This window comes from Megalops cyprinoides, chromosome 9 (assembly GCF_013368585.1).
Source record: "Megalops cyprinoides isolate fMegCyp1 chromosome 9, fMegCyp1.pri, whole genome shotgun sequence".
Classification (NCBI taxonomy): domain Eukaryota; kingdom Metazoa; phylum Chordata; class Actinopteri; order Elopiformes; family Megalopidae; genus Megalops; species Megalops cyprinoides.
The window spans coordinates 8643746-9220461 of NC_050591.1; the positions used below are offsets into that span (position 1 = coordinate 8643746).

Here is a 576716-nt window from a genome sequence, read left to right on the forward strand (position 1 = left end):
GTTGTGGATCCAATTACCCCGCGGCACTCACAACTGTAGAGAAGGACAATTGTGTAGAGAATTCATTCAATGAAAAAAATCAGCGCATGATTAAAAAATTGTTTGATTTTCAAGACTCATTCCAACATTCAGCTGGCATAGTTCCTGTCTGTGTGGGGTGATGTGGCATATAGACGGCTGTCATGATATTAGCATCATAATGATAACAATACTTAAAGTGACAAATGTATACTTAAAGACATATAAGAATATATGATTTGTACTTGTGAGTCACATTCTTTTTGTATGCTTAAAGAGATACAGAGATGTAGAAATATTAAATGCCTAGGGTGGCATGCAATTCCAATAATTGCATGTATATACCCCCTTTTCAAAGATGAAATACAGTCCAATCACATTGCCATGGGTAGTCAAAGCAAGTGCATTCATGAGATTTTTTTTTACTTTTACCTGTGCATGTCCAGTAATACTGGCTTGTAATAATGTACAATGTACAATTAGTATGTTTCAAAAACACCCATATACCTTTTTTTTCATTTTCAGTGTTTATGTGCTGCCTACAAGGCACTATAGCATTTTTAAAAATCAAAAGCGTATTATGAACATAGTAGACACACTATACTATCGTGGAATGGATGAGGTAGTGGCATATGGGAGATGTACATATCAACATTCCAGAAACACATATCACCAAGCTTTTTATTTTTTTGTTAGCATACCCACAGGTATTTACATACAGAGTGCAACACACATTATCACCTGGCATGCTAGAAAAAGATCAAAGTATACCTAATGGTTGGTTCTGTGCCTTCAATTCACCAGTATCTACAGAAAATTGATATGAATGTGTCTGTTTTATAAAATACAAGTATCAAGGTATAAGAGAAGAAAAGACCGAGAATGATTGGCTGAGGGTAAGCACCTAGGAAAGACTTTGGAAGAGAAATATTGCTGCTGGTTTTATCTCACCATTTATGTACTTTAATGCACTTTTTGCACAATGCTAAGAAAATTACTAAGACTTTTTTCAAGAACCTCAGCTAAAGCACTTTTCTTTGGGATGTTCATCCTCTCAGCAAAGTGGTGTGACAGTTTTCTCTTGTTTTTGTTTCTGATGCTAGAAATTGTAACAGCTTGTAGGGGCTCCCAAGAGCAATAACCAAAGCCTGAAAGCCCATAAACTACTAAATGATACTAATGTAAAGCAAATAGAAATTCAACAATTTAGGCACAAGACAGAATGTGTGTTCTTGTCTTAAATTACATGACTTGGTCAACATTTTTTGTGATAGACTTAAACACCTTCCCATGAAGCCTATGGCTGAAAATGTCTGGCGCGTACACTGACCACTATCTAAATTGTAAAGGAAGAGTTACATGAAACATGATCTGTAATTAAAAATTTAGATGATCAATGACACATTACAAAAATACAGTGATACAATATTCTTGCCTACTGAGCACTGCTTTTAAAGACTGTAACAGTCAAAAATGCATCACTACACATTTTCAGAGGCTTTTTTGTGACTTTACTGTGATTTTCCTTCATGTGATGTTATCTAATTTCAAAGTAAAGATGACAAAATCATTCAAACACCATTGCAGTTCAATACATGTTTATTTCACAAAATCATTTTATATAAACGTGTTAACAGCAAAGACAACAAAATCACAAGTAAATGAAAATGAGCACCTAATAGATATTTTAATATCGTTCCACAGTGAGTGTGCCACAACTCTATTTTTCATAGTTGGACTGAGATCTGAAAAAGTGCTCATTCAAATAGGAAATGTACATAACAACTGGTGAAACGTTAATATAACCCTTTATAATATTAACGAGTACTCAGTCATTAAGCAGAGTTCAGCACTTCAAACATTTAATTACAAAATAATTCACCCAATCTACTCTTTCCAAAGGATGACTCTGTGATGACTCACCAGAGGAATGCCTTTAGATTTTCATCTCAGTAGATGAATATCCTGCTGACCGGGCTCACATCAAGACGACATACATTGGAAGTAGGAACAGTGTTATTACGAGTTAACTTTCACTGCTTTGAGAAGATGTAGACATTAGCTTGGCTTTCCTAACCATCGAGTGCAGGTAACTCCACTCCTTTAAAATGGGTTTCCTAAAAAACAGCTAGTAGCCTGTCTAGTCTGATGAATCATACCGCAAAGGTAAGTTGATGCAACTGACCTAATTACAGTTACAGGGGGAAGTGGTAGACTGGCTTACTGCATGGCCCCACAGAGCGGTCCTCTTAAAATGTCATGTTAGCTAGCACTAACAATGCTGACATTTCCAACAGCATCTGAAAACCTCCCTCTGCTGTTCATTTTGTATCTATGAACAAAACACAACCCCAAAAAAGGGAAGCACTGGTGCTATAAGTTACTCTTAGGACTGAGTTGGATTTCAGCTTGTAAATCCTGGAATAAAAAATGTAGATGATGAGATGATTTAACTGGCCACTTATATGCTATAGATTATGCTATCAATTTCTTTGACTGACTTGGGTCCACTGGAGTAAAAGATTACAGATACTGAGCAGCTCTATTAAGAGAGGGCAATGGGTTCCAGAAGAGGAACAGAGTTTGAAGTGAAAGAGAGGGTTAATAAATTGCCTCTCATGTCGTAGATAAGGACACAATGTGTTTCTTAACTAAGGTCTAACTAAAGAATGTCTGTGTCAGTACTTCTGCCCCCTAGCTGTTGTTTTTGTGTTTCTCCCTGTCTGTCAGTGTCGTCCATATGCTTTTGTTTATAGATCCCATGTGTTCCGGCCCTGCCCCGCTCTCCGCCCTGTCCCCGCCCATCTGATTTCCTGATCGCCTCCACCTGCCTGATTGCCCACCTGCATCCCATCTCCTTGTCAGCCCAGTTCTTTATATTCCCTGCTTGTCTGTCTCGTTGCCTGTTCGTCTCAGTTTTCTCCTCCTCTGTTGTGTACCCACCTGATTACTTGTTGTGTTGATCCTGTGCTGATGTCTGCCTGACATCCGACTTCATCCCTGCCAACCGCCCTGCCTTGGTTGCCAGATCTGCCTGCCTGCCCGGTTTGACCCAGCCTGTTCCTGTTTTTGACCCCTGCTCCTTGTTTATTCTGCCTCGGACTGCCTTCCTGGTTTTTGACCCTGCCTGTTCTGCCACTACGAACCTGCCCTGGGATTACAATAAAGCCTCTTGGAACCTGAGTACGCCTGGTCTACGTCTGAGTCCGTGCCTGTGCCCTGACAGTTTGTCTGAATTTTCTGGAATCCCCCATGTGAGTTCTAAATATGTCTGAAGAAGCATTTCTTTTTATCTGCCATCACCACAGGATAAAAAGGGCCTAAATACTTTAAAAAGAAAAGAACAAAAACATAAAACATAACGTTTCATCTCATACCTGACACAGATTACAATGATTTTTTTAATGAATGGTACCATTTCTTTACTTAACCAGTCTCAAAAGCCCCAAAATGAATTTTCCTGGCAAAATTTAGGATAAAAATGCATCACGTTGTCCTTTTTCTGGCATATTCGTCAAAGAATGACCCAATATTAGGTGTACCTGTAAAATGCAAAAATAACTGCTGTTTCCTGATATTACATTGTTCACATTATAGTGTTACAAACTGCAACACATTTTAAACACTCTTAAAGAAAGCTTAATTTATAATGTTAACATTATCTCAACACACATTTTACATGCCTAAATAATGGAATACAGTGTCCTGAATAGATACATGTCTTTTAATCATCTTTAACGCTGACTTAACATAACACTGAAATGGCAAGCCCGGCTTGTGGTAGCCCAGTTATATTAACAAATTATAAACTCTTTTGAAGACAAGCAATAAGTACGGTAAGGCCTGGCATATGAAGACTTTAGAATGGTTAGATCACCTGTTTGCCAATGAAGATTCAGAAGCGGTGAAGCAATTTCAATCACTTTTATAAGCTTGCACTAGATATAGTTGGAGTCATGTGTTACTTTTTACCAAGATAGTCATGTTGATCTGTCATCGATCAAATGGAGTCAGTTTAATGCTTAAAGGAACTGCCGTGGTTCACCACCGACACTGGCATTTTTGGCTGCTCTCAGATGCTTTGACAATACTATTGCACTGCTAGCTGTCTAATACAGTAGTGCAATAAAGTCAGAGCAGCTGCAAACAGCACATCCGCTGTCCACTTTAACCTCTCAGTCCAATGGGAACAATCCCTGGCCAATGCCCTTTTAACATTGCACTGCTTTCAGTACAGGGTCACCAGTAGCACAACACAAAAGGGGCACTGGACAGACAATCAAAACTGGACTCCTTCGTTTATAAGAAGAAAAAAATTTCAAGTCGAATGATCAAAAATGAATTTTTTCTTTAAAGTATGCAACTCATTAAAATAAAAATCTCTTTGAACAATGGTCCAAAGTAAGAAATGAGACCCTGCTGAATTCTGCTCACCTCTTGCTACTGCCAATAAATTCACTAACACAGTTTGGTAGTCTTTAAAGTAAAGTGGAGTCAACTGGCAGGCTCTTACACACAGTGAACACTTCTGTGATTGTATGTTGAGCTTGTGTAAGTACCTGCACTGCTGTTATTATTCTGCCTCAAAGAGAAGCGGTATCAGGCCAGACGACAGATTTTTGGCATTTCTGGAGAAGCTTGTTTCAATCTCACATTCTTTACGGATTTTTTTTTTCCCCTTGTTTTGTTTTTCCCATGTGTTATACATAATTTCTGCTCCAAAAAACAAAAATAATTCCAGACATAGTTTCCTTACCGACCCTCTGCTTTGTCAGAGAGCTCTAATTACACCGTCCTCCTCCATGTGAAAGAGAGGGCGAATAAATGAAGAAAACGGTCTGACCGTGAAGGCTTCATGCCATGAGCACTCACACAGAACACATGCAATTTGCATGAGGGGGAAAGAAAGCACTATCTCCACCTTGTGGTAGTAGTACAGCCACCATTTCCACAAGCACACCTCTACACCTGAATCTGAGAGTGCTATGCTTATTCAGTGGGGATAATTAGTCTTATCTGGACTTGGGCTCTCATCTTTGCCATATAGTATGCAAACATACAGCACACACAAGGACAATGGCATTTGAACATTAATAATTTTATACCAGTAAAAGTCCATGAAAATACTACCTAACCACACATACCAACTTGTCCTCTCTCCAGTGGCCTTTAGGCATTATAAACTTTTCTTTTTCGGCCAATAAACACCTGTCACAATCATTTCAATACAAACTGCCATAAAGAACTCCAGACAAAATCCAGCTAAAAATGCATGGTGTATGTATTCTGACTAATGAGAGAGACCTGCCAGTCTCTTTTTTATATAGGAAAGAAACATACAAAAAAAAGCACAAAATATGGAGTAGAACTGATTATTGTATTATCCACACTTTAAACCAAAATGATCACACTGAAGAATCAACATTGATCTTTGGACGCTGGTTTTCAGAACAATAAGTTAAGAATAATCATAAATTTCATACTAAATTGCATTTTTTGAGCTTCTCAGTAGACCTGACCTCTCAATGACCTGTCCTCTTCTGTAAATTGACGTTTGTATGATTGATTAATTTTATGCTATTTTAAAAAGTTCAGAACATGCTCAACTCAAAATAAGAAGTCAACCCATTGCAAATCAGTGTTACCTTGTAATGCTGCAGTTTTTTGACTAATAAACTGAATTAGTTTGAATGACTACTGTCTGTGGAAATGCTCTGGCAGCACAAACCAGCATGGTTTATAAACTCTTGTGTTCTGAGGAACTGTTAGGTGACAGTAGGTCCCAAAAGGTTCAAACAAGGAGACCATGACTGACCCACCAACCCTCATCCTGGGCAAATGAAGCCAATTTGTTACACCACTGTGGGCTACCAGTCATTGCTGGCAGATAACTCAGGCAGTTTTGAACCCCAGATGTCAGGTTTGGCCTGCATTCAAGACAAGTACCTTGACAACTGAGCCATTCATGAACCTAGAACACCCAGAATTTGCAAATAAGAATTAATATGAAAGATACACTAATAAAATAAAAATATTCTTGAAATACTGTAGTATCAAAACCAGCATCCAAAACTTTGAGTTTTGGACACCTTACTCATGGATTTCAGAAACAGGTGGGTCTCTGCAATTTCAATCAACATGATTCTCTCTTTGTGTAAGCAGTTAGCATGATGGATGTAATTTCAGACGATTTAAAGATAAAAAAAAAAAAAAATTCTCTAATTTCAGACGATTTAAAGATAAAAAAAATAAAAAAAATTAAAAAAGGTATTCATAGGTTGCACTATGTCTTGTTCCACACCACATGTGAGCATTGGCAGTGACCCTATATTGTTACCCAATGTGTAGTTTAATGGGGAATTATATAAGCCATTCCAATGGCATGCTAATGCTTGACAGTATCATCTTTTATCAATGATCAGCGATTATCACTTATTGATTTGTTTTAGTTTCACAACAGATACAGATTCATACATACACACATATATTCAATTGACTAGCAGTTGGTTGGTACAATAGGTAGGCCAAAAGAAGCTCCGGGTGTGCCTGTAACACGCCAGAAAATACAGTTAATATTCCTTATATTTTTAAAGGATGAGTGGCTATGAAATTACAAGCTATACAACGAAAAGAAAATATGGACCTGGACATGCAAAAGGGAAAAGCTAACACGTCAGAAAAAGAGTCAGTATTAACATTCCCCAAATAAAGAACCTTACAAAATAGCTCATTAGGCTGCACGTTGATGTCCTCCACCCCTACAATCGTCCCCAATTCCGATATCTACAGGCCTACAGGGAAAAAATATTAGGAACACACTGCAGGCTAAGCCTCATGAAAATGCTAGCTACAAAACCCAAAGTGGTGTTACTAGCTATAGCAAGTGCGCTAAGCAAAGTGGCCACCCTACAACCCGATATGAGAAACGCAGCTTAGCTACAAATATGTTAACGGTCACACGCCGGGAGCGCGCGCGCGGTCCCGAGGACACAGCCTGTTCCACGCGCAATTCTTCTTCTGCACAGTGTTCGCCCTCGTTGAGTGGCGTGAAGCTACTGCTACACCATCCAAAAACCTTGCGAGTGATCCACGTAATTTTCATTAATGTTTTTTTCTGTATCTTCCCATCTCTCCCGTAGTTTGCCAGTTTTTTTCTCTACAGTATGATGAACTGCAAACGAGAAATTCGCGAACTGGCTATTGCCTTTTGCTAACGTTAGTTTACCCATTTTTCTGGCTGTTCTTTGCGCAAGCTGACCATAAATAACATAATGTGTTGTGCTCCTGACACGTTGAAAAATGCTGCATTAAGGCGTTTATTCCATTTTCTATGTACATTGGTGATTTAAAACGACAGCTTACCGTCGTCTCCAGCTTAATGACTGCTGTCTCCATGTTGAATAGTTTACATTCCTTCGGCAGCCCCGTAAAAGCATAACCACTACTTCATGTAAGAGCAGCTACGATTGGCCAGCTGTCAGAAATCGTGTCAGGGTATAGGCCGGTTTATAGTCTGAGTGGCCGGGGAATGGGTGTTGGAAGAGGGAGCTTGTGGAATGCTGTTCTGAGTAATGATTGGCCGTATGCCTCCTAAAACAGCTATTGGCCAACAGTTACGTATGCCCTCTGCGCACAACTTGTCCAAAATCGCAGCCAAATCAAAGATGGTCGATGTAGTAAGACAAGTCAGCCTTATTTTGTGCATCGGCCTCGCTTCATGAAAGATCTGTAATATTGCTGCCGAGCTGTCTAGTTGTATTTAGCCAGCTATGTAACAAAAAAAAATAGTTAAATAACATAAAGGTGTAGCTCAATATAATTATCAGCACTAATATTTCACTTGCTCAGTTTGATAAACATACATTAAAGTCACAATATCACTAAAATAAAACTTTTCAAACTTAATGTCTTTCTTTTCAAAACACCACTAACAGTGCAATTATTCAAAGAACACATGATCCGACCATTTTTAAGGAAGTATCCAGTTTCCCCTGAAGACAGGATGACAGCTTGAGCCCTATTTACATTTTTCTTTGGGAGTGTTCTTAGTCGTTTAGCTTGAAATAGACACGACTGTCGGTGTATACCCTTTCTTGTTTACAATAGGATCTGGATATAAAACTAGGATTAGGTGTAAAACAATGCGAAATCATCAACAACATAAAGGAAATTCCTGCCAGAAAAATTCCCAGCCAGAATCTTTGTATTGTAGGACACGTACAATGAAAAAGAGGTTACTGCCCTGGTTGAACTGAATACAGTGAGGTAGGAAGTTATACAATAATATCGTATTGCACTTTAAGGAACTACTAATTGGTTGTATTTCAAACTGAAACACAAGCGGTCCCCTTTTTGGGGACACAATGTGTTCCTGGAAACCCAATCATAAACTGGTTGCTGGGAAATGAGCAGGGGTTATGTTCCTGGACATGGACTCAAAATATAATATGTCACAAAAAAAAGGCTGGGTAATTATGGTTTCATAAGTTAGTATTCATAAGTTATTATTTCTGTATAAATATTTGTACATTTAAATATACCCACACGTGAAGTAAGGTATAAATATTCAGCATTTTGATATTAACTGTGTCATTGTCTGGGAGTGACAGGATATGGAGAACAGCAATATCATGGTCTTTGGTTAGGTATTTATTTAGTTAAAGGAGTGAAAGAGACAGCACATACGATCAAGTAAGTTAAGAAAATTTGTATTTTGTATTATCTTATTTGTAGATAAGCAAATGTGTGGGTCTAATTTAGCACTGGTAGTTACTGGTAGTTTTGTGTCTAAATGTGTCACTGCACTCAAGATGTGCTGATCTAAATCAGTGTAGGTTGGGTGGTGTGCGGAAAGGTTTTAGGGACATGGCTTTATCTTGATAGCTACATAACTAGTGATTATTAAACAAGTAATTTGAAAATTTAAGTAAGAGATTGGAGATGTTTAGAGCCTGTGCAAATAGCATGGACTTGGTTCAACAGGCTTAAAGATGATCTCATTGTTTCTGCCAGATGCTGTGTTTTAACAGATGCAACAATCTGGAGAAGAGCCTGTGGAACTTGTGTAAAAACATTTTCTTCATCTGCTCGGAAATTGTTTCTTTTGACTTGGAGTATTGGTGAATGCAAGCAGAAACCAACAACCGCACCACCACAAAGCAAGCTGGCAGTGGTTTCATTGTACATAATGTGCCCTTTTTAAGAGTTGCTGACACAAAAGAAATATTTGCTATTTACAATGTGTAGGGGATCCACAATGACTATCGCAGCCATGTTGAAGCTGCAATAAGTCTTCTTCCTGTAAGTACTTTGTCAGCTCAGGATAAGGTAGAGATCAGTGTAAGATACTGTGCTGTTGTTGTAAGATAATAGGATGGTTTGAAGAGGTTGCCTGAAACTTCCCATGAAAAAGACTTCTTTAGAAAATGCAGGAATGGAAAGGATCACAAACACGTTTATTATAAATAAATCATACAAGTTCAAACTGGTGAAACAGGAATGCTTTACCAAACTATGCCCTACCAACTGGACACACACACATTCGCATGCTTTTAACTGTCTGGAGACAGTGACAAAAAGCCTCTCGCTATGAGGTTTGTAAATGTAAACAAGTGCAGACTGAGACTTAAGAGGGAGAGTTCTTGATTCAGCTAGGTCAACGGCTTCTGTGGGCAATGTAAAAAGCTACCTTGTCTTGGGCAGAAGATAATACAGTCTGATTTGGATCCCCAATGTGGTGAAGAAACCTCTGAAGGAGCCATTGGAGCATTATGATGTCTGTGATACATTTCATTATAGGAACATAAATGATTGTCCAAAACATTTTCATAAAAAAATTGAACTCATACCTCCCCTGGCAGGCTGGCGGAATAGTCAATACACTGAGCAGCTGTTGGCAGAAATGTGAAATACAAACAAACAAAATTTCCTGAATACACTCACACCTTTGTCACACATATTCTCGATTCACAAGATATTACACCACAATGCAATGTGACACTCAACAGCACAAGCACACAGCTTTGAGCAGTGAGACTGAGTTCCATCTACATGTTCCAATGTTCATTATACAGGCATCCATGTCCATGAAAACTCCTGTTGAAGAGTTCAGCTTGAAAATATAACCAAGCTGGACAATATGCTGCCAAACAGAGAGTGCTAGGACTAAAGGTTATTCCCAGCCAAACAGAATTGGGTAAATTTCAATTTAACTTACACTAGCGCTATACATTTTATTTCTCCTTGACATATATAGTTTTTATTTTATTCCTACCATGTTTTGGGCCAGACCAAAAGCTTACAGTTGTTGAACATAACAGGTGTACATTACAGTTGCATTATGATTGTGTGATTGCCACTTACATTTTCATTTTGAGCTATATACATTACTTTGAGCTAGTTACATGAGCAAAAACACTGAAAATAACAGTAAATTTGTCTTTAAAATTCTAAAAGTGGCAACATATTTTCAGACTGGTAGAGCTAATAAGCTTTAAAAATTACCTGGATTTGCTTAATCAGTTGAATAGGAAATATGGTTCACAATAGATTACTCTTACTTGCCAGCTAATTTTATTTTCAACCTGCTGTTTCTAAATACATAACTAGCAAACTTGATAATAACATCTTTAAAAATGTGCTGTTGTCCTGATTTCCAGGTGCTCATCATGTGTACACCGAAGGTGTTGTGACTAAACAGACTTATTGAATAGTGTGACACCACCATCAACCTGTCAAAAGCCATCAAAAGCACTAAATGGACAAAGGAAAAGTGTCACTGTACTGTTGCTTGGTATCACAACACCAGAGTGTATGGATGCTGCTTTGTACAGAAAGTTTTTGGACACTTCAAATTTTTTGTATTACTTAAGTTGACATGCATGCAATATGTGCAATTTGTGTTTTTTTTATGATTGGCTGTCTAGGTAATGGCATGGCTTTCACTATTAACAAATAGACAGCGCAGCTCTTAATCAGTTGCTGTTCTCAGTATAGGGTCTGTTTGTGAACATCCACAAAACACACACACACACACACAAAATGTATCAAAGTTACATGGAAAAATGTAGGAAACGTTACATATATTGCCTTTGGAACAGAGCTTGTTCTGCTTCTGTAATGTCGACCAAATTACCGGTATGTAACTTGGCGACATTTTGATTTTTACATGCACCGTCGCATGCCAGCTGACTGCCAGACCGTGGTACTCGCTCCCACCTCCGAAAGTCCTGAAATTAGCTAATGTACACAGTCTAACCGTCATCAAATGCAAAACTCTCTGTGTATCTACATTAGTAAGAAAACATGAAATACCACTAGGAAAATGTTATGGGAAATCACACCCGATGTTGCCAGACAGGAGATAAAGATGAGGCTCCTTTTCAGGATACACAATGTACCACCAGAGATGGTTCTAGTCATATTACTAACCTGAGATACAGTATAATTATATTTAGTTATCATGAAATAAAATACACATAACTTCATAAGCAGAAAACGTTAACATTTAAAATTGTGTGTTTAATATCTCTCAACCAAGAAATGCGTTAGCTAATCCACTGCACTTTTCTGTCAAGAATTTGTAGGTCGGAGCAAATATACCGAGAACCGTGCTATCATTTCCCTTCGCACAACCTACATGTTTTCTTAACCCCTGACAGCAATTAAAGGGCGTGGTCAGGCGTTAAACTCCGCCCCAAATCCAGTTCCTTCCAATGGCTTCTAACGGAATTGCCAGTCGGTGCTCAGGGTTACGTGACGACATCGATACGGTGGGGTTTACGAGGCTGCCGATTGGCTATCTGGTCCTGTGTGGTGCGAATGAGAAAGCACCATTTACCTCTTCTCTGATGAGGCTTGCAGGATATGGCAAATGAATACCTACATAGTAGCTAGCTGGCTAAATGGTGAAATGCCAATGCGTTCATTGAAGTGAGTGAGGCCTGAAGAAGCATGAATGGGGGGAAATGAAGAAAAAAATCTTTAATTAGCTAAATAAATCGTGCAATTCAAAAAACTCGAACGTATTGAAGAACGGAGCCTGGACAGGTCAAATCAACTGAGGTCCGAAAATGCAGAGGAGAGTGACAAGCACAGCGATCGAGATGCTGGGCTGCGGTACCCTCGCTGGTCCTAGGCTGACGAAGCTTCTGCTGTCCTCTTTCAAGAAATCAATCAGCCAGCAATTCTCAGTAAACTTCGGTATGAACCAAAGATTCCGGACCACGTCCTCAATACAGGGATATTATGAACTTGCCAGAGAGAGGTCTAAAGCTGTCGCCTCATTTTACAACCAGTCTGCCATAGATGCGTCGGCGGAGAAGGTGAGTATGCAATTGTAGTTGTTTGCTTGATGAAAGAATTGGCTAGCTAGCTAACTAGCTAGCTCAGTCGTGGTAAACCTGTATATACTTATGTTATGTGACTTCGCAATCTAGCTACATAACATACATTGGTTACAGTGTGGCACGTAGCTTAGGACTCATAACAGGCTAACGACAGGAAACTTCCAGGGAGACAGATGTTAAAAACCACGTCTCAAGTAATGCATGAGTAAACTAGCTAGAGTTAATCAATCGAAATGCATTAGTTATCTTGCTGCGTTGCAACAAACCAGGTTCACTTGCTAACTTGCCACGCTGCCTAGCCATGTAAATGAAATCGCAACATTTAACATGCGCAGATTAAAAACATGCAAACCGAGGAATGTTCTTGTGACCGCTAAGCAGTGTAGCTGAATGTTATATGAAAGAACTAACGTTAGATGCCAAGTAGCTAGTTAATGTAGCTGGAATAAGTAGCTTACGTTAGCCGTGATACAAGATCTAAAAATAACTGGAATTGCTAACGATACAACCGGGCGAGTTAACTGCCAGAAAAGTTGCAGACATTAAATAACGACCGCAGTGCAATCTGGGACGATGACAGTAAGTTCTGATGGAAACTCACACAGTGGAAACTATATTTAAACCAGCACTGATGTTTGTAGCCAGTCAGTAGCCATGAAGAACAACAAATTGTATTAACACAAATAATATTCAATAATTTATATAGTATTTTGCGTTACATATGAAGAGAAAATCAAACAAAATGTGGCGGTTGCTTGGGCTATCAGGTTACAACTGTATTCGAGTCATGGGGAGTCTGCCGTTTTTCCATTGTGTGGAAAATCATTTCAAAGTTTGCCAACGCTTCACATGTGACCTGCATGTGTACAGCAGCGGGACCTAAACTGCCCTTGGCTGCAAGGTTAGGCGAGGGTAATTCTGGGGGAAACCTGAAGTTGTCAGGGTAGTCCTACATCATCGGACCTGGCAGTTTAGTGGCGTTGTGTACTGGTCAAGTATTGATGGATCCCTGAGAAATTTCAGACCAAATGGTTTGAGGAAATGACAAAGGAGATGTGTAAAAGAACTCTGAATACAGCTGGACTATGGTCTTGCAAACTGTGAAACAATAAATGGCAAGCTGTTCTGCTGGCAAAGGTAGCTTTTCAGTTATCTTGCCAGATGTTAACTAGCTATCTGGAGAGTGACACTGTAAATTGAGAATACAAGGAGCTTGCTAACTAGCAGCAGTTGATACTGGTAAGTCATTTGGCAAGATACGGACTTCTTACCTGTTACCTCTTACGTGGTCATTTCTCATAATGTCTGTAGTGTAATTCACACATTTGATAACTTGTGGATAGAGTGATGGTGGTTTTAAGGACAAAATCTGAAGGGTGTGAAGTTATTTAAAAAAAAAAATCAGTTTGACCCTGGGGCTGGGCTAATACCAAGTTTCAATCGTTGCCTCACTGAAGCCAGATGTCCCAGAAGCTGTTTAATTAAACAAACTTTGACCTTTAAGAGGTCTATTGGTATATTTCCCCATCACCATCTACTGACCCCAGTATGTGATCAGTGACAGTCCATGTTAGTTTTTTGTCATTGTGAAATTTTGGCATGCATTTCATCAATGGCACCACTCTTTCAAGGGATAAGACGCACTATCATGGACTGGGTGACATTCAGTATCACGTCCAGGACTTGTACGTGTTGACTTGGGTCCAGTGAACTTTTCTGCAATTTCTGTGTCAGTCTTGGATGTGAAAATGACATGTAACCATGGATATGTATATGCTGAGGTTTGGCTCTTGAGTTTGGAGCAGTCTGAATAACTTCAAATAGTTTGACACCTTGATATCTCCCTGGTGCGCTGGTGCGTCTGTGCACTTAAGGAAAGAGTATTGGGCTGTTGGAAAAACAAAACGGGAGCCAGAAATTTACAGACAATGTTTGATTGCAAATCCCTAACTTCCTATGAACCATGAATACAGGTGCGGGAAAAGCAAATATCAACCATTGTAAAATATGCCGCCTAGATCATGTGCTTAGCCATTTACATTTTGAAGGGTACTGCGGTCAGAGAATGTTGAGCGTGCCTGAAGTCCAAGGTGTTGAAGTGCTCTGTCCAACCTGGGCGTAAGGAGGTACACGGAGCTGAGCGTGCAGTTCTGCCGCGCCAGTTCTACCATGTGTGTAACTTATTTCCAGAAGAGATATGCATTTTGTGTGCACAAGGCCTTGCTTTGATCGATGCCTTGAGTAACACCGGGTATGATCTCCTGGAAATGAGAGGACATCAACAGAATTATAGGGAATAGGCTGAAGTTGGCAAACATAGTACCTGCTTATTTGTAGTTTACACATGCAAGCTACAGAGTTTGTTTGGTGGAAAATAAAGGAAGCTCCGTAGCACATATTATGGATTCTTTCTCTTAGAGATGCTGGCCAGTAGTTTTGATTTTGAAGTCAAATTATCTCTGGGTAATAGGCTTATTTTCATCAATCAAAAATTGTCAGTAAGTAATGAAACGTAGCTTTGTTGCAGACCACTGTTTAGTGTTGTACGCTTGTACGGTAATGTGAGGTGAGTTAATCTGTCAAATGAATAGCAACCAGGTAATCTAATTTATTTGAACTGTGTATCTCAGGTTTTCTGAGTGTGTGTACCGTTGCACAGACACAAAGAGCAAGGTTACATTTACACATACATTCAGTGGAACTGGACCTGTGATGAACTAACACGTAAACTGAATATTATGGGGAGAAATGCTGGAATGAAACTGTTTTTGATTCAGAAATGTATTTTTCACAAATTATCATGGTTCTTTGCATTGTGTCTTGTGTTTCCTCCTCAGGGCTCTGTCAGACTGACACCAACCACCATGCTGTATGCTGGGAAGTCTGCTGATGGACATCATATCCTAGTAATCATTCCCTTTTATTCTGTGTTGTTGTTAGGACTGGGACTTAGGCAGTTTTTAAACCATTGATACATGTTAGGTGATCTTTACAAATTTCATTCTGACACTACCATAAACTACTTGATAGTTTTTAGTCAGTAAGCTTACAAGAAAGCTGTCAACCTTTGATGAACAGGTTACCTGCAAAGGAAGAAACAAATAATGTAGATCAAAATACTAACTACTGAAACATACTGTAGTTGCATAGATAACTAAGTGCATATAAGATCACAGCTTCAAGTGGAGATACTACAGATTTGTAGCAAGCAAGTTAACTTTGACTGAACCGCAAAGTTACCCTTGATGCTCTTAGTGATTGATCACTCCACATGGTGTGACACACACGTTAACTTAAAAAAAACTAAACAGTGCTTTTAAAATGCCTAAAGGTCCAGGTAACCATCTGGATAAAGGCCCTCACACACATATCTACAAAGCGTGCTTTGATTTATTCTTCTGGAATTCCTCTTTTTATCCTTCTGCACTTATCTCAGTAGAGACTGGTCTCAGTGAATGACGCAAAGTTCTGCTCCTTTTTCAGTTCAAACTGGTGTTTGTCAGAAATTTTCCTATTTGCTTTTCTCTGTTTATTTGGGAGAGAGAATAAAAAAAAATACTTCTCATTGTAGAAATAACACAGCTATCCCACCTTTGCAACCTAAACCAAGATGAACATGAATGTAGAGGAAACATGAATTGTAAATTATGTGTTGTGTCTCTGTGCTCGTATCTGCAGAGCAGTGCCAAGTATCTGCAGAAAGAGCTGCCCGTGCGCATCGCCCACCGCATAAAGGGCTTCCGCAGCCTGCCCTTCATCATTGGCTGCAACCCCACCATCCTGCAAGTGGTGAGTGTCACGCACCCAAAGAGATCTGTCTGTAAATAAAATCACCCACCAGAACTGCTGTTGCCGTACAGAAACAGCAAGTTACCCCCACATACTAAGTACGCGTTTTGTTATTGGTTGGTAGAAGCGCTGGCAAAAATAGGTCTGCCATTAAAGTTCACTCACAAGGTGAAAACGAAGGCCAGTTACACTAAACAGTTTTTGCTACTTTACCTGACACAAACTGGACAAGCACTGTTCCAAAGCAAACTTCGTTATGTGTTTTTTTTCATCTTACGGTCTTATAAAAAGTGGTCCTTAACATCATGTCATCCATGTGTAAAATTCAGGAGGGTTGCCAAAATATTAACAGTAATTATAGAAGTGGTACTAGCATAATGAATTAAAATTAGTGCTGTCATTACAAATAATCATATATTCAGGAGTAAGACGATAATAATAGCAATTATCCTAATACCACTTATTATGATTTATCAACAGCTGTAGGCTAAGAGGCCAAGAGATTTGCATGAGTTTTTTTATATGGTTTTGTTTTAATTCAATATAAATGAATTATAGTTCTTGTATATAAATGTGAACTACATATGCAGTGACAATACAGTAATTGCAAATAAAATAGCAAATGTAAAATACTGCTATTTGTGTGAAGATAAGTATACAAGCCTTACTGCACTCCAGGCTTTTCCCCAAAATCCAAGCCTTCCCTCACAATTTCTCACTTTCATCTGAGAGTTTTCAAATATAGAGTGTAAAAAAGAGATATTGAGGTATTGCTAAAGCATTAGTTAGGTGTGTAAGCCTCTGTCTTAACAACTACACAATACAATATTGATCCCTAAGCAACAATTCAGTATACTTCATTTCATCTAAGTCTTCCAAATGTGTAGTTCTTGTGGAGTCTGAAGACATGGCAAGCTAAGATGGATGAATGGCATGTGTTTTCTTGTGATGCAAGCTGTGTTCTAGACAGATGGTGCGAGACAGTAGAGAATAACCTGGCCTGCAACCTACAATCTGATGGGATTAGCCCCAAAAATCAGCAGAGAGCTCAAATGTGTATACCCCCCCCCCCCGTTCCTCTCTCCTCCACAGCACGAGCTGTACATCCGGGCCTACCACATGCTGAGTGACTTCCCACCGGTGAGTGACTTGAGGATCGTCATAATGGGGATGATGGGAAGCAGATGCCCTGGGAACCGAGAGGCTGTAATTTCTCCCTCTATTGAGACTGTCAAAGTGGGCGTGGGAGATATTTCTGGGAATGCATAATGACTCATCCCTCTGTTTGTGAAGGCGTGTGGTCCGTCTCTAGAGGCATGAGACGTTTAGACTTAGGAGGGATATAGGACCTGAATCATTACTGCCAACAAGTTTTCCAAAATGGACAGACGATCTTACTGCACAAAAAGGAAATGACCTGGCAGTGCCTTGGCAGACCTCTCTCGATGCCTCAGTCTTTAATGTTACATTTGTGGAGTGTGAATTATTTCAATTTGCCTGTCAAAGAAAGGAGTAGAGTGTATCATTAAGTGACGATGTGCACTGATTTAGTACTCAGTTCACATTCAAACTAACTCATGCTTGCAGTGGTCTAAGTAAATACTTGGAAGAGGAAGGTTTTTGTGACGTGTGGTTTACAGTCAACTAAACAGGACATATAGATCTCCTTAGTGTACAAAACAATCCCAGATCAGTTTCTTCCATGTCAACAGTTCTGCCATGCCTAACAGGCCCAACTACAAGTCTTCACGCTTCCACCTGGATTCCAGATCCAACCCTTGCTGGGATGTAATTCAGCTCATGCAAAAGACATGCCAAATTCTTTTTTATTTGTTGTTGATTTGACCTGGGTAGCATATACTATTTCCAGATTTATATTCCCATAAAATATTCCCACTAAATTAGCCAATCTACATACCATAAAAACTGTCGTATTAATTTAAAAAAATAAGACAGATAGTGTAGTTGATTTGGAAAAGATGGGAAGTCTGTATAATCTGGGTGAAGAAACTGAGTTTCTGGTTGTGAACCATTTCTTTGTTTTTCAGTATATATACTGTCGAACTACTAGGAAAAGATACTGTAACAACATACACATTTTCACATTTTTAGTGGAGTGACCCTTTAAAGCAACTGGAATAGAAGCAGTGATATTAGCATATGTTTAGTGATCTCTGTTTTTGACATTTTGGGAGTAACTGAGATCCCTCTCTGTCAGATCAAGGATCGGGAGACTGAAGCTCAGTACAGCAAGCTAGTGCAGCAGCTCCTGGATGATCACAAGGATGTGGTGACCATGCTGGCCCAGGGTCTCCGGGAGAGTCGCAAGCACATCCAGGTAGAAGCCGCCTTTAAAATATCACATCCGCGAGGGGCATAGTCTCTGCAACTGTTGTGTTAAACCTGTTTGGGATCCTGCCTTGTTATTGCACAGTCAGTCAAAGTAGGTGTTCTCAGTGTAACACCCTTCACAAAAAGTGGATATGCACATTTACACACACACACACACACACACACACACACACACACACACACACACATGATGTATGACTGAAATGTCAAAATGACTTACCACTGAGCCCCCTGCTGGTCCAGGGTCTAGATCCTTTCCATGCAGGTAATGGAGTCCAGGTCGGACTATCATGAGTATAAGGAGAGGCAGCTGACATTAATCTCATAAACCAAACTGCTGTCTTTAGTAGAAGCGCCTTTCAGATGTGGTGCTCAGTCAGTAGTTTTATGCGCTGTAGGCTTTTATTTTGAAATGCAGTCTGAACACCATTGTCCCATTGAAACTGTCCCTTATTACCCTGGCATGCATAAAAGACAAAAATGGCACAGGAAGTACTGATTAAATACAGAAACCTTTATGATGGTGGGCAGACAAGACTACATCTTGGACCAATGTGCAGAGAACATGGTGAAGAAAACTAAGTATGACTTAAATGTCTGGAATAGGTTTTTCAGTGACATGGGCAAAATTGAAAACATATCCTCAAACTGGCAAAATATCCTGATATGCTGTTTCATGTCTGTAAGGACAATGCAAATAGAGTGCTAAGCTATTTAAACCAGTATTTTTCAACTGCCTTTGAGCAGTCTGTATGTGGCCCCAAAAAACTTCATCAGACGAACCTCAGCCTACTGCTTCATTGCATGTAATATGCCTGTGTAACTTTTTCTGGATATAGACTTCACGTCTCACACACACACGGACACACGTGTGTGTGTGGCAAAATTTTGCCGTGGGATTGGACTGTAAAGCAGTAGTTGAACTCACTTGCCTGTTGATATGTTTTCAGTGAGATTCCAGAACCTAAAGAGCAGTTGAGCCCCTTTCCCAGGGGTTTAAAATGTGATTGAATCATTTGCTGTCATTTTCAGTGATTTTTCTGACATCAACATGTCATACTGGTTAATAAACCCTTTGTTGTTTGGATGCCACATTACTAAAAAATGCCACCATGTGGCACTGTGCATGTTACAGCAGGGCTCAGTGGTCTTACTCTGGTACCATGGTCCCCATGGCCTGTTTGGCTGTGTTTCAGGATGAAACCGTGATTCGCAGCTTCCTGGACACCACCCTGACCTCACGCTTAGGGATCCGAATGCTGGCTACGCACCACCTTTCTCTGCATGAGGAAAATGTATGTATTTCAAGCCCTGTGCCACATTGCACACCTAGTATTGGGTACATTAATTACTTATTTTCACTCTTTGAGTCTAATTAATCTGAAATCATTAATTTTGTTGTTATGCATTTGAGATATTTTGTCATTTATTTTGATTGAAATTGTTCAATGGTTTTGTTCATTACTCTCTACATGTGCAATAAAAAATAGTTGGTGGGTAGGAAATTGACTCAGTCTTCCCACCCAGTCTAGCTTTAGTTTAAAGTATACCTAAATGTATAAAATGTGCTTGGATTAGGGATGGACACCTTTGATGCATTAAAGGGTGTTAGTTACTTCAAATCTGTGCAGGACCACGTATATTTGGAACCAGTGTCCTATGTAATGCATTTATTTTGATCCCCCACAAAGTGCATATCATATATCCACAAAAAATTCTGCAACAAAAATGGCAAGTTATTTAGTACTTATTCTCTATTAGAAGTGACTGCAAAAATAGCTCTGACATTTAAATGATTAATTTCAACATAAAGACTTGAGCAACACTGAACTGTGAAGCCATCTAACCAGTTAGTCTGCAAACCAACTGGTTGAAAGTGTGATTAGCTGGCTAGCAATCCAGGTAACTCAAAAGTGAGAAGGCCACCAAGCTTGCTCGTTAATGAGCATACTGGCAGAAGGTAATATGAGCTAAGCAAGCATACTACCTAAACAATAAGTTAACCAACTGAAAGTACAATTAGCCAGCTAACCTGCAATGTAGGTGGCCCCTGAGTTGGCAACTAGCTGTCTAGACAACAAGGAGACTGGCTGAAAATAAAATTAGCATGCTAGACATCAAACTAGCTAGCAAGTTAGCCACCTACCCAATGAGTCAGCTAATGACTCAAGTGTTAAACAAGTGTTTTCTAGGTGTCTCTCTAGCCTTACTGAACTCAAATCCAAACAGATACTCACATTATACACTTACCTACCAGGTATCAATTACTTTCCAGTCACCCAATGTGACTGTAAAAGGCATATAATCCGTTGGTTTGTCACAGATGCGGTCAGATCGATGTGTTACTACTGTGATGGGACCACCATAAATAATAATAATAATAATAATAACACTAATAAGAATAAGCTTTATTTATATAGCATGTTTCATACAAAAAATGCAGCTCAAAGTGCTTTACAATAAAGAAATTACATGTACCGAGTGCGCCACGTGGAATGAACATATAAACAGGGATAGAATGCCATAATTAATGTAAAATAAGATGGAAAATAAAAATAATAACAAAAAGATAAATACAAGTGAAATTAGAATACATAGAATTAGTATTAGGAAAGTCATAGCTAGAATTTCAGGCCTGTATCATGGAAGTCATAGCTAGTTAAAGGCTAAAGTGAAGAGATCTATCTATCTATCTATCTATATATCTATAGGTAGTGTGTTCCATAGCTTTGGGGCGTAATTGACAAAGGCTGCATCCCCGATTTTCTTTCGGCTGTTGCTGAAAACTTTCAATAAACCAGCAGCAGATGATCGCAGTGTTCTCAAAGGCAAATACTTAACAAGGGAGTTAGCGATGTAGCTTGGTCCTAGCCCATTAAGGGCTTTGTATATAAGGAGGAGGACTTTGGAATCAATTCTAAATGTTACAGGAAGCCAGTGCAGAGCAGCTAAAACTGGACTAATGTGCTCTCTCCTCTTGGTTCTGGTTAATAGCCGAGTTTTGAATGAGCTGAAGTCTCTCAGTGGTTTTTTTGGGAGGCCAGTAAAAAGTACATTTCAGTAATCGAGTCGGCCTGAAATAAAAGCATGAGTCAGTTTTTCAGCATCTTTTTGATTTATAAATGGTTGTACTTTAGCTATGTTTCTAAGGTGGAAAAATTATGTTTTCATCACCTTGTTAATGTGGGACTTGAAGCTTAGATCAGAATCTAAGATAACACCAAGACTTGTAACCTCGGATTTAATCCATTAAAAGATGACATAATAATATTCATCATTAAACTAATGATATCCAGTAAAATGTCCATCATTGTAATTGCAAATGCAGAGTCAACAGACAATCAGGGAAATGTGTGTACTGTGTAATGAGCTTTGCTGTGTCAGAAGAGTCATTACCAGCAGGGGTCGTACTAGATTGAGAGGATGAAGCCAACCTAGTGGTACATACAGTGTATTTTAGTGAATAGTAATTGATGTGGGATCGTGACAGGAAATTGGTAAAATAAGATTGATAATACAAATACTGTTCCATGTAGTATTAGGGATACAAGTTTAGAGGTGACAGTATTATACTGCCATTTTAGTGTACCCCAGGCTGTCCTATAGAATGTGTCCTGTTGAATGTCCTGTGAGGAGGGTACTGATGGCTTTAGGGCTCACAGGGGTGTTTTGTTGTCATTGACTGATTTTTTTTTTTTTTTTTTTTTTTTTTTTAAGTCTTTCAAAAAAATCAATCAGTCACATAATCAGTCAAGTATAATACCTTTAGTAGTGAAGTTGTCACAGGAGGCTTTACATTGTCAAACTGTATTTCCATAGGCTATCCAAAAAACAAATAATTATGAAAATATGTAAAAATTTATTCCCTGACCCATGCCAAAAGGTGACTGAAATAACCTCCTGGAGATATGAGAGAAAAGCCATTGCTACATTTACGTGAGTCATGAATGTGTCATTAACAGTCTGCCACAGAGTAATGAGGTGGAGTTTAGGGACTCTCAGGGTGGTGAATAGATGGTCTGGAATAGGCAACAGAGCTGGATGCCAGGCCAGAGTTTAGGTCCGCGGTGCCTGGTCATTGGCTAGGTCTGTTCCTCTGTACTGTGTGATGCCTGGGGGCCTGTGGGCACACAGTTGGCGGAGAGAGAGGAGAGGACGTTTAGAGGTATTCGGTGTCAGTTGTGTTAAGTACAACTTATGCATTCTTCAGTAATTCAGGTTTCATCTTGCAGGCTCATTTATTGATTCATTCATTTTTCACCTTTACGCAATGAGTCGGATCGCACCATACAGAGTCTTACTCAGTGATGCACTGAATCAAATCTCCTCATAACTACTCGAATGTTGCAGGAGATTGGAGGGGGACCTGAAGAAACTTTCTTCCTTTCCCTGGAATTTATTATTGTCAGTCACTTGTTTGTCAGATGCATCAGCGTAGTAGCTGTGTGTTTGTGGTTTTCATGGACTGCAGTAACTGCTTTCTATATCGGGAAAATTGTATGTTGCCACACGGATTCCAGCACAGTGACAGACGGACAATGGACAATAAACTGCGCATCAGTAACACAGCATCAGTAATCTAGTGAGGTATGCTTTCCAGGGAGCTCCCACACCATCTCAGCAATGGCTGATTGACATTAGTTACACATATGCATCCTCTACATCTGTAGCATCAGATTCATGCAGAGAAAGAAATGGCTCACCTTTAGGTTTATGCCTGTTAACTAATGTAACTTTGTTAACTAAACTAATTAACTAGTTAATCATTTACTGCTTGTCATCAGCATTTCATGTTTTTCAGGCCTTGTTTTGTTTTTGGTTGGTTGAGCATGATGCATAATTTGTGACTATATGCGCACTGCACATTAGTCTTTTCCCATGCTGTACAATCTTGATTTTGTGCCTCAAAATGCTGTAAATTGGTCTAATTCATTCTACCAATGTGTGGAACCTCACAGTTGGTAGCATTAAATTTCATTTCCCAGCTGTCTGCCCATATCAAAGCGCTTGAGTTTATTCTTATACTTTAATGCAAATACTGACACAATAGTCGCTGTAGTGTAAAATTGTCTGTGCTTGAAGTTATAACTTTTCTCTGTACTGAAATGGCATGTTATTGCTTCAGTTTAACAATTATGGTAACAGCAGTCCTGTCTGAAAGCATAATGGAGGATTATGAAGATCTCAGGCAGTAGAAACTCTGCTCAGGCACAGGTAAATATTGCAGAACTGTAGCAGCCAAGTTTGGGAAGTAAAGTGTACTTTGGGTATTGAGCTGTAAAAGCTGAGATTTTTTTTTCCCAAGAACATTTTGTGTGGTTAATAAAAGTCACCTCCATTATTTCTACGATGGTAGGGGCTGACACCCTCTCGATGCGGCATTTCACTAACCTGAAATAACCTGTCATAAACCCCTGTTACTAGGGATTGGTTTGCATTACCATGACCACAGGTATTACCTACAGAAATGCCTCTTTTTGCCATTTACATGTCATTGAGGCGGGACATGAAATGAAGCTGGTGATTTAAAATGCCACCTTTTCCTCTGTGATTTAAGGCAGGCAGAGGTCTTTAGAACAGAAAACAGAAACACATTTTCCTATTGAGAATCATATTGTATAGGAATGTTTTCTCAGAGATCACTTACAGTTAAGTTGCAAATATTTGTTTCAAAATGGAGGGCCTATCAGTTCTGTTTATTACACTCTTAAAAAGGGCCACTGTGCTGTATTGTACCCTTTACTGCATCAGGAAGAGGATGATCTATATGTATGCCGGAGGAAGCAGGAACCAGTTGCAGAATAAAATAATTTAAAGCTCCCTTTCAAGTCAAGTATGCAGTCCCTGTTTTGATTCAGGCAAGGAGTGTGTTGCATTTTTGTGCGACTGGTTCATTTCAGCGACCTTTCAGATGAGGAATGGAAGTGAGCCAGTACTTGCCTCAAATTTCAAATGCTAATTGCAGATAAATAATATGCACGCTCCGGGGATGTTAATAAATATTTGGGTATTGGTTTAACCGTTACTGGCTGTCTAACCGTGACTTAACTGTTGGATGAATGGCACTTGTTTTAAAAAGAAAACGTACAGTATTTTCCTCTCTGGAAAAATCCAATGAAATTCCCAGAACATTATACCAGTGCTCCCCATAAGGGGGCAGTGTTTTTTTGTTTTTAGACAAAAAGTGGATAGGGTGAATATAGGCAGAATGTAAGGTAGCTAAGTAGTCTTGCTTCCTGAGTGAAAGATAGACACTGGGCAGTATGAAGTGCACTGTTGCTGCCTCAGGAGCAAATCTTAAATTTTCTTATGTGATACATATTGAAATGCATGTGCTATATAGCATGCGTCCTGTAAAAGACACCGTACGTACACCCCTCCCTCACTTTATTCTGTTGCACTTATTCGGACAGAGCTAGAATCGTACATGTCATTCTTAGAGCAAGATTACTTCAGCTAACCATCTGGAGGGAATCTTTAGCTTTATCAGGAAATTAGGGTTCAACCTCAGGATCGCCCCAGAACGATTGAGCTTGTACCTGAAACAGCTACATGCACATACAAGGGGGTCCATATGTCCACTGACTTGGCTGATGTAAATTCCAAGAGAAAGGCCTTACCTTCAGGTCAGTATTTGGTCACAAGTTCATGCAAGGTCCCTTGGAATAGCACTGTCCGTGATAAGTCCAAGCATCGGCCAGTAGGAGAACTTAAACAAACAAGGCATGCGTGGAAGTAACCAACAAATTCAGTGCGAAAAGGTGAAGTTTTGTGTCGTAGAAAAGTTTCAAAGGTGAATAAGAGTGACATCTGTGCTGATGTTCCTGTAGCCGCTGACGAGGTGGCCGCAGTGAGCGGCCTCCCTTCTGTGTCACTCGCTTGTCACAGCCGCTTCCCTTCTGTGTCACACATTTGTCATTTGTTCCAGCCTGACTATGTGGGAATAATCTGCAGACGCCTTTCCCCAAAAAAGATCATCGAGAAATGGGTGGTTTTTGCCCGGTGAGTGTCCCACCAGATTCTTGGCATTCTGCAGGTTTGGTAATCTCCACAGTTCACGCTTTTGGGCTCTGTCGGCACTGCTTCCCCTGAACAAGCCAGCAGAGCAGTTAGAGCTGCAGCATGCGCTTGTTAAAGAGCCTGCTGTTTTCCTAGCTCACAGGTGCAGAGTAGCAAGTGTACAATCTCCTGCTGCTGCTGCTGCTGCTGCTGCTGCACTCAGTGTAATGCTTATTTCATATGCACAATGCCATACCACTCTAATCTCTAAAAATGCCCAGGAGCAAACATGCTCTCTGTGAAGTTAACTTGTGCACAAAGTGCTTACCCCCTCAGTGTTTTGGAAGATTAAATTGTTTCCATTGATTAGGCTCAATGAGTCCATGAATATATGCAAGGCCTTAATTATATCTTTTTTTTTTTGCCAAAGGAGAAAAAAGTTTTCTTTTTTTAGCATTGTTAAATTATATGCCTAATTCTTCCTAATGCTAATGTTGTAATAACTTTATTATGTTAAGCTGCTATGCAGAAATGCAACAGTTGCTGCATTCAGATGAGAAATGACAAAAACTCACTGGTGAAGTCTCTAAAAGTAGAATTCTTTGGCACTTACCTGCTGAATTGGTAAATTCACAATGGACATTATTCTCTATGTTTTTTCATCTGGGTTAGACTGTCCGCACTTTATTTTGTTGAACACTTTTTTTGAATTATCATTAAATTCTATCAAAGACATGTCTTTATACACTAGCAGTCAAATGTAATTACTCACCTGAAGGAGTATTGCTCATGATCAGAGCAGACTTGATTGTGACACCTGTGCATGATCCACATATGCAGTCAGTCATTGTGGTTACTAACCTGCAGGTCCTCCTTTTAGCTCTGTAGGCTTTGCATTTCTTTAGCATGCTGTGTTGCTGCAGGCTGTGCAGCAGTTGCCGTGGTGCACAGCTCCTAGGAGTTCTGCTCACATGCTCTGGTTGCAGCTTCATCTCAGAGGTTCTCAATGGAGACTGAAGTCAGGTGAAACTAATGGCTAACTCATAACCTCATTCCCCGCCTGTTGTCCCTCCTCTTCCTCCTCCTCCTCAAACCGCACTGTCACACGGCCTGCTGTGACAAAGGGAGTTGTCCTGTTACCCTGTTCCTCCAGAATTTTTCCGCCAGCCCTTACCCCAGAAAAGGCTTGAAATCAGTTGTGTAGCTAAGGTCAGAAGACTTTCCTGAGCATGTTTATGCATTCCTGGACTCGGTGGGTAATTCATTTTGACTGCGAGTGTATATTGGCGCCAGAAAGTATCCCTGATTTCCAAAAGCAATATCGCCAGCCTGGAACAAAAAAAAGGCCCCGTCTGGTCATGTGTTAGGTAGTCCCCTTCAAGGGGTATTTGGGGTGTTGCTGAAGGGCGCATCGACGGGTTTGTCTTCACGGTTCTCCCATTACCCTTGCAGGCGTCTCTGTGAGCACCAGTACGGAAACTCCCCCCTGGTCCGGATCAACGGCCACGTGGCGGCCCGCTTCCCCTTCATTCCAATGCCTCTGGACTACATCCTGCCGGAGCTACTGAAGAACGCCATGAGGTGATCCGGTCCTTGACATCCTGCGATATTCTCTCACTCACTGGTCTGGGAGTGTTGCGAGCCTGATCTGACACTGTTGCTTAACTGAGTGGTTACGCTTATGTCCTATTGTGTTGGAAATCGCTCTGGATATGAGCGTATGCTAAATGCGTGTAATATAATGTATATATTGACACCGACAACAGTCAGCACTTTAAAATCACATTGTGATTCTATAATGGGTGTTTGGTACCATATTATTACTTTTGTCCTTTTCATACAGATGGCGTGCATCTACCAGTCAATCTATAACAGTAGTGCCTGTTAGTTGTTAAGATGAAGGAAAGATGGTAAATTCTAAGAAAAATATCAGGTTTAACTTTTTATTTACTTCTTACCTCAGAGTGTACTGTGCTCCTGGAAAAACGAATTGCATGTTAAGAAATGTGGGATCTGTTACATTGCATTGTGGAATAAACCCGCGTGGTGAACGTGTGGTAGATGAAGGGGTGGGAAAGCGCAGAGGTGGTGTGGAGGTGTGCCGGCACTCACTCGCTGTGTCTGCTCTCAGGGCCACCATGGAGAGCCACCTGGAAACTCCCTACAATGTGCCTGACGTGGTGGTAACCATCGCCAACAATGACACAGACTTTGTCATTAGGTGAGTGTCAAGCGTCTGGAGGAAGTGCAGGCTCAGGTACCTCTCACAGACGCTCATTCAGGGCGTGTATTCATCCAGCGTCTGAGGTTTACTCCTATGAGTCTAGCTAAGAGGACTTACCGGAGTAAAACAAAGTCCTACCTCAGAGTAGGCAATGGGAGTGATTTATGAAGCTCCGTGCTTCCTACACTCAGCTGGGAGTAAGACCATTTCCTATGAGAAGATCTCAGTTGATTTTTACAATGTGTGAAGCGCCACAAATTAATGGTAGTGACGAAATTTTTCCACAGTTGGTCCCATATGGTGCGAAAATGTCAAATAAATGCAGTGGTTGTCAAAGCACTGCAATGTGTGAACATGATCAAACATCTCATAAATGTGAATTAATGCCAACAAACTAGGACAGATGGTTTCCATTCTTAGTAAACTTGAAAGCAGCAAATATAATTATTTGAAATTGTTTTTCATTCATCCATGCACACTGTGTTGATGTAGCCACCTGTTGTTCTAACCTGTTAGGAGTTGCCAGCTCGCACAGACTCCTAAATACCTGCCGAAGTAGGAGTACTAAAGTACTAAAGTTCTAAAAAATATAATCTCAACATCTTGATGAGTCAGTTTTTCTCTAAGGAGTAAGAGTAGTGTCAAACTAATGTTACTTTCAGAATTTTTGAGCACTTAGGACCTATTTCGTGCTCTGAGAGGCTTGTGGCAGGAATGCCTAAAACTGTCCTCTGTAGCTTCCGTAGAGTTTTACCTCCCCTAGTGTTTGGAGAGGCTCTTTACTTGTTTCACTGTCCTTTTGTACATGTGAGCAGGAAGTGTGACATTGGGCTTTGGAAAGTTAAGGTTGCCTTCGCTCTGTGTGGTGTTGCAGGATCTCTGACCGGGGCGGAGGCATCCCTCACAGGATCCTGGATAAAGTGATGGACTACCACTTCAGCACTGCGGAGGAGAGCACCCAGGATCCGCGCGTCAGCAACCTCTTTGACACCATGACCAACAGCGGCCCGCAGTCAGGCCCTATGCACGGGTAGGAGTGCCAGCGTCATCGTCCGTTTCCACAGCACATGTGGAAACATGCACACACGCACACACGCACACATGCACGTATGTATCACGGTCAGTTTACACTGCGCACGCGCACACACGCAAACACACACGCGCACACACACACACACACACACACACACACACCCCATTGTGTGTTTCCACTGCATACATAAATAAAGAATCATCAGAAACAGCCTCAGCAGAGGAAACTGAGTAAGATGTGCAGGCACAAAATGTTCCAGTCATCACAGGACATTCTGCTTAGCAGACGCTCTCATCCAGAGTGAGTCACGCAGCATTCAATTTTTACACGTTTTCCATCTCTACAGTTGGATATTTACTGAGGCAGTTTTTGGTTAAGTACTTTGTCCAAGGATACAACAGCTGTGGCCCAACTGGGAATCGAACCAGCAACCTTTCGGCTATGAGCCCTGCTGTGGACCACTGCGCCACACAGCAGTCCATAAGTAAAATGTTACCGTAGTATTATAGGTATAATCCACAGTGACCAACACTCTGCGTGCGCACTCACACACACGCTTGCATGCACACACGCTCTTTCTTGCCTTTTACAACTTCATTACCCATGCTCCTATTCCTCCTTAGGTTCGGCTTTGGCCTGCCCACCTCCCGGGCGTACGCGGAGTACCTCGGTGGCTCCCTCGCCATCCAATCCATGCAGGGCATCGGGACGGACGTCTATCTGCGTCTGCGTCACATAGACGGCAAGGGGGAGAGCTTCCGAATCTGAGGGCCCCTGGTGGGCCATCCTGCACAGGGGGGGTAGCGCCATGCCCAGGCCGCCAGGCAGTGCTCTGGGGGGGCGAACAGCTGCCTGTCACGACTGGACAGGACTGTCAAAACGCCATAAGCTTTTCATTGGGGCACGGACTCCGTTATAACTTCTGACTTGACACTGGGGTGACTGTTCCTGTTTATGTTACCTATGTGTATATACGTGCATGTATATGTATAAACATGTCTGTCTCTCTGTGTTCTGCTGTGGTGTGGGAATGGCGGTGTTCAGAGGCGGAGGGGCCACATCTTAGCGTCATTACACAACGCGGCCTCAGCCTTAAGGAGGTGCCTTCAGAAAGTCCTTCCTTCAGAAGCTCCTTGCGCTCTCTTGAAAAATGCGGGTGACCCTTAAGAACGGCGAAGGCTGGGCAACTTTGCCCGCCGCTTGTAACACTGGTTTCCACTGAAGCGCTGATGGATATCCTGCCAATCTGATCCGCGGAGGACATGAGGTTTTAAGGATTAGCCGTCCGGTTTTATTACCCGGGGCATTTAAGTGCGTTTGGAAAGCTCTGCTCGTGGGCCGTCCTTAAGTGCAGAGAGATGTCTGACTGCAGTGCAGGGGCACGATGTGAGAAACGTTGCATTTAGAGCGATTCGGCAAGCTCTCAATCAGGGTTTACTGCTGGGGCGTCAGCAGTCTTTTTTACCAAAACACGCTAGGTGAATTACATTCAGCCAAACTCTTGCAGTATCTGGTCTTGCATTAACTCCTGCGTTATCCCAGTGAGGTGTTACGTGTGTGGCTGTAGTTTTGGGTCTTTCCCATGAGCGTTTAAGGCCTTTGACAAAACGATCCATACGTCTGAAACAACAGCATAAATACTGGTGTTAAATATATTTGTGCTAAGGTGTTGCACTGTGTTTTTATTTCAACCAGGTCTCTCAGCCATCTTGATATTCTTAATCAAGCGATGCCTGTTAATGTTAATGCTGTGTCTATGTTCCACACACTTTCAGTATCACAGGATGTACAGCAGAATCAGGTGTCATGTGATGTATGTGTTGTCATATCATTTCTTTTCAGTGATGGTCTGAACTGAATTAAGCTAAGGAGAAACCCCCACAGGACTGAACTGAAATTCAACATGAATTCAACCCTTTTGATGGAAATGTGCATGAGCAGTTGTGTTAAAATATGTAAATACAGGTTATGTGCTATATGAGTAACTTGGGATAAGATTTGGGTATCATTGAAATGTAACATCCCACAAGCCAATTTAATGTGGCATGAATTCTGCCACTACAATGACATTTATGAGTGGTATTTTGTTAACTTTCCGCATATGTGTTATTTTATAAGCAATTGTATGTCTGTGTGTATGTAGGTGCATACATAGCTGTGCCTTCTATATTTATTCATACCCAGAATGTATGGGAATAAAGCAGAATATGAATTTTCTCTGTAATGCCATGAAGAGTAGAGCTTAACATCTTCAAGCCGAAGTAGCTGTCAATTGCATATATTTTCCTTTTGTTTGTTGCTCCTGTTTAAACAGGGGTGTGAATAAATATTAAGGGTGATGTATGTACACACATGCACACGCTAGATGAATCAAAATTGATCTCAGTTTTAATTGCATTTTTAAAAAGCACTAGAATATCATTGTTTTGTTTGGAATAAATAAAAAATGAATAAAACACAATTATCTCTTTCTGAAATTCCTGTGCATTAGCTGATACAACTGCTTTTCATGTTTTCAAGTGTAATGACAGAACCAGTGAAGATTGTTTGTAATAGTTGTTTCTGCAGTTATTAATATAGATATATTACACAGTGCAAATATGAGATTTAACATCAGAGCTTTTAAATTAGGACACGAGAATTCAAGATCACCTCAAAACCATCAGCACCCCCATCACCTCAAGACCATCAGCCTACCCCCACCCCATCTCAGGAACACATTCCAGAGCCATTAGCTGTGGAATGCCCCCCCCCCCCCCCCCCCACCTTCACAGAGAAGCACGTCCATAAGCTCTTCACACAGCTGAAATTAAGGGAAAGCCGACAACCTGATGGTGTCTCCCCAGCCACACTGAGGCACTGTGCCACCCAGCTCTCACCAGTGTTCTCACTCCATCTCTGAATCCCGTGTGCCACCCTGTTTCAAAGCAGCCACCTCCGTCCCAGTTCCAGTTCAGGACAGAATTACGTGCCTGAATGTCTACAGACCTGTTGCCCTGACATCTGTAGTCATGAAGCGCTTCGAAAGACTCATCTTGTCTTTCCTCAAACCAATCACAGACCCCCTTCTGGACCCTCTATACTTCGCCTACAAAGCCAACCACTTTGTGGATGATGCTAACCTCAGCCTCTACCACATACAGCATTCGGACACACCCATGTCAGGGATTTGTTCGTGGACTTCAGTTCAGCCTTCAATACCATCCTCCCCGACCGGCTGCACACCAAGCTGCTACAGCTGCAGGTACCCTGGCCCATCTGCGTATGGATTACGGATTTCCTGACCAACAGGAAGCAACAGGTGCGGCTCGGCGCCCACCTGTCTGCTCCCCTCACCACCAGCACTGGTGCTTCACAAGGCTGTGTTCTCTCCCCATATCTGTACTCTCTGTACACCAATGACTGCACCTCCAGCCACCCCTCCATCAACCTGGTCAAGTTTGCTGATGACACCATGGTCCTAGGCCTCATCAAGGACAATGATGAGTTGGCCTATGGGAACGCTGTGTCACAGCTGGCAGCATGGTGCACAGAAAACAACCTGTAGCTTAATGTCAACAAGATGGTGGAGATGGTCATGGATTTCCGGAAACACCCACCTTCACATCCCCAACTACTCATCAACAACATAGCCATAAAGGTGGTGGAGTCTGTTGAGTTTCTGGGTACCACCATCACCAGTGACCTAACATGGGAGACACACTCATCTAAGGTCACCAAGTGAGCTCACCAGAGGATGTTCTTCCTCAGACTGCACCATCGAGAATGACTTCACCTCCTCAATCACTGTGTGGTACCCCGCATCCCACACCAAACACAGACTGGAATGCATTGTGAGAACAGCCAGCCGGCTCACAGGCCAGGAACAGGTGCCTGTGAATGGTCTGCACGATGCCAGAGCCAGGAAGCGGGCTAGTAGGATAGTGGTGGACCCATCGCACCTGGCTCACTGCCTCATCAGAAAACTCCTATCCGGCCGCAGGTTTTACTCCATCAGGACCAGGACCACCAGACGCCTGAAGTTTTTTTCCCTAAGGCCATCACTCTCTTCAACAACTCATCCTAGTTCCCACCTCATCCCCCGACTGCCGACCATGCATCATCGCCAATGCACTCCCCCAATTCACAAACACACGCATGCACGCACATGCACTTCACACACACATTGTATGGGACAGTGCAACCCTCTACTATGGACCCAACCGTCGTGCCAGGATTGTGCAATTATTACTTAACCTGTACAAATAATCTTGTACGTAACCCCATCGAGCACCTTTGGGATGAACTAGAACGGAAATTGCGAGCCAGGCCTTCTTGTCCAACATCAGTGCCTGACCTCATAAATGCTCTACAGAATGAATGGGCACAAATTCCCACAGAAACACTCCAAAATCTTGTGGAAAGCCTTCCAAGAAGAGTGGAAGCTGTTATAGCTGAAAAAGGGGGACCAACTCCATATTAAAGTTTATGTATTTGAATACAATGTCATTACAGTCCCTGTTTGTGTAATGGTCAGGCGTCCGAATACTTTTGTCCATATACTATATATATTCTTATTTACGGTTATTTTATTTTATTATGTTTCTACTTTTACTCTCACTTTACTTAATCCTAGTGTGCTCCTCTATGTCTTATTCTAATATCTTTTGTTTCACTGCGCTGTAGCACCAAGTCAAATTCCTGTGTACATTGTACATTTGGCAAATAATTATTCTGATTCTGATTCTGAAGAGTATTAAGCAGTATGATAATCATGTAAATTATTCTGTTTACAGCATGGCTGCGAAAAAAAACACACCTTCTTGCTAGGTAATGCTTGTAAAAAATAAGATGTTTTGTGAGACTGTGGATATTCAAAACAAGCAATAGAACAGTAGTGAGCAGACAGAGGAGAAACTGGTGTAAATAATGAAAACCGTTTTTTAAACCCTATTTAAGTTACTTGCATTTCAAAAACTACCTTTCCAAAATAAAAACAGCCACAGGATGTGGTATTGCCACACCAGATATGAGGCTTCGGGCCAAATTTTGTGATAGGATAGATGCACGTGCAGTTGAATTAGAATTAAATCAAAAGCTTTATTGGCATTTCATACATAATCACAGTAACATTGTGTTGGGCACAGTTGACACAGAATAAAGAGGAAAAACAGTGCAAGCAGGTGAATAAGAAATTGCTTTTTCAAGAAAAGGAGAACAAAGTACACAATTACAGGTGAAACAATCAAATTCACAGATATCACACTAGTGCGGATGTACTAGTCTCAGTGTACATGCCCTGGACCCAGTTCAACCTGTGTGAAAGCACCCATTTTGGTATGATCCTCTGGGATTTTCTTTAAATTTGCCACAAGCGTTTCTGCAAATGGGATACAGATCCAGACAAAAAAGTCATATTTTGCTGAAGCTGTTTTTGCCCATCTTTTGCCCATTTTTGTTGCTTGCCAAGGCTGTTGCTTCTACACATGGTGCATATAATAGATAATATGATAATAACAATAATTGGTGTTAAAGCTTAATTGTTGCCGACCCCATTAATTTTATTGGCCTTCAACTTTTGTTAAATGTTTCAGTATTCAAATAAATTTTCTTTAAATATCTTTTTGGTTTTGTCCTTTTTGGGAAAATAATTCTACTTTTTTTGTACAGCATTAGCAGTAATATATTTGCTGCATTGTCTTGAATGATAATTTCCTGCTCATTGTTTAGTGTGTCCCATAGTGCTGAAACTACAGGCCCCACTCTGAAATGTCTTGTGCTCACACAATATCTTGGATGATATCTCAAAAATAAAAATCAAAAAGATTCTTTAAGTAGAAATTTCAGCATTTTGGAATACTGAAAAAATAATTCACACCATAAATAGAGTAAAAATAATTTTACACCATAAAGATTGTGCCTGCAGAAGACTCCAAGAAAACCTGGGAAGATTAAAAAAAATATGCAAAAAGATAAGATTAACTGCAGAAGTTATCTTTATCTCTGAAAATTTTTTGATCATTTTACCTCAGTGCGCACCTGAGAGGATCAAAACAAAGTGGGTTTGATTTCATACAGTACGACAACCGTGGCAGTTTATGACATTTTCAGGTGCAATCCTGACCAGAATTGCAACTTCTCTGTCATTTTTCAGCATGTAGAATTTTTTTTTTGATTCTGCCTGTGATTTTGTGAAATATGTGTAGGACAGGGCAGCAGGAGATGTCTTAAGACTTCACTTTGCTCTGCTCGCATTGTATGCCTTGGTCTGTCCTCTCATGTCTTAACTTTTTGGTGCAATCGAAGCACAGATTAAAGTGTCCATCCAGCAAAATTTTCATATGCCCCCTATTTGCTCCCCAGATGGGATAATTTTTCAGTACAAATTTTCAACACACTTCCATGCAGCCAGTGGCTGTTTTTCACACTTCTCCCACAGTGTATCATGTGAGAGCAAATGATGAATAGAGAATAAGTCCATCCCCCCACTGACATAACCTGAGCAACTCAAAGGTGCTTGTAGAGTCAGTAGAGGGCGCTATTCAGCTGTGCAACAAGGAGACCCTGGCTAATGTAACCCACCCTACCCTAACAGAATGGAGCCAGTTTTGTTACATCACCTGTAATAATTTATAATTAATTATTGATTAACATTTTTTAGATATAAAACATTTTGAAGTCATGTCCTTGATTTTTTTTTGGAATGTTGGTGTTTTTTAGAATGTGACATGCAGAGGGGAACAGGCCACTTTCAAATATAGTGCAAACAGTCCAGCTGCTCTCCCTATGGAAACTCCTGGAAGATATTATTGTACTTATTTTATGTACTATCATAGTGCTAAATGTAAGCTAAGGCATTTTAACAAAGAAACCAAAGGATTACGTACAGCTGAGACCTGATATCTTAGACTGGGCAGTGTATTTTCACTACTACGCAATATCTACCCATCAATGTTCCTATCCTCCTACTCAATGGTTTACATTAAATAGTTTGCTAGCTAGCCATTAACAGTCCATTAAGAATTCAACTCATGACCTTTACACCAGTTTTACCTCATTCCTTCAGTAATCTAGCATTTTACAAATAGGAGACAAAATGACTACTTCAATAGCTAACTGAAACGGAACTTGTTTTCAGGGTTAAATAATTGACAGTGACAGGTGCATTGTGGTATTCAAAGCCTTCCCTTCCTGTGCTACCAGCTGCAGCATTGACCACCTGCATTTCCTGTGCCAACTTTCACTATCAATAATAAACTCTAAACACTCATCGAATGCACTCTTAGGAGTAGGCAGTGTTGTCCAGCATACACAGTTTTCACATCAAAACAAACACGACCAGTAAGCTACCAGGCGTAACGATGGTATAGCAATCCCACATAATAAATTAACAATTCAAGTAGGCATGTTATTTGGTACATTACACTAGCTAGCTTGACCTCAGATCTCTCAAAGCAAAAACTCTGTCTGAATCTCAGCACATCTGAATCAGCCACAAGGGTGGGGGATGTCTAGGACTAGGAAAACTTTAGATCAGTGTGATTGGCTGAGACAAAGATAAAATCTAAACTACTGATGAGAGACACCAATGCTTTGTTCGTGAAATGTAACGTTTCATAATAGCTCTCCATGAAGTTCAAGGAGAACAAGCCAACCTTAATGCTTATTGACCATTTCCCTCAGGAATATGCCTTATAGGTAGAAAAAATAAATACTAGCAACATTTTACTGTTAGCTAGCTACAACAAGGAGAATGCATTTCAAGGATAGTCCAATCTAGATCCATGTTCTTGAACTGAAATGATTTCCCAACAGCAAAGTCAAAAGACTAAAAGCCAATGAGAAATGATACTTACCCATAATATAGAATTATGTGACCTTATATACCTTAGGTTAACAGATGCATTCCTTAACCTATCGGTACATCAATCAATGAGATATGAACTCATCCAATACCACATGACCACTGCATCTGCAAATGCAGGAGACTTCAATGCAAAGGATGAAACTAGTTAATCAGATCGCTTGCAGGTGGTTCATACATTGAGACCAATAATGTCTGCTGATTGTTATCATTATCCATTTAGCTGTAAGAAACTGTTGAAACTGTAGACACTCACTGACTAATAGCTCAATTATGTGCTTAAATCCAGACTCTAGTTAAATGTCATTCCATGTTTTTGGTAAACATGGAATTGGAAGTTTATTTTAGGAACATATATAATCTTAAATAAGAACATAGGGAAAAAGGTTTTAATAACACCTCTGACTTAAACCATTTGGGACTATGAAATGAAGTCAGAAACTGAGGTGTCAGCCTTGATTTAAACATTTTAACATCCATTAGTAAATGTGGGTATACGTGTGATTTCTGATTCTGGAGGTAATGTTAATAAGAAAGGCATGGCAACTGAGAACAACTTCAGTTTTGCCACCAAGTTCAGCTATGATGGTGAGGATTACAATATTTGATCCATTCAAGGTCACAATAAAAATTGAAAAAACAAACAAAAAAGTCAAATAACTTAAAAAAACCCTTTTTATCTGATTTTCTGACATTTTTTTCTTCATCACACACATATATTTCTGACACCCAGAATTCTCTCTTCTGCGTGATTCCTCTTTTTTTAGCAAAGTGGGTCATTTTTCAAATCATTTAAATGTTGTCTGTTAATAGCTATCAATTTCTTTAGACACTTTGCCATTTGTACCTTTAGCATTTAGCTCGACCAAGGCTTCTGGTGCTTCAAAATGATTAATAAACTACCTCTGTTTTAATGAAGAAACCAATGAAGCAGTGGCTGGGAGCCAAAAGAGAACTGCAAGGGAAAAAAAACAACAAAAAACTAAAACTAAAAATGTATTAAATCACCTGGATGCATGCTGCCACTGGATGTAATTTTCTACCTCCCAATATAAAAAATATTAAAAATGTCACAGAAGTGGGGAATTGACAATTATTACAATATATGCAGCCCTATTCACCTTCACTGAGTGAAGATGAATGTGAATATCAGGCAAAAAAAATCAACTATATTTGTTTGAACCGCTTGCCAAACTGGGGAGAGTTCAGTTCCATCTCATTCTCAAAGAGTTCTTGGCAACTGGTGGAATATGATACATGCTTCAGAGTGGTATGTACTGCGACTCAATCTGCCCTACTTGTATAAAACCCCAATAGGGTTTGTGTGCTCACCTCAAGGGGTGGTCTTCTCTCACCTTGAGAAGAACATCAATGCCCCACCATATTTGTGACATCAGATTTCTTAGAAATCTCATTTCAATTCCCCCCTGAAATGTACATGTTTAATGCCATTTTTATACATGCCCCCTATATAAAGGATATACCCAAGCTACCTAAACAGCATATTAAATTGTACAATTTACACCGGAGCTCACCATTAATAATGTGACAAGCTAACTAGCTAGCTGCAAATGCTAAGATGGAAGGGGTCTGCTATGCCAATCATATGGTCAACAGTGTCAGTAATCTTTTTTTTTTCACACCAAAGTATAAAATGAACTCTCAGTGCATGCTCTTTCTCTCAGAAAATAAAACTCTTGAGCCATTGCTCAGCTCCACATATTAACTAAACCAACATTCCATGGTAAAAAAATTTCATAAATCATAAAATCATTTAACATAAACTGATTTTTGTATTTTTGCTAAACAAATTACTATCCCAAAATTAGGGGACTGTGAACAACTAAACACTTGTAAAAACACTGGATAAACACTTTAAGGGATTTTATAAAAGAGGGAGATTGAATTGTCTATTGCAGAAAAGCAATAACAACACCTCCTCTTCTTTTTTCTTGAAGTTTGTGTTAAATTGTAGAACAGCTTGGGGGTCTTATCTAAATGTGCGTGTGTGTGCGTGTGTGTGCGTGTGTGTGTGTGTGTGTGTGTGTGTGTGTGTGGTAGTGTGCAAAAAAAAAAATTGTCGCACTTTAGTTCCAGAAGGCACATTTATAACAGGCTCCAATGGAAACACACTTAATTAAGCATTTTTGTATTTTTCTTCCAATTATAATGAAAGGAGGCAGTGCAAGGGCTCGTGGCCTAGAGATGGATTTTTTCAGCTTTTGAGTCAGCCTTGAGAAAAAAATGAACTATTTGTGTGTTTGGCTGTATGTGTGTGTTTGGGAGAGAAGGAGAGAGAGAAAGAGTAAGTTCTGACACTGTAATAAATTCAGGGGAAGAATGGTTAATGAAGACAGCATACCACGTTCCATTCATCGTAACATGAACATTCTAACCAGTAGAATGTAATAAGTTATGAAATTATCACGCACGCGCATACAACTCTGGAAAAAAATACCAAACAAACCATCTTATTGATAACTTTGATTTCACAGAAAGGCACTAGTAGTCAGCAATGCTACCTGCATGCAAAGTTTTGTGTTTTAGTTGTAATTGTGCAAAAAAATAAATACATAAAATAAGCCAAAATAATTTTCCATTATAAGTAAGCAAGGCATAAGCACTTTTATCCTCATAGATCTAACTGAACACACCCTTCAGACTGTGATTAATATGGAAACTGTGTGGCTCAAAAGTGTCAGAGCACCAATACCTGCTCTAATAATGAATTCTTGTACAAACACTGCACAATTAAATATATAGCACAGTTGAGCAAACATTAAGAAATATTTCAATACTTAATATCAAAGCTTCTCCAACACAAAGTGAATTCTAAAACTTCAGATTTTTGAAAATTGTTCTTTTCTAAAACTATAGGAACTCTGGGAACAATAGTGCACTTATGGTTTAAGCAGTGCAAGTACGCAAAAAAAAAAAAAAATATATATATAATAAAAACACACTGCTGTCCTTGTCAGCTCTAAAGAAAGATCTGTAACAATACACAGAGAAGTCTTCAGAAGGTAATTACTGAAACAACACCAAAGAAGAACATAAGCAGGTCATGGGGCTGATTCCATACTGAGAGATAAATTAAGGTGGATCAGATGTCTTTATTTTATGTCAGTTTTTACTTCCGGTTTTAACTGAACTGCCACAGCAGAAGTGTGTGAAATGTGCGAACCGTGAGCTATAATTTCATTCATGTGATGCACACCCTGTTGTCTGAGATGACTGATTACCAGAAAAGCCTCATCCTTTCACACAAACGCACAAATATATGCAAATATGTTGGCCTTTACCTTTTTAACCAAACATTAACTGCCTGTAGATACCTTGCTCTCTATATATAATCTAGATTTAGACATATAATCTAGCCCATATATATAATAAACAAGATTAAATGCACATGATTTTTTTCTGACATGAACTATACTCTTGAACTACACTGGCAATATAATAAACAATCACATTTGAGGAGAAGTATACCTGGTAAGGCACTCAAGTGTGTATCTCCTGAATTCATCATTGCCGTATGAAAAATGAACACCTGTATCCAACAATACAGTGGCCCTACGAGGCAGAGACAACCCAAACACAAAGGAGTTTATCGGAATGTCTCAACAGATAGTTAGAAGAACAGTAAAAACAGCCACAGAATTGCTAATTTAATCACACCACATGTATCACACCACCATACAGCATTTAAAGGAGGTACAGGAGTTCGGAGTGAATGTAATGATATGCTTATTGTATTCACCCTATTCCTTACCCCCATCTGTCTTAACAGACTGTGATGCAAGACTAAATTTTTAATTTGTATGACCTACCTACTGATCCATTCATTGGAGCTACTTTACTTGGACATTTGTTGTTAATATGGTCAATTTTTATTATGGATTAAAAATGCTTCTTGCTTCAGAGATTGAGCATATTTTCTTCTAATGGCTACAGTTATGTTGGCCAATATTAACAGCAGTTGTATTTTTTTGACCGGTCAAAACAGTGGCGTTCCATCATTGTTTCACAGTATGCTGCCTGAAAGACACATTTATAAACTACCACATGACATCAGGACTGATGAATCACATAAAATAGCATAAAATTGAATGTTTTTTTTTTTTCAGAAACGTCCAGCCTACAGGTCACTCATCAGCAACATGCATGTAAATAGCTGATAAACATTTAATGAGAAAGGAGTCCATACAGTACATTTGGAGTCTACTGAATCACACAAGCTGCTTATGGTAGGAGAGAACATGGCATTCACTACCCCTCCCCCTAATTCTTGTGTTAGCACCTAAAGTGTCTCATTGTTTCTAGTATGCTGCAGCCTGTCTTTGATTTACATGCTGGGCTCAGGCATTCTTGCACAAATGTACTTCTCCCAGCCATTTAGCACAGACATGCTGAGACTTCAAGAGACATTCTCTGTCATGTGACATCTGTCAATTTCTACCCTACTGGGGTGGGAGGGGTCCTCCCAGATATATCATCCAACACACTAAAATTCAATCATCAGAAGAAAAACCAGATTCCCATGAGGGATGGCTGTGACATCTCCTTTTGTGTTTTAGAAAGAAAATATTCCGTGGATATGGAAAACCGACAAAATGGAAGAATGGCAGTTAGCATGCAAATAGCTGACATTTTAACAACAGAACTAATGCGCTGTAATATTAGACTAGTTCCTTTTGCTGGCCACAGTTTCAAATTCAGTCTTAGGTAGATAGTTTGCTGGTGAAGCTCACCAAGAGCTGAATAATTAAATACATTATTAGTGCAGTTTACCTAGCAAGTTTAAATCAGCAGTTTGCTTGGTTTTCTGGAGTTGGAAGCAACTGGATAATGAGTACATTAATGTGTCTTCATTGTGTATACCTTCAGTGTCCACTTCATCAATGTGTTTTTTTTATATTTCAGTTTCCAAGGTTGATTATTACGTGGCTGTTAATTCTGATCCTGTCACTGATTTTGTGCATAATTATCATCCTGTCACTGTCATTTATGTAGCCACTAGCGTAGTATCCATATGTCATAACTCTGCCCAGTCTTTGCCCACCTATCTGGCTGGGAGGGATAAAATCACCAGCACTTGAGAGGTAAGGGTCAGGCAAAGATCAATGAAACACTGAGATATTTTTCCTTCTCCTGTATAAACACTATTAATCTTATGTCCTTACAAGACCTCCTGGCTTTGACAATTACCATTCAAACCTATACTGATGTAACATCTGGTTCACTCAGCTGCAATGAGTGTGTACAGAAGTCAGTGCACCTTATACAGGGTATATGAACACTTGATACAGGGACTTCTGTGAAGCTCAATGCAAGAGTTTTGATTGGTTTAAAATTTTAGATGTTGACCACATTGGCCTGACTTAATAGTCATTACATGGCAATTATTTGCGAGTAAATAACAAAATCAAATGAGTGCAAAAAGTTGCATTTGAAAAATAAAGTAGCTCCATGTACTGGATCACAGATAAAAATGACCAAGAAAAAGAGCCTTTAGAACACCATCTATATGCCAATCTCCAGTCATCCCAGCCAGACCAGTTAAGATCAAATCAAACAATGCTTTACTGTTCAGTGCAACTTTTTCCTCATCTTCTCCTTATTATTATTATCTGGTGCCAAGAACCAATGCTGTGTAGTCACACTATTGTTCTCTTTCCTGGATCCTGTTATTATTACTATCCATTACTATTATTCCCATTGTTTCTTAAAACACCTATTATACTGAGACCATGTGACAATGAAATGTTTTAGGCAGGATTTTAGGATTCCAATGGCAGGGGTATTTTCAGCCATATGGACTTGCTAAGTTCATTGAATTTTTGAATAAAAAAACAAAAAAACTGGAATTTGAATTTGAGGTTTCATCAGTTTGTACTGATCACTCCTCTAATGCTTAAATGGCCACCACTATATGCCCATCAAATCATTATAATTTACGTTACGCATAACACTTACATAACACCCTCTCATTAATGGTGAGTAAGGATGGGCTCAATTTATTTAAAACAATCATTACAAGCCTTTACAAAATGGTAAAATAAAATATCCTTCACCAATATACAGTACATGGCTATCACAAGCTAATCCAATTCTACTCTCATCAAATTGCCTTAGAATCCAAACTCTAGCAAGAGTTATGAAATAATTCAATCATTTTACAGACCTATATGTATGTGATCAGTTGCCTGTAAACACTTGGATGAAGGAACATTTACAATATAAATGTCACGCCAAATGGCACCCGTGTCTACGACATTATCCTGTCTTTGGATTTGACAAGTACGGATACAAGGGAAACACTCAACACATTTCAGCATGGTTATTTATAACTGCAAGGCCAGACACAGTGCATCTCTTTTCCAGTGCAGCACATTAAATTATAGTATTTGCTGAATACCTTGCTCAAGGGTACGACAACAGAGGCCATCCTGGGAGTTCTACCCAGAACTTTAAACTGCCTGTATTCATTACAACTTGAACACTTCAGAACTGGTAGTAATTATTGCAGTCTGTCTCACTGTAGGTGTGACTGGGCCTTAAACCCTCTACTTAACTACAAAACAACATTCTAACACTTCATATGCTAACGCAGTTGAGCACCTGTGTCAGTTTACAGTACCTGTGACCAATTGGGGCAAACTGTGTATTACACAAAAGCCCCTTTCTTTCTGGATTAAACTGATTTTATCTCAAAAATCTGTGGATTTTAGTTCATTGATTTCTCCACCATGAATATAAAAGCCTCTCAAAACACCTTTTTTTCAGGGTAAAGGTAACTTATCATTAGTAAGCATTCATCTGGTAAACAGTGCTCTCTGCTGGTGAGATTGGGAAGAGGGCAGTCAAGTGGGGTTGCTTTATTCCTTGGACAGAAACGTTTGGTTAGGCAGCTGACTTTGGTTGCTTAAGTAGGAAGCGCATTCCTCACTTTGACCCCATTCCCTTGACGTCACTCCACTGGAATATGTGGAGCATTGGCTCCATATTCTATTTCCATTCACCATATTTAACTATTTAACAAACATTTAACTATTATTATTATTTGCTAAGGAGATCCTTGTCCAGAGCAACGTACATAACTTACACCTCTTTCTAAAGCTGGATATTTACTGATTCAGTCTGGGTTAAGCGCTTAACAACACTTAACTGGGTTAACAACTTAACAGCAAGGGTATAACAGCATTGGCTCACATGAGAATTGAACCTTTGGATTGAAGCCCTGCTCCTTTTTGTAGTTTTGAAATTCAGCTGGAAGAAAGAGCTAGTTAGTTAGCAAGAAATACATCTGGCGCAGTTATAGCCAGCTAAACAGCGTAGCTAGCTAGGCCAAATAGACTAAGAATAAAGAGACTGAGAAGTAGCAAACTAGCCAAAAGGCTACTCTCTGCATCAAACAATGACAACTTGCTGGCAATTAATCACTGTACATTTAATAATTAACAATAACTGACAGATTTGTAATGTTTCTGCCTATGTTAATCACAATATTTATCTATTATGTTTTTTATGAAGAGTCCTAGTATTCAGGTTTGAGTTGCGCATCACCACAGCAGTAACAAAAGGAAAAAAAGAAAAACAAAGCAAAAAACAGAACATTTTGTTCTTGCTCTCTCAGCCAGTGATTAAAACATGTGTTTAATGCTTTTTGGATGAACTCCAATTAATATTAACTCCTCCAGATTTTTAATACATTTACTTGCTAAAACACAAAAAACCCCAGTTGGGCTTAGGCTCCCAGCATCCACCCAGTGGAAGGCCAGATGTATGCAGCTCCACAGGCCACAACTTACAGTGATTAGCTTGCTGTTTAATAAAAGCCCCCATGTGCCTCACACAGAGGATTTATGAAGGATTTATGAAATCGCTGTCTGACTCACGCACACAATGAGCTCCATTACATTGGTCTAAGCTGAAAAAAGGAACCCGGGCGACCCACACGTCATACAGCATCCCGAACGCACACTTATTCCAGCAGCGAGCAGGAAACTCGCGCAAGGTTGGGTTGTCTCTGCCTCCGGAGCAACGTTTTAAAGAGGATGTGAATCATTCAGACTTGTGAAGCTGTTACCAATTAGAACAGCTTCAATATTTGTTTGACAAAAAAATGGTCATTTCATTTAGGTTTCACTAGGTATGCTGTTATGATTGATATGTGTTTACACTATCAAGAACTATGTTACAAAATAGAAAAGAAAAACTTTTCATTGTGAAGTGATCCCCTTACAAAATGACTATTAAATATTTTTCATTAAATACAGGATTGTAGTTCAGTACAAGATGCTTTAGTGTGCCAAACCAGCTACTGTTCTATGCTGAGCGTGGTCTACAGTTTTACAATTCAGGCATTTGAAGTAAATGTGTGATACATCCCTGCTTCTAAAATTTCAAATCTTAGATGCCAACTAGTAAAGGAAACGAGAGCACTATTTCCAGTCCGCAGTTGCAGGCAGTTGTGTTATCCTTATGCTTATAAGAACAATTACCTTGTAGACCTAGAACAAAACAAGCATCACATATCATAATATGTGTAATATTATAATATTCTGGAATATCTGTAATATTAATATTATCCATTTATGTACTCTTCATTTATTGTGCACAGTGCACACCATATCTCAATATCAGGACTAAAGGAAAATCACTGTGCAAGTTGTGCAAAAAAAGAGACCTTGAGACTTTTTTTTGCCTTGCTGCAATGGTTGTGTCTAATATTGGGAAAACTGAATCCATTGTTTGGTCCACTAGGTGAGGCTGATGCAGGAGAAGCAGTGCATTTTAGTTTGAACCACATACACACAGAAATGAGTCATAGTTTCTCTGACAAGAAACAGGAACCACGGGACAAGAACACTGGAGATTTTTCAGAAAATTTACAAGCACTACTATACTTGTCGAAATCCAATCTACAGCAAAACAATGATTACTTCAGAAGATGTCCGATAGGCCTGCAGCGGCAGTCAAAATATCACAAGTCAAATGCTGTCACAAATGAAATTAATATCAGTTACAGAAAAAAATATATAATCTATATTGGAACCAAACTCAAATTTGAAAAATATTCCAAGTAAGTATTGGCAGTGTATGCAGTTGTTTGAAATAAACCTCCAACTTTGTGAATTTCACCTATAAACCACCCAAAGGTACAGAAAAATAAGTAACATTTAATACAATACAATTTTGAACATTTGCTTGCATCTAACAACAGCTGCATTTCATCAGCAACAACATAATACTACAATAAATAATAACCCAGAGTGGTGATAACTATACTTTTCATATTCAGTGTATAAAAAGTAAACTTTTGACCAATGATACTCTCAGATTGAAGTCAAAAGTACAAAGCAGGTACTTTTTTGTTTTCATGACGGTGGCCCATATATTGTACCATTATATACTATTGACTGGACTTTTATGGTGTCTAAAATGGTCTGTAAGAGAACTGTACAATTAAAGAGTTTCAATGAAGTAAATGTGAAAAGTGTTGTCCCTTAGGGCAAGGGACTCTATTTTATATGAATGTGAGCGTGTGTGTGTGTATGTGTGTGTGTGTGTATATATATATATATATATATATATATATATATATATATATATATATATACATATATACACACATATACACACACACACACACACACACTCACACACTAATCCTACATCATCAACTGCTTTTAAATAAATGCTACAGGATTCTTTTGTTATGATCTGTTTTGTGAATAAATCTTGTGTGTATGTTAGACTTAGAGATAGTGGCCCTTTTTGTAGTGCTCGACACATAAATCAATGATAAAGGAAAGCAAACATTTAGAGGCCTGTAGTAAGGATCCAGCCTGTGGACCAGTTACAAACTACACGGCCTTAAGGCCACCATCAATGTGTTTCTTTGAGAACACGCCATAAAATCTGGAAAACGTAACGTGTCAGCATCTATACGCTTACTTCTCCAAGCTCACTTTTTTTTTGATCTTTTTTTGGAAGAGGTCTTACACTTTGTACCTATTGATCCGAGACGCGCGTACACGTGCGGCCACTGAAAATGCTCAATTTGGTTGAATTTGGTTTGGTGGCCGCACGGCATTGTGGGTGGTTCGCTATCAGCAGCCAGTCAAGGGGGCCTCCCCCACCCCGACGCCGACGCCCGCCCCGTCTCCGGCCACCACCTCAGGAGCTGCCACAGGCGCCGGGACGGGGATGGGGACGGGGACGGGGACGGGGACGGGGACGGGGATGGGACCGGCGGCTTTCGCTCCGGCGGCTCCGCCCACTTCCGTGACCCCGCCCCCACCCGTGCTGTGTAGGGCCATGTGCCTCCCGAGCAAAGTCTCATGGGAGAACTTCTTTTTGCAGATGTAGCACTCGTAGGACTTCTCTTTGTGGTGCAGCCGCATGTGGACGTTGAGGGAGCTCTTCTGCGTGAAGCGCTTGTTGCAGATGCAGCACTGGTAGGCGCGCACCCCCGTGTGCGTCACCATGTGTTTTATTAGGTAATCCTTCAGAGAGAAAGAGCGCCAGCAGATGTTGCACTGGTGCGGTTTCTGACCTGAATGTGCAACACAAAACAAAAAAATTGCAGTTATCACTTCTGGAAGGATCTCAGTTTAAGACAACTTCTTCCACAGCAAGTCTATCACTTCTGAATGTATCTTTTGTTTAAAAGTCATTCCGTTTATGTCTCATAATCATCCAAAAAGGCAGATGTTACGTGACATCATGTATGTTTAACACTTGAATGAAATACTTTTTTCTATATTATTTATTCACCCCCCTGATTAAATCGTTATATAATGGAATGGAACAGCGAAATGTAGGATAATTTTCTTCTGCAAAATAAAAACAAAGGGTGTTACATTGACAAGACAACTGATAAAATTGACAAGACAACTCCTGTAGCCATTTGTCTTTGGTGGGGGGGTGGGGGGTGATTACAGAAGTAGAATTACTCTAGATCCTTATATATTTTGGTTTTGTTTTTGTTTTGTTCTTATACAATTCGATTTGTCTGAGGTCTGATGATGGCCATTTGAGAACATTTACTTAGTGGTCAGTTAATCATTTCTTTGTATATTTAGATGGATGTTTTGGATCATTGTTGTGCTAAAATTCTATTTTTGCAACGGTTCAAGCTTTTTCGCAATATATCCTGGTGTGCTTTTTGGCTAAACATTGATAAAATCTGGCTACATTTTATCCAATCTCATCATAAGACATGCTTCCAACTGTCAGAGGGTTTTTCCATCTTGACGAAATCTGTACTGGTTTTTCTAACCACTGAAACTGATCTACACCATGCATTGTGTTTTGCTGATGCACCAATATGTTCTATTTGTAATGGACCTGACACACCAAACTACAGGCAGGCCCCTATTCATGACAATCAGCATTTGTAACGTTCATCAAAATGCTGACAAATATACATTTTTCAGACACAAAAAACTTTATTTATGATGATGAGAGAGAGAGGCTGGGGAGTGAGAACAAGAGTGAGACAAAGAGCCAGCAAATGTAGTAAAAAAAATCTCAAAGGCAACAATGTCTTCATCCTATCAAGGGTCTTTATTTTACTTTGCTGTTGTAATCCTAATTTTGGTTTGTTGTTTTCATTCAGTCAACTCATGGGTGTGAGCTGAAGAAGACATAGTTATTGTATCCTCTCAGCATGCGTGCTGTCTTGCTTGCACTGTAAATAAATACCTGTCTGAAGACAGAAGCCCCTTCTCCACTGAGGGCCAAACCTAGTGCTTGAACTCAGCCTATAAATTGTATTGCGCCTCTATTTGCAAGTTCTGGGTTAAAACCAGAGGTGCGTTCAAATTAGCAAACAAAGGCAAACGTTTGCGAACATTTTCAAACAGTTTTCTGTTTGCTTGGCCACAGTTCCCTGGCAACCCCATCCGTGACCCCCTCAGTAACATCCCATGGCATTGCTAATCAATGTGGTTCTGTGAGGCCCCAGCGATGACCAGTGTTATGCACACCTGTTCTAAGTGTAGTCACCCTCTGACCCAACAAGTAACATAATGGAAGTTATCAAGGGCAGAGCTCAAAAAAGATACTGTGAAAAAACCACTGAAAAATTAGACGAAATTATAAAACTTCAGAAACAAACAACAGAGATTCAAAAAGAGAGAAATGTCATTTTAAGACAGTTCACCATTGCAATTGCATGCATGGCTGAAAAGTGAAAGGTTTTATTGTAATCATTTAATTTAGTTAAATGTATTATCTATTAATGTATTAATAGGGTGAGCTATTTTTATCAATTCATTGTAATAGTTTATTATATATTTATTATTTACTTATACATTGTTTCGACTAATGAGCATTCTTGGCATTAAAAGTTTTATTTAACTGTATACAACTGCAGCAATGTCCTCTCTCTTCTGCTCTGCTGCTCTCCGCGGTGCTACCTGAGTGTTATCTTCAGCGGAAATGGCGTCATCTGCAGGGTCAGCGCTCACATTATCTTCATCTCCCTCACTGGTCAGAATGAAATTGTGTAGGATGCACGTGCTGGCTATGACTTTTGGAATAGTTTCTAGTAGTGCCATATCAAGGAAGTTCAGTCGTGTCCACTTGTATTTTATGAGCCCAAATGCACGCTCAGTGTGGACTCTTGTTGAGCTATGTATGTTATTATATCTCTTTTGGTGCTCTGTCAGATGACCATTGTCCCTGTAAGGGACAAGCAGGTTGGTCTCCAGAGAGTAGGCTGAATCACCTATATGGTACTGGGCAAAGAGAGGGTAGGCATTCAACATTGCCTTCATGTCAGTGTTTCTGCACACGCGCAAGTCATGCACTGATCCAGCATTGCCAGCATGAATGTGTGTGTAGCGCAACTGGCTGTTGCACATTGCCTGCAATTGATCACTAGCATATCCCTCTCTGGTAATAAAAGCATCCCTGTGTGCTGATGGACCTTTGATGGGTATATGGGTGCCATCAATACATCCAATGACACCTGATAAGCCTCCCTTTCTTTCAAACCTCTCTGCAACAGCTGGGTACTGCTCAGGTGATGGCCAGCAGATGCATTCTGGGATCAGCGCAGTAAGCTTTTCAACTATTTGAATGAAGTAGTGGTGCAAACTGCCTTTGCTGACCCCAAACTGACCAGGCACCCCTCGAAAGGACTCTTGGTTTTCCAGCAGCCACAGTGTTGACAGTATTCGCACTTCAATGGTGGGTTCAGTGTGTTGGTTGAGATGTGGTCCTAGCTCTTGGTAAAGTTTCTGAAATAAACCAAAGGCTTTAGCTAGCATCCCTATATTGCATTTTAATGCATCCTTGTATTATATTGCACTGAAGTACAGTAACCTACAAAGAGTAACAGTATTTTCAAATTCCAGTCACCTGTCCTTAACTTCAACATCTACAATTAGGCTTAAAGATTTTTTAACATTTTAATATAGGCCTAAGGCTAAATCCTTACTTCAACTGTAGTCGTATGCATCCGAAAGTGTGACCTAAATGTAAAATTGTCGTAGGTTGGTACGACTTCAATTACGTAGCCCTCTATTCTTGCATGTTTTGGTTTCCGTGTCAGTATACTCTGTATCAAATCAACTACATCTAGCGTGTTTTCCTCTGTAAAAATCATGGATAATAACAGAGGCTGCAGCTAATACAATTGCCTTGTTGGTCACCATCTTATTACAGTTTAAACCTAAAAATTTGGAATGTTCACACAAAACCGTTCCAGTTTAAAAGTTGAAAGAAAACCTGTTTGTCTGGAATGTTCGCCTCAGTTTGCCGAATTTGAACGCACCTCTGGCTTAAACTGTTGCATGAGACACAAGGTCAAGCCTGTTTGCATCTGCTGGGCCACACGAGTTAGGCCTAGCCTTAGGGTGGAAATATGCCAAATACACAGATCACACGCAGGAATATACAAAACAAGATGTACATCACCACCAATTTTTCTAAATGCACTGACATCCCACAAAGGATAAGGGAAGGATCTCAAAACCGGAGAAATTTTGGTCTAGTTTTAGAGGGTACTCAAGTTCCACTAAGTGTTTCGCTGACTCCAACGTACAGAAACAGCTGGACGGAACAAAGACATATACAGAGTCATTGCCTGGGAGCTTGAAAAGATGGGAATAAATCACAATGTGGACCAAGGCTGTGAAAAAATGCTGAATCCAAAACAGCAGTACAGGTCAGCTTTTGCCACCAATCGAAGACTGCACTAATGATGTCATGTGACAGGGCAATCCTGTCTTTACTCTTTTTTTTTATTTGACTTTTAAAATCATTTTATTTATTTGCAACGGACTTGATTCATTCATTCTGGTTTTTGGAATATGGACATGCATGCCCACTAAACTATTATTTCAATAGACAGGATTTGCAAATACATAAACACTCAATAATCATTAGTTTTAATGAGTGAAAATCTCAGCCTTTCTTGTTTGTTGCAACTTTGAAAAGTGCAGTAGTTCAAGATAAACAGAAAATATGCACATACAATATCAAATCATCACTGGCTCATGACAGAAAAAAAGAGTTTGAAAATAACAACATAAAAGACCATACACCCTAATTTTTTTCCCTCATGACTAGACATCCAATATATATTTTACAGAAGTGGATTTTTATAATCAATATACAATGACTCAGATCAGTCATCTGTGTAATCGTGTATTTAGAAAATAATTTAACATGGACCATATTTGGCATTTTTTGTGACAACTACTTTTTTTCCATTACATTTTTGGTATCTAGCAAACACTTTATCCAGAGCAACTTACATTTGCTACATTCGCTTTTTTCCCCCCCAATGTTATCCATTTATACAGCTGTACATCTACTGAGGAATTGTGGATTAGGTACCTTGCCCAAGGGTACACCAACAGGGCCTCAGTGGGGAATTGAACCAGAAACCTTTTGGTTACAAGTCCTGCTCCTTAACCACTATGCTGCATTGCTGCCCCTTTTGTGTTCCCTCATAAGAAAAGCACTTCCTACACATACCTGCTGGCATCTCTAAGACTCATTTCGCACTAGGTTCATTTGAAATGATTTGGCTCCATTTGAACGGAATGTATCATCAATTTCTTTAATAGTCATACTGGCAATCATTTAAACATGCTTTAGGAAATTTCTCATTATTTCACTTCCAGGGCTTTCTGTGTTTTGACAGCACCTGGCCTATTTGTATTCATAAACGCAGAGCCAGAGCATATCCCTAATTTACTGTCTGGTGATGCACCCCAGTGCACAAGACCATTCATGGTAAAATTATAAAAATGGTATACATGTATTGATATATTAAAATTGAAATGATGTTGAGCATGACCAAATACCACAAGAAAGGTGTTTTTGTCAACTTATCGGCTTTTGAGGGGGCAACCAGTCCATCTAAGAGTGTTGAATTTGTTAGGATGATAATTTAATAGGATATCATCCATGTAAAACAAAAGGTGAACAGACTCGGACTGTTCACAACATTTTGAAGAGCATTCTACACTCTACATGTTTCTCCAGTTAGCATTAGCATTCTGCTTTCAATGCTTTGCAATAGAGCTCTACACACAGATGCATGGGGTTTGTTTCCTGGTTGGAAAGGAACAGCGTTGAGGAGTAACGGAACACATGTAACGACATTACGTATTTAAAACACAAAATATGAGTATGTATTCCGTTACAGTTACCGTTTAAATTAATGGTAATCAAATTACAGTTACATTTTTAAAATATTTAGATTACATTGGATTTTTTTTTCATTTAATTTCATTAATTTTTTTTATTTAATGTTAATTCAGTTGGAAAATCTATCCGATATAAGCAACTCTGGGGTGTATCTCCCATATGCCCCTCACGAAAAAAAAAAAGAAGAAGAATGGTGAGACAGAAAGCAGCCAGCACAAAGTGTTTATGTTATGGAAATACGGGAACCATTTTACTTTCAAATTTGGCAAAGGTCGCAACATAACAGTACAATGCAAGCTGTGTTTGCCAGCAACCAAACTGCTATCTGCTTCAAAAGAGTAGACCTCTAACCTGAAGAAGCATCTTGAAGTAAGGCTGTGTTCACACGTGGCGTCTTTTTTGAAGCTGTCAGATTATTATGTTTTACATAATAATCCTATGAAGTAGACCGTATTTTCTACGGAAGCCGAGAACGGCCGTGCTTGCAATTATTTTTTTAATGCCATTATCTTGAGATCAAGAGTTAATTATTTCATTATCTTGAGATAACATAGCTTTTTTTTGTGAGATAACAAGTTAATTATCTCATTATCTCGAGATAACAGAGCCCGTTTTCTTGAGATAAAGACATAATTTATCACGAGAAAACGACTTTTGTTTTTTCTAAATCACGAGATAATTATGGAGAACTCGAAAATGAGTGCCTGGCTCATTTGATCAGTTTCCCAAACCTCTCCTGGAGGACCCCTTGTCCTGCATGTATTAGATCTCTCCCTGCTCCAACACAGTTAATTTAAAAGATCAGTTTGTTATTAAGCAGCTTCAGGAGTTCATAACGAGTTGATCATTTGAAACAGCTGTGTTGGAGCAGGGAGAGCTCTAATACATGCAGGACAAGGGGTCCTCCAGGAGAGGTTTGGGAAATGCTGCGATTTGATCACACCTGATTTCAGCCTTCAAGATCGCTGTCATGACTGTCGGGGAGGATCTGAATGTTATCTCTAACAGAAAGACACAATGCAATTTCTGCCTGTGTTAGACCTTGACTGAAGTACAGTCTGATGCGTTGACCAATAATGGGTACTCCTGACATTTTCAGCTTAAATCAGTTGCTACAATTGTCAAGATGCCATTTATGCATGCTGGCATGGCACTCCTGATCTCTGATAAAAATTATAGGTAACGACCTTTTGTTTTCTCATGATAACGAAATAATTAATTCGCTATCAGAAGAAAATGAGCTTTGCTATCTTGTGATAATGAGATAACCCGTTATCATGAGAAAACGAGCTTTGTTATCTCGAGATAATGAAATAATTAACTCATGATCTCGAGATAACGGCATTAAAAAAATAATTGCAAGCACTGCCATTCTCGGCTTCCGTAGTTTTCAAAACGTCCTGAGCGTTGTTTTAACACTATCGCTGGTGTTTTTTTTTCTACAGCTCAGAGCATTTTTTAAGTTGAAAAAAGTTCAACTTCTCAGAAAAAATGCCCTACGTCAAGTTCTTTTTTGACAGCTGTCCAATCACAAGCGGAGTAGTGACACCTGTCGTTTCCCATAAAAACCACCAAAACTGGAGAAGATAGCGGTGGAGAAGTTAATTGTGCTAGTTTCTGTGCACAGTGACCTGTACAACATGACAGTTAAACTGTATCATAACATTCATAATAAAGATGCCGTTTGGAGTCAAATTGGACGGATCAATGTACATGCTACTGTTGTTATGGCAACAAAAGACGCTCTCAACTGCTTTTTTGAACAAACACTGCCAACGTTTTTTTTTTTTTTTACTTGAAAAAATGCTCTGGCCAAAACTGCGATTACTCCAACAATTTTACACTACGCACATTATACTTTAAATTGTTAAGATACTCCTTTCTTACTCACAATGTATTTAGGGTGGCTTGTGCCTTTTCTAACTCATGTTTTCGTGTAATGTACAATTTTTGAATTAACATTTACAATTCTGAAGAAATTGCGATGAAATGCCCATAGACTTAACATGGGGGTGCCAAAATGTTAGCCACAACAATGCTAAGAGAACATTCTACAAATAACCGTTCAGAACCTTAGTCGGATTCATACTGGTGCACGTCCTTATAAAACTTTTGTAAATGTTTTTTTTTTTTTACGTGAAATGTTATCATAATTAAAAATATAGACTGTATTTTATGTATTGCAGTAAAAAAAAAAAAATCACTCAAGTTCAGCTAATTAGATTTTGACATCACTTGGACATACTGTAGTTTGTGAGAATCACCCAACCAGTATATGCCACATTCACACTTTTACTTACATACGTTTAAAAATTAAAAACACGGTGATCAGAAAGTAATCCAAAGTTACTTACCTTGAGTAATCTAACAGAATGCATTACAAATTACATTTTAGGGCAAGTATTCTGTAATGGAATACATATTAAAAGTAACCCTCCCAACCCTGCAAAGGAATCATGCCCTTCTCATATTCACACACACATAAGCTGTACCAACTTCTTCAGGCAGTCACAGTTCATTTTGCTTGAGTTTGTTTCAGTCTAAATCCCTAACAAACTCGAATGTTAAGATTTTTCTGGTACTGTACTCATTTAGGTGAACAAAGCTGTAGTCTAAACGTGCCCTATAGGACCACTGACCAATTACCAATTGCACTGGAGAATGTTTGTCACAACCAGTCTTTTGCAGCCTGAAGCCTAAAAGATTGTAGTCATTTGGTTGCAACTGATGGGTAAACACAAACACAATGCAAGGACAGATCAGAACACTCTAAGGATGCTGGCGCTTCATGAATAAATTTATGTATTGTGCAACACAGGAATGAGTTGGCTGCATCAGTGGGACTTTTGGACAGAAGACACATGGGAAAACAAGTACAGTGGAAGCAGACATTCGAGTATAAAAATGCCATGTTGCTGATTTAATGACATTTTCCTACGCATGTTAAACATGCTCATAAAGCAAACATATAAATGTCATTCCTTCTTTAGGAAAAGAAAAAATAATGCACTACGCTGTTTTATAAGCCCAACAATGCTTCTATTACTTTCTAAAACTTTCTCTTTTTTCAGGTTTTCCCCTGCTCGGAATTTGTAGTCTGGGCGTCCGCCAAAGCTGCACTAAGTCTTTTCTCCAAATTCTTGTTGTGAAACAAACTTTCTGTAAGCTAAGTATCAGAAACACATTCTCAGCCACCACACTGCTCAGTTTATTTCCCTCAGACAGGGGCCTCTTCCAGAGCTCTTCTGTCACATTCTGTACGTTATGCTGTGGTGTGTCAGTGAGTCTACCAGATGGAACCTGGGAGATGAACTCAGTTTACATGTGTGTCACATTCTCACAGCGACTGGCCTTCTCCTGCTGGTGCCTCTGTAGCTCTACCTCAGATAGGCCGGTATTCTTCACAGGGCCTCCCCAGTGTCCTGGTTAGCACAGCAACCACAATGAAGTTTATATTCAGTGCATCTCTCCTTCAACATGCGGTACGCAAGATTCTAACACGTACTTCCTCCGTAGTCTCACGGATTACCGCTGCTTTACCAGGTTAAAGTCCGTTACCATTTTATGTGGGTCTTGGATTTAGTCATTCAGATTCTTGGGTCAATCTACTCAGTTTAGCCAGAATTTTCTCTGTGGTGTCCTGTGATGTCTGCAGAGCTCATTTCGCTTTGGGAGGCTCCCCACTGGCTCTCTACAATTAAAGAAAAGTCTCCATGTCTGCTTATTGGTTCAAAAGCTGCATTTCCAATCCATAGATTGGGGATATTAACATGACAGCTCTGTCTTCGTCTACCTCGGGTGGAAGATTTGCAAATCAATGATCACACAAGTGGGCACCATTACGTACATGATGGACCTGCTCTGTGTCAGTGGCTTTCTGGTGCATGTCTCAGACAGCTTGTGTGTACTGCATTTCTTGAGACAAAAATTCGGTTTGGGTCATGGCCTCCAGTCATCAGCCTCCTCCTTCAGCTTCTTTATCACCTTATTGTCTGGACTGCATCAATGTCCCAGGCCTTTTTTTATTTAACTGTGTTTTGCTTTTCACTGGATAGTAATGACACTTGGTCTGATCTTATATTTTACATTGTTTGTGGCAAACAAAACAAATAACTCTTTGTCTTTGGGGAAAGGAAGATGAATTGAACACTCTTTTAATGAGCCTAAAATGAACACTCACACTTTAATAAGCCCAACTGTGCTTGAGAGTATTTTTGCTATTACTAAAAGCATCCTAAAGAAATAGCTTAGTTCACCTTCCTTCTCACTGTCCACTTGCAGTATATCTATTCCATGGATTTCCTCAGACTGAAAACTTCCTTTTTTGAAGGTTAAGGGTTTTGAAACAAAACCTTGCGATATCATTGTTTCTTTACAGATATGTGCTTTCCATTGTCACTCTCTCTGCCTCAGACTGAATTAGCCTTCCTAGTGAATGCAAGTTATTGATCTTAATTTTTGTGAAGGACTCACATAGCTGACTCAAAGCATCATCAACAGGCTCTTGTCACAGGACCATTATGGGACTTGAGTCTTCAGGTCAAAGCCTTGACTTGATAGGCATTTGCCCCTTACAGTGCTACAGTTAGTAGCCTGTTAGAAATCCTAGCTAGATGTGGTTAATTTGTAGCAATAAAAGTGCAATTATTTTAATTGCAATTTGGACATGCACTAAATCACTGACATTCTTGACAAAAATTGGAATTGTTCCAAACTGAGGGAAAAATATAATATACTACAGTATACATATATTACAGTCTGTCATTTTGCATTACAGTCTAACTAAATGGTGAATATTATGGCTGTATTTATGCAGTATCGCTAACAATTTTGGATTTACTGGTAGTCCTAACCACAGATTAGATGAGTTTGATCGCTTAAAGTCTGTTGTCAGTTGTGCTCAACAGAGTCTGATGTGACTGTATGGCCAAAACACTAAATTGTGTTTTGCAAAGTTTTAAGCAAAGCTTGCTGTCGGAAACCATACACACAACCATAAAACTGCAGTCTCAAGGGCACTGAGCAGTTCCCATAGTAAATAAGTTTTTGAAACCACATTTCATTATTGATTCATCCATTACCTTGACCACAGCCTACTTAATAACCTTACAACATGCCTATCTACCACCAAAAATCTGTCCTGGCAACTGCTGTTGGCCTCGAAGAACAAAATTGAAGTCAAAGCACAAAAATAGAACCTGGACTCTAATTTTGTCTCAAATGTTATGAATGAATATACTTCATCATCCAGTAATGTACATAGTCTTCAAATAAAACAAAACTAACTTTCCAGTGATAGAGACAGATTTGGCATAGATACACCAGATTTGCTTATCCCAATGATATAGATATATTCACAGAAATAAAGACTGATGGTATATGCATATGTCTTAAAATACAATACATTGCATGTGTTGCAATTACAGAATGGTGCATATATGTTATGCATACGCCACTTTTGCCACAAGTCTGAGACCTTTTTAATATCTAAGCTACAACAAATTATTGAGTCACATGTCAAAAAGATGACATTTGTGCATTGATCACATTGCACAAACTATACAACAGCAATACATGTGACATGTGTTAGACATGTGAGATGGAACTGAAGTCACCAGCTGTCTATAGGTTTTCTGTAGTGCACTTGTAATCAGAGGATAAAGTTGTCCGATTGTTTTAATCTTTAAAGTATAAAACAAGCAAGTTAATTATTCTAAATTAAAATACACCAATCAGCATAATCAACACTGCCATAAATTTTTCTACCAATCCATTTTATACACTAATCAGCAGGCTCAAAGATAAAGCACACACTAACACTCAATAACGCTGTAGCTTATTAGCCACACGTTTTACGGGTTTTTTGTGATCATACAATCACAAAGGGATAGGCACAGTTAGAGTGGTGATTATTATCAGTAATCACTGTAATATGTGTTATGATCATATATATTCAGGTGGGTCTTGAAATGTTCCAAAAGACTTCCTATGTTGATGACTGGACAATTGAAATGCTGAGTGTGCCCTTAAATGAAGTTTCATTACTTGGCAACTTCTGGCTACTCACAGCTGTGCCTGCTGTTCGACAGGCGCAACACTAAGATCATTAACTGCACCAATAATTGCATAATTACTTTAAGGTTAAATTTAGTTTATCCCTTGATCTTGGTGAAAAGTGGCTGATGAATTTATTTATGTGTGTGCCCTGAATAAACAAAAATAAATTAGCTAAAGAAGAAAGGCGCTATGAAACTTTTGGTGAATTTTTCTCTGGCCCATTTTCTGACTTTGGGTAAACTTTTTAGTCTCTGGATAACCATGGACATGCAAGCATAAAAAAGAATACAAAAACAACAAGCTTACTGATGGAAAACGTAGGTCTGAATTACCACACATTCTTCATGTCCATTCTCTTGACCACAGAAACCACTTGGAGAACAGTGTCAGTCAAAGGTCATACTGAGATGCATATGTGGTGGAGCCTCTGCTAGCCTCCTTTCTGACTGGACAACAAGTCAGTTACATCATTATGACTAATGATTAATCAATACTAAATGTGCCAGATTGTTTGTTTTTAACTGATGCCCGATGGTTACAAACTTTAAGTTTAAGACCTTTCGACAGCTACACCAGTGTACAGGCAACAAAGGACCACTAGAAGCTGATCAGTTTGTAGTGTCTTCAGATAATATGCAGATGGGCAAACGACATCCACCTTTAAGTCAATTGCTGCACCACACCTTATCATTGTTCCAGATTTGAATAGAATAAAAATGTGGCCAGCACAAGTGCATAGCTTTGACACTATTTCTGATGTATCATAATCTACGGCATCAACATGCACAACATTTGGTGCTCATGATCCCTGGGTAGGCCTTTCTCAAAGGTGCTCCTTAGAAGTGTGTATGTAAAAACTGCCAGGGATTGAAAGGTCATAAAATTACTCTGAATCAAATGTACCTTGGCAGTGTGGTAAAGGGCTATGTAAAGTATCTACTCTCACAGGTAATAAAAGTGCATAATTCCACACTTTGCACTCATCTTATGTGTAATTATTCTACATGGTTGTCAATGACAATTCATTTACCATAAACATATGCTGGATGTGAATTATTAATGAATGTGCATGCATTGCAATAAATGACACTGGATAAGACACTGCCTGTAATCTCAAGGTCAAAGGTTTATGTCCTGCTAAGGAATATGCTATATTCCAAATGAAATTAAGTATACTATAAATCCATCAACATTTGCATGTCATCTGAGATGTTTTTGTAGAAATGTTATGCATTGCCAGAGTGATCAGTGCAGGCAGCTACATTTTATTGTTATTATTGATTAACTTAGTTGGCAGACACACTCGACACAATGAATGTGCCTTGTCGGGGATTGATAGAACACACAGACCAAAAGCAGAGAGATAATGAGCGGAAGGTGAAGCATGAACTACTCACTGTGCTTTTTCACGCGACCTTCAGAGAGTCAAGGTTACTCACCAGTGTGCACAAACATGTGCTTGACATAGTTCTGTTTGGCGGTAAAGGTCTTGCTGCACAGAGGGCACTCGTAGGGCCTCTTCTCTCCTTGCCCGGCCTGCCCCGCCTTCTGCGACGAGGTCTGCTGGGCCAACAGCTGGGTGGGAAACGGGGGCATGGTGGGGGGCGGCACGGCCACGTACTGGGCCTGCTGGCTCCCTAAGGGCTGCGGCAGGCTGAAGAGGACGGGCTTGTTGCTGCCGGCCGACTGCGTGGCGAAGAGGGCCGGCATGTAGGAGTTGCCGGTGGTGCTGATCACCTGGGTGTTGCTGGTCATGGTGAGGGGCATTCGCAGGTTGCTGGCCAGGGAAGCGGGCGGGCGCAGGTATTGCTGGGCGTTGGGCATCAGCTTAGAGATGACGGGGTTCATCGAGTGCTGGAGCACCATCTTCTCGCTCAGGGGTCCAGCCTTTTCCTCGCCGTCGTTTAAGGGCTCGGGGGAGGAGTCGTTGACCTCGGTCTGCGCTGGCTGCTCCCAGAGCAGCTCGGCTGGCTCCCCGTGTGGGCCGGCTCCCACCCCTCCCCGGGTGAACCCCGCCACGAACTGCTGCTCCATGGAGTCCGGCTCGGTGCTGATGGAGGAGCTCATGCCGGAGTCGAAGCTCTCCCCCTTGGGCTCGCTGTCCACACACTCTGTCGCCTCGGCGACTTCGCCACACTCCTCAGCCTCGTTGTGCTCCAGGCCTTGCTCCGGCTCCTGCTCCTGGCCGTAGGCTCCGTACTCTTCCTCTACATCCTGCACAATGTCCACGCTGCCCGTGTGGATGCGCACCGGCCGGGACTGCTTGCGGCAGTGGGTGGTCTCCGTGGCGGAGAGGTACCTCTCCATCTGCTGTGGGCTCTCGGGGATGGGCTCCTGGCCGTGCTGGTCCTTCAGCACAGTGAGCACCGAGCCGTAGTTCCCCATGAGAGCCCCCCCGCAGTAGGAGCGATCCTGGGAGCCGTTCTGCAGCGAGAGGCCCGTGGAGGGGAAGAGGGGCTTGTGGTCCAGGCTCTGCTTCAGATGGGATTCTCTGTAAATGGACTCCACATCGTTCCCCGGGCAGGAGGTGTCCGAATCCGGGGTCCCCCTGGACTTCTCTTCCAGCGACTCCCCGGAATTCAGCGGGAACCCCCTGGCCCCTCCTGAGCCCACGTTCTGGGAGACGATCCGCGTGCACTCGTCGATGGCCGTCTTGATCTGCAGGATGCTGGCAGCGGTCAGGATCTGCAAGGCCTCGGAGGGAGAGACGCGCAGCAGCCCGGAGTACATGAAGTCGATCAGCTTCTGGATGGACTGCACCGAGACCACAGAGGGGATCTCGATGTCGCTGTAGCCCAGGAGCAGCTTGTCCTGGAAGAAGGGGCTCCCGGCGGCCAGCACGCAGCGGTGGGCGCGCAGCATGCTCCCATGGATCCGGATGGTCACGTCACAGAAGTGGCCCCGGTTGCGCTGCTCATTGAGGGTCTTGAGGACGGAGTTGCTGAAGTTGTGGACGCTGATGTTGTGAGTGTGCTCGGTCATCCCCTTGCAACTGATGTTACCTGCGACACACAATACGCCATAAAGAAACAAACAAACAAAAAAATAATAAAAAAACACACAGCTGAGCTGGACATTTTATGTTCTTTTCCGACTTTAATCCTTCAAATAAATCCTTCAAAAATAACACTGTGTCCAAAAGCCCCAGTACTTCCCTATTTGTTCCATGTCCTTAGGAAAATAGCTGAATGAACATTAGCCAAAACTGTGACCCAGCTAACAGGGAACATTCTCACAATGTGAGGATACATTTCTGTAATGTCCCGGTTTGGTTAGTCAGGCTTTACTCGTATACATTAGGATGCATATGTTCCCTTAATAAACAATAAACATTTTTAATCACACCTCTTTACCCTGGAAACATCCAATGTCACATGAAAATTTCATATATTATGTAAGTAGCCATGATCTAACCCAACAGGAATGTCTCCTTGAGGTTACCTTTTGATAGCAATGCAACTTTATCAAGGAATCGTGCCAATAATGTTTTACAAGTTCTTCTCACAAAATATAGGGAGTATAAATATTCTGAAAACTCAATTTTCTTTCAAATATGTGCATTGATTATCTCAAACAAATGCATATGTACATATGATTGATTTTATCAGTTAGTTTCAATGATCCATAACATATGTTGTATTTTTGGATAACTGTCGATCTTCTAAAACTGACTTAATTCTTTGTTTATAACTGATGGTTCAGATTGACATAAATCACAATTCACAAATTGAACTGGCGACATATTTGAACAAGGAAGATAGAGCCACTGTCTGGGAATGTATTTTACTTCTGCGTTTGCTGAGTGCTTTACCTGCTGAAAATGTCCTTGCAGGAAATAATGCTAGGCTGTTTTTACTTCTTTTGTTCAATTTCTGATTGCATAGTACTTGAAGCATTTTAGCAAACTAGTGTTAAGTCTCTTGATTTGGGCTGCATATAGCCACAGTCTAAGTACTGTAATTCCAGCATGATATATGGTTTGTTTGCACATTGCTAGCATTATCCACTAGAGCACTAATACACACAAAAAGCTGTTGTCCCTTCTTCAGTTTTCTTTTTTCATGTATTTTTATGCATTTTTCAGTACATGTAAATCACAAGGTTTATTTGTGAGTATGCTTTATTATAAATATAATTTTGTACTAAAGTCAGTTAGCAAATATGTGGCTGTATTGTTATTTTTAATGTTATGCAAACATTCAGTTAAATTACAGTACCATTCAATTCTTCAGTTTCTTCTTCTTAAAAAATGTATGGATGTATGTCCTGGGTGTTAGAAATCTGGCAAGAAACTGTTTTTCAACGGCACAGAGTGCTATAGACTTATTTTATAAATTCATGATTTTTTTCTGTAGGCATGTAGGCATTGTAGGCATTATCTGATATTTGCATCAATGCTCTAAAGATGGTGATTATGAACAGTAAACAATAACCGCAGGAAGGAGCTCAGAGCCTTGCGCTGCTATTTTTTGTCATTTTGCAGAGATGTTACAACATATCAATATCATATTTTAATAAAATCATTTACTTGACAAAGTACCCTTATTCTGTATGTACCTCACACACTGATGGGGAGGATGAGACACATTGCATCTGTGATCAAATATTCTTGGAACATTAATTCAAAACATTTCTAGTTTAAAAAATGTTCCATGAATACTCCAGGAAGGTTTCCTAAACTAACCAAAGTCTAACATCCTGTGAACAGCCAGAATACTAGACAAATAAGTTCCATAAATGTTCTAACCAAATGTGCTTGGAACTTTGATGCCAACTGTTCCCACAACCAAAACAAAAACAATCCAGGAATGTCCTCTGGAACCTAAACTGAACGTTCTGAGAAAAGCCATGAAACTAGACGAAAAAGCGTTCTCACTTTTTCAACTCTGTGGCTGCAGTGGCTTTCTTTGGCTCAGTTTTGTTGAAGAATAATTAATTTTTAACAACAAAATACTCATACTCGTACTTGTGCTTGTATTTGTCCCAATACCTTTGCTATCACATACAACCCTGTCTAGCACACATACTACAGAATGCCTGAGGAATACAGGTCATACCAAAGGAATGTTCTTCACAGCCATATCAGGCAGGAGCACATATTTATCTCTGTGCACCAGGGAACTTGTAGACATAAAGCAGGGTGTGGCAGAGGTCTTCATGGGCCCAAATAATCACATATAACCCTAAAAAACAGTCAAACTAACTCCAAACAGTTACTCTAACTCCACCTGAGGAAAATGAGTTAAAAAATCCTATCCACACCAATTCAAAGGAAGGTTTAGGACTGCAGCAAAAATCCCTGCTACTTGCTGTTACACTAGCACATGACACCAATAAGCCATACTGTTAAAAAAATAAATGTAAACAAAATACTAACTTATAAAAATCTGAGTAATCATGTAAAAATAAATGTGGACAGGCTTTTTACTTTTTCCCTTTACGCAGTCCTGTTTTTGGAATCTCCAAATGGATATGTCATGCTCGTCTCACCGCAACAACCACTGTACTCATGCAGGAGAGCTGGGGCGTACCCTCCAGTACACTCACACGTCAGCTGAGGCTATTTTTCACGATGCAAGTCGCCCAGTGCACAGTAGTGAGCTAAGCATTTGTTGGAGGCTGGGCGTGGCTTCACTGGCATCATACAAGCAACTGGCTGGCACCTGAGGAGTCACAGGGTGCCTGGGAGCAGTGAGACAAGCAACCCCTGCCAGTAACCCCAGCCCTATCCCCAGCAGAAAAAAGCCAACCTTTTCTCCCACTGCAGACTGTTGGTCCTGGTTGGCTGATGACACACCGGCGACCGAACGCAGGCTGTAGAGCTCAGAAGAAGCTCAACGTGAGCACCTTAGCCACTGAGCTACTCAGGATCCAGGTGGACAGTTTCTTAACTAGGTATGAACATATCAATGAAAGACATGTAACCATTACCTGCCCAAATGGCAAATTCTTCAGGGGGAAATAAGTTATCGCTATTGTCAAATAAGGTTAACGAATGTAGGACAGATGCTTTATGCCTAATAAAAAAAGCATTTGAAAAATATCACTAGCAAACAGATTCAACATTACCCATTACCAAATGCATGCAAATATTTAGCTTGTTACCCCAGGGAAACAGGAAACTTTGAGAGACATCTATACAGTTTAAGAAGCTTCCAATGAACTTACAAAAAGCAGGATGTTGCTGTAGATTTGTTTTCCTGAATTTCATTTGAAGGGTTACATAAAGGTGTAAACGGGCTCCTAAGAGGCTTGGCAAGGCCCCACAGCCTGGGTTCAAAACAGGCCATGAATCTGCCCATTATCTGCTGACGATGACTGGCTTTATTTATGATTACCACAGAACTCGATGTAAACCACTGTAACCCAGTCTAAACAAAACCTATACATTATGAGCTTCACAAAGCTGATATTTATGGGAAGGGGGCCACTCAGAGACCCTTTGTGAACGAGGCCAATGTGCAACAATGTATAACTTGATGTAATGAGCACAAAACCTGGACGTTTGAGCAGTGAAAGAATGTACTATGGTCCAATGAGTCGTCTTTTTCTCTTTTTCCTACATCTGGATGGGTTTGTTTAGACAAAACCAAAGGAAGCCTTCAGCCCACATTGCCTGTTCCCAACTATTAAACATGGTGGTGGATCTGTTATGGTATGGGCAGCCATCTTGTGGGAGTGATTGGGTCCAATTATTACTCTGCAGAGTAGAATTGTGGCCAAGGAATACAAAGTCATTTTAGGCAACCAGGTGAGCCCTATGGCACAAAGATTATTTCCTCAAGGTCATACCTTACTCATAAAGAGCTGCACAATTTCATTACATTTCACCAATTGCAAAGTATGTTCTCATATTAGTTCATTATTGTGATCTGCTTATGGACTGCAGTATTTTTGTGAACCATAGAATATATATAGTATATAGTATATATAGTATATAGTATACTCACATGTCGGTAACAGTCACAATCATAGTCAACCCATGGTACCCAGAGCTCAGGAATTGCTTACAGAGCTATACAACTAGTAACCATTCAGAAAAATTGACCTTCTCTAGGCTTATCAGCAAAGGGTCCTGGATATCACCAGCAAGCAATACTTCACAGTCAATATTCAGACGGGTCAATTTCAAGTCAACAAATTGCCTCACGGCATGTCAGATACCTCATCTATTTTCCACAGCATAACTTTGCAAGGCTTCAAATGAATCATATTTATTGTTAGAGCTAAGAGGTAAAGGTAATAAAAAAATCACACTGTGATTTTGAAACACCAATAAAAGCTGCCCCATCCAACACTGATGAGGTCCTCTCCGGGTTTTATGGAGTAAAATATTTATGCATTGTGTTTACTTTGAAACATTATTATTGTTAGGCTTATTCACTAATGATGCCATTTCCACAGCTTTTGGGTCAGCTGCCTTGACCTTTGCTGGGGTTTAAACCTCTACTTTAGATGACTGACATCTCTAACATAGGTCAGCAGTCAAAACCTCTGCTAAAATTGTTGGAATTGCTGCCCTTTGAGGTCATCTATGGAGAGATCATGAAAACATGAGTTTTCATCAACATTTATTTTTACACGATTACTCAGATTTTAAACATTTTAATCATTGAGTTAAAAAGCGTAAAGATTAATAATTACACAAAAATACAACTTCAGAGTGGTCTTACATGTGTGCATGGCTTCCAGATGTAGCTAATACACATTACATTAAGCAACTTTTATAAGCTTATTCTCTGAAGACTGAACCTTACAGCCTCAACATTGCAGGTTTGCAGCTTAGCTGTGCGATTACCCATACAAAAGAAAAAAATATATACTATTGTAATTATATTATAGCATAGTATGTACAATAATTGGCTTCATCCTGCCTGGGTTCCCTCATTGTACCCCTCATTGGTACCTTCTAGTGACTCATCAGGGACCATGAGTTGATGACTATTACATCAGTGAAGAATATTCCTATCCTCTGCTTGGCATTTGCTCATTTACCAAAAACTAGCACTCTAGTCTATCTCTTCTAATGCCCCACTTACTCTCTGATCCAGATTGACTTACACACATACACACATACACCCACATATATATCTTTAAATATATACATCACATTGACCTGGACTACAACCGAGACAATTCAGCTGAAGTACCTTACCCCAGGGTGCAACAGCAGTGCCCCATGTGGGAATTGAACAAGCAACCCTCGGGTTACAAGCCCTGCTCCCTGCCATTACTCCCCCACTCTCGCAACAGATAATTGCATATTATGCAAAACAATTGTGAGCAGATGGAGAGACAAACATTACCAAACAACCACTGCTATGCATAACTACATGAATTACAGACACCCTGTTGTGACAGCATTTGCCCAATCCCACTCCAGCCTTGGCAGAGAGAGCATCAATATTTTTGGCAATGTTTCACAGCCTCAGCCAGCTGTTCTACCAACTCTTACAACTCCACCGCAATGGCCCCCGTAGTTTCTGCTTTTAACTCCATCAGCCCACTGTATACCAGCAACTTAAGCTGAGCGTCACTCACTGACGTTCATTCAATCAAGCTCATTACAAGTGTGTTAGAACTCTAAGTTTACACAAAACAGTGGCAGCTTTTAGCATAGTGGTAAGGAGCAGGGCTTGTAACCAAAAGGTTGGTGGTTAAATTCCCTACTGGGGCACTGCCGCAAGATACTTAACCCAGAGTTGCCTCAGTAAATATCCAGCTGTATAAATGGATAAAAATGGTAAATGATGCAAACTGTAATGTATGTGAGGCTCTCTCAATAAGAGTGTCTGCTAAATGACAAAAATGTAATTTAAAACACTGTTGAGTACTTTGATACAAATGTAAGAACCAAAGCATATGTAAATGAGTCATAGATACCACTAAGGCCCAAAGGGTTATTGCTAGTACACCACACCCATGCAGCCATCCTACAGCAACGCTAATTACTGAAAAGACAGGGTGGATAATAACCATTGATCTGTTGGCCAGTTGAAACAAAAATCAAGTGAAAAACAAAGGTAAAAAAACAAAGGTCCAAACAAACTACTCCAGGCCTTGACACACTGTTATGAAGTTGTATCTTGTGTGCACCTCTCACTTGTCATGTGTGCAATTTTGTGCCTTCCATAATCTTATAAGGATGTGTGAAGGAAGGTGTAAAAAATCTTTTACAGCTCCTGGGGATGATATTTCAGCACATGCTGACATGTCTGACATTTGAGCCAGTACATTTACAGTGAGTCCTTATCTATTGGTTTCAGGACATTTTATGATGTGACAAAAAAAAAAAAATCATGATGTCACATTGCCCAATGGGCTCTACACTTATGAAGGCCACCCATACTATGTGTGTGAGCTCCTCTGTTCTGAGTGGTCCTCTTTGTAAGGGCTCTGGAGACAGATATAGGGAACCTCCCAAGGGAAGTAGTACAAGCTCTACCTGAACACTGAAAGCTTGTACAGGTGTGTATGTTTGAGATATTGTCACTCAGGTGCTCTTGGCCCATGTTTAATATTGCGAGTCCCTACGTGAAGGTTTTGGACCCCAGGTTCAAAACTCTGGTCAAAGTTGTGGGTTCATGTGTAAAGGAAGGTTGATTAGTCAACAGCTGTAGCTGTTGGTGCTGCTTTGCCCTCAACCTAGAGTAGATTCAGAAGGGAACGAGTCAAACAGAAGACTGTCTTGCTGTGCAAAGCAAAATTTGGCAAGAGGAACCTCGGATGAAAGTGACAAAGGTAAACCTCTTCACTTAATAGCGAGTTTAGTAGTAGACATATTTCTGAAAGAAATCATTACTATTAAACTGTATAATTGTGCACTAGTACATGAGGTCAGAATCGTATCACACCGGCACTTGTGTCTTTGAAGCGTTTAACTTATCAGCCTGCTAGCGCTGCCTCTGAGAGAACCTTTACAGCAGCTGGGGGTTTTGTGTCACCACACAGACCCAAGACTGTTTTCCTGCTCATGTGCTGGAGCTTATTTTCACAAAATAATGCAGTTCAGGGAAGTCTGGGTAACAGCAGAGCAGCATAGCACTGAACTGTACAAGAAAAATTCTGTTGTCAATTATAGAACTGCATGAAGTGTATATTGAGATCTGTTCCTTTGGTGGAACTTTTTTTTCCACCTCAACAGAAATATCAAATAACCGGTTTGAGAGTCCTTAGCAATTACATTACACAAAAATCATTTTCATTTTGGACTAATTTTCAGTAATTTCAGCCCCACATAGGAATAGCTGCCTCTTTTGATACTGAATTGATGCCAAGTGGTGGATGTATGATGATGGAAAATGAATTTCAACTTCATGTAAAATATCATAATGGCGGTATGTTACAATCCTGTTTTAACTGTAAATTAATGTACATTGTGTAATTAAGTTTATGTAATTTTAAAGCAATTCTGACAACAGCTCCAAAAAGGTGTTTTTAAATATGTTTGTACCATTTTTATTTCTCACTGTATTGGCAAAATAAGACCCCTCAGGAGAGGAGACTATAATGGTAGAGAGAACATTGAAAACAAGAACAATAATGGCAGTATTTATATTTCCAACTGTACTGGCAAAAATAAAATGGAAAAGAATGTTACATCCCCTTGGTAACTGTTTTGCAAAAAAAAAAAAAAATTCCATCCCCTTGGAGAGGGGTGGGGCAGTGTTGCAGGGAAAAGGATTCAGCATAACTCCCTCAAAAAGGACAAAATAATCAACAGATTTATGAGAGATTCATTTAAATCACCACATCATCTTTTACATCTCTGTGTGATAATGATATTAAATTTAGGATTTATGCCAGAATTTTTGGTTTCACATTGCAACTTCTCAAATGAGCTTGGTTCACTTCAGATGTGGTGAATAGTACAGACACTCAAGGTGCTGTGCTCTTGATTTTCTGTGTGTCATTTGGTGCTTTCACCAGTTAGCTGCAGTGGAAATGGAACAACCTGAAGTACTGCCTCTACCTGTGGAAGAACCTCCTGTTTTAAACTATTCCCCAGTAACACCTAGAGACCGTGAGGTGGCGACGAAGGAAACAAAGGAAGTGTGTCATTTCACAGGACATCATGCACATTCACATTTACCAGCACTGCCATGTGTCTTCCATGTGTTTAACTCTTAGCATCTATGGATGCAGTACTTTGCTTCTATGTAGACTTCCTCTCTTTTACAGGGGCAGATAGAAACTATCTATTGGAGGCAAAGACACTGTAGTCTGGCACAATGAATAGATACCAAAAAGGCAAAAGATAACCCTCCCACTGAACCTCTCCCTCTTTGCCACACTTCATTAAGACACCTCCCAGCAAAAACTGTAGACTGCATCTTTTAACCCTGCATCAAACACAAGTCATGAACAACCAAACACATGGGAGCGGATGTAAAAATCCCAACCTAATATTCACATAGAGGAAGCAAACAGACACATTTATCCACTGCAGCAGCAAAGTATATTGGCTGGGTAAAGATACATCATTTGGAAAATAATGACTGATTTGTACTGGTTAATTCACTCAGCCAAAATAAAATGGCATGACCTGAGGAGGATAAGGAGATGTACCAAAGAAATATCAAGAAAAATCTTTTTTTCATTAAAAGTTAATAAGTGCATTCTGGGCTAAATTGGTTGTATTTTCTGTTCAGAAGTTAATGTTATTTGTAGGGCTCCCCGTTTAAGTTAAATCCATGACCAGGGGGCATAATATTTGAAAGTCCAATTTGCAGAGCCAAAATGTATTCATGCATTCATATATGGAGGGATATGCGTACATATTCTAAATAGTCTGCTTTAAAAGTCACAGCCCAGAAAAATGTCCCTTTCCTTTTAAACACTCATATACCAGCCATATTGATTCAGTATGTGACAACATGTGTAGCCATTTGTTCTGGCCATTTTAGGTTTATCTGAAAGTTTGCTTCATTGGCAACCTGTAAAATACTGGACTGATTTGAAAATGGCATAAATGTTTTAATGCGTATAAATGTTATATATCATAAATATCTATGAGACACATTCATTGAGAAAGGTATTTGCTGACAAAATTATTTTTTGTTCATTACATTTTTTTAATCAATATAATTAGGATATACCTATTTGGCTAACAAGCAATGTTCCTAGATAACTAAATCACTAAATAACACTGGCAAAATCATTCAAGCATTAACTTATCTAGCTAGCTAGATATTACATTGTTGCTATACTTCTTGAAATCTTTCATATCACACGATACCTGGCCAATGTAACAGGATATAACAATATTGGGGCTGTCACTGACCTTTTATGTACAGACATATATACATATATTGACACACACATAAATAGTTTGAGGGATTTATTTGTTGAAAATGACTAAAACCAACCCTTTGTTGATAATACCAGAAACATGGTTATGGCTATCAGTTTCCTCATACAGTATGTCATCGCTCTAGAAGCATGACATATTGATCTAAGGTTGTCATGACACAAGACGTTTGTGCAATGATTTCATATATAAGTACCTCCGTACTGTAACACAAACTTCTCTTTCAGACATATCTAATACTGGCAACTGCAATGGCAGTAAAACCCACCAAAACCAGCACGCCACACTACCGCCTGTCCTAATGGCCGTTACATTACAAAAAGATCCTTCTGGAGTGAGTTTGGCCCGAGTCTTAACAGGGGGTACAGTCTACGTACCCTGTTTGTTGGAGTGCAGAGTCATGTCTCTCCATTACCTGCACATTTCCACTGGCTGAATGTGACAATATTTCAACTCCATTTTCCAGTATTATTTACTTTACCGTAAAGGCTATAAAGAATAAAGGCTATAAAGGCCCACCAAAGAACTGCCTTTTTAAAGTACAGCCCATGAAAGGAGAAAGTGCTCTTTACCTCAGCTGAGGATCACACAGTCAGGCTGTGACCTCTGTATGACATGCTCACCCGTCTCTCATCCAACTGATTCCATTCTCATTCAACAACAGCATATACTTTCAAAGAGCATACAGATAGGGAGTGCATTCAAAGATAATCAGAGATTAACTCACAAAAGGGGGGGAGAAAAAAAAACCCTGAAAGAGCATTTGGTGAATGCAGACACTTACAGTGGCCTCCATAATTATTCAGAACCCTGAGTAAAGAGGATCAAAAACATAATGCAGAAAAAAATTTGAATTGAACTTTTTTATTTATATATTTTTTTAGTTTATACTTTAATTTTGATAAAATCCCACAGATAAAATTGATTTTGTTCACAAAAAAATGAATTTTACTCTAGAACATGAGTCACATTTATTAACATCATTGAGAGGTTTTTGAAATATGATATAAAAAAATCTACACCTAGACATTTTGCTTTTTAAAAGGTCAGCTTCTGAGACTATAGAGACATCCCTTTCTATGGGGTATAAAAGGAGGCAACACACATAAGAAAATCATTAGTAGCATGCATAGTTTAGGTCAGAGGTTCAGGTCAGACAGTGTTCCAAAGACTGCAGGCACATTGTCATTATCACAAGCTGGGACATGGCTACAGCAGAATTAAAAAAAAATCTGAATCTACTACTTTCCACTGCAGTGTCCATTATTGAAAAAAGTCTGCTGGTACATTGGCAACCCTGCCAGGAAGAGAACACAAGTGGCTCATGCCACCACTGGCTGCGAGATGAGTGGTTTGGGGAAAAAACTGTAAACAGGCAACAGTTAAAGATCTCCAGAAGAAAAAAATACATCTACCAGGATATTTTGGCAAAGACTCAGTTCCCTCTGCTAAGAAGTTCAAGTTTGGGTTGAAAATGAATATTCCATTTATCCAAATCTACAAGTAAGTGTTTAACTTAAAGCAAAATGAATGATCAATCTGCCATCTCGGTTTCCAGACATCGATCCAGTTGAACATTTGTAATTAATAACAGAGAAAATGACACACAAACAAAAATGAAAAGAGCTGAAGAACATAGAGCAATTCTCCCTGTGAGGATTTTTTGGTATAAAAGTCATTCTTTGTGAACAATATGGCTTTGGATTGTGCAATGTGCAATTTTATACTTTTTATAATTTTATACTTTTAAGTATAACATTAAAAAACAATAATCAGAAAAATGAGCCAATTACTATATCTTTCTATTATGATTTTGTCCTTATTTAGTCAGGGGTATGAATAAATAAGGAGTGTGCTGCAGATGCCTGCATCATTGTTTGCTTTCAGATATTTCTGTAGAAAGCTTCACTTATAGGAAATATATCCATTTCAACGCTGTGAAAAAAGTTTGCCATCTTCACCTTTCTTATAGTGGGGAAAAGACTTAACATTAGGGAATGCATGTGCATTTAAAATGCGGCGTATTTGTTAGAATTCCCCTGAGGATTTTATGCAGACAAGCTCAGACCTGGGTGAAAAAATGAAAATACAGTGCAACAAGAAACTCTGACTGTAAAGCTTCTGTCACACTTCACTTCAGTGCTATGGGCCATGACATGTGCACTGTCAGGCTCCTTGGCACTGTGTTGATCATGTGTGAAAAACAAGGGGAAAACCGAGGCAAAGTTTTGTTACAACAGGAATCAAATTGGATGTATAAATGTCATTACAGAGAGGTGCAAATGTTATATGTTTGGGAGCGTTTTAATTATTTCTTATTTTTCTCCACTATTTCATGTCTAACTTCAGAGTCGTCAGTGTCTAATACAGTGGAATACTGTAAAGTTTTTGGGAGAGCTCAGCATGTTATTTGAAAACTAAATGTTCAGACGATGTTGGTTGATCATCCTGACACCTGCTTACACTACCGTGTCTCCGGTTAACTGTTTAAGAATGCCATTCAGGCAGTAATCCTCACACAGACGCTGAGGAAGGCAATTTGCTGGAACGTCTGCTGCTAAAAATAAATTAAATAAAACTCTAAACAAGTGAGTGCTGGTAAATCCTTGTTATTTTTAACTTTACTGCGAGACAAAGGATAGCACCTAATTTAACATGTAATTTAAAAAAAATACAAAGGCAAACAAAGAGCAGAATTTGCTTTCAGAGCCCCCAAAAATGTATGCAAAATTTTCCACAATTCAGGTAAAATCCCATTATATTTCTACATTCCAATAACAAAAAAACCTAACTAACTTTTTGGTGTTTCTCAGGGTAAGACGTTTTTGCTCTTTAAAGTTAAATTTTAATTTAACCCTATTATTCTGGACAGCCTGAGCCATCCTCATCGGGATTCAAAACCGCAAACTCCTGTGTACAAGCTAACTTTTTTAAGAGCTACTCTAAACTACCTCACAATGCTAAAGCCAAAAAGCATTTAAACCTTTTCCAGGATGACCACCAGTGGCATTGGTCACTTAAGAGCAATATAAAAAGTGTAAGGGGCAGGTAAATGAAAGTTTTCAGCTGTGGTTGAGTACATGTTAATACAGAGTGCACCAGCGCTATTATGGTCTTGCAGGCTGTTGTTTATACAGTACAGAGGTGAATGATAATTAAACCTACCAACTTGGAGCAGAATACTCTAGACTGTGGGGTGAGGACATAGTCGGTGGGTGTCCAAATTATAAATTCAGCTCAGGATGTCCAGCGTAAGAGAGGAATTAGGTAGTTAGGAGGCTGCTACTTGAAGTAATGTATATTAATTGCTACTCTGAGAAAATAATACCCTTAAATATTACCAAAAATAAAAGGAGACATGTTATGACTGTCATCATATTGCTCACATAAAATCCCCCTCATAGTGGTGGCAGCTGGAAATTGGTACATGCAGCAGCAACATCAATAAAATTGTGTAACGAGGAATCTGAAAAATAATACTCGGGAGATCTGCACCGTAGAATATTTAAGATATTACTTTTTTCAATGATTAGGCAAACAATTTCCACTATTACTGTTTTTAAATACAGGGACTGATATTATTCATTGTATGCAATCACATTTCTTCTGGCTAAAACAGAATTTTTTGGTAACCAGCTCACTATCTGAAAGTGGTTTCTCCTGGAATTCTGTAGGTACCAATCAACCAATTTGAGGGACACCAGTATACTGAAACAACGCTGTTTTAACCTTTAGAATACTGATATGGTTGATAGAATTCTGAAATGAGAGAAACCAAAGTTATTTTTTTAAAAAGATTAAAAATAGTTCCTCAAACACAATGCCTACAATACTGTATAACTGGAAGAAAAATTTTGATGCACAATATTTTTCTCTAAGAGATCACCATTTGGTTCAGTTCTAGATTTTAAATCTACAGTTCACTAGACTTGATGTGAAGCACATTTAGTTCACCTGTATTATTCTAAATTAATCCTCAGCAGTGGAACACATTGTTTGTTTCCACTTCAGGTGTTTTCATAAGATTTAATTTTGTATCTCTGGCAGACAATAGAAAGGGAAGGCTACGATAATATCGGCCATTTTTATCATGCTCTTGTATTTTTCTGTGCTCTGAATTAGTCTCTTGGCAACAGGTCCATAGCTATGCATGGTACACTTTGTCATGTAGCTAGTTATCAAATAATACTTTTGATCAAGGTTAAAGACTGCTGAAAATTACCATCAGGAAATGACATACATTTTTTTTTAATTTTGATCAATTCATGGAGAAACATCCTATGACAGAATCATCATACTAAGGAAGGTCAAATATATATTAACACATTTATTATTTCTGAAATATATCTGTAATATCATAACACCACTGAATAATAAAAGCTGTATACTACAGAGTTACTGAAAAATGAAACCATATTATACTAACCTGTTACTGAAGTAGTGCATTATCCCCACAACTTTTTATCCATCATTAATCAAGTGAGAGGAATGTCATTCTTTCTCATTTGCCATTAAATCTTTTCCTTTCCAGCCTTTCATTTAAATACGATGCCAACAGCAACAGGCGTAATTGGAACTATGTCTTTCATAATAACCATAAATAATGCCAAAACCATGGGTAATTAAAGCATGTGACAGATGTATGAGAACTTATGTGGAATTTAGTTAAGCTGTTTTTGCCAGCCAGTTTACATTTCTCAAGAAAATGATCCCTGCAAAAATGACTGTGTGCAAGTCTGGGATACTTGTTACTTTGACACTGCTCAATCATTTATAGTCAGAGCAAAAACTCCCCGCCTGGCTCTACCTCAGACTTTCAGTTTCTGTCTTTACCCTCACTACATTCAAATTGTACTTTCTGACCAGAAAGCCATCAGGCTGTTTAAAACACAATTCCTCCTAAAGCAAAATCTCACTGAGTAAAGCCAGCACAAAATATTTTTAAGCATTCTTTTCACCTCCTAAGTTGCGGACACACGTATTTGAAAGCCTGTTCTAATGACCCTCAGGAGTTAACAAATCTGGTTGGAAGTACACAGTGTCCAGTGTGGATTGCTGAGCTTTGTTACAGCATGGAAAAAATTACAAGGGTTGAATGCACATTTACAACAGAAAGCTTTTATATAAAAACTTGGAAAATCCGTTGGTACATGCTATTATTCAAAAAGAAGATATCTTTTTTTAGGCTTCAAATTAAACATGCTTTAGAGTTTTAGGTGGCTTTAAAAACACTGGAGTACTTACAGTCAGATGACGTGGTGCTTGGTATGTGTTTGTTTGGCTGGTGAAGAGGCGCTGGACAAGCTACAGGTTGCTGGCAGTAACGGCCCAGCTCAGTGCAGAGTAGTCGGCCCTTGTGAATAATCTCATTCTTCTCCGATTTCAGCTGCTGTGGTTTCTTCTGGAAGACATAAAGTGGGACTCATTCTCTGACTCACTTCAGCTGTCCCAATCGTCGGCACTGACAAAAACACCGGCTACGATCAAAAAACATGAGACCCGAAGCAAAAGGCTGCTTTCCTCAGGACACAGACCTCCATCTGACTGACATCAGAAACGTCTGCAACACTGGCAAATGACGGTACATAGAGCTTGTTGTGAGCTTGTTGTTTTCACGGTTTGCTTTGTTCTTAAAAAAAAGGAACAGAAATCTTTCAAAGCCAAATAAGACTGGAGTGCATACTAAGCTTGCATTACTTGGTATGGTTCATTTGAGGACACACTGTCTGGCAGGGTCCTGTTTAATAATTTACAGCATCACTGAGTTGCTGTTGCTACTACCACACAAAGAGATGCATGAAAGGGCTGGAAATGCCTGCCTATCCAAGAATAGGTTAATGCGATTTGATTCGTGTTTAAAAGTTTAACAGTCCAGAGCAAAGCCTGTTTGGATCTGCTTGGCCAATAAAAAAATCTGTTCCTCTTTAAGAATTTACAGCTTGGAGTGGACACTTTACCACCAATTGCTTATGTAGGTCAGAAATCATACAGACACAGAAATGGACAGTCATGAATGCCGGATTCCCCAAACCACTATGCAAAGGACCACACCCAGCCAGGACAGTATGGTCAACCTCCAGTCTAATTTAGCTGGACATAAAGTCAAAACTAGGTAAACATCCACTTCCAGATTTATTATTGTTCACAAAAAATATCTCCTTGCACAATAAGCTTCATTTTGAACACCCCTTAAGAGAGGTATTCTGTCTGCCACACAGGAAAATAAATATATAATAATATATATATACATATATGTTAGTATGTATATGTTTTATGTAATACTAATGTTCATGGTGATCTGATAGACTCAGACTGCCACAGTGAACAAATCACAATAACAGTAATTAAAATATAGAAATAAAAGGCAAAATGGGGTAACACCATTTAAAGATGATGTGGTGAGAAGCTTGGGACATGAAAATGCAGTACTGAAAATCAAGAAGAGACAAATTCAACAGCAAAGTTGGACATTTCCTGTGTTTATGATGTAAAATACTAAACCCAAATACCACATGGTTCTGAAATATTTAAATATTGACATTCAAAAACCTATAGTGTGGGCATATTTAAGCCAATATGAGCCTTTAAGTGTTGATACTAATAAGCTTTACATTTTATGTACCTCAGTGTGCAAAATATACAGTATATAATTCATGAATTCTTATAATATATTATTTTGATTTAAATATTATTAAATGTTTTTGTATTTTAAAGGCCACTTAATTTTCAACAACCATGTTTACTACAGCTGTGATACTGTGAATCTTTACAATACTTGTAAAGAATAACTACACATATCACTATTTTCCCAACAGCTGCTGAAATTTGAATATAATACATCTTGCTTTAAAAAGGCATAACACACTATTAGACACATCAAATAAACACCTAATTCCCAAATACCAAAAATGTGCAACAAAGAAAACGTCTAAACAGCAGCCTCTAGCAGCAGGCTGTGAGCTAGCATCTCAGGAGACAAGGAGAAGACGCCATCTGTCCTTGACAAGTCTAGCATCCCATTAACAACAGTTCATCTTGCTATTCCTCTTCTCTAAGCATGTTTACGAATTAAGGTATTGAAGACAGATGATATGCACACATGGTAACTAAGTGGAAGACTCTGAAACGGACTGCTCCATGTAAAATACAATATAATAAAATCTTATATTGAATATAAAACATTGAAAATAATAATACTTGCTCAATTTAATAGTTTTTGGAAAAGCTGAAGTCTGATATTTACATTATCCTTACATTAAACTGCTTTTTTGCTCACAAGACACTTATATCAGGGTAACAGCTTTCATATTTCATTAAGGGTTTTTTTAATGTAGATTTTATACATTTTTGACTATGAGTATGACTTGACACCAAAAAGGCATGACTGATGAGGCTTTTTTACATGTAGGTCTTGCCAGAATACAGAATTCAATGGATGTAAGGTGTTTGCCATAGTGGGCCATTCCATACTATAGACTGGGATAGCTCTAATGCACTTATTCCAACTGGGTTTCCAACCCATATTCAGGCCCCTGTCTGTTTTTTATCTGCCTAATAAAGCAGCTGTATTCTGGTGACTTCTCAGACCACACCAGAAATAATGCCTCTAAAACAATTAACAGACATTCAAGGTTACACTAAACAGGATGTTGTGTCAGTGGTTACAAACCTGAATGCTTGTTCCCAGGCATTTAAAAGTTGCTTCGCATATGATTGACAGACCTATTCAATGGTATCACATTGTTACTAGAAGTCCTTACAAATACCTTTTTACCTTTTTGATTATAGATTCTTATAGTGGAACAGATGAAAAATGATTTTTTCACCCTCACAAAGGTATTGAAAGGTCCTTGAAATTAACATGTGAAAAGTACGGCTGATCTTGAGGAAATAATTACCAGAGAGGCTGGAATGTCAATTTTCGGAATAAATAATTATTCAGTGACAGCAATGACCACTGCAACAAAATGTTACAAGTTCCACTGTCACAATTCTTGTCCCTATTCACTGATAAATAGTGCTGTGTTTTTTAGTTCATCAAGAATCATAATAAATTGTGATTTTATTTTTGAATTCTGTTACCTTTAACACTGTTACCTTGTGGTTTGGTCTTAATTTTACTGCACATACATTCATTTTGACACAAAATAACTTAAAAATACTTGACAAACTTCCCTAGCTTGTACATATCCTCACCCACATTAGTACTACTACTACTACTTAACAAATGTACACACCAAAGGTTTTGCCTCTTCACCATTCATTTTCAAAGAGATATCCCCATCTAGGTATCCCTTTCAGTCTCTTCAGTCTGTCAGTGGTGCATCTCTACAGATATTAAAGCTCTTAGTATGTCTTGAGTGGCTGATATACAATGTTTTATTTCCCCTCAATTCCTACAGTACATGCACTATTCAAAAACAAATGTCCGCTCTCCTCCTCCCCCTTATTTCTGTGTGCTAAAGTAGCTACGGTATCTCAAAAGCACCCCGTATGTATTATGGGCTTGCATTCCTCCCAAGGACACCATACCACCGAATATCTTTTCTGCACCAGGAATATTCCCTGTCCACCATCTGAAAACATCATTTCAGCTCAATATTCTTCTCTCTGAATAGTTCATCCCCCACTTCACAGACAATTAAAATGATATTTCTCCACAGTCAAGTGGTCAAGGATTTCACGAGAAAACCTGATTGAAACCACTGTAGGCCAGACTATGGCTGGTATAATACAGGATTGATACTGGTACTGGTGAATTCCCTGAGAATCCGTCAACTCATTTAAACATCAAAACCAAATTCAAGTAAATCATTAGCCACAATTCCGCATCTACCAGTTTGATAATTATTACATAACATGTTACTTGTGTTGAACACTTCTGATACTGATGCCAAAGGTAAAAGCAAACGCTACAATGTTACAGGTCATACACTATAACATTACAAACAGGACAACAGTGTGACAGAATGAAGCAGGACGAAAGAGGAAATAACAAATACAAAATGAAAACATCACATGCATTTGCAGTTAATTAAATTGCATTCAGTTATGACATTCCACTCTGAAAGCAGTGTATACATATAAAGCGAAAGATGAAAACAAATGCCAAACAGGGTGAGGTGTGATAACCATAAACAGAAACAGGATAACGGCCATAAACGCAAACAAAGGGCAAATTGTAACACGCTGAGAATGTTTTGTAACACTGATAAACTAAGGACACTTTCGGTTCAATATGCAAAATATCTCCCACCAAATCTCTTTAGGACCTTTAAAAAAAAGTTATCAGACAGTTCACCACTGGTACCGTATGTCCAAAATACAGCAATATTACTGGTGTGCACCTCTGCCTGTTAAGCAATTCTTACTTGCTCTAACTGAACGCAGTTCTCAGATGGTCATGGCTAAAAGTCTCATGATGTAGACGACAACATCATCGAGGTAAAAGGCCAAAAATCCCTGACAACCATCCAAGACCATGTCTATCATTGGCTGAAATGCTGCAGGCCTGCAGACCAAAAACAGCTGGCAGACATGAGTAAAACTGCCATGCATACAGACGTGCCCGTTTAATATGCATGCTTTCCGGCAGAGGCATTACACTACTGACGTGTCATTTCTCAGCAACGGCTATTTTTCAAATAAAATCTTTTTTCAAGCACACACCTGTTCTGCCCCACACTAACCACCAGGGGTCAGCTGAACGCAAACTGTTTGTTTGCCATTATCACTGTCAGCCCTGCCATGTGTTTGAAGTTAAAAAAAAAGAAAACAATGACAAGAAGCATGGCTTGTTTCATTTGAATTCTTTGAGTGGTAATACAGTTGTTATAACTATTTTCAACTTTTTTTGTTATTTAATATTGAGATTAAAAAAAGAAAAATTATAAATTATTAATATATTAAAGTTCAGTTACTGTGACTAAGTTTAGACCTCTGTCAAGAGACTTTTTGTATTAACTACAACTGTAATAAGAAAAAAGACAAATCAGGTGGCTGTTGTCCAGAAATTCCTAGGTTGGTTTCAAGTGTGAAAATTCTACAGAAAACCATGGTATTACCTCTTTATCTCTGCACTATATATGCAAATGCATGGCATACACATTCTTTTCATTTTACTGATTTAGCATATGCTTACCGTTACATGCAAGAGATACATATTACACCATCTTTAAACATATATATATTGCGCTATAATGAGACTCTATAAACACAGTATGGTCTGCAGCCAGAAAATGTCCTTGGCAATTGTGTACCTGCACATTATGTATAATTTGCTTTCAAATAAAATCAAATTTGCATCAAATCATGCATAGCATATACTAATATAAATAGTTATATGTTATAAGTTCACTAGAATGATGTCTCCACGGACAGTAAAAATTCTTGGCTAACCTGTACCCTAGCCATTTTCACCCTTTACCAGGTTAGTTATGCAACAAGCTGCCTGGCTGACAGTTGACATAACTGCCAACAGATATCAAACTAGTTACCTAGATTACTGCCCTGAATAAAACAATATAAAAAACTGCTAATCCCACATCACTCCTTCTTTTTATGGCAATACTAATGACAGAAATAGGTATCATAACATGAAAAAGCCATAGCTAGCTGGCTGGTAAAGTGTAACCTGACTAGTAGTGAAGAGTATTAGACATCCAAACTTACCCCTGACTAGATATAAAACAGCTGGAGTAGCTTAAATAAAACAAGCCTACCAACAGCTGGGCTGCAAGAACAAAGAATAACTTGGCAAGTAGCTAGCTATAATAAATTAACATCTAGCTAGCAAGGTAGCTGTCCCTAATATTGAGCTACCAGTTTTCTGCAAATAGACAGTGGCTAGAATGGAAGTGCTAAAACTGCCGGGTGGTAGTGTAGAGGTCAAGGAGATGGCCTTGTAAAGGTTTCAGGCTTGTTTCTTATGTGGGACAGTGCTGTTGTACCCTTGAGCAAGCTGTTTAACTTGTAAAATTGATTTAGAAACTGCCCAGCTGTATAAATGGACAATGTAAAAGTACAAGCTATGCAAGTCACTGTGGATACAAGTACATGTTAAGCAAAGAATATGTCTATGCAAAGTAGCCATGCCATTATGGCGTATTATCTTACTGTTCAGGTATATTATATATGGGAAAGCCCCAACAAGACTCTTACAGCGTGAGCTATATGTTTTATGTAATGTGTACATAAAACAGTCTCAATACATCTGAATTGAAGGGAATTATAGACATTATACAGGGGATTCTATTATCTGTGATATATATTATATATATATCACAGACCAACTCTTGCTGTAGGGTCAACAATAAACTGTACTTGGTACTGTTATGGAATGAGATGCTCCAAGAAAGACTACATCTGAAATCATCAGTAAATTCTATGTTTTCGCTTTCCTTGTGAAAAAGTGAGAAAAGCAAAGACAGGACCATGTGCTGGCACACCCAGCTCTGATGGCCAGAGGAAAAGAATTGTTTTTAAAGCCTTACTATTTTCAATTATTCATATGTTTATTTAAAAATAGGCTGACAAGCACCTGTGAAAAAGTAACAATCCACCTTTTTGAATCAACGTGATACTGAACCATCTGTCTCTCAGTTTGAAGCAGTGATCAAAGACGGGCTGTCATACACCGGAAACAATGAGACAGAAGAACATGGTAGGGGGTTTAAACAAAGTGCGGCCAGTTTAAAAAACAAAACATAACAAAACAAGAAAAAACTGGATCCATGTTGTTTTCACAATGAAACCATCAACATCATATGGCAGAACAACAAACACTGATGAATTTTATTACACTGCATTCAAATTAGTGTTGATGTGGGTGGCACTGTGTAAAAAGTCTATGTATAAATTGACAAAACAGCAAGCACAACCCCCTGTTTTGATTATGACCTCCACCTCCATCTACCAACAATTAATTAAAAATGTCATTCACTAGTTAATTGCATTCACCGTTTCGTCACTCTGCCTACATTAACAGGAGTGGCCCAGGTCCACCCACCTTCGATGCTGGCAAAGTGTGTGGTTTTTGCAGAAAGAAGGCAAAAAGGCACCACCCCCTCTTTGGCTTGTGACCCCTTTTCTGCTTGGCTCCTAACTGTGTTATGGCTAGGCGGCAGTACAGTAACTAATGAGCCAGACATTCATTTCTGCATAAGAAATCAATGATTTTCTATCATCACTATAAAGTGCCTTTCCCTTCATTCATATATTTTATTCATGTGCCTTTGCAAAAGCTGATCCACTAAAATTCTAGCTTTTTGGGTGGCAACGTGGAGACAGATGTCATTCAAACCCATCCAATCAATCAGCAGCAATGGTGAAAGCCTCTGAATCTGGATATTATGGACACAACGAATTTTGGAAAATACATTATATGGACAAAAGTACTTGGCCACACCTGTTTTTCAGGGTTTGGGCTAGGCCCCTTATCTCCAGTGAAGGGCAATCTTAATGCTTCAGCATACCAAGACATTTTGGACAATGCTATGCTTCCAACTTTGTGGCAACAGTTTGGGGAAGGCCCTTTTCTATTCCAACATGACTGTGCCCCAGTGCACAAAGCAAGGACATGGTTTGATGAGTTCGGTGTGGAAGAACTTGACTGGTCCGCACAGAGCCCTGACCTCAACCCCAACGAGCACCTTTGGGATGAACTGGAACGGAGATTGCGAGCCAGGCCTTCTCGTCCAACATCAGTGACTGACCTCATAAATGCTCTACAGAATAAATGGGCACAAATTCCCACAGAAACACTCCAAAATCTTGTGGAAAGCCTTCCAAGAAGAGTGGAAGCTGTTATAGCTGCAAAAGGGGGACCAACTCCATATTAAAGTATATGTATTTGAATACAATGTCATTACAATGTAATGGTCAGGCGTCCAAATACTTTTGTCCATATAGTGTAAGTGACAATAGCTGCAAACATAACAGAAGTTGTCGGTACAATGTAACCAAACTTATAAATTCATTAAATTGGTTTTAACCTCACTGGGTAGGGGCGAAAATTTAAAAATTTAAAAAAAGGAGGATGACGCTACTATTCTGAACATGTAGGTATATGAAATATGTGTGAATATGTGTGTAAGGAATAATGAGGAATTAATGCAAATCACCCATCTCTCCCTTTCACGATAGCTCTTCACTCCATCTAGTGGGAGAAGGGAGTACTATCCATGATGACTTACCGTTAAAATCACACTACAACACCGTAACAACCTTGTGTCAGTTTGATCTGCAAATTGGGTGGGCACCTCTGTCACCTGACACTATCAGAATACAGGCAGCAAAGACCATTCTGGAAGTCAGTCTGTCCCAGAGATAAGGGTCTAAACATGGCATAGAGAAACCCATGGAGCACCATTGGCAAAGCAACAGTGAGGCATATTGACCCCTCTGTCAGGTTTGATTTGTCACCATTTGCTTCTGTGAAGGTTATACCCAACATCTCCATAAATATGCCAATATACCATCTGAGGTGCCCTACTACACTGCAAACACCACAACAAACCAAAAAAAGTGAGAGCCAAGAAATGACATCATACATCTTGCTGATCATACCCTGAATGTCCTCTAAATGGATGCTATTAAATTGCACAGCTTGGATCCGTGGAACTTTTTGGTATATTTAGAGTGTATACCATCATCCCAGACAGCAGACCTAAACTTTGTACTTTTCTTTCAGGTTTTCACACCTCTAATGCAGTAAGTTAAAAAAGAATTTCCTCTCATATCTACCTTAACTTTCTTTCTTTCCACACAGATGACTCAGTATCATTAATCCAGACTTGTGCATGAATGAACACATCTGTTTAAAATCGATAGATATTTCTTCAAGACTCCATGCGCTATTAATGAAATATAGATTTCAGTGTCTTTTTCAAATGACTGACAGCTAGCTAATGCCCGCAGTGATGCATGGTTACTGTCTATATATTGGATGTTAAGACCAAGAAGAGAATGCTTGCTTCTGAGTGTTGTTTTGGAGCTTGTCATGATAGCTATCTGCAGCCAAAGAAACCATGTTACAAACAGCTTGTACAGCTAAGTGAGACTGAATCTCCCAGTAGTTCTACAGTTTGAGTCACAGTGTTTCAAAAACCTGTATCCACACACATGTTGTAAGGAATCTTGTCTTATTTGGACATGTGTTCAGGTTTTTTGCACACCAGAGACTGAGGTGTGCTGTAGCATAAGTACGATGACAGGCTGGTTGTACAGCAGCATACACTTCCAAAACAGGAAGGCCCTCTGTACGCTATGCCAGTAAAATAAGTACTTGGGCATGGATTGCTCTGACTGGATGCCTGACTATTGCTGTACATGGAATTGCTCTATGCCCCTCAGGTCTTTTACATTTGCTGAGTTGGAACATTACATGTTCAATCGGATTGAGGTCTGCAGATCGAGATGGCCATTTGAGAACATTTATTTTGTGCTTTTTTTTTGTAGATTTGGATGAATGCTTTGGATCATTGTAAAGTTTGGAACATCCATTTTGGCCAAGTGTGATCTTCTAGGCATAAGGAACCAGGTTTTTGACAAAATACTCCTCGTACACGTGGGAGTTCACAACTCCCTCTAGCTTAACAAGGGTTTCAGGCCTATAAAAGCAAAGTAGCCTCAAAACATAATAGACCCCCTGCCATCTTTTCATCCATTTGGTGTGGATTTTAAAGCTTTGCCTTCTTGATGCCAAACATAATGAACATGTCCAGAGAGCCCAATTTTCATTGACCAGAGGACATGCTTCCAAGTGTAATTCAGATGTAGTAGTCATAATATTTCAGATGTCATTTAAAAAAATTTGAGTCAATTTTTGTGGTTTCCTTCAAAGGGGCTTCTTCCCTGCAACCCAGACATGAATGCCACATTCATGTATGTGGTTTTGAATGGTACTTTTTTGACACTTTGTATTCTGAAGATGCCAGTTTTTTGAAATCTCGAACTTTTACAGTTCCATCCAAAACAACTTATAACACCACCCATGGTGGAAAGATACACTTGTGTCCTCATTCTAGCAGGGTAGACATACCAGTAGCCTTACGTTTTTGCAGAATATTTGTGTAAATTTATTATTGTTGGGTTTTATTTAAAAAGCACAGGAAATCAAGTATTTGTCATAGATCCCCTAAAGCCACTGGGCACTATGGGATCTGCTTTGATAAGTATGACGTGTACTCTACTCGTATTACAGGCTAATTCCCTGTAATAGTATATGGCACACAACAACCGTGATGTACCTGTAATTCTCTATTTTTACCATGACAAACCCACCTAAACTGTTAAATTTCTCTTCTATTTAAGCAGGTGCTTACTTACACCCACCTACATTTTAGCATTAAAATATGGGAGAATTAAAGAATTGAGGTTTTATCTTTCTTGAATCCCGCAGCTGATCCTGCAGTGGAAAATAGCATTACCACTCACTGAGCCGCTTCCCTTAGCCCAACAGTTCCCTCTGAACACAACAACCCTTATCAGGTCCTCTCCCCACTGTACTGACCATGAACCCCCTACCCCCAACATCGCCAGACTTAGACTGAATTCTAGCAGACGGTACAGCTGGTGACCACCCTCCCCATGCTTCCAGAAGCCCAGTGCTGGCACATTTATCAGGTTACTCCTCGGCACCACCCACAGCGGATCAAGGCATTACGCTCCCTTTGTAGCGCACATATAATGGCAAATGGAAATGCAGGTTCCTGGTATGTGTATTTATGCATGCATCCAGTAGAATTAGAAGGACTTGACATTTATTGGACGGAGGACAAGCTATTAATATGTTAATGTGTTATTTGGAGTTTGTTATCACACAATGTGGGTTTTGAGGTGTATTATAGTATTTGTAATGGTGATTTTATGTTGCCCTTTTGATTATATAATTGCTTATTACTGTTGGGTGCAGTATTAAAAGGCATCTGTGAGCAGCAGCAGTATATGGGAGTGGCAGACTGTCTCTGTGCCAGTGTAGTTGAGAGTTTCAAGGTGAACACACTGCCTTGTTTACAGTGTGTTCTGGTGATTACTTGCAAGGTAAAGTTTTTGCTAGATTGTTTTCGTTTAATTAGAAACGGAAATTGGAAAGGTCAGCCGAAGGTTCTGTGTCCCACTACAACAACATTTCAGCATCCTGCCCCATTCACACATGCACAACACTTCCTCTGTATATAAATGCATATACATTTTGTCTCTCTGCTGACACTCTTATCCAGAGCGACTCCATAACTCAAGCACCAAGGGCATACACCTAATGACATAAAACGTTACACAAACTGGACACCACCATTGACACACACACACACACACACACACACACACACACACACACACACACACACACACACACAAGAGCCACCATCAAACACACAAGGCTGAGAATACAAATGTGCACCTGGCACCTACCCCTAACACAGTATACCTGACAGGAATACACCATTCCAATACAATTCCAACACATATCCAGGGTATCCCTCGATGGACTACTGTAGATAGACTCCCTTGTCTTGGAACAATCAAGTCTTCATACAATGAAGCCGAGAAATGAGGCTGTCACTTCAGTGCAGACACACCCAATAAATGCCCTGTTCAGTTAACCAGTGAACGAGCAGCTGGCTGAGAGGGGGAAACCTAAACAACTAGCAGTTAAAATGCACTTGTGAAACTAAGAAAACTAACAAAAACCAGTAACAATTGATCACACAATCCATATACAATAAAATGTGAATCCTTGCAATATTAAGCAACACACAGCTAAACTAAACACAGTTTCACACAAAAACAACATTAGAAAAGTGTTACTTATCTTAGCCCCAGTGAGATAACATCAATTATGAATGTCATAAGTTCACACCATCCAAATTACAAGAACCCTGAACTAATTGCCCTCCTTCAAGGTTTTAAGCTTCCAACTGAGAGGTGGATGCCCTAAACTACCAACTAATTAGACTAGCAGTTAAAATGCACTTGCAAAACTAACCAAGGCAAAAAAAACAATAACAAACAATTGTCATTTTATAACAAAATATCATATGTGAATAAATAATTCCTATATTACTTACATCAACTTGCAGAAGGCTTGAATAAACTTTAACAATTAAAGAAGAGAAAAAATACCCCTCAAAGTCAACTTTAAAACTGAAGCCTGGTTTGCTCACTACTGTGTTGGGCCCAACCACATAAATTCATCAATTTGATGATGATTATCCATCTGCTACAGCACCTACAAATACTGGGCTCTGCTCTAAGGGTTAACCTCAGTACTGCAACATGTAATATGATACTTAAATCAGTTTAATGGTGCATAATATTAAAGAAAAAAAAACTGTTTAGAATTTGAATACCACCCTATTTTGAATATTATTTTCTATCACTAATCACTGAAACGCCTCATATGTAAAACATTTTGAGAGAAAAGTTATGTGGTTAAGTGTCTGGATGTATCAGGCTAAGTGCGTGGGTGCTGGTCGGTATGGAAGGAGAAAGGAAGGAGCTTTCTATGGATGAACAAATGAAGCTTTCTATAGATGAACAATGCTGCCTTCTTTAGCCTTTCAGCAGAGATAAGTTTTACCAAAGACATGAAGCTGGGAATTCTGTAGGCTGTGCTGTCTTAAAATTCCAAAATGTCATCATAAGCACCTTGAAGAACAAAGGACAACAAATGCAAACCAGAAGGACAGCTTAATGTGACAATGTATTAGTGTCATGAAAATAGCACCATCTCATTGCGATGATGCTTTGATGACCTTTTTGACCTGAAAAGGTGCAGCACTACTTTTAATGAATTCCTTTACTTTGTTGAAGCATTAATAAAGCGGTGTTTTGACCTAAGAAGCTTTTTTGTTTTGCTGTATTAGACTCATTTTTTATTTTCAATGTTTTCACTGTTTGAGAGCAAAGAGATGTAAAAAAAAGGAGGGAAAGCAACACAAATACACCTGAAAATATTTTGCTCTATGGTGTAAATGAGTGGTGTCAAAATAGAGAACAACGTTTGGTTTTAATCGTTTTGTTCTATAAGTAGGTTGATTACAGTGCTATAGGTGACATGAAGATGTTTCACATTCCTAATTCCCATACACTCTTAGATTTTAACTTCAGATTTTGAATTTTTTCCTTTATTATTCACAACACCTTTGTCTAAAGTGTCTAAAGTGAAATCTGTAGCTTTTTATGCAGCAGGCCTTGGTTGTCATATGAATAAGGCAGAGGCCCCGTTTACCTGTCAAGATCACTTCCAAAAGCACAGAGCTGGTCTTTTACTTGGTTCTCAAGAAAAAAAAAACTATCCATGGCACTGCCAGTTAGTTACAGGCACGTAGATAAAAATGAATATTTTCACCTCTTGGTGTCAATGTACTCAAATGTTATGATGATACAGTCACTCCTAAGCTGCCTACCCAGCAGCCCCTTGCAGCTCTAGTCTTTAGTGACTTCCCACTCCCAGGACAGATGGCACATGCTGATTTATTCCTTGACTGATTTGTTATGACATCACTTTTTCAGCAGTTGAGCAATGGTTCACACGAACAACCACATACATTTGAATCCAATGTTCAAAGAAACTGGGTACAAAAATGACTTTGGCCAGGACAGAAAATATGTGGGATCCATTATAGACACTGACCAGCTATCTCACTAGTTATTAATTATTTGCCCTTACTTGCTCCTAGTTCTGATTTTATAAATTATGTCCTAATATTACAAATGTTGTTTTAAATTAACTTGTTTTACCACATCATTTTTTTCTTTCCTTCTATCTTGTTTTACTGCCGTCTCTATTACTTTGTTCAGACATTGTTGTATGAAGGGTGCAATACATGCAAGGCTGAAGTACAAATGTTTGCATGGCATCATGTCTGTATCAGAACCTTCACAACACAGTCAGCGCTTCCAGCCTTCATCGACCCTTTTTCTTCCCTCATTTCAATTTTTAATTCCTGTGTAAACAGCACTGTGTCACTGGACTCTCCTTCAGCTGCACGCTGATCAGCTTTTATGTGAAAGCATTCCATTTGATCTACCTTATTTATGTCAGTTGTTCCAATTTAGTAGTTCCTGCACAGAGTGCTGAGGCTCCTGAATAATTTGATGTTTCCATATGCGAATGCTCTGCAGACGTTTTGAAAATGTCAGATCCTTGTTGGCTGATCGTGTTATCCAATGCTAAAACAGTGAACAATGCCTTTTATGTGAAACCGAGTTTTACATTTTGCTGCCAAGGTCCAGAGAGCTGTAAAAAATCAACTGTCTGACTTTTCATATTTAATATAAATATACCTCTTCATTCCCCATCTTGCTGTTTTAGTTTAGGCTTGTTTCACCATATTTTATAAATGGTGAATAATATGTATAGAAAAATATATAATAATATATACAGTTTTATACTTTTATAATTTTCTATATATATGATTGTATTATCATATATATAGAAAATTACACTATATATACACAACAATTAATATGGTATATATATATATAAAGGGGTTTTTCTTTTGAACGTTTTAACCTAATTGTCAGTAGAAACCAGCAGAAACCCTGTTCATGTCAATGTTAGGCGACTGGTAACTGTCTTCTATGAGTGGTGGTAGACAGCCCTGTTTAGAGTAAATTACAAATCCCTTTGCGCCTGTCTCGGACTAAACTGGGAAACAGTGTAAGCAAGGCTCCTAACCAAATGGCTATTGGTTTCATTCTCCGCTGGGGCACTGTACCCTTGGGCAAGGCACTTATTGAGACTTGCCTCAGTAAATATCCAGGTGTATAAATGGATAACATAAAAATTGTGACCTATGTAAGTTGCTAAAAGAGTGCAAAAGAGTGTCTGCTATATGACAATAATAGTATTGCAATGTAATAATCCAATCCAAATTCATCTGACCAGACCCAAACCATACTTGCCAAATTTTTACACAGTAATCAGTGCACTTTGTCTCCCCTGCTGCTCCACATCCAGTTCTTGTCATGCCCCAAGCTCATTACTTTTTGGTGTATCATTTTTAAATTGCTCTCATAGGCCCTCGATACTGACTAGCAACACTGTCCGTTAACTGCTATATTTGGAGTGCCAGATAAAAGCCTCTCTATCACTGCTGAAAAATCTGAAACAAGCCTTTGCATTTGCCTACACAATTGCATTCAGACAGACACTATAGACCTCCCCTATGGTCTCTATCTGGTCTGGACCCCCTCTACCTCTTTCTAGCTCTGGGAAAACAGCTTGAGAAATTCAAACATACAATTGGAGGGTCGGTCAGTAAGTTCTGCTCCAGATGGTAACCTTCGATTCCTTATTTTAATCAGTTCTCGAATGCAGCATAAATGACTGTGCTTTATGTACACGTAAAGGTATTGATTCAATTTTCACCCACTGCTTTTACTTCATTGTTCCTTTGAGTTTTCAGATATTGTTTTTCAGCACGTAAAAAGACTGGAAATAAAACAGTCCGACATTTTCTGGTGCCAAAAAAAGAGAGAGAGAAAAAAATAGACCTGGCTGTATTTGTCGGCCTTCAATCCTACCCAGACTTTTCTGAGCAAAGAGGGCATCAAGAAGTCTTTGCTGAGTGACTTTGTCTTGTTTGGTCACATGGGATGGTGTCCAAATCAGATTAAAATTTATTTAGACCTATTCACTTTAATAAACTTTATAAAAAACGAACCATCTGATCCATAATCATGGAAGTTTACTCACCTATTCCACTCATCAAAAGAATATTTCTGACTTCTGTTCAGCTTGTTGCACTGTATTTGATTTTTCAATATTTTCAAAGTTAGTAAAACATAATATCAGTATAATATCAGCATGAACATTTCAAATCACTCTTGCAATCTGTACGCCAGAGAGGCATGGCAACAGATCATAAATGTCAGCTGCCATATTGGATGTGGTGCAGATGGGGCCTGGTTTTTGCTTGGCACCGGGTCATTATTGCTTGCAGCTGTATTTTATAAAAATAATTTTTCCACTTTGTCTGAACATTTCTACCATAGGTACTGTACCAAACAAAAACTATAACTTGCAAACACCTAAGGTAAGGTAGTAATTAAAAAGCTAAGTAAAGTAAAAATCTAAGGTAATTACAGTTGCTTTCTTCAATATTAATTTTTCTGGTATCATTTGTCCAAACACAGCTGTGGCAAACTTAGATATTAGACAATTCGATGATAATGCTTTTACCAGTATCAGAGATCATTTACCCTTCACATTTCCAAATTTTTGATTTAACCTCCCTGTGTACTATGCATAAACAAATTGTTGCATATGGTTAACTGTAAAGTGGTTATACCCAAGTTTTCTAAGTCTAGCCCATATATGCCTCCCACTCATCACTAATAATGGTAGATCCAGCTTGAGCGTACTTAACAATGATGGGAATTAATTTACAGTGCGATATGTTTTTTTGCAAGCATTAGTACCAATTTACATGAAGAGCCCTTCAGCTTAATAAGCATCCCAAATTCCCATCACTTTCTGCTCTAGGCTGGTTGCAGTCTGTTACTACAGTGCTATAAATTTGGACAAAAATCAAACACAAATGAATACATAACTAGATTTAGCATTCATTCTTAACTCTTGAAAGTGAAATGTTAAATGTTTGGGGATTTCATGTGACAATCAATTACTTTTTTGGGAGGGGATTAGGCCAATAGTAGTTATCCTATTAGAACAACTTTTTGTCCTAAGAAACCAATCAGAACAAAGTAAAAAAGGCATACGCAATGATGCTGCAGCTACTCATGGGAAGTGATTGAGAAAATTGATCCAAGTATTTGTCTCAATGAGATCACAATAATGCCTGCTGCTTTACTCTAACGCAATTCTGACTACACTCTGAGCTCCTTCCAACTAGTCTTAAATGCAGGAGCATTGATCAATTGATCATACAGATGGAGGTGAGCTCCCAAATGACTCAAACAATCAACGTCCTTGATGCGGGTGCAGGTTGAACCCTATGGCGTGGGTTCTACCCCAGCTGTGTCAGCTGCTGACAGCAACGATGTGCTGAGAGAGGCACAACAAATTGGCTTCGTTCTGCCAGAGCAAGGCCTGGGTACATCAGCTGGAGTTCCCTCATTGTGCTGCTCTTGGTACCATTTCACCTACAAGTTGCTCAGGTAACAAGAGGGGACATGCCTATCCTCTGCCACCTGGTGCACTGTGGGACGTGTGGTGTATAAAATAGCCATGGTATATCATGTGTATGAGAGAATTCTATACATCTATACATTCTATGTACCAGCGCACCCTCCCTCCCATGTGCTAAATAAGTGGCGGTGGTGATATGAGCGTAATGTATGTAATGGCCATCACAAGGGATGGGTAACAAAGGGGAAAAATACAAGATACAGCAAAGATTCTGAGTTTCCTAACAATGCCAAAGGATAGTAGGAAATTCAAGCACACACTATTCATCTTTTGTTAACCTCACTTCTGTTACGTACAGCATGTGTAACAGGCTGTATGCTGCATGAAGAGGAAACACACCTGGGTTACATTCCCCACGAGTGCTGACAACTGCTAATAATTACAGCAAAGCTGGCTGTGATACATGTGTACATGTGGTTTTTAAGTAAAATCTTTAGCTTTGTTTTAGCCATTTCTAATAAACCCATTAGGGGCAGTTTAGGGGCAAATTTACATGCCTTGGAGGTATAGCAAATAAACTTGTGGTGCAATATTACTTGTCTAAAAACATTTGAATTACTGGTGGTTGGTGGATGATCTTTAGCTGAAAACTAATGGCATAAATAAAGCATGTTTAATGCCTTTCACTGTTGAAATACTAACCATCCAAGTACATGTTGATATTGTGGGGACACCTTCCACCCCCAAACAGGCCAGATGGATTTGTCCAACAGGCGAATTCACAATTGAGAAGGTAAAATGTAGTGAAATTGTATAAAATGTATCCTTCAAATATCACAATGGACCAAACATGTGTGCAAGTTACAGCTAAGATGATAATACATTGCTAGGTATCTAGTAAGGAGCTAACTAACTAGTTGCTTAACAGTCTTCATTTTTAAGTTAGTGAAAAATGTAACAATTAAAGGACATTACCTCCTGTTTGAGGTATTGACTTGCAACTTTCCCAGTCTGTTCTTTCATCTCCTCTCTCAGTGTTATTTTTGGGTTGTTGCTACTTTGTTTCATCATCATAAGACAATCAGCCAAGTATTGGCTTTTGAAATATCTCTGAAGTCTACATTTTGACCTAAGTAATACAATTCATTTATATTGTACAATATTGTACTGATCTGTAGGCAGTTTTGTGTAATCCAGTCTGATGTTGGCTCTGGGTTGCATGATATGGATGCCATTTCCTTACAGTATTTGACTGCCCACATCCATGCTATATTGGATGGCTATATTTAATATTGTTCCTTTTTAACAAATTATTTATTTATTTTTATTTAGCCAAAATGAACCTAAAATACTAAATACTCAATATGCATGAATATTCAACCTATAAGTAGGACAAAAATGGGCAACAAAACACGTTTAACTGGCTTGTTTGTAGGCAGTAGAGGAAGATGTCTAACAGCAAGAGCAGTTTCTTTAAATAAGGCTGGGGTGTGGTTTTGGTACCATTTTGAAACTCTTCTAGCCAGCTAGAATTGTGATTTTGTTTTGCCGACACACATTGTTAGTGAGCTTGTGAGTTAGCTAGTGAGCAAACCATTAACTGAGAGAGATACAGTATATGAAGTCGATTCCATTTGGATGGCTAACTGCCAGTTCTGTCATCTTCTGTTGGTTGCGGTCTAGCAGAGAAACCCTGCTAATGCTAAAAGGTAGGTAAGCTAAACAGCTGCAGAGCTCACTGCAGAGGGCATGCGAAAGAAGAGCCAGAAACCAACCAGCCTTCTGCTACAGACAGTGATTACGCCCAAAGGACTGCTAGCTGCTACATGGCAGTGGCACACATCTTCATAACATTTTTAAAAAACAAATAAGCAAAATGATAAACCAAAAGGCACTAAACCAAGCATCACTTGGGACAATGGTGGATTTATAGTTATGCAACACCTTATACATAATGTTGTACCCAATAATTGTTAGAAGCTACAAAAACAAAAAAAAAACTCCTACACAAAAACTTGACCTGTCACTGAGGAAGCCATATTGCCCTTTGATATACAGATCTTTCTACAACAACTGTGTTTCAACAACAGAGAAAACATGTCACATTTATTTGTGCTAGGTAATAATTCTTCACTCACTGTACTGTGGCACCCATCCACTTAAGACCAGCTATGGCAAAGCGTTAGGTTCTAACACTAATTCTGTGACAAGGTGCTTTTGTGCAAATATATGCAAATTAGGAATAGAGGTGTTAGGGTCAGTGTTTACTGCCAAAACAACAAGAAAATCTCCCTATATAAATTTGCATGCATGTCAAAACAATTGCATATACTGTCAGCTTTAGCATCACAAGCCTTAAAATGGATCTTCTAACTTTACAACTACGATTCAGTGCTATTTACTTCCATATTTACTTTATGTACAACTCTTTAGTTACTTTCTTTCAAACAGAAGCTAAGAGTATTAATCACGCAAATGTTGGTGGGACTTTTGGAGCATCTCTGAAGGGACAGACATGAATTGAATTTTACACTGCGAATCTGTTTGGAACTTGCATCCTCTCATTATCACTTTTTCAATGTGTCTTAAAGAACCAATTATTCCAATTTCTTAGTTTTGAAAATTGTTGATTTTCAGCACACACAGGAGTGCAAGTGGAAATCAGAGGAAGTTGATTGTTTGATTTAATCCTGTCACATTAATTCTAGACCAGATGACCTGTATACAACAAATACAGATATCACTGTATATAGACTTTATAGAAAATCTATGAAGAAGGAGTGCTAAATCATCACATGGCCTTAATACCTGTGTAACTAACGTACATTGTAACTCAATAGACAGGTACAGCATAACTTCTGTGTACATTATCACATTGTATTGTATTAACCTGGATGCAGCTTTATTCACAGGGAAACCAGAAAACATGAAAAAAACAAGAAAACATGTATTTAGCTAGCTAGCTAGCTAACTAGCTACCAAGATACAAGTTAAGAACACCCCCATACTCGGTTCCCTTACACTACAAATCCTTATCACAGCAGCATACACATGCAAAAGCATACTTTCTGTCTGTATCAACAGATCTGGCATCAGAATCAAAATGTTACAGAGCGTTCCTGGATCCATTTAAACAGAAAGCTCAAAAAGATCAAAGTGCTAGCAACTCTGTCACTCAAATGTCCCTCTTAATACTAAAATAACACACCACCAGTCATCAAATCAGTAGGTTGCAATTACTTTTGGCTGCAGATTATGTACCAGTCGTAGAATTAAGTTAGCTAGTGTTTGCCAAACACATCGCAGTAATAAATGATGATTGAAACAACTAGGTAATGGAATAGATTCAGACCCTCCTACCAAATCCTCCAAAATCAGCGGGCCTCCAAATTCTGTTCTTTTTTATCTTATAGACTCCAGCTGAGTAAGGTCAATGCTTCAATTTTCTATCATACGTTGACTCCACATATCATTGTTAAATTCATCTAAAATAATTATTTCAGTTCTGCCCTCAATAAAATTAAGCAATGTTAGTGATAGTGTTAGTCATTGCCTCATATTTTGTATGAGAATCCCCAAAACAAAGTTTAATTTTTTCAAGTTTATTGATCAAGGATTCTTACATGATTAGGATTCTTAATAAAAATAATGATAAAATATACTACTTTAGTAAAATTAACATAATATTAAATGGATACTGCCTAGAGTCAGTTTCAGTCCCAATTCCTCTCAGTGACAAGTAAGTATCTTCCTATCAAAAAATACAGGGTCAGAGGGAGAGACAATTCCAGGTTTTCATCTGAACTCTCAGAACTAAATACCTGCATTGACTAGTGTTTCTCAATCCTACTCCTGAAGCCCCCCTGTCCTGCATATCTTCTGTCTATCCTTGCTCCAAACACACCTGATTGATTAAATCAGGTGTGCTCAGCTAATCAAAAGTGCCACTGATGAGTTCAGTCAGGTAGGTAGAGCAGGGAAAGATGGAAAACGTGTGGAGCAGGGGGGCCCCAGGAGCAGGATTGAGAATCAGCGCGCCATGGTTCCCAACCTGGAGTTCACACCCCCCTCAAGGGGGCGCCAAAGATCACAGGGGGTGCACAAGGCGTTGTCTGCTCTGATGTTGTGAGGTTGTCAAAATTAGATTTGCACATGTGAAATAAAATCATAATAACACACTTACTGGATAATCAAAAGTCTGAAAAAAAAAAAAAACTATTTAACCCTTTCGCGCATCACACCAGTGTGATTAGCTGTTTAGCGTGTATACTAACACCGGTGCGATTAGTACACGAGATTGGAAAAATTCTAGCTAATTTTAGCTTTGAGGAAACAGCGATTTAACATTAAAAAATATAACAAATGCGGTGGTGAAAACTATGAGAAGGTTACTAATGCTAATGAAAACATAACGAACGTAGGGAACTTAGTATAGTTAGTTATAATTTTTTTCATACTTTTATTGCAATTAATTTGTAATTCAGAACAACCACAAAATATTTTCATGTCCTTGCAATTATTATTATTATTTTTTGTGTGTATTTTATACACCTGGTGACACAAACAGAAGGAAAGAAAAAACATTCATCCATATAAACACATACATACATATACACACATGTATGCTCACAAATATTTATATGTACATACATACATTCATACATGCATACAGATATACCTACATCCATATATATAAATTTAACTAAAAGGGGTGTTAATTATACTAACTAAACCGGGACGAGCCAAAGAGAAAAGGAAAAAAAAACTATAATTGATGTAAATTTTTTCCAATAAAGTTTTGGAATGAAACACTTTATTCTTTTGGTTTTTGTGTGTGTGTGGGTTGGGTGTGGGGGGGGGGGGGTGCTCAGCTTTTCTTAGATACAACTAGGGGGGGCTCCAAGAAAAAGGTTGAGAACCACTGGATTAGACTCACTTTATGTACTAAGGCAAAAAAGTACATACTTCTTTTATTAGGAAATAAAAATCTGAGTCTAATTTGGTCGCTGAAAATCTAAACTCGTCCCCAAATTCTGGAAAACAATTAAATTCATGTACTGGAGCCTCTTTGACTGTCCCCCAACACGTTTTCCTTAACTCATTTTATTATGTCAGCTGGTTCCCACCTGGTTTAAATGCCTCCCTCCCCTTTATGCACCCCTGTTTTGGAATCGCAAATTGTACATTAGGTTTGTTTCATGGGGGCTTCCTCTGTACTCATCCGCTGAAGCGAGACAAATTCAGTCCTCCGATAGATTCGGAAGCAGTCAATGGATATTTTTCACACTACAAGTCACACAGCGTACCAACAGTGACGTGGGAGCTCAGTGGAGGATAGGCGCTACTTCAGTGCCATCATCTAAAGCAGCTCACATGCAACTGACGAAGAGCAGGCTGCTTGAGAGCCTTGAGCCAAGGAAACCCTGCTTAGACTACCCAATGCTATCCCTGGCAGAAATAAGCAACTTTGTTCCACCGCTGTCAGCTTGCAATTATTGTCCGCAGATGCCACTGCACTGCTCAACCTGCTATCAAGATGTGTGCCTTGCCGACTGGGCCACTCAGGAGACCCAGCTGGTTCCCTTATTGACATCCTTAACTTTTGTAGTCACTGAAAAAATGAAATCCACCTTTGTCTAAGGTAAATAATAGGACATTTCATTTTAATTTTATTTCTGCTGTAGAGGCTTGTAAGGCTTCAAACTGCATTATCCATATGAACCTTGCTGGTCAGATTTAATTGCCAAACCTATGACCGAAATTTTTAACCTGACTCTTCCATCTAACTCAGTATAACTCAAAAGTATACAAGACAGCCTACGGCTAGGAGTGCCTACATGGTAATTGTATTTTAAGTGAAGTGCAAGGTCTTTAATACTGTGGGTGAGATTCCTTTGATTTTATGGTCACTGAACTACATACTAATGCAGCTGGTTGGATTATCTTTCAGAGAGAACCCAGTGCATTAAATAAAGCTCTCTGGAGATCACTAAATGAGTTCTACAAGGTTCTGTCCTGGGCCTGTGTTATTTCTGATTTACACAAGCACCATTGATCTTGTTGTACGTAAGTCTAATTTCATTTAAATGCTGATGACACAATTATTTATTCATGTTTATAACAGTGTATAACAAAATTTAAGTTTTTCATGACTGAAACTACCAGGTGACTTGAAAATAATTACCTTAGATAGTATATATACTGCTCATGTGTCCTCTTCTAAATAACTGAGATTATTGGTCCATGAAAAGTTAGGTTTTAATACTCATACTGATAAACTTATAAGGAAACTGAAAGTAAAATTTGAGGCTAAAAGAAGATTTGGTTTTGTTACTTTCATACCAATCATTGATTATAACGCACATTATATAGGCATGGTTCACACATTGTATAGTGCATTATATTTTACTACAAATGCAAATGCAAAGCTGCTTATCCACCACTATCTCCCTAATGAAAAGGTAGGGTTGACCTCATTAAGTCATTGTACATTAATTCATTGGTAACTTTTTATTTACAAGACCATTATAGGAATCCCTTACCTGTGTGTTCTTTTATCTTAAAACTTAAACAGTCTAACGATCGGCTTTGTTAAAACAAACAGTTATTTATAAATCTTATTTTAAAAAACAGCCTGCCCATGCACTAAACATTGAAAGATGGCTTTTAATGGTTAGGCACCTACCATTGGAACAGAAACAGATCAGAATGGATTTTGTAATTCTTCCTGTTGATTTAAAGTCCATAAGCTTCCATACTGTAACTAAGGGGTCTTTTAAGTGATGAGGACTATTGCCACTTGGCCAGGTCTCCCTTGAAAAGAGATGTTAATCTCAATAGGATTTCCTGGAGAAATTAAAGATAAATAACAATATATTTAAAAATAAAATAAAAGTTTATGAAAAACTATGACATCAGCAGTCTTACCACCCAGCAACTTTCTCCTCCCTAATGACTAAAGCTAAGCAGGGCTGGGCTTGAAAAGTCCTTAAATGATAAACCTCTTGGAAGAAAAAAGATTGCTGCCTGAGGTAGTGTTGGTGGACCCAGAACATCCCTCTGCACTGAACAGGAGACCAATGCCCCATTGCAATGACAGGGACGTTGTGCTGTGGGGGAGGATTTCAGATGACACACTAAACCAAGGTTATGGCTCACTGTGGGCAGCAGAGATCACATGACCCTTACAGCATTGGGACTTTCCCTGCGTCCTGGTCAAATTCCTTATCTGACCACCCAATAATCACAAATAATGGAAATAATTTCAACCCGTTTTATCTCAGCTGATGTGTCATGAGCCTTCTGGTGCAGTGACTGACTGATGTGCATCACCCAGGAGACTGCCTCACACTGGTAGTGGTCGAGATGCTCTATCTCCCTGAAAGGTGCTATACAAATGCAGTCTATTACAATTGCAATTATTGTCTGCAGGAGAATTAGGGGGCCCATGATTCTAATCATTATACACTTTGCTACCTTTGAGCAAAATCTTTACAAACAAGCATTCAAAACATTAAGGGGCTTCACATTTGCACTGGGAATAGCGCTGCATCATAGTTTAACAATTCTTAAATGTATCTTTGTACTTTTATTTCCTTGTTTATTTTCAGAATTGGAAACAAGAGTCCTGCAGAGAGGAGCTGGTGTTGGAATATATTAACAGAAACAGCATGGAGAGGAGCACGCTGAGTATGTAATGGGGGGGGGGTTTGGGGGTGCACAAGGGAAGCTGGTGTGTGTCTGTGTGTTTTTGGAGTAATGGGGGGATGTGAAGTAATTACTGTCTACATATTAACATATGTGTCTTGTTTACATTCGCCATTGTATAAATGTATTTGCCACAGCATCAGTTCTTACAGTGTATGTTGCATTGGCATTACGTTATTGTCTTACTAATAAAGATAATGTCTTATTAATTGCTTACAATTTTTTTTTTACTATTCTTTGACCTTTATTATGATCTTTCAAAGATAAACTTTGGGTTTCATATGTAAACATACGGAATAGCTACTGAACTGACCACTGATCTCCTGGTGTATTACTGAAGAGTAATGATATAGCTAGTGATAGAGATCACATGGCTTTAACAAATCATTCACATACATTGTTGGACATGAGTTCCCATTAATACTGGGTTCGACTAAGAGAATGAATTTGTAGCCATTGGAATGCCAGGTATTCCATCCTCCAAGTTACACGTAGATGGGCATATATCTTCTGGACATCTCTAAGTGTTAGGCCCTTTTAAGGTTTCCCATTAAAATGAACTAAAATACCCTGCAGGCCCCTCAGTAGAATACTAGCAAGCTGTAATCCATGCTGTTAATGATGAAATGTTATCGTCACATATACTACAAAATTACCTAGCCACCTACCTAGCTGGTTAAGTGATTGTAACCAATACAATATAGCAGCAATATAAACTGGCTATTAAGTTCTTAAACTAATGCTATGGTTAACCAATTGTTATTTCTAGATAATATTCCAATGTGCAGTTTGATTCCTCTTTCGACATGTATTAATAATTAAAACTAGCCGGCTAGTTTTAATGTGCATTTGATTGCTCCCGTGTAGAGCGAAAAACAGGCCCTGTTGTTGAGTGAGTGCATCAGAGGATTGCATTCCTTCCCCAGTACACCTACATAACTACAGGGGTTGTCACAGTGAGGCGATAAAGGTATTGGCGATCTTCTGATTTTTCTCCTGACACTTACTGACTGTAGCTAGTTAGCTGGCTGCAGGGAGCTTACTATATAGATATCTATCGGGTGGCATACAGTATGCATGAAAAAATGCATATCCTCTATGTGGGATTAAAACAAATCAGTTTTTTTTCTCTTAAAAATGATCATTTGATAATTATGACAATCACTGATTAATCAATTCAATCTATTAAATTTAGAACATCCTTACTGATACTCCAGTGTCCTTTGAAAAATGCAAGGATGACGTTGTATTGTATTGGTTTCTGGTGATTAAGTCTGTATTTAGGTCAAATAGTACAGTTGTACATTCAAGTTTCACTTTGAAAAACATGCAATTTCTGGCTGGCAACACAGTGACTTCCAATTACATAGATAACGTCCAGTATCACCAATGCTAATTTTAGTGAATGAACAAACACAAATACAGATACTACAATGACAGATAAAAATAATTCATTGTGTCTACATCACTAAAATGTTAAAATGTCAGTTAAAATGTCTTATTTAGATGGTGAAAAATCTAAGTATATATTTTGTTACAATTCTTTTGCTTTGCTTCTTCAGCAGTTATGGATAAATACATATCAGCAAACATATGATTTAAAATAAATGACAAAGAAAATATCTACAGTTGAGGGATCAAACTTCAGTTGTGGCATCCATGATTTATTTGCCCATCCCTCAGAGTTTAGTCAATCAATCAATTGAGATGCACAGTCACAATAGTCACACAGTGTATATAGCTGGATTAATACAGGCTAGCAATCTCTTAAGTGAACCTGTAAACCTCACATTGGATTGATGTTCTGTTTATACAGAGACACAGTTTTACTAACCCTTGCCTCTCGTAACAGTTACATGGATAACAGCGAAGAGCTGAATGCTGTATCTCCCTTGACAAAAGCCATCCAATCTTCCTTTCCTTCCAGTTTTTCCAGCTGTGCAATGGCACCTCTTCAGCAAACCCTGTGCCAAAATACCACTGTGCCCGGAATATACACAATGACTCCCCACATTTTTTGACCACCACCCATCACCCTCCTACAAAGGGCAACATGCTGTTCGATTTTAGGCAAATATTGCAAATTAAGCACAGATGAAATTTTTTTCCCAATTGCAGTGATGTGAAAAGTGTGTAAAACCCATTGCACCGTGTGTGTTTGCTGTGCGTGCTGTTTTTACATCAAAAAATCGTGCCTGTAATGTTACTCCCCGGACAACACACATTCAGAAGAAGGGATTTTTTTCTTCAAAATTCACTTGTTTCACAGATGAAGCTCACAGAAGCTCTCTCAATTTAATTTACAAAAGTCTTGCAGTAGCTAGCTAGCTATCTTACTAATGCTAAATATACAGCTAACAAAAGACTGCTAACTTACTGAAACTGATAACAGAAGAATTCTACCAACAAATGAATAAAATAGTTCACTAAATACATACATGTTTAATTAAAGTTGAAAATACATATGCCTAATAAATAAATATGTACATATTTAATCATGGACTATTCAAATTCTATGATGAAATAAATTAAATAAGGAAATAATTCATTTATTATATAACTTAATTATGTATATGTTTATTTAATAGCTCGACATGAAATAAATACCTCCTTTCATCTGTCAGTTTAAAATGCATTATTCATTTAATTTTTAAACACGAAGGGAATAATTAATGCAATTGTCTTGTAATGTCCTTAAATTTCAGGGAATTCTAGAAAATCAGTGCAGGTATGTAACTGCCATGGTCTTGATGACATGTGAAAATGACTGATGTCAGGATAAAAGCAGATACAAGACTGGGATTAAAAACCAGACTACCATGTTCTTCAGTGAAAGTTCAAACTGTTTATCTATCCTTCTACCTGACTAGCTCCTGGCTGTTCCAATGATCTAGTATATATTTTATATAAACGTCTTTCATTTGTAAGACTGATGTTCTGCCATTTTGCTGCTTGGAGTAAGCCTGAGTTGCGCTTGTCATTTTGTGTGGTCAGAGTCGATACATCTGCGCTTGAATTGATTCCATCCTGCTTTATGAGCAATACAATCTTGACTGCATGCCTGACTGAGGACGCGGACATTACTTATGTGCAAATGGCATCACTGATGCTGATGGAAATTTGATTGATAGAAGATAAAATTAATCATGTATTTAATATTGGAAGATGAGATGAATTGTTTATTTCATGTTAAACTGTGAAATAAATAAATAATATGGAGTTCAATATTTACATATTAATTTATTTCACTGTGTATTTATTTTGTCATTTTATCAGTCATTAACTGATTGTGATTTAAGTTCTGTCCTCCATTGTACAATACCAAGCCAATTTAAATCAGTGGAAATGGGCAAATTAACATCATGTTACCTGATTATAGTTTCATTCACTCCATAGAAACAAAATTCTGAAATGAAGTTCCTGTGATTCTGCATGCTGTCTTTATTATTATTATTATTATTTATATATCTTTATATTATATCTTTTTTTTTTGCTAACCAAGTGAACTGGAATGGTGACATATTCAGCTTTCACACCCACAGATTGAAGACAGGTTCACAAAACAACCACCAACAAAATCAACTTGAAATAATGAATTGTAAAGTGTTTATGGTTATTTTAATCGTAGAATAAATTAATTTGATTTACAGTCAACTGATTTACAGTGTAAATAATTTCACTCTCCAGAAGATTATTTTGGGCAATATATGGAAAACGTGGACCTTTCTTCAAATCTTACCACAATGAAAACCTGCAACATCTGTGCCATTTATGACAAGTATAAATGAAAGGATTTCTCCCTGCTAAATGAAATGTTAAATCTTACATTTTTGAACAATACATGGGTGATGGATATATGTATGTTTATGGTATTTATATGTTATTTTTCAATTTTTGCCTGTATTGCAACAAAAAAGAGGCAGGTTCTATGTTAAAGGTGATTTTGAGGTATGTAATTTTTCCACTGACTGTGGATCAAAAAACTGTCCAACTTCAGGCCCCAGATTCTAGGTAAAATTTCTACCAAAGTATTTTAAAACCTCTCCCGAGTGGCTCAGTTGCCAAGGCTCTCATCTTAAGTACAGACTGAGGTCCAGGGCCCTGGTTCATTCTACGCAAACAATGACCTCAAGCCCACGGCGGCAGAACACTTAGGCTTTGTTCTGCTGAGGGCAGAAGTGAATAGGTTTGCCAGGGTTTGCCTGTCACATCACCCTCAGGCAACTGCCTGCAAGGTGCATGGACAACGTCCGTAGAGTAGCGCCTATCCTCCAACTGGCGCCAAAGTCGCTGTTGCGCCCTGTGCGACTTGAAAGTGTGAAACAGCCGCTGGCTGTGTGCGAGTGCTCCAGAGGGGTGCATTTTCCTCGCTTCAGTGCTCCTTTACAACTGCAGAGATTGTAGTGGTGAGACAAACCTGAATTCCAATCGGTGATTCCTAACAGACTTGCAAGAAGGGAAAAAACATAAATACCCCATCACAGAACCAGTCCATATCAGCAGAATGGAAAAGATTTTTTTTGCTGGAAGTTGTTTGTAACTGTACCCGAGTCAGTCACTGTACAGTATCTAATTTTTCTTTACATAATTTTGCTACCCTTCTACCTCACATTAAAAACTCTTCAATATTTATGGTAGGTAAAGCAAATGTCACTCATTAGCATATTAGCAAATAAACAAATTAAGCACCATAAATTATGAATCTTGGAGGAGATAATTAGAATATGTAATTTAACTGCAAGCTTACAGAGCATGTAAAATGATGACATCCTGGTGTTTTTGTCCAGTCGTTCCTCTGTCCTGCCACAGCTGACAAGGCAGGTGTTTATGTTGTGTCTGTGTCTATCCACACCCTGTAACTCATCCCTTGGGTGGGTCAGATCTGACAGGACAGCCAAAATGATTGATGGCGCCTACCCTGAAAAAGAAACATGGAAAAGTACACACTGTACATCTGAAGGAGAGAGCTACCATCAAGGAGACACTGTGCTGTTCTTCACAAGATACTGCATTTTTTATGTGGGCCTCTCTCCTGGCCCAGATACACAAACTAGGAAAATGTTGCCATGCTTGCCTTTATCAAAGATTATACTGTGACAAAATGTCTGGGACTGACTCCTCGGGGGCAGGGGAAGAGGAAGAAAAGGGAAATATAAAGTGTGACAAATTTGTTCATTTTGACAATGTGAAAATCCACGCAACACCCTCAAAAACACGATTTACCATGGGCTTCGCTGCAATTTTTTTTGGAAACCAAACTCTCCTACTGTATCTTGAAAGGCAGCATCTTTTCAGCTAACGTTCATATATATTAATCACTCTGCTCAGCACGCCTTGGCATTTTGGTTTCAGTTATCACAACGAATTTTCCAAAACACAAAGTGTTCACAGATAACGGCTATGTGGTTTTGGACAACTGCTTCATCCTGTTATTCTGAGGCTAAAAAATAAATTGCTGTCAATCAGGAAAGGTGTTTTTTTCTCTATGGTTCATCCACCTGCCACGTCTGTTTACTCCATTTTCGTTCATCTGCAAATTATTGACAGGGATGCATTTTACATACATGTTGTCTCCCCCCCCCCCCACCCCCCACAATAAATGAAGCCAATTCAATTATACACAGAACTGCACAGTGTGGAGCATATCTAAATATCTCACCCAGACAGACACCCTCATTATTTCCTTTATATTGTGACATACAATAAGACTCTTTTTCCAGCCTTTGTAATGGCTTGATAATTATCATTAAATAGACCTTCTAATTCAGCCGTTCTTTCTCAAGAGGAGAATTTTCTGTGCCTTCAGCACTCACTCTGAATGTAGCAGGCACAAATTTTGTGTACGATACATTCAATTACGTATCGTCATATTTTATCCATCAACATCCAGAGTGAGAGTCATGCGTGATCCATCAGACCAGACGGCTGATATACATTTCTTTATATAAGCAGAAAATAGATTGTGCGTGCCTGATCACTAGGTGTACACCTGTCACACCCCATCAATATCTCCCGCCCAACATCCATAGAGGCACACATGCAGTGCTGTGCTGTTTTTTTTTTTGATTATTTCACTCAGGGCGCTGAAACAAAGACAGAATGGAACAAAAAAATAATTATAATAAACCTACAGTCATTCTCAGACTGCCTGTGAACAAATTATCTTGTGTCTGGTGGAATTTTCCTCATATCTTGAAAAAAGGTAAATATGGCACAGTGGGATTAACCTCATCTGACATCTTTCGCATGAGCAAAATAGGGCTCAAATTCAGTGAGGGCATCCACTCCCCTTTGAAAAGGCAGACAGTTTATCCTAACATCTGCCGAGCCGACGAAGGAACAGAATCATTTTGTTTTTTTTTTTTTCGTGATTTTGTGTGTGACGTCATTTGCCGCATGTGTGTCAAACATTAAGCCAGGTGTACTTCTGACCTGGGAACGAATAAAGGGATGATATTAAATCTCTGAATGGCTTACATTTCAATTGGTTCTGTAAAGGATAGCTATAAAATATTTTTAAAAATCTTCCAATAACTGCTCCTGCTTTACTGAATAACCCAATAACTGTTTTTGATTTACCAGGGTTTGGAGTCAATCTCCCTGCTGTGTAACACAAGGTTGAGGGTCCTTGTTTTTCTCTGAACCCTCAGATAGCACTGCTGCTGCCTATTACCACGAATCATTAAATCACAACAGTAAATTTTGTTATTAAAATACAAACAATAGTTTGTGAGGTTGTACATGCCAGTAAAATTATTCAAACCATCTGACAGAATGCTAAATAACTAAATAGATGCCTGTTTTGTCTGGTTTTATGCTCAAGCTTAAATGTTATTCTCAAAGTCATGAAGTCAATATTCTTTCCAATTCCCCAAGAAAGATATATTTTAGTAGGTAATAACAGCAGGGCTGATTGACTGACTAAGAACTGCAAGTCTTGAAAAAAATTCTTCAGATACAGACATCTTTCAGATTTCCCTATAACCAAGGGTACCAGTACCTGAACAGAAAAAACTGCTTATTTTTTTAAAAATCTGTTATACACTGAACTATGCACCCATTCTGACTTGTAAACAAGCAACCCAGAAAAAAATTGTCATGGTAACATATTTTGGGAAGCAATGTTAATTGTATCATAACCTCTATAGACAATCAATATTTGAATTAACAATGTAGCAGATTTGTGATAACACAGCATTCCAAATGTTCCCGCAGGAAGAAGCTTGCGAGATGTGGCCAGATTTTTGACATTTGAAAATGTCACTGAGTATTAGTCTGACCTGACTTAGGCTGAGCTGCTCATAGTGCAAGGAAGCCATCACAGCCCTAACGGTATGGGAGTGATACTGCAGTACATACAGACAGTACCTTGCCAAAAAAAAAAAAAAAAATTGACAACACAATTGCCTTTATCTATAATGCTCTCACATATGAGATATCAGGAAAGGTGAAGACAGGAATATTGTGTGATTCTGTGAGTTGCATAAACAGACCGATTCATTTTTATACCCGAAGGACCTGCCAGGACAAAATAATTGTGTGTGTGTGTGTGTTGGGGGGGAGGGGGCGTGTCTCATCTGGGGTATGATCAATAAACAGAATATTAAAGTCAACCAGATAAATTTTGTGTTGAAAGGGTCTGCTCTGTGGTTTGGAATGACCTTGAAGAATATTTAGGGAATCTGTCAAATGCTCAACCGGTCCCAGCTTTATCAACCTCAATGTGCATGTAGGTGACTAGCTATTCTGGCAAACGTTGTCACGCGAATATTAATGTAAATTCACATCTAATAAACTGTGCGTGTTACTTTGAATCTATGACCTTTTTTGTTATTATTCTTAGTCGATTCTTCACAAGCTTGAAATATAAAAATTTAAATACTTAGCTAGCTAATGTAAAGGTTGTAAGGAGTTTTTTTCCCATTTCTCTAGTACTGTTAAAGTTGTACTAAATTGACAAAAACTGACAAAACAATGACTTTTGCATTTAATAATGATTATGCAGACTGCAGAACATTTGTCTATGAACCTTCAACAGTACTGTGACTTGTAACAACCATTTCAATAATCATGTATTTTTACCTCCTGTACTCAATCCCATGCCAAACTGCATTAAATCTTTCATAATACCTGGCAAAAAAGTTTGTTGAAGTTGACCTCTTATTGTATGAAGAGGAGAAAATTGTCATAATGATTTCTGTATTTGATCATCTGTTCTGGAGTATTGTAAATATCTTAAATCTGCTACAGATTAGCACAGACGAAAGTGAACTTTTAGCAAACACACTATTAAACACATCAACAGTGAAGGTGGTGGTCACAGGCTATATTAAAAAAAAAATTGTTAGGGCTTCAAAGCAGTTCAATGGTTCAGGCTCACACCTTGAAGGCAAGCTAAGCTCTATGGCTCAAATTCATTCACAGGTGCCGTCAGCTGATGATGACTGGGCGAGTTAGCTTTGTTCCACCGGGGACAGCAGTGGCTATGTTGGCAGGGGCTGCTTCTCTCACTGCTGTCAGGCACCTTGCGATTTGTCAGGAGCTTGGTGGGGTAGTGCCTATCCTCCAATGAGTGCTCACTCTGCTGTAGTGCGCAGTGTGACTTGAAGTGCAAAAAAATAGCCGTTGGCTGCGTGTGTCTCATCTACACGTCTTGAGGTTGTTGCAGCGAGAGGAGTGTTCTATGGTATGCAATGGCCAATTCCAAAAAACAGGGTTGCATACAGGAGAGAAATCATAAAAAAAGAGTTTATCACCTCTCACCACACCACAAAATCACAGGCCACAATATCCTTCCTTGACTTTAGTGCTTATGGTGCATGTTTAAGTCATTTTTGATTGTGCTGTTTTATAATCAACCTTCACTTTTACAGGGAAACCAAAAGCAGTTAGATATTAATCAATTAACCATAATGACAGTACCAGTATTAACGAAATTATTTTCTGAAGTCTTGGTCACATTAACATTAACAATAATGATAAAAAATGTTAGAATCGAACCAAAGCAATATCAAACACAATTTCAAAAACACTATTTCTGTCATGACCTCTGACTTTTTTTTTTTAAAAGCACTGACTGCTGAGACAGATCACTGTACAAACATCCTTGCAAAAAAGGGGAAAAAAAAACAGTGATAGCTATTGTTATTGTTCAAGACTATTTTATAGGTATTGTTGCATGATTGCATTTTATAGGTATTATTGCAGTGTTGTTCTTAGTGTCTAAGGCATTACCACTTTCTGAAGATGCTTACGTTGAAATAAAGACATAAAACTGAGACCCATTCAAACATCATGTTCCTGCTGCCAACATAACTTTAAAAAAATATTCACTGTATAACAACAATTATTATATTCCCTGAGATATGTGATATTACACATTATTTTCCATTTATAATATCAAATATGAAACTGAGCTTTTCTTAATAAGGCCTTTTATGCCTAATTGCAGGACAATCTTTCCTCTGACTCACTGCAATGACTCCTACACCAAACTTACACCTAGTAATAACTTCACATGTACACTCACTTACAGCAGCCTGAGTGCTTGTAACATAACTTTGGATTAAACAACACACCAATTTGTTTTCTCTCAGACTTCCTGTCTCACCGTCCTAGCATGGTCACATACAATAGGCATGTTGTTATTATTATAAATCCAGAACAACCAGAAATCTGTAATTCTTCTCACATTTTAATTTCAAAGGGAAACAACTCAGATATCACTTTCCAAATGCTTTGATTTTGTACATGGGCTTCACATGTGTGTTCCTTTTTTCACAGTCCACTGGCAACTACCATTTTTACTTCCCTGAAATTAAGTCAGAATGAGTGGTATCCCCATGAATGTACGCTCAGATCAAATTGCTAAATGAAAACATTATAATTGAACTTGAGTTGTCAATATTTTCGAATGGCTGTGAATTATAAGGGAATGCTGGCAGTAATCAAGAATGTCAAAAAGGGTCAGACATTAGAACTGCAAATGCTGGAAGGAGCAACAATGTTCTAATTTCTAAATGAAGCAATATGTAGGCCACTATCTATCCTTGAATGACCCATGAGGAAAATATCATCCAGTGGGTGAAATAACAGAGAGAAAACACGCAGTGCCATTTAGTTCCTGTACTTGCAAAAACAAGCCTTTGCACTCAAGGCTCTCTTGCTAATGCAAGATGGGTTATCAATATTGTATCTGGTTCAAACACATTTTTCCTAAGAAAAAGGACATAATCTTAGATTTACAAAATTTATCTAAGAAATGCAATAGGTATTGATATGTACTGTATGAACTACCGAAAATGACTGAGAGAAAATTAACCTTAAAATTCATTGACTGCTACTGTACTGACATGAAAAATGACACCATTGAAAATGAGTCATTTTGTCTTCACATGTTGACAATAACATTTTCTGATGTGCTTAAAAACTGCAAATGAAAATAAATTCTGCACATACAATGCAATGTAAACAGTCTTTAAATGGCTTATTTGGGGAGCACTGCACAAATATTTGTTTCTGTGGTTGCCATTTCATATTTCCAGGGCTCTTCCTTATTGAAATGATTACTTTCGCGTGGTAATTAACGTTAATATATTTAGCTTTAATGCATTTCTTGAAATAATGGTTTTTATCCATAGGATAAATGCACCCTAATATGATTAACAGTATCATAATGCAGGTGTCAGCTTCTAGCCCTCAATCAGCGTAAGTTAATTTCCCCACATGAAAAAGCTTATGAAAAATAACTAAATGTTGATGCTGAAAATAAATGAGCATGCACATTATCAAGCCTGAACTGTCATAACAGCACCTCCATGAAAAGAAATTAATCAAATTGGATTGTGTCTGATTCTCATCTTTTGGAATTATTTATGACATACCCATGTCCATGTCCCTCATTGGACAAAAGCTGAAGAGGAACCAGCTAGACTGTCATTACATTGTCTGGCAAATGGGCAACTAGCATCCCATGGCATACGACAGTCTAACATCAGTGGCATCTCACTGTGGGTTTTGTGCCACACTGATCAATCCAGTTCATGTGCAAAGATCAGAATTCATTTCGGGTAACTTACATGCACCCACCTAAAATATGCCAGCACCTGCCTCGAGGAGTCAGTTTTCGCTGAGCTCTTCTTACTGCTAATACTGAATACCTTTGTTTTTTTCTCCTGGAATGAGATCACTCTTTTGTAATGTTTCGGTTGTTATTTTAGGACAAAGGTCGTTAAATGCTCCTTGCATCTGAACAACTTCAAATTTAAAATGAAAGGCAGTCAAGGTCACAATATTGCATTGTTGTTGATATATGTGCAACTCTGTTAATAAATTCCAATTTCTAACAGGAACAATTTCTTGCTAATTCGGAATGATGAACCACTGAACATCAATTCCATTTCAGTAAACACAGTATACACTAAGATTGAAAATTATTGAAACAATGAGAATGTCTTCTTAATTTTACCGAAAAATGTCCTCAGTCATACTCAATAACTCTTAACTTTGTTTTTGCAAAACAACAATAGTAACTACTCATTCCATCAATGTGTACGTGATTAATTTCCAAAATTAATTATTTAGAAAAATCTATGGGACGATAATCCCAGTCTATTAAGCCGTGTCTTTAAATCTGCATATTTCATAACCTCACAACATCATAGCATGGCACACAAGCTCAGCATGGACATACTGTACCATGTTTTGGTTATTGTCTTGAATATATACATACATATTGACTGTAACATACAAGATTATATGTACTGTTGTTACTAAAAACGATAGATTTTGGATGGCCCCAAAACTTTGAAGTGATAAACCTACATTTTTACAGCACACAGACATATATTTAAATCTTGACTAGTAGGGTATTTGCTGTAAATTTTGGGCAGTCTGGGGCTTTGTTGGTATAGCTAAAGCAAATATATTTTATGGTTTTTCCAAATCATTATCATGTACTTACCACATTTTCATCTTGAATTTGAACCTTTTGTAACAGCCTTATTTATTATTATTACTTTATATTATTATAATTTTGTTGTCATAATATTGTGTTCACCTTTTCATTTTTGAGTTTGTGTTATTTTATTATGCTATCATTCTGCAGTCGTTCTTTTACTTTGCTTTCTGTGCAGCAACATTTATTTGGAAAGGGCACTAGACTAAAAAAAATTGTACTGACATGAAACATTTGTGTGGGCAAATCTGGGAGGAAATATACTGAATAAAATTTGATATGATTTGACAATTTTTTCCCATCAGCCTCCTGCCTCCTACAGTGAGCGTAAGTTCTTTAAATTTTAACATAAAATACAAAATGGCCACCAGACCATATGATGTTTCATTTGTTTTCAATTTCCAAGAAGAATAATATGTACCAAATTTAACATGTGCATTATTAATTGTTCCGGAGTAGGAGAAATATGCACGTATTTATGCCTCCAATATTCTCATTAATTGAATGAATTAGCAGAAAAAGAGGCTTTTACACAATAAATGTTTAACTACATTGACCCCATAAACTGGAACTGGGTAAGTCTGAATTCACATATTGCTCTGCACAAGGCCAACATCATTCCCCTTCACAATCACATCAACTGAAATGCTAAACAACAAACAACAATTTAGCTAAACACCAGACCATTCAGAATAATTGAAAAATAATCATACAAAACACACCCCCACCCCTCCCCTCCAAGACATGACCTAAAATGGTTACAGAGGAAATAAGGGCTTAAACCATCCAAATGCATTGCATGCTATTGTACTTCCAAATGAAAAGTAACATGATATCAGACACAGCTCCAGACATAGCCAAAACCTAACCAGCTTGCCTGGAGGGAAAGAAAGAGCCAGTGTACTTTTGGTGGAAATGCCCCCCCCGCCCCCCCCCCATTAATGTTGTTCCTTTGCTGTACTATGTAACACTACGATCAAACCCCAGAGGGAATTCAATAACGTCGGCTATCACCTTACAGTGTGGGGCAGACTGAGCCAGTGAGTGTGGAGATAGGTTCCAACATCACAGCGCTGCAACCCCACTGTGAGGGGCTAAAATACTTGGTGCCTTTCTATTTTGGCCAAGTGCCAAAAGTCGCTGGACGGCCAGGTCTGGGGGAACAAAAGCATGTCTTCGATGTGTCTCCTCCCTTTCACCTCCTCAGGAAAAAACTTGTGGTAAATCCCTATCTAACTCTGAAGTAATTCCACCTGCTCAAAGGGGTGAACCGAGGTAAAGCCACGCAACAAAGAGACAGCACAGACTAACAATCCCTGGCTCCTACAACACAGACCGACACACATTGCTCACAACAGTAATTCCATTTTAGCTGCGACATAGTGGCTGAGCGGCAGCCGGCTCCTACCTGCCGTGAATGCTAATCAGTCCAGGAGTCTCCCTCTCTCTCTGCTCCCCCTCTCTCTGTCGCTTCTTAGCCAAAAGGAGTTGTTCCCTTCAAAATATACAGATCCTTGTGGTGGCAGCCTTTTTTTCCTCCTTCCCCCCCCTAAAAATGTGGCTTCTTTTTTTCCTCCTTCTTCCTGTTAAGAAATTATACCATTCCTCTGCGCCTTTTTATGCTTCTCTCTTAAAAAAAAGGAAAGAAAAACTGATTTGGAGAACGTCTCAGCCCCCTGTTATTGATCCTCTCTTCTCTCACTTTCACCACTCTCTCCCCCCTTTCTCTCTCTCTCTCTCTCCCTCTCTCTCTCTCTCACTCTCTCTCTCTCTGTGCTGTCTCTTTCTGTGTGGCTCTCCGTGGAGTGCGCTGTCAGTGTCCCCAGAGATAGAGGGTCAGTCTGCCTGCTTGAAACCAGACACAATGCTCTAGACTCAGTGTGCCATGCCCTGCCATCAAAACACAGACCACATAAAAAAAAGAAAGGAAGGAAGAAGGGGGTCTGATTTGTAGGTGAGTGCGGCACTGCCAGTAATCAGGTTAATCAGAGCCGCTTGAATCAGCTGGAAGCTGTACAAAGAATACTCAGCGGCTGAAGTGTATTTATTTTTTATCAGGTTGCCATGTCAAAGGAAAAGATGCGTGTGTGTGTGTGTGTGTGTGTGTGTGTGTCAGAGCGAGTGTTTTTGTGGGGGGGGTGGCAGGACAAGATGTCAGCTCTAAATAATGCTTGAGTATTCTAATGTGACGTACCAGGTTGGAGTGTTACAGATTAGTATATGAGTTAGAATCCCCAAACCCCCCAGCACAAACAAACACACACACGCATGCACGCACACACACAGACACACACGCACAGACAGTCACACACACACTCTCTCGTGCATGAATTAACTCAGCAAGTACAAATCAGATCTGGAAGAAGACGGAGGGTACACATTATTTAGATGCGTGATTTTTTTTTGTTTTTCTGTTTTCCTGTGACCTATTTAATTAATTTACAAATGATCGCCTCTCTGTCTGCGCCTTTCAACACAATGTCCATCCAAACAAAAATACTCAGGTGCGTAGATCCACAAATTCAGTTAAACAATGTGGAAAATATTATCTGCACACTAAAAATAATTCATTGCATGTCTCGTCAACAGAAATGTTTGCCCAGTTGCAGTCTTGTGATGTCTGCACTATGTATTTTTCTGCGCACTCTCTTTAAATAAAATCATAAATTGTAAATGTCTTTCATATAAAGGGATGATTTATGTGTAAGATTTGCTTGTTAGGTGGCTTTTCTTCCTACTTTACTTACATCTGAAGCAGAGTTCACTTGAAAATAAATTATTTTATTTAAATGATAGTTTGCTTAGTTTCACACTCTCGAATCCCACTCCTTTCTCCACTTACTTCTAAGTGCACAATTGCAGCTGTTGTTAGTGACATACTGCCGGGCCTCCATTAACGAGGTATTATCTTGCTTGAGTTATGCAGTCAGTTATCTGTCGCCCCCTTTATCTTTTTGTACATTTTGTACGCTTTGCTGGATTGGCATGGCAAATCCTGTCAAATGCCCATGCAACACTTTAGGTTAAGCCCTTTTTTTCCTGACTTTCCAACAGAAATAACCACAACAATGCTGAAATCTGAGTCCTTACAAACCTTTACTTCTGTACCATCCAGGCCTAACTAGCCTCGCCTACCAGACGTGTTCTTATCGCACATCAGGGGGCTTACTCTGCCGACAATGAAATAATGACATAACAAAAACATGCCCATTGATGTCTCAGCCCAAACAGTATGTGCTAGACGTCTCTGCAGTTTTTTTAACTGACAGTTAAGATTTACAGAAGACGTCAAGATTCCAAATTCTGTCTTTATTGTTCTGTGACACCAAAATGGAGATCTTGTAAGATTTTTTTTTTTCCAGTCTGTTTTACTGGATGTATGCACTGGTATACATTCAAATCAGACAATGAAGCCCTTACAAATCCTTTCTCCTGAATTGCCAATTATACAGCGAGATGTTTGCTGACAGTTTGCTCGTTGCTAGCAAAATATGGAAAAATATTTGGCCAAAAATTCCAGTCGTTTTAATAGTAAGCACACTGATGCTCAGAATGAAGGAACAATGTGAAAAGGGAATTGGTATTGTAGAAAATACTTCAGAAAGTTGATCAAAGGGTTGCAGAATTAGATTCCATAATTATTTATGGATTTTAAGACACTTGCAATGCGAAATGTAACTTATGCATTAGATCTTACCCATTAGGTAACTAACAAAACTACATAACCTAAACTACCTATAAATAAATAGCTATAAAATAAATATTTATTAAAATAATAACTGACAACATCAGTACTAAGTACTAGTACTAAGCCAGTTACAAATGGGGCCTCTACCAGCTAATTATGTATGTGTTGATCATTTGTAAATCATATTCCTTACCATTTGTATTTAAACAAAACTGCATCCCCACAATAATGATGTAGCTACTTATAGCTAGATGTAAAACTTCTTATGCAAGTATTAAGCAGAATACATGATTTGTACACTACAATACAGCTACAACACAAATGGACCATTTCCTTCTTAAACTCATAAATATACCACATTTTAAACACAGTGATGTTTTATGTACAGCTAGCTATTCTTCCTGCTTTTCACAAAGCATCCATATAGCTACAATTAGCAAACATTCACTTTAAATCCTGCCAATGTATTATGGCAATCCAGCTAGCTATGAAGATTGCTACAGGAATTTGTCCTGGGAGATTACAACAAACCTTAGTAAAAATTTTTGTTTACCATTATAGCTTTCTGTTTAACACTTCAAATGTGACTAGCTAGTTTGCTAGGTGCTGTAATAACCTACATCAAAGTAACTAACTACAAAACAATACACATTGCAATAAAAGGTAAGGTTTGGCGTCGGTACACCTTGTTGAGGTCCATTGATCGCAACCCACCCTGAGGTGGTAGTTACCTATGTACTGTAGCAAGCTAACAACAGCACTCAAATATTAGTAACTGTCCTGTTGATGCTGATGTCACATACATGTGCTTGCATTAATAAGTCTTTTGGCTGCTGTAGCTTCCATGACCACATTTACAACTATATACACAAACATTTCAAAGGCTAATTACATCATCACAATGCATACATATTTTTAACAGGAAGTAAATTAGGCTTTTTAAATATCTGAGACTGTTCCAGTGCTCATGAACATGAACATGAACATGATGGTGTTTCTTCTTCCTTCTTCTACTCACAATAACAAAAAATGCATACAATGAAATCTAAATGTTCTAATATCACATTTATAGTGGCAACAAACAATATTTTGCAATGTTACCTGTTGATAAAATCACACAATTAATTAAAACACAATGGGATAGAAAAATTAATTTTCTTTATTGTAATTGTATGCATATTTCACTTAAGGTTATCTGTACGAACACATTAGATAAAGGTTTCTGGTGCGGTTACTTGGGTGCAAGCTTCCCACCAACTTGGGCCTCAGAATGTACACAAGGGGCATTCCATTCATTGAGGCCAGAGAGGATTAATTATAGCTGACAACTTGTTAAACCTGTTTTAATATCACTGATGGTTATCTGCCCAAAATAATTCCATGTAACAACATTAAAAACAAAAGCGGAAATTTCAATAAAAATCCTGAGTTGATTTTACCTCCAAGTTTTACCATTTATAATGCTTTGTGTCCTCACGATATTGGCAAAAATCATGTGACAGTGTTGACTTTTGTGAAAATAAAAAAAAAGCTAAAGTTAAAAAAAAATGACATTTGCAATTTCATGAACAATCAACAGATCAGAGTTTGTTTTCTTTTCAAACTATTGTGGACTTCAAAACAATTAAATTAGCTTGCTAAGTTTCAAAATGAGTCGCTAACATTAGCTAGCTAGCTAACCAAGTTTACTGGCTACCAAACTAGGTAACTTACTTACTGCTGCACTACACTAACACTTACACTGCTTTACTGAAAGTAGGACATAATCAACTTTTGTTATTCAGCTAGCTTACTGAACATGTTTTGGATACTATAGGACTTTAGCTGTTTAACTACCTAAATGTAATAACTTGGAAGCAGGCAATCAGCTAATTAGCATACATTAGCAAGCTAATGTAACACTACTGATACTAGTAGGGTTGCCACCTGTCCCGGTTTTGCTGGGATTGTCCTTTTTTTGAGCGACTGTCCCGGAAAATTAATAATCTTTCCCGGGACATGAACCGTCATGTTTTTTTGCGAAAATGTACTTCTAATTTAGAGTTTCATAGTTTCAAATAAAACCTCATTTGGTTTCCTTCTACTGCTATTCTGTTTTCTTCCTGGTTATATTTATACATCCAATCCTGTGCCCGTAAACGGGTAAAAACGGGTAAAACACAGTGACGATTGGCCATGTCTATACTTTTATTTGATTGGTAGTGGAAATACGAATGCTTACCTTATTGCCTAGCAACTGCCCGGGCTGTCAGTCTACCGCATGCATCCACATCCTCGATCCCACCGTGAATGCAGTCATTATTTTTTTTTTACTTTCTATTTATTTTGTCAGTTTTGTGAAACGGGGGGAGAGACGGATGAGGAGGACGACAAAACAAAATCAGACGAGCCACCAGCATCAAAGAAAAAATGATTTACAACGTACAACTCAGACTGGTCAAAAAGAGAAAACTTTTCTGAGTGGGTAAGGCCCACCCAAGGAGACGCGTTCTCCGCCACCTGTGTTTTGTGTCCAGCCAAAATTTCAGTTAAATATGAAGGAAAAACAGCGCTGGAAATCATGCAATAACAAAGAAGCACCAGAGTTTTGTATTAAGCAAATACAAAAAATGTAGTCATTTTAACTTTTATGACAAAAAAAGGTTCACCAGAGGAAGACAGGATAGCAATAGCGGAGCTTAGTAGTGTATACCATGGAGTGCTTCACGGCCACAGCTACTTATCTACGGATTGTGGCAATAAAGTGTGAAAAAGAGGTGAGAAATGTCAGTGTTAGGTTGTTCAAATTCATTAAGTTAAATAGTTGTTTATAATCGATTATAATACATCTAATCATGTTTTCATTTCTAAAGGGAGTATACCTTTAGACATATGATTAGATTTTATAGTAGATTATAATTAGACAGTACATGTTTACACGTTAAAGTAAAATTATGTATTTAATGTGGAAAGGGACAGCAGCAGACAAAGGAGTCCAGAGCGAGTGCAATTGCATCAGGGAGTGCGTCTACGTCAGGGCAAATATAGGTAAGAGAGGCAACAGTATATTTGCAAATATGGTTTAATCCCCCCCCCCCCCCCCCCCCCAAAAAAAAAAAAAAAAAAAAAAAAATTGGTCCAAGTGTCCCGATTTTTCACAAATCAAAGGTGGCAACCCTAGATATTAGCCAGCTCATATGAAAAAAACTTTACACTAGTAACACTGTTGCTTAATTAGTGGTTGACATTCATATAGCTAGGAACATGCGTTAGATGTTTTCAGTATCTCTCTTTATTATGCCGGCCAGCTGGGTAAGAAAATTCTAATATGGATATCACGGCAACTCCTTTGTAGAGTAGGTCTAGTTTGATTTACCGTGGTTGGTTTAAAATCCATGCTGTAGGGCTTAACCTGCATTCGAGACAATCACCTTGCCAACTGAGCCACCCGGAAACCTCTGATTTTCCTTATTTTTTGCATAACAGTGTTGTCTCACCTCAAACAGGTGTTTGCATTTTGTTTCATTTGTATGATGTCACTCATCACATGCCCTTTTTTATAAAGGTCTTTTGGTGTAAGATGTAGAAAAAAAGACAATGATGGGTACCAGTGGGCATGGATCTGTATCTATCCATTTACCTCAGTTAACCTGTTGCCATACTATAGTGTGGCAATTGAAGGCCCACTTCACCAACAGACAGCTCCCACTGCAGCTGTGCCTCCATGGACACAGGGAAACACAGCTGGCAGCTGCAAAGGTGGAGACCTCAGCAGCAGGAGCTGTCCTAGTGCTGAACAGAGGCAAAGCTGTGACTCTTCCTCCCATTACACAACAATAGCTAGTGCCTGTGATAGGGCAACTGCATAAAAGTATATAGCCTATAGCCTGGTAGAACACACGCACACACAACTTACCCTCTCTTTTTCTCTCCCACTCCCTCTCTCTCCCTGCGTGAAAGACTCTGACAACCAGCTGTGCAAGAAAACCTCCTGGAATCGCAGACCCCTTGGCTAGTCGCATCGTCCGGGTCCCTTTTGCTGCCTTGTGCCCTGCCTTTGGCCTCCCTTGTGCCCAGACATAGCCATCGGACCCAGAACAGGTCCAGTTTCCAGTTATGACTGACTGTAATTATCTGCATAGGTGGGAGGGACTCAATATGTTAGTTCTGTTAGACTTATGTTCTGTGTTAAACACCATCAACCTCATTTTCTGTCTCCTTATTTGCTGTGTAACTGTGGCCCCACCATGGGGTCCCTCACACACAAGCAAAAATAAATAAATATATAAAAAATAAATAAGAATCAACAACCTTGAATTTGTTCAGGACAAAAAGACTGCATTCCTGTTCTGATACTCGAAGATCTACCTTTTATAGACACTATGAAGGCATTGTATAACTAAACAGCCTCACTGAACAGCAATACTGAGCGTCATTCTCCTCTGTTATACTAAATCAATTTGCATGCACTGTATCATTCTAACCCATAAAAGCACAATGCACAAAGACATTATATCTCCACCAAAGATGCATGCAAATATATCAAATTACTCCTATTTACATAAAGACATTCTCATTAAATCAGTAAAAAAATAGGTGCCATTGATATTATCAATTAAAAGCCAAGTTACAAAAAATGGCTCACACTACTTCACACCAGCTAAACAAGTGCTATTCCAAAGCAATGTCGGCTAAAGTTTTCTAAAATCTTTTATTTGGATTTCAGGGTCCCGATTGTCTCAGTCAGCAAGGTTTTCTTTGAGAACAGGCTGATCCCTATAGCCTGGATTCGAAACCAGCCATATCATTTGACGGCAATGACCAGAATCCCACAGTGGAAGAGATTCTGGCTTTTTTTTTCTCAGGGGGAAAGAGGTGGATAGGTCACACAGGCCTACCACTCCCACCACTCTGAGGCTCCCTGCATCAAGCTACGAATAGAACCTCATGATACAAGTGATTCAAGGCAATAAGTATAAAAAGGTATATTAACAAATAAAAGGGTCTCATTTCAGATGTATGATTTATTCTATTGTTGTGTTTAAAATATGTTTTCTTTTCAACTAGAATTTTGATGGAAAAATATTCATGAGTGGATTTTTTTTATTATTTTATTTTTATTTTTATCATTTTAAGTACAGTTTAAAATGTAGTATTTTTCTGTAGTCCAAATACACTAAAATCAAGTATTCCTAGCATTCCCTGACACAGGACTGGATTTTGCAAAAGGTGTAAAATTGATGACTGTGTAATGTACAGTTAAGATATTTCTGTTGTTATTCAACTATGTCAACTATTTGGGCATGTAAAGTACAGATATATCTATATTCTGCTGATATGCATTGACAGAATCTAAGTAGTCAATTGAGCTGCTATTTAATTGTTCATCCAAGACACAACCTCCATTGCCAGTGAGGTTATAGGTAACGTACAAAACACAAGCACAAATATAGCAGCAGACAGCAATGACTGGGGGCCAAGCAGAAGCCAGGCTCCCTTTTAACAGGATCCAATGGGACTGCTTTGTTGTGTAACATACTGACATGGCTGTAACTGCTGAAGGCTGGCAGGATAACATACAGAAAAAAACCCAGGAAAGCCCACCTGAAGGGAGTTACAATTCTAAAAAGTTTATGTGTGTGCAGAACAGAGACAGAGAGCGAAAGAGACAGCATGAGAGAGAGAGAGAGAAAGAGAGAGAGAGAGAGACTGAGTCTGAAAGGGATTTTTTGAGGCAACATGGAAAAATGTGTCTGATTTTTAATTTCCAACAGCAGCCATTTTTATCCCATCTTGTTCACACTCTATTTCAAGATTCAACAAAGTGGATAAGCTGTTTTCATTTTAATTTTATGAGCAAACATACAAATCAATTGGCTTAGCTTATAGTGGCCATGAATTTTGAAGTATCCATTATTCCTTTGCAAATTATATTGATGCCATAGACCAGACTATGCTTATTGAGTTTTGTCCAATTTTTTTTCATATGAAAGAATGTGCTAATCATTCAACATGGCAAAAAAGCCATGACATCTGGTAAAACACACTAAGCTAAAGGAAGGTCAGAAATAGTCCTAAATATTTATTTGAATGATAAATTCAATGTCAATTGTGCAAGTGTAAAAATGTAAATATATTTCCATTTTTCACATCAGATGCAGAAATTTTGCAATATGTGTTTCCAAGTAGCTCAGTCAGTGAGGCGCTTGTCTTCCTCTACAGGCCAGGTTTAAAACTGGCTATGTCATCTGCTGACCAGGAGACCACAGCAGAAGAATAAACTGGCATGTAGTGTACACAATGTTGACAATGTGTGTGGGAAAAACCCAATCAAAACTCTGTTTGATCCAGGTTTAATGTGATCAAAATTATGTGATCAAATTATACAAGAGACGAAATCCAATATGGCAGAGCCAGCCAGATTAATTTGGCAAAAATATATATTAATGTTATGTGTTTTGAAATGCTACTTCAATATTTGACTTTTATAAATAAATAATAAAAAGAAAAACATTTTTAAACACCCAAAATGGCCACCAGCCTGTGCAACCTATGGGTGTTACTGTCTATAGATGCTGCCCTCCAGTATCTACACACCTGGACAATTAACTGCAAATTCAGTCAGGTCATAATGTATAGCAACAGTACTAAACGGGCAGATGAAGAGGAATTGATCAAAATGAAAAATCAATTAGTCATATCTTACTTGATACAGTGCAATAAAACAGTAATGTATGGGAAGTCACCTATGCAAAGACATAACTGTATAACTGGTATTATATACATTATTTGCTCTTGACTGGATGTAAAAAAACAAAAAAAAAGTCAACCACAGGTGAGGAAATTTTACACACAATTCCCTTGCGGCATCCAAAGACAAAAGTACTACATACATCTAATAAATCATCTGGTGAGTATGTAATGTAGTTATGTTTCAACAGATGTAACAGAAGAAATTATGTTTCAACAGATGCATACAATTTGCAGCATTAAGAGGTAATAACACTGAAGCAGAAGGCAGGAGGCACGGCATTCAGTGTAGAACATTGCCTCTACTCTGAAAGGGGCTCAAGTTTCTTGCATGAGTCCGGCATACAGTAGATGTTGAAGAGGAGACAGAGTCATGACTTGGAGTTACATTTCACTGCGTGGATCTGTAATAAGGAGGTGCTGAAGTGAACATCGGCTCTTAATGGCGTCTGGCAGAGAGGGGACAAGTAAAAGAATGACCAGAGTAATACGAACTCAAAACAATAGTTTGCCTCACATCTCTGGCCAAGCGACACTCATCATAAGTACAGCGTATATAAACACAAAGGTTAAAGTACCTTTAAAGTACATTTTGCATACAGGTTATAAACTAATCTATTCATTATTGATAGTTGACTTCTGACTATATTACCCTTAATCAAAGTAATACAGTCAACTTCAAGCCTATCTAAGCTAATTGATGGCATTGTGGCTGGAATAACTGAAAACATGAATAATCTACAGTGTCATTTTAAAAGTTGACTTATCATTAAACCAGCAAACAGCATTTTACATGAAATAACATCAAAACATAAAGAATACTAGCTAGAGAGCAAGCACTTTTTAAGTACTGCACACAGGACTTAATTTCCTTCTTTGAAAGATGACTACATGTAACAAAATACATGATAATTTACAGCAAAATGAGCGCATATGTACAACCCATTTCTACTCTCTGTGTCTGAAGTACTTCACATCAGATCCAGATGTCCAGGAACAAGATATATTTTCTTTTCATGTAATATGACATGGCATATACTGTATATCTCATTTCTCATCTCATTTCACATCTCTCTGTTTGAATTGCACCAAATGCTACATCCTTTACCCGCCTGTACCATGTGCCATGGCGTAACTAATAAACAAACAAATAAAACGAATTCAAGAATTCACATTCTCTCCAAATGGTAAGATGCAAAACACAGGGCCAAGTTACATGAGAGGACAGTGCTTTATTTGCATGAGCCAGTGTGGGTCAATATTATTTGCTGTAACTTCACCTGATTAAATGTAAATATATGCTTTGTACATCTGACTAATTTTGTACTATTTAACAGCAAGTACATTAGTTCATCATATTCCTATTTAACAGTGTCAGAGTATTCCAAAGGAAATTACCATCACATATGCTCTGCCGCCCCTCCCTTTCATGCTTCTCACTGATTCTCATATTGGGTGAATAAGTGTGTATTCATTCAAAGGCAAGTCACATTCTGTCAAGTCACTTTTCACAAAAGGTATGACTACCATCTTGGATATGCATGGAAGATAGCTAAATTACTACATTCCTAAACAAAACATTGATAATAAAAAATATATAAAAATAGCAATATAACCTCAACAATATCTTAACAATAGTAATGTCAAGATGTAGGCCTTAATGTTCCAAGCTGAGATGTGTTAAGTACATAGCAATCCACATAGCCAATGTATGTAACTCACTAGCTAGTCAAATCACAAAGTAGCTAGTGAGCAGGCTAATTTTATTTTCAACCAGTTTGCTCTTAGCTACCCAGCTGTTTAACTCCCAGGTCACTTGATAGCTAGCAAGCTAATTGTATTTTCTGTCCAAGTGTCATTGTACGTGACACATTAAGACCATATTCTCTTATGAACGTAAGATCAAAAAACAATTACCAAGTTAGACAACAGAATTTATGAAATACTGCTTTTGAAACATGGCTTTGCTTTGGAATAACGCTTGTTCAGTTTGTGTAGGCAATAATTTTAATAGTAGACCTATTTTTTACAAGTGTGTCTGTTGACTTAAAATAAGAACATACTCTCTCTAAATAATCAGTAAACTACAGTTATTGTCCACTGAATTTTTCATTAATACTTTATTCAATAAACTGGAATAAATGGGGCAACTGCTGAACTTAAAACTGACTTGGCTGAAGTTAATATCCAAAGCACATTTGAATGGCTTGGATGTATCCATTTGTAATTGTAATTGTACTACAAAAGAAGAAAGCACTGTAAAGTGCAGGAAATGGTCAGCCTTGAGACAGTTTACGGAACAACGAAATCTGTTTGTCAGTGGGGTGGCAGAGTGTTATCACTGAAAGAAAATGCTGAACTCGGTGCAATTGTGCTGCAGCACAGTCATTTTTTTCTTGTGTTTCCATTGCCCTACAAAACTGTCCTCAGTAGGCTTTTACATTCACTGCTCTTGGCTTCAAGCAGCCAAATATAATTCTCTCTTCTCTGTGCCTTTTCCTCTTTCTCTGTGTCTCACTTTGCTGTTCAGAATATCCTGGTTCAAAACTCTCCAACAAATTTGAGCAGCCTCTCCCTCAACCCGAGCCACAGCGGCCTCCGTTATAACACTGAGCTTCGACAGGAATCAAGAGAAAGAACCTCACTGAAAGAAACCTGGCACTATGGAACTACGGAAACCCTTTGAACATTATATGTGGAGAATACAGAGAAGGGAAGCAAGACACTTCATCTTGTATGCTGGCAACTGAAGGCAAAGTTGACCTGATCACTAATCTGTGATATTTCCACTGGAAATATAAAAAATAATGTACATATAAAGATATAAACAGATTAACTTGTCTAGGACGGCCACCCAAACATGTTTTTAGAGCTCATATTCAATATTCACTAGTTGCAAGGAGTCTGAAATACCCATTCACTTCTGATTCAATGTGGCAATATAATGTCCTGACATTAGGGATCAGTGATAGATCTGCCCTAATGCCTTTTAATGGAGTGATTAATAAACATTTCTAACAAATTTTACATTCTCAACTTATTTAATAAAATATATATATATATATATATATATATATATATATATATATATATATATATATATATATATATATATATTCTTTTTGGTAAATAGAATAATTATGGCAAAAAGTTTGTATACTCTTTGTTCTCAGTTATCTGCAATTTTTTTTAAATAAAAGTCCACCTGATGCAGTTGCATCAGTACATGTACATGTTAAATGCACATAGACTCCAGTGGCAGGATAAATGAATACTTCACGCAACTATGACTGCCCTCAGAAGCACAAGTCAAACCATGCAAAGTCAAACAATCTGCTAACTGGTCCTTTTTTGCTGACCACAAAATGTGCTTTATCTGTATTGCATGAATTAGTTGCAGATGTTGTGGAATTAAATACTTGAAACAGGTCATACTCACCGACTGTCAGTATAATTAGGAACAGGGTACTGTCAACTCCACCAGCTAAAGCTGGGTCTAAAAGGGTCTGTCCCACAAGGGTATTTCTGATGACATTATTGACTGCCATTGACCGATTCCTTTGTCTCCCTTTAGCAAAATGAGATGTCCACCAAGGGAACAGCTGTCCAGTAGGTGGCATCATTGAAAATGACAAAATGCAACAATCTGCCCAATACTAAATCCTAAAATTTCAGGGCTGTACAGTCTGAATTTAATGTAGCATCTCACTAGCTGCACATATGTTCTGCACAGTGACTTGTTGGATGGAGGATTCCAAGCTGCATGTGCCCCCCCAGCACCAGTCAATTAGCCCCCCGCCTTGCTTCATGCTGTTTGAAAATCTGTTTAGGAAACTATCAACAATTTACCACATCATTTGTAAAAGGTACGTTAAAAGGGTTGGGCTAATGCTGCCAGTTATCAAGTTCATGTGGTCAATATTACTGCTAAACTGAGATTTACTATAGTTTAATTTGTATTTGATGTATTGAACACAGACACAAGACACAGAATGCACTTTGTTCCCTTACAGTATAACCTAGGATTGTAGTACACTGAATGCAGCATAACATATTAATGCACTGAATGTATGACAGCATCAAAATCTGGCAATCTATCAATAATAAATACAGACACTGCACACTCCTTTTAGTCCGTTGGCAATCACTGATTATAATAAGAGGAACATAATGCACCTTGGTACCAGTGCATCAATGAAACCTGGAGAATCAAATACAAAATATATAAATAGATGTCTACATATCTAGCAGCTGACACTTTGGGACTAACAACATCTGAATATTGTTATCATTAGCACCTACATAGCTATATATTTAGCTATAGATCTATCTAGATAGCCATCTATCCAGCTAGAACCTCATTTATGTACTTCATATTACAGGTAGCTTGGCTTTTAGCTGCAAATGTTATGAAGGGAGGGGTCAGCCACATCAGTGATGCTGCCAATGATGTCATTAATACTTTTTCTGCACACCAGAAAAATAAATACAGCTGCAAGCAGAAATTGCAGGGCCCAAACACAGATATGAGTGAAAGGGCTGCATAGGAGTTGCCTTGCCTCACGTCAAAGCATTTGGAAATCTGCAAATTGCATCAGGCAGTTTCATCACATTTAAAGGTGATTCAGCCACATGATGGCAGCTGTGTGCAACAAATTAAAGCAAAAAACAGATCAACAAGTACAAAAGAAGTCACAAAATCCCAGATAGCAGATGTTACACATTAACATAGATTAACTGAGGCAATAGTTCTTCTAGCCCTCAACAATAATTCATACATTCTTCAGACACTCCAGGATTTAAAGCCTTGAAATTTTACTACAGTTTGACTGGATCATGATGGCCAGATTTTTCCCTTTAAAACCTGAACATATAAACAGCAGTCCAAAAATACAGTATGTTGACCAAATATGAAGATGATTAATAAGAATGATTTGGATACATTTTGTATGTTAAATTTTGTCACGAGCTACTTACAGATTAACATCACACTCTTTCAGTATGATACACATTGACTGACACTGATTGATCCTACAGTGAAGTACAATAAAGTGTATAAGTACTAGAAAATGGGTAACTCCTGCAGATTGTTCTGACCATTTGCAGTACATTAAGCTCACCTTCCTGCAGCACTCTCATGCAGAAGCAATGAATGCAATCCCCTCATATACATGTATGCAGCCAACAGCGATGTGTGACCTGGGCTACAAACCCCACAGTGCGCCACAGCAGAGAAAATGCAAACTGGAGAAGGTGTCATCTGACTGACTTGCAGGCACCTAAAGAGCTGCTACAGGGTGCCAAAAGAGCGGAAGAGAGGACACTTTGGCAGACAAACCCCACCATCAGCTGGCGGAATGATGCCCATTGTGTTGTGCTGCTGTGGTCCCTTGGTCATTGTCTGCAAATGACACTGCTCAGATTCAAAGCCAGGTCTGGGCTGCATGTCCGCCCTACGTTCAGCACAAGCCTCTTAACTTGACTGAATCACATGTGATGATTTAAGGCATAAATTTTTTTTTCTCACGCAATGTTGCACTGACACAGCTACATACCATTTTGTTTCCATTGGACCTAATGTTGGAGTGACTTGTCTAACATTTGAAAAGCTATTAGCAACATACAAAGTTCATCAAAATAAATAAAAAAATCTACAAGTGGGTGTGACTGGAGTAATGAGACCACAACTTAAATGTTTGGACATGTTTTGGTAAAATACATTTAAAAAAAAATGTATTAAAAAAATGTATTTTAAAACCGGGTTCTTCTAAACATCATACATGGGTCTCCATCGAAAGAGAATGGTGATGTGGTTTATTTCATTTGCAAAATAAATTCACTACACTGGCGTTAATATGGACAGCGCAACCGGTGCCGCGCACCGGGGCCCAGAAGCTGTCAGGGGCCAATGTAGGAAGGCGATTTTTTGCTGCTTTGCTATTGTAGGTGGGCCCTCTCGTGCATTGACTGTTTCATGCAGTCTTCAAAGTAATCATTCAACAATATCACTAAAATTACTTGTAATTGTGATAGCTATATATACCACCTTCCCACCCTGTGTATAACACTTACGGTTTTGAGTCATAGTTAGTTTGCAGGATGGGAGTTGCACGGTGAGCCTCTCCATGGTGACATAGCAATTGTCTGCTTTGCAGTTGTCTGGAGTGGTTGTGTGTGTGTGTCTGTGCGCGTGTGTGTGCACGAGCGTGCGCTTGTGTTTGGGGTGAGGCTAAGAAAAAATATTTGCACCGGGGCCAATCACAATTATGTTACAGTACAGATTCACTACCATATAGCACTTTAATGCTGCCCAGAAGATGTACTGCACTTAGGATGCACATCATGGTTTTCAGCATGGGGAGCAAAGGCTATTCCAGCATCACAGCTGTACCTTTAACTTGCTACCAAAGTCAGTAAATAAGCTTCCCAGCCAAACAAATTCTGCCATGACACAGATACAGTACATTTGTGCCTGGAACCTCCAAAGTATGACCCTGGCATCTAAGCTGTTGTGCACTGAGACATAGTGTCTTCTGTCTACAGCATAGTCATCGGAAATGCAGCATCTGATGGATATAATGCTATATGGCACCAAGCTCTAAGTCTAGGCCCAGCCCAGTCTCTTCAGTGCAGATGTACCACAGTCTCTGACTCTTCCACTACTTACTAACTGACCAGGACCATATGGCTTCTCTTGAAGCCTTATTGGTTCTTAAAAGAGTGTTACCTTTTTGTGGTTTGGCAGAGTGGCATAAACTTCATCTGTGTGCTGTTGTGGTACTGTATCTAGACTGGAGAAGTAAGCGGTCAGTGTCACCATCACATGACGCTCCCCCCTTGAAGCATGGTGGTGAAATGGCTGTCTCATTGGATCTCATGCTGTATCTCTGCATGAGACCTCTGGATGTCCTTAGCAAACTGGGAAGGAAACAGGTGGCCTTCAGACACCTGTACATGTGCCATTGTAACATAAGAATTTGGCTCTTCACATGCGGTAGCTGAAAATTCCTCAGCTGGTGATTTTTTTTGTGGGTATGGCCTCATTAGATTTAGTTGGAAAGGGAGACCCTCAGGAAGGTGAAAGGAACATATCCCAAGTGATCTATTCCAGGAAAAGAGGTGTCTTTGGGGATGTCAAGGGTATCCTCTCAGAGAGCTGATTTGGCTAGAGTCCCTCCTTCATAGCTCCTGCCAAAAACGCCGGTCAACCACTTGGAAGCAGTGCTTTACATCCACTACATCTAGAACAAAAGAGAATGTTCTGTTGTAATTACAGTACTGATGAAAGTCCAGGTGGACATCTACAGCACCTAAACAATTTGGTTAATTCCACCCAAGTGGAAATCTGGGACTATGTCCCACCAGCTTCTTTTGTGAGACAGAAATGTGCTCATCTACAATGGTGTCCCAAATAGCTCCAGCAACACCAGGCACAATGCCAGCTACAACACAATACCATCTTCCACCTTCCAGACGAGATATTAAACCAAGGTCCTGACCTTGGCACTAAACACAAAGAGTAGGGGGTTTACTGTGCGTGACTAAATTACCAGACTCTTTCAGTCTGGCAGGCTAGCTAGCTGAGGGAGTAGGTAGGTAATTTGATTTTTCTACAATTTCATTGCGACTTTTAAACTGAAAATTAAAATGTAATTGTTGCACAACTGACTTTAGTCTTGATTTCCATTCCCTTTGCTTTTCATATTGGAAAAGGGGACACACTGTTGCCAGCATTCCTGAGAATCAAGAGGCCCTCTATTCAGTGAAACTGAACTTAATGTGGTAATTTCGATTTAAAAGCTGTTGCAGATGCCAAACAACTAGTTAGCTCATGTTTTCAGTCTGTTACCTGTGTCCGCAATTAGCTAGATTGCTAATTAAAACACAGAAAATAGCCTAAAAATTGAGGCCATTGAAAAAATTATTTTTTGACGTTTTTTAGCTAGACAGCTTGCTAAAAATAAAATTAACCATGGATTACTCTTGCTCATCACTAGCAATAGCTTATTTTACTTTCAGCTATTTAGCAAGTCCCTTACATAGCTTAGCAATGTAAATTAATTACATAAAACACTGAAAAGGTAATTAACTCTGAGGTTGCTAATAAGATAGAAAATTGATTGAATTTGAAGGTTGACAGTACATTATTGTTACTAACAGTCTCTTCTTTTACCTTCAGCCAGTGTACTATACTGTTATATAGTTTGCTAGCTTCATAAAAACATGTAAATTTCTTATGCATTTCATCCCTGGCCTGATGTGCGAAATCCACCATTTATAGGCCATGAAGGCATCATGTCCAAACACCCTGACCAACAATTTTGCCACAATTCTCCCCTATTACACTAGATCAATTTATATGTATAGTATCACTCTAACCCATAACAAATAGCAAAATGAATGATATAAACTCAAAAAACACTTTCAGCATATAAATACATAGTATTGACCTTTGTTAAAAAAAGGTCAAAATAGGTCTGTAAAAAACTTTTTTAATAATAATAATAATAATAATAATAATAATAATGGTTGTTATTATTTTTTATTATTATGCTTACTCTTTCAAGCATTTACCACTTGCATATTTGAAAGACTACAGACAGACAGACCACCTTTCAGAATTTAAGGTGAAAAACACAGGTCGAAGTGACAACTGACGTCAGGAAACGGGTAGGTTTGCTTGGGAATAGTTGTTCAATTTGTGTGAATGACTGACCTGACACCGTTTTAATATCAGTAATTTCAATGGAAGACCTATTTTTCAAGTGTTTCTACTACCTAAAGAGAATAGATAGCACTATGTTACCGAGAAGATTGATAGCACTTTCCATGAGACTAGATTGCCACTGTGCGCTGAATTACGGAACCTTTGGCGTTGACATGTGTTTCCCCCCGATTCCAGCACACACACATCGGAAGTGCTGGCTACGTAAGCGTTAGCAAGGTTGCTAGCAGCGTAGCTAATTTATTACAGTGCATGTAGTAATAATTACCTTAATGTTTATGTTGTTCAAGTGGTTTTTGCACCAAGATTTCTAATGTATGCTTAATTACAGGAGTGAGAAGTTTTGCAAGTCACACTAGCCACCTTTTAAGACAGTTGCTGCATCCAGCCATGTCCACCCACTCAGTCTCTGCACCGCTTCGAATCCTCTGTATCCACGGCTATAGGCAGAACAGTGGTACGTTCCGGGACAAAACTGGAAACTGCTGAAGAAGCAGGCTGAGCTGGTTTATATCAGCGCCCCGCATCGCGTTACCCTAAGCGCAGAAAGTGAGTATTACCGGCAGAGACATTATTAGATAGGCTATATCTATTTGCCATTACTTTCGATATGGAGAAAGAATTCTGCTATCAGCCGCTAGGGGCGCAGTACTTCCGGGTACGTGCAGGGAAAGCTCTATGTGCTCTCCTATTCTGTAAAGTAGGAAATATTATTAATCCATAAATATATTAATCCAGCACTTACCGTCTTTCCCCCACCCCTAACCAGTGGTTGCACATGAAGGTGCAAATCACCTTTTTTGGGCATATCCCAGTGTTTCATAGCCAAATTGCAAGAGTTTTGGGGTAGGTGGATTATGAGGCATTCAGTTACTGACTGAGCCAGCAACTTTGAGCTGTGTCCCAATCCATCCCATATCGCCCCCCGTGAGTGTAATAAGATACTCAGTTCACAATTCTCACTCTCCACAACCTATACAAGTATCCAGAGATGGAGTAAGTACCTACAACTGCTTTTGCTGGTATTGTCTATATTACAATAAGGTAAGAGAAATTTAAAAAAAAAAAAAAAAACAACAACATTAGAACATGTAAGCACATATGGAACTTCACTAAATGTTTTTCATTCTAAAAGTTAAAGTATGTGCAAGTGTTTATGTAGTTAAAACACAGATCTGAGCACAAGACAAGATAATTAATAGTAGGCATGGGACATGTTTTTCTTTGTTAGAGGAAAAAGGCAAAAAAGGGCTAAGGTTTTAATAGATCATATTTGTACAGAGAGTAGTCTCTACTGAGCACAAATAACAGTACAACAGACATGGTTGCACAAACCATAAAATGATGCAGCAATTCTTTTCAGGTCAAAAAAGGAAATCAGTTTACTGTCAAGAGACAAGCCTGTTCACTGCAGATCTGAGGACTACAGAGTCCACTTATTAGCTAGTGTAGGGGCAGTATTTAGCTAGCTGGTGGACACTGGTTGAAAGGGTCCAGCAGCAGTGTCCCAGCTGGGAATTTAACCAGCAACCTTTTTGTTACTTAGAACATGTAAACAGGTCTTGGTTACGAGTCCTGCCCCTTTAACACTATGTTACACTGCCACATCTCCAAATGTATAGTAAGTTTGCTTAAGTGATGCAGGTCTGGCATAACTATGATGCAGTAAATGCAGTTAGAAGAAGCTTATGCCAATTAGCCATCTTGAGAAACTGAAACAAACCTAATTAAATAGGCCATAAAAGGGGTAACGAAAAGGATGCCAGTTCACTTCTCTGCTGGGGTGCTACTGTTGTACCCTTGGAGAAGGTGCCTCAATCAATATCCAGCTGTATAAATGGATAACATGTATAAAATTGTAACCTATGAAAGTCACTGTAGGTAGGAGCATCTGCTAATCAACTGAATGTGAAATGTAAATGTCAAAGGGTATAAAGCCACTGCAGCCCTTTGTGTTGCCCCTTACAGAACTGGGTCCACAGTCAGCTGCCTTCATAAAGAACGTGGAGCTAGTGTGTCTACTGTTCTGCAATGAAAGAGAGAGAGGAATTCTGCAATGAAAAAGAAAATTTGTGTAATTTACCAAATTGTCTTTAAAACTAAAAAGGAAATTAAGTTATGGGATGAACACCATTAAAGGTTTAATTGCATCAGACTTATGTAGCTACCCCGGAGAGTTTTTGCAGTTTTTTTTTTTTTTGACTGCAGCTCTGGATGTGATTCTCATTTTTAAGTTACCTTCACTCATTGCATAATATTATCTTGCTTACAATACTGCTGGTATATAATTGTGTTTATTAGACAAAACAGTACTCTTTCATTCAGCATGTAAAGAAGCTCAACACTTCCACGTTTGACCTCTAGTTTCTAGTATGTTGTGGCATAAAACAAAGCTGATCCTGGGCCAATGCTTTCTCTCTCTTGCTGTGCTAATGACCAAGCTAAATGGTGACACCGTTTACATGAGACGCATGGGCAAGCCTGCCAACATCCTGCTCTATGAATGAACTGTCTTTGTTTTCGGGCAGTACCTACTTCAGAGCAGGCAGGGGGTGGGGGTTAGTGGGCTGTACAGGGGCCTGGAGGCTTTTGTTGATGCAGGTTGTACTTGGCTTAAATGTAGGACAGATTCCTCTCAGACAGAACCTGCGAGCTAGTGTTCCAGACAATTGGCAGATAAAGTGAACATACAGTTATAAAGGTGATCAGTCACTGTTTAGGACTAAATCATACATTCTATGAGGGGAAAATACATAGCACTTAGCTGCTTTCATATCTTTTAAACCCTTCAGTTGTTATAAGTTTCAGTTCTTGTATCAGGTGAGGACACAGAATATACAGGCAGTTCGTTAGTGTTTTCACATTTTCATTTCAGCATCGTTGAATTATATACCGTTTTTATGTTGTTTGGAAGCATTCTCTACCCATATTTGACATATGTTGTGGACTAATGACTTCAGTGTGCAGAGGAAAGTAATGTCGTACTGGTGTCATTCACACCTCCTGGATAGACGGTGAGGAATGAGGAATGAATGTGGCTGATGTTGGAGAGGCCTTCTTTGTCAGGAGGAGCCGCTTTGTGAGTTGGTAGCAGCAACTGCACAGAAGCAGCATGTGGTAGGTACAGCTTCGCAGTCGCACAGCAGGTTGCATAGCACACTACGTGACCTTGTGTTTTCATATGTCAGGTCAGCAGCAGGATTTCCTTTTGCTTTTCAAGGCACATTTAACTATATGTTAGACGGAAAACGCACCATGTTTAACACTGGCAATGAGGGTGAGCTAGTGCTTGGTCATTTCTAGCATCTGCAATGGCAAGCAAACAGCTGTACTGGCAGCATTCCAGTAAACCACAGTTTTACATTGCCAGCACCGTGTGAGCACATGTTGTGAGCACAGAAATCCAGCCGGCGTCGGTCACGGCGATGCTGTGTGAAGGTCTCCATTGACCAGACTTCAGCAAATACACAGCTAGATGATAGGGCTCCTTCTAGCCACTCTTTGGCTGACTTTGAAAGTGTAGACGGAGGACAAGTTTACATATTAATCATTCATGGATGCCTTCTGTCTATCTACTCTTCAGTTTACATCACTAATGTATACATCATCTGTGTTGGCTGGGTTAACAACTCAATTCTACCTAGGTAAGGCAGGCTATAGCATTAAATTCTATGACAGGTGCTAATTGCCTTTAGCCACCTTTAGCGTACTCACACTATGGACGTTACATTATTTCTTCAAATTATAATTTTACCGTTGCTGGTAGGACAACAAAACAATAGTTGTGGATTTAACCTGAAAGTGAAAAAACTTTCACTTTCACGTCCGGTGCATCCTTTATTGTTTTTCTACAACTTTATCTTAAGAATGAGTGATATTCAACGTAAGCATGTTCTGTGTTTTGTTTTTGCATGCTGCCAATAAGCTACTGTGCTGCTCATTTTTTTGTATATTGGACTTTTACTGATATTTTGAAACTGTTTTGTATAGGATAAAGGTTTTTACTCCCATAACATTGACATTGTGTTGCTAACATATTTAACACAAAATCCACTATCAGCAATGGAAATTTTGCTTTTGTAAGTACAAGATAGTATTTTTTATTCTTAGGAGCACCATTTTAATTGCAGGTACATTACTATTATTATAGAATTGGGTAAGTATTATAACTGTGTGTCTTTTCCATGTTTGTTGCCACCAGTTGAACAGGATCCGGAAAAGAACAATGAGGCCAAAGATGAGGAAGACCCCAGGGGCTGGTGGTTTTCGGATGCCCAGGCTCGGACCTTTCATGCTGGGCAAGTGTGTGAGGCCAGTCTGGGGCTTGAGGAGAGCTTCGAGACTGTAAAGACAGCCATCAGGGAACAGGGGCCGTTCGACGGGATCCTAGGCTTCAGTCAGGGCGCAGCGCTAGTGGCCATGCTGTGTGCACTGCAGGAACAACAGCTCACGCCCGAATTAAAGTTGCGGTTTGCCATTCTAGTGGCTGGTTTCCCAAGCGCGTGCGCTCAGCACGAAAGGTTTTACACCGGCGTGACTCTCACCACCCCTTCGCTGCACGTGTTTGGGCAGACGGACGGCGTGATTCCTGACAGCATGAGTCGAGAGCTCCTCCCAAAGTTTAAGGACCCCCAGGTCCTGATTCACCCTGGGGGGCACTTTGTCCCGGCGGCCTCCACCCACAGGCAGACTTACCAGGAATTCCTAAAGAGGTTCCAGGGCTGAGGATGGGGCTAAATTTGATTTCGTTGAGAATGACCTGAGCGTGTCCACACGTCGGCCTGCACAGGCAGATCGAATCATAAAACTCATGTAAACAGCGCGCTGATCCACAAAAGCCCCTGTCTCAGGTGAAGCCAGTAGGTTTTGCAGAGGATAATTTACTGCAGATTCTCATCATTTAGATTTCCCTTTCAAGATTATAGAACATCTGCCATTCTCAGGGATGAACGTGTGTGTTTGTATATACATTAAATATTTTAAAGAAGGTTTTACATCTGTTTTTGTCATTTTTTCCTCAAAATTCCTTAAAATATCAAATACCAAAAGCACATAATGATCCAAATGCCTTTAATGGTTCATGAAATGCAGTCTGAAACTGCTAATGAGCAGAATCAGCAACAAATTTGTGTGACACTGATTATACATTTGGTAGCACTGTAACAAACTATTAAAGTCCAATTTTCAAACATTAATTAAAAAACCACAAATATATTACAGAGGGCCAAGCTTGCTACTAATGTTCTTCTCACAAATGGAACTGAAATTGAAGGACCCCTTTTTACCTTTACTTTCATTGTTTTTAACTATTCTGACTTAACAATGTATCATTCTTTAGATACCAATAATTAAAAAAAGACATACACAGGTCCAAGTTACATGGGGGAATATAGTCAAGACAGGCTAATACTGCTTGGGAATCGTGTTTGTTTAGTTGAAACAAGGTAACACGGCCTCAGTTTTGCGTAAATGAGTTTCATTGTGGTATAGTTTTAATCACTGGCCTATTTTTTTGCAAGTGTTTTTAGAGCACATCTGCTTCGTACATGTAAGTGAGGCCAAAAGCATTTTTGCAGAGGTGAATCAAATGCCAACTGACGAGTGCCAGCTTTGTTGTCACTCAAGGACTTGCTCCAAAAGGGCGCTGACGTTGAGTCTTTTCTAAATCTGCGGACGGCACTGATGATGCAAGTCCCTGTGGACGTCAAAGTGTTTGAATACATGAAAACGGTGAAAAGAATAGGCTCCATTCTCAAAGAAGAAAAACATGTTTGTGCTACAGCTCCCTCCAGCTCCATCCAGGGAACTGGCAGAGATGCTTCTCATCACCGGGGATATGAATCTCACACCACAGAAAAGTCAAAACACTGGCACAGAGACTCCTGATGAGGTATAACTTTAATTACACTGACAAAGCATTTTATTTTATTTGAAATGCTTTTTTATTTTTAAAAAGGACTGAATTGTGGGGAAAAATATATTGCTGTTCCTACTCATCAGTTTTGGATAGAAATCCACTCTGTCTGAAACCCACTACTTACTAATTTACTACTAATAGGGAGAATTATCATACATAAAAATAAAATGTATATATTTAATGTAAAATTAGCTCTAAAATCAAAATCTCATTAACACAGGTAGTGTGAGACTTGCATGTTCCAAGAGGGTTTGATAGGTACATTTTTCTAATGTTATTCCAGTTCCTCAAATATCTGCTTGATATTCATTTCAAGGTCAAAATGCATCACATTTCATTCTTGCATTTAGCAGAAGCTCTTCTTCAGTGTGACTCAAATGCATGTAGATTTTATCCATTTATATAGCTGAATATATTGTAGGTTAGGTACCTTGCCCAAGTCTACAGCAGCAGTGTCCCAGCAAGGAATTGAACTGGTAACCTCTTGGTTTCGGGGCCTGCGCCTTACCACCGCACCACACTGCTGCCCTGCAAATCAAATTAGTTACTGTTGCCATGTGCTCCACACCACATCTGCCACACAACTAATGTTAATGTTTCGAACTGCATTGCATTGGGACGACATTTTTCCTAGCTGATATGCAGAGTATTTGCATTAAACCTCACCAACAACATTGCAACTTCTAAAAGACATGCTCCAGGTGAGGCTTGAACTCACAACCTCGGCATTGCCCTGCTATGTACTGTCTTATAAGTACCGCGCGCTAACCGATTGCGCCACTGGAGCCCTGTAGATGCAGAACAGCAAAACACACCAATATTGACGCTAATATTAATATTGATGTTTTTTTTAGTAAAATTGTTATTGTGTATGAATAGTTAGCTAATATACAATTTCTCAGTGAGGACTGCTGTAACACATTTGTTGTTTTCGTCTTCACAGTTGCGGTTCTCTGAGCTCTTAGCTCTACTTTTAATAATCACTAACAAAGCATGCATGACAAGATCTAATAGAACTGTAGAACTGTAGATCTAACATTGTATTCAAACATGCAAATGCTTCATTTTAAAGAATTTTATTGGCTTATCGTTGTCATTGGGCCTTTCCATTGCTTGGCATGGCCAAAGAATTCTGTTGCTGTTTGAATTAACCTTTTTGTTATCTGACACTGACACTATCCTAAATGACGGCTTCCAGCCGAAACATACCATTGATGTTTATAACAGTTCCCAGAAAGCAATTCATATAGTTCTTTTAAGGTTTTTTAGGAGACTTTATTGAATGTATCAAGAGGCTCTTGGTTATTTTAACATTGTTGAAATATGGTAGGAATGAGACAATAGAAAACTGGAATGCAATGAGTTAAATTCTATTGTAACAGGTTACAATACAAAGGAGCATTTCAATGTTAAAGTTCTACTTGAAGAGAAACCCAACTCACCCTACACCTGAATCAATGCAAACCAAGAAGGCTTAGCTCTAAGTACAGAAAACAAAAAAGCTGATGAGGAAAAGTCAGGACAAAAAACCAATTCAGTCCCAAATTATTTATTTAATTCATGTGGGTGGGAACATAGCTGTAAGTAAACAGCATAAATCCATTGGCAATTATGAGCAAAAGCCAGGTGACATTTACGCATGTCATATTTCTAATGGGGGAGTGATTAGTTTTGGTTTAAACAGAGCCTGGCAAACTTTACAGCCTTATTTCAAATAACAATTGTCATTTTAACAGCAGTGTCTATTAGAGAATTCCAGACATGAGTGCATCTTCAGGTTAAATTACAACAGCACATTTTAATTGACAGGTTTGTAATGATGAATTGCTTCTTTTGAACTTTTATCATGACCGGACAAACAGCTGATGTAAACTAAACTGGAAGTAAACTAATCTAGAACTAAGAACTAAACTGAATGCTGTTGTATGAACACAGACACATCAAAATATAAAAGTTCCCAGTATAAGATACTAGATTTGAGTATAACAAACTCAATCACAATGCTCAGTGATTCAAGGTGCACCATTTGCACTTCCTTTCTCTTCCAGTCTTCTCCTTATATCTCCACAAGGCATGAATATAAACTACCCAGAAACAAGGAAAAGTACAACCACACACAAGTGAAGTGAAATTTTAGTAATCAAGTGTACAATATATTGGTAATAGGTACATTCAGGTGTAGGTGAATATGAATTTGTGCCAAAAATTAACTGGAACACTGCATTGAGTCATCCCAAATGAAGCTGGAAATTGCAATTAACCACCAAATATAAAAGTATAAATTAACATTAGCATTTTAGAAGATGTTTTATGTAGCATTATCGCAAAGAATGTATGACAATCCAGATGTATGACATCATGTGAGTTTGCTTTTGAAAAGACCATTCCATGTCTTTTTTCACAATTCCATGGTAATAATTTTGAGCAAAACAGCTCTTGCAAGAGTCTTTTTCTTTTTGTTAAGGAGAAATTGAAGTTCTTTGGGTCTCTTGGAAGCTCCACAGGAAATGAAGTATCATACAAGTCCCAGAATGCATTTCGCCAGCTATCATTGAGAAGGGAATAGAAACCCCTTCACATGCACGCTGGGGACTGGAGTCAGTCAGAAGTGGTGTTGACCACTTTTTCTTCAGTATTAAAATTTTATATCCTCTTAAATTTTAAATAATTTATGATTGTGGCTCACGGTAAAAAACAACTTACCAAGGCAGCTCCCAGATTTATGATATTACCTAGATGGTTTAGAAATTTATAGAGCCCACAGTTTTTTTCAGAGGTGTTTTTCTTCAGTGTGAATCACAAGTATTAGTCCTTTTAGCTCTGGACAGTGGTGGTGAGGGGGAGTCCGAACCTTTCAACTCAGAATGTCTTTCTTCTGGCTGCCTGAAGATTCATCTACAACAACAAGGAGATTATAAGGAGAAGGCATGAAACCTAACTGCATTGATCTATGTTTATCTCGCCTCTGCTTTGTGAGTATGTGTGAATTGCTCCCAGACAGTGGGAGTGGGCACAGCAGTCACAGGCAAATCAGTGTTAGTGTGGGGCTTTCACAACATGTGGCTTTTGCACCGTTTAGAACATGATTGGACAAAACAAATATGGGAGGACCAACAACCATGCTGGAAAACAGGTCTGAGAAAGTGTCATGGGATTCCAAGACAATACTCATTAAGTTGAATGGGAGCCACACTGAGCACATGCAAATTTTTGACTGAAACCAACACACCATTGAAAGCTGGGCTATTGCATGCTGGGAACAATGATACACTGCTGGTGGTAACAAAAGAATGTGGCAAGGGGTTAACGCTGTACTCTGTCCTTCCATAAGCTTCTTCAGGTATAGCAAAAACCTAAAAAGAAAAAGCATTGGGATGTTCCTTTGCTTTTATCAATAGAACCTGGAAAGACAGTCCAGCACACTCAACAGCATCGTAAACACATATTGATCAAGTGGCTTAGGAACTGTTCAGGATTATGTGCTAAATTTATTGATGGTGCATTCACATTTACATTTAGTCAATTAGTCATTTGGCAAACAGTCTAAGGCAGAGTGACTTACAAAGCAAGGGTACACAATACAGTAGCCTACATATTAACAACTGTAAAACATTAGACAACATTTGAACATGTGTCAAGACCTTAGACAATGCTACAATAATTGGCCATTAAGAATATAGACCAAGTGGTACACTAATTAAAATTGCAACACCAATGAGTGTGAAAATACACAGATAAAATAGTGTATAAAATTGTCATAAAATAGTGTACAAAATGCATGAGTTAAGTGGTTAAACAACAAGGTAAGGGAACTAATGCCACTTTTTTCATAAAAAACCCAGCTTCTGCCCTGAATCCTTCCTTTTCTTGGTATGGCCCATTTATTTCAGACTGTGAACACAACTTCCTGGGTTCCCACCATTTACACGAAACCACCGCAATCCTGAATTTGCAAATTGCATGCAATATACATCACATCTGAATGAAGTTATTTCCGCTTACTAAATGAGAAAGTGATGGTTTGCATAGGTGCCTGAGCCACTGGACAACCAAGAACTAAAGATGGACTCTGAGGATGTAGGTCTTCAGCTTGTGGTTGAAAATGGTTTATTCTATAGGAAGCTCAGTACACCACATGGAGAGGCATAACAGGGAGGAAACTTACCCAGGATGTGGGACTCCACATGAGGGAGGCCAGCCAAGTGTCCTGTGGTTGCAGAGTGGAATGGTCTACCCGCAGTGTAGCTCCTGATGATTGCTTGCACACATGGAGGAGCCGTTCCCCTCACCAGCTAACACCAGCATTTTGAAATGGATGTGAACCATTCACATTCAGGAGGAAGGAGACATGGAAATACTTTGGGAGGTTTTATTTTGTACTGTATCTTTACTTTTTACTCAACGCATGTTTCACACGTCCCAATATGTGTGTTTTTGTCCGTTTTCCATAAACTTGTATCATAATTTTGCATCAAGCCTAGAAATGTCAGACAGGTTATTTTTTATTGTTCATGGATGTTTGTCCTGTAATGTTTTTTCATAACCAAATGGAAACTTCATTTGGGAATATTCCCTACAAGCCAGAGTATGATTAAAGCATTTAAGCAGAATGTCATTACAATGTTCCATAACATTGAGAGTGAACATGAAAAATTGCAGTGGCATGATTGGAGTGTCCATTCTGCCTACATTATTCATTAGCCAATAATACATCTGTAAGGTTAAAGATGGTCCGTATTAGCTCAGTGACCTCTCTGCATAATGGTTTCTGATTTCTGCTACTTTGATTAATGCAGCAAGCCTACTACTGACTGATAACTGAATGTTTAAGCACAATAAACTTGCTTAGCAGACACTTTTATCCTTTATGACAATGTTTTAAACACACACTTCACAAGAGAAGAAGCTCTATGAAATGATGCAATTCTCTCCTCTGTAGTAGAAACCATATCTCTGAATTCAACCAATATCTAATTGAACTGGCAGCTATCATACAGCTATTGATGCTAAGGGTGTCTTCACATGATATTAGTCTGCATGGCATACATGATTTTACTGAAGTAAAATCGATGATTCAGGAGGAGAATTCAGATAAATTCTGATGCAATTAATCAAATCTAGACAAACTGGTCCTGTCCATGACTAGAAAAATCACACTTACCACTCCCTTTCTACACCAGTTATTCACAGCATTCCTCCCCGACTCTATCTCCCCCTTTCTTTTCACTGTTTAAGATGTCCAGATGCGGAGGTCAACAACTTCAGCTCAGTGCTAGGTGCGGTCCCTTTGTCAGACTCCAAGCCAAATAAAAGTACCAATATAACCACATCAAATGCAACCTTCACACTTTGATTGTATGGAATTTCGTTTATACTGAATTAGATAGTAATGGCTATATAAATTAATGGTACAGATTTGCCTTTAAAAAAAAAAAAAAAAAAACAGGCATCTGATAATAATACACACTGTGGATAGTTGACATTCTGCTTAGCAGGTGCTCTTAATCAGGGTGATTACGGGTGGTTACAATTTTCACGTCATCCATTTACATAGCTGGATATTTGCTGAGACAAGTCAAGTGAATTACCTTGTCAAAAGGTACAACAGCAGGAGCTGTTTTTTACTTCTATACCACACTGCTAACAGTAACACCCCATTGTTAGACCAGGCTAGGCAATGACCCTGTCAGGGCTCAGGCAAGGACTCAGATGCAGACCACAGAAGCTTCGGGTTCCAAGCGGGTTTATTGCAAACGTCAGACAAAATCCTGAAATCAAAACGGGCAGGGTCGAGACCAGGAAGGCAGTCCGTGGGCAAAACCAGGGTCAGAAACGGGAGCAAGCAGGGTCAGGAACCAGGTAAGCAGGCAATCAGGCAAACTGGGCAAGGCGACAGGCAGAAACGAAGTCGAGGCACAGGCAGGGTTGAAAACGGGAACTCACAAGCAGAAAAATGGCGGGGACAAAACAGGCGAGAAACACTGCTACAACGGGACTAGCAACGGGACAGAGGCAAGCAGCGAAGATATAAGGCTGGGCTGACGAGGTAAAGGGAAGCAGGCGGATAGGCAGGCAGGCGGTGGCGATCTGGCAATCAGGTGGGCGGGAACTGGGGCAGGGCTGGAACGCAAGGGAAAACAAAAGCACATGGACACACATAGACAGACCGGGGGAAAACAACAACAACAGCTAGGGAAGGTGAACATAATAGCTACGTTTCTGATATTGTATTACCATGTAAAAATGTAGTCTGCCCTTGACTGTGTGTTAATGGTTTCGTAAGTACTCAGTGGAAGTGTGATGGGGAGTGAGACAAAGGGTCAAAACCATTGAATAGTGTGACAAAAACAGGAAGGCAGCTGGATAGCAAAGAGTGCATATGGCCCACTGGTATGGCAGCCGTGAGTCTACTTTCACGCAGGAATTTCACGCTTTGAATGCTATAATTATACTGAAAAATTAGATTCACACGGCTCTGTAAATACGCCGCTGCTTTGGTGTTATTCAAAATCACCACTTTTTAATTATTATTCATTAGTCCACTTTTCTGTTTTGCCAGACAATAATCCAAAGCCCACACTGGACACAAAGCATGCACCGTTGCCTAGGAAACCAACTGGGCAAATAACACCTGCCAAGTGAGATTTTATTCTTTATACAATAGAAAAATGTTTGCATGGTTCAATGAGGTTTATGAAACAGAGTGAGAATGTAGTGTATTTCTTTCCAGTGATGTTTGCTGTGAGAGAGGAGAATACATTGTTCTGTGAGTGAGAAGTCTGCCTATCAATATGGATGTGTGTGTGTGTGTGTGGGGGGGGGGGGGGGGGGGGGGGTCATTAAGGTATGGGGATGTCAGAACTTAAGAATGAACGCTATATTTGCAATAGGAATGACCATACCTAAAACCCTGACAAATGCAAAACAAGTGGATTTTCACATGATTCCTTACCTTTTATAATTTAGATGGTATCTTGTTCATCTCTCAATTTTTACTCATTTTGACACGCTACACTGCCCCTCTCCAGTGAATTGTTGGAAGTGAATAGACACTTGATTTTAGACCCTTCTGCAACAGGTTATTCTTTTTTGTGATGTCAACATAAGCTCACAGTTCATGCTGTGGTGTTGGACGCATTAAGCAGTGCATATTTTTATGGGGCTGTTATCATTATGTGAGTTTTAGACTGAAATGGACAGTGATCCCTTCCATGTTTTTCTCTGTCTCCAGTCCTCAGTATGCACAGTGATATTGTCCAATCCACAGAGAGTGCATGAGAGGACAAAATGCATTCTGGGTTTTTTGAGACTTTGATGATCTTTAAACAGTTTATACAACAAACAAACAATTACAAATGAACATGCTTCATTGCCATCTAAAAAATGATTAATGGATTTTCTAAATGTCAGTAACAACACATACATTACTATAATTACAGCTGGATTATCCTTGAAGACATCAACGGGTTATTGGACTGGCAAAATCACGTTACCAGTAATTACAAAAGAAATGAGTAGGGTGGTAAGTTACACACTCACTGCTGCTCAGGAACTTCCTTGTATGATTCATGCTTTTAATTTCCTACATTGTTTTCCTCAGTAGGACCATGCTCAGAAGTAGCTGCTTTAAGGTGAGCGTGCTTCCACAAAACATTCATACACACACTCATCGCAGTAACACTACTTATTATTTGACAGCACACCTTGGCAAAGGCCAACACAGCATACACCGATTTGCACTAAATGCCTCAATGCTTCCCAGCTCGAGTCCAGCTCAAAATGGAATTTTTTGACATTAGTTACGCATCTTAACAAACTTCGACTTTTACAGAAAACATGTAAAACAGCTTTTATTTTGTAGTCTTATCAGCTGCGCCACACTGAAAGTCAATGACATTTGTCATAATGTACTTAAAACCCAGCCTTATGTAAGGAAAATACAATCCCTTTTTTGGATATATAAAAGCCAAAATGACGACAAATGTCAACAAACAATACCTGACTGACCTCACTGTAGTTATGCCATTCAAATGTTTGGTCTTGGTTGCTGGGAGACAGAGATTTGTTTCCGCCAGCAGTGGATTCAATTTAGTGGTGTGGAGGAAGAAGTATTTGCAAACACAGCTAAATTACCAATGCTCAATTTACAAGGGACATTTTTCTCATCTCCACAGAGGTGTAAATGGATTTTCAAACAAGACTATTTTTAAAAGATGGCACTGAAACAGTGATTTATCCAGATGGATGTACTTGTTGAGTTTGACATTTTGTATTGTGTTATTCTGTACAGAATACATAAAGCCATAGCTGGTGTGGGTATGGTATTATGAACATTAATTTGAATTCAGAAGAGAAAGGTGTTCCACCTCATAAGTAGATTCTGTCTTGCTGGTTGCTCACCAGTAAATTAAACACCACCTTATTCATTCCTGACACTACACCGAGTAAGGATTACATTCCATGGTTTGATAAAAAGATTTATTGTAAATGCCCATAGAGATACCCTCCAACAACAAAATAAGAAGTAAAGATTAATGTATGTACCACTGAGTTGGAAAGGGAAAAAACATGACAAAATACTGCAACTCCATAAACTATTTCAAGAGACCATTTATTGCTCTAAGATACAACAATAAAATAAGAAATACTGTTCACCCAATCCTTGCAACCAGGGAATACAGACAAACTTCTAGGGCTGATGGACGATGACATAATATATTGCGATATTTGAAAATTCCATCAGTATAATTGTTATTACAATGATATTTGTTTTTCTATGAATTTGCAGTAAATATATAGCTAATGGCCATGAACAACTGTTTGAATGAAAACCAGTTGCATTAAGGTACAGTTTCAATTGCTAGGCAGCATCACAGTGTTAGCCAGAATGCTAATATGCAAAGACATTTTTGTCTTTTGTCTTGGCCTAAGTGTATTTGCATTCTAAATGCACTGCATAAACTAGTTTACCTATTTATATTAACTCAGAGGATTGCATTTGTCTCATTTCAGCACTCCTCTATGAGTGCAGAGGATTCTGCTGTGAGACACGCCAAATATACAATGCTCATTTCTGGCCGCAAGATTTTTTTTTTTAAATATTCATTTTTAACCTACAGGTTAACTAATTGACACAAACACACACATACATACACACATACACACACACATACATATACACACACACACGTATGTATAATTATAACCTGGATTCAAAAGCCATAAAAATCAGGTGCAAAATGTTAAATATTTAAAACATTTAAGTATTTGTTATCTTATTGAAAATATAAGGTTAAAATTTCAATTAAAAATATGAAAAAGGTGTGCAGTGCTGTCACATTTAAGGCCTGGTTTAAATGTGAAAGGGTTGAGGAGGTTTTAATATACAAAAAAGGGTAACATGAACAAATCAGAAATGTGCATCTGATAATCTGGTGCACTGAGACGTGTGCATATTAAATGTGGAAAATGTGTGAAATGCAGCTTTGTGCTGTTTGATATGAATGAATATGTAATTTGAAGCATTCCTATGGGAAAGTGCAAAATAATGGGAGAAGAAAAAGTTATGATTGATGATTATGCAATAACTAATGTGATTTATCAATGCTCAGAGCAATTGCAGGAAAGGTAATTGCACACATATATTAATACATGGGGGAGACTAACGTAGGCTATTGTAATTGCTGCTGTCATTGCAGTGAGAAGGAGACATACGCATAATCAAACAGTAGGACTTTGAGTGGAAAGTATACTTTGTGTGGTTCCTAAGCCCCTCAAATATTCCTCTTTCATTAGTCCTTTGTTTTTTTTTTCCCATGGCACTTATCTTAATGCAGAAACACACTGCATTTCTTCTTGTTATAATGGTATTTCACTGCTGTAGTGTTGCAATGCACTGGTCACGTCTACAACCAATAGTTAAAGCTCTTGTTCAAATTTAATTTTCTGATTCATGTATTCTGTATGGTATTGCTTCTTTGCATGCCTAAAAGTGTGCTGTTCGAAGTGAAATCACAGCACAACATGCAAAAAGACTTGCCCATGTTTAAATCTGGTTGTAGCAGCTGTCATTGTTTGCATAATTACTCAGTAGATTATCTGCAAAAAAGGAAAAAAAAACTGCACATGCAATGTCTTTAATTGTGGATACAAAATTGTGGCCCTTCAGTGTTCTTAGAAAAATCAGGCCCTTAGTGTAATAAAATAAATGATTATGTTAATACTGATGAAAATGAGAGTTTAAATGTTTAAATATCAACATGTCATGATATAATGCTATTTAAATTTCCAGATGTTCAGATGCTTAATAAATTCACACATTATTTTGTTAATAATGGTCAATGAAAAGCTCTCCAATCCAAAGTGCACTTTAGAGAAGAATTCCAACTGTTATGTTTCCCTGTTGTATCGTGATAAATTAAATGACCAAGAATTGAGGTTTTCAGTGACCGGCATCGACCACTGCAAACTGAAATCAGTCAGCATTTATTAGCTTACACATACGCTCTAGTGGTTGTGTTTCATTTGGCCAAAGAAAAAAAACAAAGAGAATACTTCACCACACACATCCTGCTTTCCTTGAATAGATGGGCAGTATAGAATGGGCCTCCCTGGAGATCAATGAAGCTGTAGGCCCTCAGCTAATGTACAGCAGAGGCCTCAGCTCCCAACATTGCCTTAGAGGGTTGTAAAAGTCTCTGATGGTGATGTTGGTTGAGGAGGACCCCGCTCACGTGGTGAAAGCGATACCACTGACCCATGGCTGCCAGAATTATGGTCCATTACCTCCAGGGTGTGGGCGAACTGAGAGAGAACCAGAGGAGAATCTTAGATCTTACATGGGATTTGCCCTGTGTTCTGCATCACACAGTTCACCTACAGACTTACACATGTAAAATTTGCTGTCATAGAGATGATACAGATGGAAATCCTCGCCTTTCATAAGCATAGACTGCAAGCAAGCTAGACGTTCACAGAAACCCAGTAAAAGAGAAGGTATGGCCAAGCCCCTACCTCCTCCATACCCATGATTTTAACTCTTGGTTGCTTATTCAGGTAAAAAATAGAAGCCTTTGGTGTAGCAGACTGCTGCAGCAAAATAAGCTCAGTTGGAGTGAATTATGATCAGGTCATTCTTTTACTCAGCATGTCATAAGGGGTGGGGGGTGGGGGGCAAACGTCCATGATGTCAAACCAATCTGACCTGAAACTGGTTAAACAGAGGAAAAATTCTAGCCCAACCAGATTCTTCTCAATTTGTGAATTTTGGGAGGACATGGAATGCAGAAGAGTTTCGGCAAGAGCTGCAATCAATTGCAAAACACACAAGTAAACAAGCACTCTGAAGAGGCCATATCTGCTATTCTCAAACAATCATTCCAGTCTGGCCTGTTGTGCTGAGAAGAGAGAGGTGCGGTCAACGGCAGAAACTCGGCTTTTCAAATTCAAATCCTCATCCTGTACCTACCAGAAGTGCATTTGTCTGTAATGTTATCCTTTTTTTCCCAATCAATTTATCTGCATGAAAACCAATATGAAAAAACTGTGTGTTACTCCTAATTAACTATCAATTTCAAAAACATCACCTTAGAATTTTTAGAAATTCGCTAACTCAAAAACATACAAGTGAAATAAAATATTGCTGAATCTCAGTTCAAAGCCACCTTAGCTCAGACACAGTACAGAAAAGATAGCTGTGGTAAGAGGTACCTAAGCTCTTGGAGAAGCATTGATGTGAATAAAGTTTTTTGGGTGACCCATCAAAACAAAGGTCAGAGCTTTTCTCTTTGTATTGTATTTCCACAAGCTGTGTGCTTCCTGTTGTGTGAATACCATTGAAAGGGAATTACTGCGTTACCTCTGGCAGCCCACTCACTTTCATTGTTCCAGTACAAAGCGTTGGTATCTACAATATAAACTTATTCAACAGAAAACCGCTGTCATTTATTGAGGACATTGTCTATAAAGAAGCCATAAAAAATTACACAGCAAAGGAAAATGTTTCTCTTTGTATGAGAAAATTGTGCCAACAATATCTTAGATTATAAATGAATATAAAAGTATAAAGGTAGATAACTGCAGCACAAATATGCTAATATTTTAGGAAATAATACATTTACAATAAACAAAGACACAGCACATACAATTATTCACAAGATGCATGTAACAATATTGACAAGGTGGCAAAACGCAAATACAGTGGCACTTTGCTAGTAATAGGCACTTGGAAAACAGACAAGAAAACTGCATTTGACAAGCACCTTTGTACGATTCAGGATTGTATATTAATTGAATTCATTCCTAAGGGGATTTTGTTCTGTTTACTGTGACAATATAAAACAATGGCATTTTCTAATTCACAGTAAATTAATATTACACCACAAAAAAAGTTTCAAAGCAGCATTTCAGCAGAACCAGCCAATATTCAGATTATGTTTTTTACTTTCCCTACATTGTTAAACATAATTTCCAGGTGAATATGGTCTTGTGGCTGTATAGGCTTGGTTGGGGATGTATTGCTCTGGAGCTGTATTTGGTCTGCTGGGCATGTATGTCTTTGCGGGCATGTAAGTCCCAGTGGTCACTACGGAACCTGGATAGATGTACTGGGGAGGGTAGTTCCGGTAGCCGTACACATTTTCCTCTGGCGGACAGGATGTACAGAGGATCGACCCACCAATGATAAGCAGAGCAGAAGTCCCCCATCCAATGAAAATGGCAGACCCCAACTCCCTTCTCTGGGAGTCATTAATTAAAGGGTTCTGGAAGTCCGTGATGGTGGTAGTGGCTGACCAGCAGATGGGGATGAGGCATAGCACCCCGGCGATGATGCTCAAGATGCCCCCAAAAATCACCACCTTGGCTTTAGAGGAGTCGTTGTCCAAGCAGCTGGTGCACTTCCCTCCGATGAAAGTCATAAGGAGCCCGACGAAGCCAACCACGATGGAGATGATGATGAGGGCCCGGGCAGCCTGCAGGTCACGCGAGAGCTTGAGCAGGGACTCGTGCATCTTGCACTGCATCTGGCCCGTGCTTTGCATGATGCAGTTCATCCACAGCCCGTCCCAGATGATCTGGCCTGTCACGATGTTGGCGCCCACGTACGAGGTCACTCTCCACATCGGGATCCCACACACGATGATCACCCCAAGGAAGCCGGTGAAGAGAAACACCTGGCCCGCCACCTCCTTCGCAATCCTCCCCATTGTGAGACTTCTTGTGGAAAATCACAAGCAGCCACAGCCGTCCTTACGAAGCTTACTACAAAATGAAGCCAACTGAAGAAAACACCCTGCTGGATACATGATCCTCAAGTAGTGGGGCTGGGCGGGTGAGGGGGTCATGCTAATTATGTGGGAGGACTCGTTCCTTTTGAAAAAGTCCACCGAACTAGATTCTTCTGACACAGCCTGAGGAGTGGTCTGGCCCCAAAGCCCTCAATGTACTCAGCCCCACCCGGCTCTTTGTTAATTCAAAAACCAAATGAAAATGTCAGAAGCTGTGTTGGTGGCAATTCCTCACACTGAATTGTGCTCAGTGAGAAAAAAAAATGCCCCCAGTTGCTCCAGTCACACTCATGCAACCAACTCCACATCTCACAAATCATATTTCTGAAGAGCCGTCTTTTTTTTTTCTAAAAGGGCTGCGTACAGTAGTTTTTCAGTTGAGATGAATTAATCAGGTTTGACTGAACTGTTAATTGAATTCTGAATCTATCCACTATGCTGTAAATGATCAGTGAAAGATAAGGATTGCGGATGTGTGCAACAAAAATAAGGGAGAAAGAAAAATGTGTTAAATCGCAAGGCAGCTGTCTTAATTGATTCATCTTTAGTGATTACCTCCACCACACCCTTTGGCAGATGAGATTCTGTGATCACCTTTTGTCTGTCTATCAACTGGATAATTAAAAAATAATGGATTTGGTTGTATCGTCTTGAAGTGATTGCCTTTGGGACATGGAGGGAATTACTAGATTTTATTGCTGCTACAAGGGGTGACAGAGGTATGCCACTCTAGCTGTTTAATTGTTCTAGGGCTAAGTAATTATTACCTTGAATATTATCAGCACTACTAAACTGATCCCACATTATCACAAATAAACAGAGAACCTTTACATTTTACCATAATGAGCACACTTTCAACAACACATTCAACACCATTCCTTCCACTACTGTGATGCAATGTGAATGGGCACTATGGCCTAGAAAAAAAACAATAACAACAAAAATTCTTTCTTGTTTAAAAATAATGTTTACATCAGATATAGACCAAAATATTTTCGATCAGACAATCTCAAAATCTGAATGGCAGTCTGCTGATCCAAAGATTTACAGATCCACGAATTACACATGAATTATGTGAAAATACCACATATTACTGAAACAGCCGATGAACTCTGTGTTTATCAAAAACTTTATTTGCTAGGTATCCAACAAACTACTCTGCACATATATAAAAATGCCAAATTATGTAATGCCCTGCCCTGCAAGAAAACAAACAAACAGTTTTAGTCTATGGGACATTAGTTTAACTGAGCCTGGGAGTAGAGATCATATGTTACCACTATGCTCTGTGATGAAAAAGCAATAAAATGTGTTGTCTGGAAATGTTTCAAACTATTCATAAATCTTTCTACTGTTGTGTACAAGTATGAATTCTACTCTAGCGCGAGTAAAAAATACCACCAGCAACTGCTGCATCTTTAGAGTTGCATCTTAATGTTTAGAGGATAAGGTGATATTTTTCCCAATATCATTTGGGAATGTGATTGCCTTACATTTATTTTGTATCTATAGAACATGAGTTTTTATTTGTTTCAGCACGTTTTTCGTGCTGCATTCGCCAATTTTGAGTTGATATGAAAAAAATGTCAACGCTTAGTTTAACGTTTTAATTGAATCAATTCCCGGGACCACCGATTTTAACTTTTTCCTATGAGGTGGGTAAAAACCAACGCCAGAATACCAATGAACTAAGAACAAGGACGGTATCATTTGTTCAACGCGGGACTTATTTGGTAGTGTCACGTATTAGTGTAGAACGTGTGACCTCATCCAGTGACTACACTGCATGCGCAATATTTAAAAATAAGCCCACGGCACGGCGCGATGGAACTGCTGTATACAGTAGGTGATTACAATGCGCCATTGAGTCAAACCAATGATACAATGCCCACGTACCCACTGACCTCTAACTGTGGGTAATTTACATTTTTTATGGTTATGTGTAAGGGATTAGCAGACTCACCGCAAGTCACTAGCGGTATCTTTTGTCAGATGTGTTTGTTTGCCCTTCGCCACTGAGATTTCCCTTTTTCTGGTTTAATGTGTCTCATTCAAATCATCGTCGACATGCGTTTTAATGAACCCAAATCCCCTCGATTATAGTACCGGTTATGCTGGATCCGATTCCAATGGATTTTAAAGTAGCGAAACGAAAAGCAGTCTTTCAAATCCACCCGCCAATTCAGACAGCATTATGGAGTGGACCCACAGGCTGCATCGTACAGTTCATTTATTTCATCGGAACACCTCTGAGTCATCTCACCTGACCCTTGGATATACGTGGAGAACAGCGCTGTATCCAAGTGATGGCTTCACTGCAGTGGCTCATTTGAAACGCTCACAAGAAAAGGACCTCTCACCAAACTGGGTTTACAAGCTCCCTCTTGCATACAAAGACACAGCTCCACTTCCTTTTACCGACCCGTTCTTCATTCCGATGTTCTGTTATATTCACTCATTATTCTTTTTTTCTCTGTCCCTCCCACTCAGTTTGATAACGCGGAACACCAATTTCCGTGTAATCCAGAAAGAAAACCTTCTAAAGATGTAAAAATACTTAAGCACACACGCGCTATAAATGTTGTTACAACGGATTTAGCCTATCGTGTTCACAAGATTAAGCAATGCCGCTGGTAGGATTTCCCGATTTCCACAGAAACGTGTCAGCTCATTCACTGTAACATTCTCTATCTTGAAGGCATTTGAAGTATTTTTCACATGCAGCAGTTGGGCCAGCGATGGTGAAATGACCCACCGTGTACAGAGGGCAATGGATGTTTTTTTTAAGGCATTTTCATGATTTTATCTCTAATAAATGTTTTTGTTCAGTCGATCACAGAATAAACATTTCATTCTTTACTCTGAAAAATAAAAAGATTCAAATGTCATGATATATTATGATTAAAAAATATAACGTTTTATATTTTCTAGCTAGATGTTGCATTTTCAGAAAACAAGCTATCTATATTCATGGTAGGATAAATACTATCGCTTACCAGCTATAGGACCAGGGCAGGGAGAGTCAAGCAGGTGCAAACAAGACATTTTTAAATGTCTGCAAGGCATGAGGAAGAGACAGACTATGAGGGAACTGACCCTCTGGACCATGGCGGCAGCCTGGTGGACCATTCAGCTATTTGCTGTGTACTAAGGATTGCAACAATATGATCTGTGGCTACAAACGAGTGGGTTATCATGCCACTATTATACAACAAGGTGCATGGTACACCTGACAGTGAGCTGAACCAGTTAGCAAGCCAATCATAGAAAACTGGTTTCTTGTAATACAGACATGCTCTGTTTTGGATGAGATATAGTTCTGGGTCATTAATTTACATGAGTAAATGTAAATAAGTAATGTTTCTTAAATCAAAATAACAGAAAATAGGTGGCTTGGTTCAAACTCCTGAGGGACTGACCTTGATGTGTCAGAAATATTTCATTTTTAAGATGAAGAACATCACAAGCAAATATAGAAAAGTGATTCTTCATCAGCTTCCATGTCTGGAGACCTGCAGATTTGCATGTCCTTCAAAATGGCTACCAAGGATGTAATTACAGATGCAATCCTTCATTAATTAAGTGACAAAATACTGCACTATTAATAAGCATTGACTGATATGTAATTCATTATAAACACTTTTTGCATGGATTGCATGAGGATGAACCTTAAAGATTCTCTCAAGGATAAACCAGCACACACCTGTCTAGACAGTTGTGGTGTGAGTATAACAACGGTGTGACATTGTGTTGGGCTTTTTTGTGGAGCTTATAGACTTCGGACTGTTGCTTGTTGTATGTGGGAAAGAAGTGTGTTTTACATCATCACCACATTGTATTAACCTTTGTTTGCCCCTGTTTTCCCCTTGAATGTGAGGAGTTCTGTCCCTGTCCATCCAAGTTCCATTTATGTTGTTGTCTGTCCCTGAGTGCTTGCCATTTCTGTACTTGTCAAAATGGTATTTTGTACTTTGGATTCTGATGTTCACAATATGGAGAGGTGTCTCAAACGTACTGCTACACTGCTCATACAGTAATTGGCAATAATTTCCTTGATCAAGCCAAAACACACTGAAAGAGTACACAGAAGACATTTCAAACAACAAACAATAACCTAGTGATAATTTAGTGCACCGTTCATGTGACCTGCCAGGCGGTGATTTCCTCTTATACTTACAGTCCAGGCTTTTTGACCTCCTGTCAGTTCTGGTGAGAAAAAGCTCTCTTTTTGCTGTTCTGGAGCCCCACTACTTTTTTGTTCTACTCCCATAACATGTGGTTTCACTTTAGATATGGTCACTATCTAAAGTGAAAGTGATTCTACCAAAGGATCCCATCTTCAATCTGGAGGTGATCTCATTCTGTCAGGAGCTTCTGAGCCTCAGTGGACATTTGTCCTAGATAGCATTGTTTAATGAACCAAGGTGTTTGTCACACATTAGTTATGTTTTTTAGCCAAGGAATAAATTAGCGTTACTGTTTTACTGTTTTGTAACGTTATTGTTTCTGATGGAGAGGGAAGCTGGCATGGGCTAACACCGCTGCCCTCCTGTTCTGGAGACTTTGTTTTTCACATACAGATTCAAAATGAGTTTTTAAAATGAGCTGTCTTGACACTGATAACTTGTGATGTTTTTTGTTTGCTTGCATTTAAACATGAGAATAACTTAAATAAAAGAAAATATACTTTTGCAGCCTCTGTGAGGATTTCCCTTATTATTTCTGTAGACTGCAAGCCTCCTTTACTACCTTGTAGTTCTCTCCTTGGTACTTGCACACTTGCACCTAATTGAGTGATTCAAGGCACACAAGGCACAAAGGTTGTCTCAAGAAATAAAATGGTAGCCATAGTTTGGGTTGTGTGTTCTGGCCCATGACCATAATATTGGAGCATGTCAATCCACTGTCTAGTGTGCATGCATCTTTAAGCTTGACTCACCTTGATGACCTCTGCGCTCATACAAGAGAGCTGTGGTGTAGCAAATGCAATCCTGATACATTTGCACACCAACAGTGACTATTTTTCACACTACACACTGCTCAGCATACTAAACTGAGCTAAGGGCCCGCTGGGGTATGGATGTGGCTTCACTTACGTCATCCAGGCGAACTGCAGGCACCTCAGCTGCAATGTTCCTGTGAGCGGCAAGATGAGGAAACCCCTCCTGACATACCCACCCACCCCTATCCCGGCGGAACAAAGCCAATTTGTTCCACTGATGTGGGCTTCCGGCTGATGACACTGCGGGGATTGAGCCTGGGCCGTAGGAATCAGCTTGCAGTCAAGACAAACAAGAAGCTACTCGGGAGCCCTGGCTATTGTCAGTTTTGACAACAGGTATTTCTAGTCTTGTCCAGTTTCTATGCCCTGTCCAGTTTGGAGAATGCAGCATGGGCTGATGTCAATTTGACAATTTCTGCTTCTGGGTATTCCAATTTTCTAGAGTGACAAGCCACCAGATGGGAATGAGCATTTAAAGTCAAGTTGCTGCTATGGAGCTGAATGGTTCAGACTGAGGCTGTAATAATGTGTCTTGGCACACAACGCAGTGCTGAGTCACGGTTTCCATCATTTCGTCCATGCCTGGAAGCCAAACCTTTTACCTAATCAAATTGCTTAGTTTTCACTTTGCTTAAAAGTCCAGTATGAGATAAGATTTTTTGATGAGGAGAGGTAAGACAAGTGATGTCAAGATAAGCCTTGTACCTCTTCGAGTGATGGTGGCTTGAGAATTCATTTCAAAGTTCACCGAGTTCATTTCAAAGGTGATATACAGCTTCCTCTGATAGTCGGGAGAATAGCAGTACACTTTCCAGTTGTTAGCAGGTGTAGCAGTTTGTGTGCTTTTCATTTTCCCTTCTCATTTGTTCTTAAGTCATTGCCTTCAGGATTTTGTTGTCAACAATTAAACTGACATAGTTCTAGAGACATAGAGTTCTTATATAGGGGTTTCATAGACTGGGTGTCTTGACATGTTGTCAGCTGGATTGTATTTGTCTGTTTTTTTTTTTATTCATTGTGACATTGTATTTTTGAAGTCTAAGGCTCTAATATTCTTGCTGTTCTTGCAGACATCTTGCTGTGGTGTTGCTTTTGAGTTGCTTGGGACGGGTTGGAGAGGTTTTTTGTCAGTGATGACTATCTGGCAGATTACTGTAGTTCATACTCATGAGTATGTTTTCTACTTCCATGAACATTTCCAAATGCTCATTGCTAGTTGTGAGTTCTTCTTGTGCAGTTTTTAAACATTGCACTGGGACACTGGCTCAGTGAACATATTTTTATTCCATGCAATGGAAGTCTCTCTGGATAATGCTAAATGCATGTAATGTAATGTAATGTATTCAGCTATTTTGGCTTTAACTGGATATGCTAACGCTTGCATTAAACATGAAGTGGATTTACATTAATGGTCAAGACATGAACAGAATGAAATTCAAGATTCCCTCTATCTAAGATAGGGACCTAAGAGGGATCTAAGAGATCAGCTTCAGAAATCATGCATCTGCAACACCCTTATCTGATACTAAAAAAGTTACTCTACAATAGCATGTGAAACCAGATGGCCAATAGAGTACAGCCACGCTAACCCTGCCCCAGATTTTGTAAAGGAATGGTAGGTGGTACGTAGCTGGCTAGCTAGGTCTAAAGCCTGCCACCAATGAAGTTAATAACTTATCTAGCTACTGTAAGATCTCTAAGATAAATACAACTGTGTGCCTCAGTGCCATGGAAGTTAGTCTGTAACAGGTGATATTAAGCACTTCCAAAATAGAGTATCCCACAACAGTAAATAATCATTTGTATAAATAGATCAAAAAATGCTGCATGAAAAATGACTGCAATACAGTTTTGAACCTGGATTCACATATGTTAAAGATAACAATATAAGCATAGGGCTTTTATTCTATGGCTACGATGTTGTTGAACATTCTAATTTGAAAACTAGGGTGGGAATGTTTACCAATACATCGGACTTGTTCGAGGCCCAGACCGTGTAATGGCAATCTCTCCGACCTAACTCTCATCTGACCACCAAATGACAAGTTTGCCATGATGAAATGCTGATGCAATGGTAGTCCCCATGGATCCAGAATTTTCTCCATTCCATCTTGGCTATATTCTTTCCTGTTGTTTGCTTTCAGCCACTGGTTCCCTCTTTCTGGTCTATTGCCAGATTAGGTATCATATGAAAATGCAGCATTTTATTCTTTTTTTAAGATCTCATTCTCAATTTTACACAGAAAAACCCTTCATCTTCTTGACAGGACACAGCCAATGCTAGCAGCTCCATGTCTTTCAGTGGGGAAAGGGGCTGTTTTTGCATCTTCATTGCTGTTGCTATGGAGCCAGGATGCTCAATGACCCGGATGTCCGACCACTTCCATTGATCAATTGTCCGCACACGCAGGAGCTGATAAATGGTCACTGCGCCGTTTGGTGACATTTGGTGCGGCAGTTGTATGCAGTCGTCATGGTCATTCTGGACATGAGCTGCCTTCATCCAGAAGCAAGACTCGATTGCTGGCAGCAGATAGGAAATACTAACCGTAGAGGCAGGAGAACCATTGGTCAGCACACCTTCCTGTAACAGAAAGTCACTTCTTTTATGATGACATCAGATTCTATAAGCATATGTATTCCAGCCAGTGGTGAGATCAGTCCTTCGTGTATTGAAGTCATGTTACTTATTTAGGTATATTAGCACAACCTGTCCCCTGTTGAACCCCGTTAGTCTGTTGCCTCCTCCCTTCAAAGAATGGTTTGATCGACTGCCACAAATTAAATCGTGTTGGGGATGCATGTAATTGGGGCGTGGTTTGTCCGTTTAAATCTGTAGTTCCCCTAGAGATATTTCTCAAATCAATATGTACGCCATGCAACACATAAAACAGTATGAAAGCTCTATTTCACACTATTCAGCACTTATGATATGTATAATCATGCTGCTGAAGATCGAGTTCACTCATTTAACATGCAGTAAATATCAACATGTAAAACAAGGATGCCATCAAGAGTGTACATTCATTGTCATTTAAAGCATAGTAGTCAGTTGAGTGGATCAGTAATTATTGAAGTGAGGTATCTGAGGACTGCTAAATCCAACTTGAAATAGCACCTGATCTCCCTGAGGCTTAAGCAAGATTAACCATTGGCTTACCATCCTTCATTTCCTTCTTTTATCCTTTCCCGTATTTTTCTTTTTTTTTGAGCTGAACAGATTCATTTTTAGAGATCAATGCTCGCTGTTTATAATAATTATATATAACTGCAGTGTTACTTGGCCCTTTTATGATTTTCCTTGAACCACTTAACAAGGTGCCCACCTGATACACATACACTTCCTGCTTCAGTCATCCATTTATACAAACACACAGCAGGGAAAACACAGCAGCCTTGTTGCATTTTCAGATTGAAAAAGAAAGGAGTTGCACAACTGTGTGAATGAAAGAAAGATCCAAGTATGCCACCTTTTGAAATCAACCCCTTAAGACCCCGCCTGCATCTGCTTATTTTACTGCTCTGTCTTCACACAGATATATTTCATTGACTGCCTATTTTCATGTGGAGAGAAGCTCAGCCAGCCTTTCCAGTTGGCACCTTATATCCCAATCACTGATTTGTAATTAAAACAAAACACTGGAACAGTTATATATTTATAAATCTAAACAGCAGCATGATCCAGGACCTATTTGCAAAAGGAAATCAATAGGCAAACCTAGCAAGTGATGGTTTATGGCTCCCCACATAAAAATGCTCGCCCACTTCCCACAGGTCCTGACTGTTACTATGGTTACAACATTTCTTCAGAGTCACAGTGCACAAAATGGTTACCATGGTACCTGCCAAGCATCAACAGACAGTGAGCTGTCTGATCACTTCAGTAGTATGGGCACCCCCACTTGTCCAACATTATATTCCACCACTAAGACTGAAATCAACATGGATTTCCTCATGTTTACAAGTAAATGCAAATAAGTCACTGTGCCTTTGTTTTATATAAAATTTTACATCATGGCTGCAGTATTCAAGTACAGAAAAAATGATATGAATGTAAAATGATCACTATTCTAGTAATTCAGTGAATATAGATATTATTCACCTCTTTTGCTGATACAGTTGCAAAACTGCACTGTAAATAAGGCAGCAACCACAAATAAATTTATAGCAGAAATACAAACTTAAATTGAAAGCATGTAATAATAATAAAACAATATCATTTAGTTGTGAATGTTAGCAATTAAATCAAATTCTTAAATCTAATTCAATGGATTCAATTGTATTTCATTATTGCATTATTATTATTATTGTGTCTCCCCTTCATGCAGGCAAAATGTGTTTCTATAGCAGGAATGGGCAGTTCCAGGGCCAGGGCAGTTCTTGGCTAGACTTCCAGTAGTAACTGTTTTATACTCTGTTCACCCAGTGGTTTGACTATGCATATAACATGCTCTGTTTGTGACTACTACTTGTAATGTGAATTCTACTGTTGTCAGGATTGTCATAGTGTTAATATTTTCTTTCCTTATGGCTGAGACTTTTGCTTTATCAAAACAGCATTTATTTCAGTCAAGCCCTGTAACTTTGTGACTTATGTCTGTCACCAAGTTAGTAGGATTAAGAAAATCTCTCATTGTCCACAGTATTCACAGACACTAAGAAGAACCTCAGTGCAATTACAGACAGATTTGGAAAGTGATATTTCAGGATATACCCAAATCACACTGCCTCGAGGTACCTCGTTTTAGTCATGACATGGCTGCACATAGAGCAGCTATGGCACTTGCTTTTTGTCGTCACGTTGACATCAGCCTAGGAACAGACTAAAATAGAGTTGCGCGGTCATGATGTCTGGCCTCACCAGGCCGAAATGGTCTGCAGACTGTCAGAAAGGTAATTGGCGGCTGGTTGCTGAAAATCCCATAAGAAGTAAACATCTTGATTGTGACTTTATCGATGTTTCCACCAAATGATGCCTTAGCAAGCGCGTCATCAGCTGTCTCACTGAAAGACTGCCCCTGCCTAGTGGGCAGGATTGTTTCTGCAAAGCCTTCTCAAGGTGTCTGTTACAGCTTGCTTTCCCTTTAGTCTTTAGGGAGTAAATTCAGGACTATCTAATGCATAGCAGAGGAAGTCACTTTGCTGCGATAGGCTGCATATTATTTAACTCTACCCTTAATTTAATGCATGTGCTTCATGTCCCACATGAAAAGTGTACATTAAAGCAAGCCAGTAGGGCACAACAATACCCTTTTCTGTGAGAAAAGCAAGCCCTGATTTTCCAATATTCAAAATGAAAAAAAAAAAAAAAAATCAATCTGTTATTTTTCTTGCCAAATGACTGTGCTTGTTTTTGTCATGTTCAGAATATTGTGGACATTCCTTAAAATTGCCAGAAACTGTCATCTCCTTGCTAAAATTGTGGATTTAGCTATAGATTATGTGCTGCATAATGGGACAGACACGTCACACATGGGTGCACCATAATTATGGGCTTTCCATTTTGCTTTCACCATGTTTCCTGAATTCATTATTAGGGATTGGAATTTGATTCGTATGGTTATCGACCCCTTCGACGGGTATAATGAAGTTTCAGAACAGTTTGTAGGATTCAACCAAACCTCTTGTGAATCTAAATGGGAATCCACTCTGAGTGATTAATATTGGCTTATTTCGGGTCTTTTCCCTTAACCTTTCATACCTTTCGGTCCTTTTTGGCACCATGGGTGGTGGAATGCAACAGATAATGTGAGAGGCTCATATGACCCATGATTAAAATTTAAAGGCCATGGCAGCGTAAACGGTAGAAACAGCAAGAGAGATTAACCTGCTTGTGAATGTGGTCAGCAGAAGGCCACTTCACGTCAGTATATGTCAGATCACTTTTGCGTTCACACTTCAGGTTAACCCTTCTTTGTTTCATGTGAGAGGATGCTCTTTGGATGCCCAGGTTCACTGGGGTGAAGTTATGGGGGTGTGGGAGTTCTCATAGTCTGACTTAAATTGGATTTTATAGTTATTTACAGAAATGCCCAGGTTTTTGAATCAGCAGGTTACAATTACAATTACTATACACATTAGCAATCACTCACCATCCACACAGCCTCTCTTCCTGAATGTCAGAAGTAATGGGAAATCTAGGGTTAGGAGAACTGTCGTCACATTGTCAAAACCCAATGTTGCCTGTTATTTCACAAAACACACAATAAAGGTAAAAACAACATAAATGTTGAAATAATATAACAAAAGCTGATATATTATTAATTTTAAAATACCTTATTTATTGTTCCACCAACAACACTCACTCATGTTGTTGCTTTATTTTTCTTAATGGTTCTAAAGAATCATCCATACTCTGTCTGCCCCATCATCAACTGATATAGTTAGCTAACAGCGACAATGGTAACATTTGGCAGTTGCCAAAAATAGAAAGTTGTTTATAAAGATGATAAATACAGACCCGCATCTTTGAGGCAGCAGATGTGTCTCTTGCATAGAGGCAGCAGTAGAAACAGCAGCATGGAAGAAGAATCAGCATTAATTCTCCTTTACACATTTACTGTTTCACTTGAGGAAAAATACAAAGGAAGCCACAACTGTGCATGCACCTTATCTTAGGTGCCTCTCCTCTCTGATGTTTGATGTGATTGTGAAACTTAGTATATAATTTTAAGCAGATGTTTCAACATGGAAAAAATGACTCTGCAATCGCAATTACTGCCAATATTTTTTGTGATCATTACATAACATAATGTTAAACAGTTAGATTTAAAGAGTTAGCCAATTTTTTGTCGCAATTGTCACACAATTATTGTCATTCTTTATTATCACATATTCAAAAGTAAACCCTTGCAATTCTTTTCATTCACTGACTACCAGTAATGGCCATATGCTGAAATTCATATCTCATGTTACATATATTGGAGTTATTACATTTGACTTAATATTTTTAATAGGCATTAGAGAGGTTTATTTGCCTGTAACAAAGCAAGATACTAGTATATTTCATGGATTAATCTTGCACTGTGCTAATATTTCAGACAGCATTACTGTAAAGAATTTATTTGCTTGAATTTCATAGGATTTCAAGTCAATATTACTAATTTATAAAAGGTGGTGCATGCATTGATTTGAAAATTTACTGACATAATTAAGCAGGGCATGATAAACATAAATCTTTTTTGCCAAATAAGAGGGGGCTGCTGCTCATATACAGGTGTGTCTTATAATCCAAATTTTATGGTACTGCTATCCTTTGATATCAGAAGCTTGTGACAATTTCATCTTATATACCAGTGCGTCTTATACCCTGAGCATTACGGTACTGCTAACCTGTGATATCAGAAGCTTGTGATGATTTCCATCTTATATACCAGTGCGTCTTATACCCTGAGCATTATGGTACTACTGACCTGTGATATCAGAAGCTTGTGACAATTTCATCTTATATACCAGTGTGTCTTATACCCTGAGCATTACGGTACTGTTAACCTGTGATATCAGAAGCTTGTGACGATTTCATCTTATATACCAGTGCGTCTTATATCCTGAGCATTACGGTACTGTTAACCTGTGATATCAGAAGCTTGAGGCAATTTGCAGCCACTCCCAGCATGATGCCCTCGAAAGAGACTGCATAACTTACAGTAACTGAACCACAGTCTAAGAATATTAAAGCCAAGACGGTAAACTAATCAACCCATCAGATAAACAAATCAAAAGGTAACTGTTCAGACAGCATCTTCCCACATTAATTTCATTCATTTCAGACCCTTCAAAGAAGCTAAACATGAGGCTAAAACACACTTTCTTTTGCAGTGCTGGTTAGTCTTCTACCACTACTAGTTACTGGTTACAGTCACTGGTTAGCTACTCTGTGCAAGTCCTGTATTGGACTGCGCTGGCTGGTAATGAATTTTAATGGTATTCTCTGGCGTGTCTTGATCTGTTCTGCAATCTCTGTCTAAAGGGCGTGCCCCAGTGGAGATGCTCACTGTGTCATTAATAACAGATCTGCCCTTTGTCTGGAATCACTAAATAGAAATTCAGGAAAGGCTGAAAATAACAGGGGAAAGGAATGGAATTCTTTTCCCATCCACCAGCAATAGCTATAGTTGCTTTTCTTTCTTTATCACTCCTTAATTATTAATATTCCATAGGGCTCACAATGCATTCTATTCAAGGAGTATGTCAGCAAGGAACCATGTTTGTATCCAGGGATTTTACAGTGTTTAGGTACAAATGGAACACAATGTGTCATAGTTGGTATTAGAGACCGCTGAGCCTCTTCTTGCCAATTGAAATATTACAACTGGACATGAACCTAATGCTTTGGGTTGTGTCCCATATATTCCCTGACTGCCAGAAATTTATAATATCAATGAACCTATTGGGACACTAACCAAAATGTTGCATTTACCCTCACCAAAAACCAAATGATCCTTTGTATTTGTATTTAAATATATAACAAATGATAATACAGTATGTTTTGTGTGATATATCTCTTCTACCTATGGCATGTTGTTGCTGCTTGGAATAAAAATAAAGACTGGACATAGCACTGGTTGCTAACCTGTCAATGGTAATATCTGGGCCATACATCACAGTGTCATAAATGCATGAAAATTCAGGGGGCTCAAATGAACCTGCGCTACCGATAGCACGTTTCTGGAGGGGTGGGTCTGTGGAATAGTCAGGAAGCGTGTGAGGAACTGCGGCTCTGAGGGGCTGGTTCCCCCACCGTGTGAGCGTGTATCTGCCCCCGCCGCAGAGCCGGAGGCAGACACACGCGCTCTCTCCGCCTAAGTGGCAACAAGGGGACTTTCGCTTAAGCATGCATTGTCTGGTCATCACAGCAGGCACTGCGCAAACACACAAAAGCCATAATAGCCTATGGAAACGACATGCTGGCAACACCCCTTCGTCCTTCAATCTGTGCAGGTCTCACGGTTGGTATATGTGTGTGCAAGGCTGTTCCAGCTGTCCTAATGTGCACATGGATACATTGGATACAGCCTTACTATTCAGATCATTCTCACATCCTCTGTGGTCAGTTTATCTTCACCTCATGTCTACTGGCAATATAATCCTAACAAGAATTGGGGGGGGAAATCAAATCATTACTGCCATTTTGTGTAGCCATTTTTATTGATTCTTTGAAAAAAGGGAAAAAAACCTACCAGTTTTCATCAATTGCTGCAACTGTATTTCCAAATTGAGCTTTATCCAGGAAAATCCCCTTCCTCAAACAGCATTCATTCAACAGAGCCACCACCCAGTGATTATATATATATAAATATATATATTTATATATATATATAAGCTCACAAAATCGGAATTGTTTCTGGCCAGATTGGAGGTATTCAATCATTCATAAGGGCAGCAAGACAAGGGTGGGGTCGCTGCTCTTGCTGGTGGAAGCCTGTGTGATGGTGGAAAAGGAGGAGGGGAGTAATGGGTGTGTTTTTTTTCTGTGGGAAGGAGGGGGAGTCAGTGGGAAGAGGGGGAGGGGGTTGGGGGGGGGTCGGAGGGTGGGCTTGTAGTCATTGTAAGCCAGCAAGTCACAGTGAGGCGCGGCCAGGCAGACTTTGTGAGAGCGTTGCAAATTGTGATGAGTAAAAGCATTAGGCGACTCAGCTACTGATATAGCCAGGGTGTGTGTGTGTGTGAGCGCGCGCGAGAGCGAGGGAGAGAGCGAGAGAGAGAAAAGAGTGAGGAGAAAAGGGAAGAAGGAAAAAAGGAAGGGAAAAGAAAGAGGATACTTCAATCATGCTGTGCTGCATCAGGAGAACAAAACCGGTAACTGCCTTAAGAATTCATCTTATCATTCTCTTATCATTTGCATGATTCTAATATCTGTTACAATAATTGACACATCTTTTTAAAGGTTATGGTATAGTGCTGTTCTATTTCTTTGTGTGCAGATGGTTAAAAGAGATTGGAGAACATTATTCACTTTTTTTGTCCCACGGTGACTTCCATTGGGTGTAGTACAGTTGACACACCTCAGTAATATAATTAGGAGAATGAATGGCTCTCGACATGTGCTGTACAATTGACAGAATCTTACCGGAGCCTCACCTCCTTAATTATGATTGTGATTAATTAATTATTTAATTGAATAGCAATTTGAAAATCTGAACAGCTACCCATTCACTGCGTTTACCTGTTTGCTAGATGCGTAATGATGCATTGCAATTCCAATATTTCAGACACTTGCATACTGTAAAAATAGATCAAGTGCCTCACCTTTAATGCAGGGTATGTGGGGTTACGATACCTTATACAAATTGCACGCTGATGTGATTGAACACTTGTAACGGTATCGATTGGCTTATATCCATTCTCCTCAACTGCCAGCAAAGTTGCCAAATAAACGGCATCCATGTTAATGGCTGGGCAGCAATCTGCCTGTTTTATGAAGAGGATTCCAGCTGTCAGGCTGGAGAGTTTCTGTAGAAAAAGGGGAGAGGAAATCAGATCAAACTGAAACTCCTCTGGCAACAAGCTAGGCTGTGGTCTCAGGGGATCACAGAATGGAAAAATGAATTAGTGCCTTGAAGGGATTATTATTGCTTTAGGTTAAGAAATGGGCCTTGTCACCTGGGATAACTTCATTATGTCTACACTTGTTATAGAGTATACACTTGTTTTTTCTCTGTCATCATACAAGTAACGAAGGAGATCATAACACTTCAGAAAAGAAAAGGTGTTCAGTCACTGAGGGCGGGTCTGAGCAATTAATGAATGAGTGGTATTGTAAATGGAGAATTTTAAAGCTGATGTTGGAATGTGCTTATGTATGATCACTTCTGCAACTATCTGAACGATCAGTTTTTTGCTGCTTATTGAATTTTGAAATCAGGCCCCTTTTTTCATTGAATGCATACCCTACATGTTAATATTCTGTTCTTCTCTTTGCTGGTTGATGGTATTTGCCTCAGCCAGCATTAGCTTTGTGCTGGAGTATTTTAAACTCATCCATACGTCTGTACAGCAGAGGATTTCAGCAACTCCTGATTGCTGTTTAAATGTCAGCTTGTATGAGTCATTTCAGTGGAGCTGCGCTCTAGACTGGGTGAGGCATCTTTCTCCCAGTGTGTTGCTACTGCATCAGACAGTGCAGTCCCTATCTCCTCAGAACCCTGCCAGATCCTTAGCTTCAGTGTGTTTAGTTATCAAACCGCCTATGGCCACACATGGCACATTCAAAATTGTGCACCGCTTTCGAAGAATTAGCAGTGAATGAAAAAAAAGAGATGTGTTCAGATTGGGGCTGTCACAAGCCTGACGCTGCCTCTAAGCCGTTTCATTAAGAAATGTAACACCATGCTCTGTGATAAAACTGGGGTAAAATGTGTGTGGAAGTGCTGTCTGGGAGCCAGAAGTAAGGTGATGCTACAGACATCTGAGGGTGGTTATGGTGCCTTTGTTCAAGGAAGACCAGACAGATTTAATTATTGGAATGAAGTCAGCAGTAATCTTGGCACATGGCTGGAATTTTGCTGCTGTTACTGTATTGCAGTGCTCTTACAGAATGATCAGGAAAGGGAAAAAAACCCTCACAATTTGATGTCTAAGGGAAGGGGGGGGAGGAAAAAATGAAGCAGCATTGAATCTGCTAGTGAATGTAATCTCCACCTGAGCCATCTCTCCTGCAGAAGAGAGCTGGAAGAAAGGGTGTGGTACAGAGTGAGTAGGCAGGAGCATGTTACAGCACAGACAGTATATGGGCTGTGTAAGCTGCAGACTGCATCCCCTCTCCGTAATGTGTTTCATTCTCACCATCTACATAATGGGACACATTTCTGTCATACTGAAAAATGCTTTATGGAAATAGGATATTAACATATGCCCATTGCAATGCACAGGCTTGACTGCGAGGCACATTCACAGGCGTGCTTCATTCTCAGATCATTTTAGTACAAAAGGCTCACACAAATGCCATGTCCCAGAAGCGCTGAAAAGATTGAAGCAAATGGACACAGGTATCTGTAATGCCTGGCTATCGATTCTGATACTGCTAAATGCTTTGCAAACCAATAACATGGATTAGAATTACAATAGGACCCATGGCAATACCTCGGTTTATGACATCTGTAGATTCCCCGCCCCTCCCCCCGCACTTTACTTTTACACACAAGACAAGTCATTACAGCAGAAAGACAAAATGGGTGTGTGACATGAATGAATAAAATCAGGAAAATAAGATCAGATATCAGTGAATGCAGCCTGCATGCTATGCATGTTCGCTCTCTCTCTCTAGTTATGGTTGGTTGTCCAATGATTCTTTGCTCAGTGTGTTGTAATGTTGCTTCCTCCAACTATGAAGTCCCATCTGGTTTCTTTAGTGAGGCAACAGTGTGTCATCATTGACAGTGGATTTAAAAACCCATTTATGACACCGAGAGGCCATACATCACAATATGGGTGTGGTTCTCTCCAGTTTTCTAACCCACAGGGACGACAAAGGGACAAGGGATGTTGGCTGCTCTGGGAATTTTTTTATAGCCTTCTAGAAAATTTCTAACCTGCAGAATTACAGGTTAGACTGTCTGTATCATTATGCTCTTGTTTCTGTAATAGATAAATACAAAAGATGCATTTCTACATACATTTTCACATACTTCAGCACACACACACACACACACACACACACACACACATACACACACACACACACACACACACACACACGCACACATATATACCTGTCTTGCAGTTTTGAGTATCTGGGTTTAAACACAGAGACATAGATGTAATTAAATTAAGTTAAAGGTTACTGGTAATATTCATATTCTTATGTATTTTTAAGAAATCTGCTATTTGGCCTCTTACTCTTAGTGAGGTTTTCTGTGCTGCAGTCTAACAACTGGGCAGTTACATTTCAAATACATTCTATTGATGCTTAAATATTTCTCATGGAAATGCGTGATAAATTATTTTATAAGTCATAAAGGGGTAATTACATACCATCATCCTTGCTGAGTATGTTAGATGTTAAAATGATGTTTTGGCAGTTTCAGTGTTAACATAAATGAGGGCTCATGCTTGTGCCAGATCACACTTGTGCCAATGAGATCATCTGCAAGATAGCAGATGATCTCATTGCATTGTCCTAGCTCTCTCTCTCTCTCTCTCTCTCTGAAGCATTAAGTGGAAGCAATGCACCATATTGCCGTCCAGACTTCCATATTTCCCACAAAAAGGTACCCTGCTTACTAGATGGCAGGTGTTAAATTCAAGGAGGTTAGACCTTTTCCATAATTGACATAGGAAATCTTACAAAGCTACTGCTACACATCATAATACTACAATACATTACACGGTAGTAATAGGTGGTAGTAATAACTGGCTTGATATGCACAAAAATCCTCTCTTACGTGTTAATGTAAAAACATTTCACATAACTTTCATTTGTTCAGGTTTCCTGACCTGTCCACTTGTACAATATTGTATTCATTTTGCAAGGTGGAGCCAGGAGGGGCCTGCATGAACACATCTGTCAGAAAATCAATTTGGCCATAAAATGTCATCACTCAGATGACTTAAGCAGCAGTACTGTATACGCTTTATAAATGAATGGCTTTGGCCTGTAGTGATGTGACCTGGTTTCAAACCTCTTCATTGCTTTCGCACCATTGAGGTGTCTGAAGCACGCAGTGACACCCACAGTTTCAGCCTCTGTTGTTATATCTTCATTCTCCTCCGACTGCTTGCGCCTCTCAGCACAGGAAATGTGTCTTTAACAGGTGAAACCTGTCAAACCCATGTGATGTGTGTGTGTGTGCATATATAATGCACATGCACATAATTGTTGTATTGTGCTGCAAAGGATATTACTCTATAAGGCGGTAAATCACAAAGGAATCATGAATTGTCCATAATCATCTCTGCTGAGTATGGACTTTATTGTGTCCCTTTATTAAGATCGAGTAAGGAGATGGCTCAAAAAATCCAATCTAGAGGAACTAATATCTGTGTGACAGCGGTGAGATCCATCAATGCCATAAATTCCATGAGCCATAAAATACAGCGCCTGTCTTGTCATGGTTCAGCATTTGGACAAGTCCCATAAGTAATACCGTTTGTACAAGCCCCCATCTGCTGAATGTGTCTGAACACACCCACATATCTTCAAAGGATATACTGTACAAACAATACCAGCATACAGTCTACAGTACACAATGCACATGTACTTTACAATGCCTTTCAGTTTCATCAAGTTAATATTAAGTTATGATGATATTAAATTATTTGGCCAGAGTCACTGACATCCGAAAGATAGTCATATTCAAAAATGACCACACAGTGGTCTATTATCATAGTGGTTACATGCAGGGTCAGGGTAACTAATAAGATAATTGCTTCCAGCAATTACAAAGGCTTCTCTATCTCTCTGGCTCAACCCACTTTAATGGCCATGCAACATAATTGTAATCCTCAACTCTTTCAGTCTATTTTTGTGTCTGAGCAACTACAAGCTCTGATATGCCTCTGTAAAAAACGTAACCATTGTTTTAGAACAGAGCAAAAAATATCTAGGCTGTAGGAAAATAATTATCTGATTTAGTCAACAATTAAACTGTTGTTGCACTGTCTGCAACGTGTTTTGTAGTACACAACACACAGATTGTAGCAAGACAACATAAATATTAGAGCGGTAAAACAACAAATATATAATCCTAATGTAATATAATGCACAGAAATAAGATGGACACAACAAGCAAAAATCTAACTGTAGCAAAATAATAGTTTAAAAAATTCTGCTGTCTGACACCCCTGTTGGTAACTGCTTGAAAGCACAAAGTGATTGTACTCCCATTGTCCGATCAATGAGCTTCCAGTCATCGTTCTACAATCTTTAAGTGTGTTGTCTGGTCAAGCATGTAAAAATCACATTCCACATTTGCTTCAAGTCCAGTTTAGCATTGGGTCATTGGAATCAAATGAACTGTTTCGATTTCTAAGGCTGGTGTTTGATAGCTGGGCACAGCAGGCACTGAGAATAGAAAGCAGCTAACCCTGATAACAATGAGCAGATAATTAGCTAGCGAATCGATTTTAACTATTATAGCCAGTGATTTGCATATATTTGCGTGACCTAATCCGGCTAATAACCATTTTGAAAATACTTCATATAGTACTCAACTGGAGCGATGGCATTTTTACAGTGTGTGCAGGGTCCTTTTAGAGCACAGAAGAGGCTCTGAGCAGAACAGTCCTGTTTTAGTGGGGCCAGAAACATGCAGCACATATAACCATTTGCTCTGGTGTGCTCTCGCCTTTTGCTAATAGGAAGCAATGACTTCCTGTGCGCAGCCCTGATATGGCTCCTCTCAGCATGAAATTCCCTTCAGTCCTGCAGAGCATTTGATGACTGATGTGAAAGCAAGCTAAGGCAGGGGAAACCTGGTTCCAAGTATCTCAAAGCAAAGCACAATGAAGTGGCAGCTCAATTCTCCAGTCACTGATTCAGAACCCCCACCTGGTTGATTATCAGCCATTCTAACAAAAAATGATAATGAATGAAAATTAAATATTTGGTAGCAGGATGGTACAAAAGGAATGGAAAAACTAAACTGTATTCTATTATAGGATACAAATAACATGAGGACATAACATGCCTGCAGAAACTGTCAGAAGGTTAAATTAAAACACAAGATAACTTGATAATAGAGTTGTGCAAATTAGTTATTACTTGTATTTGTAGTAGGTTATTACTACAGTCAGGAAGTTGGGAGAAATGCAGTGCAAAGTGTTTTACAGAATGTTCACATAAGTAACACAAAGTGATGAAATCTAATAAAGTAATTTAACTTATTAATGTTTGATAGTTGCATGTACATTCATAACATTACATAAGGAGATGCTACATTTAAGCATCAACAACATGCAATTTCTAGTAATGGACATTACTTGCTGATATTGAATTTCTGAATAATGGAATTTAGAAGTCTTATGGCAATGTAATTTAATTTAAAATTCCAACAAAGAGACATCTTAGCAGATGTCGGCAGTGTTAGAATGGGAGAATTGTGCGGCGGAACACTGAAAAAGTGTTCTGAAAAGTGGTTTATCGAAGGAAGCACTGCATGCACCATGCTGACTCTGCTTGCTCCCTAATGGGAGAGGTAGGAACCCCTGGAGAGAAGAGCTTTAGATTATCTATTACAAAAGTGGACATTTCTTTACATTATTTTGTGTGTTCTCCTCTATGACCTTACAGCCATCATTAGCAGCTAAATATCCAGGCTCGTTAACTATTCAGTTACATTGCCAGATTATGGAATCATCTTAACTTCCCATAAAAACATACATTCTAAAATGTATATGCACAAGCATTAGTTCCTCAAATACTGCACAGTCTTATGTAGTTATGAAGTCCATATTCATATGTCTAATGTATGTGTGTGAAAGTGTAAATTAGTATGTGAGACAGGATGTATGTGTATGACAATAATGTTGCATGCGATAGATGTTGAATAATCAAAAACCATAACCAATTACATGGTGAGTACATTAATACTTCAATGGACAGAGACCTATTACAGGATATGTATATTCATGTACTATATCTGTGCTTTAACCATTTGGGTTGGAAACTCTGGTAGGGATGGAAATCATGCTTGCCTATTTGCCCAAGGAGAGTATGTTTTTGGCAAGTATCAACTCTGTGTTACTAACCCATCAGGCAAGCAAAATGCTGGTCAGTTTTGTGTGCAAAATCAAGCGATAAAGTTATGGCTTTCTAGATGCCGATTGTCCCGACGACAGTCTCCCTACTGTGGGAGCCGTGGACAGAAGGTAAAGATGTTGGAGAAACAGATAACTTGTGTCTTTTCAGTAGCAAGAATGAATATAAGCCCATCGTAACAATGGTAGTTAAGAGGCAGTTCCAGCAGGCAGGATCTGAATACAAACTGAAATAAGTACAGTATAGTATAGACTGTGTCCCATTCTGCCCCCCTTCACCATCTCCTTCACCAGAGCCCCACCCCAACATGATGTCTTGCTTATAACGCTGAGCTGGCGAATGCTAGAGGATGGGATGGGTGGGAGGTGTAAATTCTCACTTTGGGATACCCTTCTTACTCAGCATCTACCAACAGCATTCCGTTACATTTTTTTAGCATGTGAGTGCAGTTCAATAAATTTGCACATTTTATTGTCTATCACTAAAAACATTTTAAATGGAAAAAAATTTGAAACTAGGATATCAGTGACTAGCCTGCAAGCCAACATGGGGTTAACATTTAGCGTTAGCAAGCAAAACGAATTGCTTACTTATCCGCAGGTGTAGCTAGCATGTTAGTTATCATAGCTTGATTGTTGAAAATTTTGAATAGTATCTTGTGAAGACTTTTGTGAACCCAACACAAAACTACTTTAAAAATGTAAAATTATTTATTAACATCAATAAATATTTACAAATATTTTTATTGCAAAATTATTAATACATTATCATTAACATTATTACAATTATGATTATTTTACATGTGTGAAACATTGTGTTATATATAATTTAATTGTCTACGCAGATTGCAAGCTAGATGTTTAGGTTCTAATCATTTTGGTTTTAGAATTCAGACAATGTCCAAATGAAAAAGCTCATCTGCTGCTTTGTCATTTCACTTAAAAACCTATCACTTTATTTTCAGTTTGTACTTTTTCTCTTTCAAAAATAATACAATGTCACACTTTCAAATGGCACGGGCCCCTTTCTCCCCTCATCGTCAGTCAGAAGTTAGGCCATAATGTAACCCTTGCCCAACCCTTGCCCACCTTTCCATGACTTTCACACTATGAAGATGAATTTATTGGTAATTTTTTATGTCATGGACATTATTCTTCATATTCCCGTGTTCTTCATCAGTAGTAGTTTGGCTGTAATGTGTAAACTCCTTTCCTGTTTTTAGTGTCTCAGGTGTTACTCTTAATACTGCAACTTAGGGAACTCTTGCCAGAACTCTTTTGAGAATGGTACTGACAATTTCAAAAGCAAAGCATCAAAAAGTAGCCAACGTAGAGAAGAACCAAAGACATGCAGATAGATTTTGTACGTCTTCCCCACAGTCAGTAATCGGTGTAATAGTACATTCACATTTGTGTTATGTTTAATATGACTTGTGGGATCTCCATATATTTGCATAGGCAACTTAATGGGATTCAACACAAGTATCTTCTTCCATGGCTCATAATCAATGATTTCCTGTAATTAAGACTCCCAATTTCTTTCATTAAGTGTGTTATTCTGGGTCATAGAGCATAGAGTCAGATATATGTTAGTTTAACATAATGCTATTCATTGACTGATACATTTTCTTGGATCTTTCCCCAGCACGAGTGTTTTCATAAGTAATTTCAGAATTCGGTCATTTGTAGATAACAGCAGATATCAGATGGAAGTCTGAGTTCAGCTGTTTAAAGGATGTGGGCTGTTTATCTTTGTGAAGCTGTTGCACGAAATGTATCACACACACACATTTAGTGAGGGGAACACAATCTCCAGTGGATGAGGAGGTTCCCTGAGGCAGATCTAAGGTACACTGTGCACTCCACCAAATCTCAAATGTGAGCTTGGATCATCTACTCAGACTGTAAACCCCTGTATTTCTTTCCATAAACAAGACTGCTGAGAGTGTGAGCTACTGGCAACTGCTCCTTTTATTGAATTACCTCATCTCTGCTGGGCCCATTATACATACACCACACTCATAGCCTGTGCCTAGGTTGGCCAATAATAAAACTTTAAATCAGGCAATCTCATCCCTTTGCTGGCCGAAAATACTATGAGCCATTTAATGCACCTTGCCAAATAAATCTGGATACAAGGTCCAGCAGGCTACTTGCATATCTCGAGATGAGCACTGATGCTGTTTTAAGACCGAAACATGAGCCTGGGGAGCACATTCATTCTGATCATTTACAACCATCTATCCAAACAGTGTTGAAGGCGGCCCTGGATCTCAGGTCCTCTGTAATTACTTTGATTATTTTAACATAATACACTTTGTATATGTCAGCAGGGGAAGTAGGCATAATGATTCCCAAGTACCTTATGTATGTCTCTTGGCCACTTGAAGCAAAAGAGTATCTTATCCAGTAAAATATGAATACATTCATTGCCAGTGTCTCTGTTGTATTTACATTGTTTTTTGATACTGAATATAATTCAAATGTTTCATTAAGTGCCACACTGAGTTAAGAGGAACAGAAATGTACAACAAAACGTTGCCTGCATGTAGTATCATTTTATGCTCTCCTTCCCCTCTCCACATGCCCTAAATATCTAGGTTTATGCTAATTGTACAGTGGGGAAGGAGAACACCTGTCTCATCCCCCTGCCAGCTCTGAGTGTTAAGCAGAGGCGGTTGTTTGCTCTTATGGATGGTGGAGAGGAACACAGGGTCTGAATACATCTACTAAAATTATGGTCAAATGCAAATATATCAAAAGACCCAAAACAGCAATGGCCATCAAACCCAGTCAGAGATCTTTTCTATATGAATGCCACACAGCTCGCAGTATGGATTTGTGCATTAAAAATAGCACTGAGAAATGTACGTGTTAGGAACCTGATCAGAGAAATCAGAGAAAACCTCTGGTCGAGATGTGCAATAGATGTGATCACGTTCTCTACTCTCCCAGCTAGGATAGAGGCCCGTATCGTGTAATCTTTAACAGTGAGATGGGTCTAAATGAGTGCTCTTAAGTTTTCAGTGTACGAGACAATCATTTCTATAATTTCTAGAATTTTTTAATAACCATTTTCAGTCATTGACAAATCTCTTTCTCTGCTGAATTAGTTAGCTGTGTTAAGACTGCAGTCAGCAAAGGACCCCACCAGCTCCTGCTGCCCGGCATAAAATCTGATAGGTCAGATTTCATTTTGTGAATGACAGTTTGATTGATTGATTTTTCAGCAGGAAATCTAATAAATCGCTGGCTCATAGTACTGTTGATTTTCAAATCTTAAATTCCTGTGTTTTCCACAGGCCTTGTGCATTCAGACAAATACCCCACCAGACTGATTATGTTTACACTTCTGTGCGAGTGTCTCATTTTCTCCTCTAAGTTTAATGTGCTAGACCTCCCTATTTTTATTTCCTGGATGCTGCACACTATAATAACAGTACCACCACTCAGTACCTTTGCTCCCTCCCACAAAATAACAGAAGAAATATCGGCAGTCTGGTTGTATTTTGCTATTTTTAAGACTTAGTTCTGATACGGTTCTGGAGCTGTGCTTTACCAGCAAGGCATCTTATTGCCAATCCTGACACATATAGCGTCTTTCACAGTCCCGTTTCCTCCCTGCTGGAGTATGGTCAGATAAGAGGATGTTGGGAAGCCACTGAGCGCTTCATTTATAGGTATGAAAAGTGTTTGATTCAGTATTAATGCTAATGAAGGTACACTGATGATTCCCCACGCATTGATTAGGCCTAATTGCACACATATATTCTTTGATGTTTGATTTGTACCAAGTCAAAGAGCAATGGGAGACAGGCACCTTATGTGGGATAGCAGAAAACACGCAGCTGAAGAAGACAGGAACTAAGAATGTTTGGTAGCTGAGGAACTTTTGATGATACACGAGAGCTGAATACCTCATTCTGAGTTTGTGCTGGGTTTGGAGGTGGTCTCCATTAACACTGTGTAAGACCTGTGGCAATGCCTTCCCTTGAAAATTTGTAACAAAAAACCTGGTTGAAATAGGTTGCTAAGGTTGTAAACAACCATTTGCCTAAAATATAACCTGTTAGCTAACACTACAGATTTGTCAGAATACCCACAAAACTATAAGAATAGACAATGCTGTGATTAGGTTGTAAAATGTGATGTCAGATGGTGAATTTAAATGAAATGGTTAGCACACTAGATCAATGTCATGATTTTCAATGAGCTATTATGATAGAAAAAAATATTGTTCTGATAGAGAACATGTGCATTGGTACATTGACACAATTATTTGTAAATACAAAATTCACTAATCTAATTTAATTTACTAATTTTAATTTAATTTTAAATATTATCTGAAGCATTTACATGTGATGATATTCCCTGAGCTCCTCACAATGTCTATTGATGTTTTACTCACCTTGCAGTTGTAGTTCAGTGTAAATTTGGTAGTCAAAATATTTTTATGACAATATCCCAGAAAATTTCATTAGCCTTTTTTTTTTCTAGCTGATATTTTGGTCTTAGCAATTTTAGAAAGAAATAATAATATAATGAAATATACATGCATACACCAGCACGCATACACCCACAAACATTTGCAGTTAGCATTCATTGTGCATTTTTAAACCCTCTCCGCATATTGATGGTAAGGGTTGGTACATCTCACCTGATGTTCAAGAGGGCACATAATTGAAGAGGGACTAAGTTACACTACCTAAGTTACATATAACATGATCAAATACTGCCAATTGTTACACCAAAGTTCACAAAGCTAGCCAAGTACTTGTAACTAAGTAACAATATATGGCAACATTAGTTTGATGCCACTACTTATCTTCCCCTTGCTACATTTATCTTTTCTGCGTATCAAATTCTGTATTAATCACTTAAATAGATAATTTAAGTAGTTCTCTGATCTCAAGTGTTTGTGGATTTCCAAGGTCTCAACATTCTGTGGTTTATCCATGTTTTTGATGATCTGTGCTGCAAGTCCTGGGCAGTTGTGACTTTTTTGGCTTTTATGCAACATTTATGCAACTTTATGGACTACTGAAAAAGTTGTGCTATCCCATGCCATTGGTGCATCAAGTGCACAAACAAGACAGATGCATTTATAGTGATCATATGCATCAATCATCCAATTCAATCATCAATAATTTAATAGACAACAAATACAGATGCATTACAGGTGAGCTCACAAAACTGGATGTGCAAAGATTTTTACTTCTTTATGTCCTGACAATCCTAACATATATCAGACAATAGATTTTTTGAACAGGCTAACAGTTGGTTCTCCAAAGCATTTAAAAACAGTAGGTTTTCATGCCTTTTCTGGGGAAAAGCCATGTCTGTGCTCAAAATTAGATTATTGATACTGATGATATGTATATCTCTGGCTAACCCTGCGAAGGCAAAGTGCAGAGCAGGCACCCAGTTTTCAGACAGGATTCAGTAAGTAAAGCAGCACTTCCCAAGCAAACATGGATCCAGGTGACAGGGACAGATGGTACAGACTGCAGGATGAGGAGATTTGAGGCAGCAGCAGAGAGGAGTACAGACAGCCTGCTGCTCTATATTCGTATCTGTTTTTTGTTTTTGTGCTGAAATAAACACGTGTGTCTGCATGCAAACACTATGGCATTTTGAAAGGATTTTTCTTCTTGGCCTAGAAGAAATTAAGAAATATACAAGGAAAGTCAGTTTTATCAATAACTGGCCCTATGGCTAGTGGATTTGTTCATTTTTGTTAAAACGCAAGGAAGAATAAGGAACAAAGGGTTGTCTGCCAAAGAATGTTGCCAAATACAACACACAGTGTTTCTGACGCAGAGTCAACTCTCATTTATCCAAGCAAATAGAGAGGATGGGTACAGGTAATTGTAAATGAACAATCCACAAAAGTACAGTTTAATTGTCTAGTTGTTGTTTGGACAATAACAAAAAACAACCTGCTTACTGCATGAAGAACTTCATTTGCATCTCAGAGAGATACATGTAACAAGGTGAGACTACAGATAAGTAATTAGATATCTTTAATGAAATCAGTTGCATTATTTAACCCATTTTAGCTCATCATTTACCATTACATTGATTGATTTGATTGATTACACCATATCTCTTTATTATTGGTGAATCTATCAGTGACTCCATTACAAATCTTGATTACTCCATTTACTTACAAGTCAGTGCAGAAGTAATAGCAAATTTCAGCCTCTAACCTGTTGTTCAGTTTAAATAGCTTAACAGCCCCTGCAGTCTCCCGTCATAATTCTTTTTAGAATATGAAATACTTGAGTCAATTTCCTCCTCAGGCTCCACTCACTTAGGGTCTGATTCAGACAGCACTGAGATTTTTTGTACAATTCACTTGCATACTCTTCAGTTTTGTGGATTCAAACTTAATTTATGCATACATGTCTCTCTCAAAATGGGTGGTACAAAAAAATGGAAAATTGAAATGGAAAACCACTCCTGTTCTTTGCAGAGCGGTCCAAAACACTTTCTGACTGGTAAACATTTGCACAGTACTGTGACCTCTCTGCGGATAACTACCATTTAAACTGTAGGGAATATTATTGTGAAATGGACAACTGGATTGTCATGCTGATCCCCCTTTTGAAATGACCGTGTAAAATACAGTGTGTTCCCAATAAAGTTTCCCTTTGTGTTTGCTAGCTAGCAATTTATTGCTTCCACAGAAAACCTGAGCAGTCCACTCCAAGGACCACAAGAGCTTAACACTGATTGAGTTACCTTAGAAATATAAGAATGTGCAGTATAGGATGCAACACTCTCTGACAGGGGACACTATCTATGGAATTTATATATATGTGTACATATGGCCCACAAGCGTAGCCACATTCATTAACAGCTTGAGCAAATTATGTAATGTTTATTATTAATCAATAGAGTGTTTCTTGATTATACATACAGTCAAATGTCAGAGAACATTATATAGTGTATTATAGTTGTCCTCTGAAATGTAACTACTTTGCACATTTACACTACAGTACATGTATTAAGTAATTTAGGGGTTCTAGGACAGATCCTTGGAGGACTACACTGACTGCATTCCTCTTCCATTCCTTTTTCTCTTCTCTTGATGTTAGCCTGTATTACATGCTGGTGCTAATAGATAGATATGCACAAACTACAATCCTACAATTTCTTTTGCTGACATTTTATTAAACACAAATATGTGTTATTATAAGTGAGCTTTTCTAATATATTTTTAAGGAATAGGGAAGATTTGTTAAGCTAATTAATCCCTTTATTGACATTTTTCACCGGGCTATAATATAATTTATCCCCAATGACATTACTGTTATAGATTAAGTGGTAAGTGGAGTATCATAAAGTTTCTATGTTAAATTGTTTTTTTGGTCTGTGCAATTTATACATCTAAATGTCAAGAACAACTGTTAAGCCCTGTGTGTTCATGACTTACAGATAGATAATGTGACATTATAGTACTAGTTTAAATTTGTCAATTTAACTTTGTAGGAAGGTGTGTGGTATTACTGGCAAGCATCTTTTGATCATGATTATAGATACCTTCACTTTATTTAGATTATCATCAGTGTATGCCGACTGACTCCCATACATTCTCAAGTCACCACACTCATGATAGAAATGCACACTGAACAAATAAAACAGCAACTGTCTGTGCTGTATTCTTCACGTCACAATCTGCTGCTGCCAAAGACAATGTCTGATGTCATATTTGGGGGCTGTATTTTGAACTTAGTTCAAAGTGTATAGCAATTCTCATACCACCACCAGCCTTTGCAGTTTACGATTTTACAGCAAGTAATGAAAGTGCTCAGATACTTGAATTATACTGTTAGGACTCACTTTTCTGATTGAGATTGGGGTCTCTGGCCTTTCTAGAGGTAAGGTGCGGGTCAATCATCTTATAGTCCTGCTGGAGGAAGATAGTACTAACATTCAGGTGCTGGGCAAGTACATCCTCTTTAATGAGTCTGTTCTACGTGACCTGCTTGTGCTTTAGTGTCCCTTCTGCTATCTAGTTTAAAAATCCAGTTCTCTTGGGGTTTAATTTGCCTGTGCAGAAGCTGCACACACTTCCTCCTGCCAGTGACAGGTTTCAGCAGTGCGCTCAAACCTGCTCTAACACTAGGAGGTACACTTTGATGCCTGGAGCTCCAGCATCAGTGTCTCAGGGATCCTCCTGTCGATCAATGCCTGCCCGCTGGATCTGCTCCTGATCTCTCTGGGCACAAGACATTTTCCTCCCCCTGCAATGCCATCAGCTGCTGCTGAAAGGTGATTTTAGCTTCAACAGCCACTAATGCATCCTTATTCTTTGGGTCTTTCTGAAGGATGGTGGTTTGAAGAGTCAATCCTAATATTGTAGAAGCTCTAGTACCCTATTGCAAGCCTTCTCTTGCTTTTTTCATTTTCCGTTAGTCTCCATCCTCTGGTTCTGACTTCATTCTGTCATGTTGTTAGCTTGGATGACTGCGTTTAATTGCTGGACTTGACTGAAATATTGCACTGAATTGGTGAATTTCACTGTGTATATGCTTTGGAGGTGGCGTGGAGTGGTGGAAACTCCATGGTACGCCATGGTAATAACTCCAGCTCTCCTTCATTTAGTAACTCTTACCATTTAGACTATGTGCCAGTGATCGTGGAATCACCTACTTAGTTCAGAAAACCACAAAACATCAATTTTTTCTACTTGGTCACCAAATTTTTCTCAAACTCATCACACAATCACTCAGATACTAGCCCAGGTAATAGGACATAAATGTTGATAAATAAATGTTTTGGTGACAGCTAGAGATCCACACTGAAGATGCTAAATAATAATTATTGTCTGGTCTTGGAGCTCTCAAATTTAATCACTACTTGTTTCACAGAATACTTGTAATAAAATGTTGTTTTTTTAACCACAATCCTGTCTATCTGCTTTTTGATGGCCTGAAAGGTTCATCACTACAATGTCAGTCTTGTAGACACTAACTTGATCCTTTGTCGTACACCTACTGCAACTGTCAATTTACATCGAGGGCAGTATGCACTGGCAAAAGGTTTGCCAGCCAGAAATGAAGTTAGTGAGTTTGTGCAATATAATCTATTGAGAGAGATGAAAAAGGAAAACCCAGCATTAAGTACAGAGGAAACGTTACGGATTTTTGTTAAAAATGCAGACGCTGCTTCCCGTCTGTTTTGCTGTTGCTGTTGGAATCATGGAGGCATTTTGTTCCAGTTTTCATCTTGTCTTTTGACACCAGAACTATTCCCTATTCCCTCAGGTTGAGAAGAATGAAGAGGCTGACCTGAAAATCGAGCAGGATGCCAATAAACCAGAGGACAAAGCCCACAAGGCTGCCACCAAAATCCAGGCCAGCTTCCGTGGACACATAATCCGAAAAAAGCTTAAGGATGAGAAGAAGGAGGACAGTCCCGCGATCCAAGAGGGAGCAACGGAGGGAGAGGAGAAGAAGGAGAAGGCCTCTCCGGTGACCGAGTCGGCCGCCGCGCCTGCGGCTGAACATAACGCAGCAACAAGTGAAGCCAAAAGCCCGGAGGCGGAAAAGGCAGCGAACACCCCCGTAGCCGCCGCGACCTCTCCTGCCGATGACGCCCCCTCCGAACCCAGGAAAGAGGAGGCCCAGCCGGAGGCGGCCGCAGATGCTAAAGAAAAGTCCAAAGAGGTGAAGGAGGAGGAGGCGGAGCTGGCGAGCGAAAACAAAGAGCCCGCCCCTGCCGCTAAGGAGGACACCGCTACTAGCGATAAGAACGCCCCATCGGCGAAAGGTGTGGAGAGCGAGGAAAAGGAGGAACCCAAACAAGCCGACGTGCCTGCTGCCAACGATAGTGAGACAACAGCCAACAAGGCCCAAAGTGAAGAGAGTGAGTCTGGCCAGCCACAAGAACAAGGTGAGCATTCATTCTGAAGGACAAAGGGTAGTGGGCCTCACTCTCTGTTAGTTTTTAAAATCAAGCTCAATGCATACGACAAAGAACAAAAGATGCTATAGAAGATCACTGCAACTAACAGCACATTTACTTTCTGGATAGGGAAGATGATGACCAGGTCAGTTGGTAATTTTTTTCATCAGATCCTGCTAGAGGAACTTCCATTTAATTCTACAAAAAGCAGCTTACATCATGATACATAAGGCACACTTATTCAAAAAAAAAAAGATTGAAGATCAGATTTTCCTACTTCTAAACTCACAACCTAAATTACAAGCATTGTCTGGTTTCCTCAATAATCACTAGAGTTTGGAAGGTTTAAAATACACTTGTTAAACTGCTTGCTGCTCTCTAGATCGCTAATTTCCTATGAGTTTTTGGTCATTTACATATGTGTTGAATAAATAAAGAGGCAGAAACCATGTGAAAATAGAATCAGTTTAACATACAAGCTTGCAATTTCTGCACTAATTACCAACTTCCAGTGCTTATGTAGAATAAAACACCCTTCAAGCAGAAGCTGAAGGCAGAAATTATGCATATTTCAGGTGTCTCACTGTGGTGTTCCTCTACCTTGCAACTTGTCATGAAATTGTTAGATCACACACAAACTCCCTAGAGCCTTAAATGTACTCATCAAGGCTTTCATACACATTTTTGTAGAGTGAACAATCACTGTAGGTCAAAAGTGATCTTAAAAATCACAGTGACTGAGCTTTGTTTTACATTTAACCAGTTATTCACATTACATGTTGGAGGTGGTTTGTCTTTGCTGCTCATATTGCTGTGAATTGCATGGCACATGGAAGAAACCCTAGTGACATCATTATCTGGTTGTAAATCCAGTGAAGCTTGTTAGTGAAATGCACTTGTGTGCCATGGTTGTCAGCCCTCACAGATGGGAATCAACTGGAACTGCCTTTGGTAGTTTAATGGCAGAATACCTAAACTTGTGCCACAGGAGATCTGTGCAAGCAATGCCTCAACAGTAAGGTGGTCTGTGATGCTGACCTGATAATTACAAGCATCTGTGACAGTTATCTGCTGTTGATACATGAATTCAGCACATTACAGCACTCTACCATGTCTGATAGCAAGGGTGTCCATTCCCCCAAATTTTAAATCGCTACAATTAAAAGCTTAAAAATACGAACAATATTTGTTTTTTTATGCGTAACTTTTCATTTGGTCATTTAATAGAGCAAGACATAACAAAGAAGTTGTGCTTAGCCTTTTTTACTTGCATATTATATATTGCTGATGTTTTTTGATCAAAGCAAACTACCCTGCAGCCTTAATAGATGGTATTACAAAGGGAAGATACAACTGAAGGGGACCTCCAGCTAAATGAATGTTGTCCATCTTTGAGCCTGTGTGCAGATGTGCTCAATTGATAGTATTCAGTGGAGTTAGATTCAGTCTTGGCTCAGGCTAATATTCAACATATTTCCCTCAGAAATGTGGTCAAACTGTTGTCTCTTTAAAGACAAAAAACTGAAAAGGAATAAGTGGTAAGTGTTTAGCTGAAACTAGACCTGAAACAGCTTTTTGATCAGGTTTCAAAGCCTATTGTTGACAACAGACATGGACAACAGCTCTGGATGCACTGGTAATAAACAGCAAGTATTTCAGATGGTGCCCTAGAGATGAGTGAGGAAAGAAGATGTCAGACAGAAAAGTTGAATGCATGCAATGTCACCCATTTCTCTGAAAAAGGAGGTGGAGATTCAGTTTACGCGTCAGTTTAAGGACACGACAAAAAGAATGCTAGCCTTTTAAGGCAAAATACATCAATGCAATGTATAATTTAAGCACATGGCACTAAGGAGGAGGCAGCCCAAAAGAGCAAACATCCTTTTAATGTAACAGCCCTTTAATGTCAAACCAAGCTGTGTGCACCTCACAAAGCTATGTGAAATGATGACAAATTCTGCGATGTTCAGATACATGGAGATGCATATTTGTAGTGAAATATAAAGAATATTTCAGCTAAGTTAAACATAAGCCCTTAGAGCTAAATTTAAACACCCACAATGATTTATGTTGAAACAAAAGTCACTGGGTGATCTTCAATAATCATAGGTTGGACACTTTCAAGGTATTAGAAACTTGTATTGGGGCATTAGAGACAGTTTACCATTCAATTTAATCATAATTTCAATATTGTCAGATGAAACTCTCTTGATCTGTAGTAAAGGACTGTGCTTAACAGTGTGCTTAATGGAGAGAACATTGTAGCTGCTAAAATCTACAGTTCTTTTTGGTTGCAGGTTTAAGTCAAATGTCTATACATCCAGTCCTGTTTGGAATGTGTATGTTCAAATAAGGGATAGTATTTCCATCAGATGTGAGAGTAAACATAATTGAGGATGCCCTACTCTTTAAAGTACATGCTCTAGTTCTTTTACCACCACCAACCTAAATAAATGACAATAATAAGAAACATATGTCTTGCTAAACTTTTCATGGATAAAGAAGATATAAATTAAGACTATGATTAACAACAAAGCAGAATGGTCAGAGTTTTTTTTACCCAAGTGTCTTGACAATTTTTGTATTTTATTTTATTTATTTATTTTTTTTTATGAATGCTTACAGCTATCTCTCTATCTCACTTTATATACGTATAAGTATACATAAATTCTAGCACTTTTGATAATATCACACCTTCCTTGCGGCATTTTTAACTGCTGCACCTCCACTATGGACCAGCTCCTTGAGCAGGTCATGTATTTTGGCTGTGCCTCTATTGACTGGCATGCTTGCTTTTTTGGCTCTGTGCTCATTTGACTTGGTACAATTCAGATATAAATGGCATCCAGCATTTGACAGCAGACTCAATTAAAGGTTTTATACCATAGACCCAACTGAATTTCATTATAGCAGCATGAAAACAAAGGTCAATTGGTGCCCCCCTCCCGACTAAAGACAGCTGTCAGGATGGAGCGGAGAATGGGAAGAGCACCTCCGAAGGGAATAGGAAAATGAGACCCAGACAGGTTGTAAATAGCTGCAGGGGGCTTTAATTTCATGCTGTCAGTTCTGCACTCCAGTGTTGGCATCGGAAGAGGGGAGCAGGCAAACATGGAGTTGTTCCAGCACTGCTGAGCCGGTTATGATTAAGTAATGCCCCCCACCAATTACTTGGTTGCTACATGGGAGCCCTACTGCTGCAGCAAATTATTTATAGAACCAGACACCTATATTGATTTATTCCTTCTTTTGCCATCTATTGAGATCTATCACTTCCAGAAGCCAGTCATCAGATTTTCTTGTCATTCCAAGGTGATGACACATGATCGATACAGTATTTTGAAAACAGATAAAGTACCGCAGCATGGGATTCAAACTTGCAGTCTCCATTGCCTTGGTGTAGCAAAAGAGGAAGAGAGAGTCCACAAGAGAGTAGAGAGCTTTTTGACTCATGATTCTACCAATCCATGTTTGCAGAATCCCCTTTTTCATAGGATGGTGATTGCAGGTTGTATCACATGAGTTAATTCAAAAATCTGAAGGGAGGAACAGGTGAATTCTTTTTGTGTGTGTTATGAATATATTGTTTGTTACTATGTTCTTGGAAAAGGCAAGCATGTTGCCAATTGTAACTCCAAGGTTCTAAAGATGGTAGGGGCAAAATCTGGTCATGGTAGGACCAGGAGGTATGGCAGATCTGGCTTGGAGACATTCAGCCTCATCCAGAAGGTGATGTCTGCAGCAATTGAGACAGGGAGAAAGAAAGATTTCAATTTCATCTTAATAACAGTGGTATGAGGCCACAGCATGGTCTAGAGTAGAGGGGGAAGAGAAATAGACTCAGGACAGATTTGTGGCACACGAATGACATGCTGTGGGACAGAACTGGTGCATCTCCAGTGAACCTGGTATTAGTAGTTTGCCTCAGCCCAAGATCCTCAGCTCCGCAAGGGTAGGATCTAGTGGTGTCACAGGAGACAAAGACATCAGGGCAGGTTATCAGCAATGAAAATGAATCTGCATATGCTTTATAATGGCTTTGGTCAAAGGGGAAAGGCCTCTGTAGAGTGACTTTTGCTGAATCCAGAGTGGTGGGAGTTCAACAGATAATTCTGTTAATGAAGAGGTAAGTTTTGTTTGTGAACAGCTCAATCATTACATTCTATTCATTTTATCTAGAGCAACTTCCAGCACAAGAGAACAGGAGTGTATCCATCCAAGTTAAGTGTGCAACAGTGTCAGACCAGGCTAACTCACTCAAGGGGAAAAGGGACACAGGGCAGTAATTTTAGACAACTGCTTTATCAACTGATTTATTGTTTTGCTGGATATAGCAAACCAGTAAATCAGTTGGACTTCATTTGGATTTGGATACTAATGACTGAAGGAAAGCAACAAGTATTAATAAAAGTTAAGGAGTAGGTTCTCAGAAAATCTCATGCTTAGTGTGATGTTTCTTATTGAGTATGCTTAGTGAAAAAAACAAGGAACTGGTTTCATAGTAGGGATGTCCATTTCCTATAAGATATTTTGGCAAATGGTGATATTTCTTAAAATTGTAGCTCAAACCAAGTATACTCTATCTCACATTCATCTGCCTCCAGTCCCCAGAATGCATCATGAGCCAGGTTGTACCAGTTCTGTCTGTTAGCATGACCCTAGCCTCAATGCAAAAATGGATAAAATATATATTTATTCATTTGGAAGACAGATTTATCCAGAATTACTTAGCAAGGCTGTCATTGCAAGAGGCATACAGTGCTTGTCATAAGAGCTGCAGGAACTAGGACACAGGTACAGAATAGCAAGTACAAGAGTGAGAAAGCATCAGACTTAAAAAAACTATGCTAAGATAAGCATAGACCCAAATAAGACACAAGCACATGACAAGTGATTACAAGGTGCTTAAAATGCTTAAATTCAGATTCCACACAGCAAGACAAACCAGCTTAACATACAAAGAGAAGACTGTCTACAGCACAGCTGAGCATTTGAAATATGTATTCATGCATTTAAGTGATCAAGAATGGTGTTTAAAGAATGAATACATATAATGTGATTTACAAATGTAATTTGTTTCAATCCACAGAGAAAAGTAAGGAGGTGGAGCAGTGCAGTTGGGACTTTATATTAGGAATCTTAATAGCCCATATATATTTTTTTTACACGAGTGATTTAAACCATTTAAACCGGTATATGTTAAGAGTAATTCAATATGAACAAAATTAGATTCAAATTGAAAATCTGTTCCTGTTAACGTTGCTCAGCTAGTTAATTAAAATGAACAAAAAACAGATTTTTTCATCACCTGACAAAAAGCAATGAAGTCGTATTGACATTTCAGCTGGGCTGTCATTGCCGTGTTTTTTGCAGTCAGTCTTAAAGGCGAGGTAATGCTCTGTGCCAGCATTCAAATGCTATTCATTAGGAAACAGGCATCCCCTGTCTGTATGCGTTTTGAGGCAAATTAGCCGCAACAATCCATTCCAGACCTAAAGGGGGAACACAGGAACATAATCAATGTAATGTCATTCAAGGCTGTTTTATGCACACAACTAATTGCTGAACATCAGGTGCACATTCCATTATCGGTGAGAAATGTTTTGCATTGCGGAGATGTAAAGATTTTCCATCACACAAAACGATCAAGGTAAACACCCATTTCGTTGCTCATGTTGGTAAAATATGTTGTCACGCAAGAGCCATTTGATTAGAACATGCTTGCCTACAAACATAATCAATACCCTCAACCTTGATTTGCAATTAAATGCAGGTACATACAAACCCAGTTGGGTGACTGTCATCCTCAAACTGAATGAAAGCAAATTGTGTTACTCTTGGAAAGAAATAACACACTTTCACGTACTTTGGTTCAGGACAAGTTATTGATTGCATATGGGGGTATTTTGTGTTCAAGGTTTGCTTCTCATGTAAGTGCCATCAGCTATATTTCACAGTGGGGCACACCTCCATGTTTTTAATCATGCCCGCTGACATGTGGGACAGTCCTTGGAAGTGGCTGGCATGTGCACATACTGACATGCATTCATAACCAAGTATTTTGACTTGATTCCTTACCCATTCTTTTTTCTGAGTAGTGCTTAGTGTTGGCCTTTCCTTGGTGTAACTTTCACATGCAAGGACACCATTAATTCAGAATCTCCAGCAAATGTAACTCACCATCTCAAAATATAGTACATCAATGAAAAAGTCTGATATACCACCATAACATCACAAGAAAAAGGTGCATTTCTATTCAGTATAGAATTGTAGTTCTAGAGGCAACAGACATTAATGTGGGTGGAGTAATAGGCTTGGGTTATTTTGGACATGGAGCCACATGAACTCACCCGTAAATGATTTCCTATTATAAACTGTGAAAGTCTGAAGACATGTTACAATTGCAGCTGATTATAGAAAAAAATTCCCCCAAAACATGGATACAGCATCATGTGAACTGTCAAAGCAAAAACAGCCTTTTTGCATGCCCTTTGACCTTTGGCCATGATCAAATTTTATGCAATGGTACGAAGCTGATTTTGGTACTTACATTAATAGGTTAATTTCCTTGGCTTTAATTTTCAGTTAATGCTAATGGCAATCATGAAAGAGTCCATTCATCATGTTTGACATTTTTGGGGTAACCCCTACAGTTGTTATTGCAACATTCCAACATAGAGCCTACTGCTGGCTCAACAGCTTATTTTATTAAACTGAGAGTCACACAATATAGATGAAAGACATACTGTTTATTAGTCCTGAAAAACTAAAACACAGGGCTGTTCTACAGGTTTAAAAATTCTGGCTGCTCTCTGAGTGCTCAATAGTTCCACTCTTGCCCTCTGCATGATTAAAAAAATCAAAAAGAACAGTCTGGATGATATGTGGAAAATCAAACACACCTTTGACACTCATACATACTCATACCTGTCACACGCCACAATCCAGAGCGGAATATACGAAATATTCCAGAACAAATTAATTTGCCCAAAGTTTTAGATTTAAGACATGAAAGTACAACTTATATTTATGCGATACATAACTCATTTTTAACACTGAGATTTCCAGGGAGTCACTTTGCTAATTCACATTACTGAAAGGGTTGTTCGATTCTTCCGCTCGAATGATGAATTTAAGTTTTTTAATTACTCAGAGAGCATTGACTCCTTCAGTTGCTGAGACCAGTGAATATGTTGTGTATTAGCTATGATTGCTTTAAAAATTATTTTGCTCTCCATAACCAAACACTGTGACTTGTTCTGATTGGTCAATCTCTGTGAACACGCAATGGCTCCACCCACTTTGTTGTCTGTGACACCTCGTTGCCCTGTTATACAGTGATTGGTTCGCAAGGACTGCCACATCCCTCCCAAGGAGAGCACCTGCAGCTGTGTTAGAGCAGAGGGCAGCTGTATCTGATTCCAACACACCTGGCTCTGCTTATTGGGCTGAACTGACAGGCACAAGGGGCCATGCATTGCTATTCCCTGTATTTTTAGTTGCAATATAATAGTAAAGCAATGTATATTGAAAATTTGCATTTTTGTTATCATGGTACTGCAAAACATTTTTGAAGAATTTAAAGATGAACTACACCATATAAACCTACGTTGAAATGGACTACATGTATGTTTTTTATGTTGGTTCTGTGCTTGCCACAAATAAATACAATATAGCCTGCATTTATTCAGTTTGGTGAAACAGTGACTCAGTACATCACACCGGCACATTTTCACACAGATGTGAAAATAGGAAGTGGTGTTGAAAGCTTCTCATTTCCTGGAATATCTAAGTGATCATAAGTGATTTTTTTTAAGTGATTGATTTTATTTTAGGAAATGACAGAAGAGGGTGTGAGGCTGACTAGCCTGTCCTGAAAAAATCAATCCACTTATATTGAAACATTCACTCTGAGCAATTACACTATTGCATTAGAAACTGAGCCTGATAATTATACTCTTTAGAATGTCCAGGCCACTCACTCCAGGCACATGCTTATTGCATTAGCAGTTTGAACACAACAACACATTAAAAAATAACCACAGGGGGAATATAGTTAAGAGAACTGCACCCTTTTAAATTAAATAAATGAAATAAGAAATACGCAAATAATTACCAAAAATTGTTTTTGAAATACTTGCTACACCATCCAATTCTCATGGGTGGAGATGCCTCATGTTAAAAAAAAAAATTGTAATGTCAGAGGGGATGCAACAGATACAGGAGCTGCATCGTTTTTCATTTGTTTATTTTTGTCTGCATGTTTCCCCTTACATTTAAAATGAGTTTTTTAATATTTAGTTTAATTTTTCACTGTAAAGATGTTTATAATTTCAAAATGTTTCCTCAAAGAATGTAACCAAGCATCTGAGGTTCCAAACAAAGATTTGGAGGAGAATTTTCAGACAATCCCTACACAGACCTAGATAAACCAGCACCATCCAGGACTATAAGAAATCCCACTCACCACCTCCTTTCTGCACCAGCTGTTCATGGCATCCCTCCTCCAGCTCATCCCCCCCCCCCCCTTCTTTTCCCTGTTTATGATGTTCATACAGGGGGTCAAAAACCTTGGCCCACAGCCAAGTGTAATCCCTGCAACAGACTCCAAGTTAAATAAAGTTCTGCTATAACTGCATCACACACAACCTTCACACTTTGATCATATGGAAATTCATATCTACTGAATTTCTGTTTAATGAGGCTATCGTATTGCATGAACTATTTTATGTCCATTTCTGGCATGAACTCTGACTCAGGTAACCTTACTGTTTTATTCTAAAACAAGATACAGCATATATCGGCCTAATCAGCTCCATATATTCCATGGAAATATTCAATATGTGGCAGCTTCTGGTGGGAGGACACCCACCTGCGTACGTGCAAACATGGACTGTGAAATTTAGAAAACGCTGTATAAATATCCAATCCAAAATCATCCATACACAGAAAAACTGAAGTAGGTAATTGTAGGTATGGTATCTATGTGTTTGCTACCACTGAGTGAGTGGACAACTCTGATTACAGTCATACATTATGTAAAGTATTCACAAAGCACATAATAGACAAAGAGAGTACATGACAAAAATGCATGGGTATTAGTACTTTTAGTGTCTGTTGATGGAATTTGTATTTTAATTTTATTCCAGTTGTGTCCTACATTGTTCTACATTTCGCTGTTGGTCCCTCCGGACATATAAGCTCTTTCGAAATTACCTGAAGTCTAGATTTAGTCAGCTGGTTGTGTGATGTGGTTGCAGATCTGCTCAAACTTGCATGTATTTTAGCCAGATCTATTTATGCTGCAGTTACTTCTAACCATTTCTGTGGGGTTACATACTTCATCCAATGATACCTTCTAACACTGTGCTTCAATCTTTTAGAATAATATTGGTTCCTCCTTGCTCTGGAGGACTTTAGAGCAGACAATTCTCATCCTGCCATGGGGCGATAGGTTGGTACATTGTACATTGCACAGGTGTTACATTGGACACTGTGCAGATGTTACATTATACACTTTGCAGGTGTTACACTGTACATTGTGCAGGTAGTACATTGTACACCATGCAGGCATTGCATAGAACACTGCAGCCTTTGCATTAGACACTGTGCATGCGCTATATTGCATACTGCACAAGTGTAGACAGCAGCCATAAAAGCAGGGCCTGCATGCAGAAGCCTCGGTCACTGATGCCTTCTGAATGCCATGTCTCAGTGAAGACACTCCCCTTACTGACTACACCATCTACAGGAGAAGGAGCAGCACCGTCTCTTGCGTAATGATACCTGCCACTTTGCACCCCAGGGCTGCCGACTTTACCCTTTCACGTCTTCTCCGCTCCAGTGCTCATCACAGTCATACAGAGTCAGACATGAGGCACTTTAAAAGGACAGATGGATAGCACGTCCAATATTGGGAAAAGTTCTGCGCCCACTAATCATAGGCTTAGTGATGGCAACAGAGCAGCGCAGAGCTTGCAGAGATAGCTTGGATTTATCAACAAGTGGAGCAGAACAGAACTTAAATGTTCATTTCTAGTGGATTTTTTTTTGTCTGTTCACATGACAATATACATGATTAAATACACATTTAAAACAAAACAAAACAAAATATTCACATGAAATTATAAATACACAGGAATATTACACCTTCATTTATGTAGATACAGGATATAGATGTACAAATTTTCTCATGTAAAAGTGTCTCCCTTCAATGTCTGTCATCATTGTTGAATACTATCAACTGCAAATATATTTGCCATGAATTTATACACATTCAGCCTTTGTAACATAAGTCTGACTTCATTATAGGCAGGTAACACCAGCCCACTTTTTTAGGTTAACTATAGTTCATTTACATCATGAGATATCTTATGTATCTATTCATAGGCACAAAAACAGCAAAAATATTTCATGGACGGCACATCATATAAGTGTACACGATGTGAGAGAGACTTAACTGTTGTACAAAGAATGTAAGACCCCCTGTTTAACAAAATAGGATTGAAGTCCCAAAGATTCAGTTTATGGCAGGGAGTCCAGGAACACATCTCAAGAATCCTGGTTGCCTTTACTGCTTCTGCACAATGTCTAGATCCTCAACACGCTGCAGCAATAGTACTGGGTGTGCTCTTATGCCGTATACCCTGTGTAAAATATTCCTGCCCTGTATGCGCAGTACCAACATATAGAACTTTAGAATTGGCTGATATATAAGAAGGCTATTTTACCCTTTAATTTGACTTGCACATTAAGTTATTGGTAGTGTTCACTTAAATACCAAATTGTTTGATTTAAATGTAATGTTCTTAGCTAAATTCCTTCTGACATAACGTTATAATTTGACATTAATTGTGTTTGAGTGCATGACAATTGAGGCGATTAAGGCCGCAGTGCGGTGGCAGCCAGTCACTGATCACAGCCTCCTTCAGTCTGACAGGCACCGCCTCGACACGCGGCTCGCTGGCTGGTTTCATTCCTACAAGTGGACTGTTTAAAGCCTAGGAATGGATTACGTCCGAGTGTTTCTGATCGCTATCTGCGGCTTGTTTATTGCATCGATAAATCTCATTGAAGGATTTGCACTGTAATTTGCTTTGAGCCGCGTTCCTGAGAAGAGGGTCTGGAATGCAGATGGGTAAAAACAGCTTAACTTCAGCCAAAAAACCAACCGTGTACAGGAGACACTTGTGATTTGAATACTTCTTTCACAAAGCTTTCAGCCAACTATCAAGTCTGGGTAGCAGTGCAGGATAGTGGTAAGGAACAGGACTTGTAACCAAAAGGTTGCCGGTTCAGTTCCCTTGCTGGGGCACTGCCACTGTACCCTTGGGCAAGGTACTCAATAAATAAGTAAATATCTAGTTGTATAAAGGGATAATAGCTAAAATTGTAACTTATGTAAGTTGCTCTGGATAAGGGCGTCTGCTAAATGAAAATAATATAATGTAATGGTAAAGACCTGTGCACCGAGGAGGATTACAAACTATGAAGCGTAACAGTTATCCCTTTGTGCTGCATTTCAGATGCTGCAGAAGAGTCCAAGCCAACTGAAAATGCTGCCCAAGTAGAGGAAGGCAAGGATGAAGAGAAGGCTGACAAAGACAAAGTCTAAAAAAAGAAAAGGATTAAAAACAAAAAGAAAAGGTTGCTCTAAGCCTACTGATTGTGAGGACCGTCAATTTTTATTTAATTGTTTTTAATTCTGTTTTTGTGTGGCAATGATTTTCTAAAAATGGGGGAGTTCCCACAGTCAGTTTTTGGCTCAAGCTAGCGTCAGCTTGTGTTCGTGTTTCAGTGCAAAGTTAGATGGTTAACCAATGTCAGGCCAAACTCCAATTTCTGCCTGTGTCAAGCAACACTACCAGAAAAAAACAGTTCCTTCACCTTGAGTTGATCAAGGCTGTTTACATAGTATTTGAATTGCCTCTGGTTGATAATTATCACCCCTTAAAGTGGTGATTTCAGTATGCAATTGAGTGCAGTTTTTCAGGAGCAAAGTTTATGGCAGTACCAGTACAATTTTTTCAGCAGATATGAACTGCTTGAGCCATTTGACAGATTACATGGAACTCCCCCATAGACAGGAACGTTTGCAGTCACAAAACAAAACAAAACAAAACAACAAAAAAAACGTGTGGCTTCATTTAGGTGTTCTTGGTGTTGTTATGACAGTTTGATATGACCAATCATTTGGAATTATTCTTGCACTGTATTAAAAACAACCGCAATTCAACAAAATAAAGAAATACAAAATTACTCTGGTTATTTTCTGTTCCAGTGAGTGCAATGTTCCGTTTAGATATAAAAAAAGTTAAAATTCTTAGTGAATAAATGGTTTCAATTCAGTGTGGTGAGAATTACATTTTTTGTCTGTTTTCAGAATAAAGCAATGTGCCAATTAAAGTACAGTGTGTTTTTTTCCTGTGAAATAAAAAGTCTAGTGAACGGGATAGCATAATAAGTTACTGTGACTTATGAATCCACGTGTTTTATTTCTTTCAGAGGTAAAACTTCTCATCGTTAGGCATGACACCAAAAATAATCTTTTTATGCAGTACCTTGTTTTAGATTTATTATTGATAACATATACATTATGCCGTGGAAAGCCTGTAAAATCGATTGAAGGAAAGTTACTGTGATTTCAAGCAGAACTGACGGGATATGATTTTTTTTGTAAAATAAGGAAATCATCAATGAATCGGTAAGTATTCTGATACATGCTTACACACTACCACACAGAAATGTGTAAATTGTAATTTGCTGTTTACTTTGTCTAAGCCATTAAAATCAAATCATTTCAGTTACAATATCAGGTACACAAAGTAAGAATGGTATTCGAGGGAGAATTTTCATTTCTAATTTATTTTCAAATTATTTATTAAAGTGTCGTCATGGAAAATGCCTGTTATGCATCACTATGATGAATGCTGCACATTGGCTGTGGTGTTAATCCTCCCTAACAACTGGCCAGAATGGGACCTTTTTGCATTTTCGTCTGAATTTATCTGAATCTCCCACGTACACTATTCCGGTGGTATCCAGATTGCTCTGGATAAGAACGTCTGCTAAATTCCAGCAATGTAACGAAGATATCTGTGTATTCTCCTAATTGCAACTGCAGTCTGTCGATTGTAACCAACTGCTGGTCATAAGACTGCATTGAAACTCTGCCTTTAAATATTTCCAAGGCCGTGTCCCACATGCACCCTTCCTCGGCAGCATTCTGCTATGACAGTGGTAGCTAGGCAACTGTCTTGAAAGGAAATGCGTTTGGGATGTACTTAAAAGTCAGGTCAGCATCGTTGGTCAGAGCAGGTGCGTCATCTAAAAGAAAAAAAATAAAGTTCAATAGATTCAGTGATTACCATTAGCTTGACTTGATTTTTCAAATGTAGTGTCTCATTAAATGATAATATTGACTTGGTTAATATGATAATATTGACAATATTTGTTTACTTGATGCAAGAAAATTAACATTTTTATTTGACTTGTTTTAACAAGAAATACTGTCAATGTTCATATTGATGGACCTATACAATTACCTTAGCAGTATAAAATACTGTAAACAATTTAAAATGTCCTTCATTAAAATTAAGATCAGAATGGATCAATAATGTATTCTGATATGGATACATCACTTCAGGCTAATCAGACTCCTCATATAGAGGAGTGTGCAAGACTAAATATGCACTACATGACAGTTCCCATATGAAGGTTCTTTATTCAACTGGCGTTGCAATCATTTTCATTTGGTGACAGCGACTGGATCACAGAGGCACCCTTCGGCAATGCAGTGAACCGATTGCTGTTGATCTGGTATCTCATTAATAAAAACAGTCATCTGCTTTTAAGAGACTTAGCTAATTATTTGCATGTGTGACTTGTGTGCTGAATGCGATCCAGGAAAGTCATCCTTTTCCTCAATTGCAGCATGCAGCCTCCTGCTATAGTATTTGGTTATCCCGATCTGCTACATATTAAGCAATGCTAACCCCCTCAGTCCGCTAATCATGCGATTCACAGAGAGCTTGAGCTTCTAAAAATGAGCACAGGAGAAAGGAGAGGGCTACGGCAAGAGCCTGGGGAAAAGAGGAGCTGTATTCCAGAGGAAATCAAGGTCCGGGTGCATAGCATCTCGATGACCTATGCCTTGGGCCTTGCTCTTTCAAGGCTAATCCCGCTTGTAAGCAGTCGATGTGTAACGAGATCACAGGCACTGCCGGCCTGGGCCTCAGCACAGGTGAGATTTCACAGGGCGCAAATGGCGAGATTTATGCACCACAGTAAAGGTGGAACTGGCCAGTAATCTGCTGATTTACTGCGGCAGACCAGGGACTCGCGGGAGTTATTGCCAGCAGAGGAGCAGGTAGCTTCTCATTCACTAATGTTCTGGGAGAACTTGCAGACCTAGGTAATTATTCAGTTTCCCCAGATGCCTCTGATCACAGCAAGTGTTTAACACCCTGACTGTTGCAAATACGACGAATAAACAGAGACAATGTTCTGAGTTGAAGCAATTTATTGTCAGGTGCATAGCACTCTAAAGAAAGCACTTTCTGTCTACAGAAACAGAGCACTGCTTTCTGGGAGCCAGAATTTGACAGGTGGTAAGCATACATTGAAGGAGAAATCAGTATGATGAAAAAGGATGAGATGGGGTTGCAGGAGATGATGTTTCTATGAAGTCATGTAATAAATGTAATTTCCCTGGTCTCCTAATTTTGCACAGTAGGTAGTACTTTCAGATTTACAAATGTGCAAATGTGTCATTGTGTCAAATGCACGGGGAGGGACTTCCCTGTCGGAAGGACACACACCTGGGCAAAGATTGTGTCCTCCTGCTTCTGAGACTGACAATGCAACTGATGTCATGTCCGCACTGTTGCCACTCTAGCAGAATGAAGTTTCTGCAGATTGCCAACAACAAATCAAACATACAAACACACCAAGTTACTCACGTACTAACAACCCCTTCTCTGCATGTCAGTACAGACACTTTGGAAAAAAAATAAGCCTACCACACAAAGAAGTGAATATGAACATACTGTACAGCTAACCATATAGGCCACATTATCACAATCTGGGCACTATTCCAGATGATTGCTACTAGTTGTTTTCTCTTACATATAACTTGGCCATTTGGTTTGACATTTTTTTCATGCAATTTTTTTTTTCATTTTTTCTGCTGCGATTCTGCCCACCCAGAGCCTTGGACCATCACAGGTATCATGCATATGCATAATGTTTTTTAATTAAAATGACACATAAGATCTGGCACCTGATTTGTTTGTAAAATATATTACAGCATGCTTCTAACCTCTATCTATATGGTGTTTGGTTACTTGGAGGAAACATGAGACATGAAAAAAACATGAAATTAAATAGTAAACATAAGAAAAATGAGAAATTTTCCATTCATTACACCAAACACCAACATATGTAGGGTGGTGGAAATGAGACTTTGGTTTTATTATAATGCTTAAAGCATTTGAATGGATAGTACCCCAGCAGCTTAACGTCAGGCATCTCAAATTTATTTTGAAAAAAAAATCTGAGATGTGGGCTAATTTTTGGAACCATCTTCTCCCTTTTGGAGCTCCAAACTGATTTGGCGGTCTTTGTCTCATAGGAATAGCCAGGCAATTAAGGCCAGCTGTGCATAACCAGCACAATGTCTCCACCATTTTGTCCCCAAGGATCTGGCAGCTTTTTGTGCACTGGATTTAATATCTTTGGAGAAAGTCTTCTCCGCCTTTCTGGCATCACAAAATGTTCTGGCACTGAAGACAAGGCTGAGATATTGCGCTGCAGATTTTTGAGGGTCTGCACTAGACACTGGGCCTTCACCAGATAAGGGTCTGCATGCATATGACGAGTGGGGGGGGGGGGGGATTCTTGACCTCAGTTGGAACTGACAATGGAGGTCAGGCATCCTCTAACCACAAAGGCTGTTTGTGCTTGGCAGCCGTAGAATGGATCTGTGTGGTAGCAGGCCTGGCTTCAAAGCAATGGGGAGCACTGAAGGGCTTAAAGAGCCTCAGGCTCTTTAATGTTATGGTACTAACCAGCAATGCTTGAGTGAATAGCAGCAGAAGAGCTTGTTTATTACAAGCACTGAGTGAATGAAGAACACCAGTGCAAATGTTTTGCATTCCAGACATGTCCTGTGAATCTGGCAAACTCACAGCAGCTTGACTACCTGAAACAGAAATTCATTTTATTTCTTTTGTTTTTCAGTCCAGGTAAGCTGGGGCATTGTTAAAGGAGGAAGGAGAACTGTACTCATCATTCCAATAAAAGGATGGAACTCAGTCCAAATCCAAATTCAAATTCAAAAATTGCTATTATTATTGAATAATTTTCTTTCTTCTTTAGACTCACTTTCTCTCTACTTTGGTTTAATATTTCTGTGGTATATACACTCATTGTGTGTCGTGCTATTTATAATTTTTGTATAGTGATTTTGCCTTTCATCACTTGGATAGCATTATGACTAGGGGTGATTGTCTCTTTATGGTGTTGAGACATTCTCCCTCTAGAGATGCATATCATATGTATGGAACTATGACACTGCTCACACCATGTGATATTGATAAGCAGAATTTTTCACCTTGAGCCATATATACCTTTGACCTGCACAAAAAAATCTTTTGACTCTTGCTGATAGAGCTGCATTTGTGCCTCCTATGCATACACTGGAGTGGATACACATTTTCAAGGATTACCATTTTGCATTCACCAGGCATCCTCTCTCTCTACTTTAAAGTCAAATCAGCATCAGTGGTCTCCTGTCTCACTTCAAACGAGGGCCAGAAATGTCCAGCTTAATTAATTCCCCCCAAAAAACAACACAAAATGAAACAAAAAACAGCTATATTGATCACTGAGCTGCTTGGTACTGCTAGCCTGGTTTCTCATATTGTCTTGGTGTGCTCTATTTAACACATATGCCACAGGATCTCCTTATATGCTTACAGGACGTGTTCCCTCTGCTGCTTGTAAGTGTGACAGAGGGGAAAGTGTGGAGGCCACCCCTGCTTGGAGTGCCATGTGCACATGCTACCGCAGGATGGCCGTGGTGCTTATGTGTCCTGTCTTTGCAGTGATCGTGCCTGTGGACTCCGATGGGAATGAACGAGTTGCATTAGCTGTCTCTTTCTGTAGGCACATGTCAGAGAGGATCGCTGGCGAACGCTTCTGTGACACAACCAGGCTCTCCTGCTCTGCTGTCAGGCCTAGAGCGGGGGAGACGGAATTGCTTGCTTGGCAGCGTCGGTGGCGGCAGGCGCTTGCTCAATGAGTCGAGAACATTGGTCGCTAGCGATGCTCAGTGTCTTCTTCACTACGGCCATCTTTCCAGCTGGAATCTGGCTGCCAGGAGCCCTGTGTCTACACCCCCTCTGGGGTCAGCTGACCCTGCCCTGGGGTGAGGGCCCCTGGGGGCCACAGCTCATTGGTATCTGAGGCGCCGCTTTCCATTCATTGTCTGATTCATTGACCCAGCTCTCTCACAACACCAGAGGGCAGAAATATTTGCTGACCTACAATGCTTGCAGAAAGCAGAATATGTGCTTAGGGTTTCTCTACCTGTGGATAAGATGGTCACCCCCTCACACTTTGATGGTCACAGTCCCCCTTCTTTGCTCAGTATGGTGAGGGGGGTCAACGATTCTCAAAGACCCCCACAACACTGAATTTCTTTTCAAGTGGAACCCCATATATATATGTAGAGCTGAAGATCAATGGCTTACATGCTTTCTTCACCAACCCACTCAGATTCGTGGGATTTCTGTCTTTGCGATTTACCACCCTGTCTGGGTAGAAATGCATAGGAACACAGCCTCACAGATGCGCCCAAAAATCACATGAGCTGTGCAGTGAGCAGGATCTGCATTGGCATAGTTCTTTTGCTCCGGTGCCCTCTCCTCAGCAGTGCCTTCCCTTGAGGGGCTGGCGCTGAAACATTGCTTTGCTTTCAGCTTTTTTTTTTTTTTTTTTTGTCACGACTGTGTTTGGCACTCACGCTTGCTCACAAGCAGTTAGTGGTGTCTTGTCTGTTGAACTTTTCACGTAGCTTTATTAGATCTACTGCGGTAGGTGCTTTGGATAAGACCGTCCGCTAATAACGTAATGCAATGTAGTGTAGTGTACTGTCTCAAAACTACCATGCATCAGCCATCAAGCAAATCACATACTTAACCTTAATCTTTTTCACAGTCTCCATAAAACTCTTCAGGACTGCAGGAAATGGCTCCCAACATTCTGTGCCAACACCTACATTTTGTCTCTATGCTGTCTATGCTGTCGTCGATTAGTTGAACAGATGATGTGATGTGATTTTTTTGACAAGAATATGTGCAGGATTTCTCTGCTCCACAGCCTCTTTGCCTCTCTGGATCAGCAAGGCCATTATCCAGCACCAAAACTGCTCTCTTCCTCAGGCCCAGCTCCAGAATGCTTCGCGTCCCGTCGAACCAGTCTTGTTGAACAACTCTCTGTCCTTCGAGAGCAGTGCTTGCATTTGTGATTTGCACTGCACAGGTAATGCAGCCACATTAACGCTGTTAATGCATCACCGCTTTGTTGCTGTCTGTACTAAAAGGGATGGCATGTGACAGGGACCTGATGCATTAGCACAGAGAATCAGAGATACTCTATCCATTTTGACAGCCCACATTTCCACAGCTAGCTGAATGCTCTGGCCTTCCCTAACAGGACTGCTCCAGAAATAGGAATACCCTGGTCCCTTGCTTGTACAAAATAAGTTAAAATGGCTTGATCCAACTGATTACTCATAGCTTCTTTTAGCATGTCGTGCATATTCTGTTTCTGCTCATCACTAAGCATGCTTGGTTAGTGATGTCCTGTGTGTCCAACCCTTCATGCCAATTTATTAGATACACTGTTGCTCTGGATGCATCTGCTAAATGACAAAAACTATAATGTAATGTAATATACCTGCTTAAAAGATATCCCAGTAATGTAATTTAATGTAAAGCAGTACTTTCCATTCAGCACCAAACACACAAACACACACACACACACACACACACACACACATATATATATATCCTACACTGTACTCATAAAACTGCATATCTTATCCAAAGCCATTATCTTTTGCAGAGGTGATACTATTTTAGTTTTTTAATGAAAAGAACAAGCCATTTTCTTTTCATTGACCTTTTAAATATTTTATTTTAATTTACTATGCTAACGGTAATGACATTTCAAATTCACCAGGCAGATACTCAGATGGGAGAATGAATGAAGGGTGGACATGCAGGGGATTTCTTTTCTAGAAAAACACTACAACACCTGTTTTGAGAGTTTATTGTAAATAATATGGGGACAAATTTGTGCACTACAGCACACATTCGTGAAAATTAGTGATGATAGGTCTTGGTGAGAAGTTCAGCTGGCACAGTGGATAGTGTACCTTATCTTGTGGATGGGGTTGGCCCAGATTGATGCTCTTTATTAACTTTGATAGGGGCAGACCAGCTCTTTTTGTTGTGCATTTCAATATATCTGCATCGCCAGCAATTCTGGAATGCATATAGTTATAGCGTTTATGTATTAGATTAATTTTAGATTAATGTTAGATATAGATCGACCTTCATGTGTCTATGTGTGTGTGTGTGTGTGTGTGTGTGTGTGTGTGTGTGTGTGTTGTTTCACAGATCATGCATTATGCAGTTGAAACTGTTACATTATACTGGTGCAAAGTACAGGATTTGATGTCAGTCTAGTTTAGAACAGAAAAATCAGTGTGGCAAAGAGGGAGATAATTATTTTAAATGTGGACAGTTCTACAGAGAGCTAGGGAATGATGCTTTTAAACATCTCTCCTCCTGCAGGCAGTCTCCAACGGGGTTCATAAACTGACTGTAAGGGACTCATAAACTGACTGAGATTTTATGTAAGCTCTAGACAACAAGTCATTTGTGTGGTGAGAGTTGCCCAGACAATGCAGTGAGTACTGTACGGAGTCGGGAAACAGGGAGATACCAGTCTTGCTCCATCAGACACCCAGCACAAACAGGGCCATCATTGTTAAAAATGCACAAGTCTGTGATCTGATTTTTTTTGGAATGATGCCAGGAAGAGAAAGAATTTTGCAGAGGGAGACCACCTTGCACTGAAGATGCTTTACAAACACAAGGAGCTGATTTGTTCCCAAGCTGTGAAGAGATGGTCCATGGACAGAAGAAAAGTTTCTGCTATGGGACTAATCCAGGAGGAAATACCCAGGCACCAAGGCATCACAGCAACTGCAAAATGAGTGGAACTATTTGTTTTACTTCCTGAACTGATACAGTGTTGTAGAACGCCACACACACTGACACTAATGTGGTGTAGCACATAATAACAGCAAGCTGAGTCTAATTTGGCATGTTGGGTGCTTAATCAAATTCAATAAAAATCCTCCTTCAGTGTCAAAGGGCCATGGCTGTTGATTCCTGGTAATTTTGAGGAGAAAACAGGAAAACAGGAAAACTCCATATTTTCACAAGGGAGAACAACAATTTTTCATGGATGAGCATTACAACACAACTCTTCATATGAGAATTAACAATACGGATAATATTTTATTTTAGCGTGTTACATGGCGATAAACACAATTGTACCATTAAGATATTAGGTTTTAAGCTGACTTCAAAAGGGTTAACTTATCAAAGCATTTCCAGTCCACTTTCAAATACAGAACATCAAAATCAAACACCTTTATTTTGTTTCTTGAACTGTTCTTACTGTAGTTACCTTTTCATCTCATTCCAAAAAAATGGCCAGATAACCTTACATCTAATCAAAGAAAAGATGAAAAAGGAGATGAGTGTGAAACAGGATTAGTCCCTGTGATTCCATTCGGTGCACAATGACTTTGTGACGAAACTGTGTGGCTGCTGAAATTCCGTTACGTGTTTTACTTTGAATGCTATCAATACATTAACTTAGATACAGGCTAAACTCAACTGAAAAGTACAAGTTTCATGTATGTTAGAACCCATCCATTTCCATCCCAGAAAGAAATACATTATTTCCTGATGACACTAAAAAGGCAATAATCAAGACTGAATTTACTGACAGAACTGACACTGGGAACTCAGACTTCCATAGCATGGTTTTGCACCACTGTATGCTTCAGCATCAATACAGCACGTGCATGCATTTCATTAAAAAAAATCTTATCCATGTGCATTAATTACACACTTACTTTATTTTTTTAGAAACACTGATTTGACACATACACTTATTTTTTTTAAGTGTTGCTTTTTTTTTTGTTTTGTTTTCTAAATCATAGATGTCTGATTTGAACTAACAGATGGCTTTGCTGTACATTTTGAAATGACACGCTTACAGTTTATTTTGGCATTCCACTCATGGCCGCTTCCATGATATCACTTGAAACATCAGTCACCGAAATGCATACATTCTATAATAAATCAAATATTTTAACTGGGAAAATCCCTCAAACTCCAGGGCAAAGCTATTTGTAATCCGAGAGGTACAATAAGCACACAAAACGACTGTAGTAAACCCTTTTTAAAAACATTATGCTCTAATGCTCATTAATCACATGGTGCAAAATGATGCTACCATAGACCACTACAAGTTAATCATCAACAAATTACTAACCTAGTTAGAAACATGGACATATATTAAATCTTTCTTTTTGTATATATGGACATTGGATTCAAGTATATACACTATAAAATGAAAGGACAGAAAAATAAAAAGTCCTTAAACATTTGTGAGACATATAGTGATTCCCATACCTTAGATTAAAATAGAACAAAACAAAATGAAAACAAACTTTTTCATTCATTGGCGTCATACATTTTTACCCAGGTTCCAGCTATACAACCTCGTGGTAATTCATATACAAAATGAAATGCAAGAAGTTGGTGGCACAAAAGCAAATATGGCAGGCAATTTCTGAAGCTAAATACAGCTTGCCATAGGGAAACTGCTCAGCCTACATTTAACATTTTTTTTTTGTTTGATCTTACAAGCTACATGATGTATGTTATGTAATTATGATTACGGTTATTGTTGTTATAGTTAAATCAACAGGTGTTTTTCTTAAAGAAAAATACAAAATTTTTTTATGTACAGTATTTTTGCTTTGTAAGTCTTCACTCACAAGAAGTCCCTCTGTTAATGACGCAACAAGCTACTGTAAGCACTTGAAGGCAAGTACCAAATGCCTCATCAAACTACTCTCGTGCCATTGTAACGTGTTTGTACATCCTCGGCCACTCAATATCAGCTATTATCAAGAACTTGTTGCTTCTGATAATGAGGCTATTCAGAACTGAGGGACAACAAGCAGTGTCAGTGAAATATATTTGACAATATTTACACCTTTTTATTTTTAATTTCGATGTTAACATCAATATGCAAGTCTAACCCTTCATTATTTTTTTTTAACTCATCTACAAGTTCCACAGAGATTTTGCTTGAGTTTTCAATTTTCACTCTTTCCTTACATAACAGTTATAATATGCTTGTTTTTATTGGTTTCTTACCTATTTCATTTTGCTACTTACATTTGGCAGCCATGGTTTTATTGTTTCATGATGCACTAGTTATGATAACATTTTTGTTTAGATTTTACAGAACTTAATTCATTAATATAACCCACAGTAAAATAAGCTTGTAAGCCTTGCAAATCTACAATTTAATCATAAAAATAAACATAAGTCAAAATAATTCCCTTCAATTTAAAAAGAATATCCAGTTATCTCCAGCTGCCGTTGTCCATGACTGCTGTACTTGACTTGAAATCCCTGCCATATCTGAGTTGACTTTAGTTGTCATCACATCAGTTTTAATTGTCTTGATGGCATGCCTTCCAAACATTCCCAACACCCCCCACCATGAACAAACAAAATGAAAAGCAAAACAAAAATACCGACAGCAGTTAGCAAAATTTCAGCAAAGTAAAAAGATCGCAATAAATGAACCTTATAAACGGCACTGTTTGTTCCTTAAGTAACTTGTCTTCCATTTTGTATTTAACTAAACACTTTAATAGCTCATTCTTGCTTTTTTTATACTTTTTTTTTGCGCCACTGCGCATCAGGTTGTTGTTACATTATACAAACAGTCTCAATGTAATTTAGTTGTAATTTTGATGGGGCTTTGTAGTATTATTAACACTTGAAGAAAAGGCAGGTGATGGAGGCCAGTAGAAGCCACAGTGACTGGGTGAGGCATGCGGAGCCATTTATGTCCCTTCCTGTGCCTGGTTCTGGGGAAGAGAGAAAAAAAGAACAGTTACTCTCCTCAAACATGCCATGTTCACACCTGAAACAGAAACATAAACAACATCTCTGCTTTCATTCAATAAAGAAGCAGTCCTCTGGAACAAGCAAGAGTACACATCTGAAACACGAAAAAGGGCAACTGGAAAACTGATTCATCGTATGCAATGGAATCTTATGTTGTGACAATTGACAATTTTCTCATGAATGCTTCCATCTGCTCCATGCCAGGATATGGAAGCATATTTACTGTATCTGTGTGAAAAAAGAAGAAGAATATAATGGGCTAGAATAAATCAAAATTTACAATAATTCACTTATTGTCTACACTGGACCCCTAACTTTGACATCAACATGACCTCTTCAGGCCCAAGTCTATCACTGTTGAGTCAACTGTTGGCTAGTACTGGCTAGCCAACATATATTGAACAAAAAACATAACTTAATAACATATTTTGAATAAAAAACCTTCCTATTGTATACTGATTACTGTTAGGAACATATAATGACACAAAAGAATTTATTTTTAAATTTTATTTTAAATTTCATTCCCCCTTTTTTACTTATTTGTTGTAATCACAAATCATTTCACCATGTCAACCTTTACACTGATAGGGCAGCATGAGTGTGCAGAATGAAATAAATACAGTGCTTTGGTGCTGGCCAACCAGCCCACACCTATCCCACTTTGTTTCATCACTTTTGACCCTTGGTCATTGTCGAAAGAGGCAATGGCTTGTTTTGAACTCAAAATGGAATTTTACTATCAAAAATAATAGTTTATCCAATCTGCTGAAAAGGTTGACAAACTCACCTCTGTTTTCACCCAAAAGTTGACTTAAGGAAAAGTGGTATCTATTATTAAGAAATAATGCTATTTAGAAATGTTTACAATTCCATGAAAACCTGAAATAAAAATTTCAATACATTCAAAGCGTAAGTTTTTATGGCTTGATTCCTTAATTGATGGTTTCCCCTGTCAATGATAATTTATTTACTGTATGTAAATGCTCAGTTATACCAGATTGATATCTAGTTGATACATTAATAGGTACCCAATTAACTCAATTAGTTAGCATGAAACAGCCATGCCTCTTACTGTTATGCACAAACTATGAAACCAGTATCCAATCCAAATTTTTTAATGGTAATTTCTATTACCTGGTTGGAGGATTGAGTTTTGGTTGTTTGCCAATTTGTAAACTGTAAATTTTCGGTGATAGAAAGATTTTTAGCTAGCCATATATTAGCCATATATTAGTTGACTGGCAGTATTTTTTATTAATGATAATATTACATGATATTACAAGTAATGACAAAACTCAGAGAAACTTAAAAACACATGACATCATCAGACATGTAAATGTTACTATACCAAGCATTCTAATGGGGCATTTCAAAACTTAGTCCACTTTACACTTCACCTCATACAAGGGACACAGTAACAGGTTTGTCCAAGTACATAAAGGACAGTGAATCTTTGATATGTTCATAGGTATGTCACACTTCAGCCATATGTACATGCCTTTATCAAATGCAACTTACACATCTTAAATTTTGTATATATCCATGTATACAGCTGGATATTAACTTCAAGGGTTAACTGACCTAAAAAATTCAACTACCAATATTGTAGTTCTTATTCTGACAATGGCTTTAAATATACAAGAATGGGTTAGTAGTCCAGTCAATATGACTCCCCCCACCCCCGTCCCCACTCACCCAAACACACACGCACGCACGCACGCACAAATATCATGAATTATTAAATCTAAATGACCTAATGTCATATTTAATTTCTTTTATTCATTTAAACAAATAAAGAATTCAATGAACAATCTCTGTCATAAAATTTTCATCATGACGGGATTTTCCTCCGAATATCTTCAAATTTTTAATTAAACCGTATGTTGTCTTTTACATTCTGTTAGCCACCGAATAAGATTGCTCTTATTTTTGTATTCGCCTTGAGAGAGCTATGGTGAAGCATGATTTCTCTCCTAAGGCTAATAAGACATGGTGCGGGAGTGACTGTTTCCAGCTGTGTAAAGCTGAAGACATCTCATCTGAAAAACAATTTAACTAATGGGACTGACAAAGCACAACACTTCAGAAATGCACGGTCGAGCCCCAGGTGTGTCCGCCTCCAACAACCAAATTGAATAAGACCCTCATTATTCGGACAGAAATCCTTTTTTGATGGAATCCTGTTAACATTTGAATGGATGTGCGAGCCGTGAGCATTGGAAAATGCAATCGCTGGTCACAATAAATAATGTATGATTTTATTTTAATGAGTACTTTGCCTAACAGTAGTACCCAAAAGAATTGGTCAAACTAGACAAGCATATACTGACATAAGTCTGGGAAAGGTTAGCTGAGACTGCTGCAATTGCTAGATTGTTTTAAGACACACTGTAGCATTATTACAACTAATGTATGTATTTTACCAAATGAATGAATAAAATCATTTTCTCTCTAATGCAATAATTAATCAATATGTGCAATAATGAGGTATTGATTAATGAAAATGGAATGCAACTTTACTGTATGAACAAAAATTCAAATATAATTGTTTTTCCATGTCACCACTGTTGTATGTTAGTGTAGTGCGTGACTGAAAATTCACAGTTTTGACTAATTTCCTGGCAAGAGTTCACACTCATTTTTGATCAGTTAAAAAACATATAAAAAATGACAACCTTTCAGATTATGTTAAACAAACGGGGTATACCCAACAGTGGCAGAGAGGTGGGGGTACCTACTCAGGGCAAATGCAGCAATGAAAACCAAATAACAGCAAGAATGCAAAACACACCCACACCCCAGCCACACAGCCAGTGACAGCCTCCATTCATTTGGGATTGGACACCAACATCAAACCACTGCTGAGGAAACTGGGGACTCAAACAAGCAACTTGTCTGAGGTTGTTTAGCACAAGTGGGGTCTGTTTCCTCTGATGGATTTTCCCAGAGTTTATGGCCCCCGTCTTTGGCAAAGTCAGCTGGCGCTGTGTACCCCGAACAATAGCATTTGAATACATAAAAAGGACACTCTGGCATTCGCCCTGAAGAACTGAAGGGTGGGGGGCAGGGGGGGCAGGGGGAACGGGGGTGGAGTTTTGGCAGCAGCGCCGGTGGAACCACCTGCTACAGCGCGGCAGTGTGCTCCACAGTGCCATCATGACATCTCTGTTCCAGTTCAGCTCTGTAGCAGCAAGCCCGAGCTCATTAGCATTCTGCTCGCTGAGGCCTGTTTGTATCCAGACAGGAACCCCCACGGGAACAGTAAATCAAAGCTCCTCTAATCAATAAAACATGGAACCGAACGCCCAGCCTCGCTGCTAACCCCAGGAAAGGGGGTGGATAATTTATTCTCAAAAGGGGAACAATTTCACTGTGACACCAGACATGATTGAAAGATGTTTGATTTATAAGAATAGAGATTTTTGGGCTGCCCCTTCTGCGTGTGGTAAATCGTTGGCCACCATAAATACAGATCTCTGTCTTTTTTCTTAGATAATGTAATTATTCTGCCTTGGTTAAATATGCACAATTTGTAAGAGTACATATGCACTTGCCATCAGTAGAGTACATTTCTCTCTAAAATGTTTGTTATTGATATTAATAATTACCTTTATCAACACAGATGAAGTTCAAGAACTGCTGTATTCAGTGAAATCAGGGACCATCTGAATGTGCAGACATTGCAATAATCTGTCACTCTCAACAAAAAGCATGTTGTCTTCCAGCTTTGAGCATGTTGTCTTCCAGCTTTGTCTATGGTTACCTATGCCACTGTCAGCGCATACTGGGCATAAAAACAAAGCAACCTCTTCAAATGTGGTGCCTTACAATCTTAACAAACCCTTTATTTCTGACAGTTTTTGTATTAACAATTATATCGCTTCATAATGCATGAAGGTTAGCGCTGAGTGATTCTGTGAGATTTGGCATTTAAAAAACCTGCCGAGTCATTATGGAGCTGAATACACACTTGTGGAGGCATAATATGCTATCCTGCACTGGCACACTGCAGTGATGTATCAGTGTTTCATTTCCTCTGTCACTGAGCAGAGCAGGTTCCAGCTAGAAGCTGAGAAAAATGGATGTGCATGGAACTGCAATGCTAGGTAGTTGGCAAGGGTATGAGCTGGCCAGTAAATGTGTCTGTAACTGTAACACTAAATTTTCCAATACGTATGGCTATTAGGTATGAAAGTGACAAATAAACGATTCAGGTATGTTCCAAGAAATACAAAACTGAAATAGAAAATTTTAGAAATTTTTTAATGCTTTGATAGTATGTATGGCTCTTGGAATAGCTAAATGATTATACCGTAACAATATAGTACCAAATTGGTACATCCTGCATAGAAACAGCACATATGCACAGGCTCTAGGGTCACGCAGTATAAAGTAGGATTAAAACAGAAGCTGTTTGTAAATGTAGAAAATTAAGTTCATGATACTGCAAAGCCTGAGGAGTTACCATTTTTTAAATTGAAGACAGCCTTAACAAAAAAAGGATGTTCCAAATGGAAAGACATCACTCGCAAAATGAACATATCCAGCTGTGGGCAGCTGGGGGAAAGGAAAGGAGGTCAGAGGGAAGAAAGACGTGGCAAGACTTTGGCCAGGCAACATTTCATGGAAATAAATAAATGATACACAAATATATCAAGGAACCCGAAGGGAACAATGTGTGTTGCAGCTGACAACTGAGAGGCACAAGGCTTTGTGAATTTTGGGGGACACGGGTACATGTTGAATCAGTGGGAGAAAGACACCTTTGGCCATGAAATCTTTAAGTAAAATTGCCTACAGTATTGCTGTATGAAATTCTGTCCGTACACATACAGGTTTTCGATGAGTGGTCTTTTCACAAGGTGACACACAACACTAAAGTGAAGATCAACAACATCAACAATACCATACATAATATCTTGTTCTTCCTTTAAACTGCTGGCTCTATGTTTAGAAGACCATGACAATGTAAGGTCAAGTGGCATATAGGCATTCTCTCTACCCACACTTTGCTTTGCAAATTAATTTCATTAAAGATGTAACAGTTAACTGTCACACTGTTAATACATAAAACTCAATTCAAAACATACCAGAAAAAAGCTTTTGAATCCCCAATCACAGTTTCCATAGAGTGTTACTACTGGTGAAAATACAGCATGTAAGCATATACAAAATAATTAAGGACGTAGTCAAAATATATTCTACTCAATGAACCAGTCAGAAGAAGGTTGATTATTGCTCCATCACATCAAATCTGAATAATGTCTGCATTGCTTTGAGACAATTTACACCAGTTTCTCAAGGAGAGGTGGCTCAATTAATTAAATTATATAGCTAATTAACATCATTGCTTCTCCTTGCATTTAATAATTATACAAGTTTTAAACAGTTGGAGATATCAAGATATGATGACACAACACCATAAGAAAGATCTCATCTCACAGTGCATTTTGCATGGATTTCTCCATATCTGACCTTCAGAGCGAGGTCACAGTAACATCTATTGCCCTTGAGCGGAAATGCTATGCCACTACTGTGCTTGAAAATCTGTCTTGAGGGTGCTTTGGTTGTCATTTGATCCCTGCTAAGAACTTTGGAGTGGAGCTGTGCTACTGTGGGGATGGACGCTTGTTTCATGATTTCGAAATACCTTCGTTGAAACCAGGGAAGGATCCTTCCAGTACCACCAGGCACCACCCAACTTCTATGCTCACAGCTGATGGAAGGAAGGACTGCATAAAATTCTGGCTTATCTCCTAGTCAAAAAGGACCTACTTTCATCTCATCAGACAAGAATTCAAAAACGTAGACCTACATTTGACCCTGTGCTCAGGGGAGGTTTTTTGATGTTGAGAAGGCTTTGGTGAATATAGCAGTGCGAATGGTTGTGCTCTTTGATAGAAAGAGCTTATGACACTATCTGGAGAGGGGGTTTGCTGAGTGAGTTGAATCAGCTGGGGATTGGGGGGCACATATATAATTGGCCACTAGCATTTTTGTTTGACAGAATGATGCCATTCGGACACAGTTTCTTCTATAGAATACGTTGCAGAAGTGGTGTGACAAGTCCAAAACGGTTTGATATTATCTTTTGCAGTATCAGGCCACACACAAGTATGTCACTGTTTATGCAGATGGGGATGCATATTGGAGCAAAGGATATCATTTGAATTTCTAAGGTCCAGGTGGCGATATTTACACCTTTATAAATAATCACTCATGTGAACATGATGTTGTCTGAGCCCAGGACTCAGGTAATGTTTTGTACTTGTGGGACAGTGTCAGACACAGTATGGCACTATATGCATGAGCAGCCATTAGGAAGGGCCACAGGGAAATCCAGTTATACATATGGCTCAGTGTCAGGAGACAGTCCTGAATAAACTAAAAGGCTTTTAAAACCTCAACTAATCGCCTGCTTTATAGGCGGAACTGTCAGCTATACCACCACACCTTAGGAAATTGAAGCTGTCTGTTGTTGTGGTGGGTCTAACTTGTCATGATGACTCACAGTCTTGTCAGGCAATCATACTAGATTGTAGGCACTGAATGTACAAACAGAGCTCTGATGTTTGGTGGAATGGAAAAAGGCAGGTGGCTGCAATTGCCCTGAGAAACAATTCTTATTGCCTAACACTAGGAAAACGCATGCTTTCTTGGTACTTTGCCCCTCTGTCAACAGCAGACCTGACCCTCTTGAACTGGTTATGTGCTGGAAATGGCACTAAATTGAATGGTGTTTCGGGGGAAAATGATATAAATCATTATATATATGTCATTTCTTCCACTCTCCACAAACAGGTCCAAGGAACCCGTTACCAGAATAACTGGTGTAGTTGTCGTCCACCTCCAAGTTTGATATACACATTAGCAAATGGTTATCTGACAACTGCTCTGTAATCAGCGGAAATGGTGGCGATTACTATAAAAATGCAGTGAGCAGAGGAAGCTTGAGCTGATAGGGCAGTTGTCCGCCCTCACTCTGCAGCTACTTTGCTGGGTTTACACAACTCTGTTGCCTTCTATCTTACGGACGTCGTTGAAAGCTTATCACTTCAGTGCTTCCGACGCAACATGGTTGCTCAGCCCCTGTGAATCCCTGGCCACTTGGGGATTCTCGGTAACGAAATGTTTCAGATACAACATGGTTGCTCAGTTCCTGTGGACCACTGCCCACGTGGGAATTTGTGGTGATGGCAGACGTACAACCCAAAACAACTCTGTCTGGACTGGAGTCAATACAGCTGTTCCTCTGAGCCAGACAGAGGCTAATATAGACAGAGTCAGATCATCATATAGACCTCTATTATATGAAAGTGGCAGGATCCCTGGGATGGTGACAGCAGAGAGGACACCTGTATAGAATCCAAGATCGTCATGTCCAAGGGATTTATGAGAAAAAGCAGGGAGGAGGAATCCTAAATACCCAGCTATGGGATGGACATGCACAATAAGCATTTACAGCTCATTGGTTGACCTGTGCACGGTTTTGTCAGAAATACTAAACAGTGAAAATGAAATATGAAATATGAAATATGCAATGTGTAACAGAAGATAAACCATGCTCTCATGCATTGCCCACACTATGCAATGCAGCAACTTCACCACTCTGGCAACAGCATAACACAGGGTAAAGGACACTGGGTTTAGCTGACCAGCCAGTGACTGGACTCTTCAGACATGCAAATGATGCTAGAGTGGTTTATAAGCTGGTTCCTTCCTCTCCACGGCCAGCAGCAGTATGGCTTGGATAGTCATCTCCACCTCTCTGATTGACACTCCAGCTCAGTAGGTGGTGGTAATGCACCTGTTAGCTGTTTGTTCAAGCCCTGACTGAACAACACAAAAAAAGAAGAAAAGGCGGCATATACATTGAGGCTTTTTTTTTCCTAAGGGTTACAAAACATAGCGTCTATTACAAATGGTAAGCAACTGCTGAGGTGATGGTCACTGGGTCTTTACAGACCACACTGAGTGAACTTTGTTTCAATGCCTGACCTGAACATTAGCAAACAAATGAGAAGAAAATTCAAATTTTTATGATGTACACACGCAGCATCTTCACTACTGACATCAGAGTCTTTCAGAACTAGAAGTTTCTTTTCTAATCAGAGCTCTACAGGAAACATTTCCTGTCTCATTATATAGTACCCCTCCTGTTCTCTTTTGAAATTCACACTAACATTGTGCCTCAGCAATTATAATGAATGAAATTACAGTTAGGGAGAAAACAGTGACTGTGCAATACACCTGCACATTCAAATCATTTCACTGTCCTCACCTGCAGATCTGGGTCCTTTGCAGGGGTATTCTAATGAATATCTCTGCTGGCTGACAGTCAACCACACTTCCGCTTCACTTCAGATACCTTTCTAAATTCACAGTTGGCTCAGCGCCATACACTCTTTAATTGGAAGCCTGCTGTCTCAAAAACACGAAATGATTCTCCTCAAACTCGAGAAGTTCAGGTACAAGGATCAAACCTCAAAAGTGTAAACAGCCTGACAAGCACTTATGTGTAACTGCAAAAAAAAAGTCACAAACCTGCAAAGTATATTTGAATCATATCTTGGAGGACACTCAAACTTTGCACAACTTCAACCACTCAGCTTCAACCAAGAGTAAACATATATTTGCACAGTGCAATTCATATGACGTTAATGGTGTTCATATTCAGAAGTGCTGCATATTGTGGAACGTCAACTTTTAAACATTGCTGAATGCCATCTTAAGAGTCGAGAACATATTCATAGACAGGTCCATATTAATGTATATTCTTAAAAGCAAAGGGTTTATCTGACTGCACATCAGTTTTGGATCCCTCACTGGAAAATCATGCATGGAACAAAAATGCCATTATAAGTTGCTAAAACATGTACTGTATACTCATTCTTGTATCAAATGAAACGGTGATTACTGCGATTCTGTTCTAGTCATGCAGTGTATACTGTATACAGGTGTGATATCTGGACTATTGGGGCGTTTTCTTCTGTGATTTCTCACACTTGTTCTCACAATTGTGATATAAATGTATATATATATATATATATATATATATATATATATATATATATATAAAATCTTTGAAACCATGCATGTCATAATTTTCGCATGTGCAGAATTTGTTTGTTGCAACTGCATCAAGCTGCATGGATATCCTAATGGATGAACATCATTAGCTTGATTTGTTTCCTTGAATTACATTTCTATCAAGAACATTAGTTGTGGTGTATGTTTTAGTGCCCATCACCAGTTAGCGTGTATTACTGACAGAAAGAAAAATTGTAAACAAATGGTTGGGGTTAATTTTAAAACATGTTCACCTTAATCTCAGGAGTAAACACCTTGGGTGAGGCAGGGACACTGTGTCTTTGGCTGTCTGAATATAAACACTGTATTAACAGAAAACCTTGGAATCGATGATGTTGTTGAGTGGGTGAGTTTCATTAAAAGCCTGAAAGGCCTGCTTTAAACCCACAGTGTCAATATGCATCAGAACCACTGCAAGTGTGAGAGATGAATAACCAGTGTGTGAATGAGAAATGGCTCATTGTCCACATAAAAAACGCCCCCCCCCCCCCCCCCCCGGCCCATTCCCTGGCAAAATATTACAGTCTATCTTACTGCATGAACTGCCTCAGCATCAGTTCTCACCCTTTTCCATTTTATATATTTGAGAAAAGATTAAGAATGTTAATCCACAATGCACAATGATTTCAGTGGTAAAATGCTGCAATCAGCCTGACATATGCTTGTTGCATTCAGGTGAGAATGCGCGTGAGGTCTGTGGCCCCAGCGTCTGGCAAACTGTGGGAAATTCCGAAAGAAACTCGCCAATTCGGCCTGGAACTGGCGCCGACATGCTGGCAGGAACAGGGCCTAGCGCGGGGAGAGGTTCAGAGGCCAGTCACGCCCCGCTCTCTTTGTCCTGTGCATTGTTCCCTCCCATTGCTCCTCTGAGCCACAGATAACGCCCCTTTCCGCAGAGGTGACCAAAGCTGTCTGCCAAAACTGAATCTCGCCTTTCAGCTTCTCCCAGGATAAAATAGGCATGTATCGCCATCTGCTGTTTGCAAACAGTCAGTGAATGTCAATCGAGGGTTTTTATTCAAGCTGCAGCATTACAGTTTCTACACTGTAGTACCGTGCATAAAATTGGAGATGCGATCTTTCAGTAAAACATCAGCTCAATAGTCATCCTTCAAGGAAACAGCTCTGGGTTTTATGGCTAATTTACATATCCTGCCTTTTTTTTTCATTGGCTGAAATTGGGTGAAACGAGGCTGAACACCACAGAGAAGAAGATATGTGGGGACATTCTCTTTAATGTGTCTTAGCATGCATTTCCTGTGCAGAATCAGTGTGAGATCCTCATGAGACTATCTGCTATAGTTCTTTTCTATGTGTGGGATTTGATGTCAAGTAATCCTCATATAAGCCTGGACTCCTTTGTACACCGTGTGCACATTTTTATGAAAAAATCTTCATGAAAGAAGGTTTAAAATAATCTCTTCATGAAAGAGAATTAGAGAGACAGAATAAAAAAAAAAAATGAGAAAAAATACTATTTCAACTATAGATTTGGGTTCACACAATTGCATAACTAATTCTTTGTTTAAAGATTTGACAAATTGTGTAATTTCATTTTTTTGTGAATACTGGAACTTAACCTATTGAATTAAGTTACATTTGTCACACATCCAAAAACCTGGCCTTTTTAACAGTGACAATTTTGTCTGCAGGAGAATTTAAGTATCTATCAGCTTACTGGAAGCTTGTTTCACAGCAGTGCTGCAACAGAAATATTCTGCTGATGTTTTCAGTTTATTACAGCAACAGACACTTCTGCCACACAGGTAGGACTCTTAAGTGCTTTGTATTTAATAAAACAGCAAGCAAACTTCATATTCTAAAACTATTACATGTTTAATTTAATTGCATTCAGATTCAAACTGCAGTGCTTTTTAGAAAGTTGGGGAACTTTGGCTAACTAAGCAAGAAACAAAATATAAATGCTTTTCAAAAAAAAAAAAAAATCACCAAAGCTCCCATCTCAAAACAGATCCAGATTTTGTAATGTTGAGTCATGACGTGATATAAGAAAAAACCGCCACTTTCACATTCACAGGATAAACACTCTCTCCTGAGTGAGCGCGCTCTCCTTCCCCCCCCCCCCCCACGGCTGTTAATCAGCGGATCTGTGTGAAGCCAGGGGTTATTTCAGGACAGACTGGAAACACAAGGCCTGCCGATAGTGTGTCAGTGTCACGGGCCTCGCATTTCACAGAGAGTGCTCTGGCCCGGGTCCCGCTGCACCCTGGAAGCAGATGCGCGGAGCGAGCCAGCGGACTCTGCGTTCACCGCCCCCCCCCCCCCCCCCCCAAACCCGCCCCGCCGGGGCACTGCGGCCAGGCCCGAAAACTTGCTTTGTACCTCTTGGTTCCCGTGCGCCCATCTCGGGCTCCGCCGTCCTACTGGCCTGCCTTTGTCCCAGTTCAAACGGGCTGTGCCACTGCGGTGACATTCTCGCCGATAATGGGTCTGCTTTTGGCTCTTGGATTTGAATGACAAAAAAAAAAAGTTCAAAGCAAACTTTTTCAAAGGCTTCAGGGTCTGGTGGGAAAGACAGGACTGTCTTTGCAAAACGACTACCTTTAATCAGACTCAATTCATTTTGACCCCCGGGGGGCTTTTTTTGGGGGGACGGCTGTGTCCTGCTGTGGGTGACAAGGTTCAAGAATAGTTCAGGCCAGCAGAGTCTGGTAGTGTTAATCCACTGAAAACTGGGCACTACTAAATATTGTACTCTGTGATTCCTGCAAAATTTTTATATATGATCAAAAGAACATAAATCAAGGACCAAAACTGGCAGCACTAGATTGTAGATTTCAGTCAGGGGAGGGGCACAGCTGTTGTACCCTTCTGCGGATTAGAAACAATAGTTACAGTGTGATTACAGACTATGATCTGCAGTTAAAAAGGGAGACCAACAAGACAAATTTATGAGAAAGAGGCACACATTTTGTTGACAGGAGGTCAAAGTGTAAAGATTACGTTGACTGGAAACAAAATAAAACATAAACCCTGCATGCTCACAGCACGAATATAGAAATGATACTATTCAGTACTCCTTTCTGAAAGTTCCTTACTGAATGCGTAATAGATTCGTTCCCACTAAATCTCATAATTCATGCAGCAGATGAACAAGCAGAAGAGTGATTGTGTAACAACAGAAGGAGAAAGGCCAACCTAAAGTGAACCACGCTTGCTTAACACGCTGTAGCATTCATATGCAACACAAAGGTAATATGAGGACAAAAGTGGGGAAAAAAAACACAACATCCTAAAAACATTGCTAAGGGAATTACTACATGGAGTGGTGGCACCATCTAGTGGCTAAAACACATAACTAACATTCTCTTCTGCTCTTGGGCTAATAGACAGAGATGATCTGTCACTGAGATGAGCTCAAAATCCGAGTAAGACATGAGTGAGAAATACAACCCTGTTTCTAAAAAGAATGTTCAATGTGAGAGTTATTACATTTTAACATTAATGATGTACTTAGTGTGGGGAGGTTTATTTTGTACAGTTTCGTGTCATGGCAGTACTCATCACACCCTCTGTAATAGGCAATAAATTCACCAATAAGTAATATTCACAAACGGACTAATATTTCAATAAATTAAATTGTCACTGCTCCACAGAAAAATGCAACCAAATGTGCCACAGAGTTATCTGCTCTTATATTTGCTCTTATCCCCCCGCCCCCCCCTCCCCAATGACTGATATCCCCCCCATTGCAGGCTGTGCTGCCCCTTGAGGCCGCCACTGTTCATCTGTTATCATACGTTACGGAACAAAGACAATAGATTCATTAACGCAGTTGCTGTACCATGCACAAACAAGTCCATCCAGGTCCCTAATTAAGAGAACTGACTGTACTGACTGCAGCAGGAAGGTGACATCACCTTCTGCAGCAGAATCTCACGAGCTCATGCTTCCCAGCATATTAGCACATTTCTTTCTCAGAAGGATGGTGCTGCTGCTGACAGTTGTTGTCTGCTGCTTGTAGTCAGCAGGTATCACCCAGCAGATATCAGTTAGCATAGCATCATGAAGCTCAACATCTTCATCATTATTGCATGTTGTACTGTTGGTTTCATTTTTCTTCTGAAAAGTTTTTTTTTCCAGTGAAAGAAGTTGCAGCTCTCTTAAAAAAAGATGGCTGCCAATATAAAGTAATTCTTTTATACTTGCAATAGGTGACCTACAGCTACATAATAATAATAATAATAATAATAATAATAATAATAATAATAATAATACCCCCACCAGAAATACAGTTTTTTTTTTCTCACATCTTGCCTGTTATTCTATTTCCTAGAAGAACATACTTCATACTTCAATGACATTGTTTGCCCACTTGCCAGTAGTAGGCTAACTAGACAAAAGTCTAGTTAGAAAAGTTCTCTCAGAACAAGAGACAGTACCCTTGAGGAAAATGCCTTCTCTGCTGCAAGCCAGTATACAATTGACTTCTTCACCAATACCTTCCATAAAGAGCCCTTTGTTCCCAAAATGCCGGGCTTCTCATCATGCCAAGAGTGGGCAAAATTACTACAGGCAGTAGAGCCTTTTCCTATCGAGCCCCTCTCCTGTGGAACAGCTTACCTACCGAAGTTCGGGGAGCAGACTCTCTCTCCACTTTTAAGTCTAGGCTCAAAACATATCTATACAGTAAATCCTTCAGCTGAGGGACATGGCCTGGTGCTGGCATGGATCATAGAGTCTCTGGTGGACTAAGGGGGCATTGCTATCATGACATGGACTCTGTGCCGTGACCTGGTGTTGACTGCCTTAGGGTCGCCCTCATGACTATGCCAGTCCCTTCCCCCTATCCCCTAGTTATGCTGCCATAATGTTAGCCTGCCAGGGTTTTTACTTTTTGCACACTGGCACCTTTTTCCCTGCCCCTCCTCCCCTGTCTCTCTGCTGTACATTCCTGTCATTCTTACCATTCTTACCATCCACTAATCATTGTTCTCTATTTGTTTCCTGTGCCTGCTCCAAGCATCACATCCCGATCTCCAGTCCTGCTACCCTGCTGCCCTGCCTATCAAGCCAACTGCGTGCCATGAACCGGACATTCTCTAGGATACATTTTATAATTACTCTGTTATTTACTACTGTCTATCAAAACTCAAATGTCTTAAAGTACATTGTACAATTTTAAGTATTGTATGTAATTCTATCTCCGCAGTGCCGGCCAGAAGCAGATGGGCTCCCCCTCTGAGCCAGGTTCTGCTCAAGGTTTCTTCCCATAAATTAGGGAGTTTTTCCTTGCCACTGTTGCCTTAGCCTTGCTCTCAGGGGGTCTCTGGCCTGGGAACAATGTAAAGCTGCTTTGTCACAACTTGTGTTGTAAAAAGCGCTATACAAATAAAATTGAAATTGAAATTGACTGAATCATTCAATTCAATTAATTATTTCAATGGAAAGGACATGACTGCAGTCAGGCAACAGATGGGGTTGGAAGAGGTTTTTTTACATGCTGTTCTTCTATAATATTAAAATGTATTGCAGTACACAAAAAAAATATTTGTTGGCTGATACTATATGTGTATCAACACAGAGCAAAGAAAAGCCCAGGCTGATTTAATTTTCACTAAGAGGACAGTCTGAATGAATTATATGGTATTGCCTAAATCCTTTGGCAAAATTCTGCAAAAAGAAAAATAATAAAAATAACAGGTCATAACTCAAATTCATATGAAATATTCGCAACACAAGTAATTGAAGAGTAGAAGGTTATCGGGGTGTCTCAACCTTGATAAAATTCTCCACGGTAGAGATAGGAGAGGAAACCATTGCAAGGTTTTCCAGCGAAAACCCATGGTATCTTTTACACATTTTAAATTAAATACTTGCTGGCTTATAACGCTTGCAAACAGAGTATTACTGGAAGGAATATAACTGATATTCACTTGGGTTTTTTTGTGCTTTGGTGTGCTAACATTATTGATTCTTGTCTCAACAATGCAAAGGCAAAAGCGACTCCAGGCGTTAGCGGGAAAACTCTAAGTGCTATCTATGAAGGCTATCAAAAGCTATGGACAAAAACCGACCCTAGGATGTTCAATACGCATTTTATTCCCAGCCGTTTGCCCCCACTCTAATTTGGATTGCAATTTCTGTACCAGCCCTCTGGTCTGTGATTAGTAACTGGGAAACCATGTTATTCTTTGATTAGAATGCTGCGGGGCTGTGTAGATTGGTCTTATGAGAGAGCAGTCTCTACATATCTGCATAGAGCACGACCCACCTAAAAACACACCATTCTGCACAAGAAAATCACCCTCACACTTTCAATTAAAACAGAGAAAGTGAGAGGAGGGAATAATCGTGGGGACTTAGGAAAGTTTTGAATCAGCAGCAGAAAATAAAGTGTATAGAAAAAAAAGAAGAAATGGGATTTTTTACATGCCATTCACTAAAAATTACTCACAACTGATTATACAGTACACGTTAAGTGCTGTTGCATATGCACACAGAAGATGCCTATAATATACAATGCAGTCTTTTACATACCAGGCGTAGCGCCTGCTCCCTTAGATAACATTTCGCTGCGCGTTCTCCATGCATCCAGAATCTGAAGGGAACTTCAAAGCTTCCTTAAATTCTATGGAACATGCAAACGTCAAACATGGCTTGCGGCAGACAGACGTGGAGAAAGCCACTTTACATCAAAATGTAGTCTGAAGTTGTACGTAGCTGAAATGTTAGGATCCCAGTCTTGGCCTGGAAGTGCTATCCCTTCTCCTCCAGTCAAAATCAGGGAGAATATGCCTCTGATAACATATAAGGAAACAGACACCAAAGTACAAGTACATTCAAAACAGATGGTGGTTTGGCTGTATACAATGAACAATGTGAAGTGAAGAGAAATCATATCATGGCATTACATAGTTTGCCTTTCAGAATCCAAATTAGTCATGAATTTCACATGTTAACACATCTTCAAGATGTGTGGCTTATCTGAAATGCCCTGTACAGAGAATAAGGGGTTACAATACCAGTGGTGCATAAGGCTGTGGCTGTCAGAATTAAACCATACAGTGTTCAAGCAACATCTATGGAAATAAATCGATTCTATGAAGAATATTGACTGCATGATTTGCAGTCAATATTCAGATTTCCTTCTGTTAAGTTGAACTGGTTTACATTACCTGCACAAAACACCCTTTCCAGAACAAAATGCTTGTTGGACATAGTCCATTTACACAGCTGGACATTAACAGGCAGTTCTGGGTTAAGTACTTTGACTAAGGGTACAACATCTGTGCCCCATCTAGGAATTGAACCAGCAACCTTTGGGTTACTGTCTCCTTTCTACTGCCATACATGGTCCTTAGCATAACAGTCAGCACTGTTTTAGTGACAGGGCAGTGATTATTCAGCCTCTTTTTCCTGTGGGTCCACAGTCACAGTGTGTCTAGTGAAAACACGCACACACACACACAAACACACAAACACACACACACGCACACTCTGTAAGAATAATGTGCATCTGCACACCCCCACATTAAAAACTGTTACAGAAAAAATGGTGTTAAATGAATTTGCATAGCTACGTTTCGGCACCATAAATCAATTCCAAAATTCATTCTCAAATTAAAAAAGAAATGGACTAATTCATACATTAACTGCCCTCCACAAACATCTGTGATTTCACTATACATTTCCCACATGCCTTTGATAGCACATATGTGTCTTTTAAATTTAATCTTCTGTTTTTATTACACGCTGCAACCTGACTTTGTTTCCTGTTGCCTGTTGTCTGACGCACACTGTGTTGTGCTGAGACTCGAAAATAACTGATGTCACTGGCAGCATCAGACAAGTGGAGTGGATGTCAGCTTTTTATATCTCGTAGAAAATCAGACATCAATATAAGCAAAGCTGTGAATGTTGCATGATTATACGTGTGATTATTCTAAATGAAACCCTAGACGGGTGCCAAGCTCTTCTCAGTCAAAACAAAGCAATTACGAGATGCCAGGTATAGGGAGCTGCAAGATAAGGGAACTGATAAAAAAGGTAGGGTGCTTTTTCAGAAAAAGAAATGGTTATAACTGACAAGACCTTGGGGTTCAGATATTATACTTCGCTATGATGCTGATCTGTTGTATAAATACCAGGCAACTGAAGATACAGGTGCTCTCCAATTTATGTGAGATACAGCTTACATGTACAATATAACTTGGCGCATGCACACAAACTGTCAAAAAAGTTCAAGATACACTCAGGGCCACGTCACGCTTCCTTTTGTAACGCAGGTCATGGCCGCACCTCCAGTCTGGGGCATTACAGCTTTCAGGGACAATTCTTTCCTGCATGTGTTTAAGAAGGCAAGCCCACCACAATGACAGACATCAAGGAATCTATACAGGCTGTTATAGGAGAGACTGACCATGGTCAGTCAACAGGTACGGTACAAAAACCCTGTCAAGAATGTGCTGCCTCTCACGGTCAAGTGCTAGGGAGGACCATCAGGGAGCTAAGCGCTAAGACATCACTGCATAGCCTGTCCTGTACACTCAGTTCAGTTCAGTTCAGTTCAATATTCTCAATATACTCATTATTTAAAAACAAAGTTCTTTTGCTCTGTGTACGTGTTTTGTCTTTAAATCTGTTGAAGAGTAAGGTTATGTGATTCATCAAATGTAGAAATGGGTAAAGATACGTATAAATAGGTAAAAAGGTAGAAACAGGTTAAGAAATATATAAATAGGACACATATATTTCAACATATACCCTATCTTGTCAAGTGCCTTGTTTGAATGTAAACAAAATTATGCTGGTATTTTGCATATATTTATTTTGTGTCAGGCACATACGTGTAGGAGTATACTCATAATCTTATCAAAATAACATTTCACTTTAACCCCCAAGTAAAAGCCACATGACAGTTCTAACCTGCCGATACAAGGTGGGGCACAAACACATTATGTTTGTTAGAACTTTGTGATGTACTTATTTTGTAGTGATGTTTTGGATCCTGGGGCATCGTCTTTACAAGTTTGTATTGATTTGTATGTCAGGTGTCTGTCTAGACTCAAGTGATATTTAATAGGGTCATTAGCATATAAATTATAAGCAGCAAATCGCACCTCCTCTAAGTCATTACAGCCTAGAATTGTGACACTTCCAAAAAAAAAAACACACAGGAAAGAGCTTAAAGCGTTTTGAAATTGACAAAATGACAAAATGACATTCATGAAATGAAACTTACACCATACATGGTGACAAACACCAAGCTTCTCAGGTTTTTGATAAACCTTTTTCATATTTCTCCCATTTTAAATGTCCAATTTGGCACTGTTTGGCACCTTTAGTGCACAGTTTCCACAGGGTCTGTTTTTACTGCAGATAAATGATGTGGGGTTCAATACTTTGGGTTGGGTCATTCACAGACAAAAGCACATAGGAATGCACTCCGCTTGCATGTGAGAGTAATTTCACAAGAACATTTGTATTATGGGTAGTTTCTAAGAGGGATCATTCATATGCTTCTAGCTACAAACCACCAAGAGAAAATGCCCCATTGCCATACCCCTGATCGCATATCTCCCATGATAAATTATGATCGCACCCCTGTGCTCTCTGCAAACACAGTCAGTGGATAAAGTTAATTCAGGGAAGATGAAGGATACACTCCCGACCAACGGAGCTGGGGATATTAAAAGAGAATGCAAACAAACACACTTCTGCATTCAAAGCTCAGAAGAAATAACTCATAGGACAGTCATTTGTTTAGCTTGAACTTGAAATCCAGTTCAAGCTGAAGAAAAAGAACAGCGCCTGAGTTAAAAAAAGATGGCCTGACCCGAGGAGGCACAGCAAAGGCAGTTTACTGTGGAGCCTCCGCAGGTGTGGGGTCCCCTGTTGACCGGGTGCTATTAATGCCTCGGGAGGAGCAGCCGCAGTAATCCTTCTGAGAGGAACAGGTGACAGGTGGCCTGTAGGGGAGGGGCACCGGCACTGCTGATTTTGGGACGGAACAACAAAGTTAGACCTCTTGGTGTGAAATGTGAAGTTTCAAAGCTTTTGTGGTCACATCGACAATAAAGCGTTTTTTCTTTACAGTACAAGACGTGTTCTGGGGTCCAAGTTCTAGAGGAAGGTGAAAATCCCAGGTGAGCCAAAAGACCTGAGGTTATTAAACTTTTTATTTTGTCGTGTTGTGTTGTGTGTGTGTGTGTGTTCTGCTGTCTCAACATCTCATCATTTCTTCAGAGGTGGACTGCCACAGTGCTGCCACTCCTGGCTTTTCCACTTCAATACCCTCCAATAAGTTTCATTTATTGCATAGGTTGATGTTACTGTGCATACGTACATTCATGCGTATGTACACACACACACACACACACACACACTATATACACACACTTTTATATCATTTATCATTTATTGTGTAGGTCCATTTCCCAAAAAGTGAATTTATGAATGATTTACATCTCATGGTGGATTACTTTGCATTAACTCCTCCCATGTCTTTGTGTGTCTGCACTAAATCTGCTTAAACATGAAGTGATTATCCTGTGATTGCTTATGTATGAAGTCCCACATACTGTTCGCACCCAAACATTAGTTAGCAGTAGTGTAACAGCATTGCAAATCTGGAACAAAGTAGCCATCTGTTGGCCATAACCGGTAACTACAATGTGAAAGCCTAAATGAGAGGTACTGTTGGTTTTAGTGGCCTCACCTGGAAATGACAACAAACAGTGGTTCTGAAAACAAATTTTCCCAAAATTAGTTCTGAGATATAAAATATATGCATTAATCCAGGAGGGGATTCAATCCTAAGCAAATAGCCATACCTCTGTTTGTGGCAAGACACGCACACAGTTGTACTTGGGAATATGCACTTCACAGTTTTCAAGTGTCTATCAGTTCCGGCAATTTTGCACATTGCTAAGGGGTTTAGACACACTTAACAAGCCAATTCAGCCATGCCAGTCTGTTGCAAGATTTGTGTCAGATGTCTGTGCTCAGGCCCTGCAGTCAGATATCACCTTTTTTCCCCCCCCTGCATACACTTACATCTGACACTGCAACCTTTGGGCCTTTATGTGGCATGCCCGATTTAGCTCAAGCGTTTATATGGCATTTAAACGCATTTAATCCCTGGCTTGGAAACATGAGCAAAGGAAAAAGGCTGCGAGATCCCCGCAGAAAATTTGCCATGGACACACCAAATGATTTCATTCAGAAGGAGAGGGTAATCGTATGTTATCTGGCTGTTAAAAAGTCAAACAAATTTTTGTTTTGTATAAACAGGCTAAAGCACTATGCAACCATGAAGCAGAATGTAAAGCTTTATTCAGTTAGATTTTTTTAATGAATTAAAGAACTGAGATAAATTTTTCTTTTAATGTGGGAAAAATCGGATCAACAAAATAAAATGATCAAAAAAAAGGGCAGAGCTTGCTGACCCTTTCATGCAACTTAGACCTGGTGGTAGCTGTGTACCTTTGATATGGATAAGAGAGAGGAAAATACAGAGCCAAATGCCCTGTCTGAGAGTTAATACCATTAAGTGAGTCCATGTACCATGTAAACGCTATCTACTTCTTTCTTAGTATTGAAGGGAAAGACACTCTGCTGTATGTCGATAACTTGATTATTTGTATTGCCCAATGGAGCATCGGTGTGGTGATTTTCATTGGCTAGGGCCCCTTGTTATGCGTGTCTGGCATGCTGTCTTACCTTGTCAGATGGCTGTGAGACACTTAGATGATGTCAGTGGGTATGCACCGTTGCTCCAATTGCTGTGGTGTACTGCGGGACTTGCGTTATTTTACTGTAAAACTGTAGTGTATCGCAATTTACATTAAAATCGTGTATGTGTCTTATGCCTCACATCAGGAAAAGGAATAAGTGAGATTTGATTGTTTTTCTTTTTTTCCTTCTTCATCTTGATCACTGCTGTGCTGATTTATTGATCGTCAAATCAACATGATGGCCCATTGCATTCACTGCCCCACAGATTTACTGTAACTAGGCAGTTCAAACAATAGCTTCTGTGAGCATTTCTGGTACACAACCTCAATTGATTCTTTGCATCAATGCAGTGCTTCTTCTCATTAAACTTTTATGTTTAATACATTTCTCCAGTATCTCCATTTCTCACCTCCCCCCAGCAAAGTTGCTTCTGTTTGACCAGTTACTGCGTTGACATTGAGGTGCATGGTTTAGGCGTCATTTTAACACCATTCAGTTTGACAATCTGATTTCAATGCGGGCAAGCTGGTGTTCCAAATCAGTCTACACATCTCCATATGGTAAGACCGTGGCTGATTATTCATCCTTACTCGATGGAGATGTTAAATGCTCTTCAAAAGTTGAAAAGCAGTCATCCTCATCAAAGCTCCTTACACTGACTCACAATGCGCTGTGGGGTTATTAGAATACATGAACTGAATAAAACATTGTAAAGTGAAATATCACAACTTCTCCTCTCAAGAAAATTAACAAAGAAGTATGGGATGTGACGCCTCCACTTACAGCACACTTTGAGAAGGTATCACTGCAAGGCTAAATGAATATTATACCAATATCAAAAGGTAGTGGTGGTTAAAACATGCAAAGCATAGACTGGCTATAGGGAATAACCTATTGTGTAGTCACCCAGTTCCTCAACAATTAAAGAAAAAATGAATTTACGGTGTCACAATAATGAAATGTTCTCTGACAATTATGACTTCATAACCCAGCTGTTTTTCATATTCAATGTGTGCACACAGAATGTCAAAAAGGGCAGAAAAGGATCACTCGCTGAGCTGAGCGTAGCCAAACGGGTTCCCTGCCCCGCCCTACAGATAGGTTCAGCTATTCACTGCCATTCCACCTGCACCACTGATTCAAATTCATTCACATGCAGGGAAACAAACCAAGTTACAAAGTTTCAGTGGACTTCCTCTTAAAAGTATTAACTAATTTTCAAGTTACATACTCAAAAAAAAAAAATAAAAGGCAAAGGGTTTGGGGAGTGGGTCTTAAGAAATTATTATTATGCTGTTTAAAGACAATATTTTAGTCACAGATCAAACAAGCGAAGTCCTCTTTAAAAAAGGATTTACTGTCTCAGCTGGCCTCAGAAGTATTCTTCAAGGCAAGACTCAGCTTGAGTGAGATATTTCTATATAATATTCCCTCTGAACAATTAATTGAACACAACATTTAGCCAACTCTAACTCATTTATATAAAAAATCTCGTATGTCCTTTGAGTGGCTCCAAGAAGAGATCGTCTTCCTCATATTTGAATTTCAAAAGGCAAAATTCAAAATATTTCATACAGAGATACAGTACAGATACAGTATGAGGATATTGGCAATTTAAGGACTTGAATCCTTTTAAGCCCACAAAACAATTCAGCACTTTAATTAGAAGGAAGCATACACGAAAGACATACATTCACAACATTAATTAGCAACTATAATTGGAGTCTAAACTACCCCTTAATGGAACCAGGATGAAATGTCCATAAGGTTTCTTCTCTTCATACGGTAAAGATAACGAGAGGGGGTGAGAACTGTGTAATTGGCTGTGCAGCCCTTGCAATTATTCACCGCAAGTCTGAAGTGGCAACTTAAACAGGTAATTTTTATTGGAAGCAGAATAATTCTAGTGTGGTGTTTCTCCTCACACAGTTAAAGAGAAGATGTTTGCAAAACCTCTGACACAAGGGGAAAATGGGCAGTCAGTCACCGATTTATGAGTGTGGAGAGATTTACATGAGGGTGGCGTGAAACATCATTCAGAGTCACTTGAGACACCCTATCGGGTGTCTGAAGCTCCAGTAAAATTTCACATGGTTGAAGAGGAAATGCAATGCTTGGGACATTAGTAAATGTGCACTCACGCTGCCACTGAAAAGCTGCCTTTTGGTCCCTCTGAAATCAATGTATGTTCTGGCATACACTGTAGCTGAACTGCTAATCTGATGTCTGCATTTTCTTTATGGAGGCAGAAGCCTACAGTACATCTCACTGTTTTGCAACAATAATTATATGATTATGCTTATTATTTTGCAACTATACCTTTTCACATATACATCTACTGGATTCACCGGCATTACAATTCAAATTCTTCATCACCCTCCAAAATGATGAGAATTCAGAGTATTTCTTTTGAACTCTTGGTGAAGCAAAGAATTATCAGCATCAAATTAAACAGAGGTTTATAAGACAACCTTTCAAATTATTAAAATGGTGGAAAACAGAGGATAACAATTTTGTGACTTAATCATGCCTTCTGTGTGAGCAATGCTTCGTCGTTGTTCTGACGCCCAGATGTGATTCATTTCCTGAGGTCTATTCCTGCTAAAGGGGGCAAGCACAATTTACATATACTTTGTTTGGAGCAGTATGATTGGTCAATCCGAGAGGTCTATATGACATGTGATTGTCACACCCCAGAGCACAGGGATTAAAATGCCCTAGATAAGGGCATCTGCTGAGTGAATATTTAACATAATCATTATTGAACATTTCAGCAATTAAACAGCACTGTGCACTGTGGGACAAATGCATATCTTACTGTTCTGGGTGGTAGTCCTGGCAGCTGCCAAACCATGGCATGCAACAAAACTGGCATGCTGTGACAACTTGCTCCACTTGTTAGTTTTGATGCATCCCATTTTCTTTATGAGTGTTGAAAAATTCTGCTGGGAAACATTTTATTTTAGAAACAGGAGAACAAGAAACAGAAATGTATCTTGCTTAATGTTTGTTGTACATTTCTGGCATCACCCTGTCTACAGTCCAAGAAACTGTGGCATCTACAGTAGCGATGAAATTATACCGTGAATAGAGCCCAGAGCTCCTGGCAAAGGTGCTGTCTTTCATTATGGATAATATGCATTGAATTGAGATTTCATGATTGACTTAATTAAACTACTGCCTATGTAATTAATCTGACACCCACTGAATTATAGCGCTACATGTTACAAACATTTTTACCAAAAACAGTAATACCAGTCCTTTTTTCTCATAGTATATCCACCCATAGTGTAAAATCATCTCTGTTGACAGAAGCTAGCTTAACACTATGTGTAACTTCACAGAATCTGGCAGGTGTCAATATGCATCTGCATTATGCTTACTTTGTTGGAAAGATAAAGCCATCTCGTCTAATAAAATAGTATTCGGTTTCTGACAGGCCGACGTTAATAGCATGATAGAACATCTGAGCAGCATACCCTGAGAAAAGCTTTAAGAGAAGTGGAAGAAGTGGTACACATTGAAAATAATCTCCTTAGTGTTCCAAAGTGATGGTGAAATAATTTAAAGTAAAAAGGTCTACACAGTAGGTAAATAAATAACAATAAACAAGTTTAAAAGGAAGCCACTTTATATATTACACAGAAAAGATAAGTTATGAACTCACTTACCATATAATGTGCTCCAAGCTTAACTAGAAATGCAGCAGGAGCTGTTTGTACTGCCTGCAGCTACTTTTCTGTTCTCCCATGGAAGACTGATGTTACTGTGGAAGCTGCTCAGTTGATTAGTGTATGGTTGACCCTGTCCTAAATGTTGTCACCTGTGCCTTTGTCCCATTTGTTTTGTCCACGGCTATGGCAAGGCTGTCCCAAGAACAATCTAAGTTTGACTGAGCCTTTAATGATCCCCCCCAAACGTCTGCATCACACCAGACACAGTGGGGCTTTGCGGCTGATGAGGCTTTGCAACATCATAACACATCTGGCACAGGCCTTTAGTGAACTGGTGCAAACCTTTTTGCGAAGTAGATTTTTTCTGCTGAAAAAAGTGGAAAAGTTTACAAAGTAGCTGGCCATTTGCTCTGCTAAATGTTTGTTTTGTAAATGTTTGCTTTTCAATATGCTATTGGGAAAATTTCATTCAATTAAGCAGATTTATGGTCATAAAAACCATTGCTCCAAATACAAATGTATATTTTATTACGTGAGACCAACACTGACAGTGAACATATTTGAGTTTGCCTGGAAAAAAACTCCCACAGTGCATACAAGTGACAAACGATTTTCAACAGGTCTCCAAACAGCAATACTTGAGCACCTCAGAATCACTTTCCCTTTTCTTTTTTGACAAACATTTTTTATTCCCAGACATAATGACGTATGTAGTCGGTATTGTATAAGTGACCTCCTGTTTGCTCAATCAGGCCATTGCTTGTTCAGAACCACTCTGCCTCTGTTCCCACCCACTCCCTGGGATGCACACAGGCATTGAAAGCATATCGACGCCACAGCAGCTGTGACCGCCAGCTCTGTGCGCAGCTACAACTGTGCCTGGTGGCGACGGATAAGTTGGGTCTGTCTCTGTATGATGACAATGAGGTGTGTCCCAGAAGAGCACTCTTTGTACCACCCCCCCCCCCCCAACTCCTGCAAGTCCTTGACTGATTCAGAGGCCGCTCACGTATACGTCACCAAAGGTGCCACTCAAGTCCTTAGGGCACGGGTACTCTATTTGGTAGAGAGCCAGTGAGTCTGTGAGAGTGTGAGACACATTGCTATTTGTAGGACTGCATCCTCCAGTCACAGTCAAAAAGAGACAGAGTTGCCAAAAGGATTTTTTTAAAAGCAAATTTCCCTGTGCGCAAAAACATCCCCTTCACACTTGTTTTGGAGTTGCAGTAACAAATGAAAGCCAGAGGAAGATGTCAGGTGCCTTAGAATAGAGAAGGGGCTCTGCTTTATAACCACAAAGATGGGTTCAAGATCTACTCCGCTGGGAAACTTCACCACTGAGGAAGTAAGATATGCCAATGGTCAGAACTGATACCCAAGAAGTATGAAAAAAACATTGGAACAAGAGTATTCAAGTAACTACAATTTTTCTACATGAGTCAGCAGGCCCTGATAGAATATATCCTCAGCTTCTTAAAGAATTTAAAGAGATCAGTTGTAAAGTATAAACAGGAGTCTTTATTCAGTCTATAAGAGGGGAATAAATCTCAAAGGCAGTATACAAGTCCTTGTATACGTGAAACAGAATAGCGCTGATCCTGGACCAGCTTACAAGCCAGCTGATCTAGCATGCGTTTCATGGAAAATATTGGAAGCTGTCATTTCGGATAAGTTTGAATTATTCCTTACGAAACAAGGTTATTATAAGGGATTGTCAGAATAGAGGGTGAAGATCATGCTTAAGAAGACACCTGGATTTTTTCTGAAGTTTTGACTCAGATCAGGCTTATGATATGTATTTTCCAGAAGCCTTTGATTTATGTATTCATTATTAAAACTGAGATCTCTGAGATCATGAGTTCATTCCTGTTTCAACATATGAGTGCAACACAACATACACTGTTCCATTCCAACACCATACTGATATTTTATATTTGACAATTCAAAGTTCATCTCCTGATAGAAAATCTAATAAGGGCCTAGCTCTTGGCACTGTGTAGGTATCAAGTAAGCCTCCCTCACCCAAAACTAAGCCCATGTGACAACAGTGACAATAAAAGTATCATAATATAATAAATCAATACAACAGTAAATCCTAGTTCTTTTCATATCTTTCGTTCATTAAAGTATTCAGACATATGTTAGTTTGAGACTTGACTACCTATACATTAAGTAAGGATGAACCGTTGACATCTGAAGAGGTAGAGTAAAAACTAAAAATTCTGGACCTAACCCCATGAGTGCTGAATCCCAACAAAGACGGCAGTGCTGCAGAATGCTCTACTTGAAGCCCCACTGTATTCCAGACATATTCTACCACAAGTAATACAAGTATGGACAGAACAGAATTAGTGATATAGTGCGGTCCTGTCCTGCTTTCTGCAGCCAGACCGTTCAACCTTTACTCTTATCTGTAAATCCTCATTATCTTGTCAAGAAAAGAATTATGAGTTTTTACACATCAGGAATCAGCGGAGAATATCTAAAAGAATAAAAATTTCTAAAGGTCAGATCACTGCGACTTCAAAAGAAGGGCACAGGGAGTCGACGTGAGGGCCATACTCGGCAGACCAGGGCCACAGGCTTTTGAATTATGACATGCGCTCACTGGTTCAACTAGCACTTGGTTTGACGAGCTGAGGTAGGTGCCATGTCACAAGGCACTGAGGGACGTTGTTCATTGACAGCCGTAACAATCAGAGAGAGGCAACCACCTTAAAAGTGCAATTTATATGTGAAATAATTTTGTGTCTCAGATGACCACTAAGTGATAACACTCAAGGACAGTGTTAACCTGTTACTCCGCAGGAATGCCATGGAGTCATTATAGCTAGCATGTTATTATCAGGCCGCCCACTATCAGGCCAGCAAGCCAAAACAAAATGCATGTCTAATAATCTACAAAAAACATGCAGGCACTACACTGTTTGCGCATCTGCACATTAAGTTTTCAAATGCCTTGAGGTAAGTTTTTGTTTTATCTATTTTATCTCTGTGCATGAAATAGAATGTTTTAATAGCATTCTTGCAATTATCTTTTTTTCTTATATAATCTTGCTTCAATCCATCAAAGGCATCATGCTTTGTCTCACCCTGCAGATCACAGAGAGGATCTCTCTTGGACTTACTTGACTTTGTTATTCCACAGGCAGAGTTTCTGATTCCTGACATCTTTCAGCCAGCTTCTTTGATATTCCTCCGCTCTTCTCTTTTTTGATGCGTCATTTGTTAAGCCTGTTTTTCATTGTCAAGAGAATGTTTTGCTCCTGATATGCAGTTTGTTTTAAAAGTGTGATTTGGAAAATGCAATTCATAACTATTACACAAAGGGTCTTCATATCCTGTTTCGGGCAAGTGAGAAAGTGTAATCTCAACATTTTGATTGAAAAAAGGCAATGAGGATGATGCCTTGATACTTGAATTTCAGAGGGCGTTATCACATCTCCCTCAACAACCAAAACAGCACGTTGTGATTTTTGTTTTCAGCCTGAACTGTATTAACATTCATTTCAGTTTTAACAGCTATAATATGTTCATGTATTAAAAAATACGGATTTAAATTGTATCTGAATCTGCATTTACTGTAATCATCTCCTGCTTTGTAAGCGCGCAAATGCAAGAATGCTGGCTAAATGACAGAAATAATTCTAAATAAATTCATTTCCTCAGAAATGACAGATATTCTCATTTCCTCAGAAATGACAGATATTCCAAACTAATCTGCAAAAGAAGTGGATGCATCACACAGAAATAGTTAATTTGCCCATGGATTGGAGTTTAAAGAGGAGCTGATGCTCTAAAACATCTAATATTGCCTAACAGCCCCTCCCTCTAACTTTCATCCACTGATTTAAATAACATAATAGTTTGGCAAGCTACTGGTTACTTGTACCAGTTAATCACAGATTTTCGCTGCACAGACCAGACAGTCAGCTCAGTGAGCGTCACATTAAAGATTCGGTCATTGCTATGGTGAATCTACAGAGGTATTCTGATATGCTGGCTCTATATGAACATTCCTGAAGGGGCATTACCTAAAACTGTACAACAATAGGTACATATAGGAAGACAGACAGCACTGGATCCCCCTGTTACCAACCTGGCCCCTCCTACACTGATAACGGAGAGAACATCGGAGCTGAAAATCTCGTCATATCAGAAATTTTGTTATTTGATCTAGTCTAGTCCCAAAACACTTGCCCAAACATAGCGACAAACAATACTTAGCTCTACCTATTCTGCTGTTATTGCAAACAAGACAGTATAGGGTTGACATTTTTTTATTTATTTTGCTGTTGTTGTTTGACCTCACTACAGAGAAGACTGCTGTGTGTGCTAAATAAATAAATGTAAATGTAAATGCTGTGATGAGATCCAATCAGAACATACAGAAATTGGGAAAGCACTTGGCACTTTTCACCTTGCACACAGAGCCTCATATGCAGCCTATATTAATGTATTTCGGCACAAAATCACAGCCTCTTGTTACTTTTCGTAAATTAGGTGGAGCCTTAATTCTTATCACAAATTTTTGGTTTGGTGGTTGTTTATATGTTACGAAAGGACGTTCTGGACTCCACTGTACCATTAGTTTACAGGAGAGTGACCCAGAAGGCTGTGCTCATTTACCACTCAATTTGATAGAGAGGCTGCCTTGCCAGGAGATGGTTGGAAGTAGACTATGGGCTGTTCACAGTAAAGAACATTTTAATGTAAAACACATTTTTTTGTAACGATCATACTTGGTAGCATGTCATTCAGTTGAGTAGTCAAAAAATCATGCTGCCATTTACAAGAAAGCACAATTCTCAAGCATCATTGGCTAAAGATTTTTAAGTAGCAAGCAAGCTAGTCCTGTACCACGTTTTCTAAGTGCTTTTGCAAAGCACTCATTTCATGTGCAAAGTACAGACTCAGCAGAATCAGCTCTTTTTCTAATGGTTCCAGGCATAACTTAAAAGAGGAAAATAAAAGTTTTGTCTTCCTTGTCTTGACCCAGATAGCAGCTGTGTTCCTTCAACAGAACACAAAGACAGACAGTACATTGCTGCTATCTGCTGTTATAGAATATGATATACATCAAGACTTTGATTTTGTAGAGGATTTGGATTGAAAAACCACCCACAAATTTTGGTATGCTTTTCCTTTTGTTACTTAAAGTTACAGTTGCTTTAATAAGTTAAAAAAACAACATATATGTTGTAGGATACATGATCAAATTAGTTTAACAGGTGTTTTATGATATCATAAAGTATCATAAGTTTAACATAGATGGAATATTTCACACCCATGGTATTTGGTAGATAAATAGAGTGGATAATCTGTATTCCATTGATAGTCATTTCCCTTTCATTTACATTTGTACATGCTGTAATTTACATTTGACATTGGTCATGCATGTCAAAATGCATGTAATGTAATGGTCAAACGAGTAGCTTATGGTTGATCAGCAGCTGAGAAGCAAATGAGAAGGATGAGAAGTAAATCTTGACATAATGTAACACATAATTACACCTGAACATCTTTTTTCCTATACATTTTTGTCTAGACCACAATACACAGCATGAATGAAATGTGGAATGCATAGGCTGACAACAGTGCTACGATCCTCATAGTGACAAAAGATTGGCTGCATTTCATCAGGGTACCTGAATAAAGAATGCTTAACAGTATTCAATACAATATTATTTTCTTTTCCAAGCTGGAATAAATAAAAGGAGAAATCTGCGCGAAGAAAATCATTAGCATGGCATTACCAAACTCCCTTTTCTTGGTGAGGTCAACAAATTACAGGAAGCAAAGACATTCTCGCTCCAATTAAGAAGAAATACAAGGCACAGTAAAATAACACAATGTTCTTACAAGAACATAATAAAATTTAATGATGGGAACAGGCCACTCAGCCAGCTGTGGTTGTCATGTTGCCCTATAGCCCACGGTGTACCTACCACTGGGTCAAACCTGGTCTCGAACCAGGTCTCTCCTCCCACCACAAGTAAACTATTCCAAGCATTAATAACTCTATGTGGCAGTTTTACATTTACCATGAACTAATTTCCACCTCTGCCCTCTTGCTATTTGGCTGACAGAACTCTTGTTGAAATAGCCTCCACTAATTCATTTTGCTAATGCATTTGGAAAACATCAGCCTCAATCAAATCCAGGGTACATGCATAATAACATGATTGAAATCACGTCAGTGAACACCAAATAAATGTCATTTACAAACCTTCATTAGCAATACTAATGTATTCTGCCTTTAATGGTCTCTTCTACAGGAACTTGGGGGTAAATTAAGAGGGAAATTCACCTTGTGAAAGGGTGGTGTCGATGGCTCCCACAAAAAAACATGAAATCAAAGGAGCACAGACCGGCACTACTACTACTACGACTAGTAAAGCTACTACTACTAATACTACTACTAGTTCCACTACTACTTCTAACAGTAATTTTAATCCACATCCTCTAAATGAGAGTATATACTTCAAATGAAATATTGCCACTGCCATATTTTCCTGAATATTTCACTTATACAGTGGCATTTCTATTACAACTTTTACACAATACTAGTAAACTGAATGTGATTCAAAATATTGATCAGTCTTGAAACAACTTATGTCAGAAAAAGACAACAAAGAACAGCAGGCAAACTGAAAACAATGCAGTCTCTGGCCTATAGTATGGTAGTGTGTATTACCTGGCACACTGTCTTCACGAACCCTTAACACAACATTGCTAGTTAGTTACTGTGACACTATGAAAAGTAGAAACTAGCCAGTCAACCAACTGTGAACAACTCTTCTTCCAGCAAAATGAACCATGTTTGTTGAGCAGAGGCTTTTATGCCTTATTTTTTTCCTTTTTTCTTAATTGAAACCACAGGCATGTTTTGCATTGCAGCATTCTGAATAAAAACTGCTCACTGTGCGATTATATATGCTGAATGTTACCTTTCCCTCCCTGCAGCATACATTCGAATAAGGGTAGCATGCTCTGAATACACTGAACATGAGCTATTTTCATATGCCTCTGCCTCATTATCTTGTTGATCTGCATTTATTTGTATGTCCAGACTGAACAATCAGTGGAGGTGCATCAAAAGCAACACAGTCCAATTGTGACGGGCTGCATCTGCAAAGCATTCCCACCATGAAGCATTATAATCTGACTCCTATTATCTCACAGTCATGCTATGCTGTCAGAGAAGCAATGGCATGTTATAATGGTCCAATTTTACAACCAATATAATGCGCACTTGCTCATAGCTTTACCGACCAGGTGCAAGTGTCACTGAACGTAATTGAATCCAGGCAGTTATCAAAGACTTGAACAATGCCATTCAGCTTGTCTCGTAAATGCTTCTTTTATGTTAAATTCTATCAGTTAAAAGTATTCAACGTATCGGAGCACTGGACGGTTTTCACAATGTAATGCATTGCAAATGCAAACGTTCGTGAAGTGAATGTCAGGAAGCAAAGAATCCAGAGGATTAGTTCGTCTGAGAGGTTACAGAAAAGGAATGTTGATTTAGTTCTAGAGAGTCACTCTGCCTCTACCCTCTGACCGATAACCTACGCGGCGATGGATGTTCACATTAAATATGCAGCAATTGACGTTAGCGATGCCGCTACCGTGTCTGCCATCAAACTGAAAGCTCACTTGGACGGATGTCCAGCAATGGTTAAATCGATAAATACATAAACAAAGCCTCGATTCTCCGGGTGCTATTTGTAAAGCGGTGACATTTATCCCTTCTTTGCACTCATGTGCTCAAGTTTTAGAAGGCATCCGATTTATAAATCAGCGCCACGGCCATTAATTTATACGGTCTCAGGGTTTCTAATGGGATCCTGACAGTTTGATGGAGCCACTGCTTTTCATTATCTATGACTCAAAGCATTCATTTTGGTACAATACCCGCACATTGAATGTGAACATTACTGTTGTTAGTAAAAAACCGATCCATACTGACCTCTGGTAGGATATCTGATAGTGGGTAAGTCGAGCTCTAAGGGGGAAAAACAACATGTTGTGTTGAAATGGTTACAGTACAGTGACATACTCTGGGAAAGCACACTTGTGTAGAGGCCCGCTATATTACAAAATGAATCAATCATATCATGCACTTATATCAATTGCGACTGATAGTGCATCATCTTTTTACTTTTTAAAATTACGTTAGGAGAATCGCTTATACTGTCTGTAATAGAACTTACCTTTCAACTTATTGCGCAGTAAAGCAGTCAGTATTGACTTTCTCTTGAGTGAAATACGGCATCAATATTTATTGTATTTATATAGACGTTATTAAGTGACATAAAATCTTATTTTATGGGCAAATGTTTATCGCTCATCTCAGTGAAGAAATCAGAATTCAAATAATAATAGTAATAATAAAAATCAATTGTGAAAATAAAGGAAAAGGCCACACACATGAATTGCCATAAAGACCATATTCAAGGACCATATAAGGTAATTTACTCAACATACACCATCTTCAGAAATTTACATGAAATTTTCAATTAACATCAGTTAGGTACTATTCCCCCTCGTCCCCAAATTGTGCTATCATAGGACAGTCATGCCACAACAAAAACATTTCAGTGCTCATCAGTTTCCTAGGAAATCAAGTGTGCCCAACATGGAGGCTGGGCTGAGTCACGCAGGTTATCCTGAATGTGTTAAACGGGAATGACTACAATACTGAGAAGTATCTTTTCTGCTGGCTTCTCTTGTAAGAATGCAGTACATCAGAGTGAAAATATGCTGTAATTAAGCACTGCTTCAAAGGCAAATGTTATCAAAGACCCAGTTTCATAATCTGATCACTTAGTTCTTGCCTTATTATGCCTTATAATTGTGCCTTTTTATGTATGAAGTCGTTGTGGCATAATGGGAAGATTGCAAAATCAATTGTTCTGTCTGTGCATGTTCATTAAACAAAATGTGTAATTTTCTGAAGACAACTTATTCAGTGTGATTGGTGGCTGTGTGTGTGCTCTGCTGGCATAAAATGTTCTCTGCTCTTATCAGGTGACCTTGAGATAATTATGTAATTCAAGTGGAACTCAGCATGAAAGACCTTTGTTTAGCTCTTCATTTCTAGATGAACATAACAAAATCATGGCAGTTATAACACATTTTCTGTAATGGGAGAGCAGCATCACAATATCTTATCAAACTGACTGGCATTAAAAATGTGAACGAGCTACAGCTAGGACGCAGATGAACGCAACTTTTTCACGAGAAACATTTACGAGCAAGCAGACATGCTCTGTTGTGTTGTAATGCTTTTCAGGACATATTGAGTATTTGATTAAATTGGTTACATAAGGCTTTGAAAAAAAGTGGAAATTGCACCACTGGTGGTACTTTTGCACAGTGACGGGCGTTTCTCAGTTCATTGGTCCAACATTCCTACCACAAAAAGAGCACATCTAAATGGCTTTTTATCGTCCTTAAATACCAGACACCGGAGGATTAATTAATTGCTTGCCATGAAATGAAAGTGCTTCTCAGCGTGTGCTTGGGATTTTGAAAAGCAATCAGCACATACAGTATTTGCTTAATCCATTGTGATCGTTCTAATTAAATGGATAAGACCATTTATTTCAGAATTTCTCCATCCATTTCTTTGGAGGTGTGCCTCATTCTAGGCCTTCCTTGTGTGAAAATTACTTCATTCTGGCACCTTAAAAGGGTAAAAGACAATTGCCCAGACAATTGCCCTAATGCATGAGCTTGGATAAAAGATTCAAGACAGTGCAAGTTTTTCCTATATCCAGAATTCTTTTATATCCGGTGATATTAACTTTCACCACCTGATCAATGTAATAAAAGCAAAAAACAAATAATTTTAACATACAGTGCAGTAACTTATATGGTAATATATTCCATATATTATACATTTTGCCAATTCAGGATTTTCCACATTGAATTTCATTCACTACCACCACACATAAACTTGTATGACTTTTTCCAGCCTTATATCAACAAAAGCAGGCTGCTCGATGATGACAGTTTGATGCAGTTCAAGCCTTAACCATCCAGTAAATGTCAACGAGAAATATAAAGAGAAGTCACAGCATGAATAAAATGAAAGATGTGTAGAGTTTCATACATACATATAAACATAAAGAGCAGCATTGACCTTGGGCGTGTGAAATATCTCTTACAGAAATTCACTCAATCTCTAAGCACGATCTGTCCACAACTTTATTAAATGGTAAACTGTTCGATAATTCATACAGCAATTGAAAAAAAAGTGCTGCAAAGTGGTAGAAAAAGGCCAAAAGGCTATTTGAGTGCAATAACTCCTATTATACAACTGTTAAACATATCCTAATCTCCCATGTAAAGTACCTACTAAAAATAACAATGACATTGAAACAAATTTAAAACCTCAGCAGGTTCTGACAGTTTGAAAGAGGCAATAAGCAAAATACAGTTATTTCGCATTGCAAAGGTTCTTTAAGTAAAATCTGTCTCTTTGCACCCATCTGCAAAATACGGCTATTGTCAGTTTATATATTATATGCAACTGGACGCCTCGCTCCTTGCATGGTTAAGGCAGGAGGTGCTCGTTCTGCCAGACATCGGCGTTTCACCTACATCGCTCCCCAGTGGTGGAACGAACTCCCTGTCTCGCTACGGACAGCTCTTTCACCCCATTCATTCAGACGGGGCCTGAAGACGCACCTCTTCAGACTCTACCTGGACTGACCCAGCACACAATTGCTGCCCCCCCAATCAGTGCTGTCGTACATTGCTGTGCTTTTCAAATTGTGCTTTTTAAATTGTTTCTTGTTGCCGCCTTTACCCTGACGCTCATTGCGCCGTTTGAAGTTGTTGAAGTTTGCCGTTTGAAGGTGTATCGTATTAGTTGCCCTATAGGCTGTAATTGTACAAATCTGATAGTACTGTGTCCTCAAACAGACCTTGCTCTCAGCTGAGAACTGTCTCATTGTGGAACTGTACACATCCTGTCCCCGTAGTGTCGCAATACTCGCTGTATGCACTTTTGTAAGTCGCTTTGGATAAAAGCGTCTGCTAAATAAATAAATGTAAATGTAAATATGATTATATACTATAAGAAATTGCATTGCTTATTTTCATAATGCTGCCTAACCCCTCAAATTAGTTTCGTGTGCCTGAGGAGAGAGTTGTTTTCCTTTGACTCTGTATTTAGAGTACCGAGGCCATACCTATTTCCCCTTGTAGGAAACAGATGGAACACTCCCTCACTTTCACAACTCACTAACCGTATGCAGCTGTGTGAAAAATTTCTGGGTTGAGTACATGAAGGTCATATTCGTCACTACAGCCCTAGTCAGCCTACACGTCAGCCTACGACGCTGATGTTGAGTCTTTTCCTGTCTCCACGGTTCATCGAAACATGTGAAAACTCAATGGGAGTGAATGTGGCTGAAGCAGGTGGGATTCTGCGCTTCATGAATTTGCTTCCTTTTCTGTGGGAATCCATCCTTAGAATGCTACTGTCCTTTGCAAAGGAGAAGTGATGGATCACTGGGAGGTGAAGCCTCTGTGTTTTTCAGTTGTGGGTCAGTATTGATCAAATCAACCACGTCACCTCGCAAAGATTAGTGGCGTGCTTCAGATTCCAGCCACTATGAGGACAATCCATTCACATAAGCCCTCTCTTGTGCATGTGTGGGTATCGATCCAAGGAGTGGGATGAGGGTAGCTAGATAACAATTCTACTGTGGGCAGTGCATCTGAATGCAATGCTCCTGTGTCTGTTCACCCATAGGGCCCTCAATGAGGACATATCGGTGTGTAACCCCTCATAATCTGCATCCAGATCAATAAAATGGGTCGCAGGTGCTGCAATGCACAGAATGTTAAATTTTCCTAAATGCATGCATCAGAAAATGAAATAAACTCATAAAGAACAGATGGGTGAACTTCATGTGCAAACATGCACTGTAGTGATGCTTCCTTTGAGAGTAAACAGAACTGAATTAAAGTGGGGTCAGGCTAATAATTTAGTTACTAATTCTCAATTAATTGTAATTATTGAACTATTTAATGTAATAATCAAACAATGTAATAAAATTAATGTAATAATTGAATTATTACATGTAATAAATTATTAAGTTAACCTCAATTGCGGTGAAAATTAAAGATATTTATTTATATGTTGTGTTCATACCAGGGACGGAGCCGATGACTCATTGCAGAGGGGGCGAGGACCTGTAGTGGGCCGTTATACAGCCTATTATAGGCTTTAGGCTGTATGGAGATGCAAGACACATCCAAGGGGAAATTTACGGAGATGGAAGGGCGGAACAGAGAGAAATGCGGATTACAATGAGGTGTGCTATTTCAGCACACCTCATTGCGTGAGACCATTTTTAAATACCATGGTTCCGTCAGCAGAGACGACGATGACAATAAAACAAGACAGCGGTGATCGCCTAGTTCCTACTTTGGGACTCGAACAGAGGGCGTAATTTTTCTGTTTGTACACTTACACATGGATACTGGACAGCGAATAAAGTTTTCTGTAACTATTGTGTCTCTGCTCATTCAAAATATTTAAATATCGCGGCTCCGTCAGCAGTGACGGTGATGGAAAATTAAACAAGACAGCCGACGATCGCCTAGTTCCTACTTTGGGACTTGAACAGAGGGCATAATTTTTCTGTTTGTACACTTACACAAGGATGCTGGACAGCGAATTAAGTTTTCTGTAACTCAACTGCGGTAAAAAAAAAAAAAAAGAGTCAGACTGAGGGCGGGTTTCGACCGACCTCTAAGTTTCTCGTCGCGATATTGAATGAGCAGAGACATAATAAAGACACACAAAGAAACTTTATTCAAAATATTCAACTAAACAACAAAAGTACATGTTCAGTCAGGCAGGTTGGGCCCAAGGTGGGCCCCTTGAAGAACCGTGGGCCCAGGGCAGCCGCACCCTCTGCCCCCCCTGCTCGCTCCGCTACAGGTTCATATCCTTAAAGGGAAGACTTGAATACTGTATTGAGGATATCATTCTCAAGTTACACACAAAGACACACACATACGCACACACACACACGAACGCACGCACGCACAGACACACAGCATAAATACCACTGCAACAGCTTTCATAATCCACTACTTGGAAATGCTCCAACCTTGTACACAGACCATTGAAATACAACCCACTCATACACCAGCTCTTGTGAACACTCATTTGACACTGCTTATGTTGTGTGTGCAACCATACAATTAAATCACATCCAAGGACACATTGGAAGTTGCTTTCACACACTCAACTGTAGAAAGAGACAAAACCGTCAAATAGTGCCACAGCAATCTGTTAACCATTATGTCAACAGTCTGTGACCATTTGACATTTACAATCATATATATATATACATATATATATATATATATATATATATATATATATATATACACACACTATATGGATAAAGGTATTCGGATGCCTGACCATTACATTGTAATGACATTGTATTCAATGTATATACTTTAATATGGAGCTGTCCCCCTTTTGCAGCTATAACAGCTACCACTCTTCTTGGAAGGCTTTCCACAAGATTTTGGAGTGTTTCTGTGGGAATTTGTGTCCATTCATTCTGTAGAGCATTTATGAGGTCAGACACTGATGTTGGACGAGAAGGCCTGGCTCCGTTCCAGTTCATCCCAAAGGTGTTTGATGGGGTTGAGGTCAGGGCTCTGTGCGGGCCAGTCAAGTTCTTCCACACCGAACTCATCAAACCATGTCTTTATAGTCCTTGTTTTGTGCACTGGGGCACAGTCATGTTGGAATAGAAAAGGGCCTTCCCCAAACTGTTGCCACAAACTTGGAAGCATAGCATTGTCCAAAATGTCTTGGTATGCTGAAGCATTAAGATTGCCCTTCACTGGAGATGAGGGGCCTAGCCCAAACCCTGAAAAACAGGTGTGGCCAAATACTTTTGTCCATATAGTGTGTATTTTATATATATATATATATATATATGTTTACTATAATTTTTTGTAAATGCATGAACTATACACACACACATACACACCACACACGCGTATAGTTCATCCATTTACAACAAAAAAATTTCCACCTTGAACACAGAGAGCACAGGAATCTATAGTCATAAGAGATCTCAAGATAAAAATCAACATCTCCTGCTCTCTGTTTGCTATGCAGTGGATGTATGACTGGTGAGAAGAGCTCAACACACTGTTTATCAGACTTCAGTCCTGCTTTTGAATGCAGGTATCCTTCCACGGGTGATGAATATGTCACACACGTACCTGTGGGTCACAGGTTTACATTCACTCTGCATGTAAGTATCAGGCATTGCAGCGTTAACTGCCACGGTGCACAGTGGCCAGGAAAGCCAAGAGAACTCTTTCAAAAAGCAAACTGACACACTGTATATTTGTTCATCAAAAAAAAAAACATATCAGAAACAAACTCTCAGTTGAAGAGTGGTGTCTGACTAGCCTACAGCTGCTTATTTGTTTACAGCCCGACTTTCTCAGCGTACAATAATTTTACGAGGAGCCAAAGTTGCAGGGCTCTTATACAATGCAGGTTATACAATGACAAAGATATCTAATGTTAAGTATTGTAAGTTTAATTTGAATAATGACAGAAAAAATTCTATAATATGTTTTCATTCTAATCATAATAATAATGACGATAATATTTAAAGTTCTGAACTTGACCCAGGTTAGCATAGTAATTTTGTCTGAAATAAAAATAAAAATGGCTAGCCATTTCTAGCTATAATTTAGCTGGCTTATAAAATGAAGTGAATCATGTCATATCTGTCTGAACACTGATTGCGTGAAATGTGTTGTGTGGAACAGGGTGGATGCCGATTCTGCGCACTGACTTGCAATAGTGTTACAGCAATGTTTCCATCGACGGCATTGGGTGTGACAGGGATCAATCCAGGCTTGATCTGTGATACAAGCTGCATTTAATTTATTTTAGTTAACATGGGGACTACTAACGTGGTATAAATGGTTAAAAGAGATTTAGAAGAATAATAATTGGTTCACATTAATGCTATAACACATAGTATGCTTAATATCAGATAAAGTGAGGCAGATAATGGCTAGTCCTAGGTGACCAGATACTGTGAAAAAGGTGTTTTAAATAACAGTTTGCATGAAAAAAATGTTTTCAGATGACTCACTTTATACTGCGTAAGTACAGACCTTTTTGTATGAACACCTCCACAGTGCACACCCAAACAACATTACATCTTTATCTCTGCTTCACTGCTTTCTCACGATTTTGTCCACTCATTAGTAAGCAATGACTTTTTTGTCATAAAGCAATTCATGAACAAATCAATGAAAGCTTCATTTTTATCAATCTTGTGTGAACATGGATTATTAGAAATGAGACCATTATAAATCAAACATACAATTACACATACATACAGTACCAGAACCTTGCACACATAATGTAAAATATATGTCATATGGTTATTCAAAACCTTGCTTCAAAAATTCTACTGAAACATGCATGCACATATGTATGCAAGCCCATATACATACTTGGCACTTGCACAAATAGTTGAAATCATATATGCAGAGCAGATTTACATATGTGTGCTAAATTTAAATGTGTGCCATTTTGCTTGTGCATAGACACAACTGAAATCTCAATGACTGTGTGCTGTGCAAGACTTCCAGATAACAACATGTCAATCATGTTATTGACTCTATCACCCTACTTATTCCATAATAAGAACTATGCAGGAGTGTATTCCTGGATGTGTTTATATAGTAGGGCTTTATTCTTCATTAATAAAAATCTGACATCAATGGGGCAAAGGAAAACAAATATGTCCCTTAAAATTGACTTCATTATTGTCATTATGGGTCACTGAACCAGAATTAATTTTGATTAATAACTGTCTTGTGCATGCAGTTCACCTCATTGTTATCTTAGTGATTATAACAAAGAACCATGACAAATAACCAAGGTGTTGTTTAGGCTAGAGGAGACAGATCAATGTAAATGTAATTTAGAGGGGTGTGTCACTTTTCTATTCACACACAACACATATAATTGTCAGTGAAAATAAAAAAAACTGCTCTATCTATCTATCTATCTATCTATCTATCTGTCTGTCTCTCTGTCTGTCTGTTTATATATCTGTTTGTCTGTCTGTGTCCATTATGTGATATTAAAATCTATTGGACCAGTCTTAGTTAGCTGGTGACCTAATGCTTGTTTTTTTAGCTAGCACTTGCACTTGATGCTGGTTGTCTACCACCAGGACAGGCGGGGTAGAAAAAGGGTAGACATCTAATGTCCCTCTTTGGCTAATGGCACCTGAAGGTAATGTAAGGACATGTAGTAAATTTTTTAGACACGCTCATGTCCACTGGGGCCGCCAAACCCATTGGTCGACGGCTGACCGGCAGTGGCCATTAACACACGCCGTAAAAGAAACACAACAGCAGACTGAAGACGTATCGATTTAGGACATCCCAGAATCCCCCTGGGCAAAAATCACAGCTGACAAGCTTGAGCGGAGCACGTCGTCTTCATGTATGTTTTTTTTTTTTTTTAACAATGTAGCAAGCCTGAATTTCACACTACCTGCCATTTCAGGGGAAATTGAATAAAGAAATGGGTCAAAATGCATCAGTGCTCTGTATTGAGGTGCTGCATAAATATTCAGAGCCGGATCCCTTTTTCTTTAAAATTTTCTGCACTAGTTCTCTCTGCTATCCAGAGGGACATACTTCTGCGGTCTTCATATGCATCTGGAGAACTGGCCTTTGCCCAGATTTTCAATGCTACACTTCCCTTCTTAGACCTCTCCTGTCTTATGTATATAACAGATAGCACACTCCCTCTGAATACAAAGCTTGTGTCTTTACCTGAAGATCTAACCTATTAGGTGATGCATTATTTTTTTGTTATTTTTATACAGGACTATAAATCAAGTGGGGTAAAAAGGAAAGAGAATATCTGGTTTCATAAGATATCAAAACCATTACACAAAAGTGCAAAACTCAAATGTTTTTTTGCTTGTACACTTTACCGAGTCACCTTGTGCGCATTCCAAATAACTGTCGATCTGAGGGAAGACGAGGCAACAGCGGTGTTGTGGTGAGCATGTCTACTTACTGTATAGGAACAGGCTGGCACTATGAATCCCCAGTCTATTGGATGCCACGCATGTGTAGTTTCCGTAGTCATCTTCTGTCACGTTGGATACCAGCAGGAGAGTACGGGTCCCAAAGATCTGGATGCTGATGCCTTGGGCGTTGGATAGTCTGGGACAGAGCACAGATTTGGGAATACAAGGAGCATTAATCATGAGGACAACACTTGGTTTAAGTAGCATAGTCAGGGATGCTTGTGCATCTCCCAGGAGTCATATAACCTTTAAAGTGATACTCAGAGTTTTTTTCCACATCAGGAAGCAATCAGCAGTTTCTTTTCTTTATTTGCTTCTTGTTTTTTTTTTAAAACATTACTTTTATTTTTTTCATGGAAGCTTTCATCAGATGAACGAGGCACCCCAATATTAGCACTTAAAAATACATCTATGAAAATTGGATATTTGGAATCGATCTCAAACATTTCAAAGAAGATTTAATTTTCACTGCATAAAAGCTAAAACTGTTAAGAAATAAATATGATTACGATGAACCAAAATCAATGAATCTGTCACATTTCTGTATGTGGAAATAGCTTGCATGTACATACATGCAAGGGAGAGCCTTTTAACATTAAAACGCTAATGCCAGGGTTTAATATACACAAACTTTGTGGGCTCTGGAAACTTTTTTTTGTCATTTTATCAATTTTGAGACGTACTTTTAAGAACACTCACTGGCCCAGAATATTTAACCGGGTGATGTGCAACCCAGCATATTAGCTTCAGAAAACTTTTTCATTTGAAGATCTGCAAAAAACAGTGCGTTTGGGGGAAAAAGTGTTATGAATTTTAAAATGATGTTTCTTCGCTGTGCAATTATGAAGTACTTTCAGCCTTCAGCATTCGGTGAAAATTTTATTTCATACAGTTTTGGCATAATGACCCTTCCAATGGTGACTGAACACTTAAAAGCGTCCCGATGCTTAATTTTCGGGAGGAAAAAAAACAAGTATATGCAAATAAAGTCAGTAAACATATTTGATTTATCCACACATCTGTTCTCAAGCTGGTACGCCTTTTTCCCCAAATGCCGTTTGCTTTCAATGGTGAGATATTAGTGTGTCCAAATTGGGCTGAAGGTTGGGGACAGGGGCGTGTAATCAGAAGCTGAAAGCTGTAGGACAGGCCCACCTTTTGTCATCTCTGTACCACTCGAACTCTGGCTTGGGCACCGCTGAAGCGTCACACTGCAGAACACCCAGGCGTCCCACTTGAGTTTCAGAGCTCTTTGCATCTTTGATGAAGGGAGGATCTGAAAACAATGAGATAAGAAACACATTTTTAAACAATTTTTTCCCCCAATCCCAAGTTTTTCACTGAACGCAGACGGCACTTCTCCGTGACCTCAGTTGTCATTGCCATCATAGCTTTTTGGATTTTTTTAAAATGCAGTTTTTTTTGCACTTTTTTTTTCTCTGCTATCCACATTATGGAAGAGCAAATGCTTTTAACCCCGTTCGTGAAGCAATGACAGCATCTAAGATTTAGCAGGCGTTCTTTCAAAAAGAAGAAACCGGGGTCAGAGCAGAGCAAAAGTGACTTCATGGAGGATTTCTGCTTTCTGTATAGGTACACATGGGGTGGATGTAACATCAAAGGGAGAGCATTAATAGGGGGTTTATAACTCCAATTAATTCTGAAACACTATGAGAGACAGCTGATGCTACTCTGATTTCTGTCAGTCAAATTTTCTTTATAATACATGTGTCATGAAAGGTGTATTAATTGTTTAATTTGGGGATTAACCATTGGTTTGCAAATTCCTTAGCAGTTTGCGGCCTGTCTCTTTGCACTCTCCACTGATTGGTCTAAGCACCCCCCCAAGGCATGTGTCGGCCAACCGCACACTGGTCCGTGTTGCGTGTGAAGAGGAGAGCTGTGCCCTCTAAATGTACTCAATAAAAAGCAGATGATGATGGCTTGTCTGCGGGTGATGCGCTGTTGAGAGCGAAACGTCACACGCCCACTGTTGCATAGGGAACACAATATTCAAGTGCAGCATGTGGAAAAGCACTTCCCTGCAGACATCGGCGCAGCTCCGAGATAAACCACTAAATCTGATCCAACTTACTCGGTAATTAATTTCATAGGTACCGACCAGCTGCACGGTACAAGATAGTCTATGTTTGAAGATGGCTGAAGTGATGTTATTGAACTATAAATAATAATTAAAAAAAAAATCTGGCAGCACATCAACTGCTTTTCACAGCCACAGCTTCACAACCGCTGATGTGGTGCTATTAATAGTCATGTACCCTTCGGCTGGCAACAACCTGCTAATGGCCACAAGCTGAAGCAGAAAAAAATAAGACTAGTGATTTAATAATAAAATAAATAAAGACATAAATATTAGTACATATATCTTACGTGCACGTTTCCAGTGTAAATTGCACCACAAGACTCTGTTACAAAGGAACATAAATAACATAAATAAATCCACACATATCGTAGTTCTGTATTAATTACCATGGATGTAAAGCAATTACTTAAACCAGTTACTAAAATAAATATGCTCCATTCAAGACTGCACAAGGCAATGACTGCAATGCTAATCCTGTTCTGCATCTGAAAACTGGCTTGGTGGGTGGAAACACTGTCCCTAAAGGGACTGCCAAGAGCCAGCAGAACTCATTTGGCACTGACTCTGAATCCAACGTGGGCCCAAGAGGTATCTGCTGAACAGATGGAACTGCAAGCAAACTCCCGGTTCTGCATCACAACGCACGGCTAAGGAGCAGGAGACGTTTATTAAATGAAGAGTGTCCTGGTAAAAATAAAAATTCTCTCAGTCCCAACAAAGACATTTTTTTAATACCAAGGATTTAATTTGGGAGTGACTACTTGATTCCTGCAAGGGGTGGGGGTGGGTCCAGTTTTAGCTCCATCTCCTTCAGATCACCTGAGATGGTCTTCCATGGAGCATTGCATGTCTGGTGAAGCCAAAACTGGACCAGGTGAAAGAAAACTGTTGAGTTTTATACAGGGCGGTGAAATTCTATCCCCTGGAGGAACAAACACCTTCATCTTCATGTTTTATGCCATTTAAATTTCAAATGGAAGCGACTCTGTATTCGCTGCCAAAAATTGGGAAATACCTATTTTCATGGCTCCTTACTAATTATGCTCTGCCTGCCTCTTCTTTATAACGCCTTTCATGTTCACCACCAATAACAAAGAGGCTTGAGCATCCATAGTAACGGAAGATGATTGCGCTCCCCCCAGGAGCAGTTTGGCTCATTTTAAACAATTACCACAGTACCTTTTCATATGATTCCACATCAAAATGCTCCCTTTGTGAAGAAGAACATCGGAATGTAAGGGGTGGGGGGTGGGGGTGGGGTGCTTTCGGAAGAAGCATGGTGAAATCTGGGGCGAGGGGAATGATTCAAAGCCACTGCTAAATACATATTCACCACGATGACTCAGAATTTTCTTTGAGCTCCACAGAATAGAACATTCAAATTAACATTTGTTTAGTCTTTTTTGGATTTTCTGTTTTTTTTTTTTCCACTGCAAATATATTTTTACCAGCTTTGCCTGAAGACTGACAGTGAGCGTCGAGTATTTTTTTAACGGACAACTGCTTCCGTTAGCAAGGGGAAATGAATTATAGAGAGCAGCACTGCTTTGGCCTGTGTTCCTTTTGGCAGTAATGGCATTCTCAATGTTTATTTTAAATATTTTATTTGAGACATTAAGATTAAGAGTTTTTGCCCTGGAGGTATATGAAATGTATTTGAAAAAGCATGTCAAGTATCAATTTTAATCTTCAGCTTTCCCTTGATAAATGGAGTCATATCCTGCCACAGACACTCACGATAGATTGATTCCCCGGTGTGGTTGACAGAGTATTGTCTGACGCAATATCTAAATCAATTTCCAGTGTTTTTTTTTTTTCAATAGAATTTCATTATGTTTAACACTTTGATTTCACTGTGTGCATTGTAAACAACAGATATTATCAAATGCATGATTCCTAGGACTGGCACACTTCATGGCTCTGACCTTAAATAACCACAGACTATTATTTGTGACATGCTGTATTTCTGAATAAAGTCATCCATTTTACTTCTGAGAAAAACAGTTCTTTAAAGGGGCCAATCTACATGAATTTCCTCCCATTAATAACGTAAAATCAAAGTCAAAGTCATGCAGTCAAAGTTATTATAAAAGAATTATGAAACAGAATTATAAAAACATGGACACTCCATAGTTTAACAGAATTAAATCAGTCAATGCTTGAACTGTTACAGTAATAACATTGTCTGTGTGCAAGTGTCATGTGTGATTCTAGGAATTAAATATCACCAGTAATATTTCTGGTGACCTAATGATCTCAACAGGACCCATAAAAGCTAGTTTTATAAGCAATAGCATTACTCTGTGGGAATAAAATGGGTGGATTAACAGCACCTTTGTTAGTAAAATAATTAATATCAATATCATTCAGTCCCACTCCTCAAACGAATTAAAAATTGGTGGACTCAACTATGAAAGTGTCTCTCAGTAGCTAAAATACAATCAAATATGCATCCCAATTAGCTGGTACTAGGAAACTGTTAATCATCCAAATTCATTTTCAACAATGACGAAAATCTGCTTTCAATGCAAAGTTTAGATGCGTTTCCTGTTTCTCATGCTAGAAATGATAATGGTGAAGTGACTGCCTGGTATGGTATGAAACTAACCAAATCTCACAGCAGAGGGGTGAAACAACGAGGAAAACAACAAAGCAAGCGTATAGCTCGATGAGAGAGACCTGTTAAAAATGTTTGTGTTGTAATGCAAACTGAATTCTCATGCTTCAGGAATTCAGCAGTTTTAGCATGCACAGACTCATAGTGAATTTGCAATGTTAACACCAGCTAAACACAGTAGACCATAACTATTCATGCTGAATACAGATTTTAATGCAGGCAGCTGTAAGGCATATTATCGCCTTACCTGCCTTAAAATATACATTAAATACAGCAGATGTCAAAAATGCAAGATACCTATTATTTTTGGTCTGTAATTACAAACCGGCACAGGCAAGTGTCTGCCTGATGCCTGTAGGAGGGTGCGTTGCTAGTAGCAACTTGCTAGGAGACCTTTTGGGCACTGAGGTTGCTGCTTTCGTAGTTTAATGCAGTTGAATAAGCTTTTGTCCATAGAAATTACAGAGGATTTATCATTAACACTGGCTATGTGCCAGTGGATGGCTATTTTTTCTTCAGCCTCATAAAAGTGAAAATTCCCTGTGAAAAACAAAAAACAGCAAAACAAAAGACCCTAAAATAAGTTTTTGTAAACAGATTTTTTTTTTTCTGGAAAACTAGAAGATAGTTTCATTGTTTGTTTCAGCTCCTTAGCTTAGTTTGTTTAAAATTTTCTTAGTTTAAAGTAGTTTGAGATCAACTTTTGAAATTGTTCCCCAAAACAGTGCCATTCGCAGGTTCAGGCAGTAGTTTTTAGAGATACTTTACACTGACTGCATTGTACTGGAGAGGTGGTGGGGATGTAACAAGCACAATGGCCAAAGGTTAGCACTGCCACTACCCTTGCTTTAAGCAGTAATTACCATTCCTTCATAGCTTGTGCAAAGTCGGAGGACTGACTTGTATTTTCTATCTGGTCTCTTCCAAAATAATTCGTAACTTACAAAAGTTTTGCACACTTAGGCTAAATCATCTTATTATACTCCATGTATCATCTTATTATACTCTCTCTCATTTAAAAAAAATGTTCTATCACTTTGAAGTGTCTTAAGTTGTCCTTGTGTGTGTGTGTGCTTCAAGCACACACTTGAAATGTAACTGATTTTCTTCAGTCTTGCGATATATCTCTCACCATTTTTTCCTCCACATCTTTTATGCAACACCTTTCAACATTTTTATCTGGTTTCACCGTGTCAACTAAGATTCACTCCCAGATCAGTCTGACAATGCCAAGCATGAAAAATCCCTGTGCCTGAAACCATGGCTGACGGAAGCAACCAATCTGTATGATGCAGATTAAAAATGAGAAAAAAGATGATTTCATTGCTTATCAAAGAGATTAAAACAATACTTAAAACTGTGCGTGTATTCCCATGACCCATTTAGACAGACTAATCTTTGCAGGAACGTTTGAGATAAAATACCTTGATCAAACGTAAGTGAAGTAGAAGTTAGAACCCATGACCAGCATCTAATGCATCACCTCCTACTCTGCGCTGTTGGCCATTTCTCTGTGATTTCAACACCCAACAACACCCTCAACAGACCAGATAATTTCGTCTGAGGAAGAGGGTCGCCCCTCTCCACCTAAATTGCAAGGTACTACTATTTTGTGGTGGTGTGCATCTTTGACCAGACCTTCGACAGTTTGATCCAGTGCAAAACTGGACTGGCCTCATTCATTTGGGAATGTATTTTGGGTATTCATTTTCCCTAGGAAATACCTGGGGGGGCATATGATATTTCCCTGCGAGGAGTCGCCCTGGGTGTTTCATCTCGCTGTCGCCTGATGTCTCGCGGGATGAAAGATCCTGAGCTTTAATGACAAAAAGCACAGCCCCCTCCCCTGGGAACATAAACTTCACCACTGGTATCGACAGCCTGAGTGACAGGTCTGAGATTTAAGCCGATCTCCCCCTCAGCGGCTCACGGTGTGCCAGTTCCCCCCTCGCTTTAAGAATGCAGGCAGGATCTCAAGGACTATACTCAGCTGAAGTAGACATGCTTTAAAATGAGGCAGTTCAAGTGCTGTGAGGCCAACACAGAATTCTCTGTGAGACTCGGGGTTTGCTCGAGGACTGATAGTCTCCAGCCCCTGTTTTTTTTTCCTTCCTGTCTTGAATGTCAGGGAAGAGACTGTGAGGGGATCTCATTTGTCCATCCCTCAACATGGCCATTACCTGTGTGTTGACATGGCTTTTTTCTGTCGGGCAAGAACCGTGCGATGAGGGACCACGCTCCTATGGCTGCGTAATGAATCTCGTGTTAGCAGACGTGAGCAAGGTCGTGGGTGGAGATGTCACGGCCACTGCCACATGAGAATGTGATTGTTGAGAAGGTGAGGGCATTATTCTCAAAAAAACAAAAAAAAAAACAAAAAAACAAAAACAAAATTCTGGCAGACTGCTAGGAAAATCACATGTAAACATCTGGTTTTGGAGAAGCTTCTGCTGTTTGGTTGATTGATGTACTGAGTATAACTATCATTAATCATCTGTTTAGTGATCTCAAATATGTACCCAGAGCTTGCTAGATAGCTTTTGAAAGTTTGTTGTTTGTTTGCTGCAAATGCCAACACAGTCTCGCCCCCAGTGCCAGAGCCATATTGTTACTAGGGGGACTATGCACTTTTTCTGCGTCCTTGCCTGTGGTTACTGTGGTCAATAAGCAGGGAGGCTGGCGGCTCCCCTTGAGGGCTGAAGTCCTGGGTGGCCACCTGTAGGAGCCGTACAGGATGGTGCAATGAGTTACTGCATCTTTCGCTTTGCTCTTGTGGCATGTTTGTGTCTTGGAGAACAAAAGTTTCACCATGGAGGCCTGCGGGACTGAGAGGATTCGGAGAGGTTTCTCCAGTTGTGCTCCCAATGATATACGCTGGCTCCCACACATGTTTTGTGTGATATGTAGTGCTGTGAATTTCAAAAACTGAATTAAGATTAAATAAATAAGAATGAGTTTGTAAATTGAAAACACATCTCGCTCAGGCTCACATCAGTCGAAGGGTCAGCTCATTTTCTTTTAGTTTTTTCTTCCTTTCTTTTGCGCACTTAGGGGTTACTTCTGAGAACACTGTTATACCATATTCAGGTCCTCCGTGTGTTTAATGCAGATAGCACACCTACATCTACACCTGGGTATCACTTCCTCCTTGTAGCCTAGCGACTTCATTTGTCTGAAATGTTAAGTCTTTTGCAAATATCACATACAGAATATTCTCAACATAATTTAATTAAGCACAATGAAGTATTTAATTATAAGAATTATCTCCCACAACATGCTAGCAAATATTTTGAGCAAATACAGAAACAAATTAGCTTAAATCATCTCTGTAATGAAGTTTCCACAGAGGGAATTAAGAATAAGAACTAAGAATAAATAAGAAAATCATTGCGGAAAAGACATCTGTATAGGATGGAAACTTCACCTAATACCTCAAGTGCTGGAAAGAAAAAGCCACCGAAATGGTGCTCTTCCATGTTGTGTAGAACTCAGACTTAAAAAGACATCTTAACATGTTTGGCACCCCTTGGAGTGTTGCACATAAAAAAATAAACCACGAAAAAAAACAAGCCTTCTCTAATGTTTGTGATATGCCTTCCCCATCAGCCATTTGCTCTGATACTGTCCATTGCTCTTTGTGAGAGAAACATCAGTATCTATGGCAGCTGATGAGGCGCGGTCTCTGGGGACCCAGGGCAATCCACTGGAGTCTGCGGCGAGCTAGGCAAGATTGGGATCTGTGTTCCCCAGCTAGTCCCCGGAAACAGGACTGTCGCCTGACATGAATGTCTCATCTCACTTACAGCTATAGCGTGCCAAGAATGTCTGTATACAGTAGGAGCAAGGGAAGATGTAAACAGCTAAGGCAAGGTGGTGCCAAGAACTCCGCACAGCAGAATCTGTCTTGCGAAATTCTTGCGTTATGTAATTATGAACTGTAATTGAGTTGTTGGCCACACAATGAAGACACAGTGATACTGTGTCAACTCATAATGCTGTCTGTATTAGAGTGGAAGTGCCTCTGCACTAAGGGGATAATGAGGAAACTGCATAGCAAAGTAACGCTGTGCACTGAGGTAATGATGTCACTGCTGCTGTAACTAAGAGACAGCAGCCATATTGGCTATTCACCTCACCTGCAGGCAAATGGCACTTAGGAGACTGTGCAAGAGTGCTAATACGCGCACCCCATGTTTTGTGAAAGAAGCTGAAGGAAGAAGCAATTCACTTTCAGAGGAAAACTGGGGGTGATGTCACAATGCCATACCCCAATAGCCCCACAGTTTAGTGCACATTTCCTGTATTGTGTTGTTACTGATACCTTCTGTTTGTGGTTAGTTTTATATTGCTTCACTACTTCAAGGACTTTTGAGCAATGCCAACAAAGACTGGGGTGCTGGAACAGATATATCTGCTAAAAATTGAGCATATCATTGTTTTTAATAATATAAGCTGTTTTCCTTCATGTTTATAGGGCTGCGTATGTGACCATCTTTTTGTGGGAAGTCTCAGTTTCAGTGAATGAAAAGTTCTGCAGTGGCTAACTCAATAGGTAACTATGAGTCCACCACCCCTTGTCATGTTTTAAAAGATATTAGTGCAGGTGAAAGGCAATATAAGAATAGGAGGACATTGCTCTTTTGTTTTGATTTATAAGGTTTGGTTTGTGTGGGCTATAGGAAAGCCGTGACATAATTGTGGAGTTTTATGTTAACATTAAATAAGCATTCTTCCTGATGAGAACAAACATTTTAAGTTAATTTGTTGTGGTGCACTGCTGATTTTGTACGAATATGAATAATTTGATGTAATGTAACTAACTAACCTTGAAGAATATTTTCTCTTTTTACTTCAATGGATAAGAAGAAATTTGGATTACAGAAATTTTACCTTATTTCTCTGTGTGATGCTGAAAATTCTGGATCGATAAAGAGTGTACACCCACTAATGCATATTCACCATTTTAAGGTGAAAAAAAAAACAACTACCTTCTTTCATACCTTTGTCAGTAACTGACAAACTTTGTTATATTTTCTTATTAGCATCGCTTATTCATTTCATGTGTGGAGATATTAACACATCATTAATGAATATCAGTACAATCAGGCCTCTATTCACAAAAAAGCAGAAGAAAACCATTCCAAAAAAAGTGCACAATGAATCTTATGTTCCAATTTTTCTTTAAAAAAATGCATGCGATGTCCTAATGCATGCTAATTTACTAGGTGAGTAAATATACCTATGATAATGCCGTATTACATTATAGAGTAGAAATAATAACCATCTGAATACACCTAATGCTAATACAGGTGTATAGGGAATGATGAGTATGACACCTGTGTGCACTATGCGTTCTTGCTTCCTGGGCCTTTTCACAAAACTAAGGATAGCAGGAGTGCAAACGAAAGCTGGGCTTTTCTCCAGGATTGGAGAGCACATAGCAGGGCTAAACCTGATATATGCTAAACAGTCAGGATAAGACAGCATAAATAATGGTAGCGAATTTGATGCAGGGAGCGCCAAGTAAATCAAAATTTTATTCTGGTCATGAGGAGGTTGTAACAGTACGACTGCTAGGGGGCAGATGCTAGCCAGACATAGCCTATAAATTTTGTAAGTTCTGGTGATTGAGTGTTTGATAGAAGTAAACACGAACAGTTATAGTTTTATGGACAACCTCTGGGAAAACTCTGCATCTCACTTACAAGGCCAAATTTAAGTGTTGCCTGCTTCTTGTTTCTACCACTAGTAGCCATATATTTCCTAGGCTTCACAGTAAAATTAGTGTTTTCTATTAGCAGTAATCATTATCCTTCAGGTGAACACAATACAAAAATTAGTTATGATTATTCAATCAGAAGTTAATTATGCTTACATTAGCGCCTTGGGACTGAGGGATTGAAATGTAGGTAAATAGTGAGCACAATATATAAAATGCATGACCCTTACAATGCTGTGATTCAGGGGCATGTAATTTGCTCTAGAATCAGGAATACACAACAGTCCATGGCAAATGCAGAATAAAAGCAAATGTGAATCAGGTTGAACACACGCAGGGAGCGTATTGAACACAGAGAGGTGAGTGTAGCCCAGCTCCCTGCAGATGCTTACAGTTGACGACAACGTTGACGTATTTGACGTCCGGGGTGGCCACGTCATTGCTCGCTTTGCACTCGTATCTGCCGGCCTGGGTCCTCATGATTCCGTTTATATCCAGGTACTCTTCCCCCTCCAGAGGCTCAGCTGCAGGGCGGAGAGAGAGGAGCAGGAGAGAGGGAGAGAGAGAGAGAGAGAGAGAGAGAGAGAGAGAGAGAGAGGGTAAGGATACACAGCAGCCCAAAGACACAGCACGAAACGATGCCAGTCGCAGTTCTGAGGCCTTAATTATTCGCAACGCATCTGATCTGCAAATGACAAATGACACAGCAAATGCTGAAATTCGGCACCAGGGAACGTGACGCTGAGGGACAGAAACTTCACTAATTAGACACACGTTTGGCCTGTACTTCCTCTTCTTTAATTTGCCTTTCAAAGCCCTGAAGTATTTTCCTGGGTGTCTGTCAGCATCATTTTCCTGGCGTTGCTGCCTGTGGCACTGCAGTCCCCCAGGGCAGGCGATCTGTGCACAAACGGCACACTCACTAGCAAGGAAATGCACCTGGCCAGGCAACAGGAAGCCATTCAATTAGAGAGTCAAAAATGGAATGGCGGATGGTGGGTGGGCGGTACCAGTGGGAGCAGTGCGTTCCAAACCAGGGTGAGGAATCAACCTCAGCCTTGGTCTTGGAGGAGTGCAGTGCTGCAGGCTGTTCCAGCTCCCTTACCACTAACCCTGCGAAAAATTACTGAGAGGTCCCGGGAAGTTAAGTTGTTTTGCTCAAGATGGAGATTAATATAATGAGGAGCTTGGGTGTAGTCACAGAGGTCCTCCATCACCAGTGTTGATTAGAGATTTGTGGATGAGAACCTGTAATATTATACCTTAAACACTGTAATGATTTAATGCTGATGTGCGCAGCATTTTGGTTTTAGCTGAAGGCTAAAGAGGCTGTTTGAAATGGCGTCACTCAGCCCTGTTGTCTTTAGCCGTTCTTCCTTTTATATTCAATCTGGCTCAAGACGTCTCAAAGGAATGCACATCAATCCAGCTGAGAGGTCATGAGGATCTTACTTTCATACTGTACCGCCACAAAAGCAGGTGAAATGACCCACTTGTCACTGCTGAGAATGATGCACTTGTGTGAAAACCTAATGACCCAGAAAGAAGCACTAAAAAATTGAAGGAAACAGAGCCATATGCTAATTACTTTTACTTTCACACCTTCACGTATCTTCTAACTGAACAACACACTGTTTGCTACTCCATTCACGAGTGTGAAGACAAATCTGTGAAAAGGCAGATGTTTGATAGATTTCTGAGTTCCTTCATTTACACTAAAGAAAACCTCTTCCTGGTTAAAAAAATATCTTTTTATTGAGTGAAGGAGGACAGTTGGATAACTGAGTGCAGTTTGGAAGTCTCAATTGAAACATGAAAGTACTAAACAAATCATAAAAAGGTCAAATTTTAATTTCTGACGAGGGATCTCCATTAATGGCAGTTAATATGGTAGTGAAAATAAATAGATGCATAGTTGCTGAGTCACCTTTCACATCAAGTGACAGACTCCTTTCACTGAAGGATTAAGCCATTGCTACCCAGTGGCTAAACCTGTTGAGAAATTGAAATGTTTACCTCCTCATATTGCTATGCCATGCAAATTGCATGCAATGAACAATGCTCAGTATAAGATAGACTACATTTCCACTACTGTCTCAGTTCCTAGATCCAGATAAAACCAGGATAAAACAGGATTACAAACTGATAAAGCAGAATCACTGAATTGAACTTGTGCAGACATGGCTCTCAGTAATGGCTACTCTGCTACAAATTGGATTGTCCTTTGATTTGCAGCCATCCTCAGCTGGATAAAAACGTCAGAGTTTTATGTCCCACCGGTATGACATCAAAGGTTAAGCACTGGATGAAATGCAGAAAAAACTGCCTCTCTCATTAAAAGGGGGGGGGGGGGGGTTGAGGCCAGGACGCCACCAACAACATTTCTAATCAACAGGTTGATAATTTTGTGGGGTCCTTTCCCAATATTTTGCACCAAGCTTGAGTGATGTGAAAGCGGAAAATCAGGAGGATCACTTGTCTTTGAAAAGCTATGTTTGGTTAGACAAATAACCAAAAACAAAAAAAAGGATCTTATTTATTATCTTATCATTCTGCAGTTGATCAGATGTCTGGACAGCCTGGTTCCAGACAGTACTGGTGTGGTTTAGCAGCTATGTTTGTTGGGGTTATGGCATAAACATTTGGCTGCATACTTGGGAGTTGAACAAGTCAACATACATCAGTGCAGAAAGTAGACTTTATCACCCACTCAGTAATGGCTAGACAGCAAAGAGTAAGAGGCCCCCTGACAGACTGACTTCCAGAAAGGCTGCAATGAGCAACCTGAAAAGAAGCAGACATATTTTGTACATATCTTGAACTCACGACTTTGACTTTGTCTTTATTTATTTTTATTTTTTTGCTACATACTTCTCCAAAGGAGATGCCTCTGGAAGGTGTAACTGAACTAAGCTAGTCAGAATCTTTATTTATTTTTCTTGATGCTTCCCATTTAAAAGGACAGAGTGCGAGACACACGTGGGGGCAGCGAGGCCATTGAACAGCCCCGGTGTCTTGACTGGACGTGCAGATGTTGTTGGAACCGTGTTGGGGGGGGGGGGGGGTTGGGATGGGAGACGCACCAGCGCACAGATCTCATCCAAATGCACGCTTTCTCCCCCCAGCCCCCCTCTTAAAAAGAGGGACCCCGTCCTGTCAATTTACCTGAGGCGCCGGCACAATTTCAGGCTCAAAGGTCACCTCGCGGCACAGGGAAAACAAAAACAAAAACAAAACAATTTACTCTGGAATAAAGGCCTGCATTAAACGGCGGCGGTGGCGGCGGCGGCGCTCGCCTCTGCATAATCGGCTGACCTACATAACGGCGGCCGTCTGTGGCGGACGCGCCGGCTCCCGAACGTCTGTGCACCGGGAGCCTGATTGACTGACTGATCGGTTTGACAGGTGATTGCCCCCTCTGTGGAACCCCCTGCCCCAGTCAATCCACTTCATACATTAAGGCCCATGATAAAATAGAATCCAATCACTGGCGGAAAGTGAGCAGGAAGGTAAAAGCTCCTGAACAGATTTAACGCTGGCAGCCCGGGGGGAACGACATCAAAATTTATCTGAGCGAAACGCAGGAGCCATTGAAAAATACATTTGAGCTTAAGCTCGGGACACAAACACACATGCACGCACACACACACACACACACACACACACACACATAAATATATCTGTGTAATTATACAATCCTAAAACTGGAAACAAGAAAGCCAATTTGTCCATCTCATTAACAAAAAGACAACAGGGGGGAACAGCAGGCCTCAAATTCTTCAAAAAAGGAGCACTTCTCAAATGCCCTGGTCACTCAATTTTATCTTCTGTCCAGCAGCCCTCTTACATCATTGTATTGGCAAGAAGAAACAATGCAATTCTTTGCACAGCTTGCTTGTGCCTGTCCCCATCCCAATGGTGCATGATCCAAGGCTGACATACCATAAAGGAAGCTAGGACTTTTCTGGAGCAACACAAGGTGGGAAAACAAAACTGCTGTTCCTGTGTGACTTTACAGTCACTGGGGGCTACGCTAGGGAATGAAAATAAGTTCACAGTACACTTATTACAGAGTGCTCCGAATACCAGGCAGCCAGCTTAATTGAAATTCAGCCACCTTTCCCGCTAATGGCCTAACACCTACATGCCTGCTGCTCCTCTCCCAGGGAGGTTAAAGACTCAGTGCTCTCCTTTCCTCAAAGCAAGACAGTCAGGCCTGACAGGCTGAGGGGTTACACACCTTTTTTTTTGCGTCCATCGCTCTGTTAAACAACCATGCTTTCACAAAAATGGAGTTTGTGTGTGTGTGTGTGTGTGTCTGTGTGTGTGTGAGTGTGCGTGTGTGTGTGTGAGTGTGTGTGTGTGTGTGTGTGTGTGTGTGTGCGTGTGTGTGTGTGTGTGTGTGTGTGTATGAGCATGTGTGCCTGTGTATTAAAGAGCAACATGTATTTCTTGCGTGTGCAACGCTTCCAACTGGGGAGGCGTGTGTGCACACAGGCACATGTGCGTTTAAGCGTGTATGTGTGTGTGGGTGCATATGTGTGTTCGAGAGCAACAGAAGAGTGCATATATACCCCTAAAAAAAGAAAAAAAACAGGACTAATGCGTCCCCCTGCAGCCCTCCCCATGAAGTCCTGGGTTCATTCAGATAAAGAAAACCAATCTGTTCACCTCTACAGACGAGCCTGCCAGGCTGCCCAGAGTCTCTCTACCACGACCTGGCTGCAAGCTCCGTCAAACCCACTTCTGCAGAACCCAGTCCTTCTCCACACTTTGCCGAAGCTCATTTTCGCCCTTATCTACATGAGCAGCGACTCCAGTTCGCGCACGCACGGAGCAGGTGTACAGACACCCAGCAAATGAACACTAACGACCTGACACCCACGTGCTTGTTTGCATGTCTCTCCCCAAGGCACGGCAACATTATTTTCCTCATTATTCAAGTCAAAATTTAAACACTAAAAACAATAGTGAGATGGGTGCTAGGGATGCTCGCTATAAGGGTGTGAGGAATTTATAATGCCTGAGCAAACCCTTTTGATATCTGAGGGACTTCAAATAAAATTAAATCCAAAACAAAAACACTAAGCTCTTTACTGCGTCAGTTTAAAATGTCAGCTGCTTTTCTTTATTTTATTTTTTAGCAGCTTGTCATTTCTTTTTTTCTTTATTTAAGCATCTTTATATAATGTTAATTATTATTCTAATATAAAATATTTATTGTGTAGGATTAAGGCATTAAGATAAACTTTTTTTTTTAGCATTGGCACATATTTAAACTACAGTTTAATTCCTCCGTTTCAGTCCAGGGAGAGAAACACTGTAGTATGGTGTCACTGAGGCCCAAAATATGTCAGGTGACCACTCAAGCCACAGAACGGACAGTGGATGGATGCCACACCATCCATTTCCACAGATTGTACCTCTGCAATATTATCATTTATATTGTGAGTGTAAAGCGGTGTGGACAGTACATCTCCGGCACAGAAAAAGGATTAGAGAGCCTTTCCTAACAGAGGCTCAGCTACCAGCGAACAGGTCCCTGAATACCGAACACAGACAAGAAAGTTTCAGAGCCACTCCAGAGAGCAAACTCCTGCATTCCCACAGGAACGCACGCTCTGTACACTATCCATTACCCCGTACACTGAACAAACCGCACGCTCCCATTTCCTTTCATTTCGACGGGCTAGAATAATGACCGGTCATTACCATCCAAATGCCAATTTCTTTTGCCCTCATTACCCAAATGGAATTGTGTGTCCATGCTTTGTCACTACCGCCTTTATAGACTCATTACCAAAAGGAACAATGACGGTAGATTACATTCGGAATCGTGGCAAATCTTTACAAAAAGGCAAGTGGAAGAATGAGGAGAATGCATGTCATGCAGAGGTCATCCCATTCGAAATGCTATCGGAAAGGACAAATTTCAAATGCATCACATTTGACACTGGTCAGTATGGATTATTTGGCCTCACTACTGCACAATGGCTCAGAATGTCATATTTGCATGTTTACCTCCGTCTGGTATTTGTTTGCTTGGAAGATAAACTTGTACAACCATTTTTTTGATATGAGGACACAAATCTTTTTGAATTCTATACAATTATCTCTATGTGCTTATTCAATCTGCACTTTAAACTACCTGGACCACCTCTAAAGTTGAACCCAGATGGATACGACTCATTTTCAGCATGTCTGGGATAATTAATGTGAGGGCACCACTGAAAAGTACAGCAGAAAGTTTAACTATTTCAACTATTTAACTATGTGGTGGTTGGCCATATGAAGACTTAATGAGAGAGCTCAAAAGCAGAAAGGTGTGGGGACTGCCGTTCAACTAAACACAATTCTGCCCCTGGACCCTCAAATTCCTTTTACTCTACTTTTGAAGCTAATTGTTATGCTTTCAGCTGAGCTATTTACAGGTTACACACTTAAGGCTAAAAACAGCATTGATACTGAACTCACTGCAATGGTTCCTGAGAGATGGCAGATTATTGTACCAGTATGGGGCAAAGAGAGAACAGCACTGTCATCAGGAGCAGTATTTGAAGAAGTACCGTGGTTCTCTTGTTTGTGTTTGAGACCTGAGACTGACATTTTACCTGGGACATATACATTCTATATGTGACATACATCATAAGACACATTCAGAAATTTAAAAAAAAATACCAAAATGATTAAATTGGATTCATCTCCCACTGAAATGCATTGTAAAATTGATTTCCATGTGTTCGGGCCAGATCACAACCCCAAGCACATTATCTGAGCCCTGTTAACGTAATTCATGCTGTAACTTTAATAATTGTTGATTGTATCAACTGTAGTATGGAGTGCTCACAATTTGTTCAATTCAATGTTCAATTATGTAATCAACAATCCGTTATTGAGGGGGAAAGGGGTTCACTTTGAAAAAAAAAAACAAAAAACAAACAGTGATTGATGTATCCATTCATGATGTAGAATGTCATGTAACAAAATCTGTATAATTTTTATTCAACTGGGCAGTAAACTGTATCAAGGAGAAATTATTGACAGGTGTGGAAATAAGAATGTAAATTTAATCATTACAGCATTACAGAGGGACTGATGCATCGATAGAACCACTTCAAGACGCACTGCAACACAAGGATGTTTAGAAACAAAAAATGTATTTGACGGCCTGAAATTTGGTGTAATAATTACATCTTGAAGGAATATTTGATATGTTCCTCAGTATTTGTAGCCATTGTCATATAGTTTTAACCTGCTGCTGTTATTGCTGCATGTCAATATATTTCTTATAAAATGAGGTACGGATAGGGGAGGTGATACATTTCCAGTAAGGAACAATCAGATGTCACATCAGTTGTCCTGGTCAATGGTGCTGTCATTATGTTCAGGGTCAAATCTATTTCAAATCAGTCACTTCATGATTATTTGGACACTGGCAGATGATGGTAGACTTATATGTATAATAGAGAGAGAGAGAGAGAGAGACAGAGAGAGGTGACTAGATATGTATATGCAGGCACTCATCATATGAAAAAATATACAGAGAAACATGACTGATGATACATACAAATGCTTACTTTGCCATACAACAAACAACCATAAATATACATTTACATAGTTTCATACAAATGCCCAACACGGTGCCATTCAATGACAAATTACTATGCATCGATTATTTTAAAGGTGACTCCGCATGAATTGGTGCAGTTGGCATCAGACTTGTGTGCTGTCACAAAGCCGACAGGGGAACAGACAAAGCCTATAATATAGACGTGTCCCATTGAATGCCAGGGACCTTGAACAAGACTGGATTTCACCACAATTAGATTAATTAGATGCGTATCGGCTTGCGACCTTCAGTCTATGCTTGATCAAGATTTAGTGAGGCTAGATAAGATCAATTTCAGTACTTAGCTCTCACCATTTTTCCAGTGGATGTTCATTTCCATGATAGTAAATCTTTCCAAATGAGGTTAGTCTGATATTTCCTTTCTAATTCCTTGATTCAGCAAGCTACTTTAGATGCACCAAAACAAGACCATATTGTTAAGAGTATGAGTAATAATGGTGGGTTTAGCATAGGTCTGCAACAGTTTCCTTAGCCCTCACATTTTGAAAACAGACAGTCCCATGTCTTGAAAAGCACACTAGCTTTTTGCAATTCAGATTTTCTGGTTATATTAAGCTTTGAGACTGGTTTTCATAGGCAAAATGTATGCATGTAAATGACAAGATGACTAAACTATATCCCTTTTTAGTGAAATGACACAGGATGTTGTAGTTGCAACTGGTACACAATATTACTGTGCTTTACTCCCATCATTACCAGCCATCCTTACGGTACTGAATTGAACGTCTTCTGTCCCACTCCTAACCAGTTCAAATAATGTGTTTCCTTCAGTACCCAACCCCAGCATTGCCCATCTCTGTTTTTCTTCTGATCTACTTCCTCTCTAGCTCTTCTTCCATGTTCTTCCTTGCCCTTAGTGCTCATACCCCTGCTTTGTTGTTAGTTCATATCCCTGCTTTGCAGTTAGTTATCGGTTAAGAGGCCAAATGTTTGAAATGCAGTGTCTATGCAGGCGAGGATGCTTTTGTGGTGTGGAGATGCTAATGACAAGGTTACGTGCTGGATAAATCAAACACAATCCCGCCTCTCCCCGAGAGGTCTGCATCCCCTGGGAAAGCTCTATTAACCTTAATCATGTTATCTAACGCCCCACCAGTAACATTGCTCCCCTTCTCCTCCTTCATACAGATCAAGATCTAAAACCGCAACATGCAGGCCATGTTTAAGAGAGAAATTCCCACTGTTGTGGAAATAACCATTTAATGTGGCCTACCTTGTTTCTACTTGCGAATTTTTGATGTGGAATGACTTGATATCCAGCTGGGTCTGCAACAGTTATCCATGTTGGCATGGTCTCTCAGATATCGAGACATGGGCTAATGCCTCTTTGTAGACAAGGCATTTTTATATTCAAGGCCCAGTTTTGTATTCAAATAATAAACAATCAAGACAAAAATGCATACACTTTGTGTTCCCATGTTTTTGAGGATTACATGATTACATGACTAATTACGAAAGATTACACAATTATACAATTCTTCATAAACACAGTTGACCTCACTACTGTAAACATTCATTTTTTTCAAATATAGTAAGTGAGTTTATTTATTATATCAGTGGATGAACATTGAAAATGCTGATGCACTATTAACTAACCACTAGAATCAAATACATTATTCATTTGTTTTCCCATCTTGCACCAGTCTACAGTCCTAGTCATCCAAGAAAATGACGATTCACAAAAAAATAGATGAATAAGAACAAAAACAAATTAATAGTAGTGGGTTGGGAGTAACTTTGATACATCTAGACTAACCCTAACCCTAGCCTAGCTCTCCCTTACTGTCAAGGGAGACTAGGCTGGACTATTTTCTGGACTGGACTATTTTCAAGAGGACCGGAAGGCACAAACCTATTCCCTCAAAAGAAAACCTGGACTCCCAAAGGGGAACCTTGGCACTTCTCCAGTTTTTAGCTCAGGTTTAGAAACCTAGAGTGAAAAATTATACTGAAAGACAGATTTTTAAAAAAAAAAACGAGTATTACTGGTTAACTATGTTGTTGATCAGAAAGACAGTAATGGTAAACTGTTAACATGCCTGGTCCTTATATAGTCTAATCATTCCCCTTTTTAGACAGTGATCACTAAAGCCTTTTCTTGAATACAGAGCAGGTGCTGATTACACAGATAAAATTACAGTTGTTTGGAGTATGAGCCTGATTAGAATATATTCCATATTAGCCTCCGAGCATGAGAACATGGTGCTGTTTGTTAATGAGGAGATATCAGTTTTGAACAGAACTGTTTGCAGCCAGAACAGAACCCTTACAGTGAGGTGGTTGTATGCAGGCGTGGGAATATATATCTGCAATCTTCAGACCGAAGCAGCCCCATGGATATCACGGAGCAGTAATCTAAAGCCCGCCGAAGCCCCCCATGGCGCAACGATAATGTGGTTAAAATGACACTGCCAGAATAATATGCTGCCTTCAAAATGTCCACCATCTGAGCTGTGATGATGCTGCCAGCTATTGTTACAATAGATTTGTCTTCCCAATCGCAGCCCTCACACTGGTCATTACTTCTGTTTTGGCTGGAAACGTTTTTCTCCATTTATTACACCCCCCCCCCCCCCCCCCCCCCCACTCTCGGTTGCATCTCTCTCTCTTTCTCTCTTTTTCAGAGCGCATCATTCCTTCCCCACTTTCCATCCCGCAATTCATCATCCTCTCAGTTCAGATGTGTGGCTCCGGGCTTCGCCTTTGCCAGGGGCTCCCCTGTGCCCCGGCGCATCTCGCACACGCTAATAGATAGCTGGGGGTGCAGCTTGAATCAAACAGTTAAGGGAGAAGTCATAAGTAACCTTCAACCTGCCCTGCGTGGAAGGATGAAAACGACGACTCGGGAGGCTGAGTGACACTCCCCCGCACCGTAAGGAGGCGCTTCGGCCATTTGCATTTCAACCGGAGAAAGAAAACAAAAGTGTAAAAGACATGAAGCACCGCTAACACGTTAGCTGACAGTGTTTTACTGTTTCCACTGCAGCTATGCATCTAGCTAACCTGCCAAGAACAGAGATTCGTTTTCAGCTCCTTCTAATGAGGTGTAAAGATTCCAGAAACAATGACAGCAAAGGATGGTCAGTCACAATCCCTCAGTTTAGTCAGAGATTAGTTACTTGTGACAGCACTAATTAATACTGTATATTTGGACTGGACTAATATGTACGGTCCTTATTCATGCACAATAGTATTTTATTTTAATTATTCAGTATGCAAGCCAGAAGGTAGGTGGAGCAGAAGTTAACTCATCCCTGAGTGTTTCATTTTTTTCCTGTCTATATTTAGACAGGATCATTTAAAACATTATAGACAGATTTGGAAAAAAACAGGTGAAAGTACTACCTGTGGGACAAGGATTAAATGATTCAATTACAAGATTGCTATGTGTTATACATGTACTGTTTGCAAACAATAATTTCACTGGACACCTGAAAGATTTGTTCTTTCAAGTCATGTTTAAATCAGGCATTCAACTAGACAAGGGGCTGTTAATGTTGTCAGAGACATGCACTTTCCCCGGCGCCACTCCAGTTATGAGTTTACCACTGTCATAATACCCAGGTCATGTGCTGGGGTATAAAAAAGTAAGTGATGCCTTCCACAAATACAGAATTACAATTTGCTTAACAAGACTTCCATACAGAATACTTACTGTTGTATTATGCAAAATATGCAATATAACCACCCAAAGACGTGGGTTCAATACAGATATATCATAAAAGGATTAAGACACTGATCCATTGACAGTACTCTGTCAATGTGACCCAGCTCGTGCTTGATTGCACATCATTGATTGTTTCATATTGTAATCAAGTACGCAACACTTCAGTTCTTTCAAGAGAAGTGCCATTTTTCTGGCCTCCTCAAGAAGTGCATTTGCGATAGCCAGGTTTTCCCTCACTGAGAGGCGCCACTAACGTTTCACCATTTCACTGTAGTTTGCTTTGCCAAAAGAGCCACTAACATTCCCTCAGGTCTTATTATCGTGTCTGGCATTGAAATCTCCTTTCAGTGGGTCACTGTCTGTAGGATGATTTTCAGTCATGAAGAACTTCTGAGTTAGGCACTCAGAAGATGAGCTTGCGAACTTTCTGGATTTTTTTGGATTACTACTCTGTAACAGATCGATACATGCCTCACATAACAATCAAATCAAACAAAGACATAACAGAACAGACAGAAGCAGTCTAAAATGAGAATTATGATACAAGAGCAAACTGAAGTATCTGAAAGGATAGTTCAAGAGCAAAGAAAAGAGACAAAAATGACCAGAGCAGGAAGGCCTCCATTCATGTTTGCCCCTTGATGTCATCATTCACGCCCTTAATCAGCCCATGAGGGCAAATAGCACTGACTGTTCACTGGGACCATTGTGTGTACTCAAAAAATGTTGTTTTTCTTTTTTCCCCACACCGATTTTCTCAATTTGGTTGCAGCAGTGCAAGTACAAAGACCATGAACTGTTGAAGGGATGAAAAATGGGAAGACATGAAAGCGTACCAAATTATTCCTATTGGTTCAGAGTTTTTTAAAGTCTTATGGAATAAGAGGTCGTTACTCGACAAAGACAGTAATTAACAGAGACATTCTTGGGTGTTTGCTTCCTTTGATGGCCTTACCAAATGAAGAAATGTGTTTAGCTGAACTACACTACACTACACACACACACACACACAAACACACTGAACATAGAGAGCTGGGCTGCAGAAGAAAATTACATGCAAAAATTACTTATTTAGAAAAAAATAGAGAAAAAATTAGACAGAAAATAGCAGTCTTTCAGGAAACATGATTACACAAACTAACATGATATCCAGAGGCAGATTTAGGTATGGGCGACATGGGCAGCTGCCCAGGGCGGCATCTTGCCAGGGGTGGCACAAGGCGCCCGCACAAAAAAATTCCAAATGGTGACATTTGCATGATCGGTTTTCTATCGCTCATTTGCATGTCACTTCAGTGATATCATGTCACCGTGTGGGTCAAATAACCTTGTCGGAGTGGGCACCGTGTTTCTAGTTTGTGAGCTAGGCAGGCTACTGCCTGGAAGGTCTCCCACTCAGAAGTACGAGATGGGGAGGGGGGCGGGGGTAGGTTGACCTCAGGTCTCCCCACTGGAAACTCGAGGTAGGGGGAGCGGGGGAATCTATCAAATAGCGCACCTCTAACTTTGTACAGTACTAATACAATTAGTAAAGTCAGTCACACTAAGAAATGCTACCAAATAAGCCACAATTCATTCACAATACTGTGAATATATAGTTTTACAGACATATTGTTGTATTTTTTTCTGGCTTATGCGAAACCGTTAAGAATAATATAAAACCAGTCTGCACACCGCCAAGGTGAATGGGTTTAGTCTTGACTCTTGGTTGACAGTGTTGGTGGATGGGTAATGTATTGATGCTTGAGTGCCAAATCAACACAAATGGATAAGAAAAGGTGTAAGCCATCAAGTGCCCAGTTTAGGAAAAAGAGGGAAGAAGAAGAGGAGAATTGCGCAAAAGATAAAGGTATGCAGCTATGTCATCTCTTTATGAGTATGATATTATGCATGTAATGAAATAGGCTAGTATAAACTTATCTTTGTTAGCCTATGTTGCTAAGTTGCTTACTATGCTATTACACATAGGGCAACAATATTCCATTTTCAACTGGCTGACATAACATTATAATTTAGCATAGTTTCATCATGATAATATGTGTAGCCTGGAGCAAAAGGACTACAGCCTAACTAGTAAATTATTGATTTGGTTAACTTTCATTGAGGTGACATCATAAAGGTTTCTGTGATTGTGAAGTGTATTGACTAGCTTAAGAGACGTATATATTAGTAGGTTGTATGGTTCATTTGGTTCCTATTCTGAAAGTTTGATAAAGTGTGCATAATGACATGTATTTTTAGCAATAGGGTAATAGTTTAATAATTCGATTTTCTTTTTTATTTGTGTTTATATATGTGGCAGAGCTGAAGTGAGTAGCTTGTGTGAGCCCTCAAGGGGGAGTTCGCCCATACAAGCTAGAGCTGCCACTAATCTGACCTTTATGTTAATTTTGGATATGCAGTTCCTCTCTTTGACCCTGATAAGAACATGGTAAATTTTTGGATTTATTACAGTTAGTACCTTTTGTAAGAAATCCACAACCAAATCATACTCCCATTAATTCCAGTTTCATTAACAAAGAACCTCTTTTGGCCTCACGCTACTCCAGAGCATGCTACTTGACACCTAAACTGGCAGCTCCAATTATATGTAAGTGCAATGTCCTCTGAGCAGCAAAATGAAGCAAGTGTTCCCTTGTTTCTACCACTCCATCATTTCCACTTATTCTGTATTTATTGTAAGCACTGGAGACTTTGAAATATATCAACCTTTTTGGTAGCGTGTTACATTAAGTTCTGCATACACCTGTGTGACATACTTCAGTAATAAGAGGTCATGATAACTGCACTGTAGCTAATGTGGTATTCTACTTAATGCTTTCCTGAATTACAGCAATGTAACACTACAAACTTGTTACATTACTAATCGCTGTCTCATTTCATGAATGTAGCTACACTGTGTAACAACATTTATGTGTCTGGCTTCTTTGTTACATCTGTAATTAGCATGCTGTGTAACACTTTTTGTACCCCGTTTCATTACCATGCAAAAAACTGGAGCCAGAATGTTTTTATTTCATGTAGTAGGTAGTTATGTGCGTGTTGACATGTGGAACTTAACATAAAGCATCTGTAAACTTTTTTTTTTCTAATGATGCAGTTTAAAAGAAATACAGTACTGGAACACTGGCTGCATAACAACTGCTGTGAAAGGTTGTGAAAATACTGAAAAAATTTAAGCTTTCCCTGTGGTGTCACTTAAAAATGTTCCCACATTTTCACAGCCCCATATAAAAGTCAAAGCGTGACTCCTACGCATCCTACTATGTTATGGAGCACATTCCATACAGCTTGTGGTGTATAATCTAATAATATTTGAATGGTTTTTTGAAACCATTTGAATGGTGAATTGCAGTAGTTTACTGGTGGCTGATCTGAACAGATGTTTCACATTTTGTAAGATGACTATCCAATTTCATTATTTTGGGGAATTTGTATGTTACTTCATCTTTGTTCCAAGTATAAAAATGGCTTCCCGTTTGCTTCTAGATAAATTGCAACACAGTCTTGTTTTTTGCCATCTATAACCTTTAAATACACTTCTTTTTGCACTGTTCTCTGATATGAATTTAGAGATCACAACTTTTAGTTTTGATTAATTTAGTTCTTCCTTCTGTTAGAGTTATTTCTACCAGCTCAGCAAAGGATATGTCAGTTTTAGTATTAATATTAAATTTCTTTGGATATCTTTTATTCGTTTTTACAGCTGTTAATGCAATGGCTTACTTGGCCTCCTAACTGCTTCCTTGTAAAAGCAAGGCCACATAGGTTGCAAAGGCCCACACAATCGATGTAGGAGCACATTGTCTGCTTCCATTCGGAATACAGTGAAAATGATGTTCTGAGAGCATACAGATGGACACAAAATTATTCACCGGGCTTCTATGCTGTTGCTCGTTGAGGTCCTCAGAGTAGATTCTCTGTAAAAGAAATGTATTGTCAGCTGGAAAGAAAAGATGAACTGACCTTGGAATATCCAGAGGACCTTCTTATCCTTGTAGGCCTCCCATTCTTCACAATGGAATAATCATGTCCCTGCTCTTAGGTATCGCAATTTCACCATTTTTGTAGGGCCAATTCAGTGATGTATCTGCTCCGTGGGGCTTGAAGACAGCCCTTGTTTCATTATGACGTGAAAAACCACAGAGAAAGTACTGTACACCAACTTTGATTAACTACTGTCCTCTATTGGATTTACTGTGGGTCATGTTACTGGAAGGTGGACGTCTGATCACATGTATCTCCCTGATTCAGAGAAATAAGAAGATATAATGGCACACCAGTCGACCAGCAACTTCTCCCTGTCTGCTTGATAAAACTGTTGCTTGTCTGAGAATGGAGCAGGAAGGCAACAATTGTTCCTGCTTGTGTGGTTTTTTTTTTGGAGGTTCTACAGACGAAAGACATTTTGGGTGTTTTGATGTATACTGCTACATAGATCGTATGAAATCGGCTTTGTGTTTTTTTGTCTCCTGGAGCTAGTCTGATGTGCTTTTCCCTGAACAATCTGTGTATGACATGACTAGGAACCTTCAAGTCAGTGACAAAATGTTCTCAGCCAGTATGCATCAAAAGGACACAGTGCTTATGCTCCATAATGCATCCAGCCTGGAACTATTTAAAATTAATTTTCAGAAACTGACAGGCACTGCAAACCCTTACATTCTCGACCTGTCACTAACCACCTATAAGCAGTAAAGGCAGATACACATCCCAACATGGCTTTCATACTTGCATAAGCCAATGACCTGTTGCCATTTCTCCCATACAATCTCAGGCACTGATTGAGTAGAATATTGCAGTGCTGTAGATAGGCTATGGAGCAGAGGGAGAAGATAGCACCCTATTTGAAAAGGGCTGATGGCATGAGCCAGATCAGAGGGGGAATCATGGACAAGCTTCAGTCTCTGAAAATACCATGAAAGCTGAAACAAGTCCTTAAAGTCATTCAGGAATAGTGAGATGAAGATTGGCACACTCTGGTGGAAATTTCCTGACCCTTTGATCCATCTGAACTGCACGACCCAATCCGGTCCTCCACCAATACCCTCTACATCCACCCTGCCTTCTCCCAACCAAAATCATTACCCACACTGAACAACGCAATCCTAAAGACCACCTCACACAGACCGCAAGCGAGAACTCAGTGTCATGGGGTGGTAATCCGAACTGATTTGAATGGCAGACCTTTGAACCAGAAAATGTGCACTTGGTACATCACCCCCCATATGACCAGGAACACATAAGCATAAAAGATATGTGGGTCTTTGCGAGCACCCTGGCAGATGTAACTTATAGCCAACACTGTAGCAATCACCTGATGAGCGGGAACTCGTGTTAGGAGCTTGCAGAACCTCAGACGCATTTTCAACGTGTCACTCAGCCCCTCAACCTCAAATAACACCACCAACAGCCTGAAGAGTTACTTGTCACGTGGAATCCTCTTCAATCCAACCCCCACACTGCGCTGTTGTGAATAATTTACTCAATTCTGGATGATATTCAGATGCTGGATCACAACAGCCTCTATGTTACTCAGCTGTGGGACGGAAAGACCCTGAAATTCACAGAAAATATGGAAGATGTTGACACTCAGATTCTGAAAGAGACATGGTGCCTCGCAGATGTGCCCACTCACTGTGCCTCGGGCTATGAAGAAATCAGAGGGCTCTAAGTGTAACTCAATGCAGTGAGGAGAAGCTGAGACAGACCGGGAACACTGGGGCGGTACAGTGGGGACCACAGAAAGCACGCTGTTCCAATTAAAATGAGGCCAGACACACATATATGGCTGTAAATGTGCATATACATTAGCAATGGCACATGTTTGTACCTACGTGAGGCCTTCACTGCTGCCTTGGAATCTGCATACTTGAACGAGGAAACGCCCCTCGCAAAGAGGTTGGCTGTCTCCCCCGTAGAATTGTGCTGCTGTGTGGAGATTTCCGCGCAAGGGCAGACCTGAACCTGGCCGTGTGTCCAAACCCAGGGAACAGGGCCCCTCGGTGCTCCGCGCCCACAGTATCACATAAAAGAGCAACCTAGACACGTAATCAATAAGCACAGTAAAGGACAACTACATCTCTGTCAGGCCCTGGCTCTGGATATTCTTAATGGCAGGATCAGCAGGGGAGGATTCAAGCTGCTTCAGAACAGGGCGTGCCGCCTCTGCTGCTGCCGCCGCTGCCGCCACCGCTCTTGTGATCACGCCTGCTCAGAACAAGTACATTTTCTCACATTTGAAAAGGAAAAAGAAAAAAAAAAAGAACTGCACTGCAGCCGAGCTGCAGAAAGATCGCTGCACCTCGTGCTCCTGGTCGCATGTTTCGTCGCTCAAGAAATTACCAAGTGACCGAGACAGACCTTTTCTGAGGAGCCCGAAAGCTGATTGGAGGCACACGAGAACAAAAGGAGCGCCAAGGAAACTCAGAAGTACACAGCTATCGCGGCTGGCAACTGGATGCTCATTTGCATTCACATGCATTATTTATGAACTTCATTTACACTGTTTGGTATGTTACATTTATTTTGTGAATACTAATTTATGTAAAACAGTTGTATCAGTAAACTTCACGAGAATAACATCACAGAGAAATAGCTCTGTGGCATTTATTTTCTTTTGTCTACATCGGCTTTTTATCTTCAGAAATGTTTTTAATGTAAATACTAAACTTGCTACTCTGCTTAAATTTTGAGTATGTTTTTTGCAGGCAGACTTTTTGATAAGTGTGCATGACAAAGGAGGTTCAATTACTGGTTGATTTACAATATCTCAGGCTGTTCATTACACATCTTATTTTCTATTCACTTTCATGGAGAATACTACTTTCATTACTGTTATACTTCCATGATCAAAACCTTTTGTAAAACTCATATGGCATGAGCATGCTTGAGTTTTTTCACTCATGTTCTCACTACCCTGATGTGCGGTGAGTGTTCCGGAGCAAAACTGAAGCCTCCTTGCATCACCCAAGTGCATTCAACACATTAATGCTGGTTGAGATGAGTCACTTCCTTCACTGTAAAGCTCTTTGAGATCCTAGAAAAGCGCTACACAAACCCCTTTATTGTTGTTATTATTACATCATCTGTCTATATCAGTGTACTCTAAGCTTTCAACATGTCTATGAAATTTCAATAACTCCTAAAATATAAAATTGATACCATATGCATAATACCCCAAAAACTATACTCAATGTAGAATTCACTAGAAAGGTCCCACAACTTTCTTATATGTGCAGTTTGTTGATGTTCAATGCAACAGGTGGCATTGATTCAGCATAACTTTTTGAAACAACTTGAATAAAATTCGCCCTGCCCATAAGTGCACCACTTTGTGAAGTTAATTTCTTAGTGTGGCTTAAGTACAAAAATTGATTCTAAAGGGTCAGGACTTTTACGTATTGTTATACCATGCGCAAAACCATCAATGATTTCTTAAATTTGTTATGTGCTTTGTGAAATGTTCTTTGCATTTACAGAGGAGACTTGCAGGTCAAACTGCTTAAACTCAATAAATTGTCTCCTGCTGGTACTGCTCCCTTCTTACTTTATGACTAGATAACATTTGGATGTCAAATTATACAAAAACATGGACAGTCACATAGCAATATTTACTGTGAAAGTACTCTGTGAAAACCTTACTTGAACCCTTCCAAGCTTGATCCATTGCCTGGCTGGAGTTGTGGCGAGCACGCTGATAATTCTATTTAAGAATGACTTTTCAATTAAACTGCTGACTTGACAGAGTATCCCGATAAATAATACAGTGCTTTGGGTCTTCTCCCCTCTCCCCCGGTGTCTCCTCATTCAGGGCCTTGAGCGTGCTCTCACTGGTTTGTCATTCTGTCAGTCTCATTTGGAAACGAACTGCATGAGAACTAATGGCTGTGCCCACTCAGACACGAGTCGTGTTGTGCTGCAGCACTGGGCAATGGAGAAATCCTTATGCACTGTTTACAAGTAGGGTTCCCGTCACAATATCTGCTCTGCACCTGGAGTCAAAATTAGTATGAGACAGCGGATCCGACTTCATCACTGGATTTGATCAGGAGGTTTATCCAAGTAGACACTGGAGGTTTTGTTTCCTCAGTATTGAGAGAAAAAAAAAGACAACAAAATAAAAACAATCTCATAGGTGAGCGAAAATAAATCAAACTACATTCCAACAAAATGTCACAACTGCACAGCAGACCACCGCCAGATACTACTGAATAATTTAAAATTCTAAACAGTGGCCTCTGGATAGACACCTTCCCTTATGGTCCGCCTTTTAAAATAGCGTTATTGTGCTGGCTAACGAGATCGAACCCGTCACTCTGGGTCTGAAATCCCCTCCAATTAGCTACATTTTGTACTGCCAACTGTTATACTTGCTGGGCCTTTTGGGATGATTGCAGTAGTTTTTCTTAGTAAGAGTTCAAGTTCTAGTTCGTTACTGTGAACAGAAAGCAGCTGTCAGTTATCAAGACAGTGATATAGAGAGGCATAAGACAGTCGCCTACTTGTACAAAGTAAGACTAACAACAGTTCTGTGACCTTGTAAGGTGCTTTTGATGACCTGACTTTTGTCATCCCTGGATAATTGGAATTTGGACATTTGGTACTGTTTCGTTTTCACTGCCTCTAAACCAAATTTAGGTTGGCATACTTGTGACAATATTAAGTGATAACTGAAATGTTTTTCTGAAGGAATTTTTTGAGGATATATTAACCGATATTTATCTGGATCTTTTTGGATGTTGTGTAAGATTTTGTCATTTTGATAACATTTGTATGAAAAAATATGTATAGAAATTGATGAGAATATATACTGCATAGTTTGCATTCAGATTTTCTGAATACAAAATTTGAAGATAAACATCAAACGAGGTGGAGGGTGTTGCCACCCTCTCAGCTGAAAGCTTCTGTACGCCATCTCAGATTCTGGAGGCTTCTACTGTCATGTAGTTTAGTCACAATAGCACTGACAAAATGAAATGAAAATAAAAGCCAAATAGAGATTCTCACTGAATGATATAAATGTAACCAGCTATTTTCCGCCAAGCCTATATCTACCTTTCTATAGAGTGTGTACTTTCAATTCTATTTTAATTCAGACAATATTAATTGATTAATTGTAATTTTGTTTAATACAACAACTGTTTCCAATGTGCTTGATTTTTGTAAGTGATTGGGTCACAGATATTTTCCAGAAATAATAGATGTTTTTTTCCCTTGGTTCATAAGTAATTTCTTCATAGTTTGCTGTTAGCTTTGCTTTGTGAATTCCAGAAACCATGTTACCAGGGTAATAATCCAATTCTGCAACAATTGCATTTGGTGATGAATTGCCCACAGCAGCCCGCAGCCACTCTCTTCTATATTCAATTGCAAAGATGGACGGTCAGCTTTGGTCATTTTTATGAAGGGGACGATTATAAATTACAGTCGGCAGTGATTCAGGGTAAACGAGTTCCCAGTTTGTTTGGCAAGCCCAGGCTCGTTTCAGTGGCGAGTGAGAGGAGGGGGATTTTCTAGATATTTCCAAACAAAGCGCCGGGTACCTTAACAAGTAGTTAACTCCAGGAAATGCCCAGGATGTTGTCACTGATATTGACTGAGCCCGTGTTGCCAAGAGACTGCAGAGCGCTGATCGATAAAATCAGAAACAGACCATGCCGGACCCGTGGTCTTCCTTGGTGTGGCCCAATGGAAATGTTTATTTCTGAAGTGAATCTGTAAAGGTCGCAGGCGGGGGAGCAGAACTCCCGCGGAGCATGCTTTCAGGAAAGTGGAACTGTTGGTCCAGCAAAGAAACACTTAGAGCATGTTTCCCTGACCGCCAAAATAGAAGCCAGCCAAATGTGAAATATAAACACCCTTGGTGGTTCTCTAAACCTCCCCGCTGGGAAGTGAACACAATCCAGAGAAGCATCTATCCAAGATGCCTTTCAGGCAATGAAAGGGAATGAATCTTGGTGCTTAAGTATGCAAATAAACAGTCTCCTTAAATGTATAATTACTCACGTGTCTGTGGGTTATTCAACATCAGAAGGCAGCTCATTAATGTTTAATAGATCATCCAAAGCTTACACCTCTTAACCCTCCTCATAAGAGTATATTTTTTGCAGTACTGTCAACGGCATGGTCAGTGTACTCCATATAAATCCAGGGAATATCTCTCCATATATGGAATAACAGGTCATGCAGAGTATATGTGTTAAAGGAAATACATAAAAGAGTATATAAATTATTTCAATGTACAAAGGGAATACACGGAGGAGTAAACTTGAATTGATAAACTGCCAATATAGATAAAATATAGACACCAAAACAGTAAAACCCTGTGTTTCACAGACGGACCACTGAAATCGAGAGACGATTCCCGTAGGTCTTCTATTAAATTCAACAGTCAACAAGTTCATATCAGCTTGCTCAGACTAAAATGAATTGAGCATGCTTTTTTACCTTGCAACTCAGCCATCAGAGATACACAACATTATAAAAAGCATTTAATTTTTTTTTTACTATGGCTGAAAAAGAACAGGATGAATAATGTTGTTCAGAGGAAGCCTATTCATGTAATCCACATAGCATTTTTAAATATGCTGTCTGTTTCCAATACTATACCTTCTGTGGGGAAAAAACTAGTTGCTAGGTTACATTTAAAAACACCCGCACAATACAAAAGCATAGATTTTTTACTTTCATATAGATATACCATGTAAATGACCGGGTCTTCCTCGACATATCTGGAGCAAGAGCTACCCTTTGTGTCACCCTCCCTTCCAAAATCCCTGGCAGCGGTAATCTTGTGTCGAGTCCCTCCCAGCAGCTGAAGACACAGTCCTCTGCCGTGCCTCCAAGCAGAAGCCTCATCCTGCAGTCCTTCATCACATTAAAGAGAGGTGAGACCTTCCGAAGCAGAGGGAGGGTGGGGGGGGGGTAGACAAGGCCTCCTGATTTTCACCACCGTGGGGCGGGCACTGTAAACAAACAATCGTCGCTCACCATGGTGCCGGGCTTTGATACTGCAACAGAAAATCCTTCTGACGTCTGTCAGTGTCGTTGTGGTTCACATGCTGTTTGTTATACAGCAGACCCGGAGACTAAATGAGTCTCTTATGAGGCCAAAATCCCTCCTCAGAGACGAACGATGCTGTCAGATCTGTCAGCTGATCCCATACCTGTCCACGGGCATTTGGTGAATACAGCCTCCGGAATCAGATGATGATTCCGATTCGCCCATACAGTAGAGCAGCTGCTCTTGAAAAATACATGCCGCAGGTTGGAACTGAGAACATGTTTACTTTGGTAGATTAATTCATAATCTTTCATTCTGCTTAGTTTGGAGAATTGCCCATTATGGAAGAGTCTCATTAATTCTGTTTGTGCATCCATTGTGCATTTTTAATTGACAATAGACTGCTGCTAGTGAAATGTAAGGAAAAAAATGATTGATGGCTGAAATTAATAAGATCTCACTTCGCCTCTTGTTCTGTCCTACTGATGCGCATCGACTAATGGTTAGAGAGACAAAAAAGTGAAAATTGTCTGTTACAGAAGCTTCCTTTTTTAACGACAGAGAACACCAGAATTCTATTCTAAAAGAAACCAAGGCCTTTGCCTCCCAAGTTGTTCAATTCATAAGTTTTCCTTTACTGTCTATATATTAAACTGTACCTTATATTTGTAGACCATGGACTAAGGTATACACTAATTTCACCTGATCAACCCCCCCCCCCCCCCCCCTCCCAGCCGCCCCCATTGAGTCGTGCTGCTTGAAACACCTTGGGGAAACCTGATATGGCAAATTACCCACCACCAATAAGCTTTGCCTTTCATACCCTCAAGCGTAATGAACTACCCATTCACTTCACAACTGAGCTACAGAGGGAAATTCTGCAGGCCTAGAATCTATCACCATTATGCAGTGTTTACGTATGTATCAATATACTGGAAAGTTTAAATGAGCACCTCGAGGCGCCAAACAGATGCTGAACAGAGAAGCTCAAGTGCAGGTCCTCCATTAATACTACTGCAGGGTTATATGTGGGATTTTAATGAACTTTGGATAATGATTCATTAATTTAACTATAAACGGTGGCAAGGACAGTTCAGCTCTAGTCCTACAGCAACTTTAATTGGACTTGCCAGAGGTTTAAATTTGAATATTACCAGTTGCCATTACTTTTTGAAAAGGACTTAATTCCGTGACTATAGAAGCCAGAATGTAACACAATGTGGCAAATGAAACCAACATAGCCTGTACCAAATGATTGTTCACATTTCAAAAAAAACCTATTCACAAACACACATAGGTGAGTGCTACATGTTCAACTCTAAAGATGCAGGTACAGCTAGACTTAAACAAAGGGTAATACTCCAAGGATACATACACACTTTTAACTTCTTGGTAAAATACCATATGAAGTAGTTGTTGAATTAGCTTCCATGTTGGTACACATTCACATGTATCAGCAGCACTGAATTGACTGCCTGCTTTAAGGTAATACTCTTCTCTCTCCCAAACAAATGGTTATCACAAGAGCTGTATAAAAGGTCAACTAGCAAAGTCCCTGCAACAATGGCATACAGTGGGATGCCCAGGCAACTAAAAGGTGAGTGTGAACGGCAAACGATTTTGCAAGCCAAATTGGTTTTGGGTATCAAAAACAAATAAAACAAAAAAGCTACTTATGGTGTAGCATACTGTGACCCTAAACATGCATTTACAAATGAGATTTGGAGTTGTCATGTGTTCCCATCACAAACCAGATTAGGGAAAAATGACACATTCATACACACAAAGACCTGTGGCCTTCTCACTGAAAACTGCCCTATAGCTACCTCCCAAATCAACCCCACAACTTCCCTTGCTAACTGCAGATAAAAGCAACTATTTGTGGCTTAAACATGCAGACAAACTGAACTAAATTAAAACATAGTGGACACCTGTTTGTGTAAATACAAAGAACAGTACATGGTTTGTTAATATTTTATGTAACCCTCATTAATTAAACATATAATAAACAATTTCCCCCAATTCATCATCCAAACATGATGTTTTGTATAAATGTGTGTCATGGAATTTAAGTAGTTCTTTGCCTGGACTAGCTTGCTAGCTACAGAAGCACTTAAGTGGGGTTTATGCTTGCGTAATTAAAGTCAGAATCATACTATACTGTAAGGCAATCTTGCTAGTACAAGACCAAATCAACAGCTATAGACAGAGCAGATTTTACCTACTATAGATTTTCTGAATATTGTGAATGCATTTGCAATCATAAACACAGGAACAAAAAGTTGACCTATATTCAAATAATGAGAGCTGGGGATTTGCTGATCGCCTGCATTGTGAGCTACGGTTATTGTCAGTTGCCTCCTTTATCGCAAATGAAAAGCTAACAGGAGGGACCCCTTTTACAGCAGCATTCAGAATGCACTGCTGATGGCAATGCATTCCCATTCTATTGAGAACAACAGCATGACAGCATGGGTAAAGGCTAATATACAAATCTAAACAATGAGACAAGCAGCATTTACAATAGTGCTGTTAACATAGTGTGTTATTACATGCATAAATGCATTGCATGCTCGAATTCAAAACAGGACTGACACTTATAAATGTCAGGGCATTATCCATTTTCTCTTGCCAAATGTGGCCAAAGACGAAAATGTGGCTATTTGTCATAGTGCATAGTAACACATCAGAATATTTGAGTTATAACAGTATTTCACTATTTTCAGTAATTACACTATAATAGCAGGAACTGTCTGAGAAATTCTCACATACAGCATTTGGGGTCCAATCATATGACTAATTAACATATTACATAAATTCCTTCCTACACTTCCTACAAGCATGCAAATAGAATCCCAGGGTAATAGATGTGCTTCAGTGAAACTGAATTTATCTAAATGCACTCTGACTGTGTACTGTGTGCTTTGCCTGGGAACACACATCTTAGAGTCAGTTATTGTCAGTCATCAGCTGTCCACATATTCACTATTCAGTGTCAGATGTGAGTTATTCAATCGATGAATCAATAAATTCTTTCAAAAGGAATATCTGCAGAATGCATAACACGCAATGAATGCATTCATTAACAGAGACATGAACAACGTGATTAAAAAGACCTTAAATAAATGCTCAATATGAATTATTCATGGAGCACTTCTATTTCTGATATACTGTACCCTTAGAGCTCTGTTCATGTTTACTTTTGATCGTTTAAATGCTCATTATGCTAAAGGAATTTCAAGAAGGTTAGAGCTTCCTTTTATAGCAACTACACTGTGTGTTTATGTCTTTTAACTGTTGTTGTAAAGCAGGTAGTAGACCAGAACAGTGCTTGATCCCATATTGTGATTCAGCATGTCGATAATCCCAGGCTGAAGAAAAACTGCTGTTTCCTCAAGCTTTCAAGCTCTGAACCTATATAAACTTTACTATATATGTATATAGTATATACCTGTGTGCATACACACACACACAAACACACACACACATATATATATATATATATATATACATATATATGTATCTGTTTTCAGTTCATTAAACCAGCCAGCTAGTTCTATATACTTAGATTGGCTTGAATTCAGACCCACAGTAAGAATCAATCAATACGACGGCAACAGGGAAACCATGGGGGCAATATGGAGAAAAGATCCATCATCTTTGGCAAGAATGAGGAGGGACAGAGAAAGAAGAGGCAGGAGCCCTGAGGTCTGTGTGTGGGTTGGAGTGCTGGCTGGACAGGGAGTTCCACGGGAGGAACAAAGAGTATTGTGCTCACTGATCAACAGCCTTTCCTTATTTAGTGTGGACTAGTTTTTTGCCCCTATCCGTAATGACAGATAGCTCTACTTTTTTCATCAATACCTCCAGTTTTTGATAGAGGACAGAAAATAATCCATTATTGGTATCCTTGTTATTCCTTTAACCTGCCATTTGGAAAATCAGTGAATATGAATACAAGGAAATTCAGTGGTTCGAACCATTTGGAGGCGTCTAAAGCGAGACGTCATGCCACTCTATAATGACATTTTTGTATTATTTCAGAGAAAAATGCGAAATATTGAATTTTGTAACTCATTTTTTGTCCATTAATTTGAAAGACAACCTACAAAACTGCTCATTACTGTCAAGATAAAAGCTTTTGATATTGATGATGCCCTGAAGATTTTGGGTGCATCATCAATATCATATGGCAAAACATAAACACAGTGGCTAAGAACATCATTAGCTTTGAGCATCAACCACATTTTGCTGGGAATTCTGTCTCTGGAAAAACATCATTACTGACCATTAATATTAAGCACTTACAAATCTGTGACAGGCAACATAGCAAATACAAGGTCCTTTTTCCGTGATATTGTCGAAGATTTTAATTAATTACTCACTGCACCCTAGCATTTTCCTAATGAAAGGTCACAGGGTGCTGGTTAATTTGTTCTCTCCAGCAGCTGAGATGCGTCTGGAGGGCGAGCGTTCAGGGAGTCTTCCCTGTTTGATTCTGCTGCCTCAATGTTCTTAGTCTGGAAGCTGCATCAGGTGGGAAAAAAGTCATTCAACGCCAACTTAAAGGGAAAGGAAACTGCATTTAAACCACTGCTCGGAAATTAATTAACTCTCTGAACGGGTTGTAATGGTAGAATTATACTTACAGGCCCTGAGTAATGCAGGCAACAATACAATTACACTTCCCCAGAATTTCAATAAGAGCGGTGCTGCTGCTCTGGAGAGATAGTGTCAGTGGCTTGGGCTCTTCCTACTGTCACTGTCCCCATTGGTTTATCCACGTGCTTGCCTGCCACTGCCCCACACCGCACCGAACTCACAGACAGCGGCTGTGAGGGTAACTGATACGGCTATCGGCAAAAGTGCTGGGAGAAAAAAATGTGCACTTAAAAATACTTCCCAGAAAGACCAGCATGACCAAAACAGATCTCTCAAGGACAAACTCCGGAATTGCACCAGAGTCAAACAGTACAGCCACAGAATCACTTACTTTACCCTGTTTTTACATCAATTCCTGACCAGGGTGTGAAAGCAGGGTGCATTGTGTGTGTATTTGTTTGCGCAACCATTATCGCTGATGTCATAAATTACACTGGCTCTGTGCATCTTGCCTAGATACGTGCTCAAACTTCACACTCCGTTCTTCCTTGCATTTCAAGCCTACCTTCCTGTCACGCTGTGCACATAAATGGCTTTAAATGTGGGGAGGACCGAGCGTCGAGCGATTCCATGCCATTACTGCACTGCATCATGCTGTTTCTGCTTTACAGTTGAATCTGCTCACAAAAATCGCTTTAGATTCACCCCACAATTCCTTTCTTTCTTCGCATTTATTTGGAATGGCTTAAACAAAAGTTGAAAAGCAGAATCAATACGTTGCATTCTGCCATTCAATCACTGCTGTCATGTATTCAGTTACAATTCAACTGTGATTATGAATCTTGGATTCTGGAGGAAATCCAGACTGCAATCTGGATTTATGTGCATGGGAAACCTGCTCCTCCAATGTGATGTGTGCGGACTGAAATCTGAGTTACTCTGTAACCCAACCTTTGTAGTGTTATTTTAGAAAGTTACTATTATGTGGCCTTGGATGTTATTTCTTTTCCCTTCCTTAGGAAATTGAGGAAAATTACTGACACGCTGGAACATATGCCAACCATATACTACTTAATATGTCACAACACAAAGTCCACGTCTGTCTAGTACTCCTACTGGGTATGGCAGCCTCCAATTCACTTCAAGATAAGAACACACTGTGTTCTGGGAAAATGTACTTGGGAAGCACAGGCCTGTTCTCAAAGCTCTGAATCCTGTGAGGGTGATCAGGAAGTAGGTAATTGTAGTTATTATTATCATTATTGATCTCACAGGCGCTCTAATCCAGAGCAATTTACGTGGCCATCAAGGAAAGATACATATAATGCATGCACAGGGGCTGACTGGTTGATCTGGGACTACTGAGGTTTACTCAGTGCTCATTCACAGCATTCATCACATGCCCTCCTGTCTTTGGGTACAACATATCCCCGTAAGCTTCTCCTCTTGTTTATTTTACGACCGGTTCAGACTAAGTTGTAGCACATTGTGCATTGTGACAAGGATTACCACCACATCCTTTGCGGTTTCATGCATAAGATTCCTTAGCACCGTGAAGATGTTGCTATTCCAGCATTCCAATATGAAGAGGTTGCTGACCAGCCCCAGAGTCAACCAGTGAGAGAATTACACTGCAGGTCAGTTGTCCTGATCCAATGTTCATTTTTTTGTTTGTCATCTCAAATCCCTTCTAATGCACCACTTATGTACATTAAGCATAATTAGATTCAGTAACTGTAATTTGGAGGTGGTGACCAATAAATGAAACGTACCGAGATGTACCTTTGGAGGGTCCAAATAGTTTCGTTCTGTTAGCTGTGATTGCAAATGCCATCCATCGTAAGGAATTTGAGGTAGCTACTCTGACTACATCTTTCTCAATGCTTTTGTACCCAGCTGGAGACACTGAGTGTGTGAGTTCAGTGTTACAGAGTGGCAAGTGAATGATCCATGCCAACTTAAGAATGCAGAAAGAGGTGAGGCCTGCCCAGTACAGTAACTCTTGTGTTTTTCACTCATCCTGAGTTTAAAATGCACAAGCCCTATCTGAGTGATATTATCCCTCAGGTTACTACTGAGACATTCTGTACTTTTCAATAGTCAGATAGCATACCTGTTAGATCTGTGCAAAGCTTCTTAAAGCCATATTCTCTCAGTTCAGACCTACAGTATGGGGGAGTAAAGGGGAAACATGGCATGTAGCCCCATCTGCTGCTGACTTCTGTCCTTTCGTGCTCACCCAAGAGTTAATAACTCCCTCAACACTGAGCACAAAGCCCTGTTCTACATGCATCAATATGAGACTATGACCCGACCTATTGATTAACGACACCATCCTCTCTAAGTAATCCATTTAGTGCTTGTTCAGCTTGTGTCACCATGTAGCCTTCTGAGAAGTTACTGGATTGTGGGCGGAATGATGTGATCAATATTTTTCACTCACAGATGCATAAACACAGAAAAAAAAAAAAAACCCAAATGGAACAATGTTTACCAGTGATGGGAGAAGAAAAACAAAACAAAAAATGAAAAAACAAAACAGAATACATTTTGCCTTTTCAGCTGCAAACAGTTTTACACTACGTGGAGTGGCTCTTTGAGGCACACATTGGAAATTGCTCTGCTGGGCTGCTGTGGATGCGCTTTATCGAACATACATATATTCATGGTCAATTCATCACAGACATTTCTTATGTATTTATTTTGATCAGAAACAGTGGGACCTTTTCACAGACCTCTCTGTCTGTTTCACAGTGCCTTAGACAGCTCATGGTAAAATGTTTTGCTTGATAACTGCAACGGGGAAGGAGAGTGTTGAAAATGGAGAGGTAAATACATGAGTAAGCTAGCTCACTAGTACATAAGTTTGTACTATGTTCTAATCGACTAACTTGCTAACAAACTAGATAGCTAACCAGTTGTGTATTTTATTTCTAAAGCTCTAGTGAGATAACTAAATAAAAATGCTATTTTTGAAATTACTAGCTATATTAGTTCACTTAGCTTTAAGAGTACCTTACAACTGACAGTCTTTAAATTAGCTTGCTAATCCAGCTGGACAATCAATTCAACTTAATTAACAACATAAGCATACTCATTTTCTTCCTCAGTAATAAACTAACAAGCAACCAGTTTTTTTAGGGAAATCCTGCCTACTTATGGGGAAACGCAATATAAGCTGCTGTCAGTGGTACCTCAAAGATAGAGTCTGCATCATTTGAAATGAAACCTGCCACGTCATATTTTATTAAAACAGTATGCATTGCTAACTTTTGTCAGTGGAACCTCGGCAAAATAGCTAAGCTGGTGCAGCTAAAAATGTAATACTATATGTAACAGAAGGGTATAGAGTTGTTAGTGGGACTGAGATCAACTTGAAAAGATAAATTTTCACTTTTTTTTTTTTTTTTTTTTGCTAACTACATTTCTAGATTGACTACAATATCATGGTCATTGGTTTGTGTCGAAATTAGTTCATGTTCAACTGCCTGAAATGTGAAAGGGCAGTGGCAATGCGGAGAGCCTGCAGGCTGTAGCTGAACCCTCAGAACCCCCCGCTGAGATACTGCATTAGCGGCAGGAAACAATGCAACTGACGTGACAAATGTCAAGAATGAAATCAATGCACAATCTGAGAATTGAAATGATTTCAAATGAGCTGAGCTTATACTCTTTGAAGATAACAGGCAAGGGAATTGAGGATTTAGTCTCTCTTCTAGCCACACATTTAAGACTTCATCTGCTGACCATGTCCCTAATAGTAGGCTGCAAGGCACAGATGTTATCATCTTATTAGGTGTAATTTAGTCTTCATTTTTTAAAACACAGATATATACAGAGATGCAAACTCAACTACAAATGGAGCGTAACACACAGTGAATACACAGAATACACAGTGATACTACAGATGCTAAGTTTAAACATGTGTTTCAATACATTCAGTTTTAATTGGTAAAACTGGTGTACAATCATTTAAAAAGAATGTACAATCAAAAAAAAGAAATCAGGGTTTACATCATATTATGCACCACTTGTAAGGTGGAGATGAACCAACTTTCTTTTTTTTTCAGTTTTACCTAGAACATGACCCACAGCCTGTCAACATAATGGATAATGGATTCCTTTAGCTGTGCTGAAACCCAGGCTCTTCTCTCTATAAGAATACAAATTTTTCCAACAATACCACACTGAACAGAGAGAGGCTTATCCCTTATTAGACTACTTTGTGCAGCCTACTGCATCATACCAAGACTAGAAACAAAGCTGACAAGTCCCATTTGTCTGAAAGAGAAGCATTTAACAAACAATATGAATCACCACCCTCAAAAAAGATTCATAATTCAGTGATAGGGACACAATTTCTTTCATGGAATTGTGTTTATTAAAAGGCCTATGAGCACTTGTTCAATTTTTGGAAGGGAAGCTTGCCAGCCATGTATGACAGTGCTTTTAAGGGCATTTCAATATGTATCTCACCAGTCATGTTTATTAATTTCCAATATAAATTAATTCATTTTGTCAAAGTGGTCAACACATCCAAGTAAATGAATTTAGCCCCTCTGCAAAATGTGGCAAAATAAAGATTCAAATATCAGTGCTATCAATGACAGAAAAAAAGGGAAAAAAAATTATATATATATATATATATATATATATATATATATATATATATATAGAGAGAGAGAGAGAGTCTCTTTTTATCCTCTAGGGTAAATCTGGCCCAGTTTTACAGAAGTTTTTAAAAATAAAATTCTCAAATTGGAGGAAAGAAATGGCAGATGTGCTGATATCAGAAAACCATAGGAAAGGCCTTTCATTGTAAGGGCTTCAAGCCCAAAATTATTTTTTCTACATTATTTCAGTAGCAGTGACAAATCTAAGGACAAGTTGTTTTTTTCTGACATATCTGAAAACATGGGAAGTTTGTATAACATGGCTAACAAGTAATATCAGTTAACAGTAGCTGAAATGGAACTGAAACTGCTCTGATCCTCTGTTGAGCTCAGAGAGAATAGAGGGAAGAGGGGAGAGGGTTCCTCTTAATGTATGAAAAGCTTATCTGTACGTGAAAAAGAACCATCTCCATTTCTATTGTATTCTACGTGAGATGATGTGAGAGCAACAGTTTAAGCATCAGCAGTGACTTGACAAGCGACCACCTACTTGACAAAGTGAAAATGTGTTTTTAAGAAATAAGCCGTGATGAACCGCTTTTCTGACAAAAGGGCAGATTATTGCTCTTTCATTTCAACATGTCAAATACTGCTGGCAAAATCATTCACTGAATCACTGCATCAAACTCCTCCTGCATAAAGATAAACATTTTGAACTAAGAAAACGTTTTCATTTGACGTAACCATCAACATTTGTCTTTCAATCACATTTAACTTTTGAAAAAGCAATGCATAAGAGGTATATCTGGGCAAAAACACTGTCTGATTAAAAGGTAGGGAGAGTGGACTAATTTAGATTTTTATGTGATATCATAGGCCCCTTTCACGTTGGCTTCCTCACTGCTCACATGGGATAGGTTAGAGCTGCCCTTGTATCCTCCCTCCCGGCTGTTTGCGCAGCCCTTCCTTAGCAAGCAGGTGGGAAGCAAGTGACCATGAGGGATAAACTATACCAAGCATAACGGATGGACAGATGTACAGACTAAAATTGGCTCCCATTATAAATGGGGGCTCAAACCTCACAGGGCTGTGCATCTATCCCTTCACCACATGGCCGAAGTGGGCGGGCGTGGTCTTATATTGACAGACATGATGGACACGTCATAGATGAACACCGCTAGCCCAACCCACATTTGACCCCATTGATCACATACTTCACTTCCTCATACCTGCAGAACTGCAGAAGACTACTCAGATTTATGACTGATTTGATACAAATAATCACAAAAGCACATAGTGGAGAGGCTGCCTAAATTGTCAAAACATTTGTAAGTATCATCTTCAGCAGGTTCACTGACCCCCTCTCTGAAGAAGCCAGTGTCTGTCCTTTCAACCTTCAGCCTTTGTCTTTTAACATTTACATAATCAAAGAAAAAAGCTATAAAAAATTTAAGAAGGGTTCCATTACCACAAAAACATGACATTGTTAGAGAAGGAATGTTTTGAACACTATTACCAACTGACAAGTGCTCACTGCTGTAAAAACCTCCAGTAGTGAGGCTCATCTGCCTCTTCAGGAAAATGCCTTTTTTGTCTTATTCTACAATATTTCAATTCCAATACATTGCAAAACAATTGAAAAGTATTGAAGGGTACTTGTTAGGTAGCTGGTTAGGGACAGCCTATTACACGCTGACGTTGAAGGCTGCAGGGGGCCAGCTGATTGACAGGCGTGGCCGGGGTCATTTAAATTGACGGGAAGTTACCTGGACAGGGGAGGGGAAAAGGAGGAAGAGTTCTGGTGGCGGCAGACAACTTGTTCCCGCTCAAGGCTACATGCTCAAGTTTTGAGACGTTTGTTATTAATTTGTTTTTGTTATCATCACTTTGGACACCTAAAATAAATGTGAGCAGAGATACCAGGCTGGAGCAAGCCACTTCAGGAGGAAGCTAAGCTGGGGCTCGTACTGGGAGACACCGTGAAGCCCTCAGGTAAGCTGGTTCTCTTGTGGCCTTCAGTAGGTGCATCCAACATCCCGGTCACACTGACATACGCTCAAGTTCATGTTCTTTGCACACCACAGGGTAAGCTATGGACGGCCCTAGGTAGCATAGTTTGGATCCCCTAGACCTTTTCGTAGTTTACGCTAGCTAGGTATTCCCTGTTTTTGTTTTGGGTAAGCATCAGTTGGTGGCAGGGTAGCCCATGCTGTGATAGTGCCTTACTTACAATTCTAATGCATGGGTTTTGATGTGTTCATCTTGGTCTTAGAATTCAAGGAAGTGATCACACCAGGCAGATGACTCCCCTGGTGACATCATGGACAAAAAAAAAAAAAAAAAACAAATAGAGAGAAAGAAACAGAGATGGAGAGAGAGGAGGGGTGCCTGAGAGAGATTTCTTTAAAAGCATGCTTAAATATGTAGACAAAACCACTTCAGCAAGTTCAGACAATTTCCTAAGGAGTTACCAAGAAGTTTCTGAATCTTTGCTTAAAATTCAAAGTCTCCCCACACCTATATATGGGCCCAAGCAATTTGAAATAAATAATTTATTTTGGTTAGTGCCATAACTGAGTGAGAGTGGCTCTCACTATAAATTCAAATTTCAAATTCAACCCTCAACATCCAGATTTTCAATCCACAGTTCCACACTGCTCCCCTGAGCCCCATGCAGCAGGTCATTGTATGCAGGTGCACGGGCTGTCTTATTTCTGATGGTGAGGACAGAGAAGTATGACACATACCCGCATCCAGTCTGCACTTAACAGGACTAATTCCATTGGTGGAGGTAGGAACCTGGAACAGCCAATTGAATTTTTTTTGCAACTTGTTTGCCACACAGCAACCAATGAATAAGCATTTTCTCTTACTTTTCATGCAATGTAATGTTTTAACACACTGGTGTTGAAATGTAGCAAATGTAGATATAGATGTGTGTATATGTGTGTGTGTGTGTGTGTGTGTGTGTGTGTGTGTGTGTGTGTGCGTGTGTGTGTGTGTGTGTGTGTGTGCGTGTGCGCGTAAATGTGTGTAGGTATGTGCCTGTGACTAGACCTTAGGGACAATTTGGAATTGAGGAGGACCAGCTTCTGCTAGCTGCCCTGATTCTCCCTGCATACCTTGGCCATATGTGCCTCTGTGATTTCCCAGAGCTGCGTGCTTCAGGTGGCACAGTCTAGCTCCTTTGATGCCGTGATACTCATATCTGTGCTGTGATATATCTGGAGGGGAAAAGTCTGCGTGGTTAAATAAACAGTCTTCAGAATGCAAATAGCATCAACTGAAATGGGACACCATGAAGGTCAAAAGATATTTCTGTGCTTTACCCTTAGATAAAAAAGCCCCAAACCTGTCTCTACTACATTCCATCAGGGAACACTGTTGTGCCAGAGCCTTAAGATACATGGTATAACAAGGAAGTACTAAATTGCCAAGCAAATGCACATTTTGTCCAGTGTTCATCCGAGTCACAATGGTATGTCATCGTTGTTGCAAACAGATTCTGATGCTGTCATTCAGGACGTACTCACATGTGGTGAGCTACTGAGGAATAAAATACTTTGCTCCGTGTGATGGCGGTCTGTATGTGAAATGTTTTGCCTCTGATTGTGGAAGGGTGTGACAGTGAAGGCCATGGAATGCTTATGTGAAAAGTACTTAAAGGTTGCATGCACGCACGCATGCACGCACACATGCATGCACGCATGCACACACTCTCTCTGGCTTCAACTGCCAGATTAAAGCCTGCAATTTATATACAATGCTGTGTGATCGTACACGTCATTGTTATTAGTACAGCAAGGAAGTGACCCAAAAAAAATAGATTTCAGTCAGAGTACCATTGCAGTTATATTACGGATTAAATGTTTTGTATGGGCTAAATTTTTCAATATGTATTTAGTTTTTCCATACAAATTGCATTTCTTTCTGCACCAAATTTCCATTTGGCCTTTACATTCAAGTTTTTACAAAGCCAAAAACATTAAAACATTGTTGCCACTAAATTAAATTCTTTTTGCATGAATTAATGTTTGCAGCAGAGATAAAGGGACACAAACAGTCCCCTGTAAACACAATATTGAAAGGAAATATATTCAATAATATTTCATATAACAGACATGGCTAAGTAATGCTATTCATAAATTGCAAGTAACATAGGGATTTTCAAGTCAAGGGATTTTCAACAAAAGATTCTATATTTACATAAGTATATATTTAGAATGTTGTCACAGAGTGAGTGCACCAGTTGATCTACTACACATGAATACAATATTATATTGAGACAACCTACAGAAATACAACCTGTCCAGAAAGAAATTAGAAATTAAGAATGATTCAGTTCATGTAATTGTCCTGTGTTCTGCTGAATCATGTCCATTAAATGGTTTGACTAAATGCCTGTTAATGTGAGAGTATAAGGGCATGTCAAAAAACTGGTTTTGGGTTGCTAATGCAAATAACACAAACACAGGTGAAGTACAACTGATCAGTTTAACAATTAACCAACTGCAGCCTTGTAACAATTCTTGCTGTAACATAATACACCTTGTTATCAGTATAGTCGTGGACAACAGGGATTAAAAAGCAGCCAGGCAGCTCTATACACTACACTAGGTGGTTAAATTGACTGTAAAATATTTCTAGTCAGCTTGCCATGTACACACACAAGAAACAAAGCAAATTGTATTGACAAATGTTTCTGCTTCTTTCTCCAAGTTGGGAGTCGTGTGTGGGAGTAATAACCTGTATGTGTGGACAAAACCATATTTAGCACTACAGAGACTCAAACTGCATTAACTGTGCTTATGTTTGTATGAGGTGAAAATCAGATTCAATGCCTGTTGCTGTAACAGCAGAGGGCTACACAGACTGCTAATGGACTTTGGCAGTGTTACTCTAGCCACAGTTCTTAAGATTAGGAATTGTATACGGCTGATGCTATAGAAAGAGGCACACCTCATAAAAAAAAAAACCCTCACAATCCCTCAGTATCTATGTTTGTGTCTGTAGCCAAATTTATGTGGATTTGGCCCTATGTGATTCTCAACACTTCCTTTACACACTTTCTCACCTCCACCTGCATAACTTGAATAATATTAATTCCGATTCAGGCACAGAAACAGAGGTGACAGGCTGGAAATATATTTGACTGATGGTGTAAAAAATGAAAACATAACAGATGCAGAGCAATTTCATTTCCATTTCTAATAAAAGATGAGTTATAAGCACATTTTTTATAAATAAAGATCAGTATAAAGATGGGCCTAGTCTTTTCCCTTACAACACAACAGTAGATATTGACATTTTTCAGGAGTTCAGTTCACTTGGGCTATATTTTAGATCAGGTCCAGCTGATAACTTATGTCATTCTACTTGCTGCTGTTCGAACCTCAAACACTAGGGTAGGTATAGAGACAGAAAGGGTAAAAAGGGAAGACTGGCTCACAAGCCGCGAGGAGAATGAGAGAACAAGGTATGCTATCTCTCCCACAGCTTGGCAAAGGTGAAGGTTTAATCCATTACCAATGGCTAAATCTGAGAACAGCCTGGCTGACATTTTTTAAGGGAAGCTGGGTGAAGTAAATGAAAAGAAAAATGTAATTCTCTGACGAAGGAGTGAAGAGCCTGACCAGATCACTGAATTGCTTTTTTGGGCAGATAGCGCTGAGGTAGACAAACACTGAGATCCTGGTCCTCAGATGACCACAATAATACACAGAAAGCTGGCAGATGCATCTCAGAGGAAGGTTAAGCGCCTCCTTTTCCGCCCTGATCCCGTTGGCTGGAGCTTGACCGCAAATACAAGTGAATTCTGACAAATAACGAGGATCAATCCCCCGCTCAGTCCTCGAGGACAAATATTATGGCTGCTCGAGTCCTGAAACTAGACTTGCGCTCATAGAAACCCCCCGGTCTGTGCCACGGAGTTATTCTAAAGGGCAGTGGATTCTGCAGCTGTAATTCTGCTTCCTACATTTCTCCCTCGACTCTGTCAGCCTTGAGTGACGACAGAATTAAAAAAAAAAAAAGAGTGAGACTTGGAGGCAGCTGGGTAAAATGCTGGGGGCCTCCATAAAGATCCTTTTACTTAGATTAAACTGAACTTGTGAATAAATGAGGAAAGGCTGAAAAAAATACATTATCTTTACGCTGGATTCACCACATTTACTTAGAGGCTATACATCCTGTGCAGTAAAAATATAATTTTCCGGGGCAGTGTTCAGATTAATGTGATTCTTTTTTTAAAAAACTCTACATATGTACAGTTTAGTTTAAATACTGAGGCCTTAACTTTCTGCAATAAATAAATATATACATAATGATAAAGTGAAGAGACTATTCTTAGACTGACAACTCAAATGTGGGTTTTCCAGCCCAGATGCCAAAGAACAAGGAATCAAAATGATGCTGTTTCTTTCTGCTATATACTTTTGTTACTCAAGGGAGAGTTTCTGGACTGAGATCGATGTACACACGCAAATGAAAGCCCTATTTTAAAATAACTCACAGCACACATTCACTGTCAGTTTAGTCCAGGGATACATTAATGATAAATTCACACCAGCAATGGGTCACTTTCTGTTTCACAACAATAGGACTGATCATCACATAATTGTTTATCATTCGTGACACTTTCTACCACTGATGGCACTGTTTAACATTCAGTACAACACAAACTGTTTGAGCCATATCACAATTTTTCTTGTTATCCTCATTTTGTTCAACAATGTGTAATGTGATTTGTGAAAAACAAAGAAATAATAACATTCGTGAGTTTTGCTATAGTGACTGATTTAGGAGTCCAGGTTATTGTATGAAAAAAAAAAAAATCCAAGCAGTCATGCACTGTAAGCAGTTCAAGTCCTTATTTTTTAAATACTGCCACCGTAAACGTAAAGTTGTATTAATCTCTTTTAAGATATTCCCTGCTTAGGTAAGAAAGAGGTAGAAAGACATGTTGCCGTTAGCAACAGATCACAGTTTAAAAAAAATATGCATCCCTGTTAGCCTTATCAGGATACTTATCAGTATAGTGTGCACAAAGGGAAACATAAAGCCAGCTAGCTAGTAGAATATGTTACACTATTCAACAGTGCTACTTCAAACACAGTAGAAATTAATACTACAGAGCCATTAACAATATATAAGAATTTATTTAGATCCTCACAATAGTTTTTACTCTGATTTAACAATCTCTCGTTCAGCTACATAAATATGGTGTGCCCAAGCCTTCTACTCACATGATATAAAACACACCAGATGGATTAGGGAGAAACTGTCAGAAGTAATAGAACTTTTGACTCTGCTTTCATATATTTTAATTTATAGTACATATATAGAACATATTTGTACAGTATATAGTACATATATTATAATTATATTTTAGTACATATATGTAAAAAATAAATAAATAAAACTAAACAAGACCTTTCCACAGCTAGTCGTTAAGACATCAGCGGGAACTGGCCAAAGGTGCAAACTGAAGAAAATTGATATTGTGTCATTTATGTTTCTAGAGTAAATCCGGCTGCACTCCAAATCACCATCCTTTTCTAAGCTTCTCAAAAGCGGTACTCATATACTCGAAACACTATTGTATTTGACAACTGTGTTTGAAGTCCGCTTGTTATATAACCACAACTGAGGCAGGGACACTAAAACCTCTTCTGTATTAGTAAACCGCAGGTGGGATGCCACATCCCACCGATATATGCTGTCAATCTCCCATTCTAACCAAACCAAATCTTGAGTCCTACCGGATAAAATGCCTGTCAGTCATTTAATGTGAGTGTCTCTGAACAGGGAAATTATACACGTTTTGTGAAAGGTGCAGCTCCCACCTGTCTGACTGCCTGATAAAATCTCAGACAACCTGGCAATCTGGTAACCTGTTGCACATTAGCACCAAAAATAGTTTTTCATAACTACAGGCAAAAGTAACAGGCCTATATGTCAATATAGGTTTTAAAACATGAAATTTAAAATGTATCAGCCCATTTTACAATGCACTGTGCTAAAATAATGCATAAACGTATGTATACTGTAAACAAGTGCAAATAATATAAAATTTAAATCAAAGGACAGCAACACTGAGATGGATGGTTTGGAAATTAAAAGAAACATACCACAATCAGCCAGAGACACAGACTTAATTATCCCTTTATGAGCCAAAAGCAGACAGCATCTGCACAAGTTAAAAAGCAATTTTAATAGGAAATGAATCATAAGGCAAAGTCTGTCATGAAAAGCTAAAAGCCCATCTGAGAGCTGGAACCTAGAAGGGAACCATGGGGGGAAAAAGATAAAACCTGAAAACCTGTTTTGTTTTTAACAGGGTATGAGGACAGAAAGGTGAACATTATATTTGCAGCAAGTAACAAGACTACAATCCTTAAAAAAAAAAAAGGTCGACCTCCTCTCTCTTTCTAAAGCCATGTACAATATAAACCACTCGTTGTCTAGTCAGAAATGATCTACATTTAATAGGGCAATAATGCTGCCTGCTAAAAGTTTAACAACAAGGATGGCCAATTACCCTTACCTGATGGATTGAGCAGTCTCCAGGTGATTGATGGATCTGGCCTCCCATTGGCTAGACAACTCAATGTCACATTGCTGCCCTCGTTGACAGTGATGTCTTCTGAAACTTTGTAAATATTTGCGGGAACTGGAAGAGAAAATTACATCCATTGTTATTATCAGTCAAGGTAGCTGGAAACACTGCATATTTATATTACACAAGAGACAGAGGGAGTGTAAGGATGGCCTAACTAAATAGCTAATTTTTCATGCAGAGTTTCTAGATGGCTTTAGCAGGGCCACAGGGGAAAAACCTTTGCTGGCTTTCCAACGACGTTTTCCTGCCCAAGCAGAATTACATTTCACCTAATTTTGAGCAAATGACAAGCAAGTTGTGGTAATCCTCCACAGCACCCATATCATAGGAAAGTTAAAAAAAAAAACAGTGCCAGGCAATTTCAAAGGAAGTCCTCTGAAAGAAAAAAATGGCTACATAGTTGTACTTACACCATAAATTTGCTTACTTTCTGCATAATATTAAAAGAACACCTGCCCGGACATTGTGAGATCCATTGAGAATGTGGTGGGGACAAGCATCTCAATGTGTCAGTGCATCAAATTTTAAGACCCACCAATGCAAAAAATCTGACATCAACTTTTCATGGACCCAGAATCTATACTGAGTTAGACAACTAACACAATGTGAAAAAATAATAATTTGAGCCTTTGAGAATGCTACGTGAAACTGAATTTTGCATGCAGTTTTGAGGTGCATCTATTGAAAAGAACAAGTACATAGAGACAGAAGCAAGTTGTTCTAATATATTTACAGGGAAACTTTACACCACAAAAAACTGAACATTAAGCTTAAGGTTAACATCTCTGTAGTTCTGGCCAGCTAGATATCAGTAGCTGTATTAATACAGTCAGTTAGTGAAATGGCAACACTCTGATACTGGTGGTGAAAATACTTACACGTATGCATCAGTGTTTAGAGGCATGTAATGAATTATGCTCACAGAAGCTGTAAAGTGCAATATGCAAGAGAATACTTGGTTCTTTTGCTCCTGGCTATAACTTCAATGTTGATATAACACTGTGTCATCAGCTAAGTGCTTTGAGGTCCTGTTGTCATTGTAGCAAGTAGCCATGCATGCTACAGATTTCCATTTGTCTATCGTGGGAGAAAAAATAATTTGAATAATTGAATAATATGATGTCTTAGGAGCTGAAGAAACATGACCCTCTCATATTATGAGGTCAATTTTGTTGGCAAGCAACATGCACAAATTCAGGACTTTCAACTATTGCCCCAAGGCATCTTCTCTGAGATGTTTTATCAACTAAAACTTCAGGGCGTAGTAAAAGTAGCCCTCGACATAATCAAGAGTCTAGCAAAAATCCTCTCCTAAACTTTGCAGCTCTCAAAAGTAAGGGTGTTATTATTGATGCTAGTGGAAAGACGGATGCTTTATTATTCAAAGGTAACATTTAATAACCATGTGATTTACTTTGTGAGGAAACAAACGAAACAAAATGTAACAGCCCGAATAAATTATGCTGTACAAGATTTATACCTTTTACCTGCACTGGTCAGCATTTCAGGGTAATTCTAATTAATCTGAATACAAGGAAATAAACAGAAATGATACCTCAGAGTGTGTTTCATTTGCAGGGCGCATTTGGATAGATGGTGTGTATTATGCCGGTTGTGCAGTTCTATCAAGTCGGCGTCCCTTCAAATCATATTAATGTCGCTCGCAGAAAGTGCTCCTTTCCTTTTCATGAAGTGGGGTGACACCATGGGTGTTTTATCGACCTATAACTCTCTAAGTGATGCCACACAAAGATATTTTACAAGGCAGATACATCACAACAAAAAAAAGTAGAAATTTCTGGCAGTGATAAGAGCGATGAGAGAGGAAGAGGGCAGAGCCCTTTCTCCCTTTCAATCTGAAATTGTTATCTAAAACTATAAGGTTCCTTCCGTGTTCTAATGGAAATTTGGTTTGAGCAGTGGGAAGAGGCCTCTCTCTCTCTTGCGGACTCACATTTGTCTCTTGCCATCCACAGCCCCCTTGATGCAGCCCTCATGCCCCCTGCAATATTTCCCTCCTGTGTGCGGACACTGCACTTTGGTTAAGATTGAGTCAATTCAAAGCGAACGGATGGCTTCTCTAGCCTTGTCCACTGTTCCCATCATGATTGAATTACTGTAATGCCCGCTAAGAGCTCTGAGTTCCTCTTGTCATTGTAGCAGGTAAACATTAGGCCGCCCAGCAGAGTGGGGATATTTTAATAAGCCTTTAGATGTATATAAAATGGAGCCAGATAAGTGCATCAGCACAGACTCCTTTGCTTCATTTTGGCTCAGTTCTGTGCTCCACTTCACCACTCTTCCTGCTCCGCTGTGCATGCTGGGTTAAGCAGTGGAGAGAGGGGGGGTTAGTGCTCTACTAACCGTGACTAAAAGATGTCTGTTCACCAGGACAGAAAAGATGGCAAGCAAGAAATCTGCGCTCACGTTCCCTAGCCCACTCTTTTAAATCTGCTGCTGGTGGGAGGGAATATATAAAAAAAGAAATTAAGCAGGGAGGAATAAATATGCTGTTATGTTTCATACCATTATGTCTGGGTGATAGCTGAATACCTGCAGCCTTTACGTGTGTCTGGAGTAAATGTGCGCTAAGCATCACCCAGAGTGCATGTTTGATACAACTGTGTGACGGAGGCATCCATATTGCATGTACACAAGAGATTTTTGAACTATTTCTGATCTTATGGAGTACACACCTTCCCCATATAAAGTGGTGAGAGTGAACATGTGAGCCTAGCCCATTCAAATGCACAGCTTTATTCAGATGATCTTTTCATGACTGATATTTTTCTGTGGTGCTTTCATACATACATACATATACGCATACACACACACACACACACACACACATTTGTGCTAAACATAATCATTTGACTGTGGTATTCTTTTTTGCTTTGACAATGTGAATCACACTGTCATGACAGTTAGAAAAGAACTTGTTTTGCTTTTAAACAGAAAGAGAATCAGATTTTAAAATAAACAGAGAAAAGAACTTGTTTTGTTTTAAAACAGAAAGAGAACACATTCCAGATCTTCTTTGTGGTATTCTCCACTGTTCTTACAATTACTGGTAGTTATTGACACAATACATGCTCAAGGTAGTTCTTTGTGACCTTGGATATGAAAAGCATAATACTAGACAGGTTTTACTAAAAAAAAGCAATGCACAAGCTTTTTAAACATACATATAGATATATGTTTTCCATATACCTGACAAAGATCTTACTTTATTCTCACCTGATTGCAAATACAAAGCACACATAATTAAAAAGGCTTCAATTTTTAATTAGAATGTCATCCAGTAGAATAATCAGACCTTTCATGGTTTGCTTGTTTTTTTTTTTTTTTTAAGTCATCATGCTGGCATATATTCCTGACTATTTGGACACTGTAAACGCTCTGATTACAGGACTGCAAACTGTATGTCCATTTCTAACACATTGTCTTCGGCAATAAAAATTGGTTGACATCTTGATGCAGTCAACAGAGTAATTGAGGTAATAAGAGCTTTTGTTTTGATGCACTGAAGGCAATTGGCATGAATCTCAAGTACAGGTGGGTGAAAGTCTGCTTACCTGCCAAAACAGTGGTACTGCCTGTTGTGAAAGCCTCCCTTTCATTTTCCTACAGTATTTTAGGAACTGGCATTATCAGGCACATTTTATTGTTTTTTTTCCATTTTCTCCCCAGTTTGGAATGGCCAGTTCCCCGAATTCTGGAATGTCCAATTTGTCATTATCGATGTTCGGTCCCATTGCACAACCCCCACCGTCAATCTGAGAGAGCGTGGACAAGCATGTACCCTCCTCCGAGACAAGTGATGTCAACCGCTGCTTCTTTTCACACTGCGGTCCACAAGCTAAGCTACCACAGAGATGAGTCGGAGGAAGACGTTGTATGCAGCTTTGGCACATGGACCACAGGTGCCTGATCGACCAGCAGGGGTCGCTATTGCTAATGGGACCGAGGCCTCTGCCGACGTACCCACCCATATTCCCGGTGGAAGAAAGCTAATGTGTTCTGCCCGTGAGCTCCTGGTCACTGTCAGCTAGTGGCACGGGCACATTTTATTCTAATCTGTAGCCAATACTAGAATGCAGCATCAGTTTGTTGACTCGTGTCCATTTATATGGATAATGTACTTATCTGAACACCACTTTTTGGTAAATTTATTGACAGTAAACTAGCAGTTCTATTTACTGTATTCCCACAGTACGCTGCTGTCAGTGATGGGTTTGACATTTTGAGTAAGTCAGCAGGCTATGATTTGTTGGGGCGAGCATATGTCGGATATTTGTCTGTCTGTCTAGTTTGCCAGCTAAAAAAAGTAAGATAACGAGCTACTAGCACGTGAAATATATTTGAGCTAATTAAAACAATGCATGAAGTTAGATTGTTCAATCCCAAAACTTTTTTATAACAAATCATCATTTTTGCTGGAAATGGTCTGTTTGCTTTTACATTAGGGGCTTCGCAAGCTATGTTAAAAGTTAGCTAACTGTTCTCTCTGAAAACTGTAGCTGTCTAAGGATAATGGACCAACCAGCTTGCTTTCAACACAAGTGATAGATAACCAATTGTTGGTTGGCTAGCTATCAACAGTGGCCAGAATTAACTAATACTTATCTTGATGTATTACATAATGACTGTGCTATGGTGATTGCAAAGCATCTCCTTGACTGATCTGTTTTGTTTCATAACATATTACCCTACTACCAGACTACAGACTGGCTTCTTATGTCTGTAATAATTGGCTTTTTAGACAAATATTATGGGAGTGTGAGTATTAATATGGGCAAATCAAATGAAAATAAATGTTAGGTCTGTCTTTAGATGTTTGCCTTAATGATTAGTTAAATCTAAATGAGCAAGATATCTTCTTCAACATTAGGATGGGGAAACAACTGAAGTTCTTAAGGGAAATGAGTTGTCTCAGAGCATTCTGTCTGAAAATTTAGAAAACCGTACTCAAATTGGAAAAAAAGGGGTTAAAATTTACAATAACAATAATAAGAGAAAAAAATATAGCCCTATGTGATTCTTTTAAAATAAATGTGTAAACAACATAGTGAATGTATGAAAATTAGCATGTTTTCAGGGTTGTTATAAACATAGAGATTAAAGTTAATCAGCAAACAGATATAAGTGAATCAAAACTGATTTTGTACAGTAACTTTGTGCTATGCTTCAAAGACATAAGAGGTGCTAATTTTGGTTTAAGAAACCATAAAGCCATGTTTACATGCAGACCAATTAAAACAATATCCATAAAAGGAAAACCCTGAGATGCCACCACACACTACAATCTCTACGTATGCAGTGACACTTGGATACTCAATCATTCATTCAAGACACAGAATCCTTTCAAAGGAGGTGTGTCCCCACGTCAGCGCACACATCAGATAATGTGTGTACCAAGTTATCTAATAAATAAACCCCATACTGCTCCCATGACCATCCTCAAATTAGTGCATGGTAATACAAGCCACAGCAGTGCTTGCAGGTGTGTGAAACAAGAGTGAAGTCTGCCCCCATTTCAGAACAGACAAGTCTCTTGACTTGCATAGTGTGCTCCCCAAATCTGTCAGACTGGAGGCACATTTTTCATGGAACAGGGATGGACAACACTATTCTGTACATTTACATGCTGTATTTTAGAAAAATGTAAGAATGTCATTACGATTTGAATCTTGACATAATTAATAAAACTAAATTTGCCACTGTTTCTTGCTACCACGATTTGTCAAATACTTGTGTTAGCATGGCCTTATACATTGTAATAACAATGGTTAATATGGTCGCAAGTATAGTAGATATCAGAAATGGAACAGCCTGGTGGAAATGCAGGATGCAGAGGGTGACAGGAGAGTGGGATTATCTCACCTCTCCATCTCTTCAATGACAGCAAAACCTCACAGGTTTTTCTCAGATTCATCACTGAAACTGATTTGTCAAATTATTAATGAAAATGATGTAAAATAAGTACATTTATCTATTAAGCCATAATTTCTAAAAACAGTTCAAGTTTATGCAGTTAAGGCAAACGTTTTAACCCATTTTATTGTAAAGACTCAACTGGAAACAACAGCAACTTGACACACTGCCCAGTTCATACTCACTGGGTCCGCTCTCCAATAACTAAAGCCATTCTGTGTGCAGCCAATAACAGAAAAGTGTCAAAGCATAAGGAGAACAGGCATATGAAGTTTGCATACACTTTATGACATTAAAAATAATGGTAATACAAACATCAAAAATTCACACGGCACAGACTGCTTCCACGCCTGGTCTAAAGTGAGGGTCAGCGTAGACTCACAATTGCAAGCTAAGCGCCAGGATAAAACACCAGGAACGGTGCAACTGATAAAACTGAACCGATAAAAGGTGGCCTGCTTATCAATGCAGAGGGGGGAAAGGGACAAGATTAATATGGGCCAGCATGGTTGCAAATCACAACGCGTGAGTTAGCCCATATGGAATCTCTAACGGGAAAATGAAGGGGGGGGTGCTGAGTTCACTTGTCCAAGAGCAGAGGGAGGACGCCTCAAATGAGCAGAACTAAAACTGGGATCACATATGGAGAGAGACCGCAGCTAAAGCACCACCAGAGTGTTCAGCGGGGTCGGGAAGCATGTCCCTACAGAACTTCCCCATTACAACAGATGGAAATTAATCATCCAGATGTTAAAAAAGCAAGGTTGCGCCATGCACGGCTACCAATTATTGTCTGTTTTTCAGGTACAGTCAGAGCTCAGCCCGGCCAAGATTTTTCAATTACACCCAACGCAGTGCAGTTCAAGGATTAGCTGAAAGAGATTTATTATCCTAAAAACCCATTTAGATTTATCTGAGACATTCTCACAGCGTCCTTTGCTTTTTTCTGTTTGAAAGGGTGTGAACATTCCCTCAAAATAAGCAGGTTCTGCAAAGTGGTCTTCTCCGATATGTCAAGATTAAAGTGAGTGGGAATCTAATTCAATTACGTACATAATTCATAGTGTTTTGTTTTCCTTGTAGCTGCCAATTTCGCTGGTGTGGACTTGATTTAATATATAGATACAGATCAAGAAATAAACAATTTGTGTGATAAAATGCAGGCAGGGATGAGCCAGTGCACGCTTAAGGAACACCCATACATTATAACATGCTGTGAAAAGTGTCAGGGATATATACTATTTGATATTCTAAAATATGTCCTTGTAGAATACAAGTTTCTACCACCATGCATGTGTGTTTCTGTGTTGTGAGTATATTAAAATACAAAATTGCATAAATTATAAAGACCATTAATCAAACATACAGAGACTATTATGTTTTAAAGAAAATTAAATAACAAGCATTGCATATCCTAACAAACACTCACTTATATACTTTCATTATGTAATGCTTTGCCAAAGATTTATGTTCCCCATAAATATGCTTCATCGATTAGCTGATTGATTTACACAGCATTATGATTTACAAGTGTACCAGAATAGTGGGACACTGACAGATGACAGATGTCCATCTACAGTAAATGTCTTCAGTCATTTGTCAAATTCACCTAGCAACTTCTGTGAAAACACAGAAAAAAAGTTGATATATTTTTCAAACATAACCCGATATCAATACACAGCCACTTGAAAGTCCATCATATTTATTTCATCCCTTTCTTGTTGACAACAGCAGGTTTCTAAAAAGGCGGAGGAACACTGTTTGATTTTCAGAAGAGCAGAACTTAATATCCCATCCTTGTTCTTGCATCTAATGCATTATTTAAGTATGAATTGACCTTTCTCAAATATCTGATACTTCCAGAACTCTTACAGCCCAACTGCTGTCAAAGACAAGAGTGATTAGAGCCCCTGGCCAGAATCTACCGCAGCAGTGTAAGGAATTGTAACAAACTCACCACGTGTCTTCTGTATCACACGAGTAGGAATAAATGCATCTAATAGCCTCACTGTCAAGTCAATGCCTTTTATAAAACTGCTTATGCCTCATCGTTTGGCTGCATACGCACAGAGAGACAGGGGAATGCATCAGCATTCAAATCGACGTGTGTGATTTAGCCCACGCACACTCACTTACAGTATTAATAGCCAATATTTCTCATCCTGACATTGTCTTGGGCAATCTTTTTTATGTAACTGGCCCTACTCTTCCCCAAAGGCATGCAAAAAAAAAAATCCCACACACACATCAAACTGATTTGAAAACTGAAATCTTTGCCTTTATCGTGATGGCGTGATCATCTTTTGAGGGAATTATCTGAAAACATATTCCGCATGTTTCATTCTTCTCTGATAAATCTTCAAAAAGTGGGCCCAGGGGCCATTCTACTGGCCTACTGTTTCCCTCACCACACCCCCCTCCCTCCATTTTCACCTTGACTTTTGCCTCCCAGATGCCATGTGCATAGAGTACATGGTGTGGAAGAAAGGCAGGCAATTATGCTTTTGATATTTGAATCACATGAACTTAATCACTAAGCAACGCCCCTGGCCTTGAGTGCGGCTTTAAAAATAACTGTCAATTACGTTTGCATTGTGAAACAAGGTCGTTACCCCCACTATTGATTCTTCATCAGTGACACAAAGCACAGAAGAGTATTATCTCTGCACTCGGCTTGTGGAAGGGTGGGGTAGGGTACGGTTCCACCGTGACAGCTCCTAAATTCAATAACGTCACCTCAAGCAAGCCCATGACTTGCCAGAGTGCAGGTTTCTCTACCTTGAACCAAAGAGGCAATCTGACACAAAGGAAAGAGAGAGAAGCAATCTTGTCCATTCCAGGGCCTAACATGTGCAGCAGCTATCAATTCGGTCAGCTCATGAAGGGAGGAGGGAGGCTTTGGCGAGGTCATTTGAAGAATACCGTTACATGCTTCCATCAAAGCCCCCGACACGTATACAAAAAAAAAAAAAAAATCAAGAATACTTTCTTTGCAACTCCCCTTGAAAAAGAATGCACTGTAAAAGTAGTGGAAGAAATAAGTATTTCACATCATGCCCTGATACCATAGCCTTTCAAACTAACCGAGGAACAAATCAAACACAAGCTACAAAGTGTACCAACTCCTACAGACTCAGGCCAACTTTTCTCTCTCTCTCTCTCTCTCTCTCTCTCTCTCCCATGCAGGCATATTCATGGCTCGGGCTGCTGGAGAGGACTTTGGTGTTGAGAGAAATATGGAGTGCTGTGTGCCTCAGATTTCATTGTTCACTTTTGGCAGGACTGCTGGAGTAGCTGTTCCACCAACATAATCATCGCCCCCAGCATTTGATGATCTCCACTGAAGCTCCCTCTGAACTTTCAAAGGGAACAGAGGAGATGAAATAGACTAATGCCCATTGGAGAACTTTTGGAGAGGGGCCTTCTGTGGAAAAATCCTGAAGCATTTCCTGCTGCCCGGATTATGGTTTTATACTGCTGGTCTTCGAGGGACAAATCCCTGGTTAATTAAAATGTATTTTTAGAGGCGCAGAGACGCTACTGTACATGCTTCTACAGCAATTAAGAGCACAGATTTTTAGGGAGAGGCAAACTGGTGTTTATACTGAAGGGAATAAACTGACAGAAGTTATCCCTGGATGCTCTGTAAGAAGTCACTCCCACTGCAGCCAGGCATTTTGCTGTGAAATAAAAGCAATGTCAGTTCAGATCAAGAAGCGGGTCTCGCTGCAGTTTTCCAAATGGTTTAAGATGTAACTCATGTCTTTAGTAAACTGAAATAAATCTGTAGTCTGCTTGGCAATATATACTTTACACCGGCTTTCATCCGTGACATTTCCCATTTTGCGAGCCAAGAAAAGTTTCAATTTGTATTCTGCTGATTTCATGACTGAGTGGCTAAAATCCTGGGAGAAGATAATGAGCAAACAAAGAAGATGATGCTACAAAACTGCGCTGAGACATATTTAGCTGTGGCCTTTGTCTAGCAGGGACTGGAGGTAGTTACATCAGGCGTGCATCCTCCTCTGTCACATTCAGCAATGAGTGCCTAATTAATCTTAATTTCATCACCACCTTAAGATAGAACTAATAATAAATATGTGCCTGTTTCTCACAAAAGAAGCTTTACACTAAAGCTGACTCATAGATGGTTTTAGCCTGTATTGCATTATTGAAAGATGAGGGTTCTATATTTACCACAATTGCTGTTTAGCATTAACAACAGAGTCCTGCACATCTAACCCTTTATCTCAGAAATATGTTACCAGAAACTGAGGGAAATACAACAAAAAGCACCCTAACAGCTGCCGCTGGAGAGTGATTCAGGCAGGCTTGCTGGAGTCACTTGACAGTGCCTCTGATAGCGGGAGACTGAAGTGCCCTGACAGGCTGAGTCCCGCTGACCGTTTCCAGGAGGGCAGCAATGCTGGGGCTGTCAGCTCGCATCGGCATGCGAAGCGCGAGGCCCATCTGCTTCCTCCACTTAGCGGCGCGCCTCCGGCGGCCCCCGACATGGCTCTACACGGCACCTCCAACCTCCAGGCCCTCGGCTCGGCCTGCAGCTGGAGCTCCCCACGCCCCCACGAACACCGCCCGACGGTAACCCTCACCTCCGCCCCGGCACCTTCGCATGCGCGCACACAAACATGAAGCCGGGCTGTCAACGGGGCGCTCCTAAAACGCGCGGAGCGAGCCACGGGCACCGGCTGCTGTCAGTGCAGATGCTGGGGTTGTTTAACGACTCGCTTGAGAGGAAAGTCCCGTCGTCTAGGGTACTCTCTTTCTCAGCATAAAGGATGTCTTTCCATGTGCAGCAGAGTGAACCAAAGAGATTCTGCTTATAGGAAGGCCATCGAGGTAGGACTCAGCCCAGGAAATATTCTTCATCTTATTGTTGCTCTGTTCAGTTTTGTGATAAAAGATTTATGTTTTAAAGGGGCTTTTCTCACTATTTCATGTAAGAGAACACATTAATGCCCCAGTTTATCACTATGAATAACTAATTATTGGCATCACCCTCTCCTGGTAATGTGCTGTATATTGGCTTAATTTACTCTTTGTATGAATTTAATGACAAATACTACAAATGACTTCAAGAAAGTAATGAAATACTACAATGATCATGGACACACGATTTCAATTACAACGGAAATTGCAACTAAAACATCACAGAATTTAGATATTCTTCGAAAAGAGCTGGTGTGTAAGGCCAGAACAAAGATAAGGGCTGGGAGGATTATTCCCAGCTGCAAGGTTAAACACAAATTTGAGGATGACACATCTGATATTAGAGCACTGAAGAATTTAGCACTGGGTGATAAATGGTGAAACAAACTAATACCCTCCAAGCAATGATTTTTCTTTGTGTGCTTTAAATGAAAAAACATGAGCTCACGGACGTGAGTGTGAGGCAAATGTGTTTACTGAAGTTGTGATGTGAAAAAAGAGCCATTTTTACCACAGTTTGCTCCCTGTTCCCAATTGTCTTACTTTCACAGCACAGCTGTGTTGTATCCTAGTTTTCTCAATGGAGTCCTACTTCTCCCGTGCTACAACTGAAAGTGTTCATCAATTAATTCCTGCACAATACATAGTAATCTCCCAGCATCCTCGGCGCACAGGCAGAGCAATATAACACGTCAAAGCACACATGGATTATTGGTCCGGCCGTACCTCGCTGACTGACATCTTAATTCCTCATTGTCATCGCGACATGGGTGAATTTAGGCATGATTAATATGCATCACTCAGCATTCTCTGTAATAAAAGCTAACGCTATAATGCTCCTGCCTGCCATCTGCTCAGCAAAAAACTCTTTATCCCACTATCCCTAATCTAGATTTTATAAATCCTTGCAGTTTTACTTCAGTCTCATACAGTGGATGAATGAATGGATTAATATTCTGACTGCAGCCATCTCCATGCGCTGCACACTATTACTAACCGCTCGCAGCACTAAGAATGCATGTCGCTGACATTTCAATCACTTCATTTTAGGTTTTTATTAGCTGCATAGCTGGAACTACATTGGCAGCAGAGTAGAAGTGGATAAGGCTGCTCAACATTTAAAATATGTGTAATACGCCTGAGAGACCAAAGAAAAATAAGTAATACGCTATGAGAATGTACTGCTTACGACTTCAAGCCACAAAAGTTCTGCAAACATGGTTTTGTTTAAGACCACCTTGATCCACTTACGATGAGCAAAATATCCCCCTTCATTCCCGCAGGGCCGTTCGCAAATGTCACCCAAATGTGAAAACGGATTGGCTTTGGCTCAAGCCAAGCGCTACCTTCGGAACGTCCCATGGCTGATCAGATTTCCCTTTTCACATGTTTGCGTATCAACAATATCAAGTTGGAGCGGAGCCAAGTGAGAATAACACCTAAAGACAGCACTGGGGAAAAACAACACTGAGCGCTGTGATTACCGCGACTGTGATCCATTAAAAAAAAGGGAGGAACAAACCCGCAGTTCTGAGCTATTGAGAATTGCTGCAGGAAACTCCCACGTATGACAATAGAGTGTAGACTGTAAATCCAGGGCATTCTGAAAATGAATCACACGCATCCACGGCCTACACATATCTCCTTTGTTCACGATGTAGCTCCGCAGGAACGGAATGATAAAAAGGCATATTTACCAGCATTGTCTGTGCACAAACATAACATTCTGCAGTTAAGTAACAAGAAAATGAAAGACTTTGAGCCATAGCTGAATATAAGCATTTCTGAAAGGCACCTCTGGAGAATACTTATTATGCGCACAATTAACATCAAAGGCAAGTTTGCAATATGCGTGTTTACTATTGCTGTGAGCAGGAGTGTGTTGTAGTGGTCTGAGAACTGCACTATGGGCCGAAGGACTATGACTTGAAGTATCCCAGTATGGAACATTGCTGTTGTACCTGTGAGGAAGGTACTATTCCTTGAGTACTCCTCTAGCGCCCGACTGCACAAATGAGTAAATCCCACTCACATACATGACATAAGTGTGCCAATGTACTCAATATTATGTGTGCTTATAGTGAGATGCCTAAAATACCATTGTTAATAGGGAAAGGGAGATAGACTATTGTTCTTTACCTCAAAGAGTATTCCACTGATTTAAAAAAAAATCTTTCCTGGTTATTTTTCACACACACACACACACACACACGCACACACACACACACGCACGCTTCCTTTGTTTGTCATCTACTTTTGAGGACATTTTTACCTTGTAACAAAGTTTGGGGGGTGGAGTGTTGGGGGAGATTAACACCACCTCCTAATTATGCAATTATTTAATCTGAAGTGTGGGCTGACTGCCATTTTAATTTGTTCTTCCCCATGAAATAAAGGCTTTTATGTAACTTTGCAATGACGAATGCTTTGGAATTTGAGATATGTTTGCATTTTTTTGGAAAAGATCCACTGGAGGCATGTGTACCTATGAGAAGCAATGTTGACGAGTTTGTGTATACATTTTACCTGTCAAAATAGATTGATCCTGCACTTTGTATATCCCATACTTTTATAAAACTGATTGTACATGCAGTTCACTATAGTGTGCAAGGGCAAAGTGTATACACTACATACATAACCAGTTGATAACAATACATAGTATCAATAGAAAGCATCAGACAACATCAGTGACCTGCCTTCTCTATAACTTCAGGCATGTTATTACCAGCTAACAGGCTCCTGCTACTGTAGTTAGCCTGCTGTTAAATCAGCTAAAACCATTTCTACTAATTAACTTTTGTGCACACATAAAGTCAATGGATTTATTTTCTGAGAGCACTAGCTACAGAAGAAGTACATGTGAAGCTATTAATATTGAGATTTTGATACACAGACACATCAAAGCTGTGTTTGTATTTTTTATCAGGCGACAACAGCTTCCAGAACTACTTACCTTTTATTGCCAGAAAATTCATTTCAACATCAGCTCTGAATGACAGTAATCCCAGTTTAGCCCAGGGCCGAGTTTGAAGTCTTCATTTTAAAAAGCACATATTTGACTGTTAAAGCACTCAAATGAACCGCTAAAATAACAGACTTAACAAATAAAACCCCATTGATTGCACTGGGTCATCATTCTCTAACAGAGTATATCTAAAGTAACAGCCCTAGGCAGATTATGCAAACGGGGGAGATTGGCAGTAGGCATGCGAAAAAATAGGACTCCCAGCTGTCAGCTGACATTATCAAAAAGAACAAAAAATTAAACAAATAACTGCTCATCAAGTGTTCACCTTGCATTTTTCTTCTTTTTCTTACAGATGGAGTTGCTGGTTTAAAATTAATTCCTTGACTGGCTGCTTTGTTCCCACAAAACACCTTATGCTTAAGGTAACTAATTATTCAAGAGCACTTGAATGAAAAGGCAAAAGAGGATGGTACAAACGACTTTGCTTTACTTTCCACAAGGGTTCAAGGCAGTGTGTTTCTGCCTCATTGGAAACAATTGAGAGGACTGATCAACATTTGCTGGCTATGATCTTTGCTGAAAAGAGAGATCAACAAGAGCTCCAGGAAAGATGGAACTTCTCAGATTTTCCCTTCACCATATAAATTATAGCATCCCTCTACCTGAAGCCCTGTAGATACTCCTTAAGTCACACACAACAGCTGATAGTCCCATTTAAATGCATGAGGTGCCCTTCTGCCAAGCATAAAATAAAGATTAAAGGAGATGCCTTTTCCGGGGCTCTAGGCAGGTCTACAAGGAGAACACAGAATGCTAAATTGTTTCTTTGACTAAAACATAAAGCATTCCCTTTCATTATGGGGTTCAAAGGGGGCAGGCGGCAGGAGACGCTTGTAGTAACGCTGTCCCCAACACATAGACATTAAAATAATGAGAGAGACCATGACGAGGTTTGCCTAGGTTTAAATATGTCAAACTGAAGGCTTAGCTGTTCAACTGCGTGGCGGCTCTAGTGTTAAAAATGCCCCCCCCCCCCCCCCCCCCACCATGGCCCACGAATGTGGGACAAGGAAAAGTAACACAATATCCCTTACAATGGAGTGTCGATAAGGAGCTTTTCAAGTGACGGGGGGTTTGGCTTTGGAAGCAGTGCTGAAAGGTTTCGATTGTCCCGTGATAATTGCTAAAGGTCAGTCTTCCTCCTTGTACAGACTTGAAAGCAGACAGTGAACATTTCCCTCTCCGCTCTTCCGCAGACTTGCATTGTGCCTGCAAACACACAAAGACTCCCCAACTCTTGAGCAAGGCCTTCAGATTGCCTCCTTAAATACCACACTATCCCCAAGGGTAGGCACGGACTGTTTAATTTCCACAGGGTTAAATATTTAATAAGAACTTATGTAATTACAGTTGAAGATATTTAAAATTCATAGAGCAAAACAAAGAAGATTTAACTATGCTATATCTGTTGTTATGTTGAACCCTACATGGCATGGCTCTCCATACCCTGAATCTCATTTACCTGTCACATTGTGATGTTACGAAGGTCAATGCCCACTGGCAAGCATAAAATAGTAGTTTCCACTGAACTAAAACTACAGCACAGTCTAGAATGAGATCATAACGCCTTCAGAATCTGCTTGTCTTATCAAATATCAAGCAGAAAAGGATTTTTTTTCCATGGCCCTGAACAAATTGTGTGCCACCTTGACAACTCTGAGACAAAATGAAGTGTGAAATCTTGTGAACAGGCTTCTGGGAAATACCATGAAATGCCTCCTGGCTAAATGTTATTTTTTCACTCTCAGACTGATGTGTTAGACACTCATTTAACATCTGACTTGAATTGATTTTATTTGCTGAATAATGTAGTCATTGTCATGAAATGTGACTTTTCTGAAATAAAGAATGAAAGAAAGAAAAGGAATAAAATACAAATATTAATATTTAACATGGATATTCATAGTAATACAAGAGTAAATATGGCAATTTCTCCAAAGTTGATGTATATACATTTTCTGTTCTCTAAACAGATACTACTTAATGTGATTGATATGCCTACATACCAAAAAGCCTGTACTGTCTGGGCTGACAATCCCAACATTAAAACGCCTCGGGCCAGTGAGAAATGGACAAAAAGCAATCCCAATGCATAGCATTTTGAGGCATGTCAGGTCTTAAATTGAAGCATCAAACGGGTAGCTTCTACTCAATGCACTAACCTGCTTTTGATAAAACCTGGAATGACTTAAACCACTTGGCAACAGGAGTGATACTGCAATCCATATGTCTGTCACAACATGGGCTGGTGTTATGCCAAGGCTAAATAAACAATTATGCTTTATTGGACATGCAACTTAAAATACTTCTCAGGTGACAAGGTTCACAAACGCCTATGATGATTGCATTAATGCACAAAGCAGTTTGGCTTTAATTTTCAAGAATACACAGAAGACAGTGATTTTTTTTTATCATATCTTATAAAAAATTTTATTTCCATAGTTGTACAGGATAAACATAACAATGTAAAAAGTATCACTGGCCTAAGTTTGGTTTTAAAGTTCAAGCCAAACCTCTTCCTCTCCTACAATATTAATTTGTCTGTTTTAAAATCTCACCCCACTGTACTCCTTCAGCTTCATCAGAGCTGATCAGCATCGTCCTACTTGGTCTGAATGCAGCGCAAGCAGGTTTTAAAATTCATGATCCCTTTAACAGCCACTTGTTTTCCTTTCCTGACATTTCGTCGTGAGCTGGTTTGTGCATAGGCTCTGGTGATATGGTAATGTGCTCATGTTTGTAGCAATTTGTCTTTGTGAAATGATTGATATTCATGATTCACTCCTAATCTCATGGGCCATCTCAAATATGCATGGATTTTTGAAATGCAACTGAATTTGGATTGGCAATTCAATTGAACATATCAATCAGACTATGAGAATTCACCCGCACACCATTCAGAATAGCGAAAATGGCTCATTACTCCTCTCTCTGATAATGGCTCTGCTATTACATAATAACCAGAACTTTGTCTGCACAGTTGGATCCAAAGGTCATGACCAGTACCAACATGGCTTTAGAAACGTCAAAGAAACGGGTCCTTCGCCTGGGGCTCATTCAGGCAGTGACACTAAGTAAGACGACGAGATTAAATATCACAAACGTGTTACATTCCTAACGGAAATGTCACTTGCCTAAGGAATATGCGATACAAATAAGACTCTCATTTTCACGTCATGTAGAGTGTCTTGTCAGAATCATCTCTTATGATTCATGAATCTTTGTGCAGGCTCATTTAGCTTCATTATTGTATTTGTTTCATTTATTCACTTAACTTTTAAATTATACTGTTTTATGTTGGTTGTTCATGTTGCAGTCATGCTACTAGTCTTAAACATATGTGCACACATTGGGAAAATTTTTGACTGACATTTTGACAGAGAAGTACCCAGGTTAGAAATTATGCATCAAAATGTTTTTCTCATGACCTAGCAGGAACCATGGTTATTATATGGGGTATAGTTACAGTATGTCTTAGTGTTTTGTTGTATACAGTAGCTTGCAAAATGTTTACTTTTTAAATGTTGTGTCTTACATGAATGCTAAATTGTTCACTTGTGACTGGGTGCTACAGATGTCCAGGCCGCAGTGGTGCTATCTGGGGTATGGTGTCCATCGTAGGACACTGTCAGCTGTCAGAGTCAGTTGTCAGACCCACTTGGATTTTCGTCATTTGTCAGAGGTGGTTGTGTCAGAGTGAGTCGAATTTGTGTCACAGCCAGGAAGAGTTGTCTGAGTCATTCATACTTGATGGCAGACTGAGCTGTCAGCCACATGAATCGGAACTCCCGGCGACTGAAGTCTTGAGTGACACCGGTTTTTTCGATGGGAGTTGGGACTAGACTGATATGGAGCGGGAGTGGGCTTGGAGACTCTGAAGCAGCAGCAGTTGCCACAGATTTTCACTTCTATTAACTTTACTGGCCGAGCAGAACTTCAGTCATACATACTGTATAACACTGCCTGTGACGCTATTCTGCGTTGGTACATTTGAGTCTGTAACTATCAACAGCTGCACATGAAAATGGGCCATCCATCAAAAGTAATGGATAGGTTATTGGAAAATGTCTTTATAAGTTGGTTAAAATATCCAGAATGTTATCAGCACTATGCGGTCAATTTTTAGAAAATAGCTGGTATAGAGGAAATTGTATAATATGTGAGAAAATCAGATGGTTAATCTTTGTTTCTCCAAAATGAGCTGTGGCAAACAAAAAATTCATCCTTCATCATGTACAGAACATCCTCACAGACACAGATGGTTATGAGCTGCTAAAAAAATAAATAAATGCATGTAAATAAGAGTAAGCAAAAGCCTTGTGGCTGATGTGTAATTGTGTAATGGTGTAAATGTACCACTCCACACCATATCAGAGGTCACTCACACCTCCAATCAGAAGCCATTGGGAGACATTGGGATGGTTAACTTGTGTTTGAGTGACTGAGAATTCTCACATCAGGTTCCACTATTGCTGACAAATAATGATAATATAACTGAGTCTGACAACTGCCTCTCACAGATCGACCAATTTAGATCACAGTTTGTCTCACCCTCTCAATAACTAGCCTACACAGGGTCTTCATTTCCAAGAGCACCACTTTGAATGAAGAATTCACAGTTTTTGGATGTGAATTCACCATTGTGGGTTTCATGTGAATTGCAATTTCACACAATGGAGTAAATGGAAAAGGTAATAGCATTACTGAATATGCTGGGGACAAGTATTGGAAGACAGTCATATTTTTATATTTGATGACTACCTTTTCTGTGCCCCTGGCTATTCCTATTGGTCTACTGTTGACAAAAATATACACCTAAATTATTTTTTGTCTGTTTGTTAAAGGAGCAGAGAAGGCACTTATTGGAGAAAGAGCTGCTGAGGAATAAAACCTCAATGGAAGAAAGCCACTGAAGGGCCTTGTTTGTAGAAGAAAAAAAAGGATGTACTGCCAACAATCCATTAGAAATGTGCTCATCTGTAGCAACACTCAGCTCAAGCAATTAAAATGTCACATGGTCATTATACCTAGCTAAGATAAATGGAAATGCAAGGAGACGATGAGAAATAGCAACAATCAACTCGTGTTTAATGAGCTACTATGGATTTTGGTACCACTGTACAAATTACTTGTATAGATCCACTTTGAACAATTAAGCTCAATAGCTCTGATTAAAGTCTTGACCTTAAGCAATAAATGTATTCCTTGCAAGAACATTTCTTGCTAATAGCGATAAGAACAGATATTTGAATTAGTGTTGATTGAAAAGCAAATTGCCCTCTGCTTGTCGTTCTGAATTACCTGTAGTGTGGAACTTTGAATATGGATTGGTTTAGGCAAAGTTGTAGTGTTGTGGTAGTTGATGGCACATTGAAAACATTTCTAGGTTTGGTGAGAAAATAAAAATTGCCTTGTGATCCCTGCATTTCTGACACATAAAAATAAAAATTGAAACTTTCAAAATTATTCTTGCTTTTTAAACATTTACTCCTTGGAGTTCCCACAGATGCACCAGAAATTATCTCAAAACATTGATTTATATGTAACATGTCCATGTAATTGTAGTTAATCAGTTCAGTCTGCTTGTGTGTAAATCTCCATAAAGTATTTTAATCACAATACAGGTCTTGATAAGAAAACTACATGAACTGTATCCAGCAAGATTTGAGAGCACTGAAACAACTTAATTTTCTTTTTCTCTATATACTCTAATCAAAATGTCACACGTCATGTCTCTGATTTCTCTTCCCCCGTGCCTCCTTTGAAAATGTCATAAGAACTCTACTGTGATGAGTAAAAACAGTGGATATTTGACTATGGACTATATTTAATGTTGACATTGAATCATTTACAAGTATGACTGCCATAACGTTTATGGACTTATCTGTTTCGTCTGCTGAGAAGCAAACCATTTTTATCCCCTAGTTAAATCTGCACAATCCAAAGCAAATGAGAATACATGAAGTCACGAGAAAAGTCTAAACATTTGTTGAGTTTTTTATTTGTATTTCTACTTTAAGAAGAATGACATCGTCCTGTCACGCTGTAGCAGCATAAACTCAAAATGGCAGTGCAGAGGTAAGATGCTGTATACAACCCAAACATCCTTACAGAAGCATATTTTGGTCCACGTCCAAGGCACTCGGCACTAAGTACTACCACGATATTTATAACCCTGACAGATTGAGCTGAAGACCTGTCAAATGTCACTCAAAATAAAACGTTAAAAGAAAATCGCTCCCGGAGTTGCCAGTCAATAAAAGATGACGCAGTGCCTCTCCTGCCAGTCTTGCGGGGAGGGTGTCATTGGCCTTGACCTACCTTGGACAATGAGATAGACTTGGGAGGTCTTGGGCTGCTGTTTGGTCTGGATGGAGCAGGTGTAGGGCCCCTCATCGTACACGTCCACCTTCTGGATCCGCAGGCTGTATTCCAGCTGGCCTTTGGTGACCAGGTCCACCCTCGGGTCGAGTGACCACTTGTCCTCCCCGGCGAAGATGATGTTGGAGCGGTTTAGCCAAGCTACCTTTGACACCTTGTCGTCCACGAAGCATCTGTGTAGACAGAGGTGAATAAAAAACAAACTGAGAATACAAACCGCTGAGCAGAATTACACTTCCACGTGTATAGCTTTCCGCATAGATAGCAGCATGTGTCTGTTTCGTGCTTTAAAAGAATGAGGTTGTGAAATCCTCCCCTCTTCAAACATTTGTTTATCCGCAGATCCCAAATGGAGGACTCCTGCGCTAGAAAAAACAATGCAGCTGGTAATCCATCATGACGTTTACTGTGGGAAATTACTTGTGCGTGATCGGAGCATTTGAAACGCCGATTCCAGATGTTCAACGTCGTAAATAAAATCAGGGCCAGAATTTGTCAGCTGTCTACCGCACCACGAGCTATCTATTACCAAAAGCCTCAGACAAAGATACAACCCAGGGGCTTGTTTTCTCTAAAGGAACCCAAGTGTTCTGTTCATTTACTCAGAGTCGCAATTTTTGCCATTTTTATTGTGCACAATGAATTAAAAAAATCTAAGAAATGGAGAACTAATAAACATTAAGCAAGAGCCTACAATCATAGGGTTTCCTTTGTTTTTGTACACATAGCATACGCCAGTGTTTCCCAAACCTCTCCTAGAGGACCGCTTGTCCTGCATGTTTTAGATCTCTCCCTGCTCCAACACAGCTGATTCAAATGATCAACTCGTTATGAACCCCTGAAGCTGCTTAATAACAAACTGATCATCTAAATCAGCTGTGTTGGAGCAGGGAGAGATCTAAAACATGCAGGTCAAGGGGTCCTCCAGGAGAGGTCTGGGAAACGCTGGCATACGCAACAGTAACTTTTGATGAAATGAGAGAGAAAACATAGAGGAAAAGACAGACAGAGAGAGTGAGAAAGAGGAGGGGGAAGAGATTCAGTTCCTGATTGCTCCTGTTTTATGTCCCTTGGTGTCTGGAGTGGTTTTAAGTTACACTCGGTGGTCACAGTCCCCAAGCCTTCAATACTTAAGTGGCTGTCGACTTAATTTCACTTCATTCAGCTCCATGAGAAAATTGTCACTGGGGCCTAAAACTGGCTTCAGAAGCAGCGACACTGTCAGATTTGATCAAGTATTTGGAGGAACTTCAACAGCACTATTCCACAGTGAAAGGCGGAATCTGATAGGCAGGGTTTTTTTTATATATACTGAATTATAGTGTCCTGGTTTGCCGTACGGCAGCTCCAGTAGAAAGCAACCGAATCAAAAACCATCAACATGAAATATTCAATGCAGCCTGACTGGGAGCAATTATGCACCTTTAATTAAGGGGAATGAGCTATGTATTCAGCCACTGGATGAGAGCGCTACCCTACTGTTTAAAAACTTTAAAAAACGCATTATCACATCTGATATTCTACAGATAAGCGTTTTCAAAGGCTGTTGGCCTTGTACACAGATACCACTCTAGCATCCCCATCTGACAGCTGAGTCTGTTTTGTGAAATTCAAAAAAACAGAATGTAAGTGACGCAGAAAAGAAATACTTCCAACACCTTTCCAACCAGCAGCCCTTTCTTGACTGTCACTTGCTTTTTTCATAGTATTTAAATTGGTGAATTATTCGCCTATGTGTGGGATGGGAAATTCAAGCCCTGATGGACCCGATGGTAATGAGTCCTGCGGGGTTCAGGGCTACCTTTCAATTAGCGATTGATTTAAACCCGGAACTCCTCATGTGCGGAGCTCCCATTCACATGATGGCAATTACAGTACTTATGCTGTCTGTCCTCAGCTCGTACTGTAATTGCCATCGTGTGAATGAGAGCTCTGCATTTTCCTATATATATGCATTGTCTTCCCTAGATTCAGCATGATTGGCCAGGAGAAGGGGCCTTTCTGTAATTTAACCTGATATTTCGCAGTTAGACATTTCTGTTGTCCACTAAATTCATAAGCTGTAGCTACTCAATTAGGCAAGTGTTCAACTATAAGTGCAGATGTAAGTTTCTAAGATGCTGAATTGCAAAGGGTCATTGGTGAAGTCTCCATGTTATTGGACTTTTGGAAATATTCACTGATCAAAAGTGCATTATATATGGCAACCCCACAATGATAGTCAATCAATCACAAAATGAAAATAAAATTGCAGGCTGTGCTGTAAAAACATACACAGATCTAAGATGTAGCAAACGTACAAAATCCCAGTTCAAAATATACCTTGACAATTATCTGAGCCACTCAAACTAAACAGACTTTCTGTCTCAAGTACTTCTACATAAAATCAAATCCAAAGCATCAAATTCATGATGCACTGCACAGAAATTCAGTAATAGCTCAGCACGCTTCCCTTCATTTGCTTGGAACTGGCGACTTCAAGACACTGACTCTGACAAGTGATCCAAGTAAATATATTTTATATGCCTCAGTTAACCCCCTCTCAGTTTCTGCAGCTCCACATATGAATGTTCCCTCTCATTCCAGTGTGATTTAATTGATTTAACTACATAACCAAGCACATAATTTAAGACCTTTTATCCCTATTTACTGCAGACATTGCTTCCTGTCTAATTTCACAGCTGCAGACAACCAAAACCTTTTAAATGAACCTGTTTTGCATTCACTGAGGGAGAAAGAACAGTGACATACCTTGCAAATGATATATTATTTTGTGGAATTGTTTTCAGACTGTAATTTATGAGTATCATTTGTAATATAATTTGATGAAAAGCAAATCTGCTTTACTATTCAATTTGATACTATTTCATTAAACATTTTATTTGTTTATATATCATTTAAATGTCAGCATTGTTTTGTTTATATATATATATATATATATATATATATATATATATATATATATATATATATATATATATATATATATATGTATGTATCATCATTGTCCTGTAGCAAGAAAAACACCTACATATATTGTAGTAGTCATCTGATTACACTTTTTGGCATTTGTTGATTAAGTAACTCGTTAATTGGACAAATCTGTGTAACAAAATTGTTCCATAGCAGTACTTCAGTGCAGTCTATTTGACATAATAATCCTACCAAATACATTTTTTACAAGGTGCCAATTTTGAATTTTGTCATGGAGGTCCTGAATCCCCAGTTCCGCTTTAACATTTCAAATACAAGTCAAAAATGTAAGTGGACATAATTTGGTTCATTGAAAAAACCATGACATGCTCCTCTCACTTGTATTGTGATGTTGTATTAGCCTATCATTGACTGCCGAGTAAATACATGTACTTGCGACTGTTGGGAGTTATCATGAGGAGCTCGAGTTAGACTTGCTCAATTAAAATAACGGCTGATAACAGTGATGTGGTTAACACAATGGCACAAAAAGGAGTGATGAACATTTCATGACAGTGGCAGATAACATATAACATCCCTGTAGATCCCAAGTAAAAAGTCAGAAGAAGAACTTGGAAGTTCTTTGCATGAATGACCTTGCTGATAGAGCAGGTTAAAGACTTTCAGTGAAATGACTGAAAACCTGTTTGCTAAGAAAACCAATGGTTAAAAAAAGTGATAAAATCAACACTTATGGCTGGTTCTGAGAGGTCTCATCTGCCTGCCACTTTTCTGAAAGCCAAAAACCTGTTTACAGAAAAAAGCCGTTTACGGATATGGTGATACAAATCAGAATACTTTTGTTGAAAACCTACAGACCATTTGATACTAACCTGAGAAAACATACAGACCTTCACAAGTCTACCCCTGTTTGATCTGGCTGTAATCATTCTGAAGCGTTGTTGCCTGCAGACATTCTGAGTTCCAATATGTTCTTTTATCCCAAAGATGTCTCAGTTAAAGATAAGATACTTTTCCTTTGTTGTTGAATTTTACTGACCAACGTGCTACTTCATAACAGCGGGAGACTTTAATTCTGGTCAACACTATGGCAACTAATCATGCCAGTAGTAGAATTTAATTGAAAGATTATAGCAAATAATAATAACAATAACAATAATAAAAACTTTGCATCAATTTCATAAGAATAACCTATTTCAGTGACTACTTGCATTAGAGGTGTCTCCTTCAGGAGACCAGACTAGTGCCAGAGCATTTCTGAATGATGATTAAGTTTAAACAAAGCCATTACTGACCTATTTTGATGGAGGAAGTCCCACTGCTTGCTGTCATTTCACATAACTATGTATAATCGGGTAATGTCAGAGCGTTCAATTAGCTGCTGAAAGTTAAATTAACATGCAGGGCTAGTAACTGACGTTTTAGGCTCACCAGAAAGATGAATATGCATTCCCTAAGGTAGGGGTGTATAATTTATACTGTGTTCTGAAATAATGTCAATCTGCTTCTGTACTGTGTTCTGGCTCTATTGGATATTGCATGCAATACATGACATGTTGAGTAATGTGGAGACAGGCAGAGACATTAAAAGGGCTCAGTTGGCTGCACTTGAATTCAGGGTTTAAATTGATCCATGACCCAGCCTACATATTGTGCCAGCTTTGAGTATGACCTGACGGAGACCGAACCGAACGCTGTGCTGTGTCACTACACGGTGTTCCTGTAAAACCCACTCCATCCCAGACTGAAAGAGCACTTAGCAGGAATCGCCTACTGTCACATCTCCTTATTGCCAGGCGGGCAACTTAAAGGGCGCAAAGATGCTGCTTAAGACTCGTAGCAAACCCCGCTCCATCTGGCCAGCCGCTCTCCTCCGCCCGGGCCCATGACCCCTCGCTCACCTCTTAATATATTGCTTTTTCTAGAGCAGGGGTTAACGACGCTGGCCCCTGCGAGGGCAGATTGATATCGACTCTGCCCGTATGCTTAAATAAACAGATCCCTTAAAGCGAGAATCACAGGCCGTCTCGGGCGGAGATGAGCCAAGGCAGTACTTTCAGCAATCGAAGTCCAAGGATATGAAGTGTCCGCCTTTAGATTAGGCTGCACGGAAAAAAAGAAATTACTAGGTGATAAAACCGTAAATTTGACACTGACTATCGTGGCAGGTCCAAGCTCTTTATCTGATATTGATTTACTTTTCCCTTAATAAAAGGACAATCCTGTAACTAAGATGTACATAAATGGACTAAGACAATGAAGTAGTAACATGAGGCAAAATCCCTTATTGGACTTGTTTTCTGTTGTCAGACTCCACTTGTCATTTTATTACACAACTTTTGTATATATGTAATCATCAGATCAGATGATTAAAATTATACAACAGCAGAGGAAAAAGATCAATCATCTATAAATTAATGTATGATGATGAACACATCAGGTGTATGCTTAAATTATTACAGATACAATATGTTTGTTGATACTGCATTGTTCATATTACAACAAAAAGCAAAAAATATTTTGAATTTCATGATTTTTCTATATGAAATGAATTTACCTCTGATTTTTGCTTTTGCAACATTTAATCGATGCTGTTTCATTCGCAAATTTAACTGTGCTGCAGTTGATGTGTTACTAATACAGGTGATGAGAATTACATTCACAGCATAGGAAGTGGGTCTAGGGAAAGTCAACAACAGAAAACAGTTGAAAACTCTTTTTCCCACCTGGGTTGAAGCACTCTGTCCACTTAAAGTGTGAGTTTAGTGTGAGCAAGCTGTAGGCTGCCTGAAACAAGTGTGGGGTAGGTGCGGGTCTGGTGTGGGTGGCAGAAGCGACAGCGGGCAAAGCGTGGGCTGCCAGCATGTGCCCCTAACTGGGGGACCCACGCTGGCCCCTACGCGCAAATCCCAGACGGCCCTCGGCGATCAGTACACAAGGGACTGCATTTTCAGCCTGCACTGAGATAGTGTGTGGGCATGTTTTTTGGGCAGTCATCTAAGGCTAAACAGAACAACACGGAGGATGGTTCAAACTCTGTTTGAGAAAAATAAACTAACTCTTTAAATGAGCAGCATTTGAATCATAGCCAGAAATAGCCTAGCAACTGTTGGACATACATTTCACTCACACTGCACAGTCGATGAGGAATGGCTGCCAGAGGAAACGGAGCTCCAATGAGCAACACCCACAGTATGGGTCATTCAAAGTGATGTTTCCAACAACAAAAAGAACTTCATCAATACAGTTGCATATAATGGCTAAATCAAAGCTTCCAAGCCAAATACATTAATAACACACTTGTGACATTATGTAACATAAATGAGCGAAACGAGCTTATTCTGTTTCGTGCATGTCTACAGCCTCCTACAATGCATAAGGCAATTATGTGCGGTTATCGGTGACTGGCTACATTTTGTTAGCATAGGCATATATAATATTACCTGACAGCTTACATTTCTCTCTTTACAGGGCTTCATTTTAGCATGAGAATCTTGCCTGTAAGTCATACCCACACATCAGTCCACAGCTGTTCAAGAAAATTGCATACATGCTGAAGATTACATTTCGCTTCATTGTAACTCTGTTTCTTGAGACCGCTTAACCGAAGTGTTGTAACAATCTCCAATTATACCCAGACACCAAAGCCTTGCCTTACCTCCACAGATTATTATCTTTATTTATTTATTTACTTTTTTGTTTATGTGAAATGACGCAAGACGGTTTCTTCCCTCCGAGATAAATGATTCCCGAGCTCCGTCTTCACATCATTAAGATCAAGCTGAGAAGCCTTAATAAATTGATAGACACTATAAAGGAAGCGCAACGGAGTATACACTAGAAGGCCCTTTGAATTCATGTAGTATAAATGGTTGGAGAAACTGTCAGAGGAAAAAAAATGTCCTGCAGCGAAAAAGCAGGCCATTCCTCTTCTGATAGAAAAGCGCCCGATGGCAAGTCACTGGCAGTGGATGTAAGAGGTACTGTCGGTCAACCGTGCAAGAGCAGGGAGGGAAACGGTAAAAAAAAAGATACATTTCAGTCGAAATGGCAATGGCTGGAGGTACATCCCTGGCAAGAATGTGATAATGGTCAACTGAGCTGCTCAATGTGCAGTCTAAGCATGACTCTCAGGTTTTCCTGTCAATGTGAAGAAAAAAAGCTGAGTTAATTAGACACTCCAGCGGGAGCTGCCTGCGATACTGCTTGGAGTAGGAAACGTGAGTGAGAACAGGGGGGGGGGGGGGGGGGGGGAGTCTGAATTCAGAAATCCCCTGAACGGTCACAGCAAATCTGATGACCGCTGCAGAACTTTTGGCAGAACTTTGATTTCAGTGGGGCAGCTACAACCTAAAGACAAGTGAAAAATATGACTGGTAACACTGCATTGCAACCTGGCTTACAATTCACAACAGAGGATCAGTAGAACTGGTCTGAAGTTAATTAATATCTGTAATCCAGATTTCCTTTTTTGTCATCATTTTAAAATATTGAATCAGCACATCCATTGTGCAGACATATGGAGCGGTTACAAATACAAAACCCATATGCTTCCTTTCTAGGTAGTATCTAGTCGCCCCTGCAAAACATTGCAATCCCTTACATTTGTTGAAACAAGGGGGGAGGGGTTACTCTTCCTTGAAAAAAAAGAAGAAATTAAAGCCACGATCTTTCACTTGGTTAATTAGCCCCGCTATGCAAGGCAGCTATCATCATCCTGTCTTGCTGACTTGAGGGGGCTGATAACAGGTCTTCTCCGCTTACATCAAAATACCTTTTGATCACGCCGTTTGTGTAAAATTGTATACATTCTTTGGATTCAGAGACAGCAATGCAATTGCAATATGATGAGGCTTTGGCTCCTTCTTGCCTTGAATCTGCACCTTCTCCAGTATGTTCATCTCTCTACTCTCTAAATGAAACCTCTCTAGAATACAACAGATGAAGTTGTATTCCTTGCTTTAAAATGACAAGCTTAATAACATGAACATCAACAACAATCGTAACTCTGCTCAGTTGCGGTGATGCATGAGACACAATGAGTCAAAACATGTGAGGTGCGTTAGCCTGACTCCCACAATTCTGCAGTAACTAACACGTAAGGCACGACACTGTATACTTGCTTGCGGTTTTCAAAAATCATTCCATGGTGTGGGCATAGGAGCTGACAATGCAAACTCTCATATTCTAAACAGATCCACAGCCATCTAGCAACAAGCAAAGACCTGCATCAAATAATATTGTAAGTAGGATGCTGGTTATCAAATCCCAAATACAGAATAAAGAAGGACTTACAATAAAAGTACACTGCATTGTGACCTGACATCTGTTATTCTTGATATTTATTTTTGATGACAGCCTAACCTACCTAGAAATTCCTAGAGTGTTATTTGTTCTCACTGACTGGCATAAGAACCTGCACCATAAGAGTACAGAGTTGGGCATATAACTAAGCAGACTGTACACAAAAGCACAGAGGGGGCTATAGTGGAAATGAACAGAAAGGGAGGCCCTCACGTAGCTCGAATGAGCAGATCTCTTGAAATTGAGTATCAGTAATGGCATTTTACCACTGCAGGTCAAAAAGACCCATACAATTCATAAACACAACCACAATGCCTTTGCATTGCCTTGGTTTCTGTTGTTCTGAATCCATCATCAAACATCGGCAAATATGATAATGATAGCGGCAATTAGTGCGCTGCTGCCCCTTTACTTTGCATTGTGATCACAATTAATTCACTGTGTACAATAAACAAACATTTTCTGAAAAAAGGTATCATACAATACTGACAGGGGATCTGAAACGTGTTAATCTGTGTATCTTTAAATAGTAAGCTCTTCCCAGCAGCGGCTGGCAACCCTCAATCTTACGTTTTGCCACATCTGCCCTTCGTTTTGAATTGTGGCAGCAGGCAGTATGCTCAAAGGATTAAATCACATGATGGCCTTTAGGGCTGTGCATTGACCAAGTCACAGAAAGATAATAGTATTCACAATGAATGCCCCCTTAGTCTTTAAGACTGACACTGCCTTTGCCTGTCCTGAGGTAAAAAAAAAAAGAAAAAGAAAAAATGACTACCGTCCCGGCCTCAGAGGGAGGTTGTCGGAGATCTCTGATGCAACATCTTGGACTGATGATTTGTGATGCCGTGGATAGAAACAAAACAAAATACAACAACAAAGAAAGCTGGGCAACGGTGCTAGACCCATTCTTAAGAAGTCATCAGACTGCCCAAAGGCCAAATCATAGATCTGAGGCCGGATGCCAGAGCATGTTACAGTTAAACTTTTTTTTTTCTTCTTCTCTCTTGCACTAACAAGACACGTCCTCAAAATGGCTCCTGATTCCCCATCTCAGAGCAGCTGGTTGCCTTTTTTTTCTTACTTCTGTCAGGGTCTGCTCATTCTGGCCTGATCTGATGGATGCCTCTCCTGTCACGGTGGCACAGGTCTTGCCTTAGGGAGGCCTGGCGCGGGGAGGCTGGGCGTTAGTTAGACTCTAATGAGACGGCAGACAGATGCCAGGCCTGACTGCACCCTTAAGAGCAGTGGGCACTGCTGGCCGACGCGGCTTTCGTTCTCAGCTTGGAAACCAATTACGGCTCAGTAAGACATACGAAATAAGATCGCCCCAATTCATATCAGTCACTACTTTGCAGGTTAAAACGTTTTCCGCCCCGAGTGCCTCGAGTGCAAGACTTTTCGCTTTTGATCTGCTCATACAAATCGACTTGTTGCTAATTTTGCCAGTCGTCTATTGAAAAAAAAAAAATTAAAAAGAAGAAAATAAATATAAAAACGGTAGCCACTGAAAGAAGCAGAGCTAGCACTTGAAGCATGCTCTTGCCCCCAGTGGTGCTCTGCAGCAGGTTAAGTGAATACCGGGCCAGGCTCCAGCACTCCCCAGGGACACAATGCTTCAGGAATGCTGGGCTTATTTAACCTTCAGGGGAGTTGCATGTGGTGAGGGCATTCCTCCATGGAAGCCTTACATCACAATTCCCTCACTGTCCGAGAGAAGACACTGATCACTGTGCCTGCCCCCTTGACTCAAACGATCGTGGTCCTGGAGGATTTCACACTCAACTCTCACCTTCCTCCATGAGAGCCAGCTGCTGAAGAGTCTGCATCTCCTGTCATGAACTGTGTTATTGTAAAATATGATGCAAATACTGGACAAATACTTACATTACATTACATGCATTGAGCAGATGCTCTTTTTCAGAGCAACTTCCAGCACAAAAGAACATAAGTGTATCCATTCAAGCTAATGAGCAACAATGTCAGACCAGGCTAACTACACTCCTAGACCACTGAGTGTGGACATGACACCATTCAAGACCTACCCAAAGTTAACTTGTACAACCTGACTAGGCAATGGCCAAGTACACTACGATACATCAATCACTAGGACACAGAATCAAAAATACATCACAATACTACACATAAAATAAATATCAGTTACTAGAGATATACGGTATTAGGGGGCAGGCAACTGATGTGGAACCAAGATGAAATCTGAAGAGGGGGGTCTTCAGTCTGCCTCGGAAGATGGCCAGTGATTCTGCTGTCCTAACCTCTATGGGGATTTCATTCTAACACTGAGGGACCAGTACAGTGAGGGATGGTGAGAGGAGTGACCCCGTCAGGATGGGACAGTCAGTTGCCCTATAGTTTCAGAGCGTAGCGATCTTGACAAAACATAGGGTTTGAAGACCGAGTTTTGGGATATTTTCTGGGGATGGTGATAAAAAAGAAGGATTCATACAGAAGTACACTGAATTTATGTCTTGGCCAAAAGAATCTTTCTTTCTTTCATATAGAAATGAGCAGCTACTTCAGAGGGGTGAGTTAAATGACAGATTGTGCAACACTTGTAGATGCCTTAAACTTCAAAATCCTGGTCAAAAGCTCTTAAAAATAAAATGGAGAGCATGTCGTAGAGGTTCAGTTTGCCAGTGATGCAGCTCACAAAACCAGCAACCAAAGAGACCCTAACCTGTAGCACAGTTGACGCACTGCTAGATAAAAAAAGTCTTTGCTAGTCTAAACTGTGAGGATAATCATAAATATTTATCAGAATCCAAGAGTGCATACATGCCTGACAGTTCGCTTGTAAAGAGGTATCATAATTCTAATAGGAAGAAAAAAAACCTGAGAGGGTGGTAAGGGAAAGGAATATTTACTTTTGAAACCATGTTGCAGAGTTTCTTTTTTGCTACTTCAAGGAATCTAAACTTTCACAAAAACCCACTAAGGAGTTGGCTTCTCTGCTCTTCCTTGGTCAAAGAGTACAATGCGCTGTCAGTCAACTTGTGTTCAAAGGGTAGGCTACTTCGGAAATTTGGGGTTGTACAGCATGAGAGGCCGGATAGAATCCCAATTGAGACCAGTGCTAATGCAAAGGTGATTCTTCAATTCTTCAAGGACCATGAATATGACAAATTTTACTACTGTTATGTCATTATTTATGAACCTGAAGATGGAACATTACATTTGCAGACATTTCAGTTTTGTAGCTGGCAGCAATCCTTTGGTGAGGCCAGAGCATAAAAGATCTTCCAGGTTCTAAATAAAATGGTCAATTAACTGGTCCAAAGTAACAGTCTTTGGGACTTATGTCCTCTCCCTACATACATAGGTCTTCTTAAATTTGAGTTGTTCGAAGCATAGAACAGTTACAATAGTTGTATCTGTATTCATCTGTAACTTCCAGTTAAGGAGAAACTCACTGCACATAATACTTACTGCCTGTACAGTTGCCCTAATAAAACTGTACTGGGAATGAACATATCCATTAATACTGCATGCGCGAGCACAACAAAACCCCAGCAGACCGATTTAGACAGTCTTCCTCTATGGAATACTTAAGGATATTCATAGTTCAAGTGATTAAACAGTCCTTTTTATTTGTCTCTATTTGGCTCTATGACTCGTGCCTGCACTGTAAAACTGGTTTAAGTCATGACCATGCATTAGCTTCTTTGGCCTATCTGAAGCAACAGCTCAGAAAAATACCATAAAAATAACTGATAAAACTAATACAATTTTTTTTGCTCCCTTGAATAACTCCCAGATGTTTGCCATACAGATCGGTTTCTCACAGAGTTTCTCTCAGAGTATACGAGAAACGCGAAGGCCTAAAGCTGGGGATGAAACTGCAAGAATACCAGGCCTCAGATAAACAACTGAACTACACTACAGCACTACAACACAGACTTTTATCCAACGAGTGAGCCTTCCGCTATTTTACAACACTACATGCACTCATATTTTAGGTAACAAATTGATCTTCATATTTATTTTACAGGACACAGCTGTGATGTTACAGAGCCTAGCTGTACTGCAGACACCCATAAGGAATAATACAGAAACAATAAAATAGATCCTGTATCGGGTATGTCAGTTATGTGTAAATTTATTGTGTGTATTCATTGTGGTGTTCTTCAGGAGAATACTATGTAATTGGAAAACAAATGGTTATTTAGCATCTGACCTGAGACACTGAATTGAGCTTAAAAGAACACTGGAGTTTTTTGGTATGCTTTATATCGCAACAGACAAAATAAATCAATAAAATGTACTGAAAATACAAGTTGTGGCAGCAAAGAAAAGACGCCCAGAGGTAAAAATAGTTTCCACAATTGGGAAATCAACACATACGCTTAAAACACACAGACACACATACACACACACAGAACGTGGGCACTTTATGCGCATGACATCATTGCTTTTATGAGTCTGATTATGACAGGAATAGGCGTGAGACAGCTCGCTGACACCTTCCAGAGAGAAGTTCTTTGTTCTCACCATGATTTTCTTTTTTTTTATTCAACAGTCTACAAGGAAGTGCAAAAGAACACTGTCATTTACGGAATCAGTGTAAGTATTGTAAGTCCTGTTATGGTAGGAGAAAAAGGAAAAACCTGAGCGTAATGTGGCCTTGTGAGTACCCACAGATTTGCTCTGCACCTTTGTGCTCAGTGTTGCATGTAATTGTTGTGCCTATAAAAAAAAAAACTATATCAAATGGACACTGGCAGTGGGTGGCTACTCTCCTTGTTTTCAGAATAAGGGCTGTGATTCAATTTAATAACAAATTTACAACACAACTGTGTATTTGCATTCAATTAACAAGCACTATCTGAAAAAGACTGAGGTCTATTCAATTTTAGTTTCACATGTTTGTACAGTTTTTAAGTGATAAAGTGTTTTTCTTTTAATTGTCATTATACAATATTACCAGGATAGTAGAGGGTTGTAGGTTGTTTTGAAGTCTACTCTTCTTTCATGGTGTTACAACAACTGTATTAACTGATAACAATTAGGAAAAAAAATCCCCCTCTTCCTGTGTGGGTTCAACACAGCTTGTCTTAACATTCAGTACAGTTCCAAGTCAGCTATTTGAGTTGAAATGGCACAGTTTACAACTGGATGTCCAATGGGATGCAATCTATGATGTCAATCAGTCGGTGAAAAAATTGCCACCATTTGCTGCAAGATTTGGCCTCCTGGATCATCATTATCTGTGACTCAGAAGACTTACTTCATCCTGATACAGTGGCAGATTCACCTAAGATGGCTTGTTTTCCTTTGATTGAACTGCACTCTTCATTAAGATGACATGGAGGTTTTGATTGAATCCTGGCCTATTTGCTACCTTAAACAGACTGTTCCTCTCCACTCCATATGTGAACAAACACCCACCCCCACACAGATTAGAATGATGTGTACCTTCACTCCATTACAGACAAGCCTCTTCCCATTATTCAGCACTAACCTGGTTTAGGGAGGTTAGGAAATGAATGCTATACTTTCTCCAAATCTTTAAAGCCAAGACACACACATCCTTCTATCAGTGCACTCTTAGGTTAAGGCTGCACTCAATAAACAACAATCTTTATTTTCAGAGGGATCAGTACAGAGGCAGGTGGAAACAGATGAAGCCTCAATTGTAGTTTGCACAAATGACTACACTGAGTGCATTGATATGTGCTATAGCTAGCATGTGCAACAGCTAACTGATCCTGTATGATATATACCTTTTGATTACAATGTCAAAGTAAATGCCATTACTACCATTACTGCTGATGTTGCAATTCTTTTTCACAATCTCTGTAACTATGATTAACATTATTCTTTTCAATAAAATGTTTGAAGGCTACATACTAATATCAAAAAGCTAAAATAATACATTTTCATAGTAATACATTTCCTTTCATATCTGCACACCGTGGAGTTTGGAAGGAAACGTGTTGGAAATGTGTGAATTGGGTGTAAATGGCATTTTTCCAGTGGAATGAAAGGGCTTGAGCTTTGATTGTAGAAAAGAGTCTCATAAAAAAGTTCAACAGGTGAAAATGGAAAAGTGTGTAGGTGTGTTGCTCTGTGTGTGGCCATAAAAGGAAATGGCGAGGCAAAAAAAAAAAAAACACCCAGCTAGATCATGTTTCCTCTACATTTAAATGAACCCCCGGTGGAAAACTCTCAGGCAATATCTCTGACGGGGAGAGGAGAAAAGTAGAAATGAAACAGTGAGATGCTAATAAACTGGTAAATATTCACTTGTCTGAAATGCATCGGCCATGCGAGATGAAAGATGAAAGATGAAAGAGGGTGCCTCTTGGGATCTGGCCACGTGGGTAGAGCCACCCCCTTTGCACTTCTTTACCTTGCCAATGACTTTCTGACAGCACAGTGAAAACTGGCGTGGCACGTTTAGGGAAGAAGAATTGTGCTGTGGAAAACGGGATCCTCTAGGATATGTGCCGAAACTCCCCGCTGTCTGAAATGAGCACCGTGCCATGCATGAGACACCAGCGGTGCTTTGAGACAATTACCCTTCTGTTTTTTTTTTTTTTGGGGGGGGGGGGGGGCTGTATGCTGTGTATGTCAATGTCCCAGTCCATTTACTATAAATTATCTGTTTTAATATCACTGGTTATTTCAGAAGTGGGAGGGCATCTTCACAGGGAGTGCAAGAAGTCCTAGAAGCAGTCTGCAATAGTGGGTGAACCAGACTTTAAGCAGTTTCATGCATACTGCATGTGCAGGAAGCCCTGTGTAAAGGGCTTTTTTTCAGTTATTTGGCATCTGAATTTCTCCTTCTTGCCGGACTTCAAAGAAAACTGCTATAAAGGCAAGCCATGTATTTTTACCACAGGAGTGTAACCAAAGGTATGCAGTTAGCCCCAAACACGGCTGACTGCTCTCCATTTCAAAGGCTCACTGTGTCGCCTACTTGTAGCTTTTGCCACATTTACATGCTTCATAAGCTGCCTCGACTTTCACCAGAAATGACTGTTACCAATTAGTGGCCATTCACGTAATTAATTTGTAACTAATCATGACAGCACATTCTGAATAATTTGTCTCTCTGCGAGCAGAACAGTCAATACACAATGTTGGGGCAGCAGCTCAGACACGTATGTCAATATCCCCGTTAGGTCCCTGGTAATCACATTCCCCATACAATGTAGGAAACAGCAGGGGGTGAAAACATTCCATCTCAAAACTAGAAGCACTCCTGCTGCTGGCGCTGCTGCAATCTTCCATTTCTAAATTTGGGTAAAGTGATTGTGAAGAAGAAAAGTGAGTGTACAGAAACATGTCCTTGAATTTCTGGCATGCTCGAGCAATGGGCGGGAATTGAGGGGATTGCACCTTCCCAACTCGCCCTACGGTGCACACCGTGGAGATGCTGGTGCTAATGATAATTTACAGGTAAAATATCAAAGTGTACACAGTCAGTGTATTCACACTTGCATGAAGCAGTCACAATAAGTTAAATGTGGTCAAAGCAAGGAATTCTTTAGATTAATTCTTTACTGCAATGCTATGTGTCTAGATATTGAATTGCATGGACTCAGACATTTGCCTTTCATTAGATCAAACTATTCTATATGTACGTTTAGGGGTCACATTCTCTTTTCACATGCTTCATGGTGCCTGACAATAATATATACCAGAGTGAAGAGGTACATAATCCAAAGGTTGACTGCATGAACTGTAAAGTAAAAGTAGTAAGCAGAAATGTGCTCTGCTGGTTACATACAGCTTGCATGTATAAATTTGGCTCTGTGAAAGAATGATATGTAGATGTGCCTATGTACTCACCCCTGTGCCTGCAATAAATTGATGTTTATACTTATGAATATTTATACTAACTACTCTGCTGCTCTGCATAGCTGCAGGCATTCTCCCCAGTACTGTCATGCAGTCAGAATTTCAAGACTTTTTTGCCTTTATTGACTTCATGATGAAACGTGCATACATCATGTCATACTATAAGCTCATTCTATAAATTTGCCACATAATAATAAAAAAAATCACTGGCATTCATTTTTAAAAGGATTTTCTTTTCAGATCACTGCACCTCTTGTTTTTTTTATTGTAACTCTTAATTTTACACTCATGCCAATGTCTGTCAAAAACCTATTACGTGGTCTGTTCATGATGACCTGCCTCCACATTTGCACGTCTCAAAACTGATTTCTGCAGAGCATGACCAAATGAATGTATGCACAGCGCTGAAATCACGCAAATAGAATGTCAGGAGCTGTGTGTGTGCTGCATATTGAACAGTCAGGGGTGAGCGAGGGGGTTCACGTACACTAACCTGATGACATAAAAAAAAACCTTAAATACCAAATAAGCTTGTAGGTGAAGAGGAGGTAACTGGCTTGATGGTTTAGGTGAACTCAACCAGCAAAACCTTTTAAAAATGGTTTTAAGTCACACCATAGCTGCACCTTCAAAAAGCTGAAAGGACAGAAACTGCACCAAGCGAAAAATTTCCCCCCCTGTCACTCATACAACATGCACATGAAGAATCAAAACCAAAAGTAAACGAACCAAACAACCCCATTTTGTTTGTCCAGGTAAAGTGGGTGGAGAAATGCCTCAGATGCTAAAACTTCGACATGTGGAGCTTTTTTGCCATGAGAGTAATTGAGAGTGGCCACTTGAAGGGTGCGGTGGTGGTCGAGGTGGGAAGATGGTAGGGGTTGGAGAGGTTTGGGGAGTGATGGTGGGGGCAATATTTTGGGGGGGGGGGGGTGTCCAAGTGCTTTGAAACTTATTGCAGATGGATGCCAAAGAGCTCTCTCGGGGCAGAGTTAAAATCTGCTCTCCATAACACACAGAACAGCCTGAGCTTTTCAGCATTTGCTCCCTCTCTCACACAAGTGCTTTCTGCAACCATCAAACCCTTTCATGCATAGTCAAAGCCATTTATTTCCAGCTGTATACGGCTTGATTAAAATATTCGGGTCATTCTCTGTAGGAATTTCTCTGCCGTCCTTTTGAATTCTGTCAACAAAGGCTCAAGCTGAAACGGCAATCAGCATCAAGTGCAAAACGGACAGCTACCACTGTCAGTAAACATTTTTGTCCCCATTTCTATCTGCTGTATTTGTTTTTGGCAGTTCAAACCATGGGTAATAATTGAAGCTGCAAACGAATATTCAGAAGAAAAAATTTCAGACAATCCCTACACAATGAATCATTCCGAGACACAGCAGTCTTGCCCACATCTATAAAAATCCCATGTGCCACTTCCTTTCTGTGTCAGCTGTTCACGACACTCCTCCCCCACCCCATCTCCGCCCTTTCCTTTTTCCTTAATTATGATGTCCACAGAGGGGGGTCAAAAACCTCTGCCAATGACCAGGTGTGATCCCTTTGTCATACTCCATGCCAACTAAAAATACTGCTGTAACCACATCATATGCCCTCTTCATGCCTTGATTGTACGAAAATTTATATCTACTGAATTGGCCACTAATGTAAAACCTTTGAAAGTAGTCCCCACACAGAGGTGTAATCCTTTAGCAAAATAAAGTAAAATCAAATATGTTTTGTGAAATAAAGAGCTGACAACAGCTGAAATGATTCCCAAATAAGAAATACTGCTCTGCACAAACAGAGTACATCTGTCACAAATGTACAGTCCTTGCTCACAACATTTTAACTGTGTGGAATTTTAAGTTGTACACCACTTTACATGTATGTGAACAACTGAAAAAAGTCAAAAGCAATGCTGAAAAAAACATCAAATGTAACTTTAGTTCAGTAGCCATTGAGGCTAGTTTAAATATGAGCACAGTTTTAGCTGAGGCATAGACAGAGGCTGTTAACTAAAATCCAACCATAATCTCCCCTGTGCAATGTGGATAATCAGCAATTTGGGGGATTTTCCAAAAAAGAACAAAATAAAAGTCAACGTTTAAATGGTTCAATATTGTTTTCTGGGACAAAGGTGAAAAACTTCCTCTCCATTTGTACTATGTAAACAGAAATGATAGTATGTGCAGAATTTGTTTTGCAAAGTTTTATACAGCTGGGCTGTACACTATACTAGCAGTAACTTGCCTCTTAATACTGGCCTGTTTGTTTCAATGCAATACCATTATTGCCACTCAGTGTCAAACACCTGTCAGAACCTTTTTGCCATCCAAGCTGTTTTATAGCTTTCCCAGTCAGACAACACAATCTTAAACATTATGATTAAATGAGTTATGGTTAATACAGTCTCATTTTCATCCATTTTTCAACCCTTCTGTGCAAAGCCCAGATCCACCGACAAAGCCAAATATATTTACATATATAATGCCTTACTTACTATGATACAGTGCATACCTTCCAGTTACCTTGGGCTCTTTTTGCAAGCAGTTACATTTATTCCTGTACAAATAAATGAATATATAATGTTTATAATTAAATATGGCTTGCCAATATGACATTTGCTAGGCTGGGTGAGAGTGTTTTTGTTGAATAGGCAGCTATACCCTTGTAGGATCACCTGAGGACTAGACTTGGTTAGGCTTTTGCAGGGTTTCGAATTTGATACGCTTTTTCAAAGCTATTTTCTATGCTTTCAGCTGTGTAATCCATCATAAATATAGAGTTTGGACTGCTTAGGATTGTTGAACATTACCATTAAATAAAAGTTAAAATCATTTATACTTTGATCCTGACTTAATGACCTAGAAGAGCCGAGCTTTACATTAAAGCACAACTCATTAATACAGCCAAACCAGAACAGAGGCCAAGAACAGCAATGTAACAACAACTGAACACAAGAATTCGATTTTGATTTACTTTCACGAGGGTTTAACTTAATTTAATAAATGATTGAGGACCCTAGCAAGCCGTTCCTTGAAAAACCAACTTGATAAAACTGGCTCATTTCAGCTCAGACAACAACAAAAAATTATATAAATAAAAAGAGATCACATTGATAAGGAGAGGAAGAAAATAGATGACTAACAGTGGTCCCTTTTCCAGATAAAAGCGCATTACATCTTCACTTTCAGAGATTAAAGCACTCATCTGCATATCTGAGGGCTGTGATGTTTCTTTTTTCCATTGCATAATGAGGCTGCTGAAATATAATGATCCTACCCACTATACCACCATTTCCAGTGTGATAAATAGACACAATCTTCCAGCTATCCTTTTAATTGCTTGCTGTATTGGAGAGAGAAAAAAAAAAAAAAAACTTTCCCCCAGCAACTGTTCCACAAGATAAAGCAGTGTCTGTCCGGTAGCTTTAGAGAGACCCTGATATTCTGTTAGATACTGAATGTGGACTGGCTTCCTACACTTTGGTTACAATGAATTGTTCCTGCAGTATCTTTCTCCTTTTTTATGTCTGGGGAACAGAGGAGGAGAGCTACAGAATGCACATAATAAATGAGAAGAAAACATTTTCTTTCCTGATGGATGCAAAAGTGAGCTTTATTTGTAATTCTCTTCAAATGAAACTGCGCACCACAAAAAATCACTGTTTATTAACACACTTTGAAACATCAAAAGTCCATAACGCTGATATATCAGACAATGCCTTTTCTTTTTTTGGTAGAAAACAATTTTGTTCACTCCTTTGGCTGTTTCCCTTCAGGAGCAGCCTTCTGAATGGATTTTGCATGCAAATGCATGCAAACCTTCCTGAATGCCTGCCACAGTGAGCACATCTGTTGTCTTGCATCCATTCTGAATTCAATATCTTATTTTACTCTTTAAAAACCAAAGGCACAGCAATAATATTCAATATTCATAGCAATAATACAGAACATTTGAAATAATTCGGTCCACTTATTTTTGTTGACCTATCTTATCACAAGAATGCAATCTATTATGGCTTAAGCCATTTTGTATTTTTGTTGTTGACGTATCTTACATTTTTCCCCACCTCAAGCAGAAATAAATGAAACAGTTTTGTAATTATGAATAATTAGAGTGAGAACAGTGGTGTTTCTTCCTATTAAAGGAATAATCTATTTCTGTGACTCTAAACAGAGCAATCACTTTCTGTACTGTACCATGGTGACTATGGGAGGGGCAGCAGCTGGGAACAAAAGACATCAAAAGACTCAGCCCACAGACAGTCAACACAAGGACAACAGCCTGGGCAAATCTCTCTGCCCATGCCAACACTTTCACACAATGACATACTGTGAATATCAAATTCGCAACCCAGAATTACATTCCCTGTTTCATGGTCAGGGTCTAAAATCCGACCCTATCGTGTGAACATCAAGTGTGGAGCACCTCCATGCAACATAATTCGAACCGTGCATCTGGAACTGAACTGCTTGGAACCGCATGTTTTATTTTTTTCCTCCTGTAATTTTCACATTTACAAGCAAAAACAATGTTCCTTTGTTCTTGTCTTTTTAATAGATATGGAGGTATAATTCCACTAAGGGTTCATTCAGCTCTTGATCCAAATACGTCAGCAGTAGAACAAAAAAAAAAAAATGCCAATTGAAATTCCAGCGGTGTACACTTCAGGCTCCTAAACAGAATACCTCGAAGGGACCTTGAAACAAACAATATTAAACAAACAACAATTCTTAGTCACCTTCGCTTGAGTACATATAAAAACAAAAGTATCCTGAACCAAAACAACCACTGTGGAACAAGCACAATATATCATTTATCCTCTATTCTCTCTGCATCATTCCTTTTTGGTCCCATGGGTTAGGATATTCTGTAACGAAGGCCTGCGTCTTTGATTTTTTTTTAAACTTTCCATTCCTTAACCTTGGCACTGAAACACTCCAAGCTATGCTATCATTAAACATCAATAGCTGCTCAAGAATAGTATCCTGCAAAGTGATGTAAAAGCATTTTAAGGTTTTAAGAAAGACACAGGGGAGGCAAAGTACACATTGCCTGGATCATTCATCTTCCATAATTTAAAGAGGACCACACCTATTTGACATCTGGCATACGCAGACGTGTCATGTGTCTGAGGGCACGTGGTACGCCCGCACACGCCGGACACACGTGGGTGTTTTCGTCCAACCGCCTCGTGTTCAGTGCAGTCATACTTGGCACGTGCGCTTTGAGTCTAGCCCTGGTTTGACTCCTTCCAAGTGAGCTCTGCTGTGAGTTCAGCCATGATTCCACCAAGCACGCTGATGTTGTGCCACAACTTGAAGCTCATTCACATGCCTTATGAGCTCTGAGTGGACACAGAAGAGTTTTGCTCTTTTTTGCCGATTTCTGTTCAGCTTCATGTTTGATGACTAGTGAAAAAAAAAACACAGTGACATTGTACAACATTGTGGAGTAAGAAAGATGAAATGTAAAAGATGCTAGCCCCAAGCTGAGAATACAGGCAAGAGATGAGGAACCTATTAAGCCACTGCAACAGCACAAGGGTTTGCTTAATCTGTCCACAAACAGCTACCACTGCAGTGGAAACACCGTAATTGGAAGGAAACACCGGGGGTAGCTTGGTGACAACAGCCGTGGAGTTAGGGTAAGCGCTTTACAACCTTGCAGGGCACAAGAAGTGCTCTTAGCAAAATAATTGCCACAGAGTACTTCATAGATCACATTCATTCATTCATTCATGAGGGATGTCATTAGGGAAAGTTTTATGATTACATACTGTAAGACAATACATAAACAACATAAAAGGCATGCTCCAGAGGGAACAAGAAATCAGCAAATGTGGGAAATTTCAACCCTGTCCCCTACTGGGCAAACAAACATTGAGAGCAAATGTGCTTTATCTATTTGGGTGCACAGTTCAATTGAGCTGAACTCAGAGAAAACAAAGAGATTTACAAGTGGGCAGCTCCAGTGTAGGACTGGGTCACTGTGCTGAAAATGGAGGGTGGGTTTGAAATTTGAGAAGTGAACGGGGGAACTGCAATCTCAAACAAGACAGACATGCATTGGCCATTCTAAGGGAACCTTCTCTTTAGTTACTGGCTGCTTACAGTACATGGATGACAGTAAGAGTAGAGGCCCCTGCTTTACACTCTTTCATGCTGTGGGCGGTTTTTTTAGTTTTCCTGGGAGTGCCACTGCTGTTTAGATGTGCGCTTGGGTCTAATATGCTGTACTCTCCACATTTTTGTTTCGCCGGTTGACCTGCTCTTAGCCTGCTTAAAACTTTATGATTCCCAAAGTGAATTGCAGGTCAAAAATGACACGCTGTATGTGTGCATGTGTTTGGGCATACATATTCCTATGAATTTAAGGCTTTTTAATTCTCGGTTTAAAAATGCACTGTATCTGTTTCATTTCTTTTAGCTCTTAAAGCCTACCATTACAATATACAATATACTGTATCAATTAACAAATATATATTTGCAATAACTGAGTTCATGAAGAGAGCTTTATAAAGTGATGTTTCACTACTGTATAATTTATTTCTCACTACTAAGACATGCTGCAGTATAAAAACCTTAGCAGCTTCCTCACGCAATCCAGTTCGAGACGATCCTGTAGAATTAATCCAGCAGAGAGGCTCTCCACTGCACTCTGACACCATGGACTAAAGTGACTCTTTTGTCAGAACATATTGTGAGCGAAAAAGTCAATTAATAATAATTATCGTAATAATATACTAAATAATTGAAGAACACAGAAGGCTCATGTCATTCGTCAGCATGGGCAGAGGTCCTCACTGATTCAAAGCATTTCCCAATGACGTTACCTGCAGATGCTGTCAAGACAAAGAGTGTTTACTAAATACCGCTCCATGATGAGGTCAACAAATGCTAATGAGTCCGGCAAAGGAAATAGTCCTCTCTTGGTGACGCAAGTCCTGTCTTTTCAAGAGGTATTCACCAGGCCAGGAGGAGATGACCAGATTCCGCTGTTCTGAAAGGATTTATAAGACATTTTGTATGCTAAGTACCTTCAGTTTCGGACCTAATGTTCTCCTTTCTTCTGTTTTGAAGTGGTGTTTTCACAGTTCAGTTTATTTTTGCGTTGAAGTTAAATGTTGCAAAAAAAAATAAAAAATCAGTATCCAACAGGCCAGAACGGCACTATGACAAACTGTCTATAGAGAACACAAAGGAAAATTCAAGTCTGGGTGGCTTAGAGTGCTCTTTTTTAAATTGCTTGTATGGCGTGTGAGGTAATTCTGTTAAGTCATTCCCTTTATTTAATGTAAAACATGAAAACGAAACAAGACACAAACACTAGCTCAGTGGTGCATTAAGTAAAATACTAGGTGGCCAGTGGATGGAGGTATGAACAACTTTCAGCAGCTGAATTATGTATACCTACAAAATTGCAACATTTCTGTGTATTCTTTCAGTATGTGATTAGAGGCACTGGCATCTTCTTCCCTCTTCCTCCTTATGCTGCTGGATTCAACTGAGTTTCTTATTACCACACTGACTGTAACCCAGCTATCATGCCCCATAAGTCTTATGTATGTATGCCTGAGACACATGTAATCTAAGCCTGCAGTAAAGCTGTCAGCTCTTATGAAATCAACAGTCGGGCTATCCCCACTAGTCCGTTCTTTGCATGAAATTACATTGCAGTTGCACAGTTCAGTGTGTGTGTAGAATAGTGATATCACTTACTAGCAGTGATGGGAACTAATTTAGATGTAATTTACCCAGCCTTGGCTGTGGTAATAAGGACTTCTGATTAGTAATTACTCTTGCTGATATTAGCGCTGTTTCGGTTGTGACAGTAATGACATGTGTACATTTAATTACTTGAAGTTTCCTTTGCAGTTTCACTGGCTCATTACTTTTGGATTCAGGACAAGCAACTTCTATGCAACAAATGCTGTGCTGAACTGTGTCGTGTGTCATGGCTAATTTATGCAAAAAGTAGTTGTTTATTGGATAGTATTTACATTTATTTATTTAGCAGACACTTTTATCCAAAGCAACTTACAATTCAGTTCTTTACAATGTTATCCATTTATACAGCTGGATATTTACTGAGACAATTGTGGGTTAAGTACCTTTCCCAAGGGTACAACAGCAGTGTCCTAGCGGGGATCGAACCGGCAACCTTTCGCTTACGAGTCCTGCTCCTTAACCACTATGCTACTCTGCCATTTTGCATAAAACTGTTTTGCTTCAAATATGTAGCCCTAGAGACAGCATCACAATGTTCCTCACTGACTGACTGACTAACTAACTGCACAAACAGCTCGCCAAAAAGTGACACCACCACCAGTGTCACCCGTGGACAGTGAAAAGGAACCGACAATCCACCAAAGGAGTCACAACACGTAAACACTGCCGGTTCTTGTTTATTAACCACTCTGCCACAAACCCACTTACGAGCTAGTCGGTGCATCATTTCAAGAACCTGAGCTCTAATTTAAATACTCCACAAGATGGACAGGTTCGCACATACAATTACAGTCATTTGCTTAACATGGTGAGTTGCATGCTCGTTAGAATATGGCTGGCCCCTCCCTCAGTTTGCAAATGGCAGTACAGTGATGCTGTATCCCAGCATCAGCCGACTTACATTAAAATGCGAAAGTGGCTTTTCAAACAGTGCCTTTAATACACAGATGCCAATGCAAAGAGCGCTGAGCCCTCAGACGGTGGGAGGGCGGGAAGTAACGTTGTTGTGCTAATTTCAGTTTATCAAATGGTTGTGTCTGTGCTTTGCACTTGGTTACCCTGCTCGTGGCACCTGTCTTAATCTTAATGGCAGATTTATATGCGACTTTTAATGGTTGGGAAGGCATATAATGGATCGTATTATAAATTCAGAGAAAGTAACTCAATATATAGTCCTTGATCTGCAGAATTCTTCTCAGGTCAGCCAGTATTTACTTACTCCTTGCCAAAGTCATTTAGAATAAAAGAGAGGTTAAGTTATGTCGGGTCTAGGACTGACATTTAATTTATTTTGTACTCTAATTGAAATGCCAGTGGCCATAAAAACACTACCTCTATTCCACCCCCCCCATCCCCCCCTCCCCCCAAAAAAAAAAAAATTCTTTCTGTTTATTACTACAGCAGTTTATATGTTGCTCTACAGCTCTGGTTTACATCAAGCGAGAAACTTTCATTTCGCAGGGCTCTGCTTTGCCAATTTCCCTGCTGTCACAGGTAGCACCCAATTGACAGTGGAACATGTGGCATATCGCTTTAAAGTGACAGTGAAACGGGTAATCGCTTTGTACAGGCCACATGGTCCTGTCGCCTTTCATAATCGCCTTGCCCAGAAAATAAGGCTGCTTTAGATCTAAATTAACTTGTAAGGTGAGTGCACGGGCGATCCGCTATCCTTTTGTCTCCCTGGCACCTTGGACCAATGCAGTTCTGGGGGCCAAGTATCACAGGAGCAATCTGGTGCCGTCCATTAAGCACCGTCTTGAGCTTCTTGACCTGCATTAACATGAGGACACCCAACCTTGGAACTAATTGGGAAGTCTGTACTCTGGGCCACTGTGAATTAATTGTGTTTGGCTTCCTTGTTTACAGTTTTTCTTTTTTTTAATGAAACCAGCGCCAAGAAAATTTCTGTCATTATATCTGTCCCTGGGTTGCATGAAGCAGTATTGCTTTTGGAGTAGTAGTTACTACTGTATGGAAATCAAACTGATCCTGCTCATTTGTTCCTGAAATCCCTTACGTTCCACCAACTCGTTGGTTGATACTCTTATTTATGAAGTACATTGTGGAAAAGCCTGCCCTTTGCATTCGATTTGACCAAATTACCGAAGAGCTGGTCAACAGCAACAACCTAATTATCGTAGCAGTGACAGTAAAAACATATTATCACAGACTTACTCAAATACATTGTGAGTGTGCTGACTCCACTTTCTGCACGCTCTGTGACAGAGAAATAAGGATACGGCTTAACCTTAAGAGATCAAGGCTTATTTTACAATGCAAAGTTTCAGTTCCAAAACCCGTAAAGTTCAGCTCTGCAATCGCCCCTTTTATATCGTTCCTTCACTCCCTTCATGTTCAGTGCAAGTTGATTCAACATCAGCTGCACTGTGCAATGGCAGAATGAACCCTGAACACCTGTGTTGTTGCAGTATTTATGATTTGCACACAATACCCATGCAAATACTCATTCTTCACGTTATCCTCAACATGAGGTGGTGCTTAGGGAGAGATTCAAGTGGATGTGCATAAACAACTAAATAAAAGAGCATTTTAAACCAACTCAGAAGACAGAACTGCAGTTTGGGACTAGACAGAAATACTCCTGGATCCAAACTATGAAAGACTCCCCTGATACATTCCAGAGTTAACACTACAATCGAGGTACTTTTTCAGTGAACAATATGGGAAATTAGAGTAGCTCATCAGGTTTGATCACCTGGTATGACTGTAACTGAGAGATTAGCTGAGAAGGAGTGTTCCAGAAGGTAAAGCCCTCCTCACGGACTTACAGCACAGCCTGTGCATCTTCCTTTTCGACGTGTGATCTCATCCCAGGGCTGGATGAGACATAGAACAACGCTGGGATACAGTTCACTCGAGCGGATTTATGCTGCTAAAACGGGCCATCGATGACACTGGTGCAAGCCATCCCTTTCAAGTATTTCCAACAAAGTAATAACATCGCAATCACAAAACCAGTCACACTGCACAGCAGAATTGCCACAGAGCGCATTATGAAAAAAATGGCACTGATATTTCGTTACATACATAATAGAAAAATGCAGCTAGCGGAAATTATTAGGTTCCGTACCATGTTTCAATGTGGAAAAAACAAGACAGAAAGAAAAAAACCCCAAAAAGCCTTGGTAGCCCGCAGCCTATCAGGAGATTAAGGGGTGATGGTGATGCAAGGGACACTTCCCTGAAACTGAATTTGGTTTCAGAGCATACTCAAGCAGTGCGCCGATGGAGCTGGGAAAGTAATTTAAAGCACTAACACAGACCACCTCACTGCAGAGAGCACTGTTAATCACCCTGACAGCACTGGGCTTGTGGTTCATGTGCCAAGAGGTGAAACAGAGGCAAAAGGACACAGGCTTCACAGCCTGTAAGGATATGAGCATTAAAAAAAGATGGAAGGAATCCTCTGCCTATCCTTTCTTCAGTCTGAGGAAGCTAGTGAGTGCCTGGCCTTATTTTAGGCACAGCATTCTGGGATTTCTCAATACGCTAACATTGTCTTATTTATTTCTGTTTTATTTTTTCATATTTCAACCAAATGGCAAAGCATCTTGCTATCTGCTACCTGGTCTTCCTTTTGGAGACACATGATTTTAGAACTCCCTTATCCACTGGCTCAGGCAGTTTTGGGACTGGGTGGGCCCTGGAGCACTGTAGGTGGGTGAAAAATTTTTCATGAAAAAATATGTTTTGCATTGAAATTCTGCTAAACATTTGATTAAGCACAAAGAATGATTAACAATCCTTCTCAGGGCTGAATAAGCTTTTCTAATTTATCAAAGGCATGGGTGGCACATTTAATCAGTGAAATATACTATGTACAGCCCTGTGAAATTTGAGACCTACCTCTGAAAGTGCAAGTGAATACAACTGGAAAGGCATGTTAGATTGTTTGATGGTCTTATCTATGTGATGTAATTACAGTCCAATGCTGACTAACATTAGATACACTAAACACTGCGATACAAAAAGATACACAAAATACTGTGTTTGTGTGCGAGTGAGACAGTGTTGCACAGACCAGGGAAGGAGGGAAGCAATTAATTTGTTGTTTGTTCATCTTCAGACACTATTTTCTCAAAAGAAACGACCTACATGCTGTTTGAACTTGTATACACACACGCCTCCTCTCTGTGATCATTTAGTTTACCTTAGGGCTACCTAAAAATACATCTATCCACAACATTGTCCTCATCTTCACTGATGGTTGGATCAAGGTCAGGGTTTGGCAACCCAGTGTGCACCAGAAGTACACAGTATTTTTCACAGCCAAGGTACTACCCACTTCCATGCAGTTAAGCTGGATCATGACTAGCACAGTAATGTGGCCCGTCTATAATTGAAAGGTTGCTTTTAATCACTGAGATGTGCTACAGTGTGGAGTTGCATTAACCGATGGAGCCTGTGGTTTGTGAAACCACACTTTAATTTGAGAGTGAAGCCGCAACGCCCATATATTGCTTCTCATTAATCAAAAAATGATATGGCCAAAAAGCCTTCTGCAGACAATGCATGGTGTATTGGTATAAATTCTACAAATTACCTATGTTTTCCTGACACAAAAAGTCATACTTTGTAGCACATCGGTAGTTGGGATATAATTGGATAAAGTGGAAATGGCAGGAGTGTGGTCCCAAAACGACATCTTCTTCTTCGATGGATTTATAGGAAGATCACATTTGTAACCTGCCATCAGTCATGAGGAGTATGGACTACATTAACTCTTTCCCAGAATCCACTTGCGACAAAATTAATTTGCCAAGTTACTTCTCCAGAGGAGGGCTGGTACCAATGGGAATGTGACTAATCGCTTTGAACCAATCAAAATGTGAATGTCATCATTCCTATGCAGAGCTCACTTTTTATTGGTTTATATGAGACAGTGGCTGACAACACACGGTAGCTCCACCCAGCTTGGAGTTTATGAAGTCTCACTCTTCCATCACTAAGGGCTGGCGATCGAAAGCATTCAGTGTGACAGCTGAATTTCCATTATTCCATTTCGTTATCCTCAGTATGCACATTCTGAGCACACAAAGGAGCATTTGAATGCTATGCGTATATGTGAAAGTCTGTCTGTTAATATTTCCAGTTAATGCTTACACATATCAATCCATGGTATGTGTCCCCTGTGAACCATTGTATTATATATAGCATACAACTGAAGGTATAAGCTTGAAATACGCTTCTGGTCTGGACCAGAGTTGCAGTGGGACACTTTATATTGCAGTGGTTGGGAGTTCAGATTCAGCTATGTTTTAGAGCAAAGCAAGGAAAAAAGATATTTCATAAGATGTTTTTCTTTATGCACACAGGCTTCCAGCTGATGAACAAAGCCCCGAACCAAAAATGTTAAATACATAAATAAAATAAATAAAATAAATAAATAAATAAATAAATAAAGCATCATGTGTACTGAACTGATTATTATTATATCTTAATGTACAAGTACCTATGACAGACTGCAACAGGATTTGCAGAAAACTATAGCTACATTTACTTAATTTACTGTGTAACGAGAGCATTTCAAGGTAACCACAGATTTCCCATGCCTCATTAAGTACTTTAATCATAGAAAAGCTACATCTCAATATCAGTTTAAGGCCTATTTTGTGACAGCTGCATAGCCACCGTGTGAACACCGTCAGCCCTCATCTAGGTATCTCAGGGAAACAGTAATAGGACTTTGATGAGGCAATGATTCATACGATTTGCCTGAAATGATCAGCCGGTTGGTACCGTTGCAATCCAATTAATTTCAGTTTGTGAGCCTTCACTGAAGGCTATTTGAGCCACTTGTTAAAGGACATACCTGAGAATTCAAAAATCCTTTCATGCAGAGGGGAGAAAGAGACAGGTTTATTAGTGCGCAGACGGCTGGAGGTCGGTGCACATTCCACAATTTCAATTCTTTACAACCACAACGCCGTTTCTGAATATCACGGTTTGTTCTGTGTGGCACGGCACTGGTGGTTCTGCTGATACATTGTTATTGCCAGAGCCATTGATCTCTAGCCGTACACGCATTCACATTTGATCACTGCAGTCCAATTCCATGATGTCAAAATCAATTTTTTTTTTTTTTGCAAGGTGAATACCAATTCAAAGATTAACTGCAAAGGCAAAAGGAAATGTTATATTTCCAAGCACATGCGATTCTGAGCTTCACAGCAATTTTAGCCAGGTATTTTTCATCAGTCATCTCAGGCTTATATACTGTTCTTCCAAACAGGATGAATGATTTCACGAGCACGCGCGATCTGTGCGTCACGTCAGTTTTATTTTATGAGGGGACCACAAATAGATTGTGCGGAAATAGTTCTGTTCGGATGTTTGATTTTTCCTTTATGAAATCACAAACATTCGAGGCAACCATCTGTAATCCCAAACCCTGGGTTATTAAAATGAAAAGGCATCAACTTCATTGTCATAGTGAAAAAAACTGTGAAATAAGAAAGTTGCAATGAATAAATGGGCTAGCTGACGTCGGCAAAGTTTTTTTTTTTTTTTTAATAGCTACAGAAATAGCAGCTATATGTGTTTCAATGGTTTATTTTGAGTACTTTATTTTGAGTGCCTTTATAATCTACTGACAATGCAATAATTAGCTAGTGACAATTGATGTTTTCTAAAATTGCAATATCACACACTTTAATGCTTTAGAGGTAACCCAGTACACATTACTAATGATGTTTTAACAAACTATGATAATTCATTCTGGAAAAAAAGGTTTCTAGGAAACTAACATGCACTCACAAGGTGACTCATGTCATCATTATCACCAATGGTTCCATGCATTCATTCTCTTCCAGTCTATTTTACCTTTTGTGCTACTGACTGGAGTTACATTGTTTTTTGCACCCTTCCCCTGGTTTACATGTCATTTAAAATGACAAATGATAGCCCTGACAACCCTCAACAAGGTGAACAAAACACAGTCTATGAAACATGCTGAGTTATGCCCAACAGTGCCCATTCACAGCTTTGAAACTGATGTATTTTATGTTTCCTGACTCATTTGGGTATAAAGTTTTTCCAAAACAATTTACAAGTCAGAGGAACTGGAAAGGCTGTCTGCTTTTAACACCCAATACAGCAAGGACTTACACAGGAAAGGGACGGAAAGTGTTGGCTCTGTTTGCATTACTAAGTTAATGCAGTCACCTGATCTGGAAAGACTGTTCTTTCGCCAGCTCTGTGGTGAGTGCACATTGAAAAAAATGTCTACACAAGCATACCCTGCACTAACTAAATTTTCCCCAAGCTTTTTTTTCCTTGCAATAATCATACCCGCTAGTGATTAACTAGCCCAGCCTACTGTTTTATAATTCATTCTCTGAAAATCAAGTTAGTCAACTCTGATATCATTTCATACAATTGAAATAACATTACGCTGGTTTTAATATGTACCTGTTGTGTTGTACAGTGCACACCTGGGGGAAAAGCATTCCTTTTTAGAGCAACAGATTCATTTTTGCAGGCCAATTCATTTGGCCAAAATTTTGCTCCCCATCTGCCCCAACAGTCATAATAAACAGGACAGGTTGTGATGCTTTCTGTTTGACTTAATTTCTCCCTAGTTCTACCACAGGAGCACGCCATGAAAAAAAAGCATCCGGGAGATGAAAATACGGACGCCTATCCGTTAAGTTTCTGGAGGACGAGCCGGCAGTGGCAAGCATGGTAATGGCACTTTCAGCGAGAAGTTACCATTGATTCGGCGAGTGCCCGGGCTGGCAGCGTGACTGTGGCACCTGATGTTTGAAAGGGAGCGGGAGCCCTCGCTGGATTTGGACGGCTTCTGCACAGCTGGCCGGGCCCCAGCTGCTCGGGCAGGCAAGCGGAAATCTCCTAAGTCATCACAAACTTGCACTGGGCAGAAAAGCTGGACGCCTTCCATGTGATTATTAGCATACGGCTCTATACCGCGGGAAGAACTTGAGCCTGACTGCAGTCCAGACGTTTTCTTGTCGTGATTTGCTCATTACCGTGACTCGAAACATATGGTACGGTACGACTTTGATGTCCAGAGCGAGGCGGGTGCCCCTTGTGAGCAAATCTTGTAAAATATCATTGGAAATGATTAATGTCACAAATTATTGTCTCTTGATCAATTCAAGGTTAATTCTGATGATAAATTAGGTCTATAGCGAACACGTCACTACTGGCTTTGAAAGAACTGGTTCACAGGCAAGGCAATCAAATGCTGATCCATACAATCACCCAAAGATGAAGGGAATCAGATTTCCTATTAATTTAAGTGTAAAAAATGTCTGTATCGAGGGCTCTTTTCCTGTGCACTCTTCATTAGATTTAACTTTGCTCCAAGTTCTGGAAAGTAATTGCATGTTTTCCTGAAGAAGGGAAAGCCTGTGCAATTATCTCGGTGTGCTTCTTAAAGGTGAGTGACACCGGAACCCACTCTCTGTGTTGCAGCTCTCGTTTGAACTAGTTTGAAAGCACCGGCACTCTGACAGTTTGGCTACTGCTGTTGCATTATTTATAGGCGACTGTAGCGTGAGGCAACAGCAAGCGCGATCCGTGAGCACATTGAGAACTGATAATCCGCTTCCACTGACAGCTCCACCGCCTCACCGTCCAGGCCGAGACCTTATTAATCATTCATAATGGACAATGATCTTTGATGAAGCCATCATTAATGACTTTTTTCAAGAGAAAAAGCTATGGGGTTGGGAGAATATACAAGAGATGATTTACCTATAACTTAGAAGTGGAGGAAAGCTATCGCTTGCTTGTAAATAAAGAAAAGATTTATATCGTAAATTCAGTGGCATGCCATAGGCAGGTGCTCACACTTACTAACAATGACATACGCTCACCAGTCAACAACTGTACAATGCACGTATTGATACATACATACATGGATGCAGTGGGTATGTCTGACTACAGCTTTCAATATGTCATATAATGTCATATTGTATCATAAAGTCCAAAATGCTATCTATAAATACGAATTGCAAAAATATTCCTCATAACAGTTCTAACGATTAACAATCTGAACAAGTAACAACCAATAATATATTAAGAACCAAACCCCCCTGTCCCCAACAACGACACCTCTCTTGGGCCTTCAGAAAATTCTGGATCTGAATGTTGTAAATAGTTTCCAAACCACTTGAACTGTTGAGCATCAATCTTTGTCATCTTTTTTTGAAATACTTTGTACTTTCATCTTGGAATGAATGGCAAGTATAATCACAACCAGGCCAGCTCAGATGCAGCTGAAAACAGCTGTCAGTTTATTAAAGCACACACAGCCATCAGCAAGTCTGTGAAGTTTCACGACAAAAGCAGCAGCAGTTACGGACTTACAGAGCAAAGAGTCTCCTGGGAGAGGGAGTGCGGAGCAGTTGGGCCTGAACATTCAATAACAAATGAGTTGCCACACAGCCGACACCATTTGCACACAGCTTGTGTGTTTACAGTGCACTCCTGCCAATTGTTATCTTTTGGAAAACCTTCAAACGACTGGGCCAAAAAATTAAGTTGATTTCATTTGCGGGAGGAATTGTCTGTGTCATCCGCTTTTCATGAATTTCTTCTGAAGGTTCTACCCCGCATACTGCAGCTCAATTGAACTCGTTTCGGGTTTGAACTCCTAATTGAATCTGAATCCGGCACTTTGAATGGGCGTCGTAAGCGCCACTTGTTCCCTCGACTGTGTTTGGCGCCGCAAGGGCCCACAAATTTACGCCGCTCTCCTTCGCCTCGGCGACTTGGCTGAGGGATGCGTTTTCAAGGACGCCAAGGTGAGGCCGCTCGGCACCCTTCCCAAACACTTCGCACTGACCTACTTATTCATCACAGCGTCGCCGCTCTGCTATTCCCTCTATGGCGGAAGACGAGCTCCCTTTCAACAATGCTCATTAGATCCCCCTCGTACGGGGATTTCAAAGGCCTGGTAGCGAGCTGTGATGTTCTCCTGAGGAGGAATGGGATCAAACCGAGCTACGGGGTCAGGCTCTCGCGGTGCAGATGTTCCCTCAGAAGCGAGGTGTGGAACTCATGCACCAAATGGTGTACTACACTTCATTAGCCCTACTGGGGGTTTGAAACGTGAACACGTTCAGAGAGTTTGCACACAGAATGAAAATTGCAGCGATGTCACATAAAGGATAACTTTCAGCCTCTGTTCTGTTGTCTCAGTACTTATTAATTATGCTCTTCTTTCATTTCCATTTTGGAAATCCCTTGTATACCATCAGATATATTCATATTCATTTTTTTCTACATTCAAAAACAGCGATATTTACCTTATAGTAATATCCTGTTCATTTCTGGACACGTTCAAGGGAAATGTTTCCATCAGAGCACCAAAATATCATACCCAAACAGTAGTTGCTATGAGAACCAAATATGCATATGGACTTAAGAATATACTCAGTGTTAAAACACACTGCATAATGTTTTACAATCACAGAAAGGGGAGAAACCCAGGAGATAAACATGAGATACTTACACCAAGCAAGGACGGCCTAAGTGTAAACCTACAGTAGATGGGTTTCTCAAAGGATTTCCTTGAAATGCCAAATGGCAGTTCTCACTGTAGACCAGCTGGCTTGCAGTTAGGCTGCGTGTGACTGCAGCTTCACATTTTTTGATCTCATGTACTCCCATGTGCTGCAGACCAGACTATGTGCTTTCGCCGTTGCCTTTCGCTTCACCGAAACGGACAAAAAGCCTCTCTGTTTCTTGTTTTCTCTTCCCTTCTCTCTTCTGCACCAGAATAAATAGGGCTTAACTCACCCTGGATAACCAAATGAAAAAAAAAAAAAACATAGCTGAAAGGAACAAACAGACAAGGCCCCCTTCAACAGTCCATCTAGTCGAGCCCTGCCATGACTGCTAATCAACTCTCCATTTGAACCTGATACTAATTTGCTGTTTCCTCATTCCCCACCGGAGTTCCACATTCACTTACCGAAATGGCCTGCTACATTCCAAATTTGGAGTGCCCAAATATTAGTAAGTGCCCAAAAGCCAGAGATTATACTTGAGTTGCTTCCCTTTGAGTGTGTCGGGGGACACAAAGACTCAACTTACATTTAATTAGTCCATGTAATTTATTGATGATGGGTGTTAATTCAAACAGGAGTTTATTTAAACAATAAAGACGATGCATTGGATAGGAGTTTTATAAACAATACTTAAGTGATCAAATAAAACGTTCTAGGCACGAATATCATGTGCAGCTGAACGAGTACACCATCTCTGGACCTTCTGTTATTTGAACAGTTCCTGCAGTTTAATGTGTTCGTCCTTTAATGTTTTGGATGAAGGCCGAACAGCTTGCAGGCCAATAAGCCCACAGTAAGGCTATCTCACTGAATTGCATAGAACCGTACTTTCCACCATGTAGCTATTCAACTACATTTCCCTTGATCCTGTGATTGTCAGTGTTGTCTAAAACATTACCAGTGGCCAGCCAGCAGGTGGCAGTGCTGTCAGGAGAAACATTAGTCTCTTTGGCTCTGATTTGGGCCCCCCTTCAGATAAAAGGGAATTTGAGCCCATAATTGAGCATTGCTATCATGATGTACATGGGTATGACTATGACTTAAGGATGCAGGCAATGGAAAATGGCAGCATTTCTGATCCAGGTACTTACATTTTGTTTCAGCATATTTGATTAGAAGATGTATGAAATGGCACAGTTGTGTGGACAGTAAATTTGTGGATTCATCATGTGAGTGCTTGGAGGACATGTTATATTTAGTGGCCAAACCGCAGGACTTTCGTGGCTCAAGCCGGTATGCTGAAAAGGAGGCTGAACAAACATCTCAACTGGGGAAAACTGGGAAGGGCGTCAAAAGACCAGGACTGTTCAGGACTATCAACACGTGTCAACATCCATTTGCTTGCTGTTGCTCATACAAACGTCCTGCTGACAATTTTCCTTGTCCTGGTTATTTACTGTCAAACATAGCTGACACTGAAACATCAATTAACACCTCTAAATAGCCTAAGATGAAAATATATGACCAAGGAACATAATTTATCATTCAGATAAAGTCAAGTGCAAAAGGCAATCATGAATAAATAAATAAATAAATAAATAAAGATTCAACCTTTATTCCAGCCAAAAGTAATTAAATCACAGTACTTGGAAAAAAAAAAAAAAACACTTCAGAGCTCAAGCTCATTAAGCTCCCAGTTAGACTGTCCTTTGGCTTCACTTAGTCTACTTGGGGCTGTTGCACATTATTCAAAACTTTTCTCCCGCAAGAAAAAATGTTAAAAATTCAGTCCCTTCCGTAGATTGTTCCTGCTATCTCAGAGAATGTGAGGTTTCTGAAAAAATGCCCCACTTCACATATTTTAGGAATGCCAAAATAAGGATGCTAAAATCCTGTGTACTCATAGCCAGCAATATGAATAACCCATAGGCTTTTTGGAACGTTGAAAGAACAACCCACCCACCCTTACTGCACTTGAAGCCCATGAGCATCTTTTAAGACTGGCCAATTTAAACTACTCACTGATAAAGGTGGCACTTTTTCTTCCTTTGTTCTCCTCAAGATTTAAGCATTTAAATATCTAGAAAAAGAACCAAAGCGTGAAATCCTGTTTGTTAGAAACCTATTTTCTTTTTGTGTCTGAGGTACTAACCCCACGTAGAAATAAATTGGTTCGACTGCAATCCCCCTGCATATTCCTAATGCATTTAAATGGGTTTCTTGCTGTCGGTCATGGAGTTGAGAGATGTCTTTCATTTCATCGTGGCCCCGGCGTATCATTTTTCTTCATGCCTGTGAAAACGATGCTGCAGGTAAAACAACTTTATGTGCTCCACTCTGCCTACACCACAAAAAAAGCCTTGTGAAAAATTGGTTTGAAGTGTTATCTGTCTATCCAGGGATGACAGGGCCGCACTATTTCAGGGCCAATCTCAGTCATGTCCTCGGGCCGAAATGGAGGAGAAGCTGTGCGGATGAGTCAGAATTAGCATCCTCGGTTCAAGAGAGCGATGCAATTTGCTCGGATGCAAGGAAAAACAACAGATGTCTTTCGCTTATCGTTTATGTTCTCTATGAGTGGTTTCCTTCTGGAAAACATGGCAAATCACAGTCTCTATTAAGTGTTGGTGTGAAAGTACTTCTTCAGTTCTGGATGTTTCAAATCCCTCACAGTTTAACAATAAGCAATAAAACAATCCGGCAATCCTATTGATTCTGACAGGCCCTCTTCCGCTGTTCGCTGTGATATATATAATGTTTTTTTTGTTTTTTGGTTAACACCATTGCTCAAGATGGATATGGAAAATCCGAGTTGAAGTTGTTCCTTTCTGATCACCAAGGGCCTGCTGTTTCTTACTCCTTGAGGAAGGTCCAATATTACAGCTGATGCTCTCCAATATGCATAAAATTTTAAGCTCCGGGCAATAACAAAAAAAAAATTGTGGTCCTTACCACAAGAATCACCAACCTTGCGTATTTATCCAGAGTCATTGAGCTTACTTGTTGAGGCTGCACCGGCGTATTTAATTGTTAACGTCAATCTAAATTCACTAAATGACGAGGTTGGACAGACACTTTCAAGGACTGCAATTTCCTAATGAAATAATTTTTCATTAGACGAAAACATTTTTATTTGATTAATGCATTTATTTAATCAAATAATAATAAATAGACCGTTCACAATAGCACTGTCCTTGGAAGCTGCGGTAGCTGATTCAGTAATCACTTATATCTGGGACGTGGTACTCCTGCTAAAAAGAAACGGTCTACTCGTAAGAAGTAAAATATATAATACAAATTTTATTTTTTAATACATACTTATAAAATGTTTTTTCTGTCTACTTTTGTAATGCATTTTCCACTAAAAACTTATTCACTCTTTTCAGTTTTAGGCTTGATTTCCTAACCAGTCAGCTTTTGTTACTGTGTGTACCTGGATATGAAAACAGAGGGAGGCCATACTCTTGGCCTTTTAGATACTTCAGCCACTATTTCTGCCTGAAAACCTGGAGCCACAAGCTGGAAAGTGTATTATATTTTGTTCAGTGCGCTTATGAAACAAAACTGTTGATTGGCGCTCATTCAAGGTCTACAAGAATACAATGACTGCCCTGTAAGTAGTGGTTTTCGAGAAGTATAAAAATAGGGGAGGTTATATTCTTTAACCGAGATGCAATTTGCAAGCTTTGCTAAATTCTCCTCATTGTATTTTTAACAAAAGGTGTTTTCAACATATGAAAATAAGTTGACTCATACTTTGTCTAAACATTAAGTGTATGCCAGGAAAGAAACACTTGCAAAAACAGCTGTGGCACTACAACTGTTGGTCAGAATGAAGCCAAGTTAGAACAATACATTTGGGCTACTTCACTCTCACACAAATTAAGCAGACATTATTCAAAACCACTGCCACCCAAGGTTTCCTTAATTATTCTGCCTAACTTGCCTAACGTGCCTAACACGCAGCGTGCACAATACAATTAAATTTGCTAGCTACGTAGCAAAACCACAATGTCTGGTTTTTGGTCATTTCCGTTAGAAGCCCAAAAAAGATCTTAATTTAATAAGGCAGCACTCAGCCAACCTGTAATTTGACTGGCTGGCATACCCACCTACCCAATCTTCCATTTAAAAAAAAGAGATGCTAACCTTTTTGGAAACACACAAACCGGCTGACGGGTGCCCCAGTCAGACACAATTCAAAGTCATTTGGGAGGTAAGAAGAGTATGCTAATGTGTTGTATGCAAATGTCAACAGCAAGAATGGTGGGAGCACATCAGTCGCTAAATACCAACAGGAACAAAGACTCTGGATGAGAACAGTCTGCTGCAATGTACTGAAAAAGGGAAAGGAGAAATTGCACATCATGTCAGTATATACCTGTGTGTGTGTGTGTGTATGTATGTAAATAAAATATGCAATACCACAATGTTGCTGGTTGGGATTCAAGTCAATATTATTCCTGTAGATCCTGAACGCCACCAAAATCATTTAATTGTGAAAACTATGTCACCATGGCTGCGTTGTTGTTGGTGCCCAACACACACACACACACACACACACACACACACACACACACACACACACATCCACATAAGTGGAAGAGGTATGAATTATTATGTTACATAAAAAGTGAATTTAACTGAAGCCATAATGTCTCTATAGAACACAGTGCTTGTGGGAGCAACTGATATTCTAGAGAAGAACTTTAGTAGCAGTGACCATGTGAGTCATTAAAGAGCACCTATGGCTGTTCTTTGAAATAATAAGTATTTACGAATGACCCTTAGGGGAAGTGATTATCAGTGGCACACACATGTAATGGCCATTAATATAAATGCTGGCTATGTTCCATCTAGCACTTTTCCTGGATTTAATTTTCCCTGATGACCACCCCTGGTGTCATTTAAGGTCAGTCAGCAGCCATGTTAGTAAATTCAAAGACTCATTTTGGTAATCTGCATGCACAGTGCACTTGCGCTAAAGGGTTAATCTCACAGATGGGGCATCTGCTGCGAAAGAGTACGCCTTTCATTCCATGGTAAAACAGTCGATGATTAAAAGGTCAGGCACTTAATTTACACTGCGCTTAAATGGCTTGCACTCATGAGAACCTCCTTCTTTGTCATGTAAATGGACTGAACATCATTGTGCATCATGTTGCTTGAATGCCAATATGACCCCCCTCAAACATAATTAGGTTGATCCTAGGGCCTCAATGTTGGAATTGCATTTTGGTGGATGGACATGTAGATTTATGATCACACATTAAAATGGATCAACTAAAAATGACATGTTTTCACTATTTCACTATTACCCGAGGCAAGTTTAGTTATTGCAAGAAAATATACTGGTTGCAGGCCATCTGCCATCCATTAACTGTGTTAGAGACCCCTGACTGAGGAAAACCTTCTTGTTAACTTAATTGCTGAACATTCTTAAGGGATATTCTCCAGTAACCTCTTTAGGCATGCTTCACCGTGTGAAGGCTGCTTTACTCTGAACACCTCTGCTCCCTATGTGCAGTGAGTACTTTTTTCTTTCCTCTTTTTTTTTTTTACTAGTTCTTCTTCGGTTCTCATATTATCAGCATTCTCAGAGAAGGCATCGTATTTGGAGACCACACTACTTCAGGACGAATCGCTCCGGGCTTATTCACAGGAGAAGCTCCCCCCCCACCCCTCTCCCTTTCTCTCTCGCTCTCTCTCTCTTTCTCTTCATTCAGCAGAAGCCAGTTACTGAAGAAGTGGAAGTCGACTCTCGCTGATCCCAGTGCTAGGCACTTAGTTCTTCTTCTGCAGCAGTGTCTCACAAGCCGATGCGAGAGTTTCAGGAAGTGGAGCCGCGGCTTGGCTCCTGTGTCACCTCGGTTTCAGTGGCTCCCCGCCAGTAATAGTCGAGCTTTTAACAACCGCTTCTTTATGCTTCCCCGCCACACCGCGCAGATTAACGGGGAGGTGAGAGAATTTTGAAAACCAGCACTCACATAAATGTGATATGTCAGCTGAGGAACATGCTAGGGCAGGGATGGGGGAAAAAAATGTACAGCATAGAGTGAATGTGATGCTAATTTCATCTTTGAATCAAGCTCGGGGGATTTTTTAGTGCTTGCGTTAGTTTCCAAAATGAGGAAAAAAGGGACACCTATTAGCACATGGCCTACAAATTGCATTGCATAACAAAGGCAAACTTTACTGATGCCAGAAATTGACTTGAATAAAAAAAAAGAGATTATTCAGTAGGGATGCTTTTACTGGATTCATTAAACATTTCAAATATGTCCTGGACTGTAGCACAAGCCTCACCAGATTCCTTGTTTCAACATAAGATTGCTCTTTGTGGGACTGCAATATGAGTCGACAGATTAACGTGTTTTGGAAAGGGTTTGGGCCGTGGTACAGAGCATATGTCCCGTTACCCGGCCCTGCCCCCGATCCAAGCCCGAGCCCCGCTGCACCTCTGTCTAGGGAAACGCGCCTCCGTGCGTGTTTGCTAGAAGAATGTCCTTGCGAGAGCTTAAAAATAGCGGGCAAACGGGTGGCGTGCGGCACACCGCTTGCAGAGGTTACCTCGGGAGGGACCTGAAACAAATGTCAGCGACAGAGTTCGCCGAGTGCCATCCAAGGCAAATCCCCTCTAAAACTGGTCAGATTAGCGGAGTGGTGATTTTCCTTTGAGCTGCACCACTGCAACTCATCAGATGAGGCACTGGAGGGGGTGAGAGCGAGACAGAGATTGAGAGAAGCAGACGCAGAGATTTAAAACTCCCTTTTCATTTTCGATATTGTGTAATCCACTCTAAGCAGCTTGTGTCTCACTTTTTCACTTTTTTTTTCCAGGGGAAAGTCTTCCATCCACATTGCATGCCTGATTACTGAAAGAAATCTTTCTGTCTTGTTTTTCTCCCTCCAATTCACTCTACATTTCTTGGTGGCATGGTGTCACTCAAGAGAGAGTGGGGTAAACACAGTGGATTTCTGTATAACATTACTTACATTTACATTACTGGCTTAGCAGAAGCCTGTATCCAGAGCAACTTGCAAAAATTGACATGTTACCCAATTATAGAGCTGGATAATTACTGAGGCTATTCAGGTTACAACAGCACTGACCTCCCTGGGAATCAAAGCAGTAACCTTTGGATTATTAGCCCTGCTCCTTACCGCTGCTTAGTTGTTGGACTGGAACTTAAGACCAAAGACTAGATTTGATACGTAGTATAATATTGTTCAGATTCTTATATCTAGTAAGCTCCCAGAACTGAATCTCGTCCACAATTTAAATGTAACAGCCCCTTTTTGTATTTTGCCTGTTTACATTCCAGTGTTGTTGTAACATAGCACAAGAAGAAAACTGGAACCTATTTTGATCATTTCTATTTTTTCCCCAAATAAATGCAAAGCAAGGCATTTCAAGGGTGGTAAACAAAAGCCATCCTTCTGCCATCCAATATTTGCTTATCTGTTCCTGAATTCTGTTCTCACTGGTTGACATATGCACAGCCAGCTTAGGAAGCAGCTTTGGAGAGAACTTAATTAATGGCTAAATGCAAGCAGATGTTCAGTGGCCACACGGAAAGAGAGACTGAGCAGGGACACTGTTCATACCGGGTGTGAATACTTTGCTGGCTTTCTTGCTCACTGGTGCCTCTACTGGTAAAAGGCCATTACTGCATGAGCCAATCAGTGAGTCAGCGGGACACTTCCATTTCTGTGGGTGTTTCCTCCAGTATGCTTTTCTTGCACTGATGACAGCAATGTGGAGCCTATCCTCATTACCATGCTCAGCACTCAAACTGCAATTGCATGGATCAAGAATGGCTGCTGAATAATTAAAAGGGTTTTCAATGCAGAACGTAACAAAAAAAAAAAAAAAAAACTATTTTCCAATGCAGTTGCAAGCAGCAATGACTGGCAGCCAAGCATAAACAGAGGCCCCAATGAACAGAGAAGAAGTTCCTACAAAAATATATCTAATTATATGAGAAGTTTAAAGGCTTAATGTTGCAATTGAAAACATTTATTTTCAACACATCCCACAGCAGGATTCAGACTGTGATTTTGTTGCTAGTCTCTAGTTATGCAAATTGGCCAACAATATATCATGTTATATTTCATTTGCTGAATTCTAACGCTCCATATCTGCTTTACCTTACAGTATACTGGGCCGGCTGTTTCACCTTATCTGCTCCTGAAATAGGGAGCCGAGAGTGCAGATTACAGGGATGTTTTCATTTTGAAGCTTAATTGCAGATTATGTACAGGGATCCCGCGTCGTTTACAGGGGATGCGTTCCTGAGATACCCATGAACAGGGAAATCCACGAAAACTGTACCGAACGGATAACAGACTTAGGTGCAAAAGGGAGGATTTGCTCAGCACGCAAAAAAGGCAAGTAATGTAATTGAATAATGCAGTAAATAGGTGACATGCATTTATGTAATGAGACACTAAACATGTGTAAGTTGTAAAATAAATCTAAGAGCATAAACCAAGTGTTGGCATGATGCTCTGCAGCCAAGGAACAGAGAGTACAGCAGCAGCAGGGATTGCAGGCTGTTATTTGTCATTTGAAAGCTGAAACATTGCAAATCCACTAATGTAATAATATTACCATTGTAGTGATTTTGTTACACTTTGGTTTTTTGGCATACAGGTAACCCAGCTTTTTAAGAGAGCAAGGTCAGTATTGTGATGCACCTTGGTTGATGGTTGATCAGATTCATTGAGCTCTCTCTCAATTTAACTGCTATTTTTCTACTTTTGAAAAACTTTTAAAAGGCTTACATTAGTTAGCTAGTTTGCTAGCTCTAGCTAAGGTTATGCATCCCAGTTTCACCAAGTTGGGTGCTCATTAACTTATCTTGCAGCTATTTCTGAGTCACATTTTACACATCACAATGTCTGCCTTTATTTGAAATACAGCATTTTAATGGACGATAGCACATTCTACTTCTCTACTGGGCAGAACTGATCTCCATCAGACACATGACTGAACCTCTACTAGTTACCCTTGGTATTTCAAGGTCCTCATGCTAATGATTTCTGGATGAATCCATTTTAATGTGAATGTCTTGATGTTCACCCCACACAGCTCCACAGACCTCACTCTTTTGATGACCCCCATTATTCCAACAAGAAAGCGCCAATCACATATTTCCATATCAGACGTGACACAGCTCTCCAGAGCGAACAAACCGACACATTATTTTGCCAACAAGAAAGGATTTTGTAGAGATTTTTGTAGAAATTTGAAAAGACCTTAAACATAGCTGGTGCCATTAAGCACACCACATACAAAAAATCACTCTCAGACAATTAAAGCTAATTTAAACTTCAATAATAGCCCTTTCTCCTACATTATAATGGTGGATTATATTATAATTTGGTGGATTATTATAATTTGTTTGCTCTTTTTGAATGGGAATATTCTGATGAGCTATAGGCGCTGATGTTTTAAATCCATTCCATGCACTGAATGCACTTTTTATGGTATGGATATGTTCATTTGTTTACCATGTGCCACAACCGCAGGGCCAGTCGGAGAGCTTGCCTTTAATGTGTTATCCGTTTATACTATTAATGAAGCAATTCAGGTTAAGCACTTTCTTCACGGGCACAGCTTCAGTGCATGGGATAGGATTCAAATCTGCAGCCTTTCTTGCGAGTTTCTTCAACTTGCAGCTAAATACAGCTGCATGTTTACCTGACTGTTCTTTGTATACTCACAGTATGGTTACAGTACAAAAGGTAGCACAACTACAGAAGACAGGAGAAGGTGAGGTAAAATGATTGTTATTGAACAACTGTTAAAGTGTTACGACAGCGCTAACTTGCTAGCTAGCTAAAGATGACTGTTTATGTGGAGGCTAAACACAGCTTGATTTGAAAGGAGAGTTTAAGCCATAAAATGAGAAAAAATATTCCCTTAAGTTTATCTATATGAGCAATCTTAGTATTAGAACTGAGATACCACAAGGCAAAGGTAGTAGCTCATTAGCCACATGTTCAGGAATAAAGATGCCATCTCGAATTGGTTTGTGAAGCCCCACAGATCCTGTCTTTGATGAGACCATTCAAGGCCAATCAGAGCGGAAAGGTGGCTGGCGGGCATGGCTCTTTCAAAAGTACAACTGTGGCCTTGCATTGGTGCAATGCTTCTGATCATCTGAATGACAAGTCAGTGTTGTTCTTTAAGTACTGGGAGGATATATACTCCTCTGATATGTATGCATATGAAACAAGTGCACAACAGTTCCAACATCTGTTTGCTACAGCTGTTAGCAAGCTAAAAAAGGTGTGTATCTATATGTGTGTGTGTGTGTGTGTGTGTGTGTGTGTGTGTCTGTTTGAACAAACGCTCTGATTACAGGTCCACTTCCCCAACCATTACTCCAAACTGCTGCCCTGTTTCGTATCACAAATATAATAACTCACCACTTATGAACATAAAAGTTTCTTGCACTGCACAGACAAGAATGGCTATTTGTAAATACAATTCAGCTTAATAATCAATATATATACTCCTCCTTTTTCCAGCAATCAAATTGCCAAGAAATGCAGCTCCTTGTACGCTGAACAGAGGGAATGTGAACAGACAAAACAAAACCTTGGTCCTATCAATTGTGTATATATATATAACCTTCACCCGTCAGATATTTTCAACTCAGTGGCTGAATTCAATATGCTTTTATTCAGCAAATCATACTTTGGAGATAGTTTAATATTTGCTATCTACCTTCCTGCATACCAGTCTGTATCTCATCAGCATGATGAAACTGTGACATTTGTTACCATAATAGCATCTGTTTTCACAAGTAAACAATGGATGATTATAATCAATAACTGCTAAAATACAAGGAGTAGAGTGATAAGAGCTTGGCTCCAGGAGGCAAAAGATTCTCACTACTATACTCCTGCAGGCAGCTGTAAATGTGATACCTGCATGAAAACACTGCAAGGTTCAATCTACTACCGTTAAAGATTGGGATGCAATTACCTGCAAGGAGTAATTACCTACAAAGCTAAAAATGTCATCTACATGATAGATGATATATCATCCTTGTAGGAGAACACGTATTTGTGAAAATTAGCAAACAATCAAAGATTGCACTAAAGAAACCAGCTTTGTGCTGTGAAGATTTGCACAATCCTGTAGCTAGCCATTTTAAGCCATTTTAAAGAGGCAAGGTGGCCAAAGACAACACCGTCAGTGTCATCTTTGACACCAATATGGAAACTCATTTCATTTATGGAAAGACATGATAAACGTTTTGTTGGAAGAAACACAATTTGTAATCGGTTTTGGTTCATCACAAAGAAATATTGTTATTTCTTAACAGCCCTGAATGAATTCGTACAAAAGGAGGAAATGCACTGAGATGGAAGTAAAGGCTACAGCCCTCTTACAAACCTCACTTTCTTCAGACTTCTTTTTTGAACAGTTATTTCAGAAGTAGATTTTGGCTTTTTCTAGTTGACAAAAAGGGTAGCTGTCAAATCCTCTCAAGAACTGTAATTAAAACAGTTCAATTATGCTCTCGTCCATGCACCCGAGCCCTGTTGAGCTAATTGGCGTTTTAAACTCTGGTTAAATTTATTCACACTGCGTACAGAGACTTCTAAGCCCACCATTAAGGTGGGACTGTACCTGCAGTCTGGCATATGGCCACTCTGTCTCGCTTCAGAACCGGGAGTAGTTCGGTGCAGCCAAAAATCGTCTCCGCATCTTTCACCTTGATACTGGACTACCTTGACTAAAGGTCAGAGTGCTTTCTCCATGCGGTCTGTCAGCAGTGAATTTATTGCTCCGTGGGAATTTTCAAGTTCACCCCAGAAAACCCATTCCTGTGGAAATGTGGCGAATGAATGCAGCCGACTCGACACCCGCCCTGACTCGGTGCACAGCGAAATTAGGTTACAGCAAAGCAAACAAAAAGCACACGGGCTCCAGGGCGCTATTTATTGACAGGGCCATATTTGTTTAGGAGTTTCAGGGTCAAATAAGAGCGATTGATTCAGGGGGACAAGCGAGCCACCAGAGCCGCAATCCTGAAGTGACTGCTCCCGCACTGGCTCAAAGGGACGCGGTAAAAAAGAAAAAGTAGACGTTCTGAGATGACAAATTACTGTGCATCACATTCGAGATGGGCTTCAGAGACACACACTCCTCTGCAACATAACCATTCTCCAAACCATTAATTAATTACTACTCTAACAGCAACGCCGCTCTGTCAGCACTGCCAGAACATTAAGTCACAAAATCTAGCATTGTATCCTTTTATTTCAGCAGCAGTCTTCAGTCAACATATCGCATAAATGTAATTGAATATATGAGAAATGACCCTACAGCAGGGGTTACCAATGGCCAACTTGAATTTTGATGATGTGCAAGTGCAGTCTTTCTCACAGCATGTAATCAGATTTCACATGATGGACGATGCAAAGTAATATAAATTTCAGGTCAGTGCTGCTGAAACAGGCTTGACACACTCAGAGGAAAAGTAGTAAGAGAGAAGAAACAAAGGAAACACACGCTAGTATGACAGCATCCAAATCCCTTTAAAACCTACGATGAGGCAATGACAGAAAATGGTGTCTGTTAATTCCTGCAGAGGAACTCAGATTCCTGCAGATTTCACTTGCACACTGCTGCACAGCATAAATTTAGTCCTGCAGTCCTTGTCAGACACTGGTGTTATGCCTGTCTCATGGCTCCGCCTCTTTTCCCACACACATGAGGTCCAATGTAATCCCTCTAATTAAAGTTCCACATACCTTAATTAAAAAAAAATTCAGCTTCAAAACATCTTTTACCTATGATGGCACAGTGACTCCAAGTTAATTAAAACTGCCTGGAGTGAAATGAATTTAAGAAAGACAATGCAAAATACAAATGAACTGTAACTGAGAGACTAATGCTTCCAAGGGCCGTGTCTGGCAAGTGATGCTGAAAGGTAAGTCATATTCAGGAGTTTCAGGCCAAGCAATGTGCAGTGACTCTCTGTGTAAGTGCATTTTAATTAGTGCAAGTGCAACAGGTACACATGATCAGCAATGCAATCAGGATGGCTGGGAGAGTAATGGCCTGGAAAATTGTATTTTCAGAAAGGAGGTGCTTGTTGCAGGCTCTTGTGAGTTCTGATGGCTCTGTCTCATGGCTCTATTCACTTGCTTTTGTTTTGTTCATCACTGTGCTAGGAATAAACTGTATTCATTTGAAATCAGACATGAAACATGACTGCCACCATGTTATTTAGGGGATAGAAATCTTTATCCCAAGATCTGTTTTGCCTTTGTCATCTCCAAAGTTGCTCCAGTGAAGCTCCTGAACTTGTCAACAAATTAGCCAGCAACTACAAATGGTAAACACTGTGCATCTATGCAGACATGGGTCTCTGCTAAGCAAACACCTAGCAGGCACTGGCACAAGGCTTGGCGAGCTTCATTGACAAAGCGAACAGGTCGATAGCCACAAATAGAAAGGCCATGTAAGCAAGAAATGTTGATATTTTTGGTCAGGGAGGACCTCGGAAATCCTGGCAGCTACTTGAAATGAAGTTGGTGGCCAAGATAAGCGACACCCTCAGCAAGACACCCCGGAAAATGTCCAGACTGATAATCCGGAACAGTTCTGGGAGACGCGGAAGTCATCCGGGAGATTAAAGATTCCATCATCTCTCGTTGCAAAGAACACCCGCTTTCTGGATAAATTTCTAATCTGGCTCTCTCAATCTGGCCATTTTATCACGTCCCCCCCCTCTCGGTCGGATTAGCTAATCAAATCCTTGTCGTTTCATCTATTCCAGCCCATCTGATAAGTGGAGAGTGCCGTGCAACGTCCCAGTGGGTGTCACACATTAGAGGAGGATGGGAGACATTACCCCTTTCACTGCAAAGCCCTTGGAGATTATTGTAAAGACACTTTATGAATGCATGCCATTAATATCACATTAACAAATGCAAGGTGCATGACTATCTTGGTTCCATGGGATAGTTATTTTTAGGATTGATCAAGAAATACATGACAAACTTTATGTAGTACATACATACATACATAAACATACATAGGTACAGTGCATATGAACATATAGACCAAAGAGTACAGTAGATTATGTTTTGTTTACTATTGCTAGACCAGCTAATATAAGATTAATAAAAATGTGCATGTGTTAGGGGGTGGTGGTAGTGAGGGGTGGGGGTGCTCTATAACACTGCGAAATGTAAAGCAGTCTGACAATAAAATTCAATTAAACCGACAAGCCTAACATTTCAGTGCTGGTTACAGACCCAGTTATTTGCAAGTGTAATACAAATATTCAGACATTTTATGGAACCTCTACCTATTTATTTTATTAACAGCTCACTCCTCCTTGTGGTATTCATAGTCTGTCTCCTGTTGGGAGAGAAAATTAACTCTGCTTTCAATCAACAATAAGTCAATCTAGATGTTACTGGTGCTAAGTGGTAGGTTAGGGTGACAAGCAATCCCCATTTAGCTGCAGCAAATACTAATGCCGTGGAGGGCATTGCTCGTTCTGTCCCACTGCACCTCTCAAAGGGAAGAAACAGTTCTGCTAGGGATTATAAACTAGCCTGAACACAAGACTTGCACTTGGAATCCTGAAGAGGTGTTCCCTCCTCATTAAAGATAGAGTTACAGTCTGTATAGTATCCTGCCTCTCAGAATAAACATGGAAAAAACTGTATGATACTTTAATCTCTTATATTTCTGGCACACCTACTGCATTTTCCCACATGAGTCTGTGAAATAAATTTAAATTAAATTAAAGAAAACCAAGTCAGGTGACAGGAAGTCAAGGGACAAATATGTAAATGATACCTTGGTACAAATACAAAGGTATAATACATGTGACTAGGGGCTTAAGATTTTTTTTTCTGACATAATACAATTTTGGCATTCGACTCTATGTCAGAAGGATGTGTCAGATGCATGACTGTCCTTACATTATTATTATTATTGTTATTAATATCATTATTAATTACACTGTTGCCCCTGTCCTAGATCACTTCCAAAACATAAAAATAAACATATACAAAGAACATATTGAACAAGAAATACCATTAACCCGTACTTAATATAGTTACTGTGAAAGAAAATAAAACAAAACAAAACAAAAAAAGTATAATGAACTATATCTGCAAAGGAGGAATAAATTATGAGTTACAGGAAAGATCATCTAAATTCATGATATCAGAACAAAGGAAACAGAGAGGAGGAAATCTGGAGGCATTACTTTAAGAGGTATCTTCAGGGGACTAAAGCAAATAAGATACTACATAGTTCTGATTCATTCCAACCTTGAGGTGCAAAAGAAGCAAAAGACTGTGATTTAGCCACAGAAGAGACAACAGATGGAATATTTAGGCTACCGGAACCCGCTCTGAAGAGACAAGGTGTGACTAAAGATAAAGAGATCCAGAATGGTTAACACAGCAGTAAGCAAGAATAAACTGAATGCAATCTGAGCAGCGATGGGGAGCCAGTGGAGGGCACTGAGTAATGCGGTAGCATGACAGAAACAAAGGAGAGAGAAGACGAGCCAGGCAGCAGGTTTCCGCGGAACAGAACTGCATCGTAAGTCCCATGGGCTGGCAGGAATCTCGCCAAGCAGGTGAAAGACTGACAGATGCTGAAAATCAAGGTTAAGCCAGCATAAAAGACGGACGCAAATTTGATGCAGGGGTGCACTCAGCACACGTGAATTTCATTCATTATACTGGGTCCAGAACTGTATGGCTGCTTGAGGTTTAAGTACAAGCCAGATGTAGACGGTATATTTCGAGTACAGGGGAGATCCAAAGTTCACATAAGAAATCATACCCTATGCACTTTTCATCTATCGCTTTTCTTTATTGATTTTTGCAATCACATCAGTGACTGCGATTACACAAAATTTTGAGTGGGACAAAATAACTTTGCGTAGCAATCCCATTGCGATGACTACTAAACCAACTGCAAGTTAAATGATTGATTTATTGAATGAGCAATGAGATGTCCATTGATGAAGTGGTTGACTGATCAATTAAATGGCTGAAGGCCGGCGAATGCAAACTACAGCAGTAAACATTGTAGAAGGTGAGAACATGCCAACTCCTCAAAACCTGCTCTGGGTACAGTTACAGTTCAGGACACAATTACGCCTGCTACAGTAGGTCCACTACACTGCAGTGTTGAAATAATTTCTCCTTTACCCATTTCCTCTTCTAACTGCTTAATTATGATCCTGAAAGTAATTAATTTGTTCATATGTTTTCCCTTATTCTTTTGATGATTATGACAGTGACGATATTAATCAGACAATTACAACTCGAGCATTGCCTTGTATAGTATTAGTTGTGAATTTGTTACATTGCACTATTTGTGAGGAGCACCCTAATTCTAGTAGCTGCCAGTGTGCTGATTATTAATTAAAAATAGCTTATTAAATTTTAATCTTCTCCAATCCATCTGGTGATTGCAGTGGAGTTATTCATTTCTCTGCTGTAGTAGCTGGATCCTTGATCCGCAACGATAAAGAAGCATTTAACCCCTGGGAAAGTTGCGAAGCCCAATACATCGGGGTGATGAGTAATGTGATGTAACAGTGTTTGCTAAAACAGGCTGGCACTGGGACTGGAGAGCCCTGTTTGTTTCTCCAAAAACCATCCATTCATACAGGCCAAACTGCTGCCCTCCTCTGACAAGAGGGAACTTGACACGTAATGAAGGGCTATGGGAAGTGTTGCTGAAGGGAAACAGGAGGGTGTGTGAGCAGCTTCCTGTTGGGGGAAGGTTAACTAGGAGATGCATTTATGATGGGAGAGTGAGGTTTCAGGAAAGCTGTAGGTGGTGTTCTAATTCACCGAGTTGTCTCAACCAATCAAAAGATTTGCTTCCTGTGACGAAATAAGATGATTAGTCCAGTTCAGTGGCTTACTGGTAATGGATGAATAATGGACCCATCCATTTTGGGGTTAAAATAGGATCTATTTTCCTCTTTACACAGGGACAGCAGTAGGGACAATATTGTAGCTTGGAACACTCACAGACACATACACACCTTGACAAAGCGCCTCGCACATGCACCTCATGACAAAACCAATTTAAAAGTCCCTGGTGGCAAAGGGGAAGAGCCAAAGTTTCAAACACGGAATGCAAAAGGCTTAAATCCACCAATGAAGAGAGGAAAAGTATTTTTCCACTAAAAATCTCTTCCACTTGACATTATTTTTCTTACAAGAAACACATTTTAAAACACCTCTCATATACCGCTTAGATCTAAGTGGGTCAGGCAAAAAAACAAAAAAATATACAAAACTCTGCACTTAGGCAAGAAGGGCAGCAACGTTATGTATAGGAGTTCTTTTTATATACAAAAGTTAGACTTTAGATAAAGCATATACCACTTTGCAATAGGTGAAGTGGGCTCTCTGCCAGAAACTCTAAATGTATGAGATAGCCATCTCCTGAAAAATACTATTTTAACATCAATCCCAGATCTATCTCAAATGTATGATAATTGGTGGAGATGCAAACTGTGTACTACACCTATATGTGGTTATATATTTCAATCATCAATTGAATTGTTCACAATAGAACAATAAATAAAGCAGCCAGATAATATGTAAAATGACCATCTAGTGGTAAAACTGCTCAGCTCCTTCGCATAAAAGGAGAAAAAAAAACATTTTTATGCCCTCATCCATAATGGAGGCCAAACACCCTTCATAAACCTCATTAATTATACACACTGAAAATGTCCAAAAACACTGAACTGTGTCCAAAAAACCTGCACAGAAACTCTCAATGAATCTATTATGACAGTCATACCCAAAGAACAGAGCATCTCACATCAAGAATGTTATAACCAATATCCCTGCTCAACATGGATATAAAAACCTGCCTAAGAAATAACAATGGATTTTTTAAAGAACCTTATCATTTTAAGGGAGCAAAAACCATATCATATCAATTGAAACATCAATCACAAAATCACGTAATGTATGTGCTCATCTGTTCAATATTCAGTAAATAGTGCAACACTGGCTGTGCTAGCCCAAAGAGGACTTACTTCCCTCTTTCTTCACTGGATACTGAAAAGGCTTTCAAGCGTATGCAATGAACCAATTTATTTGATGTGCTGAGGAATTTTTAAAATCAGGCAGAAAATGTAATATCATAGGATGAATTTCTCTATGGGGAAATGCATTAAAATCAGGCCTTATCACCCCACTCTCAAACCATGGAGACCAGACAGGGCTTTCTCTTTCTATCTCTGGTCTTTGCTCTAATACTGGAACTCATGATTATGGCCATAACATAAACAAGACCGATAATAAACTATCCCTATATGGAGATGAGAAATTTTTGTATATAATTAAACCCAGCACTGGTATCCCAGCTATATTAGATCTAATTATTTTGTTTAGAAATTTCTACGGGTACATAATTAATTTAGGCAAAACTAAAATAATGCCAATCAATCAACAAAATGTGGCCCAATTGCAGGATTTCCCTTTCAAGACAGCTTCTGAGAAGTTAATATATTTAGGTATTCAAGTTACTGCCAACTGCAAATCCCTTTTCAAAGCTAAATTTCTACTACAGCTCTCAAGCTGCAGCCTAATGTTCAATCCTGGCACATGCTATCTATTTCATTAATAGGAAGAATAAATGCAATTAAAATTGTTTTTCTTCCATGGCTGCTATATTTATTTTAGAATATCCCAATCTTTTTAACTCAGTATTTCTTTAAGCAGCTGGACCCCATTGGTAAATCCATTCTTGCAGGGTTATAAATCCCTCCAACTCAGCACGAAACCTCTTTGAAAATCTAAAACTGACGGGGGACTTCAATTTCCCAACTTCAGCTTGTGAGGAATATAGCACAGATGGGGGGGGGGGAAAGGAAGTTTTGATGCAGAAAATAATGCTTTGTTTGTATGTTGTTTATGTTGGTAACATTTGTGCATTTACTTGATAAAAAAAAAAACAAAGTCAAGACTGCCCACTTATAAAAACCTTTCTTTCACAGAATCTTAAAAAACTTTGAAATTATGATGTCAAAAAGGCACATAAAGCACATAATAAGATGTCAAAAAAAGCACACACCTCCAATATGATCAATAAAGCTGTTATGCAGCTATGGAGTTATTCATAAAAGAACAGAAAATTGTAATTGCAGTAAAATAAGTTATGAGCAGTCTCAACACACATTAAAACACTGGTACTGTTTATGTCAAGTAGATACTGCTCTAACAGATTAATTTTGTTGAAAATTTGAAAAATTAGATGTGAGCATCTTCACTTTCCTGCAATAAGGTCTGGATACTCTTTTCCACTCCTGTGCAATTTACACATAAAATTTGTATTTTAAACAATCAGCTCTTCTTTTTCCTTGGTCTGTGCAAGGCATTAAGAGAAAGTTGCAAGTGACCATCTTTGTTTTAAATAAAAAAAACCAGCACTACACTCCATTTAAAGAATATAATCATAACACATTTGAATGGGAAAATGGCAGAATATTATAAATACTTTGTACTGTGTGACAAGCATTGTTAAATAAATCTAATTAGGGGCTGATCCCTGTGAAGCTGTGCTGAGCGTTATTTGCTTACACAATCATCAGTTTTTGGGATTCAGATTTACCACCTGTGTCTCCCTTAAAACGGGAGGTACAAAGTTATGCACTGTAAATAAATGTAAATTTTCCTGTTGAGAGTTGAACAGATAACTCAGAAAATAAAGCAGTTCTGGAACTGAGAGGAGCCTTTCAACACTTCTGCATGAAATGTAAAAAGTAAACAATGTCACAGTGCTTATCTGAGACTCAACATTTTTTCAAATAGAAACTCTATTGGCTTTACTTTAAAAGTAAAACCAATAAAGAGTTTCTATTTGAAAAAATATTGAGACTGAGTGGGTTGCACAGCATTATTCATATTCAAAGATGAATATTTGTGCTTAATTAAGTACATCCTTCATTTTGTACGCTCGTATTTTAGTGAGTACACTGCTTCATATGTGGATGGCAGCTTCCATAACTACAGGCATTTTCTGAAAACTTTCGCTCGGGAACCTTGGATAGGAAATAAACTGCGAATGCCAGCTTGTGTCAGAGGACGTAACAACCAACAAATCTCTGCTTAGCGTTTGCATCCAGACAAAAGTGAAATTGCTGTTTCAAGGAAAGTAAAATTGAACATGACTTGAGTTTGGCTAGAAAATAATTTATTCTGTAACAGACAGAGTAGCATAGGCAATGTCTTTTTGCCAGGGTTGGCTGCACACTAATACAAGACCCTTCAGATTGCTACTACCCAAGAATTAGCATGAGTGCTTGTCAAAATACATCACTGTGTAGCATGAGAACAAAAAAAAAAAGCAATATTTGAAAGAACACTCAGCGCAAGGATAAATTTTCACTCTCTCTGACCTTCGGTGATGTTAGATACATTCTTCTTCCATCATAAAATCTGTATAACTCACAGGTAGGCAACAAATCTACCATCATAAAATCTGTATAATTCACAGGTAGGTAACAAATCTACCCCCACTGGTTGGTAGGTTAGCAATTACTACCTTAACTTTCTTCCTCAACACAAAATATATTCTTGAAACAAAATAAAAGACATTTTATATAATTTCTTCTTTCGTGAAATTGTCTAGGGACCAGTGTGGAAAAAAAAAGATCTGCAGTAAGAGCCATACTGGCTCATAAATATTTTGTTGCCACTCTAGGAAATACTGTTATGCAACTCCAGTCCTGGAAATGGTAAGCGTGCCTTATGGTAGTGTAGAAGGAAACATGAAAAGTAAGAGGGTAGAGCACATTTACAGCTAAGCGATTTGGGGGTCTGTGATGTCTGTCATGCTGTAATTTGCATACTTGAGGTTTAACAGGCTAAATAGCACTCTTGCCATGGGTACGATCAAACTGTTCCTCTTCAGGAACGGTCTGCATTTTCCACTTTTGGTGGCATATGGATGACAATTTCTGGCCAATTCTGTTTGTTGAAGTTGTCAAGGCCGAGGTTTAAAAACACAAAACTTTAAAAAAAAAAATCTGAATGCATTTTCAACTCCACTTGAAAAAACCACTAAAAAGAAACATTCAATTATTCATCTTGTGACACCTTCCCGCAGATATTGTTCTTGCTTGTGTAACAGTGCTTCTTGCACGTACCTACTCTCAGGGTACAGCAGGTGACTGTTGTGTTTTGGTGGTCTGATCACGTAAGGAGAAGAGTCACTATGGTTCATTGGGTCAGCCTACATAATCACAATGCCAAAGTCATCATATTTGAATTTGTTTATTATATTACGACTCCTTTAGTGTTCACACCTGCGCTTACTTAATTCCTATGAGTCAAAGCCGATTGTTCCGATTGTAATTTCAAAAGGCATCTCCCCTTTCATACTGCTGAGATCATTCTTAATATGCCATTGACATTCCTTCCAAGCCGTCCTCTGAAAACCTTCACTTGAATTGACTAACAAACCGTCATTGAAATAATAAAACTACTAATGGTCTTCAACTCTTTTTTTTATGCAGTGCAATGTGTGGTTCCTTGGGAATTTATTGTGAAGTTTTATTCTGAATAAAGCAATTAAATCTGTTCCACTTTACAATACTAGTGGTATTTATATATTCATTTATAATGAATACATTAAACACATTCAGATTTTAGTCATTCTGCCACTCGATTGATATCACACCTATTACGTATTACAATGGCATACACATGGACACGTGAATGTAGGGCTATGCACTGAAAAATCTGTTCCTATTGCATGTGGGTTGTTGCTAATTAACTCATATTGACAGTGGAAACACAAGAGCCTGTTGTTGACCTTTTAAAACACACTATGGGTGTTCCATAATAGAAATGGTAGTCTAAATGTATGGATGTATGCCTGATTCATGATTTACTCTATTAAACGATTTATGCTATTTAATTAAACATCTTACTAAGGGCTTTGTTCATCTGTTGTCTGTACTTTTCCATGAAAGGATCCTCAAAGGTTTCTCCCTCACTTACTCTCTGTGAGCAGTCTGGTTTTCTATGCCGTTTAGTTTCATTGGCCATCACTGTTTTCAATATTTATTTAACATGGGTTATCTATTCCAAAATTAACATAGTGCTAGTTTGTGAGAAAACATAAATCTCTGAGGTACACTTTTGAAACTTGTCTTCATATTTCATATTCAATATGGATAGAAATATAACCCAGTTCATGGCCAGACAAATAGATTATATTAATCATTAGATAATAGATAATCATTAATCATTGGTATAATAGACATTTCAGTATCAGTACTTTCATTTGGTCAGTCCTTTACTAGCTATGATATGAACATCAACCTACAGCCATCAAATCCACTGTGACTAGAACTACTTTAAGAAGGTTTTGTTTACCAGAGCAGGTATCACCATTATTTCTCCTTGTTTGTCTTTAAGACAAAGTAGCCTGATTGAATATTCACACTGATGACAAAGCTACCATTCAGAAATAATGACTAGCTATACAAGCGTCCTCAATTTGGAAAGCACAGACACCAAAATAAGTCAATGTCATTTATGTCGTTGAGACTGTCATAATTCCAGACACCTTCACGCATACTGAGACATACTAGATGAATGTGTGTACAATGCAAGCATAATGAAAATTAAGCACACATAGAGTTATTATTTAATAAAACCTTCAAGTGGGAAATGTGCCTCAGATTTATGTTTCTGTCAGCATGAGTTTTGGATTTCCTTCATATCTCACACTTATTAGAGATAACTATGCAGAGAAACAGCATGCTCAGAGACTTTTCCATGAGGTAATGGTAGGTTGTAAGATAGTGTCATTAAACCCCATATAGAAATTTTTGCTCTTTTACAGACATCAATGTAAAATTTCAACATGGGACAGTAATTCTTGTAGTAATACAAACAAAATAAATGACCATTAAAAACAGAAAGGAATTAAATGAAGGAGGATGAGAATGACAGTTGTTTACGCTGTACCACAACACTCACATTGTCTGCTGACTGACCTAACGAGCCACCAAAATGTGTAGGCCACCTCTGGGGAGGGGCCAAGCATGGAGATCCATCAAATTGGCAAAACGCAAAGAGCCATTAAAACAAATTAGACAACCTACCAACGTAGCCGAGCAGATGAGAGCAGAATCTGAACTCTGACTAAACAACAAACAAACCCTCCAAGATGCTTCTGGTATGGGGCATGACTGCTTAGGCAGGTGGCTCCACGCTGGGCGCTCACTCCTCACATCCAAGGGCGTTGAATGTCAATTTACGGGGGATCAGATGGCATGGAGGCCACGGGTGGGAGTGGAAAAACAGCGGGGAGAATAATACGCACCAAAACACTTCTCAGTGTGACGCGCCAACACCCCCGGCAGAGAGGCAGCAACTAATTACCCCCGGCTGCCGGACAGCGCCAGGAAAACGCTTCGAGGCCTGGCCCGCAAAAGCCGACTTCAGAGCATGACACTCCCTGATGGTGTATCTGATACTTTCCATTCAGGGTTTATAAAAAAAAAGGGGAAAAAAAACAAGCAGAACAGTACTGCTGGGCCTCAAAACTCATTGCGCACCAGAGGTACAAGGTTTTTACAAGGCCTGTCCATTAAAAGTGAGTACATGCAGTGAGAAGCCACGGAGCAAACAAGGGCGGCTAGTTGAACTCTGTTCAGACGGCCGTGGCTACTGTTAGCATGTTATGCCACATTCAGCAGGGAGGCGGGAAGGTAGGTCAGTGCTACAGGGACCAAAGTCCTGAAACAAAACACTGGACAGCAATTGAACTTTCTCTCCCTCTAAAGCATGTCCAGGCCTGCCTGACACTGTGGTATACACTCTGGAATAGCAGATGGATGTCACTGGTGAACTAGCACTGCTAGGTTTACATGCTTAAAGATACATCCGATTGAGGCACTCTCAGCGTCACCATCACGTTGTGCTGGTTGGAGGCAGTCCCCCGACAACGATTAGAACCCCTTGCTGTGTTGACAATATGAGGTTAGTGCAAATGAAGACAGTTGAGTAGGTGGATCCTCAATGTAAACAGTAAAGCAGCTACAGCTGCGTGCAAACTTGTGTCCTTTCAGCTAAATATCATGGAGAAAGTCAAAAATAATTAACGTTAATTCAATTATTTTACGTTTGAAAGACACTGATCACGGCATGGCATTGTAGCCTACATAGTGCTAGCATTGCAAGGTGGCACGTGCATCACACTTAAGGAGTCATACGTTTAGATATTTTTAACAACAAATTTTAATATATTTAATAAGCGATTGAATGAAAATATTGTACATGCTTTATTCTATCTGTGAAGAACTTAGCCAAGGACACTTCCCAATTAAACAGGAGAAAATCCATTTGATTCATTATTTTGCCACTCTTAAGAACCAACAGTTTACAAGAGTAAAATTGTCCTTGATGGATGTGATTCATACAAACAAAATGCAACGCACTACTATTTAACAATGATGAAAATAACATCATGATGACACTGCATTTTTCATGATTTTTATCCCAAGCTTTGGTCCATCTCATACCACTATATGAGAGAAACATGATTTATTTTCATTTTGGCTCAAACCTCCTTAAGTCATAGAGGGACACAATGCCAAACAATGATTATAGGACAACCGTACTATACAAATATTCAGACACAGATATAAGCTGCAGGACAATTTTAGGCTTATTCAAATCTTAACCCATGTCTTACTGGCAATTGCTATTAAGCAACCATTAAGAGTGCATTTAAAAAGGTTGATGGTTCATCGCTTGTAGGTGCAATTAGTCCATATATGTTCTCACCCCAGAGGAATGCACATTGAATCAGTATGGTGCAGGAAAGTAGCAGAAGCAGCACACAACCAATGTAGGTAAAGTGCTACCATTAAACCTTTGTGTCTACCGGAATGCATGCTTTTGAAACCCTTGTGGTATTAGTTACAGAATTTCTCATCAAATGGATAATTACCAAGCAGCACTACACTGCATTTTCAGGAGGAAAAGCATTAAAGGATGGCTCAAGTGATACTGAAACTGGTGCTTGCCTCTCAGAGTCCTACAGATGATCCATCTCAAAACCTACACCCTGCATTACCGGGTTTATTTTTACCAACCCATCAGACCTTACACTCCCACCTAATTATGGAAGGGGCCACTGTCCTTCCTGCGAAATGAATACTGTAATCTTCAAGAGAGCACAGAACAGTGCTGACAACGGCAAAATGGTGGGTTGAAGAAAGGATAATGGTTAATGAGTATCTTCAGGCCTCAACAGCCGAATTGCCAGTGTTAAACCCCGCGTATTATGAATTTACGTGTCACTTTTACCGCAGATAAAACGCGGGGGTAAATAACATCAGCAATATTCTGGCAAATCTGTCTTGCGGGCACATTCACAAATCTTGAGAATTCATGTTTCATTAATGGCATAGCTCTTTCACTGAAATGTTTACTCTTGAAAGTCATTCATTAGTGTTGTTTTTTTATGTTAAGGCACTTACTTATTATTTTTTTTTCCCCAGATGATGTCGAATATGAAAAAGAAACTAAAAACATGCATAGGCCTGCTGTTAAATATCAGCATATTTCTTCCTGCCACCATTGTATCGATTATAAGGGGTTTCTGTTGTTGCTGCTGCGAAATGGAATATTGCATTCTACCTCCCATGAATAGTGTGCCTGGGCAAAAAAGTAATTCTAACAAAAATATGATGAAACACAGACAACAACAAATCCAGAGCATTATTCTTCTCATTGAATAGTGAAATTGGTTTGTTGCTATGGAAACACAGCAGACTATGTCAATTTATATTGCCCTCAGACAAAGAAGCGCCCCCCCCCCCCTCCCCCCCCCTCAAACAATGACTTTGTAAGTATTATTCTCCCGCCTGCTCCTGCCGATTCGATCACAGTTCTGTTAAATCAGCTTTACAACTGCAATCGGAGGTACTCGGGGTAACCTGGGAGATGCCTATTGCTTTTCAAAGACAGCCTAATTATTTAACAGTGGTGCAAATTGTTCAGAACCAGCATCAAAGCTGCAGATGGGGGAAAACCTGGTGATGCCTGCTGAGCTGCAGAGGGCACTAAGCTTCAGACTGACACCCGAGCGCCAACCTCTGCCGCCGAAACCTGCGAAGTATGACCTCACCGCGCACCGAGACATTTCACTGTAGGTCCATCTGTCTGCCGCCGACTAGGGCTGCTTAATGAGCTTTTAGTTATGCACATCAGAATTCATTGAAGAGGCCTTTCCCTGAGAAGCAGAAAAAAACACAGCCATGAAGCCCGAAACACCAATGTAAGCACAAAAAAAGGTGCCGCCTTCTGTTAAGCCCTGGCACAGAGTGGCTGATCTCTCTGGCTTCCTGCTTGGTATTGTCAGACCTTAACAGGATTTCATACGGCGGTGAAGAAACGAAAACAAAACCAACCAAACAAAAAAACAAACAAAAAGTGATGAAATGTCTCTATGTAAAAATTACTGACAAAAATAAAAAAATAAATAAAACAATGTATTTTCATCACGTCTCTCTGGGAAAATGCCGTGAAATATAGTCCATTTCACAGACGGATAGCTGCAGCGGGTGCTAATGGCAAGCCCAGTTGTTTACTGACTCTTAGTTAGGCATTTCAGAGGCTACACGTTTGACTGACACCGTTTCTGGAGCGTAAAATACCTGATTTGTTAAAACCTTTGAGTTTTATAATGAAAATTTTATAATAATCATATAACAATATCTCGACAGAATCAGCAGCTGGCATGAAGGGGATGGACGTCCGGATTGTTCACAGGGGCTAATGGGTGTTTCTTACTTAACAGGCTTTTGCTATGTAACAGGCTGAATACTGAATACTAAATAAATACTGAAAAGTCAATACTTTACTATGCTGGACTGGTTAATTAATTACACAGTCTGATCTGATTCCACATCAGTGATTTTATGTCAATGTCTGAAGTTGGGAGTTTTGTGTGTGTGTGTGTGTGTATATGTGTGTGTGGGAGACGTTGAGGGCGAGGGGCATACTGCACACCACACTACTGATGGTACACACATTCGATTATTTGAACTTACAGTTTTGACTTCTGACTTGTGATCCCAAAGATCAAGCACTTAACTTTTTTTTGCAATAGCGAGCCACTAAAATCAGACACAGGCACTAAACATGAGATTCTATATTCAGAGAGCATAACTTTGACACAGATATTTAAACGTATGATAAATGTACACCCTTTTCCGAGGACACCTATTTTTAAACTTATGATAAATGTATACTTTTTCAGAGGAATGCACTGACATAAATGGATACAACAGATTTGATTTATTTGTGATTATTATGCTAGAAAAAAAGTGCAGCAGGAACAAATAAAGGCTTTCTTCTGCCCCTCTCAGTCTTACCCCTGCCAGCTCTGTGCTTTCTCCTGACTTACCTTCTTATTTTTAGCACTTAAATCTCAGCTAATGGATCTTCAGCAACTTCTCATTTACCACAGGAGTTACAGAATGTGCAGAAACTTTAAACAATATGCAGTTCCTGGATTAGTAGCTTTTGTTACTTTTGGTCTTGATTTGACTTGTGTTAACAATGTGAACACACACTGTATAACCTTGGACGAAACACTTGCCCTTAACTGTGAATCATAATTAAGCGCAAGTATTTTGTTCTTGAGAAATGGCAAGATCAGCAGCTAATGAGAGAACAGATATTTGCGTAATACTCTCGGTTGAGAAAATAACCCGCTGCTTGACATCTGCAAAAGCATTTCTTTATCCATATATGCCAATCAAATGAATGTATGTCTTTCTCTGTGAAGATAAAAAACAATTTGTGCCAAAATTTAGTAACATCAATCTGAATTTTAAAACATTATAATCTTTTTTTTTTTAAAATTAGTATGTTTAAATCTGTTTATATGGGATTATTATTACAGCCATGGTTTACCTCCTTTCTTCAAACCTCAAATGCCACAATTTACATAAATTGGACAGGTTTTGAGGTATTTCACGTGCAAATTGTACACAGTGTTGGTTTCAGTACTTTATTCTAAACAAACTGTTTTAATAACTAATAATATTGTCAGTGTAAAACTTTCTACATATTGCAATTTGTATTGCTAGGTCTTGTGCACCACAACAGTCTACGCAATAAGGCAAGGGTGTCACCCAACCTGGAGGAGAAACAATGGAAGAAATGGAAGAGAAAGTTAAAGCTTTTTGGACAGCAGAGCTAATTAGGTAGCAAACAAATAGCAAGGATTATTATTTTATTGATTTCTTTGTTTAATTTACTGAATGAGACTGTAAAACCTACTTTCTTTTCTTCATTGCCTAGCAGGCACTTAAGCAGACATTAATATGGAATTCCAAGCATATTTCCTTCTGTGATTCTGCAATGTGTCTTTCAGTAAGTGGTGAGCTAAGTGGCCTGCCCTTCGTAACCCAGTCTGGATCTTAATGCCAAGCTGGAGAGATAAATGCCACTATACTCATTTAGGCTGATGTCTCCAATGTCTGAGTCCCTGCCACGGACATTCCAGACTCCCTGTTTAATGTGATGCGAAAAGAGATGTCTCCCCATCATTGCTCTCAAACAGAAAAAGGAGCAGTCTTTATAAATTGTGATTTACAAAAGACCTGGCAAGTCTTAGATTTGTGCTTCACAAATCACCTAAAAAAGTAAAAAAAAACATGCACTCTATCTGACTGCCTAAAGACAGTATGAGGCTTCTGTGTAAATAGTTTATGTTGCAGGGTGCAGTTTTTTTGGAATTTGGAATCTTCTTACCTGAAATAATGATATGCTTTGGTGAATACAAGGTAATCTAAAAGAGAAACGTGCTGTATCCATTCTGACATTCTGATTCTGATTATTTCAGCTCTAGCAATTTAACAGATTAGCACTCAGAGTTTAATGTTATGACCTGTTTATCAGTCAGCTTGTCTACTGGAAGAACACTGATCACACAAATGACTATATCTTCAATGTCAATCTGCTGCAGTGTCCCAGGAAGTATAAGAATAAAGACCAAACTAAACTACCAAGGTGAACAGGTATTCTACCTGTAACATTTCAGGTCTTAAAATGCTGCACTTTTCAGTTTGAGCGTATGAAACACATGCACGTGCACTACAGAGAATTGCTCATAATACCCATCAAATGTTGGTTTTAGAGTACAACTGGTGGCAGAGCAAATGAAATGTCTCAAGTTACCTGAAGTTTGGACCTGTCATCACATGAAGTAATATTTCTTTTTCACCTTGACAAGTGTGAAACTTGACAGCCCAAGAGGGGAACTGTAAGAGCACTGCTTGTGGAGACTTCTGTCACTGTTTGCAAAATCCTTGACTCAATCATCTCTTGCCTGACTGCAATCATCTCTTTGCAAGACTGGTTTGGAGTCAATGACTTCTCATGAGTAATATCAGACGCCTGGGATCGTTCACTGGTAGAGCTATGCTCATTCATACTTGTTTGTGTTTTCCTCTTTTTGGATTTGAATTTAACATTCTGATTACACACAAAATTAGAATATGAACATTTCATAACAAATCTTGTTCACAACCTAGTTACAAAACACTTGTTACCGCCCTTCATGAGTAAATACTATAGGAGCTTAAAGAAATATTGCTAGATTTTGTTGGGTCACAGTTATGATAAAGGTGAGTGTCCTCTAGTAAGGTTGGGGGGTATTCCTATTCAGATAATGCTAATATAATTAATATTATTATTAGCTACTGAAATGTTAGCATTTGTAGATAATGCTAGTGGAGGTGCATTAGTAACAGTAACAATAGTTGCAGTAGTGATGGCAACGGTGACATGTTCTGGGGAGAGGGGGTAAGCAGGGCTCAGGCCCTCTCTCCTGTGTACAGGCAAAGCTGACGCACCTGGGCAGGGTGAAGATAACTGATTACAGCAGGCTGGCTATTAAACCTCTCGTCTGCCTGCAGTGGGAGCGAAAGAGGACTGAGCACGAGCGAGAAACAAAGACAACAGCGAAAGCCACGGGGAGAGCGATCATGATGAGTGGAACAGTCGCAGAAACCCTGAAAGGGCAGAGCGTTTTCTGTTTTTGTTTTAGCTCTGCTGTTTTGCCTTTGCCCCTGTAGTTTGTGTTTTTGCTGGAGGACCCATGAGGGCGAGCCACAAAGATCGGTTTTCTTTTACTCTTCTTTATTTCTTCTCTACTCTAACAAATAAACACTGGTCCCCAGAACAGGAACCTTTACTTCACGCCTACCACCTAATCACTCCCAAGCCAGACCACCCCACTGGCAGTGAAGGTACCACAAGAAGTAACATAACAAAGTCTGTTTAATTGTCGGTTCACAATTTACAGCATGCGCTTCTGTGTTATACTGAGATGGAATTCTGAGCTTATAACAACAGTGATAATTATCAACAATAGCTGCTAATGAAGCATTTAAGTTTTTGGGTAGCAAACATTCATCGCATTTTATGCATGATTGTATTCATTTTTTGTCTAGGGCTGTTCACAATGTGCAAGTCGATTAAAACACACCCAGTAATCAAATTAAAGCCACTAAGAACAAATTACAGATGTCGAAATAGCAAGACAACATCCAAGGAATGATGAGGTGCTAAAATCAAGATAAGAGAGAATGTGTTTAAAAAATCACTTTAAAACATTGAATGAGGCCTGTGTAGAGGACAAAACAAAGATGGGAAAGGCAATAATATTGTGTGTCTTCTGGAAACAATGCAAGGGATGAAGAGGACAGTTAATTCCACTAGAGAACATGACAGAAAGTTAACAATAGAAGAAGATGGTTTATGAACAGATGATGTTTTCAGCTTCAGAGATCGAGACTGAAAATGACAGGCTGGAGATAAAGAGTAAAAAAAAATGCTTTGTTAAACTTAAAAGTGAGATGCCTAATAGATTTCAGCTGGCAAATATTTTATTATTATTGTCCTTTTTGTAAATATTTTAAAAAATACTGGTGGAAGTTGTAAGTATCCATTTTTCTTTAAAAGAACATTCAGCATTAGCTGATACGGTATGTCTACGTAGCAAATTCCAGGACTCTACTGTGAAGTGTATGCTTGTTATGGAGGCAACAAAAAATGATATCCCTTACAGCGCCACTGTGTGGTCAAACTAACGTTGCATTGGGTGCGTGGTCTCCTCCCATAGTCCTCTAGCCCCAGGCAGGTGTCTTTAGCTTTTGATCAACTGTGTGGTCTCAACAGCTATGTCCTTCCGAATGGGGGAGAGAAAAAAAAAACTATCTGAAGGAAAACAACAGGGTTCCTACACACCTGCAGTGCTGGGCCCCCTAATGGCGCTTTGAGTGTTTTCATATGGAAATTAATTGTGTATAAGAAAGTGGGGGGAGAGAAAACAGGAAATGAATGACACATTTTGCTGGGTGAGGTTTAATCCATTTGACAAATGATTACCTACTACAGAATCAAACCCAACAGTCTTATTGACAGAAACATGGAGCCTCTCCAACTAATCCCCGGGGACTGGCTCGGTATAATTATGATCCGAATATTGAACTGGAAAACTGTCAGGCTATCAAGTCGCCTGAAGGGCAAGTCATTTTATAGAATTTTGGTCCTGGAAATAATGAGCAAACTTCTAAAGGCATGTCACACAGCATTCCAGTCAAAAAAATACTTGAATGCTGCAATAGCATGAAGTTGAATGATGCAAGAGGTTTTTCAAGGGATGTAAAGCCTCCTTGTCACCACAGAGAGGACTCTGCATTTCTCAAGACAGGGAAAAACAATAACAGAATTAAAAGGTTAACGCTCACGTCTTGTTTAAATGCAACCACATCAATGAAATATGGTCTTGGTTGAATTTGTCTTGATTCTCAAACTGTACATAACCAGTTCTGAATGGGTATTCTTTTTTTTCCCTTGTTTCTCCACCACATGTGGAACTTGACCTGATTGTCTCTCCTTCCACTGTACCTCCAGGGGAGTTTCAAATAAAGTTAAGTGGATGTATTTCTTACGTCGCCATGTCTGCCCCTGAATAAAGACTGTTGAATGTGCCAAGAGTGTCAGTTTGCTTCTGCTGCACTGAGAACTTTGAACAAATATCTGAGATGAACTCAACCCTCCTCTTCCCCCCCCAACATATTTTGTGTTTAGAGATGCTGATTTCCTTACATTTACATTTACATTTATTCATTTAGCAGACGCTTTTATCCAAAGCGACTCACATAGGTTACAGTTCTATACAATGTTATCCATTTATACAGCTGGATATTTACTGAGGCAATTGTGGGTTAAGTACCTTGCCCAAGGGTACAACAGCAGTGTCCCAGCGGGGATAGAACCGGCAACCTTTCGGTTACGAGTCCTGCTCCTTTTCCTTAACATGGAAACAGAAATATGCGAGTCAGCTGCGAACAGCACTCTCCATAGGTCTGCATGTCTTTCTTCTGATTTAGACACTTTGCGATGTCAGTGTTTTTACCATACAGGACAAGGATAGGTAGGATGGAGCTGAGTTTGATAGCACTTCTGGCCAATAGGTTTCTGGACCTACAAGTAGTTCAAATTAAGAAGCTAACATCGACACAGATTCATATGTAGCTTAACAATCTACCTATGGCAGTGAGTCCCATCTTGCCAGTGAAGAAAAACAGAGCCACTGCAACCCTTGAGGGCAATATTTGAGAAAAAAAGCAGCTGGAAGGGCATTGCAAACTCAATATTTACGTGTTAAAACAGAAGCCTCTCGTTAAGGTGTGATTAATTAGCCTATTAAAAAAATTAAAACACAGCATTGTGACAGCGTAACACACTTGTTTCGTAAATGTGCCTTACAATTTGTTACCACTGCCACCTGAAAAAGCTCACCCTGAACACATGTGCTGTGAGTAACGTGCCTTTTAATCCCTGTACATTTTAACAGCGCCACCTCAGCGTTATATCAGCGTTCAGACAAGTGTGTGCCTATCCTCACTTCAACCTGGCAGCCGAAGCACAGAGGGATGGTGCTGCGCGGTGGATCTGGATGGGTGATCGCTCCTTCCGAACGGAGGGCCCGCAGTTAAATAATTACTATGTCCATTTACTTCCCCCCTTCACCGGTGTGTAGCAATGCATGCAGACTCAGATTGGAAACAGGAGCCTTAACCCAGGCAGGCTTCTCCCTACATCTCATACCCGTGCCCAAACCAAGTCTGTGACAAGTCTGTGACTACACCTCCGGATTGGAAGGGTGAAAAAGTGTGGCACGAACCAGCTCCTCAGCCACGTTCTGCCTCGTCATAACCCCCGGCGCCAAAATAACTCATTCCACCTTGTCTTCCATCTAAAACAGTTTACATATCATGTTTAATGTGCAAATTAAAAACACAATCCAAAAAAAAAAAATCCCACGAGAGCTTAGGGGGAAAATGAGGTCGCTCCAGATGACTGATTTTAATTAGGAAGAATGTTGAACTGGATGAAGCTTATGTTAATTTCTTTCCCCCTTTAATCATTTTTTAATCTCCAGTCATTTTCCAGACAACACTGTATAAAAAGCTTTCATTCATTAAGTGAAATTAATAAGTTAAAATATGGCTGTGTCGATCTAAACCATCTTCAGTAGTACAGTAAGTGCCCATGATACTCTTATTAATTCTTAAGTCTTTCTCAAGAGAGGGAAAATACCAAGAATCACAATGAAAACTCAAATCTCACTCCATGAAATAGATTGGAATAAATCAATTATATCAATTAACGTTTTAGAAAGAAGTTATTTCTAACCTCCAGTGAGTATATCTAATATTCAACAGAAACACAAGCAAGGTGAGGGAAATAACATACTATTCCTGAGAACATAACATGTTCAACAACAAATCATCCCAGAAGCATGTGTGTGTTTGTGTGCGTTTGCATGTGTGTGTGTGTGTGTGTGTGTGTGAAAGAGAGAGACCATTCGTTTCTTCTTTGCTTTTTGATTTATCCAAATTCTAGAAGTGTAATGCTTACTCTGCACTAAAGGGAACCAACCACTGAATTAACTTAATGAAGCAGGATACTGTACTAGCTGACAGGATTCTTAAAATTGTTTTTGGGAACAACAAATGAAATCATTTAAAGGCAAGACAATGCCAATTGCAAGTACTAACATTTTTTAATGACTACACTGTCCCTCTGTGTAGTAGCCACAGGTCTTCATTAAGAGAAGAGCTGAATGAATCATGAATTTGAAGCACATGTTTTATAACAATTTTAGCCATACCACTGCAGCACAGAGGAAGAAATGGAAACAGAAAGGGTCCACATGAGAAGGAAATACAATATGGCAGAAAAGAAAGAAATTCCTGAAAAGCCGTGCCAGAATTTAGAGAAAGCGGCTTTCGCGTTAGGAGGCAGCCAGGAGGATTACCTTTATACGGGCTTTATAGTCAATAAGCCTGTTGGGTCCTGAACAGAATCTTTTAGATGAGAACCCTGCTGGGGGGTGGGGCGGAAGATTTGTGGAATAGCAGTCGGCCAATGCTGTTCAGAGCCAGGGTGGTTAGCACTGCTTCTTTTCAGAAAGCAAAGTTCATAGCATTATGTTCACCCTTCAGCATAGAGGAAAATCATAACATACAGTATGGTTTAAAGTGTATCATGGCTGTACAGTATATTTTGGAAGATATGAAACTCCTTTTAACATCATTTCATGCCAAAGTGAATTGATGTGCAGTATTACCAGAGAGATTTTCATTTGTATTCTTTAGGTTACAGTTGGCATTAAAACATATTACAGTGTATAATTAATTATTTTTTGTCTAAGTCTAAGAGATGAAACTTACCATGAGATACATAATCATGTGTTTTCCTTTTGAAAATGGGTCACTTGTCCCAGCTATACCTGAATGAAGCTGTGCAGTGTTTCCAAGGAAAACTCACCTACGTTAACAGTATATTAGCCAGTCCTAGACACAACAGCAGGTTGGTCCACAGCTCAGGCAATTCAAAATGCAAGAAGGTGTATTCAGCCTGTGTAATTTGCTTTACTTCTTGCTAGATATGATGATCTTGTTGACATATCACTGATAGTTTATGACAGAAATCAAACAAAAAATTTTCATCTAAGCTGCCAGCCTGATCTGCATACAGTTCACCATTAGCTTTTGGTTGCTGTCTTTCCAACCTCAAAATAAGAAAAAGACAAGAAACAGGATTTTTCTCTCTGTCCTTAGCTAGCGAGCAGCTGCACAAGTTTGCTTTATTTTCTAACAAACATAATATAGGACAGTGTGCATGACAGGAGAAAAAAAAATCACCTGTACAGATGTTCCAGTGTCAGCAGCACAGCAGGGTCAGGTGAGGAATCCACCAGAGCAAATGCAACCCAACATACCAGCTTGGGCTACAGGGACACACACACAGCTGACGCAGGTTAAAGGTCAGCTGAAGGCAGGCTTTAGGTCCTTCTCCACAGTCTGGACTCAACACTAGACACACACCCTGAAACTACCTTCCAATCATGAGCTTCACCTCCTTTCATTCTGGAGACCCTCCAGGATATTTATTTGGAATTCAACAAAGAGGACTACCTCATCTTACTGATCATCCTCATCAAATTGGGCATGCTCTTGAAGGATTCTCCTCTAACCTGGGCGTCTGTCTGAATTTCAGTCAGCTCTCTGTATTTTAATTATGGACTCCCGACACAACATGAAACCAAAGTGTTGCATGCAACATGCTATCAAGGTGCAGTCAACACAGCTGCAGTTGGCAGAGGTTTTGAGGCCAACGCGTTCTTCGAGGACGACACGAGGCTAATGATCTTCACAGCAGACTGCCACAGGAAGACAGCTTGACTGTCCAGCCTTGCAGTCAAATTTGCTCGTTGGGGGGCTCATGTAGGGGGTACAGGTAAGCATCCCGTAGCGAGTGGGAGGTGAAAGTACCCTGGGTGATCCTGGCAAGGTCCGAAAGTGACAGCTGCGATGAGGGGATCCTACCCCAGCGTGTGCGGTGAAAGCAGGCCCCACAGCGCTTCCTCCAGGAGCTGCGTCCGGGCGAGGTGCCGCTCAGGGTCGCCGCTGCCACACGGCGGGTACCTGCATCGCATGCCACCGGGGCCCCCGTATCGCTCCGGGCACACGCCACACGCGTCTTCACACGCACAGCCCCAGGGCCACTAAATAGGATTCCCCCTAGTTTGCTCATTCAAGCTGCTGAGAGAAGAATTAAAATCCATAGACTCCGGCTCCCAACAGTCAGATGCACTGCCCCTACCGTAACCTTTTTCATGTCATGCTTAAGCTGCTCCTTATCTTAATGAGCAGCCCTTCATCCGCAAGACTGCATATCCACTCTCACCAGCACACTCGTACAAAACGGGGGGGGGAGGCGGTGAGGAGTAAAGCGTTGAAAGTGGCTTGCTCGACTCGGGAGGAGCAGAAAATGAAATGCATTGTAAATATACTATTAAGGCCGCTATTAAAACATCTGTAAGTCTCTTTCAAAGCCCCTCGCTGCAGACCTGGGAGATAAACGCGATGCATTAGAGCTAAAAGTGAGAGAGCCGGGGCAGTCGAGGCGGCACGTTTGAAACTGGCGTGGCCCGATGATTAAAACTCAGGAGGCGCGCGTCGAAAATCCACGGGATGCTGGAGCGGTCATCTTTTTTTAATGAGGCCTCGGAGTGGAGCTGAATGCGGAGTGCAGAACGCAGCCGTTGCTAAGGGAGCGCGGAAAAGAACTTAGTGTGAACTCGCCGTGACTGGGGGGGGGGGGGGGGGGGGGGGGGTTTGTCATGTCCCCGTGACCTGCCACTCTAACCTGTTTGATGAGCTCAGTCACACTCCCGACGTTACGCTCAGTGCTCCATCTGCTAGGCAGTCATCGAAAATACTCTTTCACGCCGCTAAATGTCATGTGTCATTTGTAAGCTCTGAGTTCTTCTCAACTTGTCTTCCTTTGGCTGTATTTCACCTTCCATCCGTGGGACGCGCACCAAGTCAACATTTTAATTGATTAGTTAATTTATTTATAATAATCCCATTACCTTCAGTTTCATTCAGTTTCAAATGTTAATAGACAGCAACTGTCTGTTACCGTTAGCTGACTAATGACTACGAATATTACCAGGAATATTAGCAGTGTATGTCTATATTGCATTTTAAAGACTCAGGGTAGTAATCCATGTTGTCTGTTCTGTTTTGTGACTCACTATACGAGCTTAGAACGCATGGAAATGATGGTGAGATAATGCTCTTTTCCCTCAATTTTTTTAAGCCAGTGGTATCAATCTGCAGAGCAATGAGCCAGAGCATTCAGGGTGAATCAGGCTAGCAGTACTCAGTCCATTAGTTTGGGCTTTCACACACTGCATAGCTGAAGACGAATAGGAAACTAATAACTGCAATCTATGTGCTTGGGGCGTTGCTGGAGCCACAAAGCATCCATTGATTACAGCCTTTCTCCTCTCACTGATGACCCTCCCGGATCTCTGTAACTTTAAATACAGCGCAGCTCCAGATCTTTCTGTGTATCTTGGTCCCTGTTTTAGATGCCCCCCCCCCACCTCTCACATGCAGCAGCTGAGTGCTCAGCCAGGCTTCCTGTAGAGGATTGCTCTTCACCCTGAACCTGTTAACTGATACACCCCAGGGCTCAGTCATTAGTCAGCTGGTGGTCCTCTCCCATAGCAGATCTCCCTCAAACATTCATACTTGCTCTTACCAAGACACTATTAAGATGTTGAATCCAGCTCTTCCTCTAATTTTCTCAGCTCGGCTCGCTCAGATCACCACTTGGATGGGCACCCGCCAGCTTGAGCTGAGCCTCCCCAAATCTGACCTATTGGACCTCCCATGAAAGTCCTTGCAAAACCACCTCCCTGCAATCAACCACAATGACCGCCTCACCTTCTCTCAGAACACCGGGTTGCTGACCCCCGTCTGCTGGTTCTGACCTTTCTTCATTAGTTACTCCACCCAGCTGTTGGTTCTGGTCCCGGTGCTTTAATGCTCGGACATCTGCACCTCCATCCTGGCTGGCCTCCAAGCTAATGCAATCTGACCCTTACAACTGATCCAGAACTGTGCTGTCTGTCTGGCCTTCTCCTCCCCCAGCTATTCCCATGCCTCTCCTAACTTACCTTCTCCACAGGATGCTGGAAGAACAGCCCTTTACACTAATTGTTCTTGACATTCTATCCTAACTATACTACACTATGCACTTTAGAATTACAACCATGTCTCCCTGTATATTGAACCTGGTCTGATGTCACAGACCACCCTGTTTCTCTGGTTCAACTCTATTTCAATATTTTACACTGAGTTATATTACCTTACACTTCGATTTTTTTTCCTCTGTGCCATGGAAGCCCCGAAAATCATCCTCAATGAATAATAAAATAGGAATCAAAATTACGCAATTATCTGTGGTTGTCTCATTTGCACGCTGACCTTCATCTCCTTCATTTTGCTTGCAAAATTTGCACGTCTTTTAAATTCTACCGAATCTGTGTGAAATCCGTGTGAAATGTATGCAAGGGAAACAATATTTTATTTTGATATGAATGATGACAGATGTCAGCTAGACAGCTCTACAAGTACTGCTGGGGTCATTAACCTTTAGTAGAAGTCAAATATGTAACAAGAAGCTTTAATTTGGAAAACAAAAAAAAAGTTACTCTTCCTCATAATTACAAATTGTATTACTGAATGCTGCATTTTATTGTAGAGTATGCAGCTAGTCCTGTTTTAATGCCAGTGACTTTAATTACTCCTCTAGTATGCAGCATTTGATCACAGAAAATGATCATTTGGGAGTTAATTCATGTTTTAAGTTATCTCACATATATAAGGAAACTAAGAATATGTACATGCTCAACTCAATCAAAATACTGCTGCAGCTACTGCACTCTGAATTACTGAACTCTCCTGATAATAAAACTGTCATAACCAAAAACCCAGTGTGAAACAAACAACTAACGTTATAATGGTTAGGGAGGTGGTCATGTTTATTTTCAAAAATTTAATTAAACTACAGGCCATGTTCAATTTATCTGGTGAATAGAGCCTTAGTGGGCAACTAACAGAGAATGCCTGGACATCATTATTTTTTCTGAAACTACAGAATGCAGTACACAGAGTCCAATTTGTTGAACATTCAAATAACTTTGGATTTCAATGTTTTACCTAAGTTACACTTTTCAAAATGTCTTAAAAATGCATAACTGCCAGTACCCAAACTATATCTATAAGGCAAACTACATTTATAACTATATACAATATCAGAATATATACTATATATAAGCAGTCCCTATCTATCTTTATGTTTTTCTGGCTCGTTTGCAAAGAACACTTTTTTTCTCAGGGTTAAATTCTCAAACACAGGAAATGTCCTGCACTGTTTGCATATTGAAATCCATATAGCATGCTACAATAAACTGTGGTTAATCAGCATATATTTCTCAGATGAACTTCATTTGATCTTCTGTCTATGACCAGTTAAAGGGAGAAGTTCATTGCCTGTAAACTCATTGTTACACATTACAGTTCATTTGTAAAAACTAGAACTTTGCTGTCACACAGGCTGAGCTGGCTAACAGATCATGAGCATGATTAGTTTTTCTTAGCAACCTGGACAGAATATGATTAAAACTGAAAAACTGCATGTTGCACAATATAAAGCTTGATGCACACAATCATATACGCATCTGAGTGTTCTCATTCTTTCAACAGTGTCACATGAAGTAGTGGCATGGGAATTAGTCACCAATTTGAACTCTCCTATTGATTAAAGATTCCAGTGGAGCATTTAACCCTATGCACCATGCTCTGTTTCTGGATGTTTTGGACTCCCCTTGGTTTTAGGTGGATTACTTTGGGTATGTCATGGCTATCAACACTTGCTATATGTCATTTTATTCAAAACAAATTTGTCTAATGGAAAATGCCACCGAGACCCCTGACCATGGCATGAGTAATTTAATATGCCCTTTTATATGAGTAAAATAATTTTCGCTTGTTGGAAAAAGTGGAATGCATCTCCAACAACAAATGTGTCAGCTAAGTCATCTCTATGGAGACCGATAGCAGAGATATCCATGGATTGTATGCATTGCATATAAAAACCCTGCCTTTGCTTTGTAATGTGAAAAAGTATCAGTTGACTTACAGATACATATGTTCAAAACTTAAAAAGTATTGTCTTTTATTTTTAACACTGTAAAGAACTGTAACTGTAAAGAATAAATGCATATCTTATGGCTCAGATCCTCTTCCTCTGATTTTTCTAAAGTGAAATTTGGAGTAAAAGGTTCTGTTCTTGGGCCTTGTCCTTCTCTGTATATATTCTCCCATCACAAAAGGTTACCCAGAAACATGTTTTCCATTCCTTGCTGTGCACTTTACATGCGCTTTACATGACAATTACACCAGAGGAGTGTTTATCAGTGAAGAAACACCACTTCTTGTTGACATAAGCAACTGGTGCCTGTGGTTTTTGTAACAAAACTATGACACAGTTTGCTTTAAGATTCTTACAGTACAGAAATTGTGCTTTTTGTGCTATGTATGAAAGACAATTATTAAACAAACTGAAAGTTTATAGATTTCTATGCAATACTAGACCCTTATCTCTCCATGAAATGTCATGGAAAGCCACTTTCATACTGTCCACTCTCCAACTGGTCCACAATGCTACAGCAAGGGTTTTAACAAAAACAAAAGAGCTGGTAAAATATCAGCATATTACATCCTACATTCACTGGTCTCCCAATACTGAGCAGACTTACAGAGTGCAAAAGTTCTGGACAAAATAAACTTGTTATCCTGCTTGACCCTACGGTCTCAGCCAGATGGCTAGCTTGCACAGTCCAAAATTTTTAAAAGTTAAAAAGCTAGCAGGCATTTCTAACTGCAGGGCCGTTACATTATGGAATAGTCTGCCTCACCATGCGCAGGAATCAAACATTGTCTCAGGCTATGGATTACAGCCCCATAGCTTTAGTGTTTCCTGTGGTTAATATGATGGCCAGGTGCTCACTTTCTATTTATTTATTTTTTAATGACCCTCCTCACAGCATCTAGTGAGTTTGCCCACAGCCACAATGTCATATAACTGATACTGAGATTCCTAGTCACTTCTGCCCTACAAAACACATATTCCTCTAGGGAAGCCCTTTTCTCATGTTGTATCACTCAAGACTGAAACTGGTTCCTTGTAATGCACTCTGTGAAGCTCCATACTTATGCTTAAGAGAACCCTGATTGACGGTGTCTTGATTGACTGATCGAGCTGAATCTCCTGTCCCATCCTGTTACGATCTGTACAGCCAGCTGTACTTTACAGACGTTCATCTCACCATGTTAATAGTTTCATCATCCAGGGCAAATTAAAAAGTGCAGCAAAGACTGCATAAGTCTGTCATTGGGATTGTGCAGAAAGAACATTCCCATCATACTACTGACCTTTCAATCTGCATTTTTAAAATGGCTTTTGAGTCTACCTCTTAAAACATTTTATAATAAGTCATTTCAGTCAGATTCATGCATAATGATAACTGACTGAGAGGACAACTTATAACAGGTTTATTTGAAGCCAGGGACATTTGCAGATTGAGCTCTTCTGTCATTTGCATAGCATTTGGAACATGGCTTTTTGGTAAATTTTGAGGAGGACAAACTAGTTATGCATGCTTTAATATTCAGGCCAATGTGGGTACATTACATTTAGTTTTATAAATGTTGTATTATTTTTCATTTTTATTTCAGTTTGAGGTGCAGTCCATGCATTTTCCAGCATTTGAGATGACCACATGACTGCTTAAAGGGACTGAACATTTTCCCCCACGACATTTGACGATTATGGCATATCTTAACAACTTGATTAATGTTTATTTGATTACAAAAAACTGTGTTTTGGGAGTATAAATACACCGTTGTTAAAAACAAAGCCCACAGAAGTGCAAAGACAGCGTGCAAATCCAGAACAACACATTCCCACTGCAAAAGGCAGAGCCATTCGGTACGTTCTGAAGTTGGTTAAATATATGCAAATCATTTTCACAGTTGCACACAGCTTTGATAAGAGTACCACATTCAAATCTGAATTTAGAATAAGCAATGCGAACCACTTTTATGTTTTGCCTGACTCTTAGAGTTTAAAAGAATGGAGCAAAAAGCAAAAGAGCTTCCTGCTATTTAGAAATTTCATATTTGATGTTTCTGTTACATACTGAAATCACCGAGAGAGTAAATAAATAACAAGGTAGTTTTCATTACCTGCAGTTGGTACACATGAGGATTTATCAGATGATCAGCAGGCACATGTAAGAAAGAGAAACACAGACATAGTTAGAAATGCTTTTCTGTTCCAGGGTACATTCTCAAAGCCATCACACCAAAGAGTGCTGCATACATGTATGTATAGTCAATTATCACCAGTTAGTGTTTGAATATCACAATTTATAATTATTACCATCCTACAAATCACCATAATGTAATTCCATTTCATGATTTTCTTTTATGTGTGTTTTTTTCCAGGTGAGTTGTACTCTTCTTACACAGAATCACTGTACTAATATAATAATCCCGTACTTCCTTTCTATCAGTGACACTGAATCCAAAACGCTTTTAGTTCTCAAGTGGTAACCTTTCATAAGGACAAGGAAGTAAAAGCTGAGTTTGGATTCTGCACCTAAGGAAATCTGTTAAATACACGCTTAATATAATATTCCTTTATCTCGTCTCATCAAACTTCATACCCGCAGCGGCGATATGACAAATCGTTAAAGTACTGCTGATCTACTGTAGGTGTAGAATTTAAAAAAAAAAAAAAAAAACAATAAGTACAGGTCAGACTTGACAACACAGTGACTTTTGTTTGCAGTAAAGACTTGCCATAATAAATAATCCAGGAATAAGTAACAGCAAATACATTTTTAAACACGTTAACCCTGAATTCTACCAATCTTCTGGAGACCCCCAGGGCTTTAAAACAATGGTCCACAGCAAAGCCAGTCAGCAGGCCTTGTCTCTGGCAGCCATTTTTACAAAGATCACAGCTTCAGCTCAGATCAAAGTTCAGTGATTCAGCCTACAGCCTTTAGCCTCTTAGCCTACAAGCTTTGTTTATATATTATTATATATATTATTATTATATTGTTTTTATATTATATATAGTTGTATCACTTTTCTCCAAGCTGATAGGGGCAGAAGTATGGTGTACTTGTACCAGAAAGGGGTGGGGCTTGTAACTGAAAGGTTACTGGTTCACTTTCCAGCTGGGGCACTGCTGTTGTACCCTTGTGGGACCCTTGTTTGTAACCTATGAAAGTCGCTCTGGACAGAAGCGTCTGCTAAATGACAATAATTCAATGTAATAAGAGATGGCTACAAGACTGTTTGCGAGCAGTTTGATTTCACATCTGCCACCACATGTAACAAATGTCAGTAAAAACCAACTCACCCACCCCAACGGGAGACTGCAGTTATTGGCCATTCATTTCACTTTACCTCATTTGCAATATTATGTGCAGAGGAAACACATTTTCAGGTTGTCCTAAATTCTTTGATAAGTTTTCCAAAGTGGATAATATATGTGTTAAGGTCAATGTTTTAGATACCTGTAATTGCTTGCTAGGTAACTAGAGACTGCTCATTAGTGACCAAGCAAAATAATTATCACTGGTACTGGCAGGCAATGAACATGTAAACAAGTTATTGTTTTGTGATTTATCTTTTCAATGTAACCATGGAAAATAATAGGAGCAAGGAACATGTCTCAGAAAAAAATACAAATAACATACTTAGCAGGAGGTCGTGACCCTCTATGAATTCTCAGCAGAATGCAGTCCTTTCATTACTTAACCAGAAACCTTTCAGTTACAAGCCCTGCACCTTACCACTATGCCACACTACCACCCCTGCAGAATGCATTTTCATTTTTGGAAGTCATTACAGACCTTTTAGAGTATTCCATCAAAACATATTCTGAGAACATTTACATTTTCCAATTATGAGCATCTCTACGGTTACTTACATCTTACTCTCAGGTAGCATTTTGGCTGTCTTTACAAAAAATCAAGAAAAGATCTATATTCTAAGTATCTTACCACTATGGCTATTTCCCTTTAAGGATTCAGACTTATTTATGTAAATATATGTTCAGTTCATAAGGCCTTTGAATGTAAACCAAAAAGGAAAAAAAAAAGAAAGCTTAGGAAAGAACAAAGTGTGCAGCTGACAGATTGCGATGAAACTTGTGCACACGCACATGTTCGGCGATCCCTACCCAATTAAACGCGAGCGCTCGCGTAAAGGCTGCCGAGAAAAAAAACGGGCGGAAATTAGCACAATAAGAGAAACCGATCCCGGGGTCGCAATGCCACCGTGTGATGAATCGCTCGTTTAAAAATGCAACACTATCAAGAGAGTTCCCCTGGAACCTATTTTCTGCACTGCTACATCAGTATTTGACATCACGTTCTGAGGATCCTTCGGTCAATGACGTTAACCTTTCCCTTCTTCATATCTTATTTCCCTTCAGGGCTACACCGATTATAAATTGCAATGATTATGTGCTCCGGATTTCCCAGATCTGTAAGGTGAAAGCCGCTATTAGTACCGTTACTCTAGGACGCGGGAGCTGTGGAGGTAAAAATGGTACTGTATTGATTCACCAGCTAAAAGCCTCAGGAACCACTTTCCCGTGCAAGGTCAAAATCCTACATTACAACTGGAATGTATCAATTTATTGTGCACGTGTAATTTTTCACCTGCTTCTTTGTTATAATTCAGATTTCTTTTAAACAGAAAATTCTCTACAGCCTCATCAATTGGGATCTGTAAGCAATGCAATTCGGAGAACGCTTTTAAAAGCAGCATTTAGTTAAATGGGGTGCAACTGTAATATCAGATCACAGGGGTAATTTCGGTTTGTTGCTTGACAAGCAAAGCCACATGTAGCGAATTAAAACTATTTCTTTTTCACGGTTTAAGTGTATCCGCCTGAAAAGTGTCAATAAAATGTGGCGTTGTGCCAGTAAAATTCATCACCTCCGGTTAGATCCAGTCACCATCCGTAATGAATGTTCAAAAGGAAAGATTTGAAGAGAACAAAAAGCTTCTCATTTGCCTCTGCCCAGAACATCTCTTGTGTTTGTTAGGAGGCAGCTCATATAGGAAAGCAATAAATTAATCCTGCTTTATCTACTGTTGGTTTCCAAATGTTCCTCTGAATGAAGACCATTTTACCAGCAGGAAAGTAATAAAATGCATAATTAATTTCTAAATGCCGCTGTTGAGTTAGCCAATTTGTCAAGCAACCAAATTAATAGAATTAGTCTTTTTTTGCCTCTCTGGGAGAGTTTAAAAGCAATCAATGGTGAACTGTTCCCTGTGCTTGAAGTGCCAATAATGAGCAGACCATTTTGTTTCTGCTCAGAGATCAATGTTGTCATTTTTGCTGCTGAGGACAGTAAACCATAGAATAACAGCATTTTATCCGTTCACACATTACTGCCACACACACATTACTTATTTGTAATCGTTGATAATTAACAATAACCCGACTCGAGGGTGGAAACTGCCTGCTATTTGTCGCTGTCCTAGAACATCATTATCCTTTTTTGTGAGATCCGGATTCGCATTTCCTGCTACACGTGCCAAACGCGCTCGTCTCACAAGCGGGCCGCTTGTTTGTGAATCTAAAAGTATCACCCCTCGTCAGCGCTCAGGGCTTTCAAAGAGCGCTCACCGAAACACAAAAAGCATGAAAAATAAATAAATAAATAACTGCGCAAGCTATTTCTGAAGCCCAGTGGAAAATTCCAGAAGGCTGTTTTTATCCGGGCTTGTAGAATAATAAATCCATCGCATTGTCTTTATTTTCTGTTAGAAACTGATGAATTAGTAAATATGACAAGAGAAAAAACATGCTCGCTGAAATGTCAACATGTCCACTCCCACGCGGCGAGTGGAGGCCGCGGCTCAAAGCGGGGCTGCGTTCTGATCAGTGCCGGTGTCGGGACTCACAGGCGGCAAAGGGCCCAAGAGGCTTTGGGAGGAGAGGATCGTTGGAAGGTGCTCACCCAAGCCTACTTTGGATTCTTCTTAGGCGCCGCTAAATTACAACGTCGATACAAATGTCAGCATTCTCGACATCCACCTCGCAGCTTTTCTTGTGGGGGGGGGGATCAAATGTTTTGATCTCCTCACGGATGACCCGAAGCCAGAGCGCAGCCCTCTCTCGCTAATGAACGTGGCGGGTTTTCTCAAAGAGGGATTAGGGGGCTTAACCCGGTCAAATCGGACGCACACCCCACTGTGAACTCCGCCTGTGAAGCGGAGGGGGAAACATGCGGGTGAGAGCCCGGTCGGGCACGCGGCAGACTCGTCGAACCTGTTCTTCTACGGCGGCTTTTCCGCGGCCTTCGATGGCGGTGGTGGTGCTGATGTTCTTCGTATCATGTCAGGAAAAAAAAATATATATATACAGAGGTGAAGTGCAGTACACATCAAATGCTGCGCCCTGCAGGGTGTTAATGTGCCTCTGTGAAATCTCAATTATAAATAACTTAATTGCTCATAGCTCCCTAGAGACAGCAATCCATCTCTGTCATCAATCAAGATCTGGACCTGTTTATCCGGGAGCCGTACACTACGAGGGGCTCCATCATCAGCACTTTAAATGCTATGGGTGGGGGCTGGTTTACCAACAGTGTATACAAGATGGGTTTGAGGAAACCTTTTTTGCCTGCGTTGCCATAGAGAGTCTCTCTCAAGCCCTGCAGGACGCAGTCCGTGGTAACCCTCTCTATTGAGCGCTTTGGGTTAGTTTGCCCGCCGTGCGGTTTTCGCTCAACAAAAGTAACATGATGTCTGAACATGGTTTCTGGCGGAATTGGATTAGAGCGAAAAGCCAAAGCTATAATCTCATTCCGTGTTGTGTGTGTGATGGCCTGCATAGCAACGCGATTCTTATCGCCGCTTTTGAGACTACATTCTGCTCAATCGGGGACAATTGCAATTGCAATTGTTGCAACAATTGCTGCATTGCATTGCAGTCTGTTTTGAGGGGCTTCTCTGCGCTGGTGCTGCGCGGAGTACATAAGAAATCGAGGTTATTTTTACGAAGATTTCGAACGACTTTGGTTTGGAAATCAGTTGAAGCATGAGTTGAGGAGAATTACAGCTGTTTGTGTTAAGTGATAATTCGCCACAGGACATTTAACACACACCATAGCTCTCACGCAGTGACAGCGCTACCCAATTCCTCCAAACAACCGCCGAATCAAACACTGAGGAAATCATAAATGGGACGCGCTGGATAATGACAATCCAGTCCAACAAAAGCATTACAGAGGCAAAAAGCAATTAAGCATGGCGGTATGCTCTCTCTGATATCTTTCCTCTGACAACAGTTGCTGTAAAAAAAAAAAAAAAAAATCCACAGCAATGTGTCTGCCGTGCCCCGGGGCTCTTGGTGTTCTATTGATTGATCTATTTAGTTATGCTGTATTTATTTGCTTTCCAGGCAGCACTGACCCGAATGCCACTCATTAGGGCCTGAATGCCGTTACAAGTCAGGCACAATCAGCTGGAAGTTAATGTAACGGCCTCAGCGATGGCGCTGAAAAGAGGAATACACCACCCGGGCGGGGCGCCACCCCTTCCGCTCCGTCGTCACCGTCACCGCGTCACCGTGTGAGCCATCACACAAGCACGCCTGCCGCTGTCGCCGTGTCTGAGTAGCTGGTTCTGAAGCGCGGCCCTCAGCCTGTTGTGCTCGACACCGTCTCTCTGTGTCTTTCATATGGGCATTAGGAAATTCCTCTCTGATACGCATGTAATCTGTGCACTTATCTCTGGCTACCTGGATTGCATTTTCTGTCATGATTGAAGAACAGAATAATACAGCGGCACTCACAAGCAGAAAACCAGCTTTGCCCGCAGCTTTCAAAGGAAGGCTTGATTTGTGGTAGACAGTCTGAGTACAGTCAGTGTGAGTACCATGCATGCTAGTTACTGTGGGAAAATGGAATGACACTGAACAAAAAAGACAAAAAGAATTGTATGATATGGATATTTCATGTGATGCAAACATACCAACATAATACCTTTATCCTTGCGATCCTTAATATCATGTAGAGAACCAGAGACCACAACGGTTGTGTAGTATGATGTACAATTCACTTTGGAATTAAACCCAAAAGTTTGCAGTACTAGAGACTGGGGAGGGGGACTTAGAACTAATAGATTTGCCTCAATGATGTCTGTGGGCAACACTATTTCTATACTGTGAATTACGTGTGCAAGGCACGTAAACAGTCTCAAAAAATGTTAGAAAATGATGACTGGAAGTGGAGCAGCTGTCAGGAATGTGTTTACCCAAGAGCCTTTAGTAGTAGAGGAACAATGTATGTCACTTAGCAGGACAGAAACAATTCTTCCAAATAATGTTTGACAAACAATTGCGTTTATTTTCTTGAGTTCTCTTGTAATTAGGCTCTTGACTGTTGGAGTTCAAACTATGGTCAAATCTTTTTTTAAACATTCAATTTTTTAAAACATTCCAGTGAGTGTTTATGCACAAGTATATAAATTATGCAAGTGTCTCTTAGTTATTTGCTTAAACCAAAAATGCTTCTCAGCGGAAGACACCACAGGCCCATAAGGAGGTTAAAAAGACACGATTCCCTCGGCATAACAGTTTCGAAATATGCTCCAAGATAATTTATCTGAAGCCTGCCTCTCCCAAGGCTTGCTTTGAGAGAGTGGAAATGCATCATCAATACATCTCCTTTCCTTTCATCATAGGTAATTTCATCTCACAATAACATTATTGGACCAGCATAAAGCAAGAATGAGGGCACTTAACTCAAGATCAAATGGTCTTGGGCTCAAATTCCAAGAGGGACACATTCATTTGTGCAGTAGCCTTGGATTACTCCTGGAGAATTTCACCACAGTGGATGTGTTTTTGTGACTTTAAAGTGAATGTTCGAGCAGCCAAGGTAGCTGCATTTCTTGAGATAGCAGTAAAGGACATTTCACAATGAAAATATCGCTGGCATTTTACAGTCACTGAGTGAGTATGCTGTTTGCTTCCCGTTATTGTTTTCTTCACCTTGTGAATTTCCTGACTTCCCTAATCTATGCTCTGCACTTACGCTCCCATTTGTGCAAAACTTAAGCATCAATGTTACACACTCTAGCAGTTTTTAGGTATAGTGCTCAGTTTCATCAACTGAGTGGCAAACAGAATGCAATTAAACTGCTATCCTCGCAGACAAACCCGAACGGCTCGTAAACAAAGGACAGGGCTGGGAGCTGTTGCTGTCTTGAAATGCAGAGAATCCTCACACATAAATTAACCCTGGAGTAACAGCGCCGAGCTCCTCTGACACGGCACTGTTTTAATTAAATGTCAGATCTGTGTATGATTTTCTGTACACGGCTCATTAACCTTAGGGTGTTCAGTGTGTTGGCGATTGTAACCTTTTCATATTTTTTCCTCACATGGAAATGGATGCTGTGCATAGATTGGTTCCACTTGATGTGGCACGGGCCACGTCCAATTGCGACGGAGGGTCTATTCGGATGCTACTCGCTCTGAGAAGCGTTAGCTTTTACTCCTAGCAGTTTATGCTAGTGAGACCTTTAGCCTTTGAGCTACATCAGGGATTGTAACGTAAGCGTTCCCCACCACACAACAGAACTTAAAGCAACTGTGTATTTAATCATTCAGGATAGGCGGGCACCACCTCATCACCCCCTTTTCTCTTTTTTTTCCAAAATAATTAGAAATTAAACCTTTGAAGCACGACACTCGCATGCTGATCTCCCCGGGAGGTCTTGGCTCTCCTCTGGTCGTACCTGGATTTCAGACACCCTCCTGATTTTCTGTTTCTTTTACCACTGGTGGCCGGATGTAACAACTGCTCAAGTGTAGCTTCGGGCTATTTAATCAGCTGTTATCATTTGGTTTACACATCAAACGCGGTACAGGAACACAGCCATTTGTGAGGGATAGCAAGGGGTTATGGATATCTGAATTGCCTGCTGTGGGGCTCAAGTAATAACAACTGCACACCGCTAAAATGTTCCGCGGTGGTTTCTCTTGTAGCCCATCAATGGCTACCATTACTTCTCAAAATGTGTCTTTCAAAGAAATCCACATACCAACGAAAGACATCACTGGATGCAGTGTGACTTTATGTCAGATGTCTGCACAAATATTATGTTGCGATTTCCTGTCAGACAAGATAACCTGCAGCGCTGCGATTTGTTACACATTAATACAGCTGAAGCAATGTGAGTTCAGCACCAAGTGCTCACTTGCGGAGAGGCTGCCCGGTAAGAAAACAAGTTGTTTGTTGGAACACCACTCCAATTAAATGACTTTGACAGAGAAACAAAGACCACGAGTGCATCGCAGGCAAACGTTTGTTGCGAGGGAGTCCGCTCTCAGCTTGACGAGTCCACAGTTGAAAGAGCTCCCACCGCGCTGAAAGGGATTATTTTAGAGGCACCGCTACTATCCCAGATGGGTGCCCGGTGTCTCCGCCACCAGTAGATTACTGGCTATGGAAGGGCACCGCGGGGGCTATTGGCAAACGGAGCCTCCCCCAGCTGACAAAGGCCATTCCCGTGACTGCATTTCCAACAGGGCCTTTTCACCTTTCAGGCACAACTCTGACTAACACGCTCCCACTCAATTACCTGTTTGAAATGGTATCTGACTAAACTGAGGCCCCCCAGCTGCACATATTGATCCTGCGCCATCCGCTGTGACTGAAGCAAATGGGCCAGATATCCTGTTTTCACTACGCTGCACCAACACGGATGACCCGCACCCCCTCACCCCCATCCCATCACTTCAAACTCTCCACAGCGAAGAGCTGCCATCTGAAAAAGGCCTCCCTCGGGAACGCTGTGGCCCGGTGCATTCCCGAATATTCCACAGGCAAAGTACGCTGCCTGCTGCTGCCCCAGCTAGGCCGCTCCTGATTTGGGCTGACTAAAAAGCTATTTGTATGATAAACACCAGGCCGGGAAGGAGATAGGGTTCAGAGCTGAAACGCAGATCACTGCCAGCATCCCTGTTCGTATTATGTTAACTGGTTTAATACTTCTCATAAAAGCTAACATAATTAGGCTTAAAACCAGCCTTTGTGTACACTTGTGTTACACTTTCTCCCCACTGTATTTTCTTTCTCCACACAGCACAACAAACTGGTAATAAATGATTTTCTGCCCCGGAACTTGGAACCGTAGACATGTCAGACGTGACCTGATAATGAATGTAGACCTTCATGGATGGGCCTTTCACCACAGCTAATATAGTTGCCAACAAAGTTAAAGTGCTTTTTTTTTTTTGGTAAAAGTGATTGAAAATAGCTGCCTTGGCCACAGCACGTTTCCAAAACGTCTTCTCTTTGCACCTTGCAATTAAAGCTCATTTCAGAAACAACCAACGACAATTTGCGTGACTGGGCAATCCCATTTCTGCAGCTCCCACTACATTCATTTTTCATCTCAGCAGGTACGTCTTTTCTGCACAACATGCACTGTTTATAATCTTGAAAAAAAAGTACACAAAACAAACAGCACCACAGCACACACTCTGAACACAACACCCCCTCGTTAAAATATAAGTAAAATTATAAATAACATCCTAGCATTTAACATGGTGTTTGGCTGACTGAGCCATGCTGCTTGGTCCAGTGAGAGAAAAGAGTGACTTTGTGAGCTTTGAGGAAATGTGTTGCATCACTGGTCTCAAATGAACTACGATATTACTGAATTATTTAACTAAAATGCATTATATTATTGATTACCTGTTATTTTATCTTTGCAGTACATCATCAGGTGTTATTCAATTCAACTAGCAATTATGTTGGTTGCTGTTGTACCTACTCTTAGAACACACCTTCCATATTTGTTTGAGGTAGTTATTTTCATGCGCTAAGATCTTCCTTGTGTTGTGCCATTCAGTTCCGAGATTTCACACCTGTGCCTCAAATGCAGCTGGCACCTATTCATCCACAACCACACCAACCGAACCAGCCCCAACACTGTCAGCCACAGGGATATTTCTGATGCTAATTTTTTTTCAAAATAAGCAATGTGTTGTTGAGGCCAAACAGCCTCGATTGACCGCACCGCACTTGTTTTCTTTTTTGTTTTTTTTTTTTTGCTCAGGGAGACAACGTAACGTTTTAGAATTGGATAGAATTTCCATTTGACCGGCCCTGTTAATGTGAGCATTGCACCCTCCCCATTGATTATTCATATGCTGGTGTGCTTCAGATCCTTTTCTCTTAATCTAAGCACAGATCATTTGCACCGCCAGTGGTGAGGGCAGTGCGTTCAATGGCGGTGTTCACCTTTCAAAAAGATAGCATGATCACACGTAAATGCCATCCAAAAGTATCTAAAGGCATTGCTGATCACTGATAACATCACTGGCAAAGCCATTGCTACTGACCTACTAAATATGTACCTTCAGTTTAAATAAACAACAATGAAATGCAAGTACAGGTGGCCAGCTATAATTCTAAGGCTTCTTAAACAACTGGGTTCCAACTATATATGGGGAGGTGATATCTGTTACCACCTCCAGGAAAAAAAAATCACGATGTTAGCATCATGACCTCGGTACTATGGCTATGAATGAGCTTTGCAAAAGATTACCTAAATGTGGCACCTGCAAGGAGAGAACTCATCCATGCAATGCAGGCACTTCCCTTTCACAAAAGACATCCTCAAGATGTTTCCAGAGAATCTTTTCTCTGACACTTCCAAAAAGTATAAATTGTTTAGCCCATGCTGAAAATATTAAGCCCCGCCGCCTGAACTACTTTTGTTTGCCTGTCACCTGCGGGGAATTCCCAGTTAAATCCAAGCCCCTGCCATGTTTGGTTACAGATGAGCCAGCATAGGTCGCACCCTGGATGTTACAGCTTATTCAGGGCAGCCTCATCACTCACAGCACATAGACGTTACAATGCACTGTAGGACAGATCGGCAAAGTATATGAATAGACAAGTACTGAAGTTCTCACAATTAGCTCGACAGTACACACAGTCAGATGAGCGCACTGGGAAATGTGACAGAGTGGTGTAGGTCTTAAGTAGCTGGGCTCATACATCAAGTGGGGTGCTGCTGTTGTGCCACTGAAAGAGGCCCCTAAACTGTGTCACTCAGCTGCATAAATGGGAGACATACCTGGAAAACTATAAGCTGTGAGGAGGCAAGTGGCATCTGCTAAGCGGATGTAACAATATCACAGAAAGCAGCAGCGATACCGTAAGAGCTTAGCCGAGGGGAATGAAGCGTGTGTACCTCCCGTACAGGGCAGGCACTTTGGCGACCAAGCCGTAAGTGCTGGGGGAAGCGTCGGCTGCTGGCAGGGAAAAATGGGGCTTGGGGTTTTGACTGAGGGAGACCCAGCTGATCCTTCGTTTCATAATTTCTTCTCGAGATTCATGGGGAGGGCAATGGCCTTGCGCCCGGGGCATGCTAATTGGAGAAAAAGTGCGGACGGCCGCGCGGCACAGCGATGGGAGTGCCGGTGTGCTGCACAGATCAGAAATCAGCTTAGTGCAGTTGTTCCAGACTTTGTAGGTTCAGTGGGCAGGGGCAGCTTCACCCACTGCCTATTTTAATAGTGTTGATTGGTTACTTTCCTAGCTTTAATTTCCTGCCTTTTCCAAAAGTTTTCCTTTTTTTTCTCCTTAGATAGCATAGCCACAGAAGGACTGCACTCAATTGATCCCACAAAATATCTGAATTATATTGTTTTTTCTGTATTTCAAAGCATAGTTGTTATTTGTGCAGTGAATCATGCATGCTAACATGATAAGCTATCAACTGAAGTTGACTGTTTAGGTTTTTTACTGCTGTCAATGACAGAAGGAAGTTCAGTGAAACAACTTGTCACAGACCCCTCTGCTTAGTTCAGCACAAACATAACAATCTCATGGTCTCCTTCAATTTTTCACCAAACCATGGGTGCTAAAACCTTTGCCCAGACAAACAGGGAGGAATTTGCATTTGAACTGTAAACCACCTTTCGTACTGAAGAAATATACCCCGCTTCCTCTTTGAATCAAGCGACAGTTGCTGTTCACATACAGCGTGCCACTGAGCTCAAAAACAAGAGACCAGTCCAAGTTTCCTTCGAAGCTAACGTGCATATGTGAACACGACCTCAGAGCATTCACTGGCAGCAGAATCTCTTGGCTGGAGTCAGGCAGATAGATTTCAAAATTATTCAAAACAGCATTATTCAACATGACACACAGACAGGCCTAACATCCCCAGATATATGTATTTTTAAACACAAATCCTAATTCTTTCTTTTCAGGCAAAATGCAATATATTTTCTTCAAGCCTTCAAAATATGAATTATCAAGTATACAAAAGAAATGGAAATAAGCATATAAGATGCATGTACAGCTATTTGAAGCTCTGAGTATTCCTGGCAGTTAGTAAACCGGGTTGATCTCTCCACATGACATTTTGACAGTTACGCTTCAAGAGGAATTTAGTAATACATTTTTATTTTTGCGGAATTCCGCAGTGGCACAGCCTCATAGAGGCCCATAAGTCTTGAGCCAGCGTATTTAACTGTCAGCCATACACCATTACTGTGGCTCTCACACAGAATCCATGAACATCATGGATACTCATATCATCTCCCAGGGCCTTGAAGTCCTGATAGTTAAGCCCATTTCGAAATCTTTATATGTAACAATACCCGCTATGACCTGGATATGATCTCAGAGATACAGCATCCTTCATTGCCCGTCATGTTTATGACGTTTCAGACGCAGCCATCGAGTCCAGGAGGAGATGCCTCAGACAGTTCTGAATGACTTATTAGAATTCCTGTCACTTTTTTTTTTTTTGAAACACGCGTTCATAAATGCTGTGCATAGTGCTGACACCCAGCTCACCGCCGTGATTAAACAGGGATTTATTTGTTCTGAAGCGCTGTGGTTTCGCAGTGGTTCTGCCATGACTGGATTGTTTATGGGTTATTTAAAAAGACACACCTCGCGACTAACCTTCACCACGGCGCCACGGAATTTAACGCACCAGGGAAAAAGTCAAAAGCGAGCCAAAACAATGCCCCAGCTTCGCGTCTAGAGGACAAAAGGTCGAACGAGACCGGGAAACGCTCAGGACTCCATGGAATGGAAAGATCCTCTTTTGTCTTACACCTGGTCACCGCGCACTTCAGAGTCGCCGTGCTGCAGGTGCTTAAGACTGAGAACAATTAGTGCCAGTCCGTATTTCAAAATCTCCACAGTCTCGCAAGGGGTATTATTACACAGCAATTTAGCACTTGGGAGATAAACAAGGATAAATTCCACTCGAAATATCATTATGAAAACAATAGCAAACAAGAGAGCCGGCTCAAATTGCAAAGGCACGTGCACACGGCTTTTTCTTCCATCTAATTGATGTGCCCATGCAGTGAGAATTGGGAAAACTAAGGTGGAGTCTGAAAGAAAAACAATCTGAAATGGAATAATATAACTGGAACAATAAGCATAATGAGAATGACACTGAGTGAAGTCATTTTTTGTTTTTTTTGTTTTTTTGCTTTTTTTGACGGCAGAATAGGCATCATCTCTCAGTTTAACTGAATTGTTCTCAATTAATAGTGATGAAGAACAATGTGCCATCAACATTTTTTGACTGAAATCACCCTGGTGGAAATATAAACCATGCTTTCTTTAAACAGGTGGGACTCAGAATGCCAATCAAACATGCACTTCAAGATTCTCGGATACTGACTAAAACATACACCTGGGAGAATAATACAATCAGACCGTTCGAAACCAGGTTGCTTTAGATGCATTTCAGGATTGGTTTATGAAGTGATTAAAAGTGGATATACACTGCTTCCACGAAACTGCGTCAACAAACTTGTTTGGCCTTAAGGATCCGTGGAATGTACATAAGAGACGGGTTCTCTTTTATGAGAACACAGTACTGTACAGGTGCAATGCAGATGGCCCACATCACAGCCTAGGAAACTGCAGCTGGACACAAGACTACTCTTTTGCTTTCACCAGTGAAATCTGTACTCCATTGCCTCTGACATAGCACTAGAGTATAGCACCTGTAATACATTACTGTCTACAGTACAGTACATAAGTCTATTTTCATAACATGTATTTAAGTACACTGTAAGAAACTGCAAGCTTGCAGTGAAAAAAATGCTTCCTGTTTATAAGATAATTGAACAATTTCATTCTCCTTAAATCACTGAGTTACGATTCCTTTGAGCCCTAATGTGTCAGGTACCACTGGGTTATGGGTGATGGTAACTGTGACAGATTGAAGCAGTCACGGGAATACACATTGCAGACACAGACACACACCTATACAGTTAGGTAAAACTATCAAGGAAAATGAGACTGTCAAACGTCCTGCCTACAGTGGTCCCGTCTGGGGGAATTGCTTCACGTAAAATTGTGCAAACAAAGTCCGCTATGCAAATAGAACCATGCCTCCATTTGAGACCACTTACCGGTCTTTAAGGCGTCCCGGGCTCCGGTGCTTGATACATTGTGCCATCATCAGAAATCATCAGACGCTTTACAGGTCAGCGGGAATGATCCAAAAGGAACGTGACACCAGGCTAATGTTCAATAATATAATTAGGCTGTTTTTCTTCATCCTAAGGCGCGGGGATGATGACAGACTCGGGTAATCCTCGACAGGGCTCTGTCATCTCGCATCATGCTACTCCATCAGCTTCCACCGCTCTTAATGGCACCGGTTTCGCACATTATCATTACAAAGGCATGCAAATCCATTAGGCGGACATAAGAATTTGACACTCGTGGTCATAATACACGGGGCACTATAGCTTTCTGCTGATGAGGCCCTCGTGGCACAATGCAAAACTGTTAATGGTGGTGTTTCAGTTAATGCCATTTCTAGGGAATGCAAGGGGTTAGGGAATACGGCTTGATGCAGACTTAATGTTTACTCACTAGCTACTAAAGTGCAGGCTAATTACAATTTAATTTATGTGAAGGGCTCCATCCTTTTGCTTTGAAATCTGTTGTTTGAATGAACTAATGAATTCACTGAGCTCTATTATAAGTTGTTTGGGAGTATTGCTGACTTCAGTTATATCCTATCATCATGTTTTGAAACAGAGGGAAAAAAAAACTGACAGATAAATGTGAAAGAAGTCAACATCCACACCCACACAAAACTCATTCCCTCGGATAGCTGAAGATGGTTATTCAAAGATCTAATTTCCACTGTGTACATATACATTGTTCATTAGTGAAGTGCCAGATATTTCTCAGGAGAATACATAACAAGGCTTAAATGTCTACATGTGATGCATGTAGTTGGAGTCATTCTGCTGAAGAAATTTTCATAGTTACCTAAAAATATGAGTCTATCCATGTCATACAAGGAAATGAGACTGAAAAAGTTGGTGACACACAGAAATTAAAAAAAAAAAAAAAAAAAAACGTCCCATGTTGCCCTGGTGAGGCGGATGGGTTTAAGGAAGCAGAGGGCAGGGACATTTGAAAAGAATAGGAGGAAAGAAAAACCGACACTTCATTGCGCTCCATAGAAGTAAACAACTTGAGCGGAAATTCATAAAACCGAATCTAACACTTTTCACTCCAGATACTCCAGATAATTGCTCCTCCCACAGTGATCCGTATTAAATCGCCATTTTGTCACAAACTTTAATTTGTTTTTCAACTGAAATAGTCATTAAACCCATGGGCATTTTTTTAGTTTGGTTTCAGATACAAATGGGAAAAAAGAAAGCCATGTTGCTTTTATCTCATCAAAAAAATGAAATGAAAAATGCTTGTCACCATAGTCAAAAGCTGATTTTAATAATCACCCATCAGTCTAAGTAGAAAAGCTTCAAATGGCCCCATTTAAACCCCAAAAAGCAAACTGTCTGCAGATGAATGTGACCCTCTGTTTTTAAGACTGTTGCAATCATAATGACCATATAATCTGGGATATATTTTACCCCTAAAACTCACAAGAGTTATTCCATCACCAAATATTATGAATGGCTGTTGTAAAAGAGGTCCCTCAGTTGTTCCCATAAAGAGGTAGTGCTTTTTAATCCAGGAAGTGTTTCTTTTTTTGGAGCAGCACACCATTTGATCCTCAATAAAACATACTGTTTCCTCTAGAGGGATCTGTAAATGACTCTGGTATATTCCTTGTAAGCCACTGCAATGTGTACAGAAGTGAAAAATGAATGGGAATAAATCTGAATTTGAGATGGCACATGTAAATCACACAGCCATTGAAAGACGTTAGCAATCAGAGTACATTACCAAAGAAATTCTAAAGGGCTTCAGTCAACCCTTTTTACACAGGTGATCACGTAATTACAGCATCGATTGCATAATGATATCCAGAGAAGGCTAACTGACAAAGCTCGAGATTGTGTAATTGCTAATCAAAAGTTGGCCATGCATGTACTTTAATCCTATTGCACCAACCAATTCATTTTTATACTTCACTAATTAATGCACTTCACTAATTAATATGCTGCACTAATAGATACACTTCACTAATTGATACACATCCTTTGATAAGCACTTGAAAGGAGGCAGCGGAGAGAACAGCTTGATGCTTTAGTTACAATAGCATAAAACTGCTATTAATATTTAAAGACAAAATTATAGACCACTTTGTCTAACTGGACATTAATTCTATTTCGGAATGCATATGATTACTCTCCTGGGAAATTCTGATGAAGCTAATACTGTGTGAATTATGGCACCTGTTTCCCCTTCCTGTGTCTTCATCTTCTTGGGCCAGCAACAAATAGGAGAAGCTATAGAGTAGCTTTCCTCCACACTGTCTTTAAATCCGCTTTGTTGAGGCCCCTATCATCGCACAGCATGCAAATATTTTTGGTTTGCTCCTTTGGGCGAACTGATGTAAATGACCCCGGGGGCCATTTTAAATATTTTCTTTAGAGCACCACAAAACAACAATATCCCAGCATGCGAGCAGATTTTCATTATTTGAATAGTTCTCAATAATGGCGATATAGACTTGTGGACACCCTGGGGAGGTTACTGATTTAATCCTGCAAACAGTAAGGCATTGCAGAAGGCAGCTTGGAGTTTACATCGTGCTTTTTTTTATCAGCGTAAACATCCGGGAAACAATATATGTATGGGAGTATGTATGGGAAGCAATATAAGTGACCTCTACAGCCTCTGAATAATTGTTTTTCCTGCCACTGTTACAGGGACAACCTCGACTCGACAGGTGCGATTCTGTGCCATTGTGATGGGCTACGATAATCTGAGTGCACTTCTTCTCCTCTCCTGTAGAAATAATTGCCGCTTCCTTTATGACTGATAAAACTGTATTTATCCCATTATCATGTCCACCACTTATAAAACCGCGCACAGCTCAGCAGAAGGGCATATATGAATTTTCCATATGCTCGGCTGTTATTTATTCTAAATGACATTTTACATGGGGGGGGGGGGTGGGGGGGGGCGTGAGCCATTGTTAGGGGAAGGCATCTGAAGTAGAGGAGCATCAGAGATTGGCTGGAATTGAAAGATCAGATCTCTCATAGGTAGGCGGGTGAGAGTTATCGGCGGTTGTCCTTTTAAGTGTGGAGATGTTGCGCTCGCTATCTGCCGTGTTCAAGCACACTCCCGTATTTAGCACGCAGGCATGCTGCGTTAATGACTCGGGGGGGGGGGGGGGGTGATCGGTCGATAATATGAATCGCCAATCCATCACGCCCTCAAAGGTCACACTCGCACAGATGTGCAGACAGAGGGGGCCAGGGCCGGGCGTATTTTCCCACGGGCCTCGATACGAGACGTCGTCTCCCGTAACATTATTTCAGTGGCTTCTGCATGATTTTAGAGCCCGTGCAGATAATGACATAATCTGCTGTATTTTCTGCAAAGGCACGCTGTCATTTTCAAGTGGGGGTGGTCAGAAAAACCGTACCATAATAAACTGCACATGCTGTCCCATCTACTTTCTCAGTATGGATGCTAACTGTGCAATTCACGAATGTCGGCCGAGCTACTTCCTGCTGTGATATCATAACGTGAAGCATGCTGCCCAAAACTACACAGATCATCATACCTTACATACAATGCCCTGCTTTATAAGAAAGAAGTAGCAAAACCCCCACTGACTGAGACTTACCATCATCGTCTGCATGACATACATCTACAGTAGACATACTGCATTTTTTATTATTATCATTTTTTTATTGACTGATATTCAATATATTAAGCATAGTTTAGTTGATGCCTCAACACCAGGGTTGTGGATTCAGTTAAATAGTATTCACTGCAGCAGGGCCAGGCACATTAATTAAATTAAGTGGGTGGCTTTAGTGTATCAGTCATATTCTGTAGTTAACCCTGAACAACAAAACCTCAGTAAGACACACAGACTAACATTGTAAACATGTAGATATCTAAGTGGGTCTATACATTTGTATTATTGCATTATTACGTACAATATTACATCATTACAATATTGTCATTTAGCAGACACACACAATTGAAACCTAAGCCCTGAGTCAGATCACTCATGTGCATTAATACCCGAAGGTGATAACTTGATAACTCTAACCTAACCCCAACCCTAACCCAATCCCTAACCTATTACACGACCCAGCCAAACCCTGCCCTGACCACGGGGCGGAGAGGGGGGACTTACATGAAAATGCTAGTAATTGCCAAACTGGATACTGGTAATAATGAAAGATAATCAAAATCACGTTCAGCAGCTTACATATGTCAAAGTGATCTTACCAAGACCTCTTCTTTTTGGTGAAACACAGTGCACTAAGGCAGTAAAAGTCCAAACAAAAAAACAAATAAATCCCAGGATATATAACATTCAGCAGCTTAACATAATGCAGTCTGTCCTTGTTAGGGAAACAGTGCACTATATGGTGCATAAAGTCTGTACAAGTAAAACAAATAAAAATGGTCTAATTTAGTTCCACAGTTCAACAAAACGAATAGTACTTGTCAGGAAAACAGAGGGCACTTAGGCAAAAAAAGCTCCTCCTGTCTAAATAAGCAAGTAAATAAATTAATCCTCCATTCAGGTTCGATAAATTCGGGGGCCTTAAAAACATTAATTCCCTTTGTGTGCATGTCATTTATTGAAAATGAGATTTTATCCCAGGTTTTAGACAGCAATGCATTCAAAACTTCAAAATCCAGAAACCTTGAGCCCTACCAGACCAGACACTGAATGCTATAACACAATAACAGGCCCGAACCTGCCTGCACTCGACATTTTTTGTCGGGTCCCATCAGGTACGGGTCGGGTTGCAGGGCTTTAAAACGTACAGTGGTTGAATAGTCTTCGGCTTCCTTTCATGTCTTTTGTACTAAGCCGACACAGGAGCACAAATGCAGAACCCTTTCTTTTTTTTTTTTTGGAACGGCTAGTTCAAATTGCCCCTCATCAATATGCCCTGTATTTCATTGTTCTGACAACTTAGTTTAATGACTTGGTTCATGGCCAGTCAGACAGTGTGGCTCCACTTAGCCCTGTCAGTAATGGACCTGATATGGCCATTTCTTTCCTCTGTCATAGTGGCTGCGCACTGTCATCCCTCATAGCTGTAAAGTCATTAACAGAGGGCGAACAGAGAGGTTTTAACAGAGCCAAGAAGGAACAAAAAAAAGTGAAGAGTAATTGCACAAAAGGGATGCATTGAGATGGCCACTTTATTTGCTGACAATTGCCGGATTCCCAGATGTGCGTGCACTTGGGGTCTCTTGCTTTAATACCCAAATAAAATGCAAAAAGTGACAAAACTACTAGAATGGGAACATGATGTATTCCTTGACTCCACTTCTTCACCCCGTTTGCACACTGTGGTCCGTTTGCCCTTCTGAAGGTTTTAACAAGTTACTTTTCTGTCTTTTGTCCACGTCACCATTATCTATTCTCCGGAACAATCTGAGAGGTTGTCCATGCTTTGGTAAGCACAGAGGCAAAGCTGGAGAAAAAAAAAATTGAATGATGCAGCAGAAACGGTATCGTGCAAAATACATCACTCAGGACCAAGCTCATTGTCCGTTAAAGCACTGCATCTATCTCGCAGGATACATTTTCACCTTTTTGGAAAATAGTCTTCACGATTTGTCCAGTTCAGATGATTCCAATTCACAGCTCACTTTGTCCTCCGCCTGCAGGGGCTATTTCATCCCACTGTAGGTTTTTCAGCTCCCGATTACCTGCTAATGGCCACAGTGAAGATAAACCTCTTTGGTAGGGAAAACTAAATCAGCTCGTTCTGCTGAAATCACAAAAAATGGGATAACAGGAAAGAGGTGATGGACCTTTCTTAATCTCCTTTGGGTGTTGGAATACCCTTGAACGCAAGAACAAAAGGCAGTACCCGCTCAAATCCAGACACTTCTGCTTTGGGCCAAAATCAGAAAACAAATGTAATCCATGGGGGAACGTGATGGAAATTAAGTGTAATTTTTGGGTGAAAAAAACTGTTATAGAAAGAGGATGTCTGGAAGGGAACCAAATGGACTCTGTCCTGGAAGAACTGAGGATGAATGGCAGTAGAGAAAGAAATAAAATGACTGGATGAATATTCTTGTATCCCTGTGCTTGAATGAGAAATCAAGGGATCTGTGTGAGTGATGTTTTTTCCCTCTTCTTTTTTTTCTTGTTTTGCTCCTTTGGTCGTTGTTATCGTCATTACACGACCAGCTCTTGCACACGTAGGCCTACATCGCCTGAAAATGAAATGGCGCATTGCTAGTGGTAGCGTACCTCCAACAGACAACTTTGCTACCTCGGTACCTCGGTGCTGTAAGAGAAAGGTCAGTAATAGAGACCAAACACAGCACACACTGGCCAGACATACTTGCAAACTGAAATGTGTCTTCACTTTCAAAGCAGGAAGAAAGTATGTCAAAATAGGTCAAACATAATCCATTATTTTCTATGATGGTTTGCAGGTAATGAATATTAGCTGTGCTGGAGTGAATCTGTGGTGAAATGCCAAAATGGGTTTTAGATAGAGGTGAGCAAATATTTATAGACTCACTTGACTAGTGAAACAAACATAAATAGGTACACTGGTATCTACTTATAGTATATTAAAATGGTAAATGGAAAACCTAACAATGAACTGACAAATTAAGCTTAAATGACACAAAGCCATTGCAGTATATGCCAGTATTTAACAGTGATTTCTCTGCAATGACAAAGTTTCTGTAACTACATTTTCCACACAGCTGCTGCAACGCAGGAAAAAAAAAACATATTTAATTAACTCAACATAATCCATATCAATGCAAATTACAGGTAAGACTTTCCCCTCTCGGAAATTAAACAAGGACATAGCCTGATTTAATTGTGCCTGAGGTCGGAGGCCCAACCAAATCAGAATTTGTCAATAGTATACAGCCTGTCTCTGTAATAACCTGACACGGTTAAATTTCTAATTCGCCGGAGCAGTCAGGCGACAAGGGCAGCTGCCGATATGCCCGCTGACCATGTCAAATTAAACAGGATGGTTAAGATTGATCTTTGAAAATTCAGTGCGGCTATCATAATAGAAAAAAAACACAAGATCATCTAATAACAGGGGGGTCCACAGGCACGAGAATCAGCAACTGATTTCAAAACATTTATTCCATAGGTACCAGAGCATTCTGGTTTATCTAGATTGCTTCAGAACTGGTACTGGTAAAGAGCTGTAAAATGTGACCCCCTCTCACTTGAAGTTACCCAGCGTAGTGACCACTGAATTGCCTCACCTCGCTCGTCTTGCACAAAGCTCCTAAATAAAGACACACAACACACATTTGACAACAGAGGCACCGGTGATTGGCTGCCTGAGGAGGCCTGGATGAGCGCGCTTTCTTTCCTGATGACTTGCATATGTGAGGATGCAGCGCTCCAGCATGCTGCATTGACAGGGCACATTCTCAGCCCCGTTCATTAATTGGGGGAGTGATTTACATTCAGACAGGTAACAAATTGTTACAAATTGCGTGTTACGTTTTGCACATAATGCAAAGAGGCACACCGTTCAAACAAATTGGACACAATTTGCTGATAACCAGAAATAGTGTAATTCTCTCTGGGACTAGACTTCATGAAGGAGCGCCCCAATTACTATAACTGACACCAAAGGAAGTGGACAAGCCAATGAGATGATGCTGATGTAGTGTAACAGGTACAGATAATGAAGCACCGGCAAGGCCAGCTCTTCCCCTCATGGCACTGCCCTGATTTTTCATTGCTCCCAGAAGGAAAAAAAAAAAAAAACGGGTCGTTAAATTCAGTCAAGATCTGAAACCGGACACTCACCATGCTCCCACAGCATCACCAAAAAAACCTCAGAACAGATTGAATCCATACATTGCCCACCTGTTTATCTAAAAATACACCCCCCACAAAAAAAAAACGGTGCATGTGCCAGCATTTACATCAGATAATATGGAAAACAGCTGTTCGTAACAAGTGATTATAAGATGTTAAGTGGTTTGATTTAATTTCATACTCAGTTCATAAAAACCATCTCTAACGTGGCAAGCACTGAAAAGCATACCACTTCAGTCTCTTTGCATGATCCACACTTGTGTAATTTAGGACACAGAGAACAGTTGTTAGTCATGGTAGATGGCAGAGGGCATGGTTCATACAAGCCATAAAATCTTTTGAGTGCACAAACAGAAAGGTTAAACTTCATAACTTTGATTGTTCACCCTATAAATTTCACCCCAGCACATTAAGACTTATTACCTTCAATTTAAATTGTATTCTCATGGGGGCATTATGACTTTATTAAAATTGACATTGTATCTTTTCAACAGATGCTCACAATTGGCTGGCAAAATCCATTCAACACAGTCATTTAATCTAAATAGCTGGATATACAGGGTGATTAATTAATCAGAAAGGCCGTCTCATTATCGATTTCTTTTCTCTCTCAAAAGCCACTGTGCTTTGAGGGATTAAACATGTCAACTCTAAATTGCACTTCTGTCTATTAGGATGGAGCGCTACTGTAAGATTTTTCCATATTTTAACTCCAAAGGTGTGCACCAAAATATCGCCTGCAGACTCATCTGTCAAACCCCTTCCTTGCGAACATGTAAACCCCTGCTTCAACCACACATTGCCAAAACCCGAATGTGGGTGATGCATCTGCATGTGTGAAGAAGAAACACAATTTTATACAAATTAACACTTGTCAGCAATGGCAGAGGGAATGTTAATGACTATGATTAGAGGGAATGGGTCTGGAGATCACTTACATTTTGGGTGCAGACCAAGCTATGAAATGCAAAGTTCCAGACCTAAAGGACTGAGCTTGGTGCTGTTCAGCTGTTCATGTTCCATTCTCTGCACAGGTTCAGTTGTCCAACCATTTTATTTATTGCACAATACCAAGCTGGAATTGATCGCTCTTGGTTAGACAGAGTTAGGGCTTTTCCTACCCGGCAGCAAGTGATGGATGTGGCCAGTCCAATTCGATTGCGCATCGATTGCTCAGAAATCGCTTAGTACTGTCTAGAGATCATATTACTTATTTCTCAAGAACAGTCATCAAACCCCCTCCCACTGACTGATGTCTATAAGCTCCTTAATGCTATCCTCAAGGTGGTCCTGAAACTCCAACAAGATGCACTCTGTCTTAGTGAGCTGTCAAAATAACTCAAAAATAAACGTGTAAAGGGAGTGAGGTCGATCACACCAGGCTTATTCCCTATGATATTAATTAAACATAAGTCTTTATGAGAATAAGAAATATCACACAAACAGAGGGTTCATGTATGCATTGTTTTCCTCTCATTCACACCTGTCACACCATCCCTTCACCATAATACAAAGACTTCATCATGGATTCAGTTCAAAGCCTCCCGCTATTATCCAACACAACAGCATGACACCATTGCCAACATTAATACATACTTCCTATCTAGCACCATCAAAACAACCATACCTCAACCTAGGCTGCGGTGTGGTGTGGTGGTAAAGGCTGGGGCTTGTAACCCAAAGGCTGCTGGTCTGATTCTGCTATTATGCTTATGCAAGGTACTTGCCCCTTATTGCCTCAGTAAACATCAAACTGCATATAGTTGGGTAACGCGTAACTGTAAGATATGTATGTTGCAGCTCTGCAACTGTAATGTAGCACCTACGTCTTTTTACTTTAGGTTTCTCTGACTTGCATCATTCTTGACACTGTACATTTTGATGGAGGCTCTGCTTCGATCGTCATTGGCACTTTTCCATAAACCAGTCAATTCTACTGATGCCGTCTTACCACCTCCTGTGTTGCACTTTCCCATAAAGCAGTCAACTCTACTGATGCCGTCTCGGCTTAGACTATATTATAAGCTCTCCTGTCCCACACAATCGCCTGTTACTTAAAAAAGTCATGTCAAAATCCTTCTAGATCTTACCACCTCCTGTGTTGACTTGCAAAGGAATCTACAAGATATGGCATCTTGTACACAATCCAGTGCTGCTCTTTCCTGTTCATGGTAGATCAAAACACAAAGTCCTTGGAGACTGGTTTGCCAGCTTTCTCAATCATCAAAATAGAGTTCTTGTGTGTGTAAACAGAATACACATTAATATTAACATAATCAAAGGTTCCTATTTCCCAGGCATAAAACGGAATTGTAAGTGGAGTGCTCTTTCTTGTGGCTAATAGATTGACCTTATAAAATAACAGTCTAAGGTTACAGGAACTGCATGTTTCAAAGTCTCCCCTTTTGATTTAATCCTTGTCCTGCTCCCTGGAGTGAGACTTGGTGTCGTTACACAAGCTGACACAGCCACGACCTTAGCTGTGACCTTAGCAGTGCTTATGGACTTTGGAGAAATGTCGTTTTTCCATTGTTTGAAGTGAAAAACATCAGACGGTCAAAGACAACACATAAGATGTGCTTCGAATAAATAACTAAAAGTGTACATAGTTTATCAGGCCTCTGTTACACAAGGCCAACGTAATGCAGCTTATAACTTCTGGTATAAAAAGACATAATAATAATTATATTGATTTGTATATTTTGTAAATAGGTGGGGGTGACTTACTTCCATGTACCTCTCACGTACAGTATCAACCTGGCTGCTGCAGGCCAGCCACTCTGTGTCTAGGACATGTTGGTCAGATGGGCAATGTGAGAGACTACCCATACTGGGGATCTGATTAGGACACCAGAGAGCCAGGCTCGTTGATATGGTAGTCAGAGCGCATACTCCACCATAGTGACGGCACTCCGTCACAGTGGCCATATGATCTTTCACAAAGGTCTCATTTATTTAAGCAATCTTTAACAGAAGTACGTATTTTTCACTATATTACTTCCCTGAGCAGTCATGTATCCGCACTCCTCTGTGACACTCATATAACATCAGGTGATGGTTTGAACCTGACCACGGTCAATAGTAAAATCTACATTTCACCAGAAAATGACTGCAGAAAATAAGGTAAAGTGGAATCCAGTCATATCCTGCATAGCACCTGGCTGCCAACAAAGGATTGCCTAAGAGCACACTTTTATTTCTCACAGTTTTTGTTTCTCTTTCTCTCATGAGGGCACCTCCAACAGCACAGTCTCCCCTGTCACACCACTGGGACATTGGTTTTCTTTTCGGCAAAAAAGAAGAAAGGTAGCTGCTGACCCACCAACACGACTTCCAGGAGCAACTCAGTTGTCCTGGGAGGTTTTCTGTGCATGTGCTAACCAACCTCTGCCATGTCAGCTTCACCCATTGGACATAAACAAACCATTGATGAGAGCAACAATGAATAATCTGATCTGTAAATTTAGTCTGATCACTTCAGTCTCCTGATTGTAATGTTGTGTTGCAGTTACTTAATTTGATATTGATATTAACCCCATACCATCCAATTCACAGTGGTGACTGTGGAATAAATATACCTCTCTAGCAGCTGATGAGAGTCTCAAGCAATGAATGTAACCCATGCAGTACATAATCAGTGTGTTTTTTCAGTTTAGCTATTTTTAACAGCGTTATTTAGCACCAGAGATCACAAGGCAGACACTAGGACCCCATGGAGTAACACAAGGAAGGCCCTGTAAACGGAAGCTTTGTCAAAGTACAGTACAGCAGGTGAGTTCGCACAAGCTGCAGAAAAGCAGTCTATTTGTAGTGCAGTATGGGAATTCAGCCCTCCAGCTATTATTCACCAATTACCATTGTTTGGGTACATCCAAGTGTAGTCTTGTAATGGGTTATACTGTATTCTTGATCAGACAGTCATCTTAAAACAATACTCACCTTAATCAAAACCCATTTTAACCAGCATTTTCATGACACTAGATTATCAATATAAAGTACACTATTCTGAAGTAACATATTTAGTCAGGTAACACCTTAGGAAAATACAGCAGCATGCCCTTGTTGGTTATTAATGTTTCCCAAATATTCATCAAAGAGGCCTTGAATGAGCAGCAGCAGTAGGAGCAAGGAAACCAGAGGGTCATGGGTTCAGAATCCAAGCAGAGAACAGCTGCCATGTCCTTGAGGAGGTGGGACAGTCACAAGACTGAGTACCATCTGTCCGCTGGCATCATCTCAGCCGAGAATCTTAGGTGAAGTCTACCACGCGCCCGCGCTTTTGGGACATCTGAGCTTTCCCCTTTGATGCATGAAGGGATTGTGGGAGAACTGCATTAGCATCTGTTGCAATCCTCCCCGGAAGCCAGTTGCATTTGTGTTATTTCACTGATTACTACATGCTGTTTCTTTGTGCATTTCGCTTGTCTTTCTCTTACGATTTGATTTCCCTTCCCTTACAGATTCCTTCTTTAAGGTGTGGAGCATGCTTCCTCAAAACACCTGATCTGCCCCAAAACAGGCCCATATATTTTTAAACTCATTTCCTGCTCTCCAGCTGTGCCCTGCTCTCTGGTTGTGGTGTTACAACCGTCCGCTACTGTATCAACAGTCGGAACGAAGGGAAGTGCTGCATATTTCATTATTGCAGTCCCAGCAGAGATGTTCCACTACAGATTTACAAGCAGCTTCAGAAGCACTATCACACACCCATGAAGAAAAAAAAAAAAAGAATTTGCCAAGAATTTGTCCCTTGTGAGTCTGTGCTTCCTAAGACCGCTTGCTTAATCAGTCAGCTTTTAAACGGCCGCACGCTTGTTTGACTAACAAAATGAAATTACGGGTTATGTGCATTTTTTTCCTTCCCCCGCGGATGTCCTTGAGAGGCTTATGAAGCAAACATAAGACGGACAGAGACTGTATTTCATGAGACATCATAGAGCATGTCGTTGTCAGAAATGAGGACGGGGTGGAGGAGGGGGGGGGGGGGGGGGCTCTCTACACATGATGTTTTTAGTGCTGGCGAGCCCCACTGCGAAGCGGCCAGGTGGGATATATCCAGAACTGTGCCTTTGTTAATAATTCCTAAATGCTCATTAGGTTATTCTGCCTCCCTCTGATCCTCCAATTACACACACAAGGCCACAGGAGAATACAGTGTCGGCGGAGAGGGGGAGATGGCAGGCTAGAGTGGGTTAGAATATCAATCGAATTCAGACCACCCATCCCAGTGCCAGTTTAAGTCTATGTATCAATACCCATTTGTTGCTGGTCACGTTTTTTTTTTTTCCTCCCCAGGGATACTGATGAGTTCTGCACGACTACAGCTTATGCAAGTAAGACTGCACTTCATATTATGTGAATATCAGGCTATGCATGGAATAAAAGGATTTTATTTCAGCTCCTTCCAAGAGACAATGGCAGTTTCAGTGGGAGAGATCACTATTGCAAAGAGCAACAGGTACCCAGTACGACTTCTGTTTCAAAGTTTACTTTGCTCTATATTTGCACACCACATATTTATATGAGTACAATTTCTAGAAATAGCATTAATTAACTTAATCTAGTGTTTATTTAAAATTGAATCCATACTGTAGCTCCTATAGTCCTTTAAAGAAATGACTACAGATATCAGATGATAGTGACATTTCTGATATTGTTACTTAAATGCTGAAATCGCTTTTTATAGCTTCTGGTTACAATGATTACATTTCACATTTCTCATTGGAGACCAGTAAGAAAAACTCACAATACTAAGGATTTCTCACAGTTCTTCTCTGGGAAATGCAAAAAATAATAAATAAATAAGTAAATAAATAAATAAATAATGGACAAATGGACAAGGAAAAAGCAGAAGGTGTGGGGGTTGGTGATATGACCCTACAGGTAGAAACCAGGAGTACGTCTGCATCTTAGATCATGTGACACTTCAAACTAGGCACCGCAACATAAACAGGTTTCCTTCTTCACCCACACACATGTGCTGACAGTTTTAATTTTAGCTACTTGTTTGACTATATTTTTTTATGTTGTCTCGAAGATGCAATTTACATCTATATGCAGGCATTGCTTTCATGGAAATTCTGCAGGGGAAAAGGGGAAGTTTAAATTTTGTGGTTGTGTATGCGTGTGTGTGTGTGTGTGTGTGTGTGTGTGTGTGTGTGTGTGTGTGTGTGTGTGTATGTGTGTACATGTGTGTGTGCTTGTGCACATGTGTGTTAAATAGGAAGGGAGATAACAACTAAATATCTAGGCCAGCTTTAATGAGTTTCACCCTTTGTTCACCAAACACCAACCGGCCTATGATCTATTTCCATAATGCCACTGGTCCATTTGTGGTCATTAGACATTATTGTGTAACCTAGATTCCCCCAGTCACACCATGCATCATCTGCACAGAGGCCTGTAAACGACCCCTAGTGTTTCCTACACCGAAGCACAAATTACCGCCGCATGCTTATATACCCAAGATACCTCCTTTACACAATACAATCTTTCAAATTGGGTACAAGTCCACATTTCTTCACCATACGGGAACAAACACAATGTTAAAAGCAGTGCTGCTCCAAAGCTGTGATTATTAAGTAACCCAATTCAATACTGCTCTCATCTAGGTCAGCACAATCTGGGACTGCTGTTACAGCATCAATGGATCACTGTTGCAACACTGTAATTCCTCTGCTATATTTAGAGGTCATTCCCCATATTGCTGAAATGGTACAGGCTAAAGATGGCAAAGCGCAGGATCTCACTTTTTATACTTAAAAAGTGTTTCCTTTATTGCCAAGAAGATTCATTAATCTTGCCCCAAATGCCATGTTTTTCTGCAAACGTATGACAGAGCTCGCTGCGAGGGGGTCTATTATTTAAACTCAGAGCTGTCAAATCCTGAAAGATGTGATTTCAAGAGACAGCTGTATCTCAGACACAACATCCACATAAAGTCATCAGACTGCCAATCTGCACACAGTTGTTTTCCTATCAGTGGTTAAATACAAAGCAGGAGGAGAACCTACCACAAATGCACACACAAAACGATATGCAAATTGTACACATCAAATTTGCAATGTGTTTTTGTTGGCTTTAAAAATGCAGAAAGGTATGCTGAAAGTTATTAAAAGCAGCAGTTTCCCCTGCAGATTATTATCCTATGTTGGTATAGGACTGATGTTCTGCTCTTTTAAAGATAATCAAATTTGAGGTCAATCAATATCTAGCTCTGTTCTTTCAGCAGTTCATCAATAAATATGACATGAATCCAAGGCTTGTTTGGGGCTATTTGACATAATCATGCCATTCTGCATCTCTTTGGGTCAGCTATGTAAGAAACTTGTTATCCCTGAAATGTTGGTTAACTGCTAGACCTTCACCAGTGACCTATGAAAATGTCTGAAAATGAATGGATTTCCAGTCATGAAAGCTCATTCAATTAAATCCTGGCTGGAGCTTCTCCAGCAAACGAAAGCAATCCGTGCATGATATTACTGAAACATTTGTTCAGACTCAAACAAGTGAACCCAAGGGATAAGATCCTGTCGAAGCCGTACTCTTGTTGCTTGGATATTCTTGCTGCAATCGATAGGGGCTACCGCTATCTTAGCAGTTTAGAGATGTCGCTTCCTTTTGTAAACCGATTCTGGAGGCAAACGGCTCAAACGGTTAACATGAGCCACACTGCATGTGCAATAACTTGTTTGAACAAGCAAAAGCACTTAATTAAATTTGTCAGACTGACTTAGAGGTCTCAGCCTTCATTAGCCCGTAATAAGCGAGCACTGGAATGTGAAAGGAAGGAGTGACAGAATTGGGGTTTTTAAATCTTGGCCAGAAAAAAAAAATTCTCTGAAGATACTGAAGGCAATGAAAACACCTCACCACAAATGTGTGCCAGCGCTGTGTGCAGTGTGCTAATTCGGTCAGAGAAAGGTACTTTGGTTGTAGATTAAAAAAAGAAAAAAAAAAAAAGAGGACAGTTTTACAATGCAATCTGCAAGCATGCAACCATGCTTGCATTTTACAGCTATGGAAATTGCTATAAGCAAGGATTAAGCCAAGGAGGGGGTGATCTCAGTACTATGCCTGCAGGCATCCACTTTTTGTAACAACATCATCTGTCAGGGACAAAGTTTTCTTATTGCATTCAAAGCCTCTCTTGATAAAAATGTACGCCACTGTTTGCAGTAGACCATGCCAAGTCTCGATTAGACACACAACTGACTGTTGGTCTCATCTGCATTCCCTCCGCACTTCCAACATTATGCTATTTTTGCAGTAAGATTAAAGACATGACATAAAATTCAGTCAGTGTACAGTGTTTGGATATTGCAGTGTTGTTTTCCTGATGTAATAATAGCTGATGAACTTTCCTTAATGGTTGTTTTCCACGCCTGATTTATTGTCTCGATCTGCTCTAAACATGGATAAGGGCGTGCACTACATGAGCAGTGTCACCCTTGGTGGGGATGAATAATAAGCCAATAAATAATAAATGTCCATTTTATTATCATCTGAAGCCTCCATTAAACACACAACTTGTAGTCTCCATTGAGTCTCAGTTGGTGGTAGTTTATCTGTCACACTGACTGACAGTTCTCAATGGATTATTTTTGTCAGTTTCTGACTGACTGTCCTTATCTGGAACATAAGCAGTTGAGAGCACTCAAACAACTGTTATCATGTCAGCTGGTAGATGTCCTTGACACAGTAATTAATGGAGATTAGGTAAACATTTAAGCATTTTAATTATTTATCGTGATAAATACATAATCAGGATGCCAAATGAAATATACTACTCCACTGATTTCCACGTGTGCTCCTGCAAAAAGGCAATTCCTGTCTCTAGCCAAATTAATTCCATTTTCATGCCATCAAACTGAAATGGCTTAATTAGGCTGCAACTCGCTGTCAGACAGCAGGGTACCAACAACCGAAAGGACATTTGTGCAAAAAAAAAAAAAAAAAACATTCGTTAAAAGACGATCAGGTTGCTGTTTGTGAATCGGTTGTGATTATCTCATGTATGATCCTTCTCTGAATATTGTAATCACGGGCATTTGAAGCATAAGCGTGGGATCCTCGCGGTGCCCTCCGAGAGAGCCGGGGGTCTCGAAGTTTGACAATACGCATCAATTCAGGAGCGGCAGGGGGCCTTACTGGGCAAGGAGAGGGCCGGCTGACAAGAAGGAAATCAGCACCAAGCTGTGAGTCTGAACACAAACACCCAGCATCTGTAAAACATAGCCCGGCTTTATTCACCACGAAATCGATGCCACTCTCAGCGGAAGGCACTTGAAGGCCTGTTTATCAAAAGGACACTGGAGATGTTCCAAATGTAAAGATGGGTTACGCATGCATATATAACAATGATAAGCAAATGAGTTCAGGATCATGTCAGCTTGATTGTAGACTTTATTCTCCATTCTCACCAGCTGTCAATCCAAATGAATCCCAATGTGCTTAGTACAGTAACTGCACCTAAGAGCACTACCATACAATCTATAATAATCTTACCCTTATTCTTCTTATTATGTGAAATATGATATAATACAATGCTGCGCTTAAACATCATAGATAGCCACTATGAATATGGTAGTATGATGCAAGTTATGCTGCCGTTATGGATCATGAACATTACAGTGCAAGACAATGTTATTCTTATAAGTCATCATTACGCTAAACGTGCATTAGCATGATTTATATATGTTTTGCTCTCAAAGATAATTGAATGTTAAATTAAGTCATATGCTTATATTTATTCATTATTCACTGTTTTACTGGCTGTTCAGTACTTATCTTCTTGTTCTTGGAGGGCCTGTGATATGTATCGAATGTATCCTGCTCTGACAGCATTGTGCATTAAAATTAGCTAGCAAGCTTTCAACAGGTACACTGCCATTAGCTCCTCAGTCAGACCACTGGTCTCCCAAAACTAACTGCATCTTCACTCTTAGCAAGGGAGAGTTTCACTTCCTCCCTCACATCTAGGCCATAGCTCTGATGCACATGTCAAGGCTAACTCACCACAGCCTTACACACAAACACATATATAAAGACTTGTCAGGCTTGTAGTTATGATAGCATAGCCTATCGCGAGTGATGCTATGGTCATTTTCCCTGCAGGCGTTAAGAAAAATATCTCGGGATAAGTGTCTGGCTGTCTGGCAGAGGAAAACGTTCAATAATAACTGGTCCACACAGAGTGTCTCAGACAATAGCGAGGTTTCCATGTAGAATATCAAATTGCTGAAGCCACTAATGTCTAGCCAGAAACAATTACTTTTCCTCCGAAGGTTTCCATTCACTTAATTCCACTCCAGCGGAATTGTGTCCCACCGAATTCATGTGTAAATTTGCAGAGTTTCACACAGGGAGTGATGGAGAGGATCATGCTTAACAGAGAGATATACGCACAAAAATAGATGACAAACAGCCTTCATTATCTCAAGCTGAAACAATTAACCCCGAATTTTCCTGTCTAAGGCCACCTGTGAGGCCTGCACTGGATTTTGGTCTGTGAAAAAAGAGCCTTTTTATCTTACCTAGGAGGTTTTTTTAACATGCTGTGTGTGTGTGCGCGCGCGTGTGTGTGTGTGTGTGTGTGTGTGTATGTGACATCAATTTAATGGCAAAGCACAATTCAGTTTTATGATTTTTTTTTTTTTTATCTCACAATAAATAGCATAAAACATATCTTTCAATATTGTTGTGGAGAATTTAGACTTCCTTTGAGCCTGTTATTCTTTCCCATTGTTACTGGTGTTGCTTCATTTATAGCTGACTGCCATTTAAATACTCAGTTTCACTGGACAGATTACAGACAGATTATTATTCAGCTTGCCTTGAAAACTGGTAAATATTTTTATAAATCACTAACTAGATGAAAAAATAATGCTTTATACCCATAGGTACCAAAAACTTTTATACCTGCATACAATATTTTACTATAGGTTTGTCTAACCTTAAAATGTGTGGTGTATAATGACAGCCTTTTCAGAGAACTCGCTCTGATATATTTGACTGCACTCACGCGAACCTGTTACATTGGGTGTCAAATTTTCAGGTGTAAAAATGTATCACTGCTTTGATGAAGTTGCTTTGGGTTAAAAAAAAAGAAGTCCCATATCGCACCACATGCCAGTGACTTCTGAAGCAGGGAACAGGGTGTAAGCGCTTTTGACTGACAGGTTACAGCGATGCAGGAATAACAAAAAGTGAAGTGAGGAGGGATTTATATATGGAACCGAGTTTGATCATCAATTATTTAACAATAGGTTTTTTTTTTGAAGAACCCTAACGGGATAACGCATGCCTGAAATACGATACCTGCCTCGTACATTTTCCATTGCTGGAGTTTGTTACACCAGCTGCGTGAGCAACGTGCTGATAACGACGTCACTTCTTCACCCCTGGGCTCCGCAGATGCTCTCTACTGGCTCGAGCACTCCTTTTTAATTTGGTTGTAAGCAGTTCCTTTGTGGAAATCATAGAAGCACGAGTGCTACCTGCAGGTTTTTTTCTACCCGCTTTGTGTACATTTGATCCTGTTTCATGTTTCGTAACACAAATGCTGTGATCTTTATTCTTCCCCCAAAGCGTACAAACTTTTCACTGTTCAGACACTCTCAGCATCCCCCATATGCTGGATTAATGAGTATTTTCCGGAGCGTTGTACAATCACAGAGCTGAAAGCTGTCAGATACAGGAATAAAAGAAAAAGCTTTTTACTAGACGCATTCAAAAACATGTCATAAATCAGGCATCGGTCTCAAAATGTGAGGTTTATTTAGTTTGCGTGTAGTTTTGAATAATCATTGTATCATGGTTCACTATAGTGGTTCCCATACAGAAATTAAATATATTACAGTAGGTTGAGAAATACTGTATGTTGTTGAGCCCACGAATATATAGCAAATAAAACCAAAATATATGAATGCAAATAAGAAATATACGGCAATTTAACAAAACAACAACTATTTTAATATTTAAAATGTAGTGAGATAAAAATATATTGTCTGAAAGATACATATGAGTTTTCTGGGTTTGAACTGTTTAGCACATGCATTTACTGAACAGTGCTGTGTCAGTGATGGATACAGGACAGAGAATAGACACACAAGGTAACTGCACTACTGTGTGTAGCTATCTCATGAAAATGAATCCTCCCTATAGAAACAGTATAGTTTTGTTGTCACTAGAACATGGCAAACTCTTTCATGTACAGTACAGTCTAAATAAATCAGCTTTTGATCATTACAACACTGTACAGATTTTGCTTTCACAAAGACTTGTAGGTAGCCTTTGCACTGAAACATATGTTCTTAGAAATATGTAATATTGAACATTCATTTGTACATTCATTTGTACTTTCTCTTAATGAAATAAAAACAGATAATCAATAAGATGTTGTGTGTGTGTGTGTGTGTGTGTGTGCACGTGTGTGTGTGTATGTGTGTGTGTGTGTGTGTGTGTGTGTGTGCTGAGACAACATTTGCAGGCACAGCTAAAATTGGAAAACAAAGTATCAACAATAAAATGACAATACAAAAACCCAGAAAAAAGTGGACACTCAGCAATTTGGCTCATGATTTGCACTTAAATAGTGGAGAGCCTGAGAAATGCTAGAGTGTGTTAGATCTGCTCCAACAGACTGTGCTAAATATTTTCAACAGGATGACCATAAATACTCCTCCACAATATATGAATAAAACATCTGAGCCCCACAGATACACAACATGCACAGATTTCTCAGAGCCGATCATGTTTACATTTTTCAAAAATGTTTTATTTATTGGGCAGCTTTGGTGCACCGTCATGTTAATTCTTTATTTCTGGCTGAAGTGCCAACAGTGAATGTAAGCGGAAATCCAGCAGTTTGACTGGTTATGTGGGACACACCGCCACAGAATCTACAATGCTTGATGACAAGCTTGAGAGACATCCGAGGATGCCGCATCTTCAGAGTCAAAAACGCCTTAGCAGAAACCTTGATCCACAGGTTGACTTATGTTAAGGTTATCCGGAAAAAAGGAGTGCCTTAGGACCTGTGGCATCCAGGCTGCCTGCTGCATCGTGGGAGCAGGGTGACACAGCTGGCCTGGCGGTGTCATGCACGCTGAAGGCCTGTCACCGGGATCTTGTCCCCCTCTCTCTTCTGCATGCCTGAGACCAGAGCGCGCATTCATTCTAGGAAATGGGCAGTTGACGTCCCCACTTCGCTCCTGAGCCGACAAAGCATGTCAACCCCAGGCCTGTAATAACCTTGATAATTGCTTTACCCAATCTAGTTATCTTGAAGCCGTGTTTTTCGATCGGTACCCAGCTCTCCTGAAAAAAACTTATAATAACCAAATACAATATATTTTTTATTTTTTTTCTATCCCCCAGACATGAGTATTGAGTTTGTATTTAGACTCTTCTCACATAATTAAAATGCCATGTATCTTGTTGCAGATGCATAATTTATTTTCAATACTTTGCCACGTTATGTACAAACTGAGACAGTTACCCACAGTGTCATTAAGCAGGCTTACAAAGACGATGGGAATATGCAGGTATTTTTAAGCAGAGAAAAGATAGTTATTAGCCTTAGTATTAGTCTGACTGAAACTGTCAGGCGCAGCATAGCTGACATTACCTGTTGGCAAGTTCTTCAACGCCTGTGACATTTAATCCACTTTAGAAAAACAATACGAAATATTATGCATGATGTAACCCATCAGTATATGAGAAGAAAAGAGGTTCTGGAGGCAGTCTTCTATAGCTTTAACAACTATTAATTTAACAAAAAATTTGGCTGAAGTCCTCAAAACTGTACTCAAGACAAAATCTTATTCAAGGCCCAACGTTCTGCTGTGCTACCAGCAGCAATGCAGAAAAAGCTCAATCTCATCCCTCTTATGAAAATTTAAAGTACTTGTTAGTTCTGAACAATAATGGGGGTCTTTTATAGTAGGCTGAAACTACCCCCCACACACCTCACCCCAGCCAGTTCGGATAATTGAAACCAGAGATTTGACCCTCACCCGAGGTAACATTAAAGAACGAAAGATTAGCAGTAATCTGGATCTGAGACTAGAGCCATACAGTATACAGAGAGCGCCTGACTGTAGAGCTATCCGACCACAAATCCACTCGCTGAGATTCTTTTTGCTAGAAATTACTGTAGTGATAATCACATCCTTTTAATAATCGTTTGGATAAGACAGTTTGAATGTGTGTCTTATTTTTTCTGATGTTGTGTACAATGGCTGCACCACACAGGCATCTCTAGTTGTTTCATTGTTTTCTCACAGCCACTCAAACAGTGTAAAAGATCATTAAATCACTCCAGGGTGGCCTAGTCAGCTAAAGTGACTTTCTGAGCACAGGCGGAGCCCTATGGCCTGGGTTTGAGCTGAGCTGTGTCATCAGCAGAGCCCACAGACTATAAAACAGTCTGCCTTCATTCCTCAGGGGTTGGGTTGGGTTTTCCAGCTGGATTTCCATATCTTACCACTCCCAGGCACCCTGAGCCTCACTCAGACATCAGTTGAGATGTGCCTATCCTCCAGCTGGCATTTGCTTCACTGTGGCGCACTACAAAACCATGTAAAAGTTGTCACAGAAGTCATGTATCGGAGTGTATCAGAGCACACTACTCCTGCGTGAGAGCAGAGAGCATGTTGCGGTCAGAGAAATAACCAGGTTTTATTGATTGACAATAAAATTAATTAATGCTAACAGAAACTATGTGACTTTATTCAATGAGTAGTTCAACAATGATCAACTGACTTGCAATGTAAAACACAAAACATGGCAGAATTTTTTTTCAATCTCAAGACTATTTTCATTTGTTAAAGATTACTGTCCAGCTGAACAACTTCCCCCAAGGCAGCTATATTACTTCTAATTTCAGAATGTACATTGACACTGATATATTCAAAGATGTGGTCTGCTGTATTCAAAAAATAAAAATAAAAAACAGAATAGCTTAATAAGTAGCGTAATAATGGAAAGATGGTTGCATTCATTATTTTTTATTAAACAAGAGCAGATGTGTTATCATATTTTAATTGTAATTTTATTTTATTGCAATAAACTGAAATATTATAAATGCCAACATATGGTACTATAAAGGCAAAATTAGGTTATGAAATCAAAAGTCAAAAATGTATCTTTATTTGGTAAAGGTGGAATGTAGAGACAGAAGCTCAAATGGGTGGGTCTTTAGGAGATGACAAAGTTAATGAGAAACATAAGATCACAAGATGTAGCAACTTCAGAATGGAGTGACAAAGGTGAAGACAGATGGTGATCTTTAGAGATTGTGCAATTACTGACAGTAGGCCTAACACATACTACTAACACCTGCTGATGCTGCTTAATTTCAATGTCATGGTTTCTTTGTGCTTTGTGTCTGTGTAACAATCCACATACTGGGGTAAATCCAGGCACATGCAGCTTGATAATACCTTGTTTTTTATCATATGATTCCCCTTTTATCCCCTTTTTCCCCTTTGAGTTGCAACTGAAAGGATGGATTGAAAATAATGAGGAACAGGCTGGCTAAGACAGCCGCAGGTAAGAACAGGGATCTAAAGCTTATTTTGTGAGCAACAGGAAAGTCATGGAAGAATGGAACAGATTGAGATAAGCGAGAAACTTCAACAGGCAATTCTCAGATACCTCCAGAAATGACACTTCTGTTTAAAGATATTTAGGCAAATTTTTGCACATGAGAGAGTTGCTACTGGTTGCTCCCCCTTCTGTTCACCGCTGAAAGACTAGCATGTGAAGTGTTTCGGACTATGTCTATCACACAGGGGTCGTCAGGGGCAGAAAGACAGAGGGAGAGACCTAAGATACTTTCATAACATATCTGACAGAATCAGTACATTTAATTGCAAAAATAGAAATACAACAAAATCTTCCATGTTTCTGTTTGACAGAGACTTATGGCAATGCCTTCAAATAGTGGGGGTGTGAAGTCAAAAGTATAATGAGTGAAATTTCAACCAATGGCATCATGGGAAAATTGAGTTGGACTTCAGAGAGTGGAAGAAAAAGAAACATTTTTTTTTTTCTGCCACATTACAGGAAGACAGAAAGTTGAAAAAGAAGCGCGTGACACAAGGCATCTGGGAATGATGTGCTCTCTCTTCAAACATATGGCTGCATGCAATTTTCATCATTATTATTTTTCCATTTGGAAAATTCTGACAATTTAGAAACACTGCTGTCTCACATTACCGCCATCTATCACTTTCTCATATAAAATACAGGGCCTCTGAATATGCAAAACCCCCATTACATTAAACAGTCCATATGGCAGTCGACGCTGTCTTATCAAAAACATCAAAGCGATGGAGTGTTTGATTCTCCCTGGCCCATGCACCATTTAACTGGCTGAGTACACTGCACTTAAGAGAATCCATAAGTTTAAAATATGTCCTCGGCCTTGGTCCTGCATCCTACACCAAGCACTCTGAAATGCTTAGCAACACAAGGAGTCTCACATGTGCATATGTTCCATCAAATTACCTTCCCAATAGAGAGGACATTGTGTGGTAGTGCACTCTGCTTATAACAAATGCTCGTATAAGAATCAACTGCATATTGTGATCGAAAACAAAGAGACAGAATCATTCCTGTACTGCCCTGCAATATGATACGTTGTCTGTTTTAAACGGACATTACGCTCACTAAAGCTATGCACCTGGCATGTTGGATGGGTTTCCACCCAGCCAACTGAACGCATGCAGATGTTGTCAACAGAAAATAGCAGAGAAAAATAAATGAGTGTTTGAAGCGCTGTTTCAGTTCATGAAAACCGAGTGATTTCATGTAGTTCATGTAAGCACCTTTCAATGAAGTGCCTTTTGAGAATGGTCTGACAATAAAAGGATAAGGGAGTTGTGGAGACAGTGGCAAAATCAAATGTGCCACTTTCAGCTACGATTGTAGGCATAACATATATCTACAGTTTCTTTCACAAAAAAACTCCAAAAAGCACCTTTCCATTACTTTGGTTTTCAGCCAACACCTCAGTTATGACAATGACTGTAATTATGCATGGCATTTATAAAAATGTATGTTACTCAAACTATTCTCCCCTAGTATTTTTTTCCAGTAATGGAAGGACTAGACTTGTGCAGTGTGAGACAGGTGCCATTGCCTTAGTCATAGGTGCCATGCTGGGTTACGTTCGTTTTCTGTCTCATTCGTTCCCTATGATGCTCCCGCTGTCTCTCACAATTTTAGCCCGTGTGGACTGTGGCGCTCCCAATCTCTCTTCTCTTTGGTTGGTCTATTGAGAGAATACTGAAAGACTGGAGTGGCCAATGCCCTATTAGACAGTGCCTCCTCTTTCCCCCACTATGTCCAATTGCATCCATGCACTTAGACGAACTGTGCAACTCTTTTTTTCTCAAAATATTTTACCAGCTCAGCACTACAGGGTGACACAGGACTCACCATATTGAAATTATGAGTAGCTTTTTTGCATATTATGTGCTAGTGCTAGAGTTTCAAATTACATACTGCGAGTGAGCCCAAAGTGATTCTTATAAGAGGCTTGTCTGATTCTTATGAATAGGCTACTCAGCATAGCATAGATATAGGAACGATTCTGCCCCAGTGATTTTGATCACTACATGCAATTCTTATATCAGTCATTCTTATAAGCAGAATGCACTATATAAGAGAAGATCAGTCGTACCCATTACCAGAAATGCACTATTAATGCGAGCCTAGTCAATGTATTATTCCATGCAATCCTCTTTAGAGTGTCCCGTCACAGCTGATAGGATAACCATAGGGGATTTTAATCCTTTTAACCCTGTTTGGGTGTGTATGCTGGTAAGCCATCAAAAACGCTTGAAAGTAAAGGCTGCAGTTACACATATAAACAGCTTTGATTAGCTTTGATTTCAAGGGGACCTGTGTGAAATCTTTGATATGGAATTTTCACAGCTGTTATGCAATGTGCATGCATTAAACCCTGCAGATCTACAATAATAATAATAATAATTATAATAATAACAATAACGCAAAATTATTTACATAGTACCTTCACCCTTTTCTAAGAATTCAACGATGGTCATTTTTTAGCAGTTAATTCGCTAAGGTCCACACAGTTTTTCAACCTCATATTAATTCAGCGTTGCCCTGCAACTTCTTTTGTTTGCACACAGAGGTCTGTGCCCTACTTAATGGCCTGTTTCACAGACAGCAAAGGGAATCTTCCAGGTTCCAAATCGCAAGAGTGGCTGAGAAACCCACACAACCATGTGACTCCAATCAGTCCGTTAAGCGGCCCTGGATGGCACCCTGCGTACCAATATTTGTTCAGTGGTACTCCGTTTCTCCATGCTAATTACACTTTATCTAATTAATTTCCTCCTTGTACACAACAACAATGCACTGTTACCCTTGTTTACAAAATAGTATTGAACAAAAGTCATTTTAGGGTGCATCTGATTCAAGAGCCAATTACAGCAAACAATCTGACATACTATTTTTTTGCCTCCATTTATCTATTAATGCCAGCCTTTTTGAATTTTGATCAATTAAGTTTTGCCTCTTAGGTAAAAGGGTCGAGTATAAAAGGGAGCCTTTCCTTTAGTCAATCAAGTTCATCCTGTTCTCCACCCGAATCTGTCATGTATTTGCACCTTTTTATTCTTTTACCTGTAGCAAACTCTATTGATTGAATAGCTGTGACCTTAATTGTTTTTCAAAATTAGTTTCCCCTTTTCTAATTACTCACAGGTTCTTTGGCAGCGTTGCAATAATTATACTGATTAGCTGGACCGAAGCGTCTCCTGAAGTGCTGTTGCAACAGTAAATTAAAAGCCTGGCTCTGTACACCTCCGAGCCCAAAAAAGGAAGAAAATTCAGTTTTAGGATTGTGAACAATACATTGGTCCACTGATGCATGGTATTTGATGGGTCTGAAAAAAATTCACTGCTCACTGTTGTCATTTTCTTTCTTTCATGTAGGCAGCCATTAAGGAAAAAAAGTGTCAAGCACTCATTGTATTTTGTTCAGGTAAAGAAAGAAAAAATATAATTTCATTAGTGTGTGAGCCATGGATTTATTATTCAGTTTACCAGATTATAAATATTATGTAACCAGAATTTTTTAATAATGCTTGAACCGTGTAGAAAGTTTACTACAATGCTCCAAGCAAGCAAAGATAAAATGTAAAAAAGCTCAGCTCAGAATTATATCAAGCCAGATATCCTTGCTTCAACCATTTTGTAATTTCTGTTTTGAAATGCATTTGTTTTGAAATGCATAGGCATTTCAAATGAGAACATGACTAAAACAAAAAAAAAAACATGACTAAAACAAGAATTCACACACACACACACACACACACACACACACACACACACACACACACATATGTTTGGCTATATAAATAGCATATGTGTCATGTTCCTTTTAGACCTTGACCCATCTTCTCTGCATAGATTTTTACAAAACCCTTGAAAACATCCAAATCCAAAGGCATTAGGTAATATGTAGGACTTTAATCATGTCAGCGGGTCATGGAAATGCTAGGAGGATTAAAGCCCAATCCAAAAAAACCAACTACATGAAAACACAGAGGAAGAAATCATGGTCTAAAATAATGACCTTCTGAGCACTGTTAATTACATTCATAATCACAGGATGGATACCAGCAGACATAATTTTTTTGCACAGCAAGAGGACATGGCCAGACAGCTAAAATATTTACCAAGTACAACCTGGAGAGAGCTGATACAATAAATGAAATCTCAGAACTAGAAAGGCAGAATATACAGTAATTGAGGCTTCTTGATGGCCTCTCCACGAACAGGCTCCAGATCAAAGGATTGCAAACAGCACCCCACATCAACCGGTTGTATGTACAGAAAGCATATGATGCATTACCAGAGAAAGTGAGCAGGTACAATTGAAAGTGATGTAACATAAATAAGCCCTAACCTATTACATTCTGCAGCGCGAACTTTTCTGAAGGTACAAATTCTCTTTGTAGCCAGAGATTAATAGTGCAACCAGAGCAAAGTGATAATGACATAGAGGGGTTTCAGAGAACCTTTTAAGGTGAGTGAACTGCCGCATACTGTGTGACTGCAGCTTTACTGTTAATACCAAATCATCTGTTATGAAACCATGGCATCCCTGCAACCCAATGTGCTGTAAAAAAGGCCACATCCTGCTCTGTGTCTATGGCTTGTCACCATTCATTTCACTCTCATTCTTAAGCTGTAAACATCATTCTGTGCGCTGGCACACAATAGCCACATCAGTCAGCTTTTCAGCTCGTAGCTACAAGCAAATACCTGAACAACAAACCCTTATGTGTACCATAAACGCAGACTGCAGCCTGATTCAAGGCCCATTTGCCGAGGAGCACGCGTTCTGCAAAGTGGCACTCGCGCCTAAATGAACCAGTAAACACATAAACATTGCTACATAACACTGGTAAGTTAAAGGGACACGCTGGGTTCATTTTTCACAGAGCGCATCATACGCGCTACTTGATATAACTGCTCTGTCATGCGGCGGCGACGAGGTGGTCTTCTTTCCCCCGGTGTTTGCTAGATTTAGCGGCGGCTCACCAGCAGGGGCCCGGTCCAATCAGTCAGGGAAAAAATCGCCTCTGTCACTGCCTCATTCGTTCTCATCTGGGACCTCTGTCATAGGAGAGGAACCTCTGGTAATGTCATTGTGTTAATGGCTCTGGCCTGATGAATTCATTGTTTAACATTTCTCAGTTTTTATAGGGCACGGCGTCGCAGATTTAGGTTGCCCCGGATAGAGGCGTCTGCTGGGGAAACGTGTTGATAATAATGAATTCATTAGGAATTTTTACTGTCGTTATTTTAAAAATGACTCTTACAGGCATGCTGCAGATCTATAATGTGATTACCGCTGAACAAATGGGGCCTGTACATTTTTTTTTTCAAATTCTCACTTTCTCAGTCAATAGATATTCCGTCAGATAGCTCTCACCTCATTAATCTACCCAGGAGCATTAAAAACATTAGAGAACAATCAAGCCTCTTCCTCCTAATTGGCGGGATAATTGCGTGTTGCTGGCAATGTGACATTTACAAGTTAAACCACTCATCCCTCTAGCTTACGCATATGTAATTAATATATAATAGTCTGCCAATCCTCAATTAGAAACTGTCCCGAGATTTCAGTGCAGACTTTCGTAAGAGATGCAAACACACAAATACTAGACAGGCCATCACCTGCTCCGATTTCCTGGTTTAACCCTTTGGTTGGCTTTGGATCCCCTTCATCTCAAATCACAAGTACTTAGTTCCTCTGATTTGGATGCTCCCCTTTGTAGATTGTTAAAGTTTTCATCACACCTATTTATTTCAGAAGATATTTTTCCGGTGTCAAATAATAAAGCATAGTGAAACACAGAACTCAGCTATCTCCCAATACAGACCACTACAAAGTATTAATAACTTTTAAAGAATATGATACTCACCCAGGACCTACCACAGGCCATTTACAGGTCTTAATATTCTTTTAAGACAACTGGTATAACAGCTGACTCATCTTCAAAATTCCAACTTGGAGATACAAGCAAGCAAACTAACTGCTGTGACACATTTTCTTTTTTAATCATTCCCTTGGGGGAATGGGAGGGTGCCTGGTGCTGTCAATAGGGGCTTGTCGTTTCACAGCGATTCACCCCAGCACAGCTCCAGCACAAGGCTTCAACGGAAGCAACAGCATCCACATAAGCGGACGCTGCCTAAGAATGAGAGGCAGAATTGGGGCCACCCACTTCCTGACCCAAATCCAGGGTAAATTTCCCCCCTGTAATTCTATGACGTGGGACAAAAACAAGCGGGAGGCCCCTGTTTGTGTAAACCGCTCGCACATCTGTTGACGGGCGGATTAGGAAATAAATTATTAAAGTAATCCAGCTTGTGCTGATTGACTCTTGCATAAACCTGCCATTCACATCAGAAGTCAACTCCCACTCTAAAAAACTGTGTGCTTGAAGATTAGATGTTTAGGTGTGAATGCTTACCCCAGGGTTATTTTCAGAAATGTGCTTTGCTAATACCAAGTTCTATGTTTATCTAATATGTCAAAATTTTAATATATTAATTTAAATATACCTGGGGAAAAAGGTCAAAAAACATCTGAAAACTGATTCTAAGCACAGGGTTTGGTCGGACTTCTTGTGTAGAGAGTCCCAGATATGGTGCAAGATCCACTGATATAAAAAAACGTTGTGCTAAAGAGCAATGATTGTATTCCATAATCCTGAGCTCATGCCTGTTTACTGGATTTTCCGGTGCGTCCTGTTGATGGTACTTCTGACTGACATCCAAAGGAGATTACCATCTCATCGTTATCTCTGCACACTTGATGGCCCTACTGCTTCGTACAGCCAACCAAACATGTTCCCAGAGTTTATTTTTTCCCATAACCCTAGGTGAGTTTTAACAGCATTAGTAAGGATATTACATTTACATTTATTCATTTGGCAGACACTTTTATCCAAAGCGACTTACAATGTTATCCATTTATACAGCTTTTATACATTTATACACATTTACTGAAGCAACTGTGGGTTAAGTACCTTGCCCAAGGGTACAGCAGCAGTGTCGCAGCGGGGATTGAACCGGCAACCTTTCGGTTACAAGTCCTGCTCCTTAACCACTATGCTACACTGTGTAGTTAGTAACACGCCAAATCCCATCTCATTGCACACTTCCATTCCAATCCAGAAACAGTGGTCCCGAATTAGAAAAAAAAAACACTACAAAGCAGTGGGACAGGAACTTATCCCAATCAGGAGGGGACAGCATAAGCCCTCAAATCCATCTGTACCAACAGCCCTCAAAGGAAGGTGGAAACACAGTTGGAGGTGGCAGAGTGGACACCATGTGCCGGTGCACATGGAATGAAGATGGCCACAGGTCAACGGCGACAGGCGCATTTACAACAAACTTCAAAGCGGAGACCGAGCGCCCTAAAGGAAGCCGCGACATGAAAAACAACTCTATCAAGGCGCGCAAGGAACCTGTCATCTTCACAGATGCCCTCTCGGTGCTCCGTGCCCTCCAACGCCGCGGAAATAAAGAGACGGATGAACTCGCCACCGCCTTGTCAGAGCCGAGCGCGCCGACGGTTCAATGGATCCCCCCGCGCCGCTGAGTCCTCCGCAAAAGCAACAACAGATGCGCTCCTAAAGACGGGGAAAATTGGGAGCAAAGAGACAGAAGCGTCTCCCGAAATGAAAAAAAGGAGGAGGGGGTGGTGGTCGTCATCATCTCGATAGCGCACGGGAGATAGCGCCGGTGACATCCCAAACACAGTACATCTGAGAGCCTCCCTTGTCTGGACAGGGCTGACAGAGTCGTTTTGTCCAAACTCACAATAGCGCGGAAAGGGGGAGAGAAACGCACAAAAATGAAGTCACAAGAACCTGAAAACAGGTCAGATGGAAAGGTATTCCTGTGACACTGCCCCAACGACCAATGAATACCCACTTCATCGCTGCCCACTAGCAGGAAACGCAGAGACAAAAGGAACATCCTTGAGTCAGAACCTCAGCAGAGACGTGCCAGTCCCACAGATAAGAATAACATTAGTCTGGATATCCAGCATTTCCATAAAAAGATTCCTTGTGAATAATACATACGCGCTAACTGAGAGACATGCTTGGGACAGATATTTTGAGAATCCGTTGAGCTCTTAAATGCAACATTTGAACAGAACTTGATTTTAAAATTGCAATCATTAACACTTACAGTGTTATTTACAATTACAGTATGAAACCTCTTGGTCAATATATACGTGCTCATCTAACACACTACCTCAAAATGTCTTTATATTTGCTTATTTATAAATCAAGCAAACAGGAACTGTGAATAAGGTGTTTTTTTATCTTTTAAAACGTCTTTTGTAATTAGTACAAACAGTACAAAGTCATGAAGTGTCTCCATACACCATGAAAAATTATGAAAAGTCTGCAAAATGCCGTTCATCCATAGTGTTATCTTAACAGCTAAAAGCAAAAAGGACACTTTGACACATCAATTGTCAACATAAAAATGACAGGCAGAAACTGGTTAACATAAGTGCAGTCATGCCTGGAGGTAACTTCAACAAGAAGCCTGCCAGATCATCTTTGCACGGCTGTATCACAACAAAATGCTTCACAGCCTGTCAAAACAAACACTAGCTATTCCTAGCATTATGAAATGTTAAAAATTAAATCAAAGATGGCCATTTCCAATGATGACATTCTACTGTTCTTTGAAAAAGAAAAAAAATTATTAATTCCGTAAGGCCTTAATTCTCACCAGAGAAAACCTTATGCTACCAAAAATCAGCCATTTGACATTACCTTTGTGCTGTAGGCTTTGAAGAAAAGCTAGATGAGGAAGCTAGAGGGAAACTCCTATTAAAATAGTTCTGCAAAGAGAACAATATGGACTGAATAGGGGCAAATTGTGGGGCTTTGTGAGACGCCTCTATAAAATCAAAGAGCTGCATGTCCTTAGCAATCATTTTAGTGGCACGCTCAGGGGTTTTCTGTGAACGAGCAGGGCTGTACTGGTAGCTGGCTGTGCCGGTGAATGCAGTGATCGAATGTGCCTTTCTTCAGTCCGTGGTTTGCTCTGATGGTTTGCCTGCATGCTTCAGCTGCACACGGGGATGCATTGAGCCGGTTGTATGCAAACTTTGCATTGCTGATCACATTCGTCAGCACCGTTTGGGCGACTTAATCAAAATATTTCCATGTGAAGCTTCATTTTGGTGGTGCAGCTAACAAACCCCATGCAGCTCGGTGAATAAATGCATCACAATAGCTTCACACCCTAGATCTTTTCAGACGGTCTCAAAGGGTATATCAACTGCTTTACAACAGCTGCAGACAGCTTGTGAAAAAAAAAAGGTTCAGAAGCACTTCCTCTTATCAGAGCATAGTATTGTCTACCCTTGTATTGTCTATCCTTATACACCAAATTTTTTTTTAAATGAAAGTTTTTGTTTTGAAGTGGACACTTCAAACAAAAGCAATCTTCTATTTGCTGACCTCTTTTAATTAGCATATTTGAAGTTATTTTTTTAAATGCTCAAGCAATTGTTCCATTTTTAATAAACAAGTATTACGGACCACTGCTAGGACTTCCCAAATTTGTTTAAGATACTGCGTATCAAGCATGTACACAAGACCAGAAAGGCTCTTCTGATGGTTTGCGCTGGAGAATTCATCCCCGTTTCTAAAAGAAAACCTGAAAGCCTGAGAGCTACTGATGAAGTTTGTGTCAGAAGATTTTTTTTTTTCCCCGGCTCTGGAGTCCTGACAAAAAAACAAATTGATTTGAAAATCCTGCTTCTGCTCGACCAGACTCTGAAGGGATTATGCAGGGATTGTATTAATGCAGTGTGTCCCCAGTCTCAAAGCAGAATGGTTTGAACCAGGTCACTACCTTCCTATACCACAGCGGACAACATTGCTGCTACTGATGCTGAAAGGGCTGTGAGTGTTTAGAAATTGCATTGCAAAAAAAGGGCTGGCAACTTGCATATGAACAAGTTAATATGACACTGGAAGGGGATGTGAAGACCAACATCAAGTAACAAGTGACATCAACAGTTTTCCAGTCAAATCCACCATTTGAGAAGGTGACCACTTGTCATTTTCCATTCACTCAGCAGACATGACATATTTGACTGCTCACTAACTCCATGACTATGTTCTAAGTTAGTGACATTCAAAATGAATACTCATAAAAACAATTACATTTAAAACATTGCTCATCACAGGTCATCTGTGATAACCCCATGGTATCTGTGATAATGATTTCCTACTGTATTGCTATTAATCTAAGAAATCTAAGAAATATGGGTAACACTTTCTACACAAGACCTACATAACGAGGCCTACATCCCTCTTAAGCACTGCATAAACATGTACACCATCTGTGACGGAGTGCCGTCACTACGGTTGAGTATGCGCTCTGACTGCCATACTAACGAGCCTGGCTCTTTGGCATCGCGGTCAAAGTCGCATGGTTGGTACCCTATAGACCCCGGTTCAAGGCTGGGTGGGGTGACTGCTCTCGCCCTTCACTAAAAAGGGTGTCAGAGGTGGGATGGCTTGCCACGAGGCTATCGGAAGCGTGCCCGGTGTGTGAGCCGTATGAGGGACCCCCAGGTTCAGTTGACCCCGGTGTGTGAGGGACCCCAGAGATGGGTGAAGCACTGGTGAGTGGGGCACCCTGGGATGGGAGAAGTACGGCAAGAGAATGCGTGAGGGACGCCATTGTGCGTGAAGCGCATGGGCGCACTTCCCGAAGGGGAGGGCAGTGTGACGGAGTGCCGTCACTGCAGTTGAGTATGCGCTCTGACTGCCATACCAATGAGCCTGGCTCTTTGGCGTCGTGGTCAAAGTCACATGGTTGGTACCCTGTAAACCCGGGTTCAAGGCCGGGTGGGGTGACTGCTCTCGCCCATCTAAAACCGACTCATAGGGTATTAAAAGGCGCCATTCTTGTCCTAAGTGACATTAACCTGACACTAACAGGACCTATTAGTCAGAAAGCATAGTAATGCCAATTATGAAATGGGAGGTGTCATAGGACACTCAATGACAGCCTGTCAGTTGGCATAAATGTTCCCATACAGTTTACAAACGTGTTATTATTGGCTTAAGACAGCTTTTGTAGTCCTTATGTTGGACTATAAACTGAAAATGGTACTGAAGCATGTGCATTAATTTTCTCCATTATTTAAATAAATATTCAATGCTAGATCATCTAGCCATCCAAGAACATGCAGCACAGCATGAATTCACAAACCAGCATACCACAGGCTATATTACAATGACCATTCACCCTTATACTTTAACTTTCTATAGCATCCCAACATTTTTTTGAATTCAGTAACATGAATTCCCCAAACTTGTAGCATATACCTGCATCATACAGAACTTATTACTCAAAAACAATAGTTTGCAGACTGGAATTTGGATTTGGAAAAATTCATTATGGATATGCGGTCAAATTAAACTAATTTCCATGGCAAAATCAATAGTTAAGCTAAGCAGCTACAAATTATGCAGTTAATTCCAACTTTATAGTACCAACAATATTTTTCCTTCAGGGAGTGGTGTCCAACTGTGAATGATTACAATGTGAACGCTACAAAAGTTTGGGACTGTATGCCTTGGCAGGTGCCTCCAGCCAATATTTAGCCAGTTAGATGCTAATTTGTCTTTTCAAAAATTGACTCTAACAAAGAGAATGTGCACAAAATAATATTAAAAACCCCTGTTGTAACAGATGCAGCTCTCAAGCAATGGTGACCAAGCTGCTTGTGAAAGAATGATTACATTTTTGAGAAACAATGGATGCTTTTATGCGTATTATTTATTACTGTCCCCATTGCCTCTCTAATACTACTTTCATTAAGTATTTCAAATGCATTGTAGATAATTAAAGCTATCATTGTATCCACTGCCCTCTCCTTACAGAATATTCAATGGTTGCAAATCAAAAAGATTCCCCATAAATTGACTTTGCCATCCCTCCTAGGTTTAACTAGTATGACAATACATAATCAATGACAATTAAACCATTTAAAAACAGACAGATCCAGTCAGATTAAGTGTTATGGCCAAGTCCTTTGTTGCTTGTTGCTTGTGTATAAAATTGTCCATTACATACACATCTATACTTTTATTTATGATGATCTTATTTCTAAAAATGAAATGTAGAGAGAATTATACTCTTAAATCCAAGAGTTGAGCCATTTAAATATTTGTTAAGAACCAGACTTTTTGCTGTAAGGATATGAATGTGTCTTCCTTCATTGTCTTTCAGGCGTCCCATTAATCCTTTCTTACAGATAGTTATCCTAAATTAAATTTAGTCATGCACTAAATCAAAAACAAATACTCAAAGTAATTTTCTTCTAGTCACACGTTGATTTGATGTTCCAAACTTAAACGCCCACATGTCAACATCTCCAGGGTGATTTGTGCCCAAACATTTATTGAGATAATAACCCAGAGATTTGTCAGTCTACTGCCATCAAAGGCATGCAACTAAGCAATTTCCATCTTTTTTCCTGAGTGCATGTTCCACGTTAGCCGCTGCACACTATTCTCCCTCCAAGATAAAAAAAAAAAAATGCATTTAAAATGCAGTCTCCTCTGAATCCAGTCTTTAAGACACCCTGAATATTTCTAACTTTTAAGGTGAAAGGCGCACACACAGGCCCATCTCCAGCCAAGTCTCTGTTCCAGTCAGATTTGATAAGCTGGAAAGGCGTCAGCACATGCTCCTAGTGCTGGATGACACACAAAAGGCAACACAAATGTCAGCGCCTTCCATCACCTAGCTGCAGTTTTCTGTTTATCGTTTTTTTCCTGTATTTTTTAAAGTTTGTACTTGAACCCTGCAAACAACAGTTATACTTACAGATTGGTACAGTTAAACCCCGTGATAATTTAAAATTATAAAATGTATGACAGAGAACAAAATAAGCTAAACTAACATATTACAAGAAGTATAAAATAAAGTACAAAATGGCAACAGTGAATGAAGTATGAGCAATATATATGCCCACTCCTAATACTAGCCACACTGTTTTTTTTTTTTTCCCTTTTCAATTTGCCCTGCAAACTGAAGACAGCAAAACTGCAATAAACACAGGAACAGGGGTTCTCTCATTTCTCTCGATTACAGGTTTGTTGCTGAGGCATGATGACGCACCTGCGTGACCGTGCATGAATTAATATTGAGCGTTCCTCTGATAGTGGGTGTCCGGGAGGCAAATTAATAGTCATTCAAAATAAAGAGCACTTGTTCTGAGAGGCCTTAATCATGCACTCCTTCAGTCACACAGATACGGCCTGCATGTATTCTGAGCGCGGCCCACATATCAATCTCCGCACAACAACAACACCGCCGTTGTCTATGTCATTTTCTCCCTCCGGCTCGCCTCTCAAACTTGCAAGCCAGTCTAATTTTTGGGCACGGTAAGTCCATTCAGACAGCTGTGCACGGGGCATGTGTGCTTTGCTTGCAAGTCGATGTGGTGACACAACAAAAACAGTCAAATCAGGGAGGGAGAAATACTGCTGATTGAGTCACCTTCAATCCGCAAACCAGGGAAACGACATGATCCAGGATTTTTCTACTGTGAAATAACTCTGACACGTCAATTCTTGCAAAAAAAGACAAAAGTTGGGAGATGGAAAATGGAGATACTGACATGAAAGGCTGGGAACCTACAAAAAGAGATCGGAATGACAACGGCACTGTACATTTTTAAACAATGGATGATCTGATTCTCTCACGGCATTATCTAATCTTCTTACTCCTTCTTGTAAATGTAATTTGTAAAAAAAATATATATTTTACATTATAGTCTCCCTTATTTCACCCACATGCTGAACATTCACTGTTCCAAATGCTGTCACAAAAATATTAAATATGAATCTATCTTCTCCCTTACCTAAATAGTAAAGTCTTTTAGCAAAACGTTTGTATTACTTTCAGCTGTTTATTTCAAATAAGACAGTGTTGCAGGTAGGTGAAGCAGACAATCTTGCAGGTAGGTGAAGCAGAACACTAAAAGGCTAAAGAGAGGCTAAATAAGTGAAGGAACTGCAGCCTTCAAAGTTAAAATGTACATACCTGTTTGAATATTTTCAATAAATGAATTTTAAAAAGTTAAATCTACATTCAAAAGAGGGAAAAATCAAACGATTTGATTCATAAGTCATGGTAACTTCTTTCTTTTACTTCAACTTAACATGATGATTTATGCAATTTCAACTGAATTTTACAAGTTTTCAGTATTCCAACTGAATTCCAGCTGGTTTTTAAGTCAGTTCAACAAATAATGAGTTGAAACTATTAGTAAATCCAATTTGATTTTACTTGAAACTTTAAGGCAGCAATTGAACTTGAGTTTTTAAGTTGAAGTTATCACAGCGTGGGTTCTGGTCCTGTTCCAGTGTTTCTGCCTCACTATTGCAAAGCCACTGACTTTGGTATCCGTGTTTTCTCTGTCAAACAACACCACACACAGTTAATGAAGAAAATGCAGACATGGAACGCAGCCAGATAATGGAACTATACGGAAAATTAGTCTCATTACTTCTGTTCGGCTTCACACTGAAATGTGTTGCAAAAATCAAACTGCCAGCTGACGTCTGGTCAAGTGCGAGGACAGCCGCTGCATACGCCGTCTGGCTTCAGCTAAGCCACGGCAACCACCAACTGCCGCTCTGCCTCCTCGCACCAAAAGTCAGCTTTGATTCGTTAGGATGCACTCAGTGGCCATGACATCCACTGACAACAGGCCAGGTAGCCTTCGTTTTCAAAAGGCAGGATTTCAGTTCACCTGTGGAAGCTGGAACGTCTGTGTGCATCTATTTGTTCTCCTTTGCACGGCTCCTTGTGGCAAAGGGACAGTGCTACTAATGAACCATCTGTCTTATTTGGTTTTAGGGGAGCAGCGAATGAGGGGCTGAGTGACACTGTGGGCCAGGGGCATGTATCTCACGGAGCCAAAAGGTGCTGTGACTTCTGACGTCCCCATTTCACTATGCGAGAACATCAGCCACTCGGGGTATCTCCGAGATCAATCTGCGACGCTTCCATGGGTGGCAAACCACACCTGCACCACTGAGATTCAAGGCCAAGAATTTAAAAAAAATGGAGCAGCAGGGTAGATCAGCAACTCATTATCATTCTCAGACAAACTTCAGCAGCACTGCCCTGAATGCGCATTTCATTTGGGCAACAACTTAAATTGACTTCAGTCAACCTAAGCTACAGCCTTCATGATCTCACACATGCCAACCAGCTGTGGAATTACTGAAAACCTATGGCTGGACCCAGGGTTCTGACTTAGAAGTCAGCAAACATAAAAAGCTACGCAATCAAAACAGAGGCATTACACTACAGGCCCAAACCTTGGATTTAAAAGAAAGAGGGGCTGAGGGGCTTATGACACCCAGACTATGAAAACTATACCTCAAGCCTGAAAAGAACAAAAACTTGAAAAGAAATTGTCAAAAAGTCGACAAATTACCTGGGGTAGAACAATCAGGGTGGCTGTGATGTTAATTCTTTCTATAAGAAATTGTCAATTGTCAGCAGTTCAGTCACATCAGACAACATCCTGCAGGCTGTTGTGCTGACAGAGAATGTTGGAAAGCAATTAAAAAGTAAAGCATCGTGAAAGACGCGACTGCTAAGGCTACAAAATAACCTGGAGAATCGTGCGTAATGCATCATGAATGAAGAGCTTATCTCTGGAGGCATAGGATGAAGAGCATGTTGAGTAGACTTGATCTGGGTACTTAAAATGCTGTCTGTGATGCCCACATTCAACCCCCCACGACCAAAAAGAAATCCCTTTTGATGTTATGAGTCGAGTGATGTAAAGGGATAATGTACAAAGCATAAACAGAACGACATGTCTGCTGAGCGAGAGCATTGTATTTGAAATGTACTCCATCTGAAGTTCACACAAACTTCTCAGCAAATTGTACGTGCATGTTCGTGTATGAGCTTATGAACTCTACAAGCAGCCAAGAAAGTAAGATCAGTCAAATTACCTTTTCATCTTTACACTTTTTTTTTTTTTTTTTCCCATCCTGCCGGCCCTCTGCCAACTTTCAAACAGCATGGGAATTCCAAAGGAGTGGGGGGACCCCAGTTACAAACAAGTGAACGTGAATTCATACAAAAAACATATCTGAAGCTTGACATTATCCCTGTTTCTAAACTGTCACCAGTATCCTCATTCCAGGGAGTGCTTTCAAATTCGAACAGCCAGCATTAGGGGCCTTTCACACATGCCCACGGCGCTTAAATGCTCATTCCTTTTCACGCTCGGAATGCAGACACTGGGGCTAATGTAAGCGCCAGGTAATCAGAGGTATTCGATTTCCAGCCCTTTCCCAGAGAGGTGGATTTGCAGATGAAATCTGTGGCAAGCATGTTCTGAGCAGGTAGTACCATGGAGCGCAATTCTTCACAGTGGGTGGCCAGTTACATTCCTGATCCTCTAATAAACCCACTGAAAAAAAAGAAAACACAGCTGCTTTAAGAAAGCACCACTGTAGTTCCACTGTCTCCCTTCATCCCCCCAATTCTGACATGTTGATGTGTTACATGATGTGCAAGGTTTTGTGTCAGGAAGCCTGAAATAGGTTTTCGCTAGAATCCGCTGTCGTTTCTGCCTTTTTAAAAACTACCAAAAGCTGTAAAACAATGACACAGTCATGTGGTTTCTAAATCTGAGAGGTGATGTGTCTGACGAGGGCAGATAAATGATCTTACGTACTATCTGCCTCTTCTAATAAATCGGTGAATAAAATTGATACAGTGCTGCAAATGAATGAGTCTGATGGCACAGTGCCACTGCTGCATTGTCTGGGGAGGTCCCTGTGCACACAGTGGTCCAGGAAGGAACTAAAGAACTGTGTGCTGCACAGTCAGCAACTAACCTGCATGAAATGCGAACCTGAAGTCTGAGTTCGAACAGTAATTGTTCAGATGCAAGGCGGGGGCCATTTTCATGCTTTGAGCTGGTCACAGTCTGCATGTTTTCCCCCATCTGCAGAAGATTACAGTGGCTTAGAAATCACAAAGAATTCAAAACATAAATATTCTGCAGAAAAAAAAAACACCCTATCTGTTATGTCTGCTAAATCTGGCCACAGGCAAGAGGTATTCTAGACACTGAAGGTGACTGGAAGCTGCAAAGCGCATATATTACTTTTTTCTAAGAGTCTGACAGCATGGTCAGGGTGTTCCTGCTTGTGACAAAACTGTCCGATGACCCAGTAATTTGGCCCAAACTATACCCTTGAATTTGCATCTGTCATAAGAACTCCTGTTTGTGTACCACTTTATCTGGCTGGAGGGGGTGGTATGCATCATAAGCACACCTCTACCTCAGCAACAGGGAAAAGCTCAAGTAGAGAAAAAAAAAAACATTTCATAGCCTTTAAACGGGGACACTGATGATGAAAAAAGTTCCAAATGAGCTCGCCCTGTTCAAACATTGTGTGGAGGCGGTGGAACCTCATTGTCCAGGCAACACCACTTGAAGCAGTTAAGATCCATTGCTGCAGATACATTTATTTAGCAAACTACTGAGGTGCTTTAAAGATATTTTTCACATACATCACGTGTCTCCTGCTTTAACTACAATGCACTACTTAAAACAGGCCAAGCCGATAGATGCCACCAGATGGCCGGCTCAGAAAATCCACATGATGTGCCATGCCAGTTGGTATTGAACGGATGTGGTCGGAAGCCATCTACCCTGATTCCACATGCAGAATCTTGGTCGGCCATCAGCAACCAGCCTTTAACCACTGAATTAGTGGGTGCGGCCTGAAGATCATTTGGGCTTCCATATAAAGTGATCACTGTTCCAGACAAAGGTGCAGACTGTGCTGTCACCATACATTATCTGTGAGCTGATGCGAGGCAATCGTGAGATGTTTTAAAAATCAGTTGAGCTAATTTGCAGGCTTCATACATTTACGCTGAAACGCAAACAAGAGCAGATGATTTGGCTCGTATTTTCAATTACAGCCTTAAACTGGTTCCAACTAAATTCCAAAAGACCTCTGTAGCACCACTTTGCCAATCCTACTATCAACATTACATCTGTTGTTTTAGAGTGTGAAGTAGGAACAAAGTTTGTGAGAACAGCCTCTGCCTGCAAGAGTGTTTGCTATGCCTACACAGACAGGTTCAGGAAAATGCTCCTGAACCAGTGTGCCTTGAAATATAGAGGATGGTAATTAGTCCCTAAGATCTTAAGAGTGTGAGCTGTAAGGCTGATATGTAGAGTCCTTTACCACCATGTAAAGCAAGATTTCACAAGATAGTAGGTAGCAGACCAAAGAGGACTGTGGGAGTGAATAACAGCCTAACACATGAACTTGATTTACCAACACACAAGTAGGCAGTACACTATTCGCTTCTGAAAATGTATGGTACTCTCTACTGAATGAGTGTAGTATTCTCTACTGAAGAAGTATAATACTCTCTACTGAATCCAGGTAATGTGTTGATATTGTTCACAGTTTTATACACCCCTTTGTTTTGATGCAAGTTTTTTTGGTTGGGACATGTACCAAACCATCAATAGCCGTTGATAACTTTTTGTCACCAATGACAAAAACTGCCCATTGATATTTTCCATTAGATAATTTTCAAAATTCCCACCCACGCCCCTTTTAACACATTACAACACACACAGCTCTCGCTGGTCTGTGGTTCCGCAAAGTTCGGTTATTCAGAAATCAGGCCAGCGTGTGTGTAATTATAGAAGTATTCAGGGAAGCTTGTGAGCATGTAAATGTAGCATTAATTGCTTCTGATGAACAGGACAAAGGGGCCTTGTGGAGGGATACGGAACAAAATGTAGAGCCCTTTACAAGTCTAGTTCACTTGGGACGAGTGTTTTTAGCTTTACTGTAACGTCGGTCCAGAGCATGAATGTTCAATATGGTAAGATCTTGTGTAAAGCAAAAGAATGTTAACACATTCCTATTCCTAAACAAAATGGAGATGTGTAAACTTACTTTTGAAATTTCTTACCAACGTTAACTAGTGTTTTTATGACTTACTTTCACCACCAGATAATCATTTGCAAAAGAAACTGGAAACAACTGGACAGTTAGGCATGAGAAATCATAGCATTGCCTCAGTTAGAAGTCCCTTTGTGGTTAGATGCTGGTTGAGATTGATCTTGGCATTTATTAAAAAAATATCCTTAAAAAATATCCCTAAAAAATATCCTAAGACAGCCTTATCTTATACTACAAATAACATTAGATGATATGTCAATAACAGGCTTATTGTCCTAGATAACATTTTTGCTTTTTATATTCAATATGACACAAAATAGGAGTTTATTACAAGCTCCTTGTTCACATAACATCCACATACATTTCTTTACTGTTTTAGGTTTAATCTTAACTTTGAAGAACTGAGTCCATACTCAGATGTTTGAGAATGTTTGCTTTTTGTTATTATTAATAACATAAAATGAGACTTAATTAATGTTCTGTAAGCACATATATACAGTGTAGGCAAATACATGGGGAACTAATCCGAAATTGGCAACCACCCCTGCAGTAATTGTAGATCAGTAGGGATGAAGCCTTAGAATTGTATTTCTTTCAGCCACTAGCACCACACCGTATCTCATCTGAAGGTGGCTCAGGGTAGTCCTCTACTTATAGTATCCTAGTGAGAGTGCTGGCAGCAATTAAGGAGAACAACTATTGCTATAAGACCGAGGCCATCTGAATAGCTCTCTGACATGTTTCTGCTTTCTTTAAACAACAGTGCAAAACCAAGCCGCAAAAGTAAGAATGTGCTTGTAGGGTTATGAATACGTAGTTGTAGTGGGTAAAATTCCATTTCATTCATTGTGTGTGTGTGGGGGGGGGGGGGGGTATTTTTAGTTTGACCTAATATTAGTGAATATAAGGTATTAATCTATCTGATTTAACAGAAAATTGTGTCAGTGGTTCTGCAAAAAACTAGCTAAGACTGAACTGCATACCTCTATCAACTATTTTAATCTTGGTGAATGTATTTTTCAGCTAGGTCTCTAAATGGAACTGAACTTCTTGCATAATTGTGGGGTAGTTTCAGTGTGGCAGAGCTCATGTATGTATATCTTTGCATCTTTAGTTTGTCATAGGTCAGTCTAGAATGACCACAGATGCCTCTGTCTATGTCTTTAGATCTCCTCCTTCACATAATGGGTTCCTTTTCAACAAATCACTGCAAGAACTCTATTGAGAGTGACACAGTATCCCCAATGGGGGCATACCAAGGTTGAAGCCACTGGCTTGAACAATTGGGAGAGTCACATGTGTTCTGTTATAGCCAGACATTCAGTCCCACAGTTCCTTCTGTCTTCTATCTGGAAGGTTCTGGTTGAAAACACAAGGCTCCAATGCTGCCTGAGTTCCTCTGCTGACTATAGATATTCTGTGCCCCCTCCAAAATGTTCACAACAAGCCAACAATTCAGAACACTTCTGGCTTTAATAGACTGACTGACCCTATATACCCTATATATAGAATCTGTGGTTTAAACTGATATTCCCCATTTCACACTGCCACTTGAAACTGACAATGAAATATAACTTTAGTACATTGTTTTTTTTTTGTTTTGTTTTTTTTTTTTTTTTGCATTCCAGGTTGACGATCATTGAGGGGATCTAACACTTTAGTATACATGAAGATCTTGGTAATATTCAACTACCAAAACACTTGAAATCTCTCATCAGACTCTAGGCAAAAAATATACTGGGATGATAACAATACACATTTAGCTATTTAGCTATGTTTATCTACTAACATTCTCAGCATAAGCTAGTTAACTTCTAAATTCTAAGAAGGTAATACAAATGTCCAAATAGCTAAGTGCAGATGAAAGCGTGCAAGATTTTTGAATCAAACTATCAAACTGACTTGATGCTGGGTATGACAGTGCAGAATCTGCAGTCTTATGAGGATGGGGGTGAGTGGGTGGAGGTGGGGGGAGGGGGCACAAGCATGAATCCCTAAAATGAAGGAGATATCATACTATCTTATCAGCAATATCAGAGAGAAGGATACAAGGCAGCAGAGATATTTTGGATGAAAATGGATGTTTTACGCCATCACCAACGATCTTCATGTTACAAAAAACTTTATTCATCAAATAATGAAGTGGGTAACAGCTCTAAAAGCTTTGCTGAGCTGCAGAAGTAGTCCGCTATTAGTAAAACGTGCCAGTTTGTGTTTTAAAGTGTGAAATTTAAATTCAGTACCGGGTTACCATACGCTAATAGGCAAAAGAGACGGAATCGGATTCACAGTATATTTTGGGACGTGAAGGTGAACAGGAATGGAGTGGGACTACATACAGAGATTCATGGAAACTTTTTAAAATTAGCAAGTTAAAAAAAAAGACAGCTTGCTAATGAATAACGTGTTTCAAGACAGCCGTCTGTGAACGCTTTGAAGGCTGACGGGAAGATCAGAAAAAATTACGTTGCAGAGAGCTATAAATTAAGTATTGGGGAGTGTCACGTGATGGTGTCAGTGTCACAAAATTGTTGAATTAAATAAATTCCGCATTCTGATGTAGTTGCCTTGAGTTAAATGCGTGGTAAACAGACACACAATGGGAATAACCATTGTGAACTTTTTATGAAGATTCCTTTTACACTATTTGGTGGCACTTAAAATGGTAGTAGTTAAACATTCATCAGCCCATGTCGTACGTACGGTGCCATAACCACCCAGGCAAGATACATCTGACGCTGACCGCTCGGGACTTTACGACCTGAAACTGGCGTGAACAGAGAGCGCTATTACAACACTAAAAAGGGGGCCAACTGGGAACATCTCGCACCAAAAACATGTTCCACGGTTGCGCATGCCGGAACATACTATAACACAAAATCCTGCAGTACCTCAAATGTCCTCAAGGTGGATTATTCTGAATATATATATCAGTATTCGGACTGTCATTTGTTTCACGGTAAATCAAAATCTGACAGGGGTGAGGTTTCAGCGGTGTTTCAAAACGCCAAGATTTTGTGAATGGTCCTGCAAACCAGTATCATCTAGGTGTTATGAATCCCATTTATGCGCCTCATTTAAGTGTTTCAAAACACTTAAACAGTGCGCATCATTTCATCGGCGCCTAATGATGAGTGATGCTCGGTAAGATGCCGTTTACTTTGGTAAGTTTTGTTTTGGTTCTTCTCTACTTGATTCAGCAAGCAAAATAAATACTAGACATAAAATGCATACTTTCAAACATTTCATCAAACTGAGCCGAATCCGAATCTCACGGCATTTAAGCAACAACGCAGAACGTTCGTGTGCAGGTTACTGTAAAAAAAAAACGCTCGTGAAAATCTCCAAAAGGATGCGAAAATACAGAACAACCTACGACATGCAAATGCGCCACAATCAGCTGCCATGTTTTCACAAACTTGATGGATCAATTATTATGTAAGGTCCATGCCTGTGTTTCATGTATTCTTCAACTAAAACTATCATCCTCGCGTACAAACATTTAAAACTACAGCCAATATTGTGCTCAAGATGTGTATGCGCGGGGTTTTAACCAAGAAAGAGCTGGTGCTATTGCGAAATGGTTGGTACCATGCGTTAAAAGCATCACAGGAACTGTTCGCTAAAAAGTGAGAGTCTGGAAGCGTCTTACCTTATAACTGCTGTATCACCCTGGCGAATGGTGATGTTGTCGGTGGTTCGCTGCATATCCACACTTCGGACAGGGAGCCCTGTTGGAATAAGACACAGTAGTCTGAAAAGGGCAGCCTGTAACTGCCTTCGACAGGATTTCCTTCCAACCATCATTGTCTCGGCGACCGATGAACTGTAGATCCAAGAAAGTAAATGCACTTTGCAAAGAGAGATTGGAGTCCCGTTCCGACACTGGTAGCTACTCCACAACAACAAGCAAAGATAGATTTTCGGGAGTGATTACATGGAAGAGGATAAACACGCCTTTGGGGGAAGCAAAGCAAAAAAATGACTTGAATTGAAAAGGTAGATTCCGTAAACCTCTGCGAACCACGTATCCCACTAAAGCTGAGGCTCGCGTATGAGGACTTCTGAGAGATTAGTGGACCGTTGCTCTCGTGAGTGTGAGAGAATTCAGCGCTCTTTCCCCCTCCCTCCCTCTCTCTCTCTCTCACACACACTCTCTCTCTCTCTTGCGCTTTTCCCTCCCAGTTTCCCCCACCCCCGCTATACATCGTCCTGCTGCCCCCCCTACCAGAAAATCTGATACTCCCTTATTGGTTGTCACGACAACAGCACCATCTGAGGTCCCCTTTCTACCAAACACAACTGCGGTCGAAGCTTCAAAGAACAAGGAACGTTTATTCTGGTCATTTGCGGAAGATAGGTTACCGAAGCCGGTTTTAGCTTTAACTGTCTTCTAAAAGAAATACGCGAGAGAATAAAACAAGTCACCATTAGGTGATGCGCTTAACAGCTACAGAACATAGCATCGAGCTGTTCGTACTTCAAACGCTCTTATCCAAAGACGAATATAAATAATCTTTTGGAGAGCTATTCCATAAGAAGCGAAATTGCTGGGTAGCTAGATGTCTAATTGCACTGCTGTGCGATTGCTTGCTTTGTCGGATTTAAGATGATGTTTTTCTGAGGGTCTAAAGAATTTTCATGTAGTGTTATTGTGACAGGGCGTTTTGTTGTAACTTTGAGGACTCTTCTGGCAGCTGCTCAAAATGAGAACGTGATAGAGCGCATTGATCGCAGTTTCAAATTCCACACACTTCCGTCAAGAGAAAAATATCTGACTTATTGCAGTTTTATTGTCTCATTCAAGGGAAATAATTATGTAAGTAAGGGGGTGTAATCACAAATTCGGTAAAATGCAAATCTGTCATTACCGTGTCTTCAGTTTTTTTGTTCTCTCATGAGTCAGTAGCTGATCCTCTAAGTGATTATTATTTAATTTTAAGAGAATCTGGGCATCTACGCCAGCGCATTTTCAACATGGAAGAGGTAGTCGAAAACTCGTGTACTCTTTGATGCTGTTTTTGAAATAATAAAAGAACAGTGAAGAGCTCATTCATTTTATTGAATAATTTACTAAGTTATGATAATAAAATGAACTATATATTTTATTACTAATTTAAGTATCCAGGCAACTCCTATATTTTTTTCTTTTGTCTAATTATCAATGGATATATTTCAGTGATTAGTTTAACTATAATCACTTTAAACAATGGACAGAAATCTTGTGATTGTCCTTTACTTACTAAATAACATGACCTGCAACTATGACATGTAACCTGTGAACAGCGATATTGGTGAATTTCTGATATTCAGGTAAGGAAACTGCTGCTGTTGCCTAGGCTCTATACTTTTCAACAATATGAACGAGTGGAGGGGAATAAGTCACTGTGCCATGCAGTGTATTGTCCTATGAACTGAAATCATAGATACAGATACAAAAACACAAAAAAGTGCAAACAGTATTTGTAAACTTCACACATCTGTAAGTCACATTATATGGAGAAGTTAGTTTCTTAGTGTAATTACATCATGGGTAAATAAGGATTGTTATTGCATGCAAATGCTATGCAAGTCATATACAAGTGTACATTGTTACCTATAACATATAATTATATAAAAATAGGGGACCATTTTGGGTAATGGTTAAGGTTAAGGGCTAAATGTAGGGTTATTGGTAGAGAAGAGAATGGGGATATGATAAAATGAAGAGACAGCATTATAAAGATGATTGGTGTAATACACCAAAAACTCCCCGGTGAAACAATTACTTTGTAACAAAGTGCACTATCACAAATTGCCTGCTTTATATAGAAAGAATTGCCACATGGATCAACATTCTGTTAAATTAAGGTACATTAGCAATTAGCTACCTAAAACTAAGTAGCTAAAGGTACAGTGCACCATTTATTCAAGTAGTGAACCAACTTGTTAACAACAAGTAAATAAATAAAATTTATTATGAGTAGTGCCATGTTGGTAGTTACATCAGCAGTGAAAGACCTACATCTTTCTTACATTTTTGCATTGAGGTGATACCAAAGCAGACAAACAAGACTGGATAAAGGATGTTGATTTTGTTTACTGTATTAGCAAATTAGTGAGGTTAACCAGATGGCTAGTAATGTTAATGGAACAGTTCAAGCTGCAAGAAAGCATTAATTTTGTAATCACCAGACAGCCAAAACATTACGACCACCTGCCTAATATGCTGTTGGTCCTCCGTGTGCCACCAAAACAGCGCCCACCTGCTGAGGCATGGACTCTACAAGACCCCAGAAGGTGTCCTGTGGTATCTGGCACCAAAACATTAGCAGCAGATCCTTCAAGTCATGTAAGTTGCGAGGTGGAGCCGCCATGGATTGGACTTGTCGGTCCAGCACATCCCACAGATGCCCAATCAGATTGAGATCTAGAGAAGTTGGAGGCCAGGGCAACACCTTGAACACTTCATCATGTTCCTCAAACCATTCCCGAATAATGTGTGCAGTGTGGCAGGGCGCATTACCACATGAAAGAGGCCACTGCCATCAGGGAATACCATTGCCATGAAGGGGTGCACCTGGTCTGCAACGATGTTTAGGTAGGTGGCACATGTGAAATTGACATCCACATGAATGGCCGGACCCAGGGTTTCCCAGCAGAACATTGCCCAGAGCATCACATTCCCTCCACCGGCTTGTCTTCCCACAGTGCATCCTAATGCCATTGGTTCCCCAGGTAAACGGCACACACGTACACAGCCATCCACGTGATCTAAAAGAAAATGGGACTCATCGGATCAGGCGACCTTCTTCCACTGCTCCAAGGTCCAGTTCCGATGCTCGTGTACCCATTGTAGGTGCTTTCGATGGTAGACAGGGATCATCATGGGCGCTCTTTCCGGTCTGCAGCTACGCAGTCCCATACGCAGCAGGATGCAATGCACTGTGTGTTGTGACACATTCCTCCCGTAACCATCATTAAAATTTTCTGTGACTTGTGCCACAGTAGACCTTCTATCTATTCGGACCAGACGGGATAGCCTTCGTTGCCCTCGTGCATCAATGAGCCTTGGACGCCCAACACCCTGTCGCCGGTTTGTGGTTTGTTCCTCCTTGGACCACTGTCAGTAGGTACTCACCACTGCTGACCGGGAGCACCCCACAAGCCTTGTCATTTCAGAGATGCTCTGACCCAGTCGTCTGGCCATAACAATTTAGTCGCTCAGGTCTCTACTCCTGCCCATTTCTCCAGCGTCCAACACGTTGACTACGAGAACTGATTGTTCGCTTACCATCTAATCTACCCAGACCTTGACATGTGCCCTTGTTTGAAGACGATCAACGTTATTCAGTTCACCGAATGTTCTGTCTGCCTGTGATTGGCCGATTGTGATGAGACTTAAGCTCCACCAAATATTCGGCTTCACATCTGCAGGGCTTGTCGAGCAGCAGTATGAGCACTAACAAATGACCAGTGGATTGTAACCCAAGTTCACATGTCTTATGGACAATCAATCAACCCTTCTCCGTGAGCACTACCTCAAACACTTCGTCCTCAGTGCCTTGAATGTGAATAGTGAATTGAGGTGAATGCTGGAAGTCAATACATGAAAATAATTTAACTGAAGAGTGGAGTTTAAATCATTGTTTTATTCTTCATAAATCAGAAACTTGAAGAACTGGCATGTTTTTCCTAGGGTGTGTGCTTTTTTTTTTTTACAATTTCAGATTAACTAATTTATCTGCCCGTTTTATGTACTTTTAGGTAGCTATTTTGACTAGAAATCGGTCTTCATATTCCTTCTGGTATAAGACAGTAGAGTGGCATGGCCGCTAAGCAAATGTACAGATGGCTGGGTCTGCTGACATGATCAAGAATGGAATTTAATGACCTCTATAATTTTCACAGAGTTTGCAATAGGCATGAGGATTCAAAAGAGAATGTCAGTGGAAATGCACAATTAAGTCAACTAGGCAGAATAGTTGACTGGGTTGAGCATGCAGTGGGTGAAGGTGTTCATCTCCAAGTGGCATTATGAAATGGTGAGGAAAAATATGTGAATTCAGAAATGTTTGATAGATGTACTAGGGCAACAGGAATTGGATTTTAGAAAGTATGATGAGGGAGAAGTTTGTTATAATAAGGGTAATTACAGGGAATCAGTCAAAATAATATAATTAGTATAATGAAATTCTGGCTGTGCATTTTAAATTTTAAATTGTTTCTAGTGTGTTAAAAACAACTGATCAAGTCGGCTTGATTTTTCTATGGTGCAAGAGGGACCGAAGCTATCAGAACTCCTTTTTTTTTGCATGGCAGGCAGATGAAACTATTGATATTACCTGTCATGCCCAGCTCTCAATTATCCTACGAAGTTATTTAGATATTATGGGAATCATTCAAGAACATTTCGTTGGCTTTAGACCATTTGAATGGTTGCAATGGTTAGTCAGCGTTGTGCATGCATTATTTGCCTTATTTATTTTCTTGCCTTATGTGGGATTTGTCTTCTTTGGCAGCATGTAGTTTGAAATGAGAGGAGAGCATTCAACTCAGGAAAGATACAACACACAAGACCACGAGATAGAGAGTTACATATCCAGAGCAGGACATAGGGAACTCCAGAAAGCTGTACTGTCCTCAAAAGGTAAACACTTTGGATGCTGATCAAAATTTCATATTGCATTGGTTAAGTGGGTAAGAGGTAAAAGAAATTTTGTGTTCAGATGAAGACTTCAATAATGTGTTATTGTCATTTCATGATGTTGTGGAAGATGTTTATGCTTTATGTTCAATAAATTAAATTTGATTTGAGTTGTAATCAATTGGCTGATATTGCATTTATTGTGCAATTGATTGTAGAAGTAATATCCTCTCTCTAAAAGGCACCAAGACTAACAATTTTAGAGTTATTCAGCCAAATAAAAAGTAGTCCCAGGAGAGCCTTCCCCCACCAGGTTTATAACCAACCAGTTGCCACTGGTGTATATATATTTATATGTATTGTATTGAATCTTCTGTAAAATTATGCCTAGGCTATAGTGGTGAAACTCCTGCTAATGAAGCTAAAAAAGGATCTGAACACAAACAGGTACATAAAAGGCAGTCTTTTCCAAAGAATTCCCATCCATAATTGTAATGACCCAAACTGTTACAGTAACCTTAACCATAAACTTACCATTAAATCCTGACCACAACTATAACTACATTTGTAAAAGGCTAGCTGTTGGAGCTTCGTGCCATTCACAAAAAAAAAAAAAACACTTGGTTGAGGTTGCCTTTTTGGGTCTGATCTGCCTCTGGCATCTGCAGCCAGCAGCTATTGATGAAGCCTTTTGGGGGCCCTGTTCTCACAGGACTGCTGATAAAATTCAGCTCACACTGACGATTTAGTAGAATACAAAACTGTAACATCTCTGTTGGAAAAAAATCAGACAATACCAATTTAAAGGACCATCAAGCTGAGAGTTTCATTGTTGCAGTTAGTCTCAGTGCACCTGCTAGTGATGTTTAAAGAGGCCAAGATTTTACACATATGTTGATGCATTTTAAGCATATTTGATATCTTGGTACTATGCTTTATTATTGACTACGTCCGAACATTCTTCAACGGCCAGCAGATAGATGAGACTAGGGTATAGACTGAATTCCCACACTTATTCTGGATTCAAATGAACTTACACCTAACTTTTTTTCCTTAGCAAGTGCTTGGCATGGCAATTGTCTCATCTCCTGAGGTAAGGATTAGCAGGAAGTCCATACCCCATAGCTGCACAGCAAAGAGCATGTGGGTTGTCCTATACAAATAACCAGAGTGACTCTGAAGTCTGACTCCTCTGACATTGTCTAACCTCCTTTTAATACACAGAACTCAGATACAACTTCACATGGCCAAACAGTAAATGTCTGACCATTCTGTGCTTTCCTTTCTTTTTCTGTTGCTTCTTCTCAGCCTTAATTGTCCTGCTTCATTGTATAATTGCATATTCTCAAGTATGCCTAATAATATCTCTCACCATTGGGCTTTCCTTGCTGGATAACCTATTTCATCATGTTCAGCTTATAGCTATGTCTGTTCATTATAGGCCATTACAAAATCATTACAATAGTTCCTAAAATATAGAATGTTTGTTTTGTTTTAAAAGTTCTGACCAAAATGCAAAAAATCCTGCTGACCATGTATTATTTACTTTTAGGTCAGTGTTATCCTGCTGACCATGTATTATTTGCCCTGTTTGGATAATCAACACATTATCATATCCAGTCTGCTGCATATGTACCTGTTTATTCGAGCCAAATGCAAGTGTTCTGCCTCCTTCAACTTGCAAAGCATTATAAGTAACACTACCCATGCAGCCACTGTGAATGTGATGAAAAGGTCACAGTATCTCATAGGAGGGGGTTTACGTTTATTGAGATCTCAGTTTGTTCAAGTATTTAGGATTTAAAGAAAAGTAACTAATGTAACACATACTGCTTTAACATAATTTCTACTTTGTTAAGGCTTCTTAAAAATAATCTAGTAAAGTGATTATCTGCCAGCTCTGATGTTGCTCTGATGTTACTGCTGTAGCTTTTTCAACAGCTGGTATCATTGAAGAGGTTCTCCTCTACTGCACAATTGTACCATTACATGTTCCATTGTACACAGTTGCCTATCACAAGCTTGCGACTAACAAACTGACCTACATAACACACAGTAATGAGTGTAATCATGCAGTGTAATCATGAGTTGTAGAACGTTCCACAGTATTTGACAGTAGTGTGTGTTTGTGTTGGAGTAACTGGTACACTGGTCTTTAGTACTTAATGTACTGAGCACATGTCACTTAAATATAATATATATTATATGCATGTGATAACTACACACACACACCCACACACACGTTTATGTCTGTAGTGTGAAAACTAAATGGCGGCATGAGTCACTATGGATGGCAGTCAGCATAACGTTGTTAGTTCTCCAACTGCATATAACTTTCAGCTGAATATGGAATTTTGGTGAGAAGAGTCTTCATCTGATTTGTGCTGCCACAAGTAATTGCTGATATTTTACACAATGACAGCCTGGTGCAAAGGAGGAACAGAGGAGAAGTCCCTCTGAGTGCTTATTTGGAGAAACTGCAGAAGGCATTAATGGTAACAAACACAAAAACAATTAAAAATTACAGCTTGTATGTTCTCTGTATTTTTTTGAAACATCATAGACCTAGCATGCAAAGTACTATGATGTATTGTACACTGTAAACATGTAACAGCAAGACACACTTATCATAGAGGCTGGATGATGTTTCTTCCAACATTACTACCTGGTGGTTGAATCAAAAGAAAATGCAAAACTAAAATGCCCAAAGCACTTTTCTTTTCAGATTATCATTATAAAGCATTTGGCATTCTAGCCTTTTATATAACAACTCAAAACTACAAAAATGTAATATATTTTGCTGTAGTGGATATTGGTGAATGTCCACTCTGTCCTGAAGATGTGACCTAGTTTCTGAATTAAACTACACTTCCCAGCATGCACCTGTGCTGCTTACAATTATGTAATTCCAGCGTGCTTTCAGCCTACTTAAAGCGGGTCAGTTAAAATGCAACATCACAAAAACCCAAAAAGAGCAGAAATACCATCGAGAATCCACTGCAAAAATTCTTCTTTTAGGATGCTCTGCCTTGTGTGTGTGTGTGTGTGTGGGCTGGTGACATCCTGGCAACACAACCCTGACCATCCAAAGCTAGGGTTCAAAAATCATTAGTGAGTTCAACAGAGTGCAATTTCATGCCTTTCAAATGTCCCTCTATCTTTTTTATTACTCATTGCACAATTGTCTTTTAAGAATTGCTTTTCACTGTCTTGCACAAGGGCTTTCAATTAAATGCCTGAGTTTTGCTCAGGGTTCGTATTAGCACCAGAATCCCCATTCAGAAAGCAGCTGGAAGCACGCTTCGTTGCTGTGATTGTATGTGGGAAGCCCTCATAGATTTTTAGGGTACTGATAAAGTCCTTTCCATGCTACAAAGCCAGGTAACCCCACAGTCATAATGGTGTCAAAGACCTGTTCTCTGTGGATATCCATCAATCGTATATTTACAGTCCTCTTAACGTTTTAGAGCCATAATTATACTAAAAGTGTGGAAAATGCATGGATTTTGATAAATAAGTAATACAACTCTGTGCTATTAAAATGTCCATGTGCAACTATCACACCAGCAGTACCTCTGCCAGAAAGTGCTGTTGACAATGACGTCTCTGTAAAATATACCATTTCTAAACAAATCTAAACAATCTACGTTTTTCCACTTTTACAGTTATTTGCAGCAAGTTCACTGTGAAGGAAATATGTGGCCGTAACTGTTAAATTGTACTTAACATATTAAATATAATGCATTTCTTATTTTTTCAACAGCAAATTTAACACATTGGTCTGTGGTGATTAAGATAAATTTAGTGTTTCATTGTTCAAAACCTAATTACAACTGATTTATTGAACAAGTCATTAATAGTATTCAGTTGTCCAATGTAATCTACATTAATAATTAATTAATTTGCATAAATAGATAGATACATTTCTTCATTTTATCTCTATTCTAGTGTAAACACCTCCAACTACACATTTATTCAAGACATGATTTATAGCACATAGCTGTCAAGTGCTGTGAAATCTATGCATGCAGTCAAGTAACAGTTCAGTCAATCCTGATTAAAAATACGTTAAACCAGCATACACAGCAACAGGAACAGAAGTGAGAAACACTGTTCCTATATTCAAAAAAAAACTGTAGCAATATTCTTCACTTAAACATGTGAGAGGCAACTCATTTTATACATTAGCCAGCAGGCACATTAATTGTTAGTTTGCTTTTTTTCTTTGAAACTGTATGGATAAATGATAAAGGGGATTGCACTGGTGATTGTATGAATTGTTCATTGAAAGATATACATAAAAATCCATTTGTGTGAATGAGTTTTCTCAAAGATGTAAGACACTTTATGACTGGACTGAAAAATGGGTAATACAGCCTTAAACAGTAAGATGTTCCCTGGCTGCACCTATCCTTATGTCACATGCCATAACAGCGCTACAACAGACACAAGGCTGAAAGGTTTCATCATGCGGCATCTGCAGTTTGCGGTGTTGATGGCGCAGCGTTGCACAGCCGCATTTGATCCTACCCAACGTTCCTGTGTCAGAAAACCTGATTGAGATAGCCATTGTAAAGAGTTCTGAGGGAAAAAGGATAAAAACACCACTTTATTTTCTGTGTAATCATTCAGCCCAATTATTTTCAGTTCAAAAACACAGAGCACACACACACACACACACACACACACACACACACACACACACAAATTATATATATAAAGCATTTACAGCAATGCGAATCCATAACTGCGGTCTAATCCGTTACACAGTGCAAACGTGCCATGCTAATAAAGGAGCTGACTTGTTTCGAGTTTGATTGCAGCATTTATTTTTTCTCCTGACACTTCTTCTCTCTGCAATGTCTGTTGGAGTCATGATTATCTCTTTTCAAATCTGCACTTCGCTCAGTAGTCTATAAGCAGTAACCATAGAGACTGACTTCTCAGTAGTTGCATTTCAACAGATTTGCTCATCTTAAAGAGAGGGATTTCTTTTGTCATTTTTTTTTTTTTTTTTTTTATCCCAAAGGCTAATATCTGAGCTCAATCGCACAGCAACTTTGCAATCACGGTTAGACTGTGTACATACTTACAGCATAACAGCAAAAAGTAGCACACAGCAGCAGATTTAGCTGTATTACCCTACATCCATCTACCTACATATATAATTAATAAAGCAATCATTTTCACGCAGTGTTCCCATAGGTGTTAATACATGGCTCAGAACACAGTGACTCAGTGTTGCCTTATTTGTGGCAATATACTTTGTCAATAATTAGATACACTATAGTATTCATGATTATTTTACATGCATACATTATTTCACACAAACGGTCAACTAGAAAAGGGACATATTGCTCACATCTGTTCTGTAATTTTAAATCAAGATCAGCATGAGTATAGCTCCTCCTGACTACTTCAGTAGATTTTCCCCACGCCAACCTGTGACACAGACCTAATCAACACAGTATTAAAAATACCAAAGGATTGCATGCTATCAGTGTCACTAAGAGACATGGGGTTATTCTGTCCCACCTAATATTAGTGACAAATTTAAAGAACTGGTTTCATGGCCATCAGAGTCTATTTCATAGAGTAACGGCATTAATGACAGTTATTCCACTTGCATTCGTGATAAAAAGATAAGATAAGGCCTGAGGCTTTATCTATTTATCCCTGCAACCAGTCAACCGTAGTGTCAAAAAAGTGACATACTGAATGGCCTTGATAAGCTAAGCCATAAATCCTGCAAAATAATGTCGCCCGTTTACCTTTAGATGGCCTATCAGGTTTCTAATTACTGATTTAGTAGTATGTTTACTACCTACTCCAATGGACATGTAAGACTGTTTAGGATGTGTCAAACACATTTCTTGAGTTGGTTTCTAAACACCAAATTCCAATGGAATACCATGGTTTCTGTGTTCAATAAGAGATGGATCCAATGTTTGTACATTACAGTTGGGTTCTTTGTTATACAGTGTACAATTAGGGGGAGACCCAACCCCCCCAAGGTGTGAAACAACAGCCCACCCTGAATGCAACATGGGGGAGTGGCTGCCCTACTCCTAAGGTAAACACCTCTGTCCTCTGCAGAATGCAATCACGCAGAGGTGTCATCTCTACCGGTGATGAACCATCATGCTAAAAAGGCAAGGTGTTATCTGTGGGTGCTCAGACCAAATGTTGTGTCTTCTTCCACACAATGCAGTTCATTCTAACAAGGTGACATCTCCACTTTATTCAATTCATTTCTTCAACTGTTTGTGGTGCACTCATGCATTTTCGATGTTATTGCATCCAAATGTTATTGTCAAACTTCATTCTTTGGGGTTGACATATATTTTGCTGGGCACGTCAGCCAAATGTTATTTTCACAGTATAAGCATGACCTGAGCCTTGTAACACGCTGTCTGTTTTGTTCTGGAAAATGTGCCATGAATTTACCACATTAAGGTGTTTGTTTAGATTGGTCTGCTTTACATTTACACTTTTGTGAATTGTTACTTGGTAGACTGGCATGGCAGCAATGGTATTCATTGCCCACGGGGTTCTTTGAGTACCTATTGAATTTGATGACCACATGCTGAGTGCTGAATTGAACTTCTGATAAAAGGCAAACTGAGGACCTCACTTGAGCCTTCCTCTCATCTGCAACGGTCCAAGTGGCCAACTCTTACTTTGGGTGCAAAAATAAATGCTGACCTGGCATGGAACACAAGTCTTTGTCTTTAAAAAGGCTAATGATCTGAGTATAGCCTTGAACAGCACCATCTGGTATGTATGACATAAAAACAGCCCGCTTATTTATTGCAGATTTTTTCACCTACAGCAGTGCGATTTTCTCAGACCAACAAAATGGCCAGATCCTGACTGTTTTCAACAATGGTCTGCTGCAGAGTCATTTAAGTGCTGTGATTTATTGAAGATTAACACAAGTGTTTCCAATGGGGGTTTTTTTAACCCGCATGAAAGGCTATATGCGGGAATTAGAAAAATTGAAAAAGAAACATTTGCCTGTCTTGTTCAGAAGCGCTGGATTCAGACGCTGTTGATATGAAAAGCGATGAGAGCAACAATGCCTGTAACTACATATTTAGTTCTTAGAATAAGTTGTGTTCTGAGTGGGGAAAGACATGTAGTGCAATAGTGTTTGCACAGAGAGTCAGAATGAAATGGAGTTACCTTGAAAACACAGAAATAGCCTTGCAGACTTTCACATGCAGCCTAATTAAGAGATTTATTTTCAGTAATTTTCAGCACCAAAGGCTCTTCAGCTTCCCCATGTTCTCTACAATGGCTGATGCATATATATACTGGAATAGTAAGATGTATGTGGGATGAGCTATCCACATCCATTCCCCATAGGATTCCATGCCCTTTTGAAAAGCTATTAATTCAAAATTCCAATGATATCAGCTGAACAAGAGTGGTACAATAACTCCGGTGAATCTTGTATCCGGCATGTACAACTCAAAAGCTGTGAGGAAGATGCATCAACACTGAACATAAGAAGAAGAAATTAGAGCAAACTAGCAAATGGCGCAATTTGGAATAATGGAGGACAGGGGACAGTTCAATTAGGCTTGAAAAGGTTAACTGGGTTTATTGAGCAGGTTTAATGGTATCACATTTCTGGTGTTATTTTATTATTATTTTTCATATTTGCTCTTTGTGAGCACTTTTGAAGCTACATTTCTTGTTTCTTTTTACTTTTTTGATGAACTTGCCACTTTACTGGCAAACAGTTCATAAAACCTTCAGTAAAGGGCCTATCTCTGAGTTGCATCTACAGAAATAGTGAATTAATTTGATGTTATCTTAAATCACTGGGTAAACTTGAAAGATTTTTACATCTACAGAACCTAGAGCAGTCACAAAAACAATCCTCTCACAGACACCTCATTACATTTATCAGGATCGCAAAAGAGGGAAGAAGCAATTTAATCACAGCTATGTGACTAAATATAAATATATATCATTCCCTGAGAATGAACATATAGCCCCCAGATTAGTGGGGACCCAATGCTACCAGAGATGTACTATGGAACACACATCCTAGACACACCTCAAATTGTAAGTCATCAGTAAATCCTGCATTTGTTTTAATACCAGCATCAATACAGTGGAAAGATTAAGGTTTAGCATACCCTTAACACCAAGACCAGTGGAACCATAAGTGGTTCACTGATCACTGAGTACAGTGCTGAGAGCATCTCCATGTATTTGACCTTCAAAATGCAATCAGTCTCACACCTTGGAATTTAGCTTCATTACATTTTCTTTACAATTTTTACTTAATTGGCCAGTATTTAAAGGCATGAACTCAAGGGCATGCCACACATTACTGTTTGTAATATGACAGACTAACTTATACAGTAGAGAGAATCTTAAATGCTCTTTTCAATATATGGCTTTTAAACTGCAAAGTAAATTAGATGATCATGCAATTATTGTGCTTCCAGGAAAGGAAAAAAAAACAAAGTATGTAGCAAAGTGTCTGCTAAACAAAACATTGTGTAATGTACAGACAGTTCTGTGATTGCAGACTGTATTATAAGAAGATGGTACTGATATACAAAAGTTAATACATACTTTTCTTTGTGTGAAAGTAATTGCTTGTTACTTAATGTCACCATATCTGAAAAGTTTGTTTCTAAATGCAGCTATATTTAATTCCGTTGTAGTAAATGTCGTTATAGTTTCCTGCTGGTGGCAACTTATTACTAAAGTAATTGTACCCCCTGATTTGGTTTTCAGTGAAAAACATAATAATACATAAGAATATGTGAGCATTCATATAGTTGAATTTTAAAATATGTATTCACTAAGCTGATATCAACCACATTTATTTTAAATTTAAAATTAAAGTAAATTAAATGAAAGATCAATTTATATAAATAGTTATCCAAGCAGCTTGTGTTGCTGAAGAGTTCTCCATGAATTTAAACTTTTGACCTTTTGGTTACAACCCCAGTTCCTTAACCATAATAACAACAGTGGTCTACAGTGATAAAAATACCTGTGGTCCAATGTCTGGGTCTGTATGCTTTCACATTTTTTGCCGATACTGTACAAGTGGCTATTAAGACCACAGCCTCAAACTGATTTGAAAAAAAAAAAAAAAAAACGTGGTTTCCTTCAACCACATTTGTAATATCAGTACATATAATTTACATTCCATGCTGGGACACCACAAGCATGTTCCCACTCATGGTTCCATGTGGGATAGGCACATTTTGTGGAGGGGAAAACCATCATACAGAACAAATCCCAAATTGTTCAGCCGTTTGCATTTCTTTGGACGGTGATTTGTTGGTGTTATGCTTTCCTGACTTCTCCGTTCTAATTTATCAAGTCATTGCACATTTCAATTTGATTACCAAAGTTAACACAGGCATCTGAAATGGCAGCTTGCTGAGCAGTTTACCCTGAATATATAGCCTCCTGCAGAAAGGTTTTAAAATTCAGATTGAGTCCACATAATTCAAGTTTACTGTTCAAGTTTACCTTCACAAGCACATTCAAAAGCACTGATCATTATGTGGGGCCATTGATCAAGACTTTACCGTCATTTAACATTTATCTGGTGCTTTTCAATGTGTTAAAAGGGCGAGAGCCATTGGCATTGTACATTGGGAATAATGAGAAACATCTATGAAAGAAAAAATGTGAAACGTTATCTGCAGATGTAGTCCACTCAAAGGAGCCTAATGTTTACATTTCCCAAACATAGAAGTACTTTGTATGTCTGTATAACACAAATATGTTCATAAGTGTATGAAAAGAAAATAATAACAAAGCCGCTTGGTTTCCTCAGTAGAACAGTGTTGATAAATAGCTAACAACAGAAAAAAAAGTAATTATCATTATAATTATTGTTATGCACACACGCATTCTATTCAGTTTTGGAAAATTAGACGTTTAGGTGTGCTCATGAATTAATTAATTATTTCACAATTTATTTATTTATTTTATTAGAGCAGGTTTCACTTTCCATAGTCACAAGTCTGCAAATACACCTTATACACACCAAATACACACTTCTGTATGTAAGAAAATATTTTACCTTCAAACAGCAGTTCATCAGAAAACAACAATCTCGATGACGCAAGACTCTGGATGACTCAAAACATTCTGTTGCTCTAGAAACAAGCAGCTCTTTCACCATAAATCCTAAACTTGAAAAACTCTTTCACTCAGAACACAGAGGTTAGATATTCTGGTGATCCATTAGATCCTGATGTTTTTTCCAAAGAGTCTCATAGACACACAATGACCTGCATTTGTCTTAGAAACCCTGAAAAACTAAGATGCTTCCTGTTTCTTAAAAGCACTAGGAAAAAAACATGTTTGTGCTTTTGTTTCTTTAAAATCATAATTGCATTATTGCAATGCTTTACTCTCTCTTGTCTAATTACTCCAAAATGTGCAAGGTTTTTGAACTAAAACAAAACAAAAATGTCAACATAATTCCTAGCCTCACTGAATTCCTATTAAACTTTAAAATTCTGCTCCATAACCAAAGAGCACTGAAAGTACTAATAGCACCATACATGAGTGAGCTCATTATTTCATATAATCCTGCAAGACACTTAAGTCTCAGGAAGATGGCTACCTGCTCGTCCCTGAAATTTCAATGGCTGAAACCGGTGGCGAGGCATTTTTCCATAGAGCTGCAATGTTATGGAATGAATTGCATTATCGCCAGCCTTATCGGCAACTCTCTCAATATTTGAATCGAGATTAAAAACCAATCTCTTTAGTCTATGTGGAGGTAGTGGTGCAGTTTTTAATCCATTGCAATGCCGCCATAATCCACCTAATGCTGAGGTCCCCTTGTGTTACTTTGTACAGTATCAGCAAATTCAAGCCCACGCCAGCTATCACACCATGCAATCACACACCTACAGTCAAACACTTACCACATCAGGGCTTACAGGCTCACTTCTCTCCTCTCTCTTTTTAATTCCTCCCCCACAGGGTCCTCTCTCTGTCAGATGCCATCCGTATTTCACATCTACCTCAGGATCTGCCTTAGTCCAAACTCAGTGCTAAGAAATCCCAAACCCAGGTCGGATCACTGAGATCCTACATCCCCGTCTGCACTCACCTGCACTCCTCTACTCCGAAGAAACTCCAAAGGAGCTCAGAGGAAACTCAAACCCCAAATGGCACACAAACCCTGTTCTACATTTGATCCTGTGCCTACTTTAGTCTGCTTCAGCTGATAACACTGCAAATAGTGTGTGTGTGTGTATGTGTGTGTGTGTTTGAGAGATACTTAGTTTCCTCTCAGGTTAGCATAATTGTATTTACCCACACAAATAGATAAATGAGATTTGCTCTAAAGGTTTTATCTTTGATTTCCACTAGGGGATCAGGGGAAGTCTTCCAGTTTTCTTCACCAGCACTGTGCTTTTCCTCTGCTTTTTCATCCTCTCAAAAGAAAACCATGTGTCTATTCCGTATATTACATGTATAAATCCAGTTATTTGTTCTTGTGGGACATGTTTAACATGGAGTGACATCTGTGACCTATGAGAGAGAGATTCTTAATTTTAATTGATTGATTTTTCCCCCAATGGTTGTAAATGCCTCCTACGATTAACACTGAGGTTTGTTGGATTTTTCATTTTTTAAGGTTTTCATTTTTTCAGACAAGCACAAACCTATTGTTTTTTCTTCTGGCATGTATGTTCCTTTTCCTGTCTCTTATTATTAGAGGCTGAGAAGAAATGCGTAGGCACCACATTGTTCTTCTTCTGGCTTGTATTTTCCTTTCCCTTATTACTCTTCTGCCAGTTATTTAAAATGCCCACAAAGCCTAGTTTCTCTGCTCAGTTTTGATGAAACATTGGATGCTTATTGTGGGCTATGGTATCTGTCCTTGCAGCCACTTTCGTACACATAGGTCGGATTTTATGGTTGCCATATTGGGTTTTGCATCTGTTTCTTTGCAAAACTATTTCAGTGTTCACTGGTGTAAAGTCATGGGTCACGAAACTCTGCACTCCTTTCTCACATCATAAGTATGGCTCTGTTGAAAAGCCATTCAAAGACAGTTTGCGCATTAATCTGTAGTAAAGGTGACATTTTAAATGTCTTTGTCTGAACCTACCCATTTTCTCCTCAGCATCAAATAAGAGAGGTAGGGTAATTCTTCCTCCATTTTGTGTGTATGTTTAAATAAAGGGTAATAAAACTAGACATCTCCCTTGCACATCTCACTCTCTGCGGTGTTACTAAAGGTGACTGGTTGAGACCCAATACATGCTAGCCTTATCTGACAGCCTATATAAACACTCTGACTCTCTCAACCATAGGGGATCTCTGCTCCTTCTACTGAGTCCAAGGGACCCATCCCTCACTGTATAGCCGTTGTCACATATGATTATATATTCATATAATATAATATATAATAACATATAATATATATTCACACATTGTCCGGATTTACTCTTTCACACATGTAGCACACAACAGGAGATTGTCTGTGTCGGACGTGTTCTCACCTACTGGAAATTGGTCTAGGCGAGGGGCGAGGGATGGCGCAAAAGTACGCTGCAGAAATCGCACTGGCTGTATTCGAAATTGCCAACTGCATACTGTGTACTGCGTACTGCACAAGTATATACTGTATGCTGCATGTTGTTTTTCAGTGTAGTACCCAGTATGCGACCATTAATGATTAAATTTGTAGTATGTTACATTGTCGCGTGAAATCATTGCGAGTTTAGAAACGTCCAGATTTCCTCATGGTATTTTCCAGTTAGACGCCACTTGCATTCTCACGAGAAGAGAAAAGTATTGATGAATTCATGAAAAGTATTCGCGAGTTGAAGTATTTTCAGGTTTTTTCTTTTCAATGTCTTAGCTTTCGGTGGTACGGGCACATAATATGGAGGAGAGAGCGAACATAGCTATTGTACTTTTGGGTAACCTATAAAAAAAAATCACACATGGCTATCCAAATGGTGCTACCGGTACACATAATTCATTATTAATTATACATTTATTATAACAGGAAGGTAAGTCTTTGTTGTTCACTATGTAATGTTAGGTCACCAGTTCACCTATCTCACTATACCCATCACTATTACTTAGCTACAGTTTAGCTAGCTACTAACCAGATAATAAAGTACTAACCAACGTTATTAATCATCGTAACAGACAAGTTTTGGCAGTACAGCTATAGCTATCTCTTTAACGATCGTTGGACTCAAAATAACATGTATTTGGACGTATCAGCAATATCAATGAAAGAGTGGAAAGCAATATACAGGCAAGCAGAAAAGAGCACAAAGCAGATGTTTGTATTCTTCCAGTTTCATGCCAGTCACATGATAGAAATGTCATCAACATGCCCACTTGCTCGCTGTGAATTCTCTGGACAATGACCTGCTCTGTTCACACATGGACTCAATCGGACATTACACAGACTTGGTACTAGGGAGCCGGCAGGGTGAAGTCCGTTTAATGTCCGGTCCAACTGATTCGGACATTTGTGTTCTCACATACAGCTCTGGGTAATGTCTAGATAAGTTCAGGGTTGCAGTGCATGTCTGAAAGGGGCTTATGTTGAGTGTTTCCTTCTCAGCAAGCAACTGTCATCTGGTTAATGAAGTCACTAGAATTCAAGTCTATGTAGCTTGTGATGGAAGACATCAAGTGAGATTGTGCCACTCTCTGTTCAGCAGTCTAGCCTCTATGAGAAATGATGTTAGAGAGACTTTTAAGAAATTTTATCTGGAGTGGAAGAATTCTTAGCTAAGTCTTGCCCACAGCATTGCCTCTGGTTCCAACCATAACTACTAGCATCCACAGGAGAAAGATCCAGGCCTCCTGTTCAAAAAGGAAAGGATCCAGCCATGTCCTGTTTTAGCCTAGGCAGAAAAGCCAGGCCAGATATTCAGCCATACACTGCATACAGAAAGGGCCAAGCCACACACAGCCTCCTGCTGTGCTCAACCAGGGAGGAACCCTGATGAAGGCTGAGTATGAAACATATCATTCTAAAGAATTCTAAATCCTAATCTTTCTTAAAAATTTTAAATAACACACAGTAAGTTGTATTAATGCTATTATCATTTTCTTCATGTATGGTTTTCCTACTAAAACTATCCATATTCTCACTTAACATTACATTTTTTAAATATTTTGGCTGATAATAAGCATTATTTGTGCTTATGGATTGTGTTGTCTTAATAGGTTTGCCTAATTCAATGCAACCTGCCTTCTGAAATGTAATAATAAATAATTAATAACAACAACAACAACAACATATTTCCTTATTTGAACAAATTAATGAAATGTTTACATGACAGTCTTGAGCTGGTGCCCCAATAATTCATAAATGATAATGTAGCCTCATAAGAGGAATATTGTACTTTGTTACATTAAATGGTGTCCCCATGCATGGATAACCATATTCACATTCACAAAAACAGGCTTCCGGAAGATTATCGGTGCAGAAACTGTGGGGTTTATCAGCCCACAATCTGGTGCTTTCCTGCTGTTGAGGACAAACAAACATGTCTCCAAATTTCACCATGATACGTTGAGAAACATGGCCTCCAGAAAACATTAAATTTTGTTGTTGACATTTCCGCTTTATGAAAACAGGAATATGGAGGACTGAATAAGTTATTCAAAAGGACAAGAGCACATTTAAGAAAAGTAAGAGCAATATACGCAATAAGCAGTGCTTTTTTGTTTATTCTACTGGTACAGAATTTCTTTCCCTCAAACAGCGCTCATAAGACAATAGTGCTTGATGAAGTCGACTGAGAGTCACACTGTGCACAAGCAAGTCTGTGCACAAGCAGACTATTGTGTTCTGTTCTGTCACTGATATTAGACACTGACACTCCTTGACTCTTTTGACTGTTTAACAAGAGAAAAAAAAAATCTAAATTAGAATCAACAATGAATGTGCACCTACTACAGATACAATGGTAGCGCTCCCTTTTTCCTTTACAAGTATGCACTATTACAATGTCAAAGCCATTTCAAAAGGCTGAAATATGATTGAGCTCGTGGTATCTATTTTGTTTTAGCCATGACATTCAGACATGACAGAGTGTACATGCCTAAAGGCTGTTCAGTGAGGCTGAACATGGTGATATTCAGGTATACAGGTTTCTTAGGGTGCTTCGCCTTTATCAAAGGTGCCTGCAGCCTGTAGTTATTCTTAAATTTCCTCAGCTGTGTGAATTGTACCTGATCATAAATTCCTAGTATGTAATCAATTAGTGTGGTATTTCAAACCCCAGATTACCACAGTAAATAAAATGTCTACATGACCACACTGGCCTGCAGGCAAGTTGTCAGAAAAGGCAAAAACCTGTAACAAACATAATGTACTGTTCTTAGAAAAATTAGAGTTAGTGCAAGAAATATTATGGCTTTGACTGCAACTGCTGTAGTGCAAAGTTTTATGAATAGCAGTTTGCTATCACTAAATTTCCATTATAACAGCATTGTTTTACATTATGTATAACATGCAATGTCATTACAGCCCCCATAACCCTCATTCTGCATCCTCACACAAATCAAGCTTCTTGTTTCCAGATTCACGTGTAAATTCAACCCAATGCATATAATAGCCCACATTATAGCAATAAAGTTTAGCCAGGGCAGCAGGTTTAACAGGCTGTAAAAGCCTATAAATGCGTGACTAGCTGGCCTGAGTTATTACCTTTTTTACCATGTCTGTTGATTATACCTCTGTTTCTGTGTTCAAACTTGATTGTTCACAGCAATATGACACGAGAAGCCGTGCTTTCACAGCACACCGTCAAAACTAAGTGATCATCAAAAATCTACCAGCTAATTACAAAGCAGGAAAAATGACGCATGTATAATATTTACCCACTTAAGCTTCTGCCGAGTATGTCAAAAATGGGGAATTTGAACATTACCCAGAGGGTTGAGGGAAGGTCGAAAGGTGAAGGTAAGCATGTTTGAAAGTAAATAAACTGCACTCGATCCTGGCAAAGGACCAACTATAGATGCACACACAGACATACGTGGGCCAACCTAAAAGACAGACACAGTGCATGGGTGAGCTATTAAGCATACGATCTGCAGTATCAACCCTCATAGTTATATACAGCTATTGGCATTCCATTTTACTAAACTGAACACCCCACACATTCAGCTCTGATTGATCCTCACCCTCCATCTAATGCATATGAGCCCAGAGTTTAATGCAATGAGCATGCCTTGGGATGTGCATAAACCCCAGCCAACTTGCTGGCTAAAGCTGAATTTGTGACACAAGACTAATTGAAGGCAAATACAAGCCACACATCAATACCTATTTAAAACATTAGCATTACTTAAACAAGTAGGAGGCACAACCTCTCATTTAAGCATTGCTTTCAGAATGGTCAAACTTCATGTCAGTTTCTCTCTCTCATTCTTAATTACATGTCCTTTTAGCTCAAGCCACAGTCAATCCTAAGTATGTAAATCAGAAGAAAGTAACACTTTTCAATATTGAAATTGCATTGAATTTGTATTTTAGAACTGAGAAAAAATAGCTGGACAAAGTCATAAATAGTACATGATTAGTAATGTGCCTAAGAATGAGTTTCTTGCTGCATGGTCATATACATGCGGTACCAGTCAAAAGTTTGGACACACATACTCATTGAACGTTTTTTATTTATTTTTACTATTTTCCACATTTTAGAATAATAGTAAAGACATCAAAACTATGAAACAACACAAATGGAATTTTGCAGTGTCCAAAAAAGTGCTAAACAAATCTGAACTATCTTATATTTTAGATTATTCAGAGTAGAAGAGTATTTTTTAAAATTAAAAGTTTTGCAAGAAATTCATACATAGGCATCAACTTAACTATTTATATTTGTCTAAGATACAAATTTCAAGCATCTAAGCATAAGTCTTTAGACAAAATGTCTTTAAATGCAAGTTTTTCATTTTCATCTTAATCAGGTGTGTCCACACTGTTGACTGGTACGGTGTGTATACATCAGTATCACTCCCAGGTCCCTGGTCAATCTCAACACCTATCAGCACAGAGAGCCCATTTTACTCTAGATCTACACAAGGGAACTCCAAACAGCTGCCAGTGCGGAGGATCTGAACCATTCCCACTTTCCACAAGGGAGCATCGCCACTGATAAACAGAGTGAACTTACTTTACACAGCAGCACTGCAAAGCAATGCTCAGCTGACCTCCTGTGGGGGTCGAACTCGGGTCGCTGTGAGAGGGAACTGCATCTTTTAGCCAGCATGAACGCTGCTGTCTGACAGCATTGTGTTGTGGAATTTGTCTTTTCTGTTCCTGCAGTTAATAAATGATAACGCTGTGATAAGTTGCAGCTGGTACCTCTTGGTTTTCTTTGTCCTGTTTTCTCATCTACCAAACGCCAGGTTCTGAACTTAGGGATTACTTTTGTTTCCTGTTAGGGGACAGAGGAGAGTTCCTCAGCCTTTTTCTCACAATTAGACCATTTTCACAAACAAACAATTTGTTTTGTTTTTATTTTATCTTTTTACAAGCAAACCTTATACAGAACAACTCTCAGTACATATACCACATCTGACTCATAACTATTCTTACAAACCAGAACCAGTCAGATATACAACTTTTGAAACCACTGATGTGTTCCCTGTTACATCATTGCTCATTTTTCAATTCAGTGTCATGCAGCTTTTATTTTCTACAATATACTTCACAAAGTGCATAGTGACTATTTATTTCTTAAGGTACTAAGGACAATTGGATTAATTTGATTGATTGGACAAATTTCACTACAAAGCAGGATAAAGAGGAGCTGTAGAATTTGGTTTTGGAAGAGTATGACAGGAACAAGAACAGAGGTACAGTGTGGCGTCTCTAATTTTAAAGTGGCTTCATTGTGAAAACTGAGACGCTCCAAATTCCTTTTTCATGGATTAACAAGGTCTGCCAAGGATAGTCTTTATAGAGGATTTTTATTTATCCTTTAATCTTTACCTGCTGTCAGAAAGGCATGGTTAAGGTGACAAGCATTCTGATTGCCAAGTGCTAAGACACATCTTTGTCGCACATTTTGATCCCATGTGCCTTTGCAGCATTTAAATACCAAAATGTATACCGATGCATCCTGTAGCATCTGAGAGCTGCACCCTAGCGAACTAAATATTGCAGTATTGCAGTCAGCATTGCAGTATGCAACCAACCTGTACCTAGACTGGCACACCTGCCATACCATTATAGCTACTACACAAATTTTGAAAATACCATATTTTGCTTCCCCCTTTTTATAGCTGTTGTGAATAAAACATAATGCATTTTAAAAACTGGAGGACTACAAACACTTTCTGGAATATATTCAATAAAATGCCAAATATCCCAATGGATGGCAGTTTCATCTCATTTATTTTTAATATCATGGTCTTTCCCTGAGATCAAAATGAGCCTGTTCCAATGTTTTGCAATCTCTTATTTCTCAGTTTTGGCTCTTGAAAAATTGCATGTTACATTCACTTTATGACCTAAAACAAAATCCAAATGAAGGATTTGTTCTATCACATCTGCAATTTTTGAGTATGCCTCAAAATCAGACTATTTGGAGATCTCAGGATTCTCTGTTGTGAACCCAAGAAAATGTCATATACATTTCCAGTCAAAATGCCTTCAGTGATCTACCTGAAGTTAGCAGTCTTTTTTGCAAAGATGTGATTTCAAGTGTATCTAAAGGCAAAGTAAAGAAAATGTATCCGTCTTGTGAATGATCTCATCTGTCACTTTTAGGTGACAACGCATCACAGCCTATGCATCACTACTGCACCAGATGGTGGGCTTACTGTTTCCTGCACCTTTGTAGAATAAATCCCTTCTCCACATTTCCTGCATGGGCACAGCTTTACTAGGACACCAGAGGGTACATTCTGACAATCAATTTTATTCTGAATGCAAAATGATCAGAGAGAACTTGCTAGCATTGCTTGCTAAGGGAAAGTGTAACATGATATTCTTTGTATTCTCAACTTTTGATTCTCTTCACAGGTGGTTCACCTCTTACACAAAACACATCCGTACAGCGTATATTGTACTAAAATACAAGGAGAGAACAGTTTATTGTGCTTTATGAAAATACTTGCAATCACACTGCAGTCCTTTTACTCATTATTATAGACCTTGAACGTATGATGAAAAAAAACTGACAAATTTAACAAAAAATATATTATTCTAGGCTGGTGCAAATAAATCAAATGCACTATTTACCATGTCACTGCCAAAGCTCTGTTTCTACATCCCTATACTTTCATATGCCTGTGTATTTCTGTTCTTTAATGAGCTGTACATTCACATTGTTTGCTCACCTGTTTCTTTCTTTATCTCCCATACCACTGTAGGGCAGATAGTCCAGAGAGTAATGGCATACACACAGAATACCACTGATTTCACTTCTTACTCTTATATTGCAAACATTCTCTGACAAATGTAATTTGTTTCTTAGGCTAAGTAATGTCTGCCACAGCAGCTCTTTTATGAGAAACTTTCAGAAGTATTTGAAAGCACTTTGAGTTTTAATGTAGATCAGAGGCAAGACGAGAGAAAAAGTATGATATTGAGCAAAACATTTCTCCTCTGTGAATCCAGGAGTTTTTCTTCGTGTTTGCTGTCTCAAAAGGTGGTACTGTTTTGAAAATGATGTAGTATTCAATAAACACACATCTGTAGCACTCCCAGCTATAAACTGTACATTTTCTCTGTTTTACACTGGTTATCAAATGATGCAACTTTTGGCTTAGCTGTATAATCTTTTGTTAACTATTTGCCTTCAAGAACACTGCGATCATCTGCTGCTGGTTTATTGAAAGTTTTCAGCAACGGCCGAAAGAAAATCGGGGATGCAGCCTTTGTCAATTACGCCCCAAAGCTATGGAACACACTACCTATAGATAGATAGATAGATAGATAGATAGATAGATCTCTTCACTTTAGCCTTTAACTAGCTATGACTTCCCTGATACAGGCCTGAAATTCTAGCTATGACTGCCCTGATACAGGCCTGAAATTCTTTTTGCATTTTGCTTAGTACTTATACACTGCTGTACTTCTTTTGAAATTCTGTATTTTACTTGATTTTATGCATTCTATGTATTCTATCTTTTAACTTTATTTTTATTTTATTTTATCATACATACTGTGTATTCTAATTTCACCTTTACTTATATTTTTGTTGTTATTTTTATTTTCCATCTTATTTTACATTAATTATGGCATTCTATCCCTGTTTATATGTTCATTCCATGTGAAGCAGTGCATGTAATTTCTATATTGTAAAGCACTTTGAGCTGCATTTCTTGTATGAAAGGTGCTATATAAATAAAGTTTATTACTATTATTATCTTTTATGGAGAAACAGAGGTTATTGAACAATAATTAATCATCATAATACAGATCCATTTCTTTTTGGTCCATGCATGTATGCAGGGTCTGACTTGTCAGCTCATTGATAGGCTTGACCTTCCCCTTTGCATAAGTCTCATGCATCCACCTAAAACCATCTTCCCTCAGAATGCATCATCTCCACCCTATCTGGGAAATGCATAGCAAGTCACCTACAGGTCTTCAGTTCTCAGTTCATTACACATGCAAGTGAAGTAAAATCACAAATCTCAGAAATGCTTGGGGGCTTGAATTTTTATGGAGAATTTGAAGTAGCATGAAATACAAAAAAGCGATGAAAACATAAAGCAAACCAGCATACTAAAAACATTTGAAAGATCATCAGTTTCAAAAAGTGCTGTAGACACACTTTGAATAAAATAATATAACAAGGAGATGTTACATGATGCTGTAGTGCCAATTTAAAACTTGCAAAAACATTTGCCACAGCATTAGCCTGGAAGAGTAACACCGTAACAAACCATTTAATTATCGCTTAACCATTTGTCTTTTTAATTAACAACTGATTCTTACATTCTGGTCTTCTGTATAAACATTCCTACTAAATTTGTAGTTAACCTTTTGTCAGAATTGTTTGAAATTAACACCCTCCAGTCCCCCAGATGTGGGTAGAATTTCAAGGAAATTGGTGGTTTTAGGTTGTAGGGTCACTTGGCACTGTGGCAGGCGCTTTTTGCATAAAAATCACAACTCTCTGCATTAGTCAAAAAAGAGCATAAATACAAGATGCCCAAATAAACACCCTTTTCAGTTCCTTTCCTGGTTCCTTTTTATTTACTTATTTATTTTTTTCCTGTATGTCACTGGAAGGACCGCTCTGCTGTTTTTCAGCTGTGAAGTGGTGTTCATCATCTCTGTACATCTCTGTTTGCCCAACGCAATTCATATTCTTTCACCACGGGAAGATTTGGTTTGTTTCAGCAGCTAACTAGCTACTGTAAGTTTAGCCTGAGAGTTAGTTTCACCCATCACAGTGTCTGCCACATTGCATATTTTGATAACTGGCACTGCTATCAATTCAAAATGTGGAGACAATGACTCTTTTTTAGTGCCTTTCAGTATATATGTTACCGGACCATCTGTCTATAGGCCTATGTCTTTATCTATCCATGTACAAACTTAATGTTAATTAAGTTTTACGGAATTGGAGTAGGTCAATTATTGATTATTGGATCAATTATTGGAGTAGGTTAATTATTAATCTCATATACCAATGAATGCGTATAGCAAAGTGCGAGAAAGCTTTCTCTGGGAGGCAATATGGAAAATGTGCTTTACTTTTGGTTTCCCCTTATCAAGGGAAAATGGGACAGGGAAGATTGCAAACAGAGCTTTGTCTTATCAAGAACAGAGAGAAAGAGATATGTAATGTCTGTGGGTGTATGTATAATATATAATATACACATGCATATATTCAATGTAACACACACACACACACATACACATACATATTCAACATTGAATTTTGAACACATACATATATGCATTGTCTTTTATTGTACACATTTGTTTTTACATTTTCATTACTTTGGTTTGGTTTACATTGCTTTGGCACACTGCTTTTGTTTGTCCTGCCAATAAGGCACAATCGAACTTAATTGAATTGAGAGAGAAAGGAAGAGACTCTTGATTGCCAGAGGTGACATTCAATTAAGTCTTTGTGGCAGTTTCATTTACTTAATGCTCAAATCAAGTGTTAATTTTATATCATCAAGGGAGCCAAGTAGGTCGCGTTACTTTATCATGCAGTTGTGCAGAACAATAACACTGTTATTCTAAGAGTCGTGGGTGTGTTATGTCGTGTCTATTCTTCTCCCCCACCTCCGTGCCTGCAGGGACAGTCACACCTGTTGTTCAAGAGGTGTCAATCCATTCTGCTCAGCGGGACCGCTGTGAGTGCTTTTTGCAGTTCTTGCATTTAATGTCTCTTTTTCCTTCATGCACATTTTAATACCGTACCACCTTATATCCTTCCCTCACCCTCCTTTTAGTCGTGCCTTTTTTTTCTCTCTTCTTGTGCCGTTCCAAATGCTTCCCGTCCAGGTTTCCTCGGTTACGGCAACATCTTTAATTTCATACTGAGGGAATAAAGATTTTTCTCTTCCAAGGACAGCAGGGTTGAGTACCAAGGTCAAGCAGCAAGCTAAGGTTGTGGCACTAAAACCATCATGGGTGACTGCCAAATTTGTGGAAACCTGTAATTAACCCGAAACCCACGATATTGAAGATAGAGCGGAGTTTGTTTGTGCATGTGCACATGCGTTTTAACATCATTCAGAAATAATAACTTTGAAACTATGCACTACAGAGACACCAACCCTTGAGCTAGCCGTCCAACATGGCTGGGATCCAGCCACACTCAGTACAAGCACACTATTCATTTTGTAGTTATGTTACTAAATTACATCTCACTGGCCCCATCCTTGTACAGGCAGCAAAGTGGTGCTCAGTTGAGTTAGCAAGCAAGCGAATCACACTGCAGAATCATCTGCAGAATTCCCTAGACAACCTTTAGGTTCTTGGCAACCCAACGACATGACATGGGATGAACTCATGTTGTCTGAAGTGAGCCGAGGCACCAAGCTGTCTTAGCTCTCTGAGCAGTTTCCTTGAAAAGCCTAGCTGAACAAGAGTCTTTGTTGCTGTGGTGCTCTTCTCTGAATCTCTTTTCAGCAGACGTAGAGCAATGTAACAATACATTTGCGTGATCCTTTCTTTTTAATGCTGCCATGAGTTTTATAACCCAAGATATAGAGTGGCAGAGACTTCAAACTTTAGCTGCAGTCACAATGTGATTCTCTGAAAGCTATGAATACTGGCAGGCGTGGATGGTGACAATGCAGTACAGAGCTGAGGGGGCGCATTCATCAAATATTTCACACAGAGTACAACTGTCTGGACAGTACTCACAATGAGCCCCTCAGCTGCAAAATTTTGCCAAACCACATATGAATGAAATGAATCTGCTTCGTCTAAATGGCCCTTTCACTTATTTGTTCAAAAAGTGCAGGCCTTTGCTGTATGAGAGAAACAATGTGCTGTAGTCACTTTGCAGAAGGGACACTCACACACACACTCACACACACACACACACACACTGCACTGTTGATACCTTCATTGCGTACGTGCAGTGTGCTGCTGGCGCTGTGGACACTGGGCCTTCAAATTGGACTATTCCAACCACAGATGAATTATACATCTGCGTATCTCACAATTATGGAAGATAGGTTCCCCCCTCCAACATTCCCACGGGACCACAGCCCCAGAGGCTTACCCATCTTTCGGCCCTCGCAAATATTATACATTTTTCCTTTTTTAATTAGAGCTCCAATTACAGAAGCTATCGAAATTTTGGATTCCTTTCATATCATGCGAATTTTAAACAGTTAGATTTTCCCATATTTTAATTAATAATTATATAACTACCAATCCTAGGGATGTGCGGCAAAAGAAATAATTAAGCAGTGAAAGCTGTTGTGGGTGAAATTCCACTTGAGTTTCTTTGGGAAAAATAATCCAAATGAAGGGTGTTTAGGGGAGATTTAAACTGTTCGTCCTCTAATCACAAACCGGCCTATCTGCAATACTCTAGAGCAGCGTTTGCCAAACCTCTCGTGGAGGACCCCTTGTCTTGCATGTTTTAGATCTCCCCCTGTTCCAACACAGCTGATTCAAATGATCAACTCGCTATGAACTCCTGAAGCTGCTTAATAACAAGTTGATCATTTGAATCAGCTGTGTTGGAGCAGGGAGAGATCTAAAACATGCAGGACAAGGGGTCCTCCAGCAGAGGTTTGGGAAACGCTGCTCTAGAGTAAGAGGGGTGTGACGGAGTGCCGTCACTACGGTGGAGTATGCGCTCTGACTGCCATACCAAAGAGCCTGGCTCTTTGGTGTCGCGGTCAAAGTCGCATGGTTGGTACCCCGTAGACCCGGGTTTGAGGCCGGGTGGGGTGACTGCTCTTGCCCTTCGCTACAAGGGGACACAAGGAAGTCAACAGACGAGAGAGAGGGAGTGCCAGTTTTCATTCACCATCAGGTTCAAGTTTCCTCTTACCATCAGCTAGCATGTTCATATGGTTCAGACCCCGTTCTTAGGGAGGAGAAAATGTTTGGTGATTATCTGATTTGTCAGGCTCTGTAGACAAGAAGAATTTTGCTACGTTTGCCCATAAATCAGATTGTGGTCCATTATTTAAATGAACAAAGTGTACATTTACAAAGAAGACCACAGTTTCCTCAACAAAACAAAGACCTGACCCAGCAGCCAGATGAGAGCACCCCTAGTCAAGCTTGTCCCAATCCGCTGTTCACTGTTACATGTGCATGTTAGGCACTGGAATGCTGAGTCTATTGGAATTCCTTGCACTTTTCCTGGGTGCTGCTGCTGGGAAAAGCCAGGAGAAATTTTAAAAATTCTCCAAATCTCAACATGAGAAATAGCCTCTGTCAGAAACACCCAATTGACTGTATCAGATAGCAGCTGTTGCTGTTTTTTCCTGAATACATCTGCTCACAGATGCACTGATGCCATTCAACAAAACACACTAATGCTGCACGCATTGCAAGTGATTACTTGGTTATTCATGGAATGAAAGTCTGCTACTACACTTTCTTTCCTTGGAGGGAAAATACATCACATCACCTAGGGCTTTCTCTGAAAGCTATAGGTGGAAATGGACCACAGGCAGTTTAGGGTCAAGGGGAATGACCAGATGCTTGTAATTCATCAAAAAAATTACAGCAGTGACCCCCTGATGATGTACCCAGGACATCCACTCTGAAGTAAAATGGAGGTAAAAAAAACCAATGGCACGACAGCGTAGTTCTGTCTGCAACTGCATATGAGCTCATTTCCACAGCATTCATTGTACCACCACACACATAAGAGATGTCTCTGAGCTTGCAGTCAACCTGTTTTGGACAGAGCGGCTCTGATCAGCAGTTTACAAATCCTCTCCGCCTCAGAGAAATGCAGTGACATCCAACAATCTGGGACCACATGCAGCAAATCCCTGAATAATGCATGCTGAATGTATGTCTGCAAGTGTTTGAAATGTAATGTTTTCTGCGGTCAAATAGAATGGTGAAGACAATGTGTAACTGCACATTGATTCAGGCTAAAAATGATATAGGCATTTAGTCTGATAAGATCCTGCAAACATTCAGAAGCACTGTAAGAACTCTGGGTATAATTCTGAATCTGTGAATCAGGGAATAGAAACATTTTTTTTTTCTTTATGAACAGAATCTCATAATCAGGGCACCAAAAAGGGTGACTGAAGTTCCTAACCAGTGCAAAATTCAGTTTTTTTTTTATCGCATCTATTTTGTCACTCTGTTATAATGAAACAAAACATGTAATAAAATGTAAAGCATAAATTATGTGTAAAACATGCAGAAGAACTACGAGGGAACACAACCCCTATTTATATTGTATTACCTTTTATTACTTTATTGCGCTGTTTTAACAATGAGGCATAGATTATGTGCTATAGAAACCAGTTGAAAGACCTACCTCCTCTACCACCTTATACAATACATAAACATTATAGAGACCACAGATTTCTGGCTCCTTTTGCATCATACATAACCTTGCTCATGCCATACGGAAGGCAGTCCCTGAGTGAATTAGTTATCTGCATTCTACATGATGGCATGGGCAGCTCAAAACTCAAAATCATCCTTGCCAGATTTCAAAAGCAACCCTCTTCCAAATCATAATCAGAACACCTCACAAGATTCATACCAGGAATTCAGTTTATACCTGGTCTGAGGGCACCTGGAAGATGGACAAAATTATTGTAGTGGAAATGAAAATATTAAATCTTAAATGTTGATTATATCTTCTGTTTTCTTTCCAAACAAATATACCAGCACTTTTTGGCAGCTGTAACTCTTCAAGTTACAAAAGTTTAGGATTTATGTATTCTATTTCATTACTCTCCTGTTATCATCACAATTGGAAGAGTGTATTATAAAAGTGTTGAGGGCTCTTAAACCTATGCCATATTAAAATGGAATCCTATACATTTTCTATCCTATACATATACTTATGATTGTGATATTTATTATCCAGCAAAAGTTGCATAGCTACCTCATTTTTTCATGTTGCATCTTTATACAACAGTACAGAATCTGAAATAAATGTAATTTAAAATCAATGGATTTAAGTTTATTTTTTTTGGTATAATGAAGCACATAATGCTTCTACATATCCAATGTAGATCTCATTTAACATTTCTGTACAGTTTTGTGAAAATCACCTGCCTTTACACTAAAAAGAAAAGTTACTAATGGTGATTGTCATTTTTTATATTTCAGCAGCAGTATACTGAATTTTTGGTAAATTATTAAATATGGCCACACATTGGTGAACTTTCCTTTTGACTTCAATTTCCCATGATGGCTATTTTGATAATGAATGATTGACTCACAATGCACTTTAAATGTTTGACATTATGTGACACATTGATCAAATGGTGCTTCCCAGCCACACTGAGAACATTAAAATAATCGGACAGGCTTATATCAAGTATTTCAGAAATTGAATGCATTGATATTCACTGCTTTCAATGCTTGTGGTTGGGGTTGTAAAGCTCTGGGTAATTTCTGTTCCGCTTTTCCACCTTTGCCATTGTGTGAGTCTACATATTCATTGTTTTTTCCTATTTTTCTGTCAGACGTAGCTATCTCTTCCTATGCTATAATCTGCCTCACATAGCAATTCCTCATTAGACACTGTGTATCCTAATCTATAGTGAGATTGTGTGCTACACACATTACATAACATTAATGGCATTTAGCAGACGCTCTTATCCAGTACGACTTACATAGTTTACAATTTAGCTTTTTTCGTGTTACCCATTCATACAGCTGTTTACTGTGGCAATTCTGGATTAAGTACCTTGCCCAAGGGCACATCAGCAGCAGTGCTCCAGCGGGGAATCAAACCAGTAACCTTTCATTTACGAGTCCTGCTCCTTACCACTATGCAATACTGCCGTCTCTAAATGGGGAAATGCCAGGGATTGAAACTGGGGCCTCATACATGTAAAGCAGACACACACTCTGTAGTCACACTCACACACACACACACACACACACACACACACACACACATACATATACACACACATTAGATGTATATAGCAATAACACTGACTATCTACTAGGATAGTCTCATTTCCAAATGTGATACAATAATTTGGATGCCCCCCTTTCGCTCTTGCACTGTGGGGAAGTAAATATCACACCAGGAATAGACCAGTTCATGCATCGTGAAAAGCAATGGAAAGAGCTAGCCATGATCACACAAGAGAAATATGTTGTTTTCTGACCAGATTTTTACTCCGGGGGAAGAGACCACTGTAGTACCATTATGTCAACAAGACAGCTCAAAATAGAGAGAGGACATTTTGCAGAATGTGCCACATATCTGTGCAGTTGTGGAACCCTACCCTGACCCGCTCCAGCTTTCATTAGTGTCCTGCGGAATGATATGGCTGTTTGCCTGCACTTCAAAAACAGCTCTGAGTCCGATGCATTGCACAGTACATTGCACTGTCAGGTATTGTGTGGCTAAAATATTATCATTCTGTACTTTTTGAAGGCATGAGTGCTCCAGTACTATAAAAATGTGCTTGCGCTACAGGATACATAAAACGCATTTTCTTGCCAGCAGAACCAGAAGTACATGAACCAGAAGTACAAGTATATACATATACAATGTAATGTGTGTATGAGCATAGTAAGTACAGACTTGTATTGCATATAAGATATGAATTGCATGCAACAGTTGCACACCCCTGGTTACTGCATGAAAAACATCACTGTATATGATCCCTATATCTCAGCGTTCACCTTGCTTACTGTAAACCAAGCCAATTAAACAACAGAGTTGAGTACCGCTGCCGTCCAATTACCATAAGTTCAGTACATGCCTCATTGCGCATTCCCAGAACAAGCACCAAGGGGGTATTAACAAGTTTTAAGAATAATTTCACAACAGACACTCAAGCTTTCACACTCTACTGTTGCAAGGTATTTGCATTTGTATGTCTGAAATCGGCTTTTATTGTTGTTTACGGATAATAAATTAAAACCTGGCAAGCCTAATTATCAGGTAGATTACCCTGGCGAAGTATGTTTGCACTTGGGAAACAGCTGGAATACTTCCCCAGCATTTTCAATGTAATATGATTTAATATGTTAAAATGTTCGGGCACATCAGTGACTTCTACACTTGTTTCTTGTGTCTTTACTCAGTAGGAAAAGTGTGCCAAATGATGTCACAACCAGCACAACTCTTGGAGACTTTGTAAAAATTAGATGTTGAATATGTCTCTGCACATGGCATTTCAGTACTAGCATATTGTACCAACAATCGCTAATAACACACAGCTGAGCGAAGTGAACCATTAGAGTAAATTAAGACAATGAAGAGATTCTGCAAAATACACAGTACAACCTCAATTAGAGCTGAATGTGAAAAACACATTTTCCCAAAGAATGACAGCTTACACAAATCATAAAAACTGCTTCCTGCACTGCATCTGTGGAATGATAAGTGGATAATTTAGCTGATACAAGTTTGTGTTTTGTCATAAACATGATTTTGTCTGTCTGGCTTGATTTCAGTATCTGTGTGAAAGAAAAGACATTGGATGCAGCACCTTGGAGTCCCATACACTACAGACTTTTGTAGATCTACTAATAATGTGTCAAACTATATGCTTGTCATTCATCTGTTTTAAAAATCTGCTTGCTTTCTCATCAAATTGTAGAGGGCATTTTGTCTTGCCACTGTGCACCTTCTATTACTTAGTTATCAATAGCCTTCAAGTAAAGGTCATGATTCTATCATTAGAGGGATATGCTTGTTACAAGGCTACAACTTTAAAAATAAAACTTAAAATCACGAGAGGTCAAGAATGGCCACATATTGTATCTACACACATTGTAACCCCACACTCTATATTTAAACAAAACCTGGTGCCTCTTTTAGCTGCTTAACTTTAAGTTTTTTTTTTCAACAGGACACTTTTGCTTGGTAACTAATATCAGCTTTAAATCTTGCAAAATGGTGACATGCAAAATATTTCTTACCCTCACAAATTATTGAATTTTCAAGCACATTACTTCTTATGGCCAGCCTGCCCTTACAATAGAAGGTGATATTTTGACTGCAATCATATTTATCATTTTAATAGGAAACATTATTTTCCTTGGCATTTGGATCTTTGATGTATGTAAACAGTAATACCTAATTTTATTTTATGGTGTAAATAAGAATTAAATTGTCATTTGTTGCTATGGAGCTATTTCGACAATCTTGGCCATTTGGCTCTGGAAAGAACCCCATTGTTAGTCGTTATTAATTTTTCGGAGGTTTGGAGGACTTTAACTTCCATGACCCTAAACTTTTCTGGTTCATTTTTTGTGGTATTTGTTAAAATCTGATTCCAGCATGTTTGTTTTTCTTCAATACAAATAAAATATCTCTTAGATTAAGTCAGTGAATTAGCTGACTCTGCCTTTTCAGATAGCTCACAAAACATTGTATAGCCTGTCTCAGTTTTAAGTATTTCTTACAAGAAAAACAATGCAAAAATGTGTTGAGTGATTGCAGATATGGTACCAGTATGATACCAATTACGTTTTTTTGGTCTATCATTTGAGAGGTGTGAGGATTAATGTTGCTATTCTCTGCATTATTTGTCATCTGGCCTCTCGGGAGTGATGAAATAGACCCTTGGTGGTCATCGGGGCAGAGTCTTGGGGACATTTCAGTTTGACCTATTTTTCTGTTTGCAAGTGTACAAGCAATCTGTTGTGTCCTGTTGCGAGGCTGAGCAGTCAGGGCTGCTCAGATGGTATTTTGCTGCCTGGCCTGTTGTGTTTGGGGTACAGTTGGCATGACAATCAATATAGCTTGGTATGTGGTTGTGCAACAAATGGTCATCATCCATGTAAATCCATTATCTTCTTGTGAGAATTAGTGCTCAACAAGCTGGTCTACCAAGAAAACGAATGTGTAGCCATAGGTGATTTGATGCAGTGGTAAGTGTGGTGGCATAAGATCACACAGACAGCCCTTCTGATACTTTAGATGGCCTTTTGTTAGTGATAGTGATGATGAGTTAAATTCCCATAAGGTTATGACATCACTATAAATATTACATTGAAAAGAAACCTAGATATTCTGCCATGCAAAACAGGTAACAGTGCAGTATAAAAGACCTGCACTGTTACCTGTAATTAAACAGTAATAAACTAACAAAAAAGTAACTAATCAAGTGATAGGCCTTTTTCTAGACAGGACAACCAATTTTATCATTACATCATTTTTACATTATCATTAAATAACTTTAAAATATCGTGCTAAAGTTCAACACCATGCCAAACAATGCAGGCTAATCAGCATAGCTCCGCATAGTGCCTTAAAACTGTAGCCTATAATATTACACCTGAACAATAAATTTGCCTTAACTGATACCTCTTGTTCTTAATTACCATGTACTTTTCAATGATCCCTGTCAAAATGACTATCTGTGTTTCCTTGAACCGAAGTATTGCAATATTTAACATTCGTGCATCAGTTGTTTTTGACCATACACATTTAAAATTGTAAAGAGCAAAATTTTTCTGTGATAATCAGTGATAATCAGGCACAGCAGCTGCTTCAGATTAGTAAATATATCCTGCAACGCCATTTTGTTGAAATAACGCAGTTTCAAGGTGCATGAGCTCTTAATATTCCTTGGGCTGAGTGGCTTTGTTGAACATTATGTTGAACAGTTTTATCACAATTTCTCACAAAAGAAAAAAAAATCTGTATTGGTATCAGTATCAGCGAGCTACTCACCAGGTACTAGACTAAAGCAGATGATATTTCAAAGTTATTTTTGCCCCCAGTTGTAAATTGAGCTATACAAAATTCAGAGGTAGTTTTGTTACGGCAAACCCTCTTATATTATCCAAAAAAGTGCTTGACTATTCATATCCTATGAACACGCTCAAGGCATCCTCTTGGAGACAAAAGCCATGTCATGAGAAAGCATTGGGCCTTGTGTTTCCTGTAATCTAAATTTGAAATTAGGAATGACTTCACCGTTTTCATGGGAACTTCATCACACTGATAACACTTTGAATCAATCTTGAATTTGTTTCATTAAAAAAGATCAAAAGCCTTATTTAACACCAGTTTCTGCCTAGCTAATTTGCATGCACAGTGCTGCAAAATTGTAATGATAACTCTGTTGGAAAAGGTCAAGATTATTAATATTAATGAATCAAAATTTTACAGTGATATGCTATGGCCTTGGGGTATGATCTCCATCTTAATAATAATAATGAAAAACAATATTAAAATAATTGATTGCCAATACAAAAGAAAGTGAAACCCCTTTCAAAAATCAGAACTTGAAAGTAGAATGATCAGCCTTCTGTTCAAATATCTTTGTAAGCAGTCATACATGTGAACATTTTTGACTCATTTACATAATAAAACTGAAGGACATATTTGATCCAGTGGATAATACAAAGTCTTCGTTCTGATAACTAAAAATGCAGCAATCTCTACAAGGTTTGTAATTTTTTTCTTGTTATATACAGTTATTATATTGTTAGATATTATATACAGCAGCATTTCTTTCTAAGATAAACACACATTCACCAGTAACAAGTGTAAAACCTTCTGAAAGGAACCCGACACAAATAAATTCATTGTGATAATCTTATGTTAGTGATGCATTCATTAATTGTAATAATTACTAAAACTATTACTTCACGGATCTGACTCAACACAAGCTCAGTTTTAAGGGAGGCATAGAGAACACTCTCTCTGCTGGAGAAAAGTATAGATGGAAAGACAGCAAGCAGTGCTTAACCTAAGCTGTAACTGACTCGACCCATAGTAATTTATGTAAATCTGGCTAATGCTCATTGTGTTTGGGACTCTCTTGACCCTTAGGCAGCTTTCTCCTTGGAATGATCAAGCTAAAAGCAACCTTTGTATCAAAGAGGACTGAAGCCTAACAGACCCTAGCAGGAAAATAATCTTTTAATGTAGTAAAAGGACTTCATGAACCCCAAGATGGGTGGAGGTGTTATGTGTTATCAGTGACTTCATTGGCATGAACCAATGAGTTTTCATCGTCTGGAGCAAAGGTGTTTCATTGGTCAGTGGTTGACAGGACACACACAGGTTACTGTTATGTCACTATTGGAATCAACCATTCATAACAGCTAATGTGAGCCAGGAGAGAGTGATCTGGATGCTTCACAAAATCAAAGAAATTGACATTGTGGCAATTCTGGGGGTAGATACATCATGCTCATATGAAATATGAGTGTGAAATTATCATTTGTGTTACTTTTCAATGTTGTCACCACTGTTTGAAATATATGAAGACTTTAGAATGTTACACAAAATATAAAGCATTGCCACGTTATTGCCACTGTGAGAACCAAATGTATTTGCTAATCACTGACTGTGAAAAAAAGTGTGATGGGACATAAACATTACTCAAGTAAAACTGTAGTATTTACATGGAGAAAACATGGAGTGAGTGGAACATCTGTATCCTTGATTGTTCTGGCACTGCACTGGATGTATCCTATAAGGATAATATTTACATTCATATGTTTACAGTAGATATTATGCCCTACTAAGAGATATACCTGATAGCTGCTACCCAACAGGACCATAATTTCAAAAAGCAGCCTAAATAATCTCTGTTAAAAGGTGAACAAGACAAAAATAAGTAGAACAAAAAAGTAATTTAATGCATTTTGAAATGAATTGAACTTTGTATATATAGGATGGCTGTATACCTTTAAGATACCAAAAATCCAATATGTTACTCCTTTGCAATGACTATATTATAATGTTTGATTGTAATAGAGAAATTAAGAGGCTGAGTTTGTGTTTAGAATTACATATGCACCCATTTGGAATGGTGTATCAAAACACAAACCCTTCCAAGGTTAAGTCATATACATACATATATATTTATACCATTGCAGCGTAATTAATGGTTACATTGATTAAGGTATGACAATGTTAAAAGTCTCATTACTTATGAAACCACCCTTTTAAGGATAGAGGAGGGTAATGAGAATCAGGAAGAAAGAAGAGGAAGAATAGGGCTCTGAGGAGGGAGGAACAAGGACCTGTTCTGTGGGTGTGGCTGGGTGTGCTTTTTGGGAAAAACCAAAACCCAGTTCAGCCTTATATATAATTCAATATCCTGGAATTACTGACATCCAACAAGAAAGTGGGGTGGCAGTGTGGCATAGTGGTAAGGAGTAAGACACGTAACTGAAAGGTTGCTGGTTTGACTGCCCACTGGGGCACTCTTGCTGTGCCCTTGGGAAAGGTACTTCACTCAGAATTGCCTCAGTAAATATCCAGCTGTATAAACATAAAAACTATAACCTATGCAAGTTGCTTTGGATAAGAGCCTCTGCTGAATGACAGTAATGTAAAATTCTGGGTTATGATTCTACAAGGGTAAGATCTATGTTTTTGTTCCTGTGTTTTGTAATGCATTGCACGTTTTTCGTTTGTATGTTTTGTTGCATTTCATTTTCGTAGAGGCATTATTAATTTGCTGTTTTTTAGGATGGTTTGGAGGGGACTTGCCATTGTTTGTGTTGGACACTGATTATTTGGACAATTGTGGACACTTTGGCTGCTTGCACATTGTGGAGGGGAGGGGGTTGCACTGAAAAATACAAAACATTCAAGTGTTTGTTTGCTTGGCTTGTCGGTTTTCTGTTTACTGTTTGCTAGCCTGTGCACTCACTGACGGCAGTGTGTTCTCTGAATGTTATATGGCAGCGCGGGCTGTGATCCAGCCTCTGTGCAACAAGTTGGTTTTCTTTTGGATACATCACATACCACATATCAGCTCACTATCAGCACATTGCATACCCATAAACACAACGCCTGTCATGGAAGCCTGACAGGTAAAAGAAACAGACTCACGATAGAAAGAAATGAACAAATAACACAAATCCTCAGAGTGGTGATGCAGCACTGAGCTGTTTGTTTTAGTGCTGAGTACCTGAGTTTTATTCCACAAACAGACCACCGCATTACAGCAATTATGTATGTAATGTTTGACTGGAGACTCTCATAGTGCATTTGTGTTGCTCATCATATCTTCAGTAAGTCCACATGACCTTGAACAATAAACAGCCATATTAAATATTAGTTTTGTTGTTCATGAAAGAAGACCTTTTAAAGTACACATACACAGAAATGCTCTTTAGTTAGGACCTCCTTTGTAACTGAATACGCTAATTCATTTAGATTCGAAGTAACAATTTTGCATATTTGCACTCTGTGTAATTGTGAACTTCCCTGTGGACCTGTAGGGTTAATGCATAAACAAGAACAAGTAACTAAATATTTATAAATCAAATCATGCATGAAGTGAAAATTACATTTTAATGTGGCTTCAGAATGTTGTGACGGCAGAAAACCCCACTCAGTACCTCCTCATAATGTTAATACGCAGCATTATAAACTACAGTTTTTGCAACACCATCACAGAATACAGAAGTTTCAGTCTCACCATAATGCTACTTCAGTTCAGATGCAAACGGGGTAGGAAGCCACTCAAAAAACCTGTTTTGACAACATCTGTTCTAACAAAAATGCTGGCAAGTGTATAGCGCGGCCAGAGTGTTGCCAGATATTAACATTCTAATGTTGTGTGCAGGTTGGCTCATGCTGTTCCTGCACCATGCTGTGAAAGCACTTAGGAACCACTACTGATTTCCATTTTAAAAATGTCAGGATGAGTTGTGAGCAGAACATCGCAAGAACTTTCACATCGCCATGCTACACGCAAGCCCCATCAACAACACCGCCCTCTCCATACCGGCAGCTGTATCCTCACAACGCATAAGCATAAATGATCAGATATGGGTCATAGGTGACCAGATGTCACAGAATAACATCATCTGTAATGAATTCACTATCAACTCAGTAGTGTGACTGTTCATGACCTTTCATGACAAATACTTCCCTACTTTTCCTTTTCATGGTTATATAATTTTGCAATTCTAATAGTTGCCATTACGTCACTGCCAGCTGGTGTGTACTGATGATTGGTGAAATTGCGTTCTGTGATGTGTGGACAAACGCATGCCCATGTGGGTTTTCTCAACCAGTTGAATAAATCTTGCCATTTACCTTCACTGTATATAGACCATTGTTACGAGCACACTCTGGAGAAGGCCCTGGCTGTGCTGAAATGCTGGTCACAGGAAAACACAGGTAATGGAGTGTTTGAATGTGGCTTTATTTTCTTTTGATTTAGAGTTTCTTCTGAGTTTCTTACATTCTGAGCATTTCAGGCATTTCATCCATTTTATTTGCTAAGTAAAATGATGATAAAAACATGGGCCATGGCCACAATGTTCTGTTGCAGCATGTCAGAGAGAGAGAGAGAGAGAGAGAGAGCTCATTACACTCAGTGCCCCTTTGATTTAATAATTTCAAAGCTCCTTGATGGTTAGAATATGGTAAAGAAAGCGCCTTGCTGCTCATAAGATTTTCAGAGAGAATGTTCATCTCTGGTACAACCATTTCCCTATTTTGTGATAAAAGTCCTTTGACTTCAAGCACCCCTTTTTTTCCATAATCTTTTGACTTTGAACCACCATCAAGTCCTTACCTACTTTTCGATTAGACCCCTTTGACTCTACAACTGGTAAGAAAAGTTAGATAAGGACGTGAATCATACTTATGTACATGTTCATAGTCATAAGGATAAACTTTGTCCAGCCAATCTCTTTCCCAACGTTTTCAACCTCAGATTTTGAAGTATGTTTTTAATGGTGTGTCATGATTTAGCATTTGGGGCAATTCTGTATGAGATGGTGCATATAATGAGGCTAGGTATGAGACAGGGAAGCATTACTCAGGGACACTGACATTATAAAAATGAAAAAAAAAAGAAACCTTGAAATGCAATTTCTCTGAAAAAGTAATGCTCAGATCTAATGGGAGTGCAGCATTAAACTGTAATATAAAATATTCCTAGGGGAGCACACAGCAGACATCCAAAGCCTGACTTGCCACAGCTTCTCAAAAAACATGTCAAAGTTTGCAGACCTGTGAGCTGGTTATCACTGCTCCTTATTGCTTTGGAGTGAGGGGAGGTTCATTTCCACGTCTGAGGGCCAAATTCAATTTAACAGCGTTGCTAATGTGCTTCATCTGTAACTTTAAAGAACAAAGTTGAACAAGTGTGCTTCTTCATGCTTTCTGTACACAAAATCACTAGTGCAGCAGCTGCTGAAATGAATGAAAAATGTTATGTAAGGAAAAATAAAATATATAAATACATAAACAGACAGCAATCACAATGACATTGGACCACCAGTAATAACAAATGTTTTATTCTATTTGTTGACCACTTCATTCAAAATGACCATGGTAGCCACAGCACTCATAAAGATGAAGGGACATTATGATATGGATGAATGTGGGAGAAAAACATTACATAAGAACTGGGAAAACACATACAAAAATGCTTCATTCATCCCTAACAGAATAAAGGACAAAGCGCATTGTGGTTGCGGGGCTAAATTACGACATGGAGCAGAAGGTCTAGCCGAAGCAACGCTTTCTGGCCATGGCGGGGTACCATCTGGTCTGATGCACTTGTAGAAAAGAAAGACCTTGGAAATAATATATTATATAGTGACCAAATATTAATGGAACACCTAGTTGCAAGTATTAAGCACAACTTCTGGTGTGTGATCAAGTACCTAAAATTCAATCAGTATTGCCAGATGAACATAAGGGGGTGAGATCATGCAGTCTTCATAACAAAACAAAAAGCAGTGCACTGCTACTTTTGACCACTTTTTGATGTTATTTGATTTAAAAATAATGTTGAATTACCATGTGTTCTATCGCTCCAAGCTAAAATACACAAAGAGTTCTGATAGGTTGGGTCATGCACAGATAGTGTACAAACATACATTCGCAGGAGATAGATAGCTACATGAAGTGGCTTAATATCAAAGTGTAAACAATATTAATGTCACACATGCAGGGCATGTGTGTCTTGTGGTAATATTTCTCTATAAATGCAGTGGTAGGTTTGTTTAACATTGTATAATACTGTGTTACAATGACAGGAGGAGTGACAACACCTAAGCATCTGCCCACATACACAGAAAAATCAGTTCAGAGCCCTAAAAACCAGTCTGGAACGATTTCTGGGATTGTCTACACCCATTTCCTGCCAATTAGTGAGCCCCGTGCTGTTTAATAATTCCCGCCTCCAAATGTGACAGGACACAAAACTCTAGCAAAACTCTCCGCTCCCATAAACCCGCGTTCACAGAAGTCAGGGGGAGCTGGCTTGCATTGCAGGCGTACAAGCAAATTACCTCCACTTTGCAGTGGCTGCAGTTTGCTGCAAACTCAGCAGCCACAATCCTACGCAGCGAACGCTGTCGACAAGCCTGACATTTTTCTGTATTAAAGAGTCCAATATCCTCTCCAGTTTTGATTCATGCACCGACCCAGCGCAATCAATCAGACCTCTCACCCATCCCCTCTCTTCATTCTGGTCGGCACACACAAGGCGGGCCCTGCCTGGGGAACCACCCTGTCAAGGGAAGCACTTATTGTGGAGGGCCCGGAGATCAGCAACTACTTGCCAAAGTTTGAGGGGGCTGTTCAATTCTGTCCTTCCTGGTTACCAATCCTCTGTAAAATGTAGATTCCAACAATGTGCTGTGTATTACAAAATCCAGTCCTGAATCACTGATTTCCCCAGCCCTACCCACTCAAGTACAAAGAGCCATCGATTCAGCATATTTATTTGCATACAGGTTTTCTTGATTATTTAGGCTTTTAAAACCTGGACTTCAGTAACGACAACATTGTACCAGCGCAAAGCTTTCCATGAAGTCACATTCATTTGCCACATTTGGCCACATTTGTAAGAGTCTGCTGGACGCGGGCAAGTTGCATAACTCAGATTTGAAGGGTCATGTTCTCCTTTTTGATTAATCTGTGTTTGATACTGATCTGGTTTTGTAAAACTGATTTTTATCTGTGCAGATTATCAGGGACCTAGTTTCATCAAAAAATATGTCTTGTGGTTTTGCCAATATCCTATATTGTCAGTTGCAGTTGCATGCTTTGGAACTCTACATACAAAATCTACATCTTATCTGAATTTTTTCTTAACCTGTTGTGAGCATGCCAAATATTAAGAAAACAGCAACAGATATTGTTTCTTTGTTCACTTTGGTTACACTCAAGCTGCTGCTGAATACATACTCCGGTTGATTACTGACAAAACTGGACACCACTATCTTAACAAGAAAACTGTCCCCAAATGTATCACACAGAGGTTTCAGCAAATAAAAAAGGATACTTAATGTAACATAAACTTAATGTAACAAAACTGCAAATTTAAGAAATGCATTCTGAATGCCAAGGTCTGGTTGTGCCTGATATGCCAACAACAATTGGGGGCATGCCCGAAATTTTGTAAAGCTAGGTAAATGCTTACAGGTTCTACTCAGTTATTCTTTTTAGTAAAGATTACATTCAAATGGAGCTGAAACCCTTTCATTTAATACAAAATATCATGAATTATTTGATTTCTCAGGGAATGAGCTTTTGATTTACCGATGGGTAGTTTTGCGAAAACACTTTGTTCTCCTGTTTAGCAGAACAATAGCAGCTTTTCTCCATTACTTGGCACATTCATGGCCAAAGCTGCTAGGATGCTCCAAAAGGCCATTCTGTAACCTTTCTGCTGGAATGATATGTTCTATTTGACAACTTCCTGCAAGTGCATTCAAGTGAAAAACCATGGACGTTCAATTTTAAATTAACAAGATATCTCGCATTTGCATATGGTGCACATTAAAAGAGGTTCGTGATAGTTTAATTAAAACTTTTTTTTCTGGAGTGATTTTCTTCTAGGGTTTAGCCAGTCAGTCACTCATATCTTTCTAATCAGTGTCTTGCTTCTCTCTTAATTTTCTCTAGTAAGCAATTTAAACTCTTAAGAAAACAGTATTTGTTCCTGCAAGAAAAAATGTATATATATATATAAATGTATATATATGTATAACAGGAATATATGTATAACAAGAATATATGTATAACAGGAGATTTGGGTTGGTGTCCTCAGTCCTGATCACGCACACACATTTTTAACATGCCCTCTGCAAAAATGGACTCAAATCTAATATAATAAATGCAAAGAGAAGAAGAGATGAGAAAAGTGGGTTAGAAAAACTAACGTACTTGAAAATAAAATGCTAACGAGAGATACCAAAGATAATGGTGATTCATGTGAGACAAGTCCTGCTGGACAATTTCCCCCATGGATAAGGTTCAAGGCATAGCCTCAGTAACTAGGAGACAAGACAATTTGTACTGGTGTTATGTGCTGCCTGCTGTTTTGAATAATAAAAAAACAAGCTCAAATTATGTTGAAATAAAATAAAGAAGGAATTTAAGGACTAATTAAACTGCAAAGGGAATTAACCAGTATGTAACAGGAAAAATAATAGCAGAATAGTTTTATGTTCTATTCCCACTTATACACTTTTGTAAGGCCTTTGAATATATGGTATTCTTACTTAATGAAACATTCATGGACAGCTGTAATGCTTCATGACGGCTAAGAGAGTAATGCAGTGCATTTTATAGAAAAAGATGCACTGCAAATGAAACTCGTTATACATCACCCATGTCAGCTGTTATGCATAACTGCTTTATAAAGCAGTAATGCCATGCTCATGGCATGTTATGTGTGCATTATGAAGTTGCACTTAAAGTGACCTTCTGATTGCTGTAGTACAGTGTCAAACCTCTGGTAGAATGAGGATACACAAAAGGTAACTAATTTTTCAATTTACAGATTCCGTACATCTACATGCTGTACATTCATGCATGCTTCTCTGTATGCTGGCAATCATGCCCTTCTTAATGCCTAACAGAAAAGAGCTTTTCTTATGCAAATGAGTTTTTTAACCATCACCACATACACCATTCAATTCACTGAAGAAATAGTAGTCATACTCCAAATCAGGAAGAGAAACTTAATCAAGATCACCAACGATCTGCTCTTAGCCTCTTGCTCTTGACATTTTAATTTGAAAGTCGGCATTTGAGTTATCTGGAGATCCATCAAAACACATCTTGCCGTTTCAGCATGAATGTGAGGTCAATGCTCAAAGTGACCCAGAAAGCCTTTCCTCAGAAATAATGGTGCGAATGTAGCTTTCACAGCGCTGTGGAGACAGTGACCCTCGAGAAAAATGGAGAAACCCAAGAAAGCAGGAAACCACAGGGGAGATGGCAGGAAGTCACACAGACACCGCAGAGCCTCTCCACTCCGGATTACCTTAATGAATAACAAGGAGATTTTCTCTCAAAGCTGTATCTGTTGGGCTTTGCAATGATTATCCATCCCCAGTAATAACCTGCGGCTTTATTTTGCAACAGAAAAATCAAGATACTGTAGATGTGAGGTGTTGGAGGGCATGGATGTCTTCTATTCTTGTATAACAACCACTGTGTTTAAACCCATATTTAAGTTGTGAGTCCTTGATTTTGACTTCTTATCAGGCAATTTGGAAGGTTTGCTTTGGAACTTTGACCGCTAAATTGAGACATGATTCACATAAAAGGTGATTCATAATAACTACCTTGATGAACAAACCATATATAGCATTATTCAAGACTTCATAACCTCTGTGTGGCTAATAGTGACAGTATACATGGGACAGACAAAGTGACTGGTTGTTTTAGATGTTCAAACTGTAGCATGGCTGTATGCCAGTAGCATAGGCTGATCAGTATCCCGTGATGCGTTCAGCATCTGTGCTCATGGTTTCTCTAGTAACATGGCTAATAAGTAGCCAGTGATGTACCCATGGTCCTCACCCTCCTTTCCTCCATAAGCAGTTTTTATTACTGGTGTAGCTAAAGACTGTCCAAATCATAGCCCACCAAAAAAACAGGCAGAACCAATCTCCTCTCTGGAGTTTAGGTCTCCTTTAAAGATCATCATGGGAGGGAAGCCCGAGGGCCCTTAATGAGAATCAACACCATGCCAGAATATGCCATCTTAGACTTTGAGCTAAATCATGCAGATTTAACATTCTAGACTTTAGCCGAGATCAAAGACAAAAACTGACTGATAAGCCAGAAAAAGTACAGCCAGGGTTATTGACTCAGTCGCTGTGGACTTTTTCACTTTACAGTGCTACAAGCATGAAAAACAAAGACTGGTTTAATGTGATTTGGATATAATCATCAAATGCTTGGATGGAATGAAAGCTTATCTCAAATGAATTACAATGTAAAAATAATATAGTGGGGAAACCAATTACACGACTGATTTAAACAAAAGGGAGAATTGAATATACAACATTTCATAATTGTCTATCTGTTACTTACTTTATACAAAAAACCCACACAAAAACGGTGCTTAATGTATCATATTGGGACTGCAATTTTTTTTCCCCATTTTTCTTTCCTTGGTTGTAAATAATGGTGCTAAATGGTTGTCCTCCATAATCCAGATCATGACCTTCCCTTGACAATTTGGTATTGCATCTGGAAGAGTGCTGAAAAAATGCAGCAAAAACAAGCTCTGAAACAACATCCGCGGTGGCACACTTAATTATGTCAGCTTTGTAACACAACAGAATGTCATAGACGGTGTTGAGATAGTTTTGTATTTATGCGGCGCTCTCCCTTTGGTATTCTTGTTGAGCTGAGTCAGTTGACATAATCCCTTCCAAACGCCAAAAACCAAGATGACACATGCTGGCATCAACCCCCTCAAACAGGTCAGGAAGTGCGGGGCTGGCAGATGTTGTTTTCATGATGTCTATTGCTCTTCTTGAAGTGTTTGCAGCTGCTTATCGTCCCGCAGACATTAGCCCATGGAGCTGCTGGAGAGAGCACCGTGGGGCTGCCAAACTCCCGTCATTGAGATATCAAGGTTAGGACGCGGTTGCGCATAAAGGCCCGTTCAAAGCATTTCTCAGATGAAACGAGAGACAGCTGATTTATCATGCTGTGCGGCATTCTCGCGCGTGCGTGTCTCCAAACCTGTTTTACTTGCCATGCTGGAAATTGCACATGCCCTTACATAAAATATAGATACATGGTTCGTTTATGTTCACTGGTTAGTATTGGTAATCTCAGAGAATGAATCGAAAAACAAGGTGCGGCATCCAATTCACGTCTATTGGCATAGTGCATGGGCGTCTGAATTTTCAACAATAGTAAGCCTCAAAAGACCTCAGTGTTACTATGAATTACAACTTCTTCAAAGCTGCTATGTGAACTTAACCAAAAACAAAAGACAGTACAGTTTATTTTTTAAGTGGTGTATGACACATCCAAACGCAATGTGTGTAGCATTTTAAAATGTATTTGGTGACCATACTAAATGTGGCTGTACACAATTAATCTTGCAGGTCTAGGCTCCCCAAGGGCATCTGTTTCTCAAGGGAAAATGTCCTGAATATGAGCAATCATCACCAACTTCCTTAGCAATCTCTCAGGTTAGCTGCAGCCAAGATGTACTGTACATGGCTATTCTACTATTAATGTTCATTTTCTGATCCAACTCACCTTCAAAAATAAAAGCTGATGCCAAACTTGTAAAAGTTTCAGAGAGCACAGTAGCATCATTTTAATCTATTCAAATAATGTACAGAAATTGCCACGTAATAGGAACCTTTACTCATCTGCTCACCTCTGGGAGGAAGTGTCTTACAAAAATACATATAAGGAATATGTTCAGCTAAAATATGGCCAGTTACTCCCTGCCCAGTGTCTTTTAATTGGTGCAAAAATATTATGCTCTTATAGTCTTGGTCACACAACTATACTACATTACACATTAAAAAGCCAAAGTACTGTGCCCTAAAATGGCTTACTATGGAGTGTAGGTAGCAAGCAAGCACCACAAATAAATAATTATTTTTTGACAATATGGATACATTTGCACAGTCAAACTAACTGAATACATTAGCAAAAATAAATCATTGATCCTAACTAGGCTTATATTTGTTTATGATTGGAACTCCTGTACAAGATATTTTTCCCCTGCAAAAATAGGGGCTTGGCTATAGAAAAAAATTAGATTGTTGGTAAAACCAACATCAAATAAAATAGTTCCCTGTAAGATATGTATTGATTGATTTGCTTAATTTTTTCAAATAACCACCAGCTCAATGAAAGCAATTGTTTTAATCATAAACACCCATTGAAAATCCTCATGCATCACCCTCTTCTGTGATTGGTATAGGCACTGATATGCAGGTCAATTCATATATCTCAAGGTTTCTAATCAAAATACACATTGTTTTAAAAACCCCTGTGAGGCAAAGCAGACTGATAATGTCTTGACTGTTTGTCTCCAGGGTTTTAGAACCATTAAATACACCTCTAAGTTATATTAAAAAACCTTTCATTCAATAAAAATTCTATAGGCCTTTCTCACCTGGGAATCATATCCAGACGTAAACAGCTCTTATCTCTAAATGATGCAGGAATGAAACTGATGCACACATTTGTCTCTTGATTATTGCAGTGATTTGTTCTGAGGTAGCCTACCTAACTTCAACCTCTAACTAGCACAACTTTGCACATCATGAATCTTGCCATAAAATAGGAAAGTCTATGACAAAATATACTCTGATCTCATTATCTGTTTCCTGTCTGTCATACTGATTCTAACGTTCTCATTCCAGGGCATGAGAAAGCATGCTTATATATACCTAAATAATTTGTCATTTATAATTCTGAATAGACTGCATGATTCCTTTGTTTTCTTAGCATTGTTTGCTTCTGACAATGGCGTTAATGGAAACAAGAACCTGTAGATATAAATCCACAGTTCCCTTGGAATGAATCACTCGGTGGTTTACTTTCATGTCTTTCACAGTGTTCTTAGCAGTCCCCAAATTGTTCATAACACAACAGTTGATTGTGAATTACCACTTTTTCACCAATGAGACTTCCTGATGAGATCTCGGAAGCCAAACAGCCAGAAGAGTCTTGTCGCCTCACGTCATCAGTAAAAGATGTTGTTGAACGAGAACATTTGACCGCCAGAATACCGAAGAACCAATTTATTCTTATTTTACACTGAGGAAGTATGGAGGTCTTACACCTGTGTATTTTATGAGACATGCCAAGCATTGGGAAGAGTGACATTGTGCTGTCATGGCAGGATACTGTGTTGAGGTCTGCGAGCTAGCAAAGTGAGACAAGGAGAGAGAGAGAGAGAGAGAGAGAGAGAGAGAGAGAAGCTAGAGAATAAAGAAGTGAAAGAGTCTGAAATGAGTTAGTTAGCACAGGAACCCAGTGTGGGGCACATGTGTCTGAGGAATAAAATGCAGTTGGCAGTTTGTTAGCAGTCAAATTCACAGATCAAATGTTGCTTAGAAGCGATGTACCTGTATTAGGAGGAAAGGGAAGTCTATGAGCTACAGGGACTGGTCAATCAGATTCTGCACAACTGCCTGGTGAAAAGGAAGACCATTAGCCACAATAAAAAGACACCGAGGGACGGCTACACTGCAACACTTGAATGATTGTGTCATATTCTTGGGCAAGCAATAACTGGCACTCCAGAGACATGTGGAGGGCTCCTGGGGGCTTCTGGTTTTCTTTCCACCTCAGGTCATGATTAATTTATTGGAGCTACTGAATCACCTGTCACTCCCTGTACTAATCAGCAGTGGGTTAAGGGATAGGGATAAAATCTGCAGGACTGACACCATGTTCCCTATGCAAACCTTACAATGTGACATACTGAGCCGAGGTGTGATGCACTCGTTTAAGTTATAAAACGATAGCAAAGAAATAAAATGCATAGTTAAAGGGTTGTACTCCATGTGGTGTTGGGACTCAACTGGTCCCCCTCCTTGCTCTCTATGGCACCCCAATTATCTGTCTCATCTGTTTTCCATCTCTCCTTTCTTTATCCTTCTTTCACATCCTTCTGCCTGCTCTTTCTCCTCTCCTATCTTTCTCCATCAAATTACCATTAACCATTAATGATAACAAGTAACAATTTAAATGGACTACCATTGTTGATTCCATTTAGTGTGATATATCTTGAACAGAATTTGCTCAGAGACAGTCGATATCAAACAGATCCCTCATCCCCTTGGAGACAGTCCCTGGTTCATGCTCTTAATTTTCAATTTACCATGGAGGACGAAGTAAGATAACTGAGTCCCTAAAATGTAGCTATTGTCACAAATCCTGTGCACAAATAAAAGAGGATAGCACAAGAGAGAAACAAATGTTTTGGCAAAAACCTCTCAACAAAATTGCAGTTAATTTCATTTGGAAAATAATATAAACAATTAGAAGAGACTGCTATGTGGACAATGTTTTCTTAAATGATTCTGGTGAAGAGAAGTGGATTTTCTGCAATATAGCTGAAAGCTGTACTTGCCAGCTTTTTCTTTGTGTCTTCTACCTTATTAAACTGAAAACAAGACTGATAAATTATTATTCGTCTTTCATACACATTTGAAACCAAATAAGACCATGGTGGGGATCACACCCCATAACTATGGCACAAAACCAATCAGAGATTAAAGCATTCGTCACCAAAAAGTGTGATAAAGACATGTTTCTAGTATTTTACCTCTGACCTTAGACTAGTGCATGCCATCTGGATGTCTTTTTGCTCTTCTGTGATTTGAAATTCATAAAATTGAACCGTGGAAATTTAACTCAACTGTCGGGAAATGGAACTGTCAGACAGCCACTAGACAGGTAGATTTCATCTCAGCCTATGCCTCCTTTCTCTCCCACAGGTTTCTGGCTATCACAGGCACATGGATTACCCCTGACAACGCTGCCATGCCTGCCGCCCTGACCTGTTCACACACCTTCACCCATATGCACTGTCCTTGTGGACGAGGTGGTGGTACAGGTCTGCTCATATCTTCTAGCTGAACGTATCTGTACTCCCCTATTGTCCATCATCATCTACTGCCCAGCAGGTCTTTTGGGATGCTTTCTGGGTGAGCTGGATGCCCTGCTCAGGTCCTTTGCTGACAAGAGGACTCTACGTGTTCTTCTGGGAGACTCCAACATCCAACCTGAGACCTCCAAGGTCACTACCTTCCTGTCCCTGTTCCAGTCATTTTTGACCTCTACCTTCAGCAGTCATTGGTTATTCTTGTAGTGTCATATAACAATCATGATTTTGGTATTGTTTTTTGCCTTGATAAGTTTTGTGAGTGCATTTTAACTGCTAGCCTAATTAGTCAGTAGTTTAGGCTTCCCCCTCTCAGCTGGCTGCTCATCCGCTTATTAACTGAACAGGGCATTTACTGGGTATGTCTGCACTGAAGCAGCAGATTCATTTCTAAGCCTCATCACACAAAGACAAGGGAATCAATGCACAGAAGTCCATTGAGGGAGGCTACCAGGGGAGGCCCTGTCAAATCCCACCCTATATTGTTAATGAACTTAATGAACTGTGTGCATCTTATTCCATCCATTATATGTGGAAGTTTTACCTCAGGGTATATGTTGTTACTGTGCCAGAATGGTACATTCCTGTTGGGTATATTGTATTGCACTTGCATGTTGGGGCAGGAGTGCATTTGTGGTCTCAGCTTTGAGTATATGGCTTTTGATCATATGTGGATCATGGTGCCCTTGCTTGTGAAACATTTTGCATCACTTTTTTGAATTCCTTTTATGCTTGACTTTGGGAGTTGCCTGTTGGATGTCAAAAATGTAAATGTAATGTTGAATGAAGTCTCCTTGTACATCGCTTTGGATAAGATAGTCTGCTAAGTCACAAAATCGGAATGTAAATGTAAATCTGACACCCACCAGCCAGGCAACTAGCTTGACCTTATTTTTCTCAGGAGCTGCACCACCTTCAGTCTCACAGCTGACCCCTCCCTCTCAGTCATCTATCTCTGTAACCTTAAAAGTCTCTCCTCATCAGCCCTTTCCTCTGTGATTACTTTGTCACTCCCATGTATAGAATCTCTCTCAGATATGCCACCTGACTCTGCAGCATCCTTTCGCTTGTCCTCCATCTCATCTGCTCTTGATACTCTTTGCCCTTTCGTTTGCAGACCTGTCGGACCATCTCCCCCACTCGCTGTCTATCAAATTCTGTACTGATGGAGCCAAACAAAAGGCTGTGGAACAGAAATGGAAAAAAAAAAAATCTCACAACTCAGCCGATCTCTTTGCCAACCAGACTGTACTTTCTGCCTTCTCATTCACGCTGTCATCTGGTAAGGCGTCTTACTCTCACAAAATAATTTGGGAGTCATCCGCGAACACCCTCAAACTGTTCTCCACCTTTTCTTTCTTGCTCTCTCCACCCTCTCCCCCTCCTCCCTCTTCTCTCTCTGCTGATGACTTCACTCTGCTAGGGCAGTCTCTCATACTCACTCATAGTCTCTCGTACTGATTCTTCTGGACCTTTCTGCAGTCTTAGCAGTGATGGGCATGTCAGGCACCGGTCTCAGCTGGATTTCATCTTACCACACAGGGTGCGCTCATCAGGTGTTCTGGAGAGGTGCTGTATCAATGCCTCAGAGACTCTCTACAGGAGTCCCTTGGGGGATTGGTCCTTGGCCCCCTTCTGTTCTCCTTGTAAACAAGATCACTCGGCTCTTTTCCTCCCATGGCTTCTCATATCCTTGCCATGCTGACGACACCCTACTTTCCCATCCCCAAATGATACCTGGATTTCATCAGGCATTGCAGTTTATCTAGCTGATGTCTCATTGTGGTTGTCCAGCCACCACCTGAGACTCAATTTTGCCAAGACCACGCTTTTGCATATTCCAAGTCTTCTCCATTCAAGGTCCTGACATTGGAAATGTCACAGTCTAAGGCCTCCCAATTGTCAAAACTCTTGCAGTAACACGTGGCAGTGATCTGACATATGTGACATATGCCACAATTCTTCCTATGCAACATCAGAAGAATTTGCCCCCTCCTAACCACCTACTCACTCTGGCTCCTGGTCCAAGCCTTGGTTCTTTCATGCCTAGACTATTACAAGTTCCTGCTCACTGCTGTCTCTGCATGCAAGATCAAACCTCTGCAGCACCTCTGCACCTAGTCAGAATACTGCTGCTTAGTTGGTCCACAACGTCCCCAAATTCTCATGTGTCACCCTTCCGAATGTCCCTTCACTGGCTACCAGTGATGGCTCATATACATTTCAAAACACTGATGTTGGCTTAGCAGTGAGAGGAATGGCTCCAACTTATCTTCAATTCTTCAACTGACTGTCTGACCCTACTAGCAAGACTACTGTCCTCTGCTTTTTCAGGATGCTTGAATAACACCCCCTTCTCGTAACTTTGTGTCCCAGCCACATCCACTGTGTGTCTTGGCCCGTGTGTGGTGCAATAAGCTTCCTGTTGCGGTCAGAACAGCTGAGACACTCACTATCTTCCTTTGCAGACTGAAAACTCACTCACACCTCAGCCCCCTTACCCAAGTATGACCCTTCCTTCATTTTATATGTGAGATGGAGTATGTAATATTGGAGTATGTAATTAGATATGTGGAGGTTTACCTCAGGGCATGTCTTTGCATTGTATTTGGAATGTTTTAGTCCTTAGGCAAAGCAACTGTATTGCACATTACATGTTGATCTTGGCTTATACTTGCGATCTTAGTACTATGCTTGGCAAAGGAACTTGCAATCACTATCAGCTGTGCCACATCAATGATAGCTACTCAGCTACCATGAATAGCATGTTAGCAAGTGAGCTACCCCTTTTTGTTAGCTTACCTGTTTCTCTTTTCCATTTTCTAGCTAGCTATGTATTGTGAGATGCAATGTCCTGACTAAAAAAATGCTAGTAAAAAAATAAAATGGAACAGTTTGCCTTACATGGAATGATCTGGACATAGGGATCTGAAATATTTTCCACCTGGATTCAGATGCATTGCACATGAACATGGAGCTGATGCTAGAAGTCGATGGTAAACAGGCCTCTTCACTGTACTTCTCTGCTACCTGATTTGAAACCACAGTTACTGGTGCACTGTTGCAATCTCAATTGGAAAGAATATTTAATAACATATATTGAGAAATTAGTGAAAATCAGGCATAAATTGCAACAATGCAACATTGACCAAAATACACATATTTGAAAATACTGTTATGGAAGACATTACCCAGTTGCAATTCAAAGTTTCAGGCAAAGAAAATAGAAAAATAGAAAAAAAGATGCAGCAAATAGTGTAGATTCTCTGCTCTATATGGTTTAGATGACGCACAGTTTCTTATCCGGATCAATCAAATTTATGTTTCTATAAAGGCAAATGGAACTTGAGCCCACCAAAAAGCCAACTGAACTTACTTGAAAATGCTGTGTGACACTAGATGGTTGTGCCAATAAGCTGTCTGTCTGGAAACCCCGAAAATGCTGCCTGCTTTTTGCAAAACTGGCTGGAACCCAGCACCAGTCTATCACACACACAGAGGCAGAAGACAGGGTACTATCTCAAATTTTACTGTGAATGCTGTCATAATGGAGGTCTTTTCCATCTTACCAAAAACATGAGAGGCAATATCAAAGTCAGTCAAAGGAGGCCACTGGTGAGAAGGGCACATTTACAATGTGCTCAGCTTCAGGATTTCACTTTGGACTCTTTGGACTACCGGGACTTACGACTCTTCACTTATGATTGTTACGACTATCAGGACTGTATATTTCCAATATATAGTACACAGCCTGATATACCTTAAACCTAGAAAATGGACATCTAGGTTGACCTCCCAGAATCAACACATGCCCCCTATAACTCTCCTTGCCAGAACAGACCATGACAGTTCTAGCTGTATTTTGCAGCTAAAAGAGCAGCACACTAATATCCAACTTGTTTTAAACTTGTGATACAGGTCAGAGAAATTTTCATGATTTGTATAATAATAAACACAATTGATAATAATCAATTGTCACTGGTATAATAATAATAGTAATAAACCATAAAATGTTAAAAAGCTTTTTGTTTATGTTTTAATGTGTATTTCAAAGTGTCGATATAGTCACTGCAGTGTATTTAATGCATATGGGAATATAAAGCAGTTCTCTTGTTTGAAATCCATTATGTTTCTGCTCAACTGACACAGAAATGACCTTTTGCAAATTAAAATCAAATTAAAATAAAATCTTTTTGCAAATTAAAATTTATTAAAAGTGAAGATTAAAAGTGAAGAGGTGCCTGTTTAACCATAATTATAGTGTAAATTTCAGGAAGGCCAGATCACAGCATATTCACACTGTTAATGTATCTATTGTTTGCATCTTCCTGTATGTTCCCAAGATTAAGCATAAAAAAAGACCAGAAAGGACAGCAGATTCCAGAGAAAATGTTAACAGTTAACAATGTAACCAGAGCCTTTTCTGGTTTGTATTAATTACTTAATTATTTCCTTTTTTGTATTTTTGAGCAACCACCCCACTTCTCTCGCAGAAGTCTTGTCAGTTTTCTTGTCAAAAATGTGTTGCGCATGAAAGGTCTTGAGATGTTTATGGGATTTTAAGATGATAATCACAACTATAAGTTTAATTTGACTTCGAGAAACTTCCGCCAAACCCACCCTGGCATTCTTCAGCTGTTTATGCACCCCAATGTCAAATGTGACTGAATAAATCTGGAAGACATCTGACTACAAAATCTTAATTGTATTAATCTGAACTTCTGCTGTTTGTCTCATTAACTAACACAGTATTTTTGTTTTTGCACATTACAGTGTTTGGGAATTAAAAGAAAAAAAGCAGACCGCAAGATAGACACATTCTATGTGGGACATGTGTTGCTATGTGCTGCTAAGCTAACACCAACATCAGAAGAATAATGGGCAAACAAAAAGCATGTCATTACAACAGTAGATATGTGAATTCATGCATCTGCTAAAAGATTTTTGTCTCCAAATGCACAGACTGAAAGCTGTAAAAGTTCAAACCAAATAGGTATGGCCTTGCCCTTTAAACATGTTAACAGCAATTAGCGTAGAGCACACTCTTTATTTACAAGTGCAAGAGCGTTCAAAAAAACTGAGTAATTATGAGGCAAATTGAAAGAATACCAATTCAGGTACAAATTACATAACCTCAGCTGGAGTGTTGTGGTCATAGGGTGAATGTCATATTTTGACACTGTTCTGGTCTCCTGCACACAGGCATTATGAGAGTAAAAATGTGAATATTTCACAGTCAGGCTCAACAATGCTGTTGATGACACTTTCACATTACAAAAAAGGGACTTAACACCTTGGCAATGCTCTCACAATGCTATTGTGAGAGAAAAAAAAATGATGGTGGTCTTATTTTGCCAATGCCATTTTGATGGAACTGCCACAGTGTATAACCATATGTCCAGTATCTTTCAGACCACATTCTATCAATCTTATAGAGTAATGCCATTTAAACCAAATAATGTAATATTGTCACATTACTTCACCTTTTTTTTAAGGAACACTTAGTCCATTACGACCTTGGCAGGATTTAACCCAAGTAAAACTGCTGTAACATGGCAGTTATGAGACATTTTTAGTATATAATACCAACAATATCACTGTCTTGGCTTAAATCCTGCCAAGGTCGTAATGGACTAAGTGTTCCTTAAAAAAGCTGCACTTACTCAACCAAAAATAGCATATACCAATGACAATCAATCAATAATATTACCAAATGCCAAAGATTGTCTGTGGCCAAATATTTTGGTCAAACCATTATGACTATGGTTGTTTTTCCATGGCAGAAATATGTTTGGTAAAAATTCCAGTGTCACTGTTGTTGTCAACAATTACACAAGTTCTCATGTTAGAGAATAAATTTCATTTCTTGGCTCACAGTTTTCAAATAAGTACTTCAATTTAAAGCAGTATGTGTGATTGTACATCAACACTGTGAATTTGTTGTTTGCAAAAAAAGGATCCTGAATGTATTATAATTTTTTAATTGGCACAGTGGGGTCAGTGCAATTAAGTATGGATGAGTAGTCTGTAAAGTAATGAGTGCTTTGCCCAAACTTTGGTGAAGAGGCCCCAGGCTATTATATTCCAAGCTCCCTGCTAATCTTTGCAGAAATCTCATTAACTTAAGTGCGGTGCTGCAAAACAAAGACTAGCAAAGCATACAAACCTACACTTGGATAATCCCTATTATTTGCAGTTTGACCCTGTCTTTTTCTTTTACATGACTCTCTTACTTGATTTTTGTACATCTCTGAAAAAAAAAGAATATCTTGCATGCGCTGTCCTTCAGCCAGGTTTAAAACATAATGCTTCCAATTTTAATAGTGCAAGGAGTCAGCGGGGTGGGCAGACGCACGTAGCACCATTGTGTCTGTTTGTGTGGTAATTTGACATCAGTGCAGTTGGTAAAAATGCCAGCAGCACTGCCTTTGCATTTATGTTGTCTGTTTTCGTTTGTGGTAGTGCTTTTCCCAGAGTACCACTGGTCGAGTAGCGGTGGTAGAGAAATTGAGGGTGTGGTTGTGAATGTTCGGGGCCCAGTGGCATTTTCTCTGGCACAGCGCGCATGGTGTTTCGACGTTTACTCCAGCTGAGACCTGGAGGAAAGCCCGGTGCGGCGTCTACCAACCACGAGAGACGTGGGAAGGGCATCTGCTGACGAGCACCAATATTTAATTTACAATGTTCATAAATAGAACATCGGTCAGTTTTAAACAATTTACAAACTGAAAATAAACGCACTCAATCCCCAATAGGAAATTATGAGACAAGAGAAGAAGAAAAATACAGAGATTAGCTATCTTACATGGATTGTAATGCTGTGTAATTAATTCCGCCTTCTGTATGAAGGGCAATAATTAATCCAGTAAACAGTCTTCATTGTCAATTACCAAAACATTGATAACAAAGCACAATATAAATATGATTGGGCCAGAAATGCCTCACAATCAGAAAGGCATAGAAAGACAGGGAGGGAGACAGGGAGGGAGAGGGCTTCTGTGGCTGACAACCAAATAGTAAAGGGGTACACATTTAGTCTTCGGTGGGAGCTGGACTGCAGCAAGCAGATACCTCGGAGTGACTTCCTCACGATTTCAGAGGACGAAATTCACGAGCAGCCGTATTGGTTGATATCTGCTGTGTGTTCGACGTTTTGATATCTGCTGTGTGTACGACGTTTAGACATTCACTAACTGTTTTCGTAAAGGCGACAGCTGCTTTGCCCTCGTTTGCCACCAGGCCATTCTATCACACTGTGTGGGACGTTTCCCAATCGGCTGTCAGTTCAGCTGAGGTCACGCTGACTGCGCCCACAAGCAGCTGCAAGCTCCACTGGACATTGGGGTGGTTTGTGTCACTGTCAGGGGTTACTGTATTCTCAGGCGATATCCAGACAGTTTGTAAAGCCATCCATCCCACAACATGTACATACTACACATCTTCTGGAAATGGGAAACCTTTAGTGCCATATAATTACACTTATCCTTATAAACAGTACAAGCTGATAGTACAAGCATCAAGCTTAAAAAATATAGCAAGGGGAGAATTTCTTGATACTCCACTCCCAGTATCGTGCAAACACAACTTAAAATAATGCATATTATTTGGTGTGTATTGTATGAATGGTGTATATAATTTTCATTGCCCTGACGACAGCATGATACAGCGCTTTATCAATTAGCAGTATTTTTATTTTAAGAATTGTAATTGAATGACAGTCATACTTCTCTGAATCAACTTTCTTAACCAGAGTGCAATTTTTGATTATTTTAACTAACATACATGCAGTATGTCGATGTATACATTTATTTCAGCCTGCAGTCATTCGACAGGTGCAACACAATAACTTCATATAATCATTGTGTCATTCTGTACATCAACACAGGACATTCAACAAATTGCTCATTGTTTCCTTTGTGTGTGACTCTCCTCCTCTTTCTCTGATGGTGGTGTTGTTATTCTCCATTGTTGAAACTGATGTGGTACTTTGGCACAAGGATAAGTGCACAGTTAAAGGTAACACAGTTGTGTCCTGATTGGTCAATACAGTTGGTCACACCATTCTTGCCTTTACAACTTGTTTAGCGCTGTTGTCCATCTCACCTTCCATTTCCACTGCCCTCTGCGCCAGGGGAGCAAGAAGTGTTTTTTTTTGTGCTGTCAAACCATGAACATTGAGGTAGCCCTCTCTTTTTTTCACCCGCACTTCATCATAGCAGCCTTGTGTGCTTGCTGTATACTGCAATAAAATCAGGCCTGAACTGTTACAATCTGCTTGCTAATTAACTGTGAGCACACTTGGAAAAAAGGTAATTACATTTTATTTAAATGTAAATCAAATGTAATGCTTTATCATGGATCTTGTTTGATTTTGTGCACCAGCCTTTTGTAATCAAAGATTCATGCATCTTAAATTGCCTCAGATAAGCTTGGTCAAAATACCACTAATAATAAACATAGTGGCAACAACACCAGGGCTGCATGTCAAGTCAGAAAAGGTTGAATCAGTAACCCAGAACGTGGACTGAAAACAAATTGAGCACAATGCCATCTGCCTCCCACTCAAGTGTAGCCAGATAAAATATCACTTTTAAACATAAATTATTGATGAAATAATGTAATTCTTAACATTTCTTGACTGTGGTTAAATGATAACATTTTTCCCTTGGAGAAAATAGGTCGTCCATTTCCACTTTGAATGGACCAAATATATTTCTCAGGCTACGTAATAGTAACCAAATCTACTTTTTGTACATATAAACAGCATTGAACAACTTTCAGTCTTTGACTCCTTAGGTGTTTTAATCATGCCGGTCAGTTTCTAGTGAGCTTTACATTCTGTCAAATAACTCATAGGTAAACAGAACATTATTAGATATATAATTAGCAAGCCAACAACCCCAGAGAGCTGAAAAATACTACTAAAGAGTACTACTACTATACTACTAAAGTCACAAAGAAAAATAAAATAAAATTGTTGACCTTGTACAATGCAGATGCATTCTTCCCTAAAGAAAGACCCAGGTTGCAAAATGTTCAGAGATACTAATACAATAAAGCCAAAGTTGACTGTACTGTATTGAAAGACTTCTTTCTATTTCAAAGTTATATAATGCAGTATTACATGATATTGCATAATACACTAGACTGGACAGTAGACTGCTATCAATAAATATCTTTCCCATTATTAAACAGTGCATTGCCCTGCACATTGCAGTGAAAGGCCTTTCTTGGGATTACTGCATCTCAATAAATCTGACCTTAATTTGAAGTATGAATTAATTTGAAATCCCCTGGAACCAAAGACCCAGTCCTTCATGTGTGTAAATATTTATTGATGATTATACCGAAGAACGGTGTATGTTCTTCTGAAGACAGTCTTCATTTCAAAATGGCTCTTTTGCCGAGATAATTGTGGGACATTTCCTGTAGCTGTAATGATGGAACACGTTCATTCTTATAAGGCAGATAAATACCAAAACACAGATGAACAGAAGACATTAAAGTAATATGTAAATTTGATATTTTGCGGAGGGCCGCACTTTGATGGTGGCAGGGGAAAAAAATGTTTTTCAACATGCACAGCTGTCCGCTAATTGCTAATTGAGAGCACTGCTGTTTCAAGTGCTGAAACCCATGTGAGTGACACATCTCAACTGAGCCTCCAATTACTGTACACATGTAAGTGATGAGTCCCCTAACGCTTCAAAAAGACTCACAAATGAGGTTTTTATGTGGGAGAAAATCTGGCGCTAACAAACGACAAAAAAGTGGTTTAACCAAACCCCTTGTGGTTCCAGAAAGTCTGTTAGTTTACGGTAATGGTTATGATAAATACAGTCTGCATGCAGTCGTTGGCTGATTTGTTATCGATTTAGTGCATCTCTGAGCTCTTCCTTCCACGAGGGCTTTCGGGAAGGCAATAACCCCCTTCAGGTCCTCAGCGAAAACGCATCGAAGGAATGTGAAACTCACCCATAAAATTAGCAGATTTATTGGTGACATTCGCATTACTTTCCCAGGAACCTGGGAAGCTTCATCTTTTAGCACTGACAGTTTGATTGTTTTCCTGTGGAAATGTATCCTTTTTTTCTAAATGCTGGGCTTTACGTCCTGTGCAACCCTCATACATTTCCCTGTGTGGTCTTAGCTCGTACAGCTCAAACACCTTGACTGTTATTAAAGAATCCACCTGGCATTCTGTCTACTCAGGACCTTCTCCCAAATCCCATCAATTACAAGCCCCACATGTATCTGTTGTATCCCAGTTACATGAACTAGTTGTTTTTGGCAGTCTGCCACCAGGCCATTGGTCAATACGAAAGTGAAGTTGGTTAATTAATAAATAAATCAATTCAATCAATCAATAAATGAATTTTTCAGAAGAACTTAAAGCCACATACATTTATGTAAAGATTAATTCTATTTCAACACTGTATAATACTATGCTATTTATTTTTCACAGCACTGTGGGCTTGTATCTACTTTGACTTGCATAACTTCTCTTGTTCAGATATTCTCCATTTGTACATTGGAGAATATTGTGGAATATTTACTGAAACAAATCAGTCTAAGTGCCTCTCTCAGGGGCACAAGAGTGTTTGAACCTGCCGCATGGGTCTTGTTACAGAAGCTCCATTCCCTGGCCGCTACATCCCATTGCCACCAACGTGTCTCTTTGTTTCCCTCACAATGAGGGAAAATTGCATCCAAGAGCAGTGAGAAAGAAAAAGTGATGAGTTGATTCTTTGGTGAGTGCCTTAAGTTTTGACTTTTTTTCCCCTTATGATGGAGCATCGTGTGCCCCCCCCCAAGATCCTTTGCGAGGCTGCGGTTTCACAAAGTGCTTTGGGAAACACACGCGTAGATCGATCGCCTTCTGCCAGATCAATGATGAGCATCTTTGTGAAAGCTTAAGTGATACCCTTATCAGGGAAGAGCCTCGGGGTTGCAACAAGATGTAGACATCTGGTTTGCTTTTACTTTCCACAAATTAATTTTTGCGAAGCTGATTCATATGCCGGCCGTATTGAATTATTGTCAGTTTTATTCACCTAGCTTCACCTTTACATAACCTGCATCTTAAGATCTACAGACCTCAGTTTGATAAATCTAATCAATAATCACTGGATATTGATGTATGGGTAATTAATGACCATCTAAGAGTTTTGTTCGTGAAAGAAACAAATTGGTGAGGACTAGAGGATGCAGCGAGGCCTGAGTCTCTGGTGTTTCATTTCTCCCACTCATGGCCCTCTCAGAGACACTTCCGCAGGTTTACATGGCATGCTTTTCATTAAATATGGTATTTATTCTATATATGAATTGCATTTCTAGGTGAAAATTGCAGCTTTTACATTAAGAATTTTTCATTCATGGCAAGGTGCTGTGATTCTCAGCACTCAATGTAGATAGGAATTTTCTCAGGTTTCCTCCCATTTCATCTGCAATATCAACATCTGCAACACTGCAAGCTAAATTATTTAATATACCGGCTGTTCTTTGGTGTTGTTCCCAGCACTGTCAGGGGCATACATCAAACTCTATCAGGCGCATTTATTTGCTCATGATGCAACACGCAATAGTGAGCCACGGCAGGTCTCTGAAGCAGCTTATGCATGAACACATGCGTGCATGTGCACAGGTCCGGAAAGGTTGCACACACTGAGACATACAAGGCTCATACAAGCATTCTTTTGAAAATATCATACATCCAGTTTATTGGACAAGACTACCAGGTCAACTCAAGCACTGTATTCATTTAATAACTGTCTTGTTTTTTGCTGGCACATCACTTTATGTCCGGATCAACACAGAAAAGGGTGATTGATGAAGTTAATATTTGTGCACTAGTATAAAATTGAATTAACATCCCACTGCCACCAGTTAGCAAACCAGAGCCTAATAATCAAAAGCATGTGGATCGATGCTTTCATCACATTTTGTAATCTGTCAGATTAGCCATTCTGAATGTTGCAACCATTGATATTGCAACTTGATTTTCTGCAAAAATCAGTATTTTAGTGGTGTGTATAAAAGGTATTTCAGTGGTATGTGCACGGTATTTTGATTTATGCACATTTATGCTTGTTATTTCACATTGCATTATTTTGCTTTTCAAATGCCCTAATTCACAGCAACTTACATACCTTACATTTTTTACCTATTATACATGCATGTACCTGGATACAGGTCGCACTTCAGGTCAGTTAGCTTGCCCAGGGCTACGACAGCAGTGCCCCACCTAGGGATTGAACCTTTGGGTTACGGGTCCTGCTCTTTACCCTCTTTACCCACAATGCTAAATTGCTGCACACTGCATTGTGATGCATTCCAGCCAGAGCAATGGCTTCCCCTAGTGTGGCAGCAACCTAGGAAGTGCAGGACCCTGGACAACATCCGCTGGCTGCAGCACCTTGGACAGGGTCCGTCGGCTGTGGCACCTTGGAGAGCTTACTGGTGTGTGGTGATGTGTGATGGTCACAGTAGTGTGCATAGTTTATTGTTCTGCTTCAAAAATGTCCAGGCACGATCCATGCAGTCAATTCATCCAGTTCATGTACTAGGTAGCAGAGTACAATGTTGAGCATAGCAAGTAACCAAAACAGATGTGGAGTTAATGAATCATTCCTTTGTATGCAGCGCAAAACATGATATCATATGAGTTTATATGATATCATATAAAACTTCCTTAAATAAAAGAGCTTGCCACTGTTGTGTTTAAACAGCTACAGATCAGGCACAGTTCAACAACTGCCCGACTGCTGGACATTTCCCATTTCCCATTTATTTGCCGGTGTGATTTAAATAGTACCAGCCTGTTTTCCTCCTGTTGCAAATGATTTGCTGGAATTTTCCCTACAAACAGATTTCCTGTTAGTAGGACAATTATGGTGGATTTTCATTTGCATAAAATTCACATTTCCAGTATAAATCAAGCATATCAGTATAAGTCCCTTGTACTCTCTCAACAGAAGGGCATACAGAAGTCCCAAGCCAAATTGTCTACGTTCCCCTGCAGCAGAGGTGAAGGTAGGTTTTGTGCCCTTAAATTCTCAAACCTAGTGAACTGGGCTGATTTCCAGGCATGAACCAATCAGTCAGATTTTAACAACATGACCAGAAAGCCAGCCAAAATGCCAGGATGCTCAGTCCATCACGAGGTGGCAACTAGCAAAGGCACTGGATCCTCTTCTAAGACACTGTCACTCAGAGCGATTCCTATTCCACATAATGCTGCTTCACATCTGTAGAGGTATGCTAACACCGATTCATCTCCTGTCTTCCCCGAGACACTGAGAATGTCCCACCAGGCTCAGCTGTTCATATGTCCCTCTGAGGGTATGGGTGACATCTGGGTTTGTTATGCCTCATATATGGATTTATTAAGATGACAACATACATGCACTGCAGGTACACATTGAGTGGTCACAGATCTTGATTACTTTGTAGTTCATATGCTATTTCCATATTTACACATTTACATGCTATTTACTAGACACAATCTGGTCCTTGTTTAGCAGTTAAATGTAAATGCTAAATCTCATGATGTGTTCATGTGGATTTTTTTAACATATGAGCTACCTATTATTTTGATTGCACTATTTCCTCTGGCAGTCATTGCTACCTGAGGGAACCCATTAATGGCTAAATCATGCTGCAAGTTGTAAATGCACGATCAAGGCAAACAAGCACCAGCTTTAAATAGAATGTACTTCTCTAGCACGTCTTAATGTATGAACAATTTGTAGATATCCAGGCACATAATTCTGCTAATGCATTTTGAAATATAATAATAAATATAATTCACCTACCTCCTATTTTCAGATCTGAATATTCCACAAGGGGCAAGATAGGACAGGCTAAGTTATAGCTGCTTTCTCCTAACCTTATATCTGTACTGACCGCTCTTAACCCTCCACTTTACCCTCGGAGATGACTGTTCTATGAAAAATGCTGAAACCTCATGCACATGAATGTGCTAATGCATAACTTTAAATATAAACGCTGCTCAACTGGATTCAACTAGATTGAATTATCCCACATGGGGCCTTGCAGCCCAGACTAAGTTGTATGCAGTTTTTTCTATCATCTTACATTCCCGCTGACTGATCATAATGCTCACCATTTTATCCCATACTGTAACTGCATTCTGAATCGATCTCCTGGCTGTTCTAAGTTAACTGCACTGAATCCTGCTTCAGCTTTCCTTTTTCTTCAGTTTTATCTGAAGAAATAACACTAATTACCTTCAATGGTAACGATACTGTAAGCTAAAATATAACGCATACTGAACATACAAAAATGATGCCATCTCTTAACTTACAGTTTAGTAGTATTCATATTGGGAAAACAAGAAACGGGTATAAGATCAGAGAAACCCGTCCTTTTGTTTTCACGCTCTGACGTCAGTGCATAACATTCACCCTCCATAATTTATTAGTGATGAATGGCCACTTGATTTAAAACCCTCTGATCCAAATTCTAGCCTTCAAAGCATGTCAAAAAAAGCTCCCCTGAAATATTTAAGCCGTGCTTTTATTATTGGAAACACTGATGTTTGTTGAAATGTTAGACTAAACTGAATGTACTCAGCTGCACTTTGCTCTCATGTGCCTCCACTCAGGAATGCATATTGAGGCACCCCCAGCTTCGCCCTCCGCGCTCAGCCTGCCGGCATGAGGCTAGGGCACAGCGAGATGCAAAACACATTAGCACACAAAAAAGCAGGCCTCGGTCACTTTCACAGGGAGCTCGCCGGACTGTTTTACTCAAACAGAGGTGCAGCTTGATTCGTTCAGAGACATACGTGGAAGGCGGTGGCGTAATCACGCTAGGATGCGAACCCGAACAATCCAGCTGTGACCACTCGCACCGTGGGTGGTCTCAGTACATTCAGAACTTAAATTATCATGCTTGTGATTTTGGTCCCCCCCCAAGAAAAGGAAAAAAAAAAGTGCAGCATGAAAGCAAACACAGTTGGGTTTGAATCGAACAGAAACCCCTCAGTTAAGGGCACCTGACTGCAAGTGTGTCGCCATGTGGCAAATTTGCCTGTGCCCCAGCTGCCTGGTGCTCCCCAGGTGTTGCCTGTGAAAAGCATCCAAAAGGACCACGTCTTCTGTGAATGCACACAGCATCCTTTCAGTATGCTCTGTTTCTGCTACATCTGATTCGGGAACACACAAGAAAAGCTGGAGGACAGCACCTAAGGTATTCTTGTATTCTCCGTCATACCTGTATATTCTCCACTGAACTTGCATGGGACAATTATTATGCAGCCCACCACCCTATTCTTGGTACCTTATGTCAACTCATTAATTTTTCAGCTTGTTAAGCTAAAGATAAAAGTTTCATTTTTCTGATTAATAGGCTCACATCTGACAAGGACTCGGAATCATAACTCTTTCAACTGGCATCATTCAGTTGAGGGTTTAAACCAGTCCTGTTTGCAAAAAAAGCCCCTTACATTTAATAGTTCTCCTTAGTTGAAATGTTACCTCATTTGCCTGCTTTCACAAATCAACCAAAGGTATTCTGAGCGCATTAATAATAATAAAGACCTTAACATCACATTTCTCTTTTCATTTGAAAACATGTTTTTTCCATAATTGAAAAACACGTGAAGGAAGAGAAAACAACCATTACTCTCTAACTATGGTCATTTCTAACTATAGTCTTGCCATTCACCAAAAACCGGCATCCATTTTGGAAGGTTACATTTTTGATGTATGCCATTTGGTCCCTCATGTAGTTACATTCCTGTTTCCATGTCTCTCATGTCTCATTACTGCACTCACCTGTGCCTCTTGGCACAAGCTGTGGCTCTCACTGCACAGAGCCATGTTAAAAATTTAAACCGTTTTGGATAAAGCTGAGAGCTGACTTCATCCCCAGTCTCTCAGCTGAGTTCTTCATACCCCTCTTAAAAAAGGGTGGGTTGAAATAAATAAAAATGTGTGACTTTTTGTACTCTCCTCATAATAATCTTTCATGTGGAACGTCCTGACTTTGCATGTGAACGTCCAGTCTGTTTTCCCTCACTTGCTCCTGCAGGCTCCATTGATCAATATTCAGTTCTCCATTGATCCACTTCAGTTTCAATCCCTGTTTTAAAAGTCTGAGTTTCCTTAATATGTGTTTTTGTCCAAATTATAACTTGCCAATTTAGGGAAAATATAATATCAGAGGAAAAGCTCAATCAATATGCCAGCTCAGTGTTGAACTGAACTATTCTTCATCCATACATATGAGTTATGGGCCATTCAGCATAAAATTATCTTTCATAAGGAAGCTATCTGCAGCTTTCCAAAAGCAACGATAGCTATCATAAACTGCACATAAATATCTGATTGTTTGTATATTACACTTTAACGAACAAGCACACCGTAACGTATTTAATTCATTCTGAATAGCTACGTATAGGCCACATAAAATAAACAACATAAACAAATGAACAAAACAAAATGAACAAAAACATGTTTTTCATATGCAAAGCCCCATACATCTCATTTGACAAGCTTGTGCACTTCTTTCTCAGTGCATCCACCACACACGAGGCTTGAAAATTTACTGCGCACATCTGCTGTTCTGTGTGTGTGTGACACTCCGCCACCTGACAACATTCCTCCTGCCAAAGACACTGCCTGATGCACTCTGCACAGTACTGCAGCTCACAAAAAGATAGATCTCATTGGCTAGGCCTGACAAACCCAGTTTATGTCAATGTATGAGATCTCAAAAGTAAACCAAAGTTTAGTGTAATGGCAGCAATGATTATCGGAAAAGAGAAACAGATGAATATGGGGACCTTTGCATTTAAAATTACGTTACTTGCCAATTAGGACGAGCCAGCTGACAGATACTGTGTATTGAATGCAGCAGGACTGGGGAGCACTGGACATATTTCAAGGCAACACTGGTGATGGATACTAGGTGCTGTGCCTTTTCAAATGGGACAACACAAAAGGTTACATGTTACAGTATCTCACAAAATGAATGGATGGCGCTGGCACCCTTTTTAGAGAATCTTGACAACAGCTGGATTAAGTATTCTTCATTTTAACTGCGGCTGGCAGTTTAGTTAAGAAGTGATTACAAGTTTTGTTTATTTGGAATCCTGCTATGTAAGAGGAATGAGGGCATTGAATAAGCACTCACAGCAAGAGTACTTAAATTTTTATAACAGAAAGCTGTTAAATTGATGGTTCTAATGTTTAAAAATGATGTTGAAATATCAGGAATGGCATAACATGCATATGCAATTATTCTAGTGAGGAATGAAGAGTAAATTTCCATTTGAAATAATTTTCTGAATTTAACCACCATGTCACAGATCCTTTCAAGCTTACCATACCACCAATGAACGATTTAGCAAAACGCTATCTTTTGTCTGAGGCAATTAAATGGTTGGTTCTTAGGCACAATCACTTGTAGGTGGATCTCTGGTAAGAGATCTACAGTTTTGCACATACAGTACTTGCACCTCAGAAAAGTGACCATCAATCCAGATAATAAAATACAACAATTTTTTAATTCTTTCAGAGCAGCATATTTTAACTTTGCATAGTTAAAACAGTTTTAATTGGTTAGTTTTTTCTGCATACTGTTTGTCAGACACGATGGGAAAAAATTACAATAAAATCAAAACTAAAACAAACTGGGGATGATTTCAGCTTGAGATATTCAAAGTACAAACTCTGCTTAAGTTCTTGTGTGTTTAGGGTAGGGGTTTGCTCAGCATGAGGGTATTTGCTAATTAATTTCCAAGATTGTGACTTGACACTTGAGCCAATTTCTCCCCACAACCCTAACGCACATCAAAAAAGTGGAATAAATAGCACACCACAGTGGCGATCATATGTTACAACCACATTGATTGTAACTAGACAGGCTATGTGAAGTGGAAATAATCACAGAAATCCAAATTTCTGTTAGACAAATACAGAATTTTGAACTCAACTCATTTTACAACCCAGCACATCTATAAATAAAATGTTGACCATTTGCGTTCATTAAACGTTACATTATATTCTCTCTGAGGTGTTAAACATAGAGGGACACGTGTAAGTGATGTGATCAATGAATTTGGCTACCCTAACATGCTCACTGATAATAATGTTAATGCACATATGTATATAAATATTTGCAAATAATGTCCCCTGTCATATGGTGGCTTATAAGAACAAACTGACCTGTGTCTTGTACCACATGTTCTTATGCTGCTGAGGTAGGTTATTTATTTTTTTTTTTACCTTTTATCTCAAGTTTTCTTTGAAGAAAATGAGAGGCTTACGGTTGCTAGCCCCAGACAGGGCACACTACTGTGAAATAGCTGGCATAGTCAGAATAGATTGACAGGGTCTCAGACCACCCTGACACGTGGGCACATGGCAAGCTTGAGTTCTGGATTGCAAAATATCGCAAACCTTCTCTCTGCAGCAATGGCAAAGGTAGCAGAGATAAGACAAAGTCTGTAGCAGGTGATGGTGAGGCACCATCTACAAAAACAATTCTACAAGCCTTGCTTAGATGGTATGGGTTTGACAAACAGTGTGTCCATCACTTTCAGCTGGACAAAGCAGCGATTTATAATTTATGCTGGATCTGGATAGATGACCTGGAAAGTGCATAAATCTGCACTACAATTCCAGTTACACTGAAAATAATCAGTGCTCTTGGTCCTGGCTGCATATCGTTAGTCATTTCAGCAAGTGTTGGGATGTGTCTGGCATCTCACAACTGAAAGTCCTTGTCTCCAAAAGCATTATTTTGAGCACATTAGATATTGACATGTTGGTGTATCTGAGTTGGCAGTCTTTGTGGGGATACCCAGGGGATGCTGGGTAGGAGAAAGAGAGAGGTAGAACATATAAGATAGGAGATGGATGTGTCTCCACTCCCTCTGTTCCCTTTTATTATTTTTATAAGCCAGTGTAAAGTCAAGAATAGCCCTGACAGTAAAACTTAGTTCACTCTACCTACCTGAATCTGGCAGTGAGTAACTTTCATCATAATCACTGGCAAGTGCACACCCATGGCCTTACACGTATTTTGTCGAGATATAAGGGGACTTATGGCTGAAAGTGTTTGTGTAACAAAGGATGTTTCTGTACTGTTTGAATAAGATAGTGTTAACTTGACTCTGCACACTGACTTTGCTAATTTGACAATAAGTAATATAAAGGATTCTTGAGACAATGTTTTGCATCTGGGTATCGACTGCTTTCATTCAGATCCTTTTACATACCTCTGAGTGCTTCATTATTAAGGTATGGTGTGATACTACACCTGGTGTTGTATCATTTTGTGGCAATAGTACCTAATCAACTGGAAATTATACTTGTGTATCCAACTCGTAGATTATCTAACGACACTCTACTATAGATGCATCTCGATATGCTGCTGGTTCTGCACTGTGTCCTGTAAGCATTCTAGACATTTTCATCTTTTAGAAAATCTTCAACCTGCATGACATAGAAAGGAAGGGAGGGTATGATATACTCCTCCGTGAATGCAGCCAGCTCATTTTATATGAAAACACAATCTCTAGGTTGCTAGCAAATACAAAAGGTATTCATTTTATTATAATATTATATGTTAATGCTGAAGTGTTTCAAAGTGCATGCAACTGCATGGTGAATCAGTTGCAGTAACAGTTACCAAAAATAAAATGGTAGGTAGTTAAATATCTGGCTTGCTATCCTACATTGAATATATTTCATAGGCCCATGCACACTGGGGATTGTAACTCATAATCATTGTATAAATAGTGCTACAAATGAAAAGAATTCACATTTGTCCCAGAACAGTCAGAAGGTACGTTGGACCACTCTACTAGCCAGATGGCTTGCTAGTCATCTAACTAGTTTTGACCATGGACCACAGCATGTTACAACCTCCTCTCTGTCAATGTCCAGGTTCTTCGACCAATTCATGTGTAGGATGCTACAGCACACAGATACCTTAAAAAAAATCTTTACACTCACATTAAGTTTCATATAAGGAAATTGAAAATACATTCAAATATTGTAATTGATGTGGCTGTTATGTATGTAAAAACTTCCATTCTGTCAATTGCCTTTGCTGTCGTGTTTTTACTAAATATTTTGTGCTGACAATTTTATTTCATGCACAAGTACTGAAAAGGCTCGTTTTGATTCTGGAACTGCTTTCTTTTTTCTGTCGTATCTGCTCAGCTGTCATACTTAAAGATATCAGTTCCTTGCAGCTCGGTTCTACAATGAGGGGATGTGGCTGCGGAGGAGCTCTGTGAGAAAATCTATTGGCCACTATGGTCCCAGAAGGGAGGTATAGTTTTCTAGGCCAATTTACATTTATTCACAGTTTGCAACTACTGTCCATTTAAAGAGAAACATGATGTGTGCAATGAAATGCCCAGAACACCTATAGTAAATCAGAATCAGAATAAATAGTTAACCGTTTATTACACTTTAATTTATCCTTCATTTATCGTGGCATTCTCTGTGTGGAACATGTTTGCAGTTACCTCACAAAACACATAGATGGTTGTATGGGAAGCCGTATCTACCCAGCAGAGTAGGAGGACCTATGCAGGAAATGAAGAGGAGGATGAAGTCTTATCAGAACACTGACATTTGTCACCTTTGACTGAGCTGAATAAAGCCAGGTAAACTTCATATTGCAGTCCACCTGCATCCGCCAGAGGCACATAAAAGAATCTTAATAGTTGACTTCTCCTCTCCATTTAACAGCATCCTACCTAACCTCATGATGCAGAAATACACTGGCAGGGTGTGAATAGCTGTTAATCGGTGGGGTTTCTTTTTAAAAGACCAAGAATGTTGGGGTTATTTCAGTTCAGTCTACTTCTATTACTACAAAAACCCAGGGGCGTCCCAGAGATGTGCAATGCAGGTCCCTTCATTCTTTATTCATTATACACAATGCTCTAGCAGGTCACTTGCCTCTCTGATCATTACATTTGCAGGCGACAAATTAACCTGATAAAGAGTGCAAAGGATGACTAGAGGGTTTAGTGATTATACTGTAGTGATTTGTAGGGTGGAGCAATTCTAGAATTTTGCTAGTTTTTCAACATTCCAAAAACTGAGCAACTAATTTAAACTTCTTGAACTTTAAAACCAATATTTATTCAAATTGTCATCCTTACAGAATGTAGTGATACAGTGCCTCAGTACTGCTGTCTGGGCATTTTCAATAGGGTCATTTCTATCAACAATTAAATGGCTACAGTGTACACCCCTTGGGACCTAGTCTGTCAATCAAATGATGCATTCAATGCGAAACATGCACATTCCCAATGCATGCATATTCTTGTTCACATTAATACTGAAATGTACTGTAATTCAAGTCTCGATTTTCCATAAAAAATGTATGACTGAACTGTCAAACAAGAAATTACCAAAACCATCTCTAAGGAGTGTGCTTGTCCAGTACATGTCCTAACACAGAGAACACAATTCTTTAACTCTACAAAAGACTTTTCACCTTGAGCTTTCATTGTTGTTATTGCTCTGTTTTAGTCATCAACTGTAGGAAGGTATATAACATAACCGATTTTTCAGGTAAAATAAGTAGAGAACAATACTTCAGCCTCAGAGGTTTCTACTAGGGGCTGTACAAGGGTAAAGAAAAAGATCAAGCACCCTAATGACAAGACAAAACCCCCATTCAACAAATTTTTGATTTCTTACAAGCTGGAATTTAAATATTTAACATGCTGCGGTCTTTTAATGCGAAGGTGCAAAACAAATTTGCAGAAGAACATCAACCAGGACGTGTCTGGAGCAGGTGGAACCCTGGCATATGGCAGTGTTACCTCGGGTAGCTGGGCTTCAGTCCAGAGAACCTGGCCCAGCTGAATCATGGCCAACGCGGCTGAGTTAATGGGAGGCATCCTGCACGGAGTTTTCAGGCCAAATCAATTTAGATTCATGGCCTGACTCGCCTTGACCACCGAAGCCTGCCTGTGGGCAGCAGTGTGTGGGTTCACATCCACGCCAGCTGTGAACACGAGTCGACGCTGAGCCCTCTTCTGACGTCTCGGGGCAGGCGTCGCAGGGGCGAGCGCTTGCGTGGGAGCGCCGTCCGCATTTGTCGTTGTGTTTGCCGACTCCTGCGGCTTGCTGTTGATGCTTGTACGATTACCTAATCAAGCTGTCTGGTAAGTGTTAGCCATGTGAATTAAAAGGAAAATAAGCTGGGGAGGAGGAAATGAGCAGCAGTCAATGGCCATTGGCTGAGGGTCCTTAGAGTCTAGAGTCTAGTCATCCTACATGTAGAAGACGTAGGTATTTTGCGCAGAAAGACAACCATGAGTGTTGTTAGGACCCCGTGCCCTCTGGTTACAAAGTTATGGGATTCGATCCACACTCTGGCCACATCAACTACAGTGAGCAAGTCAGTGAGGACCTCAGCTATATTTTCAAAACAGGGCTGTGGGGTGCAGACCAAACCAAGCAGCCCAGGCAGGGTGAAGATCTCACTAGAACGTAATATCTCTTCTGATGGTTGGCAAATGGACAAGAAAAGGCAATTCAAAGCCAAGGCAAGAAGTGCCTGATGAAAAAAGAAAAAAAAAACCTGAATGGGATAGCTGATGGTTCACACAGAGAGAGAAACTCACTCTAAAACACCAGGTGTAGGAATTCTACAACTTCAGGATGATCTGGTCAATACTATCTTCCCTTGAGCAGCAGTTCATGCACCTAATTCTGTAAAGTTTGTGTCCTTTGATCTTGGCTGAATTAGCATCAACATATGACACTAAAGAAAATCCACAATGTGTTCGGTGTGTCTTTGGTGGCAATTATAGTAGAAGAGAGATATGGAGACATAAAACAAATAAATTACAAAGAAATTAAACATTAATGGAATGCCTCCTCATTATTAAATAAATCAACATGCACTGGAGCTGTCATTGATGCAAAGGCTAATTAATTCTATGTTTACAAAAACTTCACATTTCTGTGACTGCATGAAACATCAGCATTTGTCTGTTCCTGGCTTTCTCTAATTATCTATTAATCAATTTTACTGTTACACAGACTCTGCACCTTATCAGAAGCTTCCTCAATTCACAAAACACACAGTCCATGACTCCGCCTGTAACTGTATAACCAAGACTTATATCTATATCCATTTAATTGTGTTACATATTTTTCATTTACATTTTTCATATTTCAAACTTCAATTTAAGAGACTGTAATTGCTGCCTGTAAAAGTGTATAGTTTGAGTTCTTTGCTGTTGTTCTTTGGGCCTGTTGATAATTTGTTGTTAGTCTACCTGTGTTTACAGTAAATAATAGGTTTTTTTAAACATTAATTTATATGGGAAATGAATGTATATTTTCACAGCATTGTTCAAACATGGTCTCTTTACATGTTGTTGATCTTGGTGGTTTTACTGAATTTATTTTTACATTTCTTAAAATTGCTTTCACCCAAAGAAAAATGTAAATTTGACACAGATAATAGGATGCTCAAATTTCACTCGCTACAAGTTCAGAGGCTTTTAATAGTCCTTAGGGATTGACCTTATCGAAAAACAACACATGGCTTTGCACTGCCCCATTCATTTCTCATTCAGGCAGTGAATTTGGGCGAGCAGAGTCGGACAAACAGCCGATGTTTGTGCAGGCGCCAGTGTGAAATTCTCCTCTGGCCCCGCCCACTCTGCTGCCTTCTTCGCCGGTGCGGGGGAAGAGAAGACAAGAAGTGGCGTTCCGACAAGCAAACGCGCGGTCAGAACAGAACTGCACGGGCGGGGAGCAGACAGCCCGGTCCTGACATCGGTGGGAAGGCTGGATGCCTGGCGCGGCCACCACAATGGTGCATTGTCACATGGCAAGCCAGTGCGGCTTTCACCTGCTGCCACGGCCGCCCTCGACACAGCTGGCGCCGTGGGTGGGCGCACCTCAGACCCAAAAGGACCGCAATGCGCGAGAGTGGACCGATGACCCCTGTTTCTGCTGAACCAGAAGAAAGCACCCTTTTCAAACCGATTTCCACGCAACTGGGTGTTTTTAAAATGCAGAAGGAGCAAGCCCCCCAACAAAATGAGTGCAACCACTGTGTCATATTTTCACCAGGCCACCACGGAGTCTCCGTCCAGCTGTTGTGGTGTTGTTGAGGTGGACGTTCTCGGCAAAGCTGCCCCTCTCAGGTGCCTTTTGAGATGCCTGCATCTCCCTTTTGTTTTCAACGGAAGGGCTATTTTGTCCTTACGTACTAAATCCCACCCATTTGTGTTGGCCCATGAAATCAAAACTTCGCTGGGTCAGTGCACTGCTTGCAAAATGACAACTCTCTGTGCCAGATTCTCTCATGTTCCTCCTGCTCCCCCTCCTTGTAAAAGTTAATATCTAAAAAAACTAAATCAATGCAATGCCTTTTGCATTTCAAAGTGGCTGAACTATGTTTTAGAGAGCCCCGGGGCATGCAGTGCACAGATTTAAATTCAGCCCTCTCTCTCAGATGGATTACCAAACTTTTTTTCTTATTAAACCGGTGTGTGGAAACGCTGCTGCTCAGAGGGAACTGTGGTGTTAAGGTTCTGCAGAGCTCTCCCCATTTTTAGGACATGGCATTTATAACCTCACAGAGGACAATATTTGAGAAAAAAAATATCACAAGCAGAGCACCTGGAGTTCTATAAATGGCAAATGCTATGGAAGAGGAGACTGGATGGTTTTATTTTTACGTGCACGTGTGTATTTGTATGAGGATGGGAAAGAGATTTCAGACTGGCCTTTCAAACCAATATGAATTTGTAAACGCCTTCAAACAAAGTTAAATCTACCATCCGAATGGCTGCTTTGTGATGTTGAGCAAAAAAAAAAAAAAAAACACAGAATAGTACATGTGCACATCTGCAGTGATTATAGGTTCATGGTTAAAAAGGGAACAAAAAATAAGAATAACAACACACTGTTGCCGCTCCCAAGAGATAGCAGGTATCATTGTGCAGAATGGCAAACAAACAACATTTCAATCATATAGATCTTTGGTTCTTTTGACAACCAGCTGATATAGGATAGCACACACAAACACATGCACACATACATATACACATACTGCATGTGTGTGTTTTATTTGTTATGTTTTATTTCTCTCTTTCACACACACACACACACACACACACACACACACACACACACACACACACACACACACACACTTAGTAGTTATTTAGCATAATAATTTCTAAATAAGTAAATAAGTAGTTAGTTCTATGTGTTCAGTGTCCACTATCGTAATTCAGTGACAGGATCAACTTGTACTCATGAACCTCACAAATAAATGGTAGAACAGGCCACAGTGTTTAACCCTTTTCGAGACCTTGACAACATGGGTGCAATGCAAACACGTCACTCCCATCTTTTCATGATATTGGGTGGATGACACTCCGCTTGAGGTTGTCCGCGAACCCTGCAAGGACAAGCTAAAAATATTTTGCTCCGACCTCAATGGTGTGATTTTTTTTTAACAAAAAAGTACACAGTAGCTCAGCAACAGAATGCTCGGCAAAGGCATTCTCTAAGGTTGAGTGAAGCTTTTTCAAATATTCTTACCTGTGTTTTAGAAATGAAGAGGCTGTGAGAGATTTCTGTGGGAACAGGGGCTGGGAACTGGAAGCACATCTGTTTCAGCCCAAAATCTAACACATCTGTCCACTATCAGCAGTGATTAAAATTTAAACTCGAAAGCTTCATCAAGCGCCAGCGTCTCCCTCGCCCCAAATATTTAGTGAGTCAATGTGTAAATTTGTACTAATTAAAGGAGGCTGGCTGCTTGCAATGTGTGGTTTCTGAGGTCCATTGGCACAACACGTGTTGTGTTCTGTCCCTTTCTATAGTATGGTATAGCAACCCTGCCATTTAAAAACTTTTAATGGTTGATGCTGCATAACTGTGTGAAATGGTCACAGTCAGGGAACAGCACTCTGTGATCCCTGCAGTACACTAATTGAGGATACATGCATTCTTATTTGTCAATAATAGCTCTGTTGACCATTTTGCCAAGTTTTTCATACAGCACATAAGCCCTTAACCAATATTACTAGTTCAGAACATTAGTTCTTTGCAAAAAACCAAAGTAGTGGATGCAGGGTAATATCAGTCAATCCACCAATCAAACAATCAATCTTTCTTCATCTGTTACAGCACATTTTGACAGTTGTATTCTAAAGAAGTGCTGGACAAAGTCTGTTTTCCATAGGTTATCGATAAAGTCAGAGCCAGCTGCGGAAAGTTACTTCCTGACCCTTGGCAGAAGTAACTTTCAGCTATGTCAGCTATGCGAAAATATGGTGGCCTCCCTCCCATTCAGCTGCCGTTCAGCTGGGACCAGAGTGCAGTCTTCCTGACCAACAGGCTTCCTATCCAGTGATGCAGTGTTAAAGCGTTTCATGGTAACCTTTTGTTTGCTTGTAGGGTTTGGCTACAGCACTTCAGGAAACGAGATCGCACCGCAAAAAATGGGAGTAAAAAAAAAAAGGCATTGTGGGTGGGGGAAGGATCAATCATCTGTGGTACCAGCTAGCAACTAAAGCCTTGTTTTTTAAAATTATTAATCAAATGTAACATAGACTTTGTGTATGATTTTATGATTTAACATCACTTATCCAATAAATCAATGTGCCCTGCACAGTAGTGTGTGGTGTACCTTAAAAACTGGCACGCAAGATATTTGCAAATCAGTAGTGGGACTGATCTTAACAGAATATTCTGCTTCCTGTGCAGTCTGACTGTACTATATGTGCACATTTTTAGTCTAAGTACAAAGTGGGAGTGAGTCTCAATGCACAGGCAGCAGAGCAATAGACATTTGTGAGCTTGGCAGGGGCTACTTGATTATTGAAGGACTCTGGAGTTCGCTAAAAAGAAAAAAACTTGACTTCTACAGCTTGGTCTGTGAGGTTCCATGCTTACATGGCATTTCATGTCTCCCTCAGTACCAAAGAAATCCTGAACTCTTTCTGCAGACTGCAGAGAGATTTCATCGTACTGTCACTAGAAACCTGGAGCAGAAGATAGTTCAGTGGTTCTGTCTCAAATGGCACTTTTCCCCGGTTGTTGTTAAATAAGCTAGCAGGTTAGCAGTAGCTATACAGAAAGACAGAGAGAGACAACGCTAGCACTGGCTTAATATGTTAACCTCTCCATATGAAACTGTACAATGGGAAGAAACATCACGTGCCCACACTTGTATCAGTGCTACAAATAAATGTGCATTCTTTGAAATGGTCCTCTGACAATCTTTATCAAACTAATATACTTTTATTATTATTATTATTATTATTATTAGCCTTGTTATATATGTTATGCACCCACTCCTCTCCAAAAATCTCATGCATTCCATTCAGCAGACCCCGAGATCTGATACAGCCAGTGTGGCTGTAAAAGCTTGCACTTATCAGCAGATCTGTAGTGCCACACATTCTCATTCAAATCCTTCCAGCTGCAGATTCGGGGCTTAATGAGCACTCCCAGTTTCAGCGAGGTTTTCAGTGAGCCATCAGCACACGAGATGACACAACAACCGCATGAGAAAGAAGGAAAAAAAAAAATACGAGACAGCAAAGTCATTTGCATCCCCCTCATAGCCAGTGTCAGGTCTCTCACAGTTCCAAGCTTAATCACTGCGTCTCCATGCCTTTTTTTTTTTTTTTTACACGAGTGAAGGAGAATGCTGTGCTCATTGCCCATGTAAATGTTGTGCCAGCATGGATTTCAGCTTGACATTTCCCTAAGTCATGTTCTTGATCGAGGGTTTATTTGTTGCTGTGGTGGACGGGGAATTTCCCCCCATCTCTAAATTTATTTAATCCCCATGAATGGACCGGCTAACACATATCCCTGATGGATAACGTGTCTGGCCCCTCCACAGCTACTGTCTACATGCCATCCAAATTGAGGAGGCAGATTTATTAGCCCTGTTGTGTGTGTGTGTGTGGTTTGCACATGATGTTTGATTTCATACTGAAACACAAACCCAGGGAGCTAGCTAGCAGCGGCAAAGCTTTAGACAGCTTCGAGGTGGAAATTTGGATGGCTTAATTCAGGAGCACAAATACCCACCTGCCCGGCAAAGACGGTCGTAAAACATAATGCGGGTTGATGTGAAGCAGGTGGAAAAACCATACAGCTCCTGTTCCGTCATGCACAGATGAACCGTGTTTGGGATAGTTATTTTTCATGCTTTTTCCCCTATATGCAACCCTGTTCGGAACAGTAAATCGCATACTAAGCTCATCTCACTGCATCTGCCAATGTCCCTCCGCAACAGCAATCCTCTGACACACTTGCGTGCAGCCGAAGGCTATTTTTCCACACCACGAGTCACCCAACGCACTACAGAGGAGTGGGCGTTCATTAGAGGATAGGCGCTCCTCCTGCTGACATCATCCCGGCAACTCGAAGGTGCCTGATGAATCACTGGGTGCCTGTGAGAGGTCCGACGAGAGAACCCTGGCTAACCTACCCATTCCCACCACAGGGTGGAATGAAACCGATTTGTTCCACTTCTCTGGGATCCCAGTCACTGTTGGCAAACAACGCGAAAGGTTTTACACTGGCCGCAGGACTCAGCCTGTACTCAGAGCACACGCCTTGGCAGGTGAACCACTTGACTTGATGTTTTTGCGCCATGATATATCAGTAAACCAAGCTGTTTATGTTAAAAACCAAAAACTGCTCACCTTTTCCCTTTCCCTCTGTATTCACACACCTTGAGCAGCAGAGCACCACCCTGACTCTGACAGCTGACACATTTATGGGTTGAAAAGAATTCTGCATTTCTCTGTGAAAAGCGAAGGCTGTCTCATGTATATGATCCGTTCACCAAATGCTGGACTGTAAACACACCACTACAACCAAGGTGTAACTTCCCTTTGTCTCAGTTACCTCTAGAAGCATACTGACTGCTTTTTCTGCTGAGGCCCTTTGTTTACGGCATACCATAGAGCTTACAATCTGGAACCTGTCAAACAATCACTCAGATATAGTCCTTGGTGAAATTTTTCATTAGTCCTGTAATCATTACGGGACCAATTCACACGGATGCGCTCAGGGATATTTACATGCATTCGGCTGCGTGGGACTTCTGCCCTTTTGATGTAATGCAGATTCACACCTGGGATCCACAGCTAATTAATGGGAGAAGAGGTGGCTCATACTTGTCTGTAATGAGAAAAATTGATTCTCTGTGGCAAAAAATATTTTATTTAACTCAAACTTTCAGATAAAGAATAAATATTTCTCTACAAAATACATCTACTGGGGCAGAGATATATACATATATATGATTCAATAACAATTTATTAATACTATATTAAATAAATATAATTTTATATATCATTTTGTATATGAGTGGGCGTTATCATTTTGAATATTTTCATTTTAAAACTTGCCATAATGGTAGCTCATACATCTTATACGGGTCTTCTAAATATTCAGCTCAGAAGCACAATGGAGATTAACACTATGCTATGGCAGTGAAAGTTGCCTTACATACTTACATAGCAGTCCTGGTCAGTATAGCCAGTGTAAAATGGCGTGAAAAAGTATTTTCCCCCTTCCTGATTTCCTTTTTTATTGCATGTCTCTCTCACTGAATGGTTTCATATCATCAAATAAGATTTAACATTAGACAAGGGAAACCTGAAAAATCATTATTTCATTCATTTAATAGAAAAAATCACCAATTACCCATATTGCCCCTGTGAAAAAGTAATTTCCCCCTTAGCTTTGAAACAAACCAATCAACAAAATTTTAGTAATAATTAGATTCTGGTGACTGAGCACAGACAGGCTTGATTACAACCAGCCCTGTTGAGTTTAAATGGCATATATATTGAACCTTACCACCAGAGAGAAGTAGTCACCACAAAGCTCCTTCAGGTGCACAATGCCACAATCAAAGGAAATTCCATAATAGCTGAGAGAAAAATTTGTTGAGATATATCAGTCTGGAAAGGCTCATAAAGCCATTTGTTAGGTTCTTGGACTCCACCAAGCCACAGTACGACCCATTATCTCCAAATGGAGAAGACTTAGTGTAATGGTGAATATTCCCAGGAGAGGCTAACTTGCCAAAATTTCAGCAAGGGCACAGTGGCACCTCCTCCAGGGAAGTCTCAAAAGTTCCCAGAAAAAACTTCCGAAGAACTGCAGGCCTCTCTCACATCAGCTAAGGTCAGTCTTCATGACTCAACAATAAGAAAGAGACGGTGCAAAAATGGGACTTTGTGGAACAGTAGCAAGGCGGAAACAATTGCTCACCTAGAAAAACATCAAAGCTCATCTCACATTTGCTAAAAAGCACCATGATGATCCCCAAGAATTTTGGGATAGTATTATATGGAGAGATGAGTCAAAGGTGGAATTTTTTGGAGGGTGAAGGTCTTCCCATGTCTGACGTAAAGTGAATACAGCATTCCACTGTAAGAACACCATGTCTGACGTAAAGTGAATACAGCATTCCACTGTAAGAACACCATGTCTGACGTAAAGTGAATACAGCATTCCACTGTAAGAACGTCATACCTACAATGAAACATGGTGGTGGCGGTGTGATGGTATGGGGATGTTTTGCTGCTTCGGGACCATTTAAGGAAGCATGAATTCTGCTATGTACCAGACAGTTCTTAAAGAGAATGTCTGACCATCTGTGGGTGAGCTAAAGCTAAAGTGTAATTGGGTGATGCAGGAGTACAATGATCCAAAACACAGAAGCAAGTCTGAGTTTTGGAGTGACCTAGTCAAAGTCCTGACTTCAATCCAATAGAGATGATGTGGCAGGACCTTAAAAGAGCAGGAAAACCTACAAACCTGTCAGAGTTAAAGCAGTTCTGCAAAGAAGAGTGGGCCAAGATTCCTCCACAGAGATGTACAAGGCTCATGTCAAATTATAGGAAGCATTTAGTTGCAGTTTTTGCTGCTAAAGGTGGTCCAACCAGATTTTTTTGGGGGCATTTACTTTTTCGCAGGGGTGATATGGGTGTATGTTAACAATTTTCACTGAAGGAACAAAATAAACATTAAAATACTGCATTTTGTGCTTATTCAGGTTCCCTTTGCAATGTGCAATATTACATTTTGTTTGAAAATCTGAAACTATTCAGTGCTCCAAGTAGGCAATAATAGAAAATATCAAGAAAGGGCAAATACTTTTTCACATCACTGTATATGCATGTATAAACAAAATGTGTTAATTATGATTTATTTGGTGACATTGCATATATTGACTTGTAATACAATGGCTATATTTTTTAGGCAGAATATATCATATGACCACATAATCCACCTACCCCCCAAAAAAGGCATGCAAGTACAAGCTAGACACCACATAGTCATGTGGTCAACAAATTTTGTCATTTAAGCGCTTTAAACTTTTTTTTTTGTACCAAACACATTCATTTATTGTTCCTTTACACATCATTATGCCATCTTTTGAAGGAAAAAATACTGCTAACTCAGATAACTGTAACTGTATGTGATTTCTTCATATTGGCAGCAGCCTCTAGAAATCAACAAGATAGAATGTGAACTAGCCTGACATAGGATAACCTCTCATATTTTTTTTTTTCTCAGAAACAGAGAACTTCCTTTGATCCTGAACACTTTGAACACAGTGTCAGGCTTTTGCTTTTATGTGGTAAAAAAAAAAAAAAAAAAAAAAAACTAGCAGGCTTCAGAAATGAAATGCTTATGCAACACACTACAAGCTCTTCCCTTTACTTTTACTTTGAATGACGGGGAGAGGGAAAAAATAATAAAAGCAAAACGGAAAATCACTGCTAAAAAAAATGATGCATATGCAGAACTGTACCCTGGGCACAGTCCATTCAGCTCCGGCGCCTATAATGTACTTGCATTTGAGCGCGGACAATGCAGCGCTGATGATAAAACCTCGAGGCGGTGTTCCGCTGCATAATCACAGCTCGTGAAAGGCTCGCCTACAGAATGTCTAACAGAAGCAGAACTGCTCGCGGTTACGGCGAGTTCATTCTTGCGTTTCTCTTACAGGTAGCGCTAAACTGACAAGCGCCATGAATGAGGCATGTGTGATTAACCGATGCTTTCCCTCCAAATGGAAACGCATGTGATGCACTCTCCATGTTTCTACACGCGGAATATGCGTTAGCACGCTTGCGTTACGTTGGGAGATGTGCATTTGCCACATGCAAAATACATTCGTTGAAAACATCGTTTTGAATTCTCGACGGAAATTAAATGAATGTATTTCTCAGTCCTATGATTTACATCATTTGATGCCTCCACCTGACTGAGCAAGTGACTGGAGACTTTTGCTATGTTGATTTAAATTGCACTGGTTGTAAAGAAATGAATGCATCTTGGGTGCTTGTAAATTCTTATTAGTTGAAAGAGGTAAATTATCCTGGGGACATGAAACAGCAACATAAGACAGGAAAAAAAAATAAATAAATAAATAAATAAAATAAAATCAACATTCCTACAGAAATCAACTGGAACTGAATACATAACAGCATTAACACTCATTAATTATGCAAAGGTGTCTCATCTGAAAGTGTCACATATTTTGCTGACAAATTTCACTGATAACCAAACCAAACAGCAAAATAAATAAATAAAAACACTTATAGTGACACAAATGTGAGAAACTTTAAACCAAGAGAGTCTCAGTTTACACAGAAATCACAGGTCATGTCTCAAGCACAGTGGAGGCTGAAAAAAAAGATAAAATGATGAAAATATCATAATATGCAGGGGAGTTGATATTGCACATAATCCTCAAACCTCAGATCAGCTCAGGAGATAAGGAGGAAGCACTAAGATTCTACTTAATATTCAAGTTGTAAGACAGAAAAAAGAGCAACCGCATATTGCAAAACCTAGATCTAAATCTTGATTAATTAAGCACTTAAAAACACCAATCTATATTTTGTTAACGTGCCGTTTAGAAGAACTGCCTCAAGTGACAGAGATCCACGGTTCAATGCGGCTGATGGCAACTTTGTGTCATATCTGAGTTATGGTTTGGTGCCAAATGAATGTGCAATAATTAACTCCTGTCAGAATGGTGTTCTACTCTTATGACATTTCCCATTTTTCTGCGCTGCATCTTACATTCTTTGGAGATGTATGTATTAATGATGATTTAGCTTGAGTGCTATCAGTGTCAGAGAAAAGGGAATTTTAAATATCCCTAGCTGAGGCTAGTGCTGCTCCATCATTACGACTCGAGACTCCTTCAGAAAATGAACCCCTTCTGCCCAAGTCAGGCGCGGATTTAAGTCATTACACTTACATTTTTCACTGCGTCAAAAGATACGTAAAAGTCTTGAAGCTCTCCTATAATTTGTATAGCGCCATAATTCAGCTCCAGAAAGAAAAGATGAATGTTCTACCCTCTCTCCTCTGTCCTCCAGTCTCAACTTACATCCTACAGCATTCAAAGTAGATGAACTGCGACAGGAATTGACACCTCAGAGCATGTTCAAGTGTTGCATGAATACTCATTCAAATGGAAAGTCATCCATTATGAAAGTCATGTTTCAGTGGGTGGCAAAAAAAAAAAAAAAAACTGTTTATTTTTGGACAAGATGATCTGCTATTATTTCCAACAAGACAAGTAATTAAAGACTGCTCTGATTTGTTGTTTGAGTTTGCTTATGTTGTTGATTTATAGAACAATTATCTTGTTGTATCTTGGAGCTAGCACACTGAATTTCAGTTATGAAGAGAACACAGTGGAATGTATCATGAAAGGCCACTTAATAAAATCTCTCGTAGCAAGTGATCTGATCTGTTTAGCAAAAATATTAATATATATATATATATATATATATACATATATATATATATGCATTATATAGACAAAAGTATTTGGACGCCTGACCATTACATTGTAATGACATTGTATTCAAATACATATACTTTAATATGGAGTTGGTCCCCCTTTTGCAGCTATAACAGCTTTCACTCTTCTTGTTGTGTTTCTGTGGGAATTTGTGCCCATTCACTCTGTAGAGCATTTATGAGGTCAGGCACTGATACTGGACGAGAAGGCTCGCAATCTCCGTTCCAGTTCATCCCAAAGGTGCTTGATGGGGTTGAGGTCAGGGCTCTGTGCGGACCAGTCAAGTTCTTCCACACCGAACTCATCAAACCATGTCTTTATAGTCCTTGCTTTGTGCACTGGGGCACAGTCATGTTGGAATAGAAAACGGCCTTCCCCAAACTGTTGCCACAAAGTTGGAAGCATAGCATTGTCCAAAATGTCTTGGTATGCTGAAACATTAAGATTGCCCTTCACTGGAGAAACTCTGAAAAACAGGTGTGGCCAAATACTTTTGTCCATATAGGTATATATATATATATATACTGTAGGTTTCTTGATGTGGATTCCATATCATCATCAATGGGAAGTTAGAGAGTCATTAATGACCAGTAATCTCAATATTCATGGCCAGTTATTACCTAAGCCCAACCCCAGCACACAGCAACATAGCCATTAAAATACATGTTCCATTCTCCCACCCTGGTTATCGTATTAAGGTTTATTTATAGGTGAATTATTTATGGATGGATTATTTAAGGATGGTGGTCTTTTCAGTGAACAAGGCTGATATCAAATTCTGTTGGGATTAAGGACATATGAAGTGGTAGGTAGCTGATGGAAAAGTAGCATATCAGAAAAAATATGTTTTGCTTGGTGATCAGTTAGCATGCTGGTGGAGAGGCTTACCAGTAAAGCATAATACTACAGCATTATACTTCATGACAGCATCATTGGTAAGTCAAATACTGAATGCTAATTCATATTAATTCATATTCATGTTCATTTGCAATTGAGTGTGTCTGCGTTGTGGCAATCATTTGTGCCATAAATTATTTTGAATTAATTTTTACTTTGGGAAAACAGGCTGGTGTATTTTAGATAATAATAAAAATTTAAAAAGCCACTGAAAGAACATGATTATTGTATGTTTTTCTGTTATCAATGGAACCAGGGAATGGAATGGATTATGTTGGAACAAGTGGTGGTAAAATTCACTTTAAGCACCTTTAGTGTCATGGTGGTTTATGCCATATGGCCATTAGTGAGATTTGCAACCTTTTTAAATTGGACCATTTAAAGGTTATTATTGGCCAACACCAGGTAAGTGTAGTAATTCTCAATAATTAAACCATAAATATCCCAGAAAAACTTGGACAATCTTTCTAATGCTTACTCTTTTCCCATAGCAATGCAAAGTAAAGTCCCAAAACACCAACATTTCCTCACCAGATAAATCCATACTAAATTTACAAATTTTCTACCTTAAATATACAAACAGTGAATTCCAGATCGTGGCCATTGGAATATTTTTCTTAGAATACAATATGGGAAGTGAAAAAGGTTTATACTGCCCATAAAAGCAGATTTTTGTCATGTGTTTGGTACATCTGCACTTACTGAAGTTAGATTGCTCCTTCATCCAGTTAGTGACATTACTCAACCTTTTATGGGTGGATCAGATAAGGAATACATCTTAATTTACGGTGTTGTGTAAGTATATTTAAATAACCAAATATTTCCATACTATTAATATCTTAAGGAAAGTTCACTGATTTGGGGGAAAACTGTATAAATATGGTATTTATAATTCAAATCCCATATTTATCACTTATAACATTGCCTATGACATTATGTTTATTGCAAAACAGGATGCAATTCCTGGTGGCCAGGTTTAAAATGAGTTTGCCAGGAATGCATTGTGTCATATAGGAACCGTCTGCAGTTTATTGTGTGCAGATGTTCAGTTTCTATTCATTCCTTTAACAGAGAAATCAGTCTTGTCTTGAGACAATGTGTATCTCCAAAACATCTTTATCCTTGAGTTTAAGAGAATGACAACATCTGAATCTTTTCTCAGATTCAGATGTTGTCATTAAAGTTCTTCAGAAAAATTCTGAAAAGTGTTCAGGTCTCTTTGCAATGCTTCCTGGAAGTGATCATCACAAATCAATTTTAACAGGGTGAATGGTGTGTTGCTGTGGTGATGGCTGGGGAATTTTTTTTTTTTTTTTTGAAAGTTTCTTCTGGAATTTAGATAAGTCAATTGTCTAAAGCTCAAAGGATACAGAAAGTTAAAAATACATATGTATTGTTGTTAAATGTATTGTCATATTTATTTAGGATTTGGATTTTAAAATTTTCAAAAAAGAGTGTTCATATCTTGTTAAGAAACACATTCATGACCATCATTGTTGGTGATTTCACTCACAAAAATAAGTGGACTACAAAGACGAACTACAGAGATGGAGTACAAAGCTTGTGTACCTGAGACTTATAGTGCTGAACTTGAGAGCCTTGAGGTGAAGTGCCCCAAGAATGCACCTTCTCACAATAAAAAGCTGTAAAGGTCCATTTAAAAATGTAGGACTGTGTCACTTGTGTCAGAGGACTGAAAACACTACAAAGAGAGTCCAGGGACAGCTTTGTACCTCCAAGTTCTCTGGACTGTTATGGTGCGGACTCATCAAGCTTCTTCAAGTAGCAAGACACTTCCTTGTGGAATGCAGAGTGCATCCAGAAGGCAGAATGTTTTAAAAGAACATCATTACTTCTGTTTTACTCAGTGTTTATTAAACGTTATATCCATGAGTTTATTTCCAATTTTCCCTTCTTGGTTACATGGGCCTCCTTCTACAGTCAGTGTCTCTCTTTCTCTCAGTACTTCTGTTTATTGCAAGTTTTCAAATTAGCACAGGGTGAGACAGTGGTTCAATTCTACGGGAAGAATAATGGCCAGGCAAATACTTTTTCTCCTTATTTTTTTTACAAAGGCACAAAGACAAAAACAGCAAAGACCTCATCTTAATGGGAATAATGAAAAAAAAAGAAAAAACATATATACATACACACAGATTGTAATTAGCATAAGAAAGAGAAAAAGAAAAAACAAACAAAAAAAGGAATAAGCTCAAAAAGCCCCCCCCCCCCTCCAACAAAGGGTCTTTTCTGAGCAAAGATTCTGATTAAAAACAGGCATACAGGGGCTTCATTATTTGCAGAATTTCTTGGTTTTGTACAGTTTTAAAGACTGTTGTATATTCTTAGAAAAGTGTTTGAATTATGGTGGAGCAGATTGCCTATTGAGTTGGGAACAATCAGGCGACTTGCCAACATAACGGTAGCAATAGTATAATGGAAATAAGCATATTAAGATTGAAATCAATCTTTCTGAGCACCTATCCCATATCAGAATCTGACTGCCATCACAGGTGAACAGCCTTTAAAATGATTAGCCAAGGGACATATTGATAAGTGAGGTACAATATGTCATTGTGCTGCAAAGACCTTTTGCTATCAGCAGACAACACTCATTATTTAGTATATTTATCATATGCTAATCCAAGTGTAGTGCAAAAGAGCTGACATGTAAAAAAGAAAGGAAAAAAATAATAAAATAACCAAATGCCACTTAACAGTGGAGCAAGCTTTTAGCTTTGCACCAGCATGATCATTTGTTATTCTAGAATATGACAGGTCTTTGTGGAATGTTCAGCCACCAATTTACTGAGTCAGGTGTTACATTTTGTTGCTATTTTTACTGTCACTATTTTTCATGGCCAAAGTGAGCCAGTCAATTAATATGTAATGTGTGTGCAATATGCAAACAGCATGAAATATGATGTGATCTCCAAGGCATCTGATGTGTGGTGCTTAAACGATATCTCCTCATGAGCAGTCGGATGAGAGTGGCTTGATGTTCGGTCGATTGGCACTTACAAGATGCAAGCGGGTGTGATGATATTGAAATAAGTCAAAAAAAAAGAAAAATCACTTTGATTTTGTACAGTTTTTTTTTTTTATCAAATGGCACTGACTAGCAACCGTGACATTTTCTTCCCTTTGTGGAGTTACCATTCAACAGCCGTGCTGCCTCTGCATTTGAGTTGGGCCTGTCCACGTCCACAGTGCCTGTCCACCCTGGAGTCTTTCCATTCCTTTTGGACATAGAGATGTCATAGAATACGAATTGAAATTATTTTTACTGTGCATTCTGTGAGCAAGCAGAAGGCTTTAGTGCAGTGTTCTGCCTTCCTTTGTCAAAGACATTCATTCCTCCTTAGTCAAAGGCATTGAGTCTCTGCTTTGTGGTTTGGCTCAACTTTTTAAAAACAGAAATGGTAAGGTTTCTGTTGTGTTATCTACATGACGGTTTGTGCTCTATTTTACCTTGAGGCTTGACGACAAAGTGGTGTAAGCAAGAAGAAGAAAAAAAGCTTTAAATGTATTAAAAATTTGGGTGAAAGTGGGAATACTGAATTCCTCCCCCAGTTTCTGAGAAGCCATCGTATTTCATTCAGATTGGCAGACAGCGTAGAAACAGCATATATTTTTTTTTTCCAATTCAGGAAAACAACATTTGAATACATTTCCTTAATTCTGTCTTCCGTTTTGACTGCAGCAAACTGATCTGAGGAACCGTGCACAGTTTAAACTGTGCTGCACTGGTGATAGTGTTTAAAAAACAAACAAACAAAATGAATACATATTTAGTGTGTGCCAATTTTATGACACTCCAAGGGATGTGGATGTGCATGTGTTCTGCTCATATTTCAGTCCTCGGCTTATTTCCGAGACAACCACCCCATTTATCTTTTTTTTTTGAGGCCACGTTTGGATACACCTGACAGGAATAATAGAAATAAAAATAATAATTTTAAAAAACCAAATACGACTAGCGTCGCCCACACAAAGGGCTATGGCAAAAGCTTATTAACAGAAACTTTTTGCGGGAGCATCTTGTCCAAAAAGACACTGTTGCCTTCGACACGAGCACATGCTTTGATGTGAAGTTACGCCAGCTTTCAACAGGGTGGGGGTTGGGGTGGCAGGCAGGGAGGATAGTCGTAGCCCAGGACTCCCGCTGATCTGTTTTGCTGCCTCTGCTGCTGCGGCGTAGCTGAGCGTGTGCAATGCGTTGTAAGTCACTGTCGAAGCCTCCCCAGAAAGCCTCTAAGCCGTGCTGTCACAGACAGGCTTGAAACAGATGATACGGTGGGAGACCGAGGAGGGCGTCGAAAAGCGCGTTTGCCGAAAGCACCGCAGCGAACGAGGCACCAAGTTACAGTGAAAACTGTAATGACGCCTGCTTGCTGCAGCAGGCTGCCTGCAGTAGCGTGGGGCTAATGACAGCTGTGTGCTAATGTGCACCAGCTTTACAGCACAGTCAAAGGAAATATGAAACTATTATTCATTATTATTCATATATATAACACACACTTTCAAACTCAATTCAGCAAAAGCTGCAAAAGATGAGATATTCATGAAATTACTTCTGCTTGTAAGCTCTGCTTGTAAACTTAATCTAGGTCTGGGAAACTGGCCCTCTGAGTCATTCTCAAAACTTCACCACTGTCAGTTTAAAACTTTTTGTTCTAAGATGATGACAAAATGCTAAACTCCATATCAAACTCATTCCTTGAGAGGGCATATTTAATCTCCTTTTTTTGGTTTTGTTCATCATCCCAGTACTTGTTCATTCATGCTTAACTAACTGGACATAACTAACTATTCCTATTTTTGTTATCAGTTTGAAAAGGCAGATTTACCATGGTGATTAAACTTTACATAACCCCAAACCTTCTTGTACACTTCAAAATTGGAACGTCCTTTTTCATTTAATTCTGTCCTTCCAACATAGTATAAAAACAAGTGTGATAGTACACATCATAGTCATATGGAACCCTTTCTTCTTTCACTACAACCATTATTTTACACAATTGACATTTTCCCAAAAAATGTAAGTCCATTTTATAGAACGCAATGCATTTTTCATGAGAAGCTAAAGGAAAGCCATGAAACTGTCACATGCCCAAAAGTTTTCTGGGACATTTTAAGCTCCCTGATCTAAACATTGCCACAACTTTCAAAATAAGTCAACTAACAACGAGGATTGTCATATTTGATATATATGTGTTTCTGTGTACTGTGAGTTGTAAATCATTAAATCATACCATCCATTTAGACATGTGTAACATTAGATGTATGCTCATTTCTTATCTGATGTACACAAAATTGTGTTTCTTTTTGTTTTTTTTTTTTTTTTTTGGACTGGTGCGAACATTTAAGAATCATACATGCTGCTGCTCTGTGCCATGTTTGCAATATTAAAATTATACTTATTTGCATTTGTTATGGAAATAATCCCTGCTTGGGCCATTGCACTTATTCTGTGAATCCATATTTTTTGTCAGTTTATCAATGGTATGAATATATTTGGAGGCCATCACATACAGACACACACACACACACTCACATAAAGACAGACAGACAGAGAGACAAACAGACAAAGATGTATTATGACACCTCAACACACACACACACACACACACTTCGTTTTTTAGTTTTCAGTTTTCATTTTCTCCATCTGACACATTTCCTCATGTCTTTTCCCTAAATGATTTTGCTCACTCTTTTACACAACCCCGGTTCTCCCATCTATGCATCGATATGCCCTGTCTAATGATAAGCTGTTAGCCTCTCACCCCTCCCGCTCTGACCTGCTGTGCTGTTCACGCATGTCTGCATGTTTGTGTGCACACCTCCTAACTCGCATTTTGGCAAAGGCGACTGAGTTCTACGCAAAGGCCCTGGATGTCACCCTCCCAGCTGACAGAACCATCACCTGTGCTCAGCATGCACGCCTACACAAGTGCTCACATTAACTGACACCTTCGTAGGCAAGTGCCAGCGTGATCCTCATCTGGATTTTATTCGGGGGTGGCAAAAATGACAAGCACCTTTCACCAGGCCATGCCATCATTTCACACCAATGCCTGGCCTTGGTTATTAATCATGTGTTTTATGCGGGTAAAAAGAACATGGCTAGAGGAATGTGGAATGCTTTTGGGTTCATTCTTCTGAACTGTGTGTGTGCTGTACATAGCAGTCTATACTGGCTGTGTACCTCGAGCATCCCAGGTCTGAAATGCTCAAGGTACACAGTTACTGTGCTACACTACATTACTTCTACATTACCTTGAGCAGACACTCACATGTAGACTTGCGTAGCTTACAGTTTCTAGATACTTTACAGTTTCTTAATAATTTATACAACTGGATATACATTAATTTGGGGTAAGTACCTTGCTGAGGGGTGGGAGTCAGGTTGCCAAGCTTGGGATTACAAGCCACTTTACCACACCATGGGTCCTTGGCTGCTAAGGATGGTGTGGCTGGGGGAAGGATATATACATGCACAACATTGTACATGACATTTTACCCCATAAACGTCCACTCAACAAATCTAATCACAGTAATGACAATAACAAATACTGAGGCCAGTTGGGTTCCTGCTTTTGAGAGCCTGAGGTGGAAAGATCAAAGGTCAAGAGAAGAGACAAGATGCTTCACTGCAATCTGGAAACAACTTTCATTGCCCTTTTTAACTAGGGGGGGCTGGAAACCCAACTCCTGCCTAACTCTTTTCGTACTCTATCCACCAATCACTATGCCTAAGATCCCCAGCCACACACTGGTCATTATCTCCAGCACTCCACTTTACTGATAATGGGAAAGAGAGTGGGGTACTAGCTTTTGTTTCTTCTATATAATATATGAATAAAACTGGAACAGAGTTTCCATCATGCTGAATTTCCACGGACAACAAAACACAGCACTGGGCTCTCTCCTGATGCCTCTTCTTAGAGCCTGGCCCTTTAGTCTAAAAATAAACAACATGTTGTTCGCAATGAAATGGCTTCTCGAAAAGGTACTGGAGTACGTTCAGTGCATTTCTCATATGTTTGAGGCTAGTTGAAAGACAGGACTCAGACAGTCTAAAGAAGAAGAGAAAAAAGAAAGCAGGCTCTCAGTCTCTTTTCCTGTAGCTATCAGCTCTGGTGTTATTCCCGAGGAGCTACCTCCACATGTAGGAACAACAGGAGCACGCAGCGTGTGGCCCCAACAAAACAAACAAGATCACATTACGCATTTTGTGTGACATGAATGATGCCAAAGCGCTTTCATGCCAAATGTTGAGGTGTCACAATACATCTGTGTGTGTATTTTCTGTGTGTGTGTGTGTGTGTGTGTGTGTGTGTGTGTGTGATGGTATCCAAATGTATTCATACTGTTCATAAACTGACAAAAAATATGGTTTCACAGAAGAAGTGCAACGGCCCAAGCAGGGTTTATTTGCATAATAAATGCAAATAAGTATCATTTTAATACTGCAAACATGGCACAGAGCAGCAGCATATGTTTTACAACTAATTTCATGAAACATAATGATTATTTTTTCCACACCAAAATTTTATCTAAAAATAAAACCCTGTGAACATAATCCAGGATTAATGCTCCATGGTGGGAAAGTTAAGAGAAGCTTCCGGAACTTTATATAAGTGTCCCGCACCTGTGTTAACAGTGGATATAAAAGGAGGTTAGGCACAGCAGCAGTGCATTAGCATTCATCATCATGGTTAAAGTCAGAGAGCTGTCTGCAAATTTCAGGCAATTTTCAGGGTCACCGACCTCCCCAAGTCAGGTTAATGGCTATAAAAATATTCGCATGAAGTTGAACTCTCCGGTTTTCACTGGAGCATCCATTATCAAGAAGTTCAAGGCTGCTGCAAGGGTCATTACCCTGCCAGGAAGAGTATACAAGACAACTTTTTACACGCAGTTGCTGTGCTGTGAGAAAAAGTGTCTCGGGAGGCAAAATGTAAACCCTAGGGAAATAATTACAGATCATCGCCTTCTTCAAGAACGTCTGGGGTTTTCCAGATGCAGTGTCTCAAATGCTAGCATCCAACGTTGGCTGTGCAAATATGGTGTCCGTGGATGCAGAGCAAAACAAAAACAAAAACCGAGCTTCACAGATGTGCTCATTGATAGTTCTTTTGACACCAATAAGGTGAAACTACAGCTGAGAACAACATCATCCCCTGCATAATATGGAAACAGATCTCTTGATTTATTTATTTTAATTTTAGGAGAAGTGATTTTATTTCAGTGTTTTTTTTTTTTAAGTATTCTAGCCCCGGTTCTCTGGGAATTATAGGAAAGATGGATTTTTACATGCAATGGGATGTTTTGCTATAACATCCACAAACCCCGCCTCGTATGCTGCAAACATCCGACTCGTTCTTCACGCAAGGAGATAGTTAATTTAATTCACGAGGAGGGAGTTACAGCCAAGGTCTGAAGCTGAGTGCACCACCCACTGATCAGAATTTACTGCCCGGTACGTAACTGTCATAGCACACCTAGATTCATGCCATTATTATTCTGCATTCTGATAATGGATACAGGGTTTGCCTGGAGTGAATGGCTGGCATGTGAAAGTCAAGCGATTATCCTCCCTTACAATAATTGATGCATTGTTTGCAAATAATTATCTGGTGGGAAACACAAGCTCGACGCGGGTTCTTGCTGCATTCTTATTTACAAATTTCCTGATTGGATCAAGGGAAACATACTGGTGAAATTAGCCGCAGTGGTAAACAAAGCATAAATTACACAGTGACCATCCTGCAGAGTTCATTCATTTATTAACCAGAGCATAAGGAAGCCAGAGTGCCCACTCTCACATGCGAAACTATCAAAAATCACTGCTTATCCTCATGATCAGGATAGCATGAGCATGAGCCCTTGACAGTGCCTTCTGATTCTCATTACTGGTGTCATACAGGTACCTGCAGATAAATCAGATGTGACTTCAGGGAACACTTTTGAGCAGAACAGCACCGTGGTGCAGTGTGTGAACCGTAGACGCAGAGGAGACGTAACCTTTACTTGATACCTGTTTTGCAATGCAGGAGCAATACACCAGTTGTTTTTTTTTTTCGTGTTTTTAGCTCAATCATTTGTTTGCCGTGGTGGACAGCAGTGACTTTGCCCTGACCATATGTCCCAGCCGCCCGTTTATGGTCAATATTTCCCCAGGCTCCTGCTTTCCAGCTCTCCCAGATGTTCCTGTGCCTCAGCTTGCCATTTCTGTTTATTGTGTGGCGTGGTGCACCGTCGCGGCCGCTGTATATGTTAATGAAACGCCCATCTGTCTTCCCGGGCTAGGCGGCGAGACATCAATTGCTGCTTTCTGGTTAAAACCTTCAAACAGGCGCCCTGCGTATGATGTCTCCAGATACTTGCTTTTGCATTCCGTGACGTTTGGATATGCATCGGTTCACCCTCTGCAGAAGGAGGAGGGCATTTTTTAAAAAAAGAGAGATAATGGCTATAAACGTGCAAAATGCACAAGCAGTGGTGAGGAGCATGGTTCATAGCCCAGAGATTGCAGGTTCATTTCCCAGGTGTGGCACAGCTGCTTTACCTTTGGGAGTGGAATGTTGAATTCTCTTGGTAAATACACTGCATATGCATACATGGATACAATGTAAAAACTGTAAACTATGCAAGTCACATGCATCTGCAAAGTAAACTTGATGCAATATATTTGTAGTGATAAACTACACACGAACTTTTGTTGTCGGTTATGTCTTAAATCACAATCGCTATACATGCTCTGTGTGGCCAGCCTTTCTTGCAAAGTTCTGAACCAGGACCACTTTAAATTCTTTGACAGTTTTCTAGGTCATAGAGTAGACATGCTTCATATTTTACTGTGTATATATGAGTGCTCTGAGGTTTCGCCTGCTACCTTGCAGCAGATATTGCAACCATTAATAATGCTGGGGAGAGAAACTGGTGTATAGCTTTTGCATGTCGCAAACTTTTTTTTAGTCCTTTGTTTAACATGGACATGTGCTTTTAAAGTAATGAACTGATTTATGAGTTTACTGATCACTATGTCCGATAACGGGAAAACTAACATTGAAAGAAAAAGTGTCTGGCCTGATTCCAGAAAGTCATGGGTTCAAGATTTAATCAGTCAGCTAGTCTGCAGCTGAAACGCATTGGGTAATGGTTTTGCCAGGGGTAGTACTTATGTCTGTGCAGTTTTGTGGCATACAAATCACACTTAACTCCATCCCTAATTGCTAATCAAAGCTAAGAATCTGGCCAAGTCTTGCAAAAAAAAAAAAAAAAAGACTCTGCCACAGGTCAGGTTTGCATTTACCAGCTTGTTCATTTAGGATAACATCATAATTATATCAAATTATATCAAGTTGTGAACCATCCATCAATACAGCTGAGATACCCAACATCAGTCAGGGCCCATGTGTGTTTTCCTAGATACAAACTCTTACATAGAAAATTAAATATGAAGAATTATGATGTACAGGCACTGACGGCTAATACTTTGTTCATTCTTGGAATGTGAATGATCCATTGGTGTGACATCTAAATGCCTTTGTAAGATGGCACAATACCTGCTTTTAAAATAATTTCATGCTAACAGGCTTGCTATCTAGCTAGTGATGGTTGAGGGTGTAACCAGTCTTCATTGCATACTGCTTAACTATTAAAGAGGTAATCACTGCAAAGCAAGCAACAGCTTGCTTCTGTATTCCCACAATAACATCCAGGGAATACAGCATCCTTGAAATCAATAATTACAATACAATAACAATGCAAATCAAATACTATACTATTACATTAACGTTAAACTATGGAGCAACATTACAGATTTTGGCTGTTGCCTTGAAATTATTTTTTTAAATATATGCAAAATATTATTTTACATATTAAGGTTGGCCTTTTCTCTTCACTATAATGTTCTTATTCTATGTTCTTGCCCATGAAAAAAATTAGTGACTTTTTAGTGTAGTGGTTAAGGCGCAGGACTCGTAACTGAAAGGTTGCTGGTTCAATCCCCACGGGGACACTGCTGCTGTACCCTTGGGCAAGGTACTTAACCCACAGTTGCCTCAGTAAATATCCAGCTGTATAAATGGATAACATTGTAAATACCTGTAACCTGTGTAAGTCTCTCTGGATAACAGCGTCTGCTAAATGCCAATAATGTAATCTAGTATAATTCAGAGTTTCTTAATACTAGAGATGCACAAATTATGGTTTCTTTGTCTTCATTTGGTTTGTTTCAATTGCCCATTGAAAATTGATCTGAGGAACATCCATATTCTTCACTTTCACTTGCAGGCTGAAAGAATAATGTAGGGAGGTGAAATATTAGGCAGCATAGCCGGTGGTCTTATTTGTAACATTATTCATAAAATATTAACTCTGTCAGGAATACATTGTCTTTTTGAGCGGCTTTACTAAAAGCGATTGTATTCAAATCGAGGAGGTAATGGCAACATTTCCAACCGGTCTGAACCAATCAGGTTTAATAACAAATACAGTACCCATCCTCAGGCACATTTTCAATGTCTCTAGCAGATTCTGGCTCTGCATATGTAGCAGCAGGTACAATGGACTATCCACAGGCATTGGAAATTAATAGTAATGACAAGGGGATGCAATTTATGACAGAACGTGGGAATACGCAAGGATTTATTCTTCTGCATTAAAATGTTTCTGTGTGTAATGATTCTGCTTTAATGCGACCACTGGGCTATTGCGTGGCTCTCTGCAGTGAACCATACAGAGCAGTCTGTCTCTGCTTCTCGTTCTTCTGAGTCCAATAATTTACAGCCACCCCAGTTGATTCAAAAGCTCTGCTTGAAATCTGACTTCAAGTACCTTGGGAACACGTTTAAAGACCCATACACCCATGCTCTTTCTATATTTCTATATCTTTGCTGCTGCGACTGTCAAGAGTCTTGAACCCTTTCAGAAGTAGATGCATTATTTTCTGTACTGAGTAATGGCAATTGCCACAGATACTGACATAATCATTGTGTGTACAAAGTAATTGGCAAGGACAAACTCCCCATTACCCATTCTCTGAATACCTGTCTGAGGATGATCTCCTTGGACCTCTCCAAATTGGTTTTCTCTCCTCGCTTAGTAGATACAGTGTCTTCTGTTTGTACTCACCCCACCCGTGTGCACAATATCTCTTTCCTCTCTTAATTCTTCCAGATCTCGCTGCTTCTTTTGATAAAGCAGATCAATCAATTCTTCTTTCAACTCTCGCTCCTCTGGGAACCACTGGTAACCTCTACCACTCATATCTGGCTCTCGTGTTACCTCGCTTACCATATCTCCTACGAGATTCTTTCTTTCTTTGCACATAATCACCGCTTTAGAGGAAGACCCCAAGGCTCTGTTTCGGTGTGCCTGCTGTCCCCAGCACATTGCCTTAATTCTGAGTTGCCTCATCTTTTAAAATGATAAGAGCATGTCCCGTACTAAGAACCGGATTCAACACAACTGCTCACCTAGGTTTTTGTTATTGCAGCAAAGCCTTCATTGTCTCATGTCAGTAAGAATCAGATTCTATCTTTTCTGTTGAATTTACTGTTCAACTTTACAAACTGATTACATATTCATTTTAGTTCCATTTTCACAATGCAATAGTAATGTAATAGTTTTCTAGATATAGATATAGAACAGATATAATTTCAAATGTTTTATACATTGCTTAAGGCTTTCCCAAATAATAATCATTATCATCATCATCATCATCATCATCATCATTGCTAATACATATGAAAGTGATACTTGTTATGTTGATACATGTTACTTACAGAGACAGAGAGAGAGAGATGTATTGAAACAACATAATGTGTTAACTAGAGCTCCATTATTGCAATGATTTTGTAACTCCTACAATCCTCTGGAGCAGAGTGGGTTAACATCTACAATTGGATCTTGGAATTTAACTGCTTCCTTCTGGGCCTCATTGTAAAAAGTTAGTCAGCGTAATTATTTCCGAATGCGAAGGCACCTCATTATGTACGTTCCTTTAGGATCCTTTTTTATTCAGCAGAGAGATTAATAATGAAAGAGCTCAGTAATATTCCAACCAATTAGCTGCGGTTTTATATTCCTCACATCTGCAGGAGCAGGTCTGCAGTCTGCTTTTTCTATTACACAAAACATACGAGTGAGAATGTTGATTACGGCAGGTTTTTCTGCATGGTCTTTGTGATAAATCTGCCATGCCATTTTGCATCCTGAGCAACGGCCTTTCCCACATTTACATTTATTCATTTGGCAGGTGCTTTTATCCAAAGCGACTTACAAGCGAGACAGAGTACAACACAAGTGAAAGCCATACACGGAGTCACAATATTAGTAAGTGCTGCATGACGAAGTTTCAATAGTTGGCCGAGGTACAAGCTAGCTGGTAGAGACAGCCAGCTAGTCTTTCCCACAAGGGGAGAGTGACCACTGAAGACCTGCAGGACTCTGCGGGTGTGTACCGTCCCTCTTTCTCTCTAGCACTGAAGGTTGCTCTGTGTTTGGAGCACTGATGGGATGCCGTCGTCGCCACACGCTGCGAGCAGCCCTTCCCCTGCCTGTCCTCTGCTTCTCCTTCACTTTCTGTCTGGCAGGGAAATAAAAAAAGTCCTGACAGGTGTACTCCTGCTGAGAGGAAGCAGCAACTTACAGCTCAACACATTCATGGGCGCAGCAAACGGAGGACTCTGGGATGGGCTCGTTATGGAAAACTTGTGTTTTTCTGTTCAATATTCAGCGGGATGTTCTTTCCCTTTGGAAAGTAGGAGTGTTCCACAGACAGCAAACTACGGTGTATCAGGTATACTGCTGAACTTTGGCAGTGGTTTCCCCTTGACTGCAGGTTGCAGTCTAGCAATATGGTGATGAATGACAACAATGCCCAACTGCTATTGGCCATCCAGACTATGATTTCGGTAAGACTCTGTGACATAACTACCATGTGTAAAATCTTTTGCCTTTTGCCAAGTAGAATTAGCCAAGATCATTGTCATGATTGTTATTTCATACCTCCGGCACAATTACATTTTTTACAGCAGTGTCAACAGTGAAATATTGACACCCCTTCAGCATGACAATCCATGTTGCCAAGTTTGCATTCATTGACCTTCCGGAGAAAAATACTCTCATTCTTTCAATAGTCTACGAGGAAACAATCATTCACCAGGTTTTTGTTGAAGCTAATAGCACACAGCTATTTAAATGAGCTCTACAATTCAACAATTGGAATGATGTGCACTCTACATTTCTGCTGGACAAAGTGTAACCTTTTTTCTTTGAATTACTGTGGATGTCATGCAAAAAAGTACATGCGATGCCCAAATCACAAAATGTTTTTCGCTCGGCCACATACTTTTGTGTTTGATGCTGATGTGAATGAGTTTGTGAATTTAAAACATACCATCAGTCATTCCATAGGACATAGACAAGCAATACTATGTTGGTATTAATGATTCATCAGCATCAGGGAGCAGGAGTGAGAGAAACACAAGTTTAATGCTAAAACTATTTGCCTCACTAGATGCATAGGCGACCTTTGAATGACAGGAATGGGGGCTTACACAGCATAAGCTGACGATGTACACTTTAATCATTAATCATTTGTGCTGTTTTTGGGGGTGCAGGGTACTCTGAGCCCTACAACGATCATTTAAATGTGCAAACACCCTCTTGAGTGATACAGTGAATGGGGCAATTACCATGGTTATAATAAAGTGTAAGTAATTCCTCTCACAATGTCACCCCTCTTCCTCACGCTTGCCTGCGTCGCCCCTGGCCTCCATACAACTCGAAATGTAATCAATCCGCGCATCAGTCATCCAACACGATGCAGGCTTGACAAGATTATGCTGGTATTAATTTTATAAAAATCATGCAAGCACCCATACCCGTGAAACCGCTATGACATCAAGAAAAAAACTTTACAACCACATTTCAGTTAAAATGATGCAGCAATAGGCAAAAAAAAAAATGTGTGAACTTATCTTACTTTGTCATGTCATTAATTTCTCTGGTGTCGACTGCTTTTGTTGAGGTGCAGCTCTGCCCTTCCTATGCGGGGATCCTCATCCCAGATTCTGGCCCCCCAGTGGTGGAACAAACACCCCGTTGCCATCACAATAGTTGAGTTTTTGTCAAGTCCCCTGCAACAGACCTGAATTTTTCTGGCTGAACATTTGTTCTCCCAGATGAAGACTTCTATCCTCTCTTGGGGAACGTTAACCATTTTGCAAGAAATGTATTCTGTAATGTATATGCTCTTTTTGATATTCTTTGAATGTTCTGTAATTTGCAAGTCACTCTGGGTAATGAAAGGAATAAATGTAATGTTATGGTATATCCTCTCATTTTCTTCTATCTGTAGCCTATTTGAGAGGAATCAATAAACACTAATTAACACTCATGAAGACTACCTAAAAAAATCTCTATGCTCATTTTATTCAGCAAATCAAAACACCTCAATGCTCTATACCATATTTACTTCTGACATCTGAAGACATAGTGCAGAACAGCCACAACAGCCTTCTCTGCAGAGCTTCATCTTTCAGACAGCTTCTGATTTGCATATGTGCCTCTGTCTAAACAGTTGTTACCAAAATGAATCTTTTCTTCATGTCCTACAGATCCATTTGGTCAGCAAAGAAGTGCGTTCGATCAATTTTTTTTTGGAATGCAGAGTTTAAGCACAGCTTTAAGCTCTGCCACATGTAATTAGTGTGAATCCATGTGTGGGAGGGAGAATGTTATGAGAGCTACTTGCAAACTGAAAGAGCCATTTATTATACATAAGTTGTCGGCTTATCAGTTAAACCTCATAAGATGGCTGTACTTGATAAGGACAAAAGCATACTTTTGTGTAAGACATGCTACAAAAATAACTGTACTGTAGCCAATACCAGCATTGCATGATATCATTACACTATTGTCATTTAGCAAATGCTTTTATGCAGAGCAACTTACATAGGTAACAATTTTTAAATGTTTTCCATTTATACAGCTGGATCATTACTGAGGCAATGTCAGGTTATGTACATTACCCAAGGGTACATGCAGAGAAGCTAGCCGATACTTTTTTCACTCTCAAACAAGTAAAAAAAAAACAAAACAAAAGATAAAACACCAAAAAATTCATTTTAAAATCTAAACCAACAAAGAAACCAGCCTATGCATGCCAACATCAGGGACAAAGTGAGCCTTCTCTGTGCTCAAACCACACCTGCATTTAATCCACTTTCATTAGTCAGGTGTGGCTCGTTACCCAATTGGATGGTTCCCTTACAACTCATGGTCAGGTGCACACAATTAACCAATTGATTGTTACACAATTGACAATTAGCACTTGGGGAAAGGTGGTGAAGGCTCTCCTTCACAGTACAACAGCAGTGCCCCAGTGGGGAACCAAAACGGCAACCTTTTGGTTACAAGTCCTGCTTCTTACAGCTATGCTACACTGCTACCCCAGATTTGCTTGAGATTAATGTGCATTTTGGAAACAAACAAAAAAAAAAAAAACCTGCAGGATGAGACAAAATCCACATCGTTTGAACATCTGAATCCCGCTTTCAAAGTGAAGGGAAGGAACGCTGTTTTGTTTTGACTCTGTTGTGAAAGTGTGCATCCCTGCAAAGAGGTGGAATCTGTCAGTCGGCATCAGTGTCAGTCAGAGAAACACCCATTTTTAATGAAACCCTGCCCGATTCACACATCTCCAATGACACTGCCCCTTAACTGCCTGAAGTCAGAATCCACATTTAAAAGCAAAAGGTGCATAATTTATTTCAAAACTGCGTACGTGCCTGCCTTCCATACACAAATAACTCAACTCAGAATAACACTTAGCTTATTGGAGACAGCTTATAAGGAACATCATAAATATGTATTTTCTGCATGAAGGTGCTTTTTTAAAGGGATTTACTGTTAGCATTTAATGGTCAATTGACATCGTTTGAGTGTGTCTGAGTTACTGTCCTTGTTCAAATGTTTTCTGAACTGCGGTTTTGAGACACATCCTGTTTAAAAAACGTTGGCGCACTAGATTAAACTCTATATTTCCATACACATTTACAGCTTGTAAAGTACAGTGGTAAATGTATTTATCAACAGAAAATGAGGTATGCAATGTCCTGTTGTTCCATAACCACAAATTCTTTTTTTTTCACAGCATTACAGTGTAACCAAGGTGAAACCAGTTCACACTTTTGCTAAAATATTGCAGAAACACTTTTTCCACACCTCTATTGTCTGTGGAGTTAAAAAAAATACTTGCATTTTCTCTCTGTGTGACAATTGGGCTTTTTTGCAATCTCCTTAAGGCCATCCAATGTGTCAAAACATGGTAATCAGTGGTGACAGACTGGAAGGGAAGATGGGAGCTGAGGTACTTCCATTCATCAGCCCATCTCTCTCAATCCCTGCTATGGGCCGGTGTAAGTCCCTTAGCCACCCTAACAAGCAGGCATTTCGCAGGGCCCCCCGGTGCCATCCCCAGACCCCCCATCACCGGGTGTGCTGCCATATTGAGTGGCAGTAACCAAGTGGCACAGAGACCTGAACCACGCTGTTGGGCAGAAGAAGGCTCCCGCCTGTTTCGCAAATCGAATTTGATGTTGGAAATTAACTTGTGGGCTGAGAACATACCAATTGCGCTTATGTGTGAGAGACTGCACCGAGCTCTCTTTCTGTTGGGTTGGTATGTTTTTTTTTCTCACCTGATGCTTACACATTTCAATGGCATTTCCACAAGCCCCTAGGGTTATTCAGGGAGAACATAATTGAAGTTATCATGCTTTTTTATCAGGCGGTGTCTTATCCAGGACACCCGGAACTTGGTGCTTGGGCTTTATCTAAATGAAACACTTTCAATTAGTTTAATTAATTTCTAAGTATCTGCTGGGAAATTCTGTATGTACTGACTGATTGATCAAAATTTCAGTGCACTTTTCAATGGCTTATTTAGTTATATACAGACCACCACAGTCACTGGCCAGCCTAAGGCACATTTTCTCTTCTGAATAATGGAGTTGTGGGGAGTTCTCAGGCATGCCAACGTAAAATAGAACCTGACAGAGTTTTTCCGGTGGAGGCTTTTTCTGCATCCTACCACAGACAACTATGCAACATTACACATTCCTCAGCACAGATCCTTCTGGCTACAACTAAATTGTGCTGTTCGAGTGTACAGTTTATGCACCATACATAAACTGACTGAAAAAGGCTTCTCCTTTCTTGTGCCCTATGCTAACAACTTTGTTCCGTGCTTTCTGAAATCAGACACTCAGCTAGAGCCCAGCCACTCAACCACCGTTCCAAGTGGAAACCCCCGCAATGGATGAACAGCCTAATCGCACATGCGCACACAGAACGCATGCGCTCAGGCTGGCTGCATAATAGTGCACTCACTACATTTCTGCAAAGTTCTTTCAAAAAGACGGCCCCACTCAGTGATGCACACTTTGCATACTACACCATTAAGGGACGATGACGTCAGCGTGGTAAAGCATCGTTTATTTTCAAGAGCAACCCTACAAAAAACCCTGCCCTTGAAACTCTGACCTTGCATCCCTCCTCAGAGATATACTTCATGCCATGTTTATATTCCCCCCCACGACAATTCACACCTTTTTATAGACCAATAAGGCACATAAGGTTATTAATCTGAACTGTGCCCTTCTCCCCCTCCCAAATCAAATACGACGGAGGATACCTTTAGCCTAACACTGCCTTCCTTTGCAGCATTTTTTCCTGCGCGCGCTGTTGTTGTAAATCTTTTCACACAGGAGATAGCAGACAAAGGAAACGGCCGCCAGTCTGAGCCTCAGCCGCCCGCAGAGCCTCTGGTCTGAATGGGCCCTGACAGCTCCGGAGCGCGGTTTGTTTTCTCACTCAGAAACTTCCCCTTTGTTCTGCGCGTTTGAATGGCGGGAAAACGGCCGCTATCGAACCGGCACAGGCGCGATCCCTTACTGGCTAATCGCAGGCCAAGAAAACAGACGAGAGGGGCTTGAAAGCCTCCTCCAAAATAAAATGGTGATTAATATTATGCACTCTTAAAAAAGAAGGGACAAAAACGCCATCATGCTGTCACATTCAGAGCCTTTCCCCCTGCTGCAATTAAAGCAGTAATGCTCTGTGGGCACAGAGGCCACTGGAATATCTGGAAATTAACACTATGTTGTACTATGAGTTGTACAATGGGCACTGACATTGCTGATGCCATCATAATGACATATATACAGTGTGTATATATATATATATATATATATATATATATATATATATATATATGTGTGTGTGTGTGTGTGTGTGTGTGTGTGTGTCTGTGTCTGTGTTTATTTATAAAGCATGCAGAGCATCTATGTTGTATTTAGATAAAATGAATCAATGCGTTTCACAAACCTGGACCGATATAATGGATTTTCACTGCATCTGAGCCGTCACTCGAAAAGATTTGATTGAGCTGTTGAATTACTACTTGACATGTTTATGTTCAATCTGTCATTAATTATTTGTGCAAGAATTGAACTGTTGGTGTTAATACAAAGATACTGTTGTTTATTCAACACACACATTGTATTATCTGCCTCTTGAATAAATTTACTGTAGCTGTCTCAATTAAGCTTAATTTGTTATTCCATTACTTGTTCTCTTCTTTCACAGAACAAGCAATTACTCCTAATTAATATAGGTAAAATCTGTATTACTAACCAAATGATATGGTAAAAGTTCCTCTGTAAGTTATTTCAGTTCATTTGAGCTCCTTAATAAATCATTCATTTCCGCAACACATATCTGAGCTAATGATGGTTCTTGTTAAGTCTTGTTAAATGTCAAATCTGGATCCGTATTCAATTAAAAGCTCAATCATGCCTAATTAATTGAGAACAAAAAATTAGCAAACATGGTGACTCCCCTGGACCTGATTGCAAAGAAAGATATGGAAATGACGAACTAAACACTGTCTGTTTCTCTGCTGAATTAAATTTTTATTGATATGAAACTTTTTACTGCTATTCGTCAATGAAGCACAGACGTGCTGGCACAAAACAAACATGTATTTTTTATTTTTAATGCTCATGGAAATAATTTAACACAAAGGTATTAAATTAAAGGACTTACTTTGTCTTACTTGCCACAAAATGTGTCTTTTTATGTTTTTAGAAAAATTCCCGTCATTCAAGCGTCATTCATACTCGTCATTCATTCCTTTTCTTAATGCTGATTTTTTTTTCCCTACGTAGCTAATACAATCACAAAGAAACAGACTTCCGATAATTGACCATGGATCATGGTTAGCTTGGTTTGGTTGCCCATAAACTTGTCCACAGAAGGGCAGATAACAGTGATATGTTTTGATTTGACTGCATAACATCAAAGGTCTCATTGACAGTTAGCTACTACATGCTAGAGAACATTAGCTATCTGAAACTGAAGAGACTAGAATCTGTCTAGCTAGAAACCCTCATCAGCTCAATTATGAGTGTATATTATGATAGCAGTGATAGCCGAATCATTTGATAATGGTTGGATTTTGTCAGTCTGTGCACACTATGATTATAGCTAGCATGTTCACCAGAATGCAAGAGTTGACTGAGCCAACTGCATGGCCTCCCCACCAGTGCCACTTCAACTCCTTTGTAATAACTAATTGATCTGGCCTTTAATTTTCTACAGTGTGAACACTTAGTTGCCACTGAAATCACACTCAGGGCCTTCCTACTAGTCAGCCCGGCAATCAAAGGCATGGATCGTTCTGTGCAGGGCCTTGCGTGAACTCTCTCCTCAGCAGCATCTTAGTCCATTGGAAGTTAATCCATGGCTCCACATTCAACACCCCATCACTGATCAGTCCGAATCCTGCATGAAATCTGACAATGTGTTACGATCACAGATCTTTGTTATGTCAGTAAGTTATATCAGCATGTTGGTGTAATGCAAGGCATTGTAGCTCAAGTGGATCACTGTCTGGCAACATGTGTAGGCTATCATTAGATTTGGCAAGGATTTAATTTGTATTGGCAATCATCTGTTGATGTTCTTTTCAGGGACAGTGTATAACCTTCAAAATGCACAACAACTTAATTAAGCCTACCTGATGTGACTAACAGATATGGGCAAAACACTTTTCACAACCGTATCTTCAAAAGACTACAGATTATGATCATGAGAATGAAAAAAATGTTCAAAGGAATAGTCAACTTAATACAGGCAGCCCTCAGGTTACCAATCACTTGTTATTCGTAAACTAGGCTTTATGTAAGCCCCCTAAGGGTTGGTAGGGAAGATACTTGTCTCAAGAGAAAAATCTAATTCATGTAGCTACAATAGGATTGTAACCCTTATATAACGGGAGACTATCTGTACATATTTCAGTTTTTATGTGCATTTAATGTCTATTAACGTAATATTGATTTAGTAACATTTTCACCACTGTACTGATTCCATCATATTTGCATGGGGCAAATGTTAAAGATCCAGGGATGGAGTGGGGTTTCTCTATTGATGGCAAAATTCTGCAAATGAATCAGTGTGACTTTTTCAGTTCTTTCATGATCTTCTTCAACTTCCAACATCTTGCAGGTGGACTAGTAAAGGTGTTACCATTGCCCTACTGGAAAAAATATGGAATGATGTACAATCAGTGAATGTACCACATGCAGTGTTACAGCAAATGCTAAAAATAATCTGTTTCTTAAGCTTTTTTCCATCACTTTACACTCATTTTCATAATTACCAAATGTATGTTTGGCAAGTGTCAGTGTGGCCACCTCCGGACTCATGCAGGAGCTCATGGAGCAGGTAATGCAGCTGTCAGGACTGCGGCATCGTAGCCGGTTTGTTTTTGTTTTCCCCGTCCATGTGCTCTTGTTTACTGTTTCCTTGTGTTCCAGCCCCGCCCCGCTCTCCGCCCTGTCTCCGCCCACCTGATTACCTGTTCGGGTCCACCTGCCTGCCTGCCCGCGTGCATCCCATCTCCTTGTCAGCCCAGCCCTATAACCACCCTGCTTGTCTCTGTCTTGTTGGTAGTTCGTCTCAGTTTTCTGTTATGCCACTAGCCTTTTTCCCTGTTCTGCCTGCCAGTTGTTGTTGACCTTGCCTTTTTTCCCGACCACGATTTCCGGATCTGATTTTGGTACCGTTAGCTGTGTTTTCCTGGATTTTTGACTTTGCCTGTTTTTGACCCTGTTTTCCGGATTTTGAATTGGACTGAAATAAATCTTTTGCGCATCCTCCATCTCTGTCTGCGCCTGAGCCCTGACAGCAGCCTCTGCACTTGTGATACGTGACCTGATATGTGATGCAACAGCTATTTTTCATGCTACAAGTGCACTGAAATGAAGTGGGTGCTCATTGGAAGATAGGTGCTACTAAACAGATATCACCCAAGCAGCCCTTACTTTAGGTGTCCAACGGGTCACAGGGTGCCAAGAAACCTTATGATGAGGAAACCCTGGCCAGCCGTCCTAGCCCTATCCTAGTTGAATGAAGCCACATTTTTTCTACTGCTCTGAACTCCGGGTCATTGTCGGCAGATGACACAACTGGTATCGAAATCTGGCCACAGGGCTCAGCTTGCACGTTCAGATATAGGCTAAACCTATTCATCATTTCAATACCACTGGGTAATAAAGGACACCTACAGTACAAATGGGAATGGGAGTACAGCTTCTGTACTAAATATTGATGAGCACCCATATTCCCACATATTATTACATATGTACTTACGTCAATACCTATGCTGTGGAGTTAGCACAGACAAGTCAGACATGCCTTAGGATGTTTCGGCAACAAAAACAACCTATGGATTGCGTCCAAAAAGGCCCAAAATTCAGCTTGAGATAATTAATAGGACAGAGAAAAACTATTATTCAGCACATGAAAAGATAGAGTGAAAGAGTTCCACAGAGTTTAAAGAGTTAAAGGGATACAGGTCTCGCCATTTAAACTTTGCAAGTCCCATGCAACCAAGTGTAAAGATAGAAGCAAAACCAACGATAAAAGCCTGTTTAACATAGTGGTGCTTCAAATCAATGTTACTTCATTCGTCATCTCATGAGACAAGTGGCCAATTTAGGCATCCTAAGGTTACCATCAGCACACAATCAGTGGCACACTTTTAAAGGAGATCTGTGATGGAGTTTTAAAGGACGTGTTGATTTGGACTTTCAGGATACTCGGAATCTTTGCACACATTACTATGTCTTTATTTGGTCTGGATGTACTGGATGTACTTGGAATACTGCTGAACCTGTAGAAACTTTTTGTTAATTATACATGGAAGGAGTACTCATGCAACATACCATTTGACAATATTAATGTGAACGTTACGCATGTAGATATGCAAAAGGATACTAGACAGGCTGGGGACAGAGCTAGCATCACTGCGACTGTGAAAAACACGCTGACCTACACACAGAGGGGCGAGTGTGAAAGGGCTGACAGAGGGGGGAACTGAATTCAGTAATAAATACACAGAACTCGTTTGATGACAGCAAAGCTCAGATGTTTGTATACTGTGAGTGCTCAAAATTTTAATGAGCCTTTTGTTTTTTTTATGCGTCTAATTTATGCTGTTAATAAAATATGATTGTGCGTTACAGACTGGTAACTTCATCTTCAGTTTTTAAGGTTCAAAAGGTTCTTACTTCTAATGTGATTTGCTCTTAATGAAACCATTCCCCTGCTGGAGAAGAGCATATTTTTTAGGTGGGAAGGCTGGTTTTGTCCTTTACAAGTTCTCAGCCCCTATTGCTGCAATTGTCCATGCACATTTTTTGGTGTATTTTAATCACTGCTTTCATCCACAACAGTAGAAAGCAGATATTCATTTCAAATGTGGCCCACATCAACGACTTCATTTGCATTCAACATCTCACCAAAAAAGCAAAAATTTCAAGTTCTTCTTCTTACTAATAAATGGATAACTCCAGTTAAACTTGCTTGACGTGACATTGTCATTGTCAGATTGTCAGTCCATATAAGAATAGTTAGACTGTATTAATGTCTACGATTCAGGCTGTATGACAATGAAATGAAAAAAAAAAAACATGGAAATAAACCATCAAAATGTGATAAAACAATCTGCTGTTAAGATACTATTTCTAGACCTTATATTTGATAGATGAAGCTGCGGTCTATACAATGGATAATTTACACTTACATCCACATCCAATGTGAGACAGGAATTTTAAAAGTGGGAGACAAGGGTGTTTTTTATTTATTTATATTTTTTTGTCAGTGGTAATATGGTTACTTGGAACAATGCAGACTGTACCTGTAATTTTTAACTACACATATGCTGAAATTTATGGAAACAGCCAATTACTCTGTTATGCCACTGAACCAACAGTTTGTCTAGTGCACAGCGTGTTGTGGTAAATCACAGAGGTACACAAGTCAGTGCGGAGGACAAGTGAACTTTCACCATGGTGCCGGTCCAGGAAGTTTGTGATGTAGACACTTATTGCTGTCAGTAAGACACAAATAGGAAAGCTGGCTCACTTGTATATAAGCAAATGCATTGTTTTGTGCTCCGGTGAGAATAATACTGGCAACATTAAATTTGAATAAGTCCAACCATTTTAAACCAACAGAGCAAACACAGTAGTTAGGTGTGTACAAGTACACTATAGTCTTTCGAGAAGGTAAGCAAGTCAGCTTCGGTATGTCCATGACCTTGTATGTCCAATTAAAACACAAGGGTAGGCAGTTATTTTTTGTGGTGGCCTGAAATCCATATTATGTACACTGTATAATTAATACTTCATTTCAATAGGCCAATGAAAGCACTGAGTGAGATACCATTTGTTCATAGGATTACATTTCTGAGATGTGGGAGGTGTCTCTCCCACCTCCCATCTGTAAGTTATGTCTGGACTAATGGCGTGGATCCTAAACACTGATGGCATAGTTGTGGAAAAGCTGGGCTGGTGCCCCGAAGGTTGCAGTTGAGTTGCCCTGTGGGATTCTACCACTGAAGCCTTGAGTAAAGTACTTAGCCTGAATTGCTCCTGTTAACATCTAGCTTTATAAATGGAAACTATGTAAAATGCAGCCATGCAAGCCAGCGTAGATAATGGTATCTTTTTAATAAATAATGTAATATAGGCCCATACAATGTATGATAATGCTAATGCTTAGACATCAGCTGTCACCTTGACCCTGTGGTGCACATTTAAAGGTGATAAACTGAACTTGCAGGACAAAATAGTCTCTTATCAAATGTTAACCACATTTTTCCTTAAAATTGAACCATTAAAATATTTTGTACTTTGGGGAGTCTTTTAATCACACACACACACACACAGGCACACACACACAGCTACATCTAGCCCTCTTGAATGAATGGCCTGTTTGATCCATTTTGCTGCAGTAATGTCACAGACACATCCTTTCTTATGATTACAGCACTATGTTGAGCCAAGAAAAAAAATCCTTCATATTAAAATTGGGCTCCAGAGGGTGCTATGCAATATAATATCTCAAAAAAATACTATATGACCCAGTCTCTTATCTACAGCAACTGTATTAAGTGCTTCTCTGGGGATATTGTAAAGACAATACAATGAAAATGATGGGGAAACACAGCAAAGAAAATAAAAAAACCTGAAACTAAATGAGAGTAGACTACAGAAGAAAAGAAAATATGTGGCTTATAACAGGTCATTATATGAAATAGTCTGACATTATTCTGTATAACTGATACATACATACATACATACATACATATACACGCATACACACATGCATAGGGATCTGTATCATTGAAACACTAAAAAAGTGAGAAAAGTTAGAGCTTTTTTGCAGCACAAACCCCTGGGAATTAATCTCCATTTCAAAATTCTAACTGCTCCACCAGCAATATACTGCCACGGTGCTGCGGTGGGATTTTGCATCGAAGCAGACACCTTGACACTTTCAATCCACTACATCACAAGAGCTGGATTGCAGTGTCGCCTGGAGCAACACAGCATTTTCTGAGTGCAGGCCAGAACAAATTGCTGCTATGTTTAAAGGCACCTGGTCCTTACTCTACCGGTGTCAATAGACTATTTCATGAATGCAGCGATGGACAAAAAAAGAGAGTATTATGCCATGAAACAGCAACAAGAGAAGTAATAATTGCTCAGTGATGACACTAAAATGCTGGATGGCGTTTCAGTCACCCGTTTCATGGGAGATTTGCATGGGAACAGCGAGAGAAAACAAATCAGTCCTTTCCCCAGCATGGTAGATGTTGTGTGACATTTTTGATTGCATAAGTGTGCTATTTATTCATTTTTAATAATATATAAACAAGACTTTAATGACACATTTTAATTAGTTGTACATGAGCATTTAATGTACATCATATGTACTTGTGTTTAAATTAATTACATTTTTTTCTTCCATAGTATTTTTTTTTTATTCCTGTGAGCATTCTGTAACAGGATACAATTTTAAAAGGCAAGCCTTTTATTTGCTTTATTGCTTACCATTAAAAATGTGCAAATGTAATAACATGATCCCACAAGGGAATGGATTAATCAACTCCAAGTTCAAGCAGCAAAGTCTAATGCAGAAACCTAAAAATGCAGTCAAGATTAGCACTAGGGCCCAATACTATAAAGACTACAAAGTAGGTGAGGAGAGGTGAGGGAGAACATGTACAATTCCTCACACAGAAATGAAAAATCTTGATCGTCTCAGTTCACTTATTGTCAGCAGTTGTGTGTGTCTGCTAATGAGAGTGAGCCCTGCCACTTCTTGAATACATTCCAAAGCTGACTCACAAACATTCAAAACCAAGATACCTCTCTTATCCAAAACAGCTACAGCATGCAAAAACGTACACAGAAATGCACAGCACATGAGCCGATGCCACTTACCTGGAGTGACCCACGAGTGTGGTAATGAAGCAACCACCATCGGCCAGGTGAAGGACAGACAGGAGCGAGGGGGGAAAAAAAAACGACCGTTACTTAACTTGGCATTTGTGTATTCACACGACTGAGGGAGATACGTGTTTCTAAAACAACTACACAGGTGGTATCTGTGGTGTGAGAACCCACCATCCAGTCACTGCACTGAACACAGCGATTTGATGTCACAAAGTTGTATGTATCGACATTCCTACTTCCTACATCTTAGAGGAAAAAAGGGACCCAAGGAATGTGTTGGTGTCCACAAGTCCCTGGTTAGATGTTGAAATTGTTATGCCGCAGTTATTTTTACCCATATTTAAGACAGATAACCTTCTTTGTTAGCAACACCTGGCCTGGGTTGTTTTGAATCTGGAGCTGCACTAGTGCAGTAGGGTTGGTGAGGCTCGCTCATGTTATCCTCGATGCAAATGTGTGCGTGACCTTGTGTTGTCACATCCTGTGGAGCTTACACAACTCAATTTTTGGTGCGATGTCGACTGCTGTCCAGATGCTCTGCAATTGTGATGCCCTTGAACATGCTGTCCCTGTTTGCAAGAGACGAAATATACCAACAATAGAATTTATGACATATGAGGACGAGAAAACACACTCTGTGAAATGGGCATATGGATTTTGTTTGATCACAGAAGTAAGGCAACACTGGCAACTGTATTATTTCAAGTATTTCCTTTTCATTTTTTGTTGGAAATAACTGTATGAAAAATATATCCAATACATCCATAGATTGTACTACTATTCTACTATTTTATTCTATAGTACTTATACGTGTATATATATATATATATATATTTACACACACACACACACACACACACACACACACACACGTAGCAGTACATATATACACATATACACACATACATACATATATATGAAAATGAAATCACCTCTGATGACTCTGCTATAAAATCTTAAACTTTATAACAAATATTTTTTCACAGAGATGAACATGAATACTGTTAGTTGCATAGAATTCCTCTCTGAAAGCAATTTCACTAAATTGGCTCTTAATGGCTGAGTCCCAACACCTGTGCCATGAATGGTACAGGACACAATGGACACAGCAACATCATTATGAAAGCATGTATGCGGTAATCATCCACTACTGTTTGTCAGTGTATTATGTTAACATTTCCTATGAGGAGAAGATTGCTCTCTTGTTTGTGTGTAAATTTTAAGCTCACTGCCATTATAATAGCGCATACAAACTAGCTCTGATTTAAATGGACTGTGGTCTCACATGTTTCACTGTAAATAGAAAAAAAAAAGAAAATAAACAAAAAGATAAATTGGAGACCTTGACAGGTTGACAAAAAGGTGACAAAGTCGGGAAAATAAACTGTGATTTGACACCAGTCCTATAGTCTCACCATTTAAAAAGATACAGTTAATGAAAATGCAACTGATTATGGAACACAGAGGCACTGCTTATTTATCACCTTTTTAATGCTGCAATGTGGGCTGTGGGGTGCAAATTTCTCCTGCACTGAGATACCTGAGGTACCTTCTTATATTACTGCCCTGGACATGTGTATAAAAGCAATTCATCTGCCTGGAGACTGTGCTGGAGTTATCTGATGCCAAGCCCTGTAGTATATGTTGAAAGACAGTTGCAGATGTCGTGCATAACCCAGTGGTTGAAGTGGATATTCATTTTCACCAGTATGCTACCTTAAAGACTTATCAACCCACTCCCTCCTCACCAAAACTGGTCTATATCAAGCATATGAAGCACCACCTGTATCAAGCTAACATTAGACAACCTACAAATGTTTGTTACAGTTATCATATGCAATGCCTGTGCCAGCTCAGTAGTGATCAGACCAGACACCAGAGAGGCCATCAGCCTGAAAAAAATATTTTATGAAGTATTTTTTCACTAAAATATGAAAAAGAAAATAATAAATAAGCCCCACAGCGATGGTTGATCTGTCTGTCTGCCAGTCAATGCCATGGCTTGGGCCTTCGGTTTAGCTTTCATCTACGAAGTCACTTGCGGTTGCCAAGAAGACCTAAGTAACAGGACACATCTGTATATTTACATTTAGTCATTTAGCAGACGCTCTTATCCGCTGCGACTTACAAGAGTGCATACAAGAACATCCGCCTGAACTAATTAAGGACACCTGGGTTTCTGATGTCATGGTCCTGAAGGTTAATGCTTTAAGCAAGCATTTTTAGCAGCTATTTTTAGCCTGTAATGAACTAATTTTTTCCCATAAAAAGCTAATATCGTCTTGATAAACAGTCACCCATGATAAAAGTAATGGAACACAAAGAGCAGACTATGAAACTGATGAGTAATGAAAATGAAAGCCATGCAAGATCAGAATAAAAACTACTGAATAAACACACACACATATATATATATACAGTAGGTGTGTGTGTGAGAGAAAGACAATACGCACAATACTACAGTTGGACATAATTGCCCACAAACATAATATTTAAATACAATAATTTTCTTGTTTTATTTATTTTTTCTAAATATACTGCAATACTCAATTTTATAACTACACAAAGAAATTTGGTCCCATAAAATGTTTGATCTTTTCCTGTGTGTTCCTTTAAATTTGAATTAGAAAATCCATTAACTTTTCTTCATTAAAAAACTATCATTTAAATACAAAAATAGATGAACTCCACTGCAGTTGGCTACACAAACATGATGCCACAAAGTGAAGGAAGAATGGGAAACTTGCAGCCATATTTCTGATAGTTTGTTTCCTGACTGCCCTTTGTTGCCAAGAAGAGAAAGTAAAACCTATCACATTTGGAAAAGAACCCGCTAAGGGAAGTGTATAATATTATTATGTTTAAAACATATATTATATGTATAAAGCATTTAAGGTCTGTATTTACATTTACAGTAGCCAGCTTGACCTAAAAACACTATTTTTTGCCTTGCTTTGCACCTTGTTTTGGCTACCTCCCTGCAACCTCTCTCCTCTTACGCGGTCTTCAATCTGCATCAACTGAGAGTCGAAGGAGGGCTTCCTCAATAATCCAATAATGCTCTCTTGTCCAAAGAAACTGATGAAACTTCGATTTACCCCACAGGGCAAAATAACAGATCATCAAGGCTGCAAGTAGTACATTTTTTAAAAAAGAAAAACTGCCCATAAGAATGATAAGGAGGCTTTGAAAAGATTTAATATTCAGCAATAAAATCAAATATATAATGCAAATTTATCTTTAATGTGATGTTACCTCCAGAAAATAGTTTTTTTGCCACTGGCTGAATGCTGTGTCTTCCTTCAGATGATGTATAATGATAAGTGATGGCACTCCAGACCCCTCAATCCCACAGTGCACCTGACAGCTCTTCAGCCCTACGGCTAGTGTCCCTGCAGGAGCAGCTGCTCCATGTGGCATCAGGTCAAATGTGTGCTGCATGCTCTGGGTGTCCAAAGAAATGTCTAGGGAATTAATATACAGATGCATACTTACACACGCACACGCACATGCACACGCACACACACACACACACACACACACACACGCACACACACGCACACACACACACACACACACACACACACACTTGCTTTCATGACATTTGGGGAAACATGACTGTTGTCTATAACATGTAAACATGACTTCCAAAAGTTCCTAGCACCAAGAAAAAGTCTGAATGCTATTTCAGAGATTGTAGATTATTAGTTTATCTGTTGATTTTTTTTGGCTATTTGAGGATTTGACTATTATTGTATACATATTATTAAATACTCTGTCATCTTTAAAATTATGATAGCACCTCATGACAGCATGCCACACCCATAAACCTTTTGCTGAAACTTGATGAATCTTTTTTCTTTTTTTTTCAAATGCATCTGCAAAATTTGGATTGAGGCAACTCAATTTCTTAAAAACGTTATAGGGACATAAAAAACAGATTAAATTTTTACAGTGGTATTTTTTAAACCGAAAATACTAAATGGATTTTTGATGAAAAATTGATGAATAATTGTCCCTCGTCAACTGAGTGAATGTACAAAGTCTTGTCCATATTGATGCTGGAACAATGGAGGTATTACACTGTGTTTTCGGATGGGGAACAGAAGTTTTGTTCAACTCTTAACTGTCCTACTGGGTACCTGGTAACACCAACAGCTGTGATGAAGGTGTAGTCCGCACCTCACAGACAACGAAATAATGTGCTACAGCGCAGGGCATTTGCTGTAACAGTGTGCAATTCTTCTGTGAATGAATTTTTGAAGGGGTGGTGCCAGACAGCTACATCACTGCCATATAGGGGCTTTAAATGCATCACTCTCAGTTCTTTGAGGTCGAGCTTGAACTTTGAAGTCGACTTGCGAGGAAAAAAAGAAAGACCTAAAGGTCTCACACATAAAGAGAATTCAGCTCTCCCCAAAGAGGTTTCAGATCAATGTCACGTGTCTTCACTGCCAAGATACAGTCAGCATCTTATCCCCCCCTAAAATGGCCTCTGGCCCTGAAGACTCATGGGGTTCGGCGTTCTCCTCAGGTGCCTTTAGATGGACTTTTTGAAGTTAATGCAGGGCCTCCCCTGGACATTTTACAATGTCAGTTTTCAAAGGATTTCATATTTAGCTTTATATGTATTACAAGCCTAAGTCTGTCGTAAGACAGTGAATACTGTCACAATGTACACATAATGTGATCTGAGCTCCTGTTTCTTCTGTTTAGATCTGCTTGGCTGATGACAATGTCAGCCGACTATTGCCAGACTAGGTAGAAGGCATATATTACATACCATATGTAAGCTACATCTATCTGTCTGTCTATATATGTATATATGTATGTATGTGCTTATATAAGAAAATACTTTTCAAATGATGGCATTTTGTTGCTGAACCCTTTTTCAAAGAGAGCAATTCGTTATTATCATTATCACACTACACTGTGACATGTCCTTGAAATATTTTTTATTAAGGGAAAGGCAAATATCTTGTCTGTTGTCAACAATTGGAGGAAAAGATACTGGTGACTGATGGGAAGCCGTGCGAATCAAACTGGAATTGGAAATTGTCTTGTGTGCAATATCAGAGGGTACACAATATCCCAAGTGCTGCAGGTGATAATTTTTTTGAATGGGCAGGTCTGATGATGCACCACAGCAGTGAGTACCACTACTACTAAAATAATAAGAATAATAATGTTCATGTGTTATTTTGCAAGTGACTGTAGGTTTCTTTTGACATTGATTAGGGATCCTTGCTGATTTGCAGTTGAGCCCAATCCTGCCTCAGCCATTCTCAGAATCAGCAGTATTCTTCCAGTCGTACCTCTCTAAAAAAATGGAAATGGATTTGCTGTGCCTCCCTCTCCCCTTTGTTGAGTAGGAACAGACATTTGCCTTCGGCTTCTCTGCCAAATGCAGACGACTTGGCGAATGGGATGTTCCTTAATGTTTCGTAGAAATGTCAAGTTCTCAAACTCTTTTTCGCTCCTCATACATTTCAATGGTGAATGAAAGCAATTCCTGAACAAGCGAAATCATAGGCATTGTTATTATAACAATTGAATGAGGGCAAAAAAAGCCCTCCAAAAGAAATTCCCCTGTGACAAGGCGCTTTTGCACATTTCAATAATGTGTTTCGTACAGATACACATTGTTTGGAGGTGTGGGCCCTATGCCCAATCAGTCTTGGGTCATGGTTAGATATATTAGCTCTCACAAAATAATAGCAACTCAGTGTACTGCATCACTAATGAGTGGAAGGATATATTATATTATATATTTATTATATGTAAATTATAAATGGTCAGAATTATTAATGGCATGTTGTATTCTATCTCTTCTACTGTAAAATATGTGCTGATAGGGTCAAAGTGAAGTCAGGATTGGATAGGTAAACCATGTCTGAGTTTCTCTTTGAAGTTAATGTGTCCCCTACAAGCTAGCATTTGTAGTGAGCTGCAATTAGAATGCAAGCAGGTGTTTTACTGAATATTTAATGACAGTATTTTTATATTATCATGGCTGATTAAGAGAGCCAGTAACAGAATAATCTTAACAGGCAGGAAAGGTTGCTTTTAATAGACACTTGTGTTAAGTGCCTCTTGTCTCATGCAGTTCTGTGGTAAGAGTTCTGTAATATAGGTGCTCAGATGAACATGGATTATATTTCAGGCTATAGGCTGTCACAGGAATTTCTAGTGAATGTTATTGACAGGATTCTGGGCAATTAGTTGGTTTGATTTCCAGGTGGGGCACTGTTGGACTTCACACAAATTGCCTCAGTAAATATCTAGCTGCATTAAAGTCAATGATTTTGCTAAGCAAACATTACATGCATGCACGCCGCAAACACCATGCATATACATAAACCTCTTTGATCTGAATAAATTGTACAGTAGATTTTTTTTAGATAGATAAATATAGAATTCCTCTTCTAAAAAAAAAAAAAAATCACTGAAGACTCACATATTCACAATTTGCCACCTTTTCTACTCTTTATCACTTTCCCACTCTCCCTTTCACCATATAATCATTAAATTTGTTTCAGGTGTGCATGAATGGTTTATTCTGATGGGAGAACCTGGAGAGACTCCTTCAGCGCATCTCCTCCTCCCGGCCAATCACACTTTCTTTCTGTGATGTGACGGGGGAGATAAACAAAATGGCCTAATAAGCTGAGCCAAAATGGGAAAGGAGGTGGAGGAGACGAGTGGGACAGAGTCGGCGAGAAACCTCTGATGAGACAGATCTCTTCCCAAAGATTAAACCAGAACGTAATGACAGTTGCGCTCGGAAACTGATTCTCACAAGCCTATTCCTAAAAGTATAGTATTACATGCAAACCCCAGCCCATACACAAACAGAATTTTAAAGTGGTGTATGTGTGAACTCATTTGTGAAAACACCGGCTGCGCTTTGAAGTCACTGTGCAATTGTTTCCATGTTAAAGATGTCAAAGTAGGGCAGACAAATGCATACAAGTGTTCTTCTTTCCAGTGGTAATGGAGGAAAGTTACTATACCATAATGCAATTTTGCATTATTAAAGAGTAGTGTTTGTAGAGAGTAATTCCACTTTTTTAAGAACTCCATTTTCTAATTACTTTCAACAAATTTAATGAACTCACTCATTTGCATACAACAAAGAAATGAGCACTACTATCCAGAGTATAACTAAGATTTTGAATGCATCCTAAAGAATGTATTTCGTTATTAGCATTTAGATGTTTTTTAAACCCTGGAATTGTGTGTTAAGCACACGTTGCGGAAAATACAATCTTTGAATCATTCGAAAAAAATCAGGCAAATTGACTCATTTATGCTTGGCAGCATCACATTTGAGCTTGCTCAAGACAAACTGAAGCCAAGTCAGACTTTCAACAGTACAGATGAACAATCCAAATGTCATGAACCAGCATCACCAGGTGCCACTGGCATGGTGACACAGCACCAGTTTGGAAAGGACAATAGTATCTTTGTACACTGGTCTAAAGGCATGTAAAAACTGAAATGTACAGGTGGCAAAATCTCAAGAGGACTAGTTCCCTATCACCTACCATCTCTCACTCCTGCAGGCATTTGGAGTTGTTGCTGTACGTCTCTGATTTGCCAAGACTGCTTTTAATAAATTCGTGCAAAAAAATGGACTGATGGATGGGCGTCCATTCTGAAACATCTATTATTCTTTAATTTCCTGCACCAAATAGAAAGAAACCTGTGGGCTGATGCAAACCTAAAAACAAAGCATTTTGCCACAGCATGGTTAGAAATGCAATGCACAGTGCTTTAGGGCTGCTTTCTGCAGCATCGTCATGATGCATTCAGGTCACAAGCTTATGACACCCTCTACGTATGGATAGCATATGGATAATGGCGGCATATGGCAGGACTAAGGCAAGATAATTACATCTGGAATGGGTTTCTGTGGAAAATCCTTCTGCCTTCACATTTATGGTACATTGAGACCCACTGTATTAACAGTGCCACAGATCCTGAGCAGATTTTCAAACATACACCCTGCAAAAAGTGTACAAAACACTAGCAGTTTAACCATTGAAATATTTCAATGAGTATCTTTTGCTTTTAATTAAAACAATTAGCATCATTTTCAACAGTGACAACCAATTAGACCAAATCATAATAACATAACATATATGATAATATAATATATTATACCAATTTCATCATAATTATTAACAAAAAAACTATATCAATGGTTTTAATGAGCAGTTCTATGACGAAAAGTGGCCTGTACAGATTAGAGACATTTAAAATAATTATCCTGCCTGATGCACAAAGGTCATGCGCCTGTGATAAACTATTTTTCCCATCCAGAGTACCTGATACTTGAATGATGTCTTTGACCTGGCGAAAGGAATTGACATAGTTCTACATTTTAGTTGGCATGCTACTTTGACACCTACTAATAATTATATTACCTTTAAGACAGATGAGATACTGTGGACATGTGAATGTGAATGTGAGTGGTCTGGCCAGTAGAATCTTTATGGGAAGGATCTGATAAGAATGGCAATGAAATATTGCCTTATAGGCAGAGGTATGAGGCCATTTGGGATGCAGGAGTTTTAGATGTGTCTGCGACGGATG

At 39.6% G+C, this 576716-nt stretch overlaps 6 protein-coding genes and 1 non-coding gene across 9 annotated transcripts; 3 read left to right on the forward strand and 4 right to left on the reverse strand.

Annotated features, from left to right (window-relative positions):
• Positions 1-11841: 11841 nt before the first annotated feature.
• Positions 11842-31096, forward strand: LOC118783183 (3-methyl-2-oxobutanoate dehydrogenase [lipoamide] kinase, mitochondrial-like). Of its 2 annotated transcripts, none has more exons than XM_036536922.1 (11): positions 11842-12341; positions 15203-15271; positions 16044-16154; positions 17247-17294; positions 18373-18492; positions 19703-19801; positions 25435-25508; positions 26958-27086; positions 27637-27726; positions 28604-28759; positions 29386-31096. In XM_036536922.1, the coding sequence occupies exons 1-11, from the start codon at positions 12090-12092 to the stop codon at positions 29528-29530; spliced, it is 1293 nt and encodes a 430-aa protein (XP_036392815.1). In that variant the 5' UTR covers positions 11842-12089; the 3' UTR covers positions 29531-31096. The 2 variants fall into 2 exon arrangements, with proteins under 2 accessions (XP_036392815.1, XP_036392816.1); XM_036536923.1 differs by lacking the exon at positions 11842-12341 and adding an exon at positions 12927-12944.
• A 15263-nt stretch (positions 31097-46359) lies between these two features.
• Positions 46360-105248, reverse strand: LOC118783296 (zinc finger and BTB domain-containing protein 20-like). The gene is made up of 4 exons (XM_036537082.1): positions 105198-105248; positions 75892-76048; positions 59777-61339; positions 46360-47166 (listed from the first exon to the last, which is right to left on the reverse strand). Exons 3-4 carry the CDS (start codon positions 61317-61319, stop codon positions 46721-46723), a joined length of 1989 nt encoding a protein of 662 aa, XP_036392975.1. The 5' UTR covers positions 61320-61339; positions 75892-76048; positions 105198-105248; the 3' UTR covers positions 46360-46720.
• A 26496-nt stretch (positions 105249-131744) lies between these two features.
• On the forward strand, positions 131745-136381 carry ovca2 (OVCA2 serine hydrolase domain containing). Its single transcript, XM_036537495.1, is given in 3 exon segments — positions 131745-132026; positions 132029-132097; positions 135750-136381. Coding segments are annotated over 3 exon segments (681 nt in total). The 5' UTR covers positions 131745-131938; the 3' UTR covers positions 136274-136381.
• A 1777-nt stretch (positions 136382-138158) lies between these two features.
• On the reverse strand, positions 138159-138252 carry trnai-uau. Its single transcript has 2 exons — positions 138215-138252; positions 138159-138194 (listed from the first exon to the last, which is right to left on the reverse strand). It is a non-coding gene; the product is annotated as a tRNA-Ile (tRNA).
• Positions 138253-149920: 11668 nt separating this feature from the next.
• LOC118782929 (claudin-like protein ZF-A89) lies at positions 149921-151616 on the reverse strand. Its single transcript, XM_036536554.1, has one exon. The coding sequence runs from the start codon at positions 150668-150670 to the stop codon at positions 149921-149923; it is 750 nt and encodes a 249-aa protein (XP_036392447.1). The 5' UTR covers positions 150671-151616.
• Positions 151617-165288: 13672 nt separating this feature from the next.
• Positions 165289-194363, forward strand: gap43 (growth associated protein 43). Its single transcript, XM_036536002.1, has 3 exons — positions 165289-165551; positions 181721-182348; positions 193886-194363. The coding sequence occupies exons 1-3, from the start codon at positions 165522-165524 to the stop codon at positions 193972-193974; spliced, it is 747 nt and encodes a 248-aa protein (XP_036391895.1). The 5' UTR covers positions 165289-165521; the 3' UTR covers positions 193975-194363.
• Positions 194364-204141: 9778 nt separating this feature from the next.
• Positions 204142-455520, reverse strand: LOC118782663 (limbic system associated membrane protein). Of its 2 annotated transcripts, XM_036536093.1 has the most exons (8): positions 455041-455520; positions 318073-318305; positions 297768-297893; positions 258098-258229; positions 248421-248541; positions 247253-247401; positions 238097-238132; positions 204142-205620 (listed from the first exon to the last, which is right to left on the reverse strand). In XM_036536093.1, exons 1-8 carry the CDS (start codon positions 455193-455195, stop codon positions 205523-205525), a joined length of 1050 nt encoding a protein of 349 aa, XP_036391986.1. In that variant the 5' UTR covers positions 455196-455520; the 3' UTR covers positions 204142-205522. The 2 variants fall into 2 exon arrangements, with proteins under 2 accessions (XP_036391986.1, XP_036391987.1); XM_036536094.1 differs by lacking the exon at positions 238097-238132.
• Positions 455521-576716: the final 121196 nt, after the last annotated feature.

Bases quoted from the DNA above. Each gene is read 5' to 3' on its own strand.
- LOC118783183 (XM_036536922.1), top strand. From the start codon at position 12,090: ATGCAGAGGAGAGTGACAAGCACAGCGATCGAGATGCTGGGCTGCGGT. The intron at 15,272-16,043 runs GTAATCATTCCC...TCGTATCTGCAG, and splicing joins CTGATGGACATCATATCCTA to AGCAGTGCCAAGTATCTGCA. The intron at 16,155-17,246 runs GTGAGTGTCACG...TCTCCTCCACAG, and splicing joins ACCCCACCATCCTGCAAGTG to CACGAGCTGTACATCCGGGC.
- LOC118783296 (XM_036537082.1), bottom strand. From the start codon at position 61,319: ATGACCGAGCACACTCACAACATCAGCGTCCACAACTTCAGCAACTCC. The intron at 47,167-59,776 runs GTGAGTAACCTT...TTGCACATTCAG, and splicing joins GCACATGTTTGTGCACACTG to GTCAGAAACCGCACCAGTGC.
- LOC118782929 (XM_036536554.1), bottom strand. From the start codon at position 150,670: ATGGGGAGGATTGCGAAGGAGGTGGCGGGCCAGGTGTTTCTCTTCACC.
- gap43 (XM_036536002.1), top strand. From the start codon at position 165,522: ATGCTGTGCTGCATCAGGAGAACAAAACCG. The intron at 165,552-181,720 runs GTAACTGCCTTA...CTATTCCCTCAG, and splicing joins GCATCAGGAGAACAAAACCG to GTTGAGAAGAATGAAGAGGC. The intron at 182,349-193,885 runs GTGAGCATTCAT...GCTGCATTTCAG, and splicing joins TGGCCAGCCACAAGAACAAG to ATGCTGCAGAAGAGTCCAAG.
- LOC118782663 (XM_036536093.1), bottom strand. From the start codon at position 455,195: ATGATGGTTGGAAGGAAATCCTGTCGAAGGCAGTTACAGGCTGCCCTT. The intron at 248,542-258,097 runs GTAAGCATCTGC...CATTGTTTTCAG, and splicing joins CGTCAACGTTGTCGTCAACT to ATCCTCCCTTCATCAAAGAT. The intron at 205,621-238,096 runs GTCAGTATGGAT...TCTCTTCCCCAG, and splicing joins TATCAGATATCCTACCAGAG to AACCAGGCACAGGAAGGGAC.